General features: G+C 44.5%; 1 protein-coding gene across 1 annotated transcript; it reads left to right on the top strand.

Moving 5' to 3' along the window:
- Positions 1-183,532: 183,532 nt before the first annotated feature.
- On the top strand, positions 183,533-195,673 carry GCM2 (glial cells missing transcription factor 2). The gene is made up of 5 exons (XM_069728921.1): positions 183,533-183,631; positions 187,563-187,815; positions 189,270-189,382; positions 189,646-189,771; positions 194,813-195,673. Exons 1-5 carry the CDS (start codon positions 183,533-183,535, stop codon positions 195,671-195,673), a joined length of 1,452 nt encoding a protein of 483 aa, XP_069585022.1.
- The last annotated feature ends 381,043 nt before the right edge of the window (positions 195,674-576,716 follow it).

The raw sequence follows: 576,716 nt of genomic DNA on the forward strand, positions 1-576,716 counted from the left end.
ATTTGAGATCCCAGATTCTTCTACTGAAACATACATGCATGAATGAATGAATGAATGAATGAATGAATGAAGGAAGAACAGTATTCCGGCTCCCTCTCTGGCTGTACTTCTAATTATCTTTTCCTACTTAAGAGTTCCGCGTATAGCATGAGAAGCAGCGGCGATCATGCTCCTCACTTTGCTAGATGGGGCTGTAAAGAAGAAGGTGATGGGCTGCAGTGGTTGAGATGCAATGTACTCATGTGGGAGAAGACTGTATAGATGAACTGAGAAGGAACACCGTGGACTGTTTACAGGGGTGGGGTGAGAGCTCTATGACGGAGGTAAAAATTCTGTGAAAGAAAACTGTATATGTAAGGAGGTGAAGCACAAGAAGAGTCCGGGGGCGGTTACCTTCTCGGCTCTATGCCTGGAACCATTGAGCTGTGCTACAGGTTCCCCAGGGGGCAGACTTAGAGACTGGGACAGGAAGGAAGCCGGGCAGAGAGCAGGAAAGGCGTGCATGCAAGGAGCAGAGCAGCGTGAGCAGCGGTCAGAGCAGGGCGCAGCTGCGTTCCGGGAGAGAGAGAGCGATATCCTGGTCAGAGGAAAAATACAGGGAGATTGCCCAGAAAGACTGCATCTTGTGAGTACATGAAAGCGGACTCTGCTGTGACTGGAGAGGGATGCTTTGAGACCCGTGCAGAGACATTGGCCCGTGCAGAGACTGTGACCCCTGGTACCCACGGTATCAGTGCAGAGCCCTTGATTCCTGGTGAGAGACTTAATAGATTGATCATCGTTTTCCCAGGATAGGCTGTGCTGTAAAAGCTAAAGACTCAGAGCCTGTGCATACCACATTAACTCCCGAAATCCCAGGCAGCGGATTCCTAGAGACTACTCAGCCCAAGGACAACAGAGGGACGACAAGTGCCGCGGTTTCTCGGCACCTACGTTGGAGAAGACGACCCTTCAAGCAAGTCCTCATCAGACTGATAAGTGTTCTTTTCTCAAGAAAAGCCAGATTATTCACCGGTAATGCTCTTTTAGTGAGTCCACGACAGCACCGCACTGGAGAGAGGGATCCGCCCCGCAGGAACAGGAAACCTACAGAGAAATAAAAGGGGGCAGTCTGCCTCTCCTCCTCAGTTTTGATTTCAGAGTACCCGGAGGACCGCCAGTATTAAGCAAATATCATTTATTTCATTTTCAAACTTATTTGCTTATGTATGATTAAAAGAATTTTACTCAGTAGTATCTATAATATAACGCTGGGAGCGTCACTCTGTCCGAAGCCTTTATAGACTGCGCAAGCGCCGGCGCAGTCCGGCCCCCACAGAGTGACGCTCCCAGGAGATCGCGGTATGCGTAAACACTGAACGCACACCGCGATCTCCAACAGAGAAGCAGGGACCGCCAGGAGGGCAAGTATCGGCTATATTCACCTGGCCCCGTTCCACCACTGCGCGCCGCTCCATCTTCCGGGTCCTCTGCCTGTGATGTTCAGTTCAGAGGGTACGATGACGCGCTTAATGCGCGCCGCCCTCTGACTGAACAGTCACAGCCAGAGGAGCCGGAAGATGGCGGCGCGCAGCGGTGGAACGGGGCCAGGTGAATATAGCAAGTTCTGGGGGGCCTGAACTAGCGGCGATACCGGCACCTGACCACCACAGCGCGCCGGTGTCCCCGCCTGCTCAGGCCCCCCAGCACTCGTCGCCCAGCGACGATAGGAGAGTATGGTATTTTTTTTTTCATATATTGCAGCAGCATACAGGGCATATACCATGGAGCATCTTATGGGGCCATAAACCATAAAGGAGCAGTGTACGGGGGCATATACAATGGAGCATCTTATGGGGCCATAAACCATAATGGAGCAGTGTACGGGGGCATATACAATGGAGCATCTTATGGGGGCCATAAACCTTTATGGAGCAGTGTACGGGGTGTGATGCAGTGACCCCTGTGACAGCTAGGGGGCGCTGTGAGTGCTCTTTGGGATGTGCATGGAGGCATATCTATTGTGATAATCGTGGTGAGACAGTGACTGGCTGTGCTGTGAATGGCCGATATGTGTCGCAGAGGGAGTCTGCGTAGTAAGTCTGATGCAATGTTGTTGTTCTGGGATAGTCCCTCAAGTGTGTATATGTATGGTGTAGCTGTAAGGGTGACTTACTAGGCTAGTTGTGTGAGATGGGTGGGACAAACTAGCCACACATCCACACTCCCATCTAGGGGAGTGGTTAAGGGTATATAATGTGACCAGGGTGTGGGTCACATGGTTCCTGTGCATGGTCGCTGTGAGTGACCTGTGTGTCCCTGTGTGGTTCCAGTGGAAGGTCCTGGAGAGCCTGTGTGTTGGGAGGTCCTGGGAGTAGGACCGGATCCCTGAATAGCACACTGAACCACCTGTGTTGAATTTCCTGGGAGTAAGAGTTCTGAATAGCACATGGTGGGGCTTTGGACCTGGTGAGCCTGGTGTGTTGGATTTTCCTGGGAGTAGGAGTCCTGAATAGCACACTGAACAACCTGTGTGGAATTTCCTGGGAGTAGGAGTTCTGAATAGCACATGGTGGGGCTTTGGACTTGCGGGTGGCCTGGGGTGTTGGACGAGGTCCTGAATAGCACCTGGACAGGTCACATGTGCGGTTCATGTGGGGAAGCTACCGTCCTTCGGTGGGTCTGGACTGACTAAGATATGCCGCCCAGGCAAGTTGGTGATCCCTGTGAGGCAGCTTTCCTGAAGGAGTGAACTGACAAGGAGTCAGCAGGTGGAGCAGGAGCTCCCGTCAGGTACCTTACACACTGTTGGTGCTTGTGATGTTCCATGAACTATGTGGTCTCCTACGGTGACTGAACGGAGTGAGGTTCGGCGTGTTTAGAGACCGCGACCCAGTGTCCTATGCACTGTATGTGACTTGGGACATTGGTGAAGTGTACGGCGTACAGACACCCATGGTAACTGGGCAAAGTGAGAGGCCCAGCATGTTTACTGTCTGTGAGACAAAGCCGTAAACGTGAGTATTGTCGTATGTTGGTGCCTGTTGTGCTCCAAGGACATTGGTGAAGTGTACGGCGTACGGACACCCATGGGAACTGGACGAAGTGAGAGGTCCAGCATGTTTAGTGTCCGTGAGTCAAAGCCGTAAATGAAGTGTTAAGACAAAGCTGCTTTATTGTTAATATCACCAGTTGGTGCCTATTGTGTCCTATGGAATGTATAATGTGAACTGTGCATAACCCGGTTTATGACCCTTTAATAAACCGTATGGACTGTTTTGTGTTCAAAAATCGTACCTGACTACGTCAATCCCGTGCCAAGCGAGTGTCCCCCAATACACTTAGTGAGAGCAATCTTACAGGGGGCATATACAATGGAGCATCTTATGGGGTAAAAAGGAAACCTAAAATATAACATTTAATAAATACTAATTAAAAAACTATACGACACAACAATACATATAATGACAAACTCATGTATTGACCAACAGGTCAATCAGACAGAGAACTGATAAACAGTCCAAAGAGAAAAAAAAAAACAGTAGTAAATTTGGAACCCTACACAACCTTCAGGGCTTATTATCGTAATATGCACCCAGTCAGGTAAAGCAGAGGAAACCAACATAACAAGTATGTACTACTGTAAAAAAAATATAACTTGAGGTTCTATATAAGGTGAACGGGGAAAATACCACTATCTATCACCAATAAGAAACCTTCAAATACATGGGGATACACATAAAGCTACTGGAACAATCTCACCCAGATGTGATGCTGCAGCATATTGAAATGTGCTCCCCATGGGAGGTGGTCTTTTACGCAGGAAGTGGTCCGGGAGTCCAACGGATCTTAGACGGTCGGAACCTGATCCATAGGACTCTGATTTTGACATGGGGAGCACATTTCAATATGCTGCAGCATCACATCTGGGTGAGATTGTTCCAGTAGCTTTATGTGTATCCCCATGTATTTGAAGGTTTCTTATTGGTGATAGATAGTGGTATTTTCCCCGTTCACCTTATATAGAACCTCAAGTTATATTTTTTTTTACAGTAGTACATACTTGTTATATTGGTTTCCTCTGCTTTACCTGACTGGGTGCATATTACGATAATAAGCCCTGAAGGTTGTGTAGGGTTCCAAATTTACTACTGTTTTTTCCCTCTGTGGACTGTTTATCAGTTCTCTGTCTGATTGACCTGTTGGTCAATACATGAGTTTGTCATTATATGTATTGTTGTGTCGTATAGTTTTTTAATTAGTATTTATTAAATGTTATATTTTAGGTTTCCCTTTTTGCTATTTTATACATAATTCTTTGGGCACCCATTTTTTCAGTGAGTGGTTCATTACCTTCTTTTTGCTATATTGTTCAGCATCTTATGGGGCCATAAACCATAATGGAGCAGTGTACGGGGGCATATACCATGGAGCATCTTATGGGGGCCATAAACCTTTATGGAACAGCGTACGGGGACATATACTGTGGAGCATCTTATGGGGGCCATCAACCTTTATGGAGCAGTGTATGGGGCATATACTATGGAGCATCTTATGGGGGCCATAAACCTTTATGGAGCAGCGTATGGGGCATATGGATGGGAGCAGCAAATTAAAGAATGGTGGCGCAGGATGGGTGCAGCACATGTCAGAATGGAGGCGCAGGATGGGAGCAGCACATGACAGGATGGGGGCGCAGGATGGAGCAGCACATGACAGGATGGGGACGCAGGATGGGTGCAGCACATGACAGGATGGGGACGCAGGATGGGAGCAGCACATACCAGGATGGAGACCATATACCAATATAAATGCTCGCCACCCGGGCGTAGAACGGGTTCAATAGCTAGTATACTATATTTATCTAGGGAGGGATGTAAGAGGGTGCTGTCATGGACTCACTAAAACAGCACTACCGGTGAGTAATCCGGCTTTTTACTCTTCGCCACGACAGCACCCCACTGGAGATCTTACAGAGGGGGAAGGGAAACCACCGTGCCGAGGACAGTCCTGTCAAAGTTTAGGTCAGAAGTTGACGATAGGTCAAGCCTATAGTGATTATAGAAGGTAGAAGGATTTGACCAAGTTGCCGCCTTACATATAGTTTCAATTGGGACCTCTCCCCTTTCTGCCCAGGAGGATGCCATAGCTCTGGTAGAGTGCGCTGTTATGCCTTCCGGAGGGTTTTCTTTCCTCGCGGAATAAGCCAGTCTGATAGACTGTCTGATCCACTGGGATAAGGTGTTTTTTGTTACTCCATGACCCTTCTTGTGACCCTGGAAGGATATAAACAGAGCCCTACACTGTCGCCAGCTGCTGGTCCTTTCAATGTATTTTAACACTACTCTTAACATCTAGAGTGTGGTACTTCTGTTCCTCAGGAGTGGAGGGATTACTGAAGAAAGTGGGCAAAATTATTTCTTTTGACCTATGGAATTTCTTTGCTACTTTGGGAAGGTAGGAAGGGTCTGGTTTAAGAATCAACTTATCCTGAAAAGTTAGCAGGAAAGGTGGATCTATAGAAAGAGCTTGGATGTCACGGATTCTCCTAGCTGAAGTCAGTTCTACCAAGAGGGCCGTTTTTAGTGATAGGCTTTTGATGGGTATTGAGTCTATTGGTTCAAATGGAGAGTCTGTTAGGGCTTGTAAAACTAAATTTAGATCCCAGGGTAGAATTCTGGGTATGTTAACTGGATTTATCCGTTCGCAGGCTGTGATAAATTGGGATACCCATCTATTTCCCGCAATGTTATGGCCATAGAGGGCTCCTAGTGCTGAAACATGAACCTTTAAAGTGTTTACAGTTAAACCTAGTTCTCTCCTTTTTGAAGAAATTCCAGGATAGATGGTTATCGGAATTTCTGACGTGTTGGGAGATGTATGGAATTGTAGGAATTTCTTCCATACCCTTGTATAAATTCTTGTGGTGAAATGTTTTCTACTCTGGAGGAGTGTGTTAATCAATGCCTCCGAGAACCCCCTTAATTTTAGCATCTGCCTCTCAAATTCCAGGCCGTCAGATGGAGATTGTCCACCTGAGGGTGGAAAAACGGTCCCTGGAAGAGAAGGTTGGGTGTCGAGGGGAGGACCCAAGGGTCTGAGATCGACATGTTTGCAGCCACGAGAACCATGGTCTCTTGGGCCAGAATGGAGCTATCCGTATCACTCTTGCTCCTTCTTCTCTGATTTTGCGTATGACTTGTGGTAGTAATATCATCGGAGGAAAGGCGTATGCCAGACGGAACTGCCAAGGGGCTTGGAGAGCATCCAGAATGTCCGGATGATCTGCTGGAGATAAGGAGGCAAATCTCCGGACTTTCTTGTGGCAAAGATCTATTTGAGGCCGACCCCATAGGGATACTATGTCTTGAAAGATATGATGGTTTAGGCACCACTCCCCCTGTCTTAAGGTGTGTCGACTTAAGAAGTCTGCCTGCTGGTTGCTTTCCCCTCTTATGTGAAGCGCAGTAAGGGATGTCAGGTGACTTTCTGCTGGATTCAAGATTTCTCCAGCAGAAGACATCAGAGTCTCTGATCGAGTGCCTCCTTGCCTGTTTAGATACGCCACTGTGGTGGTGTTGTTGGAAAGGATTCAGACGTCTTTTCCCCGAAGCTGTGGGAGAAAATGGTATAAGGCGTATTTTACTGCATTTAGTTCTTTAAGGTTAGAGGAGTCGCAGCGTTCTTCCATGTCCCACAACCCTTGGCAAAAATCATTCCCCATATGAGCGCCCCATCCGTGAGGACTGGCGTCAGTGGTTATAGTATGAGATGGCGTTATTACTCATGGAACATGGAGTCTAGATGGAACCCCAAGAACGCTTGACGGGAAAGTGGAGTAAGTTTGGATTTGTTGGTATTGATGACCCAGCCTAGATCCTGTAGAGAGGAAATTGTGTGAGCCAAGCGGTCAGCACATTGAGTAACTGAATTTCCTATGTCCAAAAAGTCATCCAGGTAGGGCACAATTAATGTTTCTTTTTGGTGAAGATAGGCCATCACCTCTAGCATTATCTTGGTGAAGATCATTGGCGCTGTAGAAAGGCCGAAGGGCATGGCTGCGTACTGGAAATGACGAATCTTGCCGTTGATTGTCACTGCTACCCTGAAGAATTTCTGGTATCTGTCATGGATGGGGAGATGGTAATAAGCATCTTTTAGATCAATGCCTCCCATCATACAGTATGGAAAAAGGAGTTTTATAGTGGATCTAATGGATTCCATTTTAAATGTATGGTTTTCAATAAATGAATGGAGTTTTTTTAAGGTTTATGATTGTCCTGAATGAACCGTCGGGTTTGGAAATTAGGAATAAGGGAGCAGGGCCGCCATCAGGGCATGACAGCCATGACTGGCGTATGGGGCCCGATGCGGGCCCCCTCTGCCCACCGGGCCCCATACGCCAGTCATGGCTGTCATGCCCTGATGGCCCCCCCTGCAGGCGCTGTGGCTCACTATTGACGTGCGGGCCCGTGCCCGCACGTCAATAGTTAACAGTCGCCGCCAGCCAGTCGGAGGCTGGCAGCTGACTTGAACGGCGGCAGTGCGCAGTCGCACCTCGCCGGCGTCTGACGTCATCGTCAGCCGCCGGCGAGTGCGTCCTTCACCTGCGTGGAGGAGCTTCGCCCGCCGCGGGAGCATGGCAAGGTAAGAAGTTTTTGTTTTTTTTTGGTAGCGGCGATCCAGGGGAGGGGGCGCGGGGCAGTATGCTGGACACGGGGGCAGAATACTGGGCATGCTGGGGCAGAGGAGATGCTGGACACAGACAGGGGCAGAAATGCTGGACACAGACAGGGGCAGAAATGCTGGACACAGACAGGGGCAGAAATGCTGGACACAGTGGGGCAGAAATGCTGGACACAGTGGGGCAGAAATGCTGGACACAGTGGGGCAGAAATGCTGGACACAGTGGGGCAGAAATGCTGGACACAGTGGGGCAGAAATGCTGGACACAGTGGGGCAGAAATGCTGGACACAGTGGGGCAGAAATGCTGGACACAGTGGGGCAGAAATGCTGGACACAGTGGGGCAGAAATGCTGGACACAGTGGGGCAGAAATGCTGGACACAGTGGGGCAGAAATGCTGGACACAGTGGGGCAGAAATGCTGGACACAGTGGGGCAGAAATGCTGGACACAGTGGGGCAGAAATGCTGGACACAGTGGGGCAGAAATGCTGGACACAGTGGGGCAGAAATGCTGGACACAGTGGGGCAGAAATGCTGGACACAGTGGGGCAGAAATGCTGGACACAGTGGGGCAGAAATGCTGGACACAGTGGGGCAGAAATGCTGGACACAGTGGGGCAGAAATGCTGGACACAGTGGGGCAGAAATGCTGGACACAGTGGGGCAGAAATGCTGGACACAGTGGGGCAGAAATGCTGGACACAGTGGGGCAGAAATGCTGGACACAGTGGGGCAGAAATGCTGGACACAGTGGGGCAGAAATGCTGGACACAGTGGGGCAGAATGCTGGACACAGTGGGGCAGAATGCTGGACATTGGGGCAGAATGCTGGACACAGTAGGGCAGAATGCTGGACATTGGGGCAGAATGCGAGACACGGGGCAGAATGGAGATATGGGGCAGGATGAAAGACATGCGGGCATGACTGGAGACAGATGGGGCAGGATTGGAGACACAGGGGGCATGATTGGAGACAAGTGTCAGGATTGCAGACATGGGGCATGATTGGAGACACTGGGGGCAGAATTGGAGACAGATCGTGCAGGATCATGGGGCAGGATGGATATGATGGAGACAGATGGGGCAGGATGGAGAGATCACATGGGGCGATCATATGGGGCAGGATGGGGAGATCATATGGGGCAGAATGGATACTCATGAGGGCAGGATGGGAGAACATCTGGCTGACGCCAGGAATGAGACACACGGGGCCAGGCTGGGGATATTATTAATACCATAGGGGATAATTTAGGGATATTATTACTGCAGTGATGTATTTATTTTATTTTTTGAGTATACTGTTTTAAATGGGGGGCGGTCCTGTTACTGTATAGAGTGATACTATCTCGCCTTCTTCATGTGGTGTAATGTAGAAGTTGTGAAAAATTAAGTAATGTGTTCTGCAAGCGGAGCTCGAGATAACTGTGTTATTTCCTGCAGAGAGAAGTCCTGGCTGGATGAAATGATTGCGGTCTGTGCTGGATGAAAGATGAAGGACTTCGCCTAGAGACGTCACTGGTGAGTTAGTGTGTTACCTATACACTGACACTATACACTGTATACAGAGCTCCTGTGTATAATTTCACTAGTGATCACTATATTATCTGTACACAGACATTGCATACTAAGTACAGATCTCCTGTGTATAATGGCACTTATGGTGATAGTATGGTGCTTTTTTTTTAAATTACTGATCAGAATTGTAGTATTCAGTCACTATGTGGTGGTAATATGTGGTCTGGACATGGTGTTGTGGTATTTGTTCCTTGTATGTGATATTATTCGATCACTGTGGTGGTAATATGTGGTCTGGTCATGGTGTTGTGGTATTTGTTCCTTGTATGTGATATTATTGGTCATTTTAAAAATTGAAAAATAAATAAAAATATACCTAAATTGTATTGCATATTTTAACAAATATTTAATAGGTTACAGTAGAGTAGGGCCCGGCCAAAAGTGTCTACCGTGTCATGGTGGCGGCTTAAAAAAATCTTTTGGCCAAAACAAAAGCTGCCTGCTATGTATGTGATCTGGTGATGGGAACTGTTAATGTGTGATTGGTGAGAAGTGGAGTTTTTCCAAGAGAGAGCGGTGGGACTGTGGACAGTTCGAGGGGTGGAGCCTGGAGGCGGGGCTGGGGTGGAGCCTGGGCGGAGTCTCAAGGGGGCCCCGAAAATTTTGCCAGTATGGGGCCCCGAAATTTCTAGTGGCAGCTCTGTAAGGGAGAGTAGAATCCCCTACTTTCCGGTCCTTCAGGAACCTGGACTAAAACCCGTTTTAATAACAAGGTTTCAATTTCAAGCTCCAATGCCTGTTGTGTAGGCGAGCTGAGGGATGTTATAATATATGCTTCGTGGGGAATGTGAGAGAATTGTAATTTAATTCCATCTTGGACAATATTTAAAATCCACAAACTAGATGTTATTTTCTCCCACTGGGTGGAGAAAAATTTCAATCTGCTCCCTACTGGTATATCATCAGTATTTGTTCTCTTTTGGGAGGTTGGGTCTTCTGAATATGGTACCTCTTTGTTTGTCCCCTTTAGAAGTCCATGTTGATGACCTATCCGTTTGCCTTCTTTTGCCAAACGGTCTCCTCTTAAAAGCCCTCCTGTAAAAGGGAATAGAGGAGTCAGGAAAAGCTTTTTTCCTGTCCTTTGCCTTCTTGAGTATTTCGTCTAAGGTTTTACCAAAGAAGTACTCACCCTCACATGGGATTGCGCATATTTTAGATTTTGACTGCGTGTCCGCTTTCCAGCTTTTCATCCATAGCGCTCGTCTTGCATTATTCACGAGGCCAGCAGATCTTGCTGCCAAACGGAGAGAGTCGGCGGATGCGTCCGCCATAAAGGCTGCCGCCCCTCGTATTAAGGGGATGGCCGCCCGCAGTTTTTCTCTCGAAACTTTATTTTCAATCTGCTGGTCTAACTGGTCAATCCAAATGAGCATTGACCGTGCAGCACAAGTGCTGGCTACTGCAGGTTTGAATATTCCTGTAGTCGCTTCCCAAGATCGCTTAAGGGATGACTCAGCTTTACGATCCAAAAGATCGACAAGAAGTCCCGCATCCTCCACAGGTAGAGTGGACTGCTTAGAGGTAGAAGCTACGGCTGCGTCGACCTTAGGGATTTTGGTCCATTTAAGAAGTTCTTAGTCACTAAACGGATATTTTCGTTTTGACGCAGAGAGTAGAAAACTTCTTTGATCCGGTTTCTCCCACTCTTAATTAATGCTTTCACTGCTGGTATAACTGGAAAACATCTTTCTCTCTGATAAACCTGCAAACATTATGTCCTGCGTGGTTTGCGCACCCTTTGTCTCCTCACACCCCATGGTATTCCGAATTGATTTTACCAAATTGTCCACACTGTCTAAGGGAAAACATGAGCGTCCCTCGATCTCCGATGAAGATGATGGTGATGATGATAGGGAGGCTTCCGAAAATACAGCTTGGTCACTTTCAGAATCTGACAGGTGTTGGTATTCTAGATTTACTTTTATGCGTTTTTTCCTGGGCCATAGTTTTTAGTTTCTCCCTAATAATGGCACGTAAGTCCGTAATGGACACTGCTGCTCCCTGTTTCGTTTCCTTGAAATAGTCTTTACAAAGCTTTTTGGGGTATGAGTCTGGAAGGGGCTGGCTACACAAGGCACATTCCTTATGTTTTGTTTTTTGTCGTTTTTTAGTCTGGTAGTCATAAAACATAGCGGGAGAAGGAGAAAAAGAGAGAGGAGGGAGACAATGTCAGCTTAATAGGCAGAGTTAAAAACTCACCCAGTGAAGCAATTAGTACCGGATCAGAAGGCAGAGATCCTGTCCTGGATCCATCGCTTTTACGAGCGGTCTCAGAGGATCCTCTGGCATGATCTTTGGTGGGGGTACTGGATCTCCTGTTGTGGGGTCCATGGCACCTGGAGATGACATCTTGCATCGCCGAATTACCCTCGTTTAGCGGTTTAAATAGTGCACCCTTTCTGTGCGCAGTGCACATGCGCAAGTCGGCGCTTCCTCCCCTGCCGCAGATCTGGCCTGGACGCCCCGGAAGTTTACCTTCCATTTCCGGGGTAATCTGTAATACAGCGGTCGGCGCATGCGCGGTCCGGGATTTTAACACCGGACCTCAATGGGAACGCTGCCCTCACCTTACCCGACTCCAGCCGGCCAAGGCTTCATCCCGCACTGCCGCCCGATGCAGATGATGCCGGGCGGCCCTCCCTGGACCCGGCCATCTGCATAATTCTCCAGACGAGGAGGGAGCCGTCTAGCGGAACTCCCCCGACGCTGCTTCTAGGCTGCAGCCCCTGCCGTTCTCGCAGATACCGCACAGGCGGCATGCAAAGCCCAGGTATGTCCTGTAGAAGTCCTGTCGTTCCCACAGGAACCCTAAACTGAGTAGGAGAGGTGGACTACCCCCTTTTATTTCTCTGTAGGTTTCCTGTTCCAGTGGGGTGGATCCCTCTCTCAAGTGGGGTGCTGTCGTGGCGAAGAGTAAAATCCTGCTTGCTTCTGTTACACTGTTTGACTCCCATATTTTTGCACTGTTTTATTGTTAGTTATATTCTACTGCTTCCTCCCTGTGCGGAGAACCCGATTCCTGTTAATAAACCCCTCAACCGTTGGTCTGTCTGTTCCGTGGTGACATACTGAGTACCTGCATACTATTACATATACAAGGCAGTGAGAAAGAAGTTGAAGTTTCATCACTTTAGCTATAACTGGCAAAAGACTTCATGTAAAAGCTATCCAACATGTTTTTCTTTCTCTAACTTTCCTTTCCGTGTGCTATGAACTTATTTTCTTCATTTTTGTAACCATTAAACTTACCGTATATACTCTAGTATAAACCCAGTTTTTCAGCACATTTATTTGTGCTGAAAACGCCCCTCCCTCGGCTTATACTCGAGTCATTGTCCCAGAAGACGGTGGAGGAGGGGGAGCGGCAGAGCAGCAGGTCACAGGAGGCAGGAGCCGGCGGCTGTGACAAACTTGTGCCCGCTGCTAAAGAAAAATTAATATTCAGTGCACTGGCAGTGAATATTCATTTCTCCCTTACAGCACGCACAGTGTCAGCCGCAGGCTTCCAGGAGCTGCCAGGCTATCAGGTGTATGCACTACTTAAGCGTTATGAATATTTACCTCTCTCCACTCCCATAGGCGTGGAGTGAATATTCATTACCTTAATGAGCGGTAACACGTGATCGCCCGACAGCTGGAACTGCGGGCACCGGGACAAGATACAGTGAGGGCGCACAGGGAAGGCAAGTAGGATTTTTTTTACTTTTCTCATGGTGGCCATGCATGCAAGGATGGGGATGAGGAGCCATGCAGACAAGGATGGGGATGAGGAGCCATGCAAACAAGGATAGGGATGTCAGTGTTCTGGATCACTGCGTTGAGAAACACGTGATGGTGTCTCCGCGGTGTTGGATGTTTTGATCTCCCCAAGGTCATTTATCCTTATGTTTATAGTCCTTTTACTAGCACTGCTCCTAAGAGCCAGTTTCCTACTCCACACTGATGAGGGGCAAATACCCCGAAACAGCTGTCTGTGGATGGATACCATGTTTTGGCATAGGTGGTTTTCCTTTTTGGATGCTGCCCTTCCCGTGGTTGTTCCTTCCCGGGGAAAGACCTGGCTATTTATTGCTTGTGTTGAGAAACACGTGATGGTGTCTCCGCGGCTTTTCAACAAACACAGGCCAAAACCATTTTTCTTTATCATAAATCCAGTGACTGGTTTTGCAGGGCAACAGCAGAAACTCAGCCTGGAGGTGGCAGACCTATGCACTGTGGTTTTAAAGCATCCAAAGCACGTCTCAATTAGGGACCCCGATTCCCAGGAAACCTCTGATGGAACCCAAGTTCACTTTGCCTGACCGGCTCTCTGGAGGGTGCGAGAAAAGTTTGTTGTTTTCAGGGAGGCCTGTAAGATTTACTTTAAGTTACATTTTCACTCCACCGGAACTGAGGAGCAACTAGGGGAGATCGTAATTTCTGGCTTTCAGGGTGACCCCCCAAGCCTGGGAATTTTCTCTCCCAGCAGACTGTTGCTTCGGATGGTTGAGGAATTTTTTTCAGGCCCTGGGTCATCTATATGATGATAGACCATGTCTCCCTAGCAGAGTCTACATTACGTCAGCTTCAGCAGGGAGACCGGCCAGTGGAGGTTTATTGCTCAGAGTTTTGGAGGTGGTCCACAGATACAAAGTGGAATGACCCTGCACTCCATAGCTAGTTCAGTCAAGAGCTGTCTGTAAGGGTAAAGGTTGCCATTGCTCTGTATGAGACTCCGGTTTCTATTGAGGCAGCCATGGCTCTGGCTATCCGTGTGGACCGCCATCCTCACCAGAGACAGACACTCCAATTTGCGGGGGCCCAGGGTCAAAGGGACCTAGGTCTTAGTTAATTGATGAAATCATACAGTTAGGTGGAGCAACTAGTTCTTTTGGTCTACTGTAGTTTGCTGCAATGGGGGAGTGTGTTTTCTGTAGTGGAAAGTGTAAACAGCTGCTGGAAAACTAAGTAGCCCAGGTTACAGGGAGGTTGGCAACCTGGGTGTACATATTTCCTCTGTGGCTAGGTCACAAATTTTTATTTTACCGGCCGACATCCATCTGGGCAAAAATAAGGTGATTATTTCAGTCTTTCTGGGTAGTAGGTTTAATTTTATTGATGCCAAATTCGTCCTGGTCCTCAAACTGCCTAGACCAATACCCATTATCGCTATTGACTTTGCACCCTTAAGCCAGGGGTATTTTACACAGGTCATTCAAATGTTACATCTACAGGTAGGAGCCATGCACTCAGAATTTATTGACTTGTGTTAGAGGGTTTGCTTTCTCCTGTGGTTCTTGGACTACCTTGGCTTACGCTGCACAATCTTGTGGTAAACTGGAAGACATGGGAGGTGGTTAAGTTGAGCAAGTATTGTCAAAAACACTGCTTTGGCACCTGGACAGCCAGGGTGGGTACCAAATCTCTGCCTGAATACCTGTCTGCATGTATGTGGAAAAGATCCAGCTTCAGCAGGTAAAATTACAAAGTCTTGCTTTTGGCCTCCTCTTACTGACTGCTCAAATTCCTCCATTTGCAGCTGCTGAATGTCCACCATGGGCCATTTTTATACCTCTCTAAATGGGCTGACTCCCCTCACAGGGCCGTGGTCACCACTTGGCGCAAGCACCCGTGCGAGTGCGGTTTGCCTGGACAGGTGGGTGTGCCCACTCTTGGGCAGCGGCACTGGCACAGGGTCCCTCACAGTACAATGAAGTGTCTCTGATGGTGGTGGTGCACAACCAACGTCAGACACAGTCGTAATATGAGGGGCCCTGTGCCAGTACCGCCGCCCACGAGAGAGTGTTCCCCCCCCCCAGCTCGAACAGTGCTCTACCACTTGCAAAACTTACCTCTCCCTGCTCCACCACTGTGTAGTCTGTGCTGTTAAATCCTTCAATGGCACTGCCAATACAAATTTGTTGAAATGTTAGATAGTAAAAATATACAGGGGCCCTGGCCTCCATTTAGACCAGTTAATACTTTGCGCCAAGTACCACTATCTGCTACTCAGCAGAGGAGCCCACCCCTGTACCTAGCTATGCCACAAGTTTATTTATGAACAATTTTTTTGCAGACATTTAGCCCACTTTATTATTTGGCCTACTAACTGTCAGCCTCTCATTACAGTTGTCCTCCTCCGCTTAACAAAGCTATGCCGCCTGTGTACTCCTCTTACCAATTTTGAACTGCATTTAGCCTACTTATTTGGGCCTAGTAACTGTGTCAGCCTCTCATTACAGTTGTCCTCCTCCGCTGAACAAAGCTATGCCGCCTGTGTACTCCCCTTACCAATTTTGAACTGCATTTTGCCTACTTTTTCATTTTGGGCCTATATCTGTGTTTCCTCCTCATCCTGCCCATTGCCCAGCCACTGCTAGATGAGTCTGCTGGTACATTAACCCAGACCACTACATTCCCCTTGCACGCTACCCAGCCAGAATCTGACCCTGATGAAAGTCAAGTTTCCCTTCCCGCATACTATACCACCTTACACAGGGACAAAGAGGAAGGTGCAGATGAAAGTGCAGGTTCCTTCATCAGGTGGGGGGGCATACTCGTTGGCACTGGCACAGAGCCCCTAATAGTATGCAAAAGTGTCTCTGGCAGTGGGAGGCGCCGCCTGCCGTCAAACACACCGCTGTACTATGAGGGGCCCTGTGCCAGTGCCAACTAGTCAACTAGTGGACCCCCCCTGCTTGCTCAGGATCACAGCACTTGCAAAGTTTTAATACTTTCCACTACCTGCTCCACCGCCATGACGTATTCCGCGTTTCCTGGGCCCACGAAAATCTTGAGCCAGCCCTAACCCCCCACAACTTTAGCCAAATGACCCCCTGTTTTCAATGCCTAACTATTTTAAAGTAAATTAAGATTGACAAGCTTAAGTAATAAGAATTTATGTTTTTGGCATTAAAATGGGCACTGTAGGTGTTTTCCTGTCCTCCACTCACTGCCGACTTTGATTCCCCATTGACTTGCATTGGGTTTCGTGTTTTAGTCGGCTCCCGACTTTTCGCAATAATCGGCCGATTGCACCCGACCCGACTTTTGAGAAAGTCTGGTTTCGCGAAACCTGACTCGATCCTAAAAAAGTACAAGTCGCTCAACTCTAGTGCTTACCTGTCTAGGCCTCTAAACAAATGCACTATCAGGGTGCAAAGGACCCAGGTAAAGATGGCGACGACATCGGTGTCAAAGAAGGCCCAGGCTAGGCAACCCTTGCCACCCCTGTGAGCTGCAGACCTGCGGGTGCTGCTAGTCAGAGCCACAGTTGTGGCTGAGGATGCATTGCTCGTCGTGGCTGCATTGCTACGTGTCTGCGATGTACAGTGCAACGTAACCTCCTCATCTTCCTCCTCAGATGACCTACTCAGCTCTGTGCCTCTATGTTCACACCAATTGGGATCTAACACATCATCATCTTCTGTGTTATCTAGTGTTGAGCGATACCTTCAGATACCCAGAAGTATTGGATTGGATCGGCCGATATCCAAAAAGTATCGGATATCGCCGATAGCGATACCCATGCAAGTCAATGGAACACATATAGGAATGTAAATAAGCCCTTTCTGTCCTTCTACATCCTGTTCTGGGGGGGGGGGGGAAAGAGTGTGGGCGGTAAGAGTGTGGGCGGACACTGTGCGTGTGTGTGTGGGCAGGCTCTGTGTGGGCTGCCAGAGGTCTCTGCGTGACTGCCGGGGGCTCTGTGCTGGCTTATACATACAGACGTACAGTACATTAAACAGAGTACATTCTCACCATTACTTGTCGTTTTGATCCCCGAAGCCAGTGTCACCTGTAAAAAAGATTAAAATAACAAAACCAATATACTCCCTGTCCGCAGAAATCCACGAGTGTCCCACGACGATCTCCCATGGAGAACGGCAGCATCAGCTGATGCGACAGCTTTCCAGGGGCTCCAGGAACACAATGACGGGAGGAAGGTATCCTTCTGCACTGTATTCCTCCACCGCTGTAAAAAAAAAAAAAGTCCCTAGTCTCACTTTTGGCATTGCTGTGTGAGAAATTTTCCCACGCAGCAATTGCCATAAAGTGAGACTTTGAACTTTAGTAACCTCAATGATGCACTGCAGGAGCCATTGTCTCCTGTCAGTGTGTCACCGAGATGTCCCCCGATGTCACCGTTCTATAGGGGAGATCGTCGTGGGACACTCGCTATTAATTGGACTACGGCGGACAGGTAGTATACGGTTTATTGTTTTACATTTTTTGCAGGCGCTGAAGTATGGTTAAATGAAGAATATTAAAATACTTTTTTCCTAATGTGTGTGTTTTATTAACCCTTTATTACTATTGGATTAATAATGGATAGGCGTTTTATTGACGCCTCTCCGTTATTAACCTGGCTAAATGTCACCTTACAATAGCAAGGTGACATTAACCTCTTATTACCCCATATCCCACCACTACGTGGTTGTGGGAAGAGAGGGGCTAAGTGCCGGAATTGGCGCATCTTACAGATGCGCCATTTCTGGGGCGGCTGCAGACTGGTATTTGTAGCTGGGGGGGGCAATATCCATGACCCCTCTCTAGGCTATGAATATCATTAAGGTCTCTTTCATACTTGCATCTGTACAGGTCCGTTGCTATGTGTCGGGCCGACGTACTGACGAACGTTGTGAAATTTTTGCACGACGTGGGCAGCGGATGCAGTTTTTCAATGCATCCGCTGCCCATTCTGAAGTCCGGGGAGGAGGGGGTGGAGTTTTGGCCGCACATGCGTGGTAGAAAATGGCGGTCGCGACGGACAGAAAAACGTTCACTTGAATGTTTTTTCGTGCCGACGGTCCGCCAAAACACATTGTCATTGTGTTCCTGGAGCCCCTGGAGAGCGGTCGCATCAGCTGATGCTGCCGTTCTCCACGGGAGATAGTCGTGGGACACTCGTGGATTTCCGCAGACAGGGAGTATATTGGTTGTTTGTTATTTTAATCTTTTTTACAGGTGACACTGGCTTCGGGGATCAAAATGACAAGTAATGGTGAGTATGTACTCTATGTTTAATGTACTGTATGTCTATATGTATGGCCCGCACAGAGCCCCCGGCAGTCACGCACAGACCCTGCCCGTACACACACACACAGTCTCTGCCCACGCACCGCCCACACTCCATTATAGTGCAACATTGCACTATGGGAACTTCCGATTCCGGTATCCGATATCGCAAAAGTATCGGAACTCGGTATCGGAATTCTGATACAGCGAATATCGGCCGATACCCGATATTTGCAGTATCTGAATGCTCAACACTAGTGTTATCACATTCCTCGCACAGCACAGTACAGTCCATGTGAGCCTGAGATATCAGTCTCATCAGGATCACCTCCCCCCAGTGGTTAATGTCTGATGACAAGGGTCAGGATGCTGTTCAGACCTTACTTCGTCCTGCCTCGGTTCCAAGCTAAAAAAGTTTTGGACATTGGTGCAGATTTCCTCCTCTTGACTCTGCAAAGCTTTTGAGTACACTTTTGATGACCGTGGCATAGAATGCGTGAACAGCTTTTCAAACTCACCCATCTGTGGTTCCATACAGTCAGTTGTATGGTTGGAGAGTTGGGACACAAGGGAAGCAAGGGGAATTTGGATGCCACCTCTGTGGACTGTACTGGGTGTGATGCCAAGGTGGAGGAAGAGGCGGAGAGGCCATTTGAAGCTGCACTTTCCATCCACTCAAGCACATTCTCTTTCTAGGCCTCATCAACAAAGCATACCGCTGTGAGTCTGCCAAAGAAAGGTAGTGGAGTAACCCATCCAATAACAGAAGTGGTCTTTGCATAGGATGTGACGGTGGTTCACTAGTGCCTCCACAAACATTACCACCTACCCCATGTACACCTTGAACACCAGGCCTAATTCCCCTGCCACCACAGTCTTGCGTTTTCCCTGTCATGTTGCTCAGATAGTGTGGTAGAGCACAGCATTAACAAAAAAAATAGATTTTAAACTCTGCCCCAAAGTGGAGACTTGAGTGCAAGATTTGCCGAGAGAGGATATTCTTCACAATGTATTAAAAAGGCATATTGGCGAGCTAAACGTACTGATCGTGTTCAAGCATTGAATAAACAGATTGGAAGATGACAATAGTGATAAGGTACGATATATCCAAACTTTCAACTGCAGATGGTATGAGGTGAAGGATATATTATCCAAACATTGGAAGGGCTTGCAGTTGGATCCAATTCTTGCGCAATACCTTCCATCTAAACCATCCGTTACTTATAGGAGGTCACCAAATATAAGGGACTCGTTAGTGCATAGCCATTATGTGAATAAAAAGAATGATAATCTATCTGGCTCACGGGGGCCCAAATGGGGCTGCCGTCCTTGTGGCTCCTGTGTAGCATGCCCTAATGTTGAGAGGTGTACTGTGTTTTCCAGTGCTGATGGGAATAAAACCTACAACATCCTTTACCCCATTACGTGTACTACCACTGCGGTCATCTATTGCGCTAGCTGTCCTTGTGAATTTAAGTATGTTGGCTTAACTTCCAGGGAACTAAGAAGAAGAGTCAGGGAGCATGTTTTAGATATTAAAGCAGCCCAAACAGCCATTGATATTGAATCTCTCAAAACCCTGCCTAAGCATTTCAAGTTGTATCACCAGTGTGATAGTTCTTTATTGAAGGTGAGAGGGATTGACCACATAGTGTTAAATACGAGAGGCGGAGATATTAAGAAAAGGCTGGCCCAAATCGAAGCCAAGTGGATCTACAGACTGAATACCTTGGCACCCCACGGCCTCAATGAGCAGATGTCTTTTAGTGCTTATCTGTAGTTTTTTTATTAATATTTATTTCTTTCTTTTCTGTTTTTAAATTTTTAGGTCCTTTTCGGCATCGGTATCTGACTGGGATATTGGATGGAATCTATATGTTGCTGTTATCTTGTATTTTAATAAAATGATTATTTATGTTATTTTTGTTCACTCGTTCGCACGTGTGTTTCACTGCACTTTTATTATTTTCTTATTATTTTCTTTTCAGGGTGGTAGTTTGATTAAACCTGAAATTCTATTTGAATGTTCATCAGCGGACTTAATGTTCCGCTTGTGCGCATGATCAAATGTGAATTGATTATTATTATCAATATGCTTTATCCAATTTGGGATATACTGGACTATCGATCTGCCCTTATGGGCTTTATCTACTCCCCTGGGTTTCAATATACTTTGTATTAGGTTATGGGCGGTGCGGTTTATACGCTATGTCACCTCGGGTGGGCGGGGTTTACTGGCGGTGTGTACTCCTTCTGGGGTTGCTAGGTTACCACATTATGCCACATGTGAGTGATGTGGTCATGCGTTGCCTTGGTTTTCCGCTGTGTTGGTGCGGACTGCGGAACGTCACTTCCGGTTTTGCGGTGGCTGTCCGGAGTCTGCGCAGCATATGTGGATCCATGGAGCCGCGTTTCTTTACAGGATCGGTCGCTTTTAGACTATATTCCTCGCTGTTAAGCGGGGTATTTCATTAATGTTTACATATGCTAATTAATGCTCGTTACGTCACTTCCGGTATTCGCGCACATTGCGCTCTGCTTTTTAGAAATTCTGGTATATTTATAGCGCCGTACTGTTTATTGTGATTGGTCCCCTTCAGACCACATTGTTCCTTCTTATGTAAAGTTTTTGGTCACATGGTTATGTATGTTTATCTTTATCATGATATGTCACTTCCTGTTTCGCCGTATATTGTGCCTTGTTATTGTGTAATTTTATTATTTTTGTGTGCATATTGTCCTAGGATGTATATGAATGGGTGAACCACTGTAAAATTATATATATATGTATGTATATAAAAAACACTCCACTTCCACTTCACTCCTTGAAAAAGCCACTTTGGCGAAACGTACGTTGGAGTCGGAGTCCTTGAGGGTCACAGATCATCTTCACACTGGTACTAGTATTTTTCCAGAGCTTTATGCACTTATTTTGTCTAGGTTAGACTATTTATGATGGATGCATATGCACTTTACTGAGATGGATGACATTTTTTGGGGTCATCTACTTTGTCTCATTTTGTTGCACTTTGGAGGGTTATATGTTTTAGTATATACTTTAGTACCTTTTATATTATATGGATCTGGTCTCCTCATTTAAAATATCCTTTGTTACATGTTGTAGTATTATTGGTTGTTTTTTCCTTTTTTGTAATTTTTATTTTTTATTTTCAATAAAATTATATCTTTTATATACCTTTTCGGTTATTATGGTTTATGTTCACTTCAATATTGGTTTTATTATTCACTAAGTAATGCTGCACAACCTCTATGCACTTCCTTACAGGGCTGTAGACACAAGGGCTCCCTTTGTGGGTGGGGCCCTAGGCATCTGCATTGTTTGCCTGCCCCAAAACGCTGGCCCTGGCAATGTACTATGCTGATAAAATGCTGAATATTTTCTAATGCACTGCATTTAAACTATATGGGATCATACTCTAACATGTTAAGGACCAGGCATTTTATTAAATGAAAAGTGACACTTGCTCATCTAATGAAGTGATGGCATATAAGAGAAAAATATTCTGGCAGCATCTAGGCTCTAATTTATGCTGCCTATGGTTTGGGCAGTATAAATCAGGTGATTGCCAGCTCAGTGTGGTGTCTGGTTGCCTATAACAGGCTGTGTAACCAGTCAGTCTTGCGCTAATTTTTTCCCCAGAGCGGATGAGTTCTTGATTCAGGAAAGAGAGGAAGAAGTGTCTTATGCCCTTTTCTCATGCATATTTGTGTCTCACCCATATTTCTCAAGAGCTCATTTACATTACATAAAAAGCTTTTTTTTATTTGTCTTTATTGATTTCAAGTGAATGAGGGGGTATAAAAATGAAAAAGTAACGTCAATGAATATAAAGCCCTCTTCAGCCCTGACAAGCCTTAGCAATAGTACTGGTTGATGAGGATACTGCCTCAGTATTATGTAACGGGGGGTGGGGAGCCGAAGTTGTGATTCAATGTTCTAAGGCACGCAAGACCAAATGTTGCCATCTTCTGTCCACACTGAATAAGGTGGAACAAGAAGATGGAGGAATCATTTCTGGTGGGATGAACTTGAATGGAACACTAGATCAAGTAGAAGCACAGTTCTCAAATATAAAAGGCCGGAATGATAGGGTGGGAGTTCAGTTGGCACCAACCAGTGAAAGAAGGAGGAAGTGTGAGCGGTGGAACGCAAAGGCAGAGCGACCAGAGTAGCTGGGTAACGAAACAAGCATAACAACATGGGTCAAACACCAAAGTCCAGAATATGCAGGTTAAGGCCTAAAGTCCTGTGTTCACCAGTTAAATTTGAGGAACACACACAGGGTACTAAGTGGCTTGTTGCTTAAGATTTTCGGCCTATCGGGAAATACCAGTGACCTCCCACTAGTGACAGTATAGTAATCAAAAGAGCCTGAAGGACATATTGTAGTGACGGGCCTAATGTTGCGAGTGACGCCAGTGGAGTTAAAGCAGAAACACATAAAACACCGTTCACACTAAAAGACAGCTAAATGGAACATAGAATTAGATACTAAAATAGTTGAACTGTTAACACCAATATTGTTTGACTTGTCATCCCGTACCCAAATAACTGTTTCCAGAGTTTTCACCAATTTATGTTGTAGGAAAATGAATAGCAGCTGTAGTTGGTTACTTTTGCCTCATTCTTATCAGCGTGTTGGATTGCAGTAACCGGTTCACAATTACATGATGCATCTTTGTTAATAAAATACAGCCAGGGCCCTCAGACTAGGCATTTGCCTAGGGCCCTCCAGCCAGTGGCATGCCGATAATTGTGGCAGACCACACAGTCGCTATGGGGCCAGCACCCCCTGCATCACGCATTAAACTGTATTGGCATCAGAGAAATCAGTGATGGTGGAGAGCGCGTCACGTGATGCTCCCTCTCCCATCATCTCCCTCTGCCTCTGATGCTTCAAGCTGTGCCTATAATAGAGCTGCTAAGGTGAGGAGAGTTGCAGCAGGGAATGAGGAGAGTATTGTATTTATTTATTTAAATCAGTGAGTATGTGGCGGGTGGCCATAATACTGGAGGACTATAGGGGCTGCATCATACTGTTTATACTATATGGGGGACTATGGTGTGCATTGTCCTATATGGAGCACTGTGAGGTGTATAATATACTGTATTGAGCACTATGAGCTTTATTATACTATATGGAAGACTATGGGGTGTGCATTATACTACAGTCATGGCCAAAAGTATTGACACCCCTGCAATTCTGTCAGATAATACTAATTTTCTTCCTGAAAATGATTGCAAACACAAATTATTTGGCATTATCATCTTCATTTAATTTGTCTTAAATGAAAAAACAAAAAGAATTGTCCTGAAGCCAAATTGGATATAATTCCACACAAAACATAAAAAGGGGGGTGGACAAAAGTATTGGCACTGTTCGAAAAATCATGTGATGCTTCTCTAATTTGTGTAATTAACTGCACCTGTAACTTACCTGTGGCACCTAACAGGTGTTGGCAATAACTAAATCACACTTGCAGCCAGTTGACATGGATTAAAGTTGACTCAACCTCTGTCCTGTGTCCTTGTGTGTACCAAATTGGTCTTTTCTTTTCTCCATGCTCAAAGAACTGTCTGAGGACTTGAGAAACCAAATTGTGAGGAAGCATGAGCAATCTCAAGGCTACAAGTCCATCTCCAAAGACCTGAATGTTCCTGTGTCTACCGTGCGCAGTGTCATCAAGAAGTTTAAAACCCATGGCACTGTGGCTAACCTCCCTAGATATGGACAAAAAAGAAAAATTGACAAGAGATTTCAACGCAAGATTGTGCGGATGTTGGATAAAGAACCTCGACTAACATCCAAACAAGTTCAAGCTGCCCTGCAGTCCGAGGGTACAACAGTGTCAACCCGTACTATCCATCGGCGTCTGAATGACAAGGAACTGTATGTATGGTAGGAGACCCAGGAAGACCCCATTGCTTACCCCGAGACATAAAAAAGCCAGGCTGGAGTTTGCCAAAACTTACCTGAAAAAGCCTTAAACGTTTTGGAAGAATGTTCTCTGGTCAGATGAGACAAAAGTAGAGTTTTTTGGGCAAAGGCATCAACAGAGTTTACAGGAGAAAAAAAAAAAAAAAAGAGGCATTGAAAGAAAAGAACACGTTCCCTACAGTCAAACATGGCGGAGGTTCCCTGATGTTTTGGAGTTGCTTTGCTGCCTCTGGCACTGGACTGCTTGACCGTGTGCATGGCATTATGAAGTCTGAAGACTACCAACAAATTTTGCAGCATAATGTAGGGCCCAGTGTGAGAAAGCTGGGTCTCCCACAGAGGTCATGGGTCTTCCAGCAGGACAATGACCCAAAACACACTTCGAAAAGCACTAGAAAATGGTTTGAGAGGAAGCACTGGAGACTTCTAAGGTGGCCAGCAATGAGTCCAGACCTGAATCCCACAGAACACCTGTGGAGAGATCTAAAAAAATGGCAGTTTGGAGAAGGCACCCGTCAAATATCAGGGACCTGGAGCAGTTTGCCAAAGAAGAATGGTCTAAAATTCCAGCAGAGCATTGTAAGAAACTCATTGATGGTTACCGGAAGCGGTTGGTCGCAGTTATTTTGGCTAAAGGTTGTGCAACCAAGTATAAGAGCTTGTTTTCACTTGCGAGGAACACGTCCGTATCTCGCATTTGGAAACGAAGCTCTGGTGCCGGCACTCCGGAGGGGAGCGTGCGGCTGCATGTGTTGCTATGCGGCCGCACGCTCCGCTCCACAGTGCCGGCGCCAGAGCTTCATTTCCACATGCAAGACACGGATGTGTTCCTCGCAAGTGAAAACAAGCCCTTAGGCTGAGGGTGCCAATACTTTTGTCTGGCCCATTTTTGGAGTTTTGTGTGAAATGATCAATGTTTTGCTTTTTGCTTCATTCTCTAGTGTTTTTTTCATTTAAGACAAATTAAATTAACCCCTTAATCCCATATGACGTACTATCCAGTCGAGGTGGGGTGGGCCTTAATTCCCACCGACGGGATAGTACGTCATAGCGATCGGCCGCTCTCACGGGGGGAGCACGGCCGGGTGTCAGCTGCCTATCGCAGCTGACATCCGGCACTATGTGCCAGTAGCAGTCACGGACCGCCCCCGGCACACCGCAATCAAACATGATCGCGGTGTGCCGGCAGTATAGGGAAGCATCCCGCAGGGAGGGGGCTCCCTGCGGGCTTCCCTGAGCCCCCCGCAGCAACGCGATGTGATCGCGTTGCTGCAAGGGTCTCCCTACCTCCCTCTCTGCTCCAGGCCCGGATCCAAGATGGCCGCGGCATCCGAGTCCTGCAGGGAGGGAGGTGGCTTACCAAGTGCCTGCTCAGAGCAGGTGCTTGGTAAGCCTGCAGTGCTGTAAGTAAGATCGGTGATCTGACAGAGTGCTATGCAAACTGTCAGATCATCGATCTGTGATGTCCCCCCCCGGGACAAAGTAAAAAAAAAATAAAAAAAAAAATAATATATAAATACATAACATAAATACATTTCTTTATCTAAATAAAAACAATAAAAGTACACATATTTAGTATCATCGCGTCCGTAATGACCAGACCTATAAAACTGGCCCACTAGTTAACCCCTTCTGTAAACACCATAAGAAAAAAAAAAAAACAAGGCAAAAAACAACGCTTTATTATCATACCGCCGAACAAAAAGTGGAATAACACGCGATCAAAAAGACAGATATAAATAACCATGGTACCGCTGAAAACGTCATCTTGTCCCGCAAAAAACGAGCCTCAACACATCATCAGCGAAAAATTAAAAAAGTTATAGTCCTCAGAATAAAGCGATGCAAAAATAATTATTTTTTCTGTAAAATAGTTTTTATCGTATAAAAGCGCCAAAACATAAAAAAATGATATAAATGAGGTATCGCTGTAAGAATGAAACGGCTTTATCAATTTTACCAAACGCAGAACGGTATAAACGCCTCCCCCAAAAGAAATTCATGAATAGCTGGTTTTTGGTCATTCTGCCTCACAAAAATCGGAATAAAAAGCGATCAAAAAATGTCATGTGCCTGAAAATGTTACCAATAAAAACGTCAACTCGTCCCGCAAAAAACAAGACCTCACATGACTCTCTGGACCAAAATATGGAAAAATTATAGCTCTCAAAATGTGGTAATGCAAAAAATATTTTTTGCAATAAAAAGCGTCTTTCAGTGTGTGACGGCTGCCAATCATAAAAATCCCACTATAAGGCTATGTTCACACTATGCGGTTTTTACCACAGAACCGCCGCGATTTTGCCGCTGCGGGTCCGCAGCAGTTTTCCATGCAGGGTACAGTACAATGTTACCCTATGGAAAACAAAAACCGCTGTGCCCACATTGCGGAAAATCACGGAAAAAACCGCGCGGAATTGCTGCGGAAAAAAAGAAGGAGCATGTCACTTCTTTGTGCAGAATCGCAGCGATTCTGCACCCATAGAAATGCATTGATCCGCTTACTTCCCGCATGGGGCTGTGCACACCATGCGGGAAGTAAGCGGATAATGTGCGGGTTATACCCGGGGTGGAGGAGAGGAGACTCTCCTCCAGGCCCCGGGAACCATATTTGAGTAAAAAAAAAAAAATAATTAAAATAAAAAATAATGCTATACTCACCTCTGAAGTCTCAGTGCTGCACGCAGCCGTCCGGTCTCAGGTTTGCTATGCGACCAGGACCTGCGGTGACGTCGCGGTCACATGACCGTGACGTCACGAAGGTCCTGGTCGCACAGCATGTTTGGAACCGGACCGCCGCCTGCAGCGCCGAGGAGATCGGGACGTCAGAGGGTAAGTATATAATTATTTTATTATTTTTAACATTACTATTGATACTGCATATTGCTGCATATGCAGCATCAATAGTAGGGGTAAAATCCCGCAGCGGAACCCGCGGGACAAACCGCGATAAATCTGCAGGGATAACCGCAGCGGGTTTGCCCTGCAGATTTATCAAATCCGCTGCGGGAGAGCCCGCAGGACAGGACGCAACGTGTGAATGTGGCCTAAAAGTAAAATCAAACCCCCCCTTCATCACCCCCTTAGTTAGGGAAAAATTAAAAAAAATGTATTTACTTCCATTTTCCCATTAGTGTTAGGGCTAGGGCTAGGGATTGAATTACATTTACGGTTGGGAATAGGGTTGGGATTAGGGTTAGGGGTGTGTCTGCGTTAGAGGTGTGGTTAGGGTTACTGTTGGGATTAGGGTTAGGGTTACTGTTGGGATTAGGGTTTCAGTTAGAATTGGGGGTTTCCACTGTTTAGGCACATCAGGGGCTCTCCAAACGCGACATGGCGTCCGATCTCAATTCCAGCCAATTCTGCGTTGATAAAGTAAAACAGAGCTCCTTCCCTTCCGAGCTCTCCCGTGTGCCCAAACAGGGGTTTACCCCAACATATGGGGTATCAGTGTACTCAGGACACATTGGACAACAACTTTTGGGGTCCAATTTCTCCTGTTACCCTTGGGAAAATACAAAACTGGGGGCTATAAAATAATTTTTGTGGGAAAAAAAAGATTTTTTATTTTCACGGCTCTGCGTTGTAAACGTCTGTGAAGCACTTGGGGGTTCAAAGTGCTCACCACACATCTAGATGAGTTCGTTAGGGGGTCTACTTTCCAAAATGGTGTCACTTGTGGGGGGTTTCTACTGTTTAGGTATATTAGGGGCTCTGCAAGCGCAATGTGATGCCTGCAGACCATTCCATCCAAGTCTGCATTCCAAATGGCGCTCCTTCCCTTCCGAGCCCTCCCATGCGGCCAAACAGTGGTTCCCCCCACATATGGGGTATCAGCGCACTCAGGACAAATTGGACAACAAATTTTGGGGTCTAATTTCTCCTGTTACCCTCGGGAAAATACAAAACTGGGGTCAAAAATATCATTTTTGTGAAAAAATATGATTTTTTATTTTTACGGTTCTGCATTATAAACTTCTGTGAAGCACTTGGTGGGTCAAAGTGCTCACCACACCTCTAGATAAGTTCCTTAGGGGGTCTACTTTCCAAAATGGTGTCACTTGTGGGGGGTTTCAATGTTTAGGCACATCAGTGGCTCTCCAAACGCAACATGGTGTCCCATCTCAATTCCAGTCAATTTTGCATTGAAAAGTCAAATGGCGTTCCTTCGCTTCCGAGCTCTGTCATGTGCCCAAACAGTGGTTTACCCCCACATATAGGGTATCGGTGTACTCAGGACAAATTGTACAACAACTGTTGGGGTCCATTTTCTCCTGTTACCCTTGGTAAAATAAAACAAATTGGAGCTGAAGTAAATTTTTTGTGAAAAAAAGTTAAATGTTCATTTTTATTTAAACATTCCAAAAATTCCTGTGAAGCACAAGAAGGGTTAATAAACTTCTTGAATATGGTTTTGAGCACCTTGAGAGGTGCAGTTTTTAGAATGGTGTCACACTTGGGTATTTTCTATCATATAAACTCCTCAAAATGACTTCAAATGAGATGTGGTCCCTAAAAAAAAATGGTGTTGTAAAAATGAGAAATTGCTGGTCAACTTTTAACCCTTATAACTCCCTAACAAAAAAAAATTTTGGTTCCAAAATTGTGCTGGTGTAAAGTAGACATGTGGGAAATGTTACTTATTAAGTATTTTGTGTGACATATCTCTGTGATTTAATTGCATAAAAATTCAAAGTTGGAAAATTGCGAAATTTTAAAAATTTTTGCCAAATTTCTTTTTTTCACAAATAAACGCAGGTAATATCAAATAAATGTTACCACTATCATGAAGTACAATATGTCACGAGAAAACAATGTCAGAATCACTGGGATCCGTTGAAGCGTTCCAGAGTTATAACCTCATAAAGGACAGTGGTCAGAATTGTAAAAATTGGCTCGGTCATTAACGTGCAAACCACCCTTGGGGGTAAAGGGGTTAAGATAATGCCAAATAATTTGTGTTTGCAATCATTTTCAGGAAGAAAATTAGTATTATCTGACAGAATTGCAGGGGTGTCAATACTTTTGGCCATGACTGTATATGGAGGACTAAGGGGCACATTATGCTATATGCAGGACTATGATGTGCATTATTTAATATGGAGGACTATGGGGTGTATTATACTAAATTAGCAAAATGCTGCCTATCCATCGATTGGATTGTTTATGCAGGAACAAAAATCATTGTTCTCAGCAACACAGCACCTGATGAAAACTGCGGCTGATAACATGATACTGTATGTGAACAGGTTGATCTCTTAGTGACCGCTCTGTGCCCATCATTCTTCCTCAGCCGGGAACAAGTGTCCAACGGCTTCAATATTGTTGGGCACACTTGTTTAATAGCCTGAACTCAGCACATGTAAATGCAACCAAAATGTTTTTGTGTGATGAGGCGATATGTTAGCATTTGGGGCCCCACTTTGTCTAAAATCGGCCCTGAATACAGCAAACGCTATTTAAAATCTTTTTAATACAAGATCAAGAATTTCAAGTCGTATTTACCTCATTATTTCTGGTGTAGAATGAAATGCCCTGGCTGCACACATTGAAATCAATCCAAAAGTGCTCAAGTTTATCATCCTGAGGTTTTGTCAGCTAAAACAGAAAAGAAACAAACATTAAAGCAGTAATATTTAGAATATGGATGCTATTAGCAACGAGGTTTAATGGGTTTACTCAAAATTAGAAGAACATGGATGCTTTCTTTTAGAAGCAACGACATCACTGACAAACAGGTTGTGAGTGGAACTGCAACGGAAGTTTTATGCTTATGTAAACCATGAAAGCAAGTTTATCCTGACTGGCAATGGTCTAAAAGCTCAGACTAAGGGCTTGTTTTCACTTGCGATAAACACGTCCATGTCTCGCATGTGGAAACGAAGCTCTGGCGCCGGCACTCCAGAGCGGAGCGTGCAGCCACATAGGAACACATGGAGCCGCACGCTCTGCTCCAGAGTCCCGGCACCAGAGCTTCGTTTCCACATGCGAGACACTGACGTGTTCCTCGCAAGTGAAAACAAGCCCTAAACCAAATATTGGTGGCTTCTACAGCAAATATCCATCTTCCTTCATAATTCTCCAGTTTGCATCCCATAATCATTTTCGATAAAATAAATTGCATTTGACAAGACTTGATGTGGCACAGAAGTCATTCCCGTATCAAACATGAAAGGGCAAAACAAACAACGAAAGCCAAAATGTAAGGAAAGCGATGACATTAGTATTGCATTACTGAAGATTATTTGGGAAGTCTAATTTTTAGCTTCTAAAGCATCAAACAACCTGAATGGCAAACGCTTCCCTAAAAGACACCTAATGCATAAGGTCTGTGTGAGATCTACGGGTGATTGGGCTATGCACCCAATACATTAATAAAATACCTCCTGGCTCACAGACGTTTTAACAAAAGGGTATGTAGGGGGTTTCAGGTTGGGTTCCCACCTTGTTTATGCCGTTTCTGTTAACAGACCAAACCAATAGAATCCATATTGAAATAAATCCATTGCATAACTATTGTAAATGGAGGCAGAGAGGCCCATCAGTTATTTAATATGTCTGGGTTCAGATACATGATGGCTTCTTCAGATCACTTTTATGTAGCTGAATTCCTGCATTGCTATGAGCGCTGACCACAGGGTGGCGCTCATAGCAATCTGGCATCAGCAACCATAGAGGTCTCAAGGACCTCTATGGTTACTATGCAGACGCATCGCTGACCCTTGATCATGTGACGGGGGTCGGCGATGCGCTCATTTCCAGCCCGATGGCCGGAAGCGCCTGATAAAGGCCGCTGTCAGCGTTTGACAGCGGCATTTAACTAGTTAATAGCGGCAGGTGAATCGCGATTCCACCCGTCGCTATTGTGGGCACATGTCAGCTGTACAAAACAGCTGACATGTCCCGGCTTTGATGCGGGCTCAGCGCCGGAGCCCGCATCAAAGCGGGGGTTCTGACCTCAGATGTACTATCCTGTCTGAGGTCACAAAGGGGTTAATGAGAACAAGGCATTTGCTAACATTTTCTCTTCAGCTAATCAGAATATCACGGAAATTATGTAACAAGTTGTTGAAATTAGGTTTTTGTGATCAAATTTAATTTACTAGCAAGGAATGACTTCTGTTTTTTGGGAATTCATCTTTTCATTTTTCATAACAATTTAGAATTAATGCAAATTGATACTATAAAAAATGAAGCAGCAAACTTTGTGAAAACCAAAATTTGTGTCAGTCTCATCTTTTGGTCATGACTACAGTAGTAACTCAATTTTTTTTTTTTTTTTAATGCAGACATGGGGAATTCCAGATTGACTGGTTTGCAATGTTTTGCTGTGGCCACTAGATGGCTCTGTTGTAGCAGCTATTCAAGTGGTGTGCCCAACCTAGTGCTGTGTTAATCCCAATACCTATGCATTAGTTAGGCCACCAATATGACTAGGCTTGTCTACTTATTTTACAATGTATTTTTAATGTGTTTCTAAAAACTTGTAACCAATGAGGAAGAAAGGTTGGGGAATTTAAAAAGGTGGTTCTGTGATAAGATGGGGAAAAAAAGTATGCAAGACTTAGTGGCATGGATGGAACGGTGTGGCGTGACTAATTTTTCATATTTTACACTAGAAGTTGCAAAAAGAGTGAAAATCTAAGGGTATGTGCAAACAGCATATCTTACAGATGCTGATGCTTCAGGAAAAACTGTTGGCACACTTTTCCCTGAAGTGTTTTTTCCCCTGACATTTTTAAAAATCGGCATTGCCAGAGAAGGCGGGTATTAAGCAACTGCCATTAAGTTCTTAGCACTGTAAGAAAAAAAAAAAACGAGTTCCAGCTAGCCCTTTAAATAAATAATATAGTTTTTATGTTGTGAGATTAATTCTTTTGCATTATTTACAAGATCATCGAGTGAGGAGAACCCCAAATGAACACTGATCAATTATCTCACACAATGAAGAAAATAAAATTATTAAAAAAAACAAAATAAAAAAAAACCACCTTACCGCACCAATATCTGTGGATACGCTAATGCATGGAAACGAATGGACCCTACAACACAAGATATTTGGGTAATCAAAAAACAATTCAAACTGACATCAGATACTTCTCAGTAGATTACGGTCAATGGTGGCATCCCTTGTGGCTGCTGTGGGACCAGAGACCTGGAGGGGGTTTAGGGATAAACAGTCCTGCCCCTCGCCGGACAAACTGTGTCCTTTGAGAACAGTTGAAACAAAGAGGAACCATCCACATTTGCAGGGACAACCATCTTCCTCCTCTGTAGAAGAGAAGAGTTTGGACCACCACTTGCAGTCAGGATCCTGGGCTGCTATAGAATGATTACCTTCTCGGACTCAAGCTGTGTACGATGGAGCCCAAGATCGTCCGCGTTATCCACTGCTATGCAAGTAAGAGCCCCTGTGACTCCTGAAACTAGGTGTAAAGGCACTGGTAGTGGATGGCACTGGTAGTGGATGGCACTGTGCACAAAACGGGGAACCTACAGTCCTGAGAAGGGCATAGCTGTAGAGCTGCATAGACAGGAAGAGGACTACTACAATACAAAGTGGGGCCAAAACACATACAATAATGAGATGACAAACGCGGCAGGTTTTCGTTTTTTTTAGATTATAGGAATGTCAGCTGGCATAAATAAGGCTGTCATACGAACTTCTGGGCTGCAAATTCCTTGTGTTGCAAATGTCACCCTATAAATTTGCAAAAGATGCAATCCCAGGACCAAGAATTGTCATTGGCTACATAGACATGGTGCAGATCTCCAGATTCACACTACAGGACAATTTACACAGTAAGAATGTGCACCTTTGTATACATAGACTAAGGGTACAAATATACGTCATTTCATTATTTTACATTTTCAACACTTAGAAGTGTATTTGCACTTTGTATACAAAGTATGTATGTCTTTGGAATGCGGGAGGAAACCGGAGTGCCAGGAGGAAACCCATGCAAACACGGGGAGAACATACAAACTCCAGGGTGGGGCTTTAACCCAGGACCTCAGCGCTGCAAGGCTGCAGTACTAACCACTGAGCTGCCCCAAATATGGCAGTGACTGGGTCCTTCAGCAGACCTTTAGCTGCCATGGCAACCCATCAGCACTGCACGATCACGTTAAGAGTCAATGGGCGCTTAAACAAATACCAGGGCTGCATAGAAGGAATTAAGTGATTTTACTTCTCTCTAGTTTGGAGGCATGCACATTTAGGAGACCAGTTGACTCAGAAAACTCACTGAACTGGGCATGTCCTAGAGCAGCGTTTCCCAAACTCCAGTCCTCATGGACCCCCAACAGATCACATTTTCAGGATCACCTCAGTATTGCACAGGTCAGGAATGGGCAATTAAATTTCCATAGGGGACACATGAGACACTGACTTGTGGAGAGCCAAACCAATAGGCCGAAAGCAATTATGCTCAATTTTATTATTTTATATTAATATTAATTGTATCACTTCATCATATCATATTGAGCACAATTAAGTATGCGGAAGCCCCCCCACAGCACCCCATATACAGCATGAATCCCCCACACACAGCCTGTGAGTGAGTGAGTGAGTGAGTGAGTGAGTGAGTGAGTGAGTGAGTGAGTATGTGTGTATATATATATATATATATATATGTACATGTGTATATATATATATATATATACACACGTGTGTGTGTGTGTGTGTGTGTGTGTGTGTGTATGTGTGTATATATATATATATATATATATATATATATATATATATATGTACATGTGTATATATATATATATATATATATATATATATATATATATATGTGTACATGTGTATATATATATATATATATATATATATATATATATATATATATATATATATATATATATATATATATATATATATATATATATATATATCCCCACAGAGCCCAATTTTTATACATAATGAGTAGGCTATGTGCAGCACAATGTACATCCAAAAAAAAAAAAAACACCACCTCACCTCAGTCTCGTTTGCCCAGTGCTCTGCCTCTGCTCCTTGCTATGGTGCACAACTGATGCAATGAAATGACGTCATCACGTCAGCTTTCTCACATCAATATACGCTCTGCTGTCTGACTGCGGCAGAGGGCACTGTGCGGCCCCTGGGCCATAGTTTCAGCCTTTCTGCTGACTAGGTCCGCTGGCTGGGCTGGATGTGGCCTACAGGCCTCACTTTGTCCTGGTCTGGCGCAAGTGATGGATGCATAGTCATTGCATCAGAGATTGCCACTGGTTCTCTTATGTGTGCAATATGAAATCCTGAAAACAATCCAATGGGAGGCAGTGAAGCCTAGAGTTGGGAAACATTGTCCTAGGAGAGCGCATAAAATCTGCATGGTGGTAGGAAAAAAAACACAATGCAGAGAGGTGCTCTGTTTTCACTGGAGGAGGGAAGTCCAGATCAGAATCAATTGGCTTTGATTTGCCTGTATGCAGAGCAAAAGGATTAGGCTACAAAGAGAATCTGTGGGGGAAGTTGGGTCGGAGAACAGTCTGGAGTGCGGTTTACTAGTGATGATCGAATAGCTTCGGATAACGTCTTATCCGAATTGCTGCATCAGGAACCCGGATACCTACAGCGCTTCCCACGATCAGCCGCATGTATCGCCGCAGCTGTATGTGTCGCGGCTTTGTCACAGTCAAAACAAATGCATGTAGAGTTAGTGTGTTGTGACTGTCCCACAGCCGCGACACATGCAGCTGCGGCGCCAAACAACTGATTATCCACAGCGCTCCAGGTATCCGGGTTCCTGATAATAAGCACTTTTTACCTTGTGTACCTCCCTTACTTTATAGATTGTAGCTTGCGATCAGGGCCCTCGCTCCTCCTGTAACTTTTGAACTATGATAATGTCTTATTTATCAATTTATGTCCCCACTTAACTGTAAAGTGCTGTCGTTGGTGCTATACAATTTTTTTTAATTTTTTTTTAAATATGGAAAACCAAGTTAAACCAAAATAAATATCTTCAACAAATTTATCCACATTTATTTCACTGAATTTCATTCAAATTTGAATCATGTATTGTGTTCATACCTTAAAGCGTCACTTAACTTGGAATTAAAAAAGATCAAAAATTTTCGACAATCCTACAAAAGAAAAAAAAACTGAAAAACTAAACAGATTTCACTTTTCACACTTGCAAATGTGGTTTACAACTACAGTACTAGTACTTCGGTGTGGTTTACATAGTCATGAGAAAATTTGCTTTTAAATAACATAAAAATCTGGTCTTAAGAAGGTCTTAAAATTATAAAAACTAGTTCATTTTCAGTTTTTCTAATATATAATTGCCTAGAATACTACTTCCTGCCATTTGTGCCAACTTCCGTGGCTTTGTCCGGAGCTAATGTCCGGAGCTAATGTCCGGAGATAAGTGACGTCAACAGTGTCCAGTGTCTGATTGGTTGCCGCCTGCTGCGAGCGACCAATCAGAAACGTGCCGTACTGTGACACACTCCGCCCGCCATTTTGGTGTGATTTTTGAATTTTTACCTCACAGCAAGTTTCTACTGCGTGGAGGCGGGCCCAGTGACGTTGCTCTTCAAGCTCCTGCCGAATTTCAAGTATATATGGATTCTAGACTCCCGATTCTTTAGAATCGGGCTGCCATCTAGTATTCAATAATTGCATTTTAAAAGAGCTGTCAATTTTGATATTCAATGATATTTGCATCTTTTTTCATGAAACAAGGTTCGCAATTTTTTAACTTTACTTTTTTGACAATATCACTGGGAAAATAAAGGAAATTGTCATTCAAAAGTAACACATCTATTTTATCATATGATGCACTACTAGTACGGCGCATGTGGGGTCCCTTGCTTTGATGTGGGCTCCGGCAGTGAGCCCACATCAAAGTCACGACATGTCAGCTGTTTTGTACAGCTGACATGTGCGTGCAATAGCGGCGGGTGAAATCGCGATTCACCCGCCGCTATTAACCTGTTAAATGCCGCTGTCAAACGCGGACAGAGGCATTTAACCGGCGCTTCCGACCGTCACTTGATCGGGGTTCGGCGATGCATCAGGATGGTAACCATAGAGGTCCTTGAGACCTCTATGGTTACTGATGCTGGCCTGCTTTGAGCTCCCCCCTGTGGTCAGCGCTCATAGCAAGCCTGCAATTCAGCTACATAGCAGCGATCTGATGATCGCTGCTGTGTAGCAGAGCTGATCAGGCTATGCCAGCTTCTAGCCTCCCAGGCTATTGAAGCATGGCAAGAGTAAAAAAAAAAAAAAAAAAAAAAAATGTTTTTAAAAATATGAAAAAAAAAAAACCTACACATTTGGTATCACCACGTTCAGAATCGCCTGATCAGTAAAAAAAAAAAAAAAAAAAAAGCATTAACCTGATCGCTAAAATTTGAAACGTCAGAATTACTTATTTTTGGTCGCCGCGACATTGCATTAAAATGCAATAATGGGTGATCAAAAGAATGTATCTGCACAAAAGTGGCATCATTAAAAACGTCAGCTCGGCATGCTAAAAATAAGCCTTTACCCGACCCTAGAAAAATGGAGACGCTACGGGTATCGGAAAATGGCGCTTTTTTTTAGCAAAGTTTTGAATTTTTTTCACCACTTAGATAAAAAAATAACCTAGACATGTTAGGTGTCTATGAACTCATAATGACCTGGAGAATCATAATGGCAAGTCAGTTTTAGCATTTAGTGAAGCTAGCAAAAAAGCCAATCAAAAAACAAGTGTTGGATTGCACTTTTTTTGCAATTTCACCGTACTTGGAATTTTTTTCCCGCTTTCTAGTACAAGATATGGTAAAACTAATGGTGTAGTTCAAACGTACAACTCGTCCTGCAAAAAATAAGCCCTCACATGACTATATTGACGGAAAAAAAAAAAGTTATGGCTCTAGGAAGGAGGGGAGTGAAAAACGAAAACGGGCCGCGGCGGGAAGGGGTTAAGGGGTCCAGGTCTATATGATAGAAAATACCAAAAAGAGACACCACTCTAAAAACTGCACCTCTCAAGGTGCTCAAAGCCGCATTCAAGAAGTTTATTAACACTTCGGGTGCTTCACAGGAATTTTTGGAATGTTGAAAAAAAAAAAAAAAAATTAATGAACATTTAACTTTTTTTCACAAAGAAATTAATTTAGATCCAATTTGTTTTATTTTACCAATGGTAACAGGAGAAATTGGACCCCAAAAGTTGTTGTGCAATTTGTCCTGAGTACGCAGATACCCCATATGAGGGGATAAACCACTGTTTGGGTGCATGGCAGAGCTCAGAAGGGAAGGCGCGCCGTTTGACTTTTCAATGCAAAATTGGCTGGAATTGAGATAGGATACCATGTCGCGTTTGGAGAGCCCCTGATGTGCCTAAACAGTAGAAACCCCCCACAAGTGACACCATTTTGGAAAGTAGACCCACTAAGGAACTTATCTAGATGTGTGAGGAGCACTTTGAACCCCTTAGTGCTTCACAGAAGTTTATAATGTAGAGCCGAAAAAATTAAAATTGGAAGCGAAAAGATAATTTTTGTGAATTTTTTTTTTCCCAAGGATAACAGGAGAAATTGGACCCCAAAAGTTGTTGTGCAATTTGTCCCGAGTATGCCGATACCCCGTATGTGGGGGTAAACCACTGTTTGGGCGCAAGGAAGAGCTCAGAAGGGCAGGAGCACAGTTTTACTTTTTCAACGCAGAATTGGCTAGAATTGAGATCTTATGCCATGTCGCGTTTGGAGAGCCCCTGATGTGACTAAGCAGTGGAAACCCCCCAATTTTAATTCCAACCCTAAACGAACACACCCCTAACCCCAACCACACCCCTATCCCTAATCCCAACACATCCCTAACACTATTCCCAAAAGTTAGCGTAGTTCAAACCCTAACTCCATCTCTAGGCCCCAACCCTAACCCTAACTTTAGCCTCCAACCCTAATGGGAAAATAGAAATAAATACTTTTTTAATTTTATTATTTTTCCCCCAACTAAGGGGGTGATGAAAGGGGGTTTGATTTACTATTTATAGCGGATTTTTGTTTGGCAGCTGTCACACACTAAAAGATGCTTTTTATTGCAAAAAATAGTTTTTGCATCACCACATTTTGAGAGCTATAATTTTTCCAGATATTGGCCCACAGTCATGTGGGGTCTTGTTTTTTGCTGGACGAGTAGACTTTTTTATTGGTACTTTTTCGGGCACATGATAGTTTTTGATCGCTTTTTATTACAGTTTTTGGGAGGCAGAATGAATAAAAACCAGCAATTCATTAATTTCTTTTGGGGGGGCGTTAATACCGTTCCACGTGTGGTAAAATTGATAAAGCAGCTTTATTCCTCGGGTCAGTACGATTACAGCGATACCCCATTAATATAATTTTTTTATGTTTTGGCGCTTTTATACGATAAAAACTATTCTATATAAAAAGAATTTTTGCATTGCTTTATTCTGAGGGCTATAACATTTTTTGCGGTTCCACCATTACTCCAAAGCAACATGCCCGCTGCCTTGGGGTCATCCTTGATTCTGACCTTTCATTCACCCCCCACATTCGATCACTGGCTCGCTCTTCTTACCTGCATCTCAAAAACATTTCTAGAATTCGCCCTTTTCTTACTTTCGACTCTGCAAAAACTCTTACTGTTTCACTTATTCATTCTCGTCTGGACTATTGTAACTCTCTACTAATCGGCCTCCCTCTTACCAAACTTTCCCCGCTCCAATCTGTCCTGAATGCGGCTGCCAGGATCATATTCCTCACCAACCGTTACACCGATGCCTCTACCTTGTGCCAGTCATTACACTGGCTACCCATCCACTCCAGAATCCATTACAAAACTACTACCCTCATCCACAAAGCACTCCATGGCTCTGCACCACCCTACATCTCCTCTCTGATCTCAGTCTACCACCCTACCCGTGCCCTCCGCTCCGCTAATGACCTCAGGTTAGCATCCTCAATAATCAGAACCTCCCACTCCCGTCTCCAAGACTTTACACGTGCTGCGCCGATTCTTTGGAATGCACTACCTAGGTTAATACGATTAATCCCCACAGTTTTAAGCGCACCCTAAAAACTCATTTGTTCAGACTGGCCTACCGCCTCAATGCATTAACCTAACGATCCCTGTGTGGCCTATTTATATTAAAAAAAAAAAAAAAAAAATCAGGTTCCTCGCATCATGTTCTCATTCACTTTATGCAGTTAATAGCCCTCTGTGTCTGTACTGCTACTTACTTAGGCAGTTAACTGGTTCATGCAGCTTTACATGAACACCTGAGCCTTACACTATGGCTGGTCCGAATAACTAAAGCAATTGTTACCATCCACCTCTCGTGTCTCCCCTTTTCCTCATAGTTTGTAAGCTTGCGAGCAGGGCCCTCATTCCTCCTGGTATCTGTTATGCTGTAATGTCTATTGTCTGTACAAGTCCCCTCTATAATTTGTAAAGCGCTGTGGAATATGTTGGCGATATATAAATAAAAATTATTATTATTATTTTTGCTGATGACGCTGTATGGCGGCTCGTTTTTTGCGGGACAAGATGACATTTTCAGCGATACAATGCTTATTTATATCCGTCTTTTTGATCACGTTATTCCACTTTTGTTTGGCGGTATGATGATAAAGCATTGTTTTTTGCCTCTATTTTTTTTTTTTTTACAGTGTTCACTGAAGGGGTTAACTAGTGGGACAAATTTATAGATCGGGTTGTTCCGGACGCGGCGATACAAAAGGTGTGTACTTTATTGTTTGTGTTTTTTTTAATTTACATAAAGAAATGTATTTTTTTGGAAAGATTTATTTTTCTCTTTTAGGAATTTTTTTAAACTATTTTTACACGTTAATTTTATTTACTTTTTTTTTTTTTTTTACTTTTTTTACATTGTTCCAGGGTGGGACATCATTATATAAAGTTAGATCGCTGATCTGACACTTTGCAGAGCACTGTGTCAGATCAGCGATCTGACAGGTAGCGCAGTAGGCTTGCCGATGCCTGCTCTCAGCAGGCACCGCCAAACCACCTCCCTGCAGGACCCCGCAGCCATCTTGGATCCGGGGGCCTGCAGGGAGGAGACCCCCCGAACAATGCAATCACATCGCGATGTTCTGAGGGTCTCAGGGAAGCACGCAGATAGCCCCCTCCTGCGCGATGCTTCCCTATGCCACTGGAATGCTGCGTTCATGTTTGATAGCAGTGTTCCGGGGTTTAAAGACCGTGACCGCTCCTGGCACATAGTGCCGGGTGTCAGCGGTGATAATTTTTTTGCGAGACGAATTGTACTTGAAAAGCACAATTGGTTTTACCATCTAGTGTACTGGGAAGAAAAAATTTCAAGTGCAGTGAAACTGCAAAAATAAAAAAAATGCAATTCCAAAATTGTTATTTTTATTACAATGTGCACTAAATACTAAAATTGACCTGCCATTATGTTTCTCTAGGTCATATCCTGTTCACAGATACCGAACATGTATAGATATTTTTTTGTTTTTTAAAGCTTGTAAAATAAAAAAAAAAAGCACTATTTTCAGAGACATTTAGCGTCTCCTGAGATCTGGGAATGGGAGAAGGCTTATTTGTTGCGCACCAAGTGGACGTTTTTATCAATACCATTTTAGGGTAGATACACTCTTGATCGCCTGTTACTGCAATATTGCGGCGCACAAAAAAGGTTTGATTTTTTTTTTTCTCGTAACGCAGTTTACCGATCGGATTAATTACTTTTTATATTTGATAGATTGGGAGTTTCTGAACGCAGCGATACCATCGTGTTTAATTTTTTGTTTTATTTTGAATGGGGAAAAAAGGGGAGTGATTTGAACTTTTTTTTTTTTTTTACTTATCAGTTGTTTCCAGAAGACTTGAAGCTGCAACCTTCTTATCATTAATACTACACATAGCGAGGCATCATTCCTGCTATGTGTTGCAGAAATAATCATCTACTATGAATGCCGGCCACGGGATGGCGTTCATAGCAGATCTGCAATGACAACCACAGGGGTTCTCCTGCATACCACCGGATGCCATGCCAATCTATTGGCGCCTCGCGATCATGTGAAGCGCTTCCAGTACGCTCACGTTAAATGCCGCTGTCAGAGATTAACAGCGGCATTTAACACATTAACAGCCACGTGTGGATCGTGATTCCACCTGATTCAAATCAGCTATTAGGGGCCTGAAAAGATGCAGGTTCTGTGCTGGAGCCTGCATCAAACAGGGGGAGGCGACCTATGATGTACCTATACATATCGGAAAGAGGTTAAAGCTAGTTTAACTGTCGCCTTCTCATGAATTGGCTTATAAAAGAATAGTGATAAATATAATAAATCATAAAAACCTTTTGGGAAATTCTAAGCTTTGGAAACTTAGAAAGATTTAGATACTCTTCTTAAAAGAAAAAAAAAACTGAATTCCACTTCCAAAAACAAACAACATATGTAAGAAGCAGTAACAGAACATGGAAAATACCGTTTCAAAATCCTCTTCAGTGATTGCTGTGAAGGTTTCAGCAAATGAACTATCTTCAAACCACTTTTGAGCAACCTTATCTCTTATCTTTTTAGTAGTCATTCTGAACAGAACTTCAGTTATGCCAACTTGAATTTCATAGTCTAAATTGAACAAAAGAAAAAGCACACAATACAAGTTTTTTTTCCAAGTGAAAGTAGTATAAACTAGAAGCTTAAATTTTATATACAGACAAAATCTAATGCAAAAACAAAAATGTTTCTAATGCATATTTCATATAGAATGGACCTAGACTGCCAATCTAATGGTTCGTGAACAGAGTTCTCTTCCAAATGTCCCAAACAATTGAATGCTCATCTCTGCCTATTAGCCTATGCCTGATGAAGAGACCAGAGTAGTCTCGAAAGCTTGCAATTTGTTACCATCTTTTCAGTCAATCATTAAAAAGGTATCGACCACTGATTACTCAATTATAAATATTTTTCTATCCACTGGCTAACACGGTACCAAGATATATATCTTTCCTGTATTATCTCTGCCTAGCAATTATGTGGCCAGAGGAGAGAAATCTACTACCGTCAAACACCTTTGTCAATGGGCTTATCTTTCATAAAAACAAACCAACAAACAAAAAAAAGCTGGTAAATTGAAATTTTAACTGCACGATTGTCTACAAAGATAATGGGTAATGATTTAAGATTAAAGGTCTGTTATTTTCCAAAGCAGTTTAGAAAAATAAAAGAAAAGGTATCCTATTGCAATGGAAAAATGTAGCATTTGATCATGTCAACCACTTTCTATATACTCCTCATCAACAGATTTACAAAAATACCGTAGAATACCTCCAACTTCAAACAGTTTTCTTGCCAAGCGTTGCCTGCAGAAAAGAAAGAAAGATGTAAACGGTTTGGTCATCTTTAAATAATTAGATGCTAAATTAACTAATCTCCCTCACTACTAAATCGTTAAAACAATCACACTACTATTACTACAATCACCAAGCGATGCTTTGTTTTCCAAAAGCACTTGGGAAAAAATAATTTTTGCTAATTATAAAGAAAATAAAAACAACCAACCATTTAAAATAATACCTACCAGCAGACTTTAATATCAATATAGACTAAATGATTAATTTGAGAAATTAAGTAATTAAGCTACTGTTGTGGATCTTGAGCTCAGTAGTGTGATTATTAAAAGGGTTATCCAGTCTTAAGCTTTATGTGCGCTGTGAGGCTTCTCCGGTGCCAGGAGCAGTGGGGGCATGACCACAAGTATGTCATTTGTATTTATGCAATCCCGTGGGAACTAGACATGCATATTGAAAGTGCTTTGAGCGAGGCCAGACCCATCTAAACAGACTATTGGTAGAATTATGCAAATTGCATACATGCAGTTACATGACCGTTTACTGCCGGTGTCGGAGAATTCAAAAGCACGCGATGCGAGGATTCACAAGTCTGCAGTCAAAGAGTGACCCCAAGGCAGGATAAACATCAGAAAGAAGGAGGAATTCAGCAAGGAAATTAATAAATATTTTTAAAACTTAGCTATTAATGAAGCCATTGAAAAAGCTCACTTAAGAACCAGTTGACTATTAGGCAGTACAAAAAAGGTCACATACCTACGCATTTCATCCAAGTGTCTTAATCATTGTCATGATGAAGACACTCAGTCGAAACGTGATAGTTGTACATTATAATAGTCTACTGGTTCTTAAATGAGCTTTTAATTAAGCCATATAGAATCTCAAGTTTTAAAAAATATTTACAAGTTTCCTCACTAAATTTCGCCTTCCTTTCTGATGTTCTTGTTGCAGCTGCTCTGACTTCATTTGTGCGAAGAACTCCATGCTCAACACCCTGTCAGGTGAGCTGAATAACCTTCGTGTTTGTTCGCCAAGGCAGGGTAACCCCTGTAATTGGTTACATTAGGTCCAACAAGTACACCTAGGTTTCAAATTAGGCCATCACTCAATAGAACTTCATGAAATGGTGTATCACCAGGTTGTAACGATATACTGTACAAGACAGATCACTTAATGCATTTACATGACTTTTGCTTCTAAGCTGCCTTTGGTGGGGATTGCATTTAGCCAGAATGCTACCTTTCAATTCAAAATTTTTGTTACCGCATTGTGCTGTTCTTTCTCACAGCATTTAAAACAGAGTGTTACAGGCCATCATATAAGCCTATCGGGGTCTGTTTACACAGGCCAACAACTCACGTGTCACTTGTGTTAAAAGACAAAAAGGGCTAAAACTTACATTAAAGTACACATCTCCTCTGAAGAATTAATCTTTTTCTTGTCTTCCCTTAAGGTTTGATCAAGAATGGAGTTCAAGGTCCTTAGAGCCTTTTCCATGACCAATTTTTGGAGAACAGAGATGCAGCGTTAACAGGAGGGTATCAAGAGAGCAAATAAACACAAAATACAATACAGAAAATGCTCACCTCCAATTTAACATTATATGGAGGCCACTTTTCCACAATGATGATTCCAAGTGTAAAAAGGAACTTGTCTAGCAAATGCGTTACACCTAAAGAAAAACCTGTTTCATAATTTTACACCAAGAGCATAAAAATTAAATTTCAGATTAACAAATGTTGAGCTTTACCCAAAACATTATTTTACAGAAGTAAGCAAAACTACAAAAAAACAAAACAAAAAAAAGCCTGTACATCTTGGATCCTTCCCCTACACCCTACTGACATTATCTGTCCAGGTAGTGTGGGTAGGCATCTATACACATTTGATGGGTGGCTGGTCATGTTGAAATTGACATGATCAGTCTACATTAGTGAATAACGTATGAAGTCCTTTTGAACAACATGTTCATGTCACCATTGTCATCACTACATCTGAGAACACAAATTTAGGAATAAGATCTTTTATATAAGTTATAATAAACATTCCTCTTAGCAGTAGAGTTGGTGCGAAATTATTTGCACATCCCATTCCAATGACTGCAACAGTGTTCGGTGGCTGCTGCACGAGACCAGGAGTATGCCTCTTACCTGCTGACTTCAGTGGTTTACAATTAGATGGCAAGGTGCGATATCACCCCAAACTGGCTAATGGTTGTTGGTTGGGGCACAGGAGGAGGAGAAGCTGTCCTCCACCTCCCTGCACACGCTGGGAAGTCAGTCATACAGATATGAACATAATACACTGCTCAAAAAAATAAATGGAACACTAATCCCACATCCTAGATATCACTGAATGAAATATTCCAGTTGTCAATCTTTATTCATTACATAGTCAAATGTGTTGAGAACAAAAATGATCAATGTAAATCACAACTAATATCCGACGGAAGTCTGGAGTTGGAATGATGCTCAAAATCAAAGTGGAAAATAAAGTTACAGGCTGATCCAACTTCAGTGGAAATGCCTCAAGACAAGGAAATGATGTTCAGTAGTGTGCGGCTCCACGTGCCTGTATGACCTCCCTACAATGCCTGTACATGCTCCCGATGAGGAGGCGGATGGTCTCCTGAGTGATCGCCCAGACCTGGACTAAAGCATCCGCCAACTCCTGGACAGTCTGTGGTGCAACGTGACGTTGGTGGTTGGTGCGAGACAATGTCCCAGATGTGTTCAACCGGATTCAGGTCTGGGGAACGGGCGTGCATGTGGATCGCCCCCCACGTGCCGTGGGGTACTCGGTATCGGGTCCTGCAGTTCACAGTGGGGATGTCATGGTGGCTGACCCGGTCCATGGCCCTGGGACGTCCGTATAAAAAGGGAAAGGTCTTCAAGGGGAATGTTCATGCCGCCACCTATGGTATTCGGTCAGGGTGACAGACGCTGCTTTAAGGGGTCCGCTGGGGTGATGTTATGGCAGCTAGATGGTATACCTTCCCACAGGTGAATTATGTCCCCAGGGCATCCCGGGGTGTAGATGGTGGTATGGTGAGAGGCGCAGAGAAGAACGAGGAGACAAGGTTGCAGTCTCTTTACCTTTACTGAAGACTTCAGCATCCACAGTCCAGGGCACCAGACCACAGAGTAGGCAGAGTCCGGCCAGTTTAGAGGCAATTCCAGAGTCCCCTTGTCCAGGTGGAAATCAGTAGCCTTCCCTTGTGCTGTAGTGGTGTAGTCCCTTACTGCCTAAGGCTTCACATAAGGATCTCACAGATGTGATGTTTCACTCTCTGTCCCCCATATAGGATAGGACAAAACCCGTATTACTGGTGACTTGAGCCTGTTTATAGGGTCTCTTAGATAACCCGGCTCTGTTGGGTGTCACCGTGCCTCCTGGGTGTAGGTGCGGACAGGTAACCTGCAATTAGCTGTCCTGCCGGTCTCTGAAATAAGGCGTTAAAGGTCCTCAATCCCTCGGTGTGCCGGCTACTGGTGTTCTGCGCCTCAGAAGGAGGCAGCCTGTTCAGGGCTTGTCCTCTTCTGGTATCCTCTCCTTGACTTCCTTCACGCTTGCTGCAATACAATTCTCCTTCAAAATGTCTTTCTGGGAGCTGCAGCTCTGAGGGCATGCACAGCTCCGTGGACCCTCTGTCCTCCTCAGACTACTGCCCAGAACCAACTAACTTTCCCCACTTTCCCCAATACCAAGAAAATCCAGAAAACAATATGTTGGTGGTTCTTAAGGACTGGAGTTGGGGGAAATACTAGTTTAGAAAGTGGGGTAAGTTTTATCTGTTAAAACCCAACTTCAGAATAAATCTACAACCAACAAAAATTGTGCTGCCACAACAATGTCATTAGTAACCTGTACCTTCACTTACTGTTTTCTCCTTACCTATAGTTCGTTAACCCTCGGAGGCAGGGCCATCTCTCCCTTTGAGCAAGTCTGTCACTCCTATACTGCTGTTTATTAGATTTATTTTCTACCTTATGTAATTTGCATTTGTTATACGCACACCCACGTTATGTACTGTAAACAGTCAACAACTAAAGGGATTGTATCACAGGTGGACACAAACAGAAAGGGGCCCCTATCCAAGAACAATACGGGGACCCTTTGCAGTCCAAAAGCACATCATAATGCCCAATTCCTAGTGTTTTGAAGGTGTAAATGGGCCCCCTACCTCTTGAGCCCCTATGCAGCTGCAAAGGCTGCACTATTGATATGTCCACCCCTGGATTGTGTTATATGAATAATACATTTTCCAATTCTGAGGATATATTACAGTGCAATAATTCAAAACTTAACACAAGAGGGGTGAGCTCCATGCTAATAAGAGCTTACAATCTATGAGTGATAAAGGTGAAATTTGCTTGTATTGCATGGTCCAAACATCTTTATAATTAAGTATTCATTTAAGGCAGCAGGAATCGGCTTGTCAGTATCTGTCCATGTGCAAATGCAAAGGGCTATTGAGTATATGGAGGGTGTAGGAACAGATTATATAAAATATCATAAGAAAGATATATAGAAGGAGAACAGCAGGAAGTTCGATGAGGAGCGTTTAAAACTGTGGATACTTGGATTTAACCTAATTGTCTGGGGTAATGCAGGCTAAAAAATTGGAACATTATGATTATAAGTCTGAGATGGAAATGGGAGGTTCTGGATATGGCAGAGGTTAGTTTTAGATAATTAGAACTAAGAGAATGTGTAGGGTGGTAGACAAAGATGTAGGGTGGTGTAGAATTACAGAGAGCTTTGTGGATGGGCAACCAGTGCAATGACTAGCACAAGGTGGAGGCATCTATGTAGTGGCTGGACAAATAGGAATCTGGCTACTGCATTCACGATAGATTGGAAAGAGTGAAGTGAAAGAAAGATTAGTAGAGCATTACTGCAGTCCATGTAGTGTAGCTTTGATTCATCTGTATCTTTCCATCTTGCATCATTTTACTAAGCGAACCTATTTAGCTAAAAGGGATACTGTAACGTTGCACAGCAGTTCAATCTGTGTACAACATAGTTTATTGTCTGTACATGACCCCGCTTAATTGTAAAGTGCTGCGGAATATGTTGGCGCTATATAAATAAAAATTAATAATAATAATAATAATTATAATATTAGAGAAGGAGAAGGTGAGCTGAATGATATATGAAATATAGGTTTGTTAGAAGACTATGACTTGTATTTTGTTCATTGAAATCCCAGGTGTGTGTATGCATGCATGTCCAGTAGGAGGTCCTACTCAGTGATTGACAGTCATCTCCATATGCAGAGTTATACAGGGAAAACTGACAATGCCTGAATAAGACCACCCACCTACTGGACTTGTACGCATACAAACACCAGGGAGTTCAATTAATTAAATAAAAGCTTTAATTTTTTCCCACAAAAATGTTTAATATCAATTCGACGATCAATTGCCAGCAGATCAGATACTATTTTAAAACATAACAGGTTCCTTTAAAATAGAAAAATATAAGAACATTAGAAATAGTACTCACCATCGTCACTTTTACACTTACAGATCACCTAATAAGGAAAAGATAAAAACAAAACCAGTTTCCTCTTAGTCTGTTAGGAACTGTATTTATTTACCAGATAGATGAACTAACAGCTATACTAATCAGTTTATATAGGCTATACCTCAAATGTATTTACAGGGAATCTGTCACCCCCAGGGATGTATATAACCTATTAATGTGTAAATCTAGAAGTGGGAAAGAGCGCACAATGGGGAGATACCCTATGGAGGGACAGTAAGACTGCTAGTTATGCTCACCTGGTGGTGTTGTGACAGGCACAATAGCTATGTAGGCTTGAATAAAAATACGTACGCTACTCACCTGGTAGCAGTGTTTTTTCAGGAGCCATGACAGCACAGCGAGAGAGGGGATCCGCCCTTTAGGGACAGGAAACCTACAGACATAAAAAGGGCGGTACCTCTCTCCCACGTCAGTTGTTTCCAGAGCATGAGAGGACCACCTTGGTTAGTAACACAGATGCAGCATATAGATAAATACATTTTATTATGTAAGTGAACATGGAATTTTACGAAAAACCAACAGTGTTGAATTATCCAAAAATATAGGGTAGGGAATCTAAGGGTGCTGTCATGGCTCCTGAAAAAACACTGCTACCAGGTGAGTAGCGTACGTATTTATTCAGTCGCCATGACAGCACAACGAGAGACTTTCAGAGACGGAAGATTTAGGGGGGGATAATAGCCTCCAGCACCCTTCTCCCAAACGTAAGGTCCGAGGAACTACCCAGATCTAATCTGTAGTGTCTAAGAAAGGTAGAAGGAGAAGACCATGTGGCCGCCTTACATATGTCTTCGATCGATACTTCTGACCTCTCCGCCCAGGAAGATGCTATGGCCCGCGTGGAGTGTGCCTTTATACCATCTGCAACTTCGTTGCCACCTGCTGTATAAGCGAGAGAGATTGCCTCCCTAATCCACCTGGCTAGAGTGTTTTTAGATACTCTAAGACCCTTCCTCACTCCTTCATAGGCTACAAACAGGGAGTTTTCTTTTTTCCAGGCATCTGACACTGCAATATATTTAAGGAGGCATCTTCTTACATCTAAGGAATGAAATCTACATTCCTTATTATTAGCAGGATTAGAGCAAAATGAGGGTAGAACTACCTCCTGTACCCTGTGGAATTTTGACGCAATTTTAGGAAGATATAGGGGATCGGGTTTCAATATTACCCTATCCTCCCTAACCTGCATGTATGGTGGATGTCTGGAGAGTGCCTGCAGATCACTAACCCTTCTAGCAGATGTGAGTGCAACCAACAGGGCTGTTTTGATTGAAAGGATTTTTACAGGGATGGTATCAATGAGCTCGAATGGGGCTTGCGTTAGGGCTGAGAGTACCAGATTTAGGTCCAATGGGGCTAACCTTTGTTTAATAATTGGCCTGGACCTAGTGACTGCTTTAAAAAAACCTAGATATCCAGTGATTACTGGCTAAGTTAAGATTGTATAATGCCCCCAGAGCTGACACCTGAACTCTAAGAGTACTTGTGGCCAAGCCCATCTCTAGGCCTTTTTGTAAAAATTCGAGAATCTGATTTATACATGGTTTTTGGTCAATCTGAGCCCCTGAATATGATAGAAATTTTCTCCACACTCTAACATAGATGTTTGTTGTAGAGGGTTTCCTACTTTTAAGGAGTGTATTTACTAAATTCTGAGAGAATCCCCTTCCCCTTCATAAGGACCTCTCAAGTTCCATGCCGCAAGGTGTAAGTTGGCTACTTGAGGATGGAGGATTGGCCCTTGGGAGAGCAGGTCTGGTAGTTCTGGAAGAATCCATGGTTGGCAGACCGACATCTTCCTCAGCCAAGGAAACCAAGATCTCTTGGGCCAAAATGGGGCTATCAAGATTACCTGGGCCCTGTCCTCCCGAATCTTCCTCAGAACTAAAGGAATTAGATTTAGAGGGGGAAAAGCATATGCAAGCCTGAAGCGCCAAGATACCAGCAGAGCGTCCACAGCGTATGGGTTGTCTTATGGATTTAGGGAGCAGAATTGGTGTAATTTTTTGTTCCCCCTGCTGGCAAAAAGGTCTATCTCCGGACAACCCCATAACTGAATGATCTGCTTGAAGACGGCTGGATTTAGCGACCACTCTCCCTGTCTGAGTTCGTTGCGGCTTAGATAGTCGGCTTTGGTATTGATACTTCCTTTTATATGAAGCGCCGTCAGGGAGAGAAGATGTACTTCGGCCACCTGAAAGAGATGATTTGCAACCTCCATCAATGAACTGGATCGTGTGCCACCTTGATGATTAATGTAGGCCACGGTTACCCGATTGTCCGATAATAGCCTGACGTGTCGACCCTGTAGGGGTACAAGGAATTTATTTAAGGCATGTTTTACAGCCAACAGCTCTTTTAGATTGGAGGAAGAGTCCTGTTCGGACTGAGGCCATAGCCCCTGAACCCAATCCTCCCCTAAGTGAGCCCCCCATCCCTTAGGGCTAGCGTCCGTAGTCAATACCCTAGATACATGATTTATCCAAGGGACCCCCCTGCGTAAATTCGAAGTATGAGTCCACCAAACAAAGGAATGTGTAGTCTCTGCAGAAAGTGTAAATTTACTATCGAGGTGAGTTTTTAGACGACGGGAATTGTGTAGAACATCCCACTGTAGAGCCCTTGTGTGGAACTGGGCCCAGAGAACCGCCGGGATACAGGACGTAAGAGAACCTAAGAGAGACATCGCACTTCTGACCGATACTAAGGGATTACCAATTGCCCTGGTGACCAATCGTTCAACCTTAGCAACCTTTGCGTCCGGCAGGCGACATTCCTGCTGACTAGAGTCTATAATATATCCCAGGAACTCTTGTACTTTTAGTGGCTGAAGACGCGACTTTTTGAAATTGATTATCCAGCCCAACTCGTGTAAAGCTGTCATGACCTTCTGTAGTTGGTCTTTGCAATGTGACTGAGTGACCCACAATTAGCAAATCATCCAGGTATGGGATTACTAATATGTCTTGTTCATGCAAGTGCGCCATAACCTCCACCATGATTTTTGTGAACACCCGGGGTGCAATAGCGACTCCGAAGGGAAGTGCCTGATACTGAAAATGCTCTATCATGCCGGCTAGTGAAACTGCCACCCTAAGAAACCTCTGATGATTTACATGTATTGGAACATGGTAGTAGGCGTCTTTGAGATCTAAGACAACCATAAAACAATGGTTAAAGAGTAATTTTATTGCGGTCTTAACCGACTCCATCTTGAAGGAGGGTATCAACAAAAAATTGTTCAGGCCTTTCAAATTGATAATGGTGCGATATGAACGGTCGGGTTTTTTGACCAGGAACAGAGGGGAATAAAACCCCCTACCTTCCTCTCCCGTAGGGACTCTAATTAGAACTTTCTTCCGTTGAAGTTCCCGGACCTCAGACTCCAGCGCCAACTGTTCTGTAGAGGAGGAATGAACAGGTGTCAACATAAACTTGTCCCGAGGAGTATGGTGGAAGTCAAAGGTTAGACCTTTCCCCACAATGCTTAGGATCCATGGATTGTTTGTAATCCGTACCCAGGCCGTGTAGAAGGACAAAAGCCTACCCCCCACCTGGTCCGCCAGTCAATGCGGTTTCTTAACATCTCGTGAAGGATTAAACATAAATCCTTTACCCCTCCTCCTGCTGCTGTCTTATCTGGTAGATTCTCTGTTAGAGTCTCTATATGGCCTTCTGCGGTTAGACCATTCTCTATTATAGTCCCGTCTGTAGAAGGGTCTTCCTAGGAAAGGAAAGCGTTTTTTTATTATGCCCTGCTTTTTCCAATAGCTCATCTAGGACCGGTCCGAATAAGTGAGCTCCTTCACAGGGAATGCTACATAATTTCGTCCTGGCTTGTAAGTCCCCTGGCCAGCATTTTATCCATAGCGCTCTCTGGGCTGCGTTAAATAACGCCGAGGACCTGGCGGCCAACCTGACCGAGTCTGCTGATGCATCCGAAAGGAAAGCTGCCGCATCCTGGATTATAGACATAGAGGATAATATTTCCGTCCTAGGGACTTTATCTCTGAGCTGATCTTCGAGGTGACCTAACCATATCATCAAGGTGGCTGCTATAGCTGGCCTCAAGGACCCCGCCGAAGTCTCCCAAGCCCCTTTAAAGGGAACCGGTCACCTGAACTTGGTGGGACAGGTTTGTGGTCATATGGGCGGGGTTTTTGGGTGTTTGATTCACCCTTTCCTTACCCGCTGGCTGCATGCTGGCCACAATATTGGGTTGAAGTTCATGCTGTGTCTTTCCGTAGTACACGCCTGCGCAAGACAATCTTGCCTTGCGCAGGCGTGTACTACGGAGGACACAGCATGAACTTCAATCCAATATTGCGGCCAGCATGCAGCCAGCAGGTAAGGAAAGGGTGAATCAAACACCCAAAAACTCCACCCATATGACCCAAAACCAGTCCCGCCAAATTCAGGTGACAGGTTCCCTTTAAGGAAGATATCAGCTTTCCTATCTAATGGGTCCTTCAAGTTCCCCAAGTCGTCAAAGGGGAGAGATGTTTTCTTGCATGCCTTGGCGACTGCCGCATCCAGTTTCGGAACTTTATCCCATGAGGATGAAGCCTCCTCCTCAAAGGGATACCTTCTTTTAAAAGCTGGCGGAAGCGACCCCTTCCTTTCTGGTTTCTTCCATTCCTTTGAGATTAGCGATTTGATTTTGTCAATCACTGGAAAGGCTCTTCGGGACTTCCGCTCAATACCTTTGAACATAACATCTTGAATGGAACATTCCGACTGGGTATCTTCTATCCCCATTGTGCTGTTAACTGCTTTAAAAAGATGGTTAACCCAATCCAGGGACAAACAGGCTCGACTGGACTCTAGATCCTCAGAGGAGGAAGTAGATGGGAGGGACCCTGAGCTCAGCTCACCCGAGTCCGAATTTACATCAGATAAAGGGGATGATTTTTTAACTTCCGTTCCCCGAGACTTGGATCTCACGGAACTTTTAATTTCCTGTCTAACCATCTCTCTTATTGTAGAGGTCAGATCAGGCGCCTCCTCCTCCAGCAGGCGTTGGATACATATTTTGCACAACTTTTTCAAATGCCCATCCGGAAGCGGCTCTGCGCATTCGGCACACTGCCTATGTTTGGCTTTGGATGAACTTTTCCTCCCCTAGTAAGGATAGAGGGAAAAAACAAGGGGAATACAACCATCACTAAGTGAACTTTCACGAAGATCACTTACCCCGTCCAGTAATGAGTGGTACCGTAGGTGGGGTGTCCTTCGTAGCCGGCAAATTCTTACGGCTTGAGGACTTTGGTATAGAAACCCGAGCCTCCTTAGCTCCACCAGTGCGGCTACTGCCACTAGACCGACGCTGGGAGCTTCTTCGAGGCTTATCTGACTGCTGGTGTTGCTGCTGCTGCTCCTGCTGCTGGCTGCCGTTAGTTCCTTCTGGCGACTCCATTATGGAATGGGCAAGGAACACCAGCCATCCAAGCTTGCAGCATTAAATAATGCCCCCAAGGTACCGCCCCCGGATGGGGGCCAGCAGGGAATCCCAGCTGGTAATCGCTCGTCCACCGCTGCGCTGCCCCTCCCCGAAGCCCCGACTGTCCCCGCAGCTGGGCGCCGCCATTAGCCGGAAACGACGCTACTGCGCATGCCCAGCCGCGTCATCCGGCCGCGCCGCTCGCCGCGTCATCCGGACACACCCCTTCCGGACGCGGCAGCGGCGCCAAGCGGACCAGGACGGCAGCGAACACCTCACCGGACCAACACCGCACCCCCGCACGGCACAGACTGGCTCCCGGGAACCCAGCAGCCAAGCACAGACTCCACAGGTACCCCTCGCTGCGGACACCCCAGAAGCTAGTCTATGTGTCAGAGGCTGCTTCCTCCTGCTGCCACCTACACAAAACAGTCCCCCTGCCGTGTGGTGCTTCCTGCCTCCTGATCAGGCCGAGGTAGGGGACCCCCGCTACCTGCACCGGCCTGCCAGGAGTGGGGACGTCTTCATACCTTCGACCTACTTCACAGGCCTGTCTGAAGAGGTTCCGCTGTCAGGGACAGGAAACCAACTGACGTGGGAGAGAGGTACCGCCCTTTTTATGTCTGTAGGTTTCCTGTCCCTGAAGGGCGGATCCCCTCTCTCGTTGTGCTGTCATGGCGACTGAATAAATAGTTGCTGCCCCATAGCCAGTGGATGGATCCTCCAGGAGATATTGGATCCAGTTGGATTAACATGTAAGTGGGCTGCGCTGCTGGAGTGAATCAATTTTTCAGGAAGAATGATGAGGAAAAGGCTTTTTATTGACAATGCGTTTTAACGCCACACCAGCGTTCTTCAAGTGAAAAAAACAAATGTCTTAAAAAAGACGCTGTTACAGTGTTGAAATGTGTTGTGAATAAAAAGCCTTTTCCTCATCATCCTTTCTGAAGAAGTGATTCACTCCAGCAGCGCAGCCCACCCCACCCAGGTGTTTATCCAACCTATTAATATGGCCATACAGGTGATCGGACTAGTTAAATACTTCTACCTGTATGTCTCCTATTTGCCGTCTTGTTGTTGGGAAACCGTATTTTATTTCTGTATATTAATAATTTCTTCCATGCTCAGGGGCGTACCGTGTCTAAAAGAAAAATCTCTGGCTCATGTCTTATCATACCAGCCCCTTCTCTTCAGCATCACAATACCCTTTGACGCGCAATGGTGGCCCCGGAATCCCACGCTCTAAAATAGTGCGATTATATAGTAGCTAATACGTCGGCAAAGAATATAAACAAAAACACTGACAATTAGGGTTTGCAGATTTAGCATATGGTCAGGTATAGATACATCATTATTGAAATACATTAATGTCTTATAGGCATCTCTACATTACTGTAGGAAATACTAGGGTAACAGATACAGTAGGCCTTGGTGCGAAGTTTTATTCATTCACTTTTTTTCCCAAAAATAAACACATTTTTATAAAAACAATCTTTTCTCCACACCTTGGCAGCTACTGAATGGAGTAATGTTTCATCAAAGGTGGACAACTGTCAAGACAACTAGCAAATATCATGCACGTGTCCTGTTGTAATTTATAGACCACATGCACAATATTTGCTGGGTGGCAGACGACATGCAGCAGTGCCTCACCACATCCAGAGGTGCAAATGTTTTAGGCCGGTGTAGAAAAGTGCTGCAAACTTAAAAAAAAAAAAAAAAAAACTTTCAAAAGCTAGAATTGATAAAAAAAAAAAATTAACAAATGGAAAGAGCTAAGGAGAAATCAAAAATCAATATTTGCTGTCGCCTTTACCTTCAAAACACTCAATTCTTTTAGATACATTTGCGGAGTTTTTGAAGAGACTCAGAAGGGAGGTTGTTCCAAACGTTTTGGAGAACTAGTCTCAGCTATTCAGTGGATGTAGTCGGAACAGTCGGGCCCCTGTCTGCACATATCTAGAGTGGAGGTTGACTGACAAGGTTTTAATACTTTAAAACATCCACATTTTATTTAAGCAATATTCTCTTTATGCATAGGTAACCGCTAAGTGAATTAATGTTCCATCAAAGGTGGACAACTGTCTAGACAACTAGCAAGTATCATGCACGTGTCATGTTGTAATTTATAGACAACGTGCACAATACTTGCTGGGCGGCACATGACATGCAGCAGTGCCTCACCACATCCAGAGATGAAGGTTAATGGCAAAACACTTTTCTTCATGGCAAAAGTGTGGTGCCTCTGAGGTCCAGTCGCCTTAGAAGTACTGCACCTCATCCAGAAGTGTGGTATCCCACTCTCAGGTAAGGAGGGGGGCACTACCCAGGACTCCAATGCTCACATCAAACACACACTAGTTCACCTAGGCGTACCCTTAGGGAGGAAGGCCTCATCCCAGGCTGGATAGGAATGTGTGGTGGGAGTGGGTGGGGTAGGTAGGAAAAAAAATAGTGAGGAGCTCAGAATGCGGGAAGGACAGTGCAGAGAGGGGTCTGTGAGGAGACGTGGAGCTGAGCAGATGTGAGGGTCTGCAGCTCCTGACAGCCTGAAGAGAGAAGTGTGAGGGAGAGACAGAAAGAAGCTCCCGGGAGGACAGAAGGGGTCCCAGGGCATGGGAAGTGTAGAAGCCACCCATGGGGCCTGCTTCCAGACTGACTCGCATCAGTCGGAGGGACCAGGTGGCAGTCAGGGGACCAGCCCCAATTTAGTGGAAATCTTCAAGAATCAACTAAGAAACTGGAGGCTGTAACATCTGTAGGAGTCACAGCCACATCCACCCATAACTCACCAAAAAGGCAGCCGGATAGAATCCACAGAACATCGCCTGACCAGGTTCGTGGCTGCTGGCTTATGACACTGTGGGTGAGATGCTGGTCAGGAGAAGTGGAAGCCAATGTAGTGAGACAGCCAGAAAAAGGCATAAGGAAGGAGTCCTGGAAAGGTGCACGCCAATTTACCTGGGAGTTTGCTGGACCACTGACCTGGAGAGCACAGCCGCCGGCTGGCGTTTGTGGACTGGAGAATTGTATGTAAAAGTGAAAATTGCACCTCGCTGTGTCCATTGAGTCATTGCTGCGTTACCTGCCCGGCCTAACCACAACCACCATCTTAACGCTTAATCCTACAACTGCCCTGGGGTTAGATCTACTCGTGGAGCGGCACCATCTTTGCTGCGCCATCATCACCCCAGAGGATCTGACTGCAGCATTGGCCACCATCTCATTGCTGAACACCACGGGTGGTGTCACAAACAATTTCCCAAATCCATTATAAACTTTCCACCTTTAATTCATCTTTTTTACATGGACATCCAGGTCCATGGACCGGGTCACTGCTGCCGTGACCTTCCCCTTTAAGAACTCCCATGTTGGACCTGGTACTGAGTATCCCACGGTCCTATGGGGCGCTCCAAAAGCATACAGTGACATGTAAAAGTTTGGGCATTTTAAAAATTACAAAGGAAAATGGGCAGATGCAAAAGTTTGGCAGAGTGCATGGTTAGTACCTAGTTGAACCCCTTTTGTGAGTATTACAGCTTGGAAACACTTGTTGCCAGCTAAGTGTCTCAATTCTTACTTGAGGGATATTCATCCATTCTTCCTTTGAAAATTCTTTCAGTTCTGTGAGATTCCCGAGTTGTCTTTTGATGCTATTTTGATGGCTAAACACAGATTTTTAATGATGTTCAAATCAGGGGTCTGAGGTAAATTGCAAAACCTTCACCTTGCGCATTTTGAGGTAGTCCATTGTGGATTTTGACGTGCTTTAGGATAATTATTCACTTGTAGAAGCCATCCTCTTTTCAACTTCAGCCTCCAGCTTTTTTTTTTACAGATTGTGTTTCGTTTGAAGCAAGAATTTGTTGAAGTTTCATTGAATACATTCTTCCCTCTACCCGTAAAATGTTTCGCCTGTGCCATTGGCTGCAACACAAAAGCATCCCACGATTGATCCACCCGCATGCTTAATGGTTGGCGAGAGGTTCTTTTCCTGAAATTCTGTGCTTTTTTCCCTCCACACATACCTTTGATCGTTGTGGGCAAAGAGCTCTATTTTAACCTCATCGGTCCACAGGACTTGTTTCCAAAATGCATCAGGCTTGTATAGATGTTCTTTTGCACACTTCTGACGCTGAATTTTATGGTGAGGATGTAGGAATGGTTTCCTTCTGACGACTCTTCCATGAAGGCCATATTTGTGCAGGTGCCTCTAAACAGTAGAACAACATACCACAACTCCAGTATCTGATAGATCTTTAAGGTCTTTTGCAGTCAAGCGGGGGTTCCAATTTGCCTCTCTAGCAATCCTAATAGCAGCTCTCACTGAAATTTTGCTGGTTCTTCCAGACCTTATCTTGACCTCCACTGTTCCTGTTGCCATTTCTTAAATTACATTTTGAACAGTGGAAAGGGAAACGTCTTATAGCCTCCTGATTTTGGGGCCTCCTTTTTCAAAGTGTTAGGCAGCTGCTTAGAAGAACCCATTGCTCATTTTTTTAGCACAAGGTTAGAGGAGGCTGGGTTTTTCTAAAGCTGGAACATTTGCATCACCTGGCCCTTCCTAATGATGATTGTGAGCAACCATATCCCTAACAGGCTAATTAAAGTCTGAAACCTTGGTCAAAGTTATCTGAGCACATTTATCTTCCAGGATGCCCAAACTTTAGCATCAGCTTATTTTCCCTTTTTTTCTCCTCTTCTACATTTTAAAAATTACAAAAACACTTTTTGTATGCCTAAAATACAAAGGAAACGTGACATCTTCAACTTTAGCCCTTTTAGAGATCATTTTAGCTTCAATTTGCTTAACTGTTCACAATAACTGTAATTTTGACCAGGGGTGGCAAACTTTTACATATGCCACTATATATGTAGTACACAAAAATACACAAGCAAAATATGAAATAGACAAACATTGCACACACACAAGTAGTGCAAAGGTTTTATGCAAGTGTAGGAAAAATCCTGCAAACTAAAGAAGTTGCTAAAAAAATAAAATAATAATATCTATCTATCTATATCTATTTTTAAACAGTCGACAAATGCAAAGTGAACTAAAGAGAAGCCTAAATCAAAGTCAGTCACGGATTTACCGTGACAGAGGATCCAAAAGAGCACAGCATCTGATTTCTCCTACTGCTGCACTTATTAGGAGCACTTCACCTTCATATTAAATGCTGCAAGTTTTTTTAGTAATGTAAGGGTTAATCTGCTCAGTTGAGAGCTCCAGGAAGCTTTACTGCATTAAGGTTCTCAGCTGTGCACTGTTAGCCACTGCCATTTGATATATAATCTGGGCCCTGGCTAACATTCATTGTCAAAGATAGTTTTTTTGCTGCATGGCTGGAGGTTGTTGGTAGTCATTATTGGAGAAGGTGGTTGGTGGATTTCTCTAACTGTTGCTAGGTTTTGGAGTGTGTGATAAACCAAAGTAGGAGAAGAAAGGTAATTAATACCATCCTCCACTCCCCAGTGTTTACCTCTGTTTATGTGTGTATTTGTACGATTGTAAATTTTCCTTTATACCTGTTCGTATCACCTTGTTAGTCTGGTTGGTGTATTATGGTACCCTACTACTCCTCTCTTCTCTGGGTGGGGGAAAGGTACAGACTGAGGGCAGATTCAGGAGCTAAGGCAAGGTATGTAGCCCTGGCATCATCACCATCAGAAGTAATACAAGGAACAGGGTGAGCTAGGGTGCCCCTATTGTTAAGAACAGAGAAGGAACCCCTGGTCATGGGACACCCATTTAAATGTTCCCCGACTTGTTCAATGAGCATAACTGCTCAAAAGCCACACCGTCTTTCCAGCACCTTTTCAGGCACACAACAGCTGATTTGATCAGCTGCATGTGCCTCCAACAGCCACGAGTGGAGTCACAATCTCCCATAGCTGTTAACATGTTAAATGCCACTGTCGACATCCGACAGCAGCACTTGCCAAGCACATGCCGTTAGTGCATCACAAACCATGACCATCGGTGCCCCGTCACATGACCGTGGGGCACTGATGGGTTGGTATGGCAGCTCTGGCTATGCCACAGAACCCTGTGCTTGTAATTGTCGATCTGTGAGCATACAGCGTTGAGATTACAGCTGTGAACAGAGGTAAAAAGTTTACCTCCGGTCACAGGTGTCTGCCTATGCGACTACTGCTCCCATCAGTGTACACCTGCTACCGCTGATAACCGCTAGAGCAGGCGCTGCTGATGGGAGTATTCGTTAGCTGGTGCTATATATATAAATGGGAAAACAAAAAAACAACCTGGATTCCCCTGTGTTTTCGATAAACAGCCAAGCAAAACTGGCTGCTGCAGGCCACAACCCTCACTGTCATCATTGCTAAGGCAGGATATCAGGAATAGAGGGGTCCCACGCCATTTTATTTATTTGAATTTAAAAAAAAGTTAGAAAAAAAAACTGTGGGGTTCCCCTTATTTTTGACAACTTGCCAAGCTAAAAGCAAACAGCTGGGGACTGGTATTCTCAGGCTGGGAAAAGGCCATGGATATTGCCCCAGATGCTTTCTGGTGCTTTGCCCGGCTCATAACACTAGCCCTGGTGCGGTGGCAAGTGGGGTAATAGTTGGGGGGGTTGATGTAACCTCTTATTGTCAGGCGACATCAAGCCCATAGGTTAGTAATGGAGAGGCGCCTGTAAGACGCCATCATAGTCAACAAGCCACCAGAATAAAAGTTCTTTAATTGAAAGACTGACACAGACTCCTGCACAGTGAGACTTTTTCATACTGTGCAAGCAGTTCAGGGGCCAGCCTCAGTGACAGGGGGAAACATCTATGACATCACTGCTAGTCACTGACTGCGTACGCAGCAGCTCATTCCTCAGTGTTTCTCAGCCTGCACGGTCACATCTTGGCACCGTCCTGGTTGAAAACTGTTTATCCCCAGACAAGGATTTTGGCGTGGGACAGAACAACAGACATCGATACGGTTGTGTTTTATTTTTGTTTCATTACATGGCTTCAGTGGAATGGGTGATGACAAGAGTAGGGTTTAATTTAGAATCATTGAATGAGTCTGTCATTCAATTAATGGATTTTATTCTGGTGAGGTGCTTTTTTTACTACAATATGACTATGGTGTTAGTAATGGGCTGTCTTTTATAGATGCCTCTACATTGCTAACCTCTGGCGTTAATGTCACTGAAAATACAAAGGTGACATGAAAAAACAACAACCACCCCATTTTTCACCACACTCGGGCAAGTGGGAAGAGCAAGGTTAAGTGCAACATTTGGCACATCTTATGCGCCATTTGTGGGTCAGATGCTTCTAGTATTGGAGGGCCAATATCCATGGCCCCTTCCTACTCTATTAATATAAGCCCATAGCTGTCTGCCTAGTCTTTGCTGGTTATTAGATATAGAGGGACCTTACGTTTTTCTTTATATGAGTCCCCCATTTACATTTACAGCTGTGGGCTGACATTTATAGCCTGGGAACTTATATGAATATGCACTTTCCCAAAATAGCATCAGCCCCTCAGCCATCGACTTTCCCTCAGCCATTTACGAAAATTACGGAGGCCCTCACTCCATTTTTTTACAGCTTTTTATTAATTTAATAGTACAGTAAAATACACAAATCAAGGTCATCTTAGTTTACAGCCTTGAGGTGTTCAAGAAGCTGGAGACTTCAGTAACTTTAAAATGTCACAGTAGCTCTAGTACCAGAATGCTGAATGCCGAAGAGCCGGACTTGTGACAGTTCATCAGTTCAGCACAGCAAGAGAAACAGCTGCTATGAACTCATGTGACCTTACTGTTATTGTTGACAATTAGAAAAGTAAAAAAAAAAAAAAACTGTCAGGGTCCCCCGTAATTTACATAATCAGCAGAGGGAAAGCCAACGGCTGGGGACTGATGTTAATATTTTAATGGATTGGATTCTCCAACCCATTAAAAAGGTGAAATATGGGCAACACAGTTGAGTTTGACTTGTAATAAGGCTTAACGTAGGAAATGTCTGCTTTTCACTTTATGCAGCCAATTTTCCATAAAAAGGGGTACATATGAAAAATAGATAGCAAACGTACCAGAAAAACTGATGCGTTAAAAGTCCTGTAACCATGTAATCAGACGAATTATGTAAAATGAGTCTGTTTCATCTGTGAAAAATGTACAACTTTGTCATCTGAAGTGGATACCTTTTCTGCCATGCGAGTTCCAATTTTTTTAATTTTTTTTTTTAAGTTCTATTAGGTGTGTAGGAAACTCATCTGAGACTTGGACCAATGTAGTGCATGCTTCAAATTTTAATGGGTGTAGGTCCACTGTGTTTTGTCAAGACCAAAATCAGCACAGCCAGGAAATTTTAGATTACTTCATGTTTCCCTCTGTCGACAAGCTTTTTGGAGATGGAAATTTAATTTTCAAGCAGGACTTGGCATCTGTCCATACTGCCAAAAGTACCAATACCTGGTTGAAAAACAACAGTATCACTGTGCTCGATTGGCCAGCAAACTCGCCTGACCTTAACCCCATAGAGAATCTATGGTGTATTGTCAAGAGGAAGATGAGAGACACCAGATCCAACAATGCAGACGAGCTGAAGGCTGCTATCAAAGCAACCTGGGCTTCCATAACACCTCAGCAGTGCCACAGACTGATCGCCTCCATGCCACGCCGCATTGATGCTGTAAATGATGCAAAAGGAGCCCCGACCAAGTATTGAGTGCATTTACTGGATATGCAATTCAGTAGGCCAACATTTCGGATGTTAAAATCATTTTTCAAGCTGGTGTTATATAGAAACAGAGTGCTATAATAGAGTTCCACAAATGAAGTGCCATGTTTGTTAGATAAAAATGAGAAGGGCACATGGGCACTTAAGAGATTTACTGCAAATCCTACAAAGGATGTATTTTTACTCCAGACAGTTTTTAATACACATGATTTTTTTCAACAATATTGTAAAAACATACCAGTGCTGTGTCATAGAAATTTTCTATAAGTTCTGAAATTGTGGATCTGACGTCCTTACAAATCTTCAAGAATTCCAGGGTTCTTTCTAACCATAAGACCATGTAATGGAAAAAGAAAAAAGGATCTGTGATTTGTGTAGACAGTTTTGTTGTTTGTTTGTTGTGTAGCATTGGGTATATATAAAAAAAATAAATAAAACAAATTACAGTTTGCGCCTTCTGGTAAGTTTGCTGTATCTTGAGATACTTAAACTTTATATCATTGGTTTGCTTCTAGATAGATATTTGGCACCAAAATTTCAGTGCATTATAAACCACAAAGCTACACCCCAATTTTTGAGGAAGCAGCAAAATGTAGGCAATAATTTTACAGGCGCCACTAGTGTTTAGCTGATCCAGCTTACTGGTTACAACATATTAGACCCCACAGAGCTGCAAAAAGGATGTATAGTAAACACCGTTAAAATGCATGTCAATACTTATGTGAACAATAATGGAATAATGGAATCCACTTCCTGCCGCCTCCAACTCAAAAATATTTCACGGATCCGCACATTCCTAAACCAAGAATCTGCAAAAACCCTAGTCCATGCCCTCATCATCTCCCGCCTTGACTACTGTAACCTCCTGCTCTGTGGCCTCCCCTCTAACACTCTTGCACCCCTCCAATCTATTCTAAACGCTGCTGCCCGACTAATCCACCTGTCCCCCCGCTATTCCCCGGCCTCTCCCCTCTGTCAATCCCTGCACTGGCTCCCCATCACCCAGAGACTCCAGTACAAAAGCCTAACCATGACATATAAAGCCATCCACAACCTGTCTCCTCCATACATCTGTGACCTCGTCTCCCGGTACTTTCCTGCACGCAACCTCCGATCCTCACAAGATCTCCTTCTCTACTCCCCTATTATCTCCTCTTCCCACAATCGCATACAAGATTTCTCTCGTGCATCCCCCCTACTCTGGAATGCTCTACCACAACATATCAGACTCTCGCCTACCACCGAAACCTTCAAAAAGAACCTGAAGACCCACCTCTTCCGACAAGCCTACAACCTGCAGTAACCACCGATTGACCAAACCGCTGCACGGCCAGCTCTACCCTCACCTACTGTATCCTCACCCATTCCTTGTAGATTGTGAGCCCTCGCGGGCAGGGTCCTCTCTCCTCCTGTACCAGTTGTGACTTGTATTTTTCAAGATTATTGTACTTGTTTTATTATGTATACCCCTCCTCACATGTAAAGCGCCATGGAATAAATGGCGCTATAATAATAAATAATAATAATAATAATAATAATAATAATAATAATATTATAAATGTTAGAAAGCATAGCGATAGAAATGTTAAAGTAGCACTTATCTTAGAAACCAGGCCTTGTTTAATCAAGGATGAACCATCATGGCATTCACTCTTGCAGAAATGCTGTATGCATTTCATCACTAGAGATACATTTTGAAATTCATTTCGATCCAACTCCTACAAAATAAAAGAGGTGTGTAGCATCCGAAAGAGTTGAGGTATGGAATAACTGCACCGCCAGGTACCCACCTTATTTATTAACCTGTCCAGTTGGTTTAAGAGAACCTTGCTGTATCTCTGTGATGACCAGTTTACCTTATGCTCAAATAATGCACTAATTTCCTGAAACCCTTTGCCCTTAGAAGCATCGACGATTAGATTTTCCAGCTACAAATAAAAAAAAATAAAAAAAAATGGTTGTAGCAACAAGTCATTCATCATCACTAATGTTACCTTTTTTGATCATAGGAAAAATGAAATAACTTTTAGCTGCATTTTACAGTTCCAGCAAAGCCTAGGAGATTTCAGAAATCTCATGCACACACGTTTGTCATCAGTATTTTGTGCTTTGCATTTTTTGGGGACTTGTCACTTTTCAGCATTTTTCCATAATTGAAAGAAACGGGTGATAAAAAAATGCTGCTAAAATGAAAAAAAAGCAAGTCAGCACTGTATGAAACTCATTTATTTTTGTAATTTTTTTCAGATTTACCATCTTGTCTTGATCACCCGAGATGGCAGTTGGGATTAGTACAGCTTCATAAAATTATTGATGCGTAAAAAGTAAACATTGGCCAACAAAGGTGTGAAATTGAGCAATGCCTGTTGCCGACCAAGGTGTGAGATAGCACAATGTGTGAGCAACTCAATGGCTGAGCAAAGTGTGAAAGTCAGACCATGTCCTACAAACTCAATGAATTGCCAGTGTCTTAGGTAAAATTATTCCAGACCAATTCACCTCCCTCAGCTGTCACACTCGTATGTGTATTTTTTTCATGAACATAGGCCTTGTATTGGTGACCTGTGTTCAGGCTTATGTGGTGGAAGCAAAGCTGAACATTGTAATCCTGAAAAACACATCAAAGCATGCATTTTTGACGCTTCTCTTCTGCCAAGGGTGCAGGTTTTGCTGCAGAAAAAAAAAATGCAGCAAAAACGTTTAGTGTGAACCTAGCCTTACAGAAACCTTGAGGCAGGGCACAGAGCGGGATGTACCAAAAAAGTATGACATTTGGTAAAAGTTGCATTTGATGAATACGTCTAAAACATCTGGATAAAAGTTGTTGAGGGAAATTAAAAAAAAAAATAAAATAAATAAGTGGTGCCAAACATATAGAGAATAAGATGCAAATACTAAAGCTGCCAAAGAAGGAGGAAATTACTTCAGAAGAGTGGAGGAACGGCAGTGACTCAGGGCCTTAAATTCCTTGTGCAGTGACTAAGTTGCCACCCACCCGCAAAACGTATAAGTGATAACACAAAAATTGTGCAACAATGAGATGACAGATAGGGCAGAATATACCGCAACAGTTACGTACATAATATTCAGTCTGAATGTTCATTTTTTCACTGGAATTCAGGTTTTCTTCTCCCTGTAAATAACAAATCAATTTGTCATTGACGTCAAACATGTTTAAATATACAATAATTTCACAGACAAACTCTTAGGCAAAAACAAATGTTCAGAACCAGTGGTGGACAAATTATTGAAGCAACCTGTGCAGTACCACAGGGGTCTAACAGCGACTATGTTCACACGTCCAGTAATTTTCCGTTCGAATGAATCCAGCAGCAATCAGGTGACAAATGTTGTTCAGAGACACCTTTGTCCACCTAAAAAAACTGATTTAAACTGGATCCATTTTATAACATTGAAGTCTACGCTTCCTGGATCAGTTTCAAATAAATGTTAACTTGAAAGCTCTTAAGTCCAGTAATATGTGAAATATACTTCCAACTCCAGGAAGCATAAACAGGATCCTTAAGAATGGGGGGAGAAAAAAAAAGAAAAAAAAAAAAAAAAAGGTGACTTAATAGATCTGTTTTTGGGATTCTAATACCGTCAGCAAAGCTCACTTCTGATGTGCAATTGATTGAAGTTGGAATATTAAGTCTTAGGCTGTGGGCCCACAATGAGTTTTTGACTCTATGCATGTTTGCTGCATCAAAAACACAGCATCTTACAGTTCCAGCAAAATGGATGGGATCTATAGAAATTTCATGCTCACTGCACTTTTTTTTTTGTACTCAGCGCAAACTGACCTGTGCAGGTTTCAAGTCTGCAACATGTCAATTTCTCTTGCTAGTATGCCGAGGTTTTATGTGCAGATTTTTCCAAAAGATCTACTGTACATCAGATACAGAAAATCTGCTGATAAACAAAAAGCAGATAGACATCAAAAACGTAAACTTGTGTAATTCACACATGACTATATCAAAGTCAAATAACAGGAAGTATAAAAAAAACAACTTTATTTAAAACATAACATAGCAACAAAAACCGTAGCGTCAAATGAGTTAAAAGCACAAAAAAAAAAAACATGCATTCAAAAATACAAGTAACCTAATTTTAGTTAATGTGCGCATCAAAATCTCCAATACTGAATGTAGCCTTAAAAGGGAACTTGTCAGTTGATTCATGCCATTTATAGTTTAAAACAGCGGAATAAAAGATGGAATTCAGCATTAACTTGGATATTTATTTTTTTCTGAAACATTGCAGTGAAAAAAAACTATAGAAAATAGAACCGGGTACGAGGTGCTGAATTAGCTAGCTATGGATGTGAGGTCCCCACCAGCTTCTCTTACCTGGATCTATCAATCTCGCCATTTGTAGGTGTGTAATAGGGTGCAGGGTAGAGTATGTCACCACAGAACAGACAGACCAACTGTTGAGGGGGATTTATTAACAGGAGTAAGATTCTCCTCACTGGGAGAAAACAGTAGGAAATAAACTGATGATATACTGCTTCCCATATATTTGCACGGTTATAAGTTCCCAGACAGTCAAACAGTATAACAGTAGTAAACGGAATTTCTTGAGAAAACACTTATCAGTCTGATGAGGCTTGCTTGTAGGGTCGTCTTCTCCAACGTAGGCACCGAGAAACAGCGGCACTTGTCATCCCTCTGTTATTTGTGGGCTTGTAGTCTCTAAGAACCTGAAACCTGGGGTTTAAGGGGTTACTGTGGTGGGCAGAGGGGATGCTAGGCAAACGGGGTCCTCTGTGCTCTGAGTATTTTGCCTCAACAATACAGCCTATCCCGGGAGAACGATGCTCAGTCTATTATTAAGTCTCTCAACAGGAATCAAGGGCTCTGCACTAATATCGTGGCCACTGTGTTATGATAAGGTAATTCAGTACCACAATGGACATAGAGGTCACAGCACATACAGTGACCTGACAATAACCCAAAAACATAGAACGAGCTCTGAGACGTGGGAACTCTGCTGACCGCAATCCCTAATCCTCTCCAACCACACTAGAGGCAGCCGTGGATTGCGCCTAACGCTCCCTATGCAACTCGGCACAGCCTGAGAAACTAGCTAGCCTGAAGATAGAAAATAAGCCTACCTTGCCTCAGAGAAATACCCCAAAGGAAAAGGCAGCCCCCACATATAATGACCGAGTTAAGATGAAAAGACAAACGTAGAGATGAAATAGATTTAGCAAAGTGAGGCCCGACTATCTGAACAGAGCGAGGATAGGAAAGGTAACTTTGCGGTCAACACAAAACCCTACAAAAACCACGCAAAGGGGGCAAAAAGACCCTCCGTACCGAACTAACGGCACGGAGGTACACCCTCTGCGTCTCAGAGCTTCCAGCAAACAGGGAAAAACAAATAGACAAGCTGGACAGAAAAAAACAGCAAACAAAATAGCAAAGCAGAACTTAGCTATGCAGAGCAGCAGGCCACAGGAACGATCCAGGAGGAAACCGGTCCAATACTAGAACATTGACTGGAGGCCAGGATCAAAACACTAGGTGGAGTTAAATAGAGCAGCACCTAACAACTTCACCACATCACCTGAGGAAGGAAACTCAGAAGCCGCAGTACCACTTTCCTCCACCAAAGGAAGCTCACAGAGAGAATCAGCCGAAGTACCACTTGTGACCACAGGAGGGAGCTCTGCCACAGAATTTACAACACCACTGTCTCTGCACGGGCCACTGTCTCTGCTCTGTCTCCTGGGAACTGGAGGCTCCGGGGTTAAATCTTTTGCAGCCTTTTTTCAGAGTGAAACTGGAAGAAAAGTAGGACAGTCACACTGCTGCAGGAGTCTCTGTATGTTAAGCTGGCAGTCACTCTGCAGTACCAAGGCTACACACACAAAGGACAGCTTACTTGTCACACTCAGGGGTCTTGGCTTGTCACTGCGGTCACCGGGGCTGCGTGCTCGGGTCACTGTCTCTGCACTGTCAGGGGAAAAGTCTTCTCCAATTACGGAGGCTTCCAAGTCCACACCCTCACATACGGCCTTCACTATGGTGGGTATCTCAGCCTCAGTGCCCTCACAGGGAGCACTCTTGTGGGTAGCGCGGCGCTGCAGCCTGCTTTCTCTCTGGCGTGCTGTCCCCTCTGTCTCGCGCGCTCTGCTCTCCCGCTCTTTTCTGACCACACTCCTCTATTCCTCTCCACCCCCAGCAGTCACATGGTCTCCTCTGTCCAGGGCAGAAAGTCCTCCCCCCAACAACCCAGCTGTCAGAAGTGGTTCCAGGTAAGGAGCAGGGAAAGCAACCTCCTTTGGGCTCATCTTCCTCTTCACCCCCTTACAGGTGTAAGGAGAGATCTGTGAATCTGCCTGAGCAAGGTGACCCATACATACAACTAGCCTATCATTTCCTGGCTCTGGACACAATGTTTCAGAGTAAGGCCACATTCACAAATCCGCATGTCATTGTCTAAATATTGGAAGGTGGGCATGGACTGGCCATAGCTTTCCAGACCTGACCTTGGCAGTCTAATATATGCCCAACACTGTTAGGGTATGTGCACATGTAGAATGTAGCTCTGTGGATTTTTCCGCAGCGGATTTTGGAAATCCGCAGGTAAAAGGCACTGCGTTTTACCTGCGGATTTACTGCAGTTTTTAAGCGGAATATGTGCGGATTCCTATTATGGAGCAGGTGTAAACCGCAGCGGAATCCGCACAAAGAATTGACATGCTGTGAAATGTACCCCGCAGCGTTTCCGTGCATTTTTTTCCGCAGCATGGGAACTGCGGATTGCGTTTTCCATAGGTTTACATTGTACTGTAAATGCATGGAAAGCTGCTGGTCACACAGCTGCAGATCCGCAACAAAATCCGCAACATGTGCACATAGCCTTAAGCTCCAGTCAGGGGTCTCGCAACCAGTCCATGTATAACAGACCGTGACACATGGATGTCCAACATATATATGTCATGATGAAGCCCACATCTGGTATATGCCAACTTGTGCTGCCCATACTACAGGCATCTGACAAGTTCCTTTTCATGTATCTAGCTAGCAAGATCAGGATGCGTCTAATTTATTACGGGACACAGCCCTTAAAAGGGAACCTGTCAGCTGATTCACACTATCCAAACCACGGGCAGCATAAATCAGAGCCTAGCTGCATGCCTCAAGCCAGGTATATTCATCTGAAACGCTAGGGCTTTCAGAGAAAATATAGTTATAAGATCTGGCTGAGGACCATACCCGGAGACCAAACAAATCTGGCCGCACCCCTAGGCTGCTTTTACCAAGTGATAGGTCTCTTATTGGAGGGACTTGTCAATTTTCTCCAGCAACATGAATCAGCCAAGTTCCCTTTAATATACTTAAGCCTATGAGACAGAATTTTCATATTTGGAGTAAATTTCAGAAAAATTCTAGCCACATTTCAGATATTATAAAATATGTGTCCACTGTGGATAACTACACCTTATACCACTAAGCCCTGGCCTCATTTCAAAACTAAGTGCAAGCTGAGTAAAGTACCATGTAAACCTATGGAAAACCAAATCCGCAGTGCCCATGGTGCGGAAAATACCGTGCGGAAACGCTGCGTTGCATTTTCCGCAGCATGTCAATTCTTTGTGCAGATTCTGCAGCGTTTTACACCTGCTCCACAATAGGAATCCACAGGTGTAAAACCGCAAGTGAAATCCGCACAAAAAAAACGCAGGAAATCCACTAGGTTTTACTTGCAGATTTTGCAAAAACAGTTCAGAAAAATCTGCACACGAATCCACAATGTGGGCACATTAATTAGAGGGCCAGGTACAGAATTAAAGTTCTCCGAACCGTGCAAGTGTACCTAAGGGAACAACAGGTTTAGAGTTTATGAAGGGAAGGACACCCAACTACAACCCCCCCGAATGTCCCCCTGTCCAGGGATTGAGTGGGAAAATTGTGTGGGATTTGGTGCACCCACTGCTGCTCCAAGTTTATCACCTCTACGTAGATAACGTGTATACCAGCATCCCACTCTTCCAAGTTCTGTAATAAATCAGAGATACCTCCCTTGGACACTAATTGGGTAGCAACAACATGCTGTTGGTCAAGTACAAGAGGGATGTCCTTAGTCCTGACCACCCTACATGGTGATGACAGCACCCCCACCGCTGTCTGTTCATCTACACAGGTCACCAAATCATGGGGGAAGTTGATCTCTCTGATCAAGTTGTCCAGCTGCACAGTTCCATGAGAAAAGCCAGGGTGTGGTACAAGAAGCTGGCCATACCCATCATAGAGATGGCAATGTAAAACTGCTTCATGCTAAAAAGATGTGCAGGCAAAATTCCTTCAGTTCCAGGAAGTAGTGATCAAGGCTCTAATATTTTATCAGGAAGGAGAAGGTCTTAGTACTTCCAGAACTGAACTGAAGGTGCCCGTGTTGTACCAGGCAACATTTCCCCAGTTAGGTCCCTCAAACTGGATAGAGAGAAGTCGTAAAAAGGTAGAAAGTGTGTTACAGAAGTGGGATAGGAAAGGGCACCATCAGTGTGACACCTGCCTTGCCAAACCTGGTCTGTGTAGGTGTAGGAGGGTGGTGCTGTTATGGACAGTACGAAACACGTTGTCACTTTAAGAGGCTGCATCCCCTTGTCTGGTGTGAGATGGAATGGTCTGCTTCCCCCCTGCTCTAATCATTGTGATGAACCAGTCAGTGCAGTGTGGAGGGGTGGAGCTGAAGCAGCGTGTGTGAGAAGAAGCTGATACAGGAGACGGTGTGCTGTTTTGCTGCAAGAAGTGTTACACAGCTTGAGACGGACTGCGTTTTGAAATAGACTTTTCCAGTTACAGCAAAGGTGGCTGTTCTGTGCTAGTTTGTGAAGCCACGAAGATACTGAGAAGGGGACCTACAGTTTCCAGGAGCATCCCTAATCCCTAGGATCCAGAAGCAAGGAGAAGACCACGCTTTGCAGAGCTGACAGGAATCTGTGCGCACCACCGTGTTGGACTTCTCGGGGCCCCCCTGGGACTGGACCTGTGTCCCCAACAGTTTGTTCCTATATGGTGCACCAGTGAGGGCCTAGTGCAGGCTTCAGTAGTTAGAGAACGGTAGCCATGTGGCCTGCGTAGTAAAGGCCAGGGAGGTTATACATAGAGTAGCATCGATATTTGTTTTATTGTTTAAAGTTGCTTGTGAGACAGATTCTGAGTTTGTAATTGTTGAAGCACTGTGCTGTTTTACAGACAAGATAACTCATGTGCATTATCTTTTGCTATTGTAAAACCCCCATTTGCACCTTCCTTGTCCCTTCCATTCCCTGTCTCCCAATAAGTCTACCCTTTGTTGTTTGCACCTCATCTTGTGTACAGTAGTCTTCCTGCACAGTGGTGGTCCCCCCGGCCATCGCTGCATAGGAAAGACTTTCAGAGTCTACCACTCATCCATGGACTAATACATTTATTTCTTACTTACACAGCTCATATGTCAACCTGATGCACTCTACACTACTCACATATGCCACTTAAAAAGACGCCATTACAAGAGGAATAAGGCCGACATCACACTAGCGAGTTTTACGGACGTATGAGAGGTGCAGAAAATACGGATTGCACACGGTACAATGATTCTCTATGGCCCAGCTCCTATCTGCCGTATTTTACTGATCCGCAAAAGCAAAAAAAAAAAAAACCCGCCAATGAAAGTCTATGAGGAAGGGGGGGGGGGGGGGGGGAGGTCGGGAAAAAGACGGATTACACACGGACCAACAGTGTGACTTGCGAGAAATACGCAGCGGTGTTCTATAGAAAAGCCGTCAATTCAGTGCCGTGTACAGTAAAATCACACTGACAGGTTAGAATAGAGTAGCTAAAATAAATGTATACACATAGTATAGGGATATAGATATATACGGATATATATCATCATTTTACACCCAGGAGCTCTGCTAATGGAGCTGTGCTTGTGGCTGTAAAAACCAGGGGAATTAATGGAATGCAGGGGAATGACCTGTAGTTACCTTGAGTCGCAGTGATGCGCCCTCTGCTGGATGTCCTCATGAACTCGAGCCTGGGAACTTTTCAGAATATTTTCCCATGCGATTTAACCCTTTAATTTAATAGCTAGAGCCCCCAAATTTTACACCAAGACACTTTTTATGTAATACAGTAAACCATCTCATATCCCTTATTTTATGTAAACCATGTCTCATATGTTGGGCTTGAGAAGGAGATAGGAAAAGCCAGCAATCGAATTACCGGCTTTTCTGCCATCTAGCGCTGTATGAAAATTATATACATACAAATATATTCAGTGAGACACATACACACATACAGTGGGGCAAAAAAGTATTTAGTCAGTCAGCAATAGTGCAAGTTCCACCACTTAAAAAGATGAGAGGCGTCTGTAATTTACATCATAGGTAGACCTCAACTATGGGAGACAAACTGAGAAAAAAAAAATCCAGAAAATCACATTGTCTGTTTTTTTAACATTTTATTTGCATATTATGGTGGAAAATAAGTATTTGGTCAGAAACAAAATTTCATCTCCATACTTTGTAATATATCCTTTGTTGGCAATGACAGGTCAAACGTTTTCTGTAAGTCTTCACAAGGTTGCCACACACTGCTGTTGGTATGTTGGGGCAGATCTCCTCTAGAGCAGTGATGTTTTTGGCTTTTCGCTTAGCAACACGGACTTTCAACTCCCTCCAAAGGTTTTCTATAGGGTTGAGATCTGGAGACTGGCTAGGCCACTCCAGGACCTTGAAATGCTTCTTACGAAGCCACTCCTTCGTTACCCTGGCGGTGTGCTTTGGATCATTGTCATGTTGAAAGACCCAGCCACGTTTCATCTTCAATGCCCTTGCTGATGGAAGGAGGTTTGCACTCAAAATCTCACGATGCATGGCCCCATTCATTCTTTCATGTACCCGGATCAGTCGTCCTGGCCCCTTTGCAGAGAAACAGCCCCAAAGCATGATGTTTCCACCACCATGCTTTACAGTAGGTATGGTGTTTGATGGATGCAACTCAGTATTCTTTTTCCTCCAAACACGACAAGTTGTGTTTCTACCAAACAGTTCCAGTTTGGTTTCATCAGACCATAGGACATTCTCCCAAAACTCCTCTGGATCATCCAAATGCTCTCTAGCAAACTTCAGATGGGCCCGGACATGTACTGGCTTAAGCAGTGGGACACGTCTGGCACTGCAGGATCTGAGTCCATGGTGGCGTAGTGTGTTACTTATGGTAGGCCTTGATACATTGGTCCCAGCTCTCTGCAGTTCTTTCACTAGGTCCCCCCGCGTGGTTCTGGGATTTTTGCTCACCGTTCTTGTGATCATTCTGACCCCACGGGGTGGGTTTTTGCGTGGAGCCCCAGGTCGAGGGAGATTATCAGTGGTCTTGTATGTCTTCCATTTTCTAATTATTGCTCCCACTGTTGATTTCTTCACTCCAAGCTGGTTGGCTATTGCAGATTCAGTCTTCCCAGCCTGGTGCAGGGCTACAATTTTGTTTCTGGTGTCCTTTGACAGCTCTTTGGTCTTCACCATAGTGGAGTTTGGAGTCAGACTGTTTGAGGGTGTGCACAGGTGTCTTTTTATACTGATAACAAGTTTAAACAGGTGCCATTACTACAGGTAATGAGTGGAGGAAAGAGGAGACTCTTAAAGAAGAAGTTACAGGTCTGTGAGAAGCCAGAAATCTTGATTGTTTGTTTCTGACCAAATACTTATTTTCCACCATAATATGCAAATAAAATGTTAAAAAAAAACAGACAATTTGATTTTCTGGATTGTTTTTTCTCAGTTTGTCTCCCATAGTTGAGGTCTACCTATGATGTAAATTACAGACGCCTCTCATCTTTTTGAGTGGTGGAACTTGCACTATTGCTGACTGACTAAATACTTTTTTGCCCCAGTGTGTGTGTGTGTGTGTGTGTGTGTGTGTGTGTGTGTGTGTGTGTGTGTGTGTGTGTGTGTGTGTGTGTGTGTGTGTGTATATATACATACACATACACACATACATATATACATACACACATACATATATACACACACACACATACATATATACACACACATACACACACACGTGTGTCACAGAGAATGCATACAGTACATATGTTTTAACGAGTATTTGAGACCATGGATCCATTGTATGTCCGTTTTGCAAACCTGCGAGAAAATCTCGTAGTACGGACGCCATACGGATTACATACGAAGGATGACATGCGCAAAATACGCTGACACACCCTCCCTGTGGATGACATACGGATCACTATTTTGGGAACATTTCTGCATATTACGGCCGTAAAAAACGGACCGTATTTTCATCTGCTGAGTGTGACACCGGCCTAAAGGGGTTCACTGCTATCACAAATCTATCATCATATAAAAAGCAAAAATGGGGTGTAGCACCTAGTCTGTATTGGATATGTACGAAAGAAGAGAAAAAGACTAGACTAATAATGGTGTGCACATCCACATAGTAAAATATAAGAAAAAAACCTTTATTGCACCTCAAGACAAAACAACATTTAAAAACATGTAAAATACATATAACATGACCAATAAACGATCACCCCCATAGAACTAGGCCAATTAGGCATAGAGTGAAACAAATGAAATCAATGTTATATTTATAAAAAACTCAATAATGGACCATGTACACCATAATATGGGTCTAGTCAGTAAGTACAAGCAAATATTAGTGACAAGTAGAGTTGCGCGACTTTTAGTTTTTTAGGGTCGAGTTGGGTTTCGCGAAACCAGACTCTCAAAAGTCGAGTCGAGTGAAATCGGCCGATTATCGTGAAAAGTCGGGGATCGACCGAAACACGAAACCCAATGCAAGTCAATGGGGGAGCATAGTCGGCAGTGAGTGGAGGCCAGGAAAACATGTACAGTGCCCATTTTAATGGCAAAAACATACATTCTTGTTACTGAAGCTTGTCAATCTTAATTTACCTTATAATAGTAAGGCATTGGAAATTGGGGGTCATTTGGCTAAAGTTGTGGGGGGTAGGGCTGGTTCAAGTATTTAGTGGGCCCAGGAAATCTGGACCACGTCACGGCAGTGGAGCAGGGAGAGGTAAGTATTTCAACTTTGCAAGTGCTGTGATCCTGAGCAAGCAGGGGGGGCCACTCGTTGGCATTGGCACTGGCACAGGGCCCCTCAAAGTACGGTGGTGTGTTTGCACGGCGGGGACGCCTCCCACCGGCAGCGACACTTTTGCGTACTATGAGGGGTCCTGTGCCAGTGACGTTGCCAACGAGTATTCCCCCCCACCTGATGAAGGAACCTGCACCTTCCTCTTTGTCCCCGTGTAAGGTGGTATGGTATGCGGGAAGGGGAACCTGACTTTCAGCAGGGTCACATTCTGGCTGTGTAGCGTGCACAGGGAATGTAGCGTTCTGGGTCAATGTACCAGCAGACTCATCTATCACTGGCTGGGCAATGGGCAGGATGAGGAGGAAACACAGATATAGGCCCAAATAATAAAGTGGGCTAAATGCAGTTCAAAATTGGTAACAGGACTAACCAGGGGGCAATGCTTTGTTCAGTGGAGTACAACTGTAATGAGACACAGTGAGTAGGCCCAAATCAGTAAGTAGGCTAAATACAGTTCAAAATTGGTAACAGAAGTAAACAGGCGGCACTGGTTTGTTCAGTGTAGGAGAACATCAAGGAGCGGCAGACACCGTTAGTAGGGCCAACAAAACAAGTAGGCCAAATGCAGTGTTATATTAAAAACAATTTAACGAGAGCCTGAAGATAGAAGCTAGGGAAAGGCAACCTGGAGAACACCTTGGAGCGGAAGACACCGTTTGTAGAACCCAGACCCAACTTGTAGGCCTAATGTAGTGTTGTTTCAACAACTACTTAATGAGAGCCTGAAAATGGAATTTCAGGACAGGAAACCAGGAGAACAGCAAGGAGCAGCAGACACCGTTAGTAGGCCCCAACCAAACTAGTAGCCTCACTGCAGTTGTTCGATTAAAAAACTATTTAACAAGAGCCTGAAGATTGAATCTCAGGAAAGGCAACCAGGAGAGCACCTTCGAGCGGCAGACACTGTCTCTACAACCCAGACCCAACTTGTAGGCCTAATGCAGTGTTGTTTCAACAACTACTAACAAGAGCTTCAAGATAGAAGCTAGGGAGAGGCAACAGAGAGAACACCTTGGAGCGGAAGACTCAGTTTGTAGACCACAACAAAACTTGTGGCCCCAATGCAGTTTTATAATTCTGACAAGCTGAAAACCAGCTTTTTTTTTTTTTTTTTTTTTTTTTAAGAGGAGGACAGCTGTATTAAGTGGCGCAGACAGACACTGCTAGTAGGCCTTACACCACAAAGAAGGCTCACTGCTGGTTGAAAAAAAAAGTTACATGGGTACACGGTTGGCATTGTTGTGCTCAGCGGAGGACAAATGGAAGGAGGGACTGCAGACAGACTTAGTAGGCCTAAAATAAAAAAATTAGGCTCAATGCAGTTTGAATTATCTTGCAGGGGTACACAGGCAGCATTGGTGTGGTCAGTGGAGGACGATTGGAAAGAGTGTCTGACACAGTTAGTACTCCCAAAAAATAAATAGATGTTAATGTCTCTCCAGCAACTAAACCAAAAAAACAAAAGGGTGGCATACCTAGGCACAGGGGTGGGCTCCTCTGCTGAGTTTCAGACATAGTAATTTGGCGCTAAGTATTTACTGGTGTCAATATAGGACACTGACCCTGACTATGTTAACTAGCATCATACATGTAAACAAATTGGTATTGTCAATGCCAGGCATTGAAGGATATCAGCGCATAGACTAAACATTGGTGGAGCTGTGAGAGATAATTTTGCAAGTGGTAGAGCACTGTTTGAGCTGGGGGGGGGGGAAACTCTCGTGGCTGGCGGTACAGGCCCAGGGCCCCTCATGTTACATCGGTGTGTCTGATGTTGGTTGCGTGCCACCACCGCCAGAGACACTTTATTGTACTATGAGGGACCCAGTGGCAGTGCCGTCGACCAAAAGCGGGCACACCCACCTCTTCAGACAAACGGCACTCTCACGGGTGCTTGCGCCAAGTGGCGAGACCCCGTGGGGGGAGTTAGCCCATTTAGGGAGGTGTAAACATGTCTGGACAAACAGCTGCTGCAGATTAAGAGATTGGAACAGTCAGTAAGACGAGTCCACAAGCAAGACTTTTTATAGGAAAGCTAGGTGTCAGCCGGGAAAGGTGGGGCAAACTAATTCGAAGTCCATGAGTGGTTCATTTTAATGAAGGTTAGATCATCAACATTTTGGGTAGCCAGACGAGTCCTTTTTTCGGTCAATATTGAACCAGCAGCACTGAATACTCTTTCTGATAGCACACTAGCTGCTGGGCAAGCAAGCTCCTGCAATGCATATTCTGCCAATTCAGGCCAGGTGTCTATTTTGGATGCCCAGTAATCAAATGGGAATGACGGTTGAGGGAGAACATCGATAAGGGATGAAAAATAGTTAGCAACCATACTGGACAAATGTTGTCTCCTGTCACTTTGAATTGATGCTGCAGTACCTGTCCTGTCTGCCGTCATTGCGAAATCACTCCACAACCTGGTCAGAAAACCCCTCTGTCCAACGCCACTTCTGATTTGTGCACCTCTAACACCTCTGCCCTGTTGCCCCCTGCAGCTCGTGTAAGAACCATCACTGGCGCTGTGTGCTGGGAATGCCTGAATCAAACGGTCTACCAGAGTTGCTTGTTTGGTTGCTAATATTTGTTCGAAGTACTCATGTGGCATGATATTTTGCAATTTGCCTTTATAGCGAGGATCAAGGAGGCAGGCCAACCAGTAATCATCGGTCATCATTTTAATAATGCGTGGGTCCCTTTTGAGGATACGTAAGGCATAATCCGCCATGTGGGCCAAAGTTCCAGTTGTGAAATCTGTGGTTGTGCTGGGTTGAGGGGCAGTTTCAGGCAAAACTACGTCACTTGTCTCCCTCAAAAAAACCTGAACCCGGCCTTGCAACGCCACCAGTTTCTATTGGCCCCGGAGAAGCTTCCTCATTAAAAAAAATACTCATCCCCATCCTCCTAGTCGTCGTCCTCTTCGCCCGCTACCTCGTCCTGTAGATTGCCCTGACCAGACAATGGCTGACTGTCATCAAGGCTTTCCTCTTCCTCGGCTGCAGACGTCTGCTCCTTTATGTGCGTCAAACTTTGCATCAGCAGACGCATTAGGGGGATACTCATGCTTATTATGGCGTTGTCTGCACTAACCAGCCATGTGCATTCCTCAAAACACTGAAGGACTTGACACATGTCTTGTACCTTCAACCACTGCACACCTGACAACTCCATGTCTGCCATCCAACTGCCTGCCCGTGTAGGTGTATCCTCCCACAAATACATAACAGCACGCCTCTGTTCGCACAGTCTCTGAAGCATGTGCAGTGTGGAGTTCCACCTTGTTGCAATGTCGATGATTAGGCGATGCTGGGGAAGGTTCAAAGACCGCTGATGGTTCTGCATACGGCTGGAGTGTACGGGCGAACAGCGGATATGCATGCAAAGTCTGCGCACTTTGAGGAGCAGGTCGGGTAACCCCGGATAACTTTTCAGGAAGCACTGCACCACCAGGTTTAAGGTGTGAGCCAGGCAAGGAATGTGATTCAGTTGGGAAAGGGCTATTGCAGCCATAAAATTCCTTCCGTTATCACTCACTACCTTGCCTGCCTCAAGATGTACAGTGCCCAGCCATGACCGAGTTTCTTTCTGCAAGAACTCAGACAGAACTTCCGCGGTGTGTCTGTTGTCGCCCAAACACTTCATTGCCAATACAGCCTGCTGACGCTTCCATTATGGGACACCTCGTGTGCAACAGTGGCAGCTGCGGATGGAGTGGTTGTGCGACTGCGGTCTGTGGACGAGCTCTCGCTTCTGCAGGAGGATGAGGAGGAGGAGGGGGGGGCGAACGCCTACAGCCAACTGTTTCCTAGACCGTGGGCTAGGCAGAACTGTCCCAATATTGCTGTTCCCTGTGGACTCTGCATCCACCACATTCACCCAGTGAGCCGTGATGGACACGTAACGTCCCTGGCCATGCCTACTGGTCCATGCATCTGTTGCCAGGTGCACCTTTGTACTCACAGATTGCCCGAGTGCATGGACGATGCGCTCTTTTACATGCTGGTGGAGGGCTGGGATGGCTTTTCTCGAACAGAAGTGTCGACTGGGTAGCTCGTAGCGTGGTACAGCGTAGTCCATCAGGGCTTTAAAAGCTTCGCTTTCAACTAACCGGTAGGGCATAATCTCTAATGAGATTAGTCTAGCAATGTGGGCGTTCAAACCTTGTGTACGCGGATGCGAGGATGAGTACTTCCTTTTCCTAACGAGAGTCTCATGTAGGGTGAGCTGGACTGGAGAGCTGCAGATGTTGGAACTAGCGAGGGTGCCGGTGGACATGGCAGACAGAGAGGGTTGGAGAGGTTGTTCTTGCTGTTGCCCTACATGCAGTGTTTCCTACCACGAACCTGGCGATTCCCTGACTGCTTTGGCCTGGCGACAAAACCTGCACATTTACTGCAGGTTGTGCGGGAAATGGTGGGCTTACAGTGAGGGAAGAGATGTAGCGTTGCTGACTAGCTTCATTGGCCAAGGGTGCTACAACCTTAAGGGGCGTTTGGTAGTTAGTCCAGGCTTGCAAATGCATGGTGGTTAAATGTCTACGCATGCAACTTGTATTTAGACTTTTAAGATTCTGACCTCTGCTTAAGGTAGTTGAACATTTTTGACAGATGACTTTGCGCTGATCATTTGGATGTTGTTTAAAAAATTGCCAGACTGCACTCTTTCTACCATCGGATACCTTTTCAGGCATTGCAGACTGAGCTTCTTTAACCGGATGGCCACGCTGTCCTACAACTGGTTTTGGTTTTGCCACACGTTTTTGGCCAGATACGGGCCTGGCTGATGGAACCTGTTGCGATGTTGATGCCTGCTGCGGCTCCTCCTCCTCTGCTTCAGAGCTACTGCCGCCTGCACCCTGTTCCTCCAATGGCTGCCAATCGGGGTTAACAACTGGGTCATCTATGACCTCCTCTTCTATCTCGTGTGCAACTTCGTCTGTGTCACCATGTAAGCCTGTGGTATAGCGTTCGTGACGGGGCACCATAGTCTCATCAGGGTCTGATTCTGGATCAGTACACTGCGAGGGCAATGTTCTGGTCTGAGTCAAAGGAACAGCATAGTAATCTGGCTGTGGCTGTGCATCTGTGCACTCCATGTCCGATTCAACTTGTAATGGGCATGGCCTGTTAACTGTTTCACTTTCTAACCCCGGAACGGTATGTGTAAAGAGCTCCATGGAGTAACCCGTTGTGTCGCCTGACGCATCCTTCTCTGTTGTTCTTGGTGAAGAAGACAAGGAAGCGACTTGTCCCTGACCGTGAACATCCACTAACGAAGCGCTGCTTTTACATTTAGCAGTTTCAGAAGAGGAGGCGAAAGAGCTAGAGGCTGAGTCAGCAAGGAAAGCCAAAACTTGTTCTTGCTGCTCCGGCTTTAAAAGCGGTTTTCCTACTCCCAGAAAAGGGAGCGTTCGAGGCCTTGGGTAGCCAGACGACGAACCTGGCTCAACAACTCGAGACGTAGGTGCTATATTGCTTTTCCCATGACCACCTGATGCTCCACCACCACTACCATCATTACCAGCTGGCAATGACCGCCCACGGCCACGACCTCTTCCACCAGACTTCCTCATTGTTTGAAAAACGTAACCAAACTAACGGTATTTGTTACTGTAAAACCAGTTACAAGGTGAACTCAAACTTCTGTTGGATTTATATATCCCTTTATAGGTGGGTGAGACTGCAGGGAAAATCAGGCCCAATGTATAACAGTACACAGCTTCAGTGGCAGACAGATATGCCACTAACAGGACTGACGCTGATGCAGACACTACCAATAAAAATCTTCCCCTTTTTATTTTTTCTGGGAGAATTTTGAAGAAATGTGGCCCACTCTTATACAGTATATGTTCTGTGGCACAAAATTAGAGACAGATGCCACACAGAGCACTGGCAATGAGGCAGAATTGCCAATCTTAATCTCCCACTATTTTTTTTTCTGGGATAATTTAAAAGAAATCTGGCCCAGTTTTACATACTAGGTTTAATGTGGCACACAATTTGAGACAGGTGGCACACACAGGAGTGGCACTGAAGCAGAAATGCCAATCTTAATCTCCCACTATTTTTTTTTTTTATTTATGGGAGAATTGGCAAGAAATCAGGCCCACTGTTAGACTGTGTTTTCTGTGCCAGAAAATGAGACACAGATGCCACACACAGGACTGCCACTGATGCAGATTTGCCCATTTTAATCTGCACCCTTTTTTTTTTCTTCAGGGAGACTAGTGAATAAATCTGGGCCACTGTATTAGAGTATATTTTTTGTGGCAGAAAGTGGCTTGAAGAGATATAACGAAAAAAAAAAAAAAAGGGACTGTCCTACAATTACCATCTCCCTGCAGTAATCTCAGCAAAGTATGGCAGGCAGCAATAACAAGGAGTGGACTGCTGCACAAAAAAGTTAAAAGTGTGGACAAACAACAAGATAGCTGTGCAGAAAGGAAGGAGCAACAGGATTTGTGCTTTGAAAAAAGCAGTTGGTTTGCACAGCGGCGTACTAACAGCAATGCAGCCATCAGGGAGCCTTCTAGGGCAGCCCAATGAGCTACAGTGCTGAGGGAGAAAAAAAAAATGTAGCCTCCACTGTCCCTGCAAACAAAAGGTGGTGTTGGACAGTGGAAATCGCTACAGCACAAGCGGTTTGGTGGTTAATGGACCCTGCCTAACACTATCCCTGCTTCTGACGAAGCGGCAGCAACCTCTCCCTATGCTCAGATCAGCAGCAGTAAGATGGCGGTCGGCGGGAACGCCCCTTTATAGCCCCTGTGACGTCGCAAAAAGCAAGCCAATCACTGTAATGCCCTTCTCTAAGATGGTGGGGACTGAGACCTATGTCATCACGCTGCCCACACTCTGCGTCCACCTTCATTGGCTGAGAATACGGTAGTTACTTACCGATAACGGTATTTCTCAGAGCCCATGACAGCACTACCAGAGAGAGAGGGAATCCGCCCTTCAGGACAGGAAACCTACAGGATAAAAAGGGCGGTACCTCTCTCCTGCGTCAGTTTGGTTTACATAGCATCAGAGGTCCTCCAGGTTAGTGACAACAGGAAAATATACAATTTTAACAAAATACTTATCAGGATTACACCGTGTCTAAATTAGAAACACACATTTCATATAATAAGGTGCTCACCGCACACGTGAGGGTGGGAATAAGCAGGTGCTGTCATGGGCTCTGAGAAATACCGTTATCGGTAAGTAAACTACCGTATTCTCAGTCGCCCATGACAGCACTACCAGAGAGAATTACAGAGATCATTGCTTTAGGGAGGGACCACAGCCTGCAAGACCCTTCTTCCGAAGGCTAAGTCAGACGAAGAGGCCAAGTCTAAGCGGTAGTGCCTAAAGAAGGTTGAAGGTGATGACCAGGTGGCCGCCTTGCAGATTTTGTCTATTGGTACCTCCGACCTTTCGGCCCAGGAGGTCGCCATGGCTCTTGTAGAATGCGCCTTGAGCCCCTCAGGAACTGCGTTTCCCGTGGACGAGTATGCCAAGGCTATCGCATCAGTTACCCAGCGAGCTATAGTGCTTTTGGAGGCTTTGAGTCCTTTCCTAGGTCCCTGAAAACAGATAAAGAGAGACCCTTCCTTCCTATACTGTCGGGAGGACTCTAAGTAGTGTATTAAACACCTTCTCACATCTAAGGTGTGGAACTTTTCCTCTTTTTTATTTTTAGGGTTTGGACAAAAGGGAGGGAAGGATTATTTCTTGGGACCTGTGGAAATTGGAAGCAACCTTGGGTAGATAAGCGGGATCTGTTTTTAGTATTACCCTATCAACCATATTTGTTTGAATGGAGGGTTCGCAGATAGAGCCTGGAGGTCACTAATTCTACGGGCAGATGTCAACGCTGTGAGAAGGGCCGTTTTGAGAGATAAGATTTTAATTGGTAATGAATCTATGGGTTCGAATGGAGGTTCTGTCAGAGCTGATAGGACTAAATTTAAGTCCCAGGTCGGAAGGCTTCTGATTTTTAAAGGTTTAGACCGTATTGCAGCTTTAATAAACCTTGTTACCCATGGGTTAGAGGCAATACTCTCACTGTATAATGCACCTAAGGCCGCTATTTGCACTTTTAAGGTGCTCACCGAGAGGCCCATATCTAAGCCTTTTTGCAGAAACTCTAATATTTTGACCACTTGGACCCCGTCTTGTAATTTTACCCCAGAGGTGGACAAAAACTTTTTCCAAGTTTTACCGTAGATTTTAGTTGTTACTGATTTTCTACTTTTTAATAGTGTAGATACTAACTTATCTGAAAAGCCCCTTGCCCTTAGTAGTGACCTTTCAAGATCCACGCTGTCAAGTGGAGGTTTGCTGACTGAGGGTGGAACACCGGTCCCTGGTATAAAAGACCCGGAAGATCCGGGAGAACCCAGGGATCGGAGACCGATAGAATTCTCAGCCAGGAAAACCAGGCCCTTTTGGGCCAGAAGGGGGCTATTAGGATGATTCTCGCCCTGTCCTGCCTGATTTTCCGCAGAACAGCCGGAATAAGGATGTAAGGAGGAAACGCGTATGCTAGACCCTGAGTCCATGGGATCGTAAATGCATCCAGAGCCCGAGGGCCCCCTTTGGGGTTCAGAGAACAAAATTCCCTTACTTTCCTGTTTTCTGTGCTGGCAAAGAGATCTATTACAGGAACCCCCCAGATTTTGGTAATCCGATCGAAGATGCTTTGGTTTAGTGCCCATTCCCCCTGTTTTAATCGGGTACGGCTTAAGAAGTCTGCTTTTTGGTTCTCTACCCCCTTTATATGCAGCGCAGAGAGGGATAGGAAGTTGACTTCTGCTAATGTGAAGATCTGGGAAGTGGTGTTCATTAGGGCTTGGGATCTGGTTCCCCCCTGATGGTTCAGGTAGGCTACCACTACCTGATTGTCCGAAAAAACCCGGACATGATGCCCCTGTAGGCTGGGAAGAAAATATGATAGAGCGTGACTCACTGCCCAAAGTTCTTTTTGATTTGAAGATACCTCGTATTCTTGATCTGTCCAGACCCCCTGAGTGATACTGTCGTCCAGGTGAGCTCCCCACCCCGTGGGACTGGCATCCGTGGTAACTATCCGAGATGTTTCTATTACCCACGGAACCCCCTTTGATAGGTTGTTGGGATCTAACCACCAGGCTAGGGAACGAATAGTGTTTGAATTTAGAGACATGTTTCCTTCTAGGTGTCCCCCCAGTGTAACCTGATTCCTCAGAATATCCCACTGGAGATCCCTCGTGTGAATTTGTGCCCACTGTATTGCCGGGAGACAAGCAGAAAGGGACCCCAGCAGTGACATCGCCCCTCTCAGGGTCATATGAGGGTTTGAACGAGCTCTGGACACAAGATTTGATATTTTCTGTTTTTTCTGGTCTGGAAGATGACATTCCTGTGTTATCGAGTCCAAAGTGAGGCCTAAAAACTCTTGAACCCTGGTCGGTTCTAGTTTTGACTTTTGGAGATTTAGGAGCCAACCTAACTCTGTTAGGATTTTTATCACTCTGTCGCATTGTTGGCGACAATGTTGGGCCGAGTTGCTGACAATTAGGAAGTCGTCCAGATACGGTATTATTAGAATGTCTTTTTCTCTTATGTGGGCCATCATTTCCGCTACCAATTTGGTAAATATACGAGGCGCTACCGAGATGCCAAATGGAAGGGCCTTGTACTGGTATTGTTTTATTTCTCCTCCCATGACTACTGCTAGTCTGAGGTATTTCTGGGCATTTTTGTGGATGGGGACATGATAGTGTTAGATCTCAGCGACGCATACTATCATGAAGCAATTCGGAAACAGGTTTTTTATTGTTGATTTTATTGATTCCATTTTGAAGGATTGATTTTTTACATAACTGTTTAGTTTCCGTAAATTGATTATTGTGCGGAAAGAACCATCCGGTTTTGGGACTAGAAATAGTGGGGAAAAGAACCCTTTGCCTCTTTCCAGTAGGGGAACTTCTTGGATCCATCTTTCATTATGAGCTTTGAAATTTCTTGTTCCAAGGCCTGTTGTTGCTGAGGTGAGGGTTTTAGTGGGGTGACCACATAGTTTTGGGGAGGAAGGGAGGTAAAGTTTATTTGAAGTCCCATCTTTATCAGATCTAAAATCCAAGAATTGGTTGAAATTTTTTCCCAGGCCGGAAGGTATTGAGACAATCTCCCTACCACCCTGGGGAAGGTGTCACTTAGGGGGTTTTTTATCTCTTGGAGAATTACCGAAGAGGAAGCCCCTATCCTTCCTTCTCCCATCATCCCATCTGTTCTGTTCCCTTGGGGGACGTCTGCGAAAAAACTTCCTACTCCGAAAGGGCCGTCTAACAAATGGTGCGGCTAAGATAGGGAACCCCTTTTTCTTATCCCCTGCTTTTTGCAAAATGTCATCTAGGGTTTCCCCAAATAAGAATTTCCGTTCACATGGAATTGAACAGAGTTTTTGTTTGGTCTGTAGGTCGCCCGGCCAGCTTTTTAACCACAGCGTCCTACGAGCTGCATTGGACAGGGCTGCCGATTTTGAAGTAAGCTTGATTGAATCGGCTGATGAATCTGCCAAAAAGGCTGCCGCCCCTCTAATCATGGGAATTGATTCAATCATTTTATGTCTAGATACTCCATCTTTTAGTTGCTTTTCCAAGTTATCTATCCAGATCATTAAAGATCTGGAAGTACATGCGGCTGCTATTGCAGGTCTTAGACACCCCCCTGCCGATTCCCAGGCCCCTTTAAGGAAAGTATCAGCTCTTTTATCGAGGGGATCCTTCAGAGTTCCCATGTCCTCAAAGGGCAATGCGAATTTTTTTGACGCTTTGGCTACTGCTACGTCGAGTTTTGGTGCCTTGTCCCATGACGTAGAAGCCTCTTCCTCGAAGGGATATTTTCTTTTAAGGGAGGGGACAGATGAATTTTTCCTTTCTGGTTTCTCCCACTCTTTCTTAATTAATGCTTGAATATTCTCGTTAAGTGGGAAGACTCTGCGCCTTTTCTGTCCTAGGCCCCCAAACATAATGTCCTGTACTGTTTTGTCAGGACGAGGATCTACAACCCCCATGGTTGATCTTACGGCCTTTACAAGGGCATCTACTTCGTCTAATGGGAAGCAGTGGCGGCCTCCGCTCTCAGAATCCGAGGAGGAGGAGGAACCCTGTCTGTCTGAAGCGTCCCCCTCAGGACTAGAAGAATCAGAGTGAGAATAGGGCACAGGTGTTTTTTCCTCGACCCCTTCCCCTTTAAGAGATTTAAATGCTGTTTCCACCTCTGATCTTATTACAGATCGCAATTCAGAGGCGAAACTAGGGGTTTCTTCACATAGGACTTGTCCTATACAGGAGCCACACAATTTCTTATCCCAGTTTTGCAACAGGTGTTCACTGCATAAGGGGCAGACTCTATTCTTAGTTTTCTCCGTTTTTTTTCTTGCCTAAAAACAAACGGAAAAGGGGGACCCCAATTATTTGGTGAACTTTCACGAAGATCACTCACCCATCTTGCGCAGCCACAGGTACCGGTTCTGGAGGAGGTATAGGATCCTGTATCAGATCCGTAGTCTGCGGTGTCGACTGGTTAGGCATATTGGCTTTACTCCGCGGCATGGAATGGCTGCTGGAGCGGGTACTGCGGGTGCCTGCAGAGGACCTTTTCTTTTGGTCATCTGGCTTGCGCTGGTGGTGCCGCTGACGCTGGCGTTGCTGCTGCTGCTGCAAGGGCTGCGCCTGCTGGAGCTGCTGGTCGCTGTCCTCCATTATTAGGACTGCATGCAGCAAGGAGCGGTTCCACAGCGGTGTTTAAATATCATATCTTTTGGCGCCGATTCACCCCCTCCTCCAGGGCTGCGTTCCCGGAAAGCGCTGATCCCCCTTGGATCACTGAGCATGCGCGCTCTGCCCGGGACCCGGAAGTAGTACTTTCTATATCCGGTGCGGCGGCCATCTTGGTGTCCTTACACACACCACCGCTCCGAATCAGGAAGTGCCTGCTCACCGCCGAGGCACACCGGGTCCCCGAAGCCCCTACCCCAATCTGGGGAGGCGGCCGCGCTTCCCTCCGCGCACTCTGCAGCCCCATCGGACCCAGCAGCGGCAGCGTCGGATACCGCGCCAGCCGTGACAGGGGCCTCCCCGCCGTCATAGGTCGACTGGTCGGCTCCGGATCTCAGGTACCATCCTAGAGGGTTCCCTGTCAGGACAGGAAACCAAACTGACGCAGGAGAGAGGTACCGCCCTTTTTATCCTGTAGGTTTCCTGTCCTGAAGGGCGGATTCCCTCTCTCTCTGGTAGTGCTGTCATGGGCGACTGAGAAATGGCGCTGTTTGCATCATTGAAACGCGACTTTGGCGCGAAAGTCGTGTACCGCATGGCCGACCCCACACAGGGATTGGGTCGGGTTTCATGAAACCCGACTTTGCCAAAAGTCGACGACTTATGAAAATGACCGACCCGTTTCGCTCAACCCTAGTGACAAGCCAAACATCCCAAAAATAATGTGACCACAAAAGTATGTATAGTGAATACAATACACCTTACGTAGCATATATGCACACGATTGCTGTCACAAGTGTGCCGCATTGGGAAAACATAATAATGTATCCCAACCCCCGGATCCCTGGTGTTTTATCCTAAAAAGGTATGGGAATAAATTCCCACAATATGAATCATCATAGTTGGAAAGAGGAAAGGACAAGGAAAGTCCAAGGCCTTTACTTCACCCCCTCTTATCCTTTATTAGGATTCCATGCTCACATGGCTCATCTTACAGCCTTTCTCCTCAGTTGCTAATGTGGTTTTACCCACTTAGATCCCATAGGCTATTGTAGCCCTCTGTTGATCTTTATTCCACTAGGTTGTATATTTACCTTTTTCCGGGGTTGCTGCACATTCCAATATTGAACTTTCCTTGTCCTTTCCTCTTTCCAACTATGCACAAGCATTTTAGTAGATTGACGGTTGAGGAAAGGATGGATTCTGGAGATATTTTTGAGCTGGATGCGACAGGAGGTGGAGAGAGCTTGGATGTGCGGTTTGAAGGACAGGGCAGAGTTGATGGTTACTCCGAGGCAGCGGACTCCCGGTATGGGGGAAAGCATGTTGTCATTGATTGCGATAGGTCAGGTAAGGAAGATCTATGGGACGGAGGAAAGATAATGAGTTCAGATTTGTCCACATTGAGTTTGAGTAAGCGAGAGGAGAAGAAGGAGGATATGGCTGATAGACACTCTGGGATTCTGGACAGCAGAGCGGTGATGTCTGGGCCAGAGAGGTAGATCTGAGTGTCATCAGCATAGAGGTGGTACTGGAATCCAAGGGACTTTATGAGTTGCCCCAAGCCAGGTGTATAGATTGAGAAGAGTAGGGGTCCTAGAACAGAGCCTTGGGGGACTCCAACAGAGAGAGGGTGGGATGAGGAGGTAGTGTGGGAGTGGGAGACACTGAATGTGCGGTTGGAAATGTACGAGGAGATCCAGGATAGGGCGAGGTCTTTGATGCCAAAGGAGGAGAGGATCTGTAGTAGGAGGCAGTGGTCAACTGTGTCGAAAGCAGAGGTCAGGTCTAGAAGGAGAAGTACAGAGTATTGTCCATTAGCTTTGGCGGTAAGTAGGTCATTAGTGATTTTGGTCAGGGAGGTCTCAGTTGAGTGATGGGGCGGAAACCAGATTGCAGATTGTCAAAGTGCAAGTTCGATGAGAGGTAGGAGGAAAGTTCAGAGTGGACGTGCTGCTCCAGGAGTTTGGAAGCAAATGGGAGCAGTGATATTGGGCGATAGCTGGACATAGCAGTTGGATCGAGGGTTGGCTTTTTAAGGATAGGCGTGATTGTGGCATGTTTGAAAGCAGAAGGGAAGGGGCCAGAAGTTAGTGATAGGTTGAAGAGGTGGGTTAGGGATGGGATAAGTGTGGTGGTGAGGTTGAGGAGGAGGTGGGATGGGATGGGGTCGAGAGCACAGGTTGTGAGGTGCGATTTGGAGAGGAGACAATTTAGCCCCCCCTTTAGTGATTAGTTGGATAGGGAGGTTATGGGGTTTGGGCATTGCTCTGGTATAAAAAGGGGTTGTGGTGGTTGAACAATAAAGAGTTGCCTTGTCTGGTCGATCTTATTTTTAACGTGTGTGGCAAAGTCCTCAGCAGAGATGAGGGAGGTTGGAGGGGGCAGTGGGGGGGGGGGCGGAGGAGGGAGTTAAAGGTTTTGAATAACTGTTTGGGGTTGTAGGATAGGGAAGATACGAGGGTTGTGAAGTCGGCCTGTTTAGCACAGGTGAGAGCAGATTTAAAAGCGAGTGTTGCATGTTTGAATGCAGTGAAGTCATCTTGCAAGTGTGTTTTCTTCCAACCCCGCTCCGCAACCCTGGACAGTTGCCGGAGCTTTTTAGTGGCGTTATTGTGCCTGGGTTGTCTATTGATACGTCGCACTCTGCCATGGACGAGATGGGCAACTGTGTCAATAGCTGATGCAAGAGTGGCATTGTAGAAAGCAGTGGCACTGTCTGTCGTGGAGTGAGGATATGGATGCCAGTGGTAGGATAGAGTCAGAGTGTGTGGGTGTCTAGGTGTGCAAGGTTTCTGCGGGGGTGCGTATTTTGCTGGACATGGGTGACCGGTGAGGAGGACAGGGATGAGAAGGTGAGCAGATGGTGGTCGGATAGAGGGAGAGGGGAGGTGGTGAAGTTAGATAGAGAGCAGAGATGGGTGAATACCAGGTCTAATGTATGTCAGTCTGTGTGGGTGGCTGCGGAGGACCACTAAGTAAGTCCAAAGGATGAGGCAAGGGACAGAAGTTTGGAGGCTGTTGACTGAAGAGTATCAATGGGGATGTTGAAGTCACCCATGATGATGGTGGGAATGTCAGCAGAGAGAAAGTGAAGAAGCCAGATGGAGAATTGGTCAGTAAAGGCAATGGCCGGGCCTGGAGGTCGGTATATGACGGCCACTTGGAGGTTGGAGGGAGAGTAGATGCGGACAGAATGGACTTCAAAAGAGGGGAGGATAAGGGAGGATAGAGGTGGAATTGGGTTAAAGGTGCAGTTAGAAGAAAGGAGAAGACCCACTCTGTGTGGATGTGCACACCATTATTAGTCTAGTCTTTCTTCTCTTTTGTACATTAAAAAACTCACATACCAGGAAAACACTAAATAAATTTTAATATAGGGTCACTAGTTGGGGATTTCCACTGTTTGGGCATATCAGGGGGCTCTCCAAACGCCATGACACCTACATACCTTTCCATCGAAGTCTGCATTCTAAACATCACTCCTTTTCTAAGCCCTGCTGTGTGCCTAAACAGTAATTTCCCCCCACAATTAGCATATCCACGTACTTTGGGGAAATTGAACAACACATTTTGGGGTTTATTTTCTCCTGTTGCCTTTCGAAAATAATAAAATTGGAGTCTGAAGTAAAAATTGTGACAAAAGTTAAATGTTTAATTTTTTCCCTTTCATATTGCTTCAGTTTCTGTGAAGCACCTGAAGGATTATTAAACTTCTTGAATTAGGTTTGACTACCTTGAAGGGGGGGGTGCAGTTTTTAGAATTTCTGGTCACTTTTGGGTATTTTCAATTATATAGACCCCTCAAAGTCACTTCAAATGTGATATAGTCCATAGAAAAACTAAAGAATAACTATTTTGTAAATTTTGTTGTAAAAATGAGAAATCACTGGTCATTTATTAACCCTTTTAAATTCCTAACAAATAAAAAAATATGTTCAAAAATTGGGCTGATGTAAAATAGACATGTGGGAAACGTAATATTAAAATATTTTGTGTGACAGATTCAAAATTTTTATCAAATTTCAGATATTTAACCCCTTTCTGACCTCAGACGGAATAGTATGCCCGAGGTCAGATCCCTGCTTTGATGTGGGCTCCGGAGGAGATTATATATCTCTCTGATGACCTCCTGTTGTTGCACCATCAAATCCATTATCATCAAATGGAAATAGCATGGTACCACAACAAAACTGCCAAGACAGGGCCACCCACCAAAACGCTCAGCCCAGGCAAGGAGGGTATCAGAGAGGCAGCACAGGGACCAAAGGTAACCTTGAAGGAGCAGCAGAGTTCCTAATCAGAGACTGGAGTATCTGTCCATATGTCCACAATAAGTGGTATGGTCCATAGAGGAGGCCTTTATGGAAGAGTGGGCAGAGAAATGCTTAGCTATTTACCATGCAAATTGCCTCTTCAGAGAAAAAGAGGACTTAAACTCTACAGTGCCACCTGTTGGAAGTAGCGATCCTACAAGTCACCATCAACCCTTTAACGAGTCGTGCAATATGACTTAGGATAAAAGCCAAATTCATATTGCACAACTCGTTAAATGGTTGATTGTGATTTATAGCTTCGCTACTTCCAACAGGTACCAATAAAACCATCAACTCGTCCTGCAAAAAATAAGACCTCACTCTGTGGGCCAAAATATGGATAAAATGTGGTGATGCAAAAACTATGTTTTGCAATAAAAAGGGTCTTTTAGAGCGTGACAGCTGCCAAACAAAAATCCGCCATAAAAAAAAAAAAAACCTATTCATTAAATCAAACCCCCCCCTTCATCACCCCCTTGGTTAAGGAAAAATAATTAAAAAAAAATATATATATATATATATATATATATATATATATATATATATATATATATATATATATATATATATATATATATATATTAGACATAAGTTACCGGTAATAATGTTTCCAGGAGTCCATCCTGACAGCACCATGGAAGATGTCCTCCACCTCCTTGCAGCAACAGGAAGCACACTAGAGGTTAAAAGGTCCCATCCCACCCCCTTTCCCTCAGTGTTGTAACAAGTACCACCACATGGATAATGCAAATAACCCTTTAATGACAATCATATTACATCATATGACATATCAAAATACTGGGAGGGAACTTCTAGAGCTGTCAGGATGGACTCCTGGAAAACAATTACCAGTAGGTCTAATAACTATTTTCCAGGACGTCTCTCCTGATAGCACCATGGAGAGTACCAAAGAACCTTCCTAGGGTGGGATTACCGCTTGTAGAACTATCCAACCAAATGCGGTCTGCTGGACAGACAGTACATCAAGTTTATAGTGCTTACAGAATATTCTCTCTCCCGAAAAGAACAAACAGGTTTGGGTCTATGCGCCAGCTACTAGTGACCTCAAGAAATTCTGTAACCGCCCGTCTGACATCCAGAGAGTGGAGGCTCTCCTCTTTTGCGTTGGAAGCATTGTTGCAAAAGGAGAGTAACACTATCACCTGATTTCAGTTCTGGCTAGAGCCTACCTTTGGTATGAATGTAGGGTCTAGTTTAAAGATTATACCATTATCCCTGATCTGGAGATAAGAGTCTCTGGTGGATAGGGCCTGGATCTCCCCTACCCTCTTAGCCGAAGTGATCGCCCCTAAAAAGGCAGTTTTCCCGTGTGCGAATTGATATGGGCATATCTTCGCTGGGGACATATGGATCCCTATACAGAGACCTGAGGACCAGATTAAGATCCCAAGGCGGAGTAAACTGCCTAATAGTGGGGCGCAGCCTCAATTGCTCAAATGAATCTTACTATCCATGGGTGTGATGCTCGAGGATAGTCAAAGAAAGAGCTTAGTGCTGAAACCTGGACCTTAAAGGTGCTGGGCCCAAGCCCCTTGTTGAATCCTGCCTGAAGGAAATCTAGGACTCTAGGTATGTCCGGGGGTACCTGCCATGAAGTCGGACCTGCCACCCTCCAGACAGAACAGTTTTCAAATTTTTAGATGAAACTGCTGATGTGACCGGTTTCCTGTTGGATAATGGCTATGACTTGGTCTGATAAGCCCTTAGCTTTCAGGATGTCCCTTTCAGGATCCAAGCTGAGAGGTGGAGTCTCCCTGGGTTTGGGTGGCGAATCGGGCTCTGGTGGATGACATCCTCCCAAGGGGGAGCTAGATTCAGTTTTCTATCGCCAAGGCTCCTAGCAAAGGGAACCCAGCTCCTCCTTGGCCAGTACAGGACAGCCATGATGACTCTTGCCCGATCCTCCTGGTTCTTCCATAGGACAGTTGAGATGAACGCCAGAGGTGGAAACGCATACGAGAGGGGTTCTACCCACTTTTGACTCAGGGCATCTATCCCATTTGGAACATCCGAGGGGTTCAGAGAGTAGAATTTTGAGACCTTCAAGTTTCTTCTGTTTGCAAATAGGTCTATCATGGGGGTTTCCCAACGCCGACACAGTTCCTGGAAGATATCCTGTTTCAGCTCCCACTCGGTTGGGTAGACCCGCTGTCTGCTCAAATAATCTGCTACCATGTTCTGGGACCCTTCCAGGTGTACAGCCGTTATGGATAGGACTGTACCTTCAGTCTGCAGTGTGATCCCTATAAGTGTGACCTAAAAGTGTGGATTGCAGTAGAATTAAAACCTGAAAGATGTATACAGACTGCACTGCTACCTACCACCATCGCACTCTAACAAGCATCTCTATTCTTCCGACAGGTATGTTCAGCCACCCAGCTCACCTGCTGTCTGTCTATGAAGTGTACATAGTACATCACCCAGCTTTGCACACAGACTTTCCTCTGCTCCTAGCATTCTCATGGTATGTTCATCCACCCAGCTCTCCTGCTGTGTCTATGAAGAACACATAGTACATCACCCAGCTTTGCACACAGACTTTCCTCTGCTCCTAGCATTCTCATGGTATGCCTTTCAGCTAACCCCAGATTACCCTTTGCTATTTATGACCTTACTCAGGCTTGATTGTACGCATCTGGTCCACTCAATTCTCTGACCAAGATGAACAGAGACCACTCCTATAAGTGTGACCTAAAAGTGTGGATTACAGTAGAATTAAAACCTGAAATGAACTTGAAGGGAACTGAATGTAACTGGCCAGTCACTGTAAACAATGTTTCTGTTTGTCTTCACTTTCACCCCTATAATCTTTCATTTTCTGCTACCTCTCCCAATCCCCACACCAAGTAAGGAACTGTTTATCTCTGCTTCAATCCTCCCCATACATCTCACCTCCTCCTCAGAACTGTTCCTTAACATACAATCCTCTGTCTCCAAACACAAACAGCCCCCTCATGCCCTCTCCTACCTGCTAACACTTTCTCTGCTCCTTCTCACTGCTGGTGATATTTCTCCAAATCCTGGTCCTCCTCACCAAATCCCCACAGTCAGTTGTACCTCCCATCCACACTCTTTCACAAACTTCCGTAACCTCCCCAACCTTATACCCATTCACCCAGCCCCCGCTTCCCCAGTCCCACTAACAGGAGCTCTGTGGAACGCTCGCTCTGTCTGCAACAAGCTTTCCTACATCCATGATTTTTTTTGTTGCTACCAAACTTTCCTTCCTCACCATCACCGAAACCTGGCTCACCCCTTCTGACAGCCTCCCCTGCTGCACTCTCCCACCTTTCTCACACACCCCGCCCCAGCAGCAAACGAGGTGGGGGGGGGGGGGGGGGGAGTTGGTTTTCTCCTGTCAGATAACTGCTCCTTCACCCCAATCCCACTGCCACCCTCTGTTACCCTCCCTTCCTTTGAGGTGCACTCTGTGCACATCTACTCCCCCTCCAACTGGCTATCATTTACTGTCCCCCAGAGCCAGCCACCACCTTCTTTGACCACTTCACCACCTGGCTACTTCATTTCCTTTCCGCAGACATCCCAACTATCATCATGGGCGACTTCAACATCCCCATTGACACTTCTCTCTCTGCTGCCACTAAACTTCTATCTCTTACTTCCTCCTTCGGCCTCACTCAATGGTCTTCTGCAGCCACTCACAAAGATTGTCACACATTGGACCTCATCTTCACCCACCTCTGCTCCCTATCTAACCTCTCTAACTCACCTCTTCCACTCGACCACAACCTTCTCACATTCTCTTCCCTCTCCACTCCATGTCTACAATCCCCACCCCACAAACTTTCACACCCTCGCAGAAATCTTAAACATCTTGGCCTACATTCATTCTCTGAATCCCTCCTCCCTCTCACAGATATAAGTTCCTTACACAATGCGGATGACGCTGCCGCTCTATATAACACCACAATAGCTGTAGCTTTGGAATCTGCTGCCCCACTTACACATACCAAAGCTCGCAAAATCAGACAGCCCTGGCACACCAGCCTGACCAAAAAACTGAGGCGAGCTTCCAGGGCTGCTGAGCGCAGATGAAAAAGATCCCACTCCAATGAGCACTTTAGTGAGGGACGGTTTGAATGTGATACTTTCAAGACCACACTCGCCACAGCTAAACAAACCTACTTCTCATCTCCTCCCTGTCTCACAACCCTAAACAGTTATTCAACACCTTCAATTCTCTCCTCCATCCCCCAGCACCTCCTCCCTCCTCACTTATCTCCGCTGATGACATTGCCTCATTTTTCAAGCAGAAGATTGATAGCATCAAAGACGGTTTTGGTTAACAACCCCCAGAGCCCTTCCTCCCGACTTCCCAGCCCTCCACCTCCAAAACCAACTTCTCCACCATTACAGAAGATCAACTCTCCACTCTACTCTCAATATCGCATCTCACCACCTGTGCGCTTGACCCGCTCCCATCCCACACCTCACCACAGTCTTCATCCCAACCCTAACCCATCTCTTCAACCTATCACTAACTGGTGTTTTGCCCACAAGCTTTAAACATGCCTCCATCACACCAATCCTCAAACAGCCCTCTCTTGACCCATCCTCTGTATCTAGCCATCACCCTATATCACTTCTCCCTTATGCCTCCAAACTACTGGAACACCACATCTACCTTGAACTGTCCTCCCATCTCTCTTCTTGCTCCCTCTTTGACTGTCTACCATCTGGCTTCCGGTCACACCACTCCACTGAAACTGCCCTAACTAAGATCATCAATGACCTCTTAACTGCCAAGAGCAGGCGACACTATCCTCCTCGACCTGTCGGCTGCCTTTGACACAGTGGACCATTCCCTATTATTACAGACCCTTTCATCCCTTGGCATCACAGACTTGGCCCTATCCTGGATCTCAATCATACCTAACAGACCGGACATTCAGCGTCTCCCACTCACACACCATCTCCTTACCTCGCCCCCTGTCGGAGTCCCACAAGGTTCAGTCCTTGGGCCCCGGCTCTTCTCCATTTACACCTTTGGCCTGGGACAGCTCATAGAATCTCATGGCTTTCAGTATGACCTCTATGCTGATGACACACAGATCTACATCTCGGGACCAGATATCACCTCCCTACTAACCAGAATCCCTCAATGTCTGTCCACCATTTCATCCTTCTTCTCCTCTAGATTTCTGAAACTTAACATGGACAAAACAAAATTCATCATCTTTCCCCCATCTCACGCGACCCACCCAAACGAACCTATCCATTACAGTAAATGGCTGCCCACTCTCCCCAGTCCCACAAGCTCGCTGCCTCGGGGTAATCCTTGATGCTGATCTCTCCTTCAAACCACATATCCAAGCCCTTTCCACTTCCTGCCGACTTCAACTCAAAAATATTTCACGAATCCGTACATTCCTCAACCAAGAATCTGCAAAAACCCTAGTTCATCATTTCTCACCTTGACTACTGCAACCTCCTGCTCTGTGGCCTCCCCTCTAACACGGTCGCACCCCTCCAATCTATTCTAAACTCTGCTGCCCGACTAATCCACCTGTCCCCCCTTTGTCAATCCCTGCACTGGCTCCCCATCACCCAGAGACTCCAGTACAAAAGCCTAACCATGACATACAAAGCCATCCACAACCTGTCTCCTCCATATATCTGTGACCTCGTCTCCCGATACTTACCTACACGCAACCTCCGATCCTCACAAGATCACCTTCTCTACTCCCCTCTTATCTCCTTTTCCCACAATCGTATACAAGATTTCTATCGTGTATCACCCCTGCTCTGGAACCCTCTACCACAACACATCAGACTCTCTCCTACCATCGAAACCTTCAAAAACAACCTGAAGACCCACCTCTTCCGGCAAGCCTACAACCTGGTGAACCACCGATCAACCAAACCGCTGCATGATCAGCTCTACCCTCGCCTACTGTATCCTCACCCATCCCTTGTAGATTATGAGCCTTCGCAGGCAGGGTCCTCTCTCCTCCTGTACCAGTTGTGACTTGTATTGTTCAAGATTATTGTACTTGTTTTTATTATGTATACCCCTCCTCACATGTAAAGCGCCATGGAACAAATGGCGCTATAAATATTATTATTATTATTATTATTATTAACTTCTGCCCAGGTGAATATTCTCTCCATCAGGTCCTGAAGTGGCCGATATCTTGGACCTCCTTGATGCTTCTGGAACGAGATAGTCACATTGTTGGATAGTATCCTGATGTGACGATTTGAGAGCGTGGACCGGTTCTGCCTTAGGGCCTCCCAGACAGTATCTAGTTCCCTGAAGTTGGAGGATCTGCCTCTGATGTCATCCGGCCACCTGCCCTGAAGGATTCTCCTGTGTAGATTGGCTCCCCATCCCCACACACTGGCATCCGTGGTGACCACTACATAAAGGGAGGTGGACCATAGCCCTCCCACCTTCAGGTTCTCTGTCTGCGTCCACCAGTGGAGTGACCTCCTTACTAGTCCTGATAGTCTCATGGGTCCTCCAGTGAGTTCTGACGGCAATCCCATCTGGACAGTATATCTCTGTGCAATGGTCTTGAGTGGGACTGTGCCCATCTGACACATGGTATACATGCCGTCATCAGACTCAGTACCTTCATAGCAGCCCTTATGGAGGTTCGATGTTCTAGCAAATTCATGACTCAGTCACTCATTGCCTCCGGTTTGTCCTCTGGTAAGTGGGATATTCTGCATCTAAAGTCTAGTCGTAACCAAAGGAAAATCTTCTTGTGTTCTAGTACCAAGTGACTTCTGCCAGTTTATGGCCCAGCCCAGGAACTCCATTACTGATATTGTCCGCTTCCGGTGTTCTATCAGCATCTCTACTGACTTTGCCACCAGGAGAAAGCCGTCCAAGTATGGGATAACTATGATACCCTGGTTTCTCAAGAAGGCTACGACATCTAATACCAGCTTTGTGAATATACGGGGGGCTGAAGCGAGCCCAAAGGGGAGGCACTGGAACTGGGAGTGGCTGGTCCGGGTTGGTAGTCTTACTGAAAATCTTAGTTTCTGTGATGGGGGATGTACCGGGACCTGATAGGCACTCTTCAGATCGAGAGTGCACGTTAGAGCATTTAGAGGTTTGGGATTTTTAATGGTGCGGGCCTCGCCTGACGGCTTTGTGATGGTGAATAGGGAGGAGTAGTGCCCCCAGGTCACCTCTCCCGGGGAACCGCAATTATGACTGCCGAACTGACCATATCCTGTAAGTCTGTCCATATAGGGGAGTCTCCCGAGACAACCATAGGGGAGATGTATCTTTCAGGGGGGAGGGAGGGGTTGGGGAGTAAAGCTCTATGCTTTATCCCTCTGCAATGGTTCTGCAAACGCACTGATTGCAGAAAACTGGGCCCAGATCACACACAAAGTGGCGTCATTGTCTTTTGGATCTGGAGGTCAGGCTAAAGAAGAAACCTTTGATCTTCCCACCTTGGCTGCGGGAGCCCCTGTAAGACCCTCTATTGGACCTACCCTGACCTCTAAAGTTATACTGTCTCCAGGAGAAGAATCCTCTCCGAAATGGCTGGGGCCGCTTAGGTTGGTCCTCGGGGAACCCCTTCTTTTTGTCAGAGGCCCATTACAGAATGTTATCTAAGGCTGGCCCAAATACTCTTAACCCTGAAAATAGGATGGAGCAGAGTTTGGACTTAGAGGCGTTATCTCCCGATCAAGATCTTAACTATACGGCCCTCCTGGCTGCATAAGATAGGTTTTCAGCTAGAAACGGCTCTCTAACAGATTCGGCCGACATATCAGACAGGAATGCCATTGGCTGACTTCATGATGGAGAGGGAGTTTAGAATATCAGTCTTAGGGCTCATTTCCACTTGTGATAGACAAATCGGTCCGTAATCTGGACCGAAAAAAGGGATGAAAACTATGCGTTTGTCATACGTTTGTGATGCGAGTTCTATGCGATTTTGTAATTGCACCATCCGTTTTACATCCGTATGCAATCCGTTTTTTTTCTCTGCAACTATTTTTATACAGTCATTTACAGGACTATTTACAGTGTTCTATGACAGAATGGTAAGGTATCCGTAAAAAAACGGATGGAATACGGATGTTCCGTATGCCATGCGTTTTTTTTATCGCACCCATTGACTTGCATTGGCGAGTCTCGTCCGAGACTCGCAGCATGCTGCGATTTTTTTCTCAGTCCGATTTCGGCTGAGGGGAGGAAAAAAAAAAAAAAAAAAAAAAAAAAAAAAAAAAATCGCAAATGAAAAGACACCTATTGAATAACATTGGTCCGAGTGCAATCCGATTTTTTATCGGATTGCACTCGTCCATTTTACTCGCAAGTGGAAATGAGCCCTTAGGGGTCTTATTGGACAAATGCTCTTCCAACTGACCGATCCATAGATCTGGCCACCGAGGTGGCTGCTATGTTTGTCCTAATTAAGGCTGCGGATGTTTCCCAGGCTCGCTTTAGGAGAATGTCAGCCTTTCTGTCCATAGGGCATGCAGGTTAGACGAGTCCTCAAAGGAGATGGCAGTCTTTTTGGCGACCTTTGCTACCGGGACATCTATCTTAGGAATCTCTTCCCATAACTTCTTCAGGGTCGAATGGTAGTCGACCCTTAAAGTCACGGGACAGTACCAGCCGGCGTTCAGCGTCCTTCCACTCCTCTAGTACCATGGCCCGGATATGTTCACTTATAGGGAATACAGTCTGCCTCTGTGACATAAGTCCCCCGAACATCAGGTCCTGTCTGGATTGTGGCTTAGGGGGGGGGGGTCTCCTCGATCTGCATGGTACTCACCTGGGCAAGCTCATCCATGTCCTCCACCTGGAAGAGTTATTTTTTACCCCAGTTGTGGCTCTCTACTGGAAGCCCCTTCTTCTTCTGAGTCCATTAGGTTGCACCCATTATCTTAGCTATAATCCGGCTACCTCCGATTCCTCTCCCTCCTGGCTTGCTTGTGGCCTGGAAAGCCGCTTTTGTGAGAGGCTGGACAGAGGCCTGAACCTCTTCACGGATTAGGTATCTCATCTCTGATAGCAGTGAAGGCTGCTCATCTCTCATGACCTTAGATGTACAGGGTGCACAGAGAGTTCTGCCATGGGAGATCAGGAGCTTCACGTGGCATACGGGGCATCTGATGGATTTCATCGAGACCTTGCTAGACTTTTTAGCTGTGGTCAGAGGAGCAGCGAGGGTTCCCTTATCCTAAATGGCATAAGATAGGGAGTAATAGGCCTCAGGAAGCTTTTAGCCTATGTGAGGTGAGGGTGGTTTGTGCCCGGCGCACTTCCCGCTCCATCCTCCAGTGTGTCCCCTTCCATGACTGTCTCTGCGGCCAAGGAGCCTCTTGTGCCGTCAAAAATAACACGGCATTCAAAAAAGATTACCGCACACTCAAGACTGGTAAGATGCAAAAGGTGTATGCCAATTTTATTGAAGAAAACAAAAAAGAAGTGGTTGCCACATTCATATTCATTTGAAAGACAAAAACCCGACGTTTCGACCCTCCTGGGTCTTACTCATGGGGTTACTGAAGTCCTTTGACATAGATGCATAATAGTGGCAGTGGTAGGGGGTGTACGACCGATCCCTTGTTAAGGCACAACCTTATAATAAAGCCAGTCCGGGCAGAAGTGTCCCGGGAGCACAAAATCTGGGTGGTGAGGGCCGTTAGACACCTAGTGGGTCTGAAAAGGGTCCCTGGGAGGATAAGCGGCGCATCCCGCGCCTTGCTGCGATGTCCTGGGGAATCAGAGGTCTGCTCCAGAGCTTCTGTGAATCCAGACGAGGAAATGATCTGCACTGATGCTCAGAATCTTTGTGAGTTGGATCCAGGCCCAGATGGAGAAGGTTCTGAGCATAATGTAGACCCTCGTTCCCAAACTGTAACTCCTGTTTGTTGGAGACAATGAGGAAGATGATGAGACTGAGATACCTGATTGGAATGAAAACTTGACTTTTCGGTCGGGGCAGGAAGAGGTTGGCTCTGAGGATGATGGGTGTGAGAACCCACAGGATGATAATGAGGTTATAGACCCCACTTACTGTCAACCCCCAGTCCATGAGGTCAGCAGAGGAGGATGCTAGTGACGAGTCTGACAACGAGGTAACGGTGCACCTTCCTGGACAGAGACGGTGTACTGGAAGCACGTCAACAACTGCTCCTCAACCCCAACTGTGCCTCAGACCAGAAGTCATGGTGGCTCTTCAGGTCACACGGGCTCTAAACTTTGCATAGCCTGGGCATTTTTTGACATCGCAAAGGATGACCCAACTCATGTTGTCTGTAAGATTTGTCAACAAAATCTCAGTAGAGGCCAAAAAAAAAAATCACTAGCCTGAACAGTCATGCATGAACCGTCACATGGATATGAGGCACAAGTTGCAGTGGGAAGCTCACTGTGCTACAATGCGGCCTACTGGGCCGGGTCAACCACCGTCTGCCCCATCAAGTGCATCCACATCCTCTGTGACTGTGGGGACAGCAGTCGCACATGGTTTTGGATGCAGACCTTCCACCTCTTTACCCGCAACAGCCAGTGTGATTGTCAGGTCGTCAGGACATTTGCAAGTGGAAACACCTGCTTGTGTTGAGTGCTCTCCGACATTGACACCACATTTTGATCAAGGCAACATAACATCTCCGCCTGCACCTTCCTCACAGACCAGCAGTTTGCCGGGGATACCCTACTCAACTCCATCTAAGCACGGCAGCCAGCCCTCAGATGTGGACAAGTAAAAGACCATTTCCTCCAAGCCTTGACAAAGCTAAGAGGTTGAATTTCTCCATCTGCAAGCTGTTGGCTACAGAAATGCTGCCTTTCCACCTGGTGGACACAGAGAATTTTCGAGACCTTATGTCCGTCGCAGTGCCCCAGTACCAGATGCCCAGTCGCCACTTCTCAAAGAAAGCTGTGCCTGCGCTACACCAGCATGTCACACACAACATCACCGCTTCCTTGAGAAACTCTGTGTGTGACAGGGTGCATTTCACCACAGACACTTGGACGAGTAGACATGAACAGGGGCGTTACATGTCGGTGACTGGGCACTGGGTAACTACATCGACATCAGGACAAGGGGCTGCTGTCCAAGTCTTGCTGTCCCCACGAGTTGCTCATTGATCCTCTGTATCAAGAAGTTCCTCCACTGCTTCTGCTTCCTCAACCTCCTCTTGGTCCTCCACCTGCACCCAAAGCCTGTCTGGTAATGCCACCCTTGTTGTAACTGCGCAGAAGGAATCCTGCACACCTCCTCACTATGCTGTCATCAAGGCTCAACAGCATCAGGCAGTGTTTACATTGAAATGTCTGGGAAGTGTGACTCACACAGCTGAGGAGTTGTGATCAGCTCTGGAGACCGAGTTCCATCAATGGTTGTCTACACTCCACCTGCAGCCAGAGAAGGCTGTGTGCAACAATGCTGCAAACCTGGGTGTGGCCCTTTGCTGGGGCAATGTCACACACGTGCCTTGTATGGCTCATGTTTTGAACCTAGTTGTCCAGCAATTTTTATCCCACTATCCCGGACTAGATGGGCTTCTGCAGAGGGCATGATTGCTGTGTGCTCACTTCCGCCGTTCGCATCCCTGTTGTGAATTCTGTGGCTGAGTTCACTTCTGTGGTCACAAGTGGTATTGCAGTCTCTGGGCTTCCTCCCTCAGGTGTTTTGGTGAGCTCGTTGGCTGCCTTGCTATTTAGCTCCACCTGAGTCTGTCTTCCTTGCTCCTTGTCAATGTTCCAGTGTTGGATCTGAGCTACTGCATCTTTCCTTGGGCCTGCTGCTCTGCTAGATAAGTGCTTCTAGTTTGTTTTCTGTTCAGCTTGCTATTGTCTTTTGCTGGAAGCTCTGAGAAGCAGAGGGGTGCACCGCCGTGCTGTTAGTTCGGCACGGTGGGTCTTTTTGCCCCTTTGCGTGGTTTTCGTTTTAGGGTTTTTTGTAGACTGCATAGTTCTCTTTGCTATCCTCGCTCTGTCTAGAATATCGGGCCTCACTTTGCTGAATCTATTTCATTCCTACGTTTGTCTTTTCATCTTGCTAACAGTCATTATATGTGGGGGGCTGCCTATTCCTTTGGGGTATTTCTCTGAGGTAAGTCAGGCTTGTATTTCTATCTTCAGGCTAGTCAGCTCCTCAGGCAGTGCCGAGTTGCATAGGTAGTTGTTAGGCGCAATCCACTGCTGCTTTATAGTTGTGTGAGGATTGATCAGGTACTGCAGTCTACAGAGATTCCACGTCTCAGAGCTCGTCCTATTGTTTTTGGTTATTGCCAGATCTCTGTATGTGCGCTGATTACTGCACGCTGTGTTGCCTGATTGCCAGCCATAACACATCCCGCAGCTCAACGACTTGCATCTCTACAGAAGTCGTTGGGCCTGCCAGTTCACCGGCTGAAATGCGATGTGCCCACATTGTGGAATTGAACTCAGCACATGTTGCAGCGACTGTGGCAGCAACGACGAGCCCTGGTGCAATACGTAATGACGTATAGCCTGGGCCAACAAGATCAAGAGGTGGGGCAAATCACGCTGCAGGAGTGGTCTCAGATCAGGGACCTATGCACCCTTCTGCACAGTTTTGAAATAGCAACAAAGATGTTTAGTGCTGACGATGCCATTATCACCATGACCATTCCGGTGAGTTACATGCTGGAGCGCACCTTACACAGGAAGCACGATTCTCACCTCGCCACCACCAAGATAACAAAGACTTGGTCCTCCTGCATGTGCAAGACACACGAGTGCCTTCTTGCTGCAGTACCTGCAACATGACCCTCGGGTTGTCGGAATCCAAAGTAATGCCGACTACTGGGTTGCCACACTCTTAGATCCCCGGTACAAAAGAAAATTTGGCGAAATAATTCCTGCCATAGAAAGGGATTCAGGCATTCAGGAGTATCAGCAGAGACTGTTACAGAATCTAACATCTGCTTTTCCACAAAGCACCAGTGGTGCACATAATGAATCTGAGTTCTAACTTGCCAACCATGGGACTATAGAGTCATCACTCAAACCGTAACAGTAACATCATATCTGGTGGTAACAGCAATTTTTTCCAATCGTTTCAAGATTTATTTTTTTTTTTTTTCTTTTTAGATCATCCTTTGCAAGGCCACAGGAGACAAGAAGTCTGACGCACAGCCAACGCCTAGAGAGGATGGTGCAAGAGTATCTCCAAGTTAACATTGATGCCATGACTGTGGAACTGGACCCTTGCTCATTTTGGGCTTCCAATCTTGAAAAATGGCCTGAGCTCGCCACTCATGCCTTGGAGATCTTGTCGTGCCCCACAGGCAGTGTTCTCTCTGAACGTGTGTTCAGCGCTGCTGGTGGTGTGCTGACAGATAAGCGCACGCGGCTGTCCAGTGACAATGTAGACAGACTAACGTTCATCAAGATGAACAAATCCTGGATCCGCAACAACTTTGTACCCCTGTGTCATCTTGGGGAGACTAAAAGCTTGATAATTTTTGAAAACTACATCACAAACCGTTTAAAAAAAAAAATGGCGAAATTGATGCCACTTAAGTGGTGTCTGTGGCCGAATTTTTTGAAAAAACGGAGACTCTTATTTAGTCCCCTTGCTGAGTTTTACATGACATTGCCATCGTCAATTCCAGGTGGGTGGGGTCATCTGCAGAGTTGTTTACTCATACTATGGCCTGGGATTCAGAGGTCTGCTAGTCAGCAAAGTAGCCCAGCCACCCACCGCCTGTTTACCTAAGTACTATTTTTAACGGCATCTGGCCCAGGAAATCTTTTGGGCCTAGAAGAATTTGGTGCTACTCAGCAGCGTACCCCACCCATGAAGCAAGCTACACCGCCTGTTTACCTAAGTACTATTTAACTGCATTTGGCCCACAAAATCCTTTTGGGCCTAGTAGCAATTTCTGCTACTTAGCAGAGTACCCCACCCATGAAGCAAGCTACACCGCCTTCTTTCTTTCTCAATCTAACCCCTCGGCTCTGGGGTGTCCACTCTCCCTCCAGCTCTCTCCTTCTCACAGGTGGACTACCGCATGTTTTCACACTGTGGCAAATCTTTTGGGCCCAGGCATAAGAAGTCATCGAGGTAATGGATAATATGCGCCGCCTTACAAACGTCCATGACGACACATTCGTGGAAGAATCTAAACGCCTCAAATAGTGAGCAGGATATGGAGCACTCCATGGGCAAACAGCGATCTATGTAGTGTGCTCCTTCACAGAAGCAGCCCAATGGGAGGACACTATTCAGAGGCACAGGTAGTAACCGGAACGCCCCCTCAATGTCTGTTTTGGCCATTAGGGTGCCCCTTACCAACTTCTTGACCCGCCTGATTGTACTGTACCTCCTTTGACGAGGCAGAGTACTGTACTTGGTTCCGTGTCGATGTTGTCGTTTACTGACCTGCCCCTTGGACATGACAAATGGTTTATTAGTCTGAATGTACTGGGTTCATTTTTTGGCACAATTCCCAATTGGGGTACCACTAAGTCTTCTAAGGAATGTGTTCTGAATGGACCAGCCGCCATTCTACCTAAAGATATTTATTTATTTTTTGTCAAGGCGTCTGGGTGTTGGTAGAGTGAGTTTTGATTTTTACTCCAGGCTTTCTTGATTTTAGAAGGGCATGACATGCCTTTATCTGTGTCTCCTCCTCCTTTTACTCCTCCACCTCTTTTCTTTTTGCATGACTATATGTAGTTGTGACTTTTCCGTGTGTTTGTTGTGTCTTCTGAGCAGTTAGACAGCTTTTGGACACCTTTTAAGGTGTTTTCCATGTGTTTGTATGCGTTTGTCTGCCACTTGTTTCAATGGGGTTCGTCGAACACGTCCCTGTTCGACGAACTGAACCCTAGGGAGTAGTCATCAAGAACATGAGTCCCCAGATGCAAAAGTCATTCGATTTTCCCAGGATGCCATTAGGCAACAACAGCGCCTCATGCCTGCCCCCAATGTGACATTACCACCCTTCTGATACGATAGCATCGGGCCTCCATCTAGTTTAGTAGAAAAAGATTATTATGTCTAAAAAAAAGTGACTATTCTGGAAAAAAAAAAAGCTCATATGGGTGAAAACAAAAAAAGAAAAACGCCGAAAAGTGACATGCTGCAGTTTTCCAATTCACCAATTCAGTCAGGTTACAAAAAAAAAAAAAAAACATCTGGTACTGCTGTATCATACCGACCCAATGAACAAATTGGTAGATACTGCACAGTGAAATGCGCAAAAAAAACAAATTGTGCATTGTTGGTTTTTGTTAATTCTGTGTCTGAAAAATTTCATTATAATCAATAAAGAAAAAGAAAAGTAATTTTTCTACATTTTAGCCAAAATTCCAATACTTTCCCCAAATACAGGCCAAAAAAAACACAAAACTAAATTTACTACTAAGAAAAAGTACAATATTTAAAAGAACAAAACAAAATAAGTAAGTCTGAGAATCACTGGGATCTGTTGAAGCGTTCCAGAGTCATTACCACAGCATGACACTAGTAAGATTTCAAAAAAAATTTCTCTGGTCATTAGCCCCTTAGTGACAGAGCCAATTTGGTACTTAATGACGAGCCAATTTTTACAATTCTGACCACTGTCACTTTATGAGGTTATAACTCTGGAACGCTTCAACGGATCCTGCTGATTTTGAGTTTGCTTTTTTGTGACATATTGTACTTCATGTTAGTGGTAACATTTCTTCGATATTACTTGCGAAGATTTATGAAAAAAACGGAAATATGGCAAAAAAAATTTAAAATTTTGCAATTTTCAAACTTTGTATTTTTATGCCCTTAAATCAGAGAGATATGTCATGAAAAATAGTTAATAAATAATATTTCCCACATGTCTACATCAGCACAATTTTGGAAACAAATTTTTTTTTGTTAGGGAGTTATAAGGGTTAAAAGTTGACCAGCAATTCTCATTTTTACAACACTTTTTTTTTTTTTTTTTTTTTTTTAAAAGGGACATCACATCACATTTGAAGTCATTTTGAGGGGTCTATATGATAGAAAATAATGAAGTGTGACACCATTCTAAAGACTAAACCCCTCAAGGTTCTCAAAACCACATTCAAGAAGTTTATTAACCCTTTACGTGCTTCACAGGAACTGAAACAATGTGGAAGGAAAAAAAAATGAACATTTAACTTTTTTTTGCAAACATTTTAATTCAGAACCATTTTTTTTTTATTTTCACAAGTGTAAAAACAGAAATGTAACCATAAATTTTGTTATGCAATTTCTCCTGAATACGCTAATACCCCATATGTGGGGGTAAACCACTGTTTGGGCGCACCGCAGAGCTTGGAAGAGAAGGAGTACCATTTTACTTTTTCAATGTAGAATTGGCTGGAATTGAGATCGGACGCCATGTCGCGTTTGGAGAGCCCCTGATGTGCCTAAGCAGTAGAAAACCCCCACAAGTGACCCCATTTTGGAAACTAGACCCCCCATGGAACTTATCTAGATGTGTGGTGAGAACTTTGAATGCCCAAGTGCTTCACAGAAGTTTAGAATACAGAGTCGTGAAAAATAGAATTATTCTTACCGTTAATTCGGTTTCTAGGAACCTTCCACGACAGTCACTTCGGAGGTTGTCTTCCCCGCCCTAATAGGGGACAGGAACACAAGAGGTTAAATACCCCTCCCCTTCCTGCACCGCCAGTGTTTTCCTGGACACAGTAGCATGTATAGTTACCACAAAAGTGCAGGATTCATCCAATAAGAATATCAGGTAGGGAGGGAAATTAGTGCTGTTGTGGAAGGTGCCTAGAAACCGAATTAACGGTAAGAATAATTCTATTTTCTCTAGTCACCTTCCACGACAGCCACTTCGGAGTAGTACCAACAGCTAATTTCTCTAGGGAGGGACTACAGACTGCAGAACACGTCTGCCAAACGTTAAATCCCTATTGAAATTTAGCCGGTAATGTCTGGTGAACGTATGGATGGACGACCAGGTGGCGGCTCTGCATATCTGCTCTGCTGAGGCATTCCCCCTCTCTGCCCACGATGTTGCCATTGCTCGGGTAGAGTGTGCTTTCAGAGAGGCAGGTGGATCCAGTCCCTGCGATGAATAAGCCAAGCAAATAGACTGTTTGATCCAGTTTGCGATGGTGTTTTTTGCCGACTTCTTTCCCTTGTTTCGTCCAGAGAACTGAATGAATAAATTTTGATCAATTCGCCAGGCTTCAGTTTGTTGTAAGTAAAATAAAACTGCCCTGCGAACATCCAAGGTGTGGAAGGTCTGTTCTTTAGGGTTGGAGGGGTTTGGGCAAAAAGAAGGAGGTAGAATGTCCTGATCTCTGTGGAAATTTGAGACCACCTTGGGTAAAAAGGACCGGTCTAGTTTTAGTACAATGCTATCCGCAGTGACCGTTAGATAGGGTTCCTGTATTGACAGGGCCTGTAATTCACCAACACGTCTAGCCGTAGTGATTGCGACTAGAAAGACTGTTTTCCAAGTTAAGTTTTTCATGGATATAGCATCCAGGGGTTCGAATGGATCCTGGGTTAGTGCATTAAGTACAGTATTGAGGTCCCAGGAGGGTACCCTATTACGGAGTGTAGGACGAATTCTGGATGCGGCTGTCATAAATCGCTTGATCCAGCGGTGATTGGCTAAATTTGAGTCAAAAAAGCTACTAAGGGCCGATACTTGCACTTTGAGTGTGCTAGGGGTAAGGCCTATATCCAAGCCCTTCTGTAAAAATTGTAAGATCCTCGCTATATCAGGATTGAAGGGGTCTGGAACTTCTGGGAAGCACCAGGATGTAAATTTTTTCCAGACCTTAGTGTAGATGGCATTGGTTACCGCCTTTCTGCTTCTTTGAAGGGTCTGAATTACGTCATCTGAGAGTCCTTTAGCTTTTAAGATTGTGGCTTCAGTAGCCATGCAGCCAAGTTCAATCTGTTTAGGTCCGGATGTAGTAGAGGACCCTGGTGTAGGAGATCGGTCTTTTGAGGTAGAAGGCAGGGACCTTCCAGGGCCATATCTAATAGGGCACCGTACCAACTCCTCCCGGGCCACAGTAGGGCAATCAAGATTGTGGTCACTTCGTCTGTCCTGATTTTTTGCAGAGTTTTCGCCAGCATGGGAATGGGAGGAAAGGCATATGCAAGGTTGAATCTCCACTGGTGTGAAAAGGCATCTATTCCCTGCGCCTTGTCTTTGTGATGAAGGGAGAAAAATGTTTCTACCTTCGCATTTTGCCTGTTGGCGAATAAATCCACCTCTGGAGTACCCCATTTTTCGGTTAGGGACTGAAACACTGCTTGGTCTAGGGACCACTCTCCCGGATGAACGTCTTTCCTGCTGAGGAAATCCGCCTGAGTGTTGTCCAATCCCCTCAGATGTACTGCTGTGACTGATAGAAGGTTCTTCTCTGCCCAGAAAAATATTCTTGCAGCCACTTCTTTTAGAGAGGCATACTTCGTCCCCCCCTGGTGTCATAGATAGGCTACTGTGGTCATATTGTCCGAGTAAATACGAACGTGATGATTTTTGATCAGTGCAGATGATGCCTTTAGGGCCTCCTCCACAGCTTTCAACTCTCTTAGATTCGAGGAGCTGCTGCTGATGTTCGATGTCCATTGTCCCTGAAAGTGGAAACCCTCTACCACCGCATCCCAGCCTTTTTTGCTGGCATCTGAGCGGAGTGTTTTTAGGGGAAGGTGGTCCCAGCTGACCCCTCTCTGGAGATTTTGGTAATCCAGCCACCATTTTAGTGCTGATTTCACATGGCCAGGGAGAAGAATCTTCTGATTCAATGGAGTCTGTCGTCTCCTGGAATGTAGGAGAACATAAGTCTGGAGAGTTCGTGTGTGAGCCTGGGCCCAGGAAACCGACTGTATACATGCGGTCAGGGACCCTAGTACAGACATCGATTCTCTGAGGGTCGGTGCACGCTGGCCTCTGAACTTGGTTACCTTGCGGACAAGGTTGATTTGATGATCTTTGGGTAGAAAAGATGTTCTTACATCCGAGTCCAGTAGCACCCCCAGAAATTTCCTTCTTGTGGAGGGATGGACCTCCGATTTCTCCAGATTTGGGATCCAACCCAGGGTTTGTAATACCTCTAGGGACTTTGATACGTCTGTTTCCAGACGGGAGGCAGATGGAGCCATGATAAGCAGGTCGTCTAGATACGGGACTATGCATATTCCCTGTTGACGGATGAAGATTATTGCTTCCGCCATAATCTTTGTGAAAACCCGAGGGGCCGAAGAGATGCCGAAGGGGAGAACATTGAACTGAAAATGTTTGATTTGGTGACCCTTGGAGACTGCGAACCTGAGGAATTTCCTGTGCTCTGGATGGATTGGCACATGGTAATACGCATCCCTCAGGTCCACAGTCGCCATCATCCAATTTTGACCGATGAGGGGGATTACCGATTTGACCGTCTCCATTTTGAATCTCCTGTATCGGACTGATTCGTTTAAGGGTTTCAAATTTATGATAATTCTGTTCTTCCCCGACGGCTTGGTTATTAGAAAAAGGCGTGAATAATGACCACGTCCTTCCTCTAACTTCGGCACCTGAGAAATCACATTTGATTGCATTAGTTTTTGTAGATCTTGTAACAAGGAGTTTTGGAGATCTGGGTTTTGAAGGGAGGTTATCTTTAAGCATTGTGGGGGTGGTCTCACGGATTCTATTTTTAATCCTTCTTGAATGGTACGAAGGACCCACTGATTTGTGGAGATGTTTTGCCACTCGGTGAAAAATCGTGAGAGTCGACCCCCGACCGGAGTACAGTCATTGTTTATCTGGGGTTTGCTGGGCCTGAGGGGCCAGGATATTTTTGCCCCTGCCTCCCTTAGGATAACTCCACCTTCCCGTTTTGCCTTTTCCTCTCTGTGAGGTTTGATCACGGGAGGGACGAAAAAAGCGTTTTTTGGGGATCTTCTGCTCAGGGAGAGATTTCTTTTTATCTGCCGCCTTATCCAAAATATCGTCCAGGACGGGTCCAAATACATTATGACCCTGAAAGGGTATGCTACATAATTTGGACTTGGAGACAAAATCGCCTCCCCAGGATTTTATCCAGAGTGCTCTCCTGGACGAGTTAGAGAGAACGGCAGCTTTCGCGGCTACTCGAACCGATTCAGCAGACGCATCGGCTAGGAACCCCGTAGCATTCTGTAGCAAGGGTAGGGAGTCTAAAATCTCCTCTCTTGGGGTGCCTTGAGTCAAGTGATCCTCAAGTTTGCGTAACCAGATAAATAGAGATCTGGCCACGCAAGTAGAGGCTATATTAGATTTCAGCAGATTTGTGGAGGTGTCCCAGGACTTTTTTAATAAACTCTCTATTTTACGATCCATCGGATCCTTGAGTTGCGAAGAGTCCTCAAAGGGGAGGGCAGTTTTTTTTAGTTACCCTAGACACCTGAACATCCACTTTCGGGGTCTCCCATAAGGAGTTATGCCCATCCAATGGGTACCGGTTTTTTAGTTCCGATGGTACCGTCAGACCTTTTTCAGGGAGGTCCCATTCAAGCAGAATTAGATCTCGTAAATTCTTATGCACTGGAAACCCTTTTTGGTCTTTGGGTTTCAGACCCTCAAACATCTCATCATGTACTGTGAGTGTAACTTCATCCTCTACCCCCATGGTGCTTCTTACTAAACTGATTAGTTCACTCATGTCCTCAGAACTAAAATAATATTTTTTGTTTTCTGATTTACAGGTGGGGGTAGAAGTGGAGCCTTCGTTTTCCCAGTTATCCTCTGAACCTGAGGACTGGATTTCTCCCGAGTCCGGGTCGGATTCTACTGGGGCTTTTTTCCTCTTTTTTGGAGGGGGTGGCTGAGGCACCGACATCTGTGAGAAGGTAGCCATAGAAGAATGGACCTCATCTTTAATGAGGGATCTAATGCTATCCAACAGCGAGGGTTGTTCGGCGCGTAGGACCTCATCCGTACAGGATTGGCAGAGCTTTTTCCCGTATGTTGATGGGAGTTTGGCTGTACACACTTTGCATTTGCGGCTTGACCTTTTAGGGTCGGAAAAAGAGAGAGAGAAAGAGAGAAAGAGAAAGAGAAAGAGAAGAGAAGAGAAAGAGAAAGAGAAAGAGAAAGAGAAAGAGAAAGAGAAAGAGAAAGAGAAAGAGAAAGAGAAAGAAAAAGAAAAAGAAAGAGATTGCTAAGCCACTTAGAGGTATACATCTATATATACATGAAAGTACACATGTATATAGGGGATAGCGGGGCCCAACACCTGCTACTTACTTTGGTAGGAGGGGGAACGCTGGCATCTGCAGATGCAGAGCAAGGGGGTCTGTCACTGTCCATGTACGTCAGGCTTGCTAACAGTCAGACAGCTTACCTTGCTACCCGGATCTTTTTATAAGGATCGGTGGTCCCAGCGTGTAGTGCTCCTCCCCCCACGTGTGACCCGATTGGGGTAGGTCCTGGAACGCCCCCGAAACGCTGTTTGTATGGCGTGCTTCAGCTGCTGGATGCCATTGCCGGCCGGTGTGCGCTCCACGGAACGCTCCTGATTGAACCAGAAGTGATGCGCGTTAACCCGGAAGTCATCAGGCCTCCGGCCCAGCCCGGGACACGCGCCACCTCCAGCGCTACAGCTATGTGGAGGAGGGAACCGGGGGACTGCAGGAGGCCCCCGGCAAGCACATCATCGCCCCACATTACTCCCGAAGGGAGCGCCGGAGGGGTGGGAAGGTCCCGTGTCCCTCATAAGAGAGGAGACGGGAGCGGCGTTATCGAGGAGGAAGCCCGACCTTCATGCCGCCCGGCTTTCCCCGTAAGTGGAGCTCCGTCGCCGGCCATGGCAGCCCCTTCGGACACTCTTCATGCCCCATAGGGGACAGGAAAACACTGGCGGTGCAGGAAGGGGAGGGGTATTTAACCTCTTGTGTTCCTGTCCCCTATTAGGGCGGGGAAGACAACCTCCGAAGTGGCTGTCGTGGAAGGTGACTAGAGAAATAAAAAATATATTTTTTTTCCACAAAAAAGATATTGTAGCCCCCAAATTTTTATTTTCACAAGGGTAACAGGAGAAATTGGACTGCAATAGTTATTGTCCAATTTATCCCGAGTACGCTGATGCCCCATATGTGGGGGTAACCCACTGTTTGGGCGCACGGCAGAGCTCAGAAGGGAGGGAGCACCATTTGACTTTGAGCCGAAAATTGGCTGTAGTGTTTGGAGACCCCCTGATGTACCTAAACAGTGGAAACCCCCCCAATTCTAGCTCTAACCCTAACCCCAACACACCCCTATCCCTAATCCCAACCCGATCCATAATCCTAACGATAATCACAACCCTTACCCCAAAACAACCCTAATGTCAACCCTAACCATAACCCTAATCAAAATCCTAAATCCAACACACCCCTAATCCTAATCTCAACCCTAACCTCAACCCTAACCCTAATCCCAATACACCCCTAATCACAACCCTAACCTTAACCCTAATCCCTAACCCTAATCCAAACCCTAACCCCAATCCCAACTCTAACCCTAACCCTAAGGCTACTTTCACACTTGCGTCGTTTGGCATCCGTCACAATCCGTCATTTTGGACAAAAAAACGGATCCTGCAAATGTGCCCGCAGGATGCGTTTTTTGCCCATAGACTTGTATTGTCGATGGATCGCGACAGATGGCCACACGTCGCGTCCGTCGTGCACTGGATAGTTGTGTTTTGGTGGACCGTCAGCACAAAAAAAAGTTCAATGTAACGTTTTTTTGTACGTCGCGTCCGCCATTTCTGACCGCGCATGTGTGGCCGTAACTCCGCCCCCTCCTCCCCAGGACATAGATTGGGCAGCGGATGCGTTGAAAACTACATCCGCTGCCCACGTTGTACACAATTTTCACAACGTGCATCGGTATGTCGGGCCGACGCATTGCGACGGCCCCATACCGACGTAAGTGTGAAAGAAGCCTAACTCTAAATTTAGCACCAACCCTAACCCTAAATTTAGCCCCAACTGGTTTCTCCTGCCGACCGGCAGATGGTGACAGATGGCGGGCGCACTGCGCATGCGCCCGCCATTTTAGTTCCCCATGAAGACGCCGGCGGGCAGGAGAGAACGCAGGAGGACCCAGGGACACCGGTAAGTATAATAGGGTCCCCGAATCCCCCTATTTCTCTGTCCTCTGATGTGCGATCACATCAGAGGACAGAGGATTACACATTGCTTTTTTTAATTTTCTTTGCGGTCGCCAGTAAACAGTTAATTACGGGCAATCGCAAAACAGGGGTCGGTAAAACCGACCCCGATCATGTTCTTTGGGGTCTCGGCTACCCCCGGCAGCCGAGACCCCAAAGATTTTCCCACTGCGCCCGCCATTTTGTTGCCGGAAAAAGATGGCGGCGCCCATCAGGAGCCACGAGGACCACTGGGGGAGACAGGTGAGTATCGGGGGGCTATCTGGGACCCCTTTTCTCTGTCCTCTGATGTGCGATCACATCAGAGGACAGAGAAATTAAAAGGGAAATTGTTTTTTTTTTTTTTTTTTCTTGCTATCGCCGGTAAACGGTTAATTACCGGCGATCGCAAAAGCGGGGTCAGTAAAAAAATACCCGAATTATGTTCTCTGGGGTCTCGGCTACCCCCGGCAGCCGAGACCCCAGAGAAAATCGGACTCTGGGGGGCCTAATTACTTTTTCCACAGCGCCGTTAATTAATGGCGCTGTGGTTTAAGTACCCTTAACTGCCGCCGTTAAAAGGCGTATCAGCGGTCATTAGGGGGTTAAAGCTAAAATTGGTTGTTACTGAAAGGGTCAATAAAAAGTTAGATTTATTAACCAAAAATAGTGCAAAAACTTTTGCTCCTTATTGCGGCATTTTGTCACGCTCATTGCTTTCTAAGGATGATATAATTTTTTTTTTGAAAGTTGCAAAAACACAAATAATTGACATGCCGCAGATTTCAAAAACACACAGCTCTCAGATTGTCAGGAAGAAAAAAAAAAAAAAAAACCCCAGGAATGTGGATGACATTTGTAAAATCTTATAACTTTTGTTGGAACTGCAAAAAAAGTTTAATAGCTGAATGTGAACATACCCGAAGATTTTATAACTATTAGGCTGGGGTCACACTAGCGTATTGCATCCGATGCGAGAGCATCGGATGCAATATGATAATGACCCCCGGCTCCTGCTCGTAGCAGAGCAGGAGCCGAGTGTCATGCGTCTGTGCTCCGATTCTCTCTCACAGGGAGGATCGGAGCACAGCTGCGGAGGAGGAAGAGAAATGAATTTCTCCATCTCCTCCATTGCTGGGGTCCGCTTATAGCGCACATCACTCGGATGATATCCGAGTGGTGTGCGCTGTCTCACTCGCACCCATAGGCTTATATGGGTGCGAATGAGCCGAGAGTTGTCCTCGGTCCGAGACAATCGCAGCATGCTGCGATTGTCTCGGACAGAGAAAAACGGCCGACAAAAAGTCGGCTGGTGGGAGCTGCCCCATATGTTAACATTGGTCCGAGCGCAATGCGATTTTTTTATCGCTTTGCACTCGGCCGTATTACGGTCTAGTGTGACCCCGGCCTTACACTCTTAATATTGGAAATGCTCAAGGAAAGAAAACAAATATTTTACAATAGCAGATATTTGATTAGTAATTTACAAAGCATTATTTTCTATCTGTGGAAGCCATTACAAACAAATAGCCAGCTGTGCACCACTACTGCCAGGGCTAACAGACACATTTCAATACATATAATAAGAAATACAGAGCTTTATGAGCAGAACAAGAAATACATACACTCATGTTGCCAGCCTCAGTAAACTGCAGAGACACATGAATTGAGTAATGAGCCCACACTTGGACCAGAAGAGGAAGATAATCTCCACTGTGAGTCCTGCATCTGCTGAGAAGACAGTGCTGCACTAGGAACACACCCCAATGTGTACAGCACCTGAGCCCAGTTCAGCAATCAGCACTGATTAGTTCCCATCCTGGGCTTGGAGCTCAGCATACTCTGTGCAGAGAACATATTGGAATCATCCACAGGATGTTGAAGCCCCTATTCATAGTATTTGGTCAGTATTTTACATCAATATTTGTAAGGGTATGTGCACACGTTGCGGATTTCCGGCGGATCCGCAGCGTTTTTTGCGGTGCAGAAACGCTGCAGATCCGCAAGTGATTTACAGTACAATGTAAATCAATGGTAAATAAAAATGCTGTGCTAATGGTGTGGAAAATTCCATGCGGAAATGCTGCGGATTAAAAGAAGTAGCATGTTACTTCTTTTTTGCGGATCTGCCGCATTTTTGTACCCATTCCATTATAGAAATCCGCAGGGGTAAAAAACGCAGTAAATCCGCCAAAAAATCTGCAGCAAAACCGCACAGAAGCCGCACAAAAAACGCGTCAAATCCGCACCTGCGTGTTCTGCCAAGAGAGGCAGAATCCGCACCAGAAATTCCTAAGCCTAATCCACTACGTGAGCACATAGCCTAAGCCAAATCCAGAGAGTGGGTGATAAATGCAAAAGTGGTGCATATGTTTCTATTATACTGTTCTTCTATTTGTTTCACTCCTGGTTTTTGCTTACTAAGGCTGCTGTCACACTATCAGTATTTGGTCAGTATTTTACATCAGTATTTGTGAGCCAAAACCAGGAGTGGAACAATTAGAGGAAAAGTATAATAGGAACATATGCACCACTTCTACATTTATCACCCACTCCTGGTTTTGGCTTACAAATACTGATGTAAAATACTGACCAAATACTGCTAGTGTGAAGGCAGCCTAATACTGATGTAAAATACTGACCAAATACTGATAGTGTGACGGCAGCCTTAAAGTGATTCCGCCAGAATTCTGATGTAAATTGCTTTAGAAAGCTGCAACATTTTTGCGCAAAGCCAAATTTTGGCTGTATGGCCGGAGTCACACTTAACGTATGAAAAATCGGTCCTATTTTCTCGGCCGAGAGTCGCACAAGTGTTCTCCGTATGGTCATCCTTGTGTAATGCGTTTTGCAATGTGATGATGCGATTTCCTCACATCTAAGTATCCGTATGACATCCGTATGGAATCCGTATGACTTTACATTTCTCACTGCTTTTCCCCAATGAATTTAATGGCTCAATGGGCTATGAGGAAAATGTGTGCGTATTTCTCACAAGTCACACTGATGGTCCGTGTGGTATTCGATTTTTTTCTCGCACCCCTAGACTTGCATTGGCGAGACACGGGCGATAAATGCATACAATCGCAGCATGCTGCAATTTCTCTCGCACGTACAGTACGGACGAGAAAAAAAACAGTGATGGGAGCAGCTTCATAGATTAACAGTGGTCCGAGTGCTATGCAATGTTTTTTCGCATAGCACTCGTCCATATTCTACGCTAGTGTGATCCCGGCCCAATGAGGATTAACAAGGGCGTGATGCCATACCTTGTCTAATTCATGATGAGCTGTGGCATACAACATACCAGAAATCTTAGGGTATGTGCACACGCTGCGGATTTTGCTGCGGATCCGCAGCGTTTCCGCAGCGGTTTCCCATGAGTTTACAGTACCATGTTAACCTATGGGAAATGAAATCCGCAGTGCACATGCTGCGGAAAAAAACGTGCAGAAACGCAGCAGTTTATATTCCGCAGCATGTCAATTCTTTGTGCGGATTCCGCTGCGGTTTTACACCTGCTCCAATAGAAAACTGCAGGTGTAAATCCGCACCGGAATCCGCAGTAGAAACCGCGATAAATTTGCAGGAAAAACCGCAGCGGTTTTGCACTATGGTTTTTCCAAATCCGCTGTGGAAAAATCCGCAGTCCACCAGAATACGTGTGCACATACCCTCAGGGTATGTGCACACGATCAGTAAACGCTGCCCGTTGGACGCTGCGTACTTGTGCAGCGTCCAACCCACAATGTGCAGTGTACAACCCACAACATCCAGATATTACAGCATAGTGGATGGGATTTCAAGAAATCCCATGCCCACCATGCGTCCAGAGACACCCGTTGAAATGGACATGCGACGCGTCTCCACACAGAAGCACATCAATTTATCTTGCGGCGAAGTGAGCCTCCACAAGATAAATTTTACCCATACAATGTATTGGACGTAGTGAATTTGCACGGTTAAATGAACACATGCGGATTCACCTGCGTTCAATAGTCGTCAGCGCTTTGGACGCGGTGGACATTCACCGTGTCCAAAGCACTGCCAATTCCTGATTGTGTGTGTGACACCCCAGGAGTTCAGGTACCACAGTGGTATTGCCTTCCTTTTGGGGAGGGTGATGCCATGCCTGGAAACGAGGAGAATCCCTTTGACAGGTAAGCTGAACATTCAACACATTCTGACTCCAGGGCAGAAGGGGGAACTCTGAACCCAGTTTTCAGGGGAGCTTCCCTAGATAATATACATTCTGGTCTGGAGGAGATAGAGAACAGAGGGGGAGCACAGGAGAAGTCAGGAGCTGGAGGACAGCTTCGAGTGGTCTCCCTCTAAGGCCTGTTTCACATGTCCAGATAATTCCGGTACCAGAGAAAACAGTACCAGAGTTATCCGTGTCCGTGTGCTCACGTGGCACATGTGCGGCAGCCGTGTGCCGCCTGAGGATCACATGGACTGTGCAGGAGAGACAGCACTACAGTAAGCGTTTTCCCCACTGCGTGTGGTGCTGAAGGCGGCATTCATTTCTTCTCCCCTGCAGGGGAGAAGAGATGGAAAATCAAGTTTTGTTTTTTTTTTGTTAAAAATAAAGTTTGGGGGTCACCTCCCGCCTCCCATCCCCCACCCACTTGCAGAGAAATACTCACCCAGCTCCCGCAATGCCTCCTCTCAGCGCCGGCATCTTGTCCTGTGTGAGCTGTCACATGGTGCCGTTCATTACAGTGATGAATATGCGCATATTTCACCTTATATTGCCCATATTACATCTGAGGTACAGCAACAACCAGAGCCTGGAGTCACCGTGAATAGAGACCCCAAGGAAACGGCAGGAACTAGAGAGTAAAAGAGAACCTTGTCAGGAAGCCCCAGGCAGCAAGCGACTGTTATTCAGTGCATAGTGGAAGGCTCCCAATCTGACCTGGCAAAGGGGATTTTACTCTTTTTCAGGCTGCCTGGACTCCACTGTCACCTGTTGCTGGTACACTGGACTGTGGCTCAATATACCCAATAAACCAGGTAAAGAGACTGTAATCCTGTGTCCTCTGTTTATTCTGGCACTACACTACTCTGGCCAAACACACCGGGAGCCCTGGGACCCCGCTTCACCTGTGGGAAGCGACACCATCTTTGCTGCAGCACCATTGCCCCAGAAGACTCCTTTAAGCAGCGTCGGTCACCTCTGACTGAGAACCACAGGTGGTGTCACAAACTTTTATTATTTTCACAACCCATTTTAAGATATGTTTAAGCATTCCAGAGTTATAACCTCATAAAGTGATAGTGGTCAGAATTGTAAAATTTGGCTTGGCCATTAAGGTCAAAATTACCTTGGTCACTAAGGGGTTAAAATTAGTGTTGAGCGATACCTTCCGATATCGGAAAGTATCGGATTGGATAGGCCAATATTCAAAAAATATCGGACATCGCAGATACCGATACCCGATACCAATGCAAGTCAATGGGACGAAAATATCGGAATTAAAATAAACCCTTTCTTTCCTTGTAGGTTCATTCTACATGAAGGAAAACAACTAAGAATAATGTAGGATGTATTGGGGGAGGTGGCGGAGACATTAAAGGCATAGAGGTTTAGCCCAATCAAATAGAATAGCAGGAATTTTATTTTTTTTTAAGACGTTCGGAGTTACAAAGATATTGACTATATTAAGATTTTTTTTATTTTGTCAGATATTGATGTTTCACTACTTCCACGCCCTTCACCTTTTTTTTTACTTCTCCCACACTTTCTTCTTCATCATCAGCATCTTTGACATCAACTTCTTCTTCACCTTATTCATCTTCTTCATCTTCAACCTATTATTTTTTTGTTACATTCTTCATATTCTTTTTATTCAACTATTATTCTTCTTCATATTCTACTTCTTCATCATATTCTTATTTGTGACAGGCATTCCTGTAGTTGTTATCTATAAAAGTTTGAAGATTACACCTTCCGTTCTGCCTGTCACAAAAGAGTTACATTTGTCCGCATTCAGTTTGGCCTGCAGCATCAGGCTTTATCCAGGGGCACTACGAGGAGGAACGGACTCACCCCCATACACTGCTTAGTCTTCTGCTTATAATTTAGATAATATCTTTTGCTTTGATATTTAGTGTTATGCTTAATGTTCTTCTGCTCTTTGTTCTGCAGCCTCTTGTTCTTCTGCTTCTCGGTCTTCCATGTCGTCGTCTCCAGGGTCGTCGTCTCCGGGGTCGTCGTCGTCATCATCGGGGTGGTCTTCAGGGTCATCGGAAAGGGTGGTCGTCATCTCAGTGGTTGTTGTCTCTGGTGTCGTCGTCATCTTAGGGGTGGTCTTCCGGGTCGTCGTCTTTAGGGTCTTGAACTTGGAAATGTAGCAGAAGGTACAAGAAGGCTGAGAAAATGCCGAGAACCAGCTGATGGAACTGGAACTTGGATGGCTACCCGAAGGTCCAAGAGCCAATGGAACTACCGAGGACCAGCTGACGTTACTGGAACCCAGTTACTAAGCAGGAGGTACCCGTGCCAGAAAGCACTACCAAGGACCACCTGACATTGATGGAACTCGGATACCCAGGAGGAGGCACCTAAGCCAAAGGCTCAGCCCAGAACCAGCTGACGGTACTGGAACCAGGAAGGGGAGCAGAAGGTACAAGAGCAAAAGACACTGCCGATAACCAGCTGACGGTACTGGAATCCGGATGGGTAGCCGAAGGTCCAAGAGCCAAGGGAACTACCGAGAACCAGCTGACGATACTGGAACCCGGTTACTAAGCAGGAGGTACCCGTGCCTGAAAGCACTACCAAGGACCACCTGACGTTGGTGGAACTCGGATACCCAGAAAGAGGCACCTAAGCCAAAGGCTCTACCCGGAACCAGCTGACAGTAATGGAACCAGGATGGGGACCTATTCAAGATTGTCTTCCTAGAGCCCCAACTAGCGGTGTCGGAGCAAAGGGTCAGCAGGGGGAGCAGAGTGTAGGCCGAAGCCTGCACTGGAGGCAGCTTTGTGTCTGCGTGGCGTTTGCAGGACACGTTGCCGGCTACACAGCATGGGAACAGCTGGCGTTGCTGAACCCCACTGACACATTGGCGGGTGTTTTTCTCTGTGCAGCCAGCACTTCCGGGCACCAACTGGCGGTGTTAGAGCCCAGGGTCTGCAGGAGGAGCAGAGTGTAGGCCGAAGCCTAATTGAACCAATTTTAAAGGGAACCTTTAAACCCCCCTCAGGTGTTACAAATTAGAAGAGCCACCTTGTGCAGCAGTAATGCTGCACAAGTCAAAGGCTGCTCTTTTAATTTTGTTCCTTGCACACGCTGAATGAAACACGTATAAAAGTTAGCCCCTTATACAGTCAAACTGTCTTGGAGGCGGTAGTTTCCCGTCTTAATGAGACGCAGCACAGCTGTCAAAAATACCACCTTGGTGCTGGGCGCGGCCTCCTGAGCATCGCTTTTTGCTGTACAGGAGTCTGCGCTGTTGTGTTATCCCTTGGCCATGCGCTGTTAACGCTGCCCGTCTTCTGACATCATTTGATGCCGGCCAGTGCGGTTCGCGATGCCCATGAATCCCAGCCCCGCAGTGTCTTTTCATTTATTCGCACTGCGGGGCTGGGATTCATGGCCTTGCGCAGTAAATATGTTTGCCTCTCTAATAGGGGAACACCCAGCTGCTAATGGGCACCTGAGTCAAGGGGGCCCTCCTAATGCCAGAGAACAACAGCTGGAGACAGGAGCCTCTCCTCGCTGCCAAAGAGAAATGAATATTCACACTTCCCCATGCCCCAATCGGCGTAGAGAGGAGTGAACACCATTTCACTTTAATAGCGAGCAGTATTAGCCGCAGGCTGAGGCTAACACTGCCCACCAGTGCTGCTGAATCGGAGCCACAGAGGTGGGCCCCTAAAGGGTGGTGAACCCTGATTGCGATGCCTGCAGCTTGAGACTGGAGTGGAGTTGCAGGGATCTGACGCAGTCCTCCTTCCTGCCCGCCTGCCCGGCACTTCCTGTCTGACTCTCACAGAGTCAGTCAGCCCCTGAGAGAATAATATAGCCCCACACAGAATTATAATGTAACCCCCTGAAAGGGTACAATGCAGCCACCCTGAAAGGGTATAATGCAGCCCTCCTCCACCACCATCATTGTTCTCCACCTTCACCTCCATTATTGTGCTCATCACCACCTCCATCATTGCCTTCTCACCCACCACCCCCATCATTGCCTCCTCCCCCACCACCCTTGTCCATTCCACCACTACCATCTTTGTCTTTTACACCACAACCATCATTGCTTTCCCCCCCACCACCCCATCATTGCCCATTCTAGCACCTCCATCATTGCCTCCCTCCACCACCATCATCATTGTCCTTTCCACCACAACCATCATTGCCTTCTCCTCCACCATCCCATCATTGCCCATTCCACCTCCTTCATCATTGCCTCCGCCACCATCATCATTGCCTCCCCCCACCACTACCATTGCTTTCTCCCCCACCACCCCATCATTGCCCATTCCAGCACCTCCATCATTGCCTCCCCTACCACCATCATCATTACCTCCCCCACCCCCATCATTGCCTCCCCCACCACCATCATCATTGCCTCCCCCATCACCATCATCATTGCCTCCACCACCATCATCATTGCCTCCCCCCACCACCATCATTGCCTTCTCCCCCACCACCCCCATTACCCACATCATTGCCAATCTCCAATATCTCCAATACACACACAACACCACTATCACACATGCAGCACCACACACAGACAGCACCGCACCACTCTCTCACACACACACACGCACAAACCATCGCACCACATACAAACACAGCCGCACACACACAGGCAGAGACACCCACTCACCTCTCTGCACGTTCCCAGCAGCCGCAGCACATCCTGGCAGCTTCCTCTCTGAAACAGCCGCGCTGAATGATGATGTCATCCAGCCCCGCAGGGGGCTACATCATACTATATGAGGGGAGCTGCATTTTGCCCTATGAAGGGGCTACAGTACATTCTATGGGTGGCTGCCTTATGAAGGGGTTGCATTATACTCTGAGGGGGCTACATTATATTCTGTGGAGCAGCTGCATTATATGTGGGGGGTTGCATCATTCTCTCAGTAGGCTACATCATACTATATGAGGGGAGCTGCATTATGCCCTATGTTGGGGCTACAGTATATTCTATGGGGGGCTGCCTTATGAGGGAGCTGCATTATACTCTAAGGGGGCTACATTATACTCTGTGGGGGGCTGCATTATACTATATGAGGGGGGCTGCATTATGCCATATAAGGGTGCTACATTATATTCTACTGTAGGGGCTGCATTATACCTTATAAGGGGGTTGCATTATATTTTGTGGGGTGTTGTATTATACCCTATGAGGGGGGCTGCATTATATTCCATGAGGGAGGCTACTTTATATTCTATGAGGGGGCTACCCCAACCCCTGCTACATTCTTAAAATGTGTACGACCTTTCATTATACATTGATATTAGCGTGTTTTACCACACAATTGATGGTCTTGAATTTATTACTGTGTAGCTACATAGTGGGCCCCAAGAATGATTTTCTCTGATGGGCCCAAGGTGCTCCAGTTCGATGCTGCATTGGTAACAGGGAACTCTTGGCTATTAAGTGTGCTTTTGAAGAGTGGAGCCATTTTCGGGAAGGGGCTGTTCATCTGGTCATGGTAATCACTGATCATAAAAATCTTATATATTTAGAATCTGCTGTGTCTGATTCCTACACAGGCAAGTGATCTTTGATCTTTACCAGATTCAACTTTTTGTGACATATAGGCCAGGGAATAGGAATGTTAAGGCAGATGCCTTACGCCGTTGTTTTCCTGGGGGTGGAGATAATTTTGAACCAGTTCCTGTACTACAGAAATGGGTAGTTACTGCTGCTATAACTTCTGACCTTGAGAAAGAGGTTGTAGAGGCTCAGTGGGACGCCCCTACTGCCTGGCGTTTAGGTAAGTTGTTCATACCTGTGACTGTCCATCTTAAAGTTATAAGTGAACATCATGATTCGGTCTTGGCCATACACCCTGGTGGTAAAGCCACCGCAGGTCTCGCTACCAGGCATTTTTGGTAGTCTGGAGTGCATCAGGATGTTTGAGAGTATGTAGCTGCCTTTAGTGTGTGTTTATATTGTAAGACCCCTCATACTCGTTCATCTGGGTCTTTTCAACATTTGGCGATTCTCAGTAGACCTTGAACTCATTTGATGGTAGATTTCATTACTAATTTAATCATAATTGCAGTTATTTTGGTGGTAGTGGACAAGTTCAACAAGATATCTTATTGTGCTATCACAGTGAACTGCAGTGAACTTTCTGAGCTTCAGCACTGCACTGTGAGACTTTCTGACTGTGCTATACGTGATCTCACCAAAGTCATGGCAGTTCATTGGACCAGCTGGGAATGCAGCCTGTTATGAACAGGTAATTCAGAATCACAATGGACATTGAAGTTCAGAGCACACAAAGTGACCTGACAATTACCAAAAACAAAGGACGAGATCTGAGACGTGGGAACTCTGCTGACCGCAATCCCTAATCCTAACACACCACACTAGAGGTAGCCGTGGATTGCGCCTAACGCTCCCTATGCAACTCGGCACAGCCTGAGAAACTAACTAGCCCTGAAGATAGAAAAATAAGCCTACCTTGCCTCAGAGAAATTCCCCAAAGGAAAAGGCAGCCCCCCACATATAATGACTGTGAGTAAGATGAAAATACAAACACAGAGATGAAATAGATTTAGCAAAGTGAGGCCCGACTTACTGAATAGACCGAGGATAGGAAAGATAGCTTTGCGGTCAACACAAAAACCTACAAACAACCACGCAGAGGGGCAAAAAGACCCTCCGCACCGACTAACGGTACGGAGGTGCTCCCTCTGCGTCTCAGAGCTTCCAGCAAGCAAGAAAAACCAATAAAGCAAGCTGGACAGAAAAAATAGCAAGCAAAAATAACACAAGCAAAACTTAGCTTATGCAGGAAGACAGGCCACAGGAACGATCCAGGAGGAAGCAAGACCAATACTAGAACATTGACTGGAGGCCAGGATCAAAGCACCAGGTGGAGTTAAATAGAGCAGCACCCAACGACTTAACCTCATCACCTGAGGAAGGAAACTCAGAAGCCGCAGTACCACTCTCATCCACCAGCAGAAGCTCATAGACAGAACCAGCCGAAGTACCACTCTCGACCACAGGAGGGAGCTTGGCCACAGAATCCACAACAGTACCCCCCCTTGAGGAGGGGTCACCGAACCCTCACCAGAGCCCCCAGGCCGACCAGGATGAGCCACATGAAAGGCACGAACCAGATCGGCAGCATGGACATCAGAGGCAAAGACCCAGGAATTATCTTCCTGACCATAACCTTTCCACTTAACCAGATACTGGAGTTTCCGTCTCGAAACACGAGAATCCAAAATCTTCTCCACTATATACTCCAATTCCCCTTCAACCAAAACCGGAGCAGGAGGATCAATAGATGGAACCACAGGTGCCACGTATCTCCGCAACAATGACCTATGGAACACGTTATGGATGGAAAAAGAAGCTGGAAGAGTCAAACGAAAAGACACAGGATTAAGAACCTCAGAAATCCTATATGGACCAATGAAACGAGGCTTAAATTTAGGAGAGGAAACCTTCATAGGAATATAACGAGATGACAACCAAACCAAATCCCCAACACGAAGTCGGGAACCCACACAGCGCCTGCGGTTAGCAAAACGTTGAGCCTTCTCCTGGGACAAAGTCAGATTGTCCACTACGTGAGTCCAAATCTGCTGCAACCTATCCACCACAGTATCCACACCAGGACAGTCCGAAGACTCAACCTGCCCTGAAGAGAAACGAGGGTGGAACCCAGAATTGCAGAAAAACGGCGAAACCAAAGTAGCCGAGCTGGCCCGATTATTAAGGGCGAACTCAGCCAAAGGCAAAAAGGACACCCAATCATCCTGATCAGCAGAAACAAAACATCTCAGATATGTTTCCAAGGTCTGATTGGTTCGTTCAGTCTGGCCATTTGTCTGAGGATGGAAAACCGAGGAAAAAGACAAATCAATGCCCATCCTAGCACAAAAGGCTCGCCAAAACCTCGAAACAAACTGGGAACCTCTGTCAGAAACGATGTTCTCTGGAATGCCATGTAAACGAACCACATGCTGGAAAAACAACGGCACCAAATCAGAGGAGGAAGGCAATTTAGACAAGGGCACCAAATGGACCATCTTAGAGAAGCGATCACAAACCACCCAAATGACCGACATTCTTTGAGAGACGGGGAGATCCGAAATAAAATCCATAGAGATATGTGTCCAAGGCCTCTTCGGGACCAGCAAGGGCAAAAGCAACCCACTGGCACGAGAACAGCAGGGCTTAGCCCGAGCACAAATCCCACAGGACTGCACAAAAGAACGCACATCCCGCGACAGAGACGGCCACCAAAAGGATCTAGCCACCAAATCTCTAGTACCAAAGATTCCAGGATGACCAGCCAACACCGAACAATGAACCTCAGAGATAACTTTTTTCGTCCACCTATCAGGGACAAACAGTTTCTCCGCTGGGCAACGGTCAGGTCTATTAGCCTGAAATTTTTGCAGCACCCGCCGCAAATCAGGGGAGATGGCAGACAAAATTACCCCCTCCTTGAGAATACCCGCCGGCTCAGACAAACCCGGAGAATCGGGCACAAAACTCCTAGACAGGGCACCCGCCTTCACATTTTTAGAGCCCGGAAGGTACGAAACCACAAAGTCAAAACGGGAGAATAACAGCGACCAACGAGCCTGTCTAGGATTCAACCGTTTGGCAGACTCGAGATAAGTCAAGTTCTTGTGATCAGTCAAGACCACCACGCGATGCTTAGCTCCTTCAAGCCAATGACGCCACTCCTCGAATGCCCACTTCATGGCTAGCAACTCTCGATTGCCAACATCATAATTTCGCTCAGCAGGCGAAAATTTCCTGGAAAAGAAGGCACATGGTTTCATCACCGAGCAATCAGAACTTCTCTGCGACAAAACAGCCCCTGCTCCAATTTCGGAAGCATCAACCTCAACCTGGAACGGAAGCGAAACATCTGGTTGGCACAACACAGGGGCAGAAGAAAAACGACGCTTCAACTCCTGAAAAGCTTCCACAGCAGCAGAAGACCAATTGACCACATCAGCACCCTTCTTGGTTAAATCAGTCAACGGTTTAGCAATGCTAGAAAAATTAGCGATGAAGCGACGATAAAAATTAGCAAGGCCCAGAAACTTCTGCAGACTCTTCAGAGATGTTGGCTGAGTCCAATCATAAATGGCCTGAACTTTAACAGGGTCCATCTCGATAGTAGAAGGAGAAAAAATGAACCCCAAAAATGAAATCTTCTGAACACCAAAGAGACACTTTCACCTCTTCACAAACAAAGAATTAGCACGCAGGACCTGGAACACCATTCTGACCTGCTTCACATGAGACTCCCAATCATCCGAGAAGACCAAAATATCATCCAAGTATACAATCAGGAATTTATCCAGGTACTCTCGGAAGATGTCATGCATAAAGGACTGAAACACTGATGGAGCATTAGAAAGTCCGAATGGCATAACCAGGTACTCAAAATGGCCTTCGGGCGTATTAAATGCTGTTTTCCATTCATCGCCCCGTTTAATACGCACAAGATTATACGCACCACGAAGATCTATCTTGGTGAACCAACTAGCCCCCTTAATCCGAGCAAACAAATCAGACAGCAGCGGCAAGGGGTACTGAAATTTTACCGTAATTTTATTTAGAAGGCGGTAATCAATACAAGGTCTCAGTGAACCATCCTTCTTGGCCACAAAAAAGAACCCTGCTCCCAATGGCGACGATGACGGGCGAATATGACCCTTCTCCAAAGACTCCTTCACGTAACTCCGCATAGCGGCGTGCTCAGGTACAGATAAATTAAACAGTCGACCCTTAGGAAACTTACTACCAGGAATCAAATCAATAGCACAATCACAATCCCTATGCGGAGGTAGGGCATTGGACTTGGGCTCATCGAATACATCCCGGTAATCAGACAAGAACTCTGGGACCTCAGAAGGGGTGGATGATGAGATAGACAGAGATGGAACATCACCATGTACCCCCTGACAACCCCAGCTGGACACAGACATTGATTTCCAATCTAATACTGGGTTATGGACTTGTAGCCATGGCAACCCCAACACGACCACATCATGCAGATTATGCAACACCAGAAAGCGAATATCCTCCTGGTGCGCAGGAGCCATGCACATGGTCAGCTGGGTCCAATACTGAGGCTTATTCTTGCCCAAAGGCGTAGCATCAATTCCTCTCAATGGAATAGGACACTGCAAGGGCTCCAAGACAAACCCACAGCGCCTAGCAAACTCCAAGTCCATCAAATTCAGGGCAGCGCCTGAATCCACAAATGCCATGACAGAATAGGAAGACAAAGAGCAGATCAAAGTAACGGACAAAAGAAATTTCGACTGTACCATACCAATGGTGGCAGACCTAGCGAACCGCTTAGTGCACTTAGGACAATCGGAGATAGCATGAGTGGAATCACCACAGTAGAAACACAGCCCATTCTGACGTCTGTGTTCCTGCCTTTCAGCTCTGGTCAAAGTCCTATCGCACTGCATAGGCTCAGGTTCATGCTCAGATAATACCGCCAAATGGTGCACAGATTTACGCTCGCGCAAGCGTCGACCGATCTGAATGGCCAAAGACATAGACTCATTCAGACCAGCAGGCATAGGAAATCCCACCATGACATCCTTAAGGGCTTCAGAGAGACCCTTTCTGAAAATAGCTGCCAGCACACATTCATTCCATTGAGTGAGCACGGACCACTTTCTAAACTTCTGACAATAAATCTCTATCTCATCCTGACCCTGACACAGAGCCAGCAAATTTTTCTCTGCCTGATCCACTGAATTAGGTTCGTCGTACAGCAATCCGAGCGCCAGAAAAAACGCATCAATATTACATAATGCAGGATCTCCTGGCGCAAGGGAAAATGCCCAGTCTTGAGGGTCGCCACGTAATAAAGAAATAATGATCTTAACTTGTTGTACTGGGTCACCAGAGGAGCGGGGTTTCAAAGCCAGAAATAGTTTACAATTATTTTTAAAATTCAAAACCTTTGCTCTATCTCCAGAAAATAACTCAGGAACAGGAATCTTAGGTTCTAACATAGGATTCTGAACCACTAAATCTTGAATATTCTGTACATTTATAGCGAGATTATCCATCAAAGAGAACAGACCTTGAATGTCCATGTCCACACCTGTGTTCTGAGCCACCCTGATGTAAAAGGGAAAAGAAAGACAGAACACAGTGCAAAGAAAAAAAAATGGTCTCAGAACTTCTCTTTTCCCTCTATTGAGAAGCATTAGTACTTTGGGCCTCCAGTACTGTTATGAACAGGTAATTCAGAATCACAATGGACATTAAAGTTCAGAGCACACAAAGTGACCTGACAATTACCAAAAACAAAGGACGAGCTCTGAGACGTGGGAACTCTACTGACCGCAATCCCTAATCCTAACACACCACACTAGAGGTAGCCGTGGATTGCGCCTAACGCTCCCTATGCAACTCGGCACAGCCTGAGAAACTAACTAGCCCTGAAGATAGAAAAATAAGCCTACCTTGCCTCAGAGAAATTCCCCAAAGGAAAAGGCAGCCCCCCACATATAATGACTGTGAGTAAGATGAAAATACAAACACAGAGATGAAATAGATTTAGCAAAGTGAGGCCCGACTTACTGAATAGACCGAGGATAGGAAAGATAGCTTTGCGGTCAACACAAAAACCTACAAACAACCACGCAGAGGGGCAAAAAGACCCTCCGCACGACTAACGGTACGGAGGTGCTCCCTCTGCGTCTCAGAGCTTCCAGCAAGCAAGAAAAACCAATAAAGCAAGCTGGACAGAAAAAATAGCAAGCAAAAATAACACAAGCAAAACTTAGCTTATGCAGGAAGACAGGCCACAGGAACGATCCAGGAGGAAGCAAGACCAATACTAGAACATTGACTGGAGGCCAGGATCAAAGCACCAGGTGGAGTTAAATAGAGCAGCACCCAGCGACTTAACCTCAACACCTGAGGAATGAAACTCAGAAGCCGCAGTACCACTCTCATCCACCAAAGGAAGCTCATAGACAGAACCAGCCGAAGTACCACTCTTGACCACAGGAGGGAGCTTGGCCACAGAATTCACAACAACAGCCTCAGGGACCTGCAGTAACCTCGATGGCGTTGCTGCTATTCACTGATGCTGCGCTACAGCAGCTCATTCCCCAGCGTGTTATGACCTGGTGGTTAAGAGGCCACACTGATATGACCTGGTGGCTAAAACGCAACATGGAGCGAGCTTCTGAGAAGGTGGTATCTCTACTGACCGCAGTCCCTAATCCTAACAACAACACTAGAAATAGCCGTGGGATGTTCCTGACTCTCCCTAGACACCTCTTCACAGCCTAAGAAATAACTACCCCTAAAGAAGGAAATAGAAAGCTATCTTGCCTCAGAGAAAACCCCCAAAAGGAAAGATAGCCCCCCACAAATATTGACTGTGAATGCAGAGGGAAATGACGTACACAGAAATGAAATCAGAATTCAGCAAAGGAGGCCAATACTAAACTAGATAGACAGAGAGAAAAGGAGACTGTGCGGTCAGTATAAAAACTACAAAATCCACGCAGAGTTTACAAAAATGAACTCCACACCGACTCATGGTGTGGAGGGGCAAATCTGCTTTCCCAGAGCTTCCAGCTAGCCTGAATAAGACATAGTGACAAGCTGGACAAAAAGAGACATATTTGCAAAGCAATAGAGTCCAAACAAATGGACAAACAAAACTAGCAAAAACTTATCTTTTGCAGACAAGGACTGGCCATATGAAAATTCCAAGGAGAGAACCAAATCCAACCAAGAACATTGACAGCAGGCATGGACTAAAGCCCAGAGCAGGTTTAAATAACAAACCCAGGCAAGGCGATTAGTGAAGGCAGCTGCTACAGCTACCTAAAGGAGCAGCAGTTCCACTCGAAACCACCAGAGGGAGCCCAAGGGCAGAACTCACAAAAATACCATTAGCAACCACAGGAGGGAGCTCCAGAACGGAATTCACAACACCAGCGGTTTTCAGCCTGGACGGTTACATCTTGGCACCGTCCAGGTTGAAAACTGTTTATCCCTCTGTGAGGCAGTGACTGGTGTTATTTTGCAAGGGTCGCTATGTATCCCCCAGGATGCACTCAGAAGCGTATTAGACCCGCTGGAGTGCCTTGTGTTCACAGCAGGACGCCTGTGAGTTACAAGGCAAAGTAAAAGTGAGTGTGGACCTGGTCAAGCTGTTTGACCAAGGCACTGTTCAGTAAAACTCCTTATGGGCTTTTATTTTTTAAACGGACCGCAGGAATGTAGTGGGGCTGGTCTGTTTCCTCCAGGCCGGGTCTTATAAGTGGCCCATGGCCACAGATTCCAGTTTAGAAAAAACCCTTCAGGAAGGGTTTGGGTGTGTCAGTTTGGAGTTTGCAACTTGCAGAGCAGTCGGCTTTGCTGAAGCTCAGCCTGTGTGAGTTAACACAGAGCCAGCAGTGAACTGCTGGCACCCTGCAGCGTGATACAGTGGTGCAGTCACCTTCGGGAACTGGACACACTTATGGACTGTAATGTTTCGTGGCTGCGATCTGGAGAATACCGTGTGCTGTGCACTGTGTGAGTTTGGACATGTTTTGCTGTGAACTCTTCCTGTGGTCACTGTCTGTCACACTGAACTAACCCTGCTGCACTACACCCCCAGACATGGATTACGATGTGGGAAAGAAAAACAGACAGGTGAGAGATATGGTTGTTTTTTATCTTTTTTTTATTACAGGAGATCAGGGATTCAATGGAATGGGTGTTAGGTGAGTATAACTGTGTTTGTTACTTTTAAATAAAAAAGTAAAAGTGTGTTTTGTTTTATTTCAAATAAAAAACGTTATTCTTGCTGTGTGTTTATTTGCAATACAACTATAGGATTAGTAATGGATAGGTGTTTTATAGACATCTCTCCATTACTAATCTGTGGGCTTGATGTCATCTGACAGTACAAAGGTGACATCACCCCACAAATATGAACCTCACTTGCCACCACTACAGGGCAAGTGGGAAGAGCAGGGCCAAACGCCAGAACTGACTCATTGAATAAATGCGTCTTTTTTGGGCGGCTGCGGGCTGCTATTTTTAGGCTGGGGGAGCAATATGCATGGCCCTTTACCAGCATGAGAATACCAGCCCCCAGCTGTCTACTTTAGCTTGGCTGGTTGTCAAAAATGGGGGGGACCACATGCCGTTTTTTTAAATTATTTATTTAAGCAATTTAAAAAATCTGAGTGCGGACCCCTTTATTATTGATAACCAGCCTTGCTGAAGCTGACACCTGAGGACTTCAGCCCCCAGTTGTGAGTTTTGCCTGGCTCATTATCCAAAGTACAAGGGAACCCACACTTTTTTTATCATTAGTTATTTACAGTACCAGCTGATGAATACTCCCATCAGCCGCCACCTGCTTTCACTGTGATTAGCGGCATCAGGCATAGGCTGATGGGAGTAGTAGTCCCTTTAGCCGGCGCCAATAACTGGAGGTAAACTTTTCACCTCCGATCACAGCTGCAGGCTCATGCTGTCATTTGACAGCATGGGAACCATGGCTGTCTGACCAGCGGTAATGACTTTACTGACAAACACTCGGTGTTCAGGGAGCCGAGCCCGTACAGTAACATGCACATCCTGGTGAAGTCCATGCTCGGTGTCCATGCCCAAGCAGTAGGTGTTCGGTATGGATGCCAAACTTTACTGTTCTGGTTCGCCCATCTCTAATTTAATTAAAGGGAACCTGTCACCCCGTTTTTTTCAGTATGAGATAAAAATACCGTTAAATAGGGCCTGAGCTGTGCGTTACAATAGTGTATTTTGTGTACCCTGATTCCCCACCTATGCTGCCGAAATACCTTACCAAAGTCGCCATTTTCGTCTGTCAATCAAGGTGGTCTGGTGAAATGGGCGTGGTGAAATCGCTGTTTCTCCCCCAGATCTTGCTTCTCTTTCCGTTGGTGGCGTCGTGGTTTGCGCATGTCCAACAGCCAAATCCACTGCACAGCTGAAGAAAAAGAGCGCGATCTGCGCTATTCAACGGATTATCGCTGGTGGCGGCCATCTTCCTGAGGCTGCGCATGCGCAGATGGTAGTGCTCGGCTTCCCGGGGCTTCAGGAAAATGGCCGCGGGATGCCGCGCGTGCGCAGATGGAGATCGCGGCGGCCATTTTCCTGAAGCCGAGATGCGAACTTGGCTTCAGGAAAATGGCCACCACGATCTCCATCTGCGCACGCGCGGCATCCCGCGGCCATTTTCCTGAAGCCCCGGGAAGCCGAGCACTACCATCTGCGCACGCGCGGCCTCAGGAAGATGGCCGCCGCCAGCGATAATCCGTTGAATAGCGCAGATCGCGCTCTTTTTCTTCAGCTGCGCAGTGGATTCGGCTGTTGGGCATGCGCAAACCACTACACCACCAACGGAAAGAGAATCAAGATCTAGGGGAGAAACAGCGATTTCACCGCGCCCATTTGACCAGACCACCTTGATTGACAGGCGAAAACGGCGACTTTGGTAAGGTATTTCGGCAGCATAGGTGGGGAATCAGGGTACACAAAACACACTATTGTAACACACAGCTCAGGCCCTATTTAACGGTATTTTTATCTCATACTGAAAAAACGGGGTGACAGGTTCCCTTTAAATTGTCCTAATCCTAACTGTCATGCTAATGTGAAGACACCAAGACATTTTTGTTTAATCTTGAGAAAACCACAAAAATAAATGGGTTTCATATACTGCCACATCTGCTTTTTTCACTGAAAACACAGGAAAAATTGATGCCAATTGTCAAAGTTTTTGGTGTGTTTTGTTGCTTTTTTTTGCATTTACTCATTGCTTTCTGTTGGTGCAAAAAAAAAAAACACTGAAAGATGTGACATGCTGCAGTTTTAAAAACAGCTGCAGTTTTCCAATTCAGTCAGAAAAAAATAACAATGTGCGTACATGAGATATCTGAAATCACATAGCTTTGCTTGTATTTTGCATAAAAAAATCGGCAGCAAAAACGCAATGTGTGAACGTAGCCTGAGAGTTTAGCTGCATTGCTTATCTCTCATGTCAAACAATATGTAAGATGTTTTGTTTCATCTAATCATGATGACTTTGTGGATTTTCTTTGTCAGGCTATGTTTGCTCTGAATAACCGCACCTCTACTGCTACCGATAGCTTGCCATTTTTGTTGTTGTGGTGGTTTTCATTCAGTTTTGGAATTTTTTCTGGCTTACAGTCTACGGTCTGAGAGGAGGAAAGATATTCTTCCCTTTCAATTAAGGTCTGATGAGAAGTTAAAAAAGGTCTTTTGACAACTTGCGATCGGACGAAGAAAGCTGCTAACCATTGAGGTAGTAGGGCCCCTGTCTTTAAGGTGGGAGGGTTTGTTTGGCTATCCTCAAAAAGTCTTTGTTTTAAAGTTCCATCAAGGAAATTTCCTGCTAAATGTGTTGGGTCGCATAAGATCATTAATCCTGTGACAGTCAAGCTCCAACTACCGGTTGCATGGAGGATTAATAATTTCTTCCATTCCTCTCTTCTTAAATAGTTTGAGTGGACGCCAGATCCCTAGGACATCATTGAGGATAACTTGGAGGAGGACAAGGAGTATGAGGTAGAATGAGTTTTGGGTTCCAGATGTGTCAGACATCGACTGTAATATCTTACTAAATGAAAGGGTTTCAGTCCCGAGGATAATTCCTGGGTTGATATGAAAGATTTACATGCAGGTCACCTAGTGAGAGAGTTGTCAGTGGCATCAGCAGTTGGGGATCTCGGTGGGTCCATTGGCCACTCGTAGAAGGGGGGGTACTATCATACATTTGGATTCAAACCCTTGAACCTGTGCTTTATGGCCAGCTTCTCTTTCTTCCGAGCCACAGCAGATACACCTTTTTTCTGGGTGCTTAGTTTCCATTATCCTTGCTGCAGTCTTTTTAGGGTAACAGGTTTTTTAATTTATTCATTTGTCTGCCCTATCACTTTTCAGGTGTGGTTTTATATTCTTTCTCCCTGCTGGTATTTCCTGCTGGTGATAGTCTCTTTTTGATGTTCAGCCATTGTTGTTATTATTATTATTTATTATTAGAGCACCATTGATTCCATGGTGCTGTACATGAGAAGGGGTCACATACAAACACAAATAGAAATTACAATGAGCAAACTAATAGTGGCAGACAGTTACAGAAGGGAGAGCACTCTAACCTTGCGGTCTTACATTCTACAGGGTAATGAGGAAGGAAACATTAGGTTCGGGAGTTTCAGCAACTCCGGTGATGGTGAGGTTGAAGCTCTGCTGTGGTGAGGTGACAGCTGGGTCATTGCAGGCTGTAAGATGTTCTGAAGAGATGAGTATTCAAGTTCCCATTGAAAGTTCCGAATGCATGAGATAATCGGATGTGTTGAGGCACAGAATTCCATGGTTGACACCCGGGAGACATCTTGCAGGCGATTGGGTGGATAACGTACAAGTGGTAAGGAGAGAAGTAGGTCTTTGGAGGACCAGAGATAATGTGGTGGGAGATATCAGGAGATTAGTTCAGAGATGTATAGGGAAAACAGATTATGGACAACTTTGTAGTTCAGTGTTAGTACCTTGAAGTGGATACATTGAGGAATTGGGAGCCAATAAAGTGGTTTGTAGAGGGGAGAAGGAGAGAAGTAGCAAGGAGAGAGGTGGATTAGTCGGGCAGCAGAGTTCAGTACTCTAGGTGTCAGATGATGAGAGCATGCTCTATTGTTTTAACAGATTGAGGGTTGACATTTAGGCTAGAGAGGTAGATCTGCATGTCATCAGCGTATAGATGGTATTTGAATCCATGGGACTTTCTGCTGTAGTTTAAGTGAGCCATTGAAAGATCAGCTAAGGTTTATCCCTTTGCTGTTTATGTTCTTTACATTGCATCTAGCTTGTGTGTGAGCGCTGCCTGTATGTGGGCAGTATAGCCCCAAATGAAGCGATATACCTTAAAATATTAGGACATAAGTGCTGTGCCTTTGTGGGATGTGGAATCCACCGCTAGACCGCATGGACTAGCAGTGGATTCCGTGTCCCACACAGGCACAACACTTATGTCCTGATATTTTAAGGTATATTGCTTCATTTGGAGCTATACTGCCCACATACAGGCAGCGCTCACACACAAGTGTAGACACAAGAGAACAATTATGGAAACAGGAACACATGGGCTACTTGCACAGTGAACAAGTCTGTAGGATCATGTTCACACACCACCAAGAAACCTGAAGACACAAAAGAGAATAGTAAAACCAAAAACACTCAGTTTGAAAAAAATGTTGCAGTAATCCGCAAGTGCTAGTAAAAGATGTAAAAAAGAGGGTATTTGGTTGATACGTTTTTTGCAAAAAATGTATACTAAGCTGCTCTACCAAACTTCACGGTATACCCTTATCAGAGCAGTCCTAACTAATGTATGCAATCCCTATCTGATGTATTTAAAAACCTGATCATCTGTATATTACCTGTGTGAACAGGGTTCAGAGAGGAAAAATCAATGTGTGCATACAGAGTAGAACAGCTTTTGTGCAGATAGCCCAAGAGGAGTGGTGGGTAGCTCCCCAGTCTTGTAGACACAAGAGAACAATTATGGAAACAGGAACACATGGGCTACTTGCACAGTGAACAAGTCTGTAGGATCATGTTCACACACCACCAAGAAACCTGAAGACACAAAAGAGAATAGTAAAACCAAAAACACTCAGTTTGAAAAAAATGTTGCAGTAATCCGCAAGTGCTAGTAAAAGATGTAAAAAAGAGGGTATTTGGTTGATACGTTTTTTGCAAAAAATGTATACTAAGCTGCTCTACCAAACTTCACGGTATACCCTTATCAGAGCAGTCCTAACTAATGTATGCAATCCCTATCTGATGTATTTAAAAACCTGATCATCTGTATATTACCTGTGTGAACATAATTGTTCTCTTGTGTCTACAAGACTGGGGAGCTACCCACCACTCCTCTTGGGCTATCTGCACAAAAGCTGTTCTACTCTGTATGCACACATTGATTTTTCCTCTCTGAACCCTGTTCACACAGGTAATATACAGATGATCAGGTTTTTAAATACATCAGATAGGGATTGCATATATTAGTTAGGACTGCTCTGATAAGGGTATACCGTGAAGTTTGGTAGAGCAGCTTAGTATACATTTTTTGCAAAAAACGTATCAACCAAATACCCTCTTTTTTACATCTTTTACTAGCACTTGCGGATTACTGCAACATTTTTTTCAAACTGAGTGTTTTTGGTTTTACTATTCTCTTTTGTGTCTTCAGGTTTCTTGGTGGTGTGTGAACATGATCCTACAGACTTGTTCACTGTGCAAGTAGCCCATGTGTTCCTGTTTCCATAATTGTTCTCTTGTGTCTACAAGACTGGGGAGCTACCCACCACTCCTCTTGGGCTATCTGCACAAAAGCTGTTCTACTCTGTATGCACACATTGATTTTTCCTCTCTGAACCCTGTTCACACAGGTAATATACAGATGATCAGGTTTTTAAATACATCAGATAGGGATTGCATACATTAGTTAGGACTGCTCTGATAAGGGTATACCGTGAAGTTTGGTAGAGCAGCTTAGTATACATTTTTTGCAAAAAACGTATCAACCAAATACCCTCTTTTTTACATCTTTTACTAGCACTTGCGGATTACTGCAACATTTTTTTCAAACTGAGTGTTTTTGGTTTTACTATTCTCTTTTGTGTCTTCAATTGACACTGAATATGTCTCCAATCCTGGTATATATGTCTTTCATTCTGGTATGTATGTCCCCCATCTTGGTATATATGATCCCCATCCTGGTATATATGTCTCCAATCCTGGTATATATGTCTTTCATTCTGGTATATATGTCCCCCATCCTGGTATATATGATCCCCATCATAGTGTATGTCCCTAATCTTGGTATATACAGTACAGACCAAAAGTTTGGACACACCTTCTTATTTAAAGATTTTTCTGTATTTTCATGCTTATGAAAATTGTAAATTCACACTGAAGGCATCAAAACTATGACTTAACACATATGGAATTATATACTTAACAAAAAAGTGTGAAACAACTGAAATTATGTCTTATATTCTAGGTTCTTCAAAGTAGCCACCTTTTGCTTTGATGACTGCTTTGCACACTCTTGGCATTCTCTTGATGAGCTTCAAGAGCTAGTCACCGGGAATGGTTTTCACTTCACCGGTGTGCCCTGTCAGGTTTAATAAGTGGGATTTCTTGCCTTATAAATGGGGTTGGGACCATCAGTTGTGTTGTGCAGAAGTCTGTCGGATACACAGCTGATAGTCCTACTGAATAGACTGTTAGAATTTGTTTTATGGCAAGAAAAAAGCAGCTAAGTAAAGAAAAACGACTGGCCATCATTACTTTAAAAAATTAAGGTCAGTCAGTCTGAAAAATTGGGAAAACTTTGAAAGTGTCCCCAAGTGCAGAGGCAAAAACCATCAAGCGCTACAAAGAAACTGGCTCACATGAGGACCGCCCCAGGAAAGGAAGACCAAGAGTCACCTCTGCTTCTGAGAATAAGTTTATCCGAGTCACAAGCCTCAGAAATCGCAGGTTAACAGCAGCTCAGATTAGAGACCAGGTCAATGCCACACAGAGTTCTATCAGCAGACACATCTCTACAACAACTGTTAAGAGGAGACTTTGTGCAGCAGGCCTTCATGGCAAAATAGCTGCTAGGAAACCATTGCTAAGGACAGGCAACAAGCAGAAGAGACTTGTTTGGGCTAACACAAGGAATGGACATTAGACCAGTGAAAATCTGTGCCTTGGTCTGATGAGTCCAAATTTGAGATCTTTGTTTCCATCTTTGTGCGACGCAGAAAAGGTGAACCAATGGACTCTACATGCCTGGTTCCGACCGTGAAGCATGGAGGAGGGGGTGTGATGGTGTGGGGCTGCTTTGCTGGTGACACTGTTGGGGATTTATTCAAAATTGAAGGCATACTGAACCAGCATTGCTTCCACAGCATCTTGCAGTGGCATGCTATTCCATCCGGTTTGCATTTAGTTGGACCATTATTTATTTTTCAACAGGACAATGATTCCAAACACACCTCCAGGCTGTAGAAGGGCTATTTGACCAAGAAGGAAAGCGATGGGGTGCTACGCCAGATGACCTGGCCTCCACAGTCACTAGACCTGAACCCAATCGAGATGGTTTGGGGTGAGCTGGACCGCAGAGTTAAGGCAAAAGGGCCAACAAGTGCTAAGCATCTCTGGGAACTCCTTCAAGATTGTTGGAAGACCTTTCCCGGTGACTACCTCTTGAAGCTCATCAAGAGAATGCCAAGAGTGTGCAAAGCAGTCATCAAAGCAAAAGGTGGCTACTAGGGTTGAGCGAAACGGGTCGAACATTTTCAAAAGTCGCCGACTTTTGGCTAAGTCGGGGTTTCATGAAACCCGATCCGACCCCTGTGCGGGGTCGGCCATGCGGTACGCGACTTTCGCGCCAAAGTCGCGTTTCAATGACGCGAAAAGCGCCATTTCTCAGCCAATGAAGGTAAACGCAGAGTGTGGGCAGCGTGATGACATAGGTCCTGGTCCCCACCATCTTAGAGAAGGGCATTGCAGTGATTGGCTTGCTGTCTGCAACGTCACAGGGGCTATAAAGAGGCGTTCCCGCCGACCGCCATCTTACTGCTGCTGATCTGAGCTTAGGGAGAGGTTGCTGCCGCTTTGTCAGAAGCAGGGATAGCGTTAGGCAGGGTCCATTAACCACAAAACCGCTTGTGCTGCAGCGATTTGCACTGTCCAACACCACCCTCGGTGTGCAGGGACAGTGGAAGTTTTTTTTTTTTTTTTTTCCCCTCAGCGCTGTAGCTCATTGGGCTGCCCTAGAAGGCTCCCTGATAGCTGCATTGCTGTGTGTACGCCGCTGTGCAAACCAACTGCTTTTTTCAAAGCACAAATCCTCTTGTTCCTTCCTTTCTGCACAGCTATCTTTTTTGTTTGTCCACACTTTTTATTTCATTTGTGCATCAGTCCACTCCTTATTGCTGCCTGCCATACCTGGCTGAGATTACTGCAGGCAGGGAGATAGTAGCTGCCTGCCATACCTGGCTGAGATTACTGCAGGCAGGGAGATAGTAATTGTAGGACATTCCCTGTTTTTTTTTTTTTTTTTTTTTTTGGTGGGAGATTAAGATTGGCAATTTGGCATTTCTGCTAGAGTGCCATCCCTGTGTGTGCCATCTCTCTCACATAGTGGGCCATAGAAAGCCTTTTCATTTTTCTGTATTTTTTTTTGTGGGGTGTATAAATTCTCCCTGATAAAAATACAGTGGGAGATTAATATTGGCCTTTGGGCTTGTGTGCCAGTCCTGAGTGTGCCATCTCTCTCACAAATAGTGGGCCATAGAAAGCCTATTTTATTTTTTTTGGGGTTTTATAAATTCTCCCTGAAAAAAAGGGAGATTAATATTGGCCTCTGGGCTTGTGTGCCAGTCCTGAGCGTGCCATCTGTGCCAGCCCTGAGCGTGCCATCTCTCTCACAAATAGTGGGCCATAGAAAGCCTATTTAATTTTTTTTTTGGTTTTATAAATTCTCCCTGAAAAAAAGGGAGATTAATATTGGCCTCTGGGCTTGTGTGCCAGTTGTGAGCGTGCCATCTGTGCCAGTCCTGAGCGTGCCATCTCTCTCACAAATAGTGGGCCATAGAAAGCCTATTTAATTTTTTTTTTGGTTTTATAAATTTTCCCTGAAAAAAGGGAGATTAATATTGGCCTCTGGGCTTGTGTGCCAGTTGTGAGCGTGCCATCTGTGCCAGTCCTGAGCGTGCCATCTCTCTCACAAATAGTGGGCCATAGAAAGCCTATTTAAATATTTTTTTGGTTTTATAAATTCTCCCAGAAAAAAAGGGAGATTAATATTGGCCTCTGGGCTTCTGTGCCAGTCCTGAGCGTGCCATCTGTGCCAGTCCTGAGCGTCCCATCTCTCTCACAAATAGTGGGCCATAGAAAGCCTATTTAATTTTTTTTTTGGTTTTATAAATTTTCCCTGAAAAAAGGGAGATTAATATTGGCCTCTGGGCTTGTGTGCCAGTTGTGAGCGTGCCATCTGTGCCAGTCCTGAGCGTGCCATCTCTCTCACAAATAGTGGGCCATAGAAAGCCTATTTAAATATTTTTTTGGTTTTATAAATTCTCCCAGAAAAAAAGGGAGATTAATATTGGCCTCTGGGCTTCTGTGCCAGTCCTGAGCGTGCCATCTGTGCCAGTCCTGAGCGTCCCATCTCTCTCACAAATAGTGGGCCATAGAAAGCCTATTTAATTTTTTTTTTGGTTTTATAAATTTTCCCTGAAAAAAGGGAGATTAATATTGGCCTCTGGGCTTGTGTGCCAGTTGTGAGCGTGCCATCTGTGCCAGTCCTGAGCGTGCCATCTCTCTCACAAATAGTGGGCCATAGAAAGCCTATTTAATTTTTTTTTTGGTTTTATAAATTTTCCCTGAAAAAAGGGAGATTAATATTGGCCTCTGGGCTTGTGTGCCAGTTGTGAGCGTGCCATCTGTGCCAGTCCTGAGCGTGCCATCTCTCTCACAAATAGTGGGCCATAGAAAGCCTATTTAAATATTTTTTTGGTTTTATAAATTCTCCCAGAAAAAAAGGGAGATTAATATTGGCCTCTGGGCTTCTGTGCCAGTCCTGAGCGTGCCATCTGTGCCAGTCCTGAGCGTCCCATCTCTCTCACAAATAGTGGGCCATAGAAAGCCTATTTTTTTTTTTGGGGGGGTTTTAGAAATTCTCCCTGGAAAAAAAAAGGGAGATTAATATTGCCCTTTGGGCTTGTGTGCCAGTACTAAGCGTTCCATCTCTCTCTCTCTCTCTTAGTCAGTGGGCCATAGAACGCCTATTTTTGGTTTTATTTGTTTTCTAAATTCTCCCTGAAAAAATCATTTTATTTTATTTGGTTTCTAAATTCTTCCTGATAAAATCATATTTTTTTTATTATTTTTTTTTCTAAAGTCTCCCTGAAAAAAAAAAAAAAAAAACAACCAAAAAAAACAGTGGGAGATTAATATTGGCCTTTCTGCTTGTGTGCCAGTCTTGACTCCTGGGTGTGCCATCTCTCTCTCTCTCTCTCTCTCTCTCTCTCTCCAATTGTGGTCCATAGAAAGCCTATATTTTTTTTCCTTGATTTGGGTTCCAAAATCTACCAGAGAAAATAACTCCATCAATCATTGGTAGAAAAATATTGGCCTCTGGGCTTGTGTGCCACTCCTGATTCCTGTGTGCGTCATCTCTCACTCAGTGGCCCATAGAAAGCATATAGTTTGTTACATTTGTTTTCTAAATTCTCCCTGCAAAAATCAATTTTTTTTTTTGGGGGGGGTTTCTAAAGTGTTCCTGAAAAAAATAAAAATAAAAAAAAATAATAGTGTGACATTAATATTAACATTTGTGCTTCAGTGACAGTCCTGCGTGTGGGGCATCTCTCTAATTTGCAGCCACCAAAAAAAGAGTGTGTAACATTGGGCCTGATTTTCGCTGTGGTCTCACCAACCTGTAAAGGGGTAGCTAAATCATACTGAAGTTATAGCTCACCGTGTAAGTTGTGTGACTGCAACAAATAACGTTAGTTTGGTTACGTTTTTAAAACAATGAGGAAGTCTAGTGGAAGAGGTCGTGGCCGGGGGCGTTCATTGTCAGCTGGTAATGAGGGTAGTGGTAGTGGTGGAGCATCAGGTGGTCGTGGGGAAAAAAATATTGCACCTAAGTCTGGAGCTGTGGAGCCAGGTTCGTCGTCCGGCTACACAAGGCCTCGAACGCTCCCTTTTCTGGGATTAGGAAAACCGCTTTTAAAGCCGGAGCAGCAAGAGCAAGTTTTGGCTTATCTTGCTGACTCAGCCTCTAGCTCTTTTGCCTCCTCTCGTGAAACTGGTAAAAGTAAAAGCAGCGCGTCGTTAGTGGATGTTCACGGTCAGGGACAAGTCACTTCCTTGTCCTCTTCAGCAAAAACAACAACAGAGAAGAATGCAGCAGGCGACACAACGGGTTACTCCATGGAGCTCTTTACACATACCGTCCCTGGCTTAGAAAGTGAAGCAGTTAACAGTCCATGCCCATTACAAATTGAATCTGACATGGAGTGCACTGACGCACAGCCACAGCCAGACTACTATGCTGGTCCTTTGACTCAGACCACAACATTGCCCTCGCAGGGTGCTGATCAAGAATCAGACCCTGATGAGACTATGTTGCCCCATCACGAACGCTATACCACCGAACGACACGGTGACACAGACGAAGTTGCGCAGGAGGTACAAGAAGAGTTATTAGATGACCCAGTTCTTGACCCCGATTGGCAGCCATTGGGGGAACAGGGTGCAGGCGGCAGCAGTTCTGAAGCAGAGGAGGAGGAGGGGCCGCAGCAGGCATCAACATCGCCACAGGTTCCATCTGCCGGGCCCGTATCTTGCCCAAAACGCGTGGCAAAGCCAAAACCTGGTGGAGGACAGCGTGGCCATCCGGTTAAAGCTCAGTCTGCAATGCCTGAAAAGGTATCCGATGCTAGAAAGAGTGCAGTCTGGCATTTTTTTAAACAACATCCAATTGATCAGCGCAAAGTCATCTGTCAAAAATGTTCTACTTCCTTAAGCAGAGGTCAGAATCTGAAAAGTCTCAATACTAGTTGCATGCATAGACATTTAATCACCATGCATTTGAAAGCTTGGACTAACTACCAAACGTCCCTTAAGGTTGTTGCACCCTCGGCCAATGAAGCTAGTCATCAACGCAACATCCCTTCCGGCAGTGTAGGACCACCATTTAGCGCACCACCTGCTGTATCTGTGCAGGTATCTTTGCCAGGCCAAAGCAGTCAGGGTCAGGGAATCACCAGTTTCGTAGTAGGAAACACTGCATCTAGGGCACCGGCGGCAACAATACCATCTCCCACCGTCTCTCAGTCTGCCATGTCCACCGGCACCCCTGCTAGTTCCACGATCTCCATCTCTCCAGTCCAGCTCACCCTACATGAGACTATGGTTAGAAAAAGGAAGTACTTAGCCTCGCATCCGCGTACACAGGGTTTGAACGCCCACATAGCTAGACTAATCTCGTTAGAGATGATGCCCTACCGGTTAGTTGAAAGCGAAGCTTTCAAAGACCTGATGGACTACGCTGTACCACGCTACGAGCTACCCAGTCGACACTTTTTTTCCAGAAAAGCCATCCCAGCCCTCCACCAGCATGTTAAAGAGCGCATCGTCCATGCACTCAGGCAATCTGTGAGCACAAAGGTGCACCTGACAACAGATGCATGGACCAGTAGGCATGGCCAGGGACGTTACGTGTCCATCACGGCACACTGGGTAAATGTGGTGGATTCAGGGTCCACAGGGGACAGCAAGTTTGGGACAGTTCTGCCTAGCCCACGGTCTAGTAAACAGTTGTCTGTAGCCGTTCGCACCCCCTCCTCCTCCTCCTCCTCCTCGTCCTCCTGCAGAAGCAAGAGCTCGTCCACAGACCGCAGTCGCACAAACACTCCATCCGCACCTGCCACTGTTGCACACCAGGTCTCCCATTATGGGGCAGCTACTGGCATACGTCAGCAGGCTGTATTGGCTATGAAGTGTTTGGGCGACAATAGACACACCGCGGAAGTTCTGTCCGAGTTCTTGCAGCAAGAAACGCAGTCGTGGCTGGGCACTGTAGATCTTGAGGCAGGCAAGGTAGTGAGTGATAACGGAAGGAATTTCATGGCTGCCATCTCCCTTTCCCAACTGAAACACATTCCTTGCCTGGCTCACACCTTAAACCTGGTGGTGCAGTGCTTCCTGAAAAGTTATCCGGGGTTATCCGACCTGCTCCTCAAAGTGCGTGGACTTTGCGCACATATCCGCCGTTCGCCTGTACACTCCAGCCGTATGCAGACCTATCAGCGTTCTTTGAACCTTCCCCAGCATCGCCTAATCATAGACGTTGCAACAAGGTGGAACTCAACACTGCACATGCTTCAGAGACTGTGCGAACAGAGGCGGGCTGTTATGTTTTTGTGGGAGGATACACATACACGGGCAGGCAGTAGGATGGCAGACATGGAGTTGTCAGGTGTGCAGTGGTCGAAGATTCAAGACATGTGTCAAGTCCTTCAGTGTTTTGAGGAATGCACACGGCTGGTTAGTGCAGACAACGCCATAATAAGCATGAGCATCCCCCTAATGCGTCTGCTGATGCAAAGTTTGACGCACATAAAGGATCAGGCGTCTGCACCAGAGGAAGAGGAAAGCCTTGATGACAGTCAGCGATTGTCTGGTCAGGGCAGTGTACATGACGAGGTACCGGGCGAAGAGGAGGTGGAGGATGAGGAGGATGATGGGGATGAGTATATTTTTAATGAGGAAGCTTTCCCGGGGGCACGGGAAATTGGTGGCGTGGCAAGGCCGGGTTCTGGTTTTTTGAGGGACACAAGTGACGTAGATTTGCCTGCAACTGCCCCTCAACCAAGCACAACCGCAGATTTGACAACGGGAACTTTGGCCCACATGGCGGATTATGCCTTGCGTATCCTCAAAAGGGACACACGCATTACAAAAATGATGAACGATGACGATTACTGGTTGGCCTGCCTCCTTGATCCTCGCTATAAAGGCAAATTGCAAAATATTATGCCACATGAGAACTTGGAACTAATATTAGCAACAAAACAATCAACTCTTGTTGACCGTTTGCTTCTGGCATTCCCTGCACACAGCGCCCGTGATCGTTCTCACACGAGCTCCAGGGGCCAGCAGACCAGAGGTGTTAGAGGGGCAGAAATCAGAAGTGGCGTTGGCCAGAGGGGTTTTCTGACCAGGTTGTGGAGTGATTTTTCTATGACCGCAGACAGGACAGGTACTGCAGCATCAATTCAAAGTGACAGGAGACAACATTTGTCCAGTATGGTTACAAACTATTTTTCATCCCTTATCGACGTTCTCCCTCAACCGTCATTCCCATTTGATTACTGGGCATCCAAATTAGACACCTGGCCAGAATTGGCAGAATATGCATTGCAGGAGCTTGCTTGCCCGGCAGCTAGTGTCCTATCAGAAAGAGTATTCAGTGCTGCAGGTTCAATACTAACAGAAAAAAGGACTCGTCTGGCTACCCAAAATGTAGATGATCTAACCTTCATTAAAATGAACCACAACTGGATTTCAAAATCTTTTGCCCCACCCTGCCCGGCTGACACCTAGCTTTCCTATGAAAAGGTCTTGCCTGTGGACTATTCTGAATGACTTTTCCAATCTCGTAATTTTCTTCACCTGATTGTCCAGCATACGACATGTTTCCACCTCACGAAATGGCCAAACTCCCCACACGGGGCCGTGCTATCGCCACTTTGCGCTTGGACCCTTGAGAGTGCTGTTTGTCTGAAGAGGTGGGTGTGGCCGCTTTTGGTCGACGGCACTGCCACTGGGTCCCTCATAGTACAATAAAGTGTCTCTGGCGGTGGTGGTGCGCACCCAACGTCAGACACACCGTTGTAATATGAGGAGCCCTGTGCCTGTACCGCCGGCCACAAGCCAGTTCCCCCCCCCCAGCTCAAACAGTGCTCTACCACTAGCAAAATTATCTCTCACAGCTTCACCAATGTGTAGTCTAGGCGCTGACATCCTTCAATGCCTGGCACTGACAATACCATTGTTTTGACATTTTTGTTATGTTAGGCCTTCGAAGCCTGTCTGCGGTCCCTTCTTTCTACAACTACTACACTGACCAGGCCACTGCTGGCCGTGTTACCCTGGAACCAATTTAAAAGTGCCTACAGTCAGCCCAATTTTGTTATGTTAGGCCTTCGAAGACTGTCTGCCGTCACTCCTTCCACTAGACTTCCACTGACCATACACTGCTGCCCATGTACCCCTGGAACCAATTTAAAATTGCCTACAGCCAGCCCAATTTTTTTATTTTAGGCCTTCGATGCCTGTCTGCGGTCCATTCTTTCAACTACTACTACACTGACCAGGGCACTGCTGCCCAAGTACCCCTGGAACCAATTTAAAATTGACTACAGCCATGTGTTAATATTTTAGGCCTTCGATGCCTGACTGCGGTCACTCCTTCCACTAGGCCTCCACTGACCACACCACTGCTGCCCGTGTACCCCTGGAACCAATTTAAAATTGCCTACAGCCAGCCCAATTTTTTTATTTTAGGCCTTCGATGCCTGTCTGCGGTCCATTCTTTCAACTACTACTACACTGACCAGGGCACTGCTGCCCGTGTACCCCTGGAACCAATTTAAAATTGCATACAGCCAGCCCAATTTTTTTATTTTAGGCCTTCGATGCCTGTCTGCGGTCCATTCTTTCAACTACTACTACACTGACCAGGGCACTGCTGCCCAAGTACCCCTGGAACCAATTTAAAATTGACTACAGCCATGTGTTAATATTTTAGGCCTTCGATGCCTGTCTGTGGTCACTCCTTCCACTAGGCCTCCACTGACCACACCACTGCTGCCCGTGTACCCCTGGAACCAATTTAAAATTGCCTACAGCCATGTGTGATTATTTTAGGCCTTCGATGCCTGTCTGCGGTCACTCCTTCCACTAGGCCTCCACTGACCACACCACTGCTCCCCGTGTACCCCTGGAACCAATTTAAAATTGCCTACAGCCAGCCCAATTTTTTTATTTTAGGCCTTCGATGCCTGTCTGCGGTCCATTCTTTCAACTACTACTACACTGACCAGGGCACTGCTGCCCGTGTACCCCTGGAACCAATTTAAAATTGCCTACAGCCATGTGTTATTATTTTAGGCCTTCGCTGCCTGTCTGCGGTCACTCCTTCCACTAGGCCTCCACTGACCACACCACTGCTGCCCGTGTACCCCTGGAACCAATTTAAAAGTGCCTACAGTCAGCCCAATTTTGTTATGTTAGGCCTTCGAAGACTGTCTGCTGTCACTCCTTCCACTAGACTTCCACTGACCATACACTGCTGCCCATGTACCCCTGGAACCAATTTAAAATTGCCTACAGCCAGCCCAATTTTTTTATTTTAGGCCTTCGATGCCTGTCTGCGGTCCATTCTTTCAACTACTACTACACTGACCAGGGCACTGCTGCCCAAGTACCCCTGGAACCAATTTAAAATTGACTACAGCCATGTGTTAATATTTTAGGCCTTCGATGCCTGTCTGTGGTCACTCCTTCCACTAGGCCTCCACTGACCACACCACTGCTGCCCGTGTACCCCTGGAACCAATTTAAAATTGCCTACAGCCATGTGTGATTATTTTAGGCCTTCGATGCCTGTCTGTGGTCACTCCTTCCACTAGGCCTCCACTGACCACACCACTGCTGCCCGTGTACCCCTGGAACCAATTTAAAATTGCCTACAGCCAGCCCAATTTTTTTATTTTAGGCCTTCGATGCCTGTCTGCGGTCCATTCTTTCAACTACTACTACACTGACCAGGGCACTGCTGCCCGTGTACCCCTGGAACCAATTTAAAATTGCCTACAGCCATGTGTTATTATTTTAGGCCTTCGATGCCTGTCTGTGGTCCCTCCTTCCACTAGGCCTCCACTGACCTGTCTACTGCGGCCCGTGTACCCCTTGAACCAACCTAATAAAATATTTAAAAAATTAATTTGATTATAAAAAATAAGATCGTGTTGAGATCTCAAATGCAGACATTTTAACAATCAAAACAAACACACAACAAATATCTGGAACTGTACTACAAAGGTCCAACAGCTACAATTTCTTTCTCCTGCAAGAAGTTAACTGAAAGTTTTTTGGAGTTGTTAACACAGATATGGCATCCACCGAGTGTTGTCCTGTCGCGTCTCCTTTAAATTATTTCCAATAAGATGTTAAACTATTAATTTAATAAAATCAATAATTAAAAAAATAATTGAGTAAGTCAAAAGCACATTGCAAATAAACATTAATTACAAATCAAGAAGCATGGCGCGTCCGAGGGTGAGTAGATACCGAATAAGAATATAATCACCCTCGGACGCGCAATGCTTATTTACAACAGCCTTCCTTCCTAAGAATCAGCCCTTCCGTGGTGTAGAGAGAGGTTGTGTTACACTCCAAGGTGTTCCCCAGGTTGCCTTTCCTGAGCTTCGATCTTCATGCTCTCGTTTAGTAGGTGTCGGAAAGTAGGCTGCATTAGGCCTACAAATTGGGTATGGGGTGGAGAGAGATGGTGTGTTACACTCCAAGGTGTTCCCCAGGTTTCCTTGCCATTGCTTCGGTCTTCCGACTCTCGTTTAGTAGTTGTAGAAAAGTACACAGCATTAGGCCTACAAAATGGGTATGGGGTGGAGAGAGATGGTGTGTTACACTCCAAGGTGTTCCCCAGGTTGCCTTTCCTGAGCTTCTATCTTCAGGCTCTCATTAAATTGTGGTTAAATGGAACAACTGCATTTGGCGTACTAGTTGGTTTGGGGCCTACTATCGGTGTCTGCCACTCCTTGCTGTTCTCCTGGTTTCCTGTCCTGAAATTCCATTTTCAGCCTCTCGTTAAGTAGTTGTTAATGTTAGACTGCATTTGGCCTACTAGTTGGGTTGGGGCCTACTATCGGTGTCTGCCACTCCTTGCTGTTCTCCTCCACTGAACAAAGCTGTGCCGCCTGTTTACTACGGTTGCCAATTTTGAACTGCATTTCGACTACTTACTGATTTGGCCCTACTCTCTGTGTCAGCCTCTCATTCCAGTTGTCCTCCACTGCAATGCCCCCTGGTTATTCCTGTGTTACCAATTTTGAACTGCATTTAGCCCACTTTCTTCTTTGGGCCTATATCTGTGTTTCCACTTCATCGTGCCCATTGCCCAGCCAGTGATAGATGAGTCTGCTGGTACATTGACCCATAACGCAACATTCCCCGTGCACGCTACACAACAACATTGTGACCCTGCTGAAAGTCAGGTTGCTCTTCCCGCATACCATACCACCTTACACGGGGACAAAGAGGAAGGTGCAGATGAAAGTGCAGGTTCCTTCATCAGGTGGGGGGAGGAATACTAGTTGGCGACGTCACTGGCACAGGGCCTCTCATAGTACGCAAAAGTGTTGCTGCCGGTGGGAGGCGCCCCCGCCGTGCAAACACACCGCTGTACTTTGAGGGGCCCTGTGCCAGTGCCAATGCCAACGAGTGGGCCCCCCCTGCTTGCTCAGGATCACAGCACTTGCAAAGTTGAAATACTTACCTCTCCCTGCTCCACTGCCGTGACGTGGTCCAGATTTACTGGGCCCACTAATTACTTGAACCAGCCCTACCCCCCACAACTTTAGCCAAATGACCCCCAATTTCAAATGCCTTCCAATTATTTTAAGGTAAATTACGCTTGACAAGCTTCATTAAGAAGAATGGATGGTTTTGACATTAAAATGGGCACTCTAGGTGTTTTCCTGGCCCCCACTCACTGCCGACTATGCTGCCCCATTGACTTGCATTGGGTTTCGAGTTTCGGTCGATCCCGACTTTACGTCATAATCGGCCGATTTCACTCGACCCGACTTTGGACATAGTCGGGTTTCGCAAAACCCGGCTCGACTCTAAAAAGGTCAAGGTCGCTCAACTCTAGTGGCTACTTTGAAGAACCTAGAATATAAGACATAATTTCAGTTGTTTCACAATTTTTTGTTAAGTATATAATTCCACATGTGTTAATTCATAGTTTTGATGCCTTTAGTGTGAATGTACAATTTTCATAGTCATGAACGAAAAATCTTTTAATGAGAAGGTGTGTCCAAACTTTTGGACTGTACTGTATATATATATATATATATATATATATATATATATATATATATATATACTGTATATATATATATATATATATATATATATATATATATTGTGAGGCAGTGACTGGTGTTACACATAGGGGTCGCTCTATGTTCTTCTCAGGATGCGCACAGTAGCGTATTGAGGCCATGGGGATGCATTGCAGTCAAAGGCGTAGCTGTGATTAAAATGTGAAATAAAAAGTGTTAGTACTGGACATGCTATTTGTCCAGGGCAGATTTAAAAATACCTGCTGGGCTTTTGTGTTTTGAAACAATCTACAGGATGTAGTCGTGCAGTCCATTTCATTCCTGGTTCGGTTTTCAATGTGGCTGAAGGCTACAGATTCTAGTTAAAAACCCTGGATTATAGGGTTTGGGTGTGTCAGGTTCAGAGTCAGTGTCAGTCTGGTGTTTGGAGGAGTACAGAGTAGAAGGCTCTGCAGCGCTCCACCTGTGTGAGGCAACACACGCCAGCAGAGCCAAACAGCCAAAGCAGCTGAAAAGCCTAGCACCCCGCAGTGTACACAGCTGTGCAGTCGCTCACAGCAACTGATCTTAGCAGGTGGACTGGTGTGTTTAGTGGCTGTAAACTGGAGGAAATGGTTCCCAACTTTGATCCAGAGGATATCGCGTACTGTGTAATGCTGTGAGTAGAACAATAACACGGCGGTGCAGTCGCCCATGGCAATAGGTCAGAGGTGGACCTACACAAGCAGATGACATGACTCCACAAACCATCACTTATTGTGGAAACTTCACACTAGACCTCAAGCAGCTTGGATTGTGTGCCTCTCCACTCTTACTCCAGACTCTGGGACTTTGATTTCCAAATGAACTACAAAATGTACTTTCATCTGAAAACAGCACCTTGGACCACTGAGCAACAATCCAGTTATTTTTCTCATTGGCCCAAGTAAGACACTTCTGGCGTTGTTTATTGGTCATGAGTGTCTTGACACAAGGAATGTCACACTTGTAGCCCATGTCCCGGATACGTCTATGTGTGATGGTTCCTGAAGCAATGACTCCAGGAGCAGTCCACTCCTTGTGAATCTCCCCCAAATTTTTGAATGGCCTTTTCTTAACAATCCTTTCAAGGCTGCAGTTATCCTGGTTGATTATTAATATGCTTGGATACAGCACTCTGTGAACAGCCAGCTTCTTTTGCAATGACCTTTTGTGGCTTACCCTCCTTGTGGATTGTGTCTATGACTGTCTTCTGGACATCTGTCAAGTCAGCAGTCTTCTCCATGACTGTGGCGCCTACTGAAACAGACTAAGGGACATTTTTAAACGCTTAGGAATCCTTCCCAGATGTTTTTTGTTAATTATTCTAATTTACTGCGATAATGAGTTTTGGGTTTTCATTGGCTGTAAGCCATAATCATCAACATTAACAGAAATAAACACTTGAAATAGATCACTTTGTTTGTAATGACTCTATATAATATATGAGTTTCACTTTTTGTATTGAAGAACTGAAATAAATAAACTTTTTGATGATATTCTAATTTTGTGAGAAGCACAAAGTCGCTTGTAAAGTGCTGGAGGGGAGATGTGTTTCACTGTGCTTAATGGTGTCAATGATATAAAACTCAGAAATTTTCCTCCAGCACACTAAGTGCAATGAGGGGTTAACAACCAATATGCATAATGAGCTGAGTTTTATATGGACATCCATAGAGTGGATGGGAGGATTTCCCCCTTATCTCCACCCCAAGGTGTGGTCTGGAGCTTAAATAATTGGCCTCTAGAAGAAGTAGTTGTTCAGTGTCTAGAGAGGAATGCTCCAGAGAAGTGGTTGTGCTGGAACCAAACTGAACTGTGTGTTTTCTGCTAGCGGTGAGCAGGAGGAACCCCGCTCTCAGAAAGACTGTGCTTTGTGCTACCTTGGTTAGAGGTTTCCTATACACTTCTTCCTGCCACTACCCTGGGTAGGGGAGGGGACAGATAGGGGTTTATAGGAGACTAGCAAGGCACAAGAAATCGGCGTATCCACCTTCAGAAGTAATCTGGGAGACAGGGATAGACTAGGGTGCCCCTAGTTCTATGGACCTAGTTAGCACCTATAGTTCCAACACCATCGTGACACCCTGCCTTCCTCATTGCATTTAGTAGCACCTGGACCTTCTGCAGATGACTTCCCCAAACCAGGCTGAAGATCACAATATCATCCAGGTAAACTGTGGGGTACTTTTTCTGAGGTGCTACAATCCGGTCCATGGCCCTCTGGAAGGTAGCTGGGGCTCCTTGAAGGTTAAACGGCATTCTGGTATACTGGAAGCACCCTTCAGGTGTAGAGAAGGCCGTCTTCTCCTTGACTCTGCGGGACAGGAGGATTTGCCAATGTCCTTTCCTTAGACCCAGGGTGGTGATGTATCTGGCTGACCCTACCTTCTCAATGAGTTCATCGACCTTGTGCACCAGATATGCATCGAACTTTGACATCTCATTCAGATTCCTGTAATTGTTACAAAAATGCCAATCACCATCAGGACATGTTAGGTTAGGCTATGGGTTGAACTAGATGGACTTAAAGTCTCCTTCAACCTTAATAACTATGTTACTAAGCCACTCTTTGACTCTTCAATAACACCAAATCTCAACATTATCCTCACCTCCATCAAAATCACCTTGCCGTGGGTTTCGGGAATTTGATATGGCTTTTGGTTCACCTGCACATTTGGTTCCATCAGGATTTCATGCTCAACAACCTTTGTTCATTCAGGCAACTACGAAAACAGGTCCCGATTCCAATGAAGCAGTTCTTGGTATTGTTGTTTCTGGTCCGGTGACAGTTTCTCTGCCACTGTGATATCCTCAACCTTGGCTTCAGGATTGGCCTCCAAGCATGTAGCTTTCACCGGTTACCTGTCTCACCACGATTTAAGCCACTTGATGTGGTACACCTGGTACAGTTTTTTTTTATCCATGGCTGGTGGACGCAGTAGTTGTTGTCACTCAGCTTTTCGACCACCTCGTATGGCCCCTGCCACTTTGTCAGAAATTTACTTTAGACTCTGGGGATTAACACCAACACCCGGTCTCCAGGCCTAAACTGTCTCAGCCTTGCCAACCAATTGTAGACCCTTGCCTGGGCTTATTGTGCTCACAATTGGCATCACCCTCTCGATCCTGTCTTGCATCTGGGCTGCGTGCTTGATAATGCTCCAGTGGGGTGTAACCTCTACTTCCCAGGTTTCCTTCAGAATATCCCTGAGGTGCTGTCAGTATAACAGTTCGAACAGCGAGACTCCGGGCCTGTGGATCTTCCCTAATAGAGAACAGCAGGTACGGGTGTAGGCAATCCAAGTCTTGGCCATTCTTCACCATGACATTCTTTAGTATGAATTTCAAGGTCTTATTGAACCTCTTCACCAGACTGTCCATCTGCAAATGGTACACTGACTTCCTGAGTTGTGTAATCTGGAGAGCCTTGCATAACTTCCTCATTACTTTGGACATTAACAGCGTTCTTTGGTCCACATCAGGATCTCCTTAGGCAGGCCCGACCAGTGGAAGATATGGACAAGCACTCAGGCTATCCTACTGGTGGAGAAGTTTCTCAGTAGTACCAGCTCTGGGTACTGTGGTGTGTAGTCCATGATCACCAGGATATATTGGTGCCCTCTGGTGGACTTAACTAGGGGTCTGACAAGATCCATGACAATTCAGTCAAATAGGACCTCTATAATGGGTAATGGCACTAGGGGACTATTGAAGTGAGAGACTGGAGTAGATAGCTGACAGGAGGGACACGACTTGCAATCTCTTGGTGATATCCAGGCCTGTAGAACCTCTGATGGACCCACTACTGGGTTTTGTTTATGCCCAGATTACCACCCAAGACATGAGAATGGGCCAAGTCTAACACCCTATGCCTATAGGGTCCCAGTACTAACAATTGCTCTATTACTTCCCCCCTCAGTTTAGTAGCAAGTGGCAATCCCTCATTTACCCACAAGCTATGGAAACCTGGTGTCAGTCCCCGGTTCTTGAGCATCCCCATTTACAACAGTAACATTATCAAATGGCACTTTTAATGTAAGGCCCTGCATTTGAGCAGTTCAAAATTCCCCCCAGAAATCCCAAAGTCAGGAATGTTGACCTTTATAGGTTGCTGTCTTGTACTTGTCACCAGCAAGGATACAAGAGGGAACTCATCAGCCTCTGACTGTTATGAAGATTCTTCATTGTCAAACTGGCTCTTATCTGAGGAACTTGGCACTGCTCCCTTTCACCATAAATCCCAGAATAAACTAAACTCCTGACTTATTGAAACTAGGTGCAGCAGGTCTTTAACTACTCAGACCTCATGGGACTCAGTGCCACTATTCGTTTTTATGGTCACTCTAGTGACAAGGTAGTCCTTGGGGCCCTCATGAATACAGCGCACACACACTAGCTTTCTGGGGATCAACTGGTGGGGGAGAGTGGCCCTTCCCGGAGGCCTTCGGGAACCGACCTCTTAGCATCCCCCAGTTGTGGCTCTCTTACCCTTCTTTTGAGAGTCAGGCTCTTTTTGGATATTCCAGTAGAGGGAAGTGACCACGCTCGATTACCTTAAAGACTTCTTGACCATTTGGCAGCTTTTTTTACTAGGCCAACCAGGTCGTCGGCATTTTGGGGTCTTCCTGGGCAAAACTGATCTGCACCGGACTAGGTAGGGAGTGAATAAATCTGTCCATAACAACACATTTGACTGTCTATGCAGGCGTAGAGGACTCTGGTTGCAGCCATTTTGTACAAGATGTAGCAGGTCGAACATTTGGGAGTGAGTGGGTTTGTCACTGAAATATGCCCAGTGGTGCACCCTTTGTGCTCTGACAGACATAATCACTCCTGAGTATGCCAAAATTTCAGTTTTTAATTTGGCCAACTCCTGTACATTCTGTAAGGCCAGGACATAAGTTTTTTGAGGCTCGCCAGTTAGACAAGGGGCCAACACTTCCGTCCACAGTTAAAAATGCCAATATACAGTGGGGCAAAAAAGTATTTAGTCAGTCAGCAATAGTGCAAGTTCCACCACTTAAAAAGATGAGAGGCGTCTGTAATTTACATCATAGGTAGACCTCAACTATGGGAGACAAACTGAGAAAAAAAAATCCAGAAAATCACATTGTCTGTTTTTTTATCATTTTTTTTGCATATTATGGTGGAAAATAAGTATTTGGTCAGAAACAAACAATTAAGTTTTTTTGGCTCTCACAGACCTGTAACTTCTTCTTTAAGAGTCTCCTCTTTCCTCCACTCATTACCTGTAGTAATGGCACCTGTTTAAACTTGTTATCAGTATAAAAAAGACACCTGTGCACACCCTCAAACAGTCTGACTCCAAACTCCACTATGGTGAAGACCAAAGAGCTGTCAAAGGACACCAGAAACAAAATTGTAGCCCTGCACCAGGCTGGGAAGACTGAATCTGCAATAGCCAACCAGCTTGGAGTGAAGAAATCAACAGTGGGAGCAATAATTAGAAAATGGAAGACATACAAGACCACTGATAATCTCCCTCGATCTGGGGCTCCACGCAAAATCCCACCCCGTGGGGTCAGAATGATCACAAGAACGGTGAGCAAAAATCCCAGAACCACGCGGGGGGACCTAGTGAATGAACTGCAGAGAGCTGGGACCAATGTAACAAGGCCTACCATAAGTAACACACTACGCCACCATGGACTCAGATCCTGCAGTGCCAGACGTGTCCCACTGCTTAAGCCAGTACATGTCCGGGCCCGTCTGAAGTTTGCTAGAGAGCATTTGGATGATCCAGAGGAGTTTTGGGAGAATGTCCTATGGTCTGATGAAACCAAACTGGAACTGTTTGGTAGAAACACAACTTGTCGTGTTTGGAGGAAAAAGAATACTGAGTTGCATCCATCAAACACCATACCTACTGTAAAGCATGGTGGTGGAAACATCATGCTTTGGGGCTGTTTCTCTGCAAAGGGGCCAGGACGACTGATCCGGGTACATGAAAGAATGAATGGGGCCATGTATCGTGAGATTTTGAGTGCAAACCTCCTTCCATCAGCAAGGGCATTGAAGATGAAACGTGGATGGGTCTTTCAACATGACAATGATCCAAAGCACACCGCCAGGGCAACGAAGGAGTGGCTTTGTAAGAAGCATTTCAAGGTCCTGGAGTGGCCTAGCCAGTCTCCAGATCTCAACCCTATAGAAAACCTTTGGAGGGAATTGAAAGTCCGTGTTGCCAAGCGAAAAGCCAAAAACATCACTGCTCTAGAGGAGATCTGCATGGAGGAATGGGCCAACATACCAACAACAGTGTGTGGCAACCTTGTGAAGACTTACAGAAAACGTTTGACCTCTGTCATTGCCAACAAAGGATATATTACAAAGTATTGAGATGAAATTTTGTTTCTGACCAAATACTTATTTTCCACCATAATATGCAAATAAAATGTTAAAAAAACAGACAATGTGATTTTCTGGATTTTTTTTTCTCAGTTTGTCTCCCATAGTTGAGGTCTACCTATGATGTAAATTACAGACGCCTCTCATCTTTTTAAGTGGTGGAACTTGCACTATTGCTGACTGACTAAATACTTTTTTGCCCCACTGTATATATGGCGAAAATAAATATATTTTATATATTCTTTTCTCTGTCAATAAAAGTTGTCTTCCACAAAAATATTATATCTTCTACCTTAGGGGGTATCCATTTAGGAAAATCCATTTGGAGTGAGTTTACAACCTGCTCTTTTTTTTTTTTTTTAAGTCACAATTCAAATACAGCTCTGGCAAAAGTTAAGAGATCACTGCAAAATGTTTGGTTTGCAGGGCCGTATTTAGAGTTTCTGCTGCTATAGGCACTTTTAGTGCTGCCTCCCGCTTTGATGAGTATGACACTATCGGCAGTGACTTTGGCAAGAATCGCTGATGTGAAAGTAGCCTTTTGGAGCAGATCGGGCAGTTTTCTGCATCTGCCACGTAACGGATCACTTACAGCAACACTGCGTTTGGCCTCGTTCATTCCCTGTGGGATTTGTGACACTTTGCCATGATCTGGCAAATGCGGTATCATACCTCCCAACTTTTGAAGAAGGGAAAGAGGTATAAAGTTTGCGGCGCGCGTAGAGCGCAGCGGCAAATTTTAGGCCACGCCTCTGACCACACCCATTTCACAACTAGTCACACCCATATCCACATCCCAACCACACCCATTAAGTACTGCTGATCACACTGTTTCATATACAATAATTATGAACAAAAAATATGGCCACACAGTGCTCCATACTGTATAACGGCCACACATGATGCTCGATACTGTATAATGGCCACACATGATGCTCCATACTGTATAATGGCCACACATGATGCTCTATACTGTATAATGGCCATTGGCCACACTTGATGCTCCATATTGTATAATGGACACACGTGATGCTCCATACTGTATAATGGCCACACACAGTTCTCCATACTGTATAATGATCCCACATGATGCTTCATACTGTATAATGGCCACACATGATGCTCCATACTGTATAATGACCCCACATGATGTTCAATACTGTATAATGGCCACACATGATGCTCCATACCGTATGCTGGCCCCACATGATGCTCAATACAGTATAATGGCCACACATGATGCTCCATACTTTATAATGGCCACACATGATGCTCCATACGGTATAATGGCCACACGTGATGTTCCATACTGTACAATGCCCCCCTCCCATCTTGTATGCATGACTCATCTCCCCCCCATCCTGTATGCATGGCTCATCTCCCTCCCATCCCATATGCATAGCGCATATTCTCCCCCACACCTGTATGCATGGCTCATATTCCCCTCCTGTATGCATGGCTCATATTCCCCCCCATATGCATGGCTCATATCCCCCCTCATGTATGCATGGCTCATATTCCCCCCCTCCTGTATGCATGGCTCAAATTCACCCTCTCCTGTATGCATGGCTCATATTCCCCCCCCTCCTGTATGCATGGCTCATCTCTCAACCCCCCCCCCCCGCTCCCTCTCCTATCTTGCATGGCTCGGCTTACCGTCCTCCTTCATCCCCCATCCCCTGTCCCCCCGTCCCTCATACTCACCTTTCCCACACCGCGCAGCAGTGCCGAACCTCCCTCTGGCTCTGTCCCGACTCCAGGCGCAGCACCTTCTTCCTGAGTGAGCAGTCACGTGGTACTGCTCATTAAAGTCACGAATATGCGCATATTCATGACCTTAATGAGCGGTACCACATGACCGCTCACTCAAGACGAGCTGCAGAAGCTGAGACCAGGCATTGTTGGAGCAGGGTGAGTATGAAGTCTTCAAGAAGGGTGGGAGGCAGGCAGGCGGGCAGGCAGGCTGGCAGGCGTTCGGCGGGGGGCTGGGAGCGGTCGTCCGAGAGGTGACCCAGGACTTAAATAAATTAAAAAAAAAAAACCTTGCTCAGGTGCCGCCCCCCGCATCGTCCCACCCTATGCACGTGCCCTCAAGTGCCTAGTGGCAAACACGGCCCTGTCGGTTTGTATGATTTTTCTCTTTATAGGTATATTTTTGAGCAAAATGTAGATTGTTCTTTTAGTCTATAAACTTCTGACATGTCTTCGAATTTCCAAGCAATAAATTTTTTATTTAAAATGGTCAAAATAAAAAAATACCCAGTGCTTTCAGACCTTTCAGAATGCAAAGAAAACAAGCTCATAATCATTTAGAAACAACGCTAATGTTTTAACTCAGGAAGAGTTCAGAAATCAATATTTTGTGAAATAACCATGATTTTCAATCACAGCTTTCATGCGTCTTGGCATGCTTTCTGTTCTGTCTTCCTCCACGTAGGATGCTGTGTGGATTCCAACATACGGCTAAACCTTCATGCACATCACAGTAAACAGACTGTGTTGATGCTTAAGTCTTATTTATTAGGGTGATGATAACCAAAACTATAACGTTGAACAACAATGGTGGACAGTATTCATAGTAGATGATCGAATAGTGAATGATGTTGATGTACAAGGTGGATGTTCAGTGAATAATCATAGTGGATGACTGGTGAAAAACTGTAAAGAATAACAGCATATCAGTATATGCACATACAGGGTGCAATCACATAAATAACTGGGACATTACAGCAAGAATTATACAGAGTGCATTACACAGTAATTCTGCAGCACTGCCCTATACTATACAAAGATGCATCTATCTAAATGCAGAGTACACCTGAACCTAACTGCAAGCTGCAAAGCAATCTGCCTAGCTATATCTGACTATAGGAGCTGCATAAGGCTTAAATACTAACACAAACATAAGATGCATTAAACCTTTATAAACATACCGAGATCCGTTAGGACAGGGGTAAGGAAGTAAGCGAGACAGGAGCACGTGTGCCTCTGTTCAGATCTGAGGAAAAATGGCTACTGAAGCTTGTCTTCACAAGAAGAATGTGGGCGGGACTCACCCAGAAGACATTGCTCTTAGGAGGGAAAGGTTGGTAAACAACATGAAAAGTAGGTAACTGATGACCTCCAGTGGCCACAACTTGAATAACAAGATAATTAACTTTCTGCACATTAAGATGGGCAGAACACTTTCCACCAGTCTTTCACACGGTTTCTGGTGCAAAAATTTTAGCAGTTCTTTGATGGCTTGTGACTATCCATTATCCTCTTGATTACATTCCCGAGGTTTTCAGTGGGGTTCAGGTCTAGAGATTGGGCTGTCCATGACAGGGTTTTAATTTGGTGGTCTCTTAATTTTTGAAAGAGCTGTTTTGCGTACCAAACCACACCTAGTTTGGAAAAGCTGGTGGTGTTGTGTCCCATGAATGGGAACAACTTGTTATGTATTCTATATGTTATGCATTGCATTCTGTTATTGCTAGGGAAGAGCCCTGCTTTTTGACGTTTGTCCCTTGACGTTTCTTCCTTCTTCCCTTCTGTAGTTGATGATGTTAGCCCTTGATCCTCCCTTCTTCATCATTATTCAGTTTGCTGTAGCTATCTTTGGATATACAGTACAGACCAAAAGTTTGGACACACCTTCTCATTTAGAGATTTTTTTGTATTTTCATCACTATGAAAATTGTACATTCACACTGAAGGCATCAAAACTATGACTTAACACATGTGGAATTATATACTTAACAAAGAGTGTGAAACAACCGAAATTATGTCTTATATTCAAGGATCTTCAAAGTAGCCACCTTTTGCTTTGATGACTGCTCTGTTTCTCCTGGACTCTTAGTTCCAACTCAGGCAGACTGACTTGTATTATCTAAAGATGTTTTGCATGCGAGTACAACAATCATACAGTTATCTAAGGGATTGATGGCTAAGGAATTAGAGACTCATACCGCCTTGAAGAATCAGAATAGTGTAATGAGTGGCCGGCCACCAAAAACGGCATACAGCTTGCCATCCAGATAAAGGAACATCTATAAAGCTAATTGTGAAGACACAGCAGCTTCACAGAGTTTGCAGAGACTGCCTGTGATGATTTTAAATAGCAACATTGTATGTGAGCTCCTCTGCAGCTTGGAGCAGAAGAGCCTCCACCTTTGCATTCCAGAAGGGGGCAGGAGTAGGGCGCAGCTATAGGGAAGCCCCCCCATGACTGCGATTGGCCGGGAGGATTGTACAAAAATATAAAAGGGTTTGATAGGTGGTTGGTAATGGGGGGAGGAGTGTTTACGGAGGGGAGGGGGGCCTTGAAGAGTAGGGAAAAGTGCGGGAAAACCATCAGTTACCTTCACGGAATCCAGAAGAGGCAGACACAGACAGCATGGAGTCGGCGGAAGCGTTGATGGCTCGGCTGCAAGAGGTGGCTCGCTCCAGGAGGGGAGGATTGCTTGAAGCCCAGCTGTCATCTCTCCTCGGTGCTGCGGAGCAATCCAGATTGAGCATGAGGGGCAGAAGGAACAGGCCTCTGGAGAGGCTTTCCCCGGAGGTCGCGGCGCGTGGCAAGCTCAGGCTCCGGAGCCCCTCCAGGGACAATGCGGATGGTGAGTGTGGCAGGGCGGTTCCCCCCAGCCGTGCCCGAGACGGCAGGAATCCACCCACCCGGCCTGTGCACACTCGTCAGTGAGGATCGGGCATCGCAGCTGCAGCGAGGGCCGAACCGGAAGTGCGGCCTGCATGAGGCAGGCAGCCAGCGGCTGGGGCCCTCTCAGATTCTCGGTGGGACAACGCACCTCAGGCAGCCAGGGGGTGGCCGGCAGCAGGAAGAAGAGGGACACGGGCAGAACCAGAGGCAGCGCAAAGGAGGAGTCTGGAGGCAGCACCTGCGGCAGGTACTTCCAGCAATGTCTCCTGTGAGGTGCCCGCCAGGCACAGCAACAAGTGCCGACAGACAGCGGGCAGGCAGCAGCTGGGCGCCCCCATGCTGCCTGGCTCCAGTAGGCAGCAAGGTAAAGATGGAGAGGCAGGCAGCAGTGTCGGACTGTCTGCCATGCAGTGGGGTAGAGTGGCCGACTGAGCTGGCACGCCCGGGTTTGAAAATCCAGCTCGGTCCCCCCTGGTGAGGACCAGGCCGAGGGCACAGGCCCGGGATGAAGAAGTTTGGTGGTGCAGCAGTCTCAACACGCTCAGGTCCCCCCTGGTGACGAGGAGGCCAGGCTCGCGGGCCTGGGGCAGAGTAGTTCAGCAGCGCAGCGAGCTCAACACGCCCGGGTCCCCCTTGGTGATGAGAGGGCCAGGGGCGTGGGCCTGGGTCGGCAGCGCGATGCGGAGGAAAGGGTGTCCGGTAGCGATCATCATGGAGGGACGGAGCATCAGGTATCTGGAGGTTCAGCTGGCAGGGACACAGCACCCATGCAGCTGAGTGAGTATGATTCCATGTCTTGTTTGTTGCCCACAGGGGCCATGTCGCAAGAGGCCAGGGTCAGTCAGATAGTAGTGAGTGAGGAGCGGTGGCGGAGTGGACCTATTGTGGCGGAGGAGGTTCCGGGCCTTCAGGATATTTTCCATAGTATGTGACAAATTCTGAGGAGATTAGAGGGTGAGGCAGCAAGTGGGGCCGTTAAGTTGCTGTGGGGGCATGGGTGACAGGGCAGGGATTGGAGCCTCAGTCTGCAAGTTTTTTGTTGAGTCCTGGTCGGGTTGCGGAGGTTGCATCTTCGGGTATATCAGTTTCAGTGCAGACGGAAGAAGAAAAAGGGGATGCGGTTAAATTGGATGACAGAGCAAAAGGGGACGTTTACATGTGCTTTGAAGGACAGTTGGGAGCTCATTTGAAGAAAGAGGTAAAAGAGAATATTTGGCGGGATGAATATGTGGAGATCTTTTCCCTTCTCCCCTTGGAAAAGTTTAATTTGGATAAGGGTAAGAAAGATGATAGCAAAAAGGAGGAGGAGGAAAAGCGGAGGTGCAGATTAATTCTGCAGACATTCATAAATTGGTTGCAGGCATTTGCGATATTGGCGAGTGTGGTGGGGGAGAAGTTTCCAGAGAATTGCTCGGGATTGTTTTGCTATTTAGACTCGATTGGGGAGGTGCATCGTACCTATGGTGGTCAGGCATGGCTACGGTATGATGAGCAGTTTAGGCAGAGGAAGGCTGTGAGGCTGGAAATTAGGTGGGACCAGAAGGATATTGAGCTTTGGTTGAAGGTTATGGCCACAGCCAGGTATGGGCAGTCCTTTCACGGGAGTGGAGGTGGTGGCAACCAGCAGGCGAGACACGGAAGCGGTAGTCAGGGGGCACAGGGAACTAAGGAAAAATCCGGAACATGCTGGCAGTCTAATGACGGCCAGTGTAAATACGGGACAACCTGTAAATTTAAACATGTGTGTTCCCATGGTAACGGAAGCTCGCATGGGGCTTCAAAGTGTTTCAAAAAAGGGAAAGGAAAGCCATCGTTGGGTGTCGGTCAAGGTGGAGAGTCCGGTGAGACTTCCAGAGATGGCCCCCTTTCTAAATAGGTATCCAGTTCAAGCGAAGGCTGCTATTATTTTTCATGGTTTTGCGGACGGTTTTAAGATCTCCCCGCCAAATCATAAAGTTCCTTTTTCGGTTAAGAATTTGCGGTCGGCTATGTTGAATACCGAGGTTGTTGATGTTAAACTTGAAAAAGAAGTGGAGCTGGGTAGGATGGCAGGCCCGTTTTTGCACCCGCCGACTGACAGGATGGTTGTTTCCCTTTTAGGGGTGGTGCCCAAAAATGAGCCGAACAAGTTTCGGTTGATTCAGCATTTGTCATATCCTAAAGACTTGTCAGTGAATGATGGTATCGCCCAGGAGTTGTGTTCTGTGGAATATACATTGTTTGATGCGGCGGTACAGTGGGTGAGGAGGTACGGATCTGTAGCATTGTTAGCAAAAACGGATATTGAATCGGCCTTCCGATTGCTTCCGGTACACCCAGAAAGTATGCCTTTGTTAGGTTGTTTTTGGAATGGTGGTTACTATTTGGATAGATGTTTACCAATGGGTTGCGCAATTTCTTGTTCCTTGTTCGACACGTTCAGTACTTTCTTGGAGTGGGCAGTTAGGGATGTTGCGGGAGTTCAGCCAGTTATTCATTACCTGGATGATTTTTTGTTTATTGGTCTGAAGCGCCCCCAGACACAGGGCCACAGGTTACTCGGTACCGGTCTTCTCTGTCTCAGTTCAGGGGTTGTCATGGTGGCTGGACCTGGTCCGTGACCCTGCTAAGGGGGCGTCCAATGAAAGGTGATACGAGTCTGTCAAGGTTTTGTGACGCCACCTGTTGTGAATTCTGTGGCAGAGCTCCCTCCTGTGGTCACAAGTGGTACTTCGGCTGATTCTCTCTGTGAGCTTCCGTTGGTGGAGGAGAGTGGTACTGCGGCTTCTGAGTTTCCTTCCTCAGGTGATGTGGTGAAGTCGTTAGGTGCTGCTCTATTTAACTCCACCTAGTGCTTTGATCCTGGCTTCCAGTCAATGTTCTAGTATTGGACCTGTCTCCTCCTGGATCGTTCCTGTGGCCTGCTGCTCTGCATAGCTAAGTTCCGCTTTTGCTATTTTGTTTGCTGTTTTTTTCTGTCCAGCATTGCTTATTTGTTTTTTCTTGCTTGCTGGAAGCTCTGGGACGCAGAGGGTGTACCTCCGTGCCGTTAGTTCGGTATGGAGGGTCTTTTTGCCCCCTTTGCGTGGTTGTTTGTAGGGTTTTGTGTTGACCGCATAGTTACCTTTCCTATCCTCGCTCTGTTCAGAAAGTCGGGCCTCACTTTGCTAAATCTATTTCATCTCTACGTTTGTCTTTTCATCTTAACTCACAGTCATTATATGTGGGGGCTGCCTTTTCCTTTGGGGTATTTCTCTGAGGCAAGGTAGGCTTATTTTCTATCCACATAACACCCAGACAGCACCCCGGCAGCAGGCGCGCTGTCTGGGTGTTATGTTTGACTCCGATCTCTCCTTCACCTCCCATATACAATCTCTTGCCCGCTCGTGCCGCTTACACCTAAAGAACATCTCCAGAATCCGCCCTTTTCTCACCATGGAGACAGCTAAAACCCTCACTGTCGCCCTGATCCACTCCCGCCTGGACTACTGTAACGCTCTATTAATTGGCCTCCCCCTCACTCGACTTTCCCCTCTCCAGTCCATCCTTAATGCAGCAGCCAGGGTCGTCCATCTGGCTAATCGTTACTCGGACGCGTCCGCTCTTCGCCAGTCGTTACACTGGCTACCCATTCATTACAGGATACAATTCAAAGTACTTGTTCTCACCCACAAAGCTCTCCACAGTGCGGCACCCCCTTACATCTCCTCCCTCATTTCTGTCTATCAGCCTAACAGACCACTGCGCTCTGCAAATGACTTTCGATTAACCTCTGCACTAATCCGTACCTCCCACTCCCGACTCCAAGACTTCTCCCGTGCTGCGCCAATCCTCTGGAATGCTCTACCCCAAGATATTAGGACCATCCATAATTTGCATAGTTTTAGGCGCTCGCTCAAAACACATTTGTTCAGAGCGGCCTATCACGTTCACTAATCAAAGTTATGTTATGTTTGTGTGTGTGTAGCCCATTCACTATCCCCATCTATTCCCCAACCCCTGAAGATGACTGGACCATGATTGTAAATACACACCTGTACTTTGCATCTCCCCCACCTCATTGTAGATTGTAAGTTCTCACGAGCAGGTTCGTCTTATTTTGCTTTAATTATTGTATTGTTAACGTTGTTACTTATGACTTTTGCGTTTGAAACTGTTAAACTGTAAAGCGCTGCGGAATATGTTGGCGCTATATAAATAAAGATTATTATTATATTATTATCTTCAGGCTAGCTAGTTTCTCAGGCTGTGCCGAGTTGCATAGGGAGCGTTAGGCGCAATCCACGGCTGCCTTTAGTGTGGTTGGAGAGGATTAGGGATTGCGGTCAGCAGAGTTTCCACGTCTCAGAGCTCGTTCTATATTTTTGGGTTACTGTCAGGTCACTGTATGTGCTCTGACTTCTATGTCCATTGTGGTACTGAATTACCAGATCATAACAGCCACCTGTGGTATTCGGTCAGGGTGACCGACGCTGCTTGGGGCCCACTGGGGTGAGGTGATGGCAGCTAGATGGTAAACCTTCCCACAGGTGAAGTATGTCCCCAGGGCTTCCCAGTAATGTGGATAGTGATGGTGTGATGTGCAGACAATAACGAGGACACAGGGTTGCAGTCTCTTTACCTCTTTACTGGTGACTTCGGGATCCTCAATCCAGAGCACAGTTAACAGGGCTGTCTGAGACCGGCCGGTCCGAAGGCACATCCAGAGTTCCCTTTGCAGGTGGAAATCATTGCCTACCACTAGCGCCTGTGTGTTGTAGTGCTTCCCTGCTGAGCATTCGGGATAGTCCTCACAACTTCTGTTCTCGTTCTTTCTCGTTCTTTCTAGTTCTTTCTCGTTCTTTCTATTCTCCGTCCCTCAGGTTTGTTATGGCTAGGACGCACCCGTTTGACAGGAAGGCTCAGAGCTCTTCCGGGACCCTAGAGATGCCCCTCTCCACGTGTTGCCCCCTATGTCTGCTTAGGTGATGTAAGGTAGACAGCCAACCTATAATTAACTGTCCTTCGGTATTTGAAGTAAGGCATAAAGTCAGTTACTTCCTCGGTGTTCCGGTCACCGGCTACGCGCCTCAGTAGGATGTTGCCGTTCTCGGGGCACGACTCCTACTGGCTCTCCTTTGTGCTTGATCTCGTTTCTCACTGTCCACAATATCCTTCGCTTCGTGTCCTTTCTTTGGATGCTGCCGCAGATAGTGCAGGCGCGGCTCCGTAACGTTCTATCCTTGTTGCTAGGTGCCTGCCAGGTTCCCACGCCTGACAGGGACCCCCCTGAATCTTCCCCCGCAACACCCCCTGCCACGGGATGTTGCCTGAACAAAACCCAGTCAGCTTCTCACTAACTTCCTATCCAACCCCTAGTTTTACCAGTGTGAGGAGTGGCCTAATAAATAAAACCTTTTGCTCCCCCTAGTGGCCGGAGTGTGAAGTGTATTGTGTGCTGGTGATACCTGGTCAGATGAACTCCTTTAGTGCCATCAGACGTACCATCACTCCCCTTAGTGGCAGAGCGATACTACTGCAACAACCAGGTCTCTGGGGCGCTGCAGGTCCGCCTGATTCGGCAGTGTGCAGGAACACGTTAACGGCCATGTTTTGGGTTGCAGAGGTTTTTGGGGTTCCGTTAGCAAAAGAGAAGACAGATGGTCCTAGTACTGTTTTCAGTTTTCTGGGTATTCTAATTGATTCAGAGAGAATGGAGTGTCGGTTACCAGAAGATAAGCTGGCCTTGCTGCATCAAGAGGTTGATAGGGCTAGGAAAATGCGAAAGCTGACTTTGAAAGAATTGCAGTCTTTGTTGGGCAGGTTGAATTTTGCGTGCAGGATCATGCCATGGGTAGAATATTTTGTCGCAGGTTGTCGATCACAACTGCAGGGGTGAAGGCGCCTCACCATTTCATTCGTTTGAAAAAGAAGAACAGGGATGATTTGATAGTGTGGAAAGGTTTTTTGGAAAATTACAATGGGCGGTCATTGATTCAACAGGAGATAGTAACCAATTTTGATTTAGAGATTTACACAGACGCAGCAGGTGCGGCTGGTTATGGGGCCCTTTGCAAGGGAAGGTGGAGTGCGGGACGATGGCCAGAGTCTTGGAGGAAGTTGGGCCTTACAAAGAATCTTGCTTTGTTAGAATTGTTTCCTATTGTCGTAGCGGTTTCAATTTGGGGGGGAATGTTCGCGAACAGGAGGGCTTGTTTTCATTGCGGCAATATGAGCGTGGTGTCAGTGATTAAGTTTATCAGCTTGGTCCCCCCCAGTGGTTAAGTTGGTGAGGGAGCTGGTTCTCAGGTGTCTGGAGTTGAATGCTTGTATTTCTGCGGTACATGTGCCAGGTGTTCAAAATTCAATAGCGGATGCATTGTCTCATTTTCAGTGGGAGCGTTTTCGGGAATTGGCGCTGGACGCGGAGGTCTCCGGAGCGGAATGCCCTTTGCATCTGTGGCACGTGATTATGGATGAGCAGGACAGTTTATTCAGGAGTCTGTTACAAGCCAAACCTGGTCATCACATGAAGCCTCGTGGCGGGTATGGCAAAGTTGGGTGTCTTGTTGGGGCGATTTGGTGTCCGAGGAAGATACGATTTTGGCGGTGTTATTTTTAATTAGCAAAGCGGCGGAGGTAGGTTGGTCAATCTCTAAGGTGAATAAATTTGTGGCTGGGCTTGCATTTGCTTTTAAGTTGCAGGGGTCGCCGGATGTTACAAAATGTTTTTTGGTTTGACAGGCTTTAAGGGGTTTTAGACGAGGCAATCAGACTCTTGATAGGCATCAACCAATTTCGTTCAGCCTGTTGGAACGGTTGGGCGAAGATTTGTTCTTCCAATTTTGAATTGGCATTGTTTCGACTCGCTTTTTCTTTAGCCTTTTTTGGGGCTGTGCGAGTGGGGGAGCTGGTGTCGGGCACCAGGGACAGGGCAGGTGGTTTGTTGGCAGAGGATGTGGATTTTTTGACCGGGGTATTGCTCCCTATGGGAAAAGGTGCAGAATCAAGTGACTGTCTTATCTATGCCTGGCGATCATGAGTTACCACCAGAGGGAGCTCTGGACCGATAGTACTCAGCATACCAGTCTTTCAAGGACACTTGTGAGAAATATACCTCCGTCTTGGAGAGACTAAACACACCAAAGTCTCTAAAGGAACTTCAGAGCTTTCAACAACTCAATTCTGAATGAGACTGCACTGTGCGTGACATTGTGAATAAAACAGAAGCAAATATCGCACAGTGTCATCTCACAAATACAGGTCCGCTAAGTACTCAAAGCACTCATCCAGATCAAGTGCATCAAAATTCTCTACCCTCAGTGAACAGCTTATAAGAGCGCGTGCAGAAGCGGAAACTACGAAAGTGCAAGCCATCTTCGCCCAACAGAAACCAGACATGGAAGCTGAATCTGCATGCAAAAAGGCAGACATGGATGCGTTGACAGCAAGGGCAGGAGCCAAGGCTGCACATAAGAAGGCAGAAATAGAAGTCCTAGAGAAGGAATGTGAACATGTGACAGCCATGGCATGGGTAAAGGTCTTTGAACAAGCTCTAAGTGGGAGTCAAGGGGACAGTATCAGCTTGTGTGAGATCAATACAGAAGACCCCCTTAAGCACACAAGAAACTATGTACTAAGCCAAAAGAACGAACCACCGACCACCACTAACATTCCTGTCAGTTCCGACACTTCTCCAAGGCACCAAGATGCTGATCTGTCTGCAGCTCCCAGCATTCAAGGTCAGTCCAACGCACAAACAATGTCCAAACATGAATCTCACTCACGCTCCAACACGCAGCCAAACACTGCACCTCAGCAAACTCTGTATGCCAATGTCTACATGCAATCTAACATGACGGCAAGTCACTATACCTTTGACAACCGCATGGCTCCAACCTCACATATGACAGAGACTGTATGCACCAAACCAGTTGCTGGATTTAACGCTTATGCCGCTCCATACCTTCCCACGTTTCTGAACCAAGAAACTACTGTACAACCAAAGTTAACAGCACTACACAGCTAGCAAGCGTGCTCCCAATGTCAGAAAGAAGAGACATGTCTGACTTTGAGAGGTACATGATTCGCTGAGAACTCACCAACACCGGTCTCACAAGGTCCGACAACCAATGACCAAAACTACAGTGGGTGGAAGTGTGCCTTCAAAACCGCAACTAGTGACTTTGGCATTACTGCTGCTGAAGAGCTGGACCTGCTGATCAGGTGGCTGGAACCACGATTCACAGAGCGAATAAATAGACTCAGATCTGTTTACATCAGTGATCCAGCAGCTCGTCTCACGACTGCATGGGATAGACTAGAGAATGGTTTCGGCAGTCCTGAAGCTATAAAAGACGCACTGCTCAAACAATTACATGATTTTCCTAAAATATCTAGCAAGGACGCTTCAAAGTTCCAGGAACTCAGTGACTTGCTGTTCGAACTCCAGCTGGCCAAGAGAGACACACACTTACCTGGCTTCAGCTACCTGGATACTGCATGTGGGGTGAAACCCATAGTCGCCAAGCTGCCACATAACGTGCAAGAAAGGTGGACTACACAAACGACAAGTTACAAAAAAGAACACCTGGTGTCCTTTCCTCTGTTCTCATACTTCTGTGAGTTCATCAAATACATTGCAGAGCGTAAGGCCGACCCAAGCTTCACCTGTGGAGAACCCACCAGCACAGCTTCATCTGCTCCCAAATGTGGGCGCCCTCGTCAAATTGACAGAAAACATAGAGGTCCAGTATCAATAAAAAAGACTGACATTCTTCCCACACCAGCATCGGTTCCTGACGAGGACGACAAGAGAGAAAGAGTCAAGAATCCAAACCGTCAATGTCCTATCCACAAGAAGCCACATCCACTGAAGAAATCTATCGGCTTCAGGAAGAAACCGCTCCAAGAACACAAGGATCTTCTATAAAAGTTTGGAGTATGTTTCAGATTTTGTTCTTCTACCGAACACCTTGCTAAGGACTGTAAGGTTACAATCAAGTGTATGGAGTGTGACAGTGAGGACCACGTACAAGCACTCCATCCATCCCAGCTTAACCCTACACTTATGCCTTCTCCCACCACAAGCCATGGCGGGGAGAGTTCAGGCCAAGCAGCAAGTCATCTCGCAGTATCATCAGAGAAGGTCTTTGGCACAAATCTTGTGCGAAAATTTGCCTGGTAAAGGTATATCCCAAGGGTCACCTAGAGAAGGCCGCGAAGATATATAGCATCCTGGACAATCAAAGAAACCGATCACTAGCAAGGTCAGACCTCTTTGATTTGTTCAATTTAAAGAAAAGCGCCTACCCCTACACCTTAGGTACCTGCAGCCGCATCTCAGAATTCTTCGGAAGAAGGGCCAGTGGTCTCATGGTAACTTCTCTTGAAAATACAGTTGAAATACCTCTACCCACACTCGTCAAGTGCAACTAGATACCACCTAACAAGGAAGAGATCTCAACTCCGGAAGCCGCTCTTCATCACCCTCACCTGAAAACTAAAGCCAGCAAGATTCCAGCTCTCGATCACAACGCAGAAGTCCTGATTTTACTTGGGAGACATCCTCCCTTTACACAAGGTATGTCAGCAAATTAACGGTCCTCACGATGCACCATTTGCTCAACACTTCAACCTTGGCTGGGTGATCATAGGGAACGTCTGCGTAGACAAAATGAAGAGACCAAATGCTATCTTTTCTTACAACACGCACATCTTGACAAATGGTTGCAGGACTCATTTCCAGCCATGCCAACATCATTACTCAGTGAAAGAGATACTCAGCGACACCAAGAGGCAATGGCCACCACCAGTGCGAACACGGACTGTCCCTGGGATGACGACCTCGGGTCAACGGTGTTCAATTCCACACGTGAAGACAACAAGTTGGCACCCACAAGAGAAGATAAAAAATTTATAAGGGTTATGGACAAAAAATTCGCTCAAGACGACTCCAACAGCTAGGGGACTCCATTGCCCTTTAGGGCAGTCTCACACGTCCAGATAATTCCAGTGACGGAAAAATCGGTACCGGAGTTATCCGTGTCCCGATGCATTTCTGTGGCACATCGGTGTGGCACACGTGCGGCACACGTGTGCCGCCCGTGTGCCCACTGGGTACCACACGCACTGTGCGGGAGACAGCGCTAAAGTTTAGCGCTGTCCTTTGCATCTGGTGCTGAAGCCGCGATTCATATCTTCCCTGCAGCAGCGTTTGCTGTAGAGAAGATATGAATAATCGTGTTTAAAATAAAGCTCCATGTACCCAACCCCCTCCCTTACAGTAGCGCTGTCTCCTGCACAGCACACAGACTGCACACGGACAACGTCCGTGTGCGGTACATGTTTTACACGGACCCATTGACTTTAATGGGTCCGTGTAATCCATGCACTCCCACGAATACTGACATGTCTCCGTGTTTGGCACACGGAGACACGGTCCGCAAAAAATCAATGACATCTGCACAGATGCATTGATTTAACTGTCTCTACGTGTGTCAGTGGCTCCGGTACGTGAGGAAACTGTCACCTCACGTACCGGAGCCACTGACGTCTGAAACCAGCCTTACAGGGTTTTGATGTGGTGGTCTCTTAATTTTTGCCAGAGCTGTATATTTGGTATCACTCTGTTCAGAAATGCCAGATCTATCAAAATAAATAAAAAAAATAATTAATCTGATTGGTAAATGACGTAACAAGAAAAAAATCAAAGTGCCAGAATTATGCTTTTTTGGTCTCCGCAACATTGCAATAAAGTGCAATAACAGGCAATCAAAGCATTTTATCTACCCCAAAATTGTATTAACTCCTTAGAGACCCTGCCTTTTTCATTTTTGTGTTTCTTTTATTGCTCCCCTTCTTCCCAGAGCCATAACTTTTTTATTTTTCCCGTCAATGTGGCCATGTGAGGGCTTGTTTTTTGCAGGAGGAGTTGTACTTTTGAATGACTTCATTGCTTTTACCATGTCATGTACTACAAAATTGTAAAAAAATTACAAGTGCAGTCAAATTGCAAAAAAAGTGCAATCCTACAACTGTTTTTTGTTTGGCTTTTTTGCTAGGTTCACTAAATGTTAAAACTGACCTGCCATTATGATTCTCCAGGTTATCTCGAGTTCTTAGACACCAAAGTTGTCTAGGTTCTCTTATCTAAGTGGTGAAAAAAAATTCCAAACTTCGCTAAAAAAAAAAAGCGCAATTTTCCGATACCCGTAGCGTCTTTACTTTTCGTGATCTGGGGTTGGGTGAGGGCTTATTTTTTGCGTGCCAAACTGAGATTTGTAATGATACCATTTCGGTGCAGATACGTTCTTTTGATTGCCCGTTGTTGCATTTTAATGCAATGTCACGGTGACCAAAACAACGTAATTCTGGCATTTTTAACTTTTTTATCGCTACACTGTTTAGCGATCAGGTTAATCCTTGTTTTTATTGATAGATCGGGCGATTCGGAATGCGGCGATACCAAATATGTGTAGGTTTGATTATTTTTTATTGTTTTATTTTGAATGGGGTGAAAGGGGGTGATTTAAACATTTATATTTTTTTTATTTTTTTCATATTTTTTAAAACTTTTTTTTACTTTTGCCATGCTTCAATAGCCTCCATGGGAGGCTAGAAGCTGGCATAGCCTGATCGGCTCTGCTACATAGGAGCGATGCTTAGATTGCGTAGTAGAATTGCAGCATTGTTATGATCGCCAACCACAGGGTGGCGCTCACAGCAATCCGGCATCAACAACCATAGAGGTCTTCAGGTGACCTCTGGTTGTTATGGCAATGCACCGATGATCCCCGATCACGTGACGGGGGTCAGCGGTGCTCGTACCTCCAGCAGTGTGGCTGTGAGCGCTTGTTAAATGCTGCTGTCAGCGTTTGACAGCGACATTTAACTAGTTAATAGCGGTGGGTGAATCGCGATTCCACCTGCCGCTATCGCAGGCACATGTCAGCTGTTCGAAACAGCTGACATGTCCCGGCTTTGATGTTGGCTCACCGCTGGAGCCCACGTCAAAGGAAAAGATGTGACCTCCACAGTACAAGTACAGCATAGGTCATGAAGGGGTTAATAAAAACATCAACTGGGCATGCAAAAAATAAGTCCCAGTTCATGAAAAATGGAGATGCTACAGTCTAGGAAAATGGCGCCTTTTTTTCTCTGCAAAGTTTGGATTTTCTGTACCACTTGAATTAAAAAGAATCTATACACGTTTGGTATTTGCAAACTCAATATAATAAGGAATACTGTAGGAGAGAAAAAAAGCGCAAATAAGGTCTTATCCTGTGGAGATAGTAAGGTATGCAATCAGATTGCACTCACCTGACGTATCTTTACTTTAGAGCGTGGAAACTCATCAGATTTGACAGCTGCTGTAGATCCAAGTAGATCCAATGGTCAAAGGATCCGATGACCAAGGAGCGTAGTATCAAACTGGAGAAATTCATGGATATCATCTGTGCTGCTATATAAATCACGATCCACACAGTTGTAACAAAGAATTGATGGTTTATTCACTCAAAGTCCTTATGTGTTTCAAAGTCATTATGACTTCTTCTTCAGCAGCTGTACGTTTGATACATCTCCTGAAGAAGAAGTCATAATGACTTTGAAACGCATTGAGAAAATAAACCATCAATTCTTTCTTACAACCGTGTGGATCGTGATTTGTAGAGCAGCGCAGGTGATATCCACGAATTTTTCCGGTTTGATACTCTATTTGCAAACTCGTAATTACCTGGAGAATCATAATGGCTGGTCAGTTTTAGTATTTGGCGAACATGCTAAAAAATAAAAACAAAAAACAATTGTGGAATTGCACTTTTTTGAAGTTTCACCATACTTGGAATTTTTTCCCGTTTTCCGGTACACTATATGGTAAAATCAATGGCATGTTTCAAAAGTACAACTTGTCCTGCCAAACATAAGCCTTCACACAGCCATATTGACAGAAAAATAAAAAAGCTATGGTTCTGGGAAGAAAGGGGGCAAAAAATGAAAATGTAAAGACGGGAAATCCCAAGGTTGTGAAGGGGTAAAAGTCCTGCACAACCCCTTTAACTCATGCATGTATATAAAAATGCTTAATTATAAAATATATATAGAAAAATAAATTAAGCTATAGAATTAAGAATGTTCCTTTCATTTTTGAGCAGTAGACAATTTGAAACATTGATTTAGTGAGTTGTTAACACATGTATTCATTAAGCTTGATAATGTCTTACATATGTTCACACCGGCAGTGTGTTCTACAGCCCCCGGAAATAAGAACAGACAATATAAAGTTACATTGTTTCTTCTACTATGTAGAAACTGTGTCCAGGTGGTGAGGAGGAATGAACGGCACTGCTTACATTGACGACAAAAGTGCTTGGATCTTCTAGCATACACAAGGAAACACATCAATCAAGTGGGCAACAATGGTTGTAGAACCTGTCTGAAGAACTGCATTCCCATGTACAAATGTACCTTGGCTCACTGATCAACCAACTCCACCTGCTGGACCATGAACTCATCATCATCATTTCGGAACAGAGATTACATTGGCACGTTAATGATAAAAGCCTTGGAATGGGGTTGAGGATCACTAAAAACAACAGACTGGTTTTAGAATTTTTAAGACAAGAGGTCCACAATAGTTGACAGTTTCTTCCACTCAATGTACTGAGAAAAGTCCGTTTTTAGTCGTATCATGAGGACATAGAACTAAAATTTTGTAGGTTTTTGCTTAATATCTTAAACCACTGATAAGTGAAACTGCTGGAAACATTCACGTTACAAGACAGTGATACAAACTTGTTGTGATCCTTTATGTGCACATCTATGTAGCTACTGGTTGATGATGCCAGCATGTTACATAGGATACAGGCACCCTGATAGTAATATCAAAAGCAAAGGATGCAACGAAAGACAATGCAGACTGCGGAGACCCGAGTGTCGTAAACCGTGCCTTCCCCCCTCCCACCAATACCGCAATGAAATCATGGGCAGGCCTAGATGGGTTGAACAGGTCGATCACAGTTTATTAATTACATATGCAGAGAAAGGCAATTACATTTCATAACTGGCTCATCGTCGAAGTCCCTGTCTGCAACTGACAGGGGAACAGGCCAATGAGTGGTTACGAATCTTTGCCCCCTCTACACTTCCACTGTGACTTAATGCAGAAAAATTCCATTATTTTATATAATATTTTTTTCTGGCAGTACAAAACATTGATGAATATATAAGGGAAGGAGGGGGGGACAACAGCTTCTAGGGGTCAGCCGGGGAAAAAGAGAGAGGCACTGACCCCTGGCACCTGAATTTATCCCATGTGTGTGTGGCCAGACGCCCCTTCCCCTTTGCCCTATTGGTCAGTTGGGCATCCCAATCACCTGTGGGAGTAGCGGGAGGGGGGAATTAGGCATCGCACTGTATTTACACTAGCTTTGGTTATAGGGCCTCCGCAATCAGAGGCACGTTCCTTAGTCAGTACCGTGCCTGCCATTCAAATGTTGTTTCACCATGTGGATTTTTTATTCACACACTAAGATAGACTTGTACACATTCAGCTTTTTCATAGAATGTTCTATCGCCATTACAGTGTAAAGATATCTTCGACCAGCATGATAGATTACAATCAACTTCTTACCCTTATTTTTTCTCTGCTTTATGTAGAAACAGGAAGTCTCTTTTCCCTACATGTATCATTCCCCGCTTCAACTTTTGACCCAGCTGCTCCCCCTCCCCACTGTCATAGACTGTTGCAGTGACTCATGACTTGGGTATAGAAAATTGACCTCCTGTTTTTACATAGAGCTTAGTAGGATTAAGCTAGTCATGATGTCATAGACCTAATGGAAAAGAGAAGAATTAGCTGGGTAGCAAGGCAAAATAAGCAATTGTAAGTACACAGTGCTGTATAATGTGATGACTGCAATATATTAAGAGGATAAAAATTTTGATTGGACGAGAGCTTCTTTAAAGCATGACACGCCATAAAAAGACAAAAACTTCAGAGTCAAAAACTAGATAAAAATGCATGTAAAACGCACACAAAAGCACAAGGAAAAATCACAAGTATCCTATTTTAAATAATGCTTGCAGAAATGGTGCAGAAATTCTGAAGTGTCAAAAACTCATCAAAAGCTCATCATGGGAACATAGACTTAGGCTTTGATTGAAAACCTGAAAAAATGCAAGGAAAAGCGCAGTTGACCCTTTAATTTTAAAATTCAAGCATTGCAATAAATTGCACTAAAAAACGTTAGAAAGATAGAAAATGCCTAACAAAATGCAACAATAACGCAATTATCACAGTGGATTATTATTGCTTATTTTGGTGCTGACACCTACAGAAATAATGAACCCCCTAAAAAAACAGCTTTTTTACAAATGGAAACTTGGCTTTAAATTACTAAATTGTGCAGCTTATTAATGTAATCTCAATAACACCCCTTAAATTTAACATCAGTACAATGATAGGACTTATAAAATTAAACTTTCTTTGGCATATAACAAATGCACTGTTTAATAATAATTAAAAGGCATAGCAGATGTGGAATACCACTACTCAATACATATTCATAAAGTCAGATAAACATACAACATAGTATAGCAGTGGTGGTACACCATAACCAACCAAAGGTGTTCTGCACAAATAATCTGCTGGCTTGATATGTTTAGTAGATCAGTTGTCTATAACTAGCTCCAATAATCACAGTAGAGTAACAGCATGTAGAACAATAAGTAATAGCAAGATCATTCATAGCAATTATAATCAACACACAAACAACAGCTTTAGAAAACAGTAACATTACAAACCCATGTATCACCAGACAAAGCCAAAAGGAGAAACACATATCAATGTCTCATTTGTCAGCTGCTACTTCTGTGTCCTTCCCATGGTCCCAACTTGGGTTTGAAAGATTACTTTGTTTTTCAGATGCTGTTTATTCTGCATTGATTATTTGTTCTCTGCATGTTTTCGCTATATTTCATTATGTTGTTACTACACAGTCATTATTAGAGCTAGTTATAGACAATTCATTAATCTATTCATTTCATCAAGCCAGAAATTAATTTCTATATAATACCTTTGGTTATTTATGATACACCACCCTGGTCTTACGATATTATGTATTTTATGTTTATATGATTTATGTGTCAGTAGTGGCCTTCTGTCTCTATGATGTCTTTTACATGTTTTAAACATTGTGCAGTTATGTATTGAATATAGATTCATTTTAGACGTATTGTCATTGTATTCATGTTGATTCTAAGAGGGGTTATAGAAATGATATTGTATAGTGGAGTTCCCTTGGACATATATTTCAGGATCAAAATAGGTGTTGACTTTCTAAGATTGTTACCAGATGAAAGGTGGCCCTATCCTCAACTACAGGCTCCTGGCCAGACCGTGGCAGTTTTCTTCAAGCTTGTGTGCCGGACTGCATTTAGGGTGTTGGCTGTGTGAGAAGGGTTGGCCGAATGGTTATTCCAGTAGCTAGGTCAGTCTACTTCTCTGTCCATACATTAACTATAGAAGGTGATCAAAAAAACAGGGGTGTCCCTTGGGCTCCTCTCACAGAGATGCTATGATGTATGAGACTATAACGAAGTTCTAGGTCCTATCCATGTTTTCAATTACAGACCTTGATTTCGTGGTCTCTATTGCCAGTAACTAGACAAACGTTAGGTCACCAACATGACTAAGATTAATGTTCATCTACTCAGATCACTTATCAGCACAGAAATTATATAGAGAAGCCCAATCTATGACATCCTAGAGGTGACATTCAGATCAGGGTTGCCAACCGTCCAGAAATTCCAGGACAGTCCTAGACAGCCAATGTTTTCATGTCAGAATTATGGGCTGTAAACATGTATCATTTACATTCATAATGGTTTCTTATGGTTTTCCAACGTGTCCGTAAAAAAACCTTGTTTGTGATGATGTTTTTAATGTGCTGTCCAGAAAAATAAAAAGTCAAGTTGGCAACCCTGAAATAGATGCTGGGAAAACCATTGAAAATGTTCATAGGTGACAACAGGGACGAGTATTCCAAGATGAGTGGCATTACTGTCACAGATACTTTTGCAGGAAATTACCCGCAACTGAAATATGTCATATGCAGCTACTATCGAACATAAAATGTGGCATCTGAAGAGCTACTTCCTTATAAAGGACTGTAGTATTTCATTTCAATCAATCAGTTCAGGCCAAGGTGTGAAGTGTAGGGAATAATGTGGCCCAAAATCTCAATTAAAAAGAATTTTACAAACCACCTTTGCCAGCGACCTGGATCGATGTACTTATTCCTCAGCCTTGTATTTATACATGGTGTGGAATTTTTCAGCACTAATATTCCACTAAGTTACAACTTCATTATGCCTTAATTAAGGCACATTAGTAGAGATGAGTACAACGATCTGTGGAGGATTGAGTTTGAGTCGAATTTCCTGAAGTTCGTCGTTTCACATGAATTCAAACATTTTGAGATTTGATTTGAGGTATGCAAAAGAACTGCTGGAACATCAGAGAGTGAGCTAATGGCAGGTCTCCCCTTAATGCAAAAGAACTGCTGGAATATCAGAGAGTGAGCTAATGGCAGGTCTCCCCTTAATGCAAAAGAACTGCTGGAACATCAGAGAGTGAGCTAATGGCAGATCTCCCCTTAATGCAAAAGAACTGCTGGAACATCAGAGAGTGAGCAAATGGCAGGTCTCCCCTTAATGCAAAAGAACTGCTGGAACATCAGAGAGTGAGCAAATGGCAGGTCTCCCCTTAATGCAAAAGAACTGCTGGAACATCAGAGAGTGAGCAAATGGCAGGTCTCCCCTTAATGCAAAAGAACTGCTGGAACATCAGAGAGTGAGCAAATGGCAGGTCTCCCCTTAATGCAAAATAACTGCTGGAACATCAGAGAGTGAGCAAATGGCAGGTCTCCCCTTAATGCAAAAGAACTGCTGGAACATCAGAGAGTGAGCTAATGGCAGGTCTCCCCTTAATGCAAAAGACCTGCTGGAACATCAGAGAGTGAACTAATGGCAAGTCTCCCCTTAATGCAAAAGAACTGCTGGGACATCAGAGAGTGAGCAAATGGCAGGTCTCCCCTTAATGCCCTGCAGCTATCACATCTAGCGGATGACCATACCTAGGTACATACAACATACAAGGGTACAGTTGTGGTCAGTTGCTGGACCATCACCGATCAGCGGTTCCCAGCGGAGCACAGTTTATACGGCAGAGTTGTTTTCCATCTCCAGAATCAATGGGTAAGTCTCTCCTTCTAATGTAAAAGGTGTTATGGTCAGCAGGGTCATCTCTCACCGGTATTATGATCAGAGGGGGTCTCTCTGTCTCCTGTCTGACATACAGCTCTGCCAAAAATTAAGAGACCACCAAATCAAAACCCTGTCGTGGGCAACCCAATCTCCAGACCTGAACCCCATTGAAAACCTCTGGAATGTAACCAAGAGGATGATGGATAGTCACAAGCCATCAAACAAAGAAGAACTGCTTAAAATTTTGTGCCAGAAGCAGTGTGAAAGACTGGTGGAAAGCATGCCGAGACGTATGAAAGCTGTGATTAAAAATCATGGTTATTCCACAAAATATTGATTTCTAAACTCTTCCTGAGTTAAGACATTAGTATTGTTGTTTCTAAATGATTATGAACTTGTTTTCTTTGCATTATTTGAGGTTTGAAAGCACTGTTTTTTTTAATTTTGACCATTTCTCCTTTTCAGGAAAAAAAAAATACAAAATGTATTGCTTGGAAATTCAAAGACATGCTGTCAGAAGTTTATAGAATAAAAGAACAATTTACATTTTACTCAAAAATATACCCATAAAGAGTAAAATCAGAGAAACTGAAAATTTTGCAGTGGTCTCTTAATTTTTGCCAGAGCTGTATGTATTTTCCAAGCAATTACAAGCTTTTCAATACTGAGATAGGAGCAAATTTATTTACCGCTAGTTGAATTCTGAGGGAAAAATTTGGGGATGTTGGCAAATTTGAATTTCAATTAATTTAAATTAGATAGACCATGTACATTATTTTTTGAGAAAGTAACATGCAAACTGTGATGGGTTTTTTTTTTTTGCAAAATAAGAAACTTTATAATATATCTTATCAGTGAAATATATTTTTTTTCTTCTTCTGGACTGACCATTCAAAGTATTCTCAGTTCAAAGTAAAATGTCTTTAGTAAATACAGTAATTTCCCATTACTGAGATAGGAGATGGCGGTTAGTGATCATAAAGTTCTATGGAGAACTTTAACAGTCCTTTTAGGATAACTTTTTTGCCTCTAGTTCCTCCTCCTCAACTCTCCAAAGCATTTTAAAGCACAAACTGTCACCTCCTCTATCTCAGTAATGGGAATATCTGTCTTCACTGAATACAAATTTTACAGATTTTATCCATAAATTGAGAATGAAAAATCAATCTGGGAGGAAAATGAAGCAGAATCCTCCGATAAAATATATGATGAAAGTTGCTTATTTTAATGAGTATTATTGATTTGAGAAATAAAAATTAAAATGACAGTTATGCTTTAATATTCTGTAACATTCAGTAATTACCTTGACTAAATAAAAAACTTTAATAAATGGAGAATTCACAATTATTTCCTAACCAGAAAGTACACAATAATTACTAATGTTATTCTGCCCAATTCAAAGAAATTAGGGCACTGAATAGAAAAGAGATCATGGAAATCCACTGCTTGCACCTCCATAAATCATGACAGGTGCATAATGCCAGAGTGGGAGCAACACATAATGCATTGGTCTGCAACATCTCTTCAGCTGATGTGACACTACAACTCCCAGCATCCCTTGACTAACACAGGCTTTTCAGAGATCCTAGGAGTTGCAGTTTTACAATAGTTGGTGAGTGACTGAAATTTCCCGACAATAACTAGTAGTAAGCCATAGACACCAAGCAATGGGGGAACATCAATTATATTCATAGCAGAAAATCACTGCAACACAAACAGTTAAAAATCTGTACAAGTAACAAAAATACATCTATCACATTCGCTTATTAATTAATAATTAAATCATTATTCACTGAAATGTTAGAATTAGCCTTCACTGTACAATAAGAAATTGAGATACAGACTAAATACAATACTGACCTCTGTTATACACAACATCTAAACAAGTAAATAAATATTGAAGTGGAACTACAAGTTACAGCAATGCCGTGCTGAAAAGCGAGATCCCTTGGAGAAATCACAGAAAACTTAGCGTATTAGATATTATCCTTATGTGACTATAGATCATTTTGTGGCATTTTCCTTGTTATGTTCCATTAGTTTAGATTTCGGATTTCCAGGCAATGTCAGTATGACTTTTACTGTTTTTATTAGAATCATTGCAATATTCAGATTTCTTGATATTCATACAATAATGAGCATTAGTTTAGATGGTGATCGAGTCATTTCCATGTGTAGTTTTTATAGCTGCAGTTCTAGCAATAACATATGTAGTATATTTTATGGGAGTGATATTGGTAATAGGAGCAAGAAGAATATTCTTATGTTGGGGAAAGTTGGGGCTTCTAATGTAATTTCCAGTTCCTGCAGGAAGAAGACCCTCATTTCTCTCCAGGATTATCACTGCTTCCTGGTGAAAATCCACTACTTTAAAAAAACACAAGGTAGACCCCTGATGTGCTGCCCCCTCTGTACAGCCTGACATCTCCTGTTATGTCTGCATTACATGTTCCTGCCCTGAATGAATGGACTCCCTATGATCTCCATGCTTCTCCTGCCTGTGGAAGGAGGGCTCAGCAGCATGGATCACCCCTGCCCCTCATCTACATAAGGCAGGAGGAGGGTGGGCACAGGGCAGTGAAGCAGCCTACCTGTACCTGACTGCAGCCAGAGGACTCTGAGCCCATCACCCATCCACACAGGTAAGTCACACTTCAGCTCTGGGACTTCACACCTGTCACTGTCTGCATTCCCTTATCTCTGGTGGACCTTTAATGTGTGGGACTGCAGCAGGCATCCAGCTATATATGTAGCAGCTGATACCTGGTGGTTAATTGTTGTAGTCTCTCCTCTTCATAGGAGAATTAACAATCGCTGTAAAGACCATGTCCAAGGTGTCTGGGGACATGTACGATGAATCAGACTGTATCTGCTCTTATGGGATGAAGCTCACCTGGGACATCAATGACCCCAAACTCCCGCAGGTGAGTGCAGCCTCCTGGCCAGCAGAGCCCCTCTCTGGGCTGGAAACCGGGGGCTTGGAGAAGTTCAGAGACTCTGAGTCTACAACCAGCGCCTTTTACACTAAGTAGAGCCTGACAGATACTTTCACACTGCATGCATGGAGACCTGGGATGTATGCTCTTCACAGCCTGCAAACACAACAACCACGGTGACAAGAAGCCTCTGACAATCTGCTCACATCCTTACAGGAGATCATTTCATTAGCAATGACAATGGGTTCTGTGTACCTGTAGAAAGGTGTAATATTCATAGCCAAAGCAAAAATAAAATCATTATCTATTTATCATCTACTGCATCTAGCATCTACTATATCTATCATCTATCTATATATTTTCTAGCCATAGTATCTATCAACTATTTATCCAACCTAGGCTTGAGAAAAGGTTCACACTAAGAACCGAAACGTTGCTATAATGCACTACCAAAACTTTATTATGTTGCCTTTTTTGCTGGTGCTGTTTCCTATCTATCTATCTATCTATCTATCTATCAAACTATCTATCTATCCATCCCACATTTATCTATCTATCTATCTATCTATCTATCTATCTATCTATCTATCTATCTATCTATATCACTCTCTTTCTTTCTATCTATCTATCTATCTATCTATCCACCTATCAAAATATGTATCTGTCTATCTATCCTATATCTATCTATCTATCTATCTATCTATCTATCTATCTATCTATCTATCTAGCTATCTATCTATCTATCTATCTATCCTATATCTATCTATCTATCTATTTTTATCTGTCTATTTTTATCTGTCTATCTATCATCTATCTATCTATCTATCTATCTATCTATCAAACTATCTATTATGTATCCATCTATCTATATCACTATCTATCTATCCCATATTTATCTATCTATCTATCTATCTATCCTTTGTCTATCTATCCTATATCTATCTATCTATCTATCTATCTATCTATCTAGCTATCTATCTATCCTATATCTATCTATCTATCTATTTTTATCTGTCTATTTTTATCTGTCTATCTATCCTCTATCTATCTATCAAACTATCTATTATGTATCCATCTATCTATATCACTATCTATCTATCTATCCCATATTTATCTATCTATCTATCTATCTATCTATCTATATCACAGTCTATCTATCTATCCTATATCTATCTATCTATCTATCTATCTGTCTGTCTGTCTGTCTGTCTGTCTGTCTATCTATCTATCTATATCACAGTCTATCTATCAAACTATCTATCATCTGTCAAAACTTGAAGAAATCTGCAGGAGTTCAGTAAATAACGATGACATATTAATTGCTGAAGAATAGAACAATTAGCAAACGTTACAAGTAGGACACAGTAATTGTAGAGCTATTAGACTGAGTGTCGGCAGAGCCTCCAGCAATTAGAAAACATGCAGTACATATGAACGATTGGCCATAGAATTATTATTTTCAGGGCATGTGCACCTTCCTAATATTTAGATACTACATTATTATTAGTAGTATTTGGGTTGCATGATGTAATCATGAGTGGGATATTATATATAATAGATTCTAATCACTCTATTTACAATAATTCGTTCTAGAACTTCTGTTTGCTAATTATTGTAGTTAATTCTCTTTCCAATAACCACAAATTACATTATTTTTTTTTATAAGGTTCTAACACTAAGATCACATAGTGAAATATTATTCAGGGATAATGCAATAGGGGATTACAAGCAACGTGTAAATAACTAATAGTTCTAGATCTCAGAGTCAAGGGCAAGACATTCTCTTCTCCACAAGTGGCTGCGCGGCTGTTATTCTGGTTTTTGCTGCCTGAAGATTTCCTAAACAACATTCGTTTTGGTTGAATTAGAGAGAAGAATTTCGATGAAAAATAGGTAAAAAAATCAATGAGATTCTGTAAGGACAGCAAATAAAGAAAGACATCTTCATGTCAATCCTCTAAGTATGCGGCTATTAATGTAGTAATATCTATACTAGCAGAAAAGCACCTATAATTCTTTTGCATACGCTTTTCTTTTGGACAGAAAACAATTTAGAGACAATATGTCTACGTTTTCAATAACTCATAACATTCTGTTCACGTTTCCAGATATTTCTTGTACTTCTAGTGAAGATTCGCTGTAACGCTACACAAACCATACATATATATATATATATATATATATATATATATATATATATATATATATATATATATGTATCCACATCCAGATCTATTAAGGTGTCTGTGGTATATCTAGTGTTTATTTATATATATATATATATATATATATATATATATATATATATATATATATATATATATATATATATATATATATTAAAAAGAGGCGGCACACTACAGATACATAAGATAAAAAAAAAAGAGAGTTTTAATTAGCCCATGTGGCAACGTTTCGGTCACAGAGCTTCTTTAGAAAAAAAAAAAAAAAAGGTTGAAAAGGATTGAAACTTTGCCACATAGGTTAGTTAAAAGTCCACTTTTTTCTTTTGCATTTTTCGAGTTCTTTTTATTATTTATATTATTACAATTGGATTATTTTTGCTGTTCCACTATTTTCCACAAATATAAAAATCTCCTATCTATCTATCTATCTATCTATCTATCTATCTATCTATCTATCTATCTATCTATCTATCTATTATCTACCTTAAATCTATTATATCTATCATCTATCTATCTATTATCTATCTATCTAGCTATCTATCTGTCCATCTATTCTCTATTCATATATATAATATATATACACACATATATATATACACACATACACATACGTGTGCAGATAGATAGATAGATAGATAGATGTTTGATAGGTAGATAGATAGATAGATAGATAGATAGATAGATAGATAGATAGATAGATAGATGTTTGATAGGTAGACAGATATGGATGTATCTATGCTATTGCAGAGCCCTCCTCTCCTCCTCACACCAGTATATCGGTATAGGCAGGGAGCACTTGTGCCATATTTGCTGTGAATAATCCAGTGTGTACTCAGTAAAGCATCAGCAAACATCCCAGTCTGAGCCATCAATGGGGAACATGTCATCGCTGTTACTGGACTGTTCAGTCTCAATTATAAGCGCTAATCTATTGCCAAACCAATCTTCTACCTGAGCAAACATCTCCATGCAGCTCACAGCGGAGGATGCTCAGTTATGGACAGTATTAATATGATGAGTACTATTATTAATCGTTGTAGATTATACTTTCTGCCCGAAGTTTGTGAAGCGATGAGAAATGCTGCAAGGAATAGAAATTGCACAGAATAAGTGAGGATGAAAAGATCCGCAGACCTTTATCAATAATGTGCTCGGCATATTCAGATTCCATTGATTTATGTTTTCTTTGCTAGTTATTTAGCAGAATGTTTATTATCTGCCGGTGATGGAAGTCAGTGCAGGTCCAGTCCTCTAGTAAGATTTAATTGCCGGCTAGGCCAAGTGGAATAAAGTCTGCAGCTTCCGAATCTCTGTAATATAAGTCATTCTATAAGCTTGGGCTCAGATCACAAAGCCGCATAACATCCCAACAAGGTTAATAAGGTATATATAGAATAGGACCGAAGTTTCAGCATAATAATAGTCTGTGTTCTTTCCACTAAATCCCTCATCGTATCTAATGATGATATATCTCCCTACATCTGTAAATCATTTTATAATTTCATAACTCTGTATCATTATTATATATATTTAATAAACAAACCTTTACCAATATAAAGAAAAGGATATTAAATAATTCTGATATACAAACGCTGCTACTTCTGATTATATGCTTTGTATAATATGTCCAGGTAAAGAAGAGGGGCCAGGTTGGTAACAAATTAGCACTGATTTATTAAAGGAATTATTCTATATTATGCCACTAGTATGAATCATCCCATTTTATATTTCAGGATATAAAGCAGTTTGACAACTTCCAGGAATGGACAGATGGCTATGTTAGATTCATATACAATGGAGAGGATAAGAATGCCCAGCGCCACCTCAGTGGCTGGGCCATGAGGAACACCAACAACCACAACTGTCAGATCCTGAAGAAGTCCTGTCTGGGAGTGGTGGTCTGCAGCAGGGGCTGTGCATTACAGGATGGGGGGAAACTACAGCTCAGACCAGCAATCTGCGACAAAGCAAGACAGAAGCAGCAAAGTGAGTGCAATGGATGAATGACCTTTTCTCACTATGGTTGCACCTATGTGTGCACTGGTTTCACCCTAGTGTCAATTTTCCGTTATGTAATGACTCCCTATTGTCATTGGCACCTGCGTAATTTATTATTATTACTGAATATAGATCCCATTTTTTATTTAGTCTGTGATTTCTGCTGGTGCCAAGGACACAATTACTTAAGTGCTCAGACTATAATGCTGTGTTGTCTTTATTCATAATTCTAAGAAATATCAGGGTGCTGAAAAATAAAAATATGTTTTCCATACCAAGTGACCAGCAAAAGCTCTAAATAGGAATGGCAATAAAGTAAAAATATTATGCTCCAAATTTAGGCTATTTAATAAACCAAAGCAACTGCAAAAAAACAATCTCATGTTTGTAGCATATATAAATTTAATCCATTTTTAACGCGTTAATAATAAACATTTGGGTCTAGTTTACGGCTCCTCTACAGGTCTAGATACCATAAATTATGGGGCATAATTATTAAGATGGGCATGTAACACCAATTTACTATCATCCAGCCTTCTTCATAACAATGAAAAAAATGAGTTATCATCTCATACTTTTATTTAGTGGACTATCCCTAAACAAAAAAGATAAATTGAAAACTTCTAATGCCAACAACACTTTTACTTGCACATTATGTGTTAGGCATACTGTACCTCTCAGGGTTGGTGTACTTTAATTTCAGGATAAAATATAAATAGATATCTACCTCAATTGTTGCATCAATGATGCACTAAATTATATTGTTTGTCTGATTTTTAGTCTTCCTGTTTCTATAATGTAATTGTCAAGGTTATCATTGAGGCTATGTTCACACATTGCATTTTTCCTGCGTTTCTTTCCCGCAAGCTGCCTACAAAATGCAGGTTTTGCTGCGTTTTTATTGTTTTCTTTTTGCTGTCTCTTGTGCATATTGATAAATTTAGCGCCCCCCCCCAAAAAAAAAAAAAAAGCATGATTTCACTTCCTTAGGTTTTTTGCACCAAAAATGCAGCAAAAACTGATATTTACCTTTTTTTTCCCTATGTTTTTGCACTTACCCATTGTTTCCTATGGCTGAAAATACATGTACGCTAAAAAAAAAAACGCTGAAAGAAGTGACATGCTGCAGTTTGCAAAAAGGCAGCAGTTTTCCAAATCAGTCAGGAAAAAAAACACAATGTGTTTGCATGAGTTTGCTGGTACTGTAAAATACAGCTTAAAATTTGCATTAAAAAAGTGTCAAAAACTCAACGTGTGAACAGAGCCTTAGGATAGCTTCATACAACCGTATAAAAAAATCTTCAGAGTTTCTTCTAGAAAAGTGGGACAATTTTTTCTCACTTGTCGTCCGTGTGCGGTCCGTATACTGGAAAAAAATCCTGTAGACGTAAATGTATATAAAACAACAATATTAATATGTTTTAATACTCCTTTCTTTCCAGAAAAGCTCTGCAGTAACTGTAGCTCTGCTCTAGAATTGATCCCTTGTAGAGGTCACAGTGGTTATCCAGTTACTAATTTCTGGCGCCTAGATGGAAAAGCCATCTTCTTTCAGGTGATATTTAGCAACCATTTTTATGTTCTGAAAAAAAAGTCAAATATATTTACATTTCATATAGAGAGATCAATGCACTGGGAAATGTGCATTCATAGTGTTCGTTATGGCTGGATCAAAAAATGCAGCATAACCTCTTCTGCTAGAACAACCCCATAGACACATTGAGTCAAGCCAGACGTACTTATCATCCATATCTTCTAGTGAAACTGGTAATCTGCAGGCGATCTGTTCTAGAATAACAAATAAAGATTTATTTTCAGGCAAAAGGAGTTCATGACCATCCAAGACCAGAAAGTAAATCAGAGACAGAAGCTAGACGAAGTGCGGTAAAAAGACAAATGTCCTCCTCTCACCTGTCACAGAAAAAGAAGCTTCTGGAATCTGAGGTGAGGAAATGGCTCTCAGGAGCAGCTCTGTAGTGCACTTAGGTTTCGCTTCATGGAGCAATCTATATGGCAGCTGACTGATGGCTCATTACCCATGCTCATTAGTCAATCCTTATTGTGATTAATATTAGAGTTGATAATGAATGCATAGATCATCATAAAATATATTATATAGGCTAATGTTTGATAGACTTTTACTAGTGATGAGCGAATATACTCGTTACTCGAGGTTTCTCGAGCACGCTCGGGGGTCCTCCGAGTATTTTTTAGTGCTCGGAGATTTAGTTTTGCCTGGTTGCTAGGAAATCCCCACATGTACTTATGCTGGCTAACAGATGTAAATCATTCAGCTGCGGCAAGAAAAACTAAATCTCCGAGCAGTAAAAAATACTCGGAAGACCAACGAGCGTGCTCAAGATATCTCGAGTAACGGGTATATTCGCTAGCCACTAACTTTTACCTATTTTATTGCATCATTCTAGATTGTGTAACATTTACTGTAGACTTTCAAAGTGAAATGATATAAGAAAAAACCTGGAAAAATGTTTTGGTTTTTTTCAATAACCCTCGTCAAACCAACTGCCACTGAGTTGCTCGCCAAGTAAATACTTTTTTTAAACATGTGTTGATTAACTACCCCGCACACAGCTAGGCATAGTGGACAGGGTTGTCAACCATACAGAAATTACAGGAATGTCCGTAAAGAAGGTCACTTTTTTGCTCTGCACATGAAAAAAATGAAGGTGTCCATGATTCTTTTGAAACTGAAGAAACTTATAGAGAATGTTTTGACTGCAATTATCATCATTTTACAGTTCCCAGTGAATGCAGCTGATGTCGTCATATCAGAATCATGCTCTAGAAAAAAAATAGAAAGTAAAGTTGGTAACCCTGATAGCTAATAAAATTCACTTTTCACTTTACCATGGCGTATACAAGTCAGTGTAGAACAGTTTAATAATCATGACTTCTGTCAGCCTCATAATCCAATGGCTGATGTGGATGAAGTCCCCCACCCAGAACATCCTTGAAGTCCCATATGACTTCCATTCTAAGCTATTTGGCACTGTCGCCACTGAGCTGAAGCTTGCTGCTTGAAAATTTCTTAATACCCTTTTCTGGATGGTAGAATCACCTGATCTATTCACATGTGTCTACAGGGTCGGCTTCACCACCTACAACACTAAGGCAAGGGTGGGGCCTTGGAAAAATGGGGGGCCCACTCGCCATCTGCAGGAACATAACTACCACGGTCACACATTCAGCTGAAGTGTATTGCAGCACACAAACCCGTGCGCAGTAATACATGCTGCCAGCCAATCAGAGGGCAGTAGCTAATGTTGGCGTGCATGTGACCAGGGGTGCATGGCAGTGATGTCATACGCTCCCATAGCTTGCATGCTGAACTCAGCTGCCAGCTTCAGAAGAGGAAGTAGCGTGGCTGGGGAGTGGATGTGAGTATTTAGTTTGTTTAAATCAGTGAGTACATGGTGGTCATATTGCTACATGGGTGTCTATGGGCTGTGCATTATACTGTATGGATGACTATGGGCTGTTCATTATATTATACAGATGACTATGGGCTGTTAATTATACTACATGGATGACTATATGGGTTGTGCATTATACTACATGGATGACTATGGGCTGTGTATTATACAACATGGATGACTATGGGCGGTACATTATACTACATGTATGATTGGGCTATGCATTATATTATACAGATGACTATGGGCTGTTAATTATACTACATGGATGACTATATGGGTTGTGCATTATACTACATGGATGACTATGGGCTGTGTATTATACAACATGGATGACTATGGGCGGTACATTATACTACATGTATGACTGGGCTGTGCATTATATTATATGGATGACTATGGGCTGTTCATTATAATACATGAATAACTATGGGTTGTGCATTATACTACATGTACGATTATGGGCTGTGCATTATACTACATGTATGATTATGGGCTGTACATTATACTACATTGATGATTATGGGCTATGCATTATACTGTATGGATGACTGTGGGCTGTGCATTATACTACATGAATGACTATGGGCTGTGTATTATGCTACATGGATGACCATGAGCTCCGCATTATACTACATAGATGGCTATATGGGATGTGCATTATACTACAAGGGTGACTATGGGCTGTACATTATACTACATGGATGACTAGGAGCTGTGCATTATACTACATGGATGACTATGGGCCGTTTATTATACTACATGGATGACTATGGCTTGTGCACTATACTGCATGTGTGATTATGGGCTGCTCATTATACTACATGGATGATTATGGGCTGTGCATTATAATAAATGGATGACTATGGGCTGTGCATTATGCTACATGTATGATTATGGGCTGTACATTATACTACATGGATGATTATGGGCTGTGCATTATACTGTATGGATGACTGTGGGCTGTGCATTATACTACATGAATGACTATGGGCTGTGCATTATGCTACATGGATGACCATGAGCTCCGCATTATACTACATAGATGACTATATGGGATGTGCATTATACTACAAGGGTGACTATGGGCTGTACATTATACTACATGGATCACTAGGAGCTGTGCATTATGCTACATGAAGGACTATGGACTGTGCATTAAACTACATTGATGACTATGGGCTGTGCATTATATATAAAGGTGCATTATACTATCTGGAGGAATATGAGCTGTGCATTATACTACATGGATGACTATGGGCCGTTTATTATACTACATGGATGACTATGGCTTGTGCACTATACTGCATGTGTGATTATGGGCTGCTCATTATACTACATGGATGATTATGGGCTGTGCCTTATGCTGTATGGATGATTGTGGGCTGTGCATTATAATAAATGGATGACTATGGGCTTAGCATTATACTACATGTATGATTATGGGCTGTGCATTATACTACATGTATGATTATGGGCTGTGCATTATACTACATGGATGACAATGGACTGTGCATTATACTGCATGGATGACTGTGGGATATCCATTATACTAAATGGATATATAGGCTATGCATTATGCTACATGGATGACTATGAGCTCTACATTATACTACATGGATGACTATATGGGCTGTGCATTATTCTACATGGATGACTATATGGACTGTGCATTAAACTACATGGTTGACTATGGGCTGTGCATTATATATGTAGGCACATTATACTATCTGGAGGAATATGGGCTGTTCATTATACTATATGAAGGACTATGGGCCATGCAGTATATTTTATGAAGGATATTGGCTGTGTATTATACGAATATAGAGGACTATGGGCTGTGCATTATAAATGGAGGACTATGAGATACATTATGCTATATGTATGGTATTTCAGAATTTACAATAGATGCCACTCATGTAATTTAAGAAGTGAAATCTTTGGCATTGTACTATACCATATTTCTCTGCAATATCTGTGCGTGCATCATGAATTGTGGTATGTGTTAACTGAGACTCTTTCGCCAAGGGCCGACGAAAACCTGGAGCCGGCCCTGTGTGTATGGTTTCAGCTCAATAGCAATAGCAGAAGACAATTCTGCATGGATGATTTAGGGGACGTAGGGGATGTAGAGCTAACGAGGCTTCATCCGAAGGCTGATAGCAGTTGCGAAGTGTAGTCCAGGCACATAAATTGGACACATCAATGATGACTTACAGGGAATCTGTCAGCAGTTTTTTCTATGTAATCTAATAGCAGAATGATGTCAGGGCAGAGAGCTTGACACCAGAGATGTATCACTTACTGGACTGTCTTGTGTAGTTTTGATAGAATTCTTGTTTTCTCTGCTGTAGAAGTAGTAGTGCTCAGAATGCTGAGCTGTGTAACACCTCGCCCACACCTCTGACTGGCAGCTTCCTGTTTACAATTTTCATTGTCCGCAAGCTGCCAATCAGTGGTGGGGTGGAGTTACACAGATTACCCTGACTGGCCTGTAAAGGTACCGTCACACTAAGCGACGCTGCAGCGATACCGACAACGATGTCGATCGCTGCAGCGTCGCTGTTTGGTCGCTGGAGAGCTGTCACACAGACAGCTCTCCAGCGACCAACGGTCCCGAAGTCCCCGGTAACCAGGGTAAACATCGGGTTACTAAGCGCAGGGCCACACTTAGTAACCCGATGTTTACCCTGGTTACCATTGTAAATGTAAAAAAACAAACACTACATACTTACATTCCCGGTGTCTGGTCATGTCCCTCGCCTTCAGCTTCCAGCACTGACTGAGCGCCGGCCGTAAAGTACAGCGGTGACGTCACCGCTGTGCTGTACTTTACAGCTGGCCGGCGCTCACCAGTCAGTGCGGGAAGCTGACGGCGAGGGACATGACCAGAAACCGGGAATGTAAGTATGTAATGTTTGTTTTTCTACATTTACAACGGTAACCAGGGTAAACATCGGGTTACTAAGTGCGGCCCTGCGCTTAGTAACCCGATGTTTACCCTGGTTACCAGTGACGACATCGCTGAATCGGCGTCACACACGCCGATTCAGCGATGTCTGCGGGAGATCCAGCGACAAAATAAAGTGCTGGACTTTCCCCAGCGACCAACGATCTCCCAGCAGGGGCCTGGTCGTTGGTCGCTGTCACACAAAACGATTTAGTTAACGATATCGTTGCTACGTCACAAAGAGCAACGATATCGTTAACGATATCGTTATGTGTGACGGTACCTTAACTGAGACCTAGTCAGGCAATCATGGTCTCCTGCTGATAAAATACTGATTGTATTGAAACTACAGCACACTGCCTAATAATTGACACATCCGGCTCTCTTGCTCTATATTATGCTGCTCTCAGATTAAATTGCAACAACCTGCTGACATCTTCCCTTTCAATACTGTGAGGGAAAAGTAAGAAGTGAATTCTATCAGGTATGCAGAGTTGGGGGAGGTATCGTTTGTGTTTTCCTCTAAAACTTTTTATGACCATATAGTTCATACCTATAATACCTTTTTTTAAATGTTTAATTTTTATTTGCTTCTCTTCAGATGGGAAGATACAACGATAGTGGTGGACATTTTCCTCACCCCATCTCTTGCCTGGATGGATCAGAACGGCTCAGTCTAGTTGCAGATGGCAACTTTCCGCTTCCACCACAACACTACACATCTTTTCAGAATTCAGATCCCTACAAAAGCAACTATGAACCAGTGGGATATCAGGGGGATTCTGTGGCCCCATTTTCAAAATGTCCTAACAGAATATATGTGCCCAGAACTCCATGTGGTTATGATTTCCATGTCCCTGGCTACATGACCCCCAATTCATACCCACCACTGTATAAAGAAGCAGTGGGAAGTTTGCCAGATAGTGATCGAGTCCAGTTCAATGGGCCTCAACCTAATCTTGGCATGCTGAATGCACATGAGAGGAGTTATGATGGCCCTGCTAAGCACAATGGATGGAAGCAAATATTTTCCAAAAATGGATATGTGGACAGAAATGACTATTCCCAAATTCAGCCAAATACTGGTCACTCTTATTACAACGCTGAATACCCATGCAGATATGCAAGGTCACCATCTCCAGCCTTGCAAACCGTTATTACGACAACCACCAAGGTTTCCTACCAAGCCTATAAACCTCCTGTGGTTAAATATGCAGACAATCTATGTGATGTCAAAACGCTGCCAAACTATTCACACATGCAAGACAGCATATCAGAAGGTGTCTTTAGTGACATGAAAGCTCAAGACGATTTCACCATTATCAAGTCTGCTCTAGGCTGCCAAGAACAAATCCCAACAAAGCCTGAGAGGGTGGATAACCCGGACTTATATCGATATGGTACATGTATGCCCAATGGCTTCTCGGGGCAGCCTTACCGATTTGAAAATGCAGAATACTGAAATAGTGGGAGGCAATAAATGTGGACACTCTTTGACATTATTTATCGAATTAGGCCTTGACAACTTAGTTTGATACTATGCAGATCAATGACCTGTATTGTGATGGGAATATAAAAAGAAGAAAAGGAGGGCACCATCAAGCATAATGTCAATAATCAAGGGATCAACCCACAGTGTGACCTATAATAGCTACAGAACAGACAAAAGAAAGACGTCACACTATATATAGTGGGGATCACCGAAAAAAGTAAAGTATAAATAACTTTTAAATCCTTTATTTGTCAGCCAAAAAACACACACAAAAAACAGTACACCACTTGTTAAAATCATTTAAAAACAAAGTGAGACATCAAAGGTTCCTAATAAGGAACCTCCCCTTGGACATGTAACACAAAGGTATCATACAATGACAAATATTCTTGTTAATATGGTTACTGAAAATACATGTGTAAACATATATAAAATGGTCATGTACAATCTAACTAGCTTATCACGACAGTACAATAGATAGATAGATAGATATATATATATAATCAGGATAATGCACTTATATCTGGCCCAGCTCGCAGCACTTGAAGGGAGTTTACCCACAAAAATATATCTACACACACCTATAAATTCAATGAACGGGTATTAGACTCCTATAGATATAATAGATAGATAGAAATAACAAAACGATAATAATAAATAAATAATAACGATGAAAACTATCAAAAATTCTCCTGAACTAATACGACTGTGCATAGTCAGTACCCTAGACAATTGAACAGGAGAGGCGAAATGGAAAATACCATTTGGTGAGATGCCAAACAAAAAAAGGGGGGTCAATCCTCAGTATTAGAATGTACAATTATAGCAAATAAGGTGTTAAACACTGAAACTAGTTGATGCCATATAACAAGAGCATCTCTGAATGGTACAGGCAACCCCAAACAGAATGAGTCTAAACCCGTACACAGTAAGTGTCACAAGGATATATCAAGATAAAATATTGGTATATAAGAACCTATTCACCACTAGACAATTGCCTGTGTGTGAGGTTAGATAGAAAATGACATGTAAGAAACACAACCCCCACTGTGCAAATCAGCAAGCTGCCGCACTAAACTGAATGAAAATAGCACTGCCAAAAGAACATGACCAAGATACCAGTCGTTACAGCGGTCCAAGGGGCAAGAGCCCAATGCGTGTCGCCACAAAAGTGGCTTCGTCAGGAGCAGGTACCGCTGTGTGCGTCCGACCACTATTTATATACAACTAAGATATGCCCAAATGAATGGATCCATAGCAGCTGTGAAACAGCGTCATAGTCTCATTACCCTGGTAAGTAGGAGAGCGGCGTTCCCCATACCGGACATAGTCACACACACATAGATCCAGGAGTACCAAGATGGCCGATCAGGCTGTAAATGCGCACGCGCAACCCAACATCCATAGGACTGGTAGATATCACAAGTGACCGAATAGACTCAGAGTGCGCATGCGCAGATCCGGCGTTCATGAGCACAAAGATGGCCGCACACGAGTCAGACTGCGCAGGCGTCTAGGCAGATTACACCCCCTGGAAGAAAAGAGAGGGGATGGGGCACCACTAGTCAGGCGTCGGAGTATACAATATACAATATAGTAGCCTGTATAAGTCCCAATCTGTTATAGCGATGTAGAAATTCCAAAGCAAAGCGACGGATGTCGGATCAATAAACAGCACTAAGTACATAGTCGCGGTTCAGAATGCTAGGGTGAGCTAAAGAAGGGAAACTTCAAGTGCACACATAGCGCTAATTCACGGTACACAAGTGAATACAGAAAGTCCATACCACACAAGCGATAGATTGTAAAACTCTAAACCCCAAACGAAGGGTTGGAGCAGCGAAGTGAGACGCCAGAGTGATAATTTACAAAGCATGTCTGGTCCCAAGAAGAATATAATAATAATAAGTAGGGTACGGTGAAACCACACCCACTCAAAAGAGATAATACATACGTAATTTTATTTTTCATATATTTATTTCTTATCCAGGGATCAACTCCAATGCAGAATATAAAAATATATATATATATACATATCTAGAATGAGAGAAATAGGCTAAAGACGATCCTCACATTCAGCTGAATCAATAGTAATGAGGGTGGATCGAGCAAATGTATCACAACCGCTAACAGGTGCACACGTTACAAGATCTAAAGTCGCCGCACTAATTATAATGTGTGATAACATATTCGGATATAGGAATAACTACGAGTTAGTTTGAATAGATGGACTCTAAAGAGAATGTCACACTCCTAAAATACACTGGTCCTGGAAATGTGCAAGGAATCATGTCGAACAAAAAAGGGGGGGGGGGAAGGGGGTAGGGAAAACCCAAAACGATAACCAATCCGAGCAAGGCCCAAGGGAGACATTAGATTCCTAAGACGGTAATAGAAACATATTGGGAGAGAACAAGAGTATCGGTTAACCACCAATAAGAATGTCGCCAAAGGTACATGTCCGGAAGGTGTGTTACATGAATAGATCCATACACATCTATAAAGTTGTTAACCATTTGAATTTTGAAAAAAAAAAAAAAAAAAAAAAAAAAAAAAAAACTAGACATGAAGATATAGAAAATCCTTTTTCCCATATACGTGCGGTAGAATGGAGATGGCTCCACATTCCCTCCCATATTGGTGGGACAACTGAAAGACCAGGAACTAATCAGTCAACTATTCCAGATGAACCAAAACTAGTTGGAAAGAGTATTCTTAATATAAACGCGGTGTATCCCTGGGGTGGGCCCCAAAAAAATATCCAAATTTGCAAGACCTGGAGTGTTAGTAGTGCATACGAGCTGGTACCAGACCAAAAGACTGGGTCATAGATGTCATACCTATTTAGACCTATATATACACATCCAAAATTACCAAGGTGACATAAATCAGGGGCATAAAGGAAAAAACCACCTTTACAGGAATTAGAAAGGTGAAAACAGATGCCCAAATTGTCCATATCAAAGTTGTTTGTAAAAGCCAGTGAAGAGAAATTCTTCGTTGAGGCCCCTGGGGGCCATACTCTGTAAGCTGTATATCCATTTGGTTTCGCAACGCAAAAGTCGATTGGTGATGTCTCCACCCCTAATATTTAGGTGCACTCCTTCCAATCCCATAACCTTGAAGTTAGAGATGTTGCAACGATGGTGGTCCAAAAAATGGGCAGCCACAGAGGAAAGAGTCTTATTCTTCGCCCGATCTCTTGATGCCATGGAGATGCTTGAAAGATGCCGTTGCATTCTCCTCCTTAGCTCCTGTGTGGTCTGGCCTACATATATCTTTGGGCAATCGCAGAAGATAGCATACACCACGTTCCTCGATCTACAATTGAAATATTCCCTTGGTTGGATCCGAAATGGCACTGTAGAGATAGAAAAACCATCTTGAGAAATCATGTATTGGCAGATATTACATCCCCCACAGGGGTAAGAGCCAAACGTTCTATTCCCTCTGTATTGTGATGGGAAAACTCCACCGTAGACTATCTGGGTATCCATTTAGTTGACTGTATGAACTCACTAAGTTTAGGCAAACTAAGTTTAGAAGTTGTTCAGAAAGTTTCAGAGTGACACAATGGATACTGCCACTAAGTCATCCTGAGATACAAGCTGGTGGTATCAACAAGATCTTTACGTTAGAATATAATATTAAGAACAGTATTTGATTAACTGAAAAGACAACTTATAATGTGGTGTCAGTACAGTTGTGTCGCTAGCTGTCTATTTTTTTGTGTAGCTCAGGTTGCCACAAAACTAAAAGAATCCCCTTTGTAAAGCTTATGTGTATTGGACTTACTATGTACATAACCGACCTGCAAGTGTTGTATAATAAAAGTATTGTTTTGTATATACATTTTGCTAATAAACAGAGTTATATTACATTAGTATTGATCTTTTTTACACCAAATACATGCAGACTAGTAATTCTCTATTTTGCGGTTTTGAAATACATGTATTAACCTTTGATTTCTAAAATCCAAGGGATTTTCTGGCTTAGAATAAGGATTTTAATATACTCTATTGAGGAATTCTGAGTTGCTGGAGTGGAGTCTCTCTGTCACGAGTGTGCCGCACCCTGCTGGGACCTGTGGTGCACTTGGGATCTGAAGATCACAAAGGTTAGCTGATCACAGGTCCTCTTTGGAGTCTATGTGACTGTTCACATGAGTGCTACCGATTTACTGTTTCTTTTGGTATGGAACAGGTTAAGAGTCCTTGGTTTATGTCTGCTGTGATTGCATTTGGCTTTGATCTCAGCTCCTACTTAAAGGTGCACTCCCCCTTCACTATTTAAACTCACTTGTGGCTTCCTCCCATACTAGCAATACGTTTATCTAACCTGTGCCTTACTTACCTGGAGTAGCTGCTGTGTTCCTGGAGAAGCTGTACAGTTCTTGAAGAAGTGGGGACCTGGTTTGTGTACCTTTTGATTCCTTTGTATTTCCATTTGTTTGGGCATTTCCTCTGTCTGTCCCTTTCCCTGTGTTGTCTTATTTTAGCAGTTAGACTATTGTCTTGCTTCCCAACTCGCTATCTAGGGCTAAGACCCAGAGTCAACCAGGGCTTAGATATGCATCGGCACACAGGGAGAAGGACCTGCCCAGGACGATAGGGAGCACAGGGGTCTGCATAATGTTAGCGTTGAGGGGGTCACAATCTTCCCCCTCTCCCTAATGTTACGGCTTCTCATTACCAACTCTCTCACCTACTCCCTTTACAGTTGGTAATTTTGAGAAACTGTCATCTGCAAAGTCCTATTCAATGACATAGGTTCATGTTTTGTCTGTGTGGACTTTAATGTTTACATGGACAACACATGTACGTACAGTTAGGTCCATAAATATTTGGACAGAGAAATAGGTTTAGGAATTACAGCTCTTTAATATGTAGCTGCCTCTTTTTAAAGTGAGCAAAACTAATTGGACAATGACTTCAAGATTTCTTTATTGGGCTGCTTTGGCTATTCCCTCATTAATCCATTATCGTTAAGCAGGTAAAATGTCTCAAGCTGATTCCAGGTGTGGCATTTGCATTTGGAAGCTGTTGCTGTGAATCCATAACATGCGGTCAAAGGAGTTCTCAATGGAAGAGAAACAAACCATCATTAGGCTGAATAACAGAAGAAATCCATCAGAGAAATAGCAGAAATGTTAGAAGTGACCAAATCGGCCAAGTCAACAGTTTGGTACATGCTGGTAAAAAAAAGCGCACTGATGTGAGCTTGGGAACTCAAAAAGGTCTGGACACCACAGAAAACAAAAGTGGTGGATGATCGCAGAATCCTTTCCATGGTGAAGAAAACCTCTTTACAACATCCACCCAAGTGAAGAACACTCTCAAGGAAGTAGCTGAGTATCTAAGTCTAAAGGAAAAAAAGGGATTTGGTACAGTGTTAGCCAGTACTTTAGGACTATAAAAATTCACACCACTAATCTAATCAAATTAAAGATTCAGTCTCTGACCTTAGTTTGTTTATTCCCCTCTATATACAGTGGGTACAGAAAGTATTCAGACCCCTTTAAATTTTTCACTCTTTGTTTCATTGCAGCCATTCGGTAAATTCAAAAAAGTTCATTTTTTTCTCATTAATGTACACTCTGTACCCCATCTTGACTGAAAAAACCCCAGAAATGTAGAAATTTTTGCATATTTATTAAAAAAGAAAAACTGAAATATCAGATGGTCATAAGTATTCAGACCCTTTTCTCAGACACTCATATTTAAGTCTCATGCTGTCCATATCCTTGTGATCCTCATTGAGATGGTTCTACTCCTTCATTGTACTCCATCTGTGTTTAATTAAACTGATAGGACTTGATTTGGAAAGGCACACACCTGTCTATATAAGACCTCACAGCTCACAGTGCAAGTCAGACCAAATGAGAATCATGAGGTCAAAGAAACTGGCCAATGAGCTCAGAGACAAAATTGTGGCAACGCACAGATCTGGCAAAGGTTACGAAAGAATATCTGCAGTACTCAAGGTTACTAAGAGCACAGTGGCCTCCATAATCTTTAAATGGAAGAAGTTTGGGACCACCAGAAGTCTTCTAGACCTGGCCGTCCAGCCAAGCTAAGCAATCATGGGAGAAGAGCATTGGTGAGAGAGGTAAAGAAGAACCCCAAGATCACTGAGGCTGAGCTCCAGAGATTCAGTAGGGAGATGGGAGAAAGTTCCACAAAGTCAACTATCATTGCAGCCCTCCACCAGTATGGTCTTTATGGCAGAGTGGCCCGATGGGCTTGCATTTCTCATGCTCAAGACACATGAAAGCCGGCATAGAGTTTGATAAGAAACACATGAATGACTCCCAGACTATAAAAAATATGTTTCTCCGGATGAGACAAAGATAGACCTTTTTGGTGATAATTCTAAGCGGTACGTGTGGAGAAAACCAGGCACTGCTCATCACCTGCCCCACACAATCCCAACAGTGAAACACGGTGGGGGCAGCATCATGCTATGGGGGTATTTTTCAGCTGCAGGGACAGGATGACTGGTTGCCATTGAAGCAAACATGAATGTGGTCAAGTACAGAGATATCCTGGATGAAAACCTCTTCCAGAGTTCTCTGGACCTCAGACTTGGCCAAAAGGTTCACCTTCCAACAAGACAATGACCCTAAGCACACAGCTAAAATAACAAAGAAGTGGCTTCAGAACAACTCTGTGACCATTCTTGACTGGCCAAAGCCAGAGCCCTGATCTAAACCCAATTGAGCATCTCTGGAGAGACCTGAAAATAACTATCCACCAACGTTTAACATCCAACCTGACGAAACTGGAGAGGAGCTGCAAGGAAGAATGGCAGAGGATCCCCAAATCCAGGTGTGAAAAACTTATTGCAGCATTCCCAAGAAGACTCATGGCTGTACTAGCTCAAAAGGATGGTTATACTCAATACTGAGCAAAGGGTCTGAATACTTAAGACCATGTGATATTTCATTTTTTCTTTTTTAATAAATATGCAATCTACATTTCTACATTTCTGTTTTTTTTTTCAGTCAAGATGGGGTGCAGAGTGTACATTAATGAGAAAAAAATGAACTTTTTCAAATTTACCAAATGGCTGCAATGAAAAAAAGAGTGAAACATTTAAATGGTTATGAATACTTTCCATACCCACTGCATTTGTGTTTCTTTACAAACTTTGTTATACCATGCCTGAGGAAAGGACCTTAGAAGTCCCGAATGCTTGCTTTGTAACATCATTTATATTAATTTTGTTAGCCATAAAAAGGTACCATAACTACAAGATTATCTTGTTTTTCACACTGAAAGCAGTATCTAAATCTATCATAAAGAAAAGACTTCATGAGAGAAAATACAGACAGGTCACCAAAAAGTGCAAACCATTATTCAGCCTTAAAAATAGAAAAGCCAGATTAGACTTTGCCAAAAAAAAAAAAATCTAATGAAGCCAGCACAGTTCTGGAAAAGCATTCATTGGACAGATGAAGCTCAGGTCAACCTGTACCAGAATGATGGGAAGAAGAAACTATGGAAAAGGCTTGGGACGGTTCATGATCCAAAGCACAACACATCCTCTGTAAAGTATCGCGGAGGCAGTGTGATGGCATGATCATGCATGTCTTCCAATGACACTGTGTCACTAGTGTTTGTTGATGATGTGTCTGAAGGCAGAAGCAGACTGATACATTCTGAAGTGTGCAGGGCTACACTTTCTGCTCAGATTCAACCAAATGCAGCATAGTTGATACACAGTAAAGATGGGCGATGAGCCAAAATATACTGCAAAAGCAACACAGGAGTTTTTAATCCAATTAAGCAAAATATTCTCCAATGTCTGTGTCACTCACCAGATCTCAACCCCATCGGGCTTGCATTTCTCATGCTCAAGACAAAACTTGAGGCAGAAAGATGCATAAACTAGCGGCATCTGAAGTCAGTTGCAGTAAAAGCTTGGCAAAGTATTACAAAGGAGAAAATCCAGAATTTGGTGACATCCATGGCTTCCAGACTTAACCACTTCCCAACTTGCGCCGTACATGTACTGCTCCACAGGAGCTACGTTCCCGCAAAGAGCAGTACATGTATGGTGGCACGATCGCGTCGCCTCACACTGAGTGCAGCGGTGATCATGTGCGGGTGACAGCTCTGTGTGATGGCTGACACCCCGCAGCAACGCCCATGATCTGTGATAGCATTGATCGTGGGCACTTAACCCATAGATGAGCATCGCGCAGGGAGCCTCAGGAAAACTAAATGCGATCGTGTTGTCCCGATGGTCTCCATGGAGACCCCTGGCCCCAATATGGCCATCTATGGGGTCTTTCCGTGTCCTGCAGGGAATGTGCCTGCAGAGAGCAGGATCTGAGTCGCTTCCTTCCCTGCCTGTCAGTCATTTATCCGATGTTCTGCAAGGCAGATGCATTGCAGAACATCAGATCAGCAATCTGATGTAATACAGTGATTTTCCAGGATGGGACAATGTAAAAAAGTTAAACAAAAATATTAAAAAGTGTTAAAATATTTTTAACAAAATCCTCTAATAAAGAAAAAAAAAGAATCAAATATTTTTTCCAATGAATACATTTATTTATACGAATAAAAAAAAAAACAATTAAAGTACACATATTTGGTATTGCAGCATCCGTAACGGCCTGCTCTATAAAACTGTCCCACTAGTTAACCCTTCAGTAAATACCATAAAAAAAATACAAAAAGGCAAAAAATAATGTTGTGTCATCACACCGACGAAGAAAAAGTGCAATAAAACGCAAATCAACAAGATGAATGTAAATAAAAATGGTACCACTGAAAACGTCATCTTGTTCCGCAAAAGACAAGCCATCATACAGCTCCATCAGCAGAAAAATTAAAAAAAAGTTATAGCTCTCAGAATAAAGCGATGTAAAAATATATTTTTTTCTATAAAATATTTTTTATTGGATAAAAGCACCAAAACATAAAAAAATATAAATTGGGCATCGCTGTAATTGTACTGACCAGATGGATAAAGCTGCCTTACCAATTTTACCACAAGCAGAATGGTATAAAAAACATAAATAAAAAGCAATTCCTGAATTGCTCATTTTTGCTCTGTCTCCCAAAAATTCGAATAGAAAGTGATCAAAAATGTCATGTGCCCGAAAATGGTAGCAATTGCTAGCTCGTCCTGCAAAAAACAAGCCATAACATAACTGTCGGACAAAATATGGAAAAAATTATAGCTCTCAAAATGTGGTGATGCAAAAACTAGTTTTGCAATAAAAAGCGTCTTTCATTGTGTGACAGAAACCAAACATAAAAACCCGCTATAAATCTGGTATCGCTGTAATCGCACTGATCCGGAGAATAAAGTCACTTAATCACTTATACCACTTGATTCAGATGGAACCTCTGGCAGAAGATTCCCTATAATGAGGCAGATGGAGGCCCTGTGGACACCATAGGACCTGTGATCCGGCAATGTCCGTCTTTCTAGGATTGCATAAAAGTGCCGTCGGCCACAGCTTTGTGCACTTCTGACAAGGACACCACTGAACAGAAGCCAACCAAAGTCCAGAGTAAATCTGCTGCCTCATTATAGTGAATGGATCCCTCAGGGGTTTCATCTGTCACGCCACTCGGAGGTGTAGATGGAAATCCCAAAGTAAGCGGTCAGCGTAGAGCTCTGGATAAATGTGATCCCAAATGTTATGTAAAATGTTCCCTATAAAATCTTCAACTCAATCCACAAAAAAGCAAGCCCCCACTCAGGTCTGTCATCTGTTAATGGAAATATAGGGGCATCCATGTTACTGATAGCACAAAGGCTCTGGAAAAGCGAAATGGCTCCTCACCAGCCAAAAGAAATTCAGTAAATTCTCCGTTCCCAAATCCAAATGCCCCCTCCCTTCTGAACCCCAGTGTGCCTAAACTACATTTAGCACCCACATGTTTGGCACTTCTGTACTGTTGAGGACCCGCCTAATTTACAGGTGGGTGTCTCCAGAAGCATGAGCTGGGCATAATGTACTGGTCACTACAACGGCAGTTTGCAATTTTCACTCAGCAACATCCACTGCTGCTTGTTTCTGGAAAACACCCATGGAGTCAAAATCATCACTACTTCTATAGATAAATTCCCAAAGGGTTAAAATTTCCAAAATGTGGTCACTTGAGGGGGGATTCTGATTTTCTAGCACTATAGGGCTCTTTATATGGAATCCGCAAGCTAGTCTTGGAAAATCTGTGCTCCAGGAGGCAAATAGCGCTCTGTCCCTCCCGAGTCACTCCATATGGCTAGGTAGTACTTTACAACTACAGATGAGGTATTTCTACATTCAGCAAAAATTGTGGGACAAATTTTGGTGCCATTTTTACCCATTTCCCTGTGTGAAAATGTAAAACTTGGGGCTAACACACAATCTTGGCGATAAAAATGTAAATTAGTATTTTTTCTCTGCCCAATTGTATAAAAGTCTGTGACACACCTGTGGTGTCAATATAATCACTGCACGCCTAGATGAATTCATTGAGAGAATTAATTGGTAATTATTCCAGCAAATTTTGCATTCCAAAAGTCATTTGATGCTCCTTCCTTTCCAAGCCGTGCCGTGCGCCAAAACAGTTTTCCCCCACATATTGGGTATTTGCGCACTCAGGAGAAATTGCATAAAAATTTTATGGAACAATTTCTCCTGTTACCCTTATGAAAATGCAAAATGTTGAGCTAAAAAAAATATATCTGGGAAAAATTAGATTTCTTTTATTTTAACGGCTTAACGTTATAAACTTCCGTGAAGCACCTGTGGGTTCAATGTGCTCAATACACATCTAGATAAGTTCCCTGGGTCTAGTTTCCAAAATGGTGTCACTTGTTGGGGATTTCCACTGTTTAGGGGGTCTCCAAACATGACATGGCGTTCGCTAATTATGCCGGCAAATTATAAATTCAAAAAGTGAAATGGTGCTCCTTTCCTTCCGGGCCCCAGGTGATGAATCGGGCCCAATATTTTTTAGAAGAATTAAAAATGTTATCCTCTCCATTGCCGTTAATATTTCTAGTTTTAGTTGCTCTGATAGAACAATTCCAATCACAATTGTGCTTATTTGCTTCTGTGAGAAAAAGTCTTACATTTCTCAGGGGTTCTTTGCATGTTTTGGTATGTATTGACAAATAACCGGAACTATATAGGAAATATTAGGGAAAAACTATCAGCACTTGCACTTAAGACAGTGGAAAAAATTTGTCAGCCATGACTAACAAGTGGGATCATGTCATTGTCTACTTTGGGAAGAATTTGTGGTTTATGTTTCATTGAGATCAACATACTGTTTTGAAAGCCGTCCAATATCCACGCTCGTTGTAGAAGTGTGCGCTTTCATCTGTGCTTCTTCATATATACATATCAGCGGGACTGATTAGTGAGGTGTGCAGAATCCGCATTTATCACACTCTCCGTCTGCAAACACAGACACATCTGGCTCAGGAACTCTAGCAGCTTTATAATCTATATACTTTAGCCCACATTTACTAAGTGAAAGAGGTAGCTAATGTAATAGGTCTCCCAAGTGGAGCACACTATTCTTTTAAATTAAACTAATAGTAAATCAGTATAGACAAGTGGGCCGTCCTAATCAGTGATTCACAGCATAACCCGAATAAGTGTGCACAAAGAGATGGGTATGAATTGTGAATAGATCCACATCCTTTCCAGAAAAGCGCCTCAAAAAGCAGAAATATTAAAGAATAAATTAAGGATTACAGTAAGGCTGCCTTCATAATCAGTTTTTTGTATGTGCTCTATCTTTTATATTTGCAAATCAGTCACGGTCCATTCCAATGAATGTGCCTATTCACAGGTTTTTTTTGAGGACCGACTGTCCACAAAAAAACACCCAAAAACCCTGGACATACTGTGAAAAACTTAAGTATGGCTACTTGCATTGTTTTTAGAATGTCTATTATGTTATGTTCTTAATTGTTTATATAAAGTATTTAATAAAGGATTGTATATATTTTTCTTACAATGATGTAATTTCAGATGTTATATATACACAGCTCTGACAAATTAAGAGATCACTGCACAGTTTTAGAAAAATCAGCTTCTCTACATGTCTGACAGCCATTCCATTCTAGTGTCAGTTGAATTCCCAGCAGAGTGCACCTCATTCTGCTTAATGTGCTTATGATTAGGCGATCAATTGAACCAAATCTTATTTAATGAAGGAAAGTATAAAAACCACTGCTGTGGTGTTTACCATCTCCTTGCAATAGGACAAGCTGGATTGCAAAACAAGTGCTAGTAATATCCCAAAAGTGATAGGAATGAAAAAATAACTTTTAACCATGTCAAAGGAGTTGAAAAGAAAAGTCTTGAGTGAAGAAAAGAAGGGCTCAATTCTGGCTTTACTAGCAGAGGGATACAGTGAGCGTCTTGTTGCCTCCATCCTTAACATTTCTAAGATGGCAGTCCATTACAACAAGGTCAAGCAGCAGACATCGGGGACAACAAAGCAACAGACCTGCAGAGGGTGAAAACGACTCTCCACTGACTGAGATGACCGTCATCTTATTCGAATATCACTAAGCAACCGCACGATGACATCAAGTGACCTACAAAAGGAATGGCAAATAGCAGCTGGAGTGAAGTGCACGGCAAGAACAGTTTGTAACAGGCTCCTAGAGACAGGGCTCAAGTCATGTAAAGCTAGAAAATAGCCTTTCATCAATGAGAAGCAAAGGAGAGCCAAGCTGAAGTTTGCCATTGACCATAAGGATTGGACCATAGAGGACTGGAGTAAGGTAATCTTCTCTGATGAGTCTAATTTTCAGCTTTGCCCAACACCTGGTCGTCTACTAGTTAGACGGAGACCTGGAGAGGCGTACAAGCCACCGTGTCTTGCACCCACTGTGCAATTTGGTGGAGGATAGTGATGATCTGGAGATGCTTCAGCAAGGCTGGAATTGGGCAGGTTAATCTTTGCGAAGGACGTATGAATCAAGCCGCATACAAGGTTATCCTGGGAAAACAGTTGATTCCTTCTGCTCAGGCAATGTTCCCCAACTCTGAGGACTGGTTTTTCCTGCAGGACAATGCGCCATGCCACACAGCAAGGTCACTCAATGTGTGGATAAAGGACCACCACATCGAATCCCTGTCATGGCCAGCCCAATCTCCAGACCTGAACCCCATTGAAAACCTCTGAAATGTAATCAAGATGAAGATGGATAGTCACAAGCCATAAAACAAAGAAGAACTGCTTAAATTTTTGTACCAGGAGTGGCATAAGGTCACCCAAAAGCAGTTTGAAAGACTGGTGGAAAGCAGGCCAAGACGCATGAAAGCTGTGATTAAAAATCATGGTACCTCTACAAAATATTGATTTCTGAACTCTTCCTGAGTTAAAACATTAGTATTGTTGTTCCTAAATGATTATGAACTTTTATTCTTAGCATTATTTGAGGTCTGCAAGCATTGCATTTTTTTCCTATTTTGACCATTTCTCATTTTCTGAAAATAAATACAAAATTTAGTGCTTAAAAATCTGAATACATGTTGTCAGTAGTTTATAGAACAAAAGAACTACTTACATTTTACTCAAACATATATAATAAGGAGAAAATTAAGACAAACTGAAAATTTTGCAGTGGTCTCTTAATTTTTGACAGAACTGTATATATATATATATATATATATATATATATATATATGTGTATATATATATATATATATACCGTATATACTCGAGTATAAGCCGACCCCCTACTTTTGCCACAAAAAACTGGGAAAACTTAATGACTCGAGTATAAGCCTAGGGTGGAAAATGCGGCAGCTTTCAAATTAAAAGTAAAAGTAAATTTCAAAAATAGGTACCAATAAAAGTAAAATTAATTGAGATATCAGTAGGTTAAGTGTTTTTAAATATCCATATTGAATCAGGAGCCCCATATAATGCTCCATGTGTGCCTATCCTTGATCACTAGTGATATTTACTGATATGCTAATTGTGCATTATGTTATGGAGCCAGTTTGTTGACTTCAAAAGCAGAGAGGGAAAACTATACAAATAGTTTAAATAATCAAGTAATACTACTTGATCTCATCTCCATTCTTACCCTTTTATGTAAATACTGAATGAGGGACACTTGTTAAGTCTAAAAAAAGGTTACATGCCTCTGTATAAAGAGACTGAAAAAGAGAAACAGCCAGAGAGATTCTGCCAAGACATCCATACATCCAAAGGACCAGAGAACAGCCATTTTACATCATGGCTCCATCACAAGGGACACGGATCTATCATTCTACATGAAACAACCAAGCGGTTTTCCGCCCCGGTTGGAAAAATACAGATTTGCTCCATTGACCATCGCTGAATCATGGATGCGTTTGGAGAAGCCAGGTTGTGATCCTCGGATCAACTTGCCTTGTACCTTGATTTAACTTTTTTCCAATTATTAATTTGTATGCCCTTAACCCCTGGCCTATTTTCTGTTTCTTGGCATGTTTGTTTTTTGCTCCCCTTCTTCCCAGCGCCATGACTTTTTTATTTTTTGATCAATTTGACCATATAAGGGCTTGTTTTTTGTGGGACAAGATGTACCCTTGACCGACTCCATTGGTTTTTAACATATTGTGCACTGGAAAATGGGAAAAAAATTCCAAGTGTGGTGAAATTGCAAAAAAGTGCAATTCCACAATTGTTATTTTTTTTAATCATGTTCACTAAATGATAAAATTAATCTGTGATTATGGTTCTCCAGGTCATTACATGTTCACAGACACCAAACATGTATAGGTTCTCTTTTATTTAAGTGGTGAAAAAAATCCAAAATGTGTAAAAAGCAAATAATGGCCCCATTTTCCAAGTCCTGTAGCATCTCCATTTTTCATGATCTAGGGCTGGGTGAGGGCCAATTTTTGCGTGCTTTGCTGACGTTTTTATTGATACAATTTTGGTGCAGATGCAGTGTTTTGATTGCCCGTTATTGCACTTTATTTTAATGTAGTAGCAACAAAAAAAACCTAATTCTGGCGTTTTGAAATTATATATATATGTTTTATATTTTTAAAAACATTTATTTTTTATTTTTTGCATGCTTCAATAGTCTCCAAGCTGCAGTACTTTAATCGCCTCTGCTACACACAGGCGATGATCAGATCGCCTGTGTGTAGCAGAAATGCTCATTTGCTATGAGTGCCGACCATGGGGCGGTGCTCATAGCAATCTGTCTATGACAACCATGGAGGTCTGCAACAGATTTCTGGTTGTCATGCAGACCCATCGGTGACCCGCAATCATGTGAAGGGGTCACCGATGGGTGGAGCCAGTGACGCGCTTCCTGTAAGCACAAGTTAAATGCAGCTGTCAGAGATTAACAGCAGCATTTAACTAGTTAACAGCTGCAGGTGGATCACGATTCCACCAGCAGCTGTAGTGGGCACATGTCAGCTGTATAGATCAGCTGTCACATGCCTGGAAAGGAGCAGGATCTGTGTCAAAGCCCGCATCAAACAAGGGAAATCCAACATCTGAAAGGGGTTAAATCCGAGTTATATCACCCAAAATAGTTAATAACTAACATTTCCCACATGTCGACTTTACATCACCACAGTTTTTGAAACATATTTTTTTGTTAGGAAGTTACAAGGGTTAAAATTTGACCAGTGATTTCTGATTTTTCAAGCAAAATTTTCAAAACCATTTTTTAGTAACTACATTACATTTGAAGTCACTTTGAGGGGTATATATGTCAGAAAAGACCCAACAGTGACACCATTCTAAAACTTCACCTCTCATGGTACTCACATTAAAAAAGTTTGTTAACCTTTCAGGTGCTTCACAAGATTTTTTGGAATGTCTAAGGTTAAAATGAACATTTACATTTTTGTCACAAAAATTTTATTTTAGACCCTCATTTTTTTATTTTCACAATGGTAACGGGAAAATATAGACCACAAAATTTGTTGTGCAATTCCTCCTGAGCATGGCGATACCCCATATGTGGTGGAAAATCACTGTCTGGGCACACGGCGGGGCTTGGAAGGGAAGGAATGTCATTAGGCTTTTTGAATGTAAAATTTGCTGGAATAATTTGTGGACGCCATGTTGTGATTGGAGAACCCCTGATGTGCCTAAATAATAGAAGCCCCCCCCACAAGTGACACCATTTTGAAAACTAGACACCTTAAGGAACTTATCTAGATGTGTGGTGAGCACCTTGAAGCCCCAGTTGTTTCACAGGAGTTTATAACATGTAGTCATGAAAATGAAAAAAATCTATTTTTTCCTGTAAAAATGTTTTGTATCCCCATGTTTTGCATTTTCTCAAGGGTTACAGGAGAAATTTAATCATACAGTTTGTTGTGCTATTTCTCCTGAGTATGCTGATACCCCATATGTGGGGGAATGATACTGTTTGGGCGGACAGCAAGGTTGGAAAGAAAAGAGGGCCATTTGACTTTTTGTATGCAAAATGGAATAATTAGCGGAAGCCATGTCACATTTGGAGAACCCTTGATGTGCCTAAACAGTCTAAATCCCCCACAAGTTACATCATTTTGGAAACTAGACCCCTCAGAGAACTTATCTAGATGTATGGTGAGCACCTTGAAACCCCAGGTGCTTCACAGAAGTTTATAATGTAGAGCCGTGAAAATAAAAAAAAATCAAATTTTTCCAAGAAAAATGTTATTTTAGCCACAATTATTTTTATTTTCACAAGGATAGCAGGAGAAAATGAACCCCAAAATTTGATGTGCAATTTCTCTACGCAGATACCCCATATGTGGGAGTAAACTATTGCTTGGGCTCATAGCAGGGCTCAGAAAAGAATCAGTGACGTTTTGGAATGCAGACTTTCATGGAATGGTCTGCTGGTGTCATGTCTCATTTCAATAGCACTTCATGTACCTAAACAGTGGAAACCCCCAAAAAGTGACACTATTTTGGATGCTAGACCCATCAAGGATCTAGATGTGTGACGAGCATATTGGAATACTCGGGTGCTTGACTCGAGCAACGATCCCAATGTAAGTCTATAGGAAACTCGAGCATTTTAACCGAGATCCCCCCCCCCGGGGGACTATAGAGTGACTATAAATTGCGGAAATCAATGGGAAGAGTGCTCAAATGACATGCGAACATCATGGGGAAGACTCCTGGAAGGATTTCTTACTCCCAGGTCACTGCTGTGAACAATGTTGTCAGAGTCTTAAGCCACTTTTACAGACTCACAATAAAGCACGCAAAAAACGAAACCAAAATTGATTTTCTTGTGTAATATGTTAAGGAACCTCCTTTCCAGGGTAATGACTTGTATATAAGGCAAAATAAATAACCAAAAACAAGTTTTTTGATGCGTGACACATCATCAGACATCCTGTTTCATTTATGAAGGAGGGACTCTGAAAGTCATAAAACCTATTTTTATCGGGCCATCAAGCGGTCTTTACTATTCGTTTTTTGCGTGTTTTATTGTGAGTCTGTAAAAGTGGCTTAAGACTCAAAAATTTGGACGCACCCCAATAACCCATTGAAAAGACATACAGGATGGCCAACTGAAAGCAATGATCCCATTATTACATAGTTGGTACTCCCATACTGTTTGCCCATTAAGTGAATGCAAGGCATGCCCTGCCCCAAATGTGGATGCACCCCAATAACCCTTTGAACAGACATACAGGATGGCCACCTAAAAGCAATGTTCCCATTATTACAAAGTTGATACTCCCATACTGTTTGCCCCTGAAGAGAATGCAAGGCCTGCCCTGCTCCAAATTTAGATGCACCCCAATAACCCTTTGAACAGACGTATAGGATGGCCACATGAAAGCAATGTTCTCATTATTAGGAAGTTGATACTCCCATACTGTTTGCCCATGAAGTGAATGCAAGGTCTGCCCAAAATGTGGACGCACCCCAACAACCATTTGAACAGACGTACACGATGGCTAACTGAAAGCAATGTTCCCATAATTATGATATTGGTACTCCCATCTGTTTGCCCATGAAGTGAATGCAAGGCCTGCCCTGCCCCAAATTTATATGCACCCCAATAACCCTTTGAACAGACTTACAGGATGGCCACCGGAAATCAATGTTCCCATTATTACAAAGTTGGTACTCCCATACTGTTTGCCTACGCATTGAATTGAAGTGTTCAGGCTGAAGAAACAGCAGTGGAGAATTGCAGTGTTGAGGCTAAAGACCCAGCAGTAGAGAATTGCAGTGTTAAGGGTGAAGACCCAGCAGTGAAGAATTGCAATATTGAAGCTGAAGAATCTGCAGTCAATTACAGTATTGAGGCTGAAGACTCGGCAGTGGAGGATTACAATATTGAAGCTGTATAACCTGCAATCAATTGCAGTGTTGAGGCTTATGACCCAGCAGTGAAGAATTTCAATATTGAAGCTGAAGAACCTGCAGTCAATTGCAGTGTTGAGGCTGAAGACCCGGCAGTGGAGAATTGCAATATTGAAGCTGAAGACCCTGCAGTTGAGAATTTCAATGTTGAAGGTGATGAAACTGCAGTGGGGAATTGCATTGTTGAAGCTGAACAACATGCGGAGGAGAGCTGCATTGTTGAGGCTGAAGAATCTACAATGGAGCATTGCTATGTTGGGGCAGCACGTGGGGCAGCCTTGCAGCGCTGGGGTCCTGGGTTCTAATCCCACCCAGGACAACATCTGCAAAGAGTTTGCATGTTCTCTCCGTGTTTGCGTGGGTTTCCTCCGGGCACTCCGGTTTCCTCCCACATTCCAAAGACATACTGATAGGGATTCTAGATTGTGAGCCCCATCGGGGACAGTGATGATAATGTGTGTAAAGCGCTGCGGAATATGTTAGCGCTATATAAAAATAAAGATTATTATTAATAAAGATTATTATGTTGATGCTTTCCTGACGGTGTTTGAAAGGGTTGCCGAGAGGGAGAAACACAGAGCAATGAGCACAGAGAGTGGCGCCATACTTGATGGGGGAACCCCAGAAAACATATCATGATTTAGCTTTGCAGGACACTACAGAGTATGGCAAGCTAAAAACAGAGATTCTTGCATGCTTGGGGGTAACAATGACTCTAATGGCCTAGCAGGTTCACCATTGTGCGTATCACCAGGACAAACCATCGAGCGCCCAAATGTTTGACCTGTTGCACCTGGTCCAGAAGTGGCTGCAGCCACAGTCCTCTACGCCTGCGCAGATGGTAGAACGGATGCTGATGAACCAGTTTGTGCACTCCCTGCTGAGGCCTGTACAGACTTGGGTTGCCCTGGGTGATCCCCAGAATGATGATGAACTGGTCAGACTGGTCAAGAGATACCAGAGGATGGAATGTTCCATGGGAAAGCAGACCACTCCATATTTGGGGTCCCAACAGGGAGCGGAGGCCCAAAAGGGTGTGGGTCTCCCATACTGTTTGCATATGCAGTGAATGCACCCCCAATACCCCTCGGAAGAGACATGGAGGAGGGCCTCATAAAACAATTTTCCCATTATTATTAAGTGGGTCTCCCATACTGTTTGCCTATTCAATGAATGAAAGGGCTGCCAAAAATGCGGGTGTACTCCAATACCTCTTTGACAAGATGTGGAGGAGGGCCTTAAAAAAATGTTCCCATTACAAAGGAGTGGGTCTCCTATACGTGTAATGCCTATGCACTAAGTGTATGGGCTAACAAACATTTACCCCTGAGATGTATACATGAACATACTGTATAACCATTGTTTTTGGTATAGATATCATATACACCCTTTCAAAAAATTATGTGGGTGGTGCATCATGGACCATGGTCACCCTGGTGATCTGGTGGTGTAGGATGAGGATGAGGAGAAGGAGGAGGACAACAGCAAATAGCCAAAATCAGGAAGCGTATACCCATGTGTGGGTGGGAAGAGGTGCATGGTAATAAACCTCCCAAAAAAGACACTGGATTTGAGTTTAGGTTACGCTGCTATCATTCGGTGGTGTAGAGCAGTCTGGCCCAAACCAGACCGTGTTCATTTTTAGAGTCAGCCTGTCAGCATTTTCAGTTGTCAGGCGGATGCACTTAGCAGTTATAATTCCACCAGTGGCACTAAAAACCCGCTCTGACAAAACGCTAGCGGCAGTTCATGCCATGTGTCCAGCTTGGATACCCAATAATTATAAGGCACAGAGGTATCAAGGAGGACGTTGTACAGTCAGCAATGTATTCCCTCAACATCTTCCAAAACTTTGCGAGAGTACCCCACGCCTCAGGGCCAATGCGATGGAAGGGTCAGAGAAAACTCTCCCAGAACTTTGCCAGTGTTCCCCTGCCTCTGCTGGATTGGAGTTGTGTCTCTCTCGCCTGTAGTCCTTGGTTGTCCAATGAACTGTGACATTTGCCACCAGCGTTTTCAGATGGGAATTTTTGTAATAATTCTGCAACAAGAGCCCTTTGGTACTGCCCCATTTTAGTAGACCTCTCTGCCTCAGGAATAAGAGATAGAAAGTTCTTCTTGTAGCATGGGTCTAGAAAAGTCACCAACCAGTAATGACTGTCACCCAAAATTTTGATAATGCGAGGGTCACGGAAAAGGCAGCGTAACATAATCAGCCATGTGTGCCAGACTGCAAACAGGCAAGACTTCGGTGTCCTCACCAAGAGAACGACTGACCATGCTTTCCTCCTCCTCTTCCTCCCTGTACTCAGGCCATCCACTCTTCAGCATTGTGCGGTTTGTCACCTAAGCATATTAGCTTCAGCACAGCCTGTTGCTGCTTGGCTGAGGCAGTGCTGCAGTGCTTCCAGCTTTGACTGATGTGGTGATTTCGGAGATGGAGACTGATGAGGAGAAGGAGGAGGTGAAGGAGCTGCATACTGTGGGGGCAACCCTGATTGACGTAGAGCCCGCAATCCTTGGCAGGACGTGTTCCATCCCAATGTCCGACTGGGTCTCGGCTTCCACTATGTTAACCCAGTGTGCCGTCAGCGAGATGTACCGTCCCTGCCCACAAACACTTGTCCACGTGTCCATAGTTAGATGGACTTCCCCAGTAACTGCACTGTTGATGGCATGGCTAATGTTGTGGGACACGTGCTTGTGTAAAGCGGGGATGACACACCAGGAGAAATATTGGCGGCTGGGGATTGAGTACTGAGGGATGGCCACGGCCATCAGGTTGCGGAAATCTTCTATCTCCACGAGCCTAAAAGGCAACATTTCGAGAGCAAGCTGTTGAGAAATGTGTGAATTTAGTAGTGTGGCCAGTGGGGTGTTGGTTGTGTATTTGCGCTCGCATTCCAAGGACTGGGGTATGGACAACTGAACACTGCACTGGGACAAGGACATGGATGTGCTTGCTGATGCTGCTAGTTGAGTAGGTGCAACAACAGGTGCAGGGTAAGAGGCCTCTTCGCATGCACCATGGACAAGGGGTTGGCTTGCATGCACAACAGCGGAAGAAGCAGTGGTGTCACCCACAGAAACTATTCCTGGACTCTGGGGTTCGGCCCACAAAGTCGGGTACTTTGCTGCCATGTGCCTGATCATGCTGGTTGTGATCAGGCTGGTAGTTTTGCTACCCCTGCTGATGCTGACCTGGCAGGTGGTGCAAATAGCCTTTTTGGGGTTATCAGTAGAGTCTTTAAAAAACAACCAGACTCGGGAAGACCTAACAGTTAGACTGGCAACTTCCTTCGTGTTGGTGTTACAGGGAATGGTTGCCTGCCTTCTGTCTGCGGCCATCATACTGCTTCCTCCTGCCTGTTGGGGTGCAACACCTCCCTTCCCCTGTGTGCTGCTGTCCTCGCTCTGCATGTCCTCCTGCCAGCTTGGGTCTATTACTATATTATCCACCACCTCATGCTCCACGTCCGCACCCTAGTCTTCCTCCTGTCTTTCTGGCAATTGTGTCTCATCATCGTCCACCTCTTGTGACACTTTCACACAGTCGCCTTCGGGTGACCGTGGCTGCTCAAATATTTGGGCATCGCTACATGCTATCTCCTCTTTCCCCGCTTCAAGTGGACTAGGCAAGAGGCCCGAATCTATAAATGGAAAAGTGTGGGATCAGTTGTCTCTGGGCACTCGGCATGTTGGGAGGAAGGAGGATCAGGGTGAGGAATATGCGGTCCAGACTCACGGCTACTCATACTTGACCATATGGACGACAGGGTGGTGGTGGTTGTGGTGGCAAAGTCACTGGAAGCATTATCCGCTATCCAACTAACAGCCTTTTGACACTGCTGTGGGTTCAATAGTAGTGTGCTGCTGCGGTCCCCTAGTAATTGGGACAGGAAGGTCGGGCTAAAAGATGTGGGTGTTCGTTGTGGCACAATTTCAGCTTGCCCACGGCCTCGGTCTCTGCATGCACCATCACCATGCATCACGTGCCTTGCCCATTTTAAATGGAGTACAATATTTTCAATGCTCAGTCCAAATGGCTGAATTTGGAGCAAACTTATATGTGATCCATGTGAGGGAAAACCCCAGTGTAAAATATTTGGCCTGTAGATAACTATTATTTTTCTCAGCAAGCTGGTGTCAATTACTTGCCTAAGACACTGCAACAAAATTTAAATTGAGGCCTCAAATGGCACATTTTTGGCCACACTGATAGGCGATCCGTGTGACAGCCAAACCACTGTTTAAAATTGCTGTCCTGTAGGTACCTTTTTTCTTTCAGCAAACTGGTTTCTTATCTAAGACACTACAACAAAATTTAACAGTAGTCCATAAATGGCAGAAATGTCAACGCACTGAGATATGATCAGTGTCACGGCCAAACCCCTGTTTAAAATAGCTGGATTTTTACGCTGTAATATAGAAAGGATCTGGCTGTATTCTGCAGTGCCAACCAGCAAATGGAGCAGAAAAACGGTGTGCTCTGGATTGCTTTTAAGGAAAATACTCAGGATTAAGATCCCAAAAAAATATTCCTGGCCCCTGATACCTGGTACTATGTACATAAATATCTGTAATAGGCAGCAGCAGCAGCAGGCAGAACTGGAAATGACCCTATTGTTATATGCAATGAAGTCTGCCACATACACTGCCTGTCTGCCTAGCACTGATATCTGTATACCCACATACACTGCCTGCCTAGCACTTATATCTATATACCAACATACACTGCCTTAGTCCTCAGGACTGTTGGTTGAGATGGATATGGGTATTACAGATGGTATACCCACACTAATAAAATTGAAATCTCTCCCTATCTCAGCAGCAACTCTCCCTACACTGCCTGAGTCCGGAGCCAGGTCTAATATAGACCGGATGACGCTGTGCGGCCAGCCAATCACTGTAATGCCACAACCAACATGGCTGCGCCATTACAGTGTGTGGCAGTCAATCCCTGCATGTTGATTGGCACTCTAAACAGCACCAAATATGCATGGCGATGACCCGAACTCCTGCCGAGCAAAGCAGGAAATACTTGGCGAGGTCTGAGCATCGCGAGCACTGCGATGCTCCGGCAAGCACCGAGTAGTGGCAAACAGGCTTGCTGATCACTAACCATATGTGTTCAAAAACTACTTTTGAGGCACAGTGCAAAGCTCAGAAGGGAAGAAGTGCCATATTGGAGTTCACATTTTGATGGACTGGTTTGAGGAAGCCATGTCACATTGGCAGAGCCATTGAGGTGCCAGAACAGCAGAACCCCCCATAAGGGACAACATTTTACAAACTACACTTCTCAATGAATTCATCTAGGGGTGCAGTGATCATATTGACACCACAGGTGGGCCAAAGAATTTTATACATAATTACATTTTTCGACCAAAAGTTTGTTTTAGCCTTCAATTTTCCTTTGAAAATTTCAAACTGCCGTTGTAGTACCCGTACATTGTGCCAACTCATACACCCATAAATTAGGTGGGCTCTCATTGCTACAGAAATGCCAAACATGTGGACAATAACTTTGATTTAGGCACACTGGGGTTCAGATTGTTTTAGATTTCCCATTTTAATATTACATTTTGCATTATATTTACATATGGTTCAGAACCGATTCCTGCAGCCATGTGCATTTTGCATTATGGACAATGCTTCTCAGTAAATCTTTTGTTATTGTTGTGTCTATAAGCTATGAACATTTTTTTATGTCACTGTTCTGAATCGGGATCATTTCCAATTACATTCTAATTTTTATATATGCAGCCAAATTAAATATCGCACCAAGAGGGTCGGACTTGAAGGAAAACAAAAAGTTTGTTTCCTTTTCTTTCTTTTGGAATAGAATTATCAGGTCTAATGTTACCTGACTGGTCTAATGCATGACAAACATTTTTCTGAAGGTAATGTCATTATATTAACCTTTTGTTTGAACACTATGCCCTATTTAAACATCCTTCATCACTGCTATTGATAAGATGTTACTTCACAACCTGACTATATGGAATCGACTTCTTAACATGTGGTGGATGGGCGCTCTGAAAATGCAAAAGGCAGTTTGTTATGTGGGGTGTTCAATAATTTGTGGTGGTAATTTTTTTCATTGATTATAGCAACTAAACCAGCCAAAACCTCTAAGCGAGTACCTTCAATCTTACTGGGGCAGCACGGTGGCTCAGTGGTTAGCACTGCAGTCCTGGGTTCAAATCCCACCAAGGACAACATCTGCAAGCAGTTTGCATGTTCTCCCTGTGCTTGCATGGGTTTCCTCCTTGTTCTCCGTTTTCGTCCTACACTCCAAAGACATACTGATAGAGAAGCTAGATTGTGAGCCCCATTGGGGACAGCGATGATAATGTGTGCAAACTGTAAAGCGCTGCGGAATATGTTAGCGCTATATAAAAATAAAGATTATTATTACTATTAAAGTGTGTGTTCAGATTTATAGATCTATAAACCTATTAAGTTAGGACAAAGCCATGTAAAAAAAATATTGAGTTTCACCCTAAATGTCTACTTATTGTAATAATCTAATAGCTTTTCTAATAAGCTTTAATTAAAAATCCCTATATTTCCCTCTGTAATCTAACTGATTTGTTTATTTATTGCCTATTTCTGTTTTTATGCTGTTCCATGTGAAAATTCCCAGTGCATGCTTTGATAAACTGCTAGAGGCGATGTACCCATTCTGAAATGTGAATCATCATCAGTGGTGTCCGTTTCAGGGGCTGCGCTAGTCCATGCTCTAGTGAGCATGCGTCGGTTGTCAATTCAGACAAGATGCTCAGTACAAGATCGCTTCTTACTGTGCAACATTCTTCCAGTGCACAGTGACAGTGCACTCCATCACTGGCTTCTCATCATAGTCGGCGAGGGAGCGCACTGTCACTGTGCAGTGAGAAGAATATCATACAGTAGTAAGGGAGCTTGTACTGAGCAAATATCAGAAATAATAACCGATGCACATTCAGTAGAGCAGGGATCAACTCAGTCCCTGAAATTAGTGTCACAGCAGTGACCGCAGTTTCTGCCCCCTGATGACGTCTTGTTTAAGTATTCCAGCATGAGTTGGCGATTCTCAAATGGAACATATTCAAAATGGAAATAGGTGAAAATTAATAAATAAATAAAGCAGTTTGATTAGAGCGTGAATGATAGGGAGTTTTTATTAGATTATTACAATAAATAGTCATTTAGGATGAACATCAATATTAGTTTTGGACCACTCCTTTAAGTTGAAGCTATATGCAAACTTTTTGCAAAGCTTCAGCTTTTATTTAAACTGCTACACAACAAAAAGTGTTTTTTAGCCTATATTTTATACTGAGATATTAATTATAGTCACACTCACGTTTATCCATTGAAATATATCAAAGCTACAAACAGTTCAGTTTCTACCTGGAAGCTACCACCACTAGTCATTTTGCCTTAGAGCCTACTGTTCACCCAATAAGTGGAGGTCCTAAAGCTGAGACCTGAGCATTGATCTATAATTGACATGTGTCTGGGATTGAACTCTTGAGCCTATGCTTTATGGCCGGCTTCTCTGTCCGCCGAGCCACAGCAGATACACCTTTTCTATGGGTGTTTAGTTTCTATTATCCTTGATTCAGTATTTTTAGGATAACAGGTGTTTTCATTGACTCATTTGTTTTCCCTATCACCTTTCAGGTGCAGCTTTATATACTTGCTGGTATTTCCTGCTGGTAATAGTCTCATTTGGACGTCCAGCCATACTGCTGTAGTTTATGCCAGTCAGTGAAAGACCAGCTAGGGTTTATCTTTCTGCTGTTTATGATATTTATACTACACCTATCTTCTGTTTCTTTTTAGGAAGTAAGTGGCATATTCTCTAACAATACATTATTAATCCTTTATTTTGTATTTCATAGTTTGATAAAGTCACTTTGGGATCTTTTTCCATTTCCGCACACTTTCCTTTCTGTAGGTAATTTGCACTCTGCTCTGCCCTCCAGTTTCTTAGGAGGAATGTGAATGGATTGACAGCCTGTCAAGCAGCATAGGTCCGAGTTGCCATAATCTAATCTATGGTTAGCGCTATCTGTGCTCATGGAGGAACCACTTGAGTTCAGGATCTCTAGTCTGTACAGGAAAGCGACAGGATCAGTTGCAATTTTAGTGTGTTACCTATTTTCCTGGGTGAGTTGCTACACTTTCATAACAATAATTAGTTGATGGATACATAAAGTCTACTAAACAGAAGTGACAATAGTAAATTTTGTGACCAGGTACATAGATTGAAATAATTCAAGGAAAGGTCAATAACAGAAGGTTGGAATTAGTGCCCATACTAAAGAAGGTTAGCAACTGTAATCTTGAATAGACAATGCAACGAGATGGTATTAAAGTTAAATATAAGAGGCTCTCACGTATAATCTTATAGTTTTTATTCATCATATATGCTGTTGATAGATTCTATTCATTTCTATGGAACTCAATCTGATTTTCCCTTCTAGCCATTACAAAATTGGTAGATACATATTCGAAATAGTTTTTTTTACCATTTCTCAAGACCTAGAAACTCACATTTGTTTCTTCTAGTATTCAAAGAAACATGATAACTATTTATTTAATCTTAAAAGTATTTCTGTAATGAATATTCCTTTCTAACTTACTCATCATTGCAGTGCATGGCATCAACAAAATGAGGATCTGTAACTTGTCAGGTCTGATGCAAAAGCTCCTGTCAAGAGAGTTCAAGAAAGAAGATGTTCCAGATCTGTCTAGCGCCAATTCCCCAACACTAGAGAATGCGCCAGTTAGAGAAAGTACATTTTGTGGAAGCAATTATACCCCCAGGCGACATAGAAAATCAGAGAAAAGTAATCATTTATACTCGATAATTTACAAATGACCAGAAAATTGCAGTAGAATTGGAATCAACAATGAAAGCAAATAACTGGTTTAGCAATCAATGAATGCCTTAAACTTTTCATGACTGCATCTGCTGTGACTTCACAGGGCTTGGAGAAATCTAGCTTTTCAAGCATAAAGCTTTTTGATGGTTGCCATTAATTGAAAATGATTGGCCTGCAGGTATATGTGTTAGCAAGATGAACTGCGTTCCGTCCTGTTGAAGAAACCTTGTGAATACCACAACAACTTTAAAATACTTTGAGCTATTGAAAAGACGTCTGGTGCATTAGTTCCTGCCAGTGGCTTGACAAGCTAATTTGTCATACACAGTAGAACCACAAATATGCACGTGTTTGTGCTAATGACAGCTTTTGTTCATGTGAACAGACAGGAGAAAGGGAAACCCATAATTACTCATTTTTTCAGTTATAAATGTTTCAGAACAGAGGAGAATGCAAAGGTCTGTAAGTAAACTATTCTTGTAACATACAAAATCTAAGAGAATTAAGTTTGTGTTTTTCTGTGTGTTTAAAGCCATGTGAGGGCTTGTTTTCATGACACGAGTTAGACTTTTGAATAACTTCATTAACATATAATGTACTGGAATAGGGGAAAAAATTCCAAGTGCGGAGAAATTTTTTAAAAATTGCAATTCCACAATAGTTTTTTTTTACTATGTTCACTAAAGGCTAAATCTGACCTGTCATTATGATTTTCCAGGTCATTTTGAGTTCTTAGATACCAAACATGTATAGGTTTTTGTTGATTTTTTATTTTTTTCTTGTTACGCCATTCACCGATTGGATTAATTATTTTGATGCATGAAGCGAGACCAAAAATGTGCATTTTTACTTTTTTTATTTTGAATGGGGAAACAGGAAGGTGATTTGAATTTTTTGATTTTTCAATCTTTTAAAAACATTTTGTTTACTTTTTACTTGCTTCAATAGTCTCCATTAGAGACCTGAAGCTGCGATCTTCTGATCGCTTATGCTACACATATGCTGTGGGTAACAATAATCATCATCTGTTATGACCGACAGCCATGGAGCAGCAGATCTGCAATGACAAATATGGGGTTCTCTTGCAGACCCCTAGTTGTCATGTGAACCCTTCGGTGACTCACGATTATGTCGTCAGTGGCACCGATGGGCATATTTTATAATGCGATTGACAGCGGAATTTAATATGTTAACATCTATGGGTGAATCACAATATTCTGGGGGAACAGTGCATGGGTCACCGAATCTCTTCTGCTGTAGACTACAGCTCACTTCTCCTACTGAACAGAATGCTGATCGGTCATGTTGGATCCTTATCACCTGGAACAACCAGTGCAGCCAATCAGTGTTAGTTTTATTTGTGGCCTCTTCCCTATGCTGACAGCACAGCTCAGGTAATCAGCTATGCTGTGGTTAGTAAAACAGTGCTCCTCCCATCCCCCATACTGTCACAGGCTGACAGTAAGGGTATGTGCACACAGTCCGGAATTGGTAGCGCTTTGTAAGCAGCGCCCAAAGCGCTGCCGTCTATTGAACACTAGTAAATACACATGTATTCACTGAACCATGCAGATTCACTGTGTTTTCTACATTCTATTGGTGAAATTTCTCTTGCTGAGACTAGCGCCTCCACAAGAGAAATTGACATGCTGCGGTCTGGAGAGATGCGCCACATGTCCATCTCTGCTGGTGAGCCATGGGCGTCAGTGGACACATAGTGGCATGGGAATTCCAGAAATCCCATCCACTATGCTGTAACATCTGGACGCTGAGGGTTGGATGCTGTACAAGTACGCAGGTGTACATAGTGAGTGTCAATGGGAGACTTTACTCATTGGTGATATAGGGTGAGCAGGCCCAGTCACTAAGGACTGAATGAAGATCCTCTTCCCCCACTTCTTATTTAACTCCAGACTGACTGAGCCCTCCCTGTATAACCCACCAAGCGTCTCCAATCAACCATACCCTTAAATTTGGACCTCATCTTTCTCAAATTAAGAGCACATTGATACATTGATGTAATGAATGTAGAACACCGTTCCTCTTAGGTACTTCTGAAGACTGATTTCTATTAAAGGAGTAGAATAGTGAATGAAAATGACATGCCCCAAAAACCGTGGACTTGCCAGTAGCTTCTTGACAATGGTTATTCACAGCAAACTCCGTTATAGGTAGATAAGATCCTCCTGATTCTCGGACACAAAGCACCTAATATATGTTACAAGATTATGGTTCACTCTTCTATTTTTCAATTTGCCCATTAGACTGTGGATGAAAGGCGGAAAAAAGTAAAAGATTAGTCACTAAGCGAGCACAAAATGCATTCCATAATTTGCCCCCCCCCCCCCCCCCGGAAACATTATTAGATGGAATTCCATGTAATTTTACGACTTCTTTAATAAAATTTGCGCCAAAGTCTTGGCATTTGGTAAAGCAGACAGCTCAATGAAATGAGCCATCTTGCTGGATCTACCCACCACCACTATTACAGTGTTCCCTGCAGATATGGGTAGATCAGTGATGAAATCTATAGACAAATGAGTCCATGGTCCGCAGTGAATTGCCAAAGGTTGAAGAGTAGGGTTGAGCGACCTTGAACTTTTTAGAGTCGAGTCGTGTTTCGCGAAACCCGACTATCTTAGAAGTCGAGTCGAGTGGAATCGGCCGATTATCGCGAAAAGTCGGGTATCGCCCGAAACACGAAACCCAATGCAAGTCAATGGGGGAGCATAGTCGGCAGTGAGTGGAGGCCAGGAAAACACCTACACTGCCCATTTTAATGGCAAAAACATCCATTCTTTTTACTGAAGCTTGTCAATCGTAATTTAGCTTATAATAATTGGAAGGCATTTGAAATTGGGGGTCATTTGGCTAAAGTTGTGGGGGGTAGGGCTGGTTCAAGTAATTAGTGGGCCCAGGAAATCTGGAACGCGTCACGGCAGTGGAGCAGGGAGAGGAAAGTATTTCAACTTTGCAAGTGCTGTGATCCTGAGCAAGCAGGGGGGGCCCACTCGTTGGCACTGGCACTGGCACAGGGCCCCTCAAAGTACAGCAGTGTGTTTGCACGGCGGGGGCGCCTCCCACCGGCAGCAACACTTTTGCGTACTATGATAGGCCCTGTGCCAGTGACGTTGCCAACTAGTATTCCTCCCCCCACCTGGTGAAGGAACCTGCACTTTCATCTGCACCTTCCTCTTTGTCCCCGTGTAAGGTGGTATGGTATGCGGGAAGAGGAACCTGACTTTCAGCAGGGTCACAATCTTGCTGTGTAGCGTGCACGGGGAATTTAGCATTATGGGTCAATGTACCAGCAGACTCATCTATCACTGGCTGGGCAATGGGCAGGATGAGGAGGAAACACAGATATAGGCCCAAAGAATAAAGTGGGCTAAATGCAGTTCAAAATTGGTAACACAGGACTAACCAGTGGGCATTGCAGTGGAGGACAACTGGAATGAGAGGCTGACACAGAGAGTAGGCCCAAATCAGTAAGTAGTCGAAATGCAGTTCAAAATTGGCAACCGTAGTAAACAGGCGGCACAGCTTTGTTCAGTGGAGGAGAACAGCAAGGAGTGGCAGACACCGATAGTAGGCCCCAACCCAACTAGTAGGCCAAATGCAGTCTAACATTAACAACTACTTAACGAGAGCCTGAAAATGGAATTTCAGGACAGGAAACCAGGAGAACAGCAAGGAGTGGCAGACACCGATAGTAGGCCCCAACCCAACTAGTACGCCAAATGCAGTTGTTCCATTTAACCACAATTTAATGAGAGCTGTTGTGAATTCTGTGGCTGAGTTCACTTCTGTGGTCACAAGTGGTATTGCAGTCTCTGGGCTTCCTCCCTCAGGTGTTTTGGTGAGCTCGTTGGCTGCCTTGCTATTTAGCTCCACCTGAGTCTGTCTTCCTTGCTCCTTGTCAATGTTCCAGTGTTGGATCTGAGCTACTGCATCTTTCCTTGGGCCTGCTGCTCTGCTAGATAAGTGCTTCTAGTTTGTTTTCTGTTTTTTTCTGTCCAGCTTGCTATTGTCTTTTGCTGGAAGCTCTGAGAAGCAGAGGGGTGCACCGCCGTGCTGTTAGTTCGGCACGGTGGGTCTTTTTGCCCCTTTGCGTGGTTTTCGTTTTAGGGTTTTTTGTAGACTGCATAGTTCTCTTTGCTATCCTCGCTCTGTCTAGAATATCGGGCCTCACTTTGCTGAATCTATTTCATTCCTACGTTTGTCTTTTCATCTTGCTAACAGTCATTATATGTGGGGGGCTGCCTATTCCTTTGGGGTATTTCTCTGAGGTAAGTCAGGCTTGTATTTCTATCTTCAGGCTAGTCAGCTCCTCAGGCGGTGCCGAGTTGCATAGGTAGTTGTTAGGCGCAATCCACTGCTGCTTATAGTTGTGTGAGGATAGATCAGGTACTTCAGTCTACAGAGATTCCACGTCTCAGAGCTCGTCCTATTGTTTTTGGTTATTGCCAGATCTCTGTATGTGCGCTGATTACTGCACGCTGTGTTGCCTGATTGCCAGCCATAACAGTACAAGGAGCCCCACCAATGATTCCCAATAGAGGGAAAAAAGAAATCCTGACATCATTTTTTTTTTTTAGCTCTGTCTTCAGTCTTTTTTTTCCCCTAGACATTAGAGTGCTTCAGGACACAGCTGTGGACATGGATATTCAGGCTCTGTGCTCCTCAATGGATAATCTCGTTGTAAATGTACAAAAGATTCAAGATACTATTGATCAGAAATCGATGCTAGAACCAAGAATTCCGATTCCTGATTTGTTTTTTGGTGACAGAACTAAGTTCCTGAGCTTCAGAAATAATTGTAAGCTATTTTTGGCCTTGAAACCTCATTCTTCTGGTAATCCTATTCAACAGGTTTTGATTATTATTTCTTTTTTGCACGGCGACCCACAGGACTGGGCGTTTTCTCTTGCACCAGGAGATTCTGCATTGAGTAATGTTGATGCATTTTTCCTGGCGCTCGGATTGCTTTACGATGAGCCTAATTCAGTGGATCAGGCTGAGAAAAATCTGCTGGCTTTATGCCAGGGTCAGGATGATGTAGAAGTATATTGTCAGAAATTTAGGAAATGGTCAGTACTCACTCTGTGGAATGAATCTGCACTAGCGGCTTTGTTCAGAAAGGGTCTCTCTGAAGCTCTTAAGGATGTAATGGTGGGATTTCCTATGCCTGCTGGTTTGAATGAGTCTATGTCCTTGGCCATTCAGATCGGTCGTCGCTTGCGCGAGCGTAAATTTGTGCACCATCTGGCGGTACTGCCTGAGAGTAAACCTGAGCCTATACAGTGCGACAGGACTATGACTAAAGTAGAACGGCAAGAACACAGACGTCTGAACAGACTGTGTTTCTATTGTGGTGATTCTACTCATGCTATTTCTAATTGTCCTAAACGCACTAGGCGGTTCGATAGCTCTGCCGTTATTGGTACTGTACAGTCCAAATTCCTTTTGTCCATTACCTTAATGTGCTCTTTGTCATCGTATTCTGTCATGGCGTTTGTGGATTCAGGCGCTGCCCTGAATCTGATGGATTTGGATTATGCTAAACGTTGTGGATTTTTCTTGGAGCCTTTGCGGTGTCCTATTCCGTTGAGAGGAATTGATGCTACACCTTTGGCCAAGAATAAGCCTCAGTACTGGGCCCAGCTGACCATGTGCATGGCTCCTGCACATCAGGAAGTTATTCGCTTTCTGGTACTGCATAATTTGCATGATGTGGTCGTGTTGGGGTTGCCATGGCTACAAACCCATAATCCAGTATTGGATTGGAACTCTATGTCGGTAACCAGCTGGGGTTGTCAGGGAGTACATGGTGATGTTCCATTTTTGTCTATTTCGTCATCCATTCCTTCTGACATCCCAGAGTTCTTGTCGAACTTTCAGGATGTATTTGAAGAGTCCAAGTCTGATGCCCTACCTCCGCATAGGAATTGTGATTGTGCTATCGATTTGATTCCTGGTAGTAAATTCCCTAAGGGTCGTTTATTTAATTTGTCCGTACCTGAACACACCGCTATGCGCAGTTATGTGAAGGAGTCCCTGGAGAAGGGACATATTCGCCCATCGTCGTCACCATTGGGAGCAGGGTTCTTTTTTGTAGCCAAGAAGGATGGTTCGCTAAGACCGTGTATTGATTACCGCCTTCTTAATAAGATCACTGTTAAGTTTCAGTATCCCTTGCCATTGATTTCTGACTTGTTTGCTCGGATTAAGGGGGCTAGTTGGTTTACTAAGATTGATCTTCGTGGTGCGTATAATCTGGTGAGAATCAGGCAGGGAGATGAATGGAAAACGGCATTTAATACGCCCGAGGGTCATTTTGAGTATCTGGTGATGCCGTTCGGACTTGCCAATGCTCCATCTGTTTTTCAGTCTTTTATGCATGACATTTTCCGTGAGTATCTGGATAAATTCTTGATTGTTTACTTGGATGACATTTTGATCTTCTCAGATGATTGGGAGTCTCATGTGAAGCAAGTCAGAATGGTTTTCCAGGTACTGCGTGCTAATTCCTTGTTCGTGAAGGGATCAAAGTGTCTCTTCGGTGCGCAGAAAGTTTCATTTTTGGGGTTCATCTTTTCCCCTTCTACTATCGAGATGGATCCGGTTAAGGTTCAGGCCATCCAGGATTGGACTCAGCCGACATCTCTAAAAAGTCTGCAGAAATTCCTGGGCTTTGCTAATTTTTATCGTCGCTTCATCTGTAATTTTTCTAGCATTGCCAGACCATTGACCGATTTGACCAAGAAGGGTGCTGATTTGGTTAATTGGTCTTCTGCTGCCGTGGAAGCTTTTCAGGAGTTGAAGCGTCGTTTTTGCTGTGCCCCTGTGTTGTGTCAACCTGATGTTTCTCTTCCGTTCCAGGTCGAGGTTGATGCTTCTGAGATTGGTGCAGGGGCGGTTTTGTCACAGAGAGGTTCTGGTTGCTCAGTGTTCAAACCATGTGCTTTCTTTTCCAGGAAATTTTCTGCTGCTGAGCGTAATTATGATGTGGGCAACCGAGAGTTGCTGGCCATGAAGTGGGCATTCGAGGAGTGGCGTCATTGGCTTGAGGGTGCTAAGCATCGCGTGGTGGTATTGACTGATCATAAGAACTTGACTTATCTCGAGTCTGCCAAGCGCTTGAATCCTAGACAGGCCCGTTGGTCGTTATTTTTTGCTCGTTTTGATTTTGTGATTTCATACCTTCCGGGCTCTAAAAATGTGAAGGCGGATGCTCTGTCTAGGAGTTTTGTGCCCGACTCTCCGGGGTTATCTGAGCCGGCGAGTATCCTCAAGGAAGGAGTCATTGTGTCTGCCATCTCCCCTGATTTGCGGAGAGTGTTGCAGAAATTTCAGGCTAATAAACCTGATCGTTGTCCGGCCGAGAAACTGTTCGTCCCTGATAGGTGGACTAGTAAAGTTATCTCTGAACTTCATTGTTCGGTGCTGGCCGGTCATCCAGGAATCTTTGGTACCAGGGAGTTGGTTGCTAGATCCTTCTGGTGGCCATCTCTGTCACGGGATGTGCGTGCTTTTGTGCAGTCCTGTGGAATTTGTGCTAGGGCTAAGCCCTGCTGTTCACGTGCCAGTGGGTTGCTTTTGCCCTTGCCGGTCCCGAAGAGGCCTTGGACACATATTTCGATGGATTTCATTTCTGACCTTCCCGTTTCTCAAAAAATGTCGGTCATTTGGGTGGTCTGTGATCGCTTTTCTAAAATGGTCCATCTGGTGCCCTTGGTTAAATTGCCTTCCTCCTCTGATTTGGTGCCTTTGTTCTTCCAGCATGTGGTTCGTTTACATGGCATTCCTGAGAATATTGTTTCTGACAGAGGTTCCCAGTTTGTCTCGAGGTTCTGGCGAGCCTTTTGTGGTAGGATGGGCATTGACCTATCTTTCTCCTCGGCCTTCCATCCTCAGACTAATGGCCAGACCGAACGAACCAATCAGACCTTGGAAACATATCTGAGATGTTTTGTTTCCGCTGACCAGGATGATTGGGTGTCATTTTTGCCGTTGGCTGAGTTCGCCCTTAATAATCGGGCCAGCTCGGCTACCTTGGTCTCTCCATTTTTCTGCAATTCTGGGTTCCATCCTCGTTTCTCTTCAGGACAGGTTGAGTCTTCGGACTGTCCTGGTGTGGATTCTGTGGTGGACAGGTTGCAGCAGATCTGGACTCAGGTAGTGGACAATTTGACCTTGTCCCAGGAGAAGGCTCAGCTTTTCGCTAATCGCAGACGCCGTGTGGGACCCCGACTTCGTGTTGGGGATTTGGTTTGGTTATCTTCTCGTCATATTCCTATGAAGGTTTCCTCTCCTAAATTTAAACCTCGTTTTATTGGTCCGTATAGGATTTCTGAGATTCTCAATCCGGTGTCTTTTCGTCTGACCCTCCCAGACTCCTTTTCCATACATAATGTATTCCATAGGTCGTTGTTGAGGAGATACGTGGCACCTATGGTTCCATCTGTGGAGCCTCCTGCCCCTGTTTTGGTGGAGGGGGAATTGGAGTATATTGTGGAGAAGATTTTGGATTCTCGTGTCTCTAGACGGAAACTCCAGTATCTGGTCAAATGGAAGGGTTATGCTCAGGAAGATAATTCCTGGGTTTTTGCCTCTGATGTCCATGCCCCAGATCTTGTTCGTGCCTTTCATGTGGCTCATCCTGGTCGGCCTGGGGGTTCTGGTGAGGGTTCGGTGACCCCTCCTCAAGGGGGGGGTACTGTTGTGAATTCTGTGGCTGAGTTCACTTCTGTGGTCACAAGTGGTATTGCAGTCTCTGGGCTTCCTCCCTCAGGTGTTTTGGTGAGCTCGTTGGCTGCCTTGCTATTTAGCTCCACCTGAGTCTGTCTTCCTTGCTCCTTGTCAATGTTCCAGTGTTGGATCTGAGCTACTGCATCTTTCCTTGGGCCTGCTGCTCTGCTAGATAAGTGCTTCTAGTTTGTTTTCTGTTTTTTTCTGTCCAGCTTGCTATTGTCTTTTGCTGGAAGCTCTGAGAAGCAGAGGGGTGCACCGCCGTGCTGTTAGTTCGGCACGGTGGGTCTTTTTGCCCCTTTGCGTGGTTTTCGTTTTAGGGTTTTTTGTAGACTGCATAGTTCTCTTTGCTATCCTCGCTCTGTCTAGAATATCGGGCCTCACTTTGCTGAATCTATTTCATTCCTACGTTTGTCTTTTCATCTTGCTAACAGTCATTATATGTGGGGGGCTGCCTATTCCTTTGGGGTATTTCTCTGAGGTAAGTCAGGCTTGTATTTCTATCTTCAGGCTAGTCAGCTCCTCAGGCGGTGCCGAGTTGCATAGGTAGTTGTTAGGCGCAATCCACTGCTGCTTATAGTTGTGTGAGGATAGATCAGGTACTGCAGTCTACAGAGATTCCACGTCTCAGAGCTCGTCCTATTGTTTTTGGTTATTGCCAGATCTCTGTATGTGCGCTGATTACTGCACGCTGTGTTGCCTGATTGCCAGCCATAACAGAGAGCCTGAAGATAGAAGCTTAGGAAAGGCAACCTGGAGAATACCTTGTAGTGTAACACACCATCTCTCTACACCCCATACCCAATTTGTAGGCCTAATGCACTGTAGTTTCCAACAACTACTAAACGAGAGCATTAAGATCGCAGCAATGGCGAGGAAACCTGGGGAACACCTTGGAGTTAACACACCATCTCTCTACACCCCATACCCAATTTGTAGGCCTAATGCACTGTAGTTTCCAACAACTACTAAACGAGAGCATTAAGATCGCAGCAATGGCGAGGAAACCTGGGGAACACCTTGGAGTTAACACACCATCTCTCTACACCCCATACCCAATTTGTAGGCCTAATGCACTGTAATTTCCAACAACTACTAAACGAGAGCATTAAGATCGCAGCAATGGCGAGGAAACCTGGGGAACACCTTGGAGTGGAATACACCATCTCTCTACACCCCATACCCAATTTGTAGGCCTAATGCACTGTAGTTTCCAACAACTACTAAACGAGAGCATTAAGATCGCAGCAATGGCGAGGAAACCTGGGGAACACCTTGGAGTGGAACACACCATCTCTCTACACCCCACACCCAATTTGTAGGCCTAATGCACTGTAGTTTCCAACAACTACTAAACGAGAGCAGGAAGATCGAAGCAATGGAGAGGAAACCTGGGGAACACCTTGGAGTGTAACACACCGTCTCTCTACACCCCATACCCAATTTGTAGGCCTAATGCAGTGTAGTTTCCAACAACTACTAAACGAGAGCATTAAGATCGCAGCAATGGCGAGGAAACCTGGGGAACACCTTGGAGTGGAACACACCATCTCTCTACACCCCATACCCAATTTGTAGGCCTAATGCACTGTAGTTTCCAACAACTACTAAACGAGAGCATTAAGATCGCGGCAATGGCGAGGAAACCTGGGGAACACCTTGGAGTGGAACACACCATCTCTCTACACCCCATACCCAATTTGTAGGCCTAATGCACTGTAGTTTCCAACAACTACTAAACAAGAGCATTAAGATCGCAGCAATGGCGAGGAAACCTGGGGAACACCTTGGAGTGGAACACACCATCTCTCTACACCCCATACCCAATTTGTAGGCCTAATGCACTGTAGTTTCCAACAACTACTAAACGAGAGCATTAAGATCGCAGCAATGGCGAGGAAACCTGGGGAACACCTTGGAGTGGAACACACCATCTCTCTACACCCCATACCCAATTTGTAGGCCTAATGCACTGTAGTTTCCAACAACTTCTAAATGAGAGCATTAAGATCGCAGCAATGGCGAGGAAACCTGGGGAACACCTTGGAGTGGAACACACCATCTCTACACCCCAGACCCAACTTGTAGGCCGAATGCAGAGTTGTTTTCAACAACTACTTAAGAAGAGCCTGAAGATCAAAGCTCAGAAAAGGCAACCCGGGGAACACCTTGGAGCGGCAGACACTGGTAGTAGGCTGTAAACCCCAAATTTTGGTCAATGGAGTTTATGAAATGTTCCAGGGGTACACAGGCAGCATTGGTGTGGTAAGTGGAGCCCAATTTATATTTGGGACTGCAGACAGACTTTGTAGGCTGTACCCTGTGGACCATGCATCCACAACATTAACCCAGTGCGCCGTAATGGACATCTAACCTTTCGTGGACATGCCTACTGGTCCATGCATCTGTTGTCAGGTGCACCTTTCTACTATTAGATAGCCAGAGAGCATGGACAATGCAGATTTTTACATGATGCTGTAGAGCTGGGATGGCTTTTCTCGCAAAAGAAGTGACGACTGGGTAGCTCTTACCGTGGTACAGCGTAGTCCATCTGGGCTTTATAATTGTAAAATAGAGAATAAAAATTGGCTGTATGCACTTTAAAATAGGTTACAGGGGTACACGGGCGGCAGTGGTCTGGTCAGTGTAGTTGTAGTAGAAAGAAGGGACCGCAGACAGGCTTCGAAGACCTAACATAACAAATTGGACAGGCTGTAGGCACTTTTACATTGGTTCCAGGGGTACACGGGCAGCAGTACAATGGTCAGTGGAGGCCAAGTGGAAGGAGGGACCGCAGACAGGCTTCGACGGCCTAACATAAAAAAATAGGGCTGTTGGCAATTTACAATTGGTTCCAGGGGTACACGGGCAGCAGTACAATGGTCAGTGGAGGCCTAGTGGAAGGAGGGACCGCAGACAGGCTTCGAAGGCCTAACATAACAAAAATAGGGGTGCAGGCAATTTAACATTGGTTCCAGGGGTACACGGGCAGCAGTGGTCTGGTCAGTGTTGTAGTAGTAGAAAGAAGGGACTGCAGACAGGCTTCGAAGGCCTAACATAACAAAATTGGGCTGTTGGCAATTTAAAATTGGTTCCAGGGGTACATGGGCAGCAGTGCAATGGTCAGTGGAGGCCTAGTGGAAGGAGGGACCGCAGACAGGCTTCGAAGGCCTAACATAACAAAAATAGGGGTGCAGGCAATTTAACATTGGTTCCAGGGGTACACGGGCAGCAGTGGTCTGGTCAGTGTAGTAGTAGTAGAAAGAAGGGACTGCAGACAGGCTTCGAAGGCCTAACTGTTATGAAAAGCAATTCAGAATCACAATGGACATGGAGGTCAGAGCACATACAGTGAACTGACAATAACCCAAAATAATAGAACGAGCTCTGAGACGTGGGAACTCTGCAGACCGCAATCCCTAAGCCTATCAAACCACACTAAAGGTAGCCGTGGAGCGCTCCTGACCAGAACCTAGGCGCCTCGTCACAGCCTGAGAAACTAGCTAATCCTGAAGATAGAAAAATAAGCCTACCTTGCCTCAGAGAAATTCCCCAAAGGAAAAGGCAGCCCCCCACATATAATGACTGTGAGTAAGATGAAAACACAAACATAGAGATGAAACAGATTTAGCAAAGTGAGGCCCGACTAGCTGAACAGAACGAGGATAGGGAAGATAACTTTGCGGTCAGCACAAAAACCTACAAAAAACCACGCAGAGGGGACAAAAAGACCCTCCGCACCGACTAACGGTACGGAGGTGGTCCCTCTGCGTCTCAGAGCTTCCAGCAGGCGAGAAAAACCAATAAAGCAAGCTGGACAGAAAAATAGCAACAAAATAACATAAGCAAAACTTAGCTTTGCAGAGCAGCAGGCCACAGGAATGATCCAGGGAAAAAACAAGTCCCACACTGAAACATTGACAGGAAGCTTAGATCAAAGCATCAGGTGGAGTTAAGTAGAGAAGAAGCTAACGAGCTCACCAGATCACCTGAGGGAGGAAACTCAGAAGCTGCAGTACCACTTTCCTCCACAAACGGAAGATCCCAGAGAGAATCAGCCGAAGTACCACTTGTGACCACAGGAGGGAGCTCTGCCACAGAATTCACAACAGTACCCCCCCTTGAGGAGGGGTCACCGAACCCTCACCAGAGCCCCCAGGCCGACCAGGATGAGCCACATGAAAGGCACGAACAAGATCGGGAGCATGGACATCAGAGGCAAAAACCCAGGAATTATCCTCCTGAGCATAACCCTTCCTTTTAACCAGATACTGGAGTTTCCGTCTTGAAACACGAGAATCCAATATCTTCTCCACAATATACTCCAATTCCCCCTCCACCAAAACCGGGGCAGGAGGCTCAACAGATGGAACCATAGGTGCCACGTATCTCCGCAACAATGACCTATGGAATACGTTATGTATGGAAAAAGAATCTGGAAGGGTCAGACGAAAAGACACAGGATTAAGAACCTCAGAAATCCTATACGGACCAATAAAACGAGGTTTAAACTTAGGAGAGGAAACCTTCATAGGAATATGACGAGAAGATAACCAAACCAGATCCCCAACACGAAGTCGGGGACCCACACGGCGTCTGCGATTAGCGAAAAGTTGAGCCTTCTCCTGGGACAAGGTCAAATTGTCCACTACCTGAGTCCAAATCTGCTGCAACCTGTCCACCACAGTATCCACACCAGGACAGTCCGAAGACTCAACCTGTCCAGAAGAGAAACGAGGATGGAACCCAGAATTGCAGAAAAACGGTGAAACCAAGGTAGCCGAGCTGGCCCGATTATTAAGGGCGAACTCAGCCAAAGGCAAAAAGGACACCCAGTCATCCTGATCAGCAGAAACAAAGCATCTCAGATATGTTTCCAAGGTCTGATTGGTTCGCTCGGTCTGGCCATTAGTCTGAGGATGGAAAGCCGAGGAAAAAGACAAGTCAATGCCCATCCTATCACAAAAGGCTCGCCAAAACCTCGAAACAAACTGGGAACCTCTGTCAGAAACAATATTCTCTGGAATGCCATGCAAACGAACCACATGCTGGAAGAACAAAGGCACCAAATCAGAGGAGGAAGGCAATTTAGACAAGGGTACCAGATGGACCATCTTAGAAAAGCGATCACAGACCACCCAAATGACTGACATCTTTTGAGAAACGGGAAGGTCAGAAATAAAATCCATAGAGATATGTGTCCAATGCCTCTTCGGGACCGGCAAGGGCAAAAGCAACCCACTGGCACGAGAACAGCAGGGCTTAGCCCGAGCACAAATCCCACAGGACTGCACAAAAGCACGCACATCCCGCGACAGAGAGGGCCACCAAAAGGATCTAGCCACTAACTCTCTGGTACCAAAGATTCCAGGATGACCAGCCAACACCGAACAATGAAGTTCAGAGATAACTCTATTCGTCCACCTATCAGGGACAAACAGTTTCTCCGCTGGGCAACGATCAGGTTTATTAGCCTGAAATTTTTGCAGCACCCGCCGCAAATCAGGGGAGATGGCAGACACAATTACTCCTTCCTTGAGGATACCCACCGGCTCAGATAAACCCGGAGAGTCGGGTACAAAACTCCTAGACAGAGCATCCGCCTTCACATTTTTAGAGCCCGGAAGGTACGAAATCACAAAGTCAAAACGGGCAAAAAACAACGACCAACGAGCTTGTCTAGGATTCAAGCGCTTGGCAGACTCGAGATAAGTCAAGTTCTTATGATCAGTCAATACCACCACGCGATGCTTAGCTCCTTCAAGCCAATGACGCCACTCCTCGAATGCCCACTTCATGGCCAGCAACTCTCGGTTGCCCACATCATAATTACGCTCAGCAGGCGAAAACTTCATGGAAAAGAAAGCGCATGGTTTCATCACTGAGCAACCAGAACCTCTCTGCGACAAAACAGCCCCTGCTCCAATCTCAGAAGCATCAACCTCGACCTGGAACGGAAGAGAAACATCTGGTTGACACAACACAGGGGCAGAAGAAAAACGACGATTCAACTCTTGAAAAGCTTCCACAGCAGCAGAAGACGAATTGACCACATCAGCACCATTCTTGGTCAAATCGGTCAATGGTTTAGCAATACTAGAAAAATTGCAGATGAAGCGACGATAAAAATTAGCAAAGCCCAGGAACTTTTGCAGACTTTTCAGAGATGTCGGCTGAGTCCAATCATGGATGGCTTGGACCTTAACAGGATCCATCTCGATAGTAGAAGGGGAAAAGATGAACCCCAAAAATGAAACCTTCTGCACACCAAAGAGACACTTTGATCCCTTCACAAACAAAGAATTAGCACGCAGGACCTGAAAAACCGTTCTGACCTGCTTCACATGAGACTCCCAATCATCCGAGAAGATCAAAATGTCATCCAAGTACACAATCAGGAATTTATCCAGGTACTCTCGGAAGATGTCATGCATAAAGGACTGAAACACTGATGGAGCATTGGCAAGTCCAAACGGAATCACGAGATACTCAAAATGACCCTCGGGCGTATTAAATGCAGTTTTCCATTCATCACCTTGCTTAATTCGCACCAGATTATACGCACCACGAAGATCTATCTTTGTGAACCAACTAGCCCCCTTAATCCGAGCAAACAGATCAGATAACAATGGCAAGGGGTACTGAAATTTAACCGTGATCTTATTACGAAGGCGGTAATCTATACAAGGTCTCAGCGAACCATCCTTCTAGGCTACAAAAAAGAACCCTGCTCCTAATGGCGACGATGACGGGCGAATATGCCCCTTCTCCAGGGATTCCTTCACATAACTGCGCATAGCGGTGTGCTCAGGCACGGACAAATTAAACAATCGACCTTTTGGGAATTTACTACCAGGAATCAAATTGATAGCACAATCACAATCCCTATGCGGAGGTAGGGTATTGGACTTGGGCTCATCAAATACATCCCGGTAATCAGACAAGAACTCTGGGACCTCAGAAGGAGTGGATGACGAAATTGACAGAAATGGAACATCACCATGTACCCCCTGACAACCCCAGCTGGACACCGACATGGATTTCCAATCTAATACTGGATTATGGGCTTGTAGCCATGGCAACCCCAACACGACCACATCATGCAGATTATGCAACACCAGAAAGCGAATAACCTCCTGATGTGCAGGAGCCATGCACATGGTCAGCTGGGTCCAGTATTGAGGCTTATTCTTGGCCAAAGGCGTAGCATCAATTCCTCTCAATGGAATAGGACACTGCAAGGGCTCCAAGAAAAACCCACAACGCTTAGCATATTCCAAGTCCATCAAATTCAGGGCAGCGCCTGAATCCACAAATGCCATGACAGAATATGATGACAAAGAGCAGATCAAGGTAACGGACAGAAGAAATTTTGACTGTACAGTACCAATGGTGGCAGACCTAGCGAACCGCTTAGTGCGCTTAGGACAATCAGAGATAGCATGAGTGGAATCACCACAGTAGAAACACAGACCATTCAGACGTCTATGTTCTTGCCGTTCAACTCTGGTCAAGGTCCTATCACACTGCATAGGCTCAGGTTTAAGCTCAGGTAATACCGCCAAATGGTGCACAGGTTTACGCTCACGCAAGCGTCGACCGATCTGAATGGCCAAAGACATAGACTCATTCAAACCAGCAGGTATAGGAAATCCCACCATGACATCCTTAAGGGCTTCAGAGAGACCCTTTCTGAATATTGCTGCCAGCGCAGATTCATTCCATTGAGTGAGCACTGACCACTTTCTAAATTTCTGACAATATACCTCTATCTCATCCTGAGCCTGACAAAGAGCCAGCAAATTTTTTTCTGCCTGATCCACTGAATTAGGCTCATCGTACAGCAACCCAAGCGCCAGGAAAAACGCATCGATATTACTCAATGCAGGATCTCCTGACGCAAGAGAAAACGCCCAGTCCTGAGGGTCACCGCGCAAAAAAGAAATGACGATCCTAACCTGTTGAATTGGGTCACCAGAAGAGCGAGGTTTCAAAGCCAGAAATAGTTTACAATTATTTTTGAAACTCAGAAATTTAGTTCTATCTCCAAAAAACAAATCTGGAATAGGAATTCTCGGTTCAAGCAAAGAATTCTGGACCACAAAATCTTGAATATTTTGAACTCTTGCCGTGAGCTGATCCACACATGAAGACAGACCTTTAATGTCCATTGCTACACCTGTGTCCTGAACCACCCAAATGTCTAGGGGAAAAAAAAAAACAAAACACAGTGCAAAGAAAAAAAAATGGTCTCAGAACTTCTTTTTCCCCTCTGTTGAGAATCATTAACACTTTCGGCTTCCTGTACTGTTATGAAAAGCAATTCAGAATCACAATGGACATGGAGGTCAGAGCACATACAGTGAACTGACAATAACCCAAAATAATAGAACGAGCTCTGAGACGTGGGAACTCTGCAGACCGCAATCCCTAAGCCTATCAAACCACACTAAAGGTAGCCGTGGAGCGCTCCTGACCAGAACCTAGGCGCCTCGTCACAGCCTGAGAAACTAGCTAATCCTGAAGATAGAAAAATAAGCCTACCTTGCCTCAGAGAAATTCCCCAAAGGAAAAGGCAGCCCCCCACATATAATGACTGTGAGTAAGATGAAAACACAAACATAGAGATGAAACAGATTTAGCAAAGTGAGGCCCGACTAGCTGAACAGAACGAGGATAGGGAAGATAACTTTGCGGTCAGCACAAAAACCTACAAAAAACCACGCAGAGGGGACAAAAAGACCCTCCGCACCGACTAACGGTACGGAGGTGGTCCCTCTGCGTCTCAGAGCTTCCAGCAGGCGAGAAAAACCAATAAAGCAAGCTGGACAGAAAAATAGCAACAAAATAACATAAGCAAAACTTAGCTTTGCAGAGCAGCAGGCCACAGGAATGATCCAGGGAAAAAACAAGTCCCACACTGAAACATTGACAGGAAGCATAGATCAAAGCATCAGGTGGAGTTAAGTAGAGAAGAAGCTAACGAGCTCACCAGATCACCTGAGGGAGGAAACTCAGAAGCTGCAGTACCACTTTCCTCCACAAACGGAAGATCCCAGAGAGAATCAACCGAAGTACCACTTGTGACCACAGGAGTGAACTCTGCCACAGAATTCACAACACCTAACATAACAAAATTGGGCTGTTGGCAATTTAAAATTGGTTCCAGGGGTACACGGGCAGCAGTACAATGGTCAGTGGAGGCCTAGTGGAAGGAGGGACCGCAGACAGGCTTCGAAGGCCTAACATAACAAAAATAGGGGTGCAGGCAATTTAACATTGGTTCCAGGGGTACACGGGCAGCAGTGGTCTGGTCAGTGTAGTAGTAGTAGAAAGAAGGGACTGCAGACAGGCTTCGAAGGCCTAACATAACAAAATTGGGCTGTTGGCAATTTAAAATTGGTTCCAGGGGTACACGGGCAGCAGTACAATGGTCAGTGGGGGCCTAGTGGAAGGAGGGACCGCAGACAGGCTTCGAAGGCCTAACATAACAAAAATGTCAATACAATGGTATTGTCAGTGCCAGGCATTGAAGGATGTCAGCGCATAGACTAAACATTGGTGGAGCTGTGAGAGATAATTTTGCAAGTGGTAGAGCACTGTTTGAGCTGGGGGGGGAACTGTCTTGTGGCCGGCGGTACAGGCCCAGGGCCCCTCACATTACAACGGTGTGTCTGACGTTGGGTGCGCACCACCACCGCCAGAGACACTTTATTGTACTATGAGGGACCCAGTGTCAGTGCCGTCGACCAAAAGCGGGCACACCCACCTCTTCAGAAAAAAAACAGCATTCTCACGGGTGCTGGCGCCAAGTGGCGATACCACGGCCCCGTGTGGGGAGTTTGGCCATTTAGGGAGGTGTAAACATGTCGTATGCTGGACAATCAGGTGCAGCAAATTATGATATTGGAAAAGTCATTCATAATAATCCACAGGCAAGACCTTTTCATAGGAAAGCTAGGTGTCAGCCGGGCAAGGTGGGGCAAAAGATTTCGAAATCCAGTTGTGGTTCATTTTAATGAAGGTTAGATCATCTACATTTTGGGTAGCCAGACGAGTCCTTTTTTCTGTTAGTATTGAACCTGCAGCACTGAATACTCTTTCTGATAGGACACTAGCTGCCGGGCAAGCAAGCTCCTGCAATGCATATTCTGCCAATTCTGGCCAGGTGTCTAATTTGGATGCCCAGTAATCAAATGGGAATGACGGTTGAGGGAGAACGTCGATAAGGGATGAAACATAGTTTGTAACCATACTGGACAAATGTTGTCTCCTGTCACTTTGAATTGATGCTCCTGTCTGCGGTCATAGCAAAATCACTCCACAACCTGGTCAGAAAACCCCTCTGGCCAACGCCACTTCTGATTTCTGCCCCTCTAACACCTCTGGTCTGCTGGCCCCTGCAGCTCGTGTGAGAACGATCACGGGCGCTGTGTGCAGGGAATGCCAGAAGCAAACGGTCAACAAGAGTTGATTGTTTGGTTGCTAATATTATTTCCAAGTTCTCATGTGGCATTATATTTTGCAATTTGCCTTTATAGCGAGGATAAAGGAGGCAGGCCAACCAGTAATCGTCATCGTTCATCATTTTAGTAATGCGTGTGTCCCTTTTGAGGATACGTAAGGCATAATCCGCCATGTGGGCCAAAGTTCCAGTTCTCAAATCTGCGGTTGTGCTTGGTTGAGGGGCAGTTTCAGGCAAATCCACGTCACTTGTGTCCCTCCAAAAACCAGAACCCGGCCTTGCCGCGCCACCAATTTCCAGTGGCCCCGGAAAAGCTTCCTCATTAAAAATATAATCATCCCCATCATCCTCCTCGTCCTCCTCCTCCTCTTCGCCCGCTACCTCGTCCTGTACACTGCCCTGGCCAGACAATGGCTGACTGTCATCAAGGCTTTCCTCTTCCTCAGCTGCAGACGCCTGATCCTTTATGTGCGTCAAACTTTGCATCAGCAGACGCATTAGGGGGATGCTCATGCTTATTATGGCGTTGTCTGCACTAACCAGCCGTGTGCATTCCTCAAAACACTGAAGGACTTGACACATGTCTTGAATCTTCGACCACTGCACACCTGACAACTCCATGTCTGCCATCCTACTGCCTGCCCGTGTATGTGTATCCTCCCACAAAAACATAACAGCCCGCCTCTGTTCGCACAGTCTCTGAAGCATGTGCAGTGTTGAGTTCCACCTTGTTGCAACGTCTATGATTAGGCGATGCTGGGGAAGGTTCAAAGAACGCTGATAGGTCTGCATACGGCTGGAGTGTACGGGCGAACGGCGGATATGTGAGCAAAGTCCACGCACTTTGAGGAGCAGGTCGGATAACCCCGGATAACTTTTCAGGAAGCACTGCACCACCAGGTTTAAGGTGTGAGCCAGGCAAGGAATGTGTTTCAGTTGGGAAAGGGAGATGGCAGCCATGAAATTCCTTCCGTTATCACTCACTACCTTGCCTGCCTCAAGATCTACAGTGCCCAGCCACGACTGCGTTTCTTTCTGCAAGAACTCGGACAGAACTTCCGCAGTGTGTCTGTTGTCGCCCAAACACTTCATAGCCAATACAGCCTGCTGACGTTTGCCAGTAGCTGCCCCATAATGGGAGACCTGGTGTGCAACAGTGGCAGCTGCGGATGGAGTGGTTGTGCGACTGCGGTCTGTGGACGAGCTCTCGCTTCTGCAGGAGGACGAGGAGGAGGAGGAGGGGGTGCGAACGGCTACAGCCAACTGTTTCCTAGACCGTGGGCTAGGCAGAACTGTCCTAAAATTGCTGTCCCCTGTGGACCCTGCATCCACAACATTCACCCAGTGTGCCGTGATGGACACGTAACGTCCCTGGCCATGCCAACTGGTCCATGCATCTGTTGTCAGGTGCACCTATGTGCTCACAGATTGCCTGAGTGCATGGACGATGCGCTCATAACATGCTGGTGGAGGGCTGGGATGGCTTTTCTGGAAAAAAGTGTCGACTGGGTAGCTCGTAGCGTGGTACAGCGTAGTCCATCAGGGCTTTGAAAGCTTTGCTTTCAACTAACCGGTAGGGCATCATCTCTAACGAGATTAGTCTAGCTATGTGGGCGTTCAAACCCTGTGTACGCGGATGCGAGGCTAAGTACTTCCTTTTTCTAACCATAGTCTCATGTAGGGTGAGCTGGACTGGAGAGCTGGAGATCGTGGAACTAGCGAGGGTGCCGGTGGACATGGCAGACTGAGAGACGGTGGGAGATGGTATTGTTGCCACTGGTGCCCTAGATGCAGTGTTTCCTACTACGAAACTGGTGATTCCCTGACCCTGACTGCTTTGGCCTGGCAAAGAAACCTGCACAGATACTGCAGGTGGTGCGGAAAATGGTGGCCCTACACTGCCGGAAGGGATGTTGCGTTGATGACTAGCTTCATTGGCCGAGGGTGCTACAACCTTAAGGGACGTTTGGTAGTTAGTCCAAGCTTGCAAATGCATGGTGGTTAAATGTCTATGCATGCAACTTGTATTGAGACTTTTCAGATTCTGCCCTCTGCTTAAGGTAGTTGAACATTTTTGACAGATGACTTTGCGCTGATCAATTGGATGTTGTTTAAAAAAATGCCAGACTGCACTCTTTCTAGCATCGGATACCTTTTCAGGCATTGCAGACTGAGCTTTAACCGGATGACCACGCTGTCCTCCAACAGGTTTTGGCTTTGCCACGCATTTTGGGCAAGATACGGGCCCGGCAGATGGAACCTGTTGCGATGTTGATGCCTGCTGCGGCCCCTCCTCCTCCGCTTCAGAACTGCTGCCGCCTGCACCCTGTTCCCCCAATGGCTGCCAATCGGGGTCAAGAACTGGGTCATCAATTACCTCTTCTTGTAGCTCGTGTGCAACTTCGTCTGTGTCACCGTGTCGGTCGGTGTTATAGCGTTCGTAATGGGGCATCATAGTCTCATCAGGATCTGATTCTTGATCATTACCCTGCGAGGGCAATGTTGTGGTCTGAGTCAAAGGACCAGCATAGTAGTCTGGCTGTGGCTGTGCATCAGTGCACTCCATGTCAGATTCAACTTGTAATGGGCATGGACTGTTAACTGCTTCACTTTCTAAGCCAGGGACGGTATGTGTAAAGAGCTCCATGGAGTAACCCGTTGTGTCGCCTGCTGCATTCTTCTCTGTTGTTGTTTTTGCTGAAGAGGACAAGGAAGCGACTTGTCCCTGACCGTGAACATCCACTAACGACGCGCTGCTTTTACATTTACCAGTTTCACGAGAGGAGGCAAAAGAGCTAGAGGCTGAGTCAGCAAGATAAGCCAAAACTTGCTCTTGCTGCTCCGGCTTTAAAAGCGGTTTTCCTACTCCCAGAAAAGGGAGCGTTCGAGGCCTTGTGTAGCCAGACGACTAACCTGGCTCCACAGCTCCAGACTTAGGTGCAATATTTTTTTTCCCACGACCACCTGATGCTCCACCACTACCACTACCCTTATTACCAGCTGACAATGAACGCCCCCGGCCACGACCTCTTCCACCAGACTTCCTCATTGTTTTAAAAACGTAACCAAACTAACGGTATTTGTTGCTGTCACACAACTTACACGGTGAGCTATAACTTCAGTATGACTTAGCTACCCCTTTACAGGTGGGTGAGACCACAACGAAAATCAGGCACAATGTTACACTCTCTGTTTTTGGTGGCACCAAATGAGAGAGATGCCACACACGCAGGACTGTCACTGAAGCACAAATGTAAATATTAATCTCCCACTGTTTTTTTTTATTTATTTATTTTTTTCAGGGAGACTTTAGAAACAAAATAAAATAAAATGATTTTTTCAGGAAGAATTTAGAAACCAAATAACATAAAATGATTTTTCCAATGACAATTTAGAAACCAAATAAAAAAAAAAAAAAAAGGCTTTCTATGCCCCACTGAGTGAGAGATGCCACACACAGGAGTCAGGAGTGGCACACAAGCCCAGAGGCCAATATTTTTCTCCCAATGATTGATGTAGTGTTTTTTTCAGGTAGATTTTGGAACCCAAATCAAGCAAAAAAAATAATAGGCTTTCTATGGCCCACAATTGGAGAGAGAGAGAGAGATGGCACACCCAGGAGTCAAGACTGGCACACAAGCAGAAAGGGCAATATTAATCTCCCACTGATTTGATTTTTTTTTTTTTTTCAGGGAGACTTTGGAAAAAAATAAAAATAAAATAAAATGATTTTTTCAGGAAGAATTTAGAAACTAAATAAAATAAAATGATTTCTTCAGGGAGAATTTAGAAAACAAATAAAACAAAAAATAGGCTTTCTATGGCCCACTGAGTGAGAGATGACGCACACAGGAGTCAGGAGTGGCACACAAGCCCAGAGGCCAATATTTTTCTCCCAATGATTGATGTAGTGATTTTTTCAGGTAGATTTTGGAACCCAAATCAAGCTAAAAAAATAATAGGCTTTCTATGGCCCACAATTGGAGAGAGAGAGAGAGATGGCACACCCAGGAGTCAAGACTGGCACACAAGCAGAAAGGGCAATATTAATCTCCCACTGATTTTTTTTTTTTTTTTCAGGGAGACTTTAGAAAAAAAAAATAATAGAACAAAATGATTTTTTCAGGAAGAATTTAGAAACCAAATAAAATAAAATGATTTCTTCAGGGAGAATTTAGAAAACAAATAAAACAAAAAATAGGCTTTCTATGGCCCACTGAGTGAGAGATGACGCACACAGGAGTCAGGAGTGGCACACAAGCCCAGAGGCCAATATTTTTCTCCCAATGATTGATGTAGTGATTTTTTCAGGTAGATTTTGGAACCCAAATCAAGCTAAAAAAATAATAGGCTTTCTATGGCCCACAATTGGAGAGAGAGAGAGATGGCACACCCAGGAGTCAAGACTGGCACACAAGCAGAAAGGGCAATATTAATCTCCCACTGATTTGATTTTTTTTTTTTTTCAGGGAGACTTTGGAAAAAAATAAATAAAATAAAATAATTTTTTCAGGAACAATTTAGAAACCAAATAAAATAAAATGATTTCTTCAGGGAGAATTTAGAAAACAAATAAAACAAAAAATAGGCTTTCTATGGCCCACTGAGTGAGAGATGACGCACACAGGAGTCAGGAGTGGCACACAAGCCCAGAGGCCAATATTTTTCTCCCAATGATTGATGTAGTGATTTTTTCAGGTAGATTTTGGAACCCAAATCAAGCAAAAAAAATAATAGGCTTTCTATGGCCCACAATTGGAGAGAGAGAGAGAGAGATGGCACACCCAGGAGTCAAGACTGGCACACAAGCAGAAAGGGCAATATTAATCTCCCACTGATTTGATTTTTTTTTTTTTTCAGGGAGACTTTAGAAAAAAAAAATAATAAAAAAAAATGATTTTTTCAGGAAGAATTTAGAAACCAAATAAAATAAAATGATTTTTTCAGGGAGAATTTAGAAAACAAATAAAACAAAAAATAGGCTTTCTATGGCCCACTGAGTGAGAGATGACGCACACAGGAGTCAGGAGTGGCACACAAGCCCAGAGGCCAATATTTATCTCCCACTGATTGATTTATTGATTTTTTCAGGTAGAATTTTGAACCCAAATCAACCAAAAAAATAAATAGGCTTTCTATGGCTCACTATCTGAGAGAGAGAGATGGCACGCTTAGGACTGGCACACAAGCCCAAAGGCCAATATTAATCTCCCTTTTTTTTTTTTTTTTCAGGGAAAATTTATAAACCCAATAAAAAAAATAATAAATAGGCTTTCTATGGCCCACTATCTGAGAGAGAGAGATGGCACGCTTAGGACTGGCACACAAGCCCAAAGGCCAATATTAATCTCCCAATTTTTTTTTTTCTTTCAGGGAAAATTTATAAACCCAATAAAAAAATAATAAATAGGCTTTCTATGGCCCACTATCTGAGAGAGAGAGATGGCACGCTTAGGACTGGCACACAAGCCCAAAGGCCAATATTAATCTCCCTTTTTTTTTTCAGGGAGAATTTATAAAACCAAAAAAAAAAAAATAATAGGCTTTCTATGGCCCACTATTTGTGAGAGAGATGGCACGCTCAGGACTGGCACACAAGCCCAGAGGCCAATATTAATCTCCCACTTTTTTTTTTTTTTCCAGGGAAAATTTATAAACCCAATAAAAAAAATAATAAATAGGCTTTCTATGGCCCACTATCTGAGAGAGAGAGATGGCACGCTTAGGACTGGCACACAAGCCCAAAGGCCAATATTAATCTCCCTTTTTTTTTTCAGGGAGAATTTATAAAACCCAAAAAAATAAATAAGTAGGCTTTCTATGGCCCACTATTTGTGAGAGAGATGGCACGCTTAGGACTGGCACACAAGCCCAAAGGCCAATATTAATGTCCCACTGATTGATTTTTTCAGGTAGAATTTAGAACCCAAATAAAGCAAAACAAAAAATAGGCTTTCTATGGCCCACTGAGTGAGTGATGATGCACACAGGAGTCAGGAGTGGCACACAAGCCCTGAGGCCAATATTTTTCTCCCACTGATTGATGTAGTGATTTTTTCAGGTAGATTTTGGAACCCAAATCAAGCAAAAAAATAAATAGGCTTTCTATGGCCCACTGAGTGAGAGATGGCACAGACAGGGATGGCACTCTAGCAGAAATGCCAATCTTAATCTCCCACAAAAAAAAAAAAAAAAAAAAAGGAACTGTCCTTCAATTACTATCTCCCTGCCGTAATCTTAGCCAGGTATGGCAGGCAGCAATAAGGAGTGGACTGATGCACCAATTAAATAAAAAGTGTGGACAAACAAACAAGATAGCTGTGCAGAAAGGAAGGAACAAGAGGATTTGTGCTTTGAAAAAAGCAGTTGGTTTGCACAGCGGCGTACACACAGCAATGCAGCTATCAGGGAGCCTTCTAGGGCAGCCCAATGAGCTACAGCGCTGAGAAAAAAAAAAAATGTTGCTTCCACTATCCCTGCACACCGAAGGTGGTGTTGGACAGTGCAAATCGCTACAGCACAAGCGGTTTGGTGGTTAATGGACCCTGCCTAACGTTATCCCTGCTTCTGATGAAGCGGCAGCAACCTCTCCCTAAGTTCAGATCAGCAGCAGTAAGATGGCGGTCGGCGGGAACGCCCCTTTATAGCCCCTGTGACGCCGCAGACAGCAAGCCAATCACTGCAATGCCCTTCTCTAAGATGGTGGGGACCAGGACCTATGTCATCACGCTGCCCACACTCTGCGTTTACCTTCATTGGCTGAGAAATGGCGCTTTTTGCGTCATTGAAACGCGACTTTGGCGCGAAAGTCGCGTACCGCATGGCCGACCCCGCACAGGGGTCGGATCGGGTTTCATGAAACCCGACTTTGCCAAAAGTCGGCGACTTTTGAAAATGAACGACCCGTTTCGCTCAACCCTATTGAAGAGCCCTGGATGCACAAGTATGGGTGGTCTTAGATCCTGTATAATTACTGCAGGTAGCTACGTATTCCTCAACATCCTGGTGCACCCTAGATCACCAAAAATTATGAGTGTTTTGGCTTTACTACCAGGATGTCCAAACAGGACCGAATCATGAAGTTCGCACAAAATTTTAAGAAGGAGATCCACAGGGACAAACAGTTTACCTGAATGACAGGCAGCAGAGGCGTCCCACTTGAGCCTCTACGACTTCCTTTTGCAGATCAGAACATGTAGTAGCAATAACTTCACCTTTTTGTAATATAGAAACTGGCTCGCTATCACTTCCTCCCCTGCAAAATAATAAGATAAAGAATCCACGTTAATGGATGCCTGATGTGACTCAAGGTTCGGCAAGTATATCAATACAGTTAGGGCCAGAAATATTTGGACAGTGACACAATTTTCGCGAGTTGGGCTCTGCATGCCACCACATTGGATTTGAAATGAAACCTCTACAACAGAATTCAAGTGCAGATTGTAACGTTTAATTTGAAGGGTTGAACAAAAATATCTGATAGAAAATGTAGGAATTGTACACATTTCTTTACAAACACTCCACATTTTAGGAGGTCAAAAGTAATTGGACAAATAAACATAACCCAAACAAAATATTTTTATTTTCAATATTTTGTTGCAAATCCTTTGGAGGCAATCACTGCCTTAAGTCTGGAACCCATGGACATCACCAAACGCTGGGTTTCCTCCTTCTTAATGCTTTGCCAGGCCTTTACAGCCGCAGCCTTCAGGTCTTGCTTGTTTGTGGGTCTTTCCGTCTTAAGTCTGGATTTGAGCAAGTGAAATGCATGCTCAATTGGGTTTAGATCTGGAGATTGACTTGGCCATTGCAGAATGTGCCACTTTTTGGCACTCATGAACTCCTGGGTAGCTTTGGCTGTATGTTTGGGGTCATTGTCCATCCATTGTCAGCCCCGTCCAATCAACTTTGCAGCATTTGGCTGAATCTGGGCTGAAAGTATATCCCGGTACACTTCAGAATTCATCCGGCTACTCTTGTCTGCTCTTATGTCATCAATAAACACAAGTGACCCAGTGCCATTGAAAGCCATGCATGCCCATGCCATCACGTTGCCTCCACCATGTTTTACAGAGGATGTGGTGTGCCTTGGATCATGTGCCGTTCCCTTTCTTCTCCAAACTTTTTTCTTCCCATCATTCTGGTACAGGTTGATCTTTGTCTCATCTGTCCATAGAATACTTTTCCAGAACTGAGCTGGCTTCTTGAGGTGTTTTTCTGCAAATTTAACTCTGGCCTGTCTATTTTTGGTATTGATGAATGGTTTGCATCTAGATGTGAACCCTTTGTATTTACTGTCATGGAGTCTTCTCTTTACTGTTGACTTAGAGACAGATACACCTACTTCACTGAGAGTGTTCTGGACTTCAGTTGATGTTGTGAACGGGTTCTTCTTCACCAAATTAAGTATGCGGCGATCATCCACCACTGTTGTCATCCGTGGACGCCCAGGCCTTTTTGAGTTCCCAAGCTCACCAGTCAATTCCTTTTTTCTCAGAATGTACCCAACTGTTGATTTTGCTACTCCAAGCATGTCTGCTTTCTCTCTGATGGATTTTGTCTTTTTTTTCAGCCTCAGGATGTTCTGCTTCACCTCAATTGAGAGTTCCTTTGACCGCATGTTGTCTGCTCACAGCAACAGCTTCCAAATGCAAAACCACACACCTGGAATCCACCCCTGACCTTTTAACTACTTCATTGATTACAGGTTAACGAGGGAGACGCCTTCAGAGTTAATTGCAGCCCTTAGAGTCCATTGTCCAATTACTTTTGGTCCCTTGAAAAAGAGGACGCTATGCATTACAGAGCTATGATTCCTAAACCCTTTCTCCGATTTGGATGTGGAAACTATCATATTGCAGCTGGGAGTGTGCACTTTCAGCCCATATTATATATATATAATTGTATTTCTGAACATGTTTTTGTAAACAGCTAAAATAACAAAACTTGTGTCACTGTCCAAATATTTCTGGCCCTAACTGTATGTCATCCAGATAGAGTACCAAGGTTTTCGTAGTGTCTCTCTGGTATATCAAAAGCAGCCTTCCACACATCACCCTCCTTTATACAGATGAGAGTATATGCTCTCCTGAGGTCCAGTTTTAAAAAAAACACTTAGCTCCGACAATCTGGTTAAAAAGGTTCTGAATGAGAGGGAGATGATAAAGATCCTGAAACCATGATCCAATTTAGTTCACAGAAATCTAGGCAGGGGCATAACCTCCATCTTTTTTAGTAACAAACCAAAATCCTGCAGCAATGGGAGATATGACCTTGAGCCATACTTTCTGAAAGCTAGTCTGTTATGGCCTGCCTCTCCTGACCTGAAATATTATACATCCTAGCTTTTAGGTAATTTGGCCACAATAAATTAAATACATGGCTCATTCATAAGGACAATGAGGAGGAAGTTCCTGACACCCCTGTTCAAGAACACATCCTCAAAATCAAACAGGTATTCCGGCAGGGACCTGGTATCAATCCTGGCTAAACGAGTGCCCAAGCAGGGTTTTTGATAGTACTCACTCCACCTTACTAGCTCCCAAGTCTGCCAGTTCACCATGTGATAGTGCAATGTCAGTCAAGGTAGTCAAAGAAAAATAGGAGAAGGCAAGTTCTCAAGCACATAACAATAGATTGATTTCAAGTGCATGGCCCCCACCTGCAGTTGTATCCCTTCAATTCCACAATAGTGCAGAATCAATAGCGATTATAGGTATAAATCTAGACAATTTGTGATGATTGAGACACTGGTCCTGGACAAGCCAGGCGTCAATCAGACTAAACCCCTCCCTACTGTCCAAAAAGGCTTAAATAACCACCTCGACTGGTAAAAAGAATTGTGACCTATCCACAGAAAAAATATGTACACCTGGGTTGCTAGCCTCCCCGCAACCCGAGCTCCTTAGTTTTCCGGTGACTGTTTGCTGCTAAATATAGATGATATGTACCAACAAAATAACCCTTTTTACCACAGAAAAAATGAGTCAACCATCCCAACTGCACGATTTCCTTGGTAGACTCAGCCCTAGGTTCCATTGACCATATCTCCCAAAATAGAGGTGTCTCTTTATATCACTGATGTAGATGGCGATCCACTTAGATATCTAGAGATATGGTCAACTCCAGGGAAACTGATGTCTCATACAGAGCTAAGGCATGCTTTATTCTCTCTCAGAAAGCCCCTAAAGGAACTGATTACAGAACGTGGGTCATTCCACCTAGTATTTGTAGACCACCTATGGAAGTCTGAGAAATACTCCTCCGCTCACCGGTCTCCCTGCCTCAGCTCATGTAGATTGGACTCAGCCAGAGAAACATGGTTGGGGTCATCATAGGCAAGATCCAGAGCTGGAAACAAATTCTTGACTGTCTGAACTGACTGAGAATCAGACGGGAGAGAAAATGCCAAGAGAGATTATGATCCCCACTTGTCGCTCCTTAGTACCCAAGGAATGAAGACATAATCTAAAATAAAGTTTGCAGGCCTCCCTGAAAACCATAGACTTATCCAAACCCCCAGAGTACCTTTCTGGCAAAGAGAACTTGGCGCCCTGGAGCCACGGGTCCTAAACTTGGAGTTGATGTGAGTGGTAAAGCCACTGAGCACAAGTCAACCACCTCTAGGCAGAGTTGTAGCTGCTCTGTTAGCGCATCTACAGGATCCATAATGGAACTAAAAAAGTTTGGTCATTCATATTGTCATGTAGTGATAAGGGATTATGGGGACCCACCTGATCCCTTGAACTAGGGGAGTCGTAGTCTATATCTGTCCCCCAGATTAACTTGGATGGTGGAGACACCGGGGTCTTGTAAACAGCTATACTACTAACTCAACCCCGATCTGATCCATCTCCAGCAAGGGAGGTGAGGGGCCAAAGAGTATAGGAAAACACTAACCAGACAGAGGGGTAAACAGACAAGAATATAAGAAAACTACAGTCATACAAGTACACTTAAAAACAACGGAGTGGGAAACATTAAAGGTATAGGAAGGGGAAACCACATGTGAGAGGATAACAATAAACACGACAACCAACTCCATGCAGCAATCTCCAGAAAAACTCTCCAACCACCAACTCCAAACACTGAACTTTTTCCTTCACCATTAAGCCAGGAAGTAGAGCTATCACTGTCAACTCCCAAGTGCCAGTGATGAGCATATACATCAGAGAGGAGTGGCTAACACAGAACTGCTGAGACAATTCAGGATGGAGAACTCCAGGAGATCAACTGAACTGATTAACCCTTGCCATGACAGAGCAAGGAAAACCTGTACTGCTTAATAGGATGGTGTTGCAGTTCTAATAAATGCAGGAGTTTATGCAGCCAGACGTCGCAATCTTCTGGCCAGTTTCTGTCATACTAACCCTTTCACACGGAGATTAGAAAGATAATAAAGATAATTTACTATAAGAACCCTAGTGTGCTGTTATCATTATTGTACTGTATATTGCATACTGTTTTATATTTCATATTTTTTCTATTGAACTCTTTCCCATTCCCGTGTCAGGGAAATAAACAGTCAAATTTGTTACTTCTGCCTTGCTCTCATCTGTGTGTTGCATCCCGTGACGTGTTTACAGCTGCATACCCAACTCTTGTTTACATGCAGACTGTGATAGTCCCTCCTGATTGGCTGCACTATGTCATGTGATGTAATAGTTGTAATGCATTTTGGGGAAGATCTCAAGGTCATGCCTGAAGTTATTTCAGCTTTTTGACACTGGTGTAATCTTCTGCAATGCATTAATGGCAATCAGCATTTTTTGGCAATTTATGTGGATCGATTTGCAGATTGTTCAAATTCCCCGTGACCTACAAAATTCACGAAATTTTACTCAAATTAAATTGGCATCAAATAACTTTGAAAATCTTTAATCACAACCAACAACTTTCTTCTCAACTACTTAACAACTAACATCCCCCTTCATCTCAAAAAATTAGAATACCATCAAAAAGTTAATTTATTTCAGTTATTCTATATAAAAAGTGAAACTCATATATTAGATAGTGTAATTGCAAACAGAGTGATGTATTTCAAGTGTTTATTTCTGTTAATGTTGATGATTATAGCTTACAGCCAATGAAAACCCAAAAGTCATTATCTCAGTAAATTAGAATACTTTATAACACTAGTCTGAAAAAATGATTTTAAAATCTGAAATGCTGGCCTACTGAAACGCCGCATTGGTACAGTAATTGATGCCAAAGGAACCCCAACCAAGTATTGAGTGCATTTACTTAATAGACATTTCAGTAGGCCAATATTTCAGATTTTAAAATCCTTTTTTCAAGCTGGTGTTATAAAGTATTCTAATTTACCGAGTCTGTATGCGGCAATGTTCACACACAAGACATGCAGAGCATCTGGGCCCAACTACACTCTGAAAAAATATAAAGTGCAAAAAAGACATGAAGATCAATGCAAGAACCAAAACACATTGACATTAAACATCATCACCTGCATGATTTGATAGAAAGTGGCACAATTGAGCTTGTTTATTGCGAGACTGACCTAGCTGGTGTTATGACAAGGCTACTTCCAAGATCCAATTTTGAAGACTTCAGAAAGTGTCAAATATTTTACACTTTGATATATCAGTCCAGAGCACCTGCAGCCATTTTTTCACCTCATTTCCTATTTTTATGCAGAGTTGAATTGCTTGATCTTGCATCCATGTCATAGCTATGAATTTTTGGCCACAATTATTCCATGAAGAAAACTTTTTCCAGACTTCTCAGAACACTAAATGGGTGTAGTTAGATCCTTCTGGTTGCTGTCAGTTCTGAGTCGATGGGACATGATGTGTTTTTCATCTTCAACTCTATGTTTTCTTGGTTGACCACTGTGTCTACGGTCCTCAGCATTTTCCATATATTGGTGGTTCTTCAAAAGACCTTGAACAAAATATCTCTAAACCACAGTTTGCTTTTAAATCTTTGACTGGGCGAGAACTTCCTGTTGTAGCATTTATTTTGTTGCTGCTCTAAGACTTTCCATGGTGTGACATGAAACTGTCTTCCACAATCTTACCTTTGTAGCAGAATTTTGCTGTTCCACACAGTTTGAAACATCCTAAACACCTTTTTTTCTGTTTCAGTTAATGAGATATACATGAAAGTTATGCGTGCTGAGATATTTAGTTTATGTTGACGCAGCTACATGGTTTGCGGCTGCTAGACAGCTTGAATACATGTGGGGGTTGCCTGCTTGCTAGGGAATCTCCACATGTATTCAAGCTGTCTAGCAGCCGCAAATCATGCAGCTGCGTCGACATAAACTAAATATTCGAGCACGCCGAAATACCCGGAGACCACCCGAGCATGCTCGGGAAATCTCAAGTAACGAGTATACTCGCTCATATCACTAATTATCACCTGTTTGGTATAATTGGTTACTCATACACTTGATTAGAATTCTACAAAATCCTTGACATTGTGTAAGTGTTCCTAGAAAAATGTATGCTGTTTGAAGGCTAAGGGTGGACTTGATTTGATTTGTGTATTGTTCATTCACTTTACATTTTGCAATCTCATAAAATAAACTATTAACACTTCTATTTTGGAAAGCAATCTTACTTTGCAGCTTTTTATGCACATCTGTCTAAAACTTTCACACAGTACTTGTAATATTCAGTATGCTAGTACATTATAAGTAAATGGTATGGACACCTTTTGTGCATTTTTTTTTATTTAAATGCATTTATTTTGGGCTTTAAAGCCATTAATAACATGGGTTCATAAAAAATTGAATTTTGGGTCTGTTTGGCTTCTACATCTTTCATCTTCTGAGCTGATTTATGACTAAATTAAAATTTGGATATAAATCAGCAAAGTATTATTCAGGAAAAGCGAGATAAGCACATTGCAGTGCAGCAACATCAATGTGTTGTCACAAAGAGACAGTGGATTGGACAGTGGCTATACTTATTTGGAAAATTCATGTCAGAATGGCAAATTTTACAATTCTGACCAGTGTAATTTTATGTGCTAATATCTCTGGAACGCTTAACGGATCCCACTGATCTTGAGAACATTTTTTAAGACATACTTAATGATAGTGGTAAAATTTGTTCAATTTGACTTGTGTTAATTTGTGAAAAAAATTAAAATTTGTTGAAAATTTTGCAATTTTCAGACTTTTAGCTTTTAGTTAAAAAATAATTTATAGTTACGGTAATAAATAACATTTCCCATTTTTTACGGACCACATCACATTTGAAGTGACTTTGAGGGGCTTATATGCCAGAAAATACACAAAAGTGACACCAATCTAGAAATTGCACCCCTCAAGGTGCTCAAAACCACATTCAAGAAGTTTGTTAAATCTTCAGGTGCTCCACAAGAACAAAATTAATTTGTTGTGCAATTTCTGCTAAGGACGTCAATACCCCATATGTTGGGGAAAATTACTGTTTGGGTGCATGCAGGGCTTGGAAGGGAAGGAAAGGAGCATTATTTGACTTTTTTTTTTTTAAACAATAAATTTTTTTATTGAAAGTTTTCGGTTTACATTTACGTGATAATCAAGATAATCAAAAAAAAAAATCAGGATAAGTCTTTACATACAATCTGAACAATAGTGCATGTGGTTAACTGACATGCAATCATACAACCTAACCAAAGTAAGGGAAAGGGGGAGTGGGGGAGGGGAGCCCGAGTAAAGAGGTGTATAACGTCTAAAGGGTTTGGTAGGTTATTCTGAATCCGACTGAATGTAGTTAGTTGGGTATAGTACCGGTGTGGCAAAAGGGGTATGGTTGGTGTATTCCGCCCAGGGGGAGCCATATTTTCTCGAATTTTCCAACTTTGTCCATTAGTATAGCCGACAATTTCTCATTGATCATGTACCAGGTGAGGCGTGTTTTGACTGCGGAAAAGTCTAAGTTTGGTTTTTTCCATGCCAAAGCAATGATTTGTTTCGCTGCTAAAAATATAAATGAGATAAGGGATCGGGTATGATTAGGGATGTTGGGGATGCGCTTGTTAAGTAGTGCCTCCCATGGGTTTTTTTTAAGGTTAATGTTCGCTATGGAAAAAACCAAATGGTATATCCTAATCCAGAACCTTCTGACAATCGGGCAAAGCCACCATATATGGAACATGTCTCCTGTTGAATTGCAACCTCTGAAGCAATTTGGGGAGTGGTTAGCCACAGCTTTAGCTACTCTAGCGGGGGTCAGATACCATCGGGTTAACACTTTGTAGTTGGTTTCTAACATAAGTGTGTTTAACATTCCTCCAGTAGATGAGGACCAAATTTGGGACCATTCCGAGTCTGTCAGGGTAGATCCGATGTCCGACTCCCAACGAACGGTATATTTCAAACAATGCCTATGGGAAGGGGCATTAATGTATGAGTAGAGGAGAGAAATAATCCCCGAGGCATGTGGGTTTTGACGACACTTTTGTTCAAAAGGGGTCATGGAGTAAGGAGGGGTAGAATTTTTTAATAAGGAGTTGGCAAAGTTTTTTAATTGTAAGTATCGAAAGATTTCTCCGGAGGGGAAGTGGTACTTTTCCTGTAGAGCCGCGAATGGGATTATCCCATCAATATTGAACAGCTGGTGAACCCTGGTTATGCCGGCTTCGACCCATCTATAAAAACTTTTGATAGATCCCACGCCTGGGGGGAATAGGGTATTACCCCAAATGGGAGCGAGGGGTAAAAAGGGTGAGATCAGTTGTGAGGAATATTTTAAAGTGTCCCAGATTGTAAGAGAATGCTTTATAATGGGGTTCGAGATATGTTTGCGTTGAGTTGGGAGGATCCATAGTACTGTGTCTAGAGTACTGGGTTGCATTTCGAATGCTTCCAGGGATAGCCATAATGGGGGTTCGTTATAAGCATGGTATAAAGTCAGTTGGCCTAATTGAGCTGCGCGGTAATATTTCAAGAGGTTGGGGACTCCCAAACCCCCTTTTAGGCGATGGCGGTATAAAGTAGCCTTGTTAACTCTCGGGATGCCTCCTCTCCATACGAAAGTGTCTATAGACCTTTGGGCCATTTTAAGGAAGTGTGAGGGGATAGGTATAGGCAGAACGCGAAATAGATAGAGCAATTTAGGGAGGATTGTCATTTTTAGCGCACGTACTCGGCCCAACCAAGAGAGATGTAGTTTCTCCCATGATTGGAGCAGAAGGCGAAGTTTCCGGAGCATAGGAGGATAATTAGCCGCATAAAGGGAGTCTAGGTTAGCTGTTAGTTTAATCCCCAAATAGTCCAAATGGTCAGTGGCCCATTGGAACGGAAAGTTGTGCTGAAGTAGTGAAACAGTAGGTCGCGAAAGGGATATGTTCATAGCGTAGGATTTGCTGGTGTTTAAGTGGAGGCCGGATATAGTTTCGAAGCTTTCTAGGGTATGTAAGAGGGCCGGCAAGGAAGTCTTAGGGGACGACAAAAGCAAAAGCATGTCGTCAGCAAATAAAAGAAGTTTATGAGAAACTGACGCCACTTCCACTCCCTGAACTTCAGAATTAAGGCGCATATGAATAGCTAAAGGTTCAAGCGCCAAAAGAAACAACAGGGGTGAAAGGGGACATCCCTGCCTGGTTCCCCTACTAATAGGGAAATACGTGGAGGAAAAGCCATTATAACGTACGTAGGCCGAAGGGGAGCTATAGAGAGCGTAAATCCAAGAGAGAAAGTGGTCGGGAAACTTCCATCTCCGCAGCACCGCAAACAAATATGGCCATGAGATAGAGTCAAAGGCTTTCTTGAAGTCTAATGACAGTAGCATACTTGGTATGTCACGGTGTTTGCAGAGGTGCAACAGATGGGAGACCCTCCGTATATTGTCTGAAGCTTGTCTCCGAGGGACAAAACCCACTTGATCTTTGTGGATTAGGGTACCCAGGCCAGAGTTCAGTCTTTGGGATAATATTTTGGCTAAAATTTTGAGATCTATGTTGATAAGGGATATTGGTCTATAATTAGACCAGAGTAGGTGGTCTGTGTTGGGTTTAGGTATCATAGATATTGCAGCAATTAGAGAGGCTGCACCTGGCTTATTGCCTTCTCTCAAAGAGTTAAAGTAATTAGTGAGGTGGGGGATCAGAATTGGAGCATATTTCTTATAATAGAGGGCCGTAAAACCATCGGGGCCTGGTTTTTTATTGGTTTTCAAGTGTTGAATGGCTAGTTCGATTTCACTTGGCGTTACGGCTTGGTTGAGGAGTTCAATCAAATCGGAGCTAAGAGCTGGAAGGGGAATAGAGTCTAAAAATGTCTCTATCGTTTCTGAATTCGAGGTAATTGGGGCCTTGTACAGCTGCCTAAGTTTTTGTTGGAAAAAGTGGGAAATTTGTTGTGGATTAGATGTGATACCAGCAGGTGTGCGTATTCGAATAGGGGGCCTGGGTAAGGGTAGGCATTTTAAGCGTCGAGCTAAATTAGAGTTATTTTTATTATTGAGAGCGTAGAAGCGTTGCTGTGACCATCGTATGGCCCGGTCTGCGATCTCAGTGAGACTAAGATCTAATTCAGTGCGAGCATGGAGAAGGTCGCGATACGTAGTTGGTGAAGGAGTGCTTTTCATCTGAGACTCTAAGGCTGACACCCTGCCCTCCAGTTCAGCTATCCTCGCGTTCCTGTCTTTTTTCTTGCGGGAGGCCTCTTGAATGCAGAGACCTCTAAGCACTGCTTTATGTGCTTCCCAAAGGGAGATTGGCGATGTAGCTGAATGTTGATTCAAGGAGAAATAATCATCAATGTGATTTTTCAGCCTTTGAGAAATATCGGGATAAGAGAGCAGTGAGTCATTCAGAGCCCAGTTGAATGAACGGGGCCGTGGGTGGAGCGTCGAGCATGTGAGGAGATTTGGGGAGTGATCCGACCAGGGTGTAGAAAGAATGGATATATTAGAGATGTTTGGGAGGAAGGATGGGTTAGCGAATATGTGGTCGATTCTAGTGTGCACTAAGTGGCGTGCGGAGAAGTACGTGTAGTCTCTATTGGAGGGGTGGATCTCCCTCCATAAGTCCACCCAGTGGTGTTGGGCGAGAATCTTATTAAGAGCGGTTGAATCCGCAGAAGGGTAAGGCTGCGGGGGATTAGAGGAATGGGGACTTGAGGATTTATCGAGGCTAGCTTTCAGTATGCAATTGGAGTCTCCACATAGTATTGTGGTGCCTTGGGCATGTTCGGAGACTAATTCCAATAACTGGGAAAAGAAGGCAGCTTGGTGGGAGTTGGGAGCATAATAGGAGACTAAAGTGACCAGTTCATCTGATATCAAACCTGTCACCATGATATAACGTCCTTCCTTATCAGCCACTGACGACTTAAAAACGAAGGGGACAGATTTTTTAAAACAGACCGCGACTCCTTTGGTTTTATTTGGGGCGTTCGCCATGTAGAAAAGTGGATACGAAGTGGACATAAATTTGGGGTAGGAGCTGGTTGAGAAGTGCGTCTCTTGGAGGCAAACCACATCTGCCTGTTGGGATCTATAATAACGAAAGGCCTTAGTGCGTTTGTGAGGGGAATTTAGGCCCCTCACATTGTGTGATAGGATCGTTAATGGCATGATAGATGGTTGTTGAATTTGCTTATGTTGGCAGTAAGTTTTGGGTCGTTGGCGGAGTTAGAGAAATTATTGTTAGGTGGACCAAATTGGTAGAGTGTACTCGGGCGAGTAGTAGGGATGGAAGGGAGGGCAGGTTGAACAATAACTATGATTAGGAAAGGGTAGGAAGAACTCGTTGGGAAGGGGGGGGTGGGACTGTTGTTGGCTAAGCACATAGTGCGAAGCATCAGTGTACAAAGACACTGTGGAGTCATGAGGGTCCGCTAGGGGGCACAATGAAACATATTTAAATGTCGTGAAGAACGGGAGTGAGAACGAGATAGTGGGTTAAGTTAAACTGGAAATTCAATTTCACAGGCTAGGAGTGGGCTTTTCATAGTGCCGGGGGAATTAGGGATAGAGGGCGTAGTGCGAGACCTGAAAATAACCATTATATTAAACATAGTTAATTAACGCCTTAATATGGTCTAGTGAAATATTTGAAACCTGGCTGCCCATTTAAAAGGCCTGACAGAATTCTACAACTTAACACGCTATAAAGAGGAGAAAAGAGAAAAAAAAAAAAAAACACTATGAAAACTCGTGTAATAAACATAGTCACTTGTCTGAAGTGAAGAGCAAGTCAAATGGCGTTGTCAGTCTGGAAGTTCGGTTGAAGCGAAAGCTGTAACGGCTTCTGTAGGGTAGGTAGTGGATTTTTTGACTTTTTGAGTGTAAGATTGGGTGGATTAGATAGCGGTTGCCATGTCGCATTTGCAGTGCCCCTGATGTGCCAAAACAGTGGAAACCTCCCACAAGTGATCCCATTTTGAAAACTAAATCCCTCATGGAACTTATCTAGATGTGTGGTGAGCACCCTAAACCCCCCCAGATGCTTCACAGAAATTTATAACGATGAGCTGTGAAGATAAAAAAATATTTTTTTCCACACAAATGTACTTTTAACCCCAATTTGTTTTATTTTCACAAGGGAAACAGGAGAAAATTCACCACAAAAATTGTTGTGCAATTTCTCATGAGTACAATGATATGCCACATGTCGTGGAACACTACTGTTTTAGCACATAGCAGGACTTGGAAGTAAGGGAGCACATTTTAAGTTTTGTAACACAGCATAGACTGGAATCGAGAGCAGACGCCATGTCGCGTTTGGAGAGCCCACTTGACGATTCGTAGATAAAAAACGGAAAGTGGACCCTCTGGACCGTGACGACGAACCCCTCACGGATGAGCTGACCAGATGGACCGCCCCTATACAGGGAGAGTTGGAAGAAACCCAGACCTTGCCCCCAGGATGGAATATAGGAGAATCGAGATGTCTTTTATCCACATGTCTCTTCATACAAACTTGAGCCAAATCGAGAGCGGACTTGGTCTCCTGCCAGACCCTGGAGAACTCTCTAGACAGAAGATCAGCTGCGGGTACAGTAGAGACAGGAGGAACTGGTAGAGGAAGACCAGGATGGTGACCGTAGATGATGAAAAATGGAGACTTGTTGGTAGCGTCTCTGGGATGGTTATTGTAGGAAAACTCAGCCCACGGTAGTAAGTCTGACCAATCATTTTGATGGGCATTGGAAAAATGACGGAGATAGGATACCAAAGAATGATTAGTACATTCCACTTAGCCGTTGGACTGCGGATGATAGGCCAAAGAAAAATCAAGCGAGATGTCCATAGATTTACAGAGAGATCTCCAGAAGCAGGTGGTGAACTGGACACCTCGGTCAGAAACAATATGTAAGGGAAGACCATGAAGACAAAAAATATGGTGAACAAAAATCTTTGCCAATTCGGGAGCAGAAGGTAAACCTGGTTGAGCAATGAAATGACCCATCTTGGAGAAACGATCCATGACCACGAAGATGACGGTGCAACCAGAAGAACGAGGCAGGTCAGTGATGAAATCCATTGATAAATGATGAGATCCATTGATAAATGTTGCCACAGAGTGGAAGGTACTGGTAAAGGATGTAAAAGCCCAGAAGGTAGTTGCCTGGGAATGTTATTCTTGGCACAGGAATGACAAGAGGCGACAAAACTTTGGACATCCTTAGACAACGTTGGCCACCAGTAATAGCGAGAGATCAAATGGAAGGTTTTTTTTAAACCAACATGTCCAGCCAGTTTGGAGGCATGACCCCAAAGTAAGACGCGTTTTCTGTTCCCCTCAGCAACAAAGGTCTTACCCGGAGGCAAAGAGGTGAGAGAGACTGGAGCGACCGTGATGACTCTGGCAGGATTGATGATATGCGCAGGCTCTTCCTCAATATCCACCACCTGGAATGACCTAGATAGAGCGTCGGCTCTGGAGTTTTTATTTCCAGGCATGAAGCGAAGTTCAAAGTCGAACCTGGCGAAAAACAAGGGCTACCTAGCCTGCTGAGGATTAAGTCTATGCGCAGAATTAATATACGCCAGATTCTTGTGATCCGTGTAGATTACAAAACGATGTAAGGCTCCCCCTAAGAGATACCGCCACTCTTCTAATGCCAACCTGATTGCCAAAAGTTCCTTATCCCCGATGGAACAATTCTTTTCTGCGGAGGAGAAGATCTTGGAAAAAAAAACACAGGGCATAAGACGACCAGAAGAGGATTTTTGAGAGAGCACAGCTCCAGCTCCAATAGCAGAAGCATCCACTTCAAGAATGAATGGTTTATTGGCCACAGGACGGTGAAGTACTGGAACGGAAGCAAAGGCTTGCTTGATGGATCGGAAAGCCTCTTCGGCCTCAGATGGCCACTGATGAGGGTTGGCACCCCTCCGAATCATGGAGGAGATTGGAGCTGATAGAGAGGAAAAGTGAGGGATAAACTGCCGGTAGTAGTTAGCAAATCCAAGAAATCGCTGAATTGCTTTCACTCCAGGTAGACGCTGCCAGCTGAGCACGGCTGAAACTTTTCCCGGATCCATACGCAAACCAGCATCGGAAATGATGAAACCCAAGAAAGGTAGAGGTGACTGTTCGAAGACACATTTTTCAAGTTTAGCGTACAGCCGATTCTCTCTCAAACTTGCCGTACATCCCTTCTGTGAGTAGACAGATCTGGTGAGAACACAAGGATATCGTCCAAGTATACCACTACACAGGAGTAAAGTAGATCCCGAAAGACATCATTTACGAACTCCTGGAAGACTGCGGGTGCATTGCATAAGCCGAAGGGCATAACCAAATATTCATAATGGCCATCTCTGGTATTAAACGCACTCTTCCACTCGTCACCAGAACGAATACGAATCAAATTATAAGCTCCTCTGAGATCCAATTTGGTGAAGATTCGTGCTCCACGCAGACAATCAAAGAGTTCCGGAGTGAGAGGAAGTGGGTACTTGTTTTTGATCGTGATAGTATTGAGGCCCCAGTAGTCAATACATGGACGAAGAGAACTATCCTTCTTCTTAACGAAAAAAAAACAGCTCCTGCAGGTGAGGAAGACTTTCGAATAAAGCCTCTGACCAGATTCTCTTGGACATATTCGGACATGGCTTGAGTCTCGGTAGGAGACAGAGGGTAAATATGACCTCTAGGTGGAGTAGAGCCAGGAATTAGGTCTATCAGACAGTCATAAGAGCGGTGCGGCGGCAAGATCTCCATCTCCTTCTTGTTAAAAACGTCCGAAAAAGCGCAATAGGCTGGAGGAATTCCCACGGATTCCATAGCAGACCGAGAGGAACTGGCAGGCTTGACGGGGAGCAGGCACCTATTCAGGCAAGACTGTCCCCAACGTAAAACGTCTCCAGTACGCCAGTCCAGAGTGGGTTCGTGATTCCTTAACCAGGGAAGACCCAAAAGGAAGGAATGAGACAAAGAAGGTAAAACATAAAAGCCAATTTCTCACGGTGTAGAGCTCCAATCTGAAGTTCGACTTCCTCCGTAACCAAGTTGACGGTCTCCCTCAAAGACTAACCATCGACAGAAGCTATTTGTCTAGGAGTCTCCAAGGGTCTAACCGGTATCCCAAGCCTGTTAACAACCTCAAGTTGAGCAATGTTCCCAGCTGCTCCTGAATCAACATAAGCCTCCAGAGAAAAGTGACTAGAACCCAAATGTAGAATAACAGACAAAACCAAAGGCGGAGAGGAATCATAATCACCTAGGAAGACCTCTCTTACATGTCCTAGGCGGAGGCGTTTCCCGGCTTCTGAGGACAGGAGCGTAAGAGATGAGAGGCACTGCCACAATAAAAGCAAAGACCTTGTGCGAGTCTTTCCTTGCGGCGTTGCTCGGAGGACTTAAGTTGATCAACCTGCATGGGTTCAGGAGAAGATGCAGAGGCTACCGGTGATGCTTGGGAAGAAGCCCCTCGTGTAGCAGTGGTCTGGCGAAGAGGTCTCCTCTCTCTGACAAACTCGCGAGAGCGCTCCTGAAAGCGCAAATCAATGCGTATAGCCAAGAAGATAAGATTATCCAATAATAATAATCTTTATTTATATAGCGCCAACATATTCCGCAGCGCTTTACAGTTTAACATTTTAACATCCAAAGAGGTGAGAGTGTCCCGTCCCGCCAGCTCATCCTTAATCCGTGAAGACAAACCACACCAAAACTCACCAACCAAAGCCTCATTGTTCCACCCTAAATTTGAGGACAGAGTCCGGAAACGGATGGCGTACTGGGCTGCAGAGAGAGTACCCTGGTGGAGGTTGAAGAGGGACTCAGTGGTAGAGACCAGACAACTAGGTTCATCAAATACCTTGTGGAAGGTATCTAGGAATGGATTGGGTTGGGAGACCAAAGGATCATCACGCTCCCAGAGGGGATTAACCCACGCCAAAGCCTCACCCTCCAAATGGGAAACTACAAAAGCTACCTTAGCTCGGTCGGTAGGGTAAAGTAACGGAAATAATTTGAAATGCAACTGGCACTGATTAAGAAAGCCACGGCACGATTTAGGATCCCCACCATACCGAGGAGGTCTGGCAAGTCGGGGCGAAGGTTGTGGTGCAGAGGCTAGAGTAGGAACAGAGGCAACATTCTGGAGGGAGAGAAGCCGATCATTTACGGAGGCCATAAAATTCAAAATATGGGACTGAGTGTCCCGTTGTTGGCCAAGCTCCTGCTGAAGAGCAGCCAACTGCGGGGCAATACCAGGATCAGAGGACTGTAGGGCCACTAGGCGAGACTCCATATTTTTTAGAAACGACATGATCCTAGTCTGGTTTTCCCGCAAAAAACTCTTTTTAAGTGGCAGAGACACCAGCGGAGTCCATGGCCTGATGTTACTGTGACGATTCGTAGATAAAAAACGGAAAGTGAACCCTCTGGACCGTGATGACAAACCCCTCATGGACGAGCTGACCAGATGGACCGCCCCCTATACAGGGAGAGTTAGGGGCAGGCCAGCGAGGGACTATCGCCACGGAAGCTGGAGGATCAAGACGGAAAAAGGGGAAAAATAATGGACTGGCGATGACAGCAGGAACTCAGGATAGATGGGAAAGGCAGAGTCTAAGAACTGGCAGGTATGAAGGAGACAAAGGCCTGGCGGTAACACTGCAGCCACACAGGGACCGAGGTGAACAGGGAAGAGACACAGGGAATGGCAAGGTACTATAGAGATGAGGGAGCTGATAGAAACACTATGGTGACACAGAGACTGGCGGGATCAATACGGAGACACTGAGGCAGACAGGAGCAAGGCAGGGACACAGGAGCAGAGTAGGTACCGCAGAGAAACAGGAACTGATGGAAACACGGCAGGAACACAGGAAACAGGCAAGGCACTGTAGAGAAAAGAAGAGACCCAAGATCAAAGGGCAAGGAGCGCACACGGGCAGCCAGAAGCACTAGATTGCACAAAAGAACATCAGGCACTGAGGAGCGGCAGGAAGCAGTTTACATAACAGCGTGGGAGACACTTCCGGGTTACAGTCCTCCAGGATGACGGAGAGGACGGGAAGGAGCGCCAGCAGGGGAATTAGAGGTGCGCACGCGCAGAGCTGAATGCGGCGTGCGTGCGCACCTGACGAGCTGCGGAAGCCGGGAGCTAGACGCTTCAGCAGAGGAGCCACGCTGGGACGCCAAGGACAGGTAAGTATGACAGGGCGCGGGGAGCGGCAGCGGCATGAAACCCCTGATGTGCCTAAATAGTGGCAATCCCTACAAGTGACCTATTTTGGAAAATAGATCACACAAGGAAGTTATCCAGATGTATAGTAAGCAACTTGAACCCCCATGTGCTTCACAGAAGTTTATAACATACAGCCATAAAAATAAAAATTCACATTTTTCCCACAAACATGTTTTTTTAGCCCCAATTTTTTATTTTCACAAATGTAAGATGAGAAAGTGGACAAAGAAATTTGTTGTGCAATTTCTCTTGAGTACGCAAGGCTTTGAAGAGAAGGAATTCCATTTGACTTTTGGAGCACAAAATTGCCTGGAATCATTATGGGATGCCATGTCTCTTTTGGAGAGCCCCTGATGTGCCTACACAGTGAAAACACCCAATAATTGCCCCAATTTTAGAAACTAGATTGCTCAAGGAATATTTGGTGAGCACCTTTTAACCCCCAGATGCTTCACAGAAGTTTATAACGTAGAGCTGTGAAAGTTAAAAAAAAATGTTCTTTTAGCCCCAATTGTTTTATTCACAAGTGTAACAGGAGAAAATTGAACCCAAAATTTGTTGCTCAAATTCTCCACAGATACCCCATATGTGGGGGAAAACTATTGTTTTGGCGCACAGCAAAGCTCAGAAAGGAGGAGTGACATTTTGGAACTCAGACCTTGATGGAATGGTTTGCGGAAGTCATGGTGTTTGGAGAGCCCTTGATGTGCTTAAACAGTGGAAACACAAGTGATCCTATTTTGGAAACTAGACCTCTCTAGGAATTTATCTACACTTGTGGTGAGCAACTTGAAATCACAGGCGCTTTACAAAATTAGATGCACTCTGAACAGCCAGTTTCTTTAGCAATAGCATTTTGTGGCTTACCCTCCTTGTGGAGTGTGTCAATGACTGCCTCCTGGCTTTCTTTCAAGTCAGAAGTCTTTCCCATGATTGTGGAGCCTACTGACACAGACTAAGGGACATTTCAAACACTTGCAGGTGTTTTTTGTTAATTATTCTAATTTACTGAGATAATTACATTTGGGTTTTCATTGGCTGTAAGCCATAATCATCAACATTAACAGAAATAAACACTTGAAATAGTGTTTGTAATGACTCTATATAATATGAGTTTCACTTTTTATATTACATAGTAACATAGTAACATAGTTAGTAAGGCCGAAAAAAGACATTTGTCCATCCAGTTCAGCCTATATTCCATCATAATAAATCCCCAGATCTACGTCCTTCTACAGAACCTATATTGAAGAATGGAAATAAATTAACTTTTTGATGATATTCTAATTTTGTGAGAAGCACCTGTACAAAACGTGACAAATTACACCCTGTTATTTCACAAAAGGACAACTTATTTAAACAATGTGCAAAAACTTTAATACCCACCATGAATCAATAGTTTGTAGAACCACCTTTAGCAGCAATAACATGAAGTGATCATTTTCTATATGACTTAATCAGTCTCCTACAACACTTTGGAGGAAATTTGGCCCACTTTTTGCAATGTTGCTTAAAGAGAACCTGTTATGTAAAAAAAAATCTATTAACTTCCATATACAGTAATATGAAAAAGTTTGGGCACCCCTATTAATCTTAAAGGGAGGGTGCCGTGATTTTAGTTTTTGTATTAATAATTATTGATTATATAATCAATTATTTTTAATACAAAAGTAAATGTACTACTTTAATACTTTTTTATTTATTCATTTTTACTTTTGCCACTGGAGGCCGCCATTTTCATTAGTGTGGGTGTAAGTGTCTGGGCACAACACTTGCACTCCTCACTTACGGCAGCCATGGGCATAGGAGCCAACAGTCGGGCTCCGACCGCTCCTCCTGCCTCTCAGCTGTGACTTGGGCACGCCCACTGGGCTGCTACGTCACAGCTGTGAGAGGAGATCGCGGCCATTTTGTTTTTTTCCTCTGTCATCGCACACACAGCTCAGTGTGTGCGATCATAGCAGGAGCTGCCAGGGAGAAGCTGCTGCTGGGAAGAGAGGTTCGGGGTAAGTATCTGCAGCCAGGAGCTGTGATTGCAGCCTGTACTTAGTATTACAGCACAGGCTGCAATCACTGCTCACTGCCGACCTGTTCAGAGCAGAGCAGGGAGATCGTCACACTGCTCTGCCCTGAACATGATTCAGCACTTCCTGGGAGAGGACTGAAGGTAAGTACAGGGTTTTTATTTTCTTATGCATCTACCACTGCTACCAGCCCCTATATACCACTGCTACTAGCCCCTATATACCACTGCTACTAGCCCCTATATACCACTGCTACTAGCCCCTATATACCACTGCTACTAGCCCCTATATACCACTGCTACCGGCTCATATATACCACTGCTACCTGCCCCTATATACCACTGCTACCTGCTCCTATATACCACTGCTACTAGTCCCTATATACCACTGCTACCTGCCCCTATATACCACTGCTACCTGCCCCTATATACCACTGCTACCTGCCCCTATATACCACTGCTACCTGCCCCTATATACCACTGCTACCTGCCCCTATATACCACTGCTACCAGCCCTTATATACCACTGCTACCTGCCCCTATATACCACTGCTACTAGCCCCTATATACCACTGCTACTAGCCCCTATATACCACTGCTACTAGCCCCTATATACCACTGCTACTAGCCCCTATATACCACTGCTACCTGCTCCTATATACCACTGCTACCTGCCCCTATATACCACTGCTACCTGCTCCTATATACCACTGCTACTAGCCCCTATATACCACTGCTACTAGCCCCTATATACCACTGCTACCTGCCCCTATATACCACTGCTACCTGCCCCTATATACCACTGCTACCTGTCCCTATATACCACTGCTACCAGCCCTTATATACCACTGCTACCAGCCCCTATATACCACTGCTACCTGCTCCTATATACCACTGCTACCTGCTCCTATATACCACTGCTACCTGCTCCTATATACCACTGCTACCTGCTCCTATATACCACTGCTACCTGCTCCTATATACCACTGCTACCTGCCCCTATATACCACTGCTACCTGCCCCTATATACCACTGCTACTAGCCCCTATATACCACTGCTACTAGCCCCTATATACCACTGCTACCTGCCCCTATATACCACTGCTACCTGCCCCTATATACCACTGCTACCTGCCCCTATATACCACTGCTACCTGCCCCTATATACCACTGCTACCTGCCCCTATATACCACTGCTACCTGCTCCTATATACCACTGCTACCTGCTCCTATATACCACTGCTACCTGCCCCTATATACCACTGCTACCTGCCCTATATACCACTGCTACTTGTCCCTATATACTACTTCTACCTGATCCTATATACCACTGCTACCAGCCCCTATATACCACTGCTACCAGCCCCTATATACCACCTACCACTGCTACCAGCCTCTATATACCACCTACCACCGCTACCTGCCTCTGTATACCACTGCTACCTGCCTCTGTATACCACCGCTACCTGCCTCTGTATACCACCGCTACCTGCCTCTGTATACCACCGCTACCTGCCTCTGTATACCACCTACCACTGCTGCCTGCCTCTATATACCATCTACTACTGCTGCCTGCCTCTGTATACCACCGCTACCTGCCTCTGTATGCCACCTAACACTGCTACCTGCCTCTATATACCATCTACCACTGCTGCCTGCCTCTGTATAGCACCGCTACCTGCCTCTGTATAGCACCGCTACCTGCCTCTGTATAGCACTGCCACCTGCCTCTGTATACCACCTACCACTGCTGCCTGCCTCTATATACCATCTACCACTGCTGCCTGCCTCTATATACCATCTACCACTGCTGCCTGCCTCTATATACCATCTACCACTGCTGCCTGCCTCTATATACCATCTACCACTGCTACCTCTGTCCTGTGTAGCTAATCCTGTCCTGTGTACAGTATCACACAAGATAGGATTAGATACACGGCGCAGCACAGTATCACACAGGACAGGATTAGATACACGGCTCAGCAGTCAGTATCTAATCCTCTCCTATGCACTCCTCTCCCCCCTGCGTGTCTTTCCCCATTGTGGTTTATTATTTTTGTTGTGGGAGATGAGGGAGTCGAGGATTATGCGTTCGGTATGGTATAAAAAAGATTAATAAAGGACTTTATTCTGGCCGAGTCTTTATTTACAATACATGTGAGATCTATGTGGCGGCATTATGGGTGATCTATATGGCGGTATTATGTGAGAAGCATATGGTGGTATGTGAGAACACTGGCGGTATTATGTGTGATCTATATGGTGGTATGTGAGAACACTGGCGGTATTATGTGTGATCTATATGGCGGTATTATGTGAGAACACTATGGCAGTATTATCTTCAGAAAGCGGACCCATTCTATGGTGGTTCTGGCTGAGCACCTGCACGTGGGTCTGGGGTAATAGAGGGGACAGCGTGACCTCCAGTTAGGTGCCGTCAGGGGAAGGCTGGTGAGGCAGCTGAAGACGGGGGTCTCATTTTTATTGTTACTATATGGCTACATTTCCTTCCCAGCGTCACCCCGTACTTCGCCTGTCGCCTCGCTTTCACACATCGCCAGGACAGGATGGAGAAGACAGGATCTGAGGAGGGGAATGGGGTCTGTATGCAAAGTCTGGATCAGACCAGGCCATCAATCCGCAGAAATGTTTCCTAGATTTCTGTGGAGCAGACTGTCCATCCATGTGTATAAAAGACAGCGCTCTATGTACAATCCCTGGCTGCTCCGCGCACCAAACAGGGGGCCCCTATAGACCAGCACACTGCTCTCCTGAAATACTCTGTGCTGCTGTCACCCTGCTCCCTCCACCACATATCTCCTAGAATCCTTGCTGCCTGCCATCCTTGGTGACTGTCTACTTGTCAGTATAAGGTTGCTTTCACACTATCATTATTTGGTTTGTATTTTACCTCAGTATTTGTAAGCCAAAACCAGGAGTGGGTGATAAATGCAGAAGTGGTGCATATGTTTCTATTAGACTTTTCCTCTAATTGTTCCACTCCTGGTTTTGGCTTACAAATACTGAGGTAAAATACTGACCAAATACTGATAGTGTGACGGCAGCCATACTCTGCAGTCACCAACAAAATGGCTGCTCACTGGGTTCCTGAATATCATCCTCTCTAATCCCTTAGCAAACACCCAGAAGGGGAGGAGAGGAGACATCACACACGTCAGCAGACTCCGCCCATAATTACTGCAGTGCAGTAATGTGAGCTATTTGTACACTAGGTTTTTCTGAAATTTCAGCAGCTGCTCCCCCTAGTGTTTAAAAGTGGAAATTCCAAAACTTTTCAAATTATTTTTCATATTTTACTAAATTATAAACAAATGATAATATTTTTTAAGAAAATGTAATCATTAATTCTTTACATTTTTACAATTTCTGAAAAAAAATTTTTTTTAATGGCACCTTCCCTTTAACCCCTTCATGACCCAGCCTATTTTGACCTTAAAGACCTTGCCGTTTTTTGCAATTCTGACCAGTGTCCCTTTATGAGGTAATAACTCAGGAACGCTTCAACGGATCCTAGCGGTTCTGAGACTGTTTTTTCGTGACATATTGGGCTTCATGTTAGTGGTAAATTTAGGTCAATAAATTCTGTGTTTATTTGTGATAAAAACGGAAATTTGGCGAAAATTTTGAAAATTTCGCAATTTTCACATTTTGAATTTTTATTCTGTTAAACCAGAGAGATATGTGACACAAAATAGTTAATAAATAACATTTCCCACATGTTTACTTTACATCAGCACAATTTTGGAAACAAAATTTTTTTTTGTTAGGAAGTTATAAGGGTTAAAATTTGACCAGCGATTTGTCATTTTTACAACGAAATTTACAAAACCATTTTTTTTAGGGACCACCTCACATTTGAAGTCAGTTTGAGGGGTCTATATGGCTGAAAATACCCAAAAGTGACACCATTCTAAAAACTGCACCCCTCAAGGTACTCAAAACCACATTCAAGAAGTTTATTAACCCTTCAGGTGCTTCACAGCAGCAGAAGCAACATGGAAGGAAAAAATGAACATTTAACTTTTTAGTCACAAAAATTATCTTTTAGCAACAATTTTTTTATTTTCCCAATGGTAAAAGGAGAATCTGAACCATGAAAGTTGTTGTCCAATTTGTCCTGAGTACGCTGATACCTCATATGTGGGGGTAAACCACTGTTTAGGCGCACGGCAGGGCGTGGAAGGGAAGAAGCGCCATTTGACTTTTTGAATCAAAAATTGGCTCCACTCTTTAGCGGACACCATGTCACGTTTGGAGAGCCCCCGTGTGCCTAAAAATTGGAGCTCCCCCACAAGTGACCCCATTTTGGAAACTAGATGCCCCAAGGAACTTATCTAGATGCATAGTGAGCACTTTGAACCCCCAGGTGCTTCACAAATTGATCCGTAAAAATGAAAAAGTACTTTTTTTTCACAAAAAAATTCTTTTAGCCTCAATTTTTTCATTTTCACATGGGCAACAGGATAAAATGGATCCTAAAATGTGTTGGGCAATTTCTCCTGAGTACACCAATACCTCACATGTGGGGGTAAACCACTGTTTGGGCACATGGTAAGGCTCGGAAGGGAAGGAGCGCCATTTGACTTTTTGAATGAAAAATTATTTCCATCGTTAGCGGACACCATGTCGCGTTTGGATAGCTCCTGTGTGCCTAAACATTGGCGCTCCCCCACAAGTGACCCCATTTTGGAAACTAGACCCCCCAAGGAACTTATTTAGATGCCTAGTGAGCACTTTAAACCCTCAGGTGCTTCACAAATTGATCTGTAAAAATGAAAAAGTACTTTTTTTTCACAAAAAAATTCTTTTCGCCTCAATTTTTTCATTTTCACATGGGCAGTAGGATAAAATGGATCATAAAATTTGTTGGGCAATTTCTCCCGAGTACGCCGATACCTCATATGTGGGGGTAAACCACTGTTTGGGCACACGGCAGGGCTCGGAAGGGAAGGCGCGCCATTTGACTTTTTGAATGGAAAATTAGCTCCAATTGTTAGCGGACACCATGTCGCGTTTGGAGAGCCCCTGTGTGCCTAAACATTGGAGCTCCCCCACAAGTGACCCCATTTTGGAAACTAGACCCCCCAAGGAACTTATCTATATGCATATTGAGCACTTTAAACCCCCAGGTGCTTCACAGAAGTTTATAACGCAGAGCCATGAAAATAAAAAATAATTTTTCTTTCCTCAAAAATGATTTTTTCGCCTGGAATTTCCTATTTTGCCAAGGATAATGGGAGAAATTGGACCCCAAATATTGTTGTCCAGTTTGTCCTGAGTAGGCTGATACCCCATATGTGGGGGTAAACCACTGTTTGGGCGCACGGCAGGGCTCGGAAGGGATGGCACGCCATTTGGCTTTTTAAATGGAAAATTAGCTCCAATCATTAGCGGACACCATGTCACGTTTGGAGAGCCCCTGTGTGCTTAAACATTGGAGATCCCCCAGAAATGACACCATTTTGGAAACTAGACCCCCAAAGGAACTAATCTAGATGTGTGGTGAGGACTTTGAACCCCCAAGTGCTTCACAGAGGTTTATAACGCAGAGCCATGAAAATAAAAAAAAAAATTATTTTCTCAAAAATGATCTTTTAGCCTGCAATTTTTTATTTTCCCAAGGGTAACAGGAGAAATTTGACCCCAAAAGTTGTTGTCCAGTTTCTCCTGAGTATGCTGATACCCCATATGTGGGGGTAAACCACTGTTTGGGCACATGCCGAGGCTCGGAAGTGAAGTAGTGACGTTTTGAAATGCAGACTTTGATGGAATGCTCTGTGGGCATTACGTTGCGTTTGCAGAGCCCCTGATGTGGCTTAACAGTAGAAACCCCCCACAAGTGACCCCATTTTGGAAACTAGACCCCGAAAGGAACTTATCTAGATGTGTGGTGAGCACTTTGAACCCCCAAGCGCTTCATAGAAGTTTATAATGCAGAGCCGTGAAAATAATAAATACGTTTTCTTTCCTCAAAAACAATTATTTAGCCCAGAATTTTTTATTTTCCCAAGGGTAACAGGAGAAATTTGACCCCAATATTTGTTTTCCAGTTTCTCCTGAGTACGGTGATACCCCATATGTGGGGGTAAACTACTGTTTGGGCACATGCCGGGGCTTGGAATTGAAGTAGTGACGTTTTGAAATGCAGACTTTGATGGAATGCTCTGCGGGCGTCACGTTGCGTTTGCAGAGCCCCTGATGTGCCTAAACAGTAGAAACCCCCCACAAGTGACCCCATTTTGGAAACTAGACCCCGAAAGGAACTTATCTAGATGTGTGGTGAGCACTTTGAACCCCCAAGTGCTTCATAGAAGTTTATAATGCAGAGCCGTGAAAATAATAAATACGTTTTCTTTCCTCAAAAATAATTATTTAGCCCAGAATTTTTTATTTTCCTAAGGGTTACAGGAGAAATTGGACCCCAAAAGTTGTTGTCCAGTTTCTCCTGAGTACGCTGATACCCCATGAGTGGGGGTAAACCACTGTTTGGGCACACGTCGGGGCTCAGAAGGGAAGTAGTGACTTTTGAAATGCAGACTTTGATGGAATGGTCTGCGGGTATCACGTTGCGTTTGCAGAGCCCCTGGTGTGCCTGAACAGTAGAAACCCCCACAAGTGACCCCATTTTAGAAACTAGACCCCCCAAGGAACTTATGTAGATATGTGGTGAGCACTTTGAACCCCCAAGTGCTTCACAGACGTTTACAACGCAGAGCCGTGAAAATAAAAAATCATTTTTCTTTCCTCAAAAATTATGTTTTAGCAAGCATTTTTTTAGATTCACAAGGGTAACAGGAGAAATTGGACCCCAGTAATTGTTGCGCAGTTTGTCCTGAGTATGCTGGTACCCCATATGTGGGGGTAAACCACTGTTTGGGCACACGTCAGGGCTCGGAAGTGAGGGAGCACCATTTGACTTTTTGAATACGAGATTGGCTGGAATCAATGTACTCAAAACCACATTCAAGAAGTTTATTAACCCTTCAGGTGCTTCACAGCAGCAGAAGCAACATGGAAGGAAAAAATGAACATTTAACTTTTTAGTCACAAAAATTATCTTTTAGCAACAATTTTTTTATTTTCCCAATGGTAAAAGGAGAATCTGAACCACGAAAGTTGTTGTCCAATTTGTCCTGAGTACGCTGATACCTCATATGTGGGGGTAAACCACTGTTTAGGCGCACGGCAGGGCGTGGAAGGGAAGAAGCGCCATTTGACTTTTTGAATCAAAAATTGGCTCCACTCTTTAGCGGACACCATGTCACGTTTGGAGAGCCCCCGTGTGCCTAAAAATTGGAGCTCCCCCACAAGTGACCCCATTTTGGAAACTAGACGCCCCAAGGAACTTATCTAGATGCATAGTGAGCACTTTGAACCCCCAGGTGCTTCACAAATTGATCCGTAAAAATTATGTTTTAGCAAGCATTTTTTTAGATTCACAAGGGTAACAGGAGAAATTGGACCCCAGTAATTGTTGCGCAGTTTGTCCTGAGTATGCTGGTACCCCATATGTGGGGGTAAACCACTGTTTGGGCACACGTCAGGGCTCGGAAGTGAGGGAGCACCATTTGACTTTTTGAATACGAGATTGGCTGGAATCAATGGTGGCGCCATGTTGCGTTTGGAGACCCCTGATGTGCCTAAACAGTGGTAACCCCTCAATTCTACCTCCAACACTAACCCCAACACACCCCTAACTCTAATCCCAACTGTAGCCATAACCCTAATCACAACCCTAACCGCAACACACCCCTAACCACAACCCTAACCACAACACACCCCTAACCACAACCCTAATTCCAACCCTAACCCTAAGGCTATGTGTCCACGTTGCGGATTCGTGTGAGATATTTCCGCACCATTTTTGAAAAATCCACGGGTAAAAGGCACTGCGTTTTACCTGCGGATTTTCCGCGGATTTCCAGTGTTTTTTGTGCGGATTTCACCTGCGGATTCCTATTGAGGAACAGGTGTAAAACGCTGCGGAATCCGCACAAAGAATTGACATGCTGCGGAAAATACAACGCAGCGTTTCCGCGCGGTATTTTCCGCACCATGGGCACAGCGGATTTGGTTTTTCATATGTTTACATGGTACTGTAAACCTGATGGAACACTGCTGCGAATCCGCAGCGGCCAATCCGCAGCCAAATCCGCACAGTGTGCACATAGCCTAATTCTAAAGGTATGTGCACACGCTGCGGAAAACGCTGCGGATCCGCAGCAGTTTCCCATGAGTTTACAGTTCAATGTAAACCTACGGGAAACAAAAATCGCTGTACACATGCTGCGGAAAAACTGCACGGAAACGCAGCGGTTTACATTCCGCAGCATGTCACTTCTTTGTGCGGATTCCGCAGCGGTTTTACAACTGCTCCAATAGAAAATCGCAGTTGTAAAACCGCAGTGAAATGCGCAGAAAAAAACGCGGTAAATCCGCCATAAATCCGCAGCGGTTTAGCACTGCGGATTTATCAAATCCGCAGCGGAAAAATCCGCAGAGGAACAGAATACGTGTGCACATACCGAAACCCTAACCCTAGCCCTAACCCTAGCCCTAACCCTACCCCTACACCTAACCCTACCCCTAACCCTAACCCTACCCCTAGCCCTAACCCTAGCCCTAACCCTAACCCTACCCCTAACCCTACCCCTAGCCCTAACCCTAACCCTAGCCCTAACCCTACCCCTAACCCTAACCCTACCCCTAACCCTAACCCTATTCTAACATTAGTGGAAAAAAAAAATTTTCTTTATTTTTTTATTGTCCCTACCTATGGGGGTGACAAAGGGGGGGGGTCATTTATTATTTTTTTTATTTTGATCACTGAGATATAATCTATCTCAGTGATCAAAATGCACTTTGGAACGAATCTGCCGGCCGGCAGATTCGGCGGGCGCACTGCGCATGCGCCCGCCATTTTGGAAGATGGCGGCGCCCAGGGAGAAGACGGACGGGACCCCGGCTGGATCGGTAAGTATGATGGGGTGGGTGGGACCACGGGGGGGGGGGGGATCGGAGCACGGGGGGGGAATCGGAGCGCGGGAGGGGTGGAACGGAGAACGGGGGGCGTGGAACGGAGCACGGGGGGGGCTGGAACGGAGCACGGGGGGGTGGAACGGAGCACCGGGGGGGTGGATCGGAGTGCAGGGGGGGTGATCGGAGCACGGGGGGGTGATTGGAGCACGGGGGGAGCGGACAAGAGCACGGGGGGGAGCGGAGCACTGGACGGAGGGGAGCCGGAGCAGTGTACCGGCCAGATCGGGGGGCTGGGGGGGCGATCGGTGGGGTGGGGTGGGGGCACATTAGTATTTCCAGCCATGGCCGATGATATTTCAGCATCGGCCATGGCTGGATTGTAATATTTCACCCGTTATAATAGGTGAAATATTACAAATCGCTCTGATTGGCAGTTTCACTTTCAACAGCCAATCAGAGCGATCGTAGCCATGAGGGGGTGAAGCCACCCCCCCTGGGCTAAACTACCACTCCCCCTGTCCCTGCAGATCGGGTGAAATGGGAGTTAACCCTTTCACCCGGCCTGCAGGGACGCGATCTTTCCATGACGCCACATAGGCGTCATGGGTCGGAATGGCACCGACTTTCATGACGCCTACGTGGCGTCATGGGTCGGGAAGGGGTTAAGCTTAATGTTTTATAAAAATAGGTTTTTTTTTTGCAACAGCTATTTCAGTTTCATATATCTAATAACTGTTGGACACAGTAATGTTTCGGCCTTGAAATGAGGTTTATTGTACTAACAGAAAATGTGCAATCTGCATTCAAACAAAATTTGACAGGTGCATAAGTATGGGCACCCCACCAGAAAAGTGACATTAATATTTAGTAGATCCTCCATTTGCAAAAATAACAACCTCTAGTTGCTTCCTGTAGCTTTTAATGAGTTCCTGGATCCTGGATGAAGGTATTTTTGACCATTCCTCTTTACAAAACAATTCCAGTTCAGTTAAGTTTGATGGTCGTCGAGCATGGACAGCCCTCTTCAAATGATCCCACAGATGTTCAATGATATTCAGGTCTGGGGACTGGGATGGCCATTCCAGAACAGTGTAATTGTTCCTCTGCATCAATGCCTGAGTAGATTTGGAGCGGTGCTTTGGATCATTGTCTTTCTGAAAGATCCATCCCCTGCGTAACTTCAACTTTGTCACTGATTCATGAACATTATTGTCAAGAATCTGCTGATACTTAGAGGAATCCATGCGTCCCTCAACTTTAACAAGATTCCCGGTGCCGGCATTGGCCACACAGCCCCAAAGCATGATGGAACCTCTACCAAATTTTACTGTGGGTAGCAAGTGTTTTTCTTGGAATGCTGTGTTTTTTGGCCGCCATGCATAACGCCTTTTTGTATGACCAAACAACTCAATCTTGGTTTCATCAGTCCACAGGACCTTCTTCCAAAAAGAAATTGGCTTCTCCAAATGTGCTTTTGCATACCTCAGCCGACTCTGTTTGTGGCGTGCTTGCAGAAACGGCTTTTTTCGCATCACTCTCCCATACACCTTCTCCTTGTGCAAAGTGCGTTGTATAGTTGACCGATGCACAGTGACACCATCTGCGGCAAGTTGATGCTACAGCTCTCTGGGGGTGGTCTGAGGATTGTCCTTGACTGATCTCACCATTCTTCTTCTCTGCCTTTCTGATGTTTTTCTTGGCCTGCCACTTCTGGCCTTAACAAGAACTGTACCTGTGTTCTTCCATTTCCTTACTATGTTCCTCACAGTGGAAATTGACAGGTTAAATCTCTGAGACAGCTTTTTGTATCCTTCCCCTGAACAACTATGTTGAATAATCTTTGTTTTCAGATCATTAGACAGTTGTTTTGAGGAGCCCATGATGTCACTCTTCAGAGGAGATTCAAACAGGAGAACAACTTGCAAGTGGCCACTTTAAGTAGCTTTTCTCATGATTGCATACACCTGGCTATAAAGTTCAAAGCTCAATGAGGCTAGAAAACAAAAAAAAAGTGCTTTAGTAAGTCAGTAAAAAGTAGGTAGGAGTATTTAAAACAAGGAAATGATAAGGGTGCCCATACTTATGCACCTGTCAAATTTTGTTTGAATGCAGATTGCACCTTTTCTGTTAGTACAATAAACCTCATTTCAAGGCAGAAACATTACTGTGTCCAACAGTTATTAGATATATGAAACTGAAATAGCTGTTGCAAAAAAAACAATTTTTATAAAACATTAAGCTTAAGATTAATAGGGGTGCCCAAACTTTTTCATATAACTGTATTAGATTAGTCTGCAGGTTAATAGCATTCTAAAACCATATTGAAAGCCTTAATGCCATGTGCAAATTAACTTTATTCTTCCCAGCAACCTTAGCATTTCAGTCATAAAGGCGCGGTTTCAAGCACCACTATGACTGAAGGTCGAAGACTTCTGGGAGGAATAAAGTTCATTGCAGCACCTAGATTCTTTTCTTTTTCAGCCATTTTGATGTAGATTTGCTGTTCTGCTTAGAGCCATTGTCCTATTTTTGGATAGATGGCCTCATATTTAACTTTAGAATGCTGCAATGTGCAGAGGTCGTCTGACTGCAAATCTAGCCCAAATCATCACACCTCCACCATCATGCTTGATAATTGGTATGAACTGTTTGTGGTGATATATTGTGTTTGGTTTTCGCCAAACATGGCACAGGGAATTATCGTCAAGCATCTCCACTTCTGTGTCGTCTGTCCAAACTATATTGTTCCAGAAGTATTCTGGTCTGTTCAGATGTTATATTGTAAACTTTAATGGTGCTGCCATGTTCTTTTCAGAAAGAAGAAGTTTTTACTGGCAACCGAGTAAAGCTATGTGTGTGCAGTCTTTTTCTAATTGTAATATCATGAGCTTGGACATTTAACAGCTGAGGCCTTTGGAATCTGAGTTTGGATGCTTGCTTTTTCTCTAAGCATTGCACGACTTGGTGTGAATTTAATGGGACAACCACTTCTGGGAAGAGAGTCAACTGTCTTGAATGTTTTCCACTTGTGAATATTGTTTCTCACTGTAGAATTATTGACTTCAAATTGCTTAGAAAATATCTTAAAACTAAGGATGAGCGTTCTGCTGAGATTAAAATTCATCAAATCATGTAAATTTAACAGGGAAATTCAATGTGTTCCAAAGTTATTTCGTGCAAATTGAAGATTACTTCTTATGCTATGGGAGCTCTCCATAATAAATGCAGGATGTAAAACAATAAATTAAAAAAATTAATATTCACCTCACTGCTCATCTGTCTCACTTTCCTTACAGACTATTGTCTGATTCCCTGCTTCTCTTCACTATCCACAGAACCAGGGGCAAAAAAAGTGAGGTCAAGTAATTTGAGCAAAAAAAATATAAAGAACAAAAACCCCTAAAATATAACTATTATTCAAAGTTGTCTTCAAAATTGCATGTCTAGGCTAGGATACAGCACAAAAAATAAATCAAACCACAGTGTATCCATTAATAATGAAAAACTGAAAAAAAATAAAAAAGATGAAAAAAAATATGAGAAAAATTTTATATTAGAGAAGAGGGGTTATCCACGCAGAAAAAAATCACAATATGTGGGCTAATATACCCTATAGTTCCCTAATAGTTTTCCCTACCAACAATGGAGCTTGGCACCCTAAGTTCCTATGATATGGTGCCCCTACTCTTCAATGGTTATCCCTAGAATCCCTGGTTTACCCTAAACCTAATATGTAGTTAAAAATGATCAATGATAGAGTGATCTAGGACATCATTAATTGTAAATGTTGTGACTCCTTATCTATATCCAGAGACACTATATCAATGGTGAAGTAAGAGGGAGCTCTCCACTATTTATAAAAAATTAGAGATATACCTTTATACTCGATGAACTAAATACTTAATGTTTCCTCTAAATTACTAAAGTTGGCTGTAATCAGTAACCCACTGCAAATAAATTGGTTTAAATTAACATATCCCTAGAGTATCCAATGTACAAGAAAGTAGCCCAGAGTTATTTGCATTTTGATATAGGGTTGATGACTGCTCTCTAAACAGATCAAAAAGCAAGGCATGCACGCTTCACAATGGAAGCAACAGTATTCAGCCCTCGTATCAGCACATATGTAGAAAATGCTGGCATTTATAGCCCTAAATGGAGGCAAAAAAGATATAGACAATGCTGGCATGCATAGCTCATATTATTGAAAAGAGGAAGGATGGTACTCATCTGTCAAGTGCGGTAGGCATATTGGTTTGTTACAAGCATAATCCATCATGAAAATCCTACTTGCAGTGTCGAAACACGTTTCCCCCTAGAAGCACTGGGGTTCATCAGAGGTTTGCTGGCTACAGGTAATATTGTGAGCAGGGTATGATGCTTACCGCCTGCTTTCTGAAGGAAAAAGAGCCATCCCCCAGATCAGAATGAGGCCCTGAGATTGCGCTCCATGATCCGGAAGTGACGTCATGCATTCCACATGGGAACCCGTGCCAATGTTACTATGTTACTATGTTACTAATCGTCTCGGGGATTGACTCCCTATCTCAGAATTCTAGTGTATATTTACATAGACTTCTGAGACCCTTTGTGGTGGCACTCCTGTTGTGAATTCCGTTGTTGAACTCCCTCCTGTGGTCGTGAATGGTACTTCGGCGAGTTCTGTCCATGGACTCCCTCTGGTGGCTGTGAGTGAAGCTGCTGCTTCTGAGGTTCCTTACACAGGTGACGTGGTTTATCCTTTGGTTGGCTGCTCTATTTAACTCCACTCAGATCGTTACTCCATGCCAGCTGTCAATGTTCCTGCACTGGTTCAGTTCGCTCTTGGATCTTTCTGGAGACCTGTCTCTTCCTGCAAGAAGCTAAGTCCCCGTTTGTTATTTTCTGTTCTTGGTTTTCTAGTCCAGCTTGCTTTCATGATTTTGTCTTGCTAGCTGGAAGCTCTGGGATGCAGGGTGGCGCCTCCGCACCGTGAGTCGGTGCGGGGGTCTTTTTGCACACTCTGCGTGGTCTTTTGTAGTTTTTGTGCTGACCGCAAAGATACCTTTCCTATCCTCTGTTTATTTAGTTAGTCTGGACCTTCCAGCTTCTTTTGCCATCCATAATGTGTTCCATAGGTCGTTGTTGCGGAGATACGTGGCGCCTATGGTTCCCTCCGTTGATCCTCCTGCCCCGGTGTTGGTCGAGGGGGAGTTGGAGTATGTTGTGGAGAAGATTTTGGATTCTCGTGTTTCAAGACGGAAACTCCAGTACCTGGTCAAGTGGAAGGGTTATGGTCGGGAAGATAATTCCTGGGTTTTTGCCTCTGATGTTCATGCTGCTGATCTAGTTCGTGCCTTTCATTTGGCTCATCCTGATCGGCCTGGGGGCTCTGGTGAGGGTTCGGTGACCCCTCCTTAAGGGGGGGGTACTGTTGTGAATTCTGTTGTTGAACTCCCTCCTGTGGTCGTGAATGGTACTTCGGCGATTTCTGTTCATGGACTCCCTCTGGTGGCTGTGAGTGAAGTTCTTGGTTTTCTAGTCCAGCGTGCTTTCATGATTTTGTCTTGCTAGCTGGAAGCTCTGGGATGCAGGGTGGCGCCTCCGCACCGTGAGCCGGTACGGGGGTCTTTTTGCACACTCTGCGTGGTCTTTTGTAGTTTTTGTGCTGACCGCAAAGATACCTTTCCTATCCTCTGTCTATTTAGTTAGTCTGGCCTCCCTTTGCTAAAACCTGTTTCATTTCTGTGTTTGTGACTTTCATCTTAACTCACAGTTAATATTTGTGGGGGGCTGCCTTTTCCTTTGGGGAAATTTCTCTGAGGCAAGATAGGCTTTATTTTCTATCTCTAGGGCTAGCTAGTTCTTAGGCTGTGCCGAGGCGTCTAGGCCTGTTAGGTACGCTCCACGGCTATTTCTAGTGTGTGTGATAGGATTAGGGATTGCGGTCAGCAAAGTTCCCACTTCCCAGAGCTTGTCCTGTGAGTTTAACCATCAGGTCATTCCTGGTGCTCCTAACCACCAGGTCATAACACACTCCCCTCATATTTAGGGGATAACACGGATCTGTTTAACAAATTAGAGGGAATATCCATTGAACCTGATATGATCATTGTGTCAATAGAAGTAGAGGCTTTATACATCAATATCAGCCACAAACATTTTGGATTTATACTTCAGTGCAATTTTTTGTGTTGGATGGAAAGTTCTACTAGCAGCTCAGGGGTACAACGATGGGGAGCCCATGTGCCCCCACATATGCCAACTTGCTTCTGGGCTGGTGGGAGCATACATGTGTCTTTAGGGATGAGGATGTCATCTGGTGCCCAAAGATATTGTCCTAATGCATTACATCGATGACATCCTCGTCCTGTGGAATGGTGACCATGGGTCTTTTGTGGAATTTATGAACCATCTCAATATTAATGACCTTGGCCTCTCATTCACCTATGAGACAGAGGGTGACCACATTGCTTTTCTAGATGTATCCATCTTAAGGACCCCCGATGGCTCGCTTAGTACCTCATTTTTCCAAAAGCCTACGGAAACAAATAGCCTCCTCAAGTGGGAGAGATACCCCCCACTGAAAAAAAGAATCCAAATGGGCAATCTCTCAGATTGAGGAGAAATTGCTCATCTCTCTTGGATTGTATATGCAAATTGCCTCTTCAGAGAAAAAGAGGACTTGAACCCTATAGCACCACCTGCTGGACATAGCGATCCTACAAGTTGCAATCAACCCTTTAACAAGTCTTGCAATATGACTTAGGATAAGAGCCAAATCAGTATCTCAATTTGCAGACATGGTGTTTCGGGCTGTTGTCCCTCGTCCGTGCGAAGCATGAGAACTGATTTGGCAAGGTGAGAGGCTCTGGACTGAGGTCTAAGGGATAAGGTTTCTCCTTGTGGAGAGTGACATACCAGCAAAACCCATGTCCTATAATGTTGCTCTGGACATCAATAGAGCCTCATTCCTTGTCCCTAAGGCAGCTAAGGATTCAAACTATCACCCGTTTAATCGGTACATTTGACAACCAATCTAAAAAAGTGATAGAAATCATCAGAAGACACTGGAATATTCTGAGATCAGATCCAGATCTTTGTGATTTTATTCCCCCTAACCCATCTGTAACCTACAGGAGGGGAAAATCACTAAAGGACCATGTTGTACATAGTCACTTTGTTCACCCCAAAAAGGCGAGCAAATGGCTTACTAATAGGTCATTGGTGCCTTCAAATGCGGCCATTACACTTACTGCAGCTGCATTTGCCCCTCTGACTCTTTTGTTAGCTTGATGACCAACAGATGCTACAAAATGAGGGCGATTTGCCAACTGCAGAATGACTGGTGTGGTGTATCTCTGCCTGTGTACATGTCCCAAGGATTAGGTTGGAAAAACAAAATGCGAATTACGCGTACACATTGTCGAGCACCTTGGTGACATTAGGCACGACAGGGATACACCACTAGTGCGACATGTTACTTCTGCTCATGGAGGGGACACTGGATCAATAGCCTTTCATGTAATAGAGGTGATTCCACCATCTGCTAGACAGAGGGACTGGGATAGGAGGATTGTCCAACGGGAAACAAGATGGATCTATTTGCTTAAATCTGTCATGGTAAGGACATGGTTAATGTCCTGTTCTCTCAGGGTTAATTTTGCTGGCCTCCTTTTGGATCTGGGAGGGGTATTTATACTCACTCCAGACTAGGATTCCCTGTCAGCTATACTTACGTCTTGTCCAAAAGCAAGAAATAAGCGCATGGCACTGAGTAGCGCACTTTACTTACTATTATCGCAGAGTAGATGCCGAATCACAGACACAATACAGTGGTTGAATCACGCTGTTGAAGGTGCTTGCTAGAAAGCCACATGAAGAAATCCCAAAATGAAGAAAAATAGCAGCAACACTCCAAATGTTGGTGAAAAAAATCCTTAGTCCTTTATTTTACAAAGAATTGCATGGACAAGGTTGTGCGGGCAAGGGCAAGTGCAGATAATGCAGAAAAGAGAAACAGGACGACGGCCGTTTCGCGTTATTCACGCTTCCACGGGTCCAGATACCACGGGTACCGCACAACCTTGTCCATGCAATTCTTTGTAAAATAAAGGACTGAGGATTTTTTTCACCAACATTTGGGGTGTTGCTGCTATTTTTCTTCATTTTGGGATATACTTACGTCTTGTCTGTGTGACTGACCTCTGGAGTGTGTACTCAGTTTGCATTTGTGTTCCTTGCTGTCCGTGCATTACTCTGCTCGTTTGTTCTTTTGGATTTCTGACCTCTGGCTTCTCTTCTGACAATCTCCTGTCTCTCCCCTTTGGTACTTTGTGATCCCCTGGTTCTGATTTTAGCTTCTTTGACTATTCTCCTTTGTGTATCCTCTCCTCTGCACCCCGGTGTTTGGCTCCGCCCCAACCACCTCCCACTCTGTCACATGGTTCAGGTCCTGTTTTATTACCTGGTTAGTAACATGGCGATTGCTCAGCTCCCTTGCTGCTGTGTGCAGCTCTCCCTGCAGCAGTATAACCTGTGAGCCGTGACAAAATCCATTAGCCCATATGGTCTAAATGAACAACTGAACTTTACTAGCTTCATCTAGCTTCCTTTTTGGGTTAGATATGGTCATAAATCTCGATCTCATATATTTATATACTACTTTACTAGTCATGAATAGTATGTTTTCTTTATAGACTTTTGTTTTTACTTTAAAATATGTAGTATAGGTCATCTGATTTATGTAGATCTTTAATATGACATATTATATTTTTTACTATTATCCGCTTCTTGATATAGGGGCTTCAACACTTGGGCCCCATATATGTGTTTAGCCTCATTATCTGGTTAATGCATATACTTAAATATAAGATAAGTGACATAATTAATACCTCGTGGAATATACTTGTACTCCTGTGCGGGTACTTTGTTTTTTATTGGTGAATTAGTGCCCTTTTTCTGAAAGGGATATCTATTTTTATTAAAATCTAGGCATTCCTTTTGAGCCCCGATATTAGGGGCATTTCTGGACCTGCGCACATGGAGCGCTTCTATGTTCCATTTGCATACCAGCAGTCCGGGACAGGGAGTTAGGTCACTTCCAGTGTGCGGCAGGATGCGTTCCACCATGATGCCACTTCCGGATTATGGAGCGCAATCTCACGGCCTCATTCAGCTCTGGGACAGGGAGTGAGGTCACTTCTGGTGTGCAGGTGTTAGGAGTCAAGTTCCCGCCACTGCACAGGGGGAATCTCGAACCTTGTCTGCTGCGGTCTCTCATTCTGCATCAGCCACAGTGGAGCCTGCTCAGCGGAGACGTCAGTCCCAGCGTCTTGCTCAGTCTGGTTCTGTGCAAAGGGTTACTGCTTCCTTTCCAGGCTCTGCCATTGTAGCCTGTACTGATTAGCGGCGAACAGACGTCTCTGGGACTAAGTCCTGCTTTTCCCCTTCTGAGCATGCCCAAAGGAAGACCTCTCAGTGGAGGTCTGGGGTCACATGCTCAGGTACTGCAGTAGCTCCTATTGGTCCTCCAATAAGGTCCTGAAGTTGCTCAGTTGCTGTAGCAGTTCTCATTGGTCCTCTAGGAAGGACCTGAACTTGCTGCAGCTATAAAAGGTTTGCATGGCCGCACGGCTATGCGCTAGTACACACTTGTTTATGTGTGTGTTGTGAGTAAAAGTCGCTCTTTAATCATCCCCTCCCTTCTGTTTGAATGCTCGCGTAAGGAGGATGATTGTAATCTAGCGCCCGACTTTACCAACATAGTACACAAACAGCCTCTATTGCTGTGACCGCCAGTGCGGCGCCGTGCGCTATCACCGAGCTTTTCAAACCCAAGTCTGGGTGTTTAGTGGCGTCTGTCAGTGCGGCACCGCATGCACTCTCGTGCTACTTTATTATTATTTCCGTTACGTGCGGTACTGCGGCCCTGTGACGCAACAAGGTTCGCTTCTTTCACACATGGTGAAGCTAACCCGTGTGTGTATTCTCATTGTACCGCCATATAGTCTGTCATTGCTTGGCAGCAGGTTCCATCTCTGCACGGTGGACCCCGGGCTGCAAACGCACCTTTTCTCTAATTATTTGGTGCGTTCTGCTAGCCCTATCAGCTGGTTCCCATGTGGAATGCGTGATGTGTTCCACCATGAAGTCATTTTCGGATCATGGAGCCTCATTCTGATCTGGTGGACAGCCCTTTTTCCTTCAAAAAGCAGTCGGTAAGCATCATACCCTGCTCACACTATCACCTGTGGCCAGCAATCCCCTGAAGAACCCCAATGCTTCTGGGGGATACGCGTTGGGACACTGTAGGCAGAATTTTTCATGATGGATTAGACTTGAAACAAACCAATATGCCTACCGCACTTAATCATGAGTAACACAACAGATGAGTACCATCCTTCCTGTTTTCAATATGAGCTATGCATGCCAACATTGTCTATACCTTTTTTGCTTCTATTAAGGGCTATATATGCCAGCATTTTCTACATATGTGCTGATAGGAGGGCTGATTACTGTTGCTTCGATTGTGAAGTGTGCATGCCTTGCTTTTTGATCTGCCTAGAGAGCAGTCCCCAACACTATATCAGAATGCAATTTTCTCTAGGCTACTTTCTTGTGCATTGCATATGTAAGAGGGTCACAAAAACGGTCTTGTGCCCGAAACACGTCCTGGGTAACTGTATACATATTGTTCTTTGCAATGTCGTTAAACCGTGTAATTATGGTTGTATTTAATATTCCGTATCTAGTACTGCTCTTTGTACATTATTGATAGGGAAAGTGCAGTACCTCAGTTACTCAGTTACTCACTAGATGGGGGTACATTAGGATATATAGTTATTTAGGAGGAGCCAACCGTGGATAAGATAGAGGGTTTTTCCCTTTACAGGGAGAAGGGCTACAGAGTCCGGACAGGGGGGATGACTCCGCAACATTGGGAAGTGGGAAGCCCAGCTGTCCATGGCCAAAGGGCCAGAATCCAGCAGCATAGGAATGCAGGTCACTTTAAAATGCGGCAGCTTACTACTTGGACAGATGCCCTCATGTCTGAGCAAAACGGACAAGGGAAATCCTGAATGTAGTGAAACTGAACAGGGAAGATGCTGCAGTACCTGTTGAGACGGTGCGACACGGGTATCAACTGAAAGACATAGGGAAGAGCACAAGGAAGGCGAAGGATGTGATCAGAGCAGAACTCTATGTTGATGCTGTAACTGATGTGGATGTGCTGCGATTGAAAACAAGTAAAGTTCTACGTTTAAAGTTGGAATTGGACTCTGTCTCTTTATGCGAAGATGTGTCCCTGCATCTAAGGGAGGCCTCTGAGAACCAGGCAAGTGCGTCTCTATGTTTTGTAGGATTTTAAAGTCCTTTTTCTGCTGCTTAAGAATAGAGTCAGAAATCGTGAGCGTGAGGACCCGTGACGTGGGTTACAAACTTACGTACTGTGGCCAAAGTATCAACTACTACCTTACATATTTTTGTATGTGTTTTTTGCACTTTATTTTTCAGGATGCAGTTGGGCCCATTTGGCCCTGTGAACTGTGGTGTCTGTTCACATGGGATGCATTCTGGATAGCACTAGACAGCCCGCCTAAGACAATAGGAGGGGTGTGACCAATAGGCTGTAAGCCGGATGATCTGCATCACCTTTGTGTGAACAGTGCCACAGACAGACAGACTTTTTTTGTGCATTAATGTGCCAGGCAACCACCCCCTTCATGGATTGGCAGGCTGTGAGTAGTTGCCTCATCGGCTCTTTTTTGCACCTGTGTTAAGTGGGTCCACTGCATCCTGTTAGTGCATTTGTCTGGAGGCCTGGGCAGGTAAACATCTCTGCTTATATTTTTCTCTATGTTTTGTAGGATTTTTAAGTCCTTTTTCTGCTGCTTAGGAATAGAGTCAGGACTTGTAAGCGTGAGGACCCGTGACGTGGGTTGCGAGCTTACATATTTTGGCCAAAGTATCAACTAATACCTCACATATTTTTGCATGTGTTTTTTGCATTTTATTTTTCAGGATGCAGTTGGGCCCATTTGACTCTGTGAACTGTGGTTTCTGTTCACATGGAATGCATTCTGGATAGCACTGGACATTCCTAATAGTAGGAATGTGACCAAAAGGCTGTAAGACGGTTGCTCTGCATCGCGTTTGTGTGAACAACGCCACAGACAGACAGACTTTTTTTGTGCATTAATATGCCAGGCAACCACCCCCTCCATGGATTGACAGGCTGTGAGTGGTTGCCTCATCGGCTAATACACTGCTTCTGCATAATGTCCAAGATTTTATTAAATAAGTAATGACAGTATAATTTGTCATGTTTTGTTGTTCATCTGATGCTGTAACATCTATATTGGGTTTTGCCTCAGACGTTAGGTGGCGCTACACCTTTATAGCTGGTGATTCTTGACAGCATCAGACCTGTTTTATTCCTGGAACTTTTTGTGCCATGACATCAGGGAACTAGTAATGATCTGGGTTTGATGGCTACTTTCTGGGAGACCTGGGCTGGGTCTCTGACTTACACTGCCAGTAAATTAGTTTTGTGATGTCCTGATACATAAACCATAGAAGTGAAATAGGGTGTTCTTAGTTTTTCTCATACAGGTGCTTTTCACAAAATTAAAATATCATCAAAAAGTTAATTTATTTCAATTCTTCAATAAAAAAAAGTTAAAGTCATATATTATACAGAGTCATTAGAAACAGTGATTTCAAGTGTTTATTTCTGGTAATGTTGATGACTATGGCTTACAGCCAATGGAAACCCAAAAGTCATTTTTTCAGTAAATCAGAATAATTAACAAAAACACCTGCAAAGGCTTCCTAAGAGTTTAAAAAGGTCCCTTAGTCTGTTTCAGTAGGCTCCACAATCATGGGGAAGACTGCTGACTTGACAGATGTCCAGAAGGCAGTCATTGACACAATACACAAGAAGAGTAAATTTTGCATTTCATTTGGAAATCAAGGTCCCAGAGTCTGGAGGAAAGTCGAGAGGCACACAATCCAAGCTGCTTGAGGTCTAGTGTGAAGTTTCCACAATCAGTGATGGTTTGGGGAGCTATGTCATCTGCTGTTGTAGGTCTGTTGTGTTTTATCAAGACCAAAGTCAGCGCAGCCAACTACCAGGAAATTTTAGAGCACTTCATGCGTCGACAAGCTTTTTAGAGATGGAAATTTAATTCTCCAGCAGGACTTGGCACCTGTCCACACTGCCAAAAGTACCCAATACCTGGTTTAAAAACAACAGTATCAATGTGCTTGATTGGCCAGCAAACTCGTCTGACCTTAACCCAGTAGAGAATCTAAAGGGTATTGTCAAGAGGAAGATGAGAGACACCAGACCCAACAATGCAGACGAGCTGAAGGCTGCTATCAAAGTAACCTGGGCTTCCATAACACCTCAGCAGTGCCACAGGCTGATCGCCTCCATGTCACGCCGCATTGATAAATCCATTTTCACACAGTCATAATACCAGCAGAAAATGTTATTAAAATCAAACTGACCCTAAGAGATAGGGAAAAAAGGGGAAACAAACACGACGCATGATCTAAGTGTAGTAAAAACTGTTTAGTCCACGTAATCCGCAGTGTCACATGGTGATCTTACTTGTAGAACAGTCACATCGGGAGATGTGATTGCTCTACCCGGCAACCGGTGATACACTGACAGGAGGTAATCGCTCCAGCAGCATATCACTGAGCTGCCGTGAGAGGGTTCACCGGAGTTCATCAGCTGATCAGCTTTGGTGCTCTGACTTAAGACACCACCGCTCCATGAGAACTTTTTCACACAGCAGTGGTGCCGCAAGGGAGATCACCAGAGTTGATCAGCTGATGAACTCCAGTGAACTCTCTCATGGCAGCTCAGTGATACACTGCAGAGGCGATTACCTCCTGTTAGTGTATCGCCGGCTGTCTTTGAGAGCAGTAACATTAGTGACTGCTCTCAATGTCATCAGGATCATCATGGGACATTATGGATTAGCTTCTCTGCGGACAGGTGAGGAATATTGTGGTTTATTATTTTATTTTTGTTGCAGGAGATGTTGGCTTTAGCGAATTAGGCATTCGTTAAGTATGATTTAATTTAGATTCAACAAAGGAGTCTGTGTCATTATTTCAAATAAAGGACTTTATTCTGGGTATGTGTGCTTTTTTATAAAATCACTATGGGGATAGTAATGGGGGCGTCTTATAGATGCCTCTCCATTGCTAACCTGTGGGCTTGATGTCACCTGACAATACAAAAGTGATATCAACCCCCTCAACCATTACCCCACTAGGCACCGCTACAGGGCAAGTGTGAAGAGCGAGGCAAAGCACCAGATTTGGCACATCTTTCTGGGGCGGCTTGAAAGTTGATAATATCAGCCCGCAGGTGTCTGCCTATCCTTTGCTGGTTAGATTTTATAGGGGGACCTTATGTCAATTTTTTTCTGGGATCCCCCTGTAAACTAGCCAGTAAAGTTTAAGCAAACAGCTGCGAGCTGATATTAATAGCCTGGAAACCTTAATGGCTATTGGCTCCTTCCCAGAATATTAACATCATCTCTTAGCCGTTGGCTTTCCGTCTGCTGATTATGAAAATTATGCGAAAGCCTACGCAATTTAAATTTTATTTTTTTTTAAATTAAGAATTTCTGTTTGGTTACAGCCTATGTAGGTTCATTCTGTTAACTCTCCTACATAGGCTGGTGATAATGTGTGTAGGTTTGGGTATGTTTGTGTGTGCTTGTGTTTACTTATCAGCTTAGTAATGAGGGTGACATCTCATTACTAGTAATGAGGCTGGCACGTTTTCACTGCTAAACCTAGGGCTTGGTGTCAATGACAGCTGCTGACACCAAGCCCTAATCCCATTACTCTGATGCTACTGCATCAGAATATAAAAGGTGGTGTTGAATCAAGAAATTACATCACAAAACTTTTTTTAAAAATATCTTTATTTAGCATTTTTGCCACAGAGTTTTGCTGTCAAGAGATGCAGAAACTTGCAGAAGTTTCTGCAAGCAAATACTCAATTAATGAAAATTAATTGTTTAGTTCCATCTGTTAAAGTGAGAATAAGAACCAAACAACTCAAAATGTACAAAAATACACTTCTGAAATGTCAAAAAAAATCAGTAACCAATATAGCCACCCTTAATTTAAATAGCAGTCATAAGCCTGTTTGTTTCTTAATCTCACAATCAGGATTTTGAGCATCACCAACCACAGCCTCCCAGACATTAATAATAATAATAATAATCTTTATTTATATAGCGCCAACATATTCCGCAGCGCTTTAAGGTACCGTCACACATAACGATATCGATAAAGCAAACACTACATACTTACATTCCGGTGTCTGGTCAAGTCCCTCGCCGTCAGCTTCCCGCACTGACTGGTGAGCGCCGGCCAGCCATAAAGCACAGCACAGCGGTGACGTCACCGCTGTACTTTACAGCCGGCGCTCAGTCAGTGCGGGAAGCTGAAGGCGAGGGACATGACCAGACACCGGGAATGTAAGTATGTAGTGTTTGTTTTTTTACATCTACAATGGTAACCAGGGTAAACATCGGGTTACTAAGCGCGGCCCTGCGCTTAGTAACCCGATGTTTACGCTGGTTACCCGGGTAATTCGGGATCATTGGTCGCTGGAGAGCGGTCTGTGTGACAGCTCTCCAGCGACCAAACAGCGACGCTGCAGCGATCGACATCGTTGTCGGTATTGCTGCAGCGTCGCTTAGTGTGACGGTACCTTTACAGTAAGACATTGCTCAAAGAAATATACTGTTTACCTTCACTTTTAAGAAAGGCCCATAAGTTCTCAATAGGGTTTAAGTTCAGATATGGAGAGTGTGCCATGGGATTATTCTTTGTTCTTTAAGGCCTTTACTGGCTAGCCAAGCAATGGAGCACTTGTGGTGGAGTATAAAAAGTATGGTCCTGTACCACTGCTTTTAGAAAGTGTTGCATTAAAAAGAAGAAGCTTGGAGAACAGAAACCAGACCAACACCTGAAAGGAACATCAGCAGTGAAAAAAGAGGTAATTCAGGGGCTGGTCTGTTCTCCCTGCTTGCTGCATTCTCTCCATTTTAAAGTGCTCTCTCTTGCAGCCTCATTACTTCTCTTTAACCCCTTTAACCTGAAGCCTGTTTTCACATTCCTGACCAGGCCAATTTTTTCAATTTCACCACTGTTATTTTGAGGTCATAACTCTGGAATGCTTGAATGGATCCCACTTCTTTGAAGCTTGTTTTTTGTGATATATTGTACTTCACGATATTATTCAAATTTCTTTGATATGACTTACGTTTATTTGTGAAAAAAATCTGAAATTTGGCAAAAAGTTTGTATCTTTTCCAATTTTCCGAATTTTAATTTTTATGCCCCTAAATTAGAGAGTCATGTCACACAAAATAGTTAATAAATAACAATTCCCACATGTCTACTTTACATCAGCACAATTTTTGAAAGATTTTTTTTTATAGGAAGTTACACAGTTGAAAAGTTGACCAGCGATTTCTCATTTTTACGACAACATTTACAAAACCATTTTTTTAGGGACCACCTCATATTTGAAGTAACTTTGAAGGGCCTATATGATAGAAAATGCCCAAAAGTGACACCATTCTAAAAACTGCACCCCTTTTGGTGCTCAAAACCACATACAAGAAATTTATTAAATAGAAAACCAAAAAAGAAAATTACCCTTAAAAGATACCTTTATTTCTACTCTTAAAATTGAATCAGATAAAAAAGTCAAATATATACACATTTACAAAACCATTTTTTTAGGGACCACCTTATTTGAAGTAACTTTGAAGGGCCTATATGATAGAAAATGCCCAAAAGTGACACCATTCTAAAAACTGCACCCCTCTAGGTGCTCAAAACCACATACAAGAAGTTTATTAAATAGAAAACCAAAAAAGAAAATTACCCTTAAAAGATACCTTTATTTCTACTCTTAAAATTGAATCAGATAAAAAAAAGTCAAATATATACACTAACACCAAAAAGGGGGATAGGGCTGGGTGTTAGTGGGCCGGTGTAGTGGACCGAACAAACAGGAAGGGGGAAGTTGGCAAATTCCTAATAAGACCCTAATGTGATCCTGAATGACCTGTGCCCTTTCTAACAGTGGAGGTTGGCACCCTAACACTCGATGTGGTGCCCCCACTTCGCGTCGACTGTCCCTTATGTCCATATCAAACCCTAACCACTACCCAAACCCAGATCCCTCCACACCATGAACACAAAAAAAACAAAGATCTAGCTGAGTAGTCTATCTTTAATAAATATTCTGCCTTAAAAAATGGGCCAGAAAAAAGACTTGCCAATCCAATAAGGCTCAAAATATTGCGCAATATATCAATCAAATGTAAACCACAAATGTACACATTTATGTTCAAATTTATGATAATATAGAGATGGAGATATAGGCCAGGGTTCCCTATATATTGATAGTATCTATCAGCTATAGTATAATATGTGTATAAATAACCAAATTAGTCAGCATTACACACTCCCTGTATTTTAGGTCTACATATGTAATAAATTGCCACAAAATAGTATATCTCAGCGATCAGTAAATCTTATCATAGCATGCTAAAAGAAATAAACACCTTGCTCCTTTCTCAATGGAACAAAATACACCAATATGCTTTTTACTAAATATCATAAATATGTCATCATATAATTTAGACAGCAGCATGCTATAAACCCCATAACTTATCTGGGTAAAAACAACATTCTATGTCCCAGTGTCCTTGTCCCTTTTTAGGCAGAATATTTATTAAAGATAGACTACTCAGCTAGATCTTAGTTTTTTTTGTGTGCATGGTGTGGAGGGATCTGGATTTGGGTAGTGGTTAGGGTTTGGTAGGGACATAAGGGACAGTCGACGTGGAGTGGGGGCGCCACATCGTGTGTTAGGGTGCCAACATCCACTGTTAATATAGGAAAACTGACTGAACAGCAATCTAGTCTGAACTGGTGCATAACCAAAAAAAGTCATACAGCAAATAGATCAATGGCTGCACTCAAAATTTACTGTGCTAAAGCAAGGAAATGTGCGATACATGAAATGTGAATAGCATAATGGCTTGTGATATTTATGAAAAAACACATGAGATTCTTAGCCCAAGATTTGGCCAAAAGTTGTGAGCCCATCCACCAAACGTCAAGGTAATCTCAGAACGGATGGGTACCTGAGCTGCAGCCATTGATCTATCACCTAATCACCATGCTGTGATTTTAATTACATTCAAACACAGTTGGTTCTGAGCTTCCTATATAAGCAGGCTTTACCACGTTATTAGCCATAGGTAAGTGTTCACACTAGGCAGTCAGCTCAGGTACCCATCCGTTGTGAGATTACCTTGACGTTTGGTGGATGGGCTCACAACTTTTGGCCAAATCTTGTGCTAAGAATCTCATGTGTTTTTTCATATATTTCACAAGCCATTATGCTATTCCCATTTCATGTATCGCACATTTCCTTGCTCTAGCACAGATTAATTTTGAGTGCAGCCATTGATCTATTTGCTATATGACTTTTTTGGTTATGCACCAGTTCAGACTAGATTGCTGTTCAGTCATTTTTACTATATTTACCATGTACTATTTTTTCTGACTTGAACGCCCCTCCCTTCACCATGCTGTGATTTTAATTATATCCAAACACAGTTGGTTCTGAGCTTCATATAAAAGCAGGCTTTACCATGTTATTAGCCATAGGTAAGTGTTCACACTAGGCAGTCAGCTCAGGTACCCATCTGTTCTGAGATTACCTTGACGTTTAGTGGATGGGCTCACAACTTTTGGCCAAATCTTGTGCTAAGAATCTCATGTGTTTTTTCATAAATTTCACAAGCCATTATGCTATTCACATTTCATGTATCACACATTTCCTTGCTTTAGCACAGTAAATTTTGAGTGCAGCCATTGATCTATTTGCAACATCCACTGTTAGGTAGGGCACAGGTCATTCAGGACCACATTAGGGTCTTATTAGGAATTTGCCAACTCCCCCCCTTCCCTGTTTGTTCGGTCCACTACACCGGCCCACCAACACCCAGCCTTATCCCCCTTTTTGGTGTTAGTGTATATATTTGACTTTTTTATCTGATTCAATTTTAAGAGTAGAAATAAAGGTATCTTTTAAGGGTAATTTTCTTTTTTGGTTTTCTATTTAAGTATACCCTGATTGTATTCAGTTTGGTTTGTTAAAGAAGTTTATTAACCCTTCAAGTACTTCACAGGAATTAATGGAATGTGGAGGAAAAAAATAAACATTTAACTTTTATTCACCAAAATTTTTCTTTAAGTCTATTTTTTTTACTTTCACAAGGGTAACAGAAGAAAATGGACCATACCATTTCTTGTGCATTTTCTCCTGAGTATGCCGATATGTGGGGGAAAACCACTGTCTGGGCGCACAGCAGAGCTCGGAAGGGAAGGAGCGCCATTTCACTTTTTGAATGTAAAACTTGCTGGCAAAATTAGTGGACGCCATGTCGTGTTTGAACAGCCCCTGATGTGCCTAAACAGTGGAAACCATCCACAAGTTACACAATTTTGGTAACGAGACCCCTCAGGGAACTTATCTAGATGTGCTGTGAGCACCTTCAAACCCCAGGTGTTTCACAGAAGTTTATAACTTTGAGAAATGAAAATTTAAAAAAATCACATTTTTCCCACAAAAATGATTTTTAGCTCTAAATGTCTCATTTTCATAAGGGTAATATGAGAAATTGCTCTATACAATTTGTTGTGAAATTTCTCCTGAGTACGCCGATACCTAATATGTGGAGGAAAACTACTGTTTGGGCACACGGCAGATCTTGGAAGGGAAGAAGAGACATTTGACTTTTTAGTGCAAAATTTGCTGGAATAATTAGCAGACACCATGTCGCGTTTGGAGAACCCCTAATATGCATAAACACTGGAAAACCCCCACAAATGACATTATTTTGGAAACTAGACCTCTCTGGGAGCTTATCTAAATGTGTATTAAGAACCTTGAACCCCCAGGTACTTCACAGAAGTTTATAACATTGAGTCGTGAAAATGAAACAATCATATTTTTCCCACAAAAATGATCTTTAGCGAAAAAAATTTTGCATTTTCATAAGGGTAATAGGATAAATTTCATCATACAATTTGTTGTTTAATTTTTCCTGAGCACTTCGATACCCAAGATGTGGAGAAAAACAACTGGGCACAAGTCAGGGCTTGGAAGGGAAGGAGAGCCATTTGACTTTTTGAATGTAAAATTTGCTGGAATAATTTGCGATGCCATGTCGCGTTTGGAGATCTCCTGATGTGCTTAAACAGTGGAAACTCCCCAGATGTGACACAATTTTGGAAACTAGACCCCTCAGGGATGTGATATCTAAATTTGCGGTGAGCACCTTGAAACTCCAGGTGCTTCACAGAAGTTTATAATGTTGAGCCGTGAAAATAAAAAAAAATCACATTTTTCCCACAAAAATGTTTTTAGCCCTAAATTTTGCATTTTTACATGGATAACAGGAGAAAATGGACCCCAAAATTTACGGTGCCATTTCTCCTGAGTACACCGATACCCCATATGTGGTCAAAAAGTATTTTTGAGGCACAGTGCAAAGCTCAGAAGGGAAGGAGCACCATATTACAGTGCAGATTTTGTGGCACTGGTTTGAGGTTGCCATGTCGCACTGGCAGAGCCCCTAAGGTGCCAGAACAGCAGAACCTCCCATAATTTACCCCATTTTACAAACTACACCTCTCAATGAATTCATCTAGGAGAGCAGTGATCATATTGACACCACAGGTGGGTCACAGAATTTTATACCATTGGGCAGTGAAGAAAAAGTAATTTACATTTTTACCACCAAGATTGTGTGTTAGCCCCAAATTTTACATTTTCATAATGGGAAATGGGTAAAAATGGCACCAAAATTTGTCCAACAATATCTGCTGAATGTGGAAATACTCCATATTTGGCTGTACAGTACTGCTTAGCCATATGGCAAGACTCGGGAGGGACAGAGTGCTATTTGCCTCCTGGAGCGCAGGTTTTCCTAGAATAGTTTGCGGACTCCATATACAGAGCCCCTAAATGCTGGAAAAGCAGAATCCCCTTCAAGTGACCCTATTTGAGAAATTATACAAATCTCTGAATTTATCTACAGATGTAGTGATGATTTTGACTCCATTGTTTTTTTTCCTCAAACAAGCAGCTGTGGATGTTTAATGAAAGTTGCAAACTGACATTGTAATGACCAGTATGTTGAAGTGTCCAGTACATTGTAGTTACTAAAACATTATGACCAGCTCATACTTCTGGAGACATGCACATGTAAATTAGGCAGGCACTATAGAAATTCCAAACATGTGGGCGCTAAATGTGGTTTAGGCGAGGAGCCATTTTGCTTTTCCAGAACCTTTGTGCTAACATTAATGTCGAAGCCCCCTATATTTTCATTGACAGATGACAGACCTGAGTGGGGACTTTTTTGTATTGAGTTAAAGCTTTTATTGGGAAGATTTTACATAAGATTTAGGATCACATTTATCCGGCACTCTACGCTAAGCACTTACTTCGGGGTTTCCTTCTAAATCTTTGAGTGATGTGACAGATGAATCCCTGAGGGATCCATTCACTATAATGAGGCAGCAGAGATACTCTGGACTCTGTTCAGTGTTGTCCATTTTTTCAGTAGTGCGCAAAACTGTGGTTGGCCGTGCTTTTATGCAGGCCTAAAAAGATGGACACCGCCAGATCACATATCCTTTGGCATCCATAGTTCCTCCATCTGCCTCATTATAGGGAATCTTCTACCGGGGGTTTCGTCTGAATCATGTATTTCGGAGATTTAACCGAAAACCCTGGTATAAGTGCTCAGCGTAGAGGGCAGGATAAATGTTCACCAAGCATTAATGCTATCTTTGGCACGCAGAATGAACAAATCAGCAGCAGGTGAAGAATTAGTTGTATTTATGTTTGACGCCATTCCTCGTGTGGTATAAGTGATTAGGCGACTTTATTCTTTGGGTCGGTGCAATTAAAAATATACCAAATTTAAATTGGGTTTTTATGTTTGGCTGCTGTCACACACTAAAAGATGCTTTTTATTGCAAAAATTAGTTTTGGCATAGCCATATTGAGGACAAGTATAATTTTTCCATACTTCAGCCCTCAGAGTCATGTGACAGCTTTTTTGCAGGACTAGTTGACGTTTTTATTGGTACGATCGCATCACATTGTGCTGATGGAAACAGAGAGGGAGCTCACTCTCTGTGCGATGCTCCTCTTTGTCGCTGTCACTATTAACAGCAGGAGGTGGTCAAACGCCAGCAATTGGCGCTGGCACCGATCATGGGAGTTGCTGCACTGATCTTGGCGGCACTCAGCTTGAGCCCCCGCGATTGCGGTGCCGTATATATTCAGTGCTTTGCATGAACGCAGCTCCCGCAGCACTGTACATGTACAAAGCATGTCGGGAAGGTGTTAAACCCAGCAAGGGAGCGCAAAATCAGCATGCTTTCAAATAAGTATAGTACAGTGAGCTGGGAATGCATACTGAGTATGTCTTGAAAATGACAACTGGTGCATGCTAGCAAACCTTCTCGAACAGACATCACTATTGACGCTTTGTTTCAGGGTAGTAACAGCAGCAGGGGCATTGACCGCAGTGCCAGCCCCCTGATGACATCAGGTTTAAAAATCCACAGTGCATGCTGGGATACTCAAATGAAATGTCATTGGACGCAAAAAAAAAAAAAAAACAGGCAGGAGGTTAGAAAGGGAAAAGTAGGGTATTCTTTTGAACTACATTAGAAAAGTGGTTTATGTCTATGTAGAAATATAGTATGAAATTCACCTTTGGTTTTGGACAAACCTTTTAATTAGGGAATGTGATGCACAGTACCGGAAAAACTAAACTCTGACTCAAAAGCAGTTTTATTAAAAGTGTTGTCCATCAGTTCTATCTTGACAACCTATGGCCAGGATAAGTAATCGGTATCAGGTCAGTGGGCTTCCGATACTCCCCACCGATCTACTCTAAGGTTAGATCATCAATATCAAAATAGTGGACAACTCTTTTAATACATTAATCAGCACAGAAGACTGGACTGGAATCACATTGTATGGTCAAGATTAACTTTAAGTACCTCATTTATCACCTGAACAAAATAAATACAAATTATTTGCTCAAACACCAAGTAGAAACCAAGTCTACGGAGAAGATGGGATGAACATCTGTATTATACTCATAAAACAATCTGGTAATTTCTTTTAACTTTTACAAAGACGCGGATTCTTTACTGTAAGAGCAGTGAGATTATGGTACTCTCTGCCGTATGATGTTGTAATGAGTGATTCATTACTTAAATTTAAGAGGGGACTGGATACCTTTCTTGAAAAGTATAATGTTACAGGATATATATACTAGATTCCTTGATAGGGCGTTGATCCAGGGAACTAGTCTGATTGCCATATGTGGAGTCGGGAAGGAATTTTTTTCCCCATTGTAGAGCTTACTCTTTGCCACATGGGTTTTTTGCCTTCCTCTGGATCAACATGTTAGGGCATGTTAGGTTAGGCTATGGGTTGAACTAGATGAACTTAAAGTCTTCCTTCAACCTTAATAACTATGTTACTATGTAAAGTGTAATCTTGATTTATTTGAAGTAAATATTTCACTGTGATCTTTTGCCAGATAAATAAAATGAAATCTCTTTAAAGAGCTATGACTTTTGTACCTTATATCCTTTCCTTCGGACAGTAAAAAAGAAGAAAAAAAGTAAATAAAGTTCTAAGTAACTGACAAATCAAATGTATGAGGGCAACTGGAAAACACACATTACAAGGTATCCTTTCGTCTAGTCGCATCAAAGGTGATGTGATACGACAAATCAGAGACTTAAATGACAAGAATCTGTAAGAGCACGGGTATGTGAACAATGGAGTGGGGAAACATAAGGGTTGGATCAGTAAACAAGTTAACACTAAGGGTAGGGACGGATGTGTAGCTGTTTGTAAAGTTTGTTGATTGTGTGTATAAAGAAACACATACCGGAAAGAAGCTTGTACTGCTTCAAAAAATAATATATACCCTGTGATTGCCAGGAGAGAGTTATAGTTTATAACACAGTGCAATTCTATACGTTATTAGACTGTAAGAAATAGTCTGATTGTAGAATTTTATCGTGAAGAATATTTTGGTGGGAAATATTGACCAAAAATGTTAAACCAAGAAACTCTGCAATATATCTTTAATTTTTTCTACTATGTTTTTACTTTTAGCTTTATTTTTGCTCTGTAATGTAGAAAGTAATCTACTGATGATAAATGGAAATTCTCACGATTAAACGGGCTGTCCGGTTAAAGAAAGTTACCTCCTATCCAAAGGATAGGGACCCACACAGACTGGCTGAACGTGGAACTTTAATCCCCATTAGAATGGAGCTGTGCATGCTCTACCTGTGATCCATTCATTCCTTATGGGGCTGCCCAGGGCTGCGCTAAGCTTTTCCTGGCAGTCCCACAGACAATCAGTTGAGCACGGTTGGGCATTGATCTGCTGCACCATATTGTAACAAGGATTAAAGCTACAGTATTAGTAATTATCTGCTGATTGGCGCATGTCCCAGCAATGAGACATAAAATGATTAGCCAGTTGCCTCTTATCACTTAAGGTACCTTCACACTAAACGATATCGCTAGCAATCCGTGACGTTGCAGCGTCCTCGCTAGCGATATCGTTTAGTTTGACACGCAGCAGCGATCAGAATCCTGCTGTGATGTCGTTGGTTGGGGCTAGAGGGCCAGCACTTTCTTTAGTCGCTCGCTCTCCCGCTGACATCGCTGAATCGGTGTGTGTGACACCTATTCAGCGATGTCTTCGCTGGTAACCAGGGTAAACATCGGGTTACTAAGCGCAGGGCCGCGCTTAGTAACCTGATGTTTACCCTGGTTGCCATCCTAAAAGTAAAAAAAACAAACGCTACATACTTACCTACCGCTGTCTGTCCCCGGCGGCTGGGCTTCTCTGCTCTGGCTGTGAGCACAGCGGCCGGAAAGCAGAGCGGTGACGTCACCGCTCTGCTTTCCGGCTGCCCGGCGCTCACAGCCAGAGCAGAGAAGCAAAGCGCTGGGGCCAGACAGCGGTAGGTAAGTATGTAGCGTTTGTTTTTTTTACTTTTAGGATGGTAACCAGGGTAAACATCGGGTTACTAAGCGCGGCCCTGCGCTTAGTAACCCGATGTTTACCCTGGTTACCGGCATCGTTGGTCGCTGGAGAGCGGTCTGTGTGACAGCTCTCCAGCGACCAAACAGCGACGCTGCAGCGATCCGGATCGTTGTCTGGATCGCTGCAGTGTCGTTTAGTGTGAAGGTACCTTTATTCTGCAGCTGGGTGGTAACTTATTTTAACTGTACAACCCCTTAAATTACTTTAACCCATTCAGGATTTGGCCAATTTTTGCTTTTGCTCTTTTATTTTTGTTTTTTCCATTCCTTCTTCCCAGAACCTAAACTTCTTTTAATTGCTACAATTCAGCTATGCACCAATTTCAGTATATTAGTGTAGTGAAGTACACTTATGCACACTGTAGTTGATTTTTTAAGCTGCAGATGGATACCACCCCACTGTTTGGGGTATTTCACTCAGGTGTTAACCAATACAAAGTACAATACAGTACCACTGCCCTAAAGAAAGCCGCCCTATAGAGCTCAACTACTGCTCAAGTGGCCACATACGGTACCTGGCAACCAGTGCAAAGTACCAGTAGAAGCTTAAAAAATGCTAAGAAAATAGCTAAGGTCTGAGCGTTCACCGGGTGGGAGAATGAACTGTTTCAATTGGGCATACAGAAACCTTTTTCTTCACCAATTTCAACATGAAGGATTGCAGAAATAGAACACACAAACAAATAAAGAGTTCACATGATTTAGGCTAATGTAACCATCACACCCACTAACAGTTAACATAGTGCCATCTGCTACCTGTTTAACATAGTCCCTCTAGGATAAGCTTGCAGTTGATGTATACGCCAACAAAAATGACCTGGCTCATAACTTGATTCTCCAGATGAGTGGCATTATGGCAATACCAAATGTATATGTGGCGCCCCAGGGTCCTGGTCGTCACAGTAGCATTGCTTTCCTCACAGGGAGAGTGATGTTATGTGTCGAAGTGATGAAGGATATCTTTTATCAGGTAAGCACCATACACACCACATGTTCACACTCCAGGCCACAAGGCGTAGCTTTGATCCTATTCCTAGGTAACTTCCCTATATATATATATTGTGGTTTGGAGGTTAAAGCGAGGGTAGTTCCTGTCAGAGAGACAGAGGAGAGCGCAGACCAACACAGAGTGTCAGAAGGCCTGAAGGGACCATGTAGTCTGAAGAACTACAGCTCCTGGAAAGAGACATACAGAAAGCTGAACATTGTTCAGTGAGCGTGCAGGAGAGCGAAGCACAGGAGAGTAACATCAGGGGAGACCAGCTACAAGCAGGCTGCCTCCCTCTGAAGTGCAGATAACCGGGAGCCGGACCACCGAGGTTGTAAGGGACTCTACAACTTACAGCAGAGACCAGCAGGACAGCTGAACTGTAAGGTACCTGTCCGCCACACACACCTGAGACACAGTAACACATAGAGCCCGGGGCGTGCTAGAGTCCCTGTAAAAAGGCTCGAATTACCTGTCATGCAGGTATTGTCCTATCCTATATGGGGGAAAGAGAGACGAACTGTGAGAACATTATCTGAAGCCATAGGCAGTAAGGGACTACAACACCACCGCGCTAGAGGAAGGCTTTTAACTCCACCTGGTAAAGGGGACTCTAGATTTGCTTCCAAGCTGGCTGTATCCTGTCTGCCCTGTGATCTGGTACCCTGGACTGTAGCTGCCTGAAGTCTTCAGTAAAGCAGGAAAAGAGACTGCAAACCTGTGTCCTTGTTCTTTACTGCACCATTCACCATCTTCATCTACACACCGGGAGCCCCGGGGATACACTTCACCTGTGGGAAGTTATACCATGTAGCTGCCATAACATCACCCCAGAGGACCCCGTAAAGCAGCGTCGGTCCCCACTGACTGAATACCACAGGTGGCGTCATGAACATAAACTCTTTTCACCAAATCCCTTTAAAGACTTTCCCCTTTTACATGGGTGCCCAGGCCCACAGACTGGGTCGCAGTCATCGTGACATCCCCCTTTGAACATCGGACCCGGTACTGGGTACCCGGCGTCCCTGGCAGGCGACTCATCTATATTTTTTCTATTTCACTGCATTATTTGCACCATTTTGGGGTACATTTGACTTTTTCATTGCCTTTAAGTCAAATGTTTTTAGGGAAACAAGGTGACAGAAAAATTGCAATTCTGGCATTTTTACCAATCTCCTATGATGCCCAAGAATAGGCTAATGTTGGAAAGTGGTAAATAGTGTTGAGCATTCCGATACCGCAAGTATCGGGTATCGGCCGATATTTGCGGTATCGGAATTCCGATACCGAATTCCGATACTTCCCGCGTATCGGATACCGGAATCGGAAGTTCCCAGAATTCAAACTGAACGCAGCAGCCAATGAGGAATGATTGGAAGTGTGGGCACATCCTGTTTAGCATGGTGGGCATGTAAGTACTGGCAAGGCTTGGATTGGCTGCTGAAATGATGTCACTCTGCACTATAAAAAACGCTGCCGCCATTTTGCGCTCACTCTGCTGTGATTTCAGTTAGGGACAGGACGCTGTGTTCTAACTGAGGGCCAGTCGAGCTAGCTAATTGCTTTATTTTCCTTTCCAAAGGCTAATTTAGCAAAACGCTGTGTGTTCTTCACTGTTCACCTTGCTCTTGCCTTGCAGCGCTGTTTTAACAGCGTTCTGCAAGGTCTCTGTGTGTGTGTGTGTGCAGCTCACTCTGTAGTCTGTGTGCAGCCATATACCCGGTTGTATTCAGCTCAGGGGGGGTTCACACTGCCTCACACAGTTGTCCTTTTTTGCTCTTAGTGCAGCCTGCTGCACATTTTTTCTCAAATTTCCTATTAGTGTTTTTCCACCAGTCTCCAGCTCTATTGTGGAAAAACACTACATAGGATAACCTAGAGGGGTTTTTTTGGGCCTTGCAGCGCCGTTTACGGCTGTCTGCACGGTCTCCGTGTGAGCCCAGCTCGCCCTGTAGTCTGTGTGCAGCCATAGCCGGTTGGATTCAGCTCAGGGTTCGTTACTGGCTCATACCTTGAGAAAAATTTTACTTTTTTTCAAATAGTGCAGCCTGTTTAAAATTTGAAAAAAAAAAATTCCTATTAGTGTCTTTCCACTCGTATCCAGCTAAATAGTGGAAAAACACTATATAGGATAATCTAGAGGAGGGTTTTTTGGCCTTGCAGTGCCGTTTACGGCTGTCTGCACGGTCTCCGTGTGAGCCCAGCTCGCCCTGTAGTCTGTGTGCAGCCATAGCCGGTTGGATTCAGCTCAGGGTTCGTTACTGGCTCATACCTAGAGAAAAATTTTACTTTTTTTCAAATAGTGCAGCCTGTTTAAAATTTGAAAAAAAAAATTCCTATTAGTGTCTTTCCACTCGTATCCAGCTAAATAGTGGAAAAACACTATATAGGATAACCTAGAGGAGGGTTTTTTGGCCTTGCAGCGCCGTTTACGGCTGTCTGCACGGTCTCTGTGTGAGCGCAGCTCGCCCTGTAGTCTGTGTGCAGCCATAGCCGGTTGGATTCAGCTCAGGGTGCGTTACTGCCTCATACCTTGAAAAACAATTTCCTTTTTTTCAAATAGTGCAGCCAGTTTAAAATTTGAAAAAAAAAATTCCTATTAGTGTCTTTCCACTAGTATCCAGCTAAATAGTGGAAAAACACTATATAGGATAACCGAGAGGAGGGTTTTTTGGCCTTGCAGCGCCGTTTACGGCTGTCTGCACGGTCTCCGTGTGATTTAAACTAGCTCTGTAGCCCGATCTGCACCAAAAAAAAAGTTAAGTTCACCAAACACAACTTAACACTTGTGTAGGCCACATTTGAAAAATAATAAAGTTTAGTCCACAATTTACAACATTAGTGTTTCTTACACCTGTTAGGAGGAGCATTTCAGGAATAAGCACACTAAGGCCTTAGTACTTTTCTGCTTATCTTTATCTGTCAACCAAGATGAAGAGGGCAGGGAGTAAGGCACGTTGGCGTGGGCGCGGAGCAGGGAGAGGAGCAGGGAGAGGACGTGGTGATTCTGTGCCTGCTGCGGGCGCTGGTGACTCGTCGTCACTCAGTTTCAGCAGGGAACAGTCCTTCATGCGCAGCTTTGTCGGAGAGCGCCGTGCACCGCTGCTACGTGAAGACCAAATTGAAGCCGTTGTCGGGTGGATGGCAGCTAACGCCTCGGCATCGACTTCAGTTAGTGCCACATCCTCTCAGGCACATAGCACTGGAGAGCAGCCATCTGTCTCTTCACCACCTGCCAAATTGGCCAGGCAGTCAGAGAGCCCAGGACAGGAGCCGTCTCTACTTCTGTTCTCTGAATCTCTTGGCTTGGAAACAGGGGGCCAGCCAAGCAGCATTGGAGAAATGGAAGAAGAGGCAGTGTGCAGTGATGCCCAAAAGCTTTATCTCTCTGACTCTGAAGAGGCAGGTGGGCCAGTGCCTCCGGTGACCACAGCGCAGTACGCATCTGATGATGAAACTCAGGTGCCGCTTTCTGATGCGTACTGTGCTGCCGAGACTACCCAGGAGGAGCAGTTGGTGGCAGAGGGTAGTGGAGATGATGAGGTCCTTGACCCATCGTGGCGTGAGGAACAGGAAGGTGGTGGGAGCAGCTCTGAGGAAGAGCTTCCCCTTACGGGCCAAAGAGGGAGAGGGAGGGGGAAGACTGCGGAGCCTGTAGCCTCCACTTTGGCACCCGTTAGGAGCCTGTCTCTTTCCAAAGCCAAAAAGGGCGCTCCCAAGACTTGCAGTGCCTGGTCCTTTTTTGACACAGTTGCAGATGACATTTGTTTTGTCAAATGCAAGCTGTGTCATCAGAAAGTAAAAAGAGGTAAAAGTGTCAGCAACCTCAATACCACAAATATGTGGAAACATGTGCGGAACAGGCACGCGGTGGAGTTACAGAAACACAGTGAAGACGTAGGCCAACCAACAGCGGCAGCTACCACCTCTTCATCTCGTGTTGCCTCTTCCTCCACTGTTGTCCAGAGACCTAGTGTAATTCCACCCACAGCACCACCTTCCCAGTCATCCTCACACTCCCAGTCTACTCTACAGCCATCGGTAGTCCAGGCATGGGAGAAAAGGCGGGCATTCTCGGCCAACCACCCCCGAGCACAGGCTCTGAATGCAGGCATTGCCAAACTGTTGTCCCTGGAAATGCTCTCGTTCAGGCTGGTGGAGACTGACAGCTTCCGTGACTTGATGGCATTGGCAGTCCCACAGTACAAGGTGCCCAGCCGCTTTTACTTCAGCAGGCAGGCTGTCCCTGCCCTGCACAGGCATGTTGAGGCAAACATAAAACATGCGCTACTGAACGCCGTCAGTAGCAAGGTCCACCTCACCACCGATGCGTGGACCAGTCAGCATGGACAGGGGCGATATGTTTCCCTCACTGCCCATTGGGTTAATGTTGTTGAGCCAGGTACAGATCGTGCGAGTGGCGCAGGACGTGTCCTGCCCACTCCAAGGATTGCAGGAATCCAGTCTGTACGCATCGACTCCTCCTCTTACACCAGTTCCTCTGATTCCTCTCTGCAGGATCCGTCACAGTCCACCTCCACATGGACCCGTGAACGTTTACCTATGACCAACATGAGCACAGCCGTGGCCAAACGTCAGCAGGCCGTCTTGAAACTAGTTTCATTGGGGCATCGAAGCCACACAGCGCAGGAGCTCTGGAATGCCATCAAGCAGGAGAGCGATGTGTGGTTACTGCCAGCGAATCTCCAGCCAGGCATGGTAGTGTGTGACAATGGCCGAAATCTGGTGGCAGCTTTGGCCCTTGGCAACCTCACTCACATCCCATGTCTGGCACATGTGCTCAATTTGGTTGTGCAGAGTTTTCTGAGGGACTATCCGGATCTTGATGCCCTGCTGCACAAGGTCTGCCTAGAGTGTGCTCACTTGCGGCGTTCCAGCTTGGCCAGATCCCGCATTGCTGCTCTGCAGTGCCGATTCCGCCTTCCGGAACACCGCATCATATGTGACCTACCTACCCGGTGGAATTCCACGTTACATATGTTGGAGCGGTTGTGTGAGCAGCAGCAAGCAGTTATGGAGTACCAGCTGCATCAGGCGCAAAGAAGTCGCAGTCAGCGCCGATCAGACTTCACAACCACAGAGTGGGCCACTATGAAGGACGTCTGCCAGGTTTTGCGTCCTTTTGATTATTCCACGCGGATAGCAAGTGCAGATGATGCACTAGTCAGCATGACTGTCCCCCTTATCTGCCTGCTTCAGCAAACTTTGCAAGGGTTAAGGGATGATGTGGTGGAAGAGGTGGAGGATGAGGAGTCACCTTTTCCATCAGCTTCTGGAGAGTCAGCGCCACGTGGTTCCTCACAAAGGGGTACGCAGGGGCCAATTTGTGAGGAGGATGAGGAGGAGTCAATGGAGGAGGAAGAGCTCCGTCCAGAGGAGGGAGCGACACAATTGTCCAGTGGTCAGTGTGTACAGCGAGGGTGGGGTGATGACGAGCGGGCAGGGATCATGTCTCAAGCAGGGGACAGCGTTTCTGGGCCAGTTGGCACTCTGCAGCACATGGTGGATTTCATGCTGCAGTGCCTGAGAAACGACCGCCGCATCGACCACATTCTCAACATGCCTGATTATTGGGTGTTCACCCTCCTCGATCCTCGCTACCGGGGCAACGTCCAAAACCTCATCCCTGCGTTGACCCGGGAGCGTAAATTGTGGGAGTACCACGACACACTGGTGAATTCCATCATCTTCTCCTGTCCAACTGAGAGGAGTGCTGCTAGTGCTTTACAAAGCAGCTCAGTGCGTCGAGGCAGTGGGGGAGGCTCTGCCCAAAGAGGGAGCAGAAGCAGTGCCTCTGCCCAACGCAAGCCCAGTATGGCACAACTCTGGCACACTTTTGTGTGCCCGCCCCAAATGTCTACACCATCACCGGCGGCTCCAGTCAGCAGGAGGCAACGGTTCCGTCAGATGGTGACAGACTACATGGCTTGCCCTCTTACTGTACTCCCAGACGGCTCTTCCCCGTTCAAGTTTTGGGTCTCTAAGCTGGATACATGGCCAGAGCTAAGCCAGTATGCATTGGAGGTGCTGGCTTGCCCTGCGGCTAGTGTCTTATCGGAACGTGTCTTTAGTGCCGCAGGTGGTGTACTAACAGACCGTCGCATGCGACTATCCTCCGATAACGTTGACCGGCTTACTTTCCTGAAAATGAACCAGGCCTGGATCTCGCAGGAATTTGCCACTCCTCTGCCTGATTAAGTAATTGGGTGTCATCCAGGTCTCCTGCTGTGTTCATCTTTCTACCACCTGAACTGCTATTCCTGGGCTCCAACACCGCCAGTTGCGGCTCAGAAGTGCAGGCTGCACAGTAAAAACATACGACCCAGTGTTATTGGGTTTCAGTAACGTCAGCTGATCCCCAGCTGTGTAGCCGGCAATGTGTCCTGCGACCGCCACGCTGGCACAACAACCTACATGTAAGGGAACCTGTCCCCCCCCCCCCCCCGTCGTTTGTTACTGAAAGAGCCATCTTGTGCAGCAGTAATGCTGCACAAGGAAAAGGTAGCTCTTTTTTTTTAGCTCTTTGCACACGCAGAACTTAACACTTATAAAATGTGTTCACTGATACCGTTATACCGTCCCGGAGCTGGGACTTTCCTTCGTAATGTGACGCAGCACAGCCGTCATTCCTACCCCCTTGGTGCCATGCGCTGCCTCCTCAGCGTTGTTTTAAGCTGTCACGGAGCCTGCGCTGTTCTGTTATCCCTTGGGCATGCCCTATTTGCGCTGCCTGTCTTCTGACATAATTTGGTGTCAGGCTGGCTGCGCCTGTGCGGCCGCGCTGCCCGAGATCCCGCCTCGCAGTGTCTTCTGATTGAGTCACACTGCGGGCCTGGGATCCATGGGCATGCGCAGTGCATATCTTCCCCTCGGGCTCTCGCTCATTTCCCTCCGCCTTCTTTAGACTGTGCGCCGTCAGCTGATCCCTAGCATGCCACGGCCGTGACACTGCACAGTCTGAAGAAGAGGGAAGGAGGGGAGTGAGAGTCGAGGTTATGCACTGTGCATGCCCATGGTTCCAAGGCCCGCAGTGGGATTACGTTAGACGAGACTGCGAGGTGGGATCTGGAGCAGCGTGGACGCACAGGCACTGACAGCCTGACACCAAATTATGTCAGAAGACAGGCAGCGCTAATTGGGCATGGCCAAGGGCTAACAGAACAGCGCAGGCTCCGTGACAGCTCAAAACAACGCTGAGGAAGCAGCGCACGGCATCAAGGGGATAGGAATGACAGCTGTGCTGTGTCCCATTACGAAGGAAATTCGCACCTCCGGAACGGTTTAACGGTATAAAGGGACACATTTTTAGTGTTTACTTCGGTGTTTGCAAGGAGCATAATTAAAAGAGCAACCTTTTCCTTTTGCATCCTTAGTGCTGCACAAGATGGCTCTTTCAGCTACAAACGTCTTGGGGGGGGGGGGGTTAAAGGTTCCCTTTCAACTTGCTCCAATCAGGCTTCGGCCTACACTCTGTTCCTCTGCTCCTCCTGCTGTCCCTGGGCTCTAACACCGCCAGTTGGTGCCTGGAAGTGCTGTGTGCACAGTCAACAGTCGCTCCTCTGTTATTGGGGTTCAGTAACGTCAGCTGATCCCCAGCTGTGTGTGCGGCAATACCTCCAATCTGCTCCTCCTGCTGTCCCTGGGCTCTAACACCGCCAGTTGGTGCCTGGAAGTGCTGTGTGCACAGTCAACAGTCGCTCCTCTGTTATTGGGGCTCAGTAACGTCAGCTGATCCCCAGCTGTGTATCCGGCAACGTGTCATGCGACCGCAACGCTGGCACAACTAAAATGTAAGGGGACCTGTCCCCCCCCCCCTAGGCGTTTGTTACTGAAAGAGCCACCATGTGCAGCACTAATACTGCACAAGGGACAGGTCGCTCTTGAAATTATGCTCCTTGCAAACGCTGAACTACACACTCATGTAATGTGTCCCCTCACACCGTCCAACCGTCCCGGAGGTGGGACTTTCCTTTGTAATGTGACGCAGCACAGCCGTCATTGCTACCCCCTTGGCACCGTGCGCTGCCTCCTTAGCGTTGTTTGATTCCGTCATGGACCCTGCGCTGTTATGTTATCCCTTGGCCATGCACAGTTTGCGCTGCCCGTCCTCTGACATCATTTGTTGTCGTCCTGGCTGCGCCTGTGCGTCCACGCTGCCCGAAATCACACCTCGCAGTGTCGTCTAATGTGATCCCACAGTGGGCCTGGTATCCATGGCCATGCGCAGTGCATATACTAGCCTCTCACTCCCCTTCTTTACGCTTCTGAAGAAGCAGGAAGGAGGTGAGTGAGAGGCGATGATATGCACTGCGCATGCCCATGGATCCCTGGCCCGCAGTGGGACTACATTAGATGACACTGCAAGGTTAGATCTCGGGCAGCTTGGACGCACAGGCACTGCCAGCCTGACACCTACATGATGTCAGAAGACGGGCACCGCTAACTGTGCATGGCCAAGGGATAACATTACAGCGCGGGCTCCGTGACAGAACCAAACAACGTTGAGGAGGTGGCGCCCGGCACCAAGGGGGTTGGAATGACGGCTGTGCTGTGTCATATTACAAAGGAAAGTCCCACTTCCGGGATGGTTTGACGGTGTGAGGGGACACATTATATGAGTGTGTACTTCAGCGTTTGCAAGGAGCATAATTTTCGGAGCCACCATTTTCCATGTGCAGTATTACTGCTGTACAAGATGGCTCTTTCAGCAACAAATGCCTGGGGGGGGGGGGGGGGTTAAAGGTTCCCTTTCAACTTGCTCCACTGCAGGCTTCGGCCTACACTCTGCTCCTCTTTGATTCCCTGGGTTTCAACACTGTCAGTTGCCACCTGGAAGTGTTGTCTACACAGAAAAAACACTAGGTGATGTGTCAGTGGGGTTCAGCACCGCCAGCTGTTCCCCTGCTGTGTAGTCGGCAACGTGTCTAGCACAAGCCACGCTGGCACAACAGAACAAAAGCTGCCACCAGTGCAGGCTTCGGCCTACACTCTGCTCCTCTCCTCCTCCTGCTGACCCTGGGCTCAAACACCGCTAGTTTTTGCCCGGAAGTGCTAGCTGCACAGAGAAAAACACCAGCCAATGTGTTAGTGGGGTTCAGCACCGCCAGCTGTTCCCCTGCTGTGTAGCCGGCAACGTGACCTGCAAACGCCACGCAGGCACATGAACTGAAATTAAAGGGAACCTGGCCCCACCCCCCCAGGTGTTTCTATGTATAACAGCCACCTAGTACAGCAGTACTGCTGCATTTGTACAAGGTGGCTGACTTTTTCTCCTTGCCCACGTGGAACTCAACACGTACAAAATGTGTCTCATTGAACCATTCCACTGTCCCTGAGGTGTGACTTTCCTTTCTAATGATACGCAGCACCCCCCTTGGTAGCGTTTACCGTCTTTTGTCATCATGGTTAGCTGGTTGCGCCTGTGCATCCACCCTGCTAGAAACAACGCCCCTCGTTGTCATATTTATTTTGTCAGCGAGGGTGTGGTTTATGGGCACGAGCAGTGCATATGTTCGCCTGTCTTAACTCATCTCCTTCCGCCTTCTTCAGACTGTGCGGCCTCCTGGCCGTGGTAGGCGATAAGGGATCAGCTGAGGCCGCCCAGTCTGGAGCAGGTGTAAGGACATGTGTAAGCGGCAAACCTATTTACTGCACAAGGCCACGAATCCCAGCCACGCAGTGTGATTTTTTGAAAACACACTGTGGGTCTGGGATTCATGTCCATCGCTAACCGCAACGGCCGACATGAAATGAGGTCAAAAGACAGGAAGCGCTCACAGCGCATGGCCAAGGGATCACAATAGCGCAGACTCCTGTACAGCAAATAACAACGCTCAGGAATCTGCGCCCAGTACCTAGGTGCAAATTTTGACACCTGTTCTGCGTCTCCTTAAAAAGACAAGTCACGCCTCCACAACTGTTTGACAGTATAATGGGCTAAATAGTGTACGTGTTTTATTCAGCTTGTGCAAGGAGCAAACCAAATAGAGCAACCTTTTACTTGTGCAGCATTAATGCTGCACAAGGTGTGGCTCTTGTACCTTGCAACACCTGAGGGGGGTTAAAGGTAACCTTTGAAATTGGTTCAACTAGGCTTCGGCCTACACTCTGCTCCTCTCCTGCTGACCCTGGGCTCAAACACCGATAGTTTTTGCCCGGAACTGCTAGCTGCACAGAGAAAAACACCAGTCAATGTGTTAGTGGGGTTCAGCACCGCCAGCTGTTCCCCTGCTGTGTAGTCGGCATCGTGTCCAGCACAAGCCACGCTGGCACAACTGACCAAAAGCTGCCACCAGTGCAGGCTTCGGCCTACACTCTGCTCCTCTCCTCCTCCTGCTGACCCTGGGCTCAAACACCGCCAGTTTCTGCCCGGAAGTGCTAGCTGCACAGAGAAAAACACCAGCCAATGTGTTAGTGGGGTTCAGCACCGCCAGCTGTTCCCCCACTGTGTAGCCGGCATCGTGTCCAGCACAAGCCACGCTGGCACAACTGACCAAAAGCTGCCACCAGTGCAGGCTTCGGCCTACACATTGCTCCTCTCCTCCTCCTGCTGACCCTGGGCTCTAACACAGCAAGTTTTTGCCCGGACATGCGAGCTGCACAGAGAAAAACACCAGTCAATGTGTCAGTGGGGTTCAGCAACGCCAGCTGTTCCCCTGCTGTGTAGCTTGCAACGTGACCTGCAAACGCCACGCAGGCACATGAACTGAAATTGAAGGGAGCCTGCCCCCCACCCCCAGGTGTTTCTATGTAAAACAGCCACCTTGTACAGCAGTACTGCTGCATTTGTACAAGGTGGCTGACTTTTTCTCCTTGCCCACGTGGAACTCAACACGTACAAAATGTGTCTCATTGAGACCATTCCACTGTCCCTGAGGTGTGACTTTCCTTTCTAATGATACGCAGCACCACCCTTGTTATCGCTGCCCGTCTTTTGACATCATTGGTTAGCTGGCTGCGCCTGTGCGTCTGCCCTGCTCGAAACAACGCCCCTCGGTGTCTTATTTTTTTGAACAGCGAGGGTGTGATTGATGGGCATGTGCAGTGCATATGTTTGCCTGTGTTCACTCATCTCCTTCCGCCTTCTTCAGACTGGGTGTCCTCATGGCCGCGGCAGGCGATAAGGGATCAGATGAGGCCGCCCAGTCTGAAGCAGGTGTAAGGACATGTGTGAGCGTCAAACATATTTACTGAACAAGGCCACGAATCCCAGCCACGCAGTGTGATTTTTTGAAAACACACTGTGGGTCTGGGATTCATGTCCATCGCTAACCGTAACGGCCGACATTAAATGAGGTCAGAAGACAGGAAGCGCTCACAGCGCATGGCCAAGGGATCACAATAGCGCAGACTCCTGTACAGCAAATAACAACGCTCAGGAATCTGCGCACAGCAGCTAGGTGTAAATTTTGACACCTGTGCTGCATCTCTTTAAAAAGACAAGTCACGCCTCCACTACTGTTTGACAGTATAATGGGCTAAATAGTGTACGTGTTTTATTCAGCGTGTGCAAGGAGCAAAATTAAATAGAGCAACCTTTGACTTGTGCATCATTAATGCTGTTCAAGGTGTGTCTCTTGTACCTTGCAACACCTGAGGGGGGGGTTAAAGGTAACCTTTGAAATTGGTTCAACTAGGCTTCGGCCTACACTCTGCTCCTCTACTCCTCCTGCTGACCCTGGGCTTAAACACCGCTAGTTTCTGCCCGGAACTGCTAGCTGCACAGAGAAAAACACCAGTCAATGTGTTCGTGGGGTTCAGCACCGCCAGCTGTTCCCCTGCTGTGTAGTTGGCATCGTGTCCAGCACAAGCCACGCTGGCACAACTGACCAAAAGCTGCCACCAGTGCAGGCTTCGGCCTACACTTTGCTCCTCTCCTCCTCCTGCTGACCCTGGGCTCAAACAACGCCAGTTTCTGCCCGGACATGCTAGCTGCACAGAGAAAAACACCAGCCAATGTGATAGTGGGGTTCAGCACCGGCAGCTGTTCCCCTGCTGTGTAGTTGGCATCGTGTCCAGCACAAGCCACGCTGGCACAACTGACCAAAAGCTGCCACCAGAGCAGGCTTCGGCCTACACTTTGCTCCTCTCCTACTCCTGCTGACCCTGGGCTCAAACAACGCCAGTTTCTGCCCGGACATGCTAGCTGCACAGAGAAAAACACCAGCCAATGTGTTAGTGGGGTTCAGCACCGCCAGCTGTTCCCCTGCTGTGTAGCTGGCAACGTGTCCTGCAAACGCCACGCAGGCACATGAACTGAAATTGAAGGGAGCCTGCCCCCCACCCCCCCAGGTGTTTCTATGTATAACAGCCACCTTGTACAGCAGTACTGCTGCATTTGTACAAGGTGGCTGACTTTTTCTCCTTGCACACGTGGAACTCAACAAGTACAAAATGTGTCTCATTACAGACCATTACAATGTCCCTGAGGTGTGACTTTCCTTTTTAATGACACGCAGCACCCCCATTGTTAGCGCTGCCCGTCTCCTGACATCATTGGTTGGCTGGCTGTGCCTGTGCGTCCCCCCTGCCCGACACAACGCCCCCCGTTGTCTCATATATTTTGACTGCGAGGGTGTGATTGATGGGCACAAGTAATGCATATGTTCCCCTGTCTTCACTCCCCTCCTTCCGCCTTCTTCTGACTGTGCGGCCTCATGGCCGCGGCATGCGATAAGGGATCAGCTGAGGCCGCCCAGTCTGAAGCAGGTGTAAGGACATGTGTGAGCGGCGAACATATTTACTGCACAAGGCCACGAATCCCAGCACCGCAGTGTGACTTTAGGAAAAGCCACTGTGGGTCTGGGATTTATGGCCATCGTTAACCGCACCTGCCAACATGAAATGAGGTCATGAGACGGCCTGCACTAACAGGGTATTGCCAAGGGATAACACAAGAGCGCAGTTTCCTGTACTGCAAATAACAACGGTAAGGAATCTGCGCCCAGCACCTAGGTGTAAATTTGTACACCTGTGCTGCGTCTCCTTAAAAAGACTAGTAGTCACGCCTCCACTACTGTTTGACAGTATAATGGGCTAAATAGTGTACGTGTTTAATTCAGCGTGTGCAAGGAGCAAAATTAAATAGAGCAACCTTTGACTTGTGCATCATTAATGCTGTTCAAGGTGTGGCTCTTGTACCTTGCAACACCTGAGGGGGGGGTTAAAGGTAACCTTTGAAATTGGTTCAACTAGGCTTCGGCCTACACTCTGCTCCTCTCCTCCTCCTGCTGACCCTGGGCTCAAACACCGCTAGTTTTTGCCCGGAACTGCTAGCTGCACAGAGAAAAACACCAGTCAATGTGTTAGTGGGGTTCAGCAACGCCAGCTGTTCCCCTGCTGTGTAGTCGGCAACGTGTCCAGCACAAGCCACGCTGGCACAACAGAACAAAAGCTGCCACCAGTGCAGGCTTCGGCCTACACTTTGCTCCTCTCCTCCTCCTGCTGACCCTGGGCTCAAACAACGCCTGTTTCTGCCCGGACATGCTAGCTGCACAGAGAAAAACACCAGCCAATGTGTTAGTGGGGTTCAGCACCGCCAGCTGTTCCCCTGCTGTGTAGTCGGCAACGTGTCCAGCACAAGCCACGCTGGCACAACCGACCAAAAGCTGCCACCAGTGCAGGCTTCGGCCTACACTTTGCTCCTCTCCTCCTCCTGCTGACCCTGGGCTCAAACAACGCCAGTTTCTGCCCGGACATGCTAGCTGCACAGAGAAAAACACCAGCCAATGTGTTAGTGGGGTTCAGCACCGCCAGCTTTTCCCCTGCTGTGTAGCTGGCAACGTGTCCTGCAAACGCCACGCAGGCACATGAACTGAAATTGAAGGGAGCCTGCCCCCCACCCCCAGGTGTTTCTATGTATAACAGCCACCTTGTACAGCAGTACTGCTGCATTTGTACAAGGTGGCTGACTTTTTGTCCTTGCCCACGTGGAACTCAAAACGTACAAAATGTGTCTCATTGAGACCATTCCACTGTCCCTGAGGTGTGACTTTCCTTTCTAATGATACGCAGCACCCCCCTTGGTAGCGCTTCCCGTCTTCTGACATCATTGGTTGGCTTGTTGCACCTGTGCGTCCGCCCTGCCTGAAACAATGCTCCTCGTTGTCTTATTTTGACTGCGAGGGTGTGATTGATGGGCACGAGCAGTGCATATCTTCACCTGTCTTAACTCATCTCCTTCCGCCTTCTTCAGACTGTGTAGCCTCATGGCCGCGGCATGCGAGAAGGGATCAGCAGAGGCCGCCCAGTCTGAAGCAGGTGTAAGGACGTGTGTGAGCGGCCAAAATATTTACTGCTCAAGGCCACGAATCACAGCACCGCAGTGTGACTTTATGAAAAGCCACTGTGGGTCTGGGATTTATGGCCATCGTTAACCGCACCGGCCAACATGAAATGAGGTCATAAGACGGGCAGCTCTAACAGGGCATTGCCAAGGGATAACACAAGAGCGCAGACTCCTGTACAGCAAATAACAACGCTCAGGAAGCTGCGCCAAGCACCAAGGCGTTATTTGGGACACCTGTGCTGCGTCTCCTTAAAAAGCCAAGTCACGCATCCACTACAGTTTGACTGTAGAATGGGCTAAATTGTGTACGTCTTTCATTCAGCGTGTGCAAGTAGACAAATTAATAGAGCAACCTTTCACTTGTGCAGCATTAATACTGCACAAGGTGTGTCTCTTGTACTTTGTAACACCTGAGGGGGGTTAAAGGTTTCCTTTGAAATTGGTTCAAATAGGCTTCGGCCTACACTCTGCTCCTCTCCTCCTCCTCCTGCTTCAACACGGGCTCTAACATCGCTAGTTTTTGACCGCAAGTGCTAGCTGCACAGAGAAAAACACACGCCATTGTGTTAGTGGGGTTCAGCAACGCCAGCTGTTCCCCCACTGTGTAGCCGGCAAAGTGTCCTGCAAACGCAACGCAGACACAAAGCTGCCTCCAGTGCAGGCTTCGGCCTACACTCTGCTCCCCCTGCTTACCCTTAGCTCCAACACCGCTAGTTGGGGCTCTAGGAAGACAATCTTTAATAGGCAACGCATCTGGGTTCCAGCACCGCCAGCTGGTTCTCGGCAGTGTTCTTGTCACAGGTACTCCCTCGTGCCAAGCCTGGTTTCAGCACCGTCAGCTGTTTCCGGGTTGTGTCAAGCTCACTGAGACGCCTATGCTTGCCCCGTCGTGGTGCGGTCGGGTTAGCCAACTCCAGGGTGCCTCCAGTTTAGGAGCTTCCTATGTGGGCTGCGTGAACTGGTGGTCAAGGCTGGTTCTGTAGTGCCAGTAGGCCCAGCTCCCCCTGTAGGACTGTTGGGGTTCGGTAACTGCGGCTGCCTCGCGGCCTAGCTGTTCTCTCCTCTCCTGTGGGCCTTGGGGTCCACCACCTGGTTCCAGCACCGTCAGCTGGTTCCAGGCCGAGCCTTTGGCTTAGGTGCCTCCTCCTGGGTATCCGAGTTCCGCCAACGTCAGGCGGTCCTTGGTAGTGCTTTTAAGCGCGGGCACCTACAGCTTAGTAACCGGGTTCCAGCACCGCCAGCTGGTCCTCGGTCGTGCCATTGGCTCTTGCACACTGGGGCAACGCATCTGGGTTCCAGCAACGCCAGCTGGTTCTCGGCAGTGTTTTTGACACAGGTACTCCCTCGTGCCAAGCCTGGTTTCAGCACCGTCAGCTGTTTCCGGGTTGTGTCAAGCTCACTGAGACGCCTATGCTTGCCCCGTCGTGGTGCGGTCGGGTTAGCCAACTCCAGGGTGCCTCCAGTTTAGGAGCTTCCTATGTGGGCTGCGTGAACTGGTAGTCAAGGCTGGTTCTGTAGTGCCAGTAGGCCCAGCTCCCCCTGTAGGACTGTTGGGGTTCGGTAACTGCGGCTGCCTCGCGGCCTAGCTGTTCTCTCCTCTCCTGTGGGCCTTGGGGTCCACCACCTGGTTCCAGCACCGTCAGCTGGTTCCGGGCCGAGCCTTTGGCTTAGGTGCCTCCTCCTGGGTATCCGAGTTCCGCCAACGTCAGGCGGTCCTTGGTAGTGCTTTTAAGCGCGGGCACCTACAGCTTAGTAACCGGGTTCCAGCACCGTCAGCTGGTCCTCGGTCGTGCCATTGGCTCTTGCACACTGGGGCAACGCATCTGGGTTCCAGCAACGCCAGCTGGTTCTCGGCAGTGTTCTTGTCACAGGTACTCCCTCGTGCCAAGCCTGGTTTCAGCACCGTCAGCTGTTTCCGGGTTGTGTCAAGCTCACTGAGACGCCTATGCTTGCCCCGTCGTGGTGCGGTCGGGTTAGCCAACTCCAGGGTGCCTCCAGTTTAGGAGCTTCCTATGTGGGCTGCGTGAACTGGTAGTCAAGGCTGGTTCTGTAGTGCCAGTAGGCCCAGCTCCCTCTGTAGGACTGTTGGGGTTCGGTAACTGCGGCTGCCTCGCGGCCTAGCTGTTCTCTCCTCTCCTGTGGGCCTTGGGGTCCACCACCTGGTTCCAGCACTGTCAGCTGGTTCCGGGCCGAGCCTTTGGCTTAGGTGCCTCCTCCTGGGTATCCGAGTTCCGCCAACGTCAGGCGGTCCTTGGTAGTGCTTTTAAGCGCGGGCACCTACAGCTTAGTAACCGGGTTCCAGCACCGTCAGCTGGTCCTCGGTCGTGCCATTGGCTCTTGCACACTGGGGCAACGCATCTGGGTTCCAGCACCGCCAGCTGGTTCTCGGCAGTGTTTTTGACACAGGTACTCCCTCGTGCCAAGCCTGGTTTCAGCACCGTCAGCTGTTTCCGGGTTGTGTCAAACTCGCTGAGACGCCTATGTTTGCCCCGTCGTGTTGCAGTCGGGTTAGCCAACTCCAGGGTGCCTCAAGTTTAGGAGCTTCCTATGTGGGCTGCGTGAACTGGTAGTCAAGGCTGGTTCTGTAGTGCCAGTAGGCCCAGCTCCCCCTGTAGGACTGTTGGGGTTCGGTAAATGCGGCTGCCTTGCGGCCTAGCTGTTCTCTCCTCTCCTGTGGGCCTTCGGGTCCACCACCTGGTTCCAGCACCGTCAGCTGGTTCTCGGCAGTGTCTTTTGCTCTTGTACCTTCTGCTCCCCATCCTGGTTCCAGTACCGTCAGCTGGTTCCGGGCAGAGCCTTTGGCTTAGGTGCCTCCTTCTGGGTATCCAAGTTCCACCAACGTCAGGTGGTCCTTGGTAGTGCTTTCAGGCACGGGTACCTCCTGCTTAGTTACCGGGTTCCAGTAACGTCAGCTGGTCCTCGGTAGTTCCATTGGCTCTTGGACCTTCGGCTACCCATCCGGGTTCCAGTACCGTCAGCTGGTTCTCGGCAGTGTCTTTTGCTCTTGTACCTTCTGCTCCCCATCCTGGTTCCAGTAACGTCAGCTGGTTCCGGGCAGAGCCTTTGGCTTAGGTGCCTCCTTCTGGGTATCCGAGTTCCGCCAACGCCAGGCAGTCCTTGGTAGTGCTTTTTAGCACGGGTACCTCCTGCTTAGTAACCGGGTTCCAGTAACGTCAGCTGGTCCTCGGTAGTTCCATAGGCTCTTGAACCTTCGGGTAGCCATCCGAGTTCCAGTTCCATCAGCTGGTTCTTGGCATTTTCTCAGCCTTCTTGTACCTTCTGCTACATTTCCAAGTTTAAGACCCTAAAGTCGACGACCCGGAAGACCACCCCGATGACGACGACCCGGAAGACCACCCCGATGACGACGACGACGACCCGGAAGACCACCCCGATGACGACGGCGGAGACGACGACGGCGGAGACGACGACGGCTGAGACGACGACGGCAGAGATGACGACACTGGAGACGACGACCCTGGAGACGACGACATGGAAGACCGAGAAGCAGAAGAACAAGAGGCTGCAGAACAAAGAGCAGAAGAACATTAAGCATAAGACTTAATATCAGAGCAAAAGATATTATCTAAATTATATGCAGAAGAAGACTAAGCAGTGTATGGGGGTGAGTCCGTTCCTCCTCGTGGTGCCCCTGGATAAAGCCTGATGCTGCAGGCCAAACTGAACGCGGACAAATGTAACTTTTGTGACTGGCAGAACGGAAGGTGTAATCTTCCAACTTTTATAGATAACAACTACGGGAATGCCTGTCACAAATGAGAATATGATGAAGAAGTAGAATAGGAAGAATAATAACAGTGGAATAAAAAGAATATGTAGAATAGGAAGAATAATAATAGTTGAATAAAATGAATATGAAGAATGTAATAAAAAAAAAAATAGGTAGAAGATGAAGAAGAAGATGAATAAGGTGAAGAAGAAGTTGATGTCAAAGATGCTGATGATGATGAAGATGAAAGTGTGGGAAAAGTAAAAAAAAAAAAGAAAAAAAAGAAGGGGAAGGGCGTGGAATAGTGAAACATCAATATCTGACAAAATAAAAAAAAATTTACATACTCAATATCTTTTTCACTCCGAACGTCTTTAAAAAAAAAAAAACATGCTATTCTATTTGATTGGGCTAAACCTCATTGCCTTTAATGTCTCCGCCACCTCCCACAATACATCCTACATTATTCTTAGTTGTTTTCCTTGATGTAGAATGAACCTACAAGGAAAGAAAGGGTTTATTTTAATTCCGATATTTTGGTCCCATTGACTTGCATTGGGATCGGGTATCGGCATCGGCGATATCCGATATTTTTTGAATATCGGCCGATCCCAACCGATACCGATACTTTCCGATACCGGAAGGTATCGCTCAACACTAGTGATAAGGAGATGATAAATACTATCCATTATTTTAGTTACAGGAGTATTCTTAACTCATACCTTGATGGCATGAAAATTAGAAGTCACAACTGCTAAAAATGTTATGATTTTTATCATTGTTAAGTAATTGTCCATCCTTGGCTTTGTTAGAACTATTACTCTTCTCAGGAGACTTGCTTTCATTGAAATATGGTCTGAGAATTTGGATGCTATAATGATTCTTCTTTGAATTGGAGACAGGACTAGTGTTAATGTTTCTATGAGGGGTAAGCTGACTTTGTACAAGTCATAGCAGGTTGCTAGGTATGGGATAAAAACTCGAGTTAGTGGTCACCAATAGGATGGGGGAGACAAATCATTAAAAATACAGTGCTAAAAATGTTAAGGCAACACTTCAACAAACAAATCACCCATGAGACCTGGATGAACAAAACATTCAAGTTGAATATTTTACTGATATAAGGACTTATGAGCTGTGTTATTTGTGGAAAACTAAGCAATGTATCAACAATCAGTGAAAACTGAAATCATCAACCAATTGAGGGCTGGATTCCAAATCACCCTGAAAATTAAAGTAAAATATTTAAATCACAGACAAATCCAGTTTGCATAAATTCCATGGCTGCAACTTTTAATGTGATTTACTAATGTGTATGGCCCCCATGTGACTGTATGCACGCCAAACAAAATAAAAGAATGCTCCTGATGTGATGGAAAATGGTGTCCTGAGGGATCTAGTTCCATACCAGAAAATGGACATCACTGAGCTCTTGTGGTGCTGCTTGGCAGAGCCTGATCCACTGATATGCTGTATAAGTCCCAGAGACTCTCAGTTCTATTTAGGTCTGGAGAACATGAGAACGAGACAGGGACGGACATTGACAGCTTGGGGCCCCTGTGCAAGGAATGTGTGGGCCCCCCTTTTTTATGGCGATATATATACAGCTCTGGCAAAAATTAAGAGACCACTGCAAAGTTTTCAGTATGTCTGATTTTTCTCTTTATAGGTATAGTTTTGAGTAAAATGTAAATTGCTCTTTTATTATTAAATTTTTTTTTTTTTTTCAGAAAATGAGCAATGTTCAAAATAACAAAAAAATGCATGGCTTGCAATGTTTTAACTCAGGAAGAGTTCAGAAATCAATATTTTGTGGAATAACCATGATTTTTAATCACAGCTTTCATGCGTCTTGGCCTGCTTTCCACCCGTCTTTCACACTGCTTTTGGGTGACCTTATGCCACTCTTGGTACAAAACTGTAAGCAGTTCCTCTTTGTTTAATGGCTTGTGACTATCCATCTTCCTCTTAATTACATTCCAGAGGTTTTCAATGCGGTTCAGGTCTGGAGAATGGGCTGGCTATGATAGGGATTTGATGTGGTGGTCCTTCATCCACACATTGATTGACCTAACTGTGTAGCATGGCGCATTGTCCTTCTGGAAAAACCAGTTCCCATAGTTGAGGCTAGGGTTGAGCGAAACGGGTCGGCCACTTTCAGAAGTCGCCGACTTTTGGCAAAGTCGGGTTTCATGAAACCCGACCCGACCCCTGTGTGGGGTTGGCCATGAAGTCGGCGATCTTCTGAATGTGGTATCGGAATTCCGATCCCAATTTCCGATATGTTTGCAATATCAGAAATCGGTATCGGAATCCATATTTAATGTAAAATAAAGAATTAAAATAAAAAATATCGCTATACTTACCCTCTGACGCGCCCTGGTACTAACCGGGAACCTTCCTTCCTTCGAATCAGCGCTTGCAGGACCTTGCGGTGACGTCGCGGTGACGTCACGGCTTGTGATTGGTCGCGCGGCCGCCCATGTGACCGCTCGCGCGACCAATCACAAGCCGCGACGTCACGCAAGGTCCTGCAAGCGCTGATTCTTAGGAAGCAAGGCTGCCGGAAAGAAGCAGGGTGCGTCCGAGGGTGAGTATATACCTAATAGGAATATACTCACCCTCGGACGCGCCCTGCTTCTTTCCGGCAGCCTTCCTTCCTAAGAATCAGCGCTTGCAGGACCTTGCGTGATGTCGCGGCTTGTGATTGGTCGCGCGAGCGGTCACATGGGCGGCCGCACGACCAATCACAAGCCGCGACGTCACCGCGACGTCACCGCAAGGTCCTGGAAGCGCTAATTCGAAGGAAGGAAGGTTCCCGGTTAGTACCAGGGCGCATCAGAGGGTAAGTATAGCGATATTTTTTATTTGAATTCTTTATTTTACACTTAAATATGGATCCCAGGGCCTGAAGGAGAGTTTCCGCTCCTTCAGACCCTGGGAACCATTGGAAACCCAATGCACTGCATTGGGTTTCGAGTTTCGGCCGACCCCGACCCCGACTTTTTTATAGGATCGGCCGATTTCACTCGACCCGACTTTTGAAAAAGTCAGGTTTCGTGAAACCCGACCCGATCCTATAAATGTAAAGGTCGCTCAACCCTAGTTGAGGCACATTGCCTGAGCAGAAGGAATCAACTGTTTTTTTAGGATAACCTTGTATGAGGCTTGATTCATATGTCCTTTGCAAAGATTAACCTGCCCAATTCCAGCCTTGCTGAACCATCCCCAGATCATCACCGATCCTCCACCAAATTTCACAGTGGGTGCAAGACGCTGTGGCTTGTACGCCTCTCCAGGTCTCCATCTAACCATTAGATGACCAGGTGTTGGGCAAAGCTGAAAATTAAACTCATCAGAGAAGATTACCTTACTGCAGTCCTCTATGGTCCAATCCTTATGGTCAATGGGAAACTTCAGACTGGCTCCCCTTTGCTTCTCATTGATGAAAGGCTTTTTTCTAGCTTCACATGACTTGAGCCCTGCCTCTAGGAGCCTATTACGAACTGTTCATGCCTTGCACTTCACCTCAGCTGCCATTTGCCATTCATTTTGTAAGTCACTTGATGTCATTCTGCGGTTGCTGAGTGACATTCGAATAAGATGACGGTCTTCCCGGTCAGTGGAGAGTTGTTTTCGCCCTCTGCCGGTCTGTAGCTTTGTTGTCCCCAATGTCTGCTGTTTGACCTTGTTGTAATGGACTGCCGTCTTAGAAATTTTAAAGATGAAGCCAACATGACGCTCATTGTATCCCTCTGCTAGAAAAGCCAGAATTGAGCTCTTCTTTTCCTCACTCAAGACTTTTCTTTTCAACTTCTTTGGCATGGTTAAAAGTTGTTTTTTCATTCCTATTACTTTTGGTATATTACTAGCACTTCAAAGCAAAAGAGGGGAGAAGTCAGCGCTGCTTATGGTCAGAACTCAATACATAAAGTCCATAATAATAATAATCTTTATTTTTATATAGCGCTAACATATTCCGCAGCACTTTACAGTTTGCACACATTATCATCGCTGTCCCATTTGGGGCTCACAATCTAAATTCCCTATCAGTATGTCTTTGGAATGTGGGAGGAAACCAGAGAACCCGGAGGAAACCCACGCAAACATGGAGAGAACATACAAACTCTTTGCAGATGTTGTCCTTGGTGGGGTTTGAACCCAGGACTCCAGCGCTGCAAGGCTGCAGTGCTAACCACTGCGCCACTGTGCTTCCCTATGTCCATATGCACATATTGATTTCTAACTGTATTTCAAAATGAGACATTTAGCAAACAATTGATCAATTCTTTGAGCCACCCCGCCACGTCACGGCATTCTCATAATGGGGCCTTTATGGCACAGCGAATATAAAAGATGTAGAGTAGGACTGCCCCATTATGAGAATGCCTTGACGTGGCGGGGTGGCTCAAAGAATTGATCAATTGTTTGCTAAATGTCTCATTTTGAAATACAGTTAGAAATCAATATGTGCATGTGCACTTTATATATTGCGTTCTGACCATAAGCAGCGCTGGCTTCTCCCCTCTTTTGCTTTCATTACTAGCACTTGTTTTGCCATCCAGCTTGTCCTATTGCAAGAGGATTGTGAACACCACAGCAGGTTTTTTTTAATACTTTTCTTTGTTAAATAAGATTTGGTTCGGGTGATCACCTAATCAGAAGCACATTAAGTAGAATAAGGTGTCCTCTGGTTGGAATTCAACTGACACTGGAATGGAATGGCTGACAGATATGTAGAGAAGCTGATTTTTATAAAACTGTGCAGTGGTCTCTTAATTTTTGCCAGAGTTGTATATACAGTGTATTGATACAGTGTAGTGGGGTGGTGTTCACACCGTGGAGTAATGAGGCAGTGACCCAGTAAAGTTCAACGCAAATGTCTTTATTTTCCAAAACTCACAAATGAAAGCAAACAGTATCCTCCGGATCCCAGCCGGGGCGTCAAAACAGTCCGTATCTGAGACCTGTTGCTGTAGGCGATTGCACCACCGTATCACACTGAGGGGGATGCCAGGCGTTCGCTTTCCTTGGATCTGTGTTAACTTCACACACAAGCCAGATGTTGCAGAGCCACTTGCTCTGCAGTTTGCAAACCAACACTGACACACCCCACCATTTGTTGCAGGGTTTTAAATCGGATCTGTGGCCATGGGCCACTTGTAAGACCTGGCTGGAGGAAGTGAACCACCCCACTGCCATCTTATAGTTCACTGCAAAAAATAAAAGCCCATGCTGGGTTTTCTTAAGTCTGCCAAATAGCTTGACCAAGTCCACACTTACTTATATTCTGCACTGCAACCACAGCTATGTCTGTAACTGCAATGCACTCCAGCAGCCTCAATATGCTTCTATGAACATCCTGGGGGAAACTTATTGTCTCTTGCATATAATTCCCCTCACTGCCTCACACATCCCCCCTGTTCAAACTTGTGGGGTTGAACATTTCTCACCATACAGGGTGCCCATGACAGGGCATCCGCATTTCCCTGCGACTTCTCTGCCCAATGCTCCACTGAAAAACTAAAATTTTGTAGGGACAGGAACCATCTGGTCACCTGAGCATTCTCTCCCTTGTATTGCTCATCCAGATGAGGCGTGAATGGTATGTCACCAAATGAAACTGACGCCCAAGCAAATAGTTGCATAGGAACTCCAAGGCCCACTTAATCGCCAAGCACTCCTTCTCCACTACGCTATAATTTTTCTCTTCCAGGTTAAGTATCCTGCTCAAGTAAGTGACTGGATGTTCATCCCCATTCACCTCTTGCGACAGTACCGCTCTTAGGCCTACCTCTGAGGCATCCACTTGAACGATAAAGGTTTTCCTGAAGTTGTGGCCGATGAGGACTGGCTGCCCAAACAACGCCAACTTCATGGACTGGGATGCTTCTGCCGGCTTAAGAGTTCCACCATACCTTAACTGACTTCTTACCCTTTAACAGATTGGTTAGGGGTACTGATCTCAAATCAAAATTGGATATAAACCGGTGGTAGTACCCAATGATGCCAAGGAACACCCTCACCTGTTTTGTACTTAAAGTGATTGTCTTACCGCTGTCTCTAACATCATGTCCTCCCTGAAACTAATATCTGAAACTGAACCTGTCAAAAACTGAACTCCTCGTGTTTTCTCCCTCTACTAACCTACCTTTGCCTGACATTGCCATCTCCGTGTGCAGTTCCACCATTACTCCAAAGCAACATGCCCGCTGCCTTGGGGTCATCCTTGATTCCGAGCTTTCATTCACCCCCCACATCCGATCACTGGCTCGCTCTTCTTATCTGCACCTCAAAAACATTTCTAGAATTCGCCCTTTTCTTATTTTCGACTCTGCAAAAACTCTTACTGTTTCACTCATTCATTCTCGTCTGGACTATTGTAACTCTCTACTAATCGGCCTCCCTCTTACCAAACTCTCCCAGCTCCAATCTGTCCTGAATGCTGCAGCCAGGATCATATTCTTCACCAACCGTTACACCAATGCCTCTACCTTGTGCCAGTCATTACATTGGCTACCCATCCACTCCAGAATCCAGTACAAAACTACTACCCTCATCCACAAAGCACTCCATGGCTCAGCACCACCCTACATCTCCTCTCTGGTCTCAGTCTACCACCCTACCCGTGCCCTCCGCTCCGCTGATGACCTCAGGTTAGCATCCTCAATAATCAGAACCTCCCATTCCCGTCTCCAAGACTTTACACGTGCTGCGCCGATTCTTTGGAATGCACTACCTAGGTTAATATGATTAATACCCAATCCACACAGTTTTAAGCGTGCCCTAAAAACTCATTTGTTCAGATTGGCCTACCGCCTCAACACATTAACCTAATGATCCTGGTGTGGCCTATCATAAAAAAAAAAAGAAAAAAAAGTTCCTTGTATCATGTTCTCTTACACTTTATGCAGTTAATAGCCCTCTGTGTCTGTACTGTTACATACTTTATTCAGTTAACTGGTTCATGCAGCTTTACATGAACACCCAAGCCTTACACTATGGCTGGTCCGAATAACTAAAGCAATTGTTACTAGGGTTGAGCGACCTTCACTTTTATAGGATCGGGTCGGATTTCACGAAACCCGACTTTTGGAAAAGTCGGGTCGAGTGAAATCGGCCGATCCTATAAAAAAGTCGGGGTCGGGGTCGGCCGAAACTCGAAACCCAATGCAGTGCATTGGGTTTCCATGGTTCCCAGGGTCTGAAGGAGCGGAAACTCTCCTTCAGGCCCTGGGATCCATATTTAAGTGTAAAATATAGAATTAAAATAAAAAATATCCTTATACTTACCCTCTGACGCGCCCTGGTACTAACCGGGAACCTTCCTTCCTTAGAATCAGCCTTCCAGGACCTTCGGTGACGTCGCGGGTGACGTCGCGGCTTGCGATTGGCCGCGCGGCCGCCCATGTGACCGCTCGCGCGGCCAATTACAAGCCGCGACGTCACCCGCGACGTCACCGAAGGTCCTGGAAGGGCTGATTCTTAGGAAGGAAGGCTGTCGGAAGGAAGCAGGGCGCTTCCGAGGGTGAGTATATTCCTATTAGGTATATAAAATATAGAATTAAAATAAAAAATATTGCAATACTTACCCTCTGACGCGCCCTGGTACTAACCGGCAGCCTTCCTCCTTCGAATCCGCGCTTCTAGGACCTTGCCGTGACGTCGCGGTGAAGTCGCGGCTTGTGATTGGCCGCGCGGCGCCCATGTCCTGGAAGGGCTGATTCTTAGGAAGGAAGGCTGTCGGAAGGAAGCAGGGCGCTTCCGAGGGTGAGTATATTCCTATTAGGTATATACTCACCCTCGGAAGCGCCCTGCTTCCTTCCGACAGCCTTCCTTCCTAAGAATCAGCCCTTCCAGGACCTTCGGTGACGTCGCGGGTGACGTCACGGCTTGTGATTGGCCGCGCGAGCGGTCACATGGGCGCCGCGCGGCCAATCACAAGCCGCGACTTCACCGCGACGTCACGGCAAGGTCCTAGAAGCGCGGATTCGAAGGAGGAAGGCTGCCGGTTAGTACCAGGGCGCGTCAGAGGGTAAGTATTGCAATATTTTTTATTTTAATTCTATATTTTACACTTTAATCTGAATTCCGATACCAATTCCCGATATCTTAAACATATCGGGAATCGGGATCGGAATTCCGATTCCAGATTCAAAAGATCGCCGACTTCATGGCCGACCCCCCACTGGGGTCGGGTCGGGTTTCATGAAACCCGACCTTGCCAAAAGTCGGCGACTTTTGAACAATTTCGACCCGTTTCGCTCAACCCTAATTGTTACCATCCACCTCTCGTGTCTCCCCTTTTCCTCATAGTCTGTAAGCTTTCGAGCAGGGCCCTCATTCCTCTTGGTATCTATTTTGAACTGTGATTTCTGTTATGCTATAATGTCTATTGTCTGTACAAGTCCCCTCTAAAATTTGTAAAGCGCTGCGGAATATGTTGGCGCTATATAGATAAAATAATTATTATTATTATTATTATTAAAGGCTTGGGCCAGTTTTGGATGGCCTCAATATTATTTAATTGTGGTTTGATAACCCGGCGGCCAATCATATATCCTAATTACCAGGCCTCTTTGATGAGTACTATTGCACATTTTCTTGGGTTCGCTGTTAACCCCGTGATTCTGAGAGAACCCAGCATTGTTTGTACCTGGGACAGGTGGGTATGCCAGTCGGTACTAAATATGACGATATCATCTAAATATGCTGATGCGTACTTTGGATGAGGCTCTAACACTATGTCAATCAGCCTCTGGAATTTGACTGGAGCCCCATGTAATCCAAAAGGCAAGACAACATAGCAATAGAGACCCTCTGGCCTTATAAAGGCGGTCTTTTCTTTTCCCGATTCTGTCAGTGGTACCTGCAAAGTACCTTTGATAAGATCGAGCATGGTGAAGTACTGGGCCTCCCCCAGTCTCTCAATTAGCTCATCCCCCCGGGGCATTGGATAAAGGTCAAACTGTGCAGAATCGTAATGACCCATCTGGCTTCGGAATCCGTACAATGGGGCTATCCCACTCACTCTGGGATTCCTCGATGACTCCTAACTGGATCATTTGCTTCACATCAGCCTTAATGGCTTGCCTTATCTGAGGCTCATGACAATGTCATGCCGAATCACTGAGGTCCGAGCCTGCAGTTCTGAGAATATGACTGTATTCTGTTGCACCAAAACCCGAGCGTCCTGTCACTGCTGTTTTGTGAGAGCATAATTTATCTTAACTTCACCCCAGCCATGTCCTTGGCTGTGACAGAGGGTTCCCTGATGGCATGACCGTAGTCGCCTCCATAACCAAGCATTACCGGTCCTTCCAGGATTTTAGCAGGTTCACATGATACCATTGTTCTGATTTTCTTTTTCTGGGCTGGTACACTCTGTAATTCACTTCCCCCACCTTTTACCGTATCTCCTATGGTCCTTGCCACTTGGCCATGAGTTTACTCTCTGTTGTGGGCACTAGCACTAACACCTGATCCCCTTATTTAAAGGACATCACCGTGGCTCTTTTATTATATGTGTGGCTCTGCACTGCCTGGGCATCCATTAGACTCTCTTGTACTATGGGCATGACTGCCGCAATCTGGTCCTGCATTTTTGCTACATGCTCGATTACTCTCCGATGCGGAGTTGGTTCCTGTTCCCACGTCTCCCTGGCAACTTCCAGCAACCTGCTAGGATGCCTGCCGTACAATAGCTCAAAGGTGGAGAAGCCCGTGGAAACCTGTGGCACCTCGCAGACAGTGAACATCAAATAGGGCAGCAACATGTGCCAATCCCTCCCATCTTTGGAGACCACTTTCCTCAGCATAGATTTAAAGGTCTTATTAAATCTCTCCACCAACCAGTCAGTCTATGGGTGGTACACTGACGTGCGCAGCTGTTTAATCCGGAGCAGCTTACATAGCTTCCTTGTTACCTTGGACATAAAAGAAGTCCCTTGATCTGTAAGGATCTCTTTGGTAGCCCAAGGCGACCAAAACACTGCAAACAGCTCGTGGGCCAGATGTTTTGACGAGGTGTGACAAAGTGGTATCGCCTCTTGGTAACAAGTGTCATAGTCTACTGCGACCAGAATATGTTGATGGCCATGGGTGGATTTCACTATAGGCCCCAACTCGCTTTCACTAGAGGCCCCAATTTGCTCAATTGGTAACTCTATAATGGGTAGATGCACCAATGAACTCCGGAAATTTGCAGTGGATGTGGTAAGTTGAAACTCGGGACATGACTCACAATACTACTGCACCTCAGCATAAATCCTGGGCCAAAAGAACAGGTGCAGTATACGTTCTTGAGTTTTCTTTACCCCTAAGTGTGCTCCCAGCATTTCAGAAAGGAGGACCAGGAAATGTCGCTGTCTTTGCCACCAAGAAAAATAAAGGTGCAGAAATTTTAGGTTTCTTGTAGGTACAATTTTTTTTATTCAAACTGGTAAAAGCTATATAAACTTTTGTTTGTAGATAAAAATAAAAGTATTGGACACAAATCAGGATTAGAATGTGTAGAATTTTACCTGAACACCAACCATTTATTTCTACCACCCTTTCTCATGCCCAGGTCAGAATGGGATCCTGGAGCTGAGCTGTCCCAAATGTACCAGGGGACACTTCCAGCTCTGGAATCGACGGGGTCTCCTCGACCTCTCCTGCCAATACCTCTAGACAAACCTATCAGGCATAACTCTGTTCTCCCAGAAGGACCGAGACAGGGGAAAGTCTCTTCCCAACACAGTCACATAAGGAAGGGTCTTCACCACGCCCGCCACATGTTTTGTCATTCCACAAGGAGTGGAAAAAACAACCTCCGCTGTTGGGTATTCTCGGAAGTCCCCATGTATACATACAACCCCCACTTTCCGACTATTGGGGTTGTCCCCAGCAAATAGTGACCCAAGAACCAGAGTCACGAAGCTCCCTGAGCCCAAGAGAGCCTCCTTCTGGTACCTGTTTATGAGTACCTGGCACAGTTAGGGCTTGCTGCATGCAGTGCCTGTAGTTGCAGTGCAGACTGAGTGTACATTGAGACTCTGCACATAAACCCACAGTCCATAGATTCAGCTGTCAGGGGGCAGTTGGCAGCCACATGTCCGGGCCCTTGGCACCATTAGTCTTTGAGACCATTTTAGGGGAACTAATCTCCTACCATTCTCACTCCAGGGTATGGACTTAAGGGTCACTTCAGTATGGAGTCAGGGCTGACTGTCCTAGCAAAGTAATGTGACCCTTTCCCCGGATCCTGGGCTGGCAGGTTCTGGCTTGATAGCCATAATGGGGTCGAGTCCTGTATAAAGTTCTGAGTGGCTGTGTAGCACTCGATCAGGTCAACCACCTGGTCTTGAGTTCTCAGGTCTCCTTGCCCCACCCAATGCTGTATGGCTTCTGGCAGAGATCTCACCAGTCAGTTGACCACAACCCTCTCTACCATCTGGGCCGGGGTCAAGGTCAAAGATTGTAGCCACCTTTTCATTAGCTGCAGTAAGTCATAAACCTGAGACCTGGTGGGCTGGACCTCCACAAAAGTCCAAGAAAACACCCGTTGGGCTCTCACATAGGTATGAACCACCGGTCGGGCAAACATATAACCTTATAAATCCTACACAAAAGATAAGGAGCAAATATAATCCCAAAAACCATAATTTAATAAAAAGTAACAAATTTATTAATAGACACACAATATATACAGACTTGAAACACAAGGTACAGACAGAGCTCATGTACGGAGGACATAACTAACTGAAAGTCGCACCACGGGCATAATAGAACAAAGCCAGAAGCACTAAGAGCATGTCATGCTATATACCTATGTAAAAGGCTAAATCATGAAGGTGCATAGTACCTACTAAAATGCAGTAATACATGTTCCTAGTGCAGCCCACCGAGGAAGCCCACGTGAAACGCGCGTCGGGGCTGCTAGGACTGACACTGGCACTAACTCTATGGGTAAGATTGACATGGCCTGATTATTATCCTTTTTCCACTTGGGATTACATGATTAGTTACTAATTTATCTGCAATAGGAACGTGTATTGCTGCACTTTAGTAGGCACTATGCACCTTCATGATTTAGCCATTTACATAGGTATATAGCATGACATGCTCTTAGTGCTTCTGGCTTTGTTCTATTATGCCCGTGGTGCGACTTTCAGTTAGTTATGAGCTCTGTCTGTACCCTGTGTTTCAAGTCTGTATATATTGTGTACCTATTAAAAAATGTGTTACTTTTTATTAAATTATGGCTTTTGGGATCATATTTGCTCCTTATTTTTCGTGTAGGATTTATCTAGTAGTGGAGTGTTCCCTGTTATTTAAGGTGTGTCCATTTACGGGTGTATCCCAGTTAGGTCTTTACTGATATGTATCAGCGGTACTTGTTCTTAAAAATATAACTTTTCAGCTTCTCATAATCCTGGGCGTCCTCCCGACTAAAGTCAAAGTAGGCCTTAAGCGTGTCACCCCTCAGGAACGGAGCCAACACTTTGGTCCACTGGGATGTTGGCAGGTTCTCCCGCTCTGCGGTGCACTCATAGACGATGAGGAAAGCTTCCACTTCCTTTTCCAGACTCAGATTCCTCAAAGCGGAACAGACCTTGCCCTTGGCCTCATGACATTTTGGGGTTGGTGATGGCAGGGCCTCACACAGGGCCACAATCTGCTGCAGCAACAGGTTATTTGTCTGTTGTTGCTTTTTGACAACAAGCTGCCTCAGGATTTCCTCCATCTTGTTCACAGGCGTGGTTTGCAGTGTGGCAGGCCTAATGACAGACACGTAGCTGGAGTTGGGGTATGCCTCAATTCACACTACCCGCATTCTCCACCATATTTTAGTGGGGCGGTGTTCACACAGTGCAGTAATGAGTTAGTAACCCAGTAAAGTTCAACTCAAATGTCTTTATTTTCCAAAACTCACAAATGAAAGCAAACGATATCCTCCGGATCACAGCCGGTGCACCAAATCAGTCCGTATCGAGACTGGTTGCCGTGGGTGACTGCACCACCCTGTCACCCTGGTGGGGTGCCAGGCATTCACTTCCATTGGCTCTGCGTTGACTTCACACACAAGCTGGATGTTGCAGAGCAACCTGCTCTGCAGCTTGCAAACCAACACTGACACACCCAACCCTTTGCTGCAGGGTTTTTAATGGGATCTGTGGCCATAGGCCACTTGTAAGACCCAGTTGGAGGGAGTGAACCGCCCCATTGCCATCTTGTAGTTCACTCCAAAAATAAAAGCTCATGCCAGGTTTTCTTAAATCTGCCAAATAGCTTGACCAAGTCCACACTTACTTTTATTCTGCACTGCAACCACAGCTATGTCTGTGACTGCAATGCACTCCAGCGGCCTCAATGCGCTTCTATGTGTATCCTGGGGGATACATACTGTCCCTTGCATATAATTCCCCTCTCTGCCTCAAAACAGCCACACGTACACAATTATGTATATATTACATAGTCTCCTTTATTATGTATATTGCCGTCCATTATTACACAGTGCCATTTCTTGTTATATACAGCACTGTCCCTTACATATCAGATTATATCGAGGCCTTTCTTTATTACATACCGTCCTATCTTGTTAGCTATATATTGCAATGACAGCTGATGGTGCATGGGAAAGCTTCTTTTTAATGGAGGAGCTGATGGACTGGTCGTCTGGTCACCGACTGCTCCATCATCACTTTATATTAAATAAGAAAGGGGACTATGTATTAAAAGAGGACACTCTGAATAACAAAAATAACAAGAGTGCACTATGTAAGAGACAGCAGGAAGCTATGTAATAAGAGACGGCACCATAAATAACTAGAGAAGATGGTTCTTAATAAGGGACGGTGATATACTCAATAAAAGAGGAAACTATATGCTATTGAAGTGAGTACGCTATATACTAAGGGACTTTGCTATACATAAATGAGTACACTATATACTAAGGGACTGTGCTATACATAATAAGTGAGTACACATTAAACTAAGGGACTGTGCTATACATAAGGCTACATCCCTATATCCGTGTGCAGTGTTGGTGTGCTTCCCGCTTTTCCAGACTCATAAAGCATGTTCTATTCTGATCCTCAAAATGGGATCAGAACAGAACATTCTCTAATGGATCTCATTCTCAGATTCATGATTTTCACGTATGTGTGAATGGACCTAAAAAACTCTATGAATCAGTGTGATATCCGATAAAAAAATCCTGGAAGCACACGTACATTTCACACAAATGTGAGAATATAGAATAAGGGATTTTACAAAAAGCATAATCACTCCAAGTCATACAGAACAGATACAGAATAACATTCACATCCAGGAACTTACCACTTACGTCTCGTCTGATTGGAGCTGCTTTCTCCTGTTGTTTCTACATCTGCTCAAACGTTGATGTCGACATCTCCCAGCCACAACTCGTCACGATGATCTTCACAGCCCAGAAAATAACAAGGTCACATACATTGTATACATACATGTGTCTCCCCCCTGAATAGAGATATGTACGCCACCATTAACATACTATTAGCCACACACCATTAAAAATATAAAGTGATAAGCAACAACGTTAACTATAACTATAACCATTAACTATAATCTCTGACTCCCAATAATCTAAACTATTCAGTCTGTGACTCTCCCCAATTAACTGTTAGGCTATGTGCACATGGAGAATATGCAAGGTTTCACAGTACAAGGGAAGGAAATGGAATCCCTGAAGTCTCATGCACACATTGCTTATTTTTTCCTTGCAGATTTGCAGCAGATTAAAATCTCCAAATTGTCAGTTCTTGCAGCATATTTCACCCAGACTAATGGGGAAAAATACGTAACAAAAGCATTGCAAAAATGTGGGAAAAAAATGTATTTTACGCAGTGGTCTTCCTGCCAACACATTAGGATATGCAGCAGAATTTTCTCCTGCAAATACTGAACGTGTGCACATAGCCTTCGTCCCTGTCCTGAGCTACCCCCATTCATTATAAGTCCTTGACAGCATCATAATGAATTTGGGGGTGGGAAAAGACTCTATCAGGTATTGAAGATCCTCCGCCTCCTCTCAAATCATTACAGATTCTTCTCCCACCTTTCAATTCATTATAAAGGATCCTATCTGTATCTGTATCTGTTCTCTTTGTCCGAAAAGGAGTAATAAAGCATCACTTTATGAAACAGATTTTCTTTAATAATTACTTGTGCCGCAGTTTAAACCTTTTGCTATCTTTACTAATGCCATTGTTTATCTCAAATAGTGTTACTAATAGTTTGGGTTAAATTGAGGATTCTATGTTATGGGAACAAGGTCTGGCCATCTGTGTGTGAAAAATAATACATTTACCTTCATTTAAGCAGAGGAGACTGACCATGCAAAATGAAGACCTAGTAAAATTATGATTAATCTCACTGTGAAAGGAGTCAATGCACATCATTAACTTTGTTAAGTTAAATATAACCATGTAAAGCAATATATCTCAGTGCTGAGGCTTTGATCCTGAAAGCAGATATGTACACTGACTATACGTCCTGTTCTCACTAATGCCAACAAGAGGTTAAATGATAATAAATGTGCCCTCAATTATTATGTTTGCCAAGGCAGGCTTTATCAACAAGTGAGGAAGCATGGATGCACACACATTTTGAAATAAGTTAGTGTCAGCCATTAATGTACGTACTAGTTCTAGTTGTAGCACAGTTGCAATTAATTGCAGATTTTGTATGTAGCCACAAACTATAGCCACACTGTCATTCATTACAAAGACGTATGCATTATTTGTTATGTAGAAAAGACATATTATTTATTTTTCAAAACTTAAAAGGATTTGTATACACTTATTTTTTTGTTTTAAAGAGGAACTTGGTTTAATTAATAGAACTAATGAAAATAAGCAGCTTTGTTATATATCTTATTGGTGAATTTGCTTCTTTCACCTCCTTGATGGATCATTCATTGTCAATTAATTTGTTAAATCTGTATTCAGGTTATGTCTCAGTAACTTTTCAACGGATCCACTGATTCTGAAATTGTTTTTTGTGTTATATTGTACTTCATGATAGTGGTAAAATATCTTTGATATTACGTGTGTTTATTTGTGAAAAAAAAATAAAATTTTGAAAATGTTGCAATTTTCAAACTTTGAATTCGTATGCCCTTAAATCACAAAGATGCGTCACACAAAATAGTTAATAAATAACATTTAAAACACATGTCTACTTTACATCAGCGATTTCTCTTTTTTCCAACAAAATTTGCAAAACCATTTTTTTAGGGACCACATTTGAAGTCACTTTGAGGGGTCTATATGATAGAAAATACCCGAAAGTGACATCATTCTAAAAACTGCACCTCTCAAGGTGCTCAAAACCACGTTCAGGTGATTCACAGGAATTTTTGGAATGTGGAAAAAAAATGAACATTTAACTTTTTTCACAAAAAATTGACTTTAGACCCATTTTTTTTTTTATTTTCAAGAGCATCAGAAAAAATTGACCCCAACATTTGATGTACAATTTCTTCTGAGCATACCGATACCTGATATGTGTAGGAAAAAAAACTGGGCGCATTTCAGAGCTTGGAAGGGAAGTAGCGCTATTTAACTTTTTGAATGGAAAATTTGCTGGAACAATTAGCGGAGGCCATGTTGTGTTTGAAATGTGCCTAAACAGTTAAAATCCCCTACAAGTGACACCATTTTGGAAACTAGACCACTCAGGGAAGTGATCTAAATTAGTGATGAGCGAGTATACTCGTTACTCGGGTTTCCCGAGCACGCTTGAGTGGTCTCCGAGTATTTGGATGTGCTCAGAGATTTAGTTTTCGTCTTGCTTCAGCTGCATGATTTGCGACTGCTAGACAGCTTGAATACATGTGGGGGTTGCCTGTTTGTTAGGGAATTCCCACATATGTTCAGGCAGACTAGTAGTCACAAATCATGCAGCTGCTGTGATGAAAACTAAATCTCTGAGCACATCTAAATACTTGGAGACCACCCGATCATGCTCGGATAAACCCGAGTAACGAGTATATTCGCTCATCACTAATCTAGATGTGTGGTGAGCACATTGAACCCTCAGGTGCATCAATTAAATTTCTAACGTTGAGCCATGAAAATTAAAAAATCACATTGTCCCCACAAAAATGTTTTTTTAGCATAAAATTTGGCATTTTCATAAGGGCTGCATGAGAAATTGCACCATACAATATGTATTGTAATTTCTAGTGAGCAGGCCGATAACGCATATGTGGGAGAAAAGTACTGTTTGGGTGCACAGCCGGGCTTTGGAAGGGACGGAGTGTCATTTGACTTTTTGAATGTAAAATTTGCTGGAATCCATTAGCGGACACTATATCTCGTTTGGAGAGTTCCTGATGTGCCTAAACAGTGAAAACCCCCAACAAGTGACCCAATTTTGGAAACTAGACCCCTCAAGGAATGTATTTAGATGTGTGGTGAGCACCTTGAACCCCAAGGTGCTTTACAGAAGTTTATAACGTTGAGTCGTGAAAATAAAAAAAATCACATTTTACCTTCAAAAATGTTATTTTAGCCCCAATTTTTTATTTTCACAAGGGTAACAGGAGAAATTGCACAATAAAATTTGTTGTGCAATTTATCCTGAGTATTCCAATACCCCATATGGGGTCATATAAGGGGAGCACAACCCCTCATAAGTAACACCCATTTTACAAAGTATACCTATCAACGAATTGATCTAGGGGTGCAGTGATCATATTGACACCACGGGTGTGTCACAGACTACTGTATTATACCATTGGGTAGTGAAGTAAAAATAACTACAATTTTACAACCAAATTTTGTTGTAGCCTCAGATATTAAATTTTCACATAAGAAGTGAGTACAAATGGCACCATAATTTGTCCCACAATTTCTACTGAATTAGGCAATACCCCATATGTGACTGCACAGTACTGCTTAGCCAAACGGAGAGATTCGGGAGGGACATATGCCTCTTGGAGCGCAGATGTTCTTAGAATAGTTTGCGGACTCCATATGCTGAGCACCTAATTGCTAGAAGAGCAGTATCCCCGCTCAAGTGACCCCATTTTGGAAATGAAACCCCTTTGAGAATTTATCTACAGGTGTAGTGACTAGCAGCAAGGAATGTTGCCGAGTGAAAATTGCAAACTGCCGTTGTAGTGACTAGTATGCTGTAGTGATCAGTACGTTGCAATCACCAGTACTTTATGCCCACCTCATGTTTCTGGAGACATGCACTCGTAAGTTAGTTGCTTCAGGAATGCAAAAATGTGGACTATACAGCTCTGGCAAAAATTAAGAGATTACTTCAAAATGTTCAGTTTGTCCGATTTTTCTCTTTATAGGTATATTTTTGAGTAATATGTAAATTGTTCTTTTATTCTATAAACTTCTGACAACATGTCTCCAAATTTCCAAGCAATAAATTTTGTATTTTATTTCTGAAAGGGAGAAATGGTCAAAATAAAAAACCCCAGTGCTTTTAGACCTCAAATAATGCAAATAAAACAAGCTCATAATCATTTAGAAACAACAATACTAATGTTTTACCTCAGGAAGAGTTCAGAAATCAATATTTTGTGGACTAATCAGCTTTCATGCGTCTTGGCATGTTTTCCACCAGCCTTTCACACTGCTTCTGGTGCAAAAATTGAAGCAGTTCTTCTTTGTTTGATGGATTGTGACTATCTAACATCCAGAGGTTTTCAATGGGGGTTCAGGTCTGGAGATTGGGCTGCCCATGACAGGGCTTTGATGTGGTGGTCTCTTAATTTTTGCCAGAGCTGTATATGTGCTTTAGGTTCACTGTGGGGCTCAGAAAGGAGGGGGCATTTGGGTGGGCAAATTTGTTGAATTTATTTAGAGGGGTGAGGAGCCATTTCAAGGCTTTTCAAGAGCCTTTGTACTACTAATAACATGGAAGCTCCCTATATTTCCATTAACAGATCACAGACCTGAGTGTTGGCTGGCTTTTTCATGGATTGAGTTGAAGCTTTTATTGGAAATATTGTACATAACATTTGGGATCACATTTATACGGCGCTCTACGCTGACCACTTACTCTTGGGTTGCCATCTAAATCTCTGATTGACGTCATTCAGGTGAAACCCTGAGGTATTTATTCACAATAATGAGGCAGCAGAGCTACTCTAGACTCCGTGTGGCCTCAATTCAGTGGTGTCCTTCTTTTCAGAAGTGCACAAAACTGTGGCCGGTTGCACTTTTATGCGATCCTTAAGACAGACACTGACGGCTCACCGGTCCTATGGTGTCCACAGTGCCTCCATCTGCCTCATTATAAGGAATCATCCACTGGGGATTCCATCTGAATCACATATTTCAGAGATTTACACGGAAATCCCAATGTAAGTGCTCATCGCAGAGTGCAGGATAAATGTGCGCCGTGACTTACAGCAATCTTTGGGAGGCACAATGAACAAAACAGCAGGAGAAGAATTGTTTTTTTATTGTTTTTACGCTGTTCCTCTAGCAGTATAAGTGATTAGACTAATGCATTCTTCGGGTTGGTATGAATACAGGGATACCAGATTTATAACTTTTTTAATGCTTGGCTGCTGTCACACACTAAAAGACGCTTTTCATTGCAAAAGCAAGTTCATGCATCACCATATTTTGAGAACTATAATTTTTCCATATTTTGGCCCATGGATCATGGGAGAGCTTGTATTTTGCAGGAAGAGCTGACGTTTTTATTGGTACCATTTTCAGACACATTACTTTTTTTATCGCTTTCTATTCCGATTTTTGAGAGGCAGATTAAACAAAAACCAGCAATTCAGGTTTTTGGGGGAAGGGGGTGTTTGTCATTCTGTGTGTATTAAAATTGATAAGGCAGATTTATTCTTCGGCTCAGTACGATTAGAGTGATATCACAGTTATTTTTTTTATCTTTTGGTGCTTTTACACAATAAAAACTATGTTATAGAAAGAATTATAATTTTTTTCATCTTTTTGTTCTGAGAGCTACATTTTTTTATTTTTGCTGAAGAGCTGCATTATGGCTTCTTTTCTGCGGAGCAAGATGGCATTTTCATCGTTACCATGTTCATTTATATTTGTCTTTTTGATCGCCTTTTATTCCACTTTTTATTCGGTGGTATGATGATAATGTATTATTTTTTGCTTTGTTTTTGATGGTGTTCACTAAAAGACTTAACTGGTGGGACAGTTTCATAGGTCAGGTCATTATGGATGCAGTGATACCAAATATGTGTACTTTTTTGTTAATAATTTTTTTTCATAAAAATATTTATTTATGGTCCAATATATTTTGATTTTTTTAATAATTTTTTTTTCTTTTATTATTTTACAATTTTTAAAACTTTTTATTAGCTTTCTTTAACTTTTTTTTATTTTGTCCCACTATGGGACTTTCATTTTTTGCAGGCTGATTGCTTGTATTGCATGGGGATGCAGCAGCATCCCCATGCTATGCAAACTGTCAGTGCTGCACTGACAAAGTTGCTGATTATGCTCTGAGCATGATCTAGCAACTTTACTAGCTCTGGTGACCTGGATATCGTCATGACACCATGGCAATGATTGGGATGCCATGATGAAGAATTGAATCCATTCTTCCATCTACCTGTGAAATGTTCCCGTGCCATTGGCTGCACCGCAATCCCAAAGCATGATTAATCCACCTCATGCTTAATGGTTGGCAAAATGTTCTTTTCCTGAAATTTGATGCCATTTTTTCTCAATGCATATCTTTGATCATTGTGGCCAAAGAGTTCTATTTTCCTAAATGCATCAGGCCTGTTTATATGCACTTTTGATGCTGAATTTTATTGTGAGAACACAGGTTAGGTTTTCTTCTGATGACTCTTCCATGAAGGTCATATTTGTGCAAATTTCTCTGAACAGTAGAACAATGTATGACAACTCCAGAGTCTGCTATGTCTTTCTGAAGGTATTTTGCAGTCAAGTGGGGATTCTGATTTGCCTACTGTATTTCGCAATCCAACAAGCAGCTTTCACTGAAATTTAGCTTGGTCTTCCAGACCTTATCTTGACTGCCACTATTCTTATTAACTGCCATCTCTTAATTACATTTCGAACTGAGGAAAAGGCAACTTGAAAACGTTTTGCTATTTTCTGATAGCCTTCTCCTGCTTTCTGGGCCTCCACCATTTTCCTTTTCAGAGTGCTAGGCAGCTGCTTAGAAGAACCCATGGCTGGTGTATTTTGGCAGAAGGTTAGAGGCTGGGTTTTTTTGTTAGACAAAAAAAAAGAAATATAAGGCAAACAAGCCTCAGCCAGCTCGCCGACCACCACAGGTGCGTGGAACTCCGTCTTGACTGGACGTGCAATGATGAAAAGAAAGAATGGTAAATTGTTCCAGCTCCTTTTAAAATGAAAAACTTTATTAATCCATTAAAACTTCAATGATGTTGGTGGAAATCCTTGTATAAAATAATTGCAAGCGTGTAAGAAAGAAGAAAAGGCATCGCGTTTCGATCTCAAAAGATCTTTATTACAGCTTCACAGCTGTGATAAAACATTTTTGTTAACTGGCCTTTCTTAGTGATGAAAATGAACAATCCATAACCCCAACTGGCTAATTACGGTCTGAAACCTTGACCAACGTTATCTAAGCGCACAGATCTCCAAGGGTGCCCAAACTTTTCCATCAACCCATTTTCTGAAATGTGTCACCTTTAACTTTAGGCCTTTTAGAGATCATTTCATCTTCAATTTGCTTAACTGTTCACAATAACAGTAATTCTGACTAGGAGTGCCCAAACTTTTGCATACCACTGTTTACTAATGATTTATGAAAAAAATTAACACACAGTATGAAGGACCCCACAGCTCTCTTATACACACAGTATGATGAAACATACAGTCCCAAACAAATTATGGTGCCGACACAGCTCCCTACACATGGTATTATTGGCCCCACAACTGCCAACATAGTATGATGGACCCCACAGTCCCACACAAGCTTGTTTGATGCCACCCAAAATATCCCCACACATTATGATGCCCCCACAGTTTTCACCAAGTACTGACTAATAAAAAAAATGCATAAAAGAAATAGAATCACTCACCTATCAACATTCCCCCTGATGCACTACCCCAGTCTGTGCACTGTGTGGACTGAGGCTACCCACAGCACTTGCGATCTAGTGACATCATCGCTCTTTTTGGGTTGAGTCTCAGATGGTGGTAGATACAAGGGCTCATTGTTCCACCATTGTGTTCACTAATATCTGTGCCCTGAACATGCAGATATCAGAGCTGTTGGACCTTTGACATCTGTGTGGCCACTCATAGCTTTTTTGATGTCCCAGTCTGCGGCCACACTTTGCTGAGGCCTGATATAAAGCAATTGTGGCACTATTTGCGGTTGGCAGCTCCACTAGCCTTTAAGTCAATCAGTTTTCTCTTTGTTATGAATTTTACACACCTCAAACTTAATTTACAATATATTTCTATAGGTGCTATTGATGTGAAATTCTCACCAGCTGTCCGTAACAACCCATCAAATCCACACAGGCAAAGAAATCAAACCATAGCTGTCCACAAATTAGGTCATGTGTAATAATGAAAAATGACACTGAAAAAGTATTGAACACATGAAGAAAGAGAGGTGCAAAAAAGTCATGGAGAGTCATGCTAGCGGGTTAAGTCTATCAGCAATTAGAAAGCAGTCCTGCCACTTAGTGAAAAATAATATAAGCTGGGTCAACTGATGGCCTCTAAAAATGTGTTTCCTTATCAAAGTGCCACACAAGAAGCATCCTGTGATTGGTAAAACCAGTGTGCTGCCTCAAGACCTTTGCAAACTTATTGTTGCAAAACGTACTGTGTTATGAATAGGTAATTCAGAACCACAATGGACCTTGAAGTTCAGAGCACACAAGTGACCTGACAAAAACCACAAAACATAGGACGAGCTCTGAGACGTGGAAACTCTGCTGACCACAATCCCTAAACCTATCAAACCACACTAGAGGTAGCCGTGGATTGCGCCTAACGCTCCCTATGCAACTCGGCACAGCCTGAGAAACTAGCTAGTCCTGAAGATAGAAAAATAAGCCTACCTTGCCTCAGAGAAATTCCCCAAAGGAAAAGACAGCCCCCCACATATAATGACTGTGAGTAAAGATGAAAATACAAACACAGAGATGAAATAGATTTAGCAAAGTGAGGCCCGACTTACTGAATAGACCAAGGATAGGAAAGATAGCTTTGCGGTCAACACAAAAACCTACAAACAACCACGCAGAGGGGCAAAAAGACCCTTCGCACCGACTAACGGTACGGAGGTGCTCCCTCTGCGTCTCAGAGCTTCCAGCAAGCAAGCAGAACCAAAAAAGCAAGCTGGACAGAAAATATAGCAACAAAAGAAACACAAGCAGAACTTAGCTTATGCTGAGCAGACAGGCCACAGGAACAATCCAGGAGGAAGCAAGACCAATACTAGAACATTGACTGGAGGCCAGGATCAAAGCACTAGGTGGAGTTAAATAGAGCAGCACCTAACGACTTAACCTCATCACCTGAGGAAGGAAACTCAGAAGCCGCAGTACCACTCGTGACCACAGGAGGGAGCTTGATCACAGAATTCACAACAGTACCCCCCCCCTTGAGGAGGGGTCACCGAACCCTCACCAGAGCCCCCAGGCCGACCAGGATGAGCCATATGAAAGGCACGAACAAGATCGGCAGCATGGACATCAGAGGCAAAGACCCAGGAATTATCTTCCTGACCATAACCCTTCCACTTAACCAGATACTGGAGTTTCCGTCTCGAAACACGAGAATCCAAAATCTTCTCCACTATATACTCCAACTCCCCCTCCACCAAAACCGGGGCAGGAGGATCAACAGATGGAACCACAGGCACCACGTATCTCCGCAACAATGACCTATGGAATACATTATGGATGAAAAAAGAATCTGGAAGAGTCAAACGAAAAGACACAGGATTAAGAACCTCAGAAATCCTATACGGGCCAATGAAACGAGGTTTAAACTTAGGAGAGGAAACCTTCATAGGAATATAACGAGATGACAACCAAACCAAATCCCCAACACGAAGTCGGGGACCCACACAGCGTCTGCGATTAGTGAAACGTTGAGCCTTCTCCTGGGACAAGGTCAAATTGTCCACTACATGAGTCCAAATCCGCTGCAACCTGTCCACCACAGTATCCACACCAGGACAGTCCGAAGACTCAACCTGCCCTGAAGAGAAACGAGGATGGAACCCAGAATTGCAGAAAAACGGTGAAACCAAGGTAGCCGAGCTGGCCCGATTATTAAGAGCGAACTCAGCCAACGGCAAAAAGGACACCCAATCATCCTGATCAGCAGAAACAAAACATCTCAGATATGTTTCCAAGGTCTGATTGGCTCGTTCAGTCTGGCCATTTGTCTGAGGATGGAAAGCCGAGGAAAAAGACAAATCAATGCCCATCCTAGCACAAAAGGCTCGCCAAAACCTCAAAACAAACTGGGAACCTCTGTCAGAAACGATGTTCTCTGGAATGCCATGTAAACGAACCACATGCTGGAAGAACAATGGCACCAAATCAGAGGAGGAAGGTAATTTAGACAAGGGTACCAAATGGATCATCTTAGAGAAGCGATCACAAACTACCCAAATGACCGACATTTTTTGAGAGACGGGGAGATCCGAAATAAAATCCATAGAGATATGTGTCCAAGGCCTCTTCGGAATCGGCAAGGGCAAAAGCAACCCACTGGCACGAGAACAGCAGGGCTTAGCCCGAGCACAAATCCCACAGGACTGCACAAAAGAACGCACATCCCGCGACAGAGACGGCCACCAAAAGGATCTAGCCACCAAATCTCTGGTACCAAAGATTCCAGGATGACCAGCCAACACCGAACAATGAACCTCAGAGATAACTCTATTCGTCCACCTATCAGGGACAAACAGTTTCTCTGCTGGGCAACGATCAGGTTTATTAGCCTGAAATTTTTGCAGCACCCGCCGCAAATCAGGGGAGATGGCAGACACAATTACTCCCTCTTTGAGAATACCCGCCGGCTCAGGCAAACCCGGAGAGTCGGGCACAAAACTCCTAGACAGGGCATCCGCCTTCACATTTTTAGAGCCCGGAAGGTACGAAACCACAAAGTCAAAACGGGAGAAAAACAGCGACCAACGAGCCTGTCTAGGATTCAACCGTTTGGCAGACTCGAGATAAGTCAAGTTCTTGTGATCAGTCAAGACCACCACGCGATGCTTAGCTCCTTCAAGCCAATGACGCCACTCCTCGAATGCCCACTTCATGGCCAGCAACTCTCGATTGCCAACATCATAATTTCTCTGAGCAGGCGAAAACTTCCTGGAAAAGAAGGCGCATGGCTTCATCACCGAGCAATCAGCACCTCTTTGCGACAAAACAGCCCCCGCTCCAATTTCAGAAGCATCAACCTCAACCTGGAACGGAAGCGAAACATCTGGTTGACACAACACAGGGGCAGAAGAAAAACGACGCTTTAACTCTTGAAAAGCTTCCACAGCAGCAGAAGACCAATTGACCACATCAGCACCCTTCTTCGTCAAATCAGTCAATGGTTTAGCAATACTAGAAAAATTACAGATGAAGCGACGATAAAAATTAGCAAAGCCAAGGAACTTTTGCAGACTCTTCAGAGATGTCGGCTGAGTCCAATCATAAATGGCCTGGACCTTAACAGGGTTCATCTCGATGGTAGAAGGGGGAAAAAAAAGCAAAACACAGTGCAAAGAAAAAAAAATGGTCTCAGAACTTCTTTTTTCCCTCTATTGAGAAGCATAGTACTTTAGGCCTCCAGTACTGTTATGAATAGGTAATTCAGAACCACAATGGACCTTGAAGTTCAGAGCACACAAGTGACCTGACAAAAACCACAAAACATAGGACGAGCTCTGAGATGTGGAAACTCTGCTGACCGCAATCCCTAAACCTATCAAACCACACTAGAGGTAGCCGTGGATTGCGCCGAACGCTCCCTATGCAACTCGGCGCAGCCTGAGAAACTAGCTAGTCCTGAAGATAGAAAAATAATCTTACCTTGCCTCAGAGAAATTCCCCAAAGGAAAAGGCAGCCCCCCACATATAATGACTGTGAGTAAAGATGAAAATACAAACACAGAGATGAAATAGATTTAGCAAAGTGAGGCCCGACTTACTGAATAGACCGAGGATAGGAAAGATAGCTTTGCGGTCAACACAAAAACCTACAAACAACCACGCAGAGGGGCAAAAAGACCCTTCGCACCGACTAACGGTACGGAGGTGCTCCCTCTGCGTCTCAGAGCTTCCAGCAAGCAAGCAGAACCAAAAAAGCAAGCTGGACAGAAAATATAGCAACAAAAGAAACACAAGCAGAACTAAGCTTATGCTGAGCAGACAGGCCACAGGAACGATCCAGGAGGAAGCAAGACCAATACTAGAACATTGACTGGAGGCCAGGATCAAAGCACTAGGTGGAGTTAAATAGAGCAGCACCTAACGACTTAACCTCATCACCTGAGGAAGGAAACTCAGAAGCCACAGTACCACTCGTGACCACAGGAGGGAGCTTGATCACAGAATTCACAACAGTACTGATGGCATTGGTTGCAGAAACATTTCTAAACTACTAACGGTTCCAGTCAGCACTGTTGGGGCCATAATCCAGAAGTGAGAAAAACATAGTTTCAATATAAATTGGCCACTACCAGGTGCTCAGCGAAAGATTTCAGACAAGGAATGAAAATAATCAGGAGAGTTGTCTAAGAGGCAAGAAACACCTGTGGGTGGTTTGTACGTTAATGACCGGGCCAATTTTTACAATTCTGACCACTGTCCCTTTATGAGGTTATAACTCTGGAATGCTACAACGGATCATGATGATTCTGACACTATTTTCTCGTGACATATTGTACTTCATGAGAGCGGTAAAATGTATTTGATGCTACCTGCGTTTATTTGTGAAAAAGCGGAAATTTGGCGAAAATTTTGAAAATTTCACAATTTTCCAACTTTGAATTTTTATGCCCTTAAATCACAGAGATATGTCACACAAAATACTTAATAAGTAACATTTCCCACATGTCTACTTTACATCAGCACAATTTTGGAACCAAAATTTTTTTTGTTAGGGAGTTATAAGGGTTAAAAGTTGACCAGCAATTTCAAATTTTTACAACACCATTTTTTTTTAGGGACCACATCACATTTGAAGTCACTTTAAGGGGTCTATATGATAGAAAATACCCAAGTGTGACACCATTCTAAAAACTGCACATATCAAGGTGCTCAAAACCACAAGAAGTTTATTAACCCTTCAGGTGTTTCACAGGAATTTTTGGAATGTTTAAAAAAAATGAACATTTAAATTTTTCACAAAAAATTTACTTCAGATCCAATTTGTTTTATTTTACCAAGGGTAACAGGAGAAATCGAACCCCAAAAGTTGTTGTAAAATTTGTCCTGAGTATGCTGATACTCCATATGTGGGGGTAAACCACTGTTTGGGCACATGGCAGAGCTCTGAAGGGAAGGAGCGCCGCTTGACTTTTCAATGCAAAATTGACTGGAAATGAGATGGGACGCCATGTCGCGTTTGGAGAGCCCCTGATGTGCCTAAACATTTCCCACACAAATTATTTTTTAGCCCCCAGTTTTGTATTTTCCCAAGGGTAACAGGAGAAATTGGACACCAAAATTTGTTGTCCAGTTTGTCCCGAGTACGCTGATATGTGGGGGGGAACCACCGTTTGGGTGCATGGCAGAGCTCGGAAGGGAAGGAGTCGTCTGGAATGCAGACTTAGATGGATTGGTCTGCAGGCCTCATGTTGCATTTGCAGAGCCCCTGATGTACCTAAACAGTAGAAACCGCCCACAAGTGACCCCATATTGGAAACTAGACCCCCCCAAGGAACTTATCTAGATGTGTTGTGAGATATTTGAACCCCCAAGTGTTTCACTACAGTTTATAACACAGAGCCATTAAAATAAAAAATCTTTTTTTTTTCCACAGAAATTATTTTTAAGCCCCCGGTTTTGTATTTTCCCAAGGGTAACAGGAGAAATTGGACCCCAAAAGTTGTTGCCCCATTTGTCCTCAGTACGCTGATACCCCATATGTTGGGGTAAACCCTGGTTTGGGCACACAGGAGAGCTTGGAAGGGAAGGAGCACTGTTTTACTTTTTCAACGCAGAATTGGCTGGAATTGAGATCGGACACCAGGTCGTGTTTGGAGAGCCCCTAATGTGCCTAAACAGTGGAAACCTCCCAATTGTAACTAAAATTCTAACCCAAACACACCCCTAACCCTAATCCCAACCATAACCCTAACCACACCCCTAACCCTAATCCCAACCCTAATCCCAACCGTAAATGTAATCTAAACCCTAACTTTAGCCCCAACCCTAACATTAACTTTAGACCCAACCCTAACCCTAACTTTAGCCCCAATGGAAATAAATACATTTTTTAAAATTTTATTATTTTTCCCTAACTAAGAGGGTGATGAAGGGGGGTTTGATTTACTTTTATAGTGGGTTTTTAATGGATTGGCAGCCGTCACACACTAAAAGACGCTTTTTATTGCAAAAAATAGTTTTTGCGTCTCCACATTTTGAGAGCTGTAATTTTTCCAGATTTTGGTCCACAGAGTCATGTGAGGTCTTGTTTTTTGCGAGACAATTTGACATTTTTATTGGTACCAATTTCGGGCACATGACATTTTTTGATAGCTTTTTATTCCGATTTTTGTGAGGTAGAATGAACAAAAATCAGCTATTCATGAATTTCTTTTGGGGTTGCGCTTATACCATTCCATGTTTGGTCAAATTGATAAAGCAGTTTTATTCTTCGGGTCAGAACGATTACAGCGATATCTCATTTATATTTTTTTATGTTTTGGCGCTTTTATACTTTATAAACTATTTTATATTAAAAAATAATTATTTTTGCATCGCTTTATTCTGAGGACTATAACTTTTTTATTTTTTCGTTGATGATGCTGTATTTGGCTCGTTTTTTGCGGGACAAGATGGCGTTTTCAGCAGTACCATGGTTATTTATATCCATTGTTTTGATTGTGTGTTATTCCACTTTTTGTTTGGCGATATGATAATAAAGCGTCATTTTTTGCCTCGTTTTTTTTTTTTTCACGGTGTTCAATGAAGGGGTTAACTAGTGGGACAGTTTTATAGGTCGGGTCGTTACGGACGCGTTGATACTAAGTATGTGTACTTTTATTGTTTGTTTTTTTATTTAGACAAAAGAAATGTATTTATTGGAGCAATATATTTTTTTTTCTTTATTTAGGAATTTTTTTTTTTACCATGTAAATATTATTTTTTTTACTCTTTTACATTGCTCCAGGGGGGACATCACTGTATAGTGAAAGATCGCTGATCTGACACTTTGCAGTGCACACAGGCAATGCAGGGAGGCTTCCCGGCGCCTGATCTGAGCAGGCGCTTGAAAACCACCTCCCTGCAGGACCCGGAAGGCCCTTGTGGCCATTTTGGATCTGGGCCTGCAGGGAGGAGGAGGTAGGAGACCCTCGGAGCAACGCGATCACACGCGTTGCTCCGAGGGTCTCAGGGAAGCACATAGGGAGCCCCCTCCCTGCGTGATGCTTCCCTATGCCGCCAGAACGCTGCGATCATCTTTGATCGCAGTGTTCCGGGGGTTAATGTGCCAAGAGTGGTCCGTGACCGCTCCTGGCACATAGTGCCGGATATCAGCTGCGATAGTGCGGATGTCAGCTGACACCTGGCCGCGATCGGCCGCCCTCACCCAGTGAGGGTGGCCGATCGCCTTTGACATACTATTCCATCCATGGGAAGCAGGACCCACCCCACATGGACGGAATAGTATGTCCAATGGCAGAAAGGGGTTAATGCACACAACCTTCAGGGTCTCTATGCATACTCACAATGGATGACTCCATTGCTGAACAAAAATCATGTTCAAGCAATTTAAAGTTTGCTCAACAACATTTAGACAAGCCTGTGAAATACTGTGAGATTATAATCTGGTCAGAGACCAAAATTGAACTCTTTAGATGCCATCATGTCTGGAGACCAAAAGGCACTGTAAAACACCCGCAAAGCTGCGGTGGTAGGTGCCCAATACATAGATACATCAATCGCCTCTACCACTCACCCATCGACAGTCCCAGAAAATAAGTTAGATGGGGACCAAATTAAAGTTGACGGTATTCCTCATAAAAAAACACCTCATCTGTGGACCGAACATATAGATGGGGGATGTGCAGAACAAGACACAATTGCATATAACTCAGAGCTGAAGGGGATAAACAGCTATGGGACAGTGGTCATTACAATATGATAATGCCGATGAAAAACAACTATGCCAAAGCTACAAATGTATGCATGTTTAGAATAGCCCAGTGCAGGAATCAGTGCAGCATACAAACACACATAGGGCTCAGTGTGAGGAGGGGTACACTATCTCCTAACCTTGCACCTGCTGTACATCTTCCTACTTATGGAGGTTGGAACCCTAAATTGATAAGAGATGGTGTCCCCGCATATCCACAGGGTATCGAAAAAATGTACACATATACAGGTCCTTCTCAAAAAATTAGCATATAGTGTTAAATTTCATTATTTACCATAATGTAATGATTACAATTAAACTTTCATATATTATAGATTCATTATCCACCAACTGAAATTTGTCAGGTCTTTTATTGTTTTAATACTGATGATTTTGGCATACAACTCCTGATAACCCAAAAAACCTGTCTCAATAAATTAGCATATTTCACCCATCCAATCAAATAAAAGTGTTTTTTAATAACAAACAAAAAAACCATCAAATAATAATGTTCAGTTATGCACTCAATACTTGGTCGGGAATCCTTTGGCAGAAATGACTGCTTGAATGCGGCGTGGCATGGAGGCAATCAGCCTGTGACACTGCTGAGATGTTATGGAGGCCCAGGATGCTTCAATAGCGGCCTTAAGCTCATCCAGAGTGTTGGGTCTTGCGTCTCTCAACTTTCTCTTCACAATATCCCACAGATTCTCTATGGGGTTCAGGTCAGGAGAGTTGGCAGGCCAATTGAGCACAGTAATACCATGGTCAGTAAACCATTTACCAGTGGTTTTGGCACTGTGAGCAGGTGCCAGGTCGTGCTGAAATATGAAATCTTCATCTCCATAAAGCATTTCAGCCGATGGAAGCATGAAGTGCTCCAAAATCTCCTGATAGCTAGCTGCATTGACCCTGCCCTTGATGAAACACAGTGGACCAACACCAGCAGCTGACATGGCACCCCACACCATCACTGACTGTGGGTACTTGACACTGGACTTCAGGCATTTTGGCATTTCCTTCTCCCCAGTCTTCCTCCAGCCTCTGGCACCTTGATTTCCGAATGACATGCAAAATTTGCTTTCATCAGAAAAAAGTACTTGGGACCACTTAGCAACAGTCCAGTGCTGCTTCTCTGTAGCCCAGGTCAGGCGCCTCTGCCGCTGTTTATGGTTCAAAAGTGGCTTTACCTGGGGAATGCGGCACCTATAGCCCATTTCCTGCACACGCCTGTGCACGGTGGCTCTGGATGTTTCCACACCAGACTCAGTCCACTGCTTCCTCAGGTTCCCCAAGGTCTGGAATCGGTCCTTCTCCACAATCTTCCTCAGGGTCCGGTCTCCTCTTCTCGTTGTACAGCCACATTGTTTCCTTCCAACAGACTTACCATTGAGGTGCCTTGATACAGCACTCTGGGAACAGCCTATTTGTTGAGAAATTTCTTTCTGGGTCTTACCCTCTTGCTTGAGGGTGTCAATGATGGCCTTCTTGACATCTGTCAGGTCGCTAGTCTTACCCATGATGGGGGTTTTGAGTAATGAACCAGGCAGGGAGTTTATAAAAGCCTCAGGTATCTTTTGCATGTGTTTAGAGTTAATTAGTTGATTCAGAAGATTAGGGTAATAGGTCGTTTAGAGAACCTTTTCTTGATATGCTAATTTATTGAGACAGGTTTTTTGGGTTATCAGGAGTTGTATGCCAAAATCATCAGTATTAAAACAATAAAAGACCTGACAAATTTCAGTTGGTGGATAATGAATCTATAATATATGAAAGTTTAATTGTAATCATTACATTATGGTAAATAATGAAATTTAACACTATATGCTAATTTTTTGAGAAGGACCTGTATAATGCACATACCCAAGATAAATACAGTCTAGTTTTGTCTTGAACAATAAACATAATGCCAAAGAATTAGACAAATGTATATGTCATTTTCCAGCAGACATACAGTGTAAGCAGACCTGATGAAAAAAAATAGCTTGGTCTCCAAGTCAAAGCCTGATAGATCCTTGTGAGGAAATGCAACATAAAGATAAAGACCAAGTTACTCATCTTTAGATGGTGCTGCTTCTACTGGATTATATGCTCACGATCTCAACCCATAAGACCGGGTTTATCAGGAGATCAACGGTGGCATAAGTGAAATAACGGATCAATGTCCAGCAGAAGAGTGCTAAATAATATGATTACTTCAATATATTAAGAGGCAAAAAATCTCGATGGGAGGAGGAGGGCTTCTTTAATTATGCATGACTACACCATATACAGCATATATTAATTGATGGATTCTGTGGTTTTAATTTTCACAGACATGTACGAACTGTTCTGAATGAGAGTCATGGTCTAACAGTGGTTTCACTTCATGACTGAATCAAACATTTTATAGTACTCACTTCAAAGTGGAAATCTTGGACTGAAAACAAGGCCTGGACTCAGGTCGTTGTGTCTTAAGTACAATGCTTATTGAATTTTTAGCCTGTTATTGAAATGTTTTAGAATACAAAGTACTTGTATTAAAAGCATATCTGTAAGTCATTCACATACATATTGAATCCTGTTTCTGTGTACTTCACTAATCAAACTATTTAGCCATTGTTTCTGTCTTTGTATCAAAAAGGCAAGACAACTTCGACGACCCTCGACTGCGCTCAGCTCCGCTGACAGAGGCCAGTTAATGCAACCAAGCCTCCACAAATAGCTGCTTTTAGTCTCTGACCACCTGCGGCTCCGGTCTTAGATGAGTTAAGAAAACATTATTAACAAGAAGTGCCACCTGTCTCCAAGTCATATGGAATAATAGACAAACATTGCACGTAATGCAAAAAGTTTTAAGATGCTATTTAAGTGAAATGTTGCATAGAAAATCAACAACAGGCCGATCTACAGCAGCTGTAGTCATCTTGGTTTTCATAGTTCCTTTGGTTATTCTTGTACAGTTTCATAGCGCAAGAACCAAACAATTGTTACATCTGTATGTCATATTTTAGGTGAAATAGGACCAAAAGAACTGTGTAAAGTCCTACCATCAGGACCACCATCTATACCTGCATGTAAAGACGCAGAAAGGTCCAAATTGTATTTCTTTGTGGATCAAAAATATTTCAGTAATATTTTTTTTATTAGTTAATTGTTCCAACTTAGTAGCAGCCAATGTAGACTGTATGTATAGAAGCAAATGGGATTGTGTGCAACATGGAGGCTCTGTAACATAAATTATCCCTGGGAGAATCTCTGAAGTAATTTTATACCCTCTGGCACTGAAGACGGTGGTTATCTGGACCCCTTCCGGTACCACGGACAAGGGATTCCTTTGAAATGACAATGGAAACCTTTACAAATTTAAATGTTATAGAGCCTCCATGATATACACAATCACAGTTGCTTCCATACAAACACATTAAAGGGGTATTCCCATCTCAAAGATCCTATCCCAATATGTAGTAGGTGGAATAATAATAATATTAGCAAATACCTCCAATTAGAAATGTAGTACAGTTCTTCTGATTCACTGTGTCGCTTCCCCCATGTGCAGGCATTGCAGGACCTTAGGTATGCATGGTTACGACCACTGATATAGTGACAGTTAGTTGGTTGCTTGTGGTCATAACCATGGATACTTAAGATCCTGCAATGCCCTGCACATGGGTAAAAAGACATAGTGAATCAGAAAAACTACACTACATTTCAAATTGGAGGTATTTGCTAATATGATTACACCTACTACATACTGGAATAAGATCTTGGAGATGGGAATACCCATTTAATGTACCAGTTGTTCTTTATATGTTGGAGAATGATAAGGTAGGTTGTTGTCATCATGGTTTTATTGCACTCTTTTTGGTAGTGAGCACTGGTGTTGTCTTACACTTGTTATATGTTACTTGTATACAGTATGTCTTGTGCTGAATTGTCAAAATACTGGGCTTTTTGGTTTTAAGGGACCTAATAAAGGTTATATTTTAGATACCCATACACTGCTAGTATTTTATTTATATGTGGTTCAATTGCTCGATATTAAGACTGCTAAAAAGCCACATTAAAGTAATTGAGAGTTTTGCTGAACAGAGGTGCCTCTTAGCTTTCCTACTGCTGTGCACCCAATAAACTATATGAAAGTCAGAGGATTTAAATTTTTGTGGGAAAAAATGTAGAGCTCAGGCATCTCTACATTTATAACAATGGATGAGTACAAAATTTTCAATGTATTTCGATAAAATAAAATAAAATTTAATGACTTGTACTATGAAGAATATTGGAGATATGATTTCATGCCAATCATTTGCATCCTGTTTGCCATGGGATTATAAAACACCCTTCCTTTGTGCAGCTGTAATAGGACACCTAGCTCTGCAGGTGGTCGAGCCTCAAAAGGCTGTGAGTGCCAGATCTCACACCCTGAGCCAGCTAAGCTCAGTAAAAAAAAGCTTCCTTGCAATATGGAATCCTTGCAATATTGAATCCATGTCCTGTAACTGCTTTGTTCAGACAACTAGGATTTCATAAGGAGAATATGGACTTATTGTACGTCCTAGCCACACACTGGCTATATTTTCAAGATCTCTGGAACAGACCGAACACCTTCCAGGGTGTCACTTTGTTGTAGCACCCCAGGATGGGGAGTTATGCAGAATGGCTAGTAGGTGCCAGGTAATAAAGTTATGTTTGGTCTCAATGTGCAGCAGGGGCCAGGACAGATCCAATGGAACCAAAACCACCTCCCTAGGACTGTCCATTAAAGAGTTATGACCCATCTTAGATTTTGGAGTTTCTAGTTGCCAAAGGCAAGGGAAGGGGATTTAGGTTCAGCCCAAAGGTCAGGAGGGGAGTGACCCAAAGGGGTAAATGCTCGTGTAAAACATGGCCTAATGCTTTTTCTCAAGGGAGGTCACAACGACACAACCTGTGGGGAGATGTCAAGAAACGGAGGGGACCACAAGCCTCTCATGTGGCAGCCCCTCCCTCGCAGGCCAGGCCTTTAGTCTGACTGATAACTGACTCATACATTCTGCATACTTTTGTACTACCACTATTTGTTTTTGCATATCTGACCATTGTATATGTATAGCTATTATGCATATAGTGTATTGTCTAGTGTGCCCTTAAGGCGATTAAATATATAATTTAACCTTGGCCTGCTCTTTTATCTCAATCCACAAATCCATATGTCCATATTCTTGGTTTAACTTCCCATGCTACCAGGGCTAGTGTCTGACTGAATATAATCAAGTTAATGGAGTGGGCTTAAATCTAACAAGGAACTGGTGGCAGTCTTACTGGGATGGCAGCGCTGTGTTTCACCGGTGCTAGGGAAATGGGCCTCTCAGCCTGTCAGGGTTTGAAAAGGTGAGCTGCCATGTCAATGACTGTGTGGGCTACATCCTCTCAATCCCTGTGCCTCCCTGATCCCATGTGGACAGGGGTTGTATGTGTAAAATTGTACCAAGCTGACCTTACATGTCCCCAGGGGTTGTGGAACGTCACGTTGGTGCAAGTCGGGAGACCACACTATGTGATCCTTCTGATGTAAAAGTGACATCAGGTGGTGCGGAGACTTGCAGGTTCATCACAGGTACACTTAAAATTCAGCTGTTACACAGCAAGGGGTTCACATACATTTCTTGCATAAACCTGTGATGATTATTATGTGTACAGTAGAATGGTCTCGGTAGTCAATTTGCTACCATTTGTTATACATTATACGCAAACTGTTTTTCCAAACAAGTTTATTAACATTTTCAACCAAAACAAGACATAGAGAGAGCAAGGTTAACATAAATGCAATGACATGAAACATTCATGAAGCATAAAAGTAAAAATAGAATAAAATAAAATAGCAAAACAATAAATACAGTAAATTCTTATGGAAATATTTCCAGCCAGCGAGGCCATTTTTTCAAAAAGGAAGGAAAGCAGCCATTCAGTAACTCCAATTTTTGTTCATAGGATTTATGCGAAGCAAGTTTGTCAATAATTTGTTGTGAAGAGGGTACTTTAGAAGATTTCCAAAAAAAAGCAATAGCATTCTTAGAAACTAAAAGCAGATGTAGAACAAGTTTCCTAAAAGGTGGAGTCAATTGATCTGCATTCAACGAGAGCAGGGCCAACTGAGGAGACAGAGAAAAATCCGAACGTTTTAATATAATAGAAATAAGAGATTTCATCCCAAAAAGGTCTAATACGTGGACAAAACCAAAACAAATGGGAAAGGCTACCATAATGTCCACAATCCCTCCAGCAGAGAGGGAAATTGGAAGAATTAATAAATGCAAAGCGAGACAGTGAATAATAGCACCTGGAGATAAGCTTAAAATAAGACTCATGAAGAGCCATGGACATGGTGGCAGAAAAAGTCAAGGACATGGCCAGTTCCCAATCATCTAGAGCTACAGAAAGATTCAAAGTAGATTCCCATTTGCTCATGTATGGGGATTTTATAATTTTGAAATCATTATTAAACCACTGGTAGATATATTGATTAGACCAAAATATGCTATGACCGGAGTTGCATAAAATATGAATCGCCGGCTCCAATAAAGGAGGACGACCAGTCACCAGTGGCCTCAAAAAATCCTTTAACATAGTAAACTGCATAAAAGCCAATGAGGGAACACCAAACCTATCTTTAAGGTGGGTAAATGACACTAACTTGTTACCATCAAAGATGTCATGTAGTTTAGAGATTCCCCAGTCAGCCCAATTTGAATGCAGATCAAATAAGAAATCAGTAGCCAAAAAAGAGAGGGGAAGTCTCAGCATAAGCTCCATCTTGGCAAAACCGCTTTTAATTTTGAAAAATTTCCGCCATGCCACAAGAACAGCTACAAAAATCGGATGATCAGACCAAAGCAAAGACTTAGAGGTGAATAAATTCATAATAGTATTACAAGGTGGAGAATTTCTATTAAAATATAATTCCATTTCCACCCATGAAGATGTATGATCTGCAGACCACCAACATAGACTCTGTTTAATTAAATTAATAGGCCAAAACATTAGGAAGACCCATACCTCCACGCAATTTATGTTTATACAGTTGACTAGAGGCTATACGAGCTCTCTTGTTGCCCCAAACAAACAGATTGAGGTGTGCCTGCAAACTGGTCAAATTGGAAGTAGAAACAAGTAAAGGAAGGGACCTGAAGACATAGAGAATCTTGGGAAGAATTATTGATTTTACAATAAGGCACTTTCCCCACCACGATAATACTTTATCATCATAAAATCTAAACTCTTTAGAAATGGAAGCAATAAGAGAATCCAAATTGCTGGGAATCAAGGAGCTAAGGTTTCTAGAAAACCTCAGACCCAAATAAACAATATCCCTCTCTGCCCAACTCCAGGGCGAAATATCCTTTATACTTCGGATTTGAGAATCAGTGAGATTAAATTGAAAAATTTTCGACTTGGACGTGTTTATTTTACAATATGAAAAAAATGAAAAAATTTTTAAGAAGGGTTTGCAAATGTGGAATAGAATGATAAGGATTGGTAAGGGACAGGAGAATATCATCAGCATATAAACTGATTTTAAATTCCTTACTATCCGTGCGAACTCCCTCTATGGAGGGATTATCTCTAATGAGCTGGGCTAATGGCTCTATGGCAAGGGCAAAAAGCAATGGAGAAAGGGGGCAACCTTGCCGGGTACCATTAGAGATTGGAAATGGGGAAAAAAAGTGATTATTAATATAAATTTTTTCCTGAGGATCGGAATATAAAGCCATAATTTTATTTATAAAGTCCAAATCAAAGCCAAATTTTTGCAGGGAACATTTGAGAAAAGTCCAATTTAAGCAATCAAATGCTTTCTCTGCATCAAGGGAAATTAAAGTGGATTTAATTTTTTGGGAATGAATTAATTTAATAATATTTATCAGCCTCCTGGTACCTTCAATGGATTGCCGGTGCTTGATAAATCCATTTTGGTCCGTGGAAATTAATTTGGGCAAAATAAGGTTAAGGCAGTTAGCTAAGACTTTGGAATACATTTTGATATCAGTATTAATTAATGAAATGGGACAGTAATTAAGTATTTGATCAGGACTAGTATGAGGCTTGGGAATAAGTATAATTGTTGCATCCAAATTTTCCCTAGGGAAAGAACCAACGGACGCAGCGGCATTGAAAATTTGAACTAAATGGGGGACAAGAATTTCACGGAATGATTTATAATAATTATTGCTATAACCAGCAGGACCAGGGGCCATTATACGCAAACTGTGAAATAGAAATGTGTCAATGGTCATGATGAATGAAAAGGACCTTGTCACACTACTTGCTTTCCTACACAGCTCTCTACTTTGATGTACATCAACTGTAGTAAATTGATGGCATCAATTACTATCACACCTTGGCCAACAAAGATGTTAGTGGCAGTGCGTCTGTAAAATGAGAAGTAATGCAGCTGTGTCAGAAATGTTGCTTCTTCTTCTTCTTCTTCTGAAAAGGTACTAGCCCCTATTTTGATTTGTGTTTTTTACCATCCTGGTTCACAGAAAAAGGAAGTCACTTGACTCCGATGTTATGTCTGTATTGTTAATTGAAGTACTAATTGACCTCCAGATCTAACTAGCAAAACAGCTTTGTGCTTAAATGTATTGTCACTTTTTTCTCATGTATAAAACGATAAAATGGACTGATTTCCTTGAATCTGATAAATTAGGTTTTTATCAGTGTTTGATCAGTTTTCCCTATCTGCAAAAACCCTGATGATGGATTCTATTGCATTAATGCGTTATTTGAGATTTTCTCTGACCCAGAACCTTGCAAATGAGAAATGATTGCAAATGAGTTAAAAAATGATTATGGTATCTAATGGAAGTTTTGCCACTATTTTATAATGTAAGTTTGACATTAATGACATACATATGAATCCTGTAGGAAAAATCTTAGACCATATGAGCAAATTATCAAGGTTCCCGTGTCCCTCAAACTTCATCTTGCACCCTACTGCATACATTAGATAAACACTCGTGGAAGGCTTCTCCAGCACAGTGCCTTGCTAATATGGAAGGAAAACAAAATAGCGTGACTTCCAAGTAGATGTTCTGATCTATATCAAATATTCAGGGGAGGTCCACAAGGATAAGCAACAGAATTCTATTCAAGTCCTAAGCATTTACGCTTGTGATAATGTGATATATAAGGCATCGTGTATATTTTCTGATTTTCACATCCTGGGCCCTTTCCTGGTATATAAGTCCCCCATCCTGTTATATATGTCCCTTATCTTGGGCTCATTCTGTTATACTGTATATATATCCCCCATCCTGGTATATATGTCTCCAATCCTGGGATGATCCTTGTATAAATGCTATATATGTCCCCCGTTCTTCCATTTTTTTAACGCACAAAAAAAATAAATTATTCTATTCACTTTGCCCCCATTACACCATGCAGCTCTTCTGAAGGTAGTAACTGACTTCAGTGTGCAAGCAACAGGCAGCGTATGACACCACTACCATGCACCCTCAGTCATGGGCAAGCTGACATCAGCTGTTAGTCTCTGATTGGCATGCAGTTCGTATTGCAGTGCAGGGACTCAACGGGTCTATGTGCCATAATGCATTTCAACTGAAAGAATGTACTTGGACACACATCCAGCTGAAATAGGTGCCGACATTGGTGAGCCCCTTTCCCGCACAAGCCTGATCACAGTTGCACCCTCTGCCCCCACAATCGTTACGCCGCAGGGTAGAGGCACTCGTAGTAGTAGCACTCTGAGCCAAGGCAAATTTCAGGGTGGGAATCAGGCTGGGTGGGGAGAAGTTTATGCTATTTTTCACACAGAAGAAACTGTCAGCTAAATCTGGGTTGAAAATGTTGATGATAATTCTGTGGTGGATGAGACCCGGGGATCACACAGGTGTGCCAAAGAGGTGATATCATCAGAGGAGCAGGGTGTTGGCCTTGGCATTAGTCAGTGCAGGTGATGTAAGGTTAAATTATCCTCTGGACCAAAATCTGCTTGTTCTGTGGACAGCTCTGAAGCAGATGATGCCACATGTACTTTCGGTGGAGGAGATTCAACAGTATCTGAAAGGTCTTGTGGTGGAGGTGGCGAGTCATAACTGGAGATATATTATGTGTTGAAGTTCTTTTGCCCAGCACTTCCAGTCAGTTATTTTGCAAACTGTAGGTTCCACAAGATAAAATAAGCTAGGTATGTCTCAGTTCACATAGACTAGGAACTAGCACTCTCCATCAGCACATAAAGTGATAACATTTGCTCACTTGGCAAAAGCAAGGTGTTAGGCATCGGGATTCTCCTGCTGCACAGGATAGATCCCAAGCCTTATCTGGTGCGCTGGTCTCCCATTCAGGTTTGGCCACTGCAGGTGCTGCGCAGCACAGACATCGGTCCCAGCGTCTCTTGCTCAAGCTCGTGGTATATGTTTGGTTACTGCTGGCTCTCTGGCCAAGTCTATGGTAACCAGTAATATACATGTGCAGCCTTGAGCTCTGGAGTCTAAATCCAGAGATCACCTTACTGAGCATGTCCGTGATGTGGCTTCTTCCCATTGGTGGTTGGACGTTAGCTGCTTTGGTGATGTGGCAGCGCCGGATTGGCCTGCAGGTGATATCTCGGCCAGCTGTGCGTGAGTGTTTGGGATGGAGCTTTGGGTTTAAAAGGCTCTCAGCAGCGCAATCAGCTGCGCTAGTATCATTTATGTGTGGTGTCTGTGAGTGGATACTCTACCCCTTTGTTTGCACGTGTTGCACTATACTCTGAGAGTACTGACCTAGGCAGATAGGGTTAGGACTGGGTAACTTCCCTTTGCTTAGCATCTGTTTCCTTCACGTGTGCGGTTAGCACAGTTGAGTTATAGAGCAAGTCCAACCTTTAGGCTATACTTCTCTGGGAAAGCGACAGGGTTGTGCACCTAGCGTCACATGTGTTCTCTTCCTTGTCTCAGCATCTGCTTTATTACCCATGTGTGGTTAGCACCATTTACTTGCAGAACGAGCTCAACCCACGTGCTATTACCCCTGTGACGTTTAACAAGGTTTTGTACTTTGTTTACTTTTAGCAGTACCACTCTGTACTGTAACAAAGCTGGGAACTCTGCATTTTATTCACACTGTGTGACGTCTAACACAGTGCGTTTAAGGCGATCACTCGCTGGTTAGCTCTGCCATTGTTCACTAGCAGCAGTTTTACATCTCTGCACAGTGGACCCCGGGTTGCGATTGCACTTAATTTTTTATTTTTATTCAGTGCAATCTGCCAACCCTAATACAAGGTGTCCAGCAATCAGAGCAAACCTCAAATTGTCCTCCACTCCATTCTCATCATGCTTATCTTTTTCACCAGATCACACTTGTGTACTACCTGGATAATGTCATCATCACCATCATCATGGTCATCCACCCCTACTGCTTATTGGAATACAAGAGAACGGAGTAAAAATATCCCAAAAATCATATTCATAAAGCAATATAAATTTTATTAGATCAATATAAACAATTAAGTAACAATACAAAACAGGCACGTAGCCTTACTGAGGTGTAGAGGAAACCTATGGTATGCTAGGGGAATAGGGGGAAAGAAGGAAACTTTACATCCCAGGTGCTGCCTAGAGTGTAACAACCATACCAGAGACTTACGGATTCATTCCACAGCCCCATGTAACGCAACAGAACAGCAGTAGCAATATAATCATAAAGTGCCACAGTGCAATTCAATACAACTACTGACAGTAATCAGGCAGCTTACCCATATGTATGGACGATTCCCCCAATTCCACAAGCGGCCCCCTGAATTATATTTCCGGTCTATACCCTATTTAAACCCATGAGAGCGACCAATAGATGAACCCCTTTTGAAAAAGCAGACCGCGAAACGTGCGTCAGGGGGCCGCTTGTGGAATTGGGGGAATCGTGCATACATATGGGTAAGCTGCCTGATTACTGTCAGTAGTTGTATTGAATTGCAGTGTGGCACTTTATGATTATATTGCTACTGCTGTTCTGTTGCGTTACATGGGGCTGCGGAATGAATCCGTAAGTCTGTGGTATGGTTGTTACTCTCTAGGCAGCACCTGGAATGTAAAGTTTCCTTCTTTCCCCCTATTCCCCTAACATACCATAGGTTTCCTCTACACCTCAGTAAGGCTACGTGCCTGTTTTGTATTGTTACTTAATTGTTTATATTGGTCTAATAAAATTTATATTGTTTTATGAATATGATTTTTTGTTTTTTTTTTACTCCGTTCTCTTGTGTTAGATGTATTTTGGAGTTCCCTGATTTGTCCAATAGATTTGGACAGTTTTACTGGGGGAGGTATACGATTGTACTCCCGGCCACAAATTCATCAGAAGTTTTGTGTTAAAAATGCTTATTGGAATACACCTACTCCTCCTTCTCCATCACATCTGCAAATATCCATCCTTGATTGTTTTTTGAGGAAATAGGCATATGTTGCTGGAAGATACCCAGCCGCTATTATTTTTTGCAGACAATGGTGCCTGCTGTCTGCCAGCACTTGCAGTAGAATATGGACTGTTCTCTCAATTTGTCTTTGAGTTCCAAAGAGCACTGCCCTGAAGACACCTGGAGCTGCAACTATGGGAAGGGACAATACTTTTACAACCATTGAGTGAATGTGGTAGTGGCAGCAATGCATCACAAAGAGATGTTAGAGCCTCCATGACTGAGAACCAAATGGTGACTATCTGTTTCCTTCTATACCTCCTCTGGATCCTACTCAACAGACATTGGAGTCCAGCTGTGTTTAATTAAACTGATAAGACTTGATTTGGAAAGGCACACACCTGTCTATATAAGACCTCACAGCTCACAGTGCATGTCAGACCAAAGGAGAATCATGAGGTCAAAGGAACTGGCCAAGGAGTCCAGAGACAGAATTGTGGAAAGGCACAGATCTGGCCAAGGTTACAAAAGAATTTCTGCAGTACTCAAGCTTCCTGAGAGCACAGTGGACTCCATAATCCTTAAATGAAGGAAGTTTGGGACCACCAGAAGTCTTTCTAGACCTGGCCTTCCAGCCAAACTGAGCAATCGTGGTAGAAGAGCCTTGGTGAGAGAGGTAAAGAAGAACCACAAGATCACTGTGGCTGAGCTCCAGAGATGCAGTAGAGAGATGGGAGAAAGTTCCATAAAATTAACTATCACTGCAGCCCTCCAACAGTCGGGCCTTTATGGCAGAGTGGCCCAACGGAAGCCTCTCCTCAGTGCAAGACATATGAAAGCCCGCATAGAGTTTGCTAAAAAAAACACATGAAGGACTCCCAGACTATGAGAAACAAGATTCTCTGGTCTGATGAGATGAAGATAAATATTTTTGGTAATAATTCTAAGCAGTATGTGTGGAGAAAACAGGCACTGCTCATCACCTACCAATACAATCTCAACAGTGAAACATGGTGGTGGCAGCGTCATGCTATGGGGGTGTTTTTCAGATGCAGGGACGGGATTACTGGTTGCCATTGAAGGATACATGAATGCAGCCAAGTACAGAGATATCCTGGATGAAAACCTCTTCCAGATTGTTCTGGACCTCAGACTTGGCTGAAGGTTCACCTTCCAACAAGACAATGACCCTAAGCACACAGCTAAAACAACAAAGGAGTGGCTTCAGAACAACTCTGTGACCATTCTTGACTGACCCAGCCAGAGCCCTGACCTAAACCTAATTGAGCATCTCTGTAAAAACCTGAAAATGGCTGTCCACCAACATTCACCATCCAACCTGAAGGAACTGGAGAGGATCTGCAAGGAAGAATCCAGGTGTGAAAACTTGTTGCATCATTCCCAAGAAGACTCATGGCTGTACTAGCTAAAAAAGGGTGTTTTTACTCAATACTGAGATAAGGGTCTGAATACTTATGATCATGTGATATTTCAGTTTTTCTTTTTTAATAAATATGCAAACATTTCTACATTTCTGATTTTTTTTCAGTCAAGATGGGGTGCAGAGTGTACATTAATGAGAAAAAAATGAACTTTTTTGAATTTACCAAATGGCTGCTGTGATATGCAGAAATAGTGCTAACTGTTGTTGCTTCAACTAGCAACTAGAGGGGTTAACACAGTCACAGGAGACAGGGAGTGGTTAGCAGAGCCCCAGGGGGATTGTGGGAAACTTGTTTACTAGTCTGGCAGCAGCCAAATGAATGAGTAGTGTGTTTCTGTGATCTCTCTCACAGAAGTTCAGGCAAGTGAACCATAGGGATACTGGTTTCATGTACAGAGTGGAGTTGGGCTACCCCTATACTGCTAGTTGAGGAAGTCTAACAGGAGTGGAAAGATAAGGACTGGAAGAAGTTGTATACAGGGATAATCTCCCTCAGCAAACCTCCCTCCTCCATTACACTGTGCTGGAAAGAAGACTTTATACTCCTGTGCTTTTGTAAAGAGTCTTGATCTGTGTGAACTGTGCTATCTAAAGAGTGTCACGGTCAGCTGCAGCCGCTGATGCGGCCCAGCCCATAGACGCCCCCAAGCCGACCAACCTCAGAAGGCACGGGGCGTGCGTCCCCTGGGGATGCAATACGGACCCTTTATACCGCAGAGGGGAACCTGGGCCTACCTGAACTAGGGGAGGGCAGAGACCGGGATTCTGTGGCAGCTGAGCATGAGGACAAGGAAGAGACACGTAGGACTTGATTACACCGCACAACTTCAGGTATACAGAAAGTAAAGTTTACTAAAGTAAAGTCACACAGAACATAAACCAAACATGACTATGCCAGGCTCCCGATTCCACACCTCCAGAAGGGTACCACCCAGTGGACCCCAAGGCACCAACGGATCACTGAGGCACATATAGGCGGGACATCAGGGTAAACAAGGTCATCAGGACACAGGCAAGACATCAGGGTACAGACAGGACATCAGGAAGGACATCAGAACACAGGCAGGGCATCAGGACATCAGGAATACCGGATAGACATTTTGGACACTGGCGTGGCTGCCCAGGGCATTGGCTGGGACACTGGCGTGGCAGCCCAGAGCATCAGTTAAATCAGGACATTGGACACAGGAAGGACATCAGAACACAGGCAGGGCATCAGGAATACCCGATAGACATCTGGGACACTGGCGTGGCAGCCCAGGTAGTCGGTTGGGACACTGGCATGGCAGCCCAGGGCATCAGTTATATCAGGACATCAAACACAGGAAAAACATCAGGACACAGGCAGGGTCATCAGGGTACAGACAGGACATCAGGACATCTGGACCCAGGGTCACCGGCAGACATCAGACAGGAGTCGTTTGGTTCCGGACATCTGGCACGACCCACAGGCACCACCAGTAATCAGGCTCCAAGCTCCAGGCAGCGGTCATCAGGTTCCAGACTGCGGTCGTCAGGTTCCGGGCATCGGAAGGAACTCAAGCATGATGGTGCAAGCACTGCCGTAGTGGACGTGGGCCAGACGGGGTTAGCACCGCATGGTAGTCAGGGCACAGAGTAGTAGATGCTCAGCAGAAACACCGGTTTAAAGAGACTCAAAGTCACTGGGTGTGAGGCTCCAGATGCAGAGGGATTCCAGGAACATAATCACAGCAGACACAGTTCAGACAGGTTCAGGTACAGGATCATTGATTCGGGTCTGGATATACCGCCTCCAGGACAGGCGCTAGAACAGGACAAAATAGGAATCAAGGCAAGGACTTTGGTACCAAAACATAGACAGGAGAAGTGCAGGAACACAAACACACATAGCAAAGTTCAGGAGCTTTGTGAGTAGCTCAGGCCATGCCCATAGGGAAGGGGAACTTTATATAGGAGTTGCCCCTCAGCAATTGGCTGGGGACAGCATTTCAAGTACACACACTAACCCTGATAACAGCAGGGGAGGTGTGGCCGCGCACACCCTTAGCACAAACAGAAACCATTACAACACAATCAGTGCAGGAACTGTGGCTTAGTGCACCTGGCTGTGACTGCATACACTGACACACGTGGAAAGTCATGCACCAGCTGCAAATTACCTCGCAACCCACGGACAGCTTCCACAATTAGGGGGAAAGGAGCAATGGAGTAAAGCAAAGACATGCATTGTCACGCCGAAAACCAGATACAGACAGAACAGCATGACAAAGAGGCTATTAGTCAATGCACCTCTGAGAAGCAGCTGTCCTGTTTATGAAGCCTGTGCTTAAGAAACTTGAATTGTACTGAATGTGCTGTGACATTAAACTACACTGTTCATCTGTTCATGAGGACTCTATCAATTGTATCTGTGTGAGCAAGTGGATCCATCTTGTGCCTGAGGAAGCTGCAGTACGTGGTCGCCCTGAGTAACGGTTCCCCCAGAGTTCCAAAGAATTCATGAGACTTGTTCCGACCCTATCTGAACCTAGCGGCGTGCATGTAACACTGCAATGAAACAAAGAGTGAAAAATGTAAAGGGGTCTGAATACTTTCCGTACCCATTATAAATCAGTAATAAGCTATGCATATTATGCAGCAGCCAAACTGTAACGTGTGTTACTTTGAGATCCGCCATTGTTAGCTGATTAAGGAAGTGTGTCGTCTACTGAACCTCTTTGAAGAGGGGACCAAATTTGTCAGTAGGGACACTTGTGGAATGAACAATGTCAACCCCCTCATTTTTATTCTGGAAAAAAATGCTCTTGAAATTGTAAGAGCAGATGGAGAAAAAAAACAGCAACTTGCATATGTTCATCATTGTCTGTTGGGAACCATCAAGGTTCATGTTCCTTGTTACATACATCAGGATTTAGAAATGAAGGAGGAGGATGAGGAGGAGGATGTGCTGCAGCAGGTGGATGTGGTGAACAACATAGAATTATCACAGGCAGGTATCGAGGCTCACAGAAAGTGAAAATGATGCTGGCCTTGACCACCAACCATTGCAGCAGAGCAATGAAAATTAACAAATGGGGCATTTGGTCATGCTGGAGAGCTTGGCAAGGTATATGCTGAAATGCTTGTGGGATGACAGGTGTATTGGTAACTTCAAGCCAAGGTATGACTATTGGAAAGCCATGCTTCTAGACCCTTGCTATTAAAGCAAAATTGGGGAATTTTTCATGCTTCTGAGGCCACATTCACATGTTCTGTATTTGGTCAGTATATTACGTCAGTATTCATAAGCCAAAATCAGGAGAGGAACAATAAGCGGAAAAAATAATAGAAACACGTGCGCCAAATCTGTATTTTTCACCCACTCCTGGTTTTAGCTTATAAATACTGATCAATTACTGAACATGTAAAGGTGGCCTGAAAGGGACTTCACATTAGCTTATTTTCAGAATGTGTGCCTACTGACTGCGTGACTGACCAGCAGACATCTCTGCAATCTTCGCAGACCCAATGCCCCTGTGTAAGTGTTACTCCCACTACAAGTAGCTGAAGCAACAGCAACAGCAACAATATCTTTGGCATGATGGACAAGATGTTTTATCTGCCATTGTGACAATGTAACAGCAGAAACGCACCAGCTGAACAGCCAGGTTCAGTTGTACCTAGATTGTGTCCATTCTCAGGCAGACAACCTTGATCCCTAATCCCATGGACTCCTGGGTCAGCAGGTTGGACCAATGGCAAGAACTGCTCCAGTTTGCTATTGGTGTACTGTTATGTCCAGCCTCCAGAGTAATATCAGAGATACTATTTATTATACCAAAGCAGACAATGTTATTCACCACAATTGTAACAATCCTCACATTTGTCACACTGAATCACACATGGATCAGTCATCTTTTGTTCATGATTCAATTGGCCATTCCATTTGTTCGCCCAATTGTCTGTAGTCTATCTTCTACTAAATCATTTTGCTGCAGCCACTGCAAATAGCCCACGCTAAGGATGCATTGATATTACATTTTTGCTGTCATGGCTTGGTTTCGGGACTTAGTGACCTACTGCTATTTGGTCTGTTTCCCTCTCTTTTGAGCCACAACCAGATTCCTTCACTTTAGGTGTTTTCCACTTCCTCTTTTGGATCTATTCTATCACATTTTGGGATGAGTTTTATATAATTACCTCTAACTGAGTTTCCTTGCTGGCTTCGTATCCTGGGTTCTCATGTCCCAGGACTCCCTCTTTTCTCTTTGTAGAATTTGTGTTGTGGCCTCCCTCTTGTTCCTCAGGAGGTATGAGAAACCCCTTTATGGCCTTTTAGAAACCTATGTCAAAGGAGATGTTTTTAAGTTGTGTGGTTAGAATCACGTGCAGAAGGGAAAAAGGACTAGTCCAAGTGTACACAAATCAGAGGGGAGCATTGTCTCTTAAAGTCACAGTGTAATTCAATTCTTAGCAGGGGCTGACCCCCAACAACACGCCATTTCTCATTCACTTTGAAAACAACTAGCCTATTCCTGCTTCCTAAAAAAATAAATTCTTGGAAGGCTTGATATACAGCCCTTGTAATTGTTTACTTGATTGAGTATAATGAACCTCCCCCCAAAAATTAAAAAAAAATCATTTCCACTTGAGAAGCCATTACTTCTTTCATTTCAAAAGTGCTGAGCCCACCTGATTATTCTCCCTAAAAAAAAGAATAGTTTTTGTATGCATTGTGAAAATGCCTTCGCTTCTTCATTTAGCAAAGAAAAAAGCTCTTTGATACACCTCAAACAGAGTATATTTTAGCTCCAGTCCATGTGAAAACTGCTTTGTCCTTTTTGCACTGTCTGTGATTGCAAAGCAGCAAGGCAGACATCTGCCCCCCCAAAAAGTACTACGTTTTGAATCATTTCTACAATTTAAGTAATTTAACAAGTCTTAAACTTCAGTGTGTTGTGAAGTAGCCTGTTATTTACCACTTGGTATCATCTGTTTTCGCTTACCCAAATAGGATGTGGTCACTTGGAGATTAGTAAGGCTATGTATTCTTTAAAGAGCTCAAAAGGGGTTCAATTAAGTCCTAGAAGACATCAAAGTGGCATGTACCTATTTTAATAGCAGTTACAGGCTTTGCAGTATTGATATTCCAATTTTTGGATAAAATTCAGTGAGGGTTCAATCATCTTTAGTCTTGTGTCCTCTGGTTCAATATAGCAGTAATCACGCATTTGTATTGCTGCTGCATTCAAAGTCTGTGGGATTTCCAAAGGTAATAGACTGCTGTACTTTCCCATTAACATGTCTGAGCAGTCTATAGGTTGTATGATGTATTACATTAAATCTCATTAAAATTGATTTCTATAATATGGAAAGAGAAGAAAAAATGAGGCGCACACTGCTCAATAGAAGATGCAGGCTGAACTTGGGTGGGCCCAAAGTTCTGACTCAGAAGAAAACAGCCGCACTCTAACAAAGATGTCTTTTGAAATTTTTTTTTCGTGTTTATTACATGTGCAGCGAACACCACAGAAAGCAAAAAAAATTGAAAGTAAGGTTACGTTTCGACCCTTCCCGGGTCTTCGTCAGACCTTACTGTAAAACAAATACAAAACATGTTATTGTGCTGTAAATAAATACATGTGACAATATAATACAGTAGATTGAAGATCCATATCAATAAAAAAGCTCCCTTGTAACATATAGGGAAATAATGTAAAGTAGCACCTAGGCAACCATTCATGGAGTCACTAAATACGACATGGATTAACATAAAGTAGCAGCGGAGAAAAAATCTGGGTATGACAAAAAGGTACATTGTGTATATAAAATATGGTGGACAGCCTGGACATGCTGTACAAGGAACATAATGAGGTACTGACCTGAAAACGGAAAAAGACTTTTGTGGAGATGCTCAGGATGAACTCCCTGTTGGGGCTGTGGGAAAGACATGAAGAGCGTCCCTGAATGGCTCTTCACCAATGACTAGTACGCAGGCGTCCTTTGGCTTGCATCCCAAGCCTCCTCCTTTCTGTGGTGTTCTCTGCACATGTAATAAACACAAAAACATTTTTTGCAAACTACTTCATTGTTTGAGTGCGGCTGTTTTCTTCTGATTTTTATAATATGACATCCTATCGTGCATGTATATTACCTAAACATTATTGTTTTATTTTCCCTTTTCCCTAAGTAGACGGTTAGGTGAGAAGACATCACGTGACAGAAAGATGGATAAAAAGCTATAAGCCTATGACTACTAAGGCAGGTTAGATGGAGAAATGTGACACCAAACATTTGCTGATTCAGAAGTCCGTAAGCAAAAGTGTCTCCATAACAAAGACTATCAATGACCTGCATCTGCAGTGTATATGCCAAGAAAATCATTTCAAGGTCATTTCCCAGGTATTTCTTTGGTGCAACACATCATAAATCAAAAGGCGCATCTGGCTGTCAAACCAAGTCAAAACATAGCTGTGTTTTTTAGGAAATCTATATTATAAATATTAGCACTGTACTGTACCTTAGAGACATAGTAACAATCTACTTGGAAACAAACAGTATTTGCTCGTTTTCATTGGAGGATGCCAGTATATAGGTATCACTGGTTTTCATAAAAATTAAGAGGGATTTGTCTTCATTTCATTAGATCTATGTAACTAGCTATTGAACCCGTTCTACGCCCGGGTGGCGAGCATTTATATTGGTATATGGTCTCCATCCTGGTATGTGCTGCTCCATCCTGCGCCCCCATCCTGTCATGTGCTGCTCCCATCCTGCGCCCCCGTTCTGTCATGTGCTGCTCCCATCCTGCGCCCCCGTTCTGTCATGTGCTGCTCCCATCCTGCGCCTCCATTCTGTCATTTGCTGCTCCCATCCTGTCATTTGCTGCTCCCATCCTGCGCCCGTTCTGTCATTTGCTGCTCCCATCCTGCGTCCCCGTTCTGTCATTTGCTGCTGCCATCCTGCGCCCGTTCTGTCATGTGCTGCTGCCATCCTTCGCCCGTTCTGTCATGTGCTGCTGCCATCCTGCGCCCGTTCTGTCATGTGCTGCTGCCATCCTGCGCCCGTTCTGTCATGTGCTGCTGCCATCCTGCGCCCGTTCTGTCATGTGCTACTGCCATCCTGCGCCCGTTCTGTCATGTGCTGCTGCCATCCTGCGCCCGTTCTGTCATGTGCTGCTGCCATCCTGCGCCCGTTCTGTCATGTGCTGCTGCCATCCTGCGCCCGTTCTGTCATGTGCTGCTCCCATCCTGCGCCCGTTCTGTCATGTGCTGCTGCCATCCTGCGCCCGTTCTGTCATGTGCTGCTGCCATCCTGCGCCCGTTCTATCATGTGCTGCTGCCATCCTTCGCCCGTTCTGTCATGTGCTGTTGCCATCCTTCGCCCATTCTGTCATGTGCTGCTGCCATCCTGCGCCCGTTCTGTCATGTGCTGCTGCCATCCTGCGCCCGTTCTGTCATGTGCTGCGGCCATCCTGCGCCCGTTCTGTCATGTGCTGCTGCCATCCTGCGCCCGTTCTGTCATGTGCTGCTGCCATCCTGCGCCCGTTCTGTCATGTACTGCGGCCATCCTGCGCCCGTTCTGACATGTGCTGCTGCCATCCTGCGCCCGTTCTGTCATGTGCTGTGGCCATCCTGCGCCCGTTCTGTCTTGTGCTGCGGCCATCCTGCGGCCGTTCTGTCATGTGCTGTGGCCATCCTGCGCCCGTTCTGTCATGTGCTGCGGCCATCATGCGGCCGTTCTGTCATGTGCTGCGGCCATCCTGAGCCCATTCTGTCATGTGCTGCTGCCATCCTGCGCCCGTTCTGTCATGTGCTGCTGCCATCCTGCGCCCGTTCTGTCATGTGCTGCGGCCATCCTGCGCCCGTTCTGTCATGTGCTGCTGCCATCCTGCGCCCGTTCTGTCATGTGCTGCGGCCATCCTGCGCCCGTTCTGTCATGTGCTGCGGCCATCCTGCGCCCGTTCTGTCATGTGCTGCTGCCATCCTGCGCCCGTTCTGTCATGTGCTGCTCCCATCCTGCGCCACCATTGTATTATATGCCCCCCGCTCCAGTGTGTATGCCCCCGAATGCTGCTGCCATATAAAAAAAAAAAAAAATACCATACTCACCTATCGTCCGGCTCCACTGCAGGTATGTCTTCAAGAAAATGGCGCCGGAAAGCGGGGACTGCGCAGGCGCCGATTCCGGCAGCAGGAATCGGCGCCTGCGCAGTCCGCGCTTTCCGGCGCCATTTTCTTGAAGACACACCTGCAGTGGAGCCGGAGTGTGTCTTCAAGAAAATGGCGCCGGAAAGCGCGGACTGCGCAGGCGCCGATTCCGGCAGCAGGAATCGGCGCCTGCGCAGTCCGCGCCCTCCGGAGCCGGGAGCAGAGGAGCCGGGAGACGGAGCCGCAAGCAGCGCTGGAACCGGGAAAGGTGAGTATACTTACCCTCCCTCCTGGCGGTCCCTGACTCTCCGGTGGAGATCGCGGTATGCGTTCAGTGCTTACGCATACCGCGATCTCCCGGGAGTGTCGCTCTGTGAGGCCCAGACTGCGCCGGCGCTTGCGCTTGCGCAGTCTATAGAGGCTTTGGACAGAGTGACGCTCCCAGCGTTATATTATAGATGTTGAATCAAAAATTTTATATATAAAAGTGGTATTTAAAATATTGACAAAAATAAATAAACATAAATATTAAATAGTCATGTTGTTCTTATTATCTTGTTTTTAGAATTTAATATACCTGCTAATTGTTATATTTTGCAACATATATGCTCCATGGCTTTGATTAATCAAAACTTTTACTCCCAAAAATTGGTTACAGTTTTTGAAAAGTTGCCAAATTTTTGCCAAACTTGGAGTTGCACCAAAACTTTGCGACTATTGCCATTTTCATGCCAGTTTCTCCAAGCTCTGCTTAAATGGATGGAGCCGGGGTGGGGTGCGGGAGCGAAGAGGGAGTAACGCCACAACCGTCTTATTCATGATGAGCTGTGACAGAAATCTTACTCCAGTCAGCATGGAGGTCCATGCCACTGGATCAGAAGGTCCAGATTCATGAATTAGTATTGACATACTAAGCATGTCGAGATGAGGAGACTTAAAGCTGCAATGCTCCTATGGGAAATATGCAAACACAGTGTCTGCAAATTGAGATTCTGGTTTGGCTTTTATCCTAGAAGTCATGTGACAAGGCCCGTTAAAGGGTTGACATTCACTTTTAGGATTGCTACTTCCAAAAGGTGGCACTAGAGTTCTAGTCCTCTTCCTCTCTGAATAGACAATTTGCATATTTCCCAGAGGAGCATTGCGGCTTTAATTCTCCTCATCTCAGCATGCTTAGTATGTCAATCTCCGCAAGGAGAAACGATACTTATTGGATATTGGTCAGACACCCTCTCACTCAGCTTATCCAGATCTCCATTTTGCATTGACGAGGAGCAGTACCCCGAAACACAGTGTCTGCAAATTGAGATTCTGATTTGGCTATTATCCTAAGTCATGTGACAAGGCCTGTTAAAGGGTCAACATTGTCTGTTAGGATTGCTACTTCCAATAGGTGGCATTAGAGTTCTAGTCCTCTTCCTCTCTGAAGAGACAATTTGCATATTTCCCAGAGGAGCATTGCGGCTTTAAGTCTCCTCTGGGAAGGCATGCTTAGTATGTCAATCTCCGCAAGGAGAAACTATACTTCTTGGATATTGCATTATATAGGAAATTTCTCTTGTCTTCAGAATGTTTACAATTCTTTGTGCCATAAATTTAACAAGATGATGAAAACAATTGTTAGATATTCTGATTCATATTGACCTGAAAGCACGACACAATTACTGAAGAATTGCTTACTGATCACTTTTTTATATCCCAAAGGTGATGTTTAGTTGGATTGACATCTGATTTAAAGGTTTTCTAAGAGATTCCGTTCTGGAGTACCTCAATGAATAAACCTCACAATCCAACATCAACATAGGCTTATCAAGGAATGGTCCTTTCAAACTGATTTGATCTGCTTCTATGAGGATGTAGATTCCAGACTGATGGGGTAAAGTAATGGATTTTTTGTAACTTTCTTTTCATAGGCCTTTGATATAGTGTCACATAAAAGGTTGGTACATAAAATGTAAACTATTGAACTATGGTAAAATATGTTTCACTAGATTAATATCTGTCTCAATAATCGGAAACATGGTAGTTATTAATGAAACATGCGGTGGGCAAAATAAGTATTTGATACACTGCCGATGTTGCAAATTATGCCCTCTACAAAAAATGGAGAGGTTTGTAATTTTGATCGTAGGTACACTTCAACTGTGACAGATTGAAGTGACAGAATTTATATTGTATTTAAATAATTAAATAGCATTTTATTGTATGAAATAAGTATTTGATCACCTACAAACCAGCAAAAATTCTAGCTCTCACAGACCTCTTGTTGTTTTTTTTTAGAGAAGCCCTCATTACCTGTATTAATTGCACCTGTTTGAACTTGTTACCTGCATAATAGACACCTGTCCACATAATCAATCACCCTTCAACCTCTCCACCATGGCCAAGAACAAACAGCTGTCTAAGGACACCAAGGACAATTGTAGACTTGCACAAGGCTGGGAAGGGCTATAGGACAATAGGCAAGCAGCTTGGTGAGAAGGCAACAACGGTTGGCACAATTATTAGAAAATGGAAGAAACACAAGAAACATGACTGTCAGTCTTCCTCAGTCTGGGGTTCCATGCAAGATCTTGTCTCGTGTGCTAAGGATGATTCTGAGAAAGGTCAGGAATCAGCCCAGAACTACATGGAAGGACCTAGTCAATGACCTGAAGAGAGCTGGTACCACAGTCTCAAACATTAACATTAGTACACACTACACCTTTCATGGATTAAAATCCTGCAAGGGACGCAATGTCCCCCTGCTCACGCCACCAATCCACATTTCAGTATCTAAGTACGTTGTGCTAATTGTGTTGTCCAGACAACAGTCCACATATTATCATCTAAATCCTTTGCACTAATTGTGTGGTCCAGACACCAGTCCACATTTCAGCATCTAAATCCTTGTTGCTAATTGCGTGTTCCAGACAATAGTCCACATTTCAGCATCTAAATCCTTTATGCTGATTGTGTGGTCCAGACACCAGTCCACATTTCAGAATCTAAATCCTTGGTGCTAATTGCGTGGTCCAGACATCAGTCCACATTTCACAATCTAAATCCTTTCTGCTGATTGTGTGGTCCAAACCTAAGCCCACATTTCAGCATCTAAATACTTTGTGCTGACTTTGTGGTCCAGACCCCAGTCCATATTTCGAAATCTAAATTCTTTGTGGTGATTGTGTGGTCCAAACACCAGTCCACATTTCAGCATCTAAATCCTTTGTGCTAATTAAGTGGTCCAGCCAGCAGTTCTCATTTGTTTCAAAATCTAAATACTTTGTGCTAATTCTGTGGTCCAGACACCAATCCACATTTCAGCATCTAAATCCTTTGTGCTAGTTGTTTGGTCCAGACATCAGTCCACATTTCAGCATCTAAATCCTTGTTGCTAATTGTGTGTTCCAGACAATAGTCCACATTTCAGCATCTAAATCCTTTGTGCTAATTGTGTGTTCCAGTGATCAGTCCACATTTCAGCATCTAAATCCTTTGTAGTGATTGTGTGGTCCAAACACCAGTCCACATTTCAGCATCTAAATCCTTTGTGCTAATTAAGTGGTCCAAACACCAGTCCACATTTCAGCATCTAAATCCTTTGTGGTGATTGTGTGGTCCAAACACCAGTCCACATTTCAGCATCTAAATCCTTTGTGCTAATTAAGTGGTCCAAACACCAGTCCACATTTCAGCATCTAAATCCTTTGTGGTGATTGTGTGGTCCAAACACCAGTCCACATTTCAGCATCTAAATCCTTTGTGCTAATTAAGTGGTCCAGCCAGCAGTTCTCATTTGTTTCAGAATCTAAAGGTACTGTCACACTAGACGATATCGCTAGCGATCCATGACGTTGCAGCATCCTCGCTAGCGATATCGTCCAGTGTGACAGGCAGCAGCGATCAGGCCCCTGCTGGGAGATCGCTGGTCGGGGAAGAAAGTCCAGAACTTTATTTCGTCGCTGGACTCCCCGTAGACATCGCTGAATCGGCGTGTGTGACACCGATTCAGCGATGTCTTCGCTGGTAACCAGGGTAAACATCGGGTAACTAAGCGCAGGGCCGCGCTTAGTAACCCGATGTTTACCCTGGTTACCATCCTAAAAGTAAAAAAACAAACACTACATACTTACCTACAGCCGTCTGTCCTCCAGCGCTGCGCTCTGCACTCCTCCTGCTCTGGCTGTGAGCGTCGGTCAGCCGGAATGCAGAGCGGTGACGTCACCGCTCTGCTTTCTGGCTGCCCGGCGCTCACAGCCAGACCAGAGAAGCAGAGCGCCGAGGACAGACGGCTGTAGGTAAGTATGTAGCGTTTGTTTTTTTACTTTTTAGGATGGTAACCAGGGTAAACATCGGGTTACTAAGCGCGGCCCTGCGCTTAGTAACCCGATGTTTACCCTGGTTACCGGCATCGTTGGTCGCTGGAGAGCTGTCTGTGTGACAGCTCTCCAGCGACCAAACAGCGACGCTGCAGCGATCCGGATCGTTGTCGGTATCGCTGCAGCGTCGCTATGTGTGACGGTACCTTTAATACTTTGTGCTAATTGTGTGGTCCAGCCACCAGTCCACATTTCAGCATCTAAATTCTTTGTGCTAATTGCATGGTCCAGACACTTGTCCACATTTCAGCATCTATATCCTTTGCAATAATTTTGTGGTCTGGACACCAGTCCACATTTGAGCATCTAAATCCTTTATACCAATTGTGTGATCCAGAAACTAGCCCACATTTCAGCATCTAAATCCTTTGCGCAAATTGTATGGTCCAGACACCATGTCATGATTATGATTAAGACTCACGTCAAGATGCTTTCATCTTTCCTCCAAGTCTTTCATATATACAAGTATTTGACACAGAATAAATACATCTTTTTTAAAATAGCCAAGATAAAAGTTACTTTTTCCATATAGAAAATCCTTAGCCTCCTCATGGATCAAACCTTTTTTTCCTTGCTTGTTCCTGCTGCGGTTGCTCCGCACTGATCTGTGTGTGGCTTAGGACTACGTTGGGGAGAACACACCTATGCTGGTAAACTGAAATCCACTTTTTTTCCCTTTTCAGACTACACTAAAAATGCTGTGTATAATTTTAAGCTCCACTGTATATCAAGGACATAGCTGCACTACCACTGTTACAAAGGAGAGTGTTGAACATTTTTAGGGCAGTTAATGCACTGTAGTTCCAAGACGGGTTATCAAACTTTTGGTTATTCGGTTTGGAAGAATGCTGGCTTGTTGAACATTCAAGTACACTGATCAAAAAAATAAAGATAATGTTAAAATACCACATCCTGGATATAACTAAATCAAATATTCCAGTTGCAAATCTTTATTCATTATATATAAAGTCTAACAGATGCGCCTTTTCTGGGGTAGCTGCATGCTGCTAGTTTTAGCCTGGGGGCAATATCCATGGCCACTTACCAGCCCAAAAATACCAGCCCCCAGCTATCTGCTTTAGCTTGGCTAGTTGTCAAAAATGAAGGAACCCAACACCATGTTTTTAAATTATTTAATTAAATAATTTTAAAATGGCATGGGGACTCCTCTCTTTTTGATAACCAGCCATGTTAAAGTTGACAGCTGAGGGTTGTAGCCCACAGCTGTCAGTTTTGCCATGCTGGTTATCAAAAACAGAGAGACCCACACATCAATTTTATATTTATTTATTTATAGCACAGTCACCTGCTGATGAATACTCTCATCAGCTGTGCCTGCTCTTGCTGTCCTTAGCGGCAGCAGCTGTAGGCTGATGGGAGGTAAACTTTTTACTGCCTGTCACAGCTGCTGGATCACACTGTCATCTGATAGTGTGAAAGTCGCAGGTCTCTGACTAACGGTGATAATCTTACTGCTGATCAGAGACAGTATTTGCCGAGCTGTCATGCAGATAACAGCATAGCAAACAATGGATGTTTGGGCCACCATTCATCAGAATCTGGTCCTGGTAACATCCAGTGGGCATGGCCTTGCTCCTCTAGTCGTCCATGCCCACTGGATGACCAAGTCACTAGTTAGGGTGCGGCATTGCTTCATGTGAGTGTATCGAGCAAGGCCACACCCACTGGATGGGTTCTGGATGGGAGTATGTATAAGTCATACATACTCTTCGCTACTGGCTCAAAAAATGACAAGTCCTGCTGCGCACAATGCGTGCGCTGGGGGTATTCGTCAGTCAGCAGTCACTGAGAGTGCCTGCAGACTTATCGATTTGGACCGGAAAACCCCTTTAGGCCGGTTTCACACGTCAGTGGCTCCGGTACGTGAGGTGACAGTTTCCTTACGTACCGGAGACAATGACTCACGTAGACACATTGAACGCAATGTGTTACTGCACATGTCAGTGTGTTTTCACGGACCGTGTGTCCGTGTGCACAACACGGAGACATGTCAGTGTTCGTGGGAGCGCACGGATTACACAGACCCATTAAAGTCAATGGGTCCGTGTAAAACAATGGGTCCGTGTGCAGTCCGTGTGCCATGCAGGAGACAGTGCTACTGTAAGTGCTGTCCCCCCCACGTGGTGCTGAAGCAGCCATTCATATCTTCTCTCCAGCAGCGTTAGCTGGAAACAAGATATGAAAAATCCTTTTTTTTTGTCCTCGTGTTTAAAATAAAGATCCCTGTCGCCACCCCCTCCTACCCCCTGTGCGCCCCCCCACTGTTGCTAAAATACTCACCCGGCTCCCTCGCAGCGTCCTCTCAGCGCCAGCTTCTCCTGTATGAGCGGTCACGTGGGGCCGCCGATTACAGTCATGAATATGCGGCGCCACCTTCCATAGGGGTGGAGGCGCATATTCATTACTGTAATAAGCGGCACCACGTGACCGCTCATACAGGAGAAGGTGCGGCGAGGACAGGACGCTGCGAGGGAGCCGGGTGAGTATTTTAGTAACAGCGGGGGGGCGCACAGGGGTTGGGAGGGGGGTGGCGACAGGGATCTTTATTTTAAACACGAGGACAAAAAAAAAAGGATTTTTCATATCTTCTTTCCAGCGAACGCTGCTGGAGAGAAGATATGAATGGCCGCTTCAGCACCAGATGCAGGGGACAGCGCTTATCTCTAGCGCTGTCTCCTGCACGCTCCGTGTGGTACCCAGTCGGCACATGGGCAGCACACGTGTGCCGCACGTGTGCCACACTGATGTACCACGGGAGCACACGGACACGGATAATTCCGGTACCGATTTTTCCGGTACCGGAATTATCTGGACGTGTGAGACTGGCCTTAACAAGAGGGGAGGAAGTGTTGCATTGTATGTTAGGAAAGCATATACCTCCACAGAATGGCAAGCTTCAGAAACTGGTAACTCTATAGAAACTGCTTGGGTAAGAATACAAGAACAGAACAGAAGAACAGAAAGGACACTATTGTAGGTGTTTACTATAGGCCACTTGGACAGACTGAAGATATGGATGAACTATTTTTACATAAGATGTTCTCAAAAAAGTACCACATACTGAAAATGGGAGATTTTAACTGTCCAAATATTTGTTGGGGAATCTCTCTCAGGCAAAAGTAATGGGTCCAGAAAATTCTTAGCTTCTCTTGCTTTATCTTTCAAAAGGTAGTTGAGAGAACAAGAGGATCTGCAACCTTGGACCTAATTATTATCAACAGGGAGGAAATGGTTGAGGAAGTAAAGGTGGCTGGGAATTTAGGAGGCAGCAATAATGTTATCCACAAATTTTGGATTACAAGAGAAGTCTGTCCGATAAAAAGTAATAATATTTAAAATAGATGTAATATTTGAAAAAAAAAGCCTTTGTTATAAATAGTGTTGAGCGAAACCTTCCGATATCGGAAAGTATCGGTATCGGATTGGATCGGCCGATATTCAAAAAATATCGGATATCGCCGATACCGATACCCGATCCCAATGTAAGTCAATGGGACCAAAATATCGGAATTAAAATAAACCCTTTCTTTCCTTGTAGGTTCATTCTACATGAAGGAAAACAACTAAGAATAATGCAGGATGAATTTGGGGAGGTGGCGGAGACATTAAAGTCATAGAAGTTTAGCCCAATCAAATAGAATAGCATGTTTTTTGTTTTTTTTTAAAGACGTTCGGAGTGACAAAGATATTGACTATGTAAATATTTTTTTTATTTTGTCAGATATTGATGTTTCACTATTCCACGCCCTTCCCCTTCTTTTTTTTTTTACTTTTCCCACACTTTCATCTTCATCATCATCAGCATCTTTGACATCAACTTCTTCACCTTATTCATCTTCTTCTTCATCTTCTACCTATTTTTTTTTTATTACATTCTTCATATTCATTTTATTCAACTATTATTATTATTCCTGTTCTACATATTCATTTTATTCAACTATTATTATTCTTCCTATTCTACTTCTTCATCATATTCTCATTTGTGACAGGCATTCCCGTAGTTGTTATCTATAAAAGTTTGAAGATTACACCTTCCGTTCTGCCAGTCACAAAAGTTACATTTGTCCGCGTTCAGTTTGGCCTGCAGCATCAGGCTTTATCCAGGGGCACCACGAGGAGGAACGGACTCACCCCCATACAGTGCTTAGTCTTCTTCTGCATATAATTTAGATAATATATTTTGCTCTGATATTAAGTGTTATGCTTAATGTTCTTCTGCTCTTTGTTCTGCAGCCTCTTGTTCTTCTGCTTCTCGGTCTTCCATGTCGTCGTCTCCAGGGTCGTCGTCTCACCAGGGTCGTCGTCTACGCCGTCGTCGTCTCCGCCGTCGTCGTCGTCATCGGGGTGGTCTTCCGGGTCGTCGACTTTAGGGTCTTCAACTTGGAAATGTAGCAGAAGGTACAAGAAGGCTGAGAAAATGCCAAGAACCAGCTGATGGAACTGGAACTCGGATGGCTACCCGAAGGTTCAAGAGCCTATGGAACTACCGAGGACCAGCTGACGTTACTGGAACCCGGTTACTAAGCAGGAGGTACCCGTGCTAAAAAGCACTACCAAGGACCGCCTGACGTTGGCGGAACTCGGATACCCAGAAGGAGGCACCTAAGCCAAAGGCTCTGCCCGGAACCAGCTGACGTTACTGGAACCAGGATGGGGAGCAGAAGGTACAAGAGCAAAAGACACTGCCGAGAACCAGCTGACGGTACTGGAACCCGGATGTGTAGCCGAAGGTCCAAGAGCCAATGGAACTACCGAGGACCAGCTGATGTTACTGGAACCCGGTTACTAAGCAGGAGGTACCCGTGCCTGAAAGCACTACCAAGGACCAACTGACGTTGGTGGAACTTGGATACCCAGAAGGAGGCACCTAAGCCAAAGGCTCTGCCCGGAACCAGCTGACGGTACTGGAACCAGGATGGGGAGCAGAAGGTACAAGAGCAAAAGACACTGCCGAGAACCAGCTGACGGTGCTGGAACCAGGTGGTGGACCCGAAGGTCCACAGGAGAGGAGAGAACAGCTAGGCCGCGAGGCAGCCGCAGTTACCGAACACCAACAGTCCTACAGGGGGAGCTTGGCCTACTGGCACTACAGAACCAGCCTTGGCTGACAATTCACGCAGCCCACATAGGAAGCTCCTAAACTGGAGGCACCATGGAGTTGGCTAACCCGACCACAACACGACGGGGCAAGCATAGGCGTCTCAGTGAGCTTGACACTACCCGGAAACAGCTGACGGTGCTGGAACCAGGCTGGTCACGAGGGAGTACCCGTGACAAAAACACTGCCGAGAACCAGCTGGCGGTGCTGGAACCCGGATGCGTCGCCCCAGTGTGCAAGAGCCAATGGCACGACCGAGGACCAGCTGACGGTGCTGGAACCCGGTTACTAAGCTGTAGGTGCCCGCGCTTAAAAGCACTACAAAGGACCGCCTGACGTTGGCGGAACTCGGATACCCAGGAGGAGGCACCTAAGCCAAAGGCTCGGCCCGGAACCAGCTGACGGTGCTGGAACCAGGTTGTGGAACACAAGGTCCACAGGAGAGGAGAGAACAGCTAGGCCGCGAGGCAGCCACAGTTACTGAATACCAACAGTCCTACAGGGGGAGCTTGGCCTACTGGCACTACAGAACCAGCCTTGACTACCAATTCACGCAGCCCACATAGGAAGCTCCTAAACTGGAGGCACCCTGGAGTTGGCTAACTCGACCGCAACACGACAGGGCAAGCATAGGCGTCTCAGTGAGCTTGACACTACCCAGAAACAGCTGACGGTGCTGGAAACAGGCTGGGCATGAGGGAGTAAGTACCCGTGACAAAAACACTGCCGAGAAACAGCTGGCGGTGCTGGAACCCGGATACGTCGCCCCAGCGTGCAAGAGCCAATGGCACGACCGAGGACCAGCTGACGGTGCTGGAACCCGGTTACTAAGCTGTAGGTGCCCGCGCTTAAAAGCACTACCAAGGACCGCCTGACGTTGGCGGAACTCGGATACCCAGGAGGAGGCACCTAAGCCAGAGGCTCGGCCCGGAACCAGCTGACGGTGCTGGAACCAGGTGGTGGACCACAAGGTCCACAAGAGAGGAGAGAACAGCTAGGCCGCGAGGCAGCCGCAGTTACCGAACACCAACAGTCCTACAGGGGGAGCTTGGCCTACTGGCACTACAGAACCAGCCTTGACTACCAATTCACGCAGCCCACATAGGAAGCTCCTAAACTGGAGGCACCCTGGAGTTGGCTAACCCGACCGCAACACGACGGGGCAAGCATAGGCGTCTGTTATGTTTGCTAATGACAGGTGTTATGAAGGCAATCCAGAAACACAGTGTGCTTAGCGATCAGAGCGCACACAGTGATCTGACAAATACCCAAAAATACAAGAACGAGCTCTGAGACGTGGAAACTCTGTAGACTGCACACCTGATCCTATCCTAAACACAACTAAAAGCAGCTGTGGATTGCGCCTAACAACTACCTAGGCAACTCGGCACAGCCTAAGAAACTAGCTAGTCTGAAGATAGAAAAATAGGCCTGACTTGCCCCAGAGAAATTCCCCAAAGGAAAAGGCAGCCCCCCACATATAATGACTGTGAGTAAGATGAAAAGACAAAACGTAGGGATGAAATAGATGCAGCAAAGTGGGGCCCGATATTCTAGGACAGAGCGAGGACAGTAAAGCGAACTTTGCAGTCTACAAAAAACCCTAAAGCAAAACCACGCAAAGGGGGCAAAAAAAAACCACCGTGCCGAACTAACGGCACGGCGGTACACCCTTTGCGTCTCAGAGCTTCCAGCAAAACAAAAGACAAGCTGGACAGAAAAAAAGCAACAAAAAAGCAAAAAGCACTTAGCTATACAGAGCAGCAGGTCACAGGAACAATCAGGAGAAGCTCAGATCCAACACTGAAACATTGACAAGGAGCAAGGATAGCAGCATCAGGCGGAGTTAAGTAATGAAGCAGTTAACGAGCTCACCAGAACACCTGAGGGAGGAAGCTCAGAAGCTGCAGTACCACTTGTGACCACAGGAGTGAATTCAGCCACAGAATTCACAACAGTACCCCCCCCTTGAGGAGGGGTCACCGAACCCTCACCAGAGCCCCCAGGCCGACCAAGATGAGCCGCATGAAAGGCACGAACAAGATCGGAAGCATGAACATCAGAGGCAAAAACCCAGGAATTATCTTCCTGAGCATAACCCTTCCATTTAACCAGATACTGGAGTTTCCGTCTAGAAACACGAGAATCCAAAATCTTCTCCACAATATACTCTAATTCCCCCTCCACCAAAACCGGGGCAGGAGGCTCAACAGATGGAACCATAGGTGCCACGTATCTCCGCAACAACGACCTATGGAATACATTATGTATGGAAAAGGAGTCTGGGAGGGTCAAACGAAAAGACACAGGATTGAGAACCTCAGAAATCCTATACGGACCAATAAAACGAGGTTTAAATTTAGGAGAGGAAACCTTCATAGGAATATGACGAGAAGATAACCAAACCAGATCCCCAACACGAAGTCGGGGACCCACACGGCGTCTGCGATTAGCGAAAAGTTGAGCTTTCTCCTGGGACAAGATCAAATTGTCCACTACCTGAGTCCAGATCTGCTGCAACCTATCCACCACAGAATCCACACCAGGACAGTCCGAAGACTCAACCTGTCCTGAAGAGAAACGAGGATGGAACCCAGAATTGCAAAAAAATGGAGAAACCAAGGTAGCCGAGCTGGCCCGATTATTAAGGGCGAACTCAGCCAATGGCAAAAAGGACACCCAATCATCCTAGTCTGCAGAAACAAAACATCTCAGATATGTTTCCAAGGTCTGATTGGTTCGTTCGGTCTGGCCATTAGTCTGAGGATGGAAAGCCGAGGAAAAGGATAGGTCAATGCCCATCCTACCACAAAAGGCTCGCCAAAACCTTGAAACAAACTGGGAACCTCTGTCAGAAACAATATTCTCAGGAATGCCATGCAACCGAACCACATGCTGACAGAACAAAGGTACCAAATCAGAGGAGGAAGGCAATTTAGCCAAGGGCACCAGATGGACCATTTTAGAAAAGCGATCACAGACCACCCAAATGACTGACATCTTTTGAGAAACGGGAAGGTCAGAAATGAAATCCATTGAAATATGTGTCCAAGGCCTCTTTGGGACCGGCAAGGGCAAAAGCAACCCACTGGCACGAGAACAGCAGGGCTTAGCCCTAGCACAAATCCCACAGGACTGCACAAAAGTACGTACATCCCGTGACAGAGATGGCCACCAGAAGGATCTAGCCACTAACTCTCTGGTACCAAAGATTCCAGGATGACCAGCCAACACCGAACAATGAAGTTCAGAGATAAGTTTATTAGTCCACCTATCAGGGACGAACAGTTTCTCTGCTGGACAACGATCAGGTTTATTCGCCTGAAATTTTTGCAGCACCCACCGCAAATCAGGGGAGATGGCAGACACAATGACTCCTTCCTTGAGGATATCCGCTGGCTCAGATAAACCCGGAGAGTCGGGCACAAAACTCCTAGATAGAGCATCCGCCTTCACATTTTTAGAGCCCGGAAGGTACGAAATCACAAAGTCGAAGCGGGCAAAAAATAACGACCAACGGGCCTGTCTAGGATTCAAGCGCTTGGCAGACTCGAGATAAGTCAAGTTCTTATGATCAGTCAATACCACCACGCGATGCTTAGCTCCTTCAAGCCAATGACGCCACTCCTCGAATGCCCACTTCATGGCCAGCAACTCTCGATTGCCCACATCATAATTACGCTCAGCGGGCGAAAACTTCCTGGAAAAGAAAGCACATGGTTTCATCACTGAGCAATCAGAACCTCTCTGTGACAAAACCGCCCCTGCTCCAATCTCAGAAGCATCAACCTCGACCTGGAACGGAAGAGAAACATCTGGCTGACACAACACAGGGGCAGAACAAAAACAACGCTTCAACTCCTGAAAAGCTTCCACAGCAGCAGAAGACCAATTAACCAAATCAGCACCCTTCTTGGTCAAATCGGTCAATGGTTTGGCAATGCTAGAAAAATTACAGATGAAGCGACGATAAAAATTAGCAAAGCCCAGGAACTTTTGCAGACTTTTCAGAGATGTCGGCTGAATCCAATCCTGGATGGCTTGGACCTTAACTGGATCCATCTCGATAGTAGAAGGGGTAAAGATGAACCCCAAAAATGAAACTTTCTGCACACCGAAGAGACACTTTGATCCCTTCACAAACAAAGAGTTAGCACGCAGGACCTGAAAAACCATTCTGACCTGCTTCACATGAGACTCCCAATCATCTGAGAAGATCAAAATGTCATCCAATTAAACAATCAGGAATTTATCCAGATACTCACGGAAGATGTCATGCATAAAAGACTGAAACACAGATGGAGCATTGGCAAGTCCGAACGGCATCACTAGATACTCAAAATGACCCTCGGGCGTATTGAATGCAGTTTTCCATTCATCTCCTTGCCTGATTCTCACCAGATTATACGCACCACGAAGATCTATCTTAGTGAACCAACTAGCCCCCTTAATCCGAGCAAACAAGTCAGATAACAATGGCAAGGGATACTGAAATTTAACAGTGATCTTATTAAGAAGGCGGTAATCAATACACGGTCTCAGCGAACCATCCTTCTTGGCTACAAAGAAGAACCCTGCTCCCAGTGGTGATGACGATGGGCGAATATGTCCCTTCTCCAGGGATTCCTTCACATAACTGCGCATAGCGGCGTGTTCGGGCACGGATAAATTAAATAATCGACCTTTAGGGAATTTACTACCAGGAATCAAATTGATAGCACAATCACAATCCCTATGCGGAGGTAGAGCATCGGACTTGGGCTCTTCAAATACATCCTGATAATCAGACAAGAACTCTGGGACCTCAGAAGGGGTGGATGACGAAATCGACAAAAATGGAACATCACCATGTACCCCCTGACAACCCCAGCTGGATACCGACATGGAATTCCAATCCAATACTGGTTTATGGGTTTGTAGCCATGGCAACCCCAACACGACCACATCATGCAGATTATGCAACACCAGAAAGCGAATAACTTCCTGATGTGCAGGAGCCATGCACATGGTCAGCTGGGCCCAGTATTGAGGTTTATTCTTGGCCAAAGGTGTAGCATCAATTCCTCTCATTGGAATAGGACACCGCAAAGGCTCCAAGAAAAACCCACAACGTTTAGCATAATCCAAATCCATCAGATTCAGGGCAGCGCCCGAATCCACAAACGCCATGACAGAAAACGACGACAAAGAGCATATCAAGGTAATGGACAGAAGGAATTTGGACTGTACAGTACCAATGACGGCAGACCTAGCGGACCGCTTAGTGCGCTTAGGACAATCAGAAATAGCATGAGTGGAATCACCACAGTAGAAACACAGACCATTCAGACGTCTGTATTCCTGCCGTTCAACTCTAGTCATAGTCCTATCGCACTGCATAGGCTCAGGTTTAACCTCAGGCAGTACCGCCAAATGGTGCACAGATTTACGCTCGCGCAAGCGTCGACCGATCAGAATGGCCAAAGTCAAAGACTCATTCAAACCAGCAGGCATAGGAAATCCCACCATGACATCCTTAAGAGCCTCAGAGAGACCCTTTCTGAACAAAGCTGCCAGCGCAGATTCATTCCACTGAGTGAGTACTGACCATTTCCTAAATTTCTGACAATATACTTCTATATCATCCTGACCCTGGCACAAAGCCAGCAAATTTTTCTCAGCCTGATCCACTGAATTAGGCTCATCGTACAGCAATCCGAGCGCCAGGAAAAACGCATCGACACTACTCAATGCAGGGTCTCCTGGCGCAAGAGAAAATGCCCAGTCTTGAGGGTCGCCGCGCAAAAAAGAAATAATAATCAAAACCTGTTGAATAGGATTACCAGAAGAATGAGGTTTCAAGGCCAGAAATAGCTTACAATTATTTTTGAAACTTAGAAACTTAGTTCTATCTCCAAAAAACAAATCAGGAATAGGAATTCTTGGTTCTAACATAGATTTCTGATCAATAGTATCTTGAATCTTTTGTACATTTATAACGAGATTATCCATTGAAGAGCACAGACCCTGAATATCCATGTCCACACCTGTGTCCAGAATCACCCAAATGTCTAGGGGAAAAAAAAAAGTGAACACAGAGCAGAAAAAAAAAAAAAAAATGATGTCAGAACTTTTTCTTTCCCTCTATTGAGAATCATTAGTTAGGCTCCTTGTACTGTTATGTTTGCTAATGACAGGTGTTATGAAGGCAATCCAGAAACACAGTGTGCTTAGCGATCAGAGCGCACACAGTGATCTGACAAATACCCAAAAATACAAGAACGAGCTCTGAGACGTGGAAACTCTGTAGACTGCACACCTGATCCTATCCTAAACACAACTAAAAGCGGCTGTGGATTGCGCCTAACAACTACCTAGGCAACTCGGCACAGCCTAAGAAACTAGCTAGTCTGAAGATAGAAAAATAGGCCTGACTTGCCCCAGAGAAATTCCCCAAAGGAAAAGGCAGCCCCCCACATATAATGACTGTGAGTAAGATGAAAAGACAAAACGTAGGGATGAAATAGATACAGCAAAGTGGGGCCCGATATTCTAGGACAGAGCGAGGACAGTAAAGCGAACTTTGCAGTCTACAAAAAACCCTAAAGCAAAACCACGCAAAGGGGGCAAAAAAACCCACTGTGCCGAACTAACGGCACGGCGGTACACCCTTTGCGTCTCAGAGCTTCCAGCAAAACAAAAGACAAGCTGGACAGAAAAAAAGCAACAAAAAAGCAAAAAGCACTTAGCTATACGGAGCAGCAGGTCACAGGAACAATCAGGAGAAGCTCAGATCCAACACTGAAACATTGACAAGGAGCAAGGATAGCAGCATCAGGCGGAGTTAAGTAATGAAGCAGTTAACGAGCTCACCAGAACACCTGAGGGAGGAAGCTCAGAAGCTGCAGTACCACTTGTGACCACAGGAGTGAATTCAGCCACAGAATTCACAACAGGCGTCTCAGTGAGCTTGACACTACCCGGAAACAGCTGACGGTGCTGGAACCAGGCTGGGCACGAGGGAGTACCCGTGACAAAAACACTGCCGAGAACCAGCTGGCGGTGCTGGAACCCGGATGCGTCGCCCCAGTGTGCAAGAGCCAATGGCACGACCGAGGACCAGCTGACGGTGCTGGAACCCGATTACTAAGCTGTAGGTGCCCACGCTTAAAAGCACTACCAAGGACCGCCTGACGTTGGCGGAACTCGGATACCCAGGAGGAGGCACCTAAGCCAGAGGCTCGGTCCGGAACCAGCTGACGGTGCTGGAACCAGGTGGTGGACCACAAGGTCCACAGGAGAGGAGAGAACAGCTAGGCCGCGAGGCAGCCGCAGTTACCGAACACCAACAGTCCTACAGGGGGAGCTTGGCCTACTGGCACTACAGAACCAGCCTTGACTACCACTTCACGCAGCCCACATAGGAAGCTCCTAAACTGGAGGCACCCTGGAGTTGGCTAACCTGACCGCAACACGACAGGGCAAGCATAGGCGTCTCAGTGAGCTTGACACTACCCGGAAACAGCTGACGGTGCTGGAACCAGGCTGGGCACGAGGGAGTACCCGTGACAAAAACACTGCCGAGAACCAGCTGGCGGTGCTGGAACCCGGATGCGTCGCCCCAGTGTGCAAGAGCCAATGGCACGACCGAGGACCAGCTGACGGTGCTGGAACCCGGTTACTAAGCTGTAGGTGCCCGCGCTTAAAAGCACTACAAAGGACCGCCTGACGTTGGCGGAACTCGGATACCCAGGAGGAGGCACCTAAGCCAGAGGCTCGGCCCGGAACCAGCTGACGGTGCTGGAACCAGGTTGTGGAACACAAGGTCCACAGGAGAGGAGAGAACAGCTAGGCCGCGAGGCAGCCGCAGTTACCGAACACCAACAGTCCTACAGGGGGAGCTTGGCCTACTGGCACTACAGAACCAGCCTTGACTACCAATTCACGCAGCCCACATAGGAAGCTCCTAAACTGGAGGCACCCTGGAGTTGGCTAACCCGACCGCAACACGACGGGGCAAGCATAGGCGTCTCAGTGAGCTTGACACTACCCGGAAACAGCTGATGGTGCTGGAACCAGGCTGGGCACGAGGGAGTACCCGTGACAAAAACACTGCCGAGAACCAGCTGGCGGTGCTGGAACCCGGATGCGTCGCCCCAGTGTGCAAGAGCCAATGGCACGACCGAGGACCAGCTGACGGTGCTGGAACCCGATTACTAAGCTGTAGGTGCCCACGCTTAAAAGCACTACCAAGGACCGCCTGACGTTGGCGGAACTCGGATACCCAGGAGGAGGCACCTAAGCCAGAGGCTCGGTCCAGAACCAGCTGACGGTGCTGGAACCAGGTGGTGGACTACAAGGTCCACAGGAGAGGAGAGAACAGCTAGGCCGCGAGGCAGCCGCAGTTACCGAACACCAACAGTCCTACAGGGGGAGCTTGGCCTACTGGCACTACAGAACCAGCCTTGACTACCAATTCACGCAGCCCACATAGGAAGCTCCTAAACTGGAGGCACCCTGGAGTTGGCTAACCTGACCCCAACACGACAGGGCAAGCATAGGCGTCTCAGTGAGCTTGACACTACCCGGAAACAGCTGACGGTGCTGGAACCAGGCTGGGCACGAGGGAGTACCCGTGACAAAAACACTGCCGAGAACCAGCTGGCGGTGCTGGAACCCGGATGCGTCGCCCCAGTGTGCAAGAGCCAATGGCACGACCGAGGACCAGCTGACGGTGCTGGAACCCGGTTACTAAGCTGTAGGTGCCCGCGCTTAAAAGCACTACAAAGGACCGCCTGACGTTGGCGGAACTCGGATACCCAGGAGGAGGCACCTAAGCCAGAGGCTCGGCCCGGAACCAGCTGACGGTGCTGGAACCAGGTTGTGGAACACAAGGTCCACAGGAGAGGAGAGAACAGCTAGGCCACGAGGCAGCCGCAGTTACCGAACACCAACAGTCCTACAGGGGGAGCTTGGCCTACTGGCACTACAGAACCAGCCTTGACTACCAATTCACGCAGCCCACATAGGAAGCTCCTAAACTGGAGGCACCCTGGAGTTGGCTAACTCGACCGCAAAACGACAGGGCAAGCATAGGCGTCTCAGTGAGCTTGACACTACCCAGAAACAGCTGACGGTGCTGGAACCAGGCTGGGCACGAGGGAGTAAGTACCCGTGACAAAAACACTGCCGAGAAACAGCTGGCGGTGCTGGAACCCGGATACGTCGCCCCAGCGTGCAAGAGCCAATGGCACGACCGAGGACCAGCTGACGGTGCTGGAACCCGGTTACTAAGCTGTAGGTGCCCGCGCTTAAAAGCACTACCAAGGACCGCCTGACGTTGGCGGAACTCGGATACCCAGGAGGAGGCACCTAAGCCAGAGGCTCGGCCCAGAACCAGCTGACGGTGCTGGAACCAGGTGGTGGACCACAAGGTCCACAAGAGAGGAGAGAACAGCTAGGCCGCGAGGCAGCCGCAGTTACCGAACACCAACAGTCCTACAGGGGGAGCTTGGCCTACTGGCACTACAGAACCAGCCTTGACTACCAATTCACGCAGCCCACATAGGAAGCTCCTAAACTGGAGGCACCCTGGAGTTGGCTAACCCGACCGCAACACGACGGGGCAAGCATAGGCGTCTCAGTGAGCTTGACACTACCCGGAAACAGCTGACGGTGCTGGAACCAGGCTGGGCACGAGGGAGTACCCGTGACAAAAACACTGCCGAGAACCAGCTGGCGGTGCTGGAACCCGGATGCGTCGCCCCAGTGTGCAAGAGCCAATGGCACGACCGAGGACCAGCTGACGGTGCTGGAACCCGATTACTAAGCTGTAGGTGCCCACGCTTAAAAGCACTACCAAGGACCGCCTGACGTTGGCGGAACTCGGATACCCAGGAGGAGGCACCTAAGCCAGAGGCTCGGTCTAGAACCAGCTGACGGTGCTGGAACCAGGTGGTGGACTACAAGGTCCACAGGAGAGGAGAGAACAGCTAGGCCGCGAGGCAGCCGCAGTTACCGAACACCAACAGTCCTACAGGGGGAGCTTGGCCTACTGGCACTACAGAACCAGCCTTGACTACCAATTCACGCAGCCCACATAGGAAGCTCCTAAACTGGAGGCACCCTGGAGTTGGCTAACCTGACCGCAACACGACAGGGCAAGCATAGGCGTCTCAGTGAGCTTGACACTACCCGGAAACAGCTGACGGTGCTGGAACCAGGCTGGGCACGAGGGAGTACCCGTGACAAAAACACTGCCGAGAACCAGCTGGCGGTGCTGGAACCCGGATGCGTCGCCCCAGTGTGCAAGAGCCAATGGCACGACCGAGGACCAGCTGACGGTGCTGGAACCCGATTACTAAGCTGTAGGTGCCCACGCTTAAAAGCACTACCAAGGACCGCCTGACGTTGGCGGAACTCGGATACCCAGGAGGAGGCACCTAAGCCAGAGGCTCGGTCCAGAACCAGCTGACGGTGCTGGAACCAGGTGGTGGACTACAAGGTCCACAGGAGAGGAGAGAACAGCTAGGCCGCGAGGCAGCCGCAGTTACCGAACACCAACAGTCCTACAGGGGGAGCTTGGCCTACTGGCACTACAGAACCAGCCTTGACTACCAATTCACGCAGCCCACATAGGAAGCTCCTAAACTGGAGGCACCCTGGAGTTGGCTAACCTGACCGCAACACGACAGGGCAAGCATAGGCGTCTCAGTGAGCTTGACACTACCCAGAAACAGCTGACGGTGCTGGAACCAGGCTGGGCACGAGGGAGTAAGTACCCATGACAAAAACACTGCCTAGAAACAGCTGGCGGTGCTGGAACCCGGATACGTCGCCCCAGCGTGCAAGAGCCAATGGCACGACCGAGGACCAGCTGACGGTGCTGGAACCCGGTTACTAAGCTGTAGGTGCCCCCGCTTAAAAGCACTACCAAGGACCGCCTGACGTTGGCGGAACTCGGATACCCAGGAGGAGGCACCTAAGCCAGAGGCTCGGCCCGGAACCAGCTGACGGTGCTGGAACCAGGTGGTGGACCACAAGGTCCACAGGAGAGGAGAGAACAGCTAGGCCACGAGGCAGCCGCAGTTACCGAACACCAACAGTCCTACAGGGGGAGCTTGGCGTACTGGCACTACAGAACCAGCCTTGACTACCAATTCACGCAGCCCACACAGGAAGCTCCTAAACTGGAGGCACCCTGGAGTTGGCTAACCCGACCGCAACACGACAGGGCAAGCATAGGCGTCTCAGTGAGCTTGACACTACCCGGAAACAGCTGACGGTGCTGGAACCAGGCTGGGCACGAGGGAGCACCCGTGACAAAAACACTGCCGAGAACCAGCTGGCGGTGCTGGAACCCGGATGCGTCGCCCCAGCGTGCAAGAGCCAATGGCACGACCGAGGACCAGCTGACGGTGCTGGAACCCGATTACTAAGCTGTAGGTGCCCACGCTTAAAAGCACTACCAAGGACCGCCTGACGTTGGCGCAACTCGGATACCCAGGAGGAGGCACCTAAGCCAGAGGCTCGGTCCGGAACCAGCTGACGGTGCTGGAACCAGGTGGTGGACCACAAGGTCCACAGGAGAGGAGAGAACAGCTAGGCCGCGAGGCAGCCGCAGTTACCGAACACCAACAGTCCTACAGGGGGAGCTTGGCCTACTGGCACTACAGAACCAGCCTTGACTACCAATTCACGCAGCCCACATAGGAAGCTCCTAAACTGGAGGCACCCTGGAGTTGGCTAACTCGACCGCAACACGACGGGGCAACGCATATGTGTCTCAGTGAGTTTGACAGTACCCGGAAACAGCTGACGGTGCTGGAACCAGGCTGGGCACGAGGGAGTACCCGTGACAAAAACACTGCCGAGAACCAGCTGGCGGTGCTGGAACCCGGATGCGTTGCCTATTAAAGATTGTCTTCCTAGAGCCTCAACTAGCGGTGTTGGAGCAAAGGGTAAGCAGGGGGAGCAGAGTGTAGGCCGAAGCCTGCACTGTAGGCAGCTTTGTGTCTGTGTTGCGTTTGCAGGACACTTTGCCGGCTACACAGTGGGGGAACAGCTGGCGTTGCTGAACCCCACTGACACAATGGCGGGTGTTTTTCTCTGTGCAGCTAGCACTTCCGGGCAAAAACTAGCGGTGTTAGAGCCCAGGGGCAGCAGGAAGAGGAGAGGAGCAGAGTGTAGGCCGAAGCCTAGTTGAACCAATTTCAAAGGAAACCTTTAACCCCCCCTCAGGTGTTACAAAGTACAAGAGACACACCTTGTGCAGTATTAATGCTGCACAAGTCAAAGGTTGCTCTATTAATTTGTCTACTTGCACACGCTGAATGAAAGACGTACACAATTTAGCCCATTCTACATCAAACTGTAGTGGAGGCGTGACTTGTCTTTTTAAGGAGACGCAGCACAGGTGTCCCAAATAACGCCTTGGTGCTTGGCGCAGCTTCCTGAGCGTTGTTCTTTGCTGTACAGGAGTCTGCGCTCTTGTGTTATCCCTTGGCAATGCCCTGTTAGCGCTGCCCGTCTTATGACCTCATTTCATGTTGGCCGGTGCGGTTAACGATGGCCATAAATCCCAGACCCACAGTGCCTTTTCATAAAGTCACACTGCGGTGCTGGGATTCGTGGCCTTGAGCAGTAAATATTTTTGCCGCTCACACACGTCCTTACACCTGCTTCAGACTGGGCGGCCTCTGCTGATCCCTTCTCGCATGCCGCGGCCATGAGGCTGCACAGTCTGAAGAAGGCGGAAGGAGATGAGTGACAACAGGCGAACATATGCACTGCTCGTGCCCATAAACCACACCCTCGCTGACAAAATAAATAAGAAACCGAGGGGCGTTGTTTCGAGCAGGGCAGACGCACAGGCGCAGCCAGCTAACCAATGATGTCAAAAGACGGGAAGCGCTACCAAGGGGGGTGCTGCGTATCATTAGAAAGGAAAGTCACACCTCAGGGACAGTGGAATGGTCTCAATGAGACACATTTTGTACATGTTGAGTTCCACGTGGGCAAGTAGAAAAAGTCAGCCACCTTGTACAAATGCAGCAGTACTGCTGTACAAGGTGGCTGTTATACATAGAAACACCTGGGGGTGGGGGGCAGGCTCCCTTCAATTTCAGTTCATGTGCCTGCGTGGCGTTTGCAGGTCACGTTGCCGGCTACGCAGCAGGGGAACAGCTGGCGGTGCTGAACCCCACTAACACATTGGCTGGTGTTTTTCTCTGTGCAGCTAGCACTTCCGGACAAAAACTAGCGGTGTTTGAGCCCAGGGTCAGCAGGAGGAGGAGAGGAGCAGAGTGTAGGCCGAAGCCTGCACTGGTGGCAGCTTTTGGTCGGTTGTGCCAGCGTGGCTTGTGCTGGACACGATGCCGGCTACACAGCAGGGGAACAGCTGGCGGTGCTGAACCCCACTAACACATTGGCTGGTGTTTTTCTCTGTGCAGCTCGCATTTCCGGGCAAAAACTAGCGGTGTTAGAGCCCAGGGTCAGCAGGAGAAGGAGAGGAGCAGAGTGTAGGCCGAAGCCTAGTTGAACCAATTTCAAAGGTAACTTTTAACCCCCCCTCAGGTGTTTCAAGGTACAAGAGCCACACCTTGTGCAGCATTAATGCTGCACAAGTAAAAGGTTGCTCTCTTAATTTTGCTCCTTGTACACGCTGAATAAAACACGTACACTATTTATCCCATTATACTGTCAAACAGTAGTGGAGGTGTGACTTGTCTTTTTAAGAAGACGCAGCGCAGGTGTCAAAATTTACACCTAGGTGCTGGGCGCAGATTCCTGAGCGTTGTTATTTGCAGTACAGTAGTCTGCGCTCTTGTGTTATCCCTTGGCAATACCCTGTTAGCGCAGCCCGTCTTATGACCTCATTTCATGTTGGCCGGTGCGGTTAACGATGGCCATAAATCCCAGACCCACAGTGCCTTTTCATAAAGTCACACTGCGGTGCTGGGATTCGTGGCCTTGTGCAGTAAATATGTTCGCCGCTCACACATGTCCTTACACCTGCTTCAGACTGGGCGGCCTCAGCTGATCCCTTATCGCCTGCCACGGCCATGAGGCCGCATAGTCTGAAGAAGGCGGAAGGAGGGGAGTGAAGACAGGCGAAGATATGCACTGCTCGTGCCCATCAATCACACTCTCGCAGTCAAAATATATGAGACAATGAGGGGCGTTGTGTCGGGCAGGGAGGACGCACAGGCACAGCCAGCCAACCAATGATGTCAGAAGACAGGCAGCGCTAACAATGGGGGTGCTGCGTGTCATTAAAAAGGAAAGTCACACCTCAGGGACATTGTAATGGTCTCTAATGAGACACATTTTGTACGTGTTGACTTCCACGTGGGCAAGGAGAAAAAGTCAGCCACCTTGTACAAATGCAGCAGTACTGCTGTACAAGGTGGCTGTTATACATAGAAACACCTGGGGGTGGGGGGCAGGCTCCCTTCAATTTCAGTTCATGTGCCTGCGTGGCGTTTGCAGGTCACATTGCCGGCTACACAGCAGGGGAACAGCTGGCGGTGCTGAACCCCACTAACACATTGGCTGGTGTTTTTCTCTGTGCAGTTAGCACTTCCGGGCAAAAACTAGCGGTGTTTGAGCCCAGGGTCAGCAGGAGGAGGAGAGGAGCAGAGTGTAGGCCGAAGCCTGCACTGGTGGCAGCTTTTGGTCGGTTGTGCCAGCGTGGCTTGTGCTGGACACGATGCCGGCTACACAGCAGGGGAACAGCTGGCGGTGCTGAACCCCACTAACACATTGGCTGGTGTTTTTCTCTGTGCAGCTAGCACTTCCGGGCAAAAACTAGCGGTGTTTGAGCCCAGGGTCAGCAGGAGGAGGAGAGGAGCAGAGTGTAGGCTGAAGCCTGCACTGGTGGCAGCTTTTGGTCAGTTGTGCCAGCGTGGCTTGTGCTGGACACGATGCCGGTGTTAAGTCCTTCTCAGTCCCTGGCTTACTAGAGGTAGGGATCCAGAGTAAATGACACGCAAACAAGGTATTGTGTGATCATATACAAGGGAAGCCCAGGAGCACATCTCTCTCTCTGGGCTTTGCCCTCCCTTTATATAGAAAAGAATTATTCTTTTACAGACATGCGCACAAGCGCTCATATTTCACTATCTCTTACATAAACAATCTATACCAGTCTTTATCAGTAGAAAGTTACATCATCTGGAAGGTGAATGAAAGGCTGCTATTGAAAGAAGGAATGCACACATGATTACTTCCATAAAAGGAAATGTCAAGTCAGCAGAAATGTATCTTGTTGTAAGCGAGATTTCTCAGGAAGAAGACAAGATGGATTGTTTTAGTTCAGTCTGATCTCCACAATTCCCCCCTTTGACATTTTCTTTTATTTATGTTATTACCACAGGGCCAAAGACAAAGCCTTTATTTGGTATTACACATGTACATGCTTGTATTCAATAAGAGAATCAAATCTAGTATTAATTCTTCCGTTTAACTCTCGCAACCTTTTCTTTGTTTTTCAATAAGTACAGATATTACAAAGGGATAGCAAAATAAGCGCAATAATCAGTATTAGCAAAGGATAACATAAGAGAAGAAGGAAAAAAAACTTTATACTCTTGCATCTATTACACAAAGTTTATCTGTGCATACTGAGATACTCTTGAGCACAATCTGGAATAGTACGTATATGACTACAATAATCATAACTATATGTATTATGCTCTGCATAATCCCAGCAACCCACCCACCGATTCCTCTGAACCAGTTGGCTGGGTTAAGAAAAGAAAAGGTATCTGACCACCAGCTATCCTTATTCTGGTCATTGTCTTTGTCATACTGATCTCTGAGTCGTTGTACGTCCTTTAATTTAAATGTCATACTCATAGTACTATTCGGGTCTATATAATGACAGCAGGTGGGTCCGATGATTTGACACATACCCCCTTGTGAGGCAGTTAGGTAATCCAATACCAGGGTATGTTGGTTAGTGACTATTATAAGCTGATTCTGTACAGCTATACTAGTGTTTAGTATATCCAATATATCCCAGATCTGATCATCTAGATAATCCGTGGCTCTAACTAATTTATCCCACATCTGTGTTAACATAGGATAAATAAAAATGGTACTAGCAATTTTGTTAGGAATTCCCATTTGTACTATATGTGGCCTCCCCGAGGGACGTGGTGAGTTATCTGCAGCTCTTTTATACAGTGTGTGCTTGGGCACGGCTTGCATATTCACTTGTTTATTTGAAATTATGAATGTAGCCGGGGTTAGGCGTCCTAATGTACAAGTACCCTTTATACCTACGGGAAGCCATTTATATGCTCCTTCTCCGCATATCCAAAATGTACCTTCAGGCAGATCCCATAGAGCTGAGTGCTGCAATACCAATCTGTGAGCCAAGTCCACAAATCTAGATACATTCTGAAGCATACACCAAGAGGGTTTTTGTCCCAAGGGGCTACAGTACCCGGCTGCGGGATTCCCACATACAGGCATTCCTTTGATATACTCATTGGATTCATTACAAACCAGGTTCCCCAGCTTACTTGTACAACTGTTATCATCACCTTGGGGGAACAATTTAGAATGTTTCCATTTTCTATTATGTATGTATCTTTCCAATACTACAGGTTTGAAAGCATCAGAGGGGGGGACGGTTGTACTGAAACTAAGCTGTAGATTTTCTGTGGGGACCTGTCCTAAATTAGTTAATCCAGTCTTATTTCTAGGTACCCATTTTCCTCCCCTAAATGCTAAATATTGTAGATGTGTGTTACTCCCTGAGAGATTACCCTGCCACCAAGGAAATTCTACCCATCCCACAATTGGTATGGCGATTGTAGTATTCCACAGCCTAGCATTACCAATTTGGTTGTTGGCCAGGTTGTCTGAACAATTAGGCCAAGCGAATATTTCTTCTGCTAATACGGGAACTGCTAGAAAAGGTATACTTGTGGCTGATACCGGCGAATGGGTACAGATCCAACAATCTGTCAGGGTTTGTGTATTGTTTAACAAGTCATGCACTAATTTTCTATGATGTTGTACGAATCTATTGTTCAAAGGGGCTAGAGAATTCAGTCTATCCCACGCCTCCGTTGAGGTTATCATTATTAACATCAATATCATGAGTTTATACTGCTTTTCTTGCAATGGCTTGCATGTATCCATGATGCCTTTCCTTCAAGCTTGACTGATGTAGGTGTTGTCAACAGGACTTGGAAGGGTCCGTCAAACCTTGGTTCTAGAGCCTTTCTGGTGTGTCTTTTTACATAGACTTGATCACCTGGTTCCAACTTGTGACTTCCTTCTGTGTTGTCAGGATCTGGAAGGGAAGCAAAAACTTGTGTATGCACCTTAGTTAATTGTTTCTGAAGATTTTGCACATAAGAAGTCAATGACTCAATATTTAACACAAGTTGCTGTGGAAAATAACATCCTAAATTGGCAGTCCTGCCAAACAAAATTTCATATGGAGACAGTTTAGTCTTACCCCTTGGGGTATTACGTATTGAGTAAAGGGCCAGTGGAAGGCATTCTGTCCAAGGCTTTCCTGTTTCAGCCATGGCTTTCTGTATTTTTAATTTTAAAGTTCCATTCATGCGTTCTACCTTACCAGAACTTTGAGGATGATACGGAGTGTGTAACTGACTTTCAACACCCAACATTTTCAGTACATTTTGAAATATTTCTCCAGTAAAATGAGTACCCCTATCTGACTCGATCACTTCAGGGAGACCGTAACGGGGTATCAGTTCGGCAACTAGCTTTACAGCAGTGTTTTTAGCTGAAGCCTTCCGAACTGGATAGGCCTCTGGCCACCCCGAGAACATGTCCACACATACCAACACATACTCATACCCATTACTTTTTGGCAGCTGGATAAAGTCTATTTGTAATCGCTGAAACGGGTAGAGAGGTCGGACGTGGTGCTTCATAGGGGTCTTTGCTGTCTGTCCGGGATTATGTGTCAGGCATATAGCGCATGCAGCACAATAGTCTCTTGCATAGTTGCCAAAACCTGGAGCCAACCAGACTTGCTTTGCCAGTAGTGTCATTGCATTTGCAGACACATGAGTAGGGTGGTGCAGTCCACCAACTACAATCGGATACCAGGCTCTAGGTAGACATATTAGTCCATCTTTCTTCCAAATTCCCGCTTGTTCTTCTGCCCCTTCCTTTTTCCACCTGTCCCTCTCCTCTTCTCCTGCATCTTCCTGTGCTTGTCTCAGTCTATCTTCAGTATTTTCTGTGGGGTTTACAGTATGAACCTGTTGTAAGGGTTTGACAGCTGCTGCTTTGGCTGCTTTATCAGCCCTATCATTTCCCCTAGATTCCCTAGTGTCGAGTCTCACATGTGCAGCTACCTTGATTACTGCTACTTCTTTTGTTTCTTGTGCAGCCTCTAAGATCTGTTTGATCAGAGAAGCATGTTTTACAGGTTGTCCTGACGCTGTCATGTAACCTCTAGCTCTCCAGATTACTCCAAAATCAAACACAATACCATGTGCATACCTAGAATCAGTGTATATAATAGCTGTCTGGTTCTCAGCTATTTTAAGAGCTTCAATCAATGCTGTTAGTTCTGCTTCTTGTGCAGACTGTTTCGGTGGAAGTGGTTCTGCTTTGAGAGTTTCAGATTCTGACACAACTGCATACCCTGTATGGAAGTTACCTGTGTCATCTGCAAACCTACTACCATCTATAAACAGCTCTAAATCTGGATTTTGAAGTGGTGTTTCGGATACATTGGGTAAGCCTACCGTTTCTTGTAAAATGAGCTCTGTACAATCATGTGTGTCTGTAGGGAAAAAATTTGCGTGTGGATCAGTGTCCTTATTCCCCCCTTCAGACTCGAAAGGTAGCAGTGTAGCTATATTGAGAGTCTGAAGCCTAGCAAATGTGATAGTAGAGGGGAGCAACAAAGAACACTGCAGCCGCAAATGTCTGGCCATGGAAATGTGTTTTGGTTGGACCTGGTTTAATATCCCATAAACATCATGTGTAGTTTGAACTGTGAGTGGATACTCTAGAACAATTTCTGATGCTTTGTCCAACAATAGTGAGACAGCAACAACTACACGTACACAGGTTGGCGCTGCTCTAGCTACGGGATCTAACCTTGCTGAAAGATATGCAATTGGTCTTTGTTTCCCTGCATGCTTCTGGGTAAGAACTCCTGTAGCATGGGAATCAACTTCTGCAGCCATAAGCTGAAACGGTTTGGTGTAGTCTGGTAGCCCTAACGCTGGAGCTGAAACAAGGGCATCTTTTAATTGTTGGAACGAAATCTGACCTTCTTTTGTCAACAAATAAGGTTCACTTTTTACACAGTCATACAGTGGTTGCATTAGTTGACTGGCATGTATAATCCATTGTCTACAATGAGACACTATTCCTAAAAATGCTCGTAGCTGTTTATGATTTCTAGGCTCATTCATCTGTCTTATTGCTTCAGTTCTTTATGGTGTAAGATGCTTTTTACCTTGAGAAATGCAATGACCTAGAAAGACCACTTTGGTCTGACAAACTTGTAGCTTTTGTCTATTCACTTTACACCCTTCTTTTTCTAAAAAACATAGTAAACTCACAGTGGATCTTTCTGCAGTTTCTAGATCTGGGCAGCAAAGTAGTAGGTCATCCACATACTGCAAAATTACTACCTGTGGTTCGGGTTCAAACCTCTGAAGGACTGTTTGTAGGGCATTTGAATAAAGAGTAGGGGAGTGTATCATTCCCTGTGGAAGGCGTGTCCACGCCAACTGTTTGCCCTTAAATGTAAATGCAAACAAATGCCAACTATCTTGGTGTAAAGGAACCGAGAAAAATGCATTTGAAAGATCTATTACAGTAAACACTTGAGAACTGGCTGGTATCTGTGATAGTAACGTATGAGGATTGGGTACAACTGGGGTGATTGGATCTAGAACTTTGTTTATTTCTCTTAAATCATGTACCATACGATATTTGGGCATAGAACTCTTATCAAGAGTTCTCTTTTTGACTGGATACAGAGGAGTGTTAGCAGGTGATTGTATCTCTACCAAAACTCCTTTCTCTTTATATCCCTCTATCTGTTTTGTAATCGCTAGTTCCTGCTGGGCACTCACAGGGTATTGTCTGAGCTGTGGGAGAACAGTTCCTGGTTGCACAGATAGTTTTACAGGAGAGATATGCAATAGTCCCACATCGGTGTCACCCTGTGCCCACAGTGTTTCTGGGACCATTGAGAGGTCTAGATCTGTGGTGTACTCTTTTTCTTCAGCATAATCCTCAAAAGCCTGAATTCTAACATATTGTTCTAATGTTTCTGCATCATCAGGGATAGTCAGTATAACTGTGCCATCTTCCCTAAAATTGATGTTAGCTTCTAATTTCTTTAGGACATCAGTTCCTAACAAACATGTTGGGGCACCTCTGGCATACAAAAATCTGGATGCAAAACATTTAGGTCCTAATGAGACCTCTAGGGGCACAGTATATGGCAGTGTTCGAATTACCCCATCATAACCCTCAGCAAAAGTTGTTTGTTCTGAAATATCTTCCGGATTCGGAAGAAAATCTTGATTCAAAATTGAGGAAGTTGCACCTGTATCTATCAAAAATGGAATCTCTCTCCCCCCCACATTCACCTGTATCATAGGTCTTCTAGCTGGTAGGGAAGTTTGTAACACATCGAGTCAATCTGAATCTGGTATGGGACCATCTATGATGGTAGATTTCTGCTGGTTGTCCGTTTGGGGAGGGTTATTTCTGGGAACAAATTTGCCTGACTTTATATCTGCCAACTTCTTCCTGCACTCTCTTTGGAAATGACCTGGCTTTTTACAGTAGTGGCAAGGAAAGTTGTGTCTCACTCTTCCTCCTGTATTAGCTTGTGCTATTCTAACAGGCTTACGATTCTCTCTCATATCCATGACTATTCCTAAACATCGTTGTTTCACAATATTTGGTTGTTCAATTGTTCTCCAATCTGGAGTAGAGGATTTAAATTTTTCTCTGATTTTCGGATCTAGCCCCTCTATTAATTGTTTTGTAAAAAGTCTCCTTACTGAAGCATCAGTCAAATCCAATCCTTCATCCCTAAAGCTATTTTCTAATTCTTGACTATATTCTTCAATACTTTGCCCAAATTTCTGCATAATCACACCCGTAGATCCCCTTTCCCTCTGTTTTTCTCTCATGAAAATTATTAATGCCTCTGTGAACTGGGTACCTGATGCTTCTGTCTGTAAGGCACCCCCTTCTGCCACTGGTCTATTGGGCTGTAGGTGTGTCAATAATTCCTGAAAAAGTCCGGGGGACATTTTCATTCTACATAATTCTTCCCCGTCCGCCCAGACCCCAGCATGAGTCTGCATGATTTGTTGTATGTATTGTGCAAATCGGATGGGATATTGAGTGGGATCAGGCGCATTATGCAGGAGGGACATACCTTCAGCAGGGGACCAAGGAAAATACTGTCGGGTCTGGTGATATCTAGTTCCCATTACCCCGTCAGCACCAGGTTCCCTAAAGGGTCTTGGTACTACCCTAACAGGGGCAAGTACAGCGCCATGTCTAGGTGTACCACAGACTAGGCAATCATTTCTCCAATCTGGATTTTGTTGTCCACAGTGTGAACATACCCATCCTCCTACCCCACCAAGATTGGGATACAAGGCTGGAAATTGTTTTCCTCCTTCTGCTCCTCCAGATGGTACAAATGATTGGGCTTTTGGATCTAGGTAAGGTGGTGGGATTATGTCACAACTTTTTCCCTTCCCCATAATCCATTTGGAAGTGTCTGGATCATACTTCCAATTCTCCTCTTTAGCTGTTTTTGAGACCTCTATCATACAGTGTATGATTTCTTCCCACCCATTGTCTTTGATAATTCCACCTCGTTCTTTACTCAGTCTTTCCCATTCAGTGCTAAACATAAGTGCTTCTGAAATTCCCAATTTTTCTCTTACCCTTCTAATCTGACTTCTGACTGTCTTCCCACATCTTTCCTGTATGATATCTGCTGCTTCCACTTGTCCTAAGACGGTTTTTGTCTGTTTATTTCCCATTTTTCTTTTTTTTTTTTCAATATTAGCTATTTCTACCCCAGGTGACGTTTGGACAATCACTTATCCTAGGTGATGTCTCGTTGCCTTCTCTCCTAGGGAGCTAAAATATTGAAGGACTGATCTGCTCCATTCTTTCTAATGTGCAGAATGTACTTAAGTGCTATTATGCACGCAAACAGACCCAGCAACACCATACAGATCACAAAACTTTCTGTGTCAGTTAGCATACTTGTCCCAGGCTCATGGACCCGCGTCCTGGGCTCATTCTATCAAACCTTATCCAGAAATGAAGGAGGTTAAGCACTTAAATGAGAGTCAAGCATGGGCGGAGGTCTCCCCGAAAGGACGCAACCACATGACCCAGTTAGGCTGACTTCCGTGTATAAGGCTTATACCCCAACTATTTCGGCTTATTTTTCTACGCACTTTTGCTCTTCTTTCACAACATACCACAACCTTCACTCTGTTCACACACTGCCAGGGACAGGACTCATAAATCTATACAATATAGTAACCCGAGTTTTATAGGTATCTACTCACTACTAGACTAACCCAGCGTGACACGGCTCATAGAGATCTTTCGGATAATACAAGGCAGATAAAAGAGAACTAATAATGTCTCTTACCTGGCCAGGTTTTTCAGTTCATTTGCCGTCCATTATCCCAGATCTCCATTGTCCGTATCCGCAGGTGAATCTCGAGCAAATACTCTCATCTCGGGTCCCTGTTCGGTGCGCCAAAGAAATGTTAAGTCCTTCTCAGTCCCTGGCTTACTAGAGGTAGGGATCCAGAGTAAATGACACGCAAACAAGGTATTGTGTGATCATATACAAGGGAAGCCCAGGAGCACATCTCTCTCTCTGGGCTTTGCCCTCCCTTTATATAGAAAAGAATTATTCTTTTACAGACATGCGCACAAGCGCTCATATTTCACTATCTCTTACATAAACAATCTATACCAGTCTTTATCAGTAGAAAGTTACATCATCTGGAAGGTGAATGAAAGGCTGCTATTGAAAGAAGGAATGCACACATGATTACTTCCATAAAAGGAAATGTCAAGTCAGCAGAAATGTATCTTGTTGTAAGCGAGATTTCTCAGGAAGAAGACAAGATGGATTGTTTTAGTTCAGTCTGATCTCCACACCGGCTACACAGCAGGGGAACAACTGGCGGTACTGAACCCCACTAACACATTGGCTGGTGTTTTTCTCTGTGCAGCTAGCACTTCCGGGCAAAAACTAGCGGTGTTAGAGCCCAGGGTCAGCAGGAGGAGGAGAGGAGCAGAGTGTAGGCCGAAGCCTAGTTGAACCAATTTCAAAGGTAACCTTTAACCCCCCCTCAGGTGTTGCAAGGTACAAGAGCCACACCTTGTGCAGCATTAATGCTGCACAAGTAAAAGGTTGCTCTATTAATTTTGCTCCTTGCACACGCTGAATAAAACACGTACACTATTTAGCCCATTATACTGTCAAACAGTAGTGGAGGCGTGACTTGTCTTTTTAAGGAGACGCAGCACAGGTGTCAAAATTTACACCTAGGTGCTGGGCGCAGATTCCTGAGCGTTGTTATTTGCTGTACAGGAGTCTGCGCTCTTGTTATCCCTTGGCCATGCGCTGTGAGCGCTGCCTGTCTTCTGACCTCATTTCATGTTGGCCGGAGCGGTTAGCGATGGCCATGAAACCCAGACCCGCAGTGTCTTTTCTTTAAGTCACACTACGGGGCTGGGATTCGTGACCTTGCGCAGTAAATTTTTTCGCCTGTCACTCATGTCCTTACACCTGCATCAGACTGGGCGGCCTCAGCTGATCCCTTCTCGCATGCCGCGGCCATGAGGCCGCACAGTCTGAAGAAGGCGGAAGGAGATGAGTAAAGACAGGCGAAGATATGCACTGCTCGTGCCCATCAATCACACCCTCGCAGTCAAAATAAGTAAGACAACGAGGAGCATTGTTTCAGGCGGGGCGGACGCACAGGCGCAACCAGCCAACCAATGATGTCAGAAGACGGGCAGCGCTAACAATGGGGGTGCTGCGTGTCATTAAAAAGGAAAGTCACACCTCAGGGACATTGTAATGGTCTCTAATGAGACACATTTTGTACGTGTTGAGTTCCACGTGGGCAAGGAGAAAAAGTCAGCCACCTTGTACAAATGCAGCAGTACTGCTGTACAAGGTGGCTGTTATACATAGAAACACCTGGGGGTGGGGGGCAGGCTCCCTTCAATTTCAGTTCATGTGCCTGCGTGGCGTTTGCAGGTCACGTTGCCGGCTACACAGCAGGGGAACAGCTGGCGGTGCTGAACCCCACTAACACATTGGCTGGTGTTTTTCTCTGTGCAGCTAGCACTTCCGGACAAAAACTAGCGGTGTTTGAGCCCAAGGTCAGCAGGAGGAGGAGAGGAGCAGAGTGTAGGCCGAAGCCTGCACTGGTGGCAGCTTTTGGTCGGTTGTGCCAGCGTGGCTTGTGCTGGACACGATGCCGGCTACACAGCAGGGGAACAGCTGGCGGTGCTGAACCCCACTAACACATTGGCTGGTGTTTTTCTCTGTGCAGCTCGCATTTCCGGGCAAAAACTAGCGGTGTTAGAGCCCAGGGTCAGCAGGAGGAGGAGAGGAGCAGAGTGTAGGCCGAAGCCTAGTTGAACCAATTTCAAAGGTAACTTTTAACCCCCCCTCAGGTGTTTCAAGGTACAAGAGCCACACCTTGTGCAGCATTAATGCTGCACAAGTAAAAGGTTGCTCTCTTAATTTTGCTCCTTGTACACGCTGAATAAAACACGTACACTATTTATCCCATTATACTGTCAAACAGTAGTGGAGGCGTGACTTGTCTTTTTAAGAAGACGCAGCGCAGGTGTCAAAATTTACACCTAGGTGCTGGGCGCAGATTCCTGAGCGTTGTTATTTGCAGTACAGTAGTCTGCGCTCTTGTGTTATCCCTTGGCAATACCCTGTTAGCGCAGCCCATCTTATGACCTCATTTCATGTTGGCCGGTGCGGTTAACGATGGCCATAAATCCCAGACCCACAGTGCCTTTTCATAAAGTCACACTGCGGTGCTGGGATTCGTGGCCTTGTGCAGTAAATATGTTCACCGCTCACACATGTCCTTACACCTGCTTCAGACTGGGCGGCCTCAGCTGATCCCTTATCGCCTGCCACGGCCATGAGGCCGCATAGTCTGAAGAAGGCAGAAGGAGGGGAGTGAAGACAGGCGAAGATATGCACTGCTCGTGCCCATCAATCACACTCTCGCAGTCAAAATATATGAGACAATGAGGGGCGTTGTGTCGGGCAGGGAGGACGCACAGGCACAGCCAGCCAACCAATGATGTCAGAAGACGGGCAGCGCTAACAATGGGGGTGCTGCGTGTCATTAAAAAGGAAAGTCACACCTCAGGGACATTGTAATGGTCTCTAATGAGACACATTTTGTACGTGTTGACTTCCACGTGGGCAAGGAGAAAAAGTCAGCCACCTTGTACAAATGCAGCAGTACTGCTGTACAAGGTGGCTGTTATACATAGAAACACCTGGGGGTGGGGGGCAGGCTCCCTTCAATTTCAGTTCATGTGCCTGCGTGGCGTTTGCAGGTCACGTTGCCGGCTACACAGCAGGGGAACAGCTGGCGGTGCTGAACCCCACTAACACATTGGCTGGTGTTTTTCTCTGTGCAGTTAGCACTTCCGGTCAAAAACTAGCGGTTTTTGAGCCCAGGGTCAGCAGGAGGAGGAGAGGAGCAGAGTGTAGGCCGAAGCCTGCACTGGTGGCAGCTTTTGGTCGGTTGTGCCAGCGTGGCTTGTGCTGGACACGATGCCGGCTACACAGCAGGGGAACAGCTGGCGGTGCTGAACCCCACTAACACATTGGCTGGTGTTTTTCTCTGTGCAGCTAGCACTTCCGGGCAAAAACTAGCGGTGTTTGAGCCCAGGGTCAGCAGGAGGAGGAGAGGAGCAGAGTGTAGGCTGAAGCCTGCACTGGTGGCAGCTTTTGGTCAGTTGTGCCAGCGTGGCTTGTGCTGGACACGATGCCGGCTACACAGCAGGGGAACAACTGGCGGTACTGAACCCCACTAACACATTGGCTGGTGTTTTTCTCTGTGCAGCTAGCACTTCCGGGCAAAAACTAGCGGTGTTAGAGCCCAGGGTCAGCAGGAGGAGGAGAGGAGCAGAGTGTAGGCCGAAGCCTAGTTGAACCAATTTCAAAGGTAACCTTTAACCCCCCCTCAGGTGTTGCAAGGTACAAGAGCCACACCTTGTGCAGCATTAATGCTGCACAAGTAAAAGGTTGCTCTATTAATTTTGCTCCTTGCACACGCTGAATAAAACACGTACACTATTTAGCCCATTATACTGTCAAACAGTAGTGGAGGCGTGACTTGTCTTTTTAAGGAGACGCAGCACAGGTGTCAAAATTTACACCTAGGTGCTGGGCGCAGATTCCTGAGCGTTGTTATTTGCTGTACAGGAGTCTGCGCTCTTGTTATCCCTTGGCCATGCGCTGTGAGCGCTGCCTATCTTCTGATCTCATTTCATGTTGGCCGGAGCGGTTAGCGATGGCCATGAAACCCAGACCCGCAGTGTCTTTTCTTTAAGTCACACTACGGGGCTGGGATTCGTGACCTTGCGCAGTAAATTTTTTCACCTGTCACTCATGTCCTTACACCTGCATCAGACTGGGCGGCCTCAGCTGATCCCTTCTCGCATGCCGCGGCCATGAGGCCGCACAGTCTGAAGAAGGCGGAAGGAGATGAGTAAAGACAGGCGAAGATATGCACTGCTCGTGCCCATCAATCACACCCTCGCAGTCAAAATAAGTAAGACAACGAGGAGCATTGTTTCAGGCGGGGCGGACGCACAGGCGCAACCAGCCAACCAATGATGTCAGAAGACGGGCAGCGCTAACAATGGGGGTGCTGCGTGTCATTAAAAAGGAAAGTCACACCTCAGGGACATTGTAATGGTCTCTAATGAGACACATTTTGTATGTGTTGAGTTCCACGTGGGCAAGGAGAAAAAGTCAGCCACCTTGTACAAATGCAGCAGTACTGCTGTACAAGGTGGCTGTTATACATAGAAACACCTGGGGGTGGGGGGCAGGCTCCCTTCAATTTCAGTTCATGTGCCTGCGTGGCGTTTGCAGGTCACGTTGCCGGCTACACAGCAGGGGAACAGCTGGCGGTGCTGAACCCCACTAACACATTGGCTGGTGTTCTTCTCTGTGCAGCTAGCATGTCCGGGCAAAAACTGGTGGTGTTTGAGCCCAGGGTCAGCAGGAGGAGGAGAGGAGCAGAGTGTAGGCCGAAGCCTGCACTGGTGGCAGCTTTTGGTCAGTTGTGCCAGCGTGGCTTGTGCTGGACACGATGCCGGCTACACAGCATGGGAACAGCTGGCGGTGCTGAACCCCACTAACACATTGGCTGGTGTTTTCCTCTGTGCAGCTAGCACTTCCGGGCAAAAACTAGCGGTGTTAGAGCCCAGGGTCAGCAGGAGGAGGAGAGGAGCAGAGTGTAGGCCGAAGCCTAGTTGAACCAATTTTAAAGGTAACCTTTAACCCCCCCTCAGGTGTTGCAAGGTACAAGAGCCACACCTTGTGCAGCAGTAATGCTGCACAAGTAAAAGGTTGCTCTATTAATTTTGCTCCTTGCATACGCTGAATAAAACACGTACACTATTTAGCCCATTATACTGTCAAAAAGTAGTGGAGGCGTGACTTGTCTTTTTAAGGAGACACAGCACAGGTGTCCAAAATAACACCTTGGTGCATGGGCGCAGCTTCCAGAGCGTTGTTATTTGCTGTACAGGAGTCTGCGCTCTTGTTATCCCTTGGCCATGCGCTGTTAGTGCTGGCTGTCTTCTGACCTCATTTCATGTCGGCCATTGCGGTTAGCGATGGACATGAATCCCAGACCCACAGTGTGTTTTCAAAAATTCACACTGCGTGGCTGGGATTCGTGGCCTTGTCCAGTAAATATGTTTGCCGCTCACACATGTCCTTACACCTGCTTCAGACTGGGCGGCCTCATCTGATCCCTTATCGCATGCCGCGGCCATGAGGCCACCCAGTCTGAAGAAGGCGGAAGGAGATGAGTGAACACAGGCAAACATATGCACTGCACATGCCCATCAATCACACCCTCGCTGTCCAAAAAAATAAGACACCGAGGGGCGTTGTTTCGAGCAGGGCAGACGCACAGGCGCAGCCAGCTAACCAATGATGTCAAAAGACGGGCAGCGCTACCAAGGGTGGTGCTGCGTATCATTAGAAAGGAAAGTCACACCTCAGGGACAATGGAATGGTCTCAATGAGACACATTTAGTACGTGTTTAATTAAACGTGGGCAAGGAGAAAAAGTCAGCCACCTTGTACAAATGCAGCAGTACTGCTGTACAAGGTGGCTGTTATACATAGAAACACCTGGGGGGGTGAGGCTGGTTCCCTTTAATTTCAGTTCAGGTGCCTGCATGGCGTTTGCAGGACACGTTGCCAGCTACACAGCAGGGGAACAGCTGGCGGTGCTGAACCCCACTGACACATTGACTGGTGTTTTTCTCTGTGCAGCTAGCACGTCCGGGCAAAAACTGGCGGTGTTAGAGCCCAGGATCAGCAGGAGTAGGAGAGGAGCAAAGTGTAGGCCGAGGCCTGCACTGGTGGCAGCTTTTGGTCTGTTGTGCCAGCGTGGCTTCTGCTGGACATGATGCCAGCTACACAGCAGGGGAACAGCTGGCGGTGCTGAACCCAACTAACACATTGGCTGGTGTTTTTCTCTGTGCAGCTAGCACTTCCAGGCTACAACTGGCGGTGTTATAGCCCAGGGGCAGCAGGAGGAAGAGAGGAGCAGAGTGTAGGCCGAAGCCTGCACTGGTCGCAGCTTTTGGTCTGTTGTGACAGCGTGGCTTGTGCTGGACACGATGCCGGCTACACAGCAGGGGAACAGCTGGCGGTGCTGAACCCAACTAACACATTGGCTGGTGTTTTTCTCTGTGCAGCTAGCACTTCCGGGCAAAAACTAGCGGTGTTAGAGCCCAGGGTCAGCAGGAGGAGGAGAGGAGCAGAGTGTAGGCCGAAGCCTAGTTGAACCAATTTCAAAGCTAACCTTTAACCCCCCCTCAGGTGTTGCAAGGTAAAAGAGCCACACCTTGTGCAGCATTAATGCTGCACAATTAAAAGGTTGCTCTATTAATTTTGCTCCTTGCACACGCTGAATAAAACACGTACACTATTTAGCCCATTATACTGTCAAACAGTAGTGGAAGCGTGACTTGTCTTTTTAAGGAGACGCAGCACAGGTGTCAAAATTTACACCTAGGTGCTGGGCGCAGATTCCTGAGCATTGTTATTTGCTGTACAGGAGTCTGCGCTATTGTGATCCCTCGGCCATGCGCTGTGAGCGCTGCCTGTCTTCTCACCTCATTTCATGTTGGCCGGTGCGGTTAGCAATGGCCATGAATCCCAGACCCGCAGTGTGTTTTCAAAAAATCACACTGCGTGGCTGGGATTCGTGGCCTTGTGCAGTAAATATGTTTGCCGCTCACACATGTCCTTACACCTGCTTCAGACTGGGCGGCCTCAGCTGATCCCTTATCGCTTACCACGGCCATGAGGCCGCACAGTCTGAAGAAGGTGGAAGGAGATGAGTTAAGACAGGCGAACATATGCACTGCACATGCCCATCATTCACACCCTCACAGCCAAAATATATGAGACAACGAGGGGGGTTGTGTCGGGCAGGGCGGACGCACAGGCACAGGCAGCCAACCAATGATGTCAGAAGATGGGCAGCGCTACCAAGGGGGGTGCTGCGTATCATTAAAAAGGAAAGTCACACCTCAGGGACATTGTAATGGTCTGTAATGAGACACATTTTGTACGTGTTTAATTCAACGTGGGCAAGGAGAAAAAATCAGCCACCTTGTACAAATGCAGCAACTGCTGTACTAGGAGGCTGTTATACATAGAAACACCTGGGGGGGTGGGGCCAGGTTCCCTTTTATTTCAGTTCAGGTGCCTGCATGGTGTTTGCAGGACACGTTGCCAGCTACACAGCAGGGGAACAGCTGGCGGTGCTGAACCCCACTGACACATTGACTGGTGTTTTTCTCTGTGCAGCTAGCACGTCCGGGCAAAAACTGGCGGTGTTAGAGCCCAGGGTCAGCAGGAGGAGGAGAGGAGCAAAGTGTAGGCCGAAGCCTGCACTGGTGGCAGCTTTTGGTCTGTTGTGCCAGCGTGGCTTGTGCTGGACACGATGCCAGCTACACAGCAGGGGAACAGCTGGCGGTGCTGAACCCAACTAACACATTGGCGGGTGTTTTTCTCTGTGCAGCTAGCACTTCCAGGCTACAACTGGCGGTGTTATAGCCCAGGGTCAGCAGGAGGAGGAGAGGAGCAGAGTGTAGGCCGAAGACTGCACTGGTGGCAGCTTTTGGTCTGTTGTGCCAGCGTGGCTTGTGCTGGACACGATGCCGGCTACACAGCAGGGGAACAGCTGGCGGTGCTGAACCCCACTGACACAATGGTGGGTGTTTTTCTCTGTGCAGCCAGCACTTCCGGGCCCCAACTGGCGTAGTTAGAGCCCAGGGTCTGCAGGAGGAGCAGAGTGTAGGCCGAAGCCTACTTGAACCAATTTCAAAGGTAACCTTTAACCCACCCTCAGGTGTTACAATGTTGAAGAGCCACACCTTGTGCAGCAGTAAAGCTCCACAAGTTAAAAGTTGCTCTTTAAGTTTTGCTCATTGCACACACAGAATGAAAGACGTACACAATTTAGCCCATTGAACAGTAGTTCAGTTCTGTATTGGAGGCGTGACTTGTCTTTTTAAGGAGACGCAGCACAGTTGCACATAAATAACGCCTTGGTGCTGGGCGCAGCCTCCTGAGCGTTGTTATTTGCTGTACAGGAGTCTGCGCTATTGTGATCCCTTGGCCATGCGCTGTGAGCGCTGCCTGTCTTCTCACCTCATTTCATGTTGGCCGGTGCGGTTAGCAATGGCCATGAATCCCAGACCCGCAGTGCGTTTTCAAAAAATCACACTGCGTGGCTGGGATTCGTGGCCTTGTGCAGTAAATATGTTTGCCGCTCACACATGTCCTTACACCTGCTTTAGACTGGGCGGCCTCAGCTGATCCCTTATCGCCTACCACGGCCATGAGGCCGCACAGTCTGAAGAAGGCGGAAGGAGATGAGTTAAGACAGGCGAACATATGCACTGCACATGCCCATCAATCACACCCTCGCAGCCAAAATATATGAGACAACGAGGGGGGTTGTGTCGGGCAGGGCGGACGCACAGGCACAGGCAGCCAACCAATGATGTCAGAAGACGGGCAGCGCTACCAAGGGTGGTGCTGCGTACCATTAGAAAGGAAAGTCACAACGCAGGGACAGTGGAATGGTCTCAATGAGACACATTTTGTACGTGTTGAGTTCCACGTTGGCAAGGAGAAAAAGTCAGCCACCTTGTACAAATGCAGCATTACTGCTCTACAAGGTAGCTGTTATACATAGAAACACCTTGGGGTGGGTGGCAGGGTCCCTTTAATTTCAGTTCATGTGCCTGCGTGGCGTTTGCAGGTCACGTTGCCGGCTACACAGCAGGGGAACAGCTGGCGGTGCTGAACCCCACTAACACATTGGCTGGTGTTTTTCTCTGTGCAGCTAGCAGTTCCGGGCAAAAACTGGCGGTGTTAGAGCCCAGGGTCAGCAGGAGGAGGAGAGGAGCAGAGTGTAGGCCGAAGCCTGCACTGGTGGCAGCTTTTGTTCTGTTGTGCCAGCGTGGCTTGTGCTGGACACGTTGCCGACTACACAGCAGGGGAACAGCTGGCGGTGCTGAACCCTACTGACACATCAGCTAGTGTTTTTTCTGTGTAGACAACACTTCCAGGTGGCAACTGACAGTGTTGAAACCCAGGGAATCAAAGATGAGCAGAGTGTAGGCCGAAGCCTGCAGTGGAGCAAGTTGAAAGGGAACCTTTAACCCCCCCCCAGGCATTTTTTGCTGAAAGAGCCATCTTGTACAGCAGTAATACTGCACATGGAAAATGGTGGCTCCTAAAATTATGCTCCTTGCAAACGCTGAAGTACACACTCATATAATGTGTCCCCTCACACAATCAAACCGTCCCGGAAGTGGGACTTTTCTTTGTAATGTGACACAGCACAGCCGTCATTCCAACCCCCTTGGTGCCGTGCGCCACCTCCTCAACGTTGTTTGGTTCTGTCACGGAGCTCGCGCTGTAATGTTATCCCTTGGCCATGCACAGTTAGTGGTTCCCGTCTTCTGACATCATTTAGGTGTCAGGCTGGCAGTGCCTGTGCATCCAAGCTGCCCGAGATCCAACCTCGCAGTGTCATCTAATGTAATCCCACTGCGGGCCAGGGATCCATGGGCATGCGCAGTGCATATCATCGCCTCTCACTCACCTCCTTCCTGCTTCTTCAGACTGTGCGGCGTCATGGCCGTGGCATGCTATTAGGGATCAGCTGACGCCGCCTAGTCTGAAGAAGCATGAAGAAGGGGAGTGAGAGGCTAGTATATGCACTGCGCATGGCCATGGATACCAGGTCCACTGTGGGATCACATTAGACGACACTGCGAGGTGGGATTTCGGGCAGCGTGGACGCACAGGCGCAGCCAGGACGACAACAAATGATGTCAGAGGACGGGCAGCGCAAACTGTGCATGGCCAAGGGATAACATAACAGCGCAGGGTCCATGACGGAATCAAACAACGCTAAGGAGGCAGCGCACGGTGCCAAGGGGGTAGCAATGACGGCTGTGCTGCGTCACATTACAAAGGAAAGTTCCACCTCCGGGACGGTTGGACGGTGTGAGGGGACACATTACATGAGTGTGTAGTTTATCGTTTGCAAGGAGCATAATTTCAAGAGCGACCTTTTCCTTGTGCAGTATTAGTGCTGCACAAGGTGGCTCTTTCAGTAACAAACGCCCCTGTCCATGTTGACTGGTCCACGCATCGGTGGTGAGGTGGACCTTGCTACTGACGGCGTTCAGTAGCGCATGTTTGATTTGTCCCTCCACATGCTTGTGCAGGGCAGGGACAGCTTGCCTGCTGAAGAAAAAGCGGCTGGGCACCTTGTACTGTGGGACTGCCAATGCCATCAAGTCACGGAAGCTGTCAGTCTCCACCAGCCTGAATGAGAGCATTTCCAGGGACAGAAGTTTGGCAATGCCTGCATTCAGAGCCTGTGCTCGGGGGTGGTTTGCCGAGAATGCCCGCCTTTTCTCCCATGCCTGTACTACCGATGGCTGTAGACTAGGCTGGGAGTGTGAGGATGACTGGGAACGTGGTGCTGTGGGTGGAATTACACTAAGTCTCTGGACAACAGTGCCAGAGGTTCTTCCATGGCGATCCAAGGAGGAAGCCGAACCAGCTGTGCGTGAGCTGGAGGAAGAAGCAACACGAGCTGAAGAGGTGGTAGCTGCCGCTGTTGGTTGGCCTAGGTCTTCAGTGTGTTTTTGGAACTCCACCGCGTGCCTGGTCCGCACATGTTTCCACATATTTCTGGTATTGAGGTTGCTGACACTTTTACCTCTTTTTACTTTCTGATGACACAGCTTGCATTTGACAAAACAAATGTCATCTGCAACTGTGTCAAAAAAGGACCAGGCACTGCAAGTCTTGGGAGCGCCCTTTTTGGCTTTTGAAAGAGACAGGCTCCTAACTGGTGCCAAAGTGGAGGCTACAGGCTCCGCAGTCTTCCCCCTCCCTCTCCCTCTTTGGCCCATTAGGGGAATCTCTTCCTCTGAGCTGCTCCCACCACCTTCCTGTTCCTCACGCCACGATGGGTCAAGGACCTCATCATCTCCACTACCCTCTGCCACCAACTGCTCCTCCTGGGTAGTCTCGGCAGCACAGTACGCACCAGAAAGCGGCACCTGAGTTTCATCATCAGATGCGTACTGCGCTGTGGTCACCGCAGGCACTGACCCACCCGCCTCTTCAGAGTCAGAGAGACAAAGCTGTTGGGCATCACTGCACACTGCCTCTTCTTCCATTTCTCCAATACTGCTTGGCTGGCGCTGCAAGGCCCAAAAACCCTCCTCTAGGTTATCCTATCTAGTGTTTTTCCACTATTTTGCTGGAGACGGGTGGAAAGACACTAATAGGAAATTTTTAAAAAAATTTTCAACAGGCTGCACTATTTGAAAAAAGGACAAGTTATTTTACAGTATGAGGCAGTGACAAACCCTGAGCTGAATACAACCGGCTGTGGCTGCACACAGACTACAGGGCGAGCTGCACTCACATGGAGACCGTGCAGACAGCCGTAAACGGCGCTGCAAGGCCCAAAAACCCCCTCTAGGTTATCTTATCTAGTGTTTTTTCCACTATTTGGCTGGAGAAGGGTGGAAAGACACTAATAGGAAATTTTAGAAAAAATGTGCAGCAGGCTGCACTATGAGCAAAAAAGGACAATGGATAGAACTGTGTGAGGCAGTGTGAACCCCCCCTGAGCTGAATACAACCTGGTATATGGCTGCACACAGACTACAGAGTGAGCTGCACACACACACACACAGAGAGACCTTGCAGAACGCTGTTAAAACAGCGCTGCAAGGCAAGAGCAAGGTGAACTGAACAGTGAACACAGCGTTTGCTAAATTAGCCTTGGAAAAGCAAAATAAAGCAATTAGCTATCTCAACTGGCCCTCAGTTAGAACACAGCGTCCTGTCCCTAACTGAAATCACAGCAGAGTGAGCGCAAAATGGCGGCAGCGTTTTTTATAGTGCAGAGTGACATCATTTCAGCAGCCAATCACAGCCTTGCCAGTACTTACATGCCCACCATGCTAAACAGGATGTGCCCACACTTCCATTCATTCCTCATTGGCTGCTGCGTTCAGTTTGAATTCTGGGAACTTCCGATTCCGGCATCCGATACGCGGGAAGTATCGGAATTCGGTATCGGAATTCCGATACCGCAAGTATCGGCCGATACCCGATACTTGCGGTATCGGAATGCTCAACACTAGTTATAAACCTTAGACTACAGGTATAGAACCATTCAGAGACACTAATAAAAGAGGGGCCGTGCAACAGATATAATCATTAGTGGTGACAGGTCTTCCATGAGGATGAGATTAAAAGCCCAAATACATATTAAGTTTTTTCGCTCCTGTCAAACCAATCTAATCAGTTTTTATGAAGAGGTAAGCTATAGGCTGGACCACGGTGAGTCATTGGACGTGGTATATCTCGATTTTTCCAAAGCGTTATATACCGTGCCGCACAAGAGGTTGGTACACAAAATGAGAATGCTTGGTCTGGGGGAAAATGTGTGTAAATGGGTTAGTAACTGGCTTATTGATAGAAAGCAGAGGGTGGTTATAAATGGTATAGTCTCTAACTGGGTCGCTGTGACCAGTGGGGTACCGCAGGGGTCGGTATTGGGACCTGTTCTCTTCAACATATTCATTAATGATCTGGTAGAAGGTTTACACAGTAAAATATCGATATTTGCAGATGATACAAAACTATGTAAAGCAGTTAATACAAGAGAAGATAGTATTCTGCTACAGATGGATCTGGATAAGTTGGAAACTTGGGCTGAAAGGTGGCAGATGAGGTTTAACAATGATAAATGTAAGGTTATACACATGGGAAGAAGGCATCAATATCACCATTACACACTGAACGGGAAACCACTGGGTAAATCTGACAGGGAGAAGGACTTGGGGATCCTAGTTAATGATAAACTTACCTGGAGCAGCCAGTGCCAGGCAGCAGCTGCCAAGGCAAACAGGATCATGGGGTGCATTAAAAGAGGTCTGGATACACATGATGAGAGCATTATACTGCCTCTGTACAAATCCCTAGTTAGACCGCACATGGAGTACTGTGTCCAGTTTTGGGCACCGGTGCTCAGGAAGGATATAATGGAACTAGAGAGAGTACAAAGGAGGGCAACAAAATTAATAAAGGGGATGGGAGAACTACAATACCCAGATAGATTAGCGAAATTAGGATTATTTAGTCTAGAAAAAAGACGACTGAGGGGCGATCTAATAACCATGTATAAGTATATAAGGGGACAATACAAATATCTCGCTGAGGATCTGTTTATACCAAGGAAGGTGACGGGCACAAGGGGGCATTCTTTGCGTCTGGAGGAGAGAAGGTTTTTCCACCAACATAGAAGAGGATTCTTTACTGTTAGGGCAGTGAGAATCTGGAATTGCTTGCCTGAGGAGGTGGTGATGGCGAACTCAGTCGAGGGGTTCAAGAGAGGCCTGGATGTCTTCCTGGAGCAGAACAATATTGTATCATACAATTATTAGGTTCTGTAGAAGGACGTAGATCTGGGGCTTTATTATGATGGAATATAGGCTGAACTGGATGGACAAATGTCTTTTTTCGGCCTTACTAACTATGTTACTATGTTACTATGTTATTTATTTCACTTAATGAATGAAGATTCTTCCAGCTCCTAGGATAAAATGATGAAACTTCCTTTATTAGAAAAACATTTGTCAGAGCTTTGACAAAGATCACCGCTGTGATCAAAACACGTTGCACTGTCAGACAATTTTTGTCCTGGAATTTTCTATGGAATTTTAATGTTTTTCTAATAAAGGAAGATTCATCATTTTATCCAAGGAGCTGGAAGAATCTTTATTTATTTTGTTCAACTTTCACATCTAACCAGGACGGACTTCCGTGAACCTGTGTTTCATTATGGTGAGCTGGCCTTTTCTTTTTTTCTTTTTTGTTCAATATATTTATTTCACTGTTAAAATTGATGCATCAATGCCAAGTAAGGCATCCAAGGTAGCCACAGGATGCTTTGAAATCTGTAGAACAAGCATTCTTTTTGCAAAAATGAATATCTCCATTAGCTAGCTGAATTAGAGTAAATTCCTAAGTACATAACCAGTAAGTTGTAACCAACAAAGAAAAAATGCCCCCATTCCTAATTCTTCAGATCCCTTCATCAGAAAAGATATAGACGCCAATAGAGAACTATGAAGAGGCTGGATCCCTTATATTGAGCAAGGCATACATCGTTACATACCCTTAATGTCAACCGTACCATCGGTATTATAGGTGATAGTAGGCATATAGTTTTTACCTGTTTCTCATATATGCCTTTTAGTGGGGAGTTACATCAATCTTCAGCTCTGTCATGATCCTGTACTTATCTGTTATAAAATCTCACCTGTTTACAATATTTTGTGTATTGGTTTTAAACTTTTTGTAATAACATTTGCGGTTTTATTGATTATATCTGTGATCCAGCCTCTTCATAGTTCTCTATTGGTGTCTACATAACCAGTAATTATTTACCATATACAAATAAAAATGTTCTTAAATGACTTAACATCAGTGTTCCATAATATCGTAATATATGGAAAACAATGCAAGTTATGTCAAAAATGTTCTTTGATTTAGTAGATAACATTACTATGACTTGTTGACATCTCGGAGACAAACTATAGCTGATAAGGCTCTTCTAAGTGTTAACCAATAAGAAACACCTTCTATTGTCTAGACCTTGTGTACATGTAACCTAGGGTATGAAACTCCAAAAGTAGAAGGAAGAAAGTCGCACTCACCGTCCCTTTAAAACTTCTTCACTTTATTTGAAAAGCTAAAATATTAGATTGCAGGGCTGAACGGAATGCATAGAGAACGACTGCAGTTCCTCGCCAAACTGAGCTTGAACGGGTCCTAGAGTGTGCACCAGTGCCGGACTGGCCATCTGGCATTTCTGGCAAATGCAAGAAAGGCCTGTCTGGTTGTGGGCTGCCTTGTCTGCTACATTGTTAACAGAATCGGTGTTCTGAAGACACCCATAATGTTAACAGTTGTGACGCAGTACAAAGTCTCTGACTCCGTCACTTACACCAGCAGGCCACAGGTATTATTGGTAAATATTGGTCTTGAAGTAAATCTTGCTTTCCTCCTTTCCTCCATCCAGGGTAATATTAGTATTATCATAAAATCATATAGTGGTAGAGTTGTAAGGGACTTCTTGGGTCATCTGGTCCAACCCCCTGCTTAAAGCAGGATTCACTAAATCATCCCAGACATGTCTGTCCAGCCTCAGTTTGAAGACTTCCATGGAATGGAAGGAGAACTCACCACCTCTCGTGGCAGCCTGTTTCATCCATTGATCACCCTAACTGTCAAAAAGATTTTTCTAATATCTAATCTGTGTCGCCTCCCATTTAGTTTCATCCCATTGCTTCTAGTCTTTCCTTGTGCATATAAGAATAAAGATGATCCTTCTACAATGTGACAGCCCTTAAGATATTTGTAGACAGCTATTAAGTCTCCTCGCAGTCTTCTTTTTGGAAGCTAAGCATTCCCAAATCATGTTACCGTTCCTCATAGGACATGGTTTGCAGACCGGTAACCATTCTGGTCGCTCTTCTCTGAACTTGCTCGAGTTTGTTGATGTCTTTTTTAAAATGTGGTGCCCAAAACTTGACACAGTATTCCAGATGAGGTCTGACCAAAGAGGAGTAGAGGGCAATAAAGACTTCAGGTGATCTAGACTGTATGCTTCTGTTAATACATCCCAGAATTGCATTTGCCTTTTTTGCTGCTGCATCACACTGTTGACTAATGTTCAGTTTATGATCTATTAGTAACATAGTGACATAGTTAGCAAGGCTGAAAAAAGACATTTGTCCATTTAGTTCAGCCTAAATTCTGTCAGAATAAATCCCCAGATCTATGTCCTTCTAAAGAACCTAATAACTGTAAGAAACAATATTGTTACGCTCCAGGAAGACATCCAGGCCTCTCTTGAAACCCTCAATTGAGTTCACCATCACCACCTCCTCAGGCAAAAAATTCCAGATTCTCACTGCCCTAACAGTAAAGAATCCTCTTCTATGTTGGTGGAAAAACCTTCTCTCCCCAGACGCAGAGAATCCTTGTGATTGTCACCTTCCTTCGTATAAACAGATCCTCAGAGAGATATTTGTATTTTCCTTTTATATACTTATACATGGTTATTAGATCGCCCCTCAGTCATCTTTTTTCTAAGTCTTTTTCACATGTGCTGTTGCTTAGCCCTATTCCTCCCATTCTGTATATGCTTTTTCATTTTTATTGCCGAGATGTAGTACTTAGCATTTTTCCCTGTTAAAAACCATTCTGTTAGTTGCTGCCCACTGCTCCAGTTTATTTATATCTTTTTGAATCCTCTCTCTGTTCTCTAGTATTAGCTATCCCTCCTAGCTTTGTGTCATCAGTAAATTGAATTAGTGTACCCTCAATTCCTTCATCTAAATCATTGATAAAGATGTTGAACAATACAGGGCCCAGGACAGAACCCTGGGGTACCCCGCTTGAGACATTCTTCCAACTGGATGTGCAGCCATTTATACGACCACTCTTTGGGTCCGATCACTAAGCCAGTTATGAATCCACCTAACAGTTGCCTTGCCCATTCCATACTTAGTCATTTTTTCAATAAGGATGGTGTGAGATACTTTGTTAAATGCTTTGCTGAAGTCAAGATATACTATATCTACAGCATTTCCCTGATCCACCCAGTCAGTGATTCTGTCATAGAAGGAACTTAACTTAGTCTGACATGAGTTATTAGTTACAAACCAATAATGACTCTGGTTAATCACTTCATTCTCATCCAGGTACTTACATACTTGTTGTTTAATAATGTGTTCAAAGATCTTTCCTGCTATAGAAGTCAGACTCACTGGGCTATAGTTCCCTGGGTTGACCTTCTTCCCCTTTTTGAAGATAGGAACATTTGCCCCTTCTCCAGTCTTCTAAGACTTCTCCTGTTATCCAAGAATTTTCAAAGATTATGGAGAGTGGTCCTTTAATAGGACAGTGAAGATCAGTTGATGTTATATTTCCTTTCTGAGAGAAAACAGATGAAAAATAGGAATTTAAAACTTCGGCCTTCTCAACATCCTTTCTTACCATTTCATCATTTTCATCCTGTAAAAAATCCTATAGCATCTTTGACTTTTCTTTTACTTTTGACATATCCCCAAAGTCCTTTTTTATTGCTTTTGACGTCTCTTACAAGCCTTAATTTATTGACAGCTTAGATAATCTGATTCGTGCCCTGCAGGTTCTGATAAACATTTCTTTCTTCCTTTTTAGCATGTGTTTAAGTTCTGTGTTCATCCATCCTGGTTTCCTTAAATGCTTTGTATTCTTCACTCTTTTTGGAATTATTAACTATTGTGCTTTGAGAATCTCAATTTCAAGATTTCCCATCCTTCCTGGACATTTTTGTCCTTAAAGGGAACCTGTCACCTTCAAAATCGAAGGTGAGCTAAGCCCACCAGCATCAGGGGCTTATCTGCATCTGCAGCATTCTGGAATATTGTAGATGAGCCCCCAATGTATTCTGAAACATGAGAAAAAGAGGTTAGATTATACTCACACAGGTGCGGTTCCGCTGCGGTCTGGTTCAATGGGCGTCGCAGACCAGTCCAGTGCCTCCCATCTTCTTACGATGACATCCTCATCAAGGGAATGCCAAGAGTGTGCAAAGCAGTCATCAAAGCAAAAGGTGGCTACTTTGAAGAACCTAGAATATAAGACATAATTTCAGTTGTTTCACACTTTTTTGTTAAGTATATAATTCCACATGTGTTAATTCATAGTTTTGATGCCTTCAGTGTGAATGTACAATTTTCATAGTCACAGAAAAATCTTTAATTGAGGTGTGTCCAAACTTTTGGTCTGTACTGTATGCATAAAATACTTTCAGGTTTAGCTAGTGGGGTGTCCTGTGGATCGCAACCCCATGCTGGGTAAAGATACCATCACAATATGAAAACGCTCACGTAAAAGTTTGGGTACTTCTGGTCAAAATTACTGATATTGTGCCCAAACTTTTACATGCCACTGTATATATTGTAGAAGAATATTTAGGGCAATACGTAATGCTCAATAAGTAAAACTGAATCTCACGCTAGGTCGTAGTGTAAGCAGCCATGTTTATGTTTATGCACCTTCATGCGATTATACCTTCAGCTGTTTGAAAGACCAGCTGCATAAAAAGCCTTTAATATCCCAATGGCACAGAATGTTATCTGCCAGAATGCAAAATAATCGTGTTTTGCAAATTCTTTTTGTGCCTTATTAAGAATGATGGGAGCTAGAGATTAAGATAGACGCCTGACGTGGGAATTCTTATCTGTCCAGCAAATGAAAAGCAAAAATGTACTATCTTTCTGAGGAGGCATGAAGCTGCTGGGTGTCTGTGCGCAGATAAAGATCTGTGTGTCAGGATATTGTGTTGTTGATAAGAAGTCTGGCAGGTGCTAAATGACTACTTCTCCTGTATAGAACTTTTAGGCCCATATTTAGTAAACAATAGTCTGTGCTGAGGAACGTGAAAGAATTTTGATTCGGTGAATGGGTTACGCTGCGTCTTTAATTGCTGGAAGCTGTTCAGAGTCATAGTAACAGATAAGAATGGAGAGGTTCAACCTGTCTATGCGATTTTACTAATGGAAGTGGAATCATTCCAGATTTTGTTGTCAAATATGTTTTATATCAAATAAATGATGGATTAGAATGTATCCAAATTATAGACATGACCTTGCACTTTAGTGCACTTTACAAAAATTCATTCTTTATCTCGGCTATAAAAGTAAATCGTTCCTTTGCAATATTCACAAAAGTTCTCACTAGTGATGAACAAACATGCTAGGGTGATATTCAAGTATCTTGGGCGTGCTCGGGTAATATGTTCGAGTCATGTTTTGTGGCTGCCAGAGAGCAGCAACACCTAAGGGGACTGTCTAACAAACAGGCAATCCCCGGATGTATTGCTGCTATCTAACAGCCGCAAAACATGCAGCCGTAGGGACTCGAACATATTATCTGAGCACGCCCTATCACCCGAGCATGTTTGTTCATCACTTGTGAATATTACAAAGGAACAATTGACTTTTATAGCAGAGATAAAGAATGAATTTTTGTTAAGTGCACTAAAGTGCAAGGTCATGGCTATAATTTGATAAATATTATCCGAGCACGCCCAAGATGCTCAGATAATACCTGAGCATGCTCACTAGTGCTCACATTGGTGTCTGACATATGATCCATTAATCTACTATATAAAGCTGAATGTGTGTGTGTGTATATATGTATGTCCGGGATTGGCATCTGCACCGTCGCAGCTACAGCCACAAAATTTTGCACAGTCACACGTCTGGACGCCGAGAGCATCATAGACTATGTTGTGAGGCGAAATTTTAACCCCGCGCTTTCCAATTCACCAAACAATTTTGCCCCTATCTACATAATGGGGAAAAAAGTGAAAGGAAAAGTGTTGGAGGTGTCGCAACTACAGCCACAAAATTTTGCACAGTCACACATCTGGACCCCGAGAGCATCATAGGCTATGTTGTGAGGCAAAATCTCACAAAAGTCGCTACATGTATGTCGCCACACACAACTCAACACGCACAACTTTACAAACGAAACTTGCCCTAAAACACACACAAGTCTGGTATTAGCCTTCAAAAATAAAAATCTGATTAATAAGCAGACAAACTACAAGAGCAACAAATGTACCATATAGGAAATACAGCAGCTGTCAGTCACATGACCTGTCTATTATGTGTATGTGTGAGCTAATATATACTGCCAGGGGGAGGGCTTCCTGTTGGCTGGGGATTTATCAGGCTGCCAATTTATCTTACAAATACTGAGGTAAAAATACTGAGCAAATAACGTGTTAACGAGGTCTAATACAGGAGATCACACAGGTATATACTATATACAGGGGAGATGACACACAGATATATACTATATACAGGAGAGAAGACACACGGGTATATACTATATAGAGGAGGAGATGACATACAGGTACATAATATATACAGGAGGAGATGACATACAGGTATATACTATATACAGGAGGAGATGACACACAGGTATATACTATATACAGGAGCAGATTACCTACAGGTATATACTATATACAGGAGGAGATGACATACAGGTATATGCTATATATAGAAGATGACATACAGGTATATACTATATACAGGAGGAGATGACACACAGATATATACTATATACAGGGGAGATGACACACAGGTATATACTATATACAGGAGGAGATGACATACAGGTATATACTATATATAGAAGGAGATGACATACAGGTATATACTATATATAGGAGGAGATGACATACACGTATATACTATATATAGGAGGAGATGACATACAGGTATATACTATATATAGGAGGAGATGACATACAGGTATATACTATATACAGGGGAGATGACACACAGCAGGTATATACTATATACAGGGGAGATGACATACAGGTATATACTATACACAGGAGATGACATACAGGTGTAGACTATATATAAGGGAGATGACAAACATGTATATACTGAGGTGAAAATGAGAGGTGTGAGGTGAAAATGAAAAGGTGGGAGTGCAAAATGAGAGGAGTGAGGGAAAATAGTGTAGTGATCGGAAAATGACAGATGTGAGGTCGAAATGACAAGTGTTAGGGGGGAATGAGAGGAGTGAGGGAGAAAATGAGAGGTGTAAGGGAGAAAATGAGAGATGTGAGGGGGAAAATTAAAGATGTGATTGGGAAAATGAGAGGCGTGATGGGAAAATAAGAGAAGTGACGTGCTATAACTAACCACAGATATTTACTATGCCCAGGCAACGCCGGGCTCTTCAGCTAGTCTAATATATAAAGCTGAATGTGTGTGTGTGTGTATATGTATGTCCGGGATTGGCATCTGCACCGTCGCAGCTACAACCACAAAATTTTGCACAGTCACACGTCTGGACGCCGAGAGCATCATAGGCTATGTTGTGAGGCAAAATTTTAACCCCGCGCTTTCCAATTCACCAAACAATTTTGCCCCTATCTACATAATGAGGAAAAAAATGAAAGGAAAAGTGTTGGAGGCGTCGCAACTACAGCCACAAAATTTTGCACAGTCACATATCTGGACCCCGAGAGCATCATAGGCTATGTTGTGAGGCGAAATTTTAACCCTGCACTTTCCAATTCACCAAACAATTTTGCCCCTATCTACATAATGGGGAAAAAAGTGAAAGGAAAAGTGTTGGAGGCGTCGCAACTACAGCCACAAAATTTTGCACAGTCACACATCTGGACCCCGAGAGCATCATAGGCTATGTTGTGAGGCGAAATTTTAACCCTGCGCTTTCCAATTCACCAAACAATTTTGCCCCTATCTAAATAATGGGGAAAAAGTGAAAGGAAAAGTGTTGGAGGCGTCGCAGCTACAGCCACAAAATATTGCACAGTCACACGTCTGGACCCTGAGAGCGTCATAGGCTATGTTGTGAGGTGAAATTTTAACCCCGCGCTTTCCAATTCACCAAACAATTTTGCCCCTATCTACATAATGGAGAAAAGTGAAAGGAAAAGTGTTGGAGGCAAATTGACAGCTGCCAGATGTGAACAAGGGGGACTTAAAGAATGAGAGCGATGGCACCAAAGAGTATATACTGTACAGCTGCTAAGGTGGGGCCCCGACATGGGATACTCACCACACACGGGGATATGAACACACATACAAAATGTGCTTGAACACATATCACCCTCAGCACACATTTCACCACACATACACCAACCTCGCCACATAAAAGTCGAAACACAAAAGTCGCCGCTCAAAACTCGCCACGAGCAAAACTCGCCACATGCAAAAACTAGGCTCACGCAAAACTCGCCACAAGTGCAAAACTCACCTCATGGAAAACTCGCCACACGCAAAACTTGCACACGCGGAAAAATTGCCACATGCACAAAAGTTGCAACACATGCAAAAGTTGCCTCACACAAAACTTGCACATACTCAAAAGGTACTACACATAAAACTCACCGTGCGCAAAACTTGCTGCACACAACTTGCTACACTAACCTGTCACATGCAACTCGACACACAAAAAGTTGCTACACGCATGTTGCCACACAAAACTCATCTCACAAAAGTCGCTACATGCATGTCACCACACGCAACTCAACACACACAAATGTACCATATAGGAAATACGGCAGCTGTCAGTCACATGACCTGTCTATTATGTGTATGTGTGAGCTAATATATACTGCCAGGGGGAGGGCTTCCTGTTGGCTGGGGATTTATCAGGCTGACAATTTAGCTTACAAATACTGAGGTAAAAATACTGACCAAATAACGTGTGAATGCGGTCTAATACAGGAGGAGATGACACACAGGTGTATACTATATACAGGAGAGATGGCACACAGGTATATACTATATACAGGAGGAGATGACACACAGATAGATACTATATACAGGAGGAGATGACACACAGATATATACTATATACAGGAGGAGATGACATACAGGTATATACTATATACAGGGGAGATGACATACAGGTATATACTATATACAGGAGCAGATGACCTACAGGTATATACTATATACAGGAGGAGATGACACACAGGTATATACTATATACAGGAGCAGATGACCTACAGGTATATACAATATACAGGAGGAGATGACACACAGGTATATACTATAAACAGGAGCAGATGACCTACAGGTATATACTATATACATGAGGAGATGACACACAGGTATATACTATATACAGGAGCAGATGACCTACAGGTATATACTATATACAGGAGGAGATGACATACAGGTATATGCTATATAGAAGATGACATACAGCAGATGACCTACAGGTATATACTATATACATGAGGAGATGACACTCCTGTATATACTATATACAGGAGAAGATGACATACAGGTATATACTATATACAGGAGGAGATGACACACAGATATATACTATATACAGGAGGAGATGACATACAGGTATATACTATATATAGAAGGAGAAGACATACAGGTATATACTATATATAGGAGGAGATGACATACAGGTATATACTATATACAGGGGAGATGACACACAGCAGGTATATACTATATACAGGGGAGATGACAAACAGGTATATACTATATACAGGAGATGACATACAGGTGTATACTATATATATATATATAAAATGAGAGGTGTGAAGTGAAAATGAAAAGGTGTGATTGCAAAATGAGAGGAGTGAGGGAAAATAGTGGAGTGATCGGAAAATGAAAGATGTGAGGTCGAAATGACAAGTGTTAGGGGGGAATGAGAGGAGTGAGGGAGAAAATGAGAGGTGTGAGGGAGAAAATGAGAGATGTGAGGGGGAAAATGAAAGATGTGATTGGGAAAATGAGAGGCATGATGGGAAAATAAGAGAAGTGAGGTGCTATAACTAACCACAGACATTTACTATGCCCAGGCAACGCCGGGCTCTTCAGCTAGTCTAAAATAAAGCTTAACAAAATCCTTGAAGAAGATGGACCTTTTTTTAACATATGCCTCGGAACTAACAGGCAGGTAATTGCTACCTCCAAAACAATCCCTCTACAAAAGAAAGCTAGGACCTCCTGACGAAGCTGCGGGGTCAGCGAAACGCGCGTCGAGGTGTTCGTGTGACTGCTATCCTGTACCGGTATGGTCGCAGGTAATGGACTGACTTTATTATAGCTATATTCCCCTGGTGGATATTTAATCCTATACATATAGGTTGGGTCTATTTTGTGATCCTCTGTTACCATGTCCATCTAGTTAATGTTCACCCCTTATTTATATGGGCCAATTATCCATTCAGGTGTTATATTAGCATGCTCCATTAAGCTGATGTACTAGTTATGGCTATATCAATCTACAAACTTACGGACTATTATGTCATGATATTGTCTTCATATTATGTAGATTGGCAGGTTTAGGATTAGTCACACTCTCTATACTTTGTCTCTGTTGCTAATTTTATTCTAGTCAATGCGCAATGGTGTGTTCACTATTGCTGTAAATTATGTATAACGGTTATTTGTAGTTATATTTTCTAAGTATTGATATACTCCTGTCTAAATGTATTAATAAAGAGTTCTATATTTTTATAAACTTTGATCGTGTTATTACTTCACTACCTCAGTTGGTTACAGGTAATTGCTACCTGCCTGCCTGCTGTGCCTGGCACCGAACTCTGCAAGCACATAGATGGCAAAGATCGCTCCTGTAGTCAGTACAGTGGTTTCCACTGACGTTACGTCGACAGAGTAGTGGCTTCTTTTCCGCTCAGCTCTGTTGATGGGACAAGACTGCCAACGTCATGATAATTGACAGACAGCTCACCGCTGCCTAACTGCGGGAAGCCAGCTGTCAATCAGCATGATGCCAGCAATCAATTGACAGAGCAGCCATGTTGACATGGAGCAGCTGAATCACCGTCAGGAGCCATCAGGAACTGCCCTGAGCTGGCACCAGGTACAACAGGCATGCGATTATCAACTACCTGAATGTTAGTTTTTATGCACATAGTAAAAAAAAAAATCCTGCCTAACCTCTTTAAAGGGAATTTGTACTTAGGTTTATTCTTCCCAATAGCTGCACATACCCTGCTTCCAGTGCTGGGTCACTTACTGGACTTTGCACTGTAGATTTGATAAAATCACTAATTTATCTGCAGCAATTCTACTATTCTTCTCATTCACTACATTGTGCATAGGCAGAAATCTGTCAATTAGGGGGTAGACAGAGCTCATAATCATAAAAGAACTGTAGATAGTCACTGAAAGGACTAATAATGTTTTATCAAAACTACAGTAAGAAGTCCAATTTGTTTTCCAGTTAGAATGTTGTGCTTCTCTCAGACTAGGCAGCATAGACCTTATAATGCATACATTGTTAGATTGGACTAATTTACCTCATAAGGTTAGTGTAGTTACTGGACTCATAAAATGCTAATGTTAATATCAAACTAGAAACTTTTCAAAAACCATCATACAGGCTTTCTGACAGGCATTTTCAGTGTAAGTACACCAGTTTCATCAGATCTAATTGATATACAGTGTGTCATCATCCATGTTTGGATCTGTGGCAGATCTGGTTTTCCTCTGATTAAAACCTTTTTTCCTTTCTGGTCATCGGGGCTTAATGCACACTCTACACCCCTTAGTGACTGAAAAACACAGAAAAATAGAAATTTTTACAAATTTCATAAAACATAAAAGCTGAAATATCACATGGTCATAAGTATTCAGAACCTTTGCTCAGACACTCATATGTAAGCCACATGCTGTCCATTTCCTTGTGATCCTTCTTGAGATGGTTCTACTCCTTCATTGGAGTACAGCTGTGTTTAACTAAACTAATAGGACTTGATTTGGAAAGGCACACATTTGTCTACATAAGACCTCATAGCTCACAGTGCATATCATACCAAATGAGAATCATGAGGTCAAAGAAACTGGTCAAGGACTTCAGAGATAGAAATCAGGCAAGGCACAGATCTGGCAAAGGTTACAATAGAATTTCTGCAATAATACTCAAGGTTCCTAAGAGCAAAGTGGCCTCCATAATCCTTAAATGGAAGAAGTTTGGGACCACCAGAAGTCTTCCTAGACCTGGCCATCCAGCCAAAATGAGCAGTCATGGTAGAAGAGCCTTGGTGAGAGAGGTAAAGAAGAACCCCAAGATCACTGTGGCTGAGCTCCAGAGATGCAGTAGGGAGATGGGAGAAAGTTCCACAAAGTCAACTATCACTGTAACCCTCCACCAGCTGGGCCTTTATGGTAGAGTGGCCCAACGGAAGCCTCTCCTCTGTGGAAGACAAATGAAAGCCCATAGAGTTTTGTAAAAAACACATGAAGGACTCCCAGACTATGAGAAATAAGATTCTCTGGTCTGATGAGATGAATATAGACCTTTTTGGTGATAATTCTAAGCGGTATGTGTGGAGAAAACCAGGCACTGCTCATTACCTGCCCAATACAATTCCAACAGTTAAACATGGTGGTGGCAGCATCATGCTATGGGGGTGTTTTTCATCTGCAGGGACAGGATAACTGGTTGTCATTGAAGGAGACATGAATGCGGCCAAGTACAGAGATATCCTGGATGAAAACCTCTTCCTGAGTGCTCTGGACCTAAGACTTGGCTGAAGGTTCACCTTCCAACAAGACAATGACCCTAAGCACACAGCTAAAATAACAAAGGAGTGGCTTCAGAACAACTCTGTGACCATTCTTGACTGGCCCAGCCAGAGTCATGACCTAAACCCAATTGAGCATCTCTGGAGAGACCTGAAAATGGTTGTCCACCAATGTTCACCATCCAACCTGACGGAACTGGAGAAGATCTACAAGGAAGAATGGCAAAGGAACCCCAAATCCAGGTGTGAAAAACTTGCATCATTCCCAAGAAGACTCATGGCTGTACTAGCTCAAAAGGGTGCTTCTACTGTATACTGAGCAAAGGGTCTGAATACTTATGACCATGTGATATTTCAGTTTTTCTTTTTTAATACATTTGCAAAAATTACTATATTTTGTTTTTTTTTTCAGTCAAGATGGGATGCAGAGTGCACATTAATGAGAAAAAATGAACTTTTTTGAATATACCAAATGGCTGCAATGAATCAAAGAGTGAAAAATGTAAAGGGGTCTGAATACTTTCCATACCCACTGTATTAATAATATATGAAGATGAGGTTTGTATTGTGAAATATTTGTGACATGTCCAGTTTAGGATGACAGCCATAAAATGTAGATTGATTGTCTTTTACAAGTAGTTAGAAGTCTGATAATTGACAGCCAGATTGACAATTGCTAATAAGATACATTTAGAAGGTCTTCTCATTGAGAGCAGACAAGGTCTTTTCACGAAACAGGACGGACGCAAAAGATGGTCAGCATGAAGACAAGTAAAAAAAATTTGTGTGAGTACACATATATATATATATATATGTATAATATATATATCTATATACATAATTGTCTAAGGGGTACTTTCCGTCTGTCTGTCTGTCATTCTGTCACGGTTATTCATTCGCTGATTGGTCTCGGTAGCTGCCTGTCATGGCTGCCGTAACCAATCAGCGACGGCCACAGTCCGGTTAGTCCCTCCCCTACTCCCCTGCACTTACTGGCCGGCGCCCTCTGAGTCCATAATCCCCTCCACTCACCGCTCACACAGGGTTAATGGCAGCGGTAACGGCCCACGGTGTAACGCACTCCGTTACCGCTGCTATTAACCCTGTGTGTCCCCAACTATTTACTATTGATGTTGCCAAAGCGGCATCAATAGTAAAAATATGTCATGTTAAAAATAATAAAAAACACAAAAAACCTGCTATACTCACCCTCCACCGCCTTTCTCGCTCCTCTCCACGCTCCCGGGACCGCGCCATTGCAAGCGGCAGCTTCCGCTCCCGTCCCAGGGCTGGTATGCGACAAGGACCTGCCGTGATGTCACGGTCAGTCATGTGACCGCGATGTCATCATAGGTCCTGTTCACACCAGCCCTGGGGCGGGACCGCAAGCTGCCGCTTGCAACAGAGCGGTCCCGGGAGCGTGGACAGGAGCTAGAAAGGCAGCGAAGGGTAAGTATAGCAGGACTACAACGGGCTATAGGTGAGTATATGTTTATTTTTTTTTTAAAGTCTCTATACTACGTGGCTCTGTTATATACTATGTGGCTCTGCTATATACTATGTGGCTGGGCAATATACTGTACTACGTGGGCTGTGCTATATACTATGTGGCTGGGCAATACGTGACTGGGCAATATACTATGTGGCTGGGCAATATACTACGTGGCTGGGCAATATAATACGTGGCTGGACAATATACTACGTGACTGGGCAATATACTACATGGCTGGGCAATATAGTACATGGCTGGGCAATATACTACGTGGCTGGGCAATATACTACGTGGCTGGGCAGTATACTAGGTTGGCTGGGCAATATACTACGTGGCTGGGCAATATACTACATGGCTGGGCAATATACTAAGTGACTGGGCAATATACTACGTGACTGGACAATATACTACATGGCTGGGCAATATACTACGTGGCTGGGCAATATACGATGTGACTGGGCAATATACTATGTGACTGGCCAATATACTACGTGGACATGCATATTCTAGAATACCCGATGCGTTAGAATCGGGCCACCATCTAGTATATATATATATAAATATATATATATATATATATATATATATATACTGTACATACAGTATATATATAGTACAGACCAAAAGTTTTGGCACGCCTTCTCATTTACAGATTTTTCTGTATTTTCATGACTTTGAAAATTGTATATTCACACTGAAGGCACCAAAACTATGAATTAACACATGTGGAATTATATACTTAACAAAAAGTGTGAAACAACTGAAATTATGTCTTATATTCTAGGTTCTTCAAAGTAGCCACTAGGGTTGAGCGACTTTTACTTTTATAGGATCGGGTCGGGTTTCACGAAACCCGACTTTTTCAAAAGTCGGGTCGAGTGAAATCGGCCGATCCTATAAAAAAGTCGGGGTTGGCCGAAACACAAAACCCAATGCAGTGCATTGGGTTTCCAATGGTTCCCAGGGTCTGAAGGAGAGGAAACACTCCTTCAGGCCCTGGGATCCATATTTAAGTGTAAAATAAAGAATTAAAATAAAAAATATTGCTATACTCACCCTCGGACGCGCCCTGGTACTAACCGGCAGCCTTCCTTCCTTGGATTCAGCGCGTGAAGGGCCTTAGATGACGTCGCGGCTTGTGATTGGTCGCGCGACCACCCATGTGACCTCTCGCGCGACCAATCAAAAGCCGCGACGTCACCGAAGGTCCTTCAAGCGCTGATTCTTAGGAAGGAAGGCTGCTGGAAAGAAGCAGGGCGCGTCCGAGGGTGAGTATATTCCTAATATACCTATTAGGTATATACTCACCCTCGGACGCGCCCTGCTTCTTTCTGGCAGCCTTCCTTCCTAAGAATCAGCGCTTGAAGGACCTTCGGTGACGTTGCGGCTTGTGATTGGTCGTGCGAGCGGTCACATGGGCGGTCGCGCGACCAATCACAAGCCGCGACGTCATCTAAGGCCCTTCACGCGCTGATTCCAAGGAAGGAAGGCTGCCGGTTAGTACCAGGGCGCGTCAGAGGGTGAGTATAGCAATATTTTTTATTTTAATTCTTTATTTTACACTTAAATATGGATTCCGATACCGATTTCCGATATTGCAAACATATCGGAACTCGGTATCGGAATTCCGATACCAGATTCAGAAGATCGCCGACCTCATGGCCGACCCCACACAGGGGTCGGGTCGGGTTTCATGAAACCCGACTTTGCCAAAAGTCGGCGACTTCTGAAAATGGCCGACCCATTTCGCTCAACCCTAGTAGCCACTATTTGCTTTGATGACTGCTTTGCACACTCTTGGCATTCTCTTGATGAGCTTCAAGAGGTAGTCACCGGGAATGGTTTTCACTTCACAGGTGTGCCCTGTCAGGTTTAATAAGTGGGATTTCTTGCCTTATAAATGGGGTTGGGACAATCAATTGTGTTGTGCAGAAGTCTGATGGATACACAGCTGATAGTCCTACTGAATAGACTGTTAGAATTTGTATTATGGCAAGAAAAAAGCAGCAAAGTAAAGAAAAACGAGTGGCCATCATTACTTTAAGAAATGAAGGTCAGTCAGTCCGAAAAATTGGGAAAGTGTCCCCAAGTGCAGTGGCAAAAACCATCAAGCGCTACAAAGAAACTGGCTCACATGAGGACTGCCCCAGGAAAGGAAGACCAAGAGTCACCTCTGCTTCTGAGGATAAGTTTATCCGAATCACCAGCCTCAGAAATCGCAGGTTAACAGCAGCTCAGATTAGAGACCAGGTCAATGCCACACAGAGTTCTAGCAGCAGATACATCTCTACAACAACTGTTAAGAGGAGACTTTGTGCAGCAGGCCTTCATGGTAAAATAGCTGCTAGGAAACCACTGCTAAGGACAGGCAACAAGCAGAAGAGACTTGTTTGGGCTAAAGAACACAAGGAATGGACATTAGACCAGTGGAAATCGAAATCTTTGCTTCGGTCTGATGAGTCCAAATTTGAGATCTTTGGTTCCAACCACCGTGTCTTTGTGCGACGCAGAAAAGGTGAATGGATGGACTCTACATGCCTGGTTCCCACCATGAAGCATGGAGGAGGAGGTGTGATGGTGTGGGGGTGCTTTGCTGGTGACAACGTTGGGGATTTATTCAAAATTGAAAGCATACTGAACCAGCATGGCTACCACAGCATCTTGCAGCGGCATGCTATTCCATCCGGTTTGCGTTTAGTTGGACCATCATTTACTTTTCAACAGGACAATGACCCCAAACACACCTCCTGGATGTGTAAGGGCTATTTGACCAAGAAGGAGAGTGATAGGGTTCGGGTATTGTGTAGGCAAGCATCATCCGATGGGACTACTAGTCCCATCCGGCTATGCCTGCTACAGTGACAGCTAGCCAAAGATGGGACAGCAGTAGTCCCATCATCCGGCTACTGTGTAAAAAAAAACCACACATACATTACATACAACATACAGTATATACTTACCAATCAACTAGTCCCCCGACTCCCTCTATTAGGCTACTTTCACATTAGCGTCGGATTCAGCCCGTTGGATTTGCTTCGGGCCGAGATTCCGACGCTAGCGTTTGTTGTGTGCATGATGGAGGCAGCGGATGCATTTCTCCGGCACATCCACTGCCCCATTGTAAGGTGCGGGGAGGCGGGGGTGGAGTTCCGGCCGCACATGCGCGGTCGGAAAAAGCGGTCCGTCGGCTGCAAAAAACGTTACATTTAACGTTTTTTGCTCCCGGCAGTCCGCCACAACACGGCGCAACCGTCGCAAGACGGTTGCGACATGTGTCAATACGTCGCAATGCGTCGGTAATGTAACTCTATGGGGCAAAAACGCATCCTGCAAACAACTTTGCAGGATGCGTTTTTTCCCCTAAACGAAGCATTGCGACGTATTAAAAAAAACGCCAGTGTGAAAGTAGCCTTACCTGTAAAAAAAATAAAATAATAAACCAACAGTATACTCCCTGGTCAGATGTAATCCATTTAATAACGAGTGTCCCATGACTATCTCCCGTGGAGAGCTGTCACATCGGCAGATGTGTCCGCTCTCCAGGGGCTTCGGTGATACAATGACAGGCGTTAATCCTCCGCACTGTATCCCTCCGCCACCATGAGTTCAGCAGAGTTCATACTGTCACTTCTGGCACCGCTGCGTGGGAAAATTCTCATGCAGCAGTGCCGTAAAGTGAGAGCAATGAACTCATTGAACCCTCAGTGATAACACTGCAGAAGCCATTGTCTCCTGTAAGTGTGTCACTGGCGGCCTATAGAGCAGTCACATCTCCTGATGTGACAGCTCTATAGGGGAGATCGTCGTGGGACAGTCGTTATTAAATGGACTACATCTATCTATAATCTATCTATCTGTGTAAACATTATTCTTCAATGGAGTATGTAAATGAAAAGGTTGGACAAGAAATTACATCACAATTCTTTTTTTGTAAAATAATTGTTCTTTATTTAGCTGACAAACGCATGAAAATCCGCATAAAAAACGCATCAAATCCGAGCAGATTTTTACCTGCGTTTTCTGCCAAGAGATGCAGAATCTGTACAGAAAATTCCACAGGCAAATCTGCAACGTGTGCACATACCCTAAGACTTACTGTGAATTTTTAGTTGAATGAACATTTTTGTAATTTCACCATCACCCAGCATAACAGAATAATTAGCCCAGAATGAATGGATCCAGCCAAGCAGCTGGTGGTGCAAATGCAGAATCTGCTTAGAATGTTTTAGGATTTGGCTGATACTTTGGGGCATCATACTCAAGACCTGGCTCAGACATGGGCCTTTACTCTGGGGGATGATACCCTCTGGCGTAAAAGACATGTTGGTGCACCACATCCACCATGGCTCTGGTCATACATATGAACAGATGGAGACAAGATCGGTTATGGGGGAAAGCCTTTAGTAGGAGAGTAGTGCTCTCTCTGAAACTACCTTCATCTCCCATGGAGGAGCTGACGTAACTTTGAAGGTGGCCTTATATGAACAAAGATGATGCCGGTGGGATTGTGTCTCCTCTGCGGGTCGGCTAAACATCTGGTGCGAGACTGCCCTAGTCTGAAGCATCCGGGAAATAACCACGCCTAGTTGGATCAGGATTCTCCCAACTAGGCGCACTTTACTCATTTAAAAAAAAATCTCATTATATTGGATTACCGGGGGGGAAGGAGGCTTTGATTAATTACATATTTAGAGATATTCTGGGGAGTTTCATTATTGTCTATATTTTCTCTAAGGAATTGGACGTATTGTCCCATAGGGATCATGTTAATATTGTCCTCAAAAGACTCAAGGATAATTTTTTATACGTAAATCTGACCAAATGCTCTTTTGAGGTGTAAGAGATTTGATTTCTTAGGGTAATTTTGTCTTTCACTGGATTTTGTATGGACCCTGCTAAGGTACAGGCCATAAGGGACTGAGTGCAACCCAAGAACCTCAAGGCTCTTCAAAGGTTTTTGGGTTTTACCAACTACAACAGATGGTTCATAATGAGATTTTCCAAAATTGTGGAACCCCTTATGGACCTTACTCGCATGGAGGCCTATGTAGCTGGGTAGGGGTTGAGACTGATAGGCGTTTGCCTCTGCCTCTGTTCTTGTCCAGCTGGATCTCTATCAACCATTTGTGCTGGAGGTGGATACATCTGAGGTCGGCGTGGTGGAGGTGTTGTCCCAGGGATCTGCTTTTCTCACTCACCTTCAGCCATGTGCTTTTTTTTCTAAGACATTTTGATTATGATGCGTGCAACTGGGAGTTGGTGGCCAGTATATAGGCTCTTAAGGAGAGGAGGCATTTCATGGCGGAAGCTAGACATCTGTTCATACTTAATAGTGCTCACTGATCATAAAAATTTAAACTATTTGGAAAATGCCAAGAGAATTAATCCCAGGCAGGCCAGATGGGCCTTTTTTCACGATTTCATTTTCTATTGCCTACATTCCTGGGTCTTAAAACACCCATGTGGATGCTCTTTCCCAAAGCTTATTCCCTGTTCACCAGGAGGAGGTCCCCACCCGTTGTTTTTCCCTGGTATAGTGGTCGCCACTACCAATGCAGAATGGGAGATTGTTAAGTCATAGTATTTGGCTCCTTCTGATAGCCTGCAGGATAAGTTGTTAGTGCCTATTAACCTAAGGTTAGGTTCCCATTGCGCTAATGGGACAGCGCTAACGGACAGCGTTGCCCGGCGAAATTAACGCCGTGCAACGCGTCCATTAGCGCACCCATTGGCAGCAATGTTAACGCGCATCGCTAGCGCGTGCCATTTTCGGCACGCGCTAGCGATGTGCCGTTCTTTTGTGACGCGCCTCGGACGCTGCTTGCAGCGTCCGAGGCGCACCCGAGGTCCGTTCCCCGCTCTCGCAGATCGGGGATCTGCGCTAGCGGGGATGTTAAACGCGACCCCCCAAAAAACATTGCGTTAGCGCAATCCGCTAGCGCTGTGCACTAAACGGATTGCCCTAACGCAATGGGAACCTAGCCTTAGGCTCCATATTATCCAGGACTGTCACGATTCTGTCCTGGCTGGCCACCCAGGGGACAAGGGTACCACGCACTTAATGGAGCAAGGGTATATGTGGAGCCATTTATTCAGATCTGTCAGGTGTGCACCAGGAATAAGGTACCGTGGTCTGCTCATATTGGTAAACTCCTCCCACTTCCCATTCCAGAATGACAGTGGTTGCACATCTCAATGGATTTTTATCAAGGATCTACCTGCCTCTGATGGGATGATTGTTATCTGGGTTATCGTTGATCATTTCTCTCACCAGTGCCACCTCTTCCTTGTGGCACATTTGACTTCCTTTCACAAGATGGTAAACGAGTTAACTGATAACGTGGTCAGATTGCATGGTGTCCCAGTTAATATAGTTAATATAGTGTTTGATCGAGGTTTACAGTTTATCTCTAGGTTTTGGAAGGGACAAAATTGTCATTTTCCCCTGCATACTACTCCCAGTCTAATGGTCTTTTGGAAAGGCCTATTTACATTTGCCGTAGTTTGCCCTTAATAATAGACATCATGAGTCATTAGGTACGTCTCCTTTCTTTTGTAACTTTGGTTTCCATCTCATGTCTCCTTCTTTCCTGAGGGGATGGGTAGAAATTTCGAGGGTCCCTGAGACTACTAATAGGCTGAGAGTGGTTTGGGAGGGGATTCGCCAGTCAGAAGGTTGTGGCTGATAAACGTTGGTCCCAAGGGACGCAGTTGGTGGTTGGGGATCTGGTGTGGGTGTCCACTAAAAACCTTAAACTCAGGTTACCCTACTCTAAACTAGACCCTTGGTTTATTGGACCCTTTCCAATTTTGGAAGTGGTTAATTCGGTAGCTTTTAGGGTTAAGCACCTTTTTGCTGTTAAGGTCCCCAACATTTTCCTTTTGGTCTGTCCTAAAGAAATCTCAGAGACCAATATTCTCTCATTCCCTCGGGCCTTGTCCTGGTGGATTGTCAGGAGTATGAGGTTGAAAAGATTGTTGATTCCAGAAAAATGCAGAACTCCTTTCAATATTTCATTCACTGGAAGGGGTATGGATCAGAAGAAAGGACAGCAAGGGGTGATTTAATGCCAATGAGTAGGGTTGAGCCACTTTTCCTTTTTTGAGGTCGAGTCGGGTTTCACGAAACCCGACTTTCTCAAAAGTCGAGTCGAGTGAAATCGGCCGATTATCTTGAAAAGTCGGGGTCGGGGGATCGGCTGAAACACGAAACCCAATGAAAGTCAATGGGAAATCTCTATATATTTATATTTACTTCAGCGCGATAATGCAGAACAGCCGGTAATTCAATTGCCGGCTTTTCATTTCTCCTTCCTAAACCCGACATACAGTAAACCATGTCATATCCCCATTTTTTTTGCATATTCCACACTACTAATGTTAGTAGTGTGTATGTGCAAAATTTGGGCGCTGTAGCTATTAAATTTAAGGGTTAAATCACACCTATCCATTATTAATCCAATTGTATGAAATGGTTAAAAAACACACACACACATTATTACAAAGTCTTTTAATGAAATAAAGACACAGGTTGTTGTAATATTTTATTAGACTCTTAATCCACCTGAAAACCCTCGCTCTGTAACAAAGGAAAAATAAAAAAACAACAATATCCCATACCTTCCGATGATCTGTCACGTCCCACGCTGTAAATCCATCTGAAGGGGTTAAATAATTTTACACCCAGGAGCTCTGCTAATGCAGCTGTGCTCGTGGCTGTAAAACCAAAGCGAATGAATGGAAAGTAGGTCAATGACCTGTAGTTATCTTCATTCGCAGTGATGCGCCCTCTGCTGGATGTCCTCATATGACCTCGAGTGTGGGAAAATATCCAGAAAAGTTCCCAGGCTCGAGTTCATATGAGGACATCCAGCAGAGGGCGCATCACCGCGAATGAAGGTAACTATAGGTCATTGACCTACATTACCTTCATTCCCCGGGGTTTTACAGGCACGAGCACAGGTGCATTATAGCAGAGCTCCTGCCTGTAAAATATTTTAACCCCTTCAGATGGATTTACATCATGGGAGATATCGACGGAAGGTATGAGATATTGTTGGTTTATTATTTTTAATTTGTTACAGGTCGAGGGTCTTCAGGTGGATTGAGAGTGCAATAAAATATTACAACCACCTGTGTGTTTATTGAATACTTTGCAATATTGTGTGTGTGTGTGTGTGTGTGTGTGTGTGTGTTTTTAACCATTTCATACAATTGGATTAATAATGGATAGGTGTCATAATTGACGCCTCTCTATTATTAATCTGGCTTAATGTCACCTTACAATAGCAAGGTGACATTAACCCTTCATTATCCCATATCCCACCGCTACACGGGAATGGGAAGAGAGTGGCCAAGTGCCAGAATAGGCGCATCTTCCAGATGTGCCTTTTCTGGGGTGGCTAGGGGCAGATGTTTTTAGCCAGGGGGGGCCAATAACCGTGGACCCTCTCCAGGCTATTAATATCTGCCCTCAGTCACTGGCTTTACCACTCTGGCGGAGAAAATTGCGTGGGAGCCCATGCCAATTTTTTCCGCGATTTAACCCTTAAATTTAATAGCTACAGTGCCCAAATTTTGCACATACACACTACTAACATTAGTAGTGTGGAATATGCAAAAAAAAATGGGAATATGACATGGTTTACTGTATGAAAACCATGTCTCATAACATGTTGGGTTTAGGAAGGAGAAATGAAAAGCCGGCAAATGAATTACCGGCTGTTCTGCTATATCGCGCTGAAGTAAATATAAATATATATATATATGTCTCAGTGACATATATATATAAAAGTGAAACCCAACTTTGGAGCGAAGATCGCCGACCGCCGACCCGATCCCACAGTGGGATCGGGTCGGGTTTCACGAAACCCGACTTTGCCAAAAGTCGGCGACTTTTGAAATTGGCCGATCCGTTTCGCTCAACCCTACCAATGAGTTAATTGTCGAGTTCCATGTAAATTTTCCTGGCAAACCGGGTGCTGAGTATCCGGAGGACCCTCCTCAAGAAGGGGGTTCTGTCAGGAATGGTAGCTCTGTACCTGAGCGGGCCCCTCGCACTCCTGGATGGGCTCTGGCTCTTTGGTGGGTCACTCGTTGCCCTTCACTGGTGTGGTTTCACTTCTGGGAGGGGAAGCTTGTGGGGGTGCTCGCTCACTCCAGATATTCCATTCTAGGAGATGTACTCCTAGCATCGCTTGGAGGCGGGATGCCGCTGTTCCCAGCGATTATGCTGGGATGATGGGTCCTCTGGTATTAGCTGCTGCCAGCCGGTGCAAGATGCTGTTCCTGCAGGGGCAGTCAGATGGGGGGAGGTTCCTTTGACTCTTCTCTCCCCTCCTCCGGTGTCTCTGTGGTCTGGGGATGGAGATTAGGCTTGCCCCAGCGTGGTCACGGGACTGCTGGGAGGCAAACTTTAACCTGCCATTTCCTCCTTTTGTAGCTGGTTATTTTCTGGTGGGTGGTTAAGGTAAGTGTTTCTGTGCTTCTGAGAACATTCATGCATCGATGCATGGGCTTGGTTTATTATTGTTCACCTTAGTTTATGTACTTGGCACTGTGTTTTTTTGGTTCTGGTGTGTTTTCCCTGCTGTTCGTGTGTCTGCTCACCAGCCACCATGCTGCTCACCGCCTGGGAAGGGCTCTGCTAAAGTTCCACCTTGCAAGGAGGAGGAGGCCGGTGAAGAATGTACACAGCTCTCAGGGGTGCGCAGCCATGCTATGGCTAGCGCCAAGCACTTGTTGGCTAGCAGTAGGTCATTTCACCATCAGCCAACATAACAAGAATACCCCTTAAATAAATTAATTTTACAATATTATTTACATATATTGTTTGTTTTAAGCTGGAGTCAGAGTAAGACTTCAGAATTAAAAGTGAACTAAAAAAATAACACTTTTCAAGACAACTTTGCGAAAATCAGATTTAATTATTGATACATTGCAAAGTCAAAGAAAATCCTAAAACTGATAAACAAGGTATGTCTATGTGTAATAATAATACATTAGCAGCATTTACTGTTAAATAATAACTATCATTACAATACATACACAGGATTCTCCAGCTTCTAAAAAATATAAGGCAGGTCACATAATCACTTATTTTTAATAACTGTCTGTGAATTTACAGAGAAATAGCAATACTGGTCTGGGACCATTTGACCTAGAAAGAAAAAAAATCCAAACCTGTATTGCTTCCGATGCATGTACTTTGGATAGAAGTGTGACTCGCTTCCAGGCATATGTCAAGTTTGATTGATGATATGTAGACAATATATATTGTAAAGCATGCCAATCAAATTAACATAGAAAAGAAGGAAACCTGTCTGCATAAAAGCTCAGAGGAAATGTCTAATTATAGGTCACACTGTCATGTCTGTGAGGAAATGTCTACATAGTGACCACAACTGCAAATACAATAACGTTTTTCAGATTATAAGATGTACTTTTTTCGAGGGAGCAAAATGAGGGTGAGTCTTATATTCTGAAGTTAGCTTAACTGGGGGGTGGCAGTTGAGCGGGGTCATAGGAGGCAGGGTTACTGCTTCAGGAGGCCAGCAGCAGGAGTGCGGCGATGCTGTAGTGTCTGTGCGCTCATTAGATATCGGCTCTGGTTAGTCCCCTTTCCCAATTAGTTCCCTAAAGTGGGCTTCAGTAAAATGGTTGCCGCAGGCTGCCCATGCACAGATTGAGATCTCAGGAGATGAGAAATCCGGACATGCGCTGCCTCCGATGACCATTGTCCCCAAGCCTGCCCCAGGAAACTGAATGGGAAAATGGAATCCGCTCACCGGCGCCGACATCTAATGAGCTCCCAGGCACCACAGCATCGCTCCACTCCTGCAACCGCCGGCGTCTTGAAGTAGCGACCCTGCCTCCTGTGACCCCTCGTAACTGCCACCACCCTCAGGTAAGCTACTGTTAAAACGGATTATAAGACGCACCGCCATTTTATTTCAAAAACAAAAATTTCCAACCCAAAATTTGGGGTGCGGCTTATAGTCCAGTGCATTTTATAAGCCACAAAATACAGTATGTATTGCACTTTTCAACCTTGAATTTTCATTCATTTTCCTTTACGGCTTCTCAGTTTTTCCTTTCATTTTCCTGCTAGTAGATAACTTAGCTATTTTAGTTTTTCTTGTAAACAATCAAACAATGTATGTGTCACCAAAATATGAAAAGCGTTTAATAAGACTAATCATTTGATACATACAGCATGTGCCTATAATCTATATATATAAGAGGCATCGTGATTACTCTCTAATCCCGCCCCCTGCACAGTAACTCTGCCTCCCACCACATACAATCCCAGCCCCCACCACATCACCACTCATAATCCCACCGCCAACACATCACCACACATAATCCCGCCCCCACCACATTACCACACATAATCCCGCCCCCCACGCCATTACCACACATAATCCCGCCCCCAACACATCACCACACATAATCCCGCCCCCCACCCCATTACCACACATAATTCCGCCCCCCACGCCATTACCACACATAATCCCGCCCCCGACACATCACCAAACATAATCCCGCCCCCCACCCCATTACCACACATAATTCCGCCCCACCACCACACATAATCCTGCCCCCCAACCCCATTACCACACACAATCCTGCCCCTCCACCCTATCACCAACCCATCACTACCCATAATCCATCCCCCCACCCCATCACCACCCATAATACGACCCCCCACCCTCCACCCCATCACCACCCATAATCCCACCCCCCAACCCATCACCACCCATAATCCTGCCACCCCACCCCATTACCACCCATAATCCCGCCTCCACCCCATTACCACCCATAATCCCGCCCCCCACCACATCACACTCACTAATCCCACCCCTTGCACAGTAGCTCTGCCCCAACATATCACCACACATAATCCCGCCCCCCACCACATCACTACATAATCCCGCCCCAACACATCACCACACATAATTCCGCACCCTCACCCCATCACCACACACAATCCCGCCCCCCCACCCCATCACCGCACATAATCCCACCCCCGCAACACATCACCACACATAATCCCGCCCCCCACCCCATTACCACAGATGATCACGCCCCCCCCCACATTACCACACAATCCCGCCCCCCACTATATTACCACACATATTCCCGCCCCACCACATCACCACACATAATCCCGTCCCCCACCACATTACCATACATAATCCTGCCCCCCACCACATCACCACACATAATCCCAACCCCACCACATTACCACACATAATCCCCTCCACCACATCATCACGCATAATCCTGCCCCCACCACATTACCACACAATCCCGCCCTCCACCACATTACCACACATAATCCCACCCCCCACCATATTACCACACATAATCCTGCCCCCCACCATATTACCACACATATTCCTGCCCCACCACATCACCACACATAATCCCGTCCCCCACCACATTACCACACATAATCCTGCCCCCTGTTAGGGTTGGCAGAACGCACCGAATACATATTTATTAGAGGAAATTGGTGCGTTCGCATCCCGGGATCCACCGTGCAGGAAAGCACCTGCAGCTAGATATGGCGGTACTATATAGTGGTATAAACAGACTCTGTTACTTCACAGAGTCTGTTAGCAAAGATAACGCTGTGCCCTGTTTGGCTCACAGAGGCACACAGCTACTTAGTAGAGCAGATGGTGGTCATGCAGTCAAATACAAACATGAAACTCCTCGCCGGAGGTGCCAGAATTCTAGGGGCTTATTTCAGCCGGGTCCCTGAATACACACACACACAAAACTCCTCGCCAGAGGTGCCAGCATTCTAGGGGCTTATTTCAGCCGGGTCCCTGACTGCATACAAAACATGACCACACTGGCGCTGAGCTCATACATAAATTGACACTAGCACATGGCCGTGCGGTCATGAGAACCCTTTATAGCTGTAGCACCTACAGGACCGTCCAAGAAGGACCAATGGAAGGCTGCCAAACTTGATCAGGTACAGGGCCTACCTGGAGGACCAATGGAAGTTGCTGCAGTACCTGAGCATGTGACCCTAGACCTCCACTGAGAGATCTTATCCTGGGCATGCTCAGTGTGTGCAAAGCAGGACTTAGTCCCAGAAAAGCCTGCTCGCCGCAGACCAGTGCAGGGTACAATAGTAAAGCCTGGAGAGGCAGCAGTAACCCTTTGCACAGTATCAGATTCAGTGAGACGCTGGGACCGACGTCTCCGCTGAGCAGGCTCCACTGCGGCCGATGCAAAATGGGAGCCCGCAGCAGACATGGTTTGAGATTCCCCCTGTGCAGCGGCAGGAACTCGACTACTAACACCCCCCACATTACCACACATAATCCCGCCCCCACCACATTACCACACATAATCCCCCCACCACATTACTACAAATAATCCCGCCCCCACCACATCACCACACATAATCCCGCCCCCCCACCACATCACCACACATAATCCCGCCCCCCCACCACATTACCACACATAATCCCGCCTCCCACCACATTACCACATACAATCCCGTCCCCACACATTAAATTGCACCTGGTAGAAGTCAAGGAAAGATTTTTGAAAATGACGAAAATGACTATACATTTAACTGTGTTTACAGAGAAATTTTAACTTAACCCCTTAGTGACAGAGCCAATTTGGTACTTAATGACCAGGCCAATTTTTGCAATTCTGACCACTGTCACTTTATGAGGTTATAACTCTGGAACGCTTCAATGGATCCCGCTGATTCTGAGATTGTTTTTTCGTGACATATTGTACTTCATGTTAGTGGTAACATTTCTTCGATATTACTTGCGATTATTTATGAAAAAAACGGAAATATGGCGAAAATTTTTAAAATTTTGCCATTTTCAAACTTTGTATTTTTATGCCCTTAAATCAGAGAGATATGTCATGAAAAATAGTTAATAAATAACATTTCCCACATGTCTACTTTATATCAGCACAATTTTGGAAACAAAATTTTTTTTTGTTAGGGAGTTATAAGGGTTAAAAGTTGACCAGCAATTTCTCATTTTTACAACACCATTTTTTTTTAGGGACCACATCACATTTGAAGTCATTTTGAGGGGTCTATATGATAGAAAATAATGAAGTGTGACACCATTCTAAAAACTACACCCCTCAAGGTTCTCAAAACCACATTCAAGAAGTTTATTAACCCTTTACGTGCTTCACAGGAACTGAAACAATGTGGAAGGAAAAAATGAACATTTAACTTTTTTTTGCAAACATCTTAATTCAGAACCATTTTTTTTATTTTCACAAGTGTAAAAACAGAAATGTAACCATAAATTTTGTTATGCAATTTCTCCTGAATACGCCAATACCCCATATGTGGGGGTAAACCACTGTTAGGGCACACCGCAGAACTTAGAAGTGAAGGAGCGCCGTTTGACTTTTTCAATGCAGAATTGGCTGGAATTGAGATCGGACGCCATGTCACGTTTAGAGAGCCCCTGATGTGCCTAAACAGTGGAAACTCCCCACAAGTGACACCATTTTGGAAACTAGACCCCTTAAGGAACTTATCTAGATGTGTGGCGAGCACTTTGAACCCCCAAGTGCTTCACAGAAGTTTATAACGTAGAGCAGTGAAAATAAAAAATCGCTTTTGTTTACACAAAAATGATCTTTTAGCCCACAAATTCTTATTTTCACAAGGGTAACAGGAGAAATTAGACCACAAAAGTTGTTGTGCGATTTCTCCTGAATACGTCGATACCCCATATCTGAGGGTAACCACTGTTTGGGCGCACCGCAGAGCTTGGAAGTGAAGGAGCGCCGTTTTACTTTTTCAATGTTGAATTGGCTGGAATTGAGATTGGATGCCATGTCGCGTTTGGAGAGCCCCTGCTGTGCCTAAACAGTGGAAACCCCCCACAAGTGACACCATTTTGGAAACTAGACCCCTTAAGGAACTTATCTAGATGTGTGGCGAGCACTTTGAACCCCCATGTGCTTCACAGAAGTTTATAACGTAGAGCCGTGAAAAAAAAAAATCGCATTTTTTCTACAAAAATTATCTTTTTGCCCACAAATTTTTATTTTCACAAGGGTAACAGGAGAAATTAGACCACAAAAGTTGTTGTGCAATTTCTCCTGAGTACGCTGATACCCAATATGTGGGGGTAAACAACTGTTAGGGCACACCGCAGAGCTTGGAAGAGAAGGAGTGCCGTTTTACTTTTTCAATGTAGAATTGGCTGGAATTGAGATTGGACGCCATGTCGCGTTTGGAGAGCCCCTGATGTGCCTAAACAGTGGAAACCCCCCACAAGTGACACCATTTTGGAAACTAGACCCCTTAAGGAACTTATCTAGATGTGTGGCGAGCACTTTGAACCCTCATGTGCTTCACAGAAGTTTATAACGTAGAGCCGTGAAAAAAAAAATTGCATTTTTTCTACAAAAATGATCTTTTTGCCCACAAATTTTTATTTTCACAAGGGTAACAGGAGAAATTAGACCACTAAAGTTGTTGTGCAATTTCTCCTGAGTATGTCGATACCCAATATGTGGGGGTAAACCACTGTTTGGGCGCACCGCAGAGCTTGGAAGAGAAAGAGTGCCGTTTTACTTTTTCAATGTAGAATTGGCTGGAATTGAGATCGGACGCCATGTCGCATTTGGAGAGCCCCTGATGTGCCTAAACAGTAGAAATCCCCCACAAGTGACACCATTTTGGAAACTAGACCCCCCATGGAAGTTATCTAGATGTGTGGTGAGAACCTTGAATGCCCAAGTGCTTCACAGAAGTTTATAATGCAGAGCCGTGAAAATAAAAAATATTTTTTTTTCCACAAAAAATATTTTTTAGCCCCCAAGTTTTTATTTTCACAAGGGTAACAGGAGAAATTGGACTGAAATAGTTGTTGTCCAATTTATCCCGAGTACGCTGATGCGCCATATGTGGGGTAAACCACTGTTTGGGCGCACGGCAGAGCTCGGAAGGGAAGGAGCGCCTTTATGGAATGCAGACTTTGATAGAATGGTCTGTGGGCATTATGTTGCGATTGCAGAGCCCCTGATGTACCTAAACTGTAGTAACCCCCCACAAGTGACCCCATTTTGGAAACTAGACCCCCCAAGGAACTTATCTACATGTGTGGTGAGAACTTTGAATGCCCAAGTGCTTCACAGAAGTTTAGAATGCAGAGTCGTGAAAATAAAAAATATTTTTTTTTTCCACAAAAAAGATATTGTAGCCCCCAAGTTTTTATTTTCACAAGGGTAACAGGAGAAATTGGACTGAAATAGTTGTTGTCCAATTTATCCCGAGTACGCTGATGCGCCATATGTGGGGGTAAACCACTGTTTGGGCGCACGGCAGAGCTCGGAAGGGAAGGAGCGCCTTTTTGGAATGCAGACTTTGATAGAATGGTCTGTGGGCATTATGTTGCGATTGCAGAGCCCCTGATGTACCTAAACTGTAGTAACCCCCCACAAGTGACCCCATTTTGGAAACTAGACCCCCCAAGGAACTTATCTAGATGTGTGGTGAGAACTTTGAATGCCCAAGTGCTTCACAGAAGTTTAGAATGCAGAGTCGTGAAAATAAAAAATATTTTTTTTTCCACAAAAAAGATATTGTAGCCCCCAAGTTTTTATTTTCACAAGGGTAACAGGAGAAATTGGACTGCAATAGTTGTTGTCCAATTTATCCCGAGTACGCTGATGCGCCATATGTGGGGGTAAACCACTGTTTGGGCGCACGGCAGAGCTCGGAAGGGAAGGAGCGCCTTTTTGGAATGCAGACTTTGATAGAATGGTCTGTGGGCATTATGTTGCTATTGCAGAGCCCCTGATGTACCTAAACTGTAGTAACCCCCCACAAGTGACCCCATTTTGGAAACTAGACCCCCCAAGGAACTTATCTAGATGTGTGGTGAGAACTTTGAATGCCCAAGTGCTTCACAGAAGTTTAGAATGCAGAGTCGTGAAAATAAAAAATATTTTTTTTTCACAAAAAAGATTTTGTAGCCCCCAAGTTTTTATTTTCACAAGGGTAACAAGAGAAATTGGACCCCAGAAGTTGTTGTCCAATTCATCCCGAGTACGCTGATGCCCCATATGTGGGGGTAACCCACTGTTTGGGCGCACGGCAGAGCTCAGAAGGGAGGGAGCACCATTTGACTTTTTGAGCGCAAAATTGGCTGTCGTGTTTGGAGACCCCCTGATGTACCTAAACAGTGGAAACCCCCCAATTCTAGCTCCAACCCTAACCCCAACACACCCTTAACCCTAATCCCAACCTGATCCATAATCCTAATCACTAACCCTAACCATAATCACAACCCTTACCCCAAAACAACCCTAATGTCAACCCTAACCATAACCCTAATCAAAACCCTAAATCCAACACACCCCTAATCCTAATCTCAACCCTAACCTCAAACCTAACCCTAATCCCAATACACCCCTAATCATAACCCTAACCTTAAACCTAATCCCAAACCTAACCCTAATCCCAAGCGTAACCCTAATGCCAACCCTAACCCTAATACCAACCCTAATCCAAACCCTAACCCTAATCCCAGCTCTAACCCTAACTTTAGCCCCAACCCTAGCCCTAACTTTAGCCCCAACCCTAACCCTAGCCCTAAGGCTACTTTCACACTTGCGTCGTTTGGCATTCCGTCGCAATCCGTCGTTTTGGACAAGAAACGGATCCTGCAGGATGCGTTTTTTGCCCATAGACTTCGCGTCCGTCGTGCACTGGATCAGTTGTGTTTTGGCGGAGCGTCGGCACAAAAAAACGTTCAATGAAATGTTTTTTTGTACGTCGCATCCGCCATTTCTGACCGCGCATGCGTGGCCGTAACTCCGCCCCCTCCTCCCCAGGACATAGATTGGGCAGTGGATGCGTTGAAAAACTACAGCTGCTGCCCACATTGTGCACAATTTTCACAACGTGCGTCGGTATGTCGGGCCGACGCATTGCGACGGCCCCGTACCGACGTAAGTGTGAAAGAAGCCTAACCCTAAGTTTAGCCCCAACCCTAACCCTAAATTTAGCCCCAACCCTAACCCTAAATTTAGCCACCAACCCTAGCCCTAACCCTAGCCCTAACCCTAGCCCTACCCCTAACCCTACCCCTAACCCTACCCCTAACCCTACCCCTAACCCTACCCCTACCCCTAACCCTAACCCTACCCCTAACCCTAACCCTACCCCTAACCCTAACCCTACCCCTAACCCTACCCCTAACCCTACCCCTAACCCTACCCCTAACCCTAACCCTACCCCTAACCCTAACCCTACCCCTAACCCTACCCCTAACCCTAATTTTAGCCCCAACTGCTGTTCTCCTGCCGGCCGGCAGATGGAGACAGATGGCGGGCGCACTGGGCATGCGTCCGCCATGTTCTTCTGCCGGCGGCCAGGAGGAGCAGCAAGAGGATCCAGGGACCTAGGTGAGTATGCTAGGGTCCCCGAATCCCCCTATTTCTCTGTCCTCTGATGTGCGATCACATCAGAGGACAGAGAATTACACTTTACTTTTTTTTTTTTTTTTTGCGGTCGCCGGTAAACAGTTAATTACCGGCGATCGCAAAACAGGGGTCGGTAATACCGACCCCGATCATGCTCTTTGGGGTCTCGGCTACCCCCGGCAGCCGAGACCCCAAAGATTCTCCCGGTGCCGGCCGGCGGGCGCACTGCGCATGCGCCCGCCATTTTGAAGATGGCGGCGCCCACCGGGAGACACGAAGAGCATCGGGGGAGCTAGGTGAGTATTGGGGGGCCACCTGGGACCCCTTTTCTCTGTCCTCCGATGTGCGATCACATCGGAGGACAGAGAAATTAAAAAGAGATCGCTTTTTTTTTTTTTTTTTTTGCGATCGCCGGTAAACGGTTAATTACCGGCGATCGCAAATGCGGGGTGGGTTAAAAACCCCCCGAATCATGTTCTCTGGGGTCTCGGCTACCCTCGGCAGCCGAGACCCCGGAGAAAATCGGCCTCTGGGGGGCGCTATGGACTTTTTCCACAGCGCCGTTAATTAACGGCGCTGTGGTTTAAGTACCCTTAGCGGCCGCCGTTAAAAGGCGTATCGACGGTCGCTAAGGGGTTAATTTATGTTTCATTATGAAATTTGTTTAGATGCTGGAATGAATAAAAAATGCACATCTTACTGAATCCAGTTTGTTTTTGATTTTACACTGTGAATAAAATGTATTATTAGTATTATTCAGATTTTGAATGATTATTATTGTTATTAACTTCATTTTAAGTTAATTTACCACCTGCGTAAGCGTTATTGAATGTTGTCATTATTTACTTTAGTTTAATCACCAGCAGCGTTAATTAGATAGCAATGAGTGTGCCGAGCGTTAGCTGGCTGGAAACAGCTAGTTGCTATATATAAACTAAATGCAAATATAGTTATGTTGTGAAAGCAATTATAAAGCAAACACAACCTAGTGATGCAATCTTATTGCTCCCATGATAAAAAATGAGAAGGTAAAGCTAAATAAAGACTAGATGTTACAGAACCCCCAACACCAAGAATATGTTATGCAGTATATATTATGTATAATAGGTCCCATGTGAAATGCATCAGTCCACAGGCTGTGCCCCTGGGCAGAGGGGACACGATATTCCCCTTTGTCCTCCCCCACCTTTGTAATTCCCACAGTAAGTATCAGCAGGCTCCGGCCCCCTGCGGCTATTGTAATGTATGTCTGGCCTGCTTTTTCTATTGGTCTGCCCTGTGTATCTGTGTTATATATTCTGTGTGCTGAAAATAAAGTGTGTTCTTTTAGACAGGAAATACGTGGAGTAGCAGTCAGCTTTTATACGATCTCACGTAATCAAGGAATTCCAGCCAACGTCCTTCATTCAGAATCCAGCAAAAGCAGAGTGGACCTCCTGAAACACTGGGTGGTACTGAAAGAGGTACCCCAGCTTGGTAGACCCCGTTTCACTAGAAAACAGCAATAACTGTTTCACTAAGCTATGTGAAGCATATATCAACAGACACTAAATGTGAAAAAAACCACAAACATGCTGAAAAAAAATCCCAATTTTTTTTTATGTTACTCTATTTTTCTTTGATCTCATCTTGTCTGATACGACAATCAATACTGTAAAAAATAAACAGATAATTTTTCTATATGTATAACAGGACATCAGCCATATTGTACGCTAGAGGCCCCAATACATATTAGACTAATTTTGGATAAACCCGTTAATATCAAAGGGTTCAGATTATGTTCTAATGTATGTGGGGGCATCAGCCAATTGATGGTTCAGGATAGATGTCGATCGTGCATGTCAGATTTCAAACTGCTGATCACATTGTTTTCCAAGAGATAAACAGCTAACCGACATACCAACTGGCAGGTTCTCTGACAACTGAGACTTCGGTGCATAGAAGAGTCGGCTGAAATGGCTGTCAGTCAAACAATCTGCCCAAGCATCATTTGGCTGACCGCCATCTAATGTATATGGCCAGTTTAAGAGGTCTATCTACACTGGCACTGTTTGCATAGGATGATGCACTGCGAAGAGCAAAAATCTTTTGAGCAAACCAAATGGCCATGTTACCCAATGACCAAGCTCATTAACTGGTTGCTCGTAAGCCTGTTTACATAGCATGATTATGGTGAAGTGAGCATTCCTAGGAACGGTCATGTAATGTAAATACACCTTTATTCTCACTCACCTTAGCTAAGATCAGGATCTGCCAAAATAAGAACAATCCATCATATGTTATACAAACAATTCATTCATTATCATGCCTGACCAAAATGACAGATTGGGAATATAGTTGAAAAATGTACAAAAGTAGAATATTCTTCTGCAAAGTAAAGAATATTGGTCACAATTGGTGACCAAGGTATATACATCTACTTTTAGCCAACAAAGGGTGAAAAAGTTCAACCAGATTTTAGCAGTCAGAAATCTTGCTTTGATCATTTCAAACTATTGTTCATGTAAAAATGTAGATGATGATCGGCTGAAATAGTTGAAATTGGCAATTTTGATGAACATTTATCTTAAGCTGAATTCAGACCTTCCTGTAACATGGTCCATGTATGGACCGTGATGCATGGACTGGTCCCGGGTCTCCTTACCTGAATATGACATCCCCCATATACCAGGAGACATGCAGACCATGGTACATGAATCTTTGAATGAAGATTTAAGTATATGGCCAGCGTTAGACAAGACCTGCCTTTGGCTGGAACAGAAGCCCTTGCCCAATGCTTTGCCTTAGTTAGAAGATCTGTCCCATTAATGAACCTCACCTCTTAAACTGTCAGCCAACTAAAAATGAAAGGAATTGGATGGCATTTAATACTTTATTAACTAGGAGCTTCTGCATTACATGAATAGACAACAAAATAAGTGATTAATACTGTGGGTGTATTTTTCATTTTTTCTATGCTTGGATTAGAGTTTTTGCAGATCCTCCAAAGAGTAAAGAATTATTGGTGTACTGGGCCTCCAAACCAATACTATAGAATAATAAAGTTGTTACAAACATTTTCCATGCACCGACAAAAAAATGAATACCGTATTTCTTGTGCAATCACTAAGTGTGTCGCATGCATGTACATCAGGACCCAGATCAGGGAAACTGCCAAAACTACATGTAAAAAAACATCACAGACTTGCAGTCAAATAGTCCCATAAAATGTGCAAATTTATTAAATATTCAATAAAACAAAACAATACAACAAAGAACAGATAAATGGACAACAATATCACCGCATCAATCATGGCCAAAGTGCCCGAGTATGCATCATAACTACCTGATGGTGTCACAGTGAAGAGTCCAGAGTCTCTCTGGTGATATTATCATGTAACATATGGGGATATTGATCCTGGTATTTATATGGCCATAGGTCTTCTATATGGTATACTATTAATACTGTTGCAGTGATGGGGTTTTGAGTCCTTGGGCATCTTGTACCGCCACATAGCGCTTCATCTGTTTCCCTTTGTTGTCCATTTATCTGTTCTTTGTTGTATTGTTTTGTTTTATTGAATATTTAATAAATTTGCACATTTTATGGGACTATTTGACTGCAAGTCTGTGATGTTTTTCTCCAAACCAATACTGTAAGGAACTATAAGAAACAATGATGTAGACAATAATCATAAGTCTAGATTTATGATTAGAGATGAGCGAATTTGCTTTGGTTCAGAGAGATAAAGACATCACAAAGAGAGAGCGAGAGGAATTTGGGACAAAATCCCGACGTGCTGGAACAGTGGGACAGTTGGGATCTACGCCGTGTTTAAGCACATATGTGAAAAAATCCGTCCAGTCCGTGTGTCAGTTTTTTACCATCAGTGTGTCATCAGTGTTTTTCACGAATCACGAATAGATAAATCTAATATATAATTGCCAATTGGCTCTGTCACCACTTCCGGCGATTGTGTCGCTATCCCACAATCCACCGCGGCCGGAAGGCCACGAACTGCACCTCCACAAGAGACAAAAACAACACCGCTATTCCGTCAGGAGATCAGCAGCGCTCGCATCGGAACTACGCTGACCACCATATTGGAACACCCAAGTTATGGGTATTCCTATATGGCGGCCGAGATTCATATCCCCCACCAAGCCGCATGGTACCGCTTATTGGCTGAGCGTCCCTGGAGCTCAGCCAATGAGTGGCACAGGATTCAAAGCCCCTGCCCCGCTGGCTGAGCCAATGAGCATTGCCGCGCGGGATTTGAATCCCCTGCCAAGCCGCGCAGCTCCGCTCATTGGCTGAGCCACCCATTGGCTGAGGTTTGGCAGGGGATTCAAATCCTGCGCGGCACCGCTCATTGGCTGAGCCGGTGGGTGGCTCAGCCAATGAGCGGTGCACGCGGTTTTGGTGCAGGATTCAAATTCCCGCCAAAGATGCGTGAAACCTCTCATTGGCTGAGCCGCCCCTGGCCGCGTGACTTTGGCGGGGGATTCAAATGCCGCGCGGCACTGCTCACTGGCTCAGCCAGCAGGGCAGGGGATTTGAATCCCACGCTGCTCATTGGCTGAGCACCAGGGGCCATACGGCTTTGGCGGGGATTTGAATCCTGCGCCGCTCAAAGCCACGCAGCACCGCTCATTGGCTGAGTTGCCGCCGGCTGAGCCAATGAGCGGCGTGGGATTCAAATCCCCCACCCCGTCGGCTAAGCCAATGAGCGGTGCCATGCAGAAATTGAATCCCCTGCCAAAGCTACACGGCACCGCTCATTGGCCGAGCCAATGAGCTGTGCCGCTTGGGATTCAAATTCCCCGCCAAGGCGTGCGTTCATTTCACCACACTACCGATGCTATCATCTCCCGGCTGCTCGCATCAGAACTACGCCGACTGCCATATTTGAACAACCAAGTTATGGGTATTCTGATATGGCAGCCGGGATTCATATACCCCACCAAAGCCGCACGGCACCGCTCATTGGCTGAGCCGCCCTGGCCACGTGGCTTTGGCGAGGGATTCAAATCTCACGTGGCACCGCTCATTGGCTCAGCCGGCGGGGCGGGGAATTTGAATCCCTCGCTGCTCATTGGCTGAGCACCAGGGGCCGCATAGCTTTGGCAGGGGATTTGAATCCTGCGCCGCTCAAAGCCACGGGGCACCGCTCATTGGCTGAGTTGCCACCGGCGGAGCCAATGAGTGGCACAGGATTCAAATCCCCTGCCAAAGCTGTGTGGCACCGCTCATTTGGCTGAGCTCTCCGCCGGCTGAGCCAATGAGCGGCATGGGAATCAAATACCCCACCGGCTGAGCCAATGAGCGGTGCCGCACGTGATTTCAATCCCCCGCCAAAGCTGCGTGGCACCGCTCATTGGCCGAGGCACCCGCCGGCTGAGCCAATGAGCAGTGCCGCATGGAATTCAAATCCCCCACCAAGGCGCGCGTTCATTTCACCGTACTCCCAATGCAATAGCATCGGGCCTATTTCTAGTAAATACATACTTTAAATACATACCTTTTCTTGTATGATGTCTGAAAAAACAGATATGTTAGTGATGTGCGTGTGTGCTCGTCGCTACTCGTCACTCGCTCTAGCATCAGTGTGCTCGGGATGCTCATTACTCGGCGAGTTTTTTCTTAATGCTCGTGTGGAGCTGAAGTCCCCGCACCACATGTTTGGTGCTTTTAGACTGCTAATGAACATGTGGGGATTGACTGCCAGTCAGTGTAATGCTGAACCCATAATGATTGTGGCATTACTGTGATTGTACTGTGATACTGTTTTTTCCAGCAGGACAATGTGCCATGCCACACAGCTAGGTCAATCAAGGTGTGGATGAAGGACCACCACAACAAATCCTTGTCACGAGCAGCCCAATATCCAGACCTGAACCCCATTGAAAACCTGTGGAATGTAATAAAGAGGAAGATGGATAGTTTCAAGCCATCAAACTTTTGCCAAGAAGAGTGGGCAGCTTTACCATCTGAGAAAATAAAGAACCTCATCCACAATTACCACAAAAGACTTCAAGCTGTCATTGATATTAGAGGGGGCTTCCCCTGACGAAGCCGTCCTTGTAACGGCGATACGCGTGGGGTCTTTCCCCATACTTATCCCTGCCTCTTGACACTTTGTCTCTTTATTGGTATTTTTCTATGTGCCTTGCACTATCTTTATGGCTGGACCTGGGACCTTTACGTACGTTCCTGGTACGTGGTAACTATAGTCCCACATGCAGGATACTAGGTGCATCTGCACATAATTCACATGTGTTTTGGGCTTCATGTCGCTGCTCCATATTAGTGGTCTGATGGTTTTGCTGGCATACAGGTACCGACTATATATATGTGTTTCTTATTGGCCACTTGGCCCTTTTTTGGATAAGGCTTTTCCTTCACTCTGACCTCTACAGGCAGTGTTCTTACTCCTTATCTTTGAGGTTTTGTGTGTTCAATAGGCTATACTACATAGGGTATTTTTTGCACTATATTTTGTGTCCTGATTGTTATATTGATCCCTTATCTAATGTGATATATTACCTCTATATTGTTAGGATACGTGCTCCCTTTCCAGCTACTGTTATTTGTAGGAATCATTATGGGGATTTTTGTATTCCACTGGTTTTAAATGTTGTTATTTGCATATCAATAAAAGTTTACCTTTTTATATGTTCAATTATACATTGTGGTGTGCAGTCTTTGAGAGTGGTTCTTTTTTCCTTTTTTGTTTCGATATATTATGTTACCGTTACCACTCTTTTGCACCCCTTAAGATTTAACGTTTAGGATCAGTAGTGCGCTGGTGTTTTCATTTTGTCGTTGATATTAGAGGGGGCAATACACGTATTAAGAAATGGAGTATGTAAACTTTTGATTAAGGTCATTTGGATGTTTTGGGTTGTCATTATGATTTAAAAAGAGAAAGCACAGTAGTTTGACAATAAATGGCTTCACCCAACCACTAACCATGAGTGGAGAAAAAGTTTTGGTTTTGTCATTCGTAATCTCTGAAAAAAGGCCAAGAAAGCAAAAATTCTGCACCGGTATGTAAACTTTTGAGCACAACTGTAGGTACATTTTGGTTAAAGATTGATATTGGTTAAAGATCCAGTCAGGAGCCATAGGCGGAGGTGAGACTAGTCCGGCTCCTCTCAGCACTACTCCATGGGATTTAAAGGCTTCTCGCTTTGGTAGATTCCTGTCAATCACCCGGAGCAGCACTGGGTAAAGCAATCGTGCAGCCAGATTCTGATTCACGCTGCCCATGGTCTGGACAGTATGAATCAGATGACATATTCCCTTTACCTTTACTTGGTTTCGTTGCTTTTGTCTGTTATTTTTTGTTGCTGTTCAATAATGTGGGTCTGGTTTTACTTATCCAAATCACTTTTCCTAATTCACCATTTGCAATTCTTTAAGATGTTGCCACATTTTTGTGCAATTGTAGTCCAATTTCCAACTCGAGTATAAAATGTCTAATTTATATTTTAGTAGAAGACTAATGTGTAACATTTAAGGGATCATGCAACTGCACTAAAAAGAACCCCCGAAAGGTATAACGGACATGCAAAAAACAACATCTTTGATTTTGAGCAAAATTGATCAACTCGGGCGCACCATTTTTAAGAATTTGGTTTAAAAAAAAAATGGCAACAAACACCACAAGATAAAAAAGAAATGTCACATAAAAAGATGCAAATGATGATTCGAGGCTGTAATATTATTGACTATGATGAATGATAGTCAAATACTTACGGTCTCATGCAGACAACTGGTGATCGATGGCCATGATGCTTTTAAATCATGTTATTAGAATGGTGAGGCTATATTGTGAATTACATCTGCGCAAATCAGCCGTTTTTTTACCCTGTTTAGACCTAATGACAGTCGCTATTTTCAAAATATATCATAAGTAGATTTACAAAGGGCACCTGTGCACCGTACAAAAACCCATCTGGGAAAGTTTACCCCTTGTTTTACTGAAGAGACAAATTAAGATAGATCTAAACATTAAAATAAACTACTTTCAAAGAGCAACTTGTGCTTCACTGACAGGTAACACATTGTAAAGTAGAATTTGTCCCTAAAACAACATTCAGGTATACTGCCTTGTGCATCTCCTATGTGTTTCCAATGGTTCTACATGGAATAGCAAGGAATGACATCTCAAAGAGAGACAAATGAGGCGTTCTGACAGCGTTTGACAGCAGGTCTTTGTTCGGAAATCTTAGGGTCACATGACAAAGACACATTGTGAAATAAACAATGTTTGGTGCCCACTTTAAAGGAAACCGACCCCCTTCGTGTAAGAGAATCCTCTGGAACAAGGTTTCTGTATACACACCCCACAAATTCTGAAGCTTCATATACCGTATGTCTATGGAAATCAGAAGTAAGCAAAGCCGGCCATTGATAAAAGATTCTCATCCTACACAAACACATTTGTCAAAACAAGTACACAAAACAACACCTTTTCCACACCGTCAAGCTCCGGGGTATGTTACAAGTACCACTAGGAAGCAGCAAAATGTGATGCAAAAAAATGTTACATCTTTGATCATTATAGAAACATTTACACGATGTAACATCTGTTCCTATTTCAGCAGAAAAAGGTTAAAAAATGAAATATAAATGCAAAGAAAAAGCCCTGTTGTGTCTCACTATCTACATGATTTGTATGGACACCTCTTCAAGTACACACAAGGCATTTAATTTCATTAGCACATAAATATGACATACTTTATAAATATTCATAATAACTCTTAATAAATTGTGTTCCCCAGTGTAATAGATCAATGCGCTGACAAAAAAAATCTACACATCTCAGATTTTCTTTTAACTCTTTATCTTCTCTCAGTTACTGTTAATTCTACTGAGTTTATTACCGGTACTTGCATTCCATTTTATATCTCTCATATCTAAAAGCCATAGACATAAGTGATCAATCTGACGTGAATCAAACTTGTGTAGAAATTTCAGGAGTTTGCTGATTCCAGCGAATTCAAACAATTTGCGATTAGCTTTGAGTGAATGGTGGATGCCATTTTACACATTGGAAACAATAGCATCAGCAAGAGAGAGCTCATATTACCTTGGGCGTGGCCGAGTGGGCTTCTCCCTTATGCCATGTTGTTGTCACACACATATCTATGTGTGTGTGTATGTGTGTGAAAAGGTCACTGGTAAAATACTGGAGGGAAACTATGTGTCACTGAGGATGTTAGCCTAAGTAATATGAACCCATAAATATGCTCCAGAATGCAGGGCTGGCGTTAGGGGCAGGTAGACTAGGCAGCTGCCTAGGGCCTCCAATATCCCAGGGGCCCATGAGTCAGGAGGCCCGGTGCCAGTTCCCCCCACATCGCGCATTCATCATAGATGCCGATACGGTTGAAAGCAATGATGGAGGAGATAGTGTCACGTGACCCTCTCCCTCTCATCATCCCCCTCTGTTTCTGAAGCAGCTTGTGCGATGTCGTTCTCGTGCATCACGCTGTACTGGGCAGTGGAGCTGCCAAGGTGAAGCGACGCAATATAGCGGGAATGAGGAAAGGGGAGTATTGGATTTATTTATGGGGGCTACATTACATTCTATGGGGGGCTGGCTGAGTTATATTCTTTGGGGGCTGCACTGTAATCCTGTGTGAGGCTGCATTAAACTCCTGTGTGGGGCTGCATTGTACTATATGGATGACTATGCTGTGCATTGTACTGAATGGAGCACTATTGGGTTATGTTTTATACTGTCTGTATGGAGGACTATGGCATGTGTATTATACTATGTGGAGGACTATGGGGTGTGTATTATACTGTATGGAGCACTACATGGTACGTATTATACTTTATGGAGCACTATGGGGTATGTATTATACTGTATGGAGGACTATGGGGTGTGTATTATACTATGTGGGGGACTATGGGGTGTATTATACTGTACGGAGCACTATGGGGAGTGTATTATACTGTATGGATCTTTATGGGGTGCATTATACTGTGTGGAGGATTATGGGGTGCATTATACTAAACAAGCAAAATGCTGCCTATTCATCGTGTGATTGGATTGTTTATGCCGGAACAGAAATCATTGTTCTCAGCAGCACCTTTCCCGGTCAGAACTGAAGATGTGCTGCTGATAACAAGATACTGTATGGGAACAGATTGATCTACTAGTGATTATTCTGTACCCATCTTTCTTCCTCAGCTGGTGTCGATCACGCTCTTTTAACAGCCTGAACTCAGGGCATGTAAATACAACCAAAATGTTTGTATGATAGTGCAATATATGAGCATTTGGGACACCATTTTAAACTTTTGGCCAGGGGTCCACTTTGTCTAAAACCGGCCCTGCCAGCATATTATGTGCTGATAAGGGTTATTCGGCTACAATATGACTGAGCTTTTTGGTGAAGAACTGAAGAGTGGGTGGCAGGCTGTTCACCAGATCTCTACCCCAGAGTATGGTCCAGAAGGTAAATGCAGAGCCTTTGGACTCATTCAGAGTTCAGTATGTCTGGAGATGAGATCTTCAGAGCTGTGCTCATGTTAATGAGAACTGAACCTTGGTTTTTTTTCTCTCTCTGAGCGGTCGGATCCCCGGAGCCCCACAGACTGTACTGTATGCAATTTTGTTTTTTTCCCATTATGCCAAAAGGGCCGTGCTTGTTTATCTAAATTTTGACTGGTTTATGCAGCACATTTTTCTCTAATAAACCAGCTGAAAACTTAAATGAAAAGCGTTTCGGTGACTACCTCTTTGAGCAGCTCAGTGAGCCAATCTATCATAATGTACGTATATACAGCTCTGGCAAAAATTAAGAGACCACCACATCAAAACCCTGTCAACATGTCTCCGAATTTCCAAGCCATAAATGTTGGTGTTTTTTTTTTCTGAAAAGGAGAAGTGGTCAAAAAAAAAAAAAGTTCTTTGCTTGATGGCTTGTGACTATCCATCATCCTCTTGATTACATTCCAGAGGTTTTCAATGGGGTTCACGTCTGGAGGATGGGCTGCCCATGACAAGGATTTGATGTGGTGGTCTCTTAATTTTTGCCAGAGCTGTATATATATATATATATGTATATATATATATATGCATATATATATATATATATATATATATATATATACAGTGCCTACAAGTAGTATTCAACCCCCTGCAGATTTAGCAGGTTTACACATTTGGAATTGACTTGGCATTGTGACATTTGGACTGTAGATTAGCCTGGAAGTGTGAAATGCACTGCAGCAAAAAAGAATGTTATTTCTTTGTTTATTTTTTTTTTAAATTGTGAAAAGTCTTTTCAGAGGGTCATTTATTATTCAACCCCTCAACCCACCAGAATTCTGTTTGGTTCCCCTAAAGTATTAAGAAGTAGTTCAGGCACAAAGAACAATGAGCTTCACATGTTTGGATTAATTATCTCTTTTTCCAGCCTTTTCTGACTATTTAAGACCCTCCCCAAACTTGTGAACAGCACTCATACATGGTTAACATGGGAAAGACAAAGGAGCATTCCAAGGCCATCAGAGACAAGATCGTGGAGGGTCGCAAGGCTGGCAAGGGGTACAAAACCCTTTCCAAGGAGTTGGGCCTACCTGTCTCCACTGTTGGGAGCATCATCTGGAAGTGGAAGGCTTATGGAACTACTGTTAGCCTTCCACGGCCTGGACAGCCATTGAAAGTTTCCTCCCGTGCCGAGGCCAGGCTTGTCCGAAGAGTCAAGGCTAACCCAAGAACAACAAGGAAGGAGCTCCGGGAAGATCTCATGGCAGTGGGGACATTGGTTTCAGTCAATACCATAAGTAACGTACTCCACCGCAATGGTCTCCGTTCCAGACGAGCCCGTAAGGTTCCTTTACTTTCAAAGCGTCATGTCAAGGCTCGTCTACAGTTTGCTCATGATCACTTGGAGGACTCTGAGACTGACTGGTTCAAGGTTCTCTGGTCTGATGAGACCAAGATCGAGATCTTTGGTGCCAACCACACATGTGCCGTTTGGAGACTGGATGGCACTGCATACGACCCCAAGAATACCATCCCTACAGTCAAGCATGGTGGTGACAGCATCATGCTGTGGGGCTGTTTCTCAGCCAAGGGGCCTGGCCATCTGGTCCGCATCCATGGGAAGATGGATAGCATGGCCTACCTGGAGATTTTGGCCAAGAACCTCCGCTCCTCCATCAAGGATCTTAAGATGGGTCGTCATTTCATCTTCTAACAAGACAACAACCCAAAGCACACAGCCAAGAAAACCAAGGCCTGGTTCAAGAGGCAAAAAATCAAAGTGTTGCAGTGGCCTAGTCAGTCTCCTGACCTTAACCCAATTGAAAACTTGTGGAAGGAGCTCACGATTAAAGTCCACATGAGACACCCAAAGAACCTAGATAACTTGGAGAAGATCTGCATGGAGGAGTGGGCCAAGATAACTCCAGAGACCTGTGCCGGCCTGATCAGGTCTTATAAAAGACGATTATTAGCTGTAATTGCAAACAAAGGTTATTCCACAAAATATTAAACCTAGGGGTTGAATAATAATTGACCCACACTTTTATGTTTAAAATTTATAAAAATGTAACTGAGCAACAAAACTTTTTGGTTTGTAAGATTTATGCATCTGTTAATAAATCCTGCTCTTGTTTGAAGTTTGAAGGCTCTAACTTATTTGCATCTTATTAAACCTGCTAAATCTGCAGGGGGTTGAATACTACTTGTAGGCACTGTGTATATATATATATATATATATATATATATATATATATATATATATATGGGGACTGTTATAAAATGTATAAAAACAAAGGCAAGAATTGCAGCAGCTATTTTTGGTGAATATGGATAGTGAAAGAATGTCACAGTTTTACAGGTTAGCAATAGAGATAGGGAGAGAAGGCTATAAAACCAATAACAAATTCTACACATAGTGTGTGTTGACTAACAGCGGTAGTGAAGATTTGTGTATAGTCTGTGAAGAGAAGAGAGGAATACAAAAATTCAATAGATAGGAAGAAAGAGAGCATGTGAAAGAGGAGAGATAGCTGCCAAATAGGTGTATACGCCCGAAAATGATCCACAACAGAGCACACGTTTGCTTTGTTAACACCATTATAGTCTATGGCATGATTGGCGCATGTGTCTGAAACTCGTTGTGTGTGAAGTTTGAAGCAAGCCCCGACAGTGCCAGTGAAAGGAGACCTGAACTCCATGTTAAAACACCCTTGCACATTTTATTTTTGTTCTTCGTGCAGAAGCAATCCAACAATTTTGATGAAAGAAAAAAATGTAATTAACTATCTAACTCACAAAGTCTGCATGTCACAAACTACTGTGGCCTGTCACCACTGTTTTTTTTTTTTGGGGGGGGGGCATGTCTTTATCATTTCTTGTTCAACTATTATGGAAAGGAAGCATATTTATGTTAAAAAAAAATTACAAAAAAGTATTTAAAAAATTCAAATGTTTATCTGCTACTATCTACCTTATAGAGTGTGCATGTCACAAACTATAGATTTGTTTGCACACCCATTTTATTAGTCAAATTTGACATCTGTATTTGCCACATCATAATTGTGGTCTGTTGCTGCAGATATTTTTTAGACATGCATATTTCCCCACTGAGACTGTTGCATAGTTTGGTCGCAGAAGAAACTTGTGAGAGTAGATTATATGGGGTAATTCAACTTTTACCTGCACAGAACATGAGGTACATGCATCAGCTTCTTAATACAGCTTAACAGGAAGTCTATAGGACTTTTTACCAGAGAGAAAGTGAAACCAAAGTACAACAAGTATATGCATTACATTCAACTAAGCATATAACAGTAACAACATCGCCATTTACTGTCAGAAAACCTCCTCCTACACACAAATATGTCTGTATCTGTTGCATATCTGCCAACAGAGACAACAATCAACAAAGTTATTAATGATGATAATTGTGCGGACAATAGGACCTAGAAACAAGTTTGTGGTGATGAGGAAGTGACAGTGGTAATACAAAACAGAAAAAATGTCTGGCCAAAAGATCTTCTGGGGCAGATCTTTATCTTTCATAGTCAGTTCAGGAGCATGTGATGCTGCAACTGCTGTTGATGGAGGAGGTTCAACAGCACTCAATATCTCTGGTCATGGACATGTTAGTGGTAAGTCCTAGTTGAAAACATCTTGGATGTGGAATAATTTGTCCACATTGCTGGCCAAAAACATTTGCAGTGTGCAGACTCTGAAGGAGGAAAATACTACGGTTTTCCATCAGCGCATGATGCTACGTCACCTGCCATCACCTACTTATATGGGAAAAGCAAGCTGCCCAGCAATATGAGCAAGGCTATCCCTTCTCGCTTGTTTTTCTGGTTGCCAGGCTGCATGTGTCCTTAAGTGCTACTTGGTTGATGTCATCATCATCTGCTGCTTATCATGCATCAACTACTACTACTCTTTCTCCTTTGTACCATCAGTTATAACTGATTAAATGGCCAAAAAGCAACACTACAAGTTTGATCATAAATTTGTGTGCCAACTCAACTCCCACATAGTCAACTTTTCTCTTGTACAGTCACTGCTGTACCATTTTGTTGATTCCACTGCCTCATGTGAAATAATGGTATACAGAACCTGAAGAGAGATCACCTGCTTGTTTGAGAAAAGCAAACTCGCCAGCAATCAAAGAAAGCCTCTATTCTGTCGGCCAGGCCAAACCCTCGAGACTTGGTTGGTGTCATCGTGAGAATTATAAAAAATCACCACTACTACTTGTCATATTCTGAGTATGCTGCCTCCTCCTTCTCCATTTTACCAGCAGATATCCATCTCTGATTGTGTCATGAAAAAAGATGTGTGCTCCCTGTCATCTACTTGTAAGCCAACAAAACTCTCACCTGGTCAAGTTGCTGGTGGTGCAATCGCTGCTTTACCTTCTTCTGGAGTCAGCTGCCTTTCAACAAATGATAATGTGTGCTGAGCCTTGCTGGAAGATATCCAGCCACCATTATTTGTTACAAAAATTGGTGCCCATTCTGTGCTCTTACATGCAGAAGAATGTGTGCAGCTTCCTAAACTTGCCATTGACTTCAAAATTGCACAGTCAACATATAAAGCAGTAATTATAGACTAGGACAGTAAATATCTTCTACGGCCCACTAGGTCAATGTTTTTGAGAGGCAGTGATGCACCACCACAACTAGGACAGATAGTGAATCCTTTAAGGTTGGGTACAAGGTCTGGTTCCATGCTAGGTGGTGCATATTCACTACCTCCTACACCTCATTTGCATCCTTCTCAATTGACATCACCCCTTCCCTAATAGCAACAGGGCAAAAAGTTACATCTAATTCCTGCCATCAGTCTTTTCATTCATGTAAGCTTATGTGACAACAATCTTGCTGCTACTGTATTTTTTTATGTCATAGAGTGGATGAGTTGCTCCTCTGCATAAAGCATTGGAAGGCTCCTCATCAAATGCAAGTGGGCTTTAGGGATTGCTGTATGCAACGATGCCTGGAACATTGTAGCGGCACTACATTTGGGCAAAGTAATATGTGCTCCTTGCATGGCGCATGTCCTACATTTGAGCATTGTGTGATTTGTGACATTGCAATGTAATGGAACTTATGCTGCATATGTTGGAGCATATGTACGAGCAGTGTAAAGTGGTGACTGATTATATCATTCAGCATTTAAAGGGAACCTGTCACCTGAATTTGGCAGGACCGGTTTTCGGTCATATGGGCGGAGTTTTCAGGTGTTTGATTCGCCCTTTCCTTACCCGCTGGCTGCATGCTGGCCGCAATATTGGATTGAAGATCATTCTCTGTCCTCCGTAGTACACGCCTGCGCAAGGCACCACACATCTAGATCAGTTCCTTGAGAGGTCTAGTTTCCAAAATGGTGTCACTTGTGGGGTATTTTTACTGTTTCGGCACATCACGGGCTCTCCAAACACAACATGGTGTTTGCCAATTGTTCCAATAAATTTTGCATTCAAAAATTCAAATGACAATTCCCTTCCGAGCTCTGCCATGTGCCCAAACAGTGGTTTTCTCCCTTATATGGGGTATCAGCATGCTCAGGAGAAATTACACAGTAAATTTTTGTCCATTTTTTCCTGTTACCCTTGTCAAAATAAAAACATTTGTATCAGAAGTATTTTTTTTTGTGAAAAAAAAGACAAATGTTCATTTTTTTTCCACATTCCAAAAATTCCTGTGAAGAACTTGGAGGTGCAATAAACTTCTTGAATGTGTTTTTGAGCACCTTTTGAGGTGCAGTTTTTAGAATTTTGTCACTTTTGGGTATCTTCTTTCATATAGATCCCTCAAAGAGACTTCAAATGTGACGTGGTCCTTAAAAAATGATGTTGTAAAAATGAGAACTTATTGGTCAACTTTTAACCCTTAAAACTTCCTAACAAAAAAAAATTGGTTCCAAAATTGTGCTGATGTAAAGTAGACATGTGGTAAATGTTATTTATTAAGTATTTTGTGTGACATATCTCTGTAATTTAAGTGCATGAAATTTCAAAGTTGGAAAATTGCTAAATTTCCAAAATTTTCACAAAATTTCAGTTTGTGTTTCTTTTACAAATAAACGTGGAGCGCCCCCAGACGCAGGGTCGCGGATTACTCAGTACCGGGCCTCTCTGTCTCAGTTAAAGGGTTGTCACGGTGGCTGGACCTGGTCCGTGACCCTGCTAAGGGGCATCCAATAAAAGGGGTGATGAAAGTCGGCTAAGGTTTCGTGACGCCACCTGTGGAGGTGGAAATCATTGCCTACCACTAGCGCCTGTGTGTTGTAGTTCTTACCTGCTGAGCATTCGGGATAGTCCTCACAACTTCTGTTCTCGTTCTTTCTTTCTCTCTCTCTCTCCGTCCCCCAAGTTTATCTGGATAGGACGCACCCGTTTGACGGGAAGGCTCAGAGCTATTCTGGGACCCTAGAGATGCCCCTCTCCACGCTTGCCCCCTATGTCTGCTTAGGTGATGTATGGTAGACAGCCGACCTATAATCAACTGTCCTGCGGTATTTGAAGTAAGGCATAAAGTCAGTTACTTCCTCGGTGTTCCGGTCACCGGCTACGCGCCTCAGTAGGATGTTGCTGTTCTCGAGGCACGACTCCTACTGGCTCTCCTTTGTGCTTTGATCTCGTTTATCACTTTCCACAATATCCTTCTCTTCGTGTCCTTTCTTAAGATACCACCGCAAGGTAGTGTAGGCACGGTTCCATTGCTTTCTATTCATTCTGCTAGGCCCCTGTCAGGAACCCACCCCTGACAGGTCCTCCCTGGACTCTCCCAGGCTGCGTTCTCTACTAACTTCCTATCCGACCCCTAGTTTTACCAGTGTGAGGAGTGGCCTAATACATAGTGCCTTTTGCTCCCCCTAGTGGCCAGAGTGTGAAGTGTAATGTGTGCTTGTGATACCTGGTCAGGTGAACTCCTTTAGTGCAATCAGACATAACATCACTCTCCTTAGCGGCAGAGCGACATTACTGCAATGACCAGGACTCTGGGGCACTGCAAACACAAGTCATATTAAAGAAATGTTACCAAATGTTGAAGCTTTTCTGAGTTATTACCTCATGAAGGGACAGTGGTCACAATTGTAAAAATTGGCCTGGTCATTAACATGCAAACCACCCTCGGGGGTAAAGGGGTTAATCCATGTGCCATCTATGTGTCTGTTTTATACATATGTCTGTGTGCAATGCTTTTATACAACTACTTTAAAACACGTACACGATCACATACAGTTAGGGCCAGAAATATTTGGACAGTGACACAAGTTTTGTTATTTTAGCTGTTTACAAAAACATGTTCAGAAATACAAGTATATAAATAATATGGGCTGAAAGTGCACACTCCCAGCTGCAATATGATAGTTTCCACATCCAAATCGGAGAAAGGGTTTAGGAATCATAGCTCTGTAATGCATAGCGTCCTCTTTTTCAAGGGACCAAAAGTAATTGGACAATGGACTCTAAGGGCTGCAATTAACTCTGAAGGCGTCTCCCTCATTAACCTGTAATCAATGAAGTAGTTAAAAGGTCAGGGGTGGATTCCAGGTGTGTGGTTTTGCATTTGGAAGCTGTTGCTGTGAGCAGACAACATGTGGTCAAAGGAACTCTCAATTGAGGTGAAGCAGAACATCCTGAGGCTGAAAAAAAAGAAAAAATCCATCAGAGAGATAGCAGACATGCTTGGAGTAGCAAAATCAACAGTTGGGTACATTCTGAGAAAAAAGGAATTGACTGGTGAGCTTGGGAACTCAAAAAGGCCTGGGCGTCCACGGATGACAACAGTGGTGGATGATCGCCGCATACTTAATTTGGTGAAGAAGAACCCGTTCACAACATCAACTGAAGTCCAGAACACTCTCAGTGAAGTAGGTGTATCTGTCTCTAAGTCAACAGTAAAGAGAAGACTCCATGACAGTAAATACAAAGGGTTCACATCTAGATGCAAACCATTCATCAATACCAAAAATAGACAGGCCAGAGTTAAATTTCCAGAAAAACACCTCAAGAAGCCAGCTCAGTTCTGGAAAAGTATTCTATGGACAGATGAGACAAAGATCAACCTGTACCAGAATGATGGGAAGAAAAAAGTTTGGAGAAGAAAGGGAACAGCACATGATCCAAGGCACACCACATCCTCTGTAAAACATGGTGGAGGCAACGTGATGGCATGGGCATGCATGGCTTTCAATGGCACTGGGTCACTTGTGTTTATTGATGACATAAGAGCAGACAAGAGTAGCCGGATGAATTCTGAAGTGTACCGGGATATACTTTCAGCCCAGATTCAGCCAAATGCTGCAAAGTTTATTGGACGGCGCTTCATAGTACAGATGGACAATGACCCCAAGCATACATCCAAAGCTACCCAGGAGTTCATGAGTGCCAAAAAGTGGAACATTCTGCAATGGCCAAGTCAATCTCCAGATCTAAACCCAATTGAGCATGCATTTCACTTGCTCAAATCCAGACTTAAGACGGAAAGACCCACAAACAAGCAAGACCTGAAGGCTGCGGCTGTAAAGGCCTGGCAAAGCATTAAGAAGGAGGAAACCCAGCGTTTGGTGATGTCCATGGGTTCCAGACTTAAGGCAGTGATTGCCTCCAAAGGATTTGCAACAAAATATTGAAAATAAAAATATTTTGTTTGGGTTATGTTTATTTGTCCAATTACTTTCGACCTCCTAAAATGTGGAGTGTTTGTAAAGAAATGTGTACAATTCCTACATTTTCTATCAGATATTTTTGTTCAACCCTTCAAATTAAACGTTACAATCTGCACTTGAATTCTGTTGTAGAGGTTTCATTTCAAATCCAATGTGGTGGCATGCAGAGCCCAACTCGCGAAAATTGTGTCACTGTCCAAATATTTCTGGCCCTAACTGTATAGTTTCCTAGGTTTATAATAGAAATCCACCACTCAGATAATCCATGTTTGATGAGATTTTTTTCTCGCTTCTCTGTATACACGGTTTACATGTCAATTTGTCAAATGCAGATAGTATGAAACTATTCAATACTAGTTTCTGTTTTATTTTTATAATCACAGAGGAAATGTAAAAAAAAAAAAAATAAGTGAACTGACCAGTCAGGCAGGATATCAGCATGAATGGTGTCACAGGGTAGGTTGTATGTGGTTTGTTACTTACACAAGTAATATTCTTTTGATACCTGTAACTGAGAGAACAAGTGATGACACCAAGCAGACAGGATGGGCATCTCACTGGGACAGCAATTAGTGCACCTGCATTCCTTAAACACTTTGAAAGTATATGAGAATTTAAGTATCTATTGATTTTTGCTTTGTATCCAATCTAAGATTTCTGCACCTCATTTCCATACACTTCCAAGAATTTAAGTTCTTAAGACTTTTTTCCGAAAGGATTAGAGTAGGAAATATAATACTGTGTAAGATTTATATCTTTTCATTTGGCAATGAAATTAGTTCTTGTATTTATTTAATGCTAGGCCACGTGCGCACATTCAGTATTTAGACAGTATTTTACATCAGTATTTGTAAGCCAAAACCAGGAGTGGGTGATAAATACAGAAGTGGTGACATGTTTCTATTACACTTTTCCTCTGATTGTTCCACTCCTGATTTTGTCTTACAAGTAATGCAAAATACTGAATACTAAACGTGTGAATGTGGCCTTAGGCACATATATATGGGCTCATTTATCAATGTATTGTGTGTCTGACAAAATCACTGGCAAAGTACTGAACAGGAGATATGTGTCGCTGAGGTTGTAATCTTCAGTGATATGAACTTAGGAAAGTCCTCCAGCACATAAAGTGCTGAGAAGGGTTAATCGGACATGTTAAAGGATAGATTTTAGTGAACAGCTGAAAAGTGGGTAGTAGGCTGTTCACCATATCTCCTCTCCAGCAGAAGGTAAATACACAGCCTTCTGGCTCATTCAGGTTTGGGTGTGCCTGGAGATGAGAGCTCCAGAGCTGTGTTTCATGACAAGGAAAGCTAAACCTTTTTTATGTTTGTTTTGAAATGGAATATGCCATATGTTATACACTGCTCAAAAAAATAAAGGGAACACTTAAACAACAAAATATAACTCCAAGTAAATCAAACTTCTGTGAAATCAAACTGGCCACTTAGGAAGCAACACTGTTTGACAATCAATTTCACACACTGTTGTGCAAATGGAATAGACAACAGATGAAAATTATTGGCAAATATCAAGACACACTCAATAAAAGAGTGGTTCTGCAGGTGGGGACCACAGACCACATCTCAGTACCAATGCTTTCTGGCTGATGTTTTGGTCACTTTTAAATGTTGGTTGTGCTTTCACACTTGTTGTAGCATGAGATGGACTCTACAACCCACACAAGTGGCTCAGGTAGTGCAGCTCATCCAGGATGGCACATCAATGCGAGCTGTGGCAGGAAGGTTTGCTGTGTCTGTCAGCGTAGTGTTCCGAGGCTGGAGGCGCTACCAGGAGACAGGCCAGTACACCAGGAGATGTGGCGGGGGCCTAGGAGGGCAACAACCCTGCAGCAGGACCGCTACCTCAGCCTTTGTGCAAGGAGGAACAGGAGGAGCACTGTCGGAGCCCTGCAAAATGACCTCCAGCAGGCCACGAATGTACATGTGTCTGCACAAACAGTTAGAAACCGACTCCATGACGATGGTTTGAGTGCCTAACGCACACAGATGAGGGTTGTGCTCACAGCCCAACACCGTGCAGGACTCTTGGCATTTGCCGCAAATCACCAGGATTGGCAAATTCACCACTGGCGCCCTGTGCTCTTCACAGATGAAAGCAGGTTCACACTGAGCACATTTGACAGACGTAACAGAGTCTGGAGACACCATGGAGAGTGATCTGCTGTCTGTAACATCCTTCAGCATGACCGGTTTGGCAGTGGGTCAGTAATGGCGTGGGGTGGCACTTCTTTGGAGGGCCGCACAGCCCTCTATGTGCTTGCCAGAGGTAGCCTGACTACCATTAGATACCGGGATGAGATCCTCAGACCCCTTGTGAGACCATATGCTGGTGCGGTTGGCCCTGGGTTCCTCCTAATACAGGACAATGCCAGACCTCATGTGGCTGGAAAGTGTCAGCAGTTCCTGCAAGATGAAGGCATTGAAGCTATGGACTGGCCTGCCCGTTCCCCAGACCTGAATCCGATTGAACACATCTGGGACATCATGTCTCGCACCATCCACCAATGTCATGTTGCACCAAAGACTGTCCAGGAGTTGGCAGATGCTTCAGTCCAGGTCTGGGAGGAGATCCCTCAGGAGACCATCCGTAGCCTCATCAGAAGCATGCTCAGGCATTGTAGGGAGGTCATACAGGCACATGGGGGCCACACACACTACTGAGCATCATTTCCTTGTCTTGAGACATTTCCACTGAAGTTGGATAAGCCTGTAACTTCATTTTCTACTTTGATTTTGAGCATCATTCCAATTCCAGACCTCCGTGGGATATTAGTTGTGATTTACATTGATAATTTCTAGGTTTTATTGTTCTCAACACATTCACTATGTAATGAATAAAAATTTACAACTGGAATATTTCATTCAGTAATATCTAGTATGTGGGATTTTAGTGTTCCCTTTATTTTTTGGAGCAGTGTATATATATATATATATATATATATACTAGATTGTGGCCCGATTCTAACGCATCGGGTATTCTAGAATATGCATGTCCCCGTAGTATATGGACAATGATGATTCCAGAATTCGCGGCAGACTGTGTCCGTCGCTGATTGATCGAGGCAACCTTTATGACATCATCGTCGCCATGGCAACCATTATGACATCTACGTCGATACTGTGCCCGTCGCTGAATCAGAAACACGGGATTTCTACGTCCTTTATGACATCATCGTCGCTGTGCCCCTGGTTGATTGGTCGAGGCCGCCAGGCCTCGACCAATCAGAGACGCGGGATTTCCAGGACAGACAGACAGACAGACAGAAAGACAGACAGACAGAAAAACCCTTAGGCAATTATATATATATATATATATATATATATATATATTTATTTATATTTCATACAGAGCTAGATAGCAGAAAAGCCGGTAATGCATTTGTCGGCTTTTGCTAATTCATTACCGAACCCGACAGGATATGAGACATGGTTTACAACTGTAAACCATTGCATATTTGTTATATTTTTATATATCCCTCCCTTATAATGTTAGCAGTGTGTTTGTGCAAAATGTTGTAGCAGTAGGTGTTAAATTAAAGGATTAATTCACAGAAAAAACTGGCATGGGCTCCCACGCAATTTTCTCCACCAGAGAGGGAAAGCCAGATATTAATAGCCAGAGAGGGACCATGGCTATTGGCCCCATATGGCTAAAAACAACTGCCCCCAGCCACCCCAGAAAAAGCGCATCTGTAAAATGAGCCTATTCCGGCACTTAGCCTCTCTCTTCCCACTGCCCTGTAGCATTGGCATATGGGGTAAAAAGGGGTGAATGTCACCTTGCTATTGTAAAGTGACATTAAGCCTGGTTAATAATGGAGAGGTGTCAATAAGACCTATCCATTATTAATCCAATAGTATGAAAGGGTTAAAAATACACCCACACATTAAGAATAAAGTCTTTTAATTAAATAATTAACACACAGGTTTTAACATCTTTATTGCACTCTCAATCCAAGCGAAGCCCTCTTTTTCCTGTAAAAAATTTCAAAATAAAAAGCCAAAAATATCCCATACCTGTCCACTGTACAGTCAAGTCCCACACTGTAAATCCATCTCAAGGGGTTAAATAGTTTACAACCCGGAGCGGTGCTAATGCTACGGGCCGGGCTGTAAATCACGGAGGAATGAATGAAAAGCTGCCTGCGCAGCCTGACTGCACATGAACTTTGTAGTGTGGGAAAGTTTCTGAATATTTTCCCACGCTGTCAGTTCATCTATCACTTACAGTAATAGATGAAAAATGAAGGTTCTTAGTGCACAAATTGGCCAATTTATGTAAGCCCATCAACCACGGCAAGGTGACCTCCCTCTGACGGGTCCTTGCTCTACAATATGAGCCACTTCTGGGCCAACAGCCTACAATTTTGGACAAACATGTCACTACAGGGCTAAACCTACAATTTATGGGCAGGTAGAGCTGATAATGGCACCTGCAAGGCTAATGGGAGGAGTGCAAGATCAAACTGGAGGCAGCCAGCATCCAGTAATTAAATAAGCAAACAAACTGATCAGTACCTCCTAATGTGAATACGTGCAAGCTGCGAAAACTGCATAATATAGACAAAAAAAGAACACAGCAGCACATGTGCATGAATCTAGGCCATGTGAAGATGTAGAAAATCATTAAAAACATTCAATTTAGACTTCTCAAATGTTTCAAAAAAATTATTTCATTTAATTATCTATTTATCTATTATACAGGGTGGGCCATTTATTTGGACCATACTATGGGTGTCAGGTTCGAGCATTCCTACATGAACAGTTTCCTGGAAAGTGGATTGGTCATCATGGGCCAGTTGAATGGCCACCTAGGTCTCCTGATCTGACTCCCTTAGACTTTTATCTTTGGGGTCATTTGAAGACAATTGTCTATGCTGTGAAGATATTAGATGTGCAGCATCTGATACAACGGATACTGCAAGCCTGTGCTAGCATTTCTTCTGCGGTGTTGATATAAGTGTGTCAAAAATGGGAGAAGAGGGTTGCATTTACAATCCAACACAATGGGCAGCACTTTGAACATATTTTATAAGTGGTCATAAACTTGTAAATTACTCATGAAATAATAAAGTTACGTTGAAGCTAAGCACACCCTCGTTTTTCCTGTAAAATTCTCCATAAGTTTGATATGTCACATGACCCTCTTCCCATTGGAAAAAATAAAGTTGGATACAAAATGGCTGAGTTCAAAATGGCCGTCATGGTCACCACCCATCTTGAAAAGTTTTCCCCCTCCCATATACTAATGTGCCACAAACAGGAAGTTGATATCACCAACCATTCCCATTTTATTTAGGTGTATCCAATATAAATTGCCCACCCTCTTTATATGTGTGTCTGTTTTGAAGAATATTTCTTTTGAAAATGATGTGTAAATGACATAGAGAATTGCTGTATGTAAAAGCTCATGTTAAAATCACATTGCAGTCGGAAAGCAAGCACATTGCACTCTAATGTAAATCAGATGCGAGTTGTGAAAAATCGAATTGTACTCGCATGTCACAGGCATGACACTTGCATTACAGTCGTGCGATTCGGAGATTTTTCATATGTTTAGCATGACTCCAGCCTAAGACAGAATTTGGAGCTCATTAAACATTAACTCACTTGAAAGAACTTATTCGTGATGGTTATAGAAACGCAGTTCATAAGTCTGTCAATTAAATTCAACATGGGGTACACTCAACACTGCGGCCCTAGTCTATACACCCAGCATAATAGTCACCATGTTTCTCCACAAAAATGAGATCCAGTGGCAATTACCTTTCGCAATATAGTCTCTGGGACAATCCCCATAAATGCCATGTTACCGATCTCTGGGCCGATCCTCCTAGGTGCCATATACCACTCTTATGAAATCATGCCATATATAATGTATACAAATATATAGTCAAATATAATAAAAAGTTATATGTAATCTCCAATACATAACTTAACAGTAGAAATAGATTGTCTACAGATTATAACAGATGAGACTTGGTGATATTATATGTATGTATATATATATATATATATATATATATATATATATATATATATACACAGTACAGACCAAAAGTTTGGACACACCTTCTCACTTAACGACTTTTTTGTATTTTCATGACTATGAAAATTGTAAATTCATACTGAAAGCATCAAAACTATGAATTAACACATGTGGAATTATATACTTAACAAAAAATTGTGAAACAACTAAAAATATGTCTTATATTCTAGGTTCCTCAAAGTAGCCACCTTTTGTTTTGATGACTGCTTTGCACACTATTGGCATTCTCTTGATGAGCTTCAAGAGGTAGTCACCAGGAATGGTCTTCCAACAATCTTGAAGGAGTTCCCAGAGATGCTTAGCACTTGTTGGCCCTTTTGCCTTCACTCTGCGGTCCAGCTCACCCCAAACCATCTCGATTGGGTTCAGGTCTGGTGACTGTGGAGGCCAGGTCATCTGGTGTAGCACCCCATCACTCTCCTTCTTGGTCAAATAGCCCTTACACAGCCTGGAGGTCTGTTTGGGGTCATTGTCCTGTTGAAAAATAAATGATGGTCCAACTAAGCGCAAACCGGATGGAATAGCATGCCGCTGCAAGATGCTGTGGTAGCCATGCTGGTTCAGTATACCTTCAATTTTGAATAAATCCCCAACAGTGTCACCAGCAAAGCACCCCCACACCATCACACCCCCTCCTCCATGCTTCACAGTGGGAACCATGCATGTAGAGTCTATCCGTTCACCTTTTCTGCGTCGCACATAGACACGGTGGTTGGAACCAAAGATCTCAAATTTGGACTCATCAGACCAAAGCACAGATTTCCACTGGTCTAATGTCAATTCCTTGTGTTCTTTAGCCTAAACAAGTCTCTTCTGCTTGTTGCCTGTCCTTTGCAGTGGTTTCCTAGCAGCTATTTTACCATGAAGGCCTGCTGCGCAATGTCTCCTCTTAACAGTTGTTATAGAGGTGTGTCTGCTGCTAGAACTCTGTGTGGCATTGACCTGGTCTCTAATCTGAGCTGCTGTTAACCTGCGATTTCTGAGGCTGGTGACTCGGATAAACTTATCCTCAGAAGCAGAGGTGACTCTTGGTCTTCCTTTCCAGGGGCGGTCCTCAGGTGAGACAGTTTCTTTGTAGCGCTTGATGGTTTTTGCAACTGCACTTGGGGACACTTTCAAAGTTTTCCCAATTTTTTGGACTGACTGACCTTCATTTCTTAAAGTAATGATGGCCGCTCATTTTTCTTTACTTAGCTGCTTTTTTCTTGCCATAAAACAAATTCTAACAGTCTATTCAGTAGGACTATTAGCTGTGTATCCACCAGACTTCTGCTTAACACAACTGATGGCCCCAACCCCATTTATAAGGCAAAAAATCCCCCTTATTAAACCTGACAGGGCACGCCTATGAAGTGAAAACCATTTCCATTTACTATCTCTTGAAGCTCATCAAGAGAATGCCAAGAGTGTACAAAGCAGTCATCAAAGCAAAAGGTGGCTACTTGAGAGAACTTAACACTTTTTTGTTAAGTATATAATTCCACAGATGTTAATTAATAGTTTTGATGCCTTCAGTGTGAATTTACAATTTTCATAGTCATGAAAATATAGAAAAATCTTTAAATGAGAAGGTATGTCCAAACTTTTGGTCTGTACTGTATATATATATATATATATATATATATATATATCTTTTATTTATTTCTAGTCGAAACGAGAATGTAATCCTCAACAGAGGATAATACGATGAGAAATCTAATTTCGTTGTTGTCTTATGTACAGTACCTAATCTTGGTTTTTATATGAAAAAAGATATACAGTATGCATAAATGGACTATTAGATGTATGCCCATATAGTTGCAAAGTCTGCCATAGAGTGTAAATGTAAATTGCTCTATATACTGTTTTTTGGAAACAAGTGTGCCAAAGAGCAGTTAACTAAGAAAGGAAATCCCTCAAAACCTGTGTAGCCCCGAACCAAAGAAGCATTTTATCATAGAGAAACATGAAGAAAGACCATTAAAAATTTACATTGATTCACTATTATTTTTTTTTGTTTTCCTTGTAATCTGCTTATAAAGAATCAAGAAAACATCAACACCATCTAAAGAATTATTATTTTTGCACGCTTGGGTTGTATTCCTATTTACATTAGTTATCTTGAAGGCGTTTCCAACTTGTAATCTATTTTGTTTTTAGTAAAACTTTAGAAACTCAATTATATTTTCACTATAGCTTAGTTTGCCCCAGACAGTGCACTACCATGATGGTTAAAAAGCAATGAAAAAGGTGTTTGTGAGTGCAGACCGTTTGTGTTCAACATAATGTTCTCCCTATTCATTAGAGATGTTACCTAGGGCAAGACAAAACCTGTAATATAACAGCAAGGACAGTACTTCCAATAACCAATAATTCCCAGTCTAGCAGCGGGTTAAAGGGTAAATATAAAACTTAACTTTTACTTAGATCCTTATAAAACTCACAAACAGAAACAAAAAGTGAAACACAAGTGCCAGTGTTTTTAAAAAGCCGAGAACGACCACAAAAAACACACAACAAACTACACACTACAGGTAAAAACCAAATACAACGATGTTTATAGATCACTCATATGTTTAGGGCATTGTTACCCATATGGTGCTACAACAATAGATGAGCAAGCTCAGCAGGTAGTAGAAGGCGGGCCGCACCCCAACCTTTTAGATTCAAACCCACCAATAGTACCAGAATACATATATGCCTCAAAAAAATAGATACATATAGGCATATGTTCAATGGGTATCTATGCGTGGATACATATATTAGCAGCGTTCTATTTTATACTCATCCTGTGGGACCAATGCTCTCAGCGATGCCCCTCTCACAGAGTTTCCGGGACTTTGATGCGGATCATGCCATACTATCCATTAATCCCGTTGCAACGCTCATATACATGAGAGAATATATGTCATCACTCCCCTGATGATTTGAAAAAAGAAACGCGTCGGGAGACATAGACCTCTGCCGGGATTAATGGATAGTATGGCATGATCCGCATCAAAGTCCCGGAAACTCTGTGAGAGGGGCATCGCTGAGAGCATTGGTCCCACAGGATGAGTATAAAATAGAACGCTGCTAATATATGTATCCACGCATAGATACCCATTGAACATATGCCTATATGTATCTATTTTTTTGAGGCATATATGTATTCTGGTACTATTGGTGGGTTTGAATCTAAAAGGTTGGGGTGCGGCCCGCCTTCTACTACCTGCTGAGCTTGCTCATCTATTGTTGTAGCACCATATGGGTAACAATGCCCTAAACATATGAGTGATCTATAAACATCGTTGTATTTGGTTTTTACCTGTAGTGTGTAGTTTGTTGTGTGTTTTTTGTGGTCGTTCTCGGCTTTTTAAAAACACTGGCACTTGTGTTTCACTTTTTGTTTCTGTTTGTGAGTTTTATAAGGATCTAAGTAAAAGTTAAGTTTTATATTTACCCTTTAACCCGCTGCTAGACAAGACAAAACCTGACAAAAGATTCAGAGTGACACTAATGCAAGGATAATAGGTAGTAAGCATGACATTGACATATTGGGCTACAGTATCATAGTCACAACAGCAACAGCATTGTTAGCCAATCCGTTTTTACAAATGCAAGTAAATTGTTGTAACATCAATCATTACAAATCATATTGGAGATCATCTATTTAAAACAAAGGGCAGGTGAAATAAAGTAGAAAAGTAAAAATGAAAACATAGGATCACATATAGGTGCATTTCACAAAATTAGAATGTCATAAAAAAGTTAATTTATTTAAGTTAGTCAATACAAAAAGTGAAACTCATATTATATAGAGTCATTACAAACAGAGTGATCTATTTCAAGTGTTTATTTCTGTTAATGTTGATGATTATGGCTTACAGCCAATGAAAACCCAAAAGTCATTATCTCAGTAAATTAGAATAATTAACAAAAAAACACCTCCAAAGGCTTCCTAAGTGTTTAAAAAGGTCCCTTAGTCTGTTTCAGTAGGCTCCAATCATTAGGAAGGCTGCTGATGTGACAGATGTCCAGAAGGCAGTCATTGACACACTCCACAAGGAGGGTAAGTCACAAAAGGTCATTGCTAAAGAAGCTGGTAATTACAGAGTGCTGTATCGAAGCATATTAATGGAATGTGGAGTGGAAGGAAAAAGTGTGGTAGAAAAAGATGCACACGCAACCGGGATAACCGGAGCCTGGAAAGGATTGTTAAGAAAAGGCCATTCAAAAAATTGGGGGAGATTCACAAGGAGTGGACAGGTGCTGAAGTCATTGCTTCAAGAGCCACCACATGCAATGGTATCCAAGACATGGGCTACAAGTATTGCATTCCTTGTGACAAGTCACTCATGACCAATAGACAACACCAGAAGCGTCTTACCTGGGCCAAGGAGAAAAAGAACTGGACTGTTGCTCAGTGGTCCAAGGTGGTGTTTTCAGATTAAAGTAACTTTTGCATTTTTGCATTTCATTTGGAAATCAAGGTCCCAGAGTCTGGAGGAAGAGTGGAGAGGCACACAATCCAAGCTGCTTGAGGTCTAGTGTGAAGTTTCCACAATCAGTTATGGTTTGGGGAGCCATGTCATCTGCTGGTGTAGGTCCACCATGTTTTATCAGGACCAAAGTCAGCGCACTTTATTTTAGAGAAATTTCATTCTCCAGCAGGACTTGGCACATGTCCACACTCCTAAAAGTGCCAATACCTGGTTTAAAAACAGCAGTAACACTGTGCTTGATTGGCCAGCAAACTCGGCTGACCTTAACCCAGTAGACAATCTAAAGGGTATTGTCAAAAGGAAGATGAGAGACACCAGACCTAAAAGTGCAGACGAGCTCAAGGCTGCTATCAAAGCAACCTGGGCTTCCATAACTCCTCAGCAGTGCCACAGGCTGATTGCCTCCATGCCACGCCACATTGATGCAGTAATTGATGCAGAAGGAACCCCAACCAAGTATTGAGTGCATTTACTGAACATACATTTCAGTAGGCCAACATTTCGGATTTTAACCCCTTTACCCCCAAGGGTGGTTTGCACGTTAATGACCAGGCCAATTTTTACAATTCTGACCACTGTCCCTTTATGAGGTTATAACTCCGAAACGCTTCAACGGATCCTGGTGATTCTGACATTGTTTTCTCGTGACATATTGTACTTCATGATAGTGGTAAAATTTCTTTGATAGTACCTGCGTTTATTTGTGAAAAAAACGGAAATTTGGCGAAAATTTTGAAAATTTCGCAATTTTCAAACTTTGAATTTTTATGCAATTAAATCACAGAGATATGTCACACAAAATACTTAATAAGTAACATTTCCCACATGTCTCCTTTACATCAGCATAATTTTGGAACCAATTTTTTTTTTTGTTAGGGAGTTATAAGGGTTAAAAGTTGACCAGCAATTTCTCATTTTTACAACACCATTTTTTTTTAGGGACCACGTCTCATTTGAAGTCATTTTGAGGGGTCTATATGATAGAAAATGCCCAAGTGTGACACCATTCTAAAAACTGCACCCCTCAAGGTGCTCAAAACCACATTCAAGAAGTTTATTAACCCTTCAGGTGTTTAATAGGAATTTTTGGAATGTTTAAATAAAAATGAACATTTAACTTTTTTACACAAAAAATTTACTTCAGCTCCAATTTGTTTTATTTTACCAAGGGTAACAGGAGAAATTGGACCCAAAAAGTTGTTGTCCAATTTGTCCTGAGTACGCTGATACCCCATATGTGGCAGTAAACCACTGTTTGGGCGCATGGGAGAGCTCGGAAGGGAAGGAGCGCTATTTGACTTTTCAATGCAAACTTGACAGGAATTGAGATGGGACGCCATGTTGCGTTTGGAGAGCCACTGATGTGCCTAAACATTGAAACCCCCCACAAGTGACACCATTTTGGAAAGTAGACCCCCTAAGGAACTTATCTGGATGTGTGGTGAGCACTTTGACCCACCAAGTGCTTCACAGAAGTTTATAATGCAGAACCGTAAAAATAAAAAATCATATTTTTTCACAAAAATTATATTTTTGCCCCCAATTTTTTATTTTTCCAAGGGTAAGAGAAGAAATTGGACCTCAAAAGTTGTTGTCCAATTTGTCCTGAGTACGCTGATACCCCATATGTGGCAGTAAACCACTGTTTGGGCGCATGGGAGAGCTCGGAAGGGAAGGAGCGCAGTTTGACTTTTCAATGCAAAATTGACAGAAATTGAGATGGGACGCCATGTTGCGTTTGGAGAGCCACTGATGTGCCTAAACATTGAAACCCCCCACAAGTGACACCATTTTGGAAAGTAGACCCCCTAAGGAACTTATCTAGAGGTGTGGTGAGCACTTTGACCCACCAAGTGCTTCACAGAAGTTTATAATGCAGAACCGTAAAAATAAAAAATCATATTTTTTCACAAAAATTATATTTTTGCCCCCAATTTTTTATTTTTCCAAGGGTAAGAGAAGAAATTGGACCTCAAAAGTTGTTGTCCAATTTGTCCCGAGTACGCTGATACCCCATATGTGGCAGTAAACCACTGTTTGGGCGCATGGGAGAGCTCGGAAGGGAAGGAGCGCCGTTTGACTTTTCAATGCAAAATTGACAGGAATTGAGATGGGACGCCATGTTGCGTTTGGAGAGCCACTGATGTGCCTAAACATTGAAACCCCCCACAAGTGACACCATTTTGGAAAGTAGACCCCCTAAGGAACTTATCTGGATGTGTGGTGAGCACTTTGACCCACCAAGGGCTTCACAGAAGTTTATAATGCAGAGCCATAAAAATAAAACAAAATTTTTTTCCCACAAAAATTATTTTTTAGCCCCCAGTTTTGTATTTTCCCTAGGGTAAGAGAAGAAATTGGACCACAAAAGTTGTTGTCCAATTTGTCCTGAGTACGCTGATACCCCATATGTGGGGGGGAACCACCGTTTGGGCGCATGGGAGGGTTCGGAAGGGAAGGAGCGCCATTTGGAATGCAGACTTAGATGGAATGGTCTGCAGGCGTCACATTGCGTTTGCAGAGCCCCTAATGTACCTAAACAGTAGAAACCCCCCACAATTGACACCATTTTGGAAAGTAGACCCCCTAAGGAACTCATCTTGATGTGTTGTGAGAGCTTTGAACCCCCAAGTATTTCACTACAGTTTATAACGCAGAGCCATGCAAATAAAAAATATTTTTTTTTCCACAAAAATTATATTTTAGCCCCCAGTTTTGTATTTTTCCAAGGTTAGCAGGAGAAATTGGACCCTAAATGTTGTTGTCCAATTTGTCCTGAGTACGCTGATACCCGATATGTGGGGGGGAACCACCGTTTGGGCGCATGGGAGGGCTCGGAAGGGAAGGAGCATCATTTGGAATGCAGACTTAGATGGATTGGTCTGCAGGCGTCACATTGCGTTTGCAGAGCCCCTAATGTACCTAAACAGTAGAAACCCCCCACAAGTGACCCCATATTGGAAACTAGACCCCTCAATGAACTTATCTAGATGTGTTGTGAGAACTTTGAACCCCCAAGTGTTTCACTACAGTTTATAACGCAGAGCCGTGAAAATAAAAAATCTTTTTGTTTTCCCACAAAAATTATTTTTTAGCCCCCAGTTTTGTATTTTCCCAAGGGTAACAGGAGAAATTGGTCCACAAAAGTTGTTGTCCAATTTGTCCTGAGTACGCTGATACCCCATATGTTGGGGTAAACCCCTGTTTGGGCACACAGGAGAGCTCGGAAGGGAAGGAGCACTGTTTTACTTTTTCAACGCAGAATTGGCTGGAATTGAGATCGGACGCCATGTCGTGTTTGGAGAGCCCCTGATGTGCCGAAACAGTGGAAACCCCCCAATTATAACTGAAACCCTAATCTAAACACACCCCTAACCCTAATTCCAACGGTAACCCTAACCACACCTCTAACCCTGACACACCCCTAACCCTAATCCCAACCCTATTCCCAACTGTAAATGTAATCTAAACCCTAACCCTAACTTTAGCCCCAACCCTAACTGTAGCCCCAACCCTAACCCTAACCCTAATCCTAGCCCTAACCCTAGCCCTAACCCTAACCCTAGCCCTAACCCTAGCCCTAACCCTAGCCCTAACCCTAGCCCTAACCATAGCCCTAGCCCTAGCCCTAACCCTAGCCCTAACCCTAGCCCTAACCCTAGCCCTAACCCTAGCCCTAACCCTAACCCTAGCCCTAACCCTAGCCCTAACCCTAGCCCTAACCCTAGCCCTAGCCCTAACCCTAGCCCTAACCCTAGCCCTAATGGGAAAATGGAAATAAATACATTTTTTTTTATTTTTCCCTAACTAAGGGGGTGATGAAGGGGGGTTTGATTTACTTTTATAGCGAGTTTTTTAGCGGATTTTTATGATTGGCAGCCGTCACACACTGAAAGACCCTTTTTATTGCAAAAAATATTTTTTGCAATACCACATTTTGAGAGCTATAATTTTTCCATATTTTGGTCCACAGAGTCATGTGAGGTCTTGTTTTTTGCGGGACGAGTTGACGTTTTTATTGAAAACATTTTTGGGCACGTGACATTTTTTTATCGCTTTTTATTCCGATTTTTGTGAGGAAGAATGACCAAAAGCCAGCTATTCATGAATTTCTATTGGGGGAGGCGTTTATACCGTTCCGCGTTTGGTAAAATTGATAAATCAGTTTTATTCTTTGGGTCAGTACGATTACAGCGATACCTCATTTATATCATTTTTTTATGGTTTGGTGCTTTTATACGATAAAAACTATTTTACAGAAAAAATAATTATTTTTGCATCGCTTTATTCTCAGGACTATAACTTTTTTATTTTTTTGCTGATGATGCTGTATGGCGGCTCTTTTTTTGCGGGACAATATGACGCTTTCAGCGGTACCATGGTTATTTATATCTGTCCTTTTGATCGCGTGTTATTCCACTTTTTGTTCGGCGGTATGATAATAAAGCGTTGTTTTTTGCCTCGTTTTTTTTTTTTTTTTCTTACGGTGTTTACTGAAGGGGTTAACTAGTGGGACAGTTTTATAGGTCGGGCCGTTACGGACGCGGCGATACTAAATATGTGTACTTTTATTGGTTTTTTTTTTTTATTTAGATGAAGAAATGTATTTATGGGAATAATATATTTTTTTTTTTTCATTATTTTGGAATATTTTTTTTTATTTTTTTTACACATTTGGAAATTTTTTTTTTTACTTTTTTACTTTGTCCCAGGGGGGGACATCACAGATCAGTGATCTGACAGTTTGCACAGCACTCTGTCAGATCACTGATCTGATAGGAGTGCAGGCTGCTTCACAGTGCCTGCTCTGAGCAGGCTCTGTGAAGCCACCTCCCTCCCTGCAGGACCCGGATCCGCGGCCATCTTGGATCCGGGGCTCGAGCAGGGAGGGAGGTGAGGAGACCCTCGCAGCAACGCGATCACATCGCGTTGCTGCGGGGGGCTCAGGGAAGCCCGCAGGGAGCCCCCTCCCTGCGCGGTGCTTCCCTGTACCGCCGGCACATCGCGATCATCTTTGATCGCGGTGTGCCAGGGGTTAATGTGCCGGGGGCGGTCCGTGACCGCTCCTGGCACATAGTGCCGGATGTCAGCTGCGATAAGCAGCTGACACCCGGCCGCGATCGGCCGCGCTCCCCCCGTGAGCGCGGCCGATCGGCTATGACGTACTATCCCGTCCAGGGTCAGATAAGCCCAGGGCACCTCGACGGGATAGTACGTCTAAGGTCACAGAGGGGTTAAAATCATTTGTCAAGCTGGTGTTATAAAGTATTCTAATTTACTGAGACAATGACTTTTGGATTTTCATTGGCTGTAAGCCATAATCAGCAGCATTAACAGAAATAAACACTTGAAATAGATCACTCTGTTTGTAATAACTCTATATAATATACAGTATAAGTTTCACTTTTTGCATTGAAGAACAGAAATAAATTAACTTTCTGATGATATTCTAATTTTGTGAGACACACCTGTGCATCTTTTGTTAAACATGACATTGCAGTATTTGATGCTGTTTTTTGAGCAAAAGATAGATCCTTGTTGATCCAAAAATAAGTATATATTCTTTCTATAAAGATCGCATTTTTTTAATCTAATTCTGACTATGGCTAAAGAAACTGTCGCAGGTATGTGACCAGGGTCTGGTTGGCCCTCTCTACCAATCCGTTCATCTCAGGATGGTAAGCTGAAGAGAGATTCAGCTCAATGCCTATCATGTAGGTGAAAAACATGCTTAATGAACAACGCCACCAAGGCTCATGCAGAAGGTACCCGCGGGAGAGGCACCATTTGGGAGAAATGGTCTGTGACTACCCAGATAATGGTACAGCTATGGGACTTGGGTAAGCGCACCACAAAGTCCATCCTGACCATTTCCCAGGGCCTTTTCGCCACTGGCAGGGGGTAAAGTAACCCAGCAGGCCAGTGCCGAGGAGACCGATTCTTGGCACTGACAATTTCGTCTGGCATACCATGTAGGCGAAAAACATGCTTAATAAACAACGCCGCCAAGGCCCGTGCAGAAGGTAGCCATGGAAGAGGAACCAAGTGCACCATTTTGGAAAAATGATCAGTGACTACCTAGATAATGGTGCAGCTACGAGACTTGGGTAAGCCCACCACAAAGTCCATCCAGACCATTTCCCAGGGCCTGTCTGCCACCGGCAGGGGGTAAAGTAGCCCAGCAGGCCATTGCCGAGGAGACCGATTCTTGGCGCAGGAGACACACGCCCGAATATAGTCTCCAACGTCACAAGCCATATGCGGCCACCAGTACGTCCTCGCTAGAAGCTCAGATGTCTTCTTGGTCCCAAAATGTCCACCCACCCTGGATGAGTGAGCCCAAGAGAGAACCCCAGTCGCAAATTAGGTGGCACAAAAGTCTTGCCCGAGGGCACAGACTCTAGGGACAATTAGCCGAGGCTCCTTCTCCTCTGATGACACTACGAAGTGGGAGAGAGCATCTGCACGAATGAATTGGAGATTGAAATGGAACTGGGAGAAGAACAGGGACCATCTAGCCTGGAGAAAATTTAGCCGCTGGGCGGTTTGAAAGTACCAAATTCTTGTGGTTGGTGTAAACTTTAAAGGGAAAACGAGCCCCCTCCAGGAGATGTCTTCACTCCGAAAAGGCCAACTTCATGGCTAGCAACTCCCTTTCCCCAATGGAATAATTCCTCTCTGCTGGTGTGAAGGTCTTGGAGAATAAGAAGCAAGGATGCTTCCGACCTTGAGCATCCTTCTGGAAGAGGATTGCTCCAGCTCCGACAGAAGAGGCATCCACCTCGATAATAAATAGTTTATCAACATCAGGGCGATGTAAAATGGGAGCGCTAGGGAAATTTGACTTGATGGAGAGGAAAGCCTTGGAGACCTCCTCCGACCACAATTTGGGATGAGCTCCCTAGTTGGTGAGGGCAACCAAGGGAGCTACCAAAGTTGAGAAGTGGAGAATGAACTGGGAATAATAGTTAATGAACCCATAAAGCACTGCACCGCTCTGAGAGAATGGGGCTCCTGCCAGTCCATCACCGTCTGTAGCTTGGCAGGATCCATGGCCAATCCCTGGGCGGAGATGATATAGCCCAGGAAAGGCAAGGACTCCAGCTCAACACACACTTCTCCAACTTGGCATAGATAGAGCCTGCCTGCAGGAGGTCAACGACTTTGCAAACATCTCTCCGGTGGAAGTCTATATCTGGAGAGTAGATGAGAATATCATCGAGATAGACTATAACCGAGGTGGTGAGAATTTCCCAGAAGATATAATTCACAAAGTCTTATAAAACAGCATGGGTATTACAGATAATCATAATGACCGTCCCTGGTGTTAAATGCTGTTTTCCATTCGTCCCCCTCACAGATGCGAATCAGGTTGTAAGCACCCCGCAGATCAAGCTTAGTAAAAACCCTCGCTCCCCGCAACTTATCGAAAAGATCAGATATCAGGGGCAGAGGGTACTTTTTCTTAACGGTTATGGCGTTAAGACTCCTGTAATCTATGCATGGATGTAGTTCTCCATTCTTCTTCTGCACAAACAACCCAGCACCCGCGGGTGACACTGACTTTCTAATGAATCCTCTTGCCAGATTCTCCTGGATGTATTGAGACATTGCCTCAGTCTCCAGGAGAGACAGTGGGTAGACTCGACCCCGGGGAGGCTCAGCACCAGGCAAGAGGTCAATAGGACAGTCATAGGGGCGGTGAGGCGGAAGGGTCTCCTCAGCCTTCTTGTAGAACACATCCACATAAGGCCAATAGTGCTTGGGGAGAAAGGAAAGATCTGCAGATACCTCTGTAGTAGCAACCTGAATGCACTCCCTCAGACATCTACCGTCACAAGATTCACTCCATCCCAGAATTCTCCCTGAGGACCACTCAATATGAGGAGAATGGTAACGTAGCCACGGTATCCCTAACAGGACCTCATCAATTCCCTTGGTTATGACTAGCAGAGAGATAATCTGATGGGAAGGAGACATGGAAAGAGAAAATGGGATGGTTTGGTGAGTAATCTGTGAGGGCAGTGTTGACCCATTTACCACTCATACGGTCTCTGGTTTGGCGACCATCAGCAGGGGTATTGCATGCCGCTGGGCGAAGGCAGAAGACATGAAGTTGCCCTCCATCCAGGAATCCATGCAAAGCTCGACCGTGTGAGTGGATGGGCCTATGGTAATTGTCCCCTTGAAGGAAAGTTTGGAGGAAAACGCCGCTGTGTCTAGTGAACCTCCTCCTATGGTCACTAGATGCTGTCGTTTCCCAACCGCTGGGGACATTTCCTGGCAAAATGTCCCAACTGCTGGCAGGACAGACCATGAGTACTCGAATGACCTGGGACTTAGATCCCACTTGAGAAACCTCCATGGCCTCATGTGGCTCGGACGCCTGAACCGAAGATTCCAGAGGTCTAGCAAGGTGGGAAACAGCCAAAACCTCTGCCTACACTGGGTTTGCTCCAACCTCTGCTTGTTAAAACAAAGGTCAATGTGAGTGGAGACCACAATTAGCTCCTCCAGTGTGACGGGAATCTCCCGAGTGGCCAAAGCGTCCTTCACATGGTAAGCCAGCCCCCTCCAAAATACTGGGATGAGGACTATATCTGGCCACTCCAGCTCTGATGCTAAAGTCCGGAAGTGGATGGCAAAATGGCTGAGCATGGGTGATCCCTGTATCAATGCCACCAGTTGAAGCGCCGTATCATGGGTGACTCGAGGTCCCAAAAAGACGTGTTTCAGAGTGCTCAGGAACCACGGAACACTTTGCATCACATGATCGTCGAGCTCCCACAGCGGCATAGCCCACTCCAATGCCCTGTCCAACAGGAGGGATATTATGAATCCCAACTTAGCCCGCTCTGTAGGAAAATATGCTGCCAGGAGATCAAGGTGTATTGCACACTGGCTCACGAATCCCCTACACAACTTGCTGTCGGCAGAGAACTTATCTCCCAGCCGGAGGTGGGATAAGGTCAAAACAGGGGTGGCAACGGATATACTGGCTGCAGCCACGCTAGTAACATCCACAGCGGCGGTAACATCCGCAGCTGAGGTTGTGTGCTCAAGAGCCGCCAATCTGCCCTCCAGCTGCTGAATATACCGCTGCAGTCGTTGCTCATCTGCCATTACTAGCCAGACCCTGGCGCTAGTATAATGTTAGGGCTGGCGGAACGCACTAAATAATATAAAGGAAGCTATAAGGTGCGTTAGCAGCCTGGGGTCCACCGTGCAGGGATATTACCTGCTGCTCAGTAATAGCAGACAGTATATGGCGGTATATTAAGAACTTAAACGGGTTAACGTCACCCGGAATGAATTGTAGATTGTAAGCTTGCGAGCAGGGACCTCACCCCTAATGTAACTATTTAAATTGTCTTAACTTGTATTGAATTTATTGTATGTACAGGTCCCTGCTTAATTGTAAAGTGCTGCGGAATATGTTGGTGCTATACAAATAAAAATTATTATTATTATTATTATTATTAATTAGAAACGGATCCTGTTATGTCACAGACCCATGATACCGCAGAATAAATGCTAGAGTTCGGTCACAGGACCCTGCCCCAAGGACACGGGGTTAGAGTCCCTCTAGACCCACTAGCATTCGGCGCCACACCTGCGGTGCCAGGGAAAACTAAATAATAGCTTTAGCCCACTGAGTGCATGCAGTGCCACTCTGGCGGATGCCACTAACCGCCCTAACTAGGGACTGGAAAGCGCACTAGTTGTGCACGGCGCAGCACTGGCGAACGCTGCTGAATTGATGCTGTACTCGTGCTCTGTGCTGGATTGCACTATCTGGTGCTGTACATGCTCCAGCAACCCAACCACATACAACAACACTAGGAAGGGTGTGAATTCAGCAGGAAAAAAGAAAGAAACCAGAACGTATCGTTCCTAATCACGTCTGACCACTTTTAACTAACAACCCAGCATAGCCAGCCACTAGACTCTAAAACTTAACATTTAATATGTATACCTCTAAAATTATGTGTACTTTAAAAACAATTTGGTGCTCATGTTTAAACGTGCACTAGACAAGAAAAATGGCATGATCTCACCCAATTGCTGTCTCTCTTCTTGTTACAGATTCTTGTGCTTATTGAGAGCACGGCATGGGACGGAGACCAATAGACCTTTTCCAATGGGGGGGAGAAAGAGAAAAAAAAATTATATATATATATATATATATATATATATATATAGGTAGGTGGGGGGGAAGGGTTTGAAGCTATCTTCCCTGTCGTGCCCCGTGTATAAGACTCCCGCCCTAACAAGGGCAGTCCCCAAGTTTGAGCCTACTTAGTGAAGCCCTTTAGTTAGTATAACCACCCTGGATGATATGTCCTCTTTCTCTTCCCAACGCGTTTCCCTCCCCGTTACGGGGGTTCATCAGGGGAATAAAATGTCCAGGTTAAATGTCCAGGTTAGTGGAGGTATTCTGCCTTATCCTCACATGGAGGACGCCGCTGAATGAGGTTATGTCTGCCACTGCAGAATACCTCCACTAACCTGGACATTTAACCTGGACATTTTATTCCCCTGATGAACCCCCGTAACGGGGAGGGAAACGTGTTGGGAAGAGAAAGAGGACATATCATCCAGGGTGGTTATACTAACTAAAGGGCTTCACTAAGTAGGCTCAAACTTGGGGACTGCCCTTGTTAGGGCGGGAGTCTTATACATGGGGCACGACAGGGAAGATAGCTTCAAACCCTTCCCCCACCTACCTATATATATATATATATATATATATATATTTTTTTTTTTTTTTCTTTTTCTCCCCCCATTGGAAAAGGTCTATTGGTCTCCGTCCCATGCCGTGCTCTCAATAAGCTCAAGAATCTGTAACAAGAAGAGAGACAGCAATTGGGTGAGATCATGCCATTTTTCTTGTCTAGTGCACGTTTAAACATGAGCACCAAATTGTTTTTAAAGTACACATAATTTTAGAGGAACACTAGGAAGGGGAATGATTAGGAGATTTCACCAGATAGCATACTCGCATCCACACACACACGATTTCTCTTTATACTAACACATGACAGAGCGGCCATGCAAACCTTTTTTAGTTGCAGCCTTCCGGGACCTTGCCAGTGGTTTAATCAGAGCCGCTTGAGGACCTGAGCATGTGACCTCTGACCTCCAATGAGAGGTCGTCCCACAGGCATGCTCAGTAGACAAAAAGCAGGACTTAGTCCTAGGAGCGTCTGCTTGCCGCTGATTAATGCTGTTTACTAAATAGCTGGATCTGGGACGGCAGCAGTAATGAGACGTACAGCATCAGTTTGAGCAAGATGCTGGGACCGACATCTCTGCTGAGCAGGCTCCTCTGTGGCTGAGGAAGAATGGGAGACCGCAGAGGACATGGTTCATGATTCCCCCTATGCAGCGGCGGGAACTCAAAACCCAGGGCAAGACTGGGACTAAAATTCAGCCCTGGCATTTGAAGTTACACAGGCCCACTGGTCACATGGTGACTGTATATCTTTGTACACTTGTAGGCAGGGCCGGTTTTAGGCAAAGTGGGGATCTACGCCTAGGCAAAGTTTAAAATGGGGCCCCAAATGCTAACATATTGCACATCACACAAAAGCATTTCGGTTGTATTTACAAGGCTAAATGAGCTTGATCAACTGAAGTTGTTCAACACTTGTTTCCCGGTCTCTTTCCACCAGCTGAGGAATAATGCAGCATTTTACTTGTTTAGTAAAATACACCCCATAGTCCTCCATATATTATAATGTGCACCACAGTCCTCTATATAGCATAATACACTCCCTATAGACCTCCATATATTAAAATACACTGCTCAATCCTCCATATAGCATAATACACTCCTCATAGTCCTCCATATAGTATAATACACTCCTCATAGTGCTCCATATAGCATAATACACTCCTCATAGTCCTCCATATAGTATAATATACTCCTCATAGTCCTCCATATAGCATAATACACTCCTCATAGTGCTCCATATAGTATAATGCACCGCCATAGTCATCCATGTAGTACAATTCACTTCCCATAGTGTAATGCACCCCATAGTTCTTCATATAGTATAACGTATTCCCCATAATACTTGATACAGTATAATGCAGCCCACATATAGTATAATGCAGCCACCACCCTACAGAATATAATGCAGCCACCCCAGAGTATAATGCAGCCACCCCATAGAATATAATACAGCCCACCTCCCCATAATATATAATGTAGCCCCCTAGAATATAATGCAGCCCCCATAGTATAACACAGCCTCCCCCATAGAATATAATATACCCCCACAATAGTATATAACAGCCACATAGTATATAACACGGCCTCCCCATAGAATATAATATACCCCCCATAGTATATAGCACAACCCGCATAGCAGATAACACAGCCCACGTAGCAGTATACAGCACAGCACATGTAGCAGTAAACAGCACATCCCACATAGTAGTATACAGCACATCCCACATTGTAGTATACAGCACTGCCCACATAGTAGTATACAGCAGAGCCCACATAGTAGTGTATAGCACAGCCCACACAGTAGTATATAGCACAGCCCACATAGTAGTATGCAGCAGATCCCACACAGTAGTATATAGCACTGCCCACATAGTAGTATACAGCAGAGCCCACATAGTAGTGTATAGCACAGCCCACACAGTAGTATATAGCACAGCCCACATAGTAGTATTCAGCACAGCCCACATAGTAGTGTATAGCACAGCCCACATTGTAGTATACAGCAGAGCCCACATAGTAGTATATAGCACAGCCCACATAGCAGTATACAGCAGATCCCACATAGTAGTGAATAGCACAGCCCACATAGTAGTATATAGCACAGCCCACATAGTAATATACAGCACTGCCCACACAGTAGTATACAGCAGAGCCCACACAGTAGTATATAGCACAGCCCACATAGTAGTATACAGCAGAGCCCACACTGTAGTATATAGCACAGCCCACATAGTAGTATACAGCAGAGCCCACATCTCTCCTCCCTCCTAGAATGGCCCCACAGTCCAGTAAAAAAAAAAACACTCCTCACCTCCCCTCGGGCCCGCGTTGCTCCCTGCTCCTGTCGTGGCGGCTGCCGCTGCACTGCCTTGGTCACAGTGAGTGCGCGCACACCCCCAGTGTCAGAGGCAGAGCGGGGAATGATGGGAGAGGCAGCGTCAGGTGATGCTCTCTCCTCTATCATTGCATTCAACTGTACCGGCATCATAGATGCCGGTATAGTTGAATGCGGCATCGGTGGCGCTGGGGAGGAAGGGTGAGTTGGCGTGCAGTGGCCCACTACTGGCACCGGCCCTTCTGGCATTTGCCAGAACTACCCGATGGCCAGTCCAGCCCTGTCAACACCTAACACATGGAATCATTTGTTCTAATTCCAATAATAGCCAGCAATAATAACTTAATAATTACCGTAGTTATGAGCGAGCATGCTCAGATAAGGTGCTAACCGAGTGTCTTCGGCATGCTCAAATAATATGCTTGAGTCCTCGTGGCTGCATGTCTTGCAGCTGTTTGGCACCCGCTTCACATGCAAGGATTGCCTGTTGAACAGCCGCGAGACCTGCAGCCACAGGGACTCGAGCATAGTATTAGAGCACGCCGAAGATACTCTATTAGCACCCGAGCATGCGCCTTATCCAAACTTGCTCGCTCATCACTATTAATAATGTATAAGTGATTACACTAACACCAATTGTGGATGAATGAGGCCACAATGCTCTATTATGGTTTACAATTAATATTACCAAAAACTCAGCAAATCTGCTCGAGTTTAGTAACCAAAGATGAATATAAACATATTCGATCAGCATTAACGGTGGGATACTAAGCATAATACAAAGCTATCTTTGAGGGAATGGAGAGTGGGGGGTTCTCCAAGCTGTGGTCTTCTGAGGTAACTGGACAGCTTCTGACAGGAATGCAATCTATAAATAGATTTAAGTTTCCCGCCACTGAACCCAGGAACCAATCAGAAACCAGGATGTCGCTGCAAGACAAACCACAACCACATGCAGTGGATAAATTCTGTGGGTTAACAAAAGTGTGACCTTTAAAATTATATGGCCTTTGGCGAGCCCACGAGGGTTGTTTTGAGAGCGTTACGTGTACTCTCCAACCAATCTCTAACAGGAGAGCTCAAGGAGTCTCAGCTCAGGGACGGCCACAGCTGCCACTTTGTTCTAATCATGAGAAGGAGCCATATTCGACTTTACCAATGTATATATTGAGAAACCCTCTTTAACAAGAGACTATAAAACATATTTGATATGCACCATTAAAAATAAATAAAGGCTTGACAAATAATGACCAGAACTGTTAGGCTATGTGCACACGATGCGGATTTTGCTGCGGATCCGCAGCAGTTTCCCATGAGTTTACAGTACAATGTAAACCTATGGGAAACGAAATCCGCAGTGCACATGCTGCGGAAAAAAACGCGCAGAAAAGCAGCATTTTATTTTCCGCAGCATGTCAATTCTTTGTGCGGAATCCTCAGCGTTTTTACACCTGCTCCAATAGAAAACTGTAGATGTAAAACCGCAGCAGAATCCGCAATAGAAACCGCGATAAATCCGCAGCAAAAACCGCAGCGGTTTTGCACTGCGGATTTATCAAATCCACTGCGGAAAAATCCGCAGAGGAGCTTTCTACGTGTGCACATACCCTTACTTTATTCACGAGCTTAAAACCTGTTAACACCTGGGGCAATAAACGTTCCTCTTTTGTTAGTTTAAATAGGAAAACAATCACCTTTACATTTTACAAAGAAGCACAGGTAGGTCACTTTGAAGAGTCATTCTTGTAAAATTCCAGAGAAGAAACAAGTTGGCCTAATATTTTCATGGTTGACTTAATATGGAATCAATTTATCTGTCAGCACAATTTAAATATACTTTCAGGTTACAGGATGCGCACAGAAAATGTTTATAAACTGGCTGCTGTCTTGGCGTCTCTGATATGTCTGAGCAGGTGTATTCCCGATATGGCCGATTTTTCACCTTTCAGCTTGGCTTACAGTGCTCTGTATCTACAAATGGTTCTGCCTCTTATCTGCATAGTTTGCTGCTGACACTATTTCTAGTAGTGATCAAAATATCTATGTAACTATTACATGAATGTTGTACCCTAGTCTAAATAATTCACATATCTGAAATTGAAAATTTTTTACTTTAAAGTTAGATATGAACACATTTAAAACAACTTTAGAATTAGTTTTTTTTATAGAATTCTAATTTTATTTATTATTCTGTAGATATTCTGTTGTTCTTATTCTACACAGAAAACATTGAATTCTGTTTATTCATTACCGTCCCTGTCTGGAGTGTACACTGAAAATGTTCTGATGTCAAGGATATACACAACAGATCTTTGCCAGTTAATCTTAGAGCAGCATAATGAAGAAATACAGACCCTGATTTCAACGATGTGATACCTACTGGGCAGCTTAGTGTAGTTTAAACAATATTTTAGGTATAGTTTTATCCGCACAAAATTATCACTAGAAGACTAGTAAATCTGCAGCCATGCAGTCCTCCATATTTATGAGCTCAGTAAACCTCCCCCCCCACAACTGATTGGCAGCTTTCTGCCTATGCACAGTGTATACAAAAAGGCTGTCATTCAGTGGTGTGGGCAGGATTATACAGAGCTCAGCATTCACAGAAATGCTAGATCTGCAGCAGATGAAACACTGTTTCATGCTAGTCTCAGATGGAGAAGCAAATGCCTGGTAATAGATTTCCTTTAATTTCATAGAAAACTTATTACCCTACAGTTACCCATGTTTTGTTTTGGCTTTATTTTCACATTTTCTTTTCAAGTGTTAACCCCTTCATCCTCCAAGTCAGTTTTCACATTCATGACCAGGCCAAATTTTACAATTCTGACCAGTGTCACTGTAAAGAATATGGGGGACTTACTGGCAGCTTACTACAGTCCTCCTTTAGCATGTGTAGCTGTAACGGGACACCTGGCTCAGCATGTTGTCCAACCTTCTCTGTTTCAAAGTGAAACTGTTTCAAAGTCTAACTAGTATACACTGGGGTTATCTTGTGTAACTGACTCATTCAGTCAGATGGGAATGTCATAAAGAGACTTAAGGAAAATATGGAGTTATTGTACGCCTTAGCTGTACACCGGTTACAATTTTAAGATCTCTGGAATGGGTGAAGTGCCTTCCATGGTCTCGTTCCATTCTAGCACCCCAGGGTGGGAAGATACAGCTTCAATACTTGGCTTCTACTAGCCATTCTGTGTATTTGTTCTTTAAGCATAGTGGGAGCCCAGACAGATCCAATTGTGGAAGAAGCGCCGCCCATTGACCTTCCATTGGGAAGTTATGATCCTTCAAAAGTTTTGGGAGTTTTACCTGCAAACAACCAAGGGAGGGGAATAAAGCTCCTCTGGGAGTGAAAGGGTTTGACCAAACAAAGGAATAAATGCTTGTGCAAGGTCATGTGTGATATCTCTCTTTGCCATGCTTGCTGTTCACTTCTAAATGGGGGGCAACGTTGTGTAACATGCTGAAAGGAACTGAATCAGCTGGAAGCCTAAGCTCCTATGCGGCTCAGCACACATGGTCAAGCATCAAACCAATAATTGACATGATTCACCTGCTTATAATTTTTATACTATCACCTATATTTGCACATCTAACCACTGTATATGTATAGCAATTGTGTATATAGCATAAAGGCTAGCGTAGCGCCATGTCGTCTCTCTTTCCCTGTTATGCTTGCTGGTCACTTCAAAAGTAGAAATCACATTGAGTAATGTGCTGTAAAGAAATTAGGAACCAGCTGGCAGTCCATGCACTTACGGCGGCCCAGCGCACACATGGTCGAACATCAAATATGATCCATCTAAAACATATGAAAGAAATGCGTATAAAGAACAAATACTTTATTTGAAACAAATATAAAACCAAAATATACACTGAAAACCATAGAAAGGCATATAAATATAAAAAGTCTGGTAGCCAACAGAGTGCCCGAAAAGTGAGCCAAGTAAATACATGCGGCACCCCTCCTGGACAAACAGCAATACTAGTAACTAGTAGTCCACATAACAATGTGACCGTACAACTGGCACACATCCATATAGTAAGTTTTAAAGAGCAAACCATAGAGTAAACTATCGGCCAAAATGGCACATCTAAATGCTCCTACTTAATAATGTCCATAGTCATAAGGGTAATATGTGCCAGTATACTCACACGAAGTTGTCAGTTCTTGCTGGTGTCCAGGAGATGGTGCCACAGCCCCTACGCGCGTTTCGGCGGCGTGCCTTCGTCAGGGGAAGACTTCTATAATAATTGACATGATTCACCTGCTTATGACAACTTCGTGTGAGTATACTGGCACATATTACCCTTATGACTATGGACATTATTAAGTAGGAGCATTTAGATGTGCCATTTTGGCCGATAGTTTACTCTATGGTTTGCTCTTTAAAACTTACTATATGGATGTGTGCCAGTTGTACGGTCACATTGTTATGTGGACTACTAGTTACTAGTATTGCTGTTTGTCCAGGAGGGGTGCCGCATGTATTTACTTGGCTCACTTTTCGGGCACTCTGTTGGCTACCAGACTTTTTATATTTATATGCCTTTCTATGGTTTTCAGTGTATATTTTGGTTTTATATTTGTTTCAAATAAAGTATTTGTTCTTTATACGCATTTCTTTCATATGTTTTTCTTTGTATATCTAGCGTAGAACATGTGCAGACTATGCTAACTATGTGGACGCAATACAATATATATATAGCGCCTGTTAGATTTAGGGGTATGTGTAAGGCTCTTTGAAATATGATCCATCTGCTCGTATCTTTTGTACGTGACCCATATTTGCATATCTGACCATTGTATAGATATAATCATTATGTATACATAGTGTACTGTCTAGTGTGCCTTTAAGGTGAATAAATATATAATTTAACCTTGAGCTGCTCTTATACCTCGATCTCTGAATCCACACGTCTGTGGTTTCAGCTTTAACTTCACATGCTACTGGTGCTGGTTTCTGGCCCGATATAATCCTGTTAACTGACTCTGCTTATATCTAACGAGGAACTGGTGGCAGTCCTACCTGGCTGAAAAGGTTCTGTTTCACTGGTGCTAATGAAAGCAGCCTCTCAGCCTGTCAGGGTTGTGATTGAGTGTGCTGCCGCGTCAGTGACTGCATGGGCCACATCCTCTCACTCCCTGTGCCTCCGTGGGTCCATATGGACAGGGGGGGTGTCTGTGTAAAACTGTGTCTAAGCTGACCTTACATGTCCCTATGGGGTGTGGAACATCACATTGGTACAAGAGGCGAGACCGCACCACGTGATCTCTTTGTTGTAATAGTGACTTCAGGTGGGGTGACGAGGTGCAGGTTCCTCACATGTAGTGGCAGCCCGGCGGGATCGAGATAATAGTGTGTGATTGTGGGATCGATACTCCCAGACACAAAAGACTACTGAGAGGACCACTTCTGGCAGTGAGAACCATGTGTCAGCTGTGATGACTGCTGAAAACCCGTCGACGATCATGAATGCATGTCTCCTGTGCGCGCAAAATCGCCATGACGTATTAATAGGACAGAAATTCTCACAGTGATCTGCTGTGAATTCACTGAGTTTGAACTGCGGTGACCTGATGACTGACTTTTTCTCACGGTGCTGAGGTCAATGCAGTTCAGCCTGGCTGGAAACAGAGCATCACTGACCGGTGGTAACCTCGATGATGTCACCGCTGGTCAATGATACAGTGCTCGCAGCATCTTATTCACTAGTGGTTCTCAGCCTGGACGGTCACATCTTGGCACCGTCCAGGTTCGAAACTATTTATCCCCCAGACATGGATTACGTCGTGGGACAGAACGATGGACAGGTGAGGGATATTGCTGTTTTTTTTTATTTTTCGTTTATTACAGGAGACAAGGGATTCAGTGGAATTAGGCATTAGGTGAGTATAACTGTGTTTGTTATTTTTAAATGAAAATGTAAAAGTGTATTTTGTTTTATTTCTAACTAGCTGAAGAGCTGGTGTTGCCCGGGTATAGTAACTAACAGTGTTTAGTTATAGCACCTCACTTCTCTCATTTTCCCTCTCACATCTCTCATTTTCCCCCTCACTCGTCTCATTTTCCCCCTCAGTCCTCTCATTTTCCCCCCTAACACCTGTCATTTTGACCTCACACCTGTAATTTTCCCCGCAGTATATACCTGTATGTAATTTCCTGTATATAGTATATACCTGTATGTCATCTCCCCTGTATATAGTTTATACCTGTATGTCATTTCTTCCTGTATATAGTATATACCTGTATGTCATCTCCCCTGTATATGGTATATACCTGTATGTCATCTCCTCCTGTATATAGTATATACCTATGTGTCATCTCCTTCTGTATATAGTATATGCCTGTATCTCCTCTCCTCCTATATAGTATATACCTGTATGTCATCTCATCCTATATATAGTGTATACCTGTATGTCATCTCCCCTGTATATAGTATGTACCTGTATGTCATCTAATCTTGTATATAGTATATACTTGTATGTCATCTCCTCCTGTATATAGTATACACCTTTGTGTCATTTCCTCCTGTATCAGACCTCTTTCACACGTTATTTGGTCAGTATTTTTACCTCAGTATTTGTAAGCTAAAACTTGGAGTAAAACAATCAAAGGAAAAGTTTATTAGAAACATGTCACCACTTCTGTATTTTTCTCCCACTCGTGGTTTTGGCATATAAATGCTGAGGTAAAATACTGACCAAATACTGAACTTGTGAATGTAGCCTTACACACAGCCTCCACCTGCAGCGCTTGACTCTTCTCTATACACAGCCTCATACTGCAGCAGCACCTCACTTCTCTCATTTTCCTCCTGACAGCTCTCATTTTTCCCCTCACATCTCTATTCATAAGGCTCCTCCCTTTCCATTGACATCATGCCTCACAGAAGCAACTCCATTCTAGACAAGAAGGAGTGTCTAGAATGGGCGTGGCTCGATGCATACACACACACATACACTCAACTTTATATATTAGATATAGGACTTTATACGTGCTGTGCCTTTATTTGTCAGATAAATGTAGGATTAGTAATGAATAGGTGTCTTATAGACCTCTCTCCATTACTAAGCCATGGGCTTGATGTCACCAGACAATACAAAAGTGACATCAATCCCACAAATATGAACTTCACTTTCCACCGCTACATGGCAAGTGGGAAGAGCTGAGCAAAGTGCCAGAATTGGTACATCTAATAGATGCACCTTTTCTGGGCAGCTGTGGGCTGATATTTTTAGGCTGGGAGGCCTATACCAATGGCACCTTACCAGCCTGAGAATACCAGCCCCCAGCTGTCAGCTTTAGCAAGGCTGGTTGTCAAAAATGGGGGGACCAGATGCTGTTTTTTTTAATTATTTATTTAAATATAAAAAAAAAAACAGGATGGGGATTGGGGACCTCTCTATTCTTGATAACCAGCCTTGCTGAAGCTGATAGTTGAGGGTAGCAGCCCCAGCTGTGAGTTTTGCTTATAGAAAATACAGGGGAACCCACACTGGTTGTTTAATTCATTTATTTATAGCACAGGCTGTCACTGTTATTAGAGGCAGCAGGTGTAGACTGATGGGAGTAATAGTCGCATCAGCCGCCACCTGCTGTCATTGTTCTCACTTGAATACAACTCTCATCATTCTTCTCTGCTCAGGCTGACCGCCGGCAGAGCAGGGAAGAATAATGAGACCTGTGTTAGGCACCCGGCACCGAGGAACAGCGCATACTGTACCGCTTCTTACCTGGCGCCCTTCCACGTGGTACTGATGCGGCATACGGTTGCCACACGCGTGCAGCAAGTATTACACACACGGACACTGTCATCTCCAGTAAAGTTTTTTCCGATTCCGGAAAAAACAGATGGGTGAAACTGGCCTAAGATGCAGCAATTCTGGTACTTAGCCTCGCTGTTCCCACTTGCCCTGGTGCTTTGGCAAGTGGGGTGATAGTTCACACATTCAGTATTTGGTGAGGTTTTTTTATCTCAGTATTTGTAAGCCAAAACCAACAGTCACCAGAAAAGTATAATAGAAACACATCCCCACTTTTGTTTTTTTTCCCTACTACTCGTTTTGGCTTACAAATGCTGAGGTAAGAAACTCACCAAATAGTCAATGTGTGCACGTGGGCTTATTCTTTAGTGAAATATCCTTTGACAAGTGGAAAAATAAAGCCAGTTTTTTTTTTATTTATTCATAAAATTCTAGCAGTAATATCAGTGGAATGAAATAACACAGGATTTGAAAAATAGATGCTTCTGTAAAAGTAACATTGGCATATCAGGGGAGTAGACAGGTGTCATGTGTGGACAGAGCAGGGTCACACATTACAACACTGCTCCATTCTAAATGTGTGACCCTGGTCTGTCCACTTCTATGGGAGCAGTGGTGAAATGTGCGACCCAGTTCCATCCATTTCGATGGGAGCAGTACTGTGGTATTTAGTGATGAGCGAGTATACTCGTTGCTCGGTTCTCCCCGAGCTTGCTTGGTTGTGCTCGGAGATTTAGTTTTCGTCGCCTCAGCTGCATGATTTACGGTTGCTAGCCAGGCTGAATACACGTGAGTAGTGTTGAGCATTCTGATACTGCAAATATCGGGTATCGGCCTATATTCACAGTATCGGAATTCCGATACTGAGTTCCGATACTATTGCAATATCGGATACCGGAATCAGAAGTTCCCATAATGCTATGAGCCAGTTTAATTTAATTTAGCCAATGAGGATTCCTAAAAAGTGTGGGCACATCCTGTTATGCATGTTAGTCATGTAACTACTGGCATGGCTGTGATTGGCTGCTGAAATGATGTCATGATGCACTATAAAAGTCGCCGCCGCCATTTTGGGTTCACTGTGCTGTGAATTCAGTTAGGGACAGGACACTGTGTTCTGACTGAGGGCAAGTTTGAGATTGCGATTTGCTTCATTGTGCTTTACCCAGGCTAATTTAGCAACCGCTGTAAGAGAACCTTGTTTTTGCCTTGCAGCGCTGTTCACGGCTGTCTGCAAGGTCTCTTTGTGAGTACAGGTCACTCTGTAGTCTGTTCTGCAGCCACAGCTGGTGGTAGACAGCTCAGTGCGCGTCACTGCCTCATACTGTTCCATTGTCCTTTTTTCAATTAGTGCTGTCTGCTGCACATTTTTCCTGAATTATCCTATTAGTGGTTTTCCATCCGTATCCTGCTAGATTGTGGAAAAACACTATATAGGAGTACATAGAGGAGCTTTTTTTGGCCTTGCAGCGCTGTTCACGGCTGTCTGCAAGGTCTCTGTGTGAGTTCAGCTCATGCTGTAGTCTGTTGTGCAGCCACAGCTGGTTGTAGTCAGATCAGCGTGCGTCACTGCCTCATACTGTTCCATTGTCCTTTTTTCAATTAGTGCTGCCTGCTGCACATTTTTCCTGAATTATCCTATTAGTGGTTTTCCATCCGCATCCTGCTAGATTGAGGAAAAACACTATATAGGAGTACATACAGGAGCTTTTTTTGGCCTTGCAGCGCTGTTCACGGCTGTCTGCAAGGTCTCTGTGTGAGTTCAGCTCATGCTGTAGTCTGTTCTGCAGCCACAGCTGGTTGTAGTCAGATCAGCGTGCGTCACTGCCTCATACTGTTCCATTGTCCTTTTTTCAATTAGTGCTGCCTGCTGCACATTTTTCCTGAATTATCCTATTAGTGGTTTTCCATCCGTATCCTGCTAGATTGTAGAAAAACACTATATAGGAGTACATACAGGAGCTTTTTATGGCCTTGCAGCGCTGTTCACGGCTGTCTGCAAGGTATCTGTGTGAGTTTAGCTCACGCTGTAGTCTGTTCTGCGAAAAAAACAAAAAGTTAATAAAGTTCACCAAACACTCCACTTTACAATTGTGTAGGCCACATTTGCTCATATTAAAGTCTAGTCCACACTTTCTAAAATTAGTGTTTCTTATACCTGTTAGCAGCTGTTCAGGAATAAGCACACTAAGCCCTTAGTACTTTTCTACCTATCTTTATCAGTCTACCAAGATGAAGAAGGCAGGGAGTAAGGCACGTGGTTGGGGGCATGGAGCTTTTGCAGGGAGAGGACGTGGGGATTCTTTGCCTGCTGCAGGCACTGGTGACTCATCATCCCCCAGTTTTACAGGGAACAGTCCTTCATGCGCAGCTTTGTAGGAGCTCGCCATACACCACTGCTGCGGGACGAACAAATTGAAGCCGTTGTCGGATGGATGGCAGCTAACGCATCTACTTCAATTAGTGCCACATCTCAGGCACAGAGCACTGAAGAGCACCCATCTTTCTCTTCACCACCTGCCTAATTGCCCAGGCAGTCAGAGAGCCCAGGACTGTTATGACCTGGTGGTCAGGACAATAATGGACCTGGTGGTTAAGAGCACACGGAATGACCTGATAGTAACTGATAATAAAGGACGAGCTCTGGGACGTGGGAACTCTGCTGACCGCAATCCCTAATCCTATCAGACACACTAGAAATAGCCGTGGATTGCGCCTAACGCTCCCTATGCAACTCGGCACAGCCTAAGAAACTAGATAGCCCTAAAGAAGGAAAATAAAGCCTACCTTGCCTCAGAGAAATTCCCCAAAGGAAAAGGCAGCCCCCCACATATAATGACTGTGAGTAAAGATGAAAATACAAACACAGAGATGAAATAGATTTAGCAAAGTGAGGCCCGACTTACTGAACAGACCGAGGATAGGAAAGGTTACTTTGCGGTCAGCATAAAAACCTACAAAAAGACCACGCAGAGGGCGCAAAAAGACCCTCCGCACCGACTCACGGTGCAGAGGCGCTCCCTCTGCGTCCCAGAGCTTCCAGCAAGCAAGACAACAATAATACTAGCAAGCTGGACAGAAAAATAGCAACCCAAAGAAATACAAGCTGGAACTTAGCTTTTGCTGAGAAGACAGGTCACAAGAACGATCCAGGAGAGAACTAGACCAATACTGGAACATTGACAGGTGGCATGGAGCAAAGATCTAAGTGGAGTTAAATAGAGCAGCCAGCTAACGAATTAACCTCGTCACCTGTGGAAGGAAACTCAGAAACACCCACCAGAGGAAGTCCATGGACAGAACCAGCCGAAGTACCATTCATGACCACAGGAGGGAGCCCGACAACAGAATTCACAACACAGGACAGGAGCCATCTCTACTTCTGTTCTCTGAATCTCTTGGCTTGGAAAGAGGGGGCCAGCCAAGCAGCATTCGAGAAATGGAAGAAGAGGCAGTATGCAGTGATGCCCAACTGCTTTTTCTCTCTGAAATTGAAGAGGCGGGTGGGCCAGTGCCTTCGGTGAGCACACCTCAGTACGCATCTGATGATGAGACTAAGGTGCCACTTTCTGGTGCATACTGTGCTGCCGAGACTACCCACGAGAAGCAGTTGTTGGAAGAGGGTAGTGTAAATGATGAGGTCCTTGACCCATCATGGCGTGAGGTACAAGAAGGTGGTGAGAGCAGCTCTGAGGAAGTGATTGCCCGAACGGCTCAAAAAGGAGGGAGAGGGAGGGGGAAGACTGCGTTGCCTGTAGTCTCCACTTCGGCACCCATTAGGAGCATGCCTCTTCCAAATGCCAAAACAGGCGCTCCCAAGACTTGCAGTGCCTGGTCCTTTTTTGACACAGTTGCAGATGACATTTGCTTTGTCAAGTGCAAGCTGTGTAATCAGAAAGTCAAAAGAGGGAAAAGTGTCAGCAACCTCAATACCACAAATATGTGGAAACATGTGCAGACCAAGCATGTGGTGGAGTTACAAAAACACACTGAAGACCTAGGCCAACCTACAGCGGCACCTACCACCTCTTCAGCTCGTGTTGGAGCCTCTTCCTCCAGCTCACATACAGCTGGTCCGGCTTCCTCACAGGATCGCCATGGAAGAACCTCTGGCACTGTTGTACAAAGACCCAGTGTAATTCCACCCACAGCACCATGTTCCCTGTCATCCTCACATTCTCAGCCCAGTCTACAGCCATCGGTAGCACAGGCATGGGAGAAAAGGCGTCCATTCTCGGCAAACCACTCCCGAGCACAGTCTCTGAATGCTGACATTGCAAAACTACTGTCTCTTGAAATGCTGTGATTCAGGCTGGTGGAGACTGACACCTTCCGTAACTTGATGGCATTGGCAGTCCCACAATACAATGTGCCCAGCCGCTTTTATTTCAGCAGGCAAGCCGTCCCTGCCCTGTAAAGCATGTGGAGGGAAACATTAAACATGCGCTACTAAACGCCATCAGTAGCAAGGTCCACCTCACCACCGATGCGTGGACCAGTCACCATGGACAGGGACGATACCTTTCCCTCACTGCCCATTGGGTCAATGTTGTGGAGCCAGGTATAGATCTTGCGAGTGGCGCTGTACGTGTTCTGCCAACTCCAAGGATTGCAGGAATTAAGTCTGTACACATTGACTCCTCCTCATACTCCAGTTCCTCTGAATCAGCGCTGCAGGAGCCGTCACAGTCCACCTCCACATGGACCCGTGAACCCTTACCTGTTACGACCGATATGAGCACAGCCGTGGCCAAACGTCAACAGGCTGTATTAAAATTAATTTCTTTGGGGAATCAAAGTCACACATCGCAGGAGCTCTGGAATGCCATCAAGCAGGAGAGTGACGTGTGGTTTGTGCCAGCGAATCTCCAGCCAGGCATGGTAGTGTGTGACAATGGCCGAAATCTGGTGGCAGCTCTGGGTCTAGGCAACCTCATTCACATCCCATGTCTGGCACATGTGCTCAACTTGGTCGTGCAGAGTTTTTTGAGGGACTATCCGGATCTTGATGCACTGCTGCACAAGGTCCGCCTAGAGTGTGCTCACTTGCGGCATTTCAGCATGGCAAGAACGCGCATTGCAGCTCTGCAGCGGCGATTTCACCTTTCGGAACATCACATCTTATGTGACCTACCCACCAGGTGGAATTCAACGTTACATATGTTGGAGCGGTTGTGTGAGCAGCAGCCAGCAGTAATGGAGTACCAGCTGCATCAGGCAAAGAAGTCGCACTGAGCGCCGTTCAGACTTCACAACCACTGAGTGGGCCACTATGAAGGGCATCTGCCAGGTTTTGCGTGCCTTCGATGATTCCACATGGACGGCGAGTGCAGATAATGCGCTAGTCAGCATGACTATCCCCCTTATCTGCCTGCTTGAAAAAACACTGCAAGCGCTAAGGGGTGATGTTGTGGAAGAGGTGGAGGATGAGGAGTCACCAATGCCATCTGCTTCTGGACAGTCTGCACAACGTGGTTCCTCACAAAGGCCTAGGCAGGGGACACTTTGTGAAGAGGATGAGGAGGAGTCAATGGAGGAGGAAGACTTCTGTCCAGTGGAGGAAGTTACACAATGCTCCAGTAGTCAGTATGTAGAGGGAGGGTGGGGTGATGCAGAGCAGGCAGAGATCACGCCTCAAGCAGGGGACAGCGTTTCTTGGCCAGTTGGCAGTCTGCAGCACATGGTTGCTTTCATGCTGCAGTGCCTGAGAAACGACCTCCGCATCGCCCACATTCTCAACATGGCTGATTGTTTGGTGTACACCCTCCTAGACCCTCGCTACCGGGACAATTTGCAAAGCCTCATCACACCGTTGAACCGGGAGCATAAAATGCAGGAGTACCAAGACACACTGGTGCATTCCATCATCTTCTCCAGTCCAACCGAGAGCAGTGCTGCTAGTGCTTTACAAAGCAGCTCAGTGCGTCGAGGCAGTGGAGGAAGCTCTGCACAAAGAGGGAGCAGAAGCAGTGCCTCAGCACAAGGCAAAACGAGTATGGCCCAACTGTGGCAAAGTTTTGTATGCGAACCACAAATGTCTACACCATCACAGATGGCTCCAGTCAGCAGGAGGCAACGTTTCCGTCAGATGGTGACAGACTACATACCAAAGTTGCAATGAAGCACAACATCAATCCAGGTGAAGTATCCAAAAAGAAGTTCCTTTATTATGCCATATAAAATGCTATGCTTTATTATGCCATATAAAATGCATTTTATATGGCATAATAAAGGAACTTCTTTTTGGATACTTCACCTGGATTTGATGCTGTCCTTCATTGCAACTTTGGTATGTACACTTTCCATATGGTCCAGTGGAGTTAGGACTTGCATCACAATATCCGATGTGCTGTCAGCATTTTTCCTGAAATTTTGGTGACAGACTACAAGTCTTGCCCTCTCAGTGTACTCCCAGACGGCTCTTCTCCCTTCAAGTTTTGGGTCTCTAAGCTGGATACATGGCCAGAGCTTAGATAGTATGCATTGGAGGTGCTGGCTTGCCCTGCTGCTAGTGTATTATCGGAACGTGTCTTTAGTGTCGCAGGTGGTGTAATAGCAGACCGTCGCATGCGACCATCCTTTGATAACGTTGACCGGCTTACTTTTCTGAAAATGAACAAGCCCTGGAACTTGCAGGAATTTGCCACTCCTCTTCCAGATTAAATAATTGGTTGGCAACAGTATCCAGGTCTCCTGTTGTGTTCATGTTTCTACCACCTGAACTGTAATCCCTTGGCTCCAACTGCTGCTCAGAAGTGCCGTCTGCACACTCAACACATGACCCAGTGTTAAAGGGTTTCGGTAACGTGAGCTGATCTCCAGCTGTGTATCCAGCAATTTCTCCTGCTCCGTTCACACTCACACTACAACTGATATTAAACTAGCTCAAATTAAGCCTCTGGCCATGGCATGCGCTTAGGGATCTGCTGACGCCGCACAGTCTGAAGACGGTGGAGGGAGATGAGTGAGAGGCGAAGATATGCACTGCGCATGCCCATGAATCCCAGCCCCGCAGTGTGAATAAATCAGAATCCTGGGGCGGGATCTCGGGCAGTGTGGCCGCATAGGTGCAGTCAGCCTGACAACAAATGATGTCAGAAGACGGGCAGCGCTAACTGCGCATGCCCAAAGGATAACATAACAGTGCAGGCTCTGGGACTGATTCAAACAATGCTGAGGCGGCGCCCGGCGCCAAGGGGGTATGAATGACAGCTGTGCTGCGTCTCATTAAGAAGGAAAGTCCCGCCTCCGGGACGGTTTCACGGTATGAGGGGGCACATTTTATAAGTGTTAACTTCAGGGTGTGCAAGGAGCATAAGTAAAAGAGCCACTGTCACGGGCCTACCATGACAGAGAGGTTCCAGAGAACCGCAGCGCTCTGGGCCTCGTTCATACACGATGAACAGAAGCTCTTCTCCTGAATTCTGACCTGGCTGTCTTGTGCCAGCAGGGCAGGAGTTAAACCTTGTTGCTGAAGTTACTGAGAGCTTGGTCTTTCAGCTGATTTGGTTTTTGTTATCTCCACTCCTATATAGACTCAGCTTTGACTACAACTGTTGTCAGTGATCAGTTCTGCTGCCTGGCTTGGAGTGGGAAGGAGTGTGGTGGTAGGAGCATGGAGGTTTATTTACAGAGATTGGTGTCTGCTGTTTTGGTTGCATGTTAAACCTGTTTTCCTTCCTAGTTTTTTCCTTCTCTTCCCTTCTCTGTGTTTCCTCTGTGGTTGTGTGAGCATTTGGTGAGTTTGAGATTTTAGTTACCTTGTATGCATACCCTGTTTAATTGTCATATCTATACACTGGTGAAGTCCACCTCCCTTGGGGGGAGAGGGGGCTGCTGATAGGGCCTGCACAGGAGACATGGATACGCTGGCAGCTCAGGCCTCCTGACCATTATAGGTACCCCTGAGATAAGGGAAAGTCAGGGCCCCATTATAGTGGCAGGGACAGGTGCGGGTCCCAGTACGCCGTCCTGCCCCTTTATCGCCGTTAACGGCGTGACAGTATCACTGACCCTAAAAATTTTCTTGGTCCAATATGGACCCATTGCTGCTTTAGCTGGACAATTGCAGCAACTCAGTCTAGAGGTGGCTGACCTCCGCTCGACGGTTGTACAGCGCACTCCAGTGGCCACTGCAGGGGTTGCTACACCTCCACAAGCTTCGCTGGAGCCTAAAATTGCATTACCTGACAGGTTCTCTGGGGGGCGCGACAAAGTGTTAACTTCAGGGTGTGCAAGGAGCATAAGTAAAAGAGCCACTGTCACGGGCCTACCATGACAGAGAGGTTCCAGAGAACCACAGCGCTCTGGGCCTCGTTCACACACGATGAACAGAAGCTCTTCTCCTGAATTCTGACCTGGCTGTCTTGTGCCAGCAGGGCAGGAGTTAAACCTTGTTACTGAAGTTACTGAGAGCTTGGTCTTTCAGCTGATTTGGTTTTTGTAATCTCCACTCCTATATAGACTCAGTTTTGACTACAACTGTTGTCAGTGATCAGTTCTGCTGCCTGGCTTGGAGTGGGAAGGAGCGTGGTGGTAGGAGCATGGAGGTTTATTTACAGAGATTGGTGTCTGCTGTTTTGGTTGCATGTAAAATCTGTTTTCCTTCCTAGTTTTTTCCTTCTCTTCCCTTCTCTGTGTTTCCTCTGTGGTTGTGTGAGCATTTGGTGAGTTTGAGATTTTAGTTACCTTGTCTGCATACCCTGTTTAATTGTCATATCTATACACTGGTGAAGTCCACCTCCCTTGGGGGGAGAGGGGGCTGCTGATAGGGCCTGCACAGGAGACAGGGATACGCTGGCAGCTCAGGCCTCCTGACCATTATAGGTACCCCTGAGATAAGGGAAAGTCAGGGCCCCATTATAGTGGCAGGGACAGGTGCGGGTCCCAGTACGCCGTCCTGCCCCTTTATCGCCATTAACGGCGTGACAGTATCACTGACCATAAAAATTTTCTTGGTCCAATATGGACCCCATTGCTGCTTTAGCTGGACAATTGCAGCAACTCAGTCTAGAGGTGGCTGACCTCCACTCGGTGGTTGTACAGCGCACTCCAGTGGCCACTACAGGGGTTCCTACACCTCCACAAGCTTCGCTGGAGCCTAAAATTGCATTACCTGACAGGTTCTCTGGGGGGCGCGACAAATTTGTTACATTCAGGAAGGCCTGTAAATTATACTTTAGGTTGCGTCCTCACACTTCAGGTTCAGAAGAGCAGAGTGTTGGAATTGTAGTATCGCTCCTACAGGGTGATCCCCAGGCCTGGGCTTTTCACTTCCCGCTGACGCTTTGCCGTTACGGACTGTGGAGGAGTTTTTTCAAGCCTTAGGTCAAGTGTATGATGATGCTGACCGCGTCTCCCTTGCTGAATCCACAATATGCCACCTTATACAGGGAGACCGGCCAGTAGAGGAGTACTGCTCTGAGTTTCGGAGATGGGCTACTGACACAAAGTGGAATGACCCTGCACTCCGCAGTAAATTTTATCAGGGACTATCCGATAAGATAAAAGATGCCTTCGCCCTACAGGAGATACCAACCACACTGGAGGCAGCTATGTCTCTTGCAATCTGTGTGAACCGCCGCCTGCACAAGAGACTTAACCTTCGTCAGGCTGCATAATTTTACAACGTTAACAGGCTGCAGAGGTACAATTGTACCTTCATATATATTTTATTGAAATTTGGCCAATATATTCAGGACCAAAACTGCAGAGATGTCACAAAATTTCAGCCCTCTACGGCTTTTCGAAAAAAAAAAGTTATTGCAATTTTAAAACGGAATAGTTACAATTGTACCTACTCAGCCAGACGAAGGTTAATGAATCGCCGCTATTCAAGGGTAACTCAGATTTGGACTCACCAGAACCTGAGTCTCTAGGAGAACCTATGCAGTTGGGTGGCGCTTCTCGTTCTAAGGGGGCTGCAGTAGTACGGCGTAAGGGAGGTGCGTGTTTTTTTTGTGGCAGAAGGGGTCATTTTGTGAATGTGTGTCCTTCTAGAAGACAACCGCCAGAAAACTATTGAGCCCAGGTTGCGGGGAGGTTGGCAACTCGGGTGTACTAGTTTCCTCCATAGGTAAACCACATTTTTTCTTACCAGCCGAGATTCGTCTTGGTGAAAGTAGGCTCAATATCTCTGCCTTCCTGGACTCCTGGGCAGGGTTTAATTTAATTGATGCTGGGTTTGTTCAGGCACAGGGGTTTAAAACTCAAGAGTTGTCTAGACCCATACCTATAATTGCTATTGATTCTGCACCTTTGAGCCAGGGGACTTTCACTCAGATCGTCCGTGGGGTGATCCTACAAGTAGGGGTATTGCACTCCGAGTCAATAGATTGTTATGTGTTGGGGGGTTTACCGTCGCCTGTAGTTCTCGGTTTACCATGGCTCACGTTACACAACCCGGTGTTAGACTGGCAGACTCGGGAGGTTACTAGATGGAGTGAGTTTTGTCACGAACATGGCCTGGGCACTCAGCTGGCCAGGTTGAGTTCTCAGGTTCTGCCAGAGTTCGTCTCAGATTTTGAGGATGTATTCTCTGAGGAGGGGAGTCAGGAGCTACCTCCACACTGTCCTTATGATTGCGCCATACATCTCATTCCTGGTGCTAAACTGCCTAAGAGTAGGCTATACAACATCTCTGCCCCAGAGAGACAGGCCACGAAGGACTATATCACGGAGAGTCTGGCCAAGGGTCATATCAGACCCTCGTCATCACCCATTGCTGCTGGGTTCTTCTTTGTAAAGAAGAAGGACGGGGTTTACGCCCATGCTTAGACTTCCGTGAATCAAACCAAATTACGGTCCGGGATTCTTTCCCGCTCCCTCTTATTCCGGACCTCTTTAATCAAATTGTAGGGGCTAACTGGTTCTCCAAATTAGATCTCAGGGGGGCATATAATCTCATTCGGATGAAGGAAGGGGATGAATGGAAGACAGTGTTTAATACTCCAGAGGGACATTACGAGAACATGGTTATGCCTTTTGGGTTATGTAATGCTCCTGCTGTGTTTCAACACTTTGTCAATGATATACTTAGTCACCTGATAGGTAGGTTTGTGGTCGTATATCTCAATGACATCTTAGTTTATTCCCCTGACATCGAGTCCCATCAGGTTCATGTACGGCAGGTCCTTCAGGTACTCAGGGACAATAAACTATTTGCCAAACTTGAGAAATGCATGTTCGCGGTCAAAGAGATTCTGTTTTTGTGTTATTTCTTATCCTCCACAGGATTTCGTATGGATCCGGCTAAGGTCAAGACGGTCTTGGATTGGGAGCGTCCTGAGGATCTTACAGAGGTTTTTAGGTTTTGCAAACTACTATCGCAAATTTATTAAAGACTTTTCAGTAGTAGCCAAAGCTTTAACAGACATGACCAAGAGAGGCACAGACTTCTCTGTCTGGTCCAGTACGGCCTGCCAGGCTTTCGAGACTTTGAAGAAGTGTTTTTCCACTGCACCCATACTAATACAGCCTGACATCACACAGCCATTTGTGGTAGAGGTGGATGCCTCTGAGGTGGGGGTGGGAGCTGTATTGTCACAGGGGATTTCTCCGAGTAAGTGGCATCCATGTGCATTTTTTTCGAAAAAATTATCTCCTACTGAGAGGAATTATGATATTGGTAACAGGGTGCTGTTGGCAATTAAATGCGCATTTGAAGAATGGCGCCATATTTTGGAGGGAGCACTTCACCAAGTCATGGTGATCACAGATCACAAAAATCTGTTGTATTTAGAATCTGTGAAGCGTCTCACACCTAGGCAAGCTAGGCGGTCTCTGTTTTTCGCCAGGTTCAATTTCTACATTATGTATAGGCCAGGAAGCAAGAATGTCAAGGCTAATGCATTATCCCGTTGTTTTCCAGGGAGTGGGGATAAGGCTGGGTTCACACTGCGTGACCCGTTTAACGGACTACGTGGTGTAACATAGTCCGTTAACGCCGCCATTACCTTCAATGGCGGACGCATCGCTAGTACACGCCCCCAAAAGGGGCGTGTGCTAGCGATGTGCAGTCATTGAGTGACAGACCCGACACGCGGGCTGCAGCGTTTCCGGGTCCGTCACTGCTAGCGCACTGCTAGCGCACTGCTAGCGCAGATGGAGCTAGCAGATGCTCCATCTGCGCTAGTGCTGTGCAAACATCGGCATTTGCTCTAGTGCAGTCCGTTTAACGGATGTGTTGAACGGACTGCACTAACGCAAGTGTGAACTTAGCCTAATTGTGAGCCAGGTCCTATACTTCAGAAGGGTGTAATTGTCGCCGCAATTAATTTGGATCTTGAGAGAGGTGCTGGAGGCGCAGGGGGACGCCCGAGCAGCCTGTTCTTTAGGTAAACTTTATGTTCCTGCTAATCTTCGTCTTAGGGTCATTAATGAACATCATGATTTGGTTCTGGCCAGACACCCTGGAAGTAAAGTTACCACGGACCTTCTCACTCTGCGTTTTTGGTGGTCTGGGGTAAATCATGATGTACAGGAATATGTTGCTGCCTGCTGTGTGTGTGCGCGTTCCAAGACCCCTCGTACTCGCCCGTCTGGGTCTCTCCTACCTCTGGAGATTCCCAATAGACCTTGGACTCATTTGTCAATAGACTTCATCACCGACTTACCGGTTTGTGAGGGTAATACAGTTATTTTAGTCGTAGTTGACAGATTTAGCAAGATGTCACATTTTATTGCCCTTCCCGCGTTACCTAATGCCAAGACTCTGGCACAGATCTTTATCAGGGAGGTTGTGAGATTGCATGGTGTTCCTTTAGATATTGTTTCAGACCGTGGGGTACAGTTTATTTCTAAATTTTGGAGGGCTTTTTGCAGCCGGCTGGGGATTCATTTGTCGTTTTCTTCAGCTTTTCATCCTCAATCCAATGGTCAAACAGAACGTGTAAATCAAAATCTTGAAACTTATCTCAGGTGTTTCATTTCAGAAAATCAGGAGGACTGGGTTAAGTACTTACCGTTGGCAGAGTTTGCAATAAACAACCGTACTCATGAGTCCACTGGTAAGTCCCCGTTTTTCGGGGCATATGGTTTTCATCCTCAATTCAGTTCATTTAATAGGAAGGATTCCTCAAGGGTGCCTGAAGAGGAGAGGTTTTCTTCGTCCATCACGTCCGTATGGCAAGGGGTTCTTGATAAGTTAAAGAGGATGAGTTCCAGATACAAGAATGCGGCTGATCGGAGACGTATGAAAGGTCCGGACCTATGTGTGGGTGATTGGGTTTGGTTGTCCTCAAAGAATATCAAACTGAGAGTTCCCTCATGGAAATTGGGCCCTAGGTTTATTGGCCCTTATAGGATTGTGGCCGTCGTCAATCCTGTTGCATTTCGGCTGGCTTTACCTCAGTTGTTTAGGATCCATAATGTTTTTTTGTGTAAATCAATTTTTATTAAGTTACAAAGGAGAACATAGTTAAAATCAGATATTCATATACAATTTAAGCACATACAAGAATGTAGGAATAGTACAATATATGGAAGGATTTTTATAATAAAATACTTTATAATTCTTGCATTAACCAACAAGTCTGAATAATTGCATCTTTGAAAGAAAATTGCCTCTGAATAAGTCAGAGGTCTATTAATTTTGATAATATTCGTTTGTATAATGTGTGTCAGAAGCTCCCACTATTCAACAGACAAATGGCTCGGAGTAGAGCCGAGATGTCAGATGGGGGTAAGAGTGTCCAAGCTTGCCATAACTCTTAATGAAAAAGGCTTAGACAATGCATAGAGTAGAGAAAAAGTAGAAAAGAGAGGTGGAGAAAGCAAGAGAGAGAAAAGAAAAAGTAGGGGGGGAGGGGGGGGAATCCGGTCTTCTGCCTTGACTGATTTGACAGATTCGAATCTGTGGTTCTTTATACTAAGGTGAGTATGTTATATTGGTGTTCACTCTCTATGGGAGTGGTAGGTATGGACCCCAAGTGATCTAATTGGGTCAATTAATGTAGCCAGGTATTCAGCTCCTCAGTCTCTCTGAAAGCGATCCAAGGAGACCAAGTGTTAAACACTTTGTCTGAAGTTCCAGTATCCTGGCCAATCAACTGTTCTATTCTGTATATGTGATTTAGTCCCATGACAAAATCAACACGTGAGGAGGATATCGATTGCTTCCAGAGGCGGGGGATCAGGTCACGCGCTGCTGTTAAGAAATGTCGTAGCAGGCTTTTCTTGTATTTGGCGATGGAGAGATCACATATAGACAACAGGGCCAGTTCCATAGTTGGTTGGACTTTTTGAAGAGATAATTTATTGTAAAGTGCAAAGATGCTCACCCAGAAATTGTGTATGGGCGGGCAGGACCACCAGATATGAGGGTATGTACCCCTGTCCCTCCAGCACCTCCAACAAGTATCGGGGGTGGTAGGGAACATGAGATGGACACTGGATGGACACCTGTACCACTTAGTAAGAAGTTTGTAGCTTCTTTCCTGGTAGTCTGAACAAAGTGAAGATCTGAAAGTGAATAGGAGGCATCTGAGGCGGTCCTCCAGAGTTAATTGTTTGTTCAGTTCGTTCTCCCATTTTAAGAAAAACGTAGGAGGACCAAGTGAGATCGTATGGTGTCCCTGGAATATTTTATATAGCAGTGATATCGTGTGAGTTAGAGGGCCCCCACCCAGGCACGCAGACTCAAAGGGGATAAGCTGTCTAAAGATGTCAGCCCGTCTAGACAATTCCATGAGATAGCTCTTTATTTGTTCGTAAAAAACCCACGAACCCGGTGGCGGCCCTGTTTCGGGGAAGATAGTCCCCAAGGGCGTTATTGAGATTTGATCCACATAGTCATGGACCACTGGACAGCTATCTCTATGTTTATGTAGGAAGGTGACCCTGTCTTGGCCTGCCGGAAAATCTGGATTATCGAAAATTGGAGTCAGAGGACCTGGTATGGAGGAGAAATTTAATTTTTGAATGCCATATTTAACGAACTGAATTAGGTGTCTGGTAACAAAGGGCAGATCATCTCTCTGAGCCTTCCCAGAGCCCTCCCTCCAAAGGTGTGTTGCTGAGCTAAGTCCCGAGAGCCTCATCTCCAGGCCAACCCACCTCTTACTCGACCCATGACGGAACAAGTCTAGAACGCAAGTTCCAAGGGAAGCATAGCTGTAGAGCAAGAAATCCGGGAGGCCCAGTCCCCCGGACTGTTTACTTCTGCTCAGGAGACGGTATGCCAGACGTGGGCACTTACCAGACCACACAAATCTCGTTATTGCTGTCTTGAGTCTGGAGAAGAAGGAGGCTGGGAGATACCAGGGTATGGTCTGGAAGAAGTAGACAAGACGTGGCAAAAGGTCCATTTTGATTGCATTAATTCTCCCAAGCCAAGATAAATGTAATTTGTTCCATTTCTCCAGATCAAGCTCTGCGCTATTTAGGGCTATTTTATAGTTGGCATCATATAGTTGTGAGGACTTGGCGGTTAAGTTTATACCTAAGTAAGGGAGTCTGATCGCCATCTAAATGGGAACGAGGAGCACAGATGTGAAACTAGGGAGGGTGATAACGAGATATTTAATATTTCGGATTTATGAGTGTTAATTTTAAATTTACTTAAAGCTCCATAGCTATTCAATTCCGATAGGATATTGGGCAAGCTGGTCATGGGAGAAGTAATGTACATGAGTATGTCATCAGCGAATAGTGCTAATTTGTGTTCTTCCGATTGGAACTTCATTCCTGCTATGGAGGGGTTATTACGAATTGAAACTGCTAAGTGTTCCATGATTAAGACATAGAGTAGGGGGATAATGGGCACCCCTGTCTCGTGCCATTTCGTATACAGAAAGGGTTTGACAAGGAACCGTTCACCTTGACCCGGGCAGAGGGAGACTCATAAAGGGCTTAAATACTCCACAGCGCTTTTTTTTGTAATCCAATGCTTTTAAGCGTTTGACACATGAATTCCCATTCAACTCTGTCGAATGCTTTTTCAGCATCTATCGACAGTATACACATGGGATCACCTTCTTTATTGGCCCTATCAATCAGGGAAATAGATCTAATAGTGTTATCCCTTGCTTCTCTTCCGGGCACAAAACCCACTTGGTCCTGGTTAATCAGAAGTGGCAAGAGGCAATTAAGTCTCTTTGAAATCATTTTGGCGTAGATTTTAACATCGATGTTTATAAGTGAGATGGGGCGGTAGTTGCAACACAGTGATGGGTCCTTGCCCGGTTTAAGGATAACTGTAATATGTGCAATTAGGGCCTGAGGGGGGAAGGAGCTGCCCGAGAGGATGAAATTACACGTTGATAAGAATGAAGGGCACAACAAATCCGAGAACTGTTTATAAAATCCTGCTGTGTAACCATCAGGACCCGGGCTCTTGCCCACCTTCAGGTCACGAATCACAGAGGTGACCTCTTCAAGAGAGAAATCATTCTCGAGATCAGCCAGGCGCTCTGCAGGGATTGTGGGTAATTTATTTAGTTGGATATATGAGTTAATTTTTTCTTGGAAAGAGTGGGCAGGGAGATCCTTGAATCGGCCCTTAATGTTATAGAGGGAGCTATAATAATCATGAAAGCTAGACAAGATTTCTTTGGGGCTATGGACTTTCCTGTTGTGAATTCTGTGGCTGAGTTCACTTCTGTGGTCACAAGTGGTATTGCAGTCTCTGGGCTTCCTCCCTCAGGTGTTTTGGTGAGCTCGTTGGCTGCCTTGCTATTTAGCTCCACCTGAGTCTGTCTTCCTTGCTCCTTGTCAATGTTCCAGTGTTGGATCTGAGCTACTGCATCTTTCCTTGGGCCTGCTGCTCTGCTAGATAAGTGCTTCTAGTTTGTTTTCTGTTTTTTCTGTCCAGCTTGCTATTAACTTTTGCTGGAAGCTCTGAGAAGCAAAGGGGTGCACCGCCGTGCTGTTAGTTCGGCACGGTGGGTCTTTTTGCCCCTTTGCGTGGTTTTCGTTTTAGGGTTTTTTGTAGACTGCATAGTTCTCTTTGCTATCCTCGCTCTGTCTAGAATATCGGGCCTCACTTTGCTGAATCTATTTCATTCCTACGTTTGTCTTTTCATCTTGCTAACAGTCATTATATGTGGGGGGCTGCCTATTCCTTTGGGGTATTTCTCTGAGGTAAGTCAGGCTTGTATTTCTATCTTCAGGCTAGTCAGCTCCTCAGGCAGTGCCGAGTTGCATAGGTAGTTGATAGGCGCAATCCACTGCTGCTTATAGTTGTGTGAGGATAGATCAGGTACTGCAGTCTACAGAGATTCCACGTCTCAGAGCTCGTCCTATTGTTTTTGGTTATTGCCAGATCTCTGTATGTGCGCTGATTACTGCACGCTGTGTTGCCTGATTGCCAGCCATAACAGTACAAGGAGCCCTTCAATGATTTCCAATAGAGGGAAAAAAGAAATCCTGACATCATTTTTTTTTCTTAGCTCTGTCTTCAGTCTTTTTTTTCCCCTAGACATTAGAGTGCTTCAGGACACAGCTGTGGACATGGATATTCAGGCTCTGTGCTCCTCAATGGATAATCTCGTTGTAAATGTACAAAAGATTCAAGATACTATTGATCAGAAATCGATGCTAGAACCAAGAATTCCGATTCCTGATTTGTTTTTTGGTGACAGAACTAAGTTCCTGAGCTTCAGAAATAATTGTAAGCTATTTTTGGCCTTGAAACCTCATTCTTCTGGTAATCCTATTCAACAGGTTTTGATTATTATTTCTTTTTTGCGCGGCGACCCACAGGACTGGGCGTTTTCTCTTGCACCAGGAGATTCTGCATTGAGTAATGTTGATGCATTTTTCCAGGCGCTGGGATTGCTTTACGATGAGCCTAATTCAGTGGATCAAGCTGAGAAAAATCTGCTGGCTTTATGCCAGGGTCAGGATGATGTAGAAGTATATTGTCAGAAATTTAGGAAATGGTCAGTACTCACTCTGTGGAATGAATCTGCACTAGCGGCTTTGTTCAGAAAGGGTCTCTCTGAAGCTCTTAAGGATGTAATGGTGGGATTTCCTATGCCTGCTGGTTTGAATGAGTCTATGTCCTTGGCCATTCAGATCGGTCGTCGCTTGCGCGAGCGTAAATCTGTGCACCATCTGGCGGTATTGTCTGAGAGTAAGCCTGAGCCTATGCAGTGCGACAGGACTATGACTAAAGTAGAACGGCACGAACACAGACGTCTGAACAGACTGTGTTTCTATTGTGGTGATTCTACTCATGCTATTTCTAATTGTCCTAAACGCACTAGGCGGTTCGATAGCTCTGCCGTTATTGGTACTGTACAGTCCAAATTCCTTTTGTCCATTACCTTAATGTGCTCTTTGTCATCATATTCTGTCATGGCGTTTGTGGATTCAGGCGCTGCCCTGAATCTGATGGATTTGGATTATGCTAAACGTTGTGGATTTTTCTTGGAGCCTTTGCGGTGTCCTATTCCGTTGAGAGGAATTGATGCTACACCTTTGGCCAAGAATAAGCCTCAGTACTGGGCCCAGCTGACCATGTGCATGGCTCCTGCACATCAGGAAGTTATTCGCTTTTTGGTACTGCATAATTTGCATGATGTGGTCGTGTTGGGGTTGCCATGGCTACAAACCCATAATCCAGTATTGGATTGGAACTCTATGTCGGTAACCAGCTGGGGTTGTCAGGGAGTACATGGTGATGTTCCATTTTTGTCTATTTCGTCATCCATTCCTTCTGACATCCCAGAGTTCTTGTCGGACTTTCAGGATGTATTTGAAGAGTCCAAGTCTGATGCCCTACCTCCGCATAGGAATTGTGATTGTGCTATCGATTTGATTCCTGGTAGTAAATTCCCTAAGGGTCGTTTATTTAATTTGTCCGTACCTGAACACACCGCTATGCGCAGTTATGTGAAGGAGTCCCTGGAGAAGGGACATATTCGCCCATCGTCGTCACCATTGGGAGCAGGGTTCTTTTTTGTAGCCAAGAAGGATGGTTCGCTAAGACCGTGTATTGATTACCGCCTTCTTAATAAGATCACTGTTAAGTTTCAGTATCCCTTGCCATTGATTTCTGACTTGTTTGCTCGGATTAAGGGGGCTAGTTGGTTTACTAAGATTGATCTTCGTGGTGCGTATAATCTGGTGAGAATCAGGCAGGGAGATGAATGGAAAACGGCATTTAATACGCCCGAGGGTCATTTTGAGTATCTGGTGATGCCGTTCGGACTTGCCAATGCTCCATCTGTTTTTCAGTCTTTTATGCATGACATTTTCCGTGAGTATCTGGATAAATTCTTGATTGTTTACTTGGATGACATTTTGATCTTCTCAGATGATTGGGAGTCTCATGTGAAGCAAGTCAGAATGGTTTTCCAGGTACTGCGTGCTAATTCCTTGTTCGTGAAGGGATCAAAGTGTCTCTTCGGTGTGCAGAAAGTTTCATTTTTGGGGTTCATCTTTTCCCCTTCTACTATCGAGATGGATCCGGTTAAGGTTCAGGCCATCCAGGATTGGACTCAGCCGACATCTCTAAAAAGTCTGCAGAAATTCCTGGGCTTTGCTAATTTTTATCGTCGCTTCATCTGTAATTTTTCTAGCATTGCCAGACCATTGACCGATTTGACCAAGAAGGGTGCTGATTTGGTTAATTGGTCTTCTGCTGCCGTGGAAGCTTTTCAGGAGTTGAAGCGTCGTTTTTGCTGTGCCCCTGTGTTGTGTCAACCTGATGTTTCTCTTCCGTTCCAGGTCGAGGTTGATGCTTCTGAGATTGGTGCAGGGGCGGTTTTGTCACAGAGAGGTTCTGGTTGCTCAGTGTTCAAACCATGTGCTTTCTTTTCCAGGAAATTTTCTGCTGCTGAGCGTAATTATGATGTGGGCAACCGAGAGTTGCTGGCCATGAAGTGGGCATTCGAGGAGTGGCGTCATTGGCTTGAGGGTGCTAAGCATCGCGTGGTGGTTTTGACTGATCATAAGAACCTTACTTATCTTGAGTCTGCCAAGCGCTTGAATCCTAGACAGGCCCGTTGGTCGTTATTTTTTGCTCGTTTTGATTTTGTGATTTCATACCTTCCGGGCTCTAAAAATGTGAAGGCGGATGCTCTGTCTAGGAGTTTTGTGCCCGACTCTCCGGGGTTATCTGAGCCGGCGAGTATCCTCAAGGAAGGAGTCATTGTGTCTGCCATCTCCCCTGATTTGCGGAGAGTGTTGCAGAAATTTCAGGCTAATAAACCTGATCGTTGTCCGGCCGAGAAACTGTTCGTCCCTGATAGGTGGACTAGTAAAGTTATCTCTGAACTTCATTGTTCGGTGCTGGCCGGTCATCCAGGAATCTTTGGTACCAGGGAGTTGGTTGCTAGATCCTTCTGGTGGCCATCTCTGTCACGGGATGTGCGTGCTTTTGTGCAGTCCTGTGGAATTTGTGCTAGGGCTAAGCCCTGCTGTTCACGTGCCAGTGGGTTGCTTTTGCCCTTGCCGGTCCCGAAGAGGCCTTGGACACATATTTCGATGGATTTCATTTCTGACCTTCCCGTTTCTCAAAAAATGTCGGTCATTTGGGTGGTCTGTGATCGCTTTTCTAAAATGGTCCATCTGGTGCCCTTGGTTAAATTGCCTTCCTCCTCTGATTTGGTGCCTTTGTTCTTCCAGCATGTGGTTCGTTTACATGGCATTCCTGAGAATATTGTTTCTGACAGAGGTTCCCAGTTTGTCTCGAGGTTCTGGCGAGCCTTTTGTGGTAGGATGGGCATTGACCTATCTTTTTCCTCGGCCTTCCATCCTCAGACTAATGGCCAGACCAAACGAACCAATCAGACCTTGGAAACATATCTGAGATGTTTTGTTTCCGCTGACCAGGATGATTGGGTGTCATTTTTGCCGTTGGCTGAGTTCGCCCTTAATAATCGGGCCAGCTCGGCTACCTTGGTCTCTCCATTTTTCTGCAATTCTGGGTTCCATCCTCGTTTCTCTTCAGGACAGGTTGAGTCTTCGGACTGTCCTGGTGTGGATTATGTGGTGGACAGGTTGCAGCAGATCTGGACTCAGGTAGTGGACAATTTGACCTTGTCCCAGGAGAAGGCTCAGCTTTTCGCTAATCGCAGACGCCGTGTGGGACCCCGACTTCGTGTTGGGGATCTGGTTTGGTTATCTTCTCGTCATATACCTATGAAGGTTTCCTCTCCTAAATTTAAACCTCGTTTTATTGGTCCGTATAGGATTTCTGAGATTCTCAATCCGGTGTCTTTTCGTCTGACCCTCCCAGACTCCTTTTCCATACATAATGTATTCCATAGGTCGTTGTTGAGGAGATACGTGGCACCTATGGTTCCATCTGTGGAGCCTCCTGCCCCTGTTTTGGTGGAGGGGGAATTGGAGTATATTGTGGAGAAGATTTTGGATTCTCGTGTCTCTAGACGGAAACTCCAGTATCTGGTCAAATGGAAGGGTTATGCTCAGGAAGATAATTCCTGGGTTTTTGCCTCTGATGTCCATGCCCCAGATCTTGTTCGTGCCTTTCATGTGGCTCATCCTGGTCGGCCTGGGGGTTCTGGTGAGGGTTCGGTGACCCCTCCTCAAGGGGGGGGTACTGTTGTGAATTCTGTGGCTGAGTTCACTTCTGTGGTCACAAGTGGTATTGCAGTCTCTGGGCTTCCTCCCTCAGGTGTTTTGGTGAGCTCGTTGGCTGCCTTGCTATTTAGCTCCACCTGAGTCTGTCTTCCTTGCTCCTTGTCAATGTTCCAGTGTTGGATCTGAGCTACTGCATCTTTCCTTGGGCCTGCTGCTCTGCTAGATAAGTGCTTCTAGTTTGTTTTCTGTTTTTTCTGTCCAGCTTGCTATTAACTTTTGCTGGAAGCTCTGAGAAGCAAAGGGGTGCACCGCCGTGCTGTTAGTTCGGCACGGTGGGTCTTTTTGCCCCTTTGCGTGGTTTTCGTTTTAGGGTTTTTTGTAGACTGCATAGTTCTCTTTGCTATCCTCGCTCTGTCTAGAATATCGGGCCTCACTTTGCTGAATCTATTTCATTCCTACGTTTGTCTTTTCATCTTGCTAACAGTCATTATATGTGGGGGGCTGCCTATTCCTTTGGGGTATTTCTCTGAGGTAAGTCAGGCTTGTATTTCTATCTTCAGGCTAGTCAGCTCCTCAGGCAGTGCCGAGTTGCATAGGTAGTTGATAGGCGCAATCCACTGCTGCTTATAGTTGTGTGAGGATAGATCAGGTACTGCAGTCTACAGAGATTCCACGTCTCAGAGCTCGTCCTATTGTTTTTGGTTATTGCCAGATCTCTGTATGTGCGCTGATTACTGCACGCTGTGTTGCCTGATTGCCAGCCATAACACTTTCCCACCTTTAGCGTTTTTGATGTGTGAAATAAATGTTTGTGGGCCCCGTGGGTGTAAAGCTCTCGCTAGATATTTACCGCTCTTGTTCCCTAGGTGGTAGAATCGGCTTTTAATTAGTTCTCTAAGGCAGGATCCATAATGTTTTTCATCGCTCCTTACTCAAGAGGTTTGTAGCGTCACCTAATCCATCACCTTTACCTCCCTCTCCAGTCCTTGTTGATGGAAATCTCGAGTTCCAGTTAGCCAGGGTCATGGATTCTCGATTTGTTCACCGGTCTCTGCAGTATTTAATACATTGGAAAGGGTACGGTCCTGAGGAGAGGATGTGGGTGCCTGCAGCTGATGTCCATGCGGGTAGGTTAGTCCACGCATTTCATACAGCTCATCCTGAGAAACCTGGTCCTGAGGTTCCGGAGGTCCCTCGTAGAAGGGGGGTACTGTCATGGGGCTACCATGACAGAGAGGTTCCAGAGAACCACAGCGCTCTGGGCCTCGTTCACACACGATGAACAGAAGCTCTTCTCCTGAATTCTGACCTGGCTGTCTTGTGCCAGCAGGGCAGGAGTTAAACCTTGTTACTGAGAGCTTGGTAGGAGGCGTGAGCCGCCAGCATATCCCTGTCTCCTGTGCAGGCCCTAACCATTATAGGTACCCCTGAGATAAGGGAAAGTCAGGGTCCCATTATAGAGGCAGGGACAGGTGCAGGTTCCAGTACGCCATCCTGCCCCTTTATTGCCGTTAACGGCGTGACAGCCACCTTTTCCTTGTGCAGCATTAGTGCTGCACAAGGTGGCTCTTTTAGTTACAAACACCTGGGGGGGTTACAGGTTCCCTTTCAACTTGCTCCAATTAGGCTTCAGCCTACACTCTGTTTCTCCTGTAATCCCTGGGCTCCAACACCGCCAGTTGCTGCTCAGAAGTGTCTTTGGCACGGGTACTCCCTCCTGCCCAGCCTGGTTCCAGAACGCCAGCTGTTTCCGGGTAGTGTCAAGGTCACTTTGCCTCCAATACGTTGTCCTGTCGGGTTGCGGTCGGGTTAGCCAACTTTGGCTTAGGTGCCTCCTTCTGGGTATCCGAGTTCCACCAATGTCTGGTGGTTCTTGGTAGTGCTTTCTGGCACGGGTACCTCCTGCTTAGTAACCGGGTTCCAGTACCGTCAGCTGGTCCTCGGTCGGTCCACTGGCTCTTGTACCTTTGATTACCCATCCAGGTTCCAGCACTGCCAGCTGTTTCCTGGCAGTGTCTTTGGCAAGGGTACTCCCTCCTACCCAGCCTGGTTCCAGCACGCCAGCTGTTTCCGGGTAGTGTCAAGATCACTTTGCCTCCAATACATTGTCCTGTCGGGTTGCGGTCGAGTTAGCCAACTCTATGGTGCCTGCAGTTTAGGTGCTTCCTTTGTGGGCTGCGGGAACTGGCAATCAAGGCTGGTTCCGTAGTGCCAATAGGACAAGGTCCCCCTGTAGGACTGTGGGTTTTCGGTAACTACGACTGGCTCACGGCCTAGCAATTTTTTTTTCCTGTGGACCTTCTGCTGCCTATCTGAGTTCCAGCACCATTAGCTAGTTCTTTGGAAGACAATCTTGAAGAGGTCCCCCTGGTTCCAGTACCGTCAGCTGGTTCCAGGTAGAGCCTTTGGCTTAGGTGCCTCCTTCTGGGTATCCGAGTTCCACTAACGTCTGGTGGTCCTTGGTAGTGCTTTCTGGCACGGGTACCTCCTGCTTAGTAACCGGGCTCCAGTACCATCAGCTGGTCCTCGGTAGTTCCATTGACTCTTGTACCTTCTGCTACCAATCCGGGTTCCAGTACCGTCAGCTGGTTCTCGGCAGTCTCTTTTGCTCTTGTACCTTCTGCTCCCCATCCTGGTTCCAGTACCGTCAGCTGGTTCCAGGCAGAGCCTTTGGCTTAGGTGCTTCCTTCTGGATATCTGAGTTCCACCAACATCTGGTGGTCCTTGGTAGTGCTTTCTTGCACGGGTATCTCCTTCTTAGTAATCGAGTTCCAGTACCGTTAGCTGGTCCTCGGTAGTTCCATTGGCTCTTGTACTGCTACCCATCCGGGTTCCAGTACCGTCAGCTGTTTCTCAGCAGTTCCTCAGCCTTCTTGTACCTTCAGCTACATTTCCAAGTTCAAGACCCTAAAGACGACGACCCTGAAGACAACCCCGGAGACGATGACCCCGGAGACGACGACCCTGAAGACCACCCCGAAGAAGACGACGACCCTGGAGATGACGGCCCTGGAGACAACGACCCTGAAGACCAAGATGCAGAAGAACAAGAAGCTGCAGAACAAAAAGCAGAAGTACATTAAGCATAAGACTAAAAATCAGAGCAAAAGGAATTATCTAAATTATAAGCAGAAGAAGACTAAGCAGTCTATGGGGGTGAGTCCATTCCTCCTCGTGGTGCCCCTGGAAAAAACCTGCTGCCGCAGGCCAAACTGAACGCGGACAAATCCTGTTGTAAATCTTTTGTGACAAGCAGAATGGAAGGTGTAATCTTCAAACTTTTATAGATAACAACTACAGGAATGCCTGTCACAAATAAGAATATGATGAAGAAGAATATGAAGAAGATGAAGAAGTAGAATATGAAGAAGAATAATAGTTGAATAAAAAGAATATGAAGAATGTAAAAAAAAGAATAATAGGAAGAAGGTGAAGAAGAAGAAGATGAATAAGGTGAAGGAGAAGTTGATGAAAAAGATGCTGCTGCTGCTGATGCTGAAGAAGTAAGTGTGGGAGAAGTAAAAAAGAAGGTGAAGAGCATGGAAGTAGTGAAACATAAATATCTGACAAAATATAAAAAATCTTAACATAGTCAATATCTTTGTAACTCCGAACATCTTTAAAAAAAAATTTAATTCCTGCTCTTCAATTTGATAGGGCTAAACCTCTATGCCTTTAATGTCTCCTCCACCTCCCCCAATACATCCTACATTATTCTTATTTGTTTTCCTTCATGTAGAATTAACCTACAGTACAAGGAATGAAAGGGTTTATTTTAATTCCGATATTTCTGTCCCATTGACTTGCATTGGTATCGGGTATCGGCGATATCCGATATTTTTTGTATATCGGCCGATCCAATCTGATATTTCCGAATATCGGAAGGTATCGCTCAACACTACACGTGAGTAATGCCTGTTTGTTAGGGAATTCCCCCATGTATTCAGGCTGTCACGCAGCTGTAAATCATGCAGCTGAGGCGTCCGAGCACCAACAAATACTCGGAGATCACCCGAGCATGTTCGGGGAGACCCTACACTATACTACCGCTCCCATAGAAGTAAACAGAGAGGGGTCACACATTACAGTACTATTCCCATAGAAGTGAACAGAGCAGGGTCACACATTACACTACTGCTTATATTGAAGTGGACGGAGCAAGATCACACATTACACCACTGTTCCAATAGAAGTGAACAGAGCAGGACCACACATTACACTATTGCTCAGATAGAAGTGGACGGAGCGGTGTCACACATTATACCACTGTTCCTTAGAAATGTGACCCTGCCCTGACCACTTCTATGGGAGCAGTAGCGAAATGTCTGACACTGTTCGTCCACTTCTAAAGGATCAGTAGTGTAATGTGTGAGCCTGCACTGTCCACTATATTACTACCTCCATAGAAGTAGACAGAGCGGGGGTCACGCATTACACCACAGCTCCAATACAAGTGGAAGGAGCAGTGCCACACATTACAAAATGGATCCCATAGAAATGTGTAACCCTGCACTGTCCACTTCCATGGGAGCTGTGGTGTAATATAGTAGATAAACTGAATAGATAAATGACAGTTATGTAGATATATACACTGCTCAAAAAAATAATGGGAACACTTAAACAACACAATATAACTCCAAGTCAATCACACTTCTGTGAAATCAACCTGTGCAGTTATGACACAACACTGATTGTAAGTCAATTTCCCCAGCTGTTCTGCAAATGGAACAGACAACAGGTAGAAATAATGGGCCATTAGCAAGACAACCCTTATAAAGAAGTGGTTCTGCAGGTGGTGACCACAGACCATTTCTCTGTTCTCATCCTTTTTGGCTGTTGTTTTGGTTACTTTTGCATTTTGTCATTGCTCTCACCCCTAGAGGTACAGTAGCGCAGCCAGCTCCGTATAATGTCCCCACAGCCAGCCCCTATTGTGATAGCCCCCATTTATCAGCAAAGTAAAATAATTAAAAAAAAATAAAAAAAGATTATACTTATCTAAAACAGGCTCCCAGCAGTGGGCGCTGGATGGCGCAATGACATCACTGCATCATGCCATCGGCCATCCTCTGCTTATGCCATCTCTTTCAGTGTGCAGACCGGAAGTAGACTGCATTCTGATGGAGTTCCTGATGTAGCAGGAAGCTAATTACAGCTTTTGTATTGTTGTTTGACAGATGTGAACACATTTGAGTGCAGGCGGGCAGCGATGGCTGGGACACAAGCAGAGAGAGGGGTTAGGGTTGTCAGTGACTGACACTGCTCACCTCTGTGCCTGCGTCCTGGCCGTCAGTGTGCTAAATGCCTGCGGCCAGGGGAAGATATTGAGTGGCTGCAGCTAGTGATGAGCGAACAGCATTGTTGCTTGGGTCTCCCCGAGCATGCTCGTGTGATCTCTGAGTATTTTGTAGTGCTCGGACATTTAGTTTTCGTTTCCTCAGCTGCATGATTTACAGCTGCTGGACAGCCTGAATACATGTGGGAATTCCCTAACAAACAGGCATTCCTTACATGTATTCAGCCTGGCTAGAAGCTGTAAATAATGCAGCCGAAAACTAAATGTCTGAGCACTACAAAATATTCGGAGACCACCCGAGCATGCTCTGGAAAACCCGAGCAACGAGTATACTCGCTCATCACTAGCTGCAGGCATTCAGCAATGTCAGTGTCTTTTTTTTCCAAAGAGCATGCCCCTGCGGGAGGCAGGAGGTTGCACCCTAGGCAGGTGCTTACTGTGCCTGCTTCTTGCCCCAACCCTACTGCGTCAGGCGATGTAAGCAGTATCTATGTAGCTTTTGTGGAGAGTCTTGACATCAGATGTGGGCCTGACCGAGACAGCTGCTGCCAGAAAATCACAAGCATCTAGGTGAGTCCAGTTATGCACACCAAAGCGTACATGTATTTCCCCATGATTATGTAAAATGATAAGTTCCTGTTTATCCGACCTTGAAACATCTGTGTGGTTTAAAGGGAATCTGTCACCCCCTTGGATGTACCTAAGCTATTAATATGGGAATACAGGTTCTAGAGTACTTAAAATAGGCATACCGGCATGCCTCCTATCTGCTATCTTGTTCTTCAGAAATCATATTTTAACCCTTTATGTTAATACTTTCTTCCAGGCTCTGGGGCGTACGGTGCCTGGAAGAAACCTCTTGCCTCCGGTCTTTATTTGTGTTCCTGTCACCTGCCATCAGCATCACAGTGTCCTGTGACATCTAGTGGTTGTCCCACGCATGCACTCTGCAATTGCAATATTCCTCCATTCGATGGGCATTGGTGTCTTGTTTCTTCTGCGTGTCATAAAGGGAGAAAAAAAATAGATATACAAGAATGGTGCACAATCCTCAATACAAAAGAATAATAATATATGTACAAGTAGAAATTCTTTATTGAAACACCATACATAAAATACTAAAACCAGATGCACAGACCTGATTCCATATCAAAAGTCAATCGTGATATAACTATTGCATGGCGATATATGATGCACATATAACATCAGTCCTAGCAGCAAAACAAAAAATGCTCAAAACTTGCATACAGGAAGATATGCAAATGACAATAGAAGCAACACATCAGTTAACAATAAGGCATATACAGTATGCAAATCAAGAGATATTAACAGTAATCAAAAATATCCCTAGGACTGGGAACCTAACTATCCCAGCTCCCAAAAGTACCTCTGATGGTGAGGAGGTTTGGGCCATCAGCCTTTTTTGTCCTCCTTTTATACCCTAAGCTGTCCATTCCCCCTCCTGCAGGAGGCATGGGATAGAAATGCTAGAGTATGAACACATAAGACTAACAGGGATAACAAAAAGTAACTAACATATAAAACACTCACCAAAGGTCAAGAGGTATATAGGGAAGGGTAGGAATGTTCAAATCAAGTGGATATAGGTCAATGAGGAAAACATACACCCAAAACAGCATACACCAATCTCCAGCAGCAACAATCTCCAACTACAGCACAGCATCTCCAGGGAATCAGGAAGTAAACTTTCACTGGCCAGAAAGAGAAGATCTGGCCAGATTTGATAGAGAGTGGGAATGACCATATCAGGAGCAGCTGCTTGATTGAGCTACATGTTTCTACCCAGCATAGAAAGGGTTGTTAACCTCTTCAGCACCAAAGGAAGCAAAATCCATTTAATATGGAAAACCAAATACACACAGGCTAAGTGGAAGATTTGCAATACATAAGGATTTCCTAACCCCAAATCTCCCAGGAGGACCTGACACACTCCTGACATAATGACACCCAGAGGTGGAGATATGGTGAGTAGCTGTCTAACTCAACACTACAACTGCCCATAAGCAAACTGTCATGGCTGATTACCCCCTTTTAGTACTATATGTGCTAATACATTACTCCAGGCTTGTGACTGGGCTTATAAAACACCCTTCCTTTATGCAGATGTAACAGGACATCTGGCTCATCAGGGAGGGCTCAGCCTTCTCAGCTTCAGAGAAGAAATTCACAACCCAACCAGCTAGCTAGCACCAAGCTCCTACAGGAAGACCCCCTGTGGATACCATGCCACTTAATTGCTGTGCAGTTTTTAGAATGGTGTCACACTTAGGTATTTTCTATCATATAGACCCCTCAAAGTGTCTTCAAATGTGATGTGGTCCCTAAACAGTAGAAACCCTCCACAAGTAACCTCATATTTGATACTATACCCCCCAAGGAACTTATCTAGATGTGTTGTGAGAACTTTGAACCCCCAAGTGTTTCAATGCAGTTTATAGCTGTGAAAATAAAAAAAAAGTTTCCACAAAAATTACTTTTTAGCCCCCAGTTTTGTATTTTCCCAAGGGTAACAGGAGAAATTGGACCCCAAAAGTTGTTGTCCAATTTGTCCTGAGTATGATGATACCCCATATGTGGGAGAAAACTACTGTTTGGGTGCATGGCAGAGCTCGGAAGGGAAAGAGCGCCGTTTGGAATGCAGACTTAGATGGAATGGTCTGCAAGCGTCACATTGAGTTGCAGAGCCCCTGATGTACCTATACAGTAGAAACCCCCACAAGTGACCCCATATTGGAAACTAGATCCCCCAAGGAACTTATCTAGATGTGTTGTGAGAACTTTGAACCCCCAAGTGTTTCACTACAGTTTATAACGCAGAGCCGTGAAAATAAAAATTATTTTTTTTCCACAAAAATTATTTTTTAGCCCCCAGTTTTGTATTTTACCAAGGGTAACAGGAGAAATTGGACCCCAAAAGATGTTGTCCAATTTGTACTGAGTACGCTGATACCCCATATGTGGGGGGAACCACCGTTTGGGCGCTTGGCAGAGCTCGGAAGGGAAGGACCGCGGTTTGGAAAGCAGACTTAGATGGAATGGTCTGCAGGTGTCACATTGCGTTTGCAGAGCCCCTAATGTACCTAAACAGTAGAAAACCCCCACAAGTGACCCCATATTGGAAATTAGACCCCCAAAGGAACTTATCTAAATGTGTTGTGAGAACTTTGAACCCCAAGTGTTTCACTACAGTTTATAACGCAGAACTGTGAAAATAAAAAAATCAATTTTTTTTTCCCACAAAATGATTTTTTAGCCCCCCAAGTTTTTATTTTCCCAAGGGTAACCAGAAAAATTGGACCCCAAAAGTAGTTGTCCAATTTGTCCTGAGTATGCTGATACCTCGTATGTTGGGATAAACCCCTGTTTTGGCACACGGGAGCGCTCGGAAGAGAAGGAGCACTGTTTTACTTTTTGAACGCAGAATTGGCTGGAATTGAGATCGGACGCCATGCCGCGTTTGGAGAGCCCCTGATGTGCCTAAACAGTGGAAACCCCCCAATTCTAACTGAAACCCTAACCCAAACACACCCTTAACCCTAATCCCAACCCTAACCATAACCCTAACCACACCCCTAACCTGAACATGCCCCTAACCATAATCCCAACCACACCCCTAACCCCAACACACCCCTAACCCTAATCCCAACCCTAACCACACCCCTAACTCCAACACACCCCTAACCCTATCCCTACCATAAATGTAATCCAAACCCTAACCCTAACTTTAGCCCCAACCGTAACCCTAACTTTAGCCCCAACCCTAATTGTAGCCCCAACCCTAACTGTAGCCCTAACCCTAACTTTAGCCCCAACCCTAACTTTAGCCCCAACCCTAACCCTAACTTTAGCCCCAACCCTAACTTTAGCCGTAACCCTAACTCTAACTTTAGCCCCAACCCTAACCCTAACTGTAGCCCCAACCCTAACTGTAGCCCTAACCCTAACTTTAGCCCCAACCCTAACCCTAACTTTAGCATCAACCCTAACCCTAACTGTAGCCCCAACCCTAACTGTAGCCCTAACCCTAACTTTAGCCCCAACCCTAACCCTAACTTTAGCCCCAACCCTAACCCTACTGGGAAAATGGAAATAAATACATTATTAAATTTGATTTTATTTCCCTAACTAAGGTGGTGATAACGGGGGGTTTGATTTACTTTTTTAGTGGGTTTTTTAGGGGATTTTTAGGATTGGCAGCTGTCATACCAAAAGACCCTTTTTATTGCAAAAATGTTTTGCGTCTCCACATTTTGAAAGCTATAATTTTTCCATATTTTGGTCCACAGAGTCATGTGAGGTCTTGTTTTTTGCGGGACGAGTTGACATTTTTATTGGTACCATTTTCGGGTATGTGACACTTTTTGATCGCTTTTTATTCCGATTTTTGTGAGGCAGAATGACCAAAAACCAGCTATTCATGAATTTCTTTTGGGGGGGCGTTTATACCGTTGCACGTTTTATAAAGCAGTTTTATTCTTAGGTTCAGTACGATTACAGAGATACCTCATTTATGTCTTTTTTTATGTTTTGTCACTTTTATACGATAAAAACTATTTTATATAAAAAATTATTATTTTTGCTCGCTTTATTCTGAGGACTATAACATTTTTATTTTTTCGCTGATGATGCTGTATGGCGATTCGTTTTTTGTGTGACAAGATGATGTTTTCAGCGATGCCATGTTTATTTATATTCGTCTTTTTGATCGCGTGTTATTCCACTGTTTGTTCAGCGGTATGATAATAAAGCGTTGCTTTTTGCCCTGTGGTTTTTTTTTTTTTTACGGTGATCACTGAAGGGGTTAACTGTTATGGCTGGCAATCAGGCAACACAGCATGCAGTAATCAGCGCACATACAGAGATCTGGCAATAACCAAAAACAATAGGACGAGCTCTGAGACGTGGAATCTCTGTAGACTGCAGTGGATTGCGCCTATCAACTACCTATGCAACTCAGCACTGCCTGAGGAGCTGACTAGCCTGAAGATAGAAATACAAGCCTGACTTACCTCAGAGAAATACCCCAAAGGAATAGGCAGCCCCCCACATATAATGACTGTTAGCAAGATGAAAAGACAAACGTAGGAATGAAATAGATTCAGCAAAGTGAGGCCCGATATTCTAGACAGAGCGAGGATAGCAAAGAGAACTATGCAGTCTACAAAAAACCCTAAAACGTAAACCACGCAAAGGGGCAAAAAGACCCACCGTGCCGAACTAACAGCACGGCGGTGCACCCCTTTGCTTCTCAGAGCTTCCAGCAAAAGTTAATAGCAAGCTGGACAGAAAAAACAGAAAACAAACTAGAAGCACTTATCTAGCAGAGCAGCAGGCCCAAGGAAAGATGCAGTAGCTCAGATCCAACACTGGAACATTGACAAGGAGCAAGGAAGACAGACTCAGGTGGAGCTAAATAGCAAGGCAGCCAACGAGCTCACCAAAACACCTGAGGGAGGAAGCCCAGAGACTGCAATACCACTTGTGACCACAGAAGTGAACTCAGCCACAGAATTCACAACAGTACCCCCCCCTTGAGGAGGGGTCACCGAACCCTCACCAGAACCCCTAGGCCGACCAGGATGAGCCACATGAAAGGCACGAACAAGATCTGGGGCATGGACATCAGAGGCAAAAACCCAGGAATTATCTTCCTGAGCATAACCCTTCCATTTGACCAGATACTGGAGTTTCCGTCTAGAGACACGAGAATCCAAAATCTTCTCCACAATATACTCCAATTCCCCCTCCACCAAAACAGGGGCAGGAGGCTCCACAGATGGAACCATAGGTGCCACGTATCTCCTCAACAACGACCTATGGAATACATTATGTATGGAAAAGGAGTCTGGGAGGGTCAGACGAAAAGACACCGGATTGAGAATCTCAGAAATCCTATACGGACCAATAAAACGAGGTTTAAATTTAGGAGAGGAAACCTTCATAGGAATATGACGAGAAGATAACCAACTCCCTGGTACCAAAGATTCCTGGATGACCGGCCAGCACCGAACAATGAAGTTCAGAGATAACTTTACTAGTCCACCTATCAGGGACGAACAGTTTCTCGGCCGGACAACGATCAGGTTTATTAGCCTGAAATTTCTGCAACACTCTCCGCAAATCAGGGGAGATGGCCGACACAATGACTCCTTCCTTGAGGATACTCGCCGGCTCAGATAACCCCGGAGAGTCGGGCACAAAACTCCTAGACAGAGCATCCGCCTTCACATTTTTAGAGCCCGGAAGGTATGAAATCACAAAATCAAAACGAGCAAAAAATAACGACCAACGGGCCTGTCTAGGATTCAAGCGCTTGGCAGACTCAAGATAAGTAAGGTTCTTATGATCAGTCAAAACCACCACGTGATGCTTAGCACCCTCAAGCCAATGACGCCACTCCTCGAATGCCCACTTCATGGCCAGCAACTCTCGGTTGCCCACATCATAATTACGCTCAGCAGCAGAAAATTTCCTGGAAAAGAAAGCACATGGTTTGAACACTGAGCAACCAGAACCTCTCTGTGACAAAACCGCCCCTGCACCAATCTCAGAAGCATCAACCTCGACCTGGAACGGAAGAGAAACATCAGGTTGACACAACACAGGGGCACAGCAAAAACGACGCTTCAACTCCTGAAAAGCTTCCACAGCAGCAGAAGACCAATTAACCAAATCAGCACCCTTCTTGGTCAAATCGGTCAATGGTCTGGCAATGCTAGAAAAATTACAGATGAAGCGACGATAAAAATTAGCAAAGCCCAGGAATTTCTGCAGACTTTTTAGAGATGTCGGCTGAGTCCAATCCTGGATGGCCTGAACCTTAACCGGATCCATCTCGATAGTAGAAGGGGAAAAGATGAACCCCAAAAATGAAACTTTCTGCACACCGAAGAGACACTTTGATCCCTTCACGAACAAGGAATTAGCACGCAGTACCTGGAAAACCATTCTGACTTGCTTCACATGAGACTCCCAATCATCTGAGAAGATCAAAATGTCATCCAAGTAAACAATCAAGAATTTATCCAGATACTCACGGAAAATGTCATGCATAAAAGACTGAAAAACAGATGGAGCATTGGCAAGTCCGAACGGCATCACCAGATACTCAAAATGACCCTCGGGCGTATTAAATGCCGTTTTCCATTCATCTCCCTGCCTGATTCTCACCAGATTATACGCACCACGAAGATCAATCTTAGTAAACCAACTAGCCCCCTTAATCCGAGCAAACAAGTCAGAAATCAATGGCAAGGGATACTGAAACTTAACAGTGATCTTATTAAGAAGGCGGTAATCAATACACGGTCTTAGCGAACCATCCTTCTTGGCTACAAAAAAGAACCCTGCTCCCAATGGTGACGACGATGGGCGAATATGTCCCTTCTCCAGGGACTCCTTCACATAACTGCGCATAGCGGTGTGTTCAGGTACGGACAAATTAAATAAACGACCCTTAGGGAATTTACTACCAGGAATCAAATTGATAGCACAATCACAATTCCTATGCGGAGGTAGGGCATCAGACTTGGACTCTTCAAATACATCCTGAAAGTCCGACAAGAACTCTGGGATGTCAGAAGGAATGGATGACGAAATAGACAAAAATGGAACATCACCATGTACTCCCTGACAACCCCAGCTGGTTACCGACATAGAGTTCCAATCCAATACTGGATTATGGGTTTGTAGCCATGGCAACCCCAACACGACCACATCATGCAAATTATGCAGTACCAAAAAGCGAATAACTTCCTGATGTGCAGGAGCCATGCACATGGTCAGCTGGGCCCAGTACTGAGGCTTATTCTTGGCCAAAGGTGTAGCATCAATTCCTCTCAACGGAATAGGACACCGCAAAGGCTCCAAGAAAAATCCACAACGTTTAGCATAATCCAAATCCATCAGATTCAGGGCAGCGCCTGAATCCACAAACGCCATGACAGAATATGATGACAAAGAGCACATTAAGGTAATGGACAAAAGGAATTTGGACTGTACAGTACCAATAACGGCAGAGCTATCGAACCGCCTAGTGCGTTTAGGACAATTAGAAATAGCATGAGTAGAATCACCACAATAGAAACACAGTCTGTTCAGACGTCTGTGTTCGTACCGTTCTACTTTAGTCATAGTCCTGTCGCACTGCATAGGCTCAGGCTTACTCTCAGACAATACCGCCAGATGGTGCACAGATTTACGCTCGCGCAAGCGACGACCGATCTGAATGGCCAAGGACATAGACTCATTCAAACCAGCAGGCATAGGAAATCCCACCATTACATCCTTAAGAGCTTCAGAGAGACCCTTTCTGAACAAAGCCGCTAGTGCAGATTCATTCCACAGAGTGAGTACTGACCATTTCCTAAATTTCTGACAATATACTTCTATATCATCCTGACCCTGGCATAAAGCCAGCAGATTTTTCTCAGCTTGATCCACTGAATTAGGCTCATCGTAAAGCAATCCCAGCGCCTGGAAAAATGCATCAACATTACTCAATGCAGAATCTCCTGGTGCAAGAGAAAACGCCCAGTCCTGTGGGTCGCCGCGCAAAAAAGAAATAATAATCAAAACCTGTTGAATAGGATTACCAGAAGAATGAGGTTTCAAGGCCAAAAATAGCTTACAATTATTTCTGAAGCTCAGGAACTTAGTTCTGTCACCAAAAAACAAATCAGGAATCGGAATTCTTGGTTCTAGCATCGATTTCTGATCAATAGTATCTTGAATCTTTTGTACATTTACAACGAGATTATCCATTGAGGAGCACAGAGCCTGAATATCCATGTCCACAGCTGTGTCCTGAAGCACTCTAATGTCTAGGGGAAAAAAAAGACTGAAGACAGAGCTAAGAAAAAAAAATGATGTCAGGATTTCTTTTTTCCCTCTATTGGAAATCATTGGAGGGCTCCTTGTACTGTTATGGCTGGCAATCAGGCAACACAGCATGCAGTAATCAGCGCACATACAGAGATCTGGCAATAACCAAAAACAATAGGACGAGCTCTGAGACGTGGAATCTCTGTAGACTGCAGTGGATTGCGCCTATCAACTACCTATGCAACTCGGCACTGCCTGAGGAGCTGACTAGCCTGAAGATAGAAATACAAGCCTGACTTACCTCAGAGAAATACCCCAAAGGAATAGGCAGCCCCCCACATATAATGACTGTTAGCAAGATGAAAAGACAAACGTAGGAATGAAATAGATTCAGCAAAGTGAGGCCCGATATTCTAGACAGAGCGAGGATAGCAAAGAGAACTATGCAGTCTACAAAAAACCCTAAAACGTAAACCACGCAAAGGGGCAAAAAGACCCACCGTGCCGAACTAACAGCACGGCGGTGCACCCCTTTGCTTCTCAGAGCTTCCAGCAAAAGTTAATAGCAAGCTGGACAGAAAAAACAGAAAACAAACTAGAAGCACTTATCTAGCAGAGCAGCAGGCCCAAGGAAAGATGCAGTAGCTCAGATCCAACACTGGAACATTGACAAGGAGCAAGGAAGACAGACTCAGGTGGAGCTAAATAGCAAGGCAGCCAACGAGCTCACCAAAACACCTGAGGGAGGAAGCCCAGAGACTGCAATACCACTTGTGACCACAGAAGTGAACTCAGCCACAGAATTCACAACAGTTAACTATTGGGACAGTTTTATAGGTCGGGTCGTTATGGACGCGGCAATACTAAATATGTGTACTTTTATTGTTTTTTTATTTAGATAAAAAAAAGTATTTATTGGAACAATATATATATTTTTTTCATTATTTAGGAATTAATTTTTTTTTACACATGTAAATATTTTTTTTTTACTTTTATACTTTGTCCCAGGGTGGGGCATCATGCTATAGTGTCATATCGCTGATCTGACACTTTACAAAGCACTGTGTCAGATCAACGATATGACAGGCAGTGCTCAGGCTTACCGACGCCTGTTCTGAGCAGGCACTTGCAAGCCACCTCCCTGCAGGACCCGGAAGGAGCCCCGCGGCCATTTGGGATCCGAGGCCTGCAGAGAGGAGGACGTAGGAGACCCTCTGAACAACGCGATCACATTGCGTTGTTCAGAGGGTCTCCTACGTTCTCCTCTTCCCCCGTGAGTGCGGCCGATCGCCTATGACATACTATTCCGTCCATGGGAAGAAGGGCCTGGGTCACATGGATGGAATAGTACATCTAATGGCAGAAAGGGGTTAAACAGTGTGAAAGGGAGTGAATGACATGATAACACAAAGTGCAGAAGTGCATAATAGTCACATTGTACCTCACTACAACTGTTCCCTGCTGATATGACCAGCCTACCTAGCTTCGGGGGTTGGCATCCTACTGTTCAGCGGAATTGGCGCCCCCACTGCACGACGGCTCACCCTAAGAAAACCCTAAAGATAAACTGATACATTCAAAGGGTATAACAAATTAGGCCCAAACAATGGCCATGATAGCTAGTCTAAGGCAGGCTGAGTACAATTTAGAGCAAGCAAATACACAGTACAAATATGAGACTGTGGTCTCATTTTGCTTCAAAAAGATAACAGATGTGAAAGAGGGGTACTCATCATATCCGATATTTAAGAAAAAGCGCTTCGACCGATCAGGATCCTCAGGAGGCCCAGATGTACAGATGCTGCATGGTGACCACCCATGTCACTACTAAATATATAGATGTAGATGAGCCCAGCAACAATGAGGAGAAAACTCCTCCAAACGATAGAAGTGAAAAACACAGTGCACCAAATGGGGTCCAAAACATATCCTCAATATTGTATTTCATGTCCATCCCCTCCCCTATGATTTCCACTCATAGCAACATTTTTAAGAGCAGGTTGATCATTGGTACAAAATTGATATAGAAATACCCTCATCGAACTTCTGACCGGAAGTGTGTCAGGCGTGCGTTCCAAACGGCGTGTGTTCAATGGCTTTTTTTTAAACATCGGATATGATGAGTACCCCTCTTTCACATTTGTTATGTTTTTGAAGCAAAATGAGACCACAGTCTCATATCGGTACTGTGTATTTTCTTGCTCTAATTGTGCTCAGCCTGCCTTAGACTAGCTATTATGGTCATTGTTTGGGCCTAATTTGTTATACCCTTTGAATGTATCAGTTTATCATTGGGGTTTTCTTAGGGTGAGCCGTCGTGGAGCGGGGGCGCCATTTCCGCTGAACAGTAGGGTGCCAACCCCCGCCGCTAGGTAGGCTGGTCATATCAGCAGGGAACAGTTGTAGTGAGGTACAATATGACTATTATGCACTTCTGCACTATGTGTTATCATGTCATTCACTCCCTTTCACACTGTTTAATGACTGCCATCCATCATCTTTCAAAATGACAATTGCTGTCCATTTCATTTTCCTGTCATGGTTGAATGGTGGCTTATCTGATTCACACTGTTCATAGGTGACATACAGGAGTTTCAGGGATAGCTGCCATGGAGCGGGGGCACCTATCTCGTGATTATTGTAGGGTGCCAACCTCCGCTGCTAGGCAGGTTTAACTAGTATTAACAGTGTGAGGGATATATTTAGTCTAGCACGGTTGTCTATATGCTGATTGTACGTCACAATGTTTTTAAAGTGAATAAATAAATATCAAGTTTTATCTTTAATAAGATTCGATAGGATATAAGGTTCCTTTTGGTTTTTCTTGTTTTTTTACCCTTAATTATTCCTTTTTCTTGCTTTTTGACAAGTAGTGAACAACCCCTTTAAATTTACTAAATGTATTAGTGAAATACATTACTTTTTAATTTTAGCTCAACAGAAAAATGTAAAAAACAAACTAATTAAAATGGCCTGGATAAAAACGATAGTACCCTTCCCTTAATATTTTGTTGCACAACCTTTTGAGTCAATCACTGCAAACAAACGATTTCTGTAACTCTCAATGTGACTTCTGAACCTCTCCAGATTTTTTTAGCCCATTTCTCATGAGTAAAATGCTCCAGCTGTCTCAGGTTTAAGGGTTGCCTTTTCTAAACTGCATGTTTCAGCTCCTTTCTCTAAACAGCAAAAGTACAAAAAGAGGATTCAGAGATCCTCCAAAAATTAGAAAAAACAGCAAAACATGGCAGAGGTTCTTACCTGCCTAGGCCTTCAAACAAATGCACTAACAGGATGCAGTGGACCCATGTGGTAAAATAGAAACACAGGTGCAGCATAACCGATGACGCAGCCACTCACCAGCTACCAAACTAATGGAGGGGGCGGCTGCTTGGCACATAGCTGCACATAAAAACTTGCATGTGGCGCTGTTCACACAATGGAGATGCACAGCATCCAGGCAGGCCTAGTAGTGACACCCTTCTATTAGATCAGGCGGGCCTGCCCAGCGCTATCCAAATGCACCCCATGTGCACAGACACCACAGTTTACAAGTAGAAAATGGGCCCAACTGCACCCCGAAAAAAAAAAGGTGCAAAAAACACATAAAAAAATATATTATGTGAGGTATTGGTTTATATTCTGGCCAAAATACGCAAGCTCATAACCCACGTCAAGGGTCCTCACGCTTATGAGTCCTATCTCTAAACAGCAAAAGTACAAAAAGAGGATTCAGAGATCCTCCAAAAATTAGAAAAAACAGCAAAACATGGCAGAGGTTCTTACCTGCCTAGGCCTTCAAACAAATGCACTAACAGGATGCAGTGGACCCATGTGGTAAAATAGAAACACAGGTGCAGCATAACCGATGACGCAGCCACTCACCAGCTACCAAACTAATGGAGGGGGCGGCTGCTTGGCACATAGCTGCACATAAAAACTTGCATGTGGCGCTGTTCACACAATGGAGATGCACAGCATCCAGGCAGGCCTAGTAGTGACACCCTTCTATTAGATCAGGCGGGCCTGCCCAGCGCTATCCAAATGCACCCCATGTGCACAGACACCACAGTTTACAAGTAGAAAATGGGCCCAACTGCACCCCGAAAAAAAAAAAAAAAAAAAAAAAAAAGGTGCAAAAAACACATAAAAAAATATATTATGTGAGGTATTGGTTTATATTCTGGCCAAAATACGCAAGCTCATAACCCACGTCAAGGGTCCTCACGCTTATGAGTCCTATCTCTAAACAGCAAAAGTACAAAAAGAGGATTCAGAGATCCTCCAAAAATTAGAAAAAACAGCAAAACATGGCAGAGGTTCTTACCTGCCTAGGCCTTCAAACAAATGCACTAACAGGATGCAGTGGACCCATGTGGTAAAATAGAAACACAGGTGCAGCATAACCGATGACGCAGCCACTCACCAGCTACCAAACTAATGGAGGGGGCGGCTGCTTGGCACATAGCTGCACATAAAAACTTGCATGTGGCGCTGTTCACACAATGGAGATGCACAGCATCCAGGCAGGCCTAGTAGTGACACCCTTCTATTAGATCAGGCGGGCCTGCCCAGCGCTATCCAAATGCACCCCATGTGCACAGACACCACAGTTTACAAGTAGAAAATGGGCCCAACTGCACCCCGAAAAAAAAAAGGTGCAAAAAACACATAAAAAAATATATTATGTGAGGTATTGGTTTATATTCTGGCCAAAATACGCAAGCTCATAACCCACGTCAAGGGTCCTCACGCTTATGAGTCCTATCTCTAAACAGCAAAAGTACAAAAAGAGGATTCAGAGATCCTCCAAAAATTAGAAAAAACAGCAAAACATGGCAGAGGTTCTTACCTGCCTAGGCCTTCAAACAAATGCACTAACAGGATGCAGTGGACCCATGTGGTAAAATAGAAACACAGGTGCAGCATAACCGATGACGCAGCCACTCACCAGCTACCAAACTAATGGAGGGGGCGGCTGCTTGGCACATAGCTGCACATAAAAACTTGCATGTGGCGCTGTTCACACAATGGAGATGCACAGCATCCAGGCAGGCCTAGTAGTGACACCCTTCTATTAGATCAGGCGGGCCTGCCCAGCGCTATCCAAATGCACCCCATGTGCACAGACACCACAGTTTACAAGTAGAAAATGGGCCCAACTGCACCCCGAAAAAAAAAAGGTGCAAAAAACACATAAAAAAATATATTATGTGAGGTATTGGTTTATATTCTGGCCAAAATACGCAAGCTCATAACCCACGTCAAGGGTCCTCACGCTTATGAGTCCTATCTCTAAACAGCAAAAGTACAAAAAGAGGATTCAGAGATCCTCCAAAAATTAGAAAAAACAGCAAAACATGGCAGAGGTTCTTACCTGCCTAGGCCTTCAAACAAATGCACTAACAGGATGCAGTGGACCCATGTGGTAAAATAGAAACACAGGTGCAGCATAACCGATGACGCAGCCACTCACCAGCTACCAAACTAATGGAGGGGGCGGCTGCTTGGCACATAGCTGCACATAAAAACTTGCATGTGGCGCTGTTCACACAATGGAGATGCACAGCATCCAGGCAGGCCTAGTAGTGACACCCTTCTATTAGATCAGGCGGGCCTGCCCAGCGCTATCCAAATGCACCCCATGTGCACAGACACCACAGTTTACAAGTAGAAAATGGGCCCAACTGCACCCCGAAAAAAAAAAAGGTGCAAAAAACACATAAAAAAATATATTATGTGAGGTATTGGTTTATATTCTGGCCAAAATACGCAAGCTCATAACCCACGTCAAGGGTCCTCACGCTTATGAGTCCTATCTCTAAACAGCAAAAGTACAAAAAGAGGATTCAGAGATCCTCCAAAAATTAGAAAAAACAGCAAAACATGGCAGAGGTTCTTACCTGCCTAGGCCTTCAAACAAATGCACTAACAGGATGCAGTGGACCCATGTGGTAAAATAGAAACACAGGTGCAGCATAACCGATGACGCAGCCACTCACCAGCTACCAAACTAATGGAGGGGGCGGCTGCTTGGCACATAGCTGCACATAAAAACTTGCATGTGGCGCTGTTCACACAATGGAGATGCACAGCATCCAGGCAGGCCTAGTAGTGACACCCTTCTATTAGATCAGGCGGGCCTGCCCAGCGCTATCCAAATGCACCCCATGTGCACAGACACCACAGTTTACAAGTAGAAAATGGGCCCAACTGCACCCCGAAAAAAAAAAAGGTGCAAAAAACACATAAAAAAATATATTATGTGAGGTATTGGTTTATATTCTGGCCAAAATACGCAAGCTCATAACCCACGTCAAGGGTCCTCACGCTTATGAGTCCTATCTCTAAACAGCAAAAGTACAAAAAGAGGATTCAGAGATCCTCCAAAAATTAGAAAAAACAGCAAAACATGGCAGAGGTTCTTACCTGCCTAGGCCTTCAAACAAATGCACTAACAGGATGCAGTGGACCCATGTTTCAGCTCCTTTCACAGATGTTCAATAGGGTATACTGTATGCGACCAGACTAAACGGTCTGTCCATTCTCCATGGTTGATTTCTTGGATAAGAGGGCCAATACAAAGAGTAAAGAAAGAGTCACATATCATAACATAGTCAACTCTGTTTTAGCTTCTGTGATATATACAATTATATTTCTTAGTTTCTTATTATGTTCATGCATACCAACTATTGAATTTTGCTCATCTTCAGGACGATCGTGCTCCAGAATCAGTATGTTCATGTACCAGAAGCAGAAATCTATTCCAGCTATTAGCAAGTGGAAAGAGAAATAACAATTCTGGTAGACAAGCATTTGGTTTCAAAGTGGCAAGAAAACATTTTTCTATATGTAATTATCTTGTAAGCTAAAATTTAAAAAGACGACCTCAAAAGTGGATTGCAAGTCAAAGGTATGTGCACAGGCAGCAAAACATGTTTCAGACATAAGCGCGAGGAAGAAGACAAAATATCACATTGTTTTACTATTCCAAAGTTGAAAATGTGTAAACAAATCAGACCTGCCTTCCAACACAATGATAAGATCGGTTAAAAGGCTTGACAAGAGAATGCATCGTTATAGATGTCCAAAATTTCCTGCAACTCCTAGCAACCCTACAATATAGTGAGAAAGCCAGAGTGAAATATGTCTAAGCAACTTTAATGTGAACCCACTGCTGCTCGAAATCTCATCTAAAAGCAAAGTATGCAAAAACAAGTCGGGCTGTAATTTGTTTCCAAAGTGGCAAAATGACCAAGGTATTTTAGAAATATGTTAAGAAACGTGCAAGTAAAATAGGTCTGAGTATTGAAATAATTAGGCATCCAATTGTAAATTAAAGATGTAAAGAGAAATTTCAATATATTACTACACTATGATACACCTATGCTACTGCATCCAAGAACACAGAAAAAGAAATCAAACAAAGGGACTCTGTCACGTGAATTTGGCGGGACTGGTTTTGGGTCATATGGGCGGAGTTTTCGGGTGTTTGATTCACCCTTTCTTTACCCGCTGGCTGCATGCTGGCTGCAATATTTGATTGAAGTTCATTCTCTGTCCTCCTTAGTACATGCCTGCGCAAAGCAATCTTGCCTTGTGCAGGCGTGTACTATGGAGGACAGAGAATGAACTTCAATCCAATATTGCAGCCAGCATGCAGCCAGCGGGTAAGGAAAGGGTGAATCAAACACCCAAAAACTCCGCCCATATGACCCAAAACCAGTCCCGCCAAATTCAGGTGACAGGTTCCCTTTAAGTAGATGGAATAATGTAATTTACCTTCCTTTTAATGTGCACTTTAGATTTGCAACACGACTCACAAATGCTATTCTGCATTTTGGTAATTTGGGTTGACTGAGCATTGACCAGAAATATTTTGAGGAAATCTAATAGATTTTTATATTGTATAAACAGCCTGGAATTTTAAAGTTATTAAATCACTTATATCTGTTCAATTGCAGCAATGCTGTGACAAGTGACATTATCCCCAAACTGCAACATTGTGTGCACTCTCAGTATTTGATAAAAAGAGGGTAATAAAAATTTGCAGCATGATTATAATATCTACATAACAACATAAAGATAAGTAAGATAAAAAAAAATAGTTGAAAGCCATTTAAACAGAGATGTGTTGGCGGCTACGATATTGAAACTGCATGTGAATAAACAAAGGAAGTATAATTGGGACATGACAAAAGTTATGATGAATGGGAATCTGAATAGTAAGTCTTTTCCTGATCAGTAGAAGGACAATTTGTGCCAGTACTCTAGGTTCACATTGCGTTCATTGACTACGTTAAACGGACTACGTTACACCGCGGCATAACGCGGTGTAACGTAGTCTGTTAACGTGCCATTGAATGCAATGGCGAACTCATCGCTAGCGCACGCCCACAATGGGCGTGCGCTAGCGATGTGCCGACATTTGAGTGACGGACCCAAGACGCTGGCTGCAGCATTTCTGGCTGCAGCATTTTTCTGCGCTAGCGTGATGTAGCACAGGCACTTGCGCTAGCAGCAGCCCGTTAGTGTATGTGCTGAACGGGCTGCTGCTAACGCAATGTGAACCTAGCCTATTTATTCACAGCATGCGAGTAGCACACTAAGAATTTTCTTATGCGGGTAGATACATACCTAAATGAGATCCAATCAATGATATAGGAAATGCTTTCCATGCAGCAGTCATCATGATTGTGCACACTGCGTGAGGAGGACTGACTATTTACATGGGTAGAAGTGCTACCACCAATCAATGATTTTTATGCCCTAATAGAAGATGCAACTAGCCCACAAATGAACGTTTGCCTTAGGCTTGTTTATTGGCGGATTGCTGTGGATGTGTGATTGGGAACAAGAGTTCAGATGAATCATCGTTATGCTAATCCTTGGCCAAATATGTTATTTTGTTCTGATAACGACAGCTTGGCTACAGCAAGAAGAAGCAGAAGACCTTAAGTAAGCCATGCTTGTGATTATGGAGGCTTAGCTTCATTTCTCCTAGCAAAGATACGCAAAAAAAACTAAAGTCAGTATAGAGAACATGAGAATGATGAGCAATTAAAATCATGGAAAATCAGTAAAAATTATAAAAAAAAAACAAATTTGTTTTGTTGAAGTATAATTGTAAAATGACTATACTGCCTACTTACTCACCTGCATTGAAATCCACAGAAAGCATAGAAATTAGTGACGAGCGAACGTGCTCGGATAAGGTGTTATCCAAGCATGGTGGTGTGCTAACTGAGTGTTATCGGCATGCTCGGATAATATGTTCGAATCCCTGTGGTTGCATGTCTCACTGCTGTTAGACAGCCACAACACATACAGGGTTTGCCTGTTTGTTATGCACGACACATAACACCTTATCCAAGCACGTTCGCTCATCACTAGTAGAAATAAAAGGCCACTTTTAAATTTACTTTTGGGCTTTACTTTTTGAATGCTAAACTCTGGAAACACAGGATCCCTGAAAGTTAGTTGACTTGAAGATAGTAGTTTTAGCAAAATTCTATAAATCTGAAACAGTACAGAAAAAAATCATAAAAAACATTATCCTAACAAATCCCTCCACCATTCACCGTAAGTATTTTCTATATCTAACCGTTTTAAAAATAAATACATCCAAAAAGAGAACAAGAGAGAGCTATGGCCTTAAAATAGTGAACATACTTTATTTCAATCAATAGGTAAACAAGAAAAAACAGTATTATGAAGATAAAATTAAAAGGATATATGCGGATCTAAAGTGCAACAGATATAATCGATCCAGACTCAAAAACAGGCAGTGTCAAGGGTCATTAAATGTAGCGTACATAAGGTGCAAATTGCAACCTAAAGCGTAGGGATGCTTCTAATATTTCAAGGAAAAGTGCTAATGTGCTTTAGTGCAAGAAAGTCTAAGCAGCAAAAGAAGGCTGTAGGAATAGGGACTATGGGACTATACCTAAGTGAGAATGATCCTAGTGTGCTATGCGGCCTAGCTAGGCTCCAGAGAGGTGAACAAGTCCTATTCAAACAACCATAGAGAATGACCCTGAAACATAAGGCACAGTGGCACTGTGCCACTGTGCCACTGTGCCTTATGTTTCAGGGTCATTCTCTATGGTTGTTTGAATAGGACTTGTTCACCTCTCTGGAGCCTAGCTAGGCCGCATAGCACACTAGGATCATTCTCATTTAGGTATAGTCCCATAGTCCCTATTCCTACAGCCTTCTTTTGCTGCTTAGACTTTCTTGCACTAAAGCACATTAGCACTTTTCCTTGTAATATTAGAAGCATCCCTACGCTTTAGGTTGCAATTTGCACCTTATGTACGCTACATTTAATGACCCTTGACACTGCCTGTTTTTGAGTCTGGATCGATTATATCTGTTGCACTTTAGATCCGCATATATCCTTTTAATTTTATCTTCATAATACTGTTTTTTCTTGTTTACCTATTGATTGAAATAAAGTATGTTCACTATTTTAAGGCCACAGCTCTCTCTTGTTCTCTTTTTGGATGTATTTATCTATTGCAAAAGCTGCCTTCCCTAGGCATGTATTTTTTCTGAGGTTACCGTTTTAAAAATAATCATATTTAAATATTGCTTGTATTGTTTCCATTGTGGAGATACATTAGAGAGCCAACAACATGGATCCCACACATTCTGCTATAAGTAACAAATAAAAAAGACAGTTTACAGTATATGCTTATGATTCATAAATCATTCTACACAATGTTGCAGAACAGGAAAGCTCAAAGCCCAACATTTCCTTAATTAAGTAAATTATATAGACTGTATACAATTTTAACTTTGGACATCAGTAGGTACAGTTGTGCTCAAAAGTTTAAACACCCTGGCAGAATTTTTGCTTTCTTGGCCTTTTTTCAGAGAATATGAATGATAACACCAACACTTTTTCGCCACTCATGGTTAGTGGTTGGGTGAAGTCATTTATTGTCAAAATACTGTGTTTTCTCTTTTTAAGTCATAATGAAAAACCAAAACATCCAAATGACCCTGATCAAAAGTTTACATAACCCATTTCTTAATACCATGTATTGCCCCCTCTAACATCAATGACAGCTTGAAATCTTTTGTGGTAGTTGTGGATGAGGTTCTTTATTTTCTCAGATGGTAAAGCTGCTCACTCTTCTTGGCAAAAAGCCTCCAGTTCCTGTAAATTACTGGGCTATATAGCATGAACTGCGCCCTTGAAATCTCCCCAGAGTGGCTAAATGATATTGAAGTCAGGAGACTGAGATGGCCACTACAGAACCTTCACTTTGTTCTGCAGTAGCCAATGACAGGTCGACGAGGCCTTTTGTTTTGGATCGTTGTCATGTTGGAACGTCCAAGTACGTCCCATGCGCAGGTTGATGAGTGCAATTTTGCCTCCAGTATTTGCTGATAACGTGCTGCATTCATCTTTCCTTCAACTTTGACCAAGTTTCCTGTGCCTTTGTAGCTCACACATCCCCAAAACATCAGCGATCCACCTCCGTGCTTTACAGTAGGTATGGTGTTCCATTCATCATAGGCCTTGTTGACCTCTCTCCAAATGTGATGTTTATAGTTGTGGCCAAAAAGTTCAATTTTGGTCTCATCACTCCAAATTACCTTGTTCAAGAAATTTTGAGGCTTGTCTCTGCTGTTTTGTATATTGTAGGCAAGATACTTTGTGGCATTTGTGCAGTAATGGCTTTTTTCTGGCGACTTGACCATGCAGCCCATTTTTCTTCAAGTGCCTCCTTTCTTTATTGTGCATCTTGAAACAGCCACACCACTTGTTTTCAGAGAGTCCTGTATTTCAGCTGATGTTCTTTGTGGGTTTTTCTTTGCATCCAGAAAAAATTTTCCTGACAGTTGTGGATGGCATTTTTGTTGGTCTACCTGACCATGTTTTGTTTTTACAGAGCCCTTGATTTTCCATTTGGTAATCACAGTTTGAATGCTGCTGACTGGCATTATCAATTCCTTGGATATCTTTTTGTATCCCTTTCCTGTTTTATACAGTTCAGCTACCTTTTCCTGTAGATCCGTTAACAATTCTTTGCTTTGCTGACTCACAATCCAGAAACGTCAGTGGCTGGATGAAAGATTCAAGAGTCTGTCTGGATCCCAGAAACTCACTCAGCTTTCATGCAAACACACTGATTACAAGCAACCAGGTCACAGGTGAGGATATTACCTTTAATAGCCATTCAAAACCATTTGTGTCAACTTCTGTGCATGTTATCAGGCCAAAACCACCAGGGTATTTGAATTTTTGATCAGGGTCATTTGGATATTTTGGGTTCTCATTATGATTTAAAAAGAGAAAACACAGTAGTTTGACAATAAATGGCTTCACCCAACAACTAACCATGAATGGAGAAAAAGTTTTGGTGTTATCATTCATATTCTCTCAAAATGGCACCTCAATACCTAGAGCCGAGTATATGGACAGGAAAATTGGAACAGCAAAACAGAGTATATTTACAAGTACCTTGGCACAGCTGAGCCAAATATGCTGACATGCAACTTAGAACAGTAGAGCTGAAAATGCAAAGAAGCACCTTGGAAAAGCAGAGCACAGTATAAGAATTGGCACCTTGGAACAGTAGAGCTGAGTGGAACAGCAGAGTTTAGTTAGTCAGATATACACTGGGGATAATAAGTATCGATTTCGCAAGTTTTCACACCAACAAAGAATGGAGAGGTCTGTAATTTTGATCATAGAATCATAGAATGTTAGAGTTGGAAGTAACATCAAGGGTCATCATGTCCAACCCTCTGCTCAATGCTCAATGATTCACTAAACCATCTCAGGCAGATGTCTGTTCAGCCTCTCTTTGAAAACTTGCATTGAAGGAGAACTCACCACCTCTCGTGGCAGCCTGTTACTCTCATTGATCACCCTCACAGTCAAATTTTTTTTTCTAATATCTAATCTAATTGTGACAGATGAAGGTCCGGCTATAGGACTGAAACGTTTCTTCTGTTACTTACCGTGGACACCATTAAATCACTGTATCTCATTAAGTTAAGTCTGAGTACAGTATTCCAGATTAGGCCTGACCAAGAAGGTGATAATTACTACACATGATTTAGACGCTATGTTTCAATAAATATATCCTAGAACACTGTCATTGCTTTTTTGCTGCTGCATCACACTGTTGACTCATGTGCAGTCTGTGATCTGTTAGTATACTCAAGTCTTCTTCACATATGCTGTTGCTTAGTTCTATTCCTCCCATTCTATAGATGTAATTTAAATTTTTCTTGCCTAAATGTAGAATCTTGCATTTGTCCCTGTTAAATACCATTCTATTAGTTGCTGCCCATTGCTCAAACTTCTATAAAATCTTCTGAATCATTTCTCTGTGTTCCCTAGTGTTAGCTATCCCTTCTAGCCTTGCATCATCTGCAAATTTGATTAATTTACCTTCAGTTCCCTTTATCTAGATCATTTATAAAAAATGTTGAACAATACTGGGACCAGGACAGAGCCTTGTGGTACCCCACTTGAAACTCTTTCAATAGGATGTGCAACCATTTATTACCACTCTTTGAGTATGATCACTGAGTCAGTTATGGATCCACCTAATTGTAGCAATATCAATCTCATATTTGGTCATTTTTTCAATATGGATAGTATGAGATACTTTATCAAATGCTTTCCTGAAATCAAGATATACTATATCAGCTGCATTTCCCTGATCCACACAGTCAGTGATTCCATCATAGAAGGAAACTAAATTAGTCTGGCATGACTTGTTTGCTACAAACCCATGCTGGCTCTGGTTAATTACTGTATTCTTATCCAAGTACTTACATACACGTTGTTTAATAATTTGTTCAAAGATCTTTCTCAGTGTAGAAGTAAGGCTCACTGGCCTGTAATTTCCTGGCTCAATCTTCTTTCCTTTTTTGAAGATAGTGATAACATTTGCCCTTCTCCAGTCTTTTGGGACTTCTGTTATCCATAGGAACACTTCAACTTTGAGAGACAGAATCGAAAAATAAAAGACATAAAATCACATTGTACGATCTTTAAATAATTAAATTGCATTTTATTGCATGAAACAAGTATTTCATCACCTACCAGCCAGCAAGAAGTCTAGCGCTCACAGACAAATTAGTTTTTCTTTAAGAAGCCCTCCTACTCTTTACTCATTACCTGTATTAATTGCACCCGTTTGAACTTATTACCTGTATAAAAGACACCTGTCCACACACTCAATCAATCACACTTCAACCTCTCCACCATGGCCAAAAATAAAGAGCTGTCTAAGGACACCACGTACAAAATTGTGGACCTGCATAATGCTGGAATGGGTTACAGGACAATTGGCAAGCAGCTTGTTCTTATTATAAAATGGAAGGAACACAAAATGACTGTCAATCTTCCTTGGTCTGGGGCTCCATGCAAGATCTCACCTGGTGGGGTAAGGATGATTCTGAGAAAGGTCAGGAATCAGCCCAAAACTACACGGGAGGACCTGAACAATGACCTGAAGAGAGCAGAGACCACATTCGCAAACATTACCATTAGTAACATACTTCACTGTCATGGATTAAAATCCTGCAGTGCATGCAAGGTTCCCTTGCTCATACCAGCACATATCCAAGTCCATATTGAAGTTCGCCAATAACAATCTGGATGATCCAGAGGAGGCATGGGAGAATGTCATATAGTCAGATGAGACCAAAATAGAGGTCATGTATCACAAGATTTTGGCCACCAACTTCCTTCCCTCAGTAACAGCATTGAAGATAGGCCATGACTGGGTCTTCCAGTATGACAATGACCCAAAACACACAGCCAGGGTAGCTAAGCAGTGGCACCGAAAGAAGCATTTCAAGGTTATTAAGTGGCTCAGCCAGTCTCCAGACCTTTACCCAATAGAAAATCTTTGGAGGGAGCTGAAACTCAATGTTGCCTAGCGACAGCCACAAAAGCCTGAAAGATCTGGAGAGGAACTGTATGGAGGAGTGGGTCAAAATTCCAGCTACCATGTGGGCAAGCTTAGTAAAGAACTACAGGAAACATCTGACCACTGTAATTGCTAACAAAGGTTTCTGTAACGAATATTAAGTTCTGTTTTTCTATTGTATCAAATACTTACGTCAAGCAATAAAATGCTAATTAATTATGTAAAAGTCATACAATGTAATTTTCTGGAATTTTTTTAAGACTGTGTATCACAGTTAAAGTGTACGTACAAAAAAAATTACAGATCTCTCCATTCTTTGTAGGTGGGAAAACTTGAAATATCGGCAGTGCATCAAATACTTGTGTTCCCCACTGTGTATCTATATATATAATTGTCTAAGGGTTTTTCCGTCTGTCTGTCTGTCTGTCTGTCTGTCCTGGAAATCCCAGCTCTCTGATTGGTCGAGGCCGCCAGGCCTCGACCAATCAGAGACCGGCACAGCATCGACGTAGAAATCCCGCGTCTCTGATTGGTCGAGGCCGCCAGGCCTCGACCAATCAGCAACGGGCACAGCGACGATGATGTCATAAAGGACATAGAAATCCCGCGTCTGATTGGTCGAGGCCGCCAGTCCTCGACCAATCAGCAACGGGCACAGCGATGATGATGTCATAAAGGACGTAGACATCTCACGTTTCTGATTCAGCGACGGGCACAGTATCGACGTAGATGTCATAATGGTTGCCATGGCGACGATGATGTCATAAAGGTTGCCTCGACCAATCAGCGACGGGCACAGTGTGCCGCGAATTCTGGAATCATCATTGTCCATATACTACGGGGACATGCATATTCTAGAATACCCGATGCGTTAGAATCGGGCCACAATCTAGTATATATATATATATATATATATATATATATATACAGCGAGTGAAAAAAGTATAGAACAAGTTACCAATTTGCAAAGTAAATATATTTCTAAAGGTGCTATTATTATGCTTATTATTATTATTATTTATTATTATAGCACCATTTATTCCATGGCGCTTTACATGTGAGGAGGGGTATGCATAATTAAAACAAGATTTTTGCTATTGACGTGAAATTCTCTCCAGACATCGGTAACAAACCATTCAATCCCCACAGGCAAAGAAATCAAACCATAAATGTCCATAAATTAAGTTATGTGTAATAATTAGAAATCACACAGGAGAAAAGTATTGAACACATGTAGAGGTGTAAAAAGCCATGGAAAGTCATGACACCAGCTGAAATCTATCCGTAATTAGTAATCAGTAGTGACAGCAGCACAGAGAACAATCGCGCAGGGAGAGGGCTCCCTGCACTCTCCCACCAGAACAACGCGTGGCGATCGCGTTGTTCCGGTGGTCTCCATGGAGACCCCAGATCCAAAATGGCCACGGGGCTCCTTCCAGGTCATTCACTGAGTTGGCTTGCCGATGCCTGCTGAGAGCAGGTGCCGGCAAGCCTCCTGTACTGCCTGTTAGAATGCTGATCTGACACAGTGCTATGCAAAGTGTCAGATCAGTGATCTGACTTTATATAGTAATGTCCCAACCTGGGACAATGTTATAAAGTATAGGCGTACTCAAGACAAATTGTACAACGATTTTTGGGGTTCAATTTCTCCTGTTACCCTTGGTAAAATAAAACAAATTGAATCTGAAGTAAAATTTTTGTGAAAAATAGTTAAATGTTCAATTTTTTTAAAACATTCCAAAAATTCCTGTGAAGCACCAGAAGGGTTAATAAACTTATTGAATGTGGTTTTCAGTACCTTGAGGGGTGCAGTTTTTTAGAATGGTGTCACTTTTGGGCATTTTCTGTTATATAGGCCCCTCAAAGTCACTTCAAGTGTGAGGTGGTCCCCAAAAAAATGGTTTTTGCAAATTTTGTTGTAAAAATGAGAAATCGCTGGTCAACTTTTAACCCCTATAACTTCCTAACAAAAAAATAGTTTCCAAAATTGTACTAATTTAAAGCAGACATGTGTGTAATGTTATTTATTAACTATTTTGTATGATACGACTCTCTAATTTAACGGCATAAAAACTAAAAGTTTGAAAATTGTGACATTTTCAAAATTTTCACCAAATTTCCATTTTTTCACAAATAAATGCAAGTCATATCAAAGAAATTTTACCACTATCATAAAGTACAATATGTCACGAGAAAACAAACTCAGAATCACTAGGATCCGTTGAAGCGTTTCAGAGTTATGACCTCATAAAGTGACAATGGTCAGAATTGAAAAAAATGGCCTGGCCAGGAAGTTGAAAACAGGCTTTGGGGTGAAGGGGTTAAACCAGTGAGTGGTCTCAAGACCTACTCAACCTTATTGCGCAACTTAATTTCATCATAAACCAGCCACTAAGGTGCTAAGGTGCTCTCCCCAAGATTTCAGAGAGTGGAGTGAAAAGAATTACAGTTAGGGCCAGAAATATTTGGACAGTGACACAAGTTTTGTTATTTTAGCTATTTACAAAAACATGTTCAGAAATACAATTATATATATAATATGGGCTGAAAGTGCACACTCCCAGCTGCAATATGATAGTTTCCACATCCAAATCGGAGAAAGGGTTTAGGAATCATAGCTCTGTAATGCATAGCGTCCTCTTTTTCAAGGGACCAAAAGTAATTGGACAATGGACTCTAAGGGCTGCAATTAACTCTGAAAGCGTCTCCCTCGTTAACCTGTAATCAATGAAGTAGTTAAAAGGTCAGGGGTGGATTCCAGGTGTGTGGTTTTGCATTTGGAAGCTGTTGCTGTGAGCAGACAACATGCGGTCAAAGGAACTCTCAATTGAGATGAAGCAGAACATCCTGAGGCTGAAAAAAAAGAAAAAATCCATCAGGGAGATAGCAGACATGCTTGGAGTAGCAAAATCAACAGTTGGGTACATTCTGAGAAAAAAGGAATTGACTGGTGAGCTTGGGAACTCAAAAAGGCCTGGGCGTCCACGGATGACAACAGTGGTGGATGATCGCCGCATACTTAATTTGGTGAAGAAGAACCCGTTCACAACATCAACTGAAGTCCAGAACACTCTCAGTGAAGTAGGTGTATCTGTCTCTAAGTCAACAGTAAAGAGAAGACTCCATGACAGTAAATACAAAGGGTTCACATCTAGATGCAAACCATTCATCAATACCAAAAATAGACAGGCCAGAGTTAAATTTGCAGAAAAACACCTCAAGAAGCCAGCTCAGTTCTGGAAAAGTATTCTATGGACAGATGAGACAAAGATCAACCTGTACCAGAATGATGGGAAGAAAAAAGTTTGGAGAAGAAAGGGAACGGCACATGATCCAAGGCACACCACATCCTCTGTAAAACATGGTGGAGGCAACGTGATGGCATGGGCATGCATGGCTTTCAATGGCACTGGGTCACTTGTGTTTATTGATGACATAAGAGCAGACAAGAGTAGCCGGATGAATTCTGAAGTGTACCGGGATATACTTTCAGCCCAGATTCAGCCAAATGCTGCAAAGTTGATTGGACGGCGCTTCATAGTACAGATGGACAATGACCCCAAGCATACATCCAAAGCTACCCAGGAGTTCATGAGTGCCAAAAAGTGGAACATTCTGCAATGGCCAAGTCAATCTCCAGATCTAAACCCAATTGAGCATGCATTTCACTTGCTCAAATCCAGACTTAAGACGGAAAGACCCACAAACAAGCAAGACCTGAAGGCTGCGGCTGTAAAGGCCTGGCAAAGCATTAAGAAGGAGGAAACCCAGCGTTTGGTGATGTCCATGGGTTCCAGACTTAAGGCAGTGATTGCCTCCAAAGGATTTGCAACAAAATATTGAAAATAAAAATATTTTGTTTGGGTTATGTTTATTTGTCCAATTACTTTTGACCTCCTAAAATGTGGAGTGTTTGTAAAGAAATGTGTACAATTCCTACATTTTCTATCAGATATTTTTGTTCAACCCTTCAAATTAAACGTTACAATCTGCACTTGAATTCTGTTGTAGAGGTTTCATTTCAAATCCAATGTGGTGGCATGCAGAGCCCAACTCGCGAAAATTGTGTCACTGTCCAAATATTTCTGGCCCTAACTGTATCTGAAGAGTTTTCCAAGAACCAAGTACCACTTGTGGAGAGCTACAGAAAGACATGAAATTAGCAACTACAATTGTTTCAAAGAAAACTATAAGTAACGCACTCAACTTCCATGGCCTGTATGCACAATCGCCATGCAATACTCAATTGCTGAACAAAAAGCATGTTCAAGCACATATAAAGTTTTAGAAAATAAAAATTGCAACTGAAACCGCGCATAAAGGGACCAGAAACACGTATGGAAATATGTAGACACACGTGCAAACAATGGAATGGTACCTGGGGGGCTTCTGGGGGCTGGACAATACCAACCAAAATGCAGAAAGAACCACCAGGGTCCACCCGTAACCACTGCTGAGGAGTGACCCAATAACCTGCAATAATGATGTGGCGGGCCCCCTACCAAATATAAGATATCAAATAGAGTGTCCCGATAAACACAAATGGTGAAAAGATGGACTTACCAGAACACAGGTGCAGTGGTGTCGGCAAGGTGGACGCACTTGGGGTTCTGTGGTGAAGAGCCCAGCACCGGGAAGGTAGAAGGCATGAGGGCAAGCGGACCTGGAAGGGGCTGCAGCACAGCGGAGCACCGAGAGATAGGTGCCAAAGGATGAATGGATAAGTCCACGTGGGTGCTGCGCAGGGAAGCCCCGAGGAGATATACGGGCGAACCTGCAGGGTTTATAGGGACACTCTATTTGATATCTTATATTTGGTAGGGGGCCCGCCACATCATTATTGCAGGTTATTGGGTCACTCCTCAGCAGTGGTTACGGATGGACCCTGGTGGTTCTTTCTGCATTTTGGTTGGTATTGTCCAGCCCCCAGAAGCCCCCCAGGTACCATTCCATTGTTTGCACGTGTGTCTACATATTTCCATACGTGTTTCTGGTCCCTTTATGCGCGGTTTCAGTTGCAATTTTTATTTTCTAGTACTTCTATAGCAGGATTGGCACTTACCTGCCCTGACTCCAGCTGCTAGGGACTTTGTGTTTAGGATCAGCGCTTGTGTGTTTCCCCTTTTCTTGTTTACATATAAAGTTTGCGCAACATTTAGACAAGCCGGTTAAATCCTGGGAGAATATTATCTTGCAGATGAGACCAGACTTAAACTCTTTGGATGCCATAATACACACCATGTTTGGAGGCACTGCATATCACTCCAAAAACACCATACGAACTGTGAAGTTTGGAGGTGGGAATATCGTGTTGAGGGTCTGTGTTTCAGCATACGTCATTGACAAACTTCATATGATTGAAGGAAGGATGAATGGACGAATGTACCGAGACATTCGTATGTAAGGAACTAAAGCGTGCATAGCATTCATGTGAACAGTGTTTGTATGAACAATGGGCCAAAATTACACCTGAGAAATGCATGTGACTAGTTTCTCCATACAGGAGGCATCTTGAAGCTGTTATTACCAAAAATGGATTTTGAACGAAGTAGTCAATAAATTTCAGCAAACGTATTTAATACTTTCTCCTTATGTCATTCCTCATTATTACACATAACATAATTTAACTTATAGACATCTATGGTTTAATTTCTTTGCCTGTGGGGATTGAATGGTTTGCTACCAACATCTGGTGAGAATTTCACGTCAGTAGCACCTTTAGAAATATATTTAGTTAGCAAATTGGTGACGCGTTCTATACTTATTTCACCCCCTGTATACATACAGCGGGTTAAATTAGTATTGAACACTTCACCAATTTTCTAAGTAAATATATTTTTAAAGGTGCTATATTCAAATTGTTATTTTAGAGAAATAAATTAGATTTTCCAAAGAATTTTGAACATAGGCAGGATACTAAATTTATTTATAATTTACACGAGGAAGTGTATTTTCAAAGTTGTCTAAGAAAATAATTATGTCAGCTGCATAATGTCACTACAAAGCTAAAGTTCTTCAAAATTATTTCATACTTTCTTATTCTAGTGACCTATTTTATCCACTCATTTTTGGCTGTTTAAAGTATTTGTTGCCTTTGACAGTTGCTCTTAACCTTTGACTTGTTAAGCCCACTAATTCAGATTCCTTGCTAATCATATATTATCTTTCAACACATATGTTTCCTTATTTGCACATTATTAAAGTGGTTTGTAGCTATTAAGTAATACTACTGTGCTTAGTAAAAATGAAGTTGATGTCACGTGGCTTACTGGGGTTGATATAGACATAGCTGCAGATTTAGGTTAGGTTCAAATGGACGAACACAACCTCAGAGATTATGGAGCAGGAGGAGCCAGAGAAGTGACAACAAACTGCTATGCAATTTCATAAAGAACCCACTGGGTTGCTAACAGATGAGATTTGAGGTAGGGCTAAATTGTGGGGTGGAGTCTTAACGATGATTCTTCATTCTCAAATGCCCCAAGAAGATATGGACACATTTTATGTATGGAGAAACTAAGGACAGTATCAAGGCCAGCGGCAAAAATTGTAATCAGATATTTTCATTTCAGGGAGGCAGAGTGCAGTTGCAATGGCAGATCATAGGACAAAGTCAAACAAAATAAGCAGACCGTTCTCTGTAGTCTAACTTTCTTATTTGTCAACAAGAATACAAGAATACAAATAACAGGTATAAGTATTGAGCTTAGAATATCATATAACTATGACATTTACAATTAACAGTGAAAGTACACAAAATCATCGAGCTTGTAAATGTGAACACATGGCCTAGTAACAATCACCATCTGATTTAACAACAGTTTTGTATAACACAATAACACAGGAACTGAGATTCTTCCCTTACTAGATATACTTTGTCCAGCATAAAGAAGTTCAAGTAAGATAATGCAGGGAACAAAACACACACATGCCTGGAAAACTTCTGTACCAAAATGACCTTTTCCTCAGCATGCTTTGGTGTCTCCCATAATGCAACTGACTGCTTTACATAAAATACAGTACAATTGCTGATTTGAAAAGTGAATGTATCTGCCTTTAAATCCCAGAGCAAACCAAGGCTTCATTGTATAGGAAGGAAGTTGGTGCTTAGATCCAATTCTTTCACTTGAGTAGTTTTGGGAGAGAAAGGCTTCCATCAATTCACGGCTGTTAGAACCGATCTTGTACAACATCACATTAGAGGAAGCGAGCATTTCTTGAGTCATTTTAAGGAGACTAATTGCAATCTCATTCGTGGGTGTGGATTTCATGCAGTCGCCTACATAAAAATCCTTTTCCACAAAGGATCTAAGATCCGACCTATACTTTGCTTCACCTTCTCTCACAGATTGTTTGAAATCACATATGGGGACTCTGCAGTCAGATGGACGGTTTCCGAAGATGTGCACCCTCATTTAATACTCTGCGATGTCTTTATAGGGGTCATTGAAATGGTACCAGAAGAACCTCAAGTAATTTATGTATTCTTCTTTGACAAGAAAACAGTGAAACATCCCAGAAGTTTGTTGTTGAGGACTAAGCCGGACATTGCGAGATCATTTAATCAGACATCTTCACATTTGGAACTTGAGATGAATACTACTCTTATCTGACCTGTTAAATCATAAAGTAGGTTCCAGAACACAACAAGAGTGTTACTAAACAGATAATAAGATCAACTCAGCAAACCATACCGATTCACATCAGTGATGGAGGGTAAGCAGCAAAAAATATGGAAATATTATAAAACCAAATTTTTATTTAGACCAACATGATAGTAGTACAATTCTACAACAACAATAACAATGGTGCCTCACAAAAAGTATAAATACAGACGAAGGACTGACATTTTGGTCCATGAAAAGGAGCCCACCAATGTGTTAATGTACAGAGGTAAAAAGAGAAAAGAAAGCCCTGAGTAGTTCCACAGCATGTATGATCCAGGTGGTAAGTATAACTTCCTGGACGTCTCCTATAATGACCCATCCTAGGTCAAGTCTCTGGAAGCCGCTGATCTGTCCTCTAGCCTTATGGACTCGAAATATGTCTCTTCCGAGGAGTTAAACTATCTGTGTTTCTGGGTCCAGTTCTGATATCAGTTGAGTTATATGCTTCAAATGTGGGTGGTGTGCCACTACCTCCGATGTAGGTATCTCAGACCTGTTGTCAGAAATCTAATTGCACTCCAATATGGTTGGTATGGGTAAGACCATCCATAGACTCCACTTCAAACCCTGTTGCTTTCCTCCCCACCATCTCAACAGTTCCAGCACGTATTCCAGGAATAGGGAGAACCGGGGCCTGCAATGTTAAAGACCTGCTGCTTTGCTAATCTAGGATTGTGTATATTTTGATTGCTTTTTCCCGGTATCCCGGCGTGTAGACTCTGATACGGCAGATTTTTGATCAAGACCTTCCTCCTACAAGTCCTCTACAGATCTTGGCATGCTGAGAGATGACTACTGGGGTGTCTATGTCAATGTTCACCAGCTTTCTTTCAGGGTCACTGCTCCTATATTATGGTACTCTGAGATTACTTACAGTGACATGCAAAAGTTTAGCCTCCCATGGTCAAATTTACTGTTATTGATAACAGCAAAGCAAGTTGAAGATGAAATGATCTCTAAAAGGCCTAATGTTAAAGTTGACACATTTACTTTGTATTTTAGTAAAAAAAAAACATATATTTTCATCTTCTACTTTTTAAAATTTCAAAATGGAAAATGTACCAATGCAAAAGTTTGGGCACCCTGTATGGTTAGTGCTTAGTAGCACCCCCTTTTGAAGGTATCACAGCTTGTAAATGCTTTGTGTAGTCAGCCAAGAGTCTTTCAAATCTTGTTTGAGGGATTTTCGTTCATTATTCATTGGACAATTTTTCCAGTCCAGTGACATTCCTCTGTCGTCTTGCATGCACTGCTATTTTGAGGTCCAGCCACAGATTTTCAATGATGTTCAGATCAATGGACTGTGAGGGCCATTGTAAAACCTTCAGCTTGCCCCTTTTGAGGTAGTCTATTGTGGATTTTGACATGTATTTAGGATCATTATCCATTTGTAGAAGCCATCCTCTTTCCAACTTCAGCTTTTTTACAGATGATGTTACGTTTGCATCAAGAATTTGATGAAATTTCATTGAATCCATTATTTCACCTACCAGTGAAATGCTTAATGGTTGGCGAGATGTTCTTTTCATAAAATACTGTGCCCTTTTTTCTTCACACTTACCTTTGATCATTGTGGCCAAATAGTTCTATTTTCACCTCACAGGTCGACATGGCTAGTTTCCAAAATGCATTAGGCATGTTTAGATGTTCTTTTGCATACTTCTGATGCTGGATTTTATGGCGAGGATGCAGGAGAGGTTTTCTTCTGATGACTCTTCCATTAAGGCCATATTTTCAAAGTGTCTCTGAACAATAGAACAATGTACCACAACTCCAGAATCTGAAAAATCTTTCTGAAGGTCTTTGCAATAATGAGAGGGTTCAGATTTGCCTCTTTCTGCAATCCTGCAAGTAGCTCTCATAGAAATTTTGCTTGGTCTTCCAGACCTTATCTTGACCTCTATTGTTCATGTTAACTGCCCTTTCTTAACTACATTTCGAACTGAGGAAAAGGCAACTTGAAAATGCTTTGCTATCTTCTTATAGCATTCTCCTGCTTTGTGGGCCTCCACCTTTTTTATTTTCAGAGTGCTAGTCAGCTGCTTAAAAGAACACGTGGCTGCTGTTTTTTAGTACACGGTTAGAAAAGGCTGGGATTTGATAAAGTTAATAATAATAAATAATAATTTTATATAATGCCAACATACTCTGCAGCATTTTACAATTAAGCTGAGACATATACAGACAATAAAGGCTGGGAAATTTGCATCATCTGGCCTTGCCTAACAATGATAGTAAGGCTATGTGCACACGATGCGGAATTTGTGCGGATCCGCAGCGGATTTTTCCGCGCAGAAACGCTGCAGCTCTGCACTGTGATTTACAGTACAATGGAAATCAAATTGAAAAAAAAAAGCTGAGCTAATGGTGTGGAAAAATCAGCATGAAAAACGCTGCGGAACAAAAGAAGTAGCATGCTACTTATTTTGTGCGGAACTGCAGCGTTTCTGACCCCTTCCATAATAGAAATCCGCAGTGGTAAAAACCGCAGAAAATCTGCTCAAAATCCGCATCAATTCTGCATCAAAACCGCACAAAATCCGTGGCAAATCCGCATCTGCGGTTTCTGCCAGGAGATGCTGATTTTGTGCAGAAAATTCTGCACCCCAATCCGCAACATGTGCACATATCCTAAACAAGCCATAACACTAAATTAAGGTTTGCAACCTTGGTCAAAATCTGAGCACAGAAATCTCCAAGTGTGCCCAAACTTTTGCATTGTACCATTTTCCTTTTTGTAATATTTCAAATGAAAAAAAATACTATATTTTTTTTGCCTAACATACAAAGGAAATGTGTCATCTTTACCATTAGGCATTTTAGAGATCATTTCATCTTCAACTTGCTTAACTGTTCACAATAACATTAATTTTGACCTGGGGTGCCCAAGCTTTAACATGCCACTGTATCGAAAACCTGGGGAGAGATTCCTTTTAGGCTACGTTCCCACGATGAGTTTTTGGTGAGTTTTTTAATATGCTTATTAAAAAATGCAAGTAACCTATTTTACTTAATGAGTGCAGAAATGGTGCAGAAAATCTGCAACATCAAAAACTCATCAAAACCTCTTTGTGGGGACGTAGCCTTAATGTTCCTCATCCAAACTATAAGGCTACGTTCTCACGATGAGATATTGGTGAGCTTCTGACTCTTTGTATTTTTGCTGCATCAAAATGCAGCATCTAACGTTTCCAGCAAAGTGGATGGGATTTATAGAAATCATGCCCACTGTGCTTCTTTTTTATTCAGTGTAAACTGACTGGCGGTGTGTGTTTCAAATCCATATCATGTCGATTTCTCTTGCGGGTACACTGAGTTTTTTCTGCGGATTTTCCCTATAGTCTTGCATTTGATGCGGAAAAGCCACTGTTTAAAAATGCACATGCATTTTTAGTTTGTTTCTGAAATGGAAACTCAAACAAATGATGTAATGTAAAACCTAAGTATATCAAAGTGCTGTCAAAGCTAAATACCAGGAAATATTAATAACAAAGCAGCTTTATTTAATGCATAACACACCAAAAAGAGACAAACACCGCTGCTTCAAAAATGCGATAAAAACGTGTGTGAAAAGAACACAGAAAAACTCAAATTAAAATTTTTGTCCATCTTAGAAAGTGATTCCAATATAGATACTAGGCTATGCTGATTACAGCACTTATTTAAATGGGGCATTCTCATCTCCAAGATACTAGGTGTAATAGTTAATAATATTAGGAAATGCCTCAAATTAGAAATGTAACATAGTTCTTCTAATTCGCTATGTCACTTACCCCATGTGCAGGGCATTGCAGTAGGTTAGGTATCCATAGTGACAGTTGTTAGTGGTCGTAACCATGGAAATCTAAGCAACTGCAATGCCCTGCACATGGGGTAAGCGACATAGCGAATAAGAAGAACTATACTACATTTCTAATTGGAGGTATTTGCTAATATTATTATTACACCTACTAAGTATTGGGATAGCATCATGGAGATGGAATACTCCTTTAAAGTAAGTATTTTAAGCAAATCTCTAGACAAAACCTTTGCAATCATTTAGTAAATAATTACATAATTTATTTTAAATGAAATTGCATTGTAAATTTATAATTACATAATTAATTGCATAATTAGAGGGAGTATTCTCTAGAAGTACAGACATGTACATATAACACAAGTGAAACCGTACACCCTGGAACAAGCATGCAGCAACTGTATAGTAAGTGCTGATTTAGTGAGTAGAAAGCGCCACCTAGTGTCTGACAGTAATAGTAAAGTTTTCGTTGGCTTTTCTACACACAGATTGGAAAAAGACGCTGTAAAACAAGGATGAAACTTCAATCAAAAAATCATCAATCTACTTTTTTGTGAAGGTGAAAATCGCAGGATGTTTTTTAAGTCCATAACCAGTTCTAATATGTTTTTACACAGTAAATCACTAAGTAGAAAACTGGCCATGCTGCATGCGTCTGCAGTTAAAATCTGCACCAAAATCAAATCCAAATGCCGCATGTATTTAAGGCGCTTGTTCACTGCGTCATTTTTGCTCTTTGTAATTAAAGATGTAATAATTAAAGAAGTCATCTCATGATCCAATTTCCTTTCAGAACCCCAATACAACATTAAATAATAAGTAGTTATACAATGTCATAAATTAAATAAGTCTGGCTAAATGTAAACTTTTATATTATATATATACCATATATAAGATCTACAGTATATCTATGGTATAATTATAAGGGAGTGTCCATTGATCAAGTCCTCTGAGATGTGCATCATATTTTCATACCAGTGCTGGTGCTCTCATCAGTTTATTAAGTCGAATAATTCAGTGCTAGAAAACTTTTTTTTTAAATAGGGTGTCAATTTGACAAAAAAAATGTTTGTTATTATTATCAGTCTTGTGTGGTGATAAGAGAAATTTTAATACAATTTTCATAAACTAACAGACATGTACCTTATACAACTGGAACCCATGAGAAATTGAGAATGATAAGAGCTAGTTCCAATCGCAACAGCTAAAGGTGACTGCAGACCTTTGAATCCCCACAGCTTAAGCATTGCACGCTGTCAGGATTCTCTGGTGGAGGCGGAGAGCGAGCGGTCATGTGACCGGAAGTATGGGGATTTGCATATATGCAGTCACATGCTGACTAGTCGTGCATGGCCTCACTCAGTTCACTTGTATTGAGGGGGGTTGCACACATCTAGTCGGAATATAGCTGTAAATATTCAAATTACGTACCTGTGGTCAAGTACCTGCCTGCTCTCACCGTTGGCAATGGAGAGTCCTGGCAGTGTGCAGTGCACATGCTTTAAAGATTTAGAAGTCTGCAGTCACAAACAGTGACTGCAGACTTTCATCCCAAGTCTTGACAACCCCTTTAAGCTCTTAAATGACAAAGGGGTGGTATTAAGCATGACAAAGGCATTTAATGGCTCCAACATGGCAGCCATCACGTGTGGCAGCCATGGACTATTATCAATTTCATAATAAACTGCACTGCAACAGTATTGCCACAGCCGAGTTGTCGGCGCTCATAGCAAGTGAGCATTTCTGCTACATACAAGCGATCTGATCATCACCAGTATGTAGCAGAGCCAATCGGACAACTGCAGCTTCTAGTCATCCATGGAGACTATTGAAGCATGCAAAGAGTAAAAAAAAATGTTTTTACAAATATTAAAAAAATATAAAAGTTCAAATCACCTTCCTTTCAAAATAAAACAATAAAAAAATCAAACATACTGTACACATATTTGGTATCGCCACATTTAGAATCACCCGATCTATCAATATGAAAAAAAAAAATAACCTGAACGCTAAACGGCGTAGCGAGAAAAAAAGTCAAAACGCCAGAATTATGTTTTTTTGGTCGCTGCTACATTGCAATAAAATGCACTAACAGGTAATCAAAAGATTGCAGCTACACCAAAATGCTATCAATAAAATTGTCAGCTCGGCACACAAAAAATTAGCCCTCACCCAACCCGAGATCAGGAAAAATTGAGACGCTACGGGTATCGGAAAATGGTGCAATTTTTTTTTTTTGCCAAAGTTTGTATTTTTTTCACCACTTAACCCCCAAGGGTGGTTTGCACGTTAATGACTGGACCAACTTTTACCATTCTGACCACTGTCCCTTTATGAAGTTATAACTCTGGAACGCTTCAACAGATCTTGGCGATGCTGAGATTTTTTTCTCGTGACATATTGTACTTCATAATAGTGGTAAAATTTCTTCGATATAACTTGCATTTATTTGTGTAAAAAATTGAAATTTGGTGGAAATTTGGAAAATTTTGAAATTTTCAAACTTTGAATTTTTATGCCCTTAAAACAGAGAAATGTGTCACACAATATAGTTAATAAATAACATTTCCCACAAGTCTACTTTATATCAGAACATTTTTGGAAACAAATTTTTTTTGTTAGGAAATTATAAAGGTTAAAAGTTGACCAGCGATTTCTCATTTTTACAACAAAATTTACAAAACCATTTTTTTAGGGACCACCTCACATTTGAAGTCACATTTAGGGGTCTATATGGCAGAAAATACCCAAAAGTGACACCATTCTAAAAGCTGCACCCCTCAAGCTGATCAAAACCACAATCAAGAAGTTTATTAACCCTTCAGGTGTTTCACAGGATCAGAAGCAACATTGAAGGAAAAAATGAACATTTAACTTTTTAATCACGAAAATGATCTTTTAGCAACAATTTTTTTATTTTCCCAAGGGTAACAGGAGAAACTAGACCCTAAATGTTGTTGTCCAATTTGTTCTGAGTACGCAGATACCCCAAATGTGGGGGAAACCACTGTTTGGGCGAACAGCAGGGCTCGGAAGGGAAGGAGCACCGTTTGATTTTTTTCAACCTAAAATTGGCTGGAATTGATATCGGAAGCCATGTCACGTTTGACGAGCCCCTGATGTGCCTAAACAGTGGAAACTCCCCACAAGTGACCCCATTTTGGAAACTATACCCCCTAAGGAACTTATCTAGATATGTGATGAGCACTTTGAACCCCCAGGGGCTTCACAGAAGTTTATAACGTCCAGGCGTGAAAATAAAAAATCATACTTTTTTTACAAATATGATTTAGTTCCCAATTTTTTATGTTCCCAAAGGTAACAGGAGAAATTGGACCCTAGAAGGTGTTGTCCAATTGGTCCTGAGTATGCTGATACCCCATATGTGGGGGGGAACCACTGTTTAGGCGCATGACAGGGCTCGGAAGTGAAGTAGCGCCGTTTGATTTTTTTCAACGCAAAATTGGCTGGAATTGTGATTGGATGCCATGTCGCGCTTGACGAGCTCCTGATGTGCCTAAACAGTGGAAACCCCCCACAACTGACCCCATTTTGGAAACTAGACCCCCTAAGGAACTTACCTAGATGTGTTATGAGCACTTTGAACCCCCAAGGGCTTCACGGAAGTTTATAATGCCCGGGCATGAAAATAAAAAATCCTATTTTTTGCCAACAAAAATTATCTTTTAGTCCCCAATTTTTTATTTTCCCAAGTGTAACAGGAGAAATTGGACCTCAAATGTTGTTGTCCAATTTGTCCTGAGTATGCTGGTACCCCGTGTGTGGGAAAAAACTGTTTGGGCACACATTGGGGCTCGAAAGGGAAGTACTGACGTTTTGGAATGCAGACTTTGATGGAATGGTCTGCGGGCGTCATGTTCCATTTGCAGAGCCCCTGATGTGCCTAAACAGGAAAAAAAATCCACAAGAGACATCATTTTGGAAAGTAGACCCCCAAGGAACTTATCTAGATGTGCCCCTTTGAAACTAATCTGTTTCCTGTAAAGTAAATTAGTAGTGCATGGAAGTGTGGTACAATTTGAAGCAATCCTTCATACACAGGCCAGGTTTTCAGGGCAGGTGTTGCATTGATAAAGGGTGTCCTTGCATATTCCCCTTTTGTAACACACTCGGCACCTTTTTTGCGGCTTACCATTTCTTCCAGTTGGCCGGACCACCCCCGGAAAATGCTGACCTGGTACGATACGAGCACCTTCAGTTCCGGAAGTACTGGGGCCCGCTCCTTCCGGAGGGCCAAATATCAGGGCCTTAACCACTACCTCCCGGAAATGAATGTATGACGTATCGGTGTGGCGTGCACATCCTGACAGCAGGAAAGCATTGAGCATTGCCATTTTTACAATGTGCATGGCCAGTTTTTAGTACCGTACCCTGGCCTTTCTCAAAGCACTGTACGGTTGTAGGAGTTGATCGGAGAGATCAACGCCCCCCATGTTTTTGTTGTACCCCAGTACACAGGTCAGTTTGCTGACCCCTGTAGAGGTAACCTGCACAGTGCTGAGGGGGCTGCCATCACCGTGTATGGTGGTCAATAGAAGGACATCCCTCTTGTACTTGTACTTGACCACCAGTAGGTGGTCGCTACACTGGGCTTTGCTCTCACTTTTTCTGAGCATCTGCCCAAGTAGCATCTTCGGGGACCTCTCTGATTTTTGCGGACAGTACCGCAGGCTGTGGTACCTAGCGCAGAGAAGTGGGATGCTGGTATAAAAGTTATCGGTGTAGAGGTGATAACCTTTATCCAGCAGTGAGTGCACCAAATCCCACACAATTTTCCCACTCACTCCCAGGACAGGAGGACACTCAGGGGGTTCAATCCTGGTGTCCTTCTCTTCGTACACTCTAAAGCTGTAGGTGTACCCTGAGGTACTCTCACATAGCTTGTAGAGATTGATTCCGTACCTGGCCCTCTTGCTGGGCAGGTACTGACGGAATCCGAGCCATCCCTTAAAATGAATTAAGGACTCATCAACACAGATGTCCCTTTGAGGCACATACACTTCAGCAAACTTTTTGTTGAAGTGTTTGATGACCGGCTGAACTTTGAACAGACGGTCAAAGTTAGGGTCATCTCGTGCGGGACACTGTGCATTATCGTTATAATGCAGGAATTTATGGATGACCCTCAAATCGCGTCCGGGTCATGACCATTCGGAACACTGGAGTGTTATATAAAATATCAACACTCCAATATTGCTGAAGTTCTGGCTTCTTCAGGGTCCCCATGTGGAGGACCAGGCCCCAAAACTACAACATTTCAACTGCGTCTATAGGAGACCAGTTAGAATATGATGAACCTGAGTTTTGTTCCAAAAATTGACAAGCATACAAATTAGTTTGCTCCACCATGAGGTTAACAAAATCCTCAGAGAAAAAGTCTTTGAAAAAGTCTAGTTCTGTGAGGCAGGTGGTGTCAAACTTGATTCCTAATTCTGCCACAAAATCAGGAATCAGTGGCTCGTAATTTTCGGGTGGCGAGGTCCATATGGGGTCCGCAATGCGGTGCGCTGGTTCATCTTCGGGAATGGTGGGCGCTGTTTAATCTTCATCTTCATCAATGATTTGCGCTGCCTCACCTTCTGTCCTGCGGCGTCTGCGTGGCAGTTCCGCAGGACCGGAGGAGGAAGATGAGGAGGGGGAAGAGGATGAAGCATCGGAAAAGTAAAGAAAAATGGGATCCTCTCCCTTGCTATCAGTGTCGGAGGCAAGAAAAGAATATGCCTCCTCCAATGAATAGCGCTGTTGGGATGAACGGGACGAGCGGGACTTTTTTTGTGAGTATGGTGCTTGGGTGTACTTTATTGATAACTATGTGTACGTGTGGGGGGATAGTGATTGGTGCAAACTATTCTGAAAAGAAAAAGCTAAACAAAAAAAAAAAACAAATAGTGTTAGGGCTGGCGGAGCGCACCGAATAAATATAAAGATAGTAATAAGGTGCGTTCGCAGCCCTGGGTTCACCGTGCAGAGATGGAACCTGCTGCTAAGTAATGGCGGTACTATATGGCAGTACTACGCCAGATTAAATATGGGTTCTGTCATCCGGTATGAACTGATGCGAACTCTGTTGCTTCACAGAGTCACAGGGAAAAAAAAGGAAAAGCTGTGCCCTGTTAGCAGTTACAGGGTGCAGCAGATGGACGCTAGTGGGATCCCTGAAATTCACCCCCACTATGCTGGTGATTGATCTTGCTCTGACCCTCAGTGGATTTTGAGCCCATGCCTGAGGACACCCTGAGTCAGATGCTGAGATCAAGCGGGAGTTCCCACCCTACACAGATTGGTTGTCAGGGCTAATTAAAGATTTACGTGCGTACAGCGCCGCTCTGGCAGACGCTACTAACCACCCTAACTAGGGCTAGGAAAGCGCATGGCGCCGCACTGAAGGTCGCTGCAAACTGATGCAGTAAACTCGTGCCTGGTGCTGGATGGCTCAATCTGGCGCTATGTAGTCCAATCACTCAAGTACATTCAACAACACTAGGAATGGGTATGAATCGGAGCTTTCACCAGATTCAGGCATACATCCACACACACACACGATTACAGATTTATACTAGCGTATGGCCGAGTGGCCATGCAAGCCTTTTATAGATGTAGCCTTCTAGGACCTTCCTAGTGGTCCAATCAGAGCTGCTACAGGACCTGAGCATGTGACCTCCGACCTCCAATGAGAGATCGTCCCACGGGCATGCTCAGTAGATGAAAAGCAGGACTTAGTCCCTAGAACGTCTGCTCGCTGCTGATCAATGCTAGTTACAAAGGCTGAACCTGGGGTGGCAGCTGTAACCAGCCGCACAGTATCAGATTGAACCAGATGCTGGGGCCAACATCTCTGCTGAGCAGACTCCATTGCAGCTAGGGAAGAATGGGAGATCGCAGAGGACATGGTTCGAGATTCCCCTTGTGCAGCGGTGGAAACTCGACTTCTAACAAATAGGGAGAAAAAAATACCTGTGAAAGGAAAAGTCTAAAACAGCAGGTCCTACCTCTGATAAGTGAACCTTGTCACTTATCAAAGTTCGGCGGCTGCTTGGTGTGCGAACGGGGATGTGAAAGAAAAAAAACGGTAGGCACAAGCTCTGATAAGTGAACCGCGTCACTTATCAAAATTTGTTGGCTGCGGGATGTGAGTTGGCGCAAAGGGGGCTGAGGAGAAAAAAAGCTAGCACGAGTGTTGATCATCACCAATCAACACTTGGCGGCTGCTAAACATGCACACGGAGGTGGCGCAAAGAGGGGAGGGATGGAGGAGGGGGATGGGCGGGGTGGATGAAGAGAGATCGGGTAGGGATCAGGGATAACACTTACGGTTGCAGTCTGTCTTCTGTCTTTTCTTCAGCAGGGATTGTGGTGTTACAGGCGTCTGCAGCACCACAAGGCCCAGCACAGGAGATCTGGCTGTGTGACCGCTCTGCAGGAATCCTCAGCTAGAGTGAGGACCCCTGCAGAGCGGTCAGGAAGGTGACAGACAGGTCACAGAGCGGTCACACAACTGCTGTGACCTGTCATTGGTGGGATCGAATGATCACATTGATCCCATCAATTACTGCAGGCCCTGGTGACCATGGCAACTGCCTAGGATCGCTCCGATCCTAGGCAGGTCACAGCCAGGGCACACAGCGGACATAACGTGACCGCCGCTGTGCAATGTGATTGGCACAATCGCTGGGCCTGTCCTAGGCTCTGGCCTAGGATCAGTGCTATTGCAGCACCGATCCAGGCCGATACAGGCAGTGCACAGCGCGGTAATACCGCTGTTGTGCCTTGCGATTGGCGCGATCGATATGATTGCCAGGCACCGGCCTAGGATCGAGAACATCGGTACTCAATCCTAACCTGAGACCTCATTGTTTCAGCCAATCTGATCGGCTGAAACAATGAGAAAGGCTGTGATTGGCTGTTCAGAATTGAACAGCCAATCACAGCGATCGGGAGGGCTGGGGGGCAGAGACAGACCCCAGGATGCCGATGCCATGTTCCCTGAGGTAAGATGGCGTCGAAAATTTAATGCGATCACCGCAACTTAAGTAGCGATGTCGCATGAAATAGCATGACGTACTATCCCGTCACTGGGGATTAAGTCCCAGGTCACCTCGATGGGATAGTACGTAATATGGGATTAAGAGGTTAAATAAAAAAGAACCTAGACATGTTTGGTGTCTTTGAACTCGTAATGACCTGGTGAATGATATTGGCAGGTCAGTTTTAGCATGGTAAAAAAAACGAAAAACAACTGTGGAATTGCACTTTTTTATACAATTTCACGGCACTTGGAGTTTGTTTCCCATTTTCCCGTACAAGATATGTTAAAACCGATGGTGTAGTTCAAAGGCACAACTTGTCCCGCAAAAAACAAGCCCTCACATGGCCATTTTGACAGAAAAATAACAAAGTTATGGCTCTGGGAAGAATGGGAGCAAAAAACTAAAACGCAAAAATGGAAAATGACCCAAGAGTTAAGGGGTTAAAACTTCTTTTTTACTTTTTGCTGTTCTTGTTACCCCCCCCATAAGCCCCCGTCACACACAGCGAGATCGCTAACGAGATCGCTGCTGAGTCACAAGTTTTGTGACGCAACAGCGATCTCAGTAGCGATCTCGCTATGTGTGACATGTAGCAGCGATCAGGCCCCTGCTGTGAGATCGCTGGTCGTGTCAGAATGGCCTGGGCCATTTTTTGATCGTTGAGGTCCCGCTGGGTAGCACACATCGCTGTGTTTGACACCTTACCAACGACCTCGCTGACAGGACATCCCATTGAATCATCATGAAATAGCATCGTTCTACAGGTCGCTACAGGTCGCTACAGTTCACCGCATCACTGCTGCGTCGTTGGGGAGATCGACCTGTGTGACATCTCACCAGCGACCACATAGCGACGCTTGAGCGATCCCTGACAGGTTGTATCGTTGTCGGAATCGCTCAAGCGTCGCTATGTGTGACGGGGCCTTTAGGCTAGGTTCAGATTGCGTTAGAGCAATCCGTTTAGCACCTAGCGCTAGCGGATTGCGCTAACGCAATGTTTTATAAGGGGTCGCGTTAAACGTCCTTGTTTAAGGGAACGGACCTCGGGCGAGCCTCGAACGCTGCAAGCATCGTCCACGGCACACCACAAAACACCGGCACATCGCTAGCGCGTGCCAAAAATGGCACGCGCTAGTGATGTGCGTCCCCATTGCTGTTAATGGGCTTGCTAACGGACGCGTTGCACGGCGTTAATTTCGCCGTGCAATGCTGTCCGTTAGCGCGGTCCCATTAACGCAATAGGAACCTAGCCTTAGGGGATTTGAAGACGCGATCGTCTGATCGAATGTGCTATATGCATCGCTGCTTATAGAAGAAATCACGGTCTACTTGAAGCCCGGCCACAGACAGGGTTTCAAGGGATTTCCATGATGACACGCACGAGGGTCATCAGCAAACCCCTGACTGTCATGACAACCCAACAGCGACATGCGATCACGTCACGGGTGCGCCAATGGGTGGAGTTAATGACATGCAAGCATGTTGGCGCATGTTACATGCTGCTGTAAGAGACTGACAGCGCCATTTAGCAACCAGTCGCGGGCGGAGCACTGCTACACACAGCCATCACCTGCCTGGTATGGGGCGGGCTTGCCACGTGAGTATGCTCCATACACCCTCTTCTGACAGTATATTTACTGTGGACGTCGTGAAGGGGTTTAATCACCCCCATTTATCCCCAAAAAGAAAAATAGCAAAATGTAGAAAAAAATTACATATTAGGTATTTTACATGTATAATTGTCCAAACTAATAAAAATCTAAAATGATTTATTCCATAAGATGAACACTGAAAGGAAGAAGGAAATTGAAAAGCTAGAATTGCCTCACTTTCCCCAAAAATGCAATAAAAATCAATCAAAACTTTTATGCCCAGCAACATATCAATACAAATTTCAGATTCAAGTATAAAAAACAATTCCTCACATAGGTCCATCGATTAAAAAACATCTCAGGAAAAGGAAACCACTAAAATATAAAAAAAACAACATTATAGGTTTGATATCACTGAAATCATGCTGACATTTCATTTTTATAGCACAATGAAAGCCGTAAAAACAAAACCTCCCAAACAATGATGGAATTGTGGGTTTTTTTCACCATTTTAGTCCAATTTGAATTTTTTTCCTGTTTTTCAGTACATTATATTGGAAAATAATTATGTTATTCACCACTAGAGTTAGAGGAGGAAGAAACTAAAGCAATAAAAAGACAGCGCAAAAATCAATAGTGCCTAGTCTCTAATTTCAGCCTGCGGGAATCTTAGGTCCCCCTTAAGTGTCTCTGAAATGCCAGGCAATTTTTCTAGTTCATTGTAAGGTTATAAATAAAGGAGACCACTTTGCACTGTATAATCACAGCAGCATGTTCAGGATCACGGGGCATCTTCAGGTGGTATATATGTAACAAGTCTAATACATAGTGACGGCATAGTAACTTCAAAGATTTTCTACATAGATGTGTAACTAGCATTCTGAATCTCTGCTTCCCATCACTGACACAAAGATGTCACTTGCTACAGTGATACTAATGGAGATAGATGAGCCGAGTCCGGAATCCCACTTATTCCTAATGATTCCTCCAGGTGTGCACAAGTTCAGAAAGTGAAACATCCTTCAAAAATGGGTATCAGATACATATATTCAACTTGTTTTCCATCAATTATCTGCAGACAATAGGGTTCAACTGTAAACCACGCTACAATAAAAGATCTTAGAAAGTATAATGCTCACTTCATACACTAAGCTTAATGGGGTTGTCTACTACTGGACAACTCTTGCCACCAGCATGTTGAATAAATACTTACCCACTGGACCAGGACTGCGCCTCCTCTATCTGAGCACTGCGTCACCTGGCGATTTGGTGAAATTTTTTCTGTGAAAGGGAACTAGTCAGCAGGATACCGTGGGTGATGAAATCTGTCTTGTGGTTGTTGTTTAATCTTTATTTTCAGTTTTGAGTTAATGATATGCTCGTGCTCCAGGGCAGTCTGTGGGGGGGGGGTCTTCATGTGGTGCTCTGATTAGGTATCCATAATGCAGACTGCTGACAGGTCACTGAACCCTCACTGACCTGTCTGCAACTTTACATAATCATTATTATTTTTTTTAAATCACTTTCTGCAAGCAGGAGGCGGTGGCGGCGCCTACGCTGCAGCATGATCGCATCTATAATGTGTATTTAATATTGTATTTGATGGTGTATATAAAATTTTATTAAATAAAAATCAGTGGGTTTAAGCCAATATAATCCATAGGATTGGTGATAACTTAGGTCGGGTTCAGATTTGCGTTCCAGGGCTTTACGGAGGGCTGCGTACGTCCTCCGGTAAGCACCGCCTACTTCTGCATACTTCTGCATGCGTCTTGCGTACCTATCTTTAACATTCAACATAAGAGCAGGTGTGTCCAGCGAATGATGTGGGTAAAAAAAAACTTTTAATGAAAATATAATAAAATA

Source organism: Ranitomeya imitator, chromosome 6 (assembly GCF_032444005.1).
Source record: "Ranitomeya imitator isolate aRanImi1 chromosome 6, aRanImi1.pri, whole genome shotgun sequence".
NCBI classification, from domain to species: Eukaryota; Metazoa; Chordata; class Amphibia; order Anura; family Dendrobatidae; genus Ranitomeya; species Ranitomeya imitator.

Excerpts from the sequence above, each read along its gene's own strand:
- GCM2 (XM_069728921.1), top strand. The coding sequence starts at position 183,533 with ATGTCCAAGGTGTCTGGGGACATGTACGATGAATCAGACTGTATCTGC. Across the intron at positions 189,383-189,645 it reads GAAAAGCCATCTTCTTTCAG|GCAAAAGGAGTTCATGACCA; the intron begins GTGATATTTAGC and ends ATTTATTTTCAG. Across the intron at positions 189,772-194,812 it reads AGAAGCTTCTGGAATCTGAG|ATGGGAAGATACAACGATAG; the intron begins GTGAGGAAATGG and ends GCTTCTCTTCAG.